Below are 576,716 nucleotides of genomic sequence, written 5' to 3'. Positions count from 1 at the left end.
GAATAGAAAACTTTGAAATATTACAAAGCATGTTCTCTGACCATAAGGCCGTAAAAGTGGAAGTCAATAACAGGAAAAGCAGGGAAAAGAAATCAAACACTTGGAAACTGAACAATACCCTGCTCAAGAAAGACTGGATTATAGAAGACATTAAGGATGGAATAAGGAAATTCATAGAACCCAATGCGAATGAAACCACTTCCTATCAGAACCTTTGGGACATGGCAAAAGCGTTGGTCAGAGGCCAATTTATATCAATAAATGCACACATCCAAAAAGATGAAAGGCCCAAAATCAAAGAATTATCCCTACAACTTGAACAAATAGAGCAACAAAAGAAAGCCACAGGCAGCAGGAGAAAACAAATAATAAAAATTAGAGCTGAACCGAATGAAACAGAAAACAGAAAAACAATTGAAAGAATTAAGAAGACCAAAAGCTGTTTTTTTGAAAAACCCAACAAAATTGATAAACCACTGGCCAAACTGAGAAAAGAAAAACGGGAGACGAAGCAAGTAACCTGAATAAGAAATTAGATGGGCGATATTACAACAGGCCCAACTGAAATTAAAAGAATCATATCAGATTACTCTGAAAAACTATACTCAAACAAATTTGAAAACCTAGAAAAAATGGATGAATTCCTAGAAACACACTACCTACGTAAACTAACACGAACAGAGGTAGAACAACTAAATAGACTCATAACAAAAGAAGAGATTGAAAAGGTAATCAAAAAACTCCCAACAAAAAAAATCCCTGATCTGGACGCCTTCACTGCAGTTCTACCTAACTTTCAGAGAACAGTTAACACCACGACTACTAAAGGTATTTCAGAGCATAGAAAAGAACGGAATACTACCAACTCATTCTATGAAGCCACCATATCCCTGATACCAAAAGCAGGTAAAGATATCACAAGAAAAGAAAATTACAGACCTATAATAAATAAAAAAATTATTGTATTTTTATTTATTTATATCTATATCCCTCATTAATGTAGAGGCAAAAATCCTCAACAAATTTCTAGCCAATAGAATTCAACAACATATCAAAAAAATAATTCACCATGACCAAGTGGGATTCATACCAGGCATGCAGGGATGGTTTAATATTAGAAAAACAATTAATGTAATCCACCACATAAATAAAACAAAAGACAAGAATCGCATGATTTTATCAATTGATGCAGAAAAGGTCAACACTCATTCATGATAAAAACTTTCAGCAAAATAGGAACAGAAGGAAAATTCCTCAACATAATAAAGGGCACTTATACAAAGCCAACAGCCAACATCACCCTAAATAGAGGAAAAAAGATTTTTTTTTTACCCTAAATGGAGGGATCCTGAAAATATTCCCATTGAGATCTGGAACCAGACAAGGATGCCCTTTATCACCACTCTTATTCAACATTGTGCTGGAGGACCTAGCCAGAGCAATTAGGCTAGATAAAGAAATAAAGGGCATCCAGATTGGCAAGGAAGAAGTAAAAGTGTCTCTATTTGCAGATGACATGATCTTATGCACAGAAAACCCTAAGGAATCCTCCAGAAAACTACTGAAAATAATAGAAGAGTTTAGCAGAGTATTGGGACACAATATAAACATAAAAAATCAGTTGGATTCCTCTACACCAACAAAAAGGACATCGAAGAGGAAATCACCAAATCAATGCCATTTACAGTAGCCCCCAAGAAGATAAAATACTAAGGAAGAAATCTTACCAGAGATGTAAAAGACTTAGACAAAGAAAACTACAGTACACTTCTGCAAGAAACCAAAAGAGACTTTCAAAGTGGAAGAACATACCTTGCTCGTGGATAGGAAAACTCAACATTATGAAAATGTCTATTCTACCAAAAGCGATCTATACGTTGAATGTAATTCTGATCCAAATCCCAAGGACATTCATTAATGAGATGGAGAAACAAATCACCAACTTCATATGGAAGGGAAAGGGGCCCCGGATAAATAAGGCATTACTGAAAAAGAAGAACAAAGTGGGAGGCCTTACTTTACCTGATTTTAGAACCTATTATACCGCCAGAGTAGTCAAAACAGCCTGGTACTGGTACAACAACAGATACATGGACCAATGGAACAGAATAGAGAATCCAGACATAAATCCATCCACATATGAGCAGTTGATATTTGACAAAGGCCCCGAAACAGTTAAATGGAGAAAAGACAGTCTTTTTAACAAATGGTGCTGGCATAACTGGATATCCATCTGCAAAAAAATGAAAGAAGACCCGTATCTCACTCCATGCACAAAACTAAGTCAAAATGGATCCAAGACCTAAATATAAAATCTAAAACGATAAAGATCATGGAAGAAAAAATAGGAACAATGTTAGGAGCCCTAATACATGGCATAAACAGTCTAGAAAACATTATAAAGAACGTAGAAGAAAAACTAGATAACTGGGAGCTCCTAAAAATCAAACACCTATGCTCATCCAAAGACTTCACCAAAAGACTAAAAAGGCTACCTACAGACTAGGAAAAAGTTTTTAGCCATGACGTTTCTGATCAGCGCCTGATCTCTAAAATCTACATGATACTGCAAAAACTCAACTGCAAAAAGACAAATAAGCCAATTTAAAAATGGGCCAAAGATATGAATAGACATTTCACTAAAGGAGACGTTCAGGCAGCTAACAGATATATGAGGAAGTGTTCACGATTTCTCTAATGAGAGAAATGCAGATCAAAACTACAATGAGATTTCATCTCACTCCGACAAGGCTGGCATTAATCCAAAAAACACAAAATAATAAATATTGGAGAGGCTGTGGAGAGACTGGAACACTTATACACTGCTGGTGGGAATGTCAAATGGTACAACCACTTTGGAAATCGATTTGGCGCTTCCTTAAAAAGCTAGAAATAGAACTACCATACAATCCAGCAATCCCACTCCTTGGACTATATCCCAGAGAAATGAGCCTTTACACAAACAGATGTATGCACACCCATGTTTATTGCAGCATTGGTTACAATAGCAAAAAGCTGGAAGCAACCAAGGTGCCCATCAAAGGCTGAATGGATAAATTATGGTATATTCACACAATGGAGCACTACGCATCAATAAAGAACAGTGAGGAATCTGTGAAACATTTCATAACATGGAGGAACCTGGAAGGCATTATGCTGAGTGAAATTAGTTGCAAAAGGACAAATATTGTATAAGACCACTCTTATAAGAACTTGAGAAATAGTTTAAGCTGAGAAGAAAACATTCTTTTGTGGTTCCGAGAGGGGGAGGGTGGGAGAGGGGCATTTACTAATTAGATAGTAGATAAGAACTACCTTAGGTGAAGGGAAAGAGAGCACACAATACAGGGAGGTCAGCACAATTGGGCTAAACCATAAGCAAAGAAGTTTCCTGAATAAACTGAATGCTTTGAAGGCCAGCGTAGCAGGGGCAGAGGTCTGGGGACCATGGTTTCAGGGGACATCTAAGTCAATTGGTGTAATAAAATCTATTAAGAAAACATTCTGCATCCCACTTTGAAGAGTGGTGTCTGGGGTCTTAAACGCTCGCAAGCAGCCATCTAAGATGCATCAATCGCTCTCAACCCACCTGGATCAAAGGAGAATGAAGAACACCAAGGACACAAGGTGATTATGAGCCCAAGAGACAGAAAGGGCCACATGAGCCAGCGACTACATCATCCTGAGACCAGAAGAACTAGATGGTGCCCAGCTACAACCGATGACTGCCCTGACGGGGAACACAACAGAGAACCCCTGAGGGAGAAGGAGATCAGTGGGACGCAGACCCCAAATTCTCATAAGACCAGACTTAATGGTCTGACTGAGACTGGAAGGACCCCAGTGGTCATGGCCCCCAGACCATCTGTTGCACCAGGACAGGAACCATTCCCAAAGCCAACTCTTCAGAAATAGATTGGACCAGACAATGGGTTGGAGAGGGATTCTGGTGAGGAGGGAGCTTCTTGGATCAGGTGGACACTTGAGACTATGTTGGCATCTCCTGCCTGGAGGGGAGATGAGAGGATGGAGGGGGTTAGAAGCTGGTGAAATGGACATGAAAAGAGACAGTGGAGGGAGAGAGCAGGCTGTCTCATTAGGGGGAGAGTAATTGGGAGTGTGTAGCAAGGCGTATATGGGTTTTTGTGTGAGAGACTGACTTGATTTGTAAACTTTCACTTAAAGCACAATAAAAATTATAAAAAAAAGAATATATATGATGCACTGAACAATAATGACCAAAGACCAAACATGTTGTGGGATAACATCAAGGACATAATACATGAAGAAAACAAAAGGTCTTTAAAAAGACAAGAAAAAAGACCAAAATGGATGTCAGAAGAGACTCCGACACTTGCTCTTGAACAGAGTAGCTAAAAAGAAAAGAAGAAATGATGAAGTAAAACGTACAGAAGATTACAAAAGGGCGGCTCATGAAGACGAATTATTATAATGAAATATGCAAAGACCTGGAGTTAAAAAACCAAAAGGGAAGAACACGCTCGGCACCTCCCTAGCTAAAAGAACTGAAGAAAATATTCAAGCCTCAAGTTGCAATACTGAGGGATTCTATGGGTAATATATTGAATGATGCAGGAAGCATCAAAAGAAGATGGAAGGAATACAGAGAGTTTCTGTACCAAAAAGAACTGCTCAACGTTCAACCATTTCAGGAGCTAGCATACTATCAAGAACTGACAGTACTGAAGGAAGGAGTCCAAGCTGCACTGAAGGCAGTGGGGAAAAACAAGGCTCCAGGAATTGACAGAATACCAACTGAGATGCTTTAACAAAGGGAGGAAACGCTGGAAGCACTCACACATCTCTGCCAAGAAATTTGGAAGATAGCTACCTAGCTAACTGACTGGAAGTGATCTGTATTTGTGTCGATTCCAAGGAAAGGTGATCCAAAAGAAAGTAGAAGTTATTGAGCAATATCATTAATATTACATGAAAGTAAAATTTTGCTGAAGATAATTCCAAAACAATTGCAGCAGTATACTGACAGGGAACTGCCAGAAATTCAAGCAGGATTCAGAAGAGGACAATGAACAGAAGATATTATTGTTGATAGCAGATGGATGTTGGCTGAAACAGAATAACAGAAAGATGTTTACCTGTATTTTATTGTCTTTGCAAAGGCATTCGACTGTGTGGATCATAACAAATTATGGATAACATTGCAAAGAATGAGAATTCCAGAACACTTAATTGTGCTCATGTGGAACCTGTACCTAGGCCATGTAGCAGTTGTTCAAACACAACAAGGGGATACTGTGTGGTTTAAAATCAGGAAAGATATGCGTCAAGGTTGTATCCTTTCACCATACTTATTCAATCTGTACGCTCAGCAAATAATCCAAGAAGCCAGACTATATGAAGAAGAATGCTGCATCAGGATTGCAGGAAAGCTAATTAACAACCTGCCACATGTAGATGACACAACCTTGCTTGCTGAAAGTGAAGAGGATATGAAGCACATACTGATGACTATCAAAGATTACAACTCTGGGGTAACACCTCAACATAAAGAAAACAAAAATCCTCACAACTGAACCAACGAATAATATCATGATAAACATAAAATATTAAAGCTGTCAAGGATTTCATTTTACTTGGATCCACAATCAATGCCCATGGTGGCAGCAGTCAAAAAATCTAACAAAGTATTGCATTGGGCAAATGTGCTGCAAAAGACCTCTTCAAAGTCTTAAAAAGCCAAGATGTCACTTTGAGGACTAAGGTGCACCTGACTCAAGCTATGGGATTTTAAATTGACTCATATGCATGTGAAAGCTGGACAATAAATAAGGGACACCAAGGAACTGATGCCTTTTAATTATGGTATTGGCAAAGAATATTAAACATACAAGAAGAACAAACAAATCTGTCTTGGAAGAGGTACAGCCAGAATGCACCTTAGAAGTGAGGATGGCGAGACTTCGTACAACGTACTTTGGACATGTTATCAGGAGGAAGCAGTCCCTGGAGGACATCATGCTTTGTTATCAGAAGTTCAGTGAAAAAGAGCCAAATCCTCAAGAAATAGATTGATGCAGTAGCTGCAATGATGGGCTCAAATACAGCAACGATTGTGAGGATGGTGCAGGACTGGTCACTGCTTTGTTTTGTTATACATAGGGTAGCTATGAATCAGAACTGACTCCATGGCACCCAACAAAAACAAGAAGAGTCCTGAGAACCAATTCAGGCTTAACTCCTAGGAGATGTGTGAGCCTAACCAAACCAAACCATTTGCTGTCCAGTTGATTCCTACTCATTGCGACCTTACAGGACAGAGCAGAACTGCCCCATAGGGTTTCCAAGGAGCGGCCGCTGGATTCAAACTGCCTACCTTTTAGATAGCAACCGAGCTCTTAACCATTGTGTCACCAGGGATCTATGTGAGCCTACACACATGACAAAAACATTTCTTAACTGAAGGTATGACATGAGGTTATTCATACTATTTCCCCGGCAGAGTGGTTAGAAGGAGCCAAACTTTATGTCTATATATGTATGTATGTGTCTGTATATGCACACAGACACACACACACCTATACATACATACACATACATATATACATATATATACACATATACATATAGACACATACATACACATCACACACACACATATATATATAAAAAACACACCTGTTGCCTGACACATCGTGGGCACAGAATAAGAGTCTTTTTGTTATGTATTATTAAATTCACACAAAAAAGACTTAGTTACAGAAAGTGTTATTGTTTTAAGTCTCAGTCAAAACCTTAGAATGGATATATCAGGAAAGCACATTGGAAAATGTTTAGGAAATATAAATCCAGTTAATTTCATGATATAAAAAAAACTATGATGGGTTTTAAACATAGTGCTACCTGTATTTCAAAGTTCTATTTCCTTTCATAATTTTTAAAAGAGAATAAACATTTATCGAATAAAAAGAAACATTCATTTGAATGCAGAAGCCCTGAAAACTACTTCTAGTCATAGACATTATTTAAAAAAAAAAAAAAAAAAAATCGCCACTTAACTATTATTGGTCAGTGAATAGAAAAAAATTGAACACGTGAGTTTTACATACCTTCCTGAGGTATCCTGCAGGGGTTAATAATAGTTCAACCTACAAAATAAGGAAACTGTCTTTTTGCTCATGGTTACACGAACACTCCAAAGGTTTTGCCTCCTGGAGAAACATAAAAAAAATCCTGGCAGAGGAGAGAAAATTGAAATTGTATTTCTGAGTACTCCAACATCAAAAGGAGCTGTTGGTGTTAGGCCAACTGCTACTCTGCACAGAATGAAAGATTCCAAGAATAGGCTTAAGTGACAGTTAAATGTAAAGACTCAGCTGGGCTGGGTTGATGAATACCATCCTATAATAACCTGGCTTTGTGGGAAAGAAAGAAATCCTACCCTAGATTGTAAGATGAGAAGAGTTGATAAGTGGCATTTGGCAACACCATTTAAAACAGCCATTTTACTACTTGATCATTTGAAATATTTCAATGGTCAACTTTCATAGTGAACTTTCAGCTCTATGTATTTTTTGGATAAGCAGGAATTCTTCTGTTTGTTTTGTAGAGGTATTTCCATTGGTTTTGGAGGAAGTACAGGCAGAATGTTCCTTAGAAGCAAGTGTGAAGAGAAAGTAAAGACCAGTTTCTAGAAAAGGACATCATGTTTGGTAAAATTGAGAGGTAGTAAAAATAAGGGAGACCCTCCATGAGATAGACTGACATAGTGGCTGGAACAACGGGTTCAAATACACCAAAGATGGTACAGAACTGGGCAATGTTCCAAGAGTCAGAGCCAACTCGAAGACAATAATTGTGCTGTCATTTCAAGCATACAGAAAAGCTATAAAAAGTAGTGCAGAGAGATTCCTCTACATCCTTTGTCAGAGTCACCCAATTTTAACATTTTGCCCCATTTACTCTCTTTCTTCATATATGTATATTTACGTGCTCTTTCTAAACAATTTGCAAATAAGTTGCTGACACTATGCCCTATTACCCTTAAATACTTAAAACAAGGCCATCTCCTACATAACCACATTACAGTAATAAAACCCTGGAAATTTAAAATTGTTACAACGCTATTAACTACAGTCCATATTCAAATTTTGTCAATTGTTTCAAGATTGTCCATCATAATGATTTTTTCCTAGCTTTGGGATTTAACCTAGGACCACTCATTGCATTTGGTTGATATATCCTAGAATCAAGAAACATGTTTCAGTCTGTCTCTTCAAAAAAAAAAAAAAAAAAAAAAACTTTTTTTTCCTCTAGCCTTGAAATTGTTTTTTTAAATTATTTTTATTGTGCTTAAATGAAGGTTTACAAATCAGGTAGCGTGTCACATATAAACTTATATACACCTTACTACATACTCCCATTTACTCTCTCCCTAATGAGTCAGCCTGCTTCTTCCTTCCAGTCTCTCCTTTCGTGACCGTTTAGCCAGTTTCTAACCCTCTCTACCCTCCCATCTCCCCTCCAGACAGGAGATGTCAACACAACCTCAAGTGTCCACCCGATACAAGTAGCTCACTCTTCATCAGGATCTCTCTCCAACCCTTTGTCCAGTCCCCTCCATGTCTGTTCAGTTGTCTTCGGCAATGGTTCTTGTCCTGGGCCAACAGAAGTTTTGGGGACCGTGACCACCGGGATTCTTCTAGTCTTGGTCAGACCATTAAGTCTGGTCTTTTTATGAGAATTTGGGGTCTACATTGCACTGTTCTCCTGCTCCCTCAGGGGTTCTCTGTTGTGCTCCCTGTCAGGGCAGTCATTGGTTGTGACCAGGCACCATCTAGTTCTTCTGGTCTCAGGATGATGTAAGTCTCTAGTTCATGTGGCCCTTTCTGTCTCTTGGGCTCATAGTTACCGTGTGACCTTGGTGTTCTTCATTCTCCTTTGATCCAGGTGGGTTGAGACCAATTGATGCATCTTAGATGGCCGCTTGTTAGCATTTAAGACCCCAGACGCCACACTTCAAAGTGGGATGCAGAATGTTTTCTTAATAGAATTTATTTTGCCAATTGACTTAGAAGTGCCCTTAAGCTATAGTCCCCAAACCCCCGCCCTTGCTCTGCTGACCTTCGAAGCATTCAGTTTATCCTGGAAACTTCTTTGCTTTTAGTCCAGTCCTCTTGATCTGACCTTCCCTGTATTGAGTATTGTCCTTCCCTTCACCCAAAGTAGTTCTTATCTACTATCTAATCAGTAACTAACACTCTCGCACCCTCCCTCCCTCCCCCCCTCGTAACCGTAAAAGAATGTAGTCTTCTCAGTTTATACTATTTCTCAAGATCTCACATTAGTGGTCTTATACAATATTTGTCCTTTTGCATCTAATTTCGCTCAGCATAATGCCTTCCAGGTTCCTCCATGTTATGAAATGTTTCACAGATTTGTCACTGTTCTTTATCGATGTGTAGTATTCCATTGTGTGAATATACCACAATTTATTTACCCATTCATCTGTTGATGGACACCTTGGTTGCTTCCAGCTTTTTGCTATTGTAAACAGTGCTGCGATAAACATGGGTGTGCACATATCTGTCCGTGTAAAGGCTCTTATTTCTCTAGGGTATATTCCCATGAGGAGGATTTCTGGGTTGTATGGTAGTTCTATTTCTAACTTTTTAAGAAAACGCCAGATAGATTTCCAAAGTGGTTGTGCCATTTTACATTCCCACCAGAAGCGTATAAGAGTTCCAATTTCTCCGCAGCCTCTCTAACATTTATTATTTTGTGTTTTTTGGATTAATGCCAGCCTCCTTGGAGTGAGATGGAATCTCATCGTAGTTTTAATTTGCATTTCTCTAATGACTAAAGATCGAGAGCATTTTCTCATGTATCTGTTAGCTGCCTGAATATCTTCTTTAGTGAAGTGTGTGTTCATATCCTTTGCCCACTTTTTGATTGGGTTGTTTGTCTTCTTGTGGTTGAGTTTTAACAGTATCATATAGATTTTAGAGATCAGGCGCTGGTCGGAGATATCATAGCTGGAAATTTTTTCCCAATCGGTAGGTGGTCTTTTTACTCTTTTGGTGAAGTCTTTAGATGAGCATAGGTGTTTGATTTTTAGGAGCTCCAAGTTATCTGTTTTTTCTTTGTCATTTTTGGTAATGTTTTGTATTCTGTTTATGCCTTGTATTAGGGCTCCTAACATTGTCCCTATTTTTTCTTCCACATTGTCCCTATTTTTTCTTCCACATTGTCCCTATTTTTTCTTTCATGATCTTTATCGTTTTAGTCTTTATGTTTAGGTCTTTGATCCACTTGGGGTTAGTTTCTGTGCATGGTGTGAGATATGGGTCCTGTTCCATTTTTTTTGCAAATGGATATCCAGTTATGCCAGCACCATTTGTTAAAAAGACTATCTTTTCCCCAATTAACTGACACTGGGCCTTTGTCAAATATAGGTGGATGGATTTATATCTGGGTTCTCAATTCTGTTCCATTGGTCTATGTGCCTGTTGTTGTACCAGTACCAGGCTGTTTTGACTACTGTGGCTGTATAATATGTTCTAAAATCAGGTAGAGTGAGGCCTCCCACTTTCTTCTTCTTTTTCAGTAATGCTTTACTTATCCGGGGCTTCTTTCCCTTCCATATGAAGTTGGTGATTTGTTTCTCCATCACATTAAAAAATGTCATTGGAATTTGGATCGGACGTGCATTGTATGTATAGATGGCTTTTGGAAGAATAGACATTTTACTATGTTAAGTCTTCCTATCCATGAGCAAGGTATGTTTTTCCACTTAGGTAGGTCTCTTTTAGTTTCTTGCACTAGCACTTTGTAGTTTTCTTTGTATAGGTCTTTTACATCTTTGGTAAGATTTATTCGTAAGTATTTTATCTTCTTGGTGGTACTGTGAATGGTATTGATTTGGTGATTTCCTCTTCGATGTTCTTTTTGTTGATGTAGAGGAATCCAAGTGATTTTTGTATGTTAATCTTATAGCCTGAGACTCTGCCGAACTCTTCTATTAGTTTCAGTAGTTTTCTGGAGGATTCCTTGGGTTTTCTGTGTATAAGATCATGTCATCTGCAAATAGAGATAATTTTACTTCTTCCTTGCCAATCCGGATGCTCTTTATTTCTTTGTCTAGCCTAATTGCTCTGGCTAGGACCTCTAGCACAATGTTGAATAAGAGTGGTGATAATGGGCATCCTTGTCTGGTTCCTGTTCTCAAAGGAAACGCTTTCAGGCTCTCTCCATTTAGAATGATGTTGGCTGTTGGCTTTGTATAGATGCCCTTTATTATATTGAGGAATTTTCCTTCAATTGCTATTTTGCTGAGAGTTTTTATCACGAATGGGTGTTGGACTTTGTCAAATGCCTTTTCTGCATCAATTGATAAGATCATGTGGTTTTGGTCTTTTGTTTTATTTATACGCTGGATTACATTAATGGTTTTTCTAATATTAAACCAACCTTGCATAAAAAAAATAGCATACCTGGTATAAATCCCACTTGGTAGTGGCGGATTATTTTTTTGATATGCTGTTGAATTCTATTGGCTAGAATTTTGTTGAGGATTTTTGCATCTATGTTCATGAGGGATATAAGTCTGTAATTTTTTTTTTTTTTTTTTTGCAGTGCCTTTACCTGGTTTTGGTATCAGGGATATGGTAGCTTCGTAGAATGAGTTAGGTAGTATTTCATCATTTTCTATGCTTTGAAGTACCTTTAGTAGTAGTGGTGTTAAGTCTTCTCTGAAAGTTTGGTAGAACTCTGCAGCGAAGCCGTCCAGATCAGGGCTTTTGTTTGTTGGGAGTTTTTTGATTACCTTTTCAATCTCTTTTTTTGTTATGGGTCTATTTAGTTGTTCTACTTCTGATTGTGTTAGTTTAGGCAGGTAGCGTTTTTCTAGGAATGCATCCATTTCTTCTAGGTTTGCAAATTTGTTAGAATACAGTTTTTTGTAATAATCTAATATGATTCTTTTCATTTCAGTTGGGTCTGTTGTGATATGACCCTTCTCATTTCTTATTCGGGTTATTTGTTTCCTTTCCTGTATTTCTTTAGTCAGTTTGGCCAATGGTTTATCAATTTTGTTCATTTTTTCAAAGAACCAGCTTTTGGTTTTGTTAATTCTTTCAATTGTTTTTCTGTTCTCTGATTCATTTAGTTCAGCTCTAATTTTTATTATTTGTTTTCTTCTGGTGCCTGATGGATTCTTTTGTTGCTCGCTTTCTACTTGTTCAAGTTGTAGGGACAGTTCTCTGATTTTGGCTCTTTCTTCTTTATGTATGTGTGCATTTATCGATATAAATTGACCTCTGAGCACTGTTTTTGCTGTGTTCCAGAGGTTTTGATAGGAAGTGTTTTCATTCTGGTTGCATTCTATGAATTTCTTTATTCCCTCCTTAATATCTTCTATAACCCAGTCTTTTATGAGCAGGGTATTGTTCAGTTTCCAAGTATTTGATTTCTTTTCCCTGATTTTTCTGTTATTGATTTCGACTTGTGTGGCCTTGTGGTCTGAGAAGATGTTTTGTAATATTTCAATGTTTTGGATTCTGCAAAGTTTTATTTTATGACCTAATATGTGGCCTATTCTAGAGAATGTTCCATGTGCACTAGAAAAAAAGTATACTTTGCAGCTGTTGGTTGGAGTGTGCTGTATAAGTCTATGAGGTCAAGTTGATTGATTGTAGCAGTTAGGTCTTCCATGTCTCTATTGAGCTTCTTACTAGAAGTCCTATGCTTCTCTGAAAGTGGTATGTTGAAATTTTCTACTATAATTGTGGAGGTGTCTATCTCACTTTTCAGTTCTGTTAAAGTTTGTTTTATGTATCTTGCAGCCCTGTCATTGAGTGCGTAACTATTCAATATGGTTATATCTTCCTGGTCAATTGTCCCTTTAATCATTATGTAGTGTCCTTCTTTATCCTTTGTGGTGGATTTAACTTTGAAGTCTATTTTTTCAGAAATTAATGTTCCTACTCCTGCTCTTTTTTGATTGTTGTTTGCTTTATATATATTTTTTCATCCTTTGAGTTTTAGTTTGTGTCTCTAAATCTAAGGCGAGTCTCTTGTAGGCAGCATATAGATGGATCGTGTTTCTTTATCCAGTCTGAGACTCTCTGTCTCTTTATTGGTGCATTTAGTCCATTTACATTCAGTGTAATTATAGATAAGTATGTGTTTAGTGCTGTCATTTTGATGCCTTTTTATGTGTGTTGTTGACAATTTCATTTTTCCACTTACTTTTTTCTGCTGAGATGTTTTTCTTTGCAAATTGCGTGTTCCTCATTTTCAGAGTAGTCGAATTTATGTTTGCTGAGTTGTTATGTTTTTCTTGGTTTTTATTTTGAGTTATGGAATTGTTAGTCCTCTTTGTGGTTACCTTAATGTTTACCCCTATTTTTCTAAGTAAAAATCTAACTTGTATCGTCCTATATCGCCCTGTTTTCCTATCCATATGGCAGTTCTATGCCTCCTGTATTTAGTTCCTCTTTTTGATTATTGTGATCTTTTACGTATTGACTTCAATGATTCTGTTTTGAGCATTTTTTTCTTTTTAAAATTAATTGTAATTTGTTATTGTGATTTCCCTATTTGAGTTGATATTGGGATGTTCTGTTCGGTGACCTTGTGTTGTGTTGGTATCTGGTATTATTGACTTTCTGACCAAAAAATTTCCTTTAGTTTCTTGTAGCATTAGCTTGGTTTTTGCAAATTCTCTAAGCTTGTGTTTATCTGTAAATGTTTTAATTTCACCTTCATATTTGAGAGAGAGTTTTTATGGATATATGATCTTTGGCTGGCAGTTTCTCTCCTTCAGTACTCTACGTATGTCATCCCATTGCCTTCTTGACTACATGTTTTCTGCTGAGTAGTCTGAACTTATTCTTATTGGTTCTCCTTTGTAGGAGACCTTTCTTTTATCCCTGGCTGCTTTTAAAATTGTCTCTTTATCTTTGGTTTTGGCAAGTTTGATGATAATATGTCTTGGGGATTTTCTTTTTGGATAATCTTATATGGGGTTCGATGAGCATCTTGGATAGATATCCTTTCATCTTTCATGATGTCAGGGAAGTTTTCTGCCAACAGATCTTCAACTATTCTCTCTGTATTTTCTGTTATCCCTCCCTGCTCTGGAGCTCCAATCACACGCAAGTTATTCTTCTTGATAGAGTCCCACATGATTCTTAGGGTTTCTTCATTTTATTAAATTCTTTTATCTGATTTTTCTTCAACTATATTGGTGTCAATTGCCTTATCCCCCACCTCCCCCACCCTGCATTCCAATTCCTCGATTCTGCTCCTCTGACTTCCTATTGAGTTGCCTAATTCTGTAATTTTACTGTTAATCTTTTGGATTTCTGAATGCTGTCTCTCTATGGATTCTTGCAGCTTATTAGTTTTTCCACTATGTTCTTGAATAATCTTTTTGATTTCTTCAACTGCTTTATCAGTGTGTTCCTTGGCTTTTTCTGTAGATTTCCTTATTTCATTTCTGAGGTCATCCCTGATGTCTTGAAGCATTCTGTAAATTAGTTTCTTATATTCTGTATCTGGCAATTCCAGGATTGTATCTTCCTTTGGGAAAGATTTTGATTCTTTAATTTGGGGAGTTGTAGAAGCAATCATGGCCTGCTTCTTTATGTGGTTTGATATCGACTGCTCTCTCTGAGCCATCTATAAGATATTGTAATGATTTATTTTATATTTGCTCACTGAGACTTGTTTTGTTTTCTTTCAATATACGTAGATCGGCTACTGGATTGTGCTGTCTTGATTGTTGTAGCCTTTGAATCACTTATGTCCTATTACCAGGTGGTTTGGGCTGTTACCAGATATATAAGCCTAAGAGTCCATTCACTACGCTTGAGTAGAACCTGATTTTGGGTTACCAAGTTTGTGGTGTAGACGGTCACCTATTCGCTTAGAGGAGTAGTGGTGATAGTCGTGTGCACCAGATTCTAGTAGCAGCAGGGGTTCACACTCCGGGGGGGGGCAGGATGCTGACAGCCTTCCGCCATGTGCCGGTGAGGTAGGTGTGTCTCTATTCCTAAAGCACTTTGGTGGGTGGACTCTGCAGCTGTACCTTAGACACTCAATGCATATACCTCTACAGATTGGTAGGTGTCACTATCCTCAGACCCCTTTGGCAGGAGGCTAGGTGGTTTGGTTGGATCTTAAGCCCTCTGCTAGCCCTTATGGGTCAGTGGGGGCTCTGTTTAATAGGTAGAGATATCAGACCTGGAAAACTTGCCTTTCCAGTAATCCACTAAAACAGTTAGAGTCAGATCACTATCTGAATTGCCTTTGCATTATGATAGCCACCTTGTTCTCTGTAGGGATGAAAGCCCAAGACTGTGGATCTCATATGCTTGGCTGGAGCTGGTTCTGTATTTTTAGTCCAATTTCGGGAAGTCAGGGAAGGATTTTTGGTCCCTGGGTTTTTTGTAGCTGCTACTCTCAGGCCAGAAGAATGGGTTAGGAAAAGACAAAAAACAAAAAACTTTACTACCTAGCCCATGAAATTCCAATGTTAATGAAGCCTCCTGGGATGGGAGGGGAGGGATCAGATAGATAGGAGAGAATAGCAACCAGGAATATAGACAAAGTTACTGATCTTGTTTGGTGATGACTGTTTTATCTGAGATTCCCGAGGGGCGTGTAGCCTATGTGCACTGTGTGAGTCGAGATTGCCCCCAAGGGTCAGGCCCTTGTCCTGTGCTTGTGCTGTCTCAGAAGCCCTGGTCAGCTCCTGCGCTCCCAGCCCAAAGCCAAGTGCTATGGTTCCCCCGCGGGGCGCCACACTCCCGGCTCCACCAAAACCAGTCGCTGCCTCCCAGTGACTTCTCCTGTTAGCTGTGTCACTGCACTGTCTGCATGCGCTGGCTGGGCTTCCCCCAAGGTCACTTCAGGGGGCTAGGGCTGAGTTCTGTACTTGTGCTGTCTCAGGATGTTGTGCTCAGCTTCCCTGCGCCCAGTCCAAAGCCCAGTGCCAAGGTTTTCTTACTGGGACGCTGGCTCCACCAACCAAAATCAACCCACTGCCTTCAAGTCGATTCCGAGTCATAGCAACCCTATAGGACAGAGTAGAACTGGCCCATAGAGGCTCCAGGCTCCAAAAACAGCCGCCGTTTCCCTGTGGTTGTTCGTTCTCTCCTTAGCCATGTCAGCGTGCAGCCTGCTTGCGCTGGCTGAGTCTCTACGGAGGTTACCCCAGGGGGCTAGTGGTTAGGGCTGTGTCCCGTGCCTGCCCTACCTCAGCAAGCCACAATCAGCCCCACCGCGAGGGCTCAAGGCTGTGGCGCTGGATGCCGGCTCTAGAGGCAGTTGCTGTTTCAGGACACAGCTTTTCGCTCACCCATCACTCAGGTCAACTCTTTAGATCTGTGTTTGATGGTCAGGGTTAGTAGATTGTCATGTATGTGATTAATTCACTTGTTTTTCCGAGTCTTTGTTGCAAGAGGGGTCTGAGGTAGCTACTACCTAGTCAGCCATCTTGGCCCCGCCTCCTAGCCTTGACACTTTTGAAGAGTAAAAACCAAAACAAAATCCATTGCCATCCTGTCTATTCTGACTCATAGCAACCCTATAGATCGGAGTAGCACTGCTCATAGGGTTTCCAAGGCTATAATGTTTATGGTAAGTAGACTGCCACATCTTTCTCCTGCAAAGCAGCTGGTGAATTCCAACAGCTGACCTGTTTGTTAAGGGCCCAGTGTTAACCACTATGTCACAATGGCTCCTTAACAGACCAATTATTTTCAGCTTGAGTTAATCTGATATTTCCACATGATTAGATTCACAGTAATCAGTTTTGAGAGAAATACTATAAAACTCATGTTGTGTTCTTCTCAGTGCACCTGGTCAGGATCACATGATTTGGTTTGTCTCATATTAACTTTGTTCATTTGGTTACACTGGTGATCAATAGGAAACCCTGGTGGTGTAGTGGTTAAATACTATGGCTGCTAACCAAGAAGTCGGCAGTTTGAATCCACCAGGAGCTCCTTGGAAACTCTATGGGGCAGTTCTACTCTGTCCTATAGGGTCACTATGATTCGGAATCGACTCAACTGCAGTGGGTTTTTGGGTGGGTGGTGTTCAATAAGTTTCTCCACTGTACATTTATTTTTTCCATTTGTAAACAATTAATAAGCAAATTTGTGTGAAGCTTTTTCAAAACTAAGTACATATCCTGTCTCTTATCAAACTTTCATCCACTGATCATTGCTACCTGAATTATATGTTATTGTTACACTTACAATACAGGACTCTAACTCCATTGTTCCTTCTACATTTATTAGTTGGCATTCATTGTAAGGACATCTTTTCCTTTTCTCACACTTATTACTGATTTATTAATTTATATTATTATGTACTCCTAGGTTTCTATTTCATTACTGTCATTGTTTATATTGATGTTCAGTTGCCTCCTATTTGGCCAGAAGGAGACAATTTAAGCTGATTTATTGTCCTCTTCACAAACTCCAGCCTTATTTGAGCACTTATGTACTTTCTGGTATAAGATATTGAAGGCTCGTCTTGTACCTTCTCTGCCTCTCACCTGGAATTGTGTATTTTCCGAGGACCCTTTGGTGGGAATGGTACTTAGAAAACAAAATATTCATGCTAGATGTGCTCACTCCTACTGACATGTCATTGTGTCTAGGCTTACTCAGCAGAAAGAGCTAAGTGCACACAGATACACAGACACACAGTCACACACACCAGTACACACACATACACATTTGCACAAGCACAGACAGGTACCACATGCACACAGACACATACACATGCATATAAACTGTTAAAAATAATCCAATGATGCACACAAGGGACATTTTTCATCTCATTCTTGAGTCTGATGCTGTAACAGAATCTCAACTCTGAGGAAATGAAGTAGGGATGAGGCAATAGGCAGATCCTTAATTTTGAGTTGATTCTGACTCATAATGACCCTATAGGTCAGAGAGAACTGCCCCAGAAGATTTTCAAGGAGAAGCTGGTGCATTCAAACTGCTGGGTCAAAGAGTATGAATGGAGCACTGGTGGCACAGTGGTTAAGAGCTCGGCTGCTAACCAAAAGGTCAGCAGTTTTAATACACTAGCCGCTCCTTGGAAACCTTGTGGGAGCAATTCTACTCTGTCCCACAGGTTTACCATGTGTTGAAATACACTCTACAGCAAAGGGTTTGGTTTTTGGTTTACACGCCTACGTAAGCAAAACTTGTCTTTCTTGAATCTGTAAACTTAGTTTTCATTTAAGAATGAAATTATACCACTTCTCCATAAAGGTTTGTATTTAGGACATCGAGATAAAAAACAAAACAAAACAAAATTTGTGTTTCTTGGATCCCTTTATGAATTCTTCATCAGTTATATACACATTGTTTAAGAAGGAAAAAATATCTGAAAGAACTTCATGTACTTTCACCCTTCATTTCATGGAAGATTCAAGTGTATCAATGACGGTGTAGCATGTGGTTACATGAAATTGATCTCTGGCACTTGATCCCTCTGCAGCCCTTCTGTCATTCACCTGTTTTCTCCTAATGCTTCTGCCACAGTGAACTCCGTGGATCGGTATTTTGGAGTATTTGTTTTGTTGTGTTTTCAAAATTTTCTCTTAAATTATGTAAATACTCTGTTAATGACTGGTAGAGATCTGTGCATTTGTTTAAATTTACTTCTGAATCCTGGAGAACTTGACTTGTTCAATGAAAACGATGCAATATATTATCACACATAACAAACTCAAATACATGTCCTAGTGTTTACATTTTGGTAGCAATGTTTTCAGCTTCTCTTTTGGTATCTGCTTTTTGTGTCTGGTCTTCAGCAATATTCTCTAAGGCACCCAGAATCTGAGTGTGTGATTCCAGGATTACACTGGTTGCTACAGCATGTGTTTCCAACGTGTATTAGAAGGACATTTTAATACTCGTTCATTGCCTAAATATGTTTTAAGAACAGATCATCGGTGAGTAGAAGTGGCAACAAATGGGTAGAATAACTGAATAGTAGAAAAAAAAATCAATTGCTTCCACACAAAAATCTGTTGCAATATATCTTACAAGATTAAGTGAATGTGTAGCACATGGTATGAAAATGGCATATTCATTACATTCTAAAATTTTCTATAGCACGCCTTTATAATGAATGCCCTGAGATATTGGCAGCATTGTAATAGGATTGGCTTCTGCACTTAGAAAAATCAGTTTTGCAAACTTCACATAAATAGTGAAATACTTGGTTTGAAATTTCTTCACTAGTATGATTTTTTAATCTAGTAAATGTGATAAATCACCACATAGGCTTTCCATCTATTGGAGATATGGCTCTTAAAATAATACTTAGCTGATCTATAGGAGAAGGATCAGGAGCAGAATTCACAGAAAAACTGAAAAATTGAGCTATGCTTATTTCGCTGACAATAGTTGATAGAACTTTATCACTTATCAAGTTTATAAATTTTTCACACATTGTTTTAGATTTATACAATGGATTGCCCTTTTCTGTGTTACCATATTTTGAGATGTGATCTGCTAAAAATGGGTTAAACTGGGCAACAAGTTCAAGTAAACTCAAAAAATTTCCATTTTGTGGAGACCCAAAGATTTCATTTCTTCCTCAAAAGGGTAGTCCACATTCCGTGATTGTTATGATAGCACCAGCACATTACAAAATGGCTTTCCAATACTGAGGTTCCTTAATTTGTGATTCCAATTCATGAATTAAGCTAAAACCGTGTCTTCAGTTTAAATATGACAATATAAAATTTCTGTGAATTGAGCTATTTTCATGTTTTATCAGTCTTATTTGATTTCTACCAATTGCTTAATTCATCCTTAACAAATCGAGATTTAAGTCAGGGCAACAGATTTGTTTTTGATTGATTGATTGATTTTTGGTTGGTTTGCAAACAAAACAATATACAGGACTAACTGATGAAGAACACAGTAGCCAATCCCTCTTAAAATGTTCACTGTTATCTTTGCACCCTAGAAAAATATTTTGGCTATACAATCTTATTTGCATACCATCCAAAAATTTTCAGCACAAATTTACAAATGGACAACTGTGACATTGACAATCACTTGGCCCACTTTTGATCCAATAATTTATGTCATTAGAAGAAAAATTATTCCACAAGGCAGGTTCTCCATTTCTCTTTTTTATGGGGTCTGCAGATATGACAATTTCATATTCTAAGATAGTTTCACTTTCTGGACCATAATTATTTTGTTTTCACTACAGCAAGGAATGGGTGCAGAACTTGGAACAAATCCTGTTATATTCATATTGCTACTGTTAATTTCAGCACTAGCAGTGGACCCATTAAACATGAATGCGTAATGGAAGAAGTCTCTTCTGATTCATTACATTCTAAAAAGGAAGTTAACTTTGGAATTGTGTTTAGGGATTCACAAATCGTTTTCTTTTTATCTTCTGCAAGGTTTCACTTTTACCCTCCACTTAATTGTTGCCATTTCATTTTACCTGGATATAAAATTATGCGACCTTTTAAATATGATTCTACCATAGAAATAAATTCAAATAATTGAAAATAAAATTTGTAAAACAGGTAAAGCTTACAAAATTTACGTTAGAATTTAGGCATTAACAGAAAAATTTGTATTTGAAAATTAAAAAACCCATTGCTGTCAAGTCGAATCTGACTAACAGCTACCCTATAAGACAGAGTAGAACTGCCCAATAGGATTTCCAAGGAGAGGCTGGTGGATTCGAACTACCAACTTAGTGGTTTCAGCCAAGCTTTTAACCACTGTGCCACCAGGGCTCCATCTGAAAATTAGTAAGTAAAAAAATTAATCTGGAACATGAAATTTTGTGCTTCAGGTCAGAAATAGTCAAAAGAAATAGTACCTACAAGGCAGTGGGAAACAATTTCATTCATTTGCCAGACAATATTTGTTGCCAGGCTCTTCGCAAATCTCCATGAGTGTTATTTTGCCTTGAAATAATACTTAAAAAGTTGTGTACACAAATCTCATCCTTTGTTGCTGCATCTTCATAGTTCATTGGAGCACTGCTGATACCTGATGGGAAAGAGAGTGGTCTCTAAGAACATGATACAAATACAAGGGTATGCTCAATCTGAAGATGCTTTTTGGTTCATCTGTTTTGCACAGGATGAGATACATCATGAGTCACACGAATATAATGTCACTAGCTTGTTCTTGTTCGAATTCACCAGGTGCTCCTTGGAAACTCTATGGTGTTTGTTCTTATGTTGCCAGCAAGACAGAATTGAATGTGAAGTTACACTGAGGTCACAAATGAAAAAATCCACAAACAAAAGGAACTCAGTACAGGAGAGTAAGAGGAACAAAGAAAATGTTAGCACCAGAAAAAAAAGCACTAGAAAATGACAACAATAAATTCACACCTATCAATAATTACACTGAATGTAAATGGCCTAAATGCACCTATAAACAGACACAGAGTGACAGAATGGATTAAAAAAATGGGATCCATCAATATGCTGTCTACAAAAGACATGCCTTAGAAATAAAGATGTAAATTTATTAAAACTCAAACAATGGAAAAAATATGTATATGAAGAAAATAACTACCAAAAAAGAGCAGGAGTGGCAATATTAATCTCAGATAAAACAAAATCTACCATAAAAGACAAAGAAGGGCACTATATAATGGTTTAAGAGACAATCCATCATGAAGACTTAAAGACAATAAACACCTATGTACCCAACAACAGGGCTCCAAAATACATAAAGCAACACTGAAAACAGAAATGGACAGTTCCAAAATAATAATAGGAGACGTCAACACACCACTCTTGGTAGAGGATGAAACATCTAGAAAGAAACTCAGCAAAGATACAGAGAAACTAAACAGCACAATCAGCCAACTTGACCTCATAGACATATATAGAATACCCCACCCAACAGCTACAAAGTACACATTCTTTTCCAGTGCACACAGAATGTCCTCCAGAATAGGCCACAGAGCAACTGTCAACAAAATCCAAAACACTGAGATAATACAAAGTGTCTTCTCTGACCACAATGCCATCAAACTAGAAAATAAAAACAGGAAGAGTAAGGGGAAAAGTCAATTACACGGAAACTGAATAACACCCAGCTTAAAAACCACTGGGTAGTAGAAAAAATCAATGATAGAATAAAAAAAATCCTAGAATCAAACAAGAATGAAAACACATCATACCAAAACCTTTGGGACACAGGAAAGGCAGTCCTCAGAGGTCAGTTTATAGCAATAGATGCACACATCAAGAAAGAAGAAAGGGACAAAATCAAAACATTGGTTACACAGCTTGAATAAATAGAAAGAGAACAGCAAAAGAAGCCCGCAGCCACCAGAAGAAAGGAAGAAATAAAGATCAGAACAGAAATAAGTGAAACAGAGAATAGAAAAACAACAGAAAGAATCAACAAAACCAAAAGTTGGTTCTTTGAAGGAATCAACAAAATTGACAAACCAGTGGCCAAACTGACAAAACAGGAGAGAATGCAAATAACCCAAATAAGAATTGGAATGGGGGACATTAAAACAGACCCAACTTAAACAAAAAGTATCATAACAGAGTATTATGAAAAACTATACTCCAACAAATCTGAAAACCTAGAGGAAACGCACAAATTTCTAGAGACTTACTACCTACCTAAACACACAAAATGACACTGAAAATCTGAACAGACTGATAACAAGAGAAGAGATTGAAAAGGTAATTAAAAAAAAAAAAGAAAAAAAAACTCCCAACAAAAAAACCCTGGCAGAGACGGCTTCACTGAAGAATTCTACCAAACATTCAGAGAAGAGCTTACACCAGCACCACTCAAACAATTTCAGAACATAGAAAAGGAGACGATACTTCAGAATTCATTCTATGAAGTCAGCATAACTCTGATACCAAAACCAGGCAAAGACAGCACAAAAAAGAAAATTATAAACCAATATCTCTTATGAATATAGATGCAAAAATTCTCATCAAAATTCTAGCCAATACAATTCAGCATCATATCAAAAAAATAATACACCATGACCAAGTAGGATTCATACCAGGTATGCAAGGATGGTTCAACATTAGAAAATCAATCAACGTAATCCAACTCATAAATAAAAGAATCACATGATCATATCAATCAGTGCAGAAAAGGCATTCAACAAAGTCCAACACCCATTCCTGATAAAAACTCTCAATAAAGTAGGTATAGAAGGGAAATTGCTCAATATGATAAAGGATATCTATGCAAGAGCAACTGCCAAATCATTCCTAATGGAGAGAGGCTGAAAACATTCCCCTTGTGAACAGGAACAAGACAAGGCCCTTTATCATTACCCCTATTTAACATTTTGCTGGAAGTCCTAACTAGAGCAATAAGGTAAGAAACAGAAATAAAGGGCATCCAAATAGGTAATGAAGAAGTTAAACTGTCCCTATTTGCGGATGATATGTTACTATACATAAAACCAAAAAACCAGATCTGTTGCCATCAAGTCGATTCTGATTCATAGAGACCCTATAGGACAAAGTAGAACTGCTCCATAGAGTTTCCAAGAAGCATCTGGTGGATTCGAATGGCTGACCTCTTGGTGGGCAGCCATAGCATTTAACAACTAAGCCACCAGGGATGCACAGAAAACCCAAAAGACTCCTTGAGAAAACTACTGGAACTAACAGAAAGATTCAGCAGACTATCAGGATACAAGATAATCATACAAAAATCAGTTGGATTCCTATATGCCAATAAAGAGAACAATGAAAAAGAAATCAGGAAAATAATACCATTTATAATAGCCCCTAAAAAAAAATACTTGGGAACAAATCTAACCAGGGATGTAAAAGACCTATACAAAGGGAACTACAAAACACTACTGCAAGAAACCAAAAGAGATCTACGTAAATGGAAAAATATACCATGCTCATGGATAGATAGACTCAACATTGTGAAAATGACAATTCTACCCAAAGCGTTTTACAAATACAATGCAATACTGATCCTCACTGGTTTAAATCTGATCTGCCTCCAAAAGTGTTCACAGTGGAAACCACCAGTAAAACAATGTAACATGAAAACTAAGACCTGTGTTCTTGCCATGGTTCTACCATGATACAACCTCTATAGTAAAGTCACATCACATTTTATCTGAAAGTGGAATACAAGTGACAACTATTGTTAATTAACCGAATTAACTATTAATGTTTTAATGAAACTTTTTCAAAGGACTTGTTTTCAAGAAACAGTTGAGCAGGGGTCGGAGTAAGACAGCAGCATAAACAGTCCATGCCCCAAATCCCCCAAAACTATAATAAAAGAAAACGAGCAAGTATTGGAAACTTAAATACCCTTAGGATTCCAGACAACCGATAAGAACTGGGGGACTAAAGAGAACGCTCAATCAAATAAAAGGTAACACACTGACAGCCAGAGTGCAGAGAGGTTCCAGAGCATCTCCACCCCACTCTCCTCCCAGACACAGCACAGCCAACTTGGGATGGTGGCAGCCAGTACAGAGTGCAGTGAGACATGTAGTTTTCAAGCATCCAAGTACCAGCTGGAGCATTGCAGGCAGGGAAGCCTAGGAAAGCAGTCCTAGGGCACCTTGCCACACTGTTAGCTTGGTTTCAGGGAAGTCCTGGGAGGGAACATCATGCAGCCCAGAGTGAGACCAGGGCTCTAAAGGCAGCCAGCCACCTCAGATAATACTGATGGCAGAGAGCCTACTGCATTCAGACATAGAAGGGGTACGAAGGCACATATCAAATCTGGGGTTGTGTGGTTCCAGGGAGGGAGACCTGGACTCTGTAGACAGCCAGCCACATGTAAAGGTACAATGGGCAGAGAAGACTCAGCACACAGACCTAAAACTGGGCCTTTAAGGAAACTTTCTCTACGTCTCATAAGAGGGTTCCCTCCTTCCCTGCTAAATGGAAAAGGAAATCACAGTTCATGAAATACAAACAGAGAAAGTGCCCGGCTCCCTCCCACAGAACAGGAGAGGGGGACACAAGTCCCCAGAACAGTTGAGTCAGTGCTGGAAAACTTAATGGCAAGACCGACTTCTAGAGGATATTTGGAGAAGAGTGAGGAAATAAGGAGAAAGGGGGAAAAAAATGCATGACCTAGAGAAAGAGAGGATTTGGAGTCACAGAATTAATTCAATAAAATACTTAAATGCACAGAGTACAACAAAAATGTGTGAGGTATACAAGGACACAAGAGAAAATGGCTCAATTAAGAGAAAACCATAAAAAATCAGAAATTAGTTTTCTGGAGGCCAGGTGAGTGGGAAAAATAGAGGACCTTCAGGCAACAATGTTAAATATGTTCAAAGAAAGTGAAGACCACACAGGAAACAAACTAATGGAGATCAGAAAACAAAATAAGAAACTTAAAAGAAGATAGAAAACAAAACAAAAAAAAAACAGAAATATTAGAATTGAAGAATAACTGAATCTGAAAATGCTTGAAATCCGTTAACCTTTTGCCATTGAGTTGATTCTGACTCATAGCGACCCTATAGGACAAAGTAGAACTGTCCCATAGAGTTTCCAAGAAGTGCCTGATGGATTTGAACTGCCAACCTGTTGTTTAGCAGCCATAGCTCTTAACCACTAAAAAAAAAAAAAAAAATACCACCAGGGCTTCAAAAAATGCAAGGGAAGGATTTAAACTTAGATTCAAGCAGACAGAAGGGAGAATAAGTGAACTAGAAGACAGGGTACCTGAACTCTTGAAGTTTCAAGAAGAAGAAAAAAAAAAGTGAACAATGCCAAACGGAATTGTGCCATTTAATTAAGAACTCCAACATTAGGATATTTCGAATTCCAGAACAACAGAAAGTAAGAAATACATAGAATTTTCCAAGATATAATAACAGAGAATTTCCAAGACCTAAATAAGGTGTCGAGCCTGCAAATACAAGAAGGTAGGTGAGCGCCATAAAGAAGGCATACAGAGAGGTCAACATGAAGACACATTTTTAATAAAATTTTTGAAAATCAAAGACCAAGAAAGAGTCCTGAAAGAAGCATGAGAAAAGCATGATAGAACACATAAGGGATTCTCATTGAGAATTACTGCAGATTTCTCCTCAGAAATCTTGGAGGCCAGGAGGCAATGGAATGACATATAAAAAGTATTGGAGAGAAACAATTATCAGCCAAAAATTCTCTACCAAGTAACATCATCATTCAAAAATTTGAATGAAATCAAGACATTCTCAAGCAAAGTTGTGGGAATTCGTCATTGCCACACCTAGCCTGAAAAATTTTCTGAAGGGATTTTTTAAAATATGGAAATGAAAGAACAGTAGACAGTTACTCCTTTGCAAATAGGAAAGAAAAAAGAGAGAGAGATCTCCAATAATGTTGATGGTATATGCAAATATAAAGACCAATTGTGTGGTATTCCCAGGGAGCAAACTTCGTTGTAAAGGAGCCCTGGTGGTGCAATCATTAAGTAGTCTGCTGTTAACCAAAAGATCAGGAGTTCGAAGCTGCCAGGAGTTCCATGGAAGAAAAACCTGGCAATCTGCTCCCATAAAAATTACAGCCTAGAAGACCGTATGTGTCAGTTCTATTCTTCAAATAGGGTCTCTATGAGTCAAAACAGATAGACAGCAGACACCAACAACCAACTTAGTAGTTAAGTTCCACAAGCAATGCAATATCAAATAAGTGAATAATAAGTACTTGAACTAATGGACATAAGATGTATAATGATGTAGCTGGTGTCATAACAATAGAAATCAGGGTGGGAGGATTTTGTCACCTGAAAAATCCTTAGGGACCTTTACTTTTTTCCGAGGAAGCTCTCCCTGCTATCGTTGTATAGGGGGCGTTTGCATGGCCTGTACTGAACACATTTGGAACCTGATCCGTTGGCACCTGTAGGGAAAAAATATCAAAATTAACAAAACTTCAGGACATAAATCCACATATAACATATTAAATAATAATTTATTAACATGCAAGAGCCATTTGTATTGTAACCTCATATCTGTGGAGTATGATTTGTTTTTTCCTTATATGCCTTTGAAAGTCTTGTTTTTCATTTTTACTGCACTTTTTTTTTTAGTGCCATGTTAATCAAGAATTTCAGTTTTTTAAGTCATGAAGGAAGACATGTTTTTTAGCCATGCTTCTTCATATATGAAGACTAAAGTAGACGTGGTTGTCATTTCCACTCATTAGAGGAAAAAGAAAGAGAAGAAAAGCAGCAAGAAGGTTCTAATACAGGAGTTTCAGGGAGGAAGACAAAAGAAGCCTCCTGATGAGGAAAGGGCAAGCATGCTCTGGTCCAGTCAGAAGAAATATCTCCCATGGTTGTTGTCCAATCCCCTTAAGTCTGTATGGAAGATGGGCTGCTCACTTCTAAGTCCTTATAAACATTCCTCACCACTCCTTTTGGGGCAAAAATGAAGCAGAGACTTCACAGCCCCTAGATCAAGGTGAGCTATGGAGCCAGACTTTCATAAAAAAAAAAAAAAGACTTTTATAGATGTCTAAAAACAGGAGCAGACAACATAACCTAGGTATGGGGGATAAAAGGTTCTCTAAAGAGCTGATGACATATAGTAGAGGTGTTCTGTCACACAAGGTTTCTCTTTTTCACCCAGAGTTAAACACTTTAAAATAGTCTCAAAATTCTAAGGCAAAACTATACAAAAACCCATGTGATTATATTTTGGAGCCTTGGTGGCACAGTGAATAAGAGCTTGGCTGCTAAACAAAAGGTCAGCAGTTCAAATCCACCTTGGAAAACCTATGGGGCAGTTCTACTCTGCTCTACAGAGTCGCACTGAGTCAGAATCGACTCGGTGGCAATGGGTCTTATAGTTATTTTTTAAGATACTCCCAAATTATTTTTAGTGGTAGATTTTTTACTATAATTGCAGGATCAGTTATGTGTCTCTGTACCAGTGGCTGGCAGTGGACCTAACAAAACATTGTTATTAATGGAAAGTCTCCATGGCTTGTCTGTGCCTGGGCTGTACTATAACCATAATCAAGAATCTCATTCTTATTTTCGGGCTTCCAAATCAATGAGCTTTCCTTTAGACTTTTTTGTGACTTATTTTGTCAAAAATATTCCTTAATTGAAATTCTCCCTGTGCCAGTAGTTTGGAATGTGAATGAAATATAGGTGAAAATGCAGTAAAATTCACCTTGATGGTCTTGAGTACAGGTAGAGAGTATATCTCAAGAAACGAGTTTTTTTTTTAAGTGTTTCTCCTCTTTTGAGAGGCATGTTAGGTAGCTTTCTCTTATCAAAAACTTCTGGTCTAAGCCTTCCACAAAAGGTGACCCTCTTCCTTTTTAAAAGTATCCGTTCCTTCTTTTCTTCTTAAATTAAAAAAAAGTAAAATGCAAATAAAAACTAATCCAATACTTTTTGGTAGGTGCTGTCCAGTCAATTTTGGAATCAGAGTGAGCCTGTGTGAAAGAGTATAGCTGATCCATAGGGTTTTCTGACTGTAATCTTTATTTATAGAAGAAGATTGCCAAACCTTTCTCCACGGAGCCAAGGTGGGTTTGAATCAGCACCCTTTTGGTTAGCAGATAAGTGCTCCAGATGACTCTGACAGACACTTCATATAAGCACAGCCCCACCACATGATCTCTGGGATTATTGCACCAGATTTTCCTTTCTAAAAGCTGTTGTTGTTTTTGTTGTTAGATGCCAATCTAGAAGGTTCCGACACCTAGCGACCTTGTATATAACTGAACAAAATTTTTCCATGTCCTGCTCCATGCTCACAATCGTTGTTTATGTTTGAGTCCACTGTTGCTATGCCTGATAAATATAGCACATGTCAAGAAGCTACAAAGCCTACTCTAAAGGTCATATCACTGCCACTTACTATGTTACCTTGGGTTGCCAGTTACTGTATTTGTAACATGGAGTTAAGTACAATACCTATCACATGATAACTCCTATTACACCGAGGATCAAAAAGGTTCATGTGGTAAATCATATGGAAGAGTGCCTGGTACATAATTATCACTGTGTGACTATCATCTCTTATTTAAATTGAAGGTACTCATGGTATACCAACTGTGTAAAGGCTCCTCAGGAGCACAATTAAGTGTTATGGAATCCCCATACTTCAAAATGTTATCCATAATTTGTTATGACCCACGCAGTCAAATGCCTTTGCATAGTCAACAAAACACAGGTAAACATCTTTCTGATATTCTCTGCTTTCAGCAGTGATCCATCTAACACCAAGAATGATACCCCTCCTATGTCCAGAATGCTCTTTAGAAGAGAGAATGGCAAGTCTTCATCTCACATACATTGGATATGTTATCAAGAGGGACCAGTCCCTGGAGAAAGATATTATGCTTGGTAAAGTAGATGGCCATAGAAAAAGAGGAAGGCCCTCAATGAGATGGATTGTGGCTGCATCTAAATGGGCTCTAGTATAACAAGGATCGCGAGGATGGCGAAGGACTGGGCTGTGTTTCCTTCTGTTGTACATAGGTTCACTATGAGTCAGAACTGACTTGAAGGCACTCCACAGGTTGGATCCACTGGCACTAGCTTGGTAGGCAAGCACTGGCGTTTGGCACACGTTTTCCACACTGAGAGAAACCGAGTGGCAGAGAGCCCACTCACGCCTCCAGAATCAGTGAAAAGTGGCACTCAATTGACAAAAGTACATGTGTCTAACCTACCAAGTGGATCAAAAAACACCCCTTTGAGAAAAACCTCCCTGCCATGTACCCGCCCCCTTCCTGCTCTGCACTGGGCCCCCCCTTGAGCCGGCTTCAGAGATTGCTGCATCCCCTGGCCAGAAGTAGGACATGTCAAGTACCCTGAGCCATTCTCCTGGCCTTGGAGAGGGAACAAATCAAAAAACAGGAAAAAATAATCTGCCAGCTCCCCTAAGCCAGGAACTCAGCCCAGAAACAGCTCCTTTGCCTAGGCACAGGCATCAGGGGTCCACAGATTTTGAATGCCTTTCACCTCTGCATAGACCTGTGTGGGCCTATTACAACAGTGTAAGCCCTCATTAGCACAGTAAAACACAGTATATACCTGAAGTCTAACTTCAACTGTATCAGCTATATCGTGAAGAGGCAGGTTCATGACGTTTGACACCACTCTGCCTATTAAGCAGGGTCCTCACCTACCCACATCAGGGGCCTGAGAACAGGTGGCTCCAACTATGCCACCTAGCCACCCACAACAGGGGTCCAAGAGTAAGCGGTGCCTCCCAGTCCTTACAGCCAACAGCATTGGGTGCCCATTGTCTGGCTGCAAAACCACCCACCTACGTGCTCTAGAGAACAGGGGCATGCTTTCCTCACAGACAGGGGCAGTTGTCAGTCCCCTGCCTTGCTCAGCATATGACCCCCTACTGCAGCGAGATGCCTGTACCTACACCAACCACCCCTGCTCATCTAAGACTGTAGGTAAGAACCTGTACCACACACTTGGTGACCCACTACCTGGACACCTGAGCTGAATCTATACAAGAAAAATAAATGGAGTCCTGGGCTTATATACCTAGTAACACCTCTAACCACCTGGTGACAGAATATTAGAGCTTCAAAGGCACCAATAAACTAGCTCACTCGAGCAGCCTATTTGGGCATATCAAAATAAAACAAAACAAGAAGTTAGGACACAGCAGGAAAACATTAAATGAGTATAATAACTTACTGATTGACTTTCACTAGCAGATTGATGATATCCTTAATTTCTTATTTTTATAGCCAAGACATAATTTTATAAAGGTATCTGTCTTCCAGTCAAGCTCATCAACATTTGCATTTCTGTCTTCCAAGATAAATAACTTTCACTTCAATAAAATCCATATAACTTGTGCCAAAACAATCACTTTCAGTGCTATAGTTACCTGCCGTTCAGTGTAGGCATCTTTTGTGGAATTAAATGACTGATATGATAGAAGAATGGATAGATGATAGACAGATAGATAGAGATAATACCAAATGTTGGTAGAGATGCACAGTATCTGGATCTCTCATATGTTAATTGTGGGAATGTAAAATGATGCAGCCAATTTGGAAAATAGTTTTTCTTACCAAACTAAACTTGCATTTACCATGGGATCTAGTATTTGCATTCCCGGGCATTTATCACAGAGTAATATCCACACAAAAATCTGCACATGAGTACTCGTAACAGCTTTATTTGTTGTAGCCAAAAACTGGAAGGAATCAAAACGTCCTTCAATAGGTGAATAGTTAAACCGGTACATCAATACTATGAAATGCAGCATTAAAAGCAAACTATTGTCTCATGCAACAGCTTGGATAGATCTCAAGGCTGTTATGGCGATTGTAAAAAAGCCAATCTAAAAACGTCACACGTCATATGATTTCATTCATATAATATTCTTGAAATGTCAAAATTAGAGATGGAGAACAGATTACTGGTTGTCAGGCATTAGGGATGATGGGGCGAGAAGGAGGTTGTGATCATAAAGGGATAGCATGAGGGAGACCATTCTGGTGATGGATAGTGCTGTAGTTCCATTGTGGTAGTGGTTACATGAACCTGTGATAAAAGCACACAAATACACTGCACGGAAGTCAGTTTCCAACTTTGACATTGTACCAGAGTAATGATATAAGACGGAACCATCGAGGAAAGCTGGGTGAAGGGTACACTTCCTGTGAATCTGTTATTGTTTTGGAATAATAATAAAAATTAAAATAATTTAAAATATCATTCTTATTTTTATGTGAATATAACTATTTTATTGTCTATAGTAGAGAGAGCAGAAAAAGAAATGAAAGAGAGAAGAGGTAGGTAGGGAGGGAGAGGGTGAGAACTAAAAGGGTGGGAAAAGATAAAGAGAGTGGGAGAGAGACTATTTTACAACTCTGTAAGGAACCCTGGTGGCCCAGTGGGTAAGCACTAGGCTGCTAACCCAAAGGCGGTGGTTTGAAGCCACTAGCCACGCCATGGGAGAAAAGACCTTGAGATCTGCTCCCATAAAGATTACAGCCAAGGAAAGCCTATGGGGCTTTTCTACTGTCACATTGTTTCACTCTGAGTGGGAATCAACGGGGCAGCATCTAACAACATTTTTAAAATCTACCATAAAGAGACTGAAAACAGGTATGTGAAATCAAAGATGCTGGATTGCCCTTACCTGTCTGTGATGCTGCAGGAGTCCAGCTGGAGGTCACTGTAACTCTCTAGTGCCCCCTGCTGTACTGCGATGAGATCTATTTCTTTTTCTCCAATGGAGAGAAGCCTCAGGCAACCCTGAGATCCCTCCAGTGGCTCACATCCAGAGCCAGAGCTTTTGTTGGGACAGCCTGAACACACACAGACCTTACAAAATTATCACACAATATGACAGACAGCTGTTCTGTGCTTAGAGAAAACTGAGGATTGGACTTTACAAAAAACAAACACTAGCTATCTAGTCTCCAGCTGACCTTGGCTGCCTTCTGCCCCAGTCAAGGACCCCAATACTTCATCCCAAATGATAACACCAGGGCATTGGTAGAAATCATTCTTTATCAACACAGAAGTCTGGTTAAGGCTCAATAGACTGGGTATGCCAGGTGAATACCTGGCAGGTGGGGCTAAGACTTATTCACCAGCCCCATGGTGACAGCCTCCAGAAGCAGTGGGCAGAGCTTCTGATGGGCTGGATCGCAAACACTGAACCAACAGGAGGTCTGGCCCACCTGGTCCATTCCAAAAAGCCATTCCTTTTGACTTATGACACTCAGTGTCCTCTTCTGGATGTGGCCACAGAAATTGAGTGCATCAGGGAAAGTTTTTGCACACAGGATCGCTGATGTGGACAGGTTGAAAGCACTGGGTGAGTGGGCCAGGTACTTTCTTTCCAGTTACTTTAGGACATCAGTAGGCAAGGCATCCCTACTCAGCATCTATTGTCTCTGACTCTCTGTGTGTCCCTTCTGTGAAATCTCTTAGTTGTACCCCTGAGAACCATCACAGCTATGAGAGCCAGAGAGAGAGCCTTGAGATGAATGGGGGAAGGCCTCTAGCAGTAATGGCTGCCCATGGGCAGAGAATGGCAGGCATTCTATCTGGATGGTCTTACAAACTGGTGACTAATGGTGGAGCTACAACACAGTCACTCTTTGGCCAGGTTGAGCTTGCCAGCAGACAGAAGACCCTCTGGTGACTTCTGCTGACACATTGTATCAAAAAACCCTGCCAAGTGGACTGGGCAGAAAACATTCACACATACCTGCCAGAGGCCTCTCCTGGGTCTGGACATCCCAATCTGGTCTCCATCATGTCATCTTCTCAGCACATAGCTTGCCTGCACACATATAATCTGCCCTTCTCCATGAATGCCTTATCCTACCTAGGAAACACACCATTTCCACTCAGCCAAAGCCAGTAGGAGCAAAATCTAGTGAATAATCTATTTTCAAATTTTTGCTAGCTGCTGTTCTGTAGCCTTCTGCTGCACACTACATGTGTGTCAGGTCTCAGACAAAGTCCTGGAATCCCAGGCTCCAGAAGTCCTGTTGTTTGTGGATTGAAGATATGGATGACCTGATTGCCACGTACAGGAGAGAGTCTTGGGGGTTAGCCTTGGGCGCTCACTCTTGGACTCCATGACGTCTGGTACTGCCTCTGGCCTTTGACACATGCCCCTCACTGTGTGCACTCTAGCTACATGTCTCCTCCCATCACTATGAAAATGCCTCCAGAGGCCATGTGAGTGTTGAAGTCACCATGTAGCCCTGGCAGCAGTGCCACAAGTCACTAGATATGTAGGCTTAGGCTGACTTTGGCTGTCTTCTGCCCCAGGCAAGGGTCCCAGTTCATCATCCCAAAAGGATGACACTTGGGCTATGGTGAACATCATTCTTTATCAACACAGAAGTCTGGTTGAGAATTAACAAGCCAGGTGAATGCCGGATGGGAGAGGCTAAGGTTTGTTTACCAGCACCATGGTGAATGACTCTGGAACCAGTGGGCAGAGCTTCTGATGGGAACAGTCATAAGTACGGGGCTTGTGTGTGGAGGGCTGCTCCTTCAGCTGACACTTTGTATGCAGACAACTCTCCCAATGGACTAGGCGGAAACATTCACACATACCTGGCAGATGCCTCTCCTGGGTCTAGAGATCCGATATAGTCTCCACCATTTCATCTTCTCAGCGGGAACCTGGCCCGCAAACATACACTCTGCCTTTCTGCATGAATGCCACACCCAACTAGGACATGAAGTCTGCCACTCAGCCAAAGTCGGGGCAAGCATCATCAAGAGAAACCCCCATTTGCCCTTTTCTTCCGCCTGCATCTCCTCAACCTCCCGTGGCACACTGCCTTGACCTGGGGTCCTGGGTGCCATGGAGGAGATCCTGGCAGCCAGGGACCACGGAAACCTGGGAAGTGTGCAAGTGAGGACACTGGCGACCAGTGTCACTGGTGTCCAAGAGAGGCCTGGGACCCAGTCTGACTGGCTCTGGGGCTTCATGACGCCTGTCACTGAGACTGGCCACTGGACAGCGCTTCCATGAGTGTGTGCACTCCAGCTACGTTTCTCTTCCCATCACTCTGATTCTGCCTCCATGGGCTATGTGAGTATGGAACTGACACCGGTGTTACAGGTCTCTAGATTTCCGGGCTCAGGCTGGCCTTGGTGAACTCTGGCCCACACAATGGCCCTGATGCTTCAAGTCCTCGATGATGACACATGGGCCCTGATGGACATTATTCCTTATCAACTCAGAGATCTGGACGAGCATACCTGCCAGAGGCCTCTCCTTGGTCTAGAGATCCAACATGGTCTCCAACATGTCATCTTCTCAATGGGCACCTGGCCTGCACCCACGTACTCTGCCTTTCTGCATGAATGGCACATCCAACTACGATGCGAAGTGTGCCACTCTGCCAACATTGGGACCAGCATAATCAATTGAAAGGCCCATTTATTTGCCTATTTTTGCCATCGGCTGATACTCAGCCTCCCACAGAACACAGCTTTTGCATGGGGTCCTGCACACGCAGCCGCAAATCCTGGCAGCCAGGGCCCCTGGAGACCTGTGTAATGTTGATGTGAGGACACTGGTGACCAGTGTCGCTGGTGCTGGAGGGAGCCTTGGCCTCAAGTCTGGCTGGCCCTGGGGCTCCATGAAGCTTGTCCCCAAACCTGGACATTGGTCCACACCTTGATGAATGTGTGCACTCCAGCTAATGTTTCCCAACCCCCCCCCCACACTCTGATTCTGCCTCCATCACTATCTGAGTGTGGAACTGACATCAGTGTCACAGGTCTCTAGATTTCCAGGCACAGGCTGGCCTTGGTAGACATCTGGCTCAGGCAATGGCTCTGATGCTTCAAGTCCTCAATGATGACACGTGGTCCCTGGCAGACATTATTCCTTATCAACTGAGAGGTCTGGATGAGCGTAAGCAGGCCAGGTAGGCTAGGTGTAGGTCAGGTGAGAGTGGCTAAGGATTGATTACCATCACCATGGAGGCAGTGGGGGAGCCTCTGCTGGGGCTGGGTCACAAGTACTGAGCCAATAGGAGAGATTTGGCCAAGCTGGCCAATGGCCCAGGGCCCTTCATTGTGGCCTATGAGACTCAGGGGCCACTTCTGGCTGTGGCCACAGGAATTCAGCATACCCAGGGAAAGACTTTGCAAAGAGGAGCAACTGATGGGCAGAGGTTCAAGGCAGAGGGTGAGTGGACCAGGTAAGTCATTTCCACTTCCTTTAGGACATCAGAAGGCAAGGTAAGCCCACTCAGCACCTGTTGTCTCTCTTGGTCTCTGTCTCTCTGTGTCCGCTGTTCTACATCTTTTAATTGTGCTAAAGAGAAACATCACAACTAAGGCATCGGTAGAGACAGACTAGAGAAGGAAGAAGGCAGGTCTCTAGTGATATTGGTTTCCCAAGGGCAGAGAAATTCAGGTAGCCCTTCCATAAAGCCTTCGGTGTCTGGCGCCTGTGGAGTGGGCTTAACAGGGCCCAACCCTGGCCACTTTGAGCTTGCATGCTGACAAGATTCAACATGGTCTCCACCATTTCATCTTCTCAGTGGGCACCTGGCCCGTACCCACACACTCTGCCTTTTTGCATCAATGCCACATCCAACTAGGATGCAAAGTGTGCCACTCAGCCAAAGTCTGGACTGGCATAATCAAGCGAAACCCCCATTTATTTGCATAATTTTGCCATCTGCCTTTCCTCAACCCCCTGTGGCACACAGCTTTTGTGGGGGGTCCTGGATGCCCAGGCCACAAATCCTAGCAGGCAGGGCCCCTGGAGCCCTGTGCAGTGTGAATGTGAGGACACTGGTAACCAGTTTCTCTGGTATCAAAGGAGCCTTGGGCTCCAGTCTGGCTGGCCCTGGAACTTCACGACATCCGTCCCCAACCCTGGCCATTGACCTGCCTCTTGGTGAATATGTCCACTGCAGCTACCTTCCCCCACCACCACCCCCCCACATCGCTCTGATTTCTCCTCCATTGCTATATGAGTATAGAACTGACAGCAGTGTCACAGATCTCTAGATTTCCAGGCTTAGACAATGTCTCTGATGCTTCAAGTCCTCGACAATGACACATGGGCCCTGGTGGACATTATTTGTTATCAACTCAGAGGTCTGGGTGAGCATAATAAGCAGGCCAGGTAGGCCTGGTGATAGTTGGGTGGGCGGGGCTAAGGACTGTTTTTTATCACCATGGAGACTCCCTCTGGAGGCAGTGGGCAGAGGTTCTGAAGGGGTTGGGTCACAAGTACTCAGCCAATAGGGGAGATCTGGCCTAACTAGCCAATTCCACAGAGCCTTCATTCTGACCAGTGACACTCAGTGGCCTCTTCTGGTTTTGGCCACAGGGATTGAGCACACCCAGGGAATATCCTGGCAGATGGCAGCCCTGATGTGGATAGGTTCATCGGACTGGCAGAGCAGGCCAGGTAACTGTTTTCCATTTGAGGATATCAGTAGTCAAGGCATCAACACTCTTCATGTATTCTCTCTGTCTCTTTCTGTAGGTGATCATTCAGCCAAATCTCTCAAACCTACCCCTGAGAAACATCACAATTACGAGTGCCTGAGAGAGAGCCTAGAGATGAAGGGGGGAAGGCCTTTGGCTGTACCTGTTGCCCATGGGCAGAGAATAGCAGGTAGTCTATCTGGATGGTCTTAGATATTAGTGATTGATGGGGGGGCTGCACCACGGGCAGACACTGTCAAGGGGAGCTTTTGGGCAGTCGGAAGCCCCTCTGGCAACTAGTAGCTCCACTGATATGTTGTATGCCAAGTGGAATGGGCAGAATACATGGACACATACCTGCTAGAAGTTTCTCCTGGGTCTGAATATCATAACCTGGTCTCCACCTTATCATCTCGGCACAAACCTTGCCTGCACACGAAAAGGCAGCCTTTCTCCATGAATGCCTTCTCCTACTACCAAACACAGCATGACACTCAGCCAAAGGCAGGACTAGAGAAGTCAAGTGAAACTGACTTCTTCAAATTTTTGCTGTCTTCTGGTCTGCAGCCTCCGGTGGTGCACTGCATATCTGTCCATTCTGCAAATAAAGGGCCGAAATACTGGAAGCCAGGCCCCAGGCATCCAGTCGATTGTGGAGGTGATGATATGGATGAGCTGTTTACCAAGTACTGGTGGGAACCTTGGGCCGTAGACTGGCTCGCACTTGGGATTCACGATGTCTAATACCGTCCCTGGCCTTTGGCCCATGCCTCCATGAATGTGTGCTCTCTAGGTACCTTTCTCCTCCTGTCACTCCAAATCTGCCACCAGTGGATATGTGAGTGTGGAAGTCACCATCTGTCACTGGCAGCAGTGACACAAGTCACTAGATATCTAGGTTCAGGCTGACCTTGGCTGCCTTCTGCCTAGGGAAGGACCCTAATTCTTCATCCCAATGATGACGCTTTGGCCCTAGCAGACATTATTTTTTTTATCACCGTATATTTCTGGGTAAGGCTCAACAGGCAAAGTAGGCCAGGTGAAGGCAGGGTGGGCAGGACTAAGGCTTGTTTACCATCACCATGGAGACAGCCACCGGAAGACTGGTCTGAGCTTCTGATGGAATGGGTCACAAATACTGAGCCAATAGGAGAGAGCCAGCCTACCTGGCCAGTTCTACAGAACCCTTCATTTTGTCTATTGCCACTCAGTGTACTCTTTTGGCTTGGCCACAGGAATTGAGCACACCCAGGGAATATCTTAGATGGTGGCAACCCCTGATGTGGACAGGTTCAAGATACTGGAACAGAAGGCCAGGTACCTGTTTTCCACCTACTCTTGCATATCAGTAAGCAAGACATCCCCACTCAGGATCTATTGCCTGTCTCTGTGTTCATTCTGTGAAATCTCTTCATTCTACCTCTGAGAAACCTCACAACTACGAGTGACTTAGAGGGAGCCTAGAGATGAAAGGGGGAAGGCCTCTGGCTGTACTGGTTACCCATGGGCAGAGAATAGCAGGTAGTCTATCTGGATGGTCTTAGATACTAGCGATTGATAGGGGAGCTACACCAAGGGCAGACCTGGCCAGGTGGAGCTCGTGGGCAGATGCAAGCCCCTACAATTGCTACTAATTCTGCTGATACATTGTATCCAAAAACCACCCCAAGTGGAATTGACAGAAAACATTGACACATCACCTGCAAGGGGCCTTTCCTGGGTCTAAATGTCTCAACCTGGTCTCTACCTTTTCATTTCCTCAGCACATGCCTTGCCTGCACACATAAAAGCTGCGTTTCTCCATGAATGCCTTATCCTGCTAGGAAACACAGCATGATACTCAGTCAAAGGCAATACAGGCAAAGTCAGCTGAAACTGCCATTTTCAAATTTTTGCTGTCTACTGGCCCACTGCCTCCAGTGGCACACTTCTTATGTGTCTAGTCTCTGAAGACAAGGACAAAGTCCTGGCAGCCAGGGCCCCAGGAGTCTAGCAGTTTATAGATGTGGGGACATGGATGACCTGTTAGCCACATACAGGAGGGAGCCTTGGGCCCTAGACGGGCTCGATATTCAGCTCCACAATGTCCAGTACTGTCCTGGCCTTTGGCCCACACCTCCGTCAATGTGTGCTGTCTAGCTACATTTCTCCTCCCATCAGTCTCATCCTCACAAATGTGGAGTGGGGGTGTTAGACAAACTCTGGCTGAAAATAATTTTCAATAGGTGATTTTGTCTACCTACTAAAGGTTCTGTGATTTGAGAGTCTTCCAAGCTGTCAAATCCATAACTGGGAGAATCCACATCTAGGTCACTGAGAATACTAGGAAAGCTAGCTTTACTCTGGGTTTTCAATTCCTCTGGCACTCAGCTAAGGCTAGATGAAGCCCACTAACGTCCACAGACTGGCCCCTGTTTTCAACATCCATCAAAGCAATCTGGTGTCTTTTTGAAGAGTTCCCTTGGTAGTGGCAGCATCAACTGGGAAAGAAAAGAACTTTTCCGGTAGAGTTATAGGAGGTAAAAATCCTGAGAGTGGTGGCCAGTCTGGCTCCTGGCCACCACGGGTGGGTGGCACAGGGTTGAGCAGGTGCTTGAAACTGGCATCGAACGGGCTGGCAGCGAGCAGAATGAAGTTGTCAAGGATTTCATTTTACTTGGATCCACAATCAACACACATGGAAGCAGCAGTCAAGAAATAAAAAGACACATTGTCTTGGGCAAATCTGCTGCAAAGGACCCCTTTAAAGTGTTGAAAAGCAAAGATGTCTCCTTGAAGACTAAGGGGCACCTGACTCAAGCCATGATGTTTTCAATCACCTCATACTTATGTGAAAGCTGGATGAGGAATGAGGAAGACTGAAGAATTGATGAGGAATGAGGAAGGCTGAAGAACTGATGCCTTTGAATTGTGGTGTTGGTGAAGAATATTGTATATACCACGGACTGCCAAAAGAGCAAATAAATCTCTCTTGGAAAAATTACAACTAGGATGCTTCTTAAAGCAAGGTTGGTGAGACCATGTCTCACATACTTTGGGCATATTATCAAGAGAGATCAGTCCCCGGAGAAGGACATCATGCTTGGTAAAGTAGAGGGTCAGTGAAAAACAGGATGATCCTCAACAACATGGGCTGACACAGTGGCTGCAACAATGGGCTCAAGCATAATGATGATTGTGAGGATGGCCCAGGGCTGGGCCGTATTTAGTTCTGTTGTATCTAGGGTTGCTACGAGTCAGAACTGACTGGATGGCACCTAACAGCAACAACAACATTCACATATACATACACATACGTATGCGTGCTGCACCATGCCAAAACTGTGAGGTACTCACGGGTTGTCACTGACTTCTTAATCACCAGAAGGCCATTAGAAATAGGGAACCAACTGCTTATAATGATTCCTCCACAGATATCACATCCTACCAATCAGAGCCTGAACACTGTGGATGCCCCCAGAGCATTAACACATGGAAAGTGGCTTTTATTACTGACACAGATGGCACACTAGAACTAATGTTCATCAAATTTTGAGCATCCTCCGAAGTCGAGGAGGCTGTCTTGGTGGAAATGACAACTCTTCCATAAGCACCCAACTCTGAGCCATGGGTGAGGGACTTAAAAAAGGGAGGTTGCCTTCAGCTGGCTCCCCCTCACCAGGTAGCCCTAGTTAGGTGGGCTGGACACTTATGATACATGTGGTTCCACCCAGCACCATAGCTGAAGGACAACAAGATTCCTTGCTCTGCCGTTTTTATACCCCAGAAGTCACAAGACTAACATCTATTTGACCCACTACACAAAGCACAATGTAATTTCCCAGCCTGACAACTCTAGGAAGGGTGGATGTGGGGTCAGACAACTTGGCACCAAATCTAGGATTGTATCTTTTTAATCCTGCTGACATTTAGACATTCAGACTTGGGGGGTAGGGAGCTGGGTGTAGTGGTTTTTTCCTGAAGCCCAAAGATGTTCGCAGAGGGAGAAACAGGGAAGACACGGCTTGTCTGAAGGACTGCCTCCTCACAATGTGTGTGCTTATATATACATATTCAAACTCTTTCTTATTGAAAGACAGAGTCACTTCAGTTTGATGGGGATTCTCTGGCTTTAAGGGCATCATAACTGAATTTTTGACATTTTGCCCAATGATCAAGAGTAAATATTGTCAGATAAAATAACCAGTTTTGATTTTTTATTTTTGAATTAAGCAAACTTTTAGTGAAACATAAATTGTGGTACAGAAATACATTTCAACTGATTTAAGTCCAACACCATGAAGGGAGAAATATGGCACCAAAACTTCCCCTCCTCTATCATGTTAGGATTAATTTAGATTACTATCCGATCTATAGTTTTCATTTTGCTAGGCTTTTTTTTTTACACATACACATTTGCCCTTTTCAACATTAGGATTTTTCAATCTATTTAAAAAAATCAGACTTCGAGCCAACAAATGCCATCAGATCTACTGGGATTCGTTGAAGAACAAAATCCATTGTGTATTGGTCCTCAAAACAGAGCACATTACAGAAACATTAGGTGCTGTACTACTTACAGAGTAAAACTGATCACACTGACTGAATGCGTCTTTAGTGAAGCTTTCAATCAACAACGTGCTTAAAATAAAAGTCAAAACAATGTTCTAACCACTTGATTTCAAAGAAAACAGCCTTTCTGTTTAGAAGCACTAAAAAATGGTGTTTCATTTATAAATACGGAAGGAACAAAACATCACTGCATCAATCCAGGAAGAATAAAAAAAAATCGTGAGGACAAGAAATACAAAATTTAGTCAACTTTGTTTTCTCTTAGCTGCCTATATCCCATAGCAAATATAGCTTTAAAAGATGCCAACTCTTAAAAGCCTAAATTTCTAGTCATTTCCCATTAAGTGACTATCTTGGAATTTTGTTATGTTGTGTTTTATAACAAGCATTCTGCTTTACTGCATATCTTTCGATAACCTAGACAGTTCTCATTCTGGGCAGTCATTCACTTGGATCCCATCTACTGATGGTGAAAAGAACCCCACTTTGAGAGGAACAGATGAAATCAGGACACTATCATACATCACAAAGTTACAGAACTTTAAGTTTGCAAGGTAAAAAAGATGTTGTTTCTGCTTTGAACCGAAGTTTATACTATATTATTAGAGGAAATTAGTGGAAATGGCTGCTAAAGGAATACTTGAGGTGAATTAGCCAAACTGAGTGACTTATTGAATCTATTACAATCTTTAGGCTAAAGCTCCCTGCTGATAAATTTAGTGCATTTATATACTGTCACTTAGCAAGTTAGTAAAGGTATGGTGCTCAGGAGAAGATAATCTCATTTACTGGGGAGCAAAGAACGGTATAAGGTTTCCATACAGTTCTGTCAGTATAACCTAATCTCAATCTACAACACTCTATACATCTTTCTTGACAATCAACACTAGAGTTTATTTTTGTCATTATCTTCCAAAAGAGCTCATGTCAATAAAGAGGAGGTCAAATTCACTTAACACAGAAGAAAACTGAGCCCATTGTCTACCTTCCTCGGGAGGTATTAGTATAAACCTGCTCTGTGACAATGTATTGCTCTATTTGGAGGGACCAGGATTAGGAGCAGGAGAGTGCATGCCATGGTGAGGACAGAAATCAGTTAAAGGACTACAAATACAGGGAGCAGTAATGTTAAAATAGTAATATGTAAAAATGAATAACTGCAATCATTTTCTTAAGAGGTCTTGACTCGTGGAAGAAAAACTTTAATTGCTGTTGCAAAAAACGTCTTATGAAGTAGAAATTGGTTTTAATTAATTTTCATAGAGAATATTTTCTAGAAACTTGAGGTAACTGGATGTAAAATTCTGGTAGCAATTTAAAAGGACAGCTCCAGATGGTTCAGCTGAGGCCAACATCTAATGAGGATGAAAGCCTTGTCTGTGAGGAATTTTGGGTGATACCTGGGAAATATTACACTGTGCATAAACCCAATTGAGTTATTTTTACAAGTGTTGTAAAGTTTCATACAGTGAAAGGTTTTTTCTACATGCACTTCAATTTCACAGCAAGAGTGGCATAGAATACCTAAACAAAGAAGAGAACATTCATGCAAAATACCTAACTCCTTGATATAATAATGCATACATTTCAAAATGATTACATTGTAATTACATCTAGGGCTTTCTGCAACCACAAGGTGGTGATAACCGAAAACTTGGCCCCCGGTATCAAAGTCTAGAAAGCAGCCACCACCTTCTTTTATGTGTGCCCCCTTTTTGTGTTTTTCTTCATTTTTCTTAATCATCTCTGCTGTTGTTGCTGCTTCTTAGCAGAACTGGTAAAAACAAAATCGTAATCACTGAACATATTAGCACTCTGGCAATGAAGATGTCTAAAGCCTACAATCTTCTGGGGTGAAAAAAACACTGTGCAACATTTAGAACTGTGATTTACAAATAGTGTAGTCATAAATTTTCCCGGCTTGAAGACTTCCACAACTTTCCTGATCAGGTCATCATAGGAGGTCTGACTTAAGTTTGTTTCAAAGCTAACATAAGAAAATTCTGGTCCTGGAATGACATGAATAGTCCAGTAAGTTCCATCCAATTTCATTCTACTCATTGAATACCCACAAGGATTGAACACTGTGTCATCAATGACAGAACCTGGTATCAGGTCACGAATTCCACTCTCACGAGTGACATCCTTTGTAGTCACACCATCTTTCATGTAGAACTGGTCCATAACTTCTGGGTCAATCTCACTCATCTGAATTTCCAGGGTTTGATCTGGCTGACTGATTACCAGGCTGTCTGGGAAATCCAGAGTATACGAGTACTAACAATCAGAAATCATACATCCCATACAACTTGCTGCTCCATTTGAAAAAATTGCATTAAGAAACTATTTCTTCCTGGAAATTCTGGTTAGGGTACCCTTGTGAGAAGGCTTCATAAAATTCTTAACGAGAATAAAAGAAGCTTTGAAATGAGTCAAACCCACTGTAATCTCTAGCAAGGTTCAACAGGGGAATCAGTGCTTTCAGCAAGAGGGTGGTACCACGTGTCTTCAAAATGAAAAGTCTCTTGGAGACAAACATGCTACTCTCACCGAGTACATAAGCTTCCTGCTTATCAGTTTTTGCCACACTTATGATTCAACATTGCACAGTCTTCAAAAGTATATCCCACTCAGACCTTGGGATGGTGCAAAGATTCCCAGATCCTTGGTTTGTGTCACACTGCTGCCAGGAGAACCAAACCTCTAGCAGCTTCATGATCCCTTCAGAAAAAATGTGCATCTTCCATCACTGTGAGACTAGCGTACAACCAATAATCACAGAAAATCAACTAAATTAAATCTCTTCTCCCACTGCTGCTGCCGCTGAGGATTGTTCCAGCTGTGTTACTGAAGTTCAGGTTCCTTTTTTTTTCTATAATTTTATATTAATTTTTTTTTAAAAAAAGGGATTAATAAAATTTTCCCCGCTATTTTTTTTTTTTTTTTTTGGTAAGTGAAACTTGAACGTGAGTCTGCGGGAAAAAGTGGAAATAGTTCAGTCTCTTGTAGTCTGCTATTTACTGTCACAGAGAGTAGAGACAGCGCTAGCTAGTGTCACCAGCCATGCTGTGTAAGCCGGACCAGTTTTTCATAAGTGTGTCCTGTAGCTACATAAGAAAATGACTGAAATATGTGGTTTCAGGTCCTTTCACATGCCGCAAATGTGTTCCTAAAACATTTGGGAAATAATGGCATTAACGAAAAAATTGCCAAATTTCGACTTTAATTTGTTTAACAGTCACTTTGATCAAGTTTAAGAACTGACAGGGAAGGGTCAATTATGATACTCCTGTAATGTCCGACTCTCTGGTGTAATGTAACCCATCGACACTCTTGTTTTAACTATTACTCACATAGACAGCTATATTATAGAGTAAAATTAGTCATTTTAAGACTCATAAACAATTATTTTTAAGAAGACTCAAGCATTCGTTATTTTCAGTTTAAAATATTTGTGTCTTCAGGAAGCCTTTACTGTCAATTATTTATTTTAAGGACCATTTCCTGCCATGGCATTAAGCAACATTAACATGGTTTCATTTGGTGCTTACAGAAATATTGTAAAAAATATATAAAATGAATCAAGCATGCACCAGATTATTATTAATAAAATTCCCAAAGACTCAGACATGATAAGAGAGATTCTGATTTCAACTACCTAGTTGGCCATATTTATACTGTCCTACACCCACTACCATCAAGTCAATTCCAACTCAGCAACCCTACAGGACAGAATAGAACGGTCCCATGGAGTTTCCAAGGAGTGGCTGGTGGATTTAAACACCCGGCCTTTTGTTTAGCAGCCAAGCACTTAACCACTGAGCCACCAGGGCCCCCAAAATAGAGTTGGTAGCAGTGGGATTCAAACCCATGCCCCCACAGAGACCAGAGCCTTAACACAGTGCCTTAGACTGCTCAGCCATGATACTGCCCCATTTGAAAGGTAAGAGGCAGTGATGGTTCCGTGGTATAATATTTGCTTTCCACGTGGGTGACCCTGTTTCGATTCCTAGCCAATGCACCTTATGTGTAGCCACCACTCATCTGTCAGTGGAGACTTGCATGTTGCTGTGATGCTGAACAGTTTTCAGCAGAGTTTCCAGAATAAGATGGACTAGGAAGAAGGGCCTGGTGATCTGAGAATCACCTAGTGAAAGCCTTATGGATCACAGCTATCTGGTGTTCTGTTATGCACAGGGTCACTGAGAGTAGGGGGAGCACTCCTCAGCAGCTAACAATAACAACAGCTAAGAGGTAGGATGGTATGTGACTTAGGCTGCATGCTGGAGTCCTTGGATTCTAATCTCTTAATGGCCAGGCTGCTGATCTTGGACATGATTCTTCACATTTGTAACTCTTAGCTTCTTCTTGAGTAAAATGGGAATAATAACAACTGCTTTACCTAATTTAGAAGTAGTTAGCTTTTTTTTTTTTTTTAGAAGATGTTTCTTGAAATGTCTTGAAAATTCTAAGGAGCTATACAAATGAGACATAGTATTAAACATCTCATAATAAGATAATTTAAGATAATTTTCTATTTATGATGTTATTTGTATATATTAATTCCAAACACAGAGAATTAAAATATATTTACCTTAGCATATGCCCTGATGGTTCTAGCTCATAGTATACCCTCAACTGGAGATTGCTGGAGAATCAGGTATTTATCAAGTGTGATTAACATCTCAACTACCTGTTTGTTGGTTTGTCATACTGTGGTAGCTTGCTTGCTGCTATGTATGATGTTGGAAGCTAAGCTACTGGTATTTCAAACAGCAGCAGGATCGTATGTGCTGGGCAAGTTTCAGTGGAGCTTCCAGACTAAGACAGACTTAAGAAGAAAGCCCTGCTGCTCTATTTCTAAAAATTTGCCAGTGAAAACCCTATGGATCACAAAATAATATTGACCAATATAGTGCTATAAGATGAGCCTCCTAGGTTGGAAGGCATTGTACACAACAATGAACTCGAACATATCAATGATGGTGAAGATGGTGCAGGACCAGGCAATGTTTTATTCTGTTCTACATGGAGTCATCTGAGTCATAACTGATTCTAGGCACCTAGTAATAACAACAATTAATGTCTATTATATCGAATTTTATTTCACTGAAAGTTAAAGACCATGATCATACTTTTCTTAATACTGATTATCCTTACTGATTATCCTTAACAGTGTGTAATATGTAGTCAATGCCTAACTATATATTGAGTTTCTATATTGTTGACTTTACTAAGTGGTGGAGGCTCATATTTCTAGGACTTCATTTGGCCTAGTATCTGAGCAGGCTTCTTTTATGTCCCATTGTTCCGAATCATAAGATACTGGGTGAAACTCTGTTCAGCTCCCAACCAGAGAAGGCTGCTGTGAAGAACCACACAAAGGCCTGTACCCAGAGGTAGGGTAAAAACAGGCTGAGATTGTAGGAGGTGCCTTAAGTATGGCACATAGTTGAGTTTAGCTAGGTTGTGCGGGCTTCCTGGGGATAGGCCAAGTTGAATAATTCTGTGGGATCAAGGGGCAGAGGGGCTGTTCATAGGTGTTTGGTACTAGACCCAGCATGATTCGGGCAGGTGCACAGTGCACAGGAGTGTGAGAACCTGGTGAGGGTTGTGGCTGGAGAGTGGACTTAATCAGGTGCTAAAGAAGGTAAACTGACTGGCTTCCAGGGAGGGGCTCTAAACTGGGTCAACACAACATCTGCTTAAAAACTATAATAAAACTACAGACCAGGCAAAGCTTGCCCCTCACCTAGCAGGTTCAGAGCCCCCCAGTGCTTTCTAGCTCTTCTGGTAAATAAATAAATGGTAGGAATAGAAGACAAATTTCTCAATATAATGAAGGGCATCTACAAATAACTCTGCAGCTAACATGATACTCGGTGGAGAAAGACTGAGAACATTCCCACTAAGTTCAGGAACAAGACAAAGATGCCTGCTTTCACCACTCGTACTCAACATTATTCTGGATGTCCTACAAGAGTAATTTAGTGAGAGAGAAAAAAACAAAAGGTATCCAAATAATGAAGGAGGAAGTAAAACTATCCCCTTTTGGACATAATAATTCTGTACATGGAAAATACCAAAGAATCTACACACATACACACACAAAAAAATATTAGCACTGATAAATGAATTCAGCAAAGTGGCAGAGTGCAAGGTCCATGCATAAAAGTAAGAATGGTTTCTGTACATCGGCAATCTGCAAAAAGAAGAAAAATTAAAATATTACCATTTACAATGGCATCTAAAAGAATGAAATACATATGAATAAATGTAATTAGGAAGGGAAAATACCTATTTACACAAAAGTATGAAACATTTCTGAAAGAAATCAAAGAAGACCTAAATAACTGAAGGACATTCCATGTTGGAAGACCCTATATAGTTAAGATGTCAATACTACCCAAAGCAATCTATAAATTCAATGCAATCCCCATCAAAATTCCAACAGCATCTTGACAGAAATGAAAAAGCCAATCCTCAAATTTATATGGAACAGCAAGGGACCCCAAAGAGCTAAAGTAATCTTGAAGAAGAATAAAGCAGGAGGGCTCTAACTCTCATATTTCAAAACATACTACAAAGCTACAGTAATTAAAATATCCTGGTACTTGTATAATAATAGACATATAAATGAGTGGAATAAAATTGGGAATGCAAGAATATATCCATAGATGTGTGGTCAACTGATTTTCAATGAAGATTCTAAATTTATTCAATTGGGGAAGGAAAAGTCCCTTCAATCAATGGTGTTGGAAAAATTGGATATCTACATGCAGAAGAATAAACTAGCACCCAACCTTTATGATACACAAAAAACAACTGAAAATGGACCAAGGACCTTAATTTGAAAATGAAAACAATGGAATTAATAGAAGAAAATATAAAGACTAAGTATTTTTTGATGAGCTATCAGATAATAACAAAAAGCATGAGCAGCAAATGAAAAAAAATGGACAAATGGGGCTTCATAAAAATTAAATATTTCTGTTCATCAAAATAATTTATCAAGAAGCGAAAAAATAGCCTACAGAGTGGGAGTAAAAAAATGGGAACTCTATACCTGATAAGGAAACCCTGGTGGTGTAGTGGTTAAGTGCTACTGCTGCTAACCAAAGGGTCAGCAGTTTGAATCTGCCAGGCGCTCTGTGGAAACTCTATGGGGCAGTTCTACTCTCTCCTATAGGGTCGCTATGAGTTGGAATTGACTCGACAGCACTGGGTTTGGTTTTGGTTTTGGTATATCTGATAGAAGTCTAATGTACAAAACTTATTTTAAAAAAAACTTCTACAGCTTAACAATAAAAAAGAAAAGCAGGACAAAACAAAATACCAGATTAGTTTCCAGTAGAAAAAAAGACACTAAAACTACCTAACAGGGAATTAAAATCTTTCACATTCAGAGCTAACCTAGAGTTGAAGCAAAAAGCAGGCAAAAATGAGAGAAAACATAAATTCATGGAAAAGGCAGGCAAATTCATGGAAAATACAGGAAAACAATGGAAGAATTCAGGAAAACAGTACAGAAAAAAACACCAAAATAAATTCACGACTAGAAATCATACAAAAACAACAATTAGATATCCAAAAGATAAACAAGATTTCAGAAAAGCACAGAGTCACAGAAGGGCTGAGGAACAGGTCTGAGACGATGGAAGACACGATCTGCAAAATTGAAGATAAACACTTGGGTACAACTCTGAGTAAAAACCACAAAAAATAACAAAGAAAAATGAAAAAACCCTGAGAATTATGTAGTATGCAATCAAAAGAAAATTTGTGAGTGATCAGAGTTCCAGAACAGGGGTAGAGAATGGAAAACCAAGAGAGGATCAATGAAGAATTGCTGGCAGAAAACTTCCCTAATATTATAAAAGATGAAAAGCTAACCATCCAAAAAGCTTAATGAGCCCCATATAGGACAGACCCTAAAAGCAATTCAACAACACATATCTTAATCACACTCACTAAAAGACAAAGAAAAAATCCTGAGAGCAGCTTGAGAAAAACCACATACAGAGGGGAAACAATAAGACTAAGCTTTGATTATTCAGCAGAAACCGTGCAGGCACAAAGGCAATGGGATGGCATATATAAAACCTTGAAAGAAAAAATTTGCCAGCCAAGAATAATATATCCTGTAAAACTCTCATTCTAATATGATGATGTAATTAAGGCTAATTTAGATAAACAAAAATTAAGGGAATACGTAAAAATCAAACCAAACTTACAGGAATTGTTAAAGGGAGTACTTCAGTTTGAGAGCAAACAACATCAGTTTGAGAACAAACAACATCAGACCACAGCCTGAATCTAGATGGAAGATCACAACAGCCAGATACTAACCTAGGAAATGAACTCTCACAGGCTATCCAAAACCAAAAGAATTACAACAGGGAACCAGAGAGGTTAATCTGTAATTGACAACAGTGTCAGAAAAATAAAATAGGAAATAAACAGTTTAGGTATAGAACTTTCTAACAGTGAGGAAGGCAAGATGAAACCACATAGGAATAGACTAGTTCAAACTTAGGAAGATAAGGGTAAATTTCAAAGTAACCACAAAGAAAGTTAACAAAAAACTACTCATCAAAATAAAGAAAAAAAGCATAAAGTGTCAGTTAAAACAAAATCCATAAACACAACAGAAATTTTTTAAAAAATCCACAAAAAAAAGGAATTCAGTACAGAAGAGTAAAAGGAAAAAAGAAAACGTCTGCACCACAAAAAAGCACTAAAAAAAATCACAGCCATAAACTCACACCTGTCAATAATTACACTGAATGTAAATGGCCTAAATGTACCCATAAAGACACAAAGTGATAGAATGGATTAAAAAAATAGAATCCATCTATATGCTGTCTCCAAGAGACACACCTTAGAAACAAAAATGTAAATTTATTAAAAATCAAGGACTAAAAAAAATATATCAATCAAACAGCCACCAAAAAAGAGGAGGAGTGGCAATACTAATCTCAGATAAAGTACACTTCAAAGCCGTGAGCTGCTTCAGGTGCTGGAAGGTTTCCAGTTGGGATCTGTATGGAGACCTTGGCAAGTAAGAGCCTGTTGGGGAAAAAAAATCAAGATGAAGAGATGAGAATCAGGGGACAGGACATCTGTGCTCTTTCCTCAAAATTGTCAAGGCCTTGCCCTCCAATCTCTACTTAATTACTCAAATCCAGGCGTCCATGGACTGACATCTCCAGCCCTTTCCTTTCTGTAGCTCTGATTCCCAACTTGGAAACTTCCAGGAACCCATCAATGTTCTCTCCCGGCCCAATATTTCTTCTCAAAGTTCTTCGGTCTGATTTTATTCCAAATGTCTGTGGGTTTTCAGGAATGATTCCAAGTGTCTGTGAGTTTTCAGGAATGATGTGTCCCACAAGGTTTCTGGCAGCCAGGATTGAACTGTGTTGTTGTTGTTAGGTGCCGGAGAGGTAGTTCCAACTCATAGCGACCCTATGCACAACAGAACGAAACACTGCCAGGTCCTACGCCATCCTTACAATCGTTGTTCTGCTTGCAAGCATTGTTGCAGCCACTGTGTCAATCCACCTCATTGAGTGCATTCCTCTTTTCCTCTGACTCAGTTTTTTGTCATGCATGATGTCCTTCTCCAGGGACAGATCCCTCCTTACAACATGTCCAAAATATGCAAGACACAGTCTCACCATCCTTGCATCTGAGGAGCATTCTGGTTGCACTTCTTCCAAGAAAGATTTGTTCGTTCTTTTGGCACTCCATGGTATATTCAATATTCTTCAACACTACAATTCAAAGGCATCAATTCTTCTTCGGTCTTCCTTATTCATTGTCCAGCTTTCACATGCATATGATGTGATTGAAAAAAACCATGGCTTGGGTCAGGCGAATCTTAGTCTTCAAGGTAACATCTTTGCTTTTCAACACTTTAAAGAGGTTCTTGGCAGCAGATTTACCCAATGCAATGTATCTTTTGATTTCTTGACTGGTGCTTCCATGGCTGTTGATTGTGGATCCAAGTAAAATGAAATTCTTGACAACTTCAATCTTTTCTCCATTTATCATGATGTTGCTTATTGGTCCAGTTGGGAGGATTTTTGTTTTTGTTATATTGAGGTGCAATCCATACTGAAGGCTATGGTCTCTGATCTTCATTAGTAAGAGCTTCAAGTCCTCTTTACTTTCAGCAATCAAGGTTGTATCATCTACATAACACAGGTTGTTGATGTGTCTTCCTCGAATCCTTATGCCTCGTTCTACTTCTTATAGTCCAGATTCTCAGATTATTTGCTCAGCAGACAGATGAATAGGTATGGTGAAAGGATACAACCCTAATACACACCTTTCCTGACTTTAAACCAGTCAGTATCCCCTTGTTCTGTCTGAACAACTGTCTCTTGATCTATGTAAAGGCTCCTCATGACCACAATTAAGTCTTCTGGAATTCCCATTCTTCCCAATGTTATCCATAATTTGTTATGATCCGCACAGTCGAATGCTTTGCACAGTCAATAAAACACAGGTAAACATCCTTCTGGTATTCTCTGCTTTCAGCCAAAGTTATTATACCAAAAAGAATTAGTCGATGTTCAACCATTTCGAGAGGTAGCATATGAACAGGAACTGATGTTAGTGAAGGAAGAAATCCAAGCTACACTGAAGGCATTGGCAAAAACAAGGCTCCTGGAATTGATGGAATAACAATTGAGATGTTTCAACAAGCAGGTATAGCGCTGGAGGTGCTCACTCATCTATGCCAAGGAACATGGAAGACAGCTTCCTGGCCAACTGATTAGAAGAGATCCATATTTATGCCTATTCCCAAGAAAGGTGATCCAACCAAATGCAGAAATTATAGAAAAATATCATTAATATAATACCCAAGCAAAATTTTGCTGAAGATCATTCAAAAACAGCTGCAGCAGTATATCGACAGGGAACTGCCAGAAATTCAAGCTGGTTTCAGAAGAGGATGTGGAACCAGGGATATCATTGTTGATGTCAGATGGATGCTGGCTGAAAGCAGGCAATACCAGAAGGGTGTTTATCCTTGTTTTATTGACTAAAAAGGCACTCAACTGTGTGGATCAATTAAATTATGTCCCCCCAAAAATGTGAGTGTCAATTTGGCTGGGCCATGATTCCCAGTATTGCGTGGTCGTCCTCCATTTTGTGATTGTAATTTTATGTTAAAGAGGATTAGGGTGGGATTGGTGGAATTGTAAGGTCACATTACTTACACTTACTAAGGTCACATCCCTGATCCAATGTAAAGGGAATTTCCCTGGGGTGTGACCTGCACCACATTTTATCTCACAAAGACAAAATGAAAGGGAAGCAGGCAGAGACCTGGGAGCCTCATACCACCAAGGAAGCAGTGCTGGGAGAAGAGTTCATCCTTTGGACTGGGATCCCTGTGTGGAGAAGCTCCTAGTCTGGGGAAGACTGATGAAAAGACTGTCCCTGGGAGCTGATGCCTTGAATTTGGACTTTTAGCCTACTTTACTGTGAAGAAATAAACTTCTCTTTGTTAAAGTCATCCATTTGTGGTATTTCTGTTAAAGCAGCACTACATGACTAGGACGCTGGCCAATACCATGCAGGCGCCTCAGTATCCTCCTCAGCATAGCCCCCAATCCTGGTATATCCCTGGTGTTTAGGGGAGTGTACACATCAAACTTCTAAAGACAAATGGTGAGTAGAAGGACAGAGCCCTGGATCCTCCATTCACTAGTGTTTGACTCCTCCACATTTCAGGGTCTTCACTGGGAAAATAGCCGTAACACTGTCCACCTCTCAGGGTGTGTGGGATATTAAAGGAGTCATGCTTGAACAGAATTTGCTCCAGCATGTGCCATGCACTGTTCCCTCAGTCAACAAAGGGAATCATCACATCCACACTTTGCAAGTTTAAGTGTTACCTCTCATATCTTCCTCATCTGCCTGTTATCTGCCATTTGCACCTGTGTTTGGTTGATCATTTCTCAGAAATAGGAAGAGCCTGGTTGTTATGGATTGAACTGTGTCCCCCCAAAATGTGTCAATTTGGCTAGTCCATCATTCCCTGTATGGTGTAATTGTCCATCATTTTTTCATCTAATTCGATTTTTCTAGGTGTTGTAAATCCTACATCTAGGATGTTAATGATGTACGATAAGCGACAGTTATGTTAGTGAGGTAGGACTCAATCCACAAGATTTGTCTATGTCTTAAGTTAATCAAGGGAGAAGCAAGCGGAGACACATGGGGGCCTCTAACCACCAAGAAAACACCGCCGGGAGCAGAATGTTTCCTTTGGACCCAAAGTTTCTGTGCATAGAAACGCCTAGATCAGTGGAAGACTGATGACAAGGATCTTTTAGCAGAGACAGAAATCTTCCCCTGGAGCTGATGCTCTGAATTTGGACTTGTAGCCTAATAGACTGTGAGAGAATAAACTTCTGTTTGTTGAATCCATCGAATTGTGGTATTTCTGTTTTAGCAGCCCTAGAAATCTACTCGACGGCACTGGGTGGGTAGAGCTAAGACACTGGTGCTATCCCTATGTCAGTACTCTGAGGAACCTTGAAATGCACCCATCAGCCTGCATAACGGGGTCCAACAAAAAGTCCATCTACTCACAAACAGCCTTCCTACAGGCACCTGAAAGGCATCTAGCAACCACATGTCCATATCACCAATAGTCCTGAGCTTCTTCAGGTTTGAGGTATTCCATCACAAATATGTGCTCTCCACGATGGAACTTCCTCTTGGTGAGGTTTCAGGGCTCTTTTCTGGGAAAGCAAGAAGATCTCATTTGTGATTTGAAGCATTAAGTATTCCCCAAAAATGACCAGCAAGAAAGGAAGTTTTTGTAACTGGAGAACTCTTTTCCCTGTAATAATTTTCTTGTTGTCGTTACATGCCATCCAGTTGGTTCCAACTCATAGTGACCCAATATACAACATAATGAAACACTGCCAGGTCCTGCACCATCTTCACAATAATTGTTATGGTCGAGCCAATTGTTGTAACCACTATGCAAATCTATCTCACTGTGGGTCTTCCTCTTTTTTGCTGACCCTCTACTTTACCAAGCATGATTATCCTTCTCCAGGAGCTGATCCTTCCTGATAACACATCCAAAGTATATGAGACCTAGTCTCATCATCCTTGTTTCTAAAGAGCATTCTGGTTGCACTTCTTCCAAGACAGATTTATTTGTTCTTTTGGTAGTCCATGGTATATTCAATAGTCTTACCAACACCACAATTCAAAGGCTTCAATGCTTCTTCAGCCTTCCTCATTCATCCGCAAGCTTTCACATGCATATGAGGGGACTGAAAACATCACGGTGTTTTTAATCTCTATCTTTCTCTCCCACACACACATAGGCACACGTACACACATACATATATACATCACAGGATACTCATGCTGTCTCCCCAGGATTCATATTTAAAGCCAAAAAACTTTGTACTCAGGGCTCCGTGGCAATGCTTTACTGCCAAAAATCATGTCTCTTTGAAAAAATACTACTTTTAGTTTTGTTTTTGGCTTTCAACAGCCTTTGCCTTGCCATCTCTGAGAGCAGTTTACATAGCAACAAAGAATAGGAGAGTCCTATTCAATAAGCTATAAATCTACTTGCACAGAACTTGTGTCAGTAACAGGAAAAGAGAAGTATAGGTCTAATGGAGAAAAAAAAGGAGTATTTCAAAATATATCTGGTGCCAACACACCTCAGACATAGAAAAATTAATTATGTGACAACATTTAATATATGAATCAAAAAGTGTTCAAAACAGTAGAAGAGAATAGACGAAAATTGACAGTGTAATGCAAGAACTCTCATTACTCTAGAATTTACAGAATTTCAAACACTTAACCTGTGCTCTACGCTGTTCCAGGTGTTTTACCTTCCCTAGTAGCTCAAATAATCTACCTGCTCATCCAGTGAGGAAAGATGGGTGTTAGTGACATTAGGAAACAAAAGATGGCATCAAAGGGCCTCACTAGGAGTATTAAATATGGGGTATATTACTCAGTTGTTTTTTAATCCTAATGAACACAAAATTAAAGGGAATGGGCTCAATTGATGTTTGAGAGGAAGTCTCAACATAGCTCCCAAGTATGTGAGATCTGACATTAGTTGTGGAGTATATGAAGTCTCATTGCCATATATCTTTGCAGGGAAGAGTCTTGTCCAACTGGATTGATGAGGCCCACCCTGCTGTTGCCAAGGGGACTAGCTCAGGACCCTTAAGGATCTTACAAGGAGCATCACACAAGCACTATCCCCTTTACTTCCCAGCCAGTGACTGAAATTCTTAGATTTCACAGTTGTAGACTTAGGTTTACATTTACATGGAAAATAGTTCCTGACAAAGATAATACCACCTTATGTGACAAAAAAGCTTCAAGTGGAGCAAAGGTGGTTTTAGATGTATTTCAGGTTTGGTGACTGCTCTGAACATCCCTTCCTGGCCATCAATAGACCTCTGCTGTGTCTTGCCCACAATTTGTATTGATGTCATGCTAAGTGGGCACTGAGAAGAAAGAAAACATCACTCTTCTGGTCACAAGAGAGAACGTAGGGTGGGAGTCAATGGGGCTTGGTTCTATAGTGAGTTACATTTGGTGGCAATGAGTCACCAGACCTTCAGGATCATCCATGACACAGTGGACTCTAAGCTGATGATCCAGTTTCTTTTCTGTGCCTTGCGCCAGCTTTTCTCTGAATTTGACTTCACCTATTAACACTCCGTCACTTGCAGGATGCCTTCCCTTCCACACACCTCAAAGTGAGTGCTGGCCACAGAAGGTGTAAGCGAACAATGTGCCTGGAGGAAGAAGAAAGAGGACACAGAAAGGCTGGATTGAGAGTCAGCCAGTCCAGAGTTTCAACCTCAGCTCTATCACTTTCTGGCTGTGTGGCCTACGGTGCCTGAGCATGAGCTTTCTTATCAGTAAGATACGCACAGTCACACTTTATTTGGATAGCTCTTGCAAGGGAAGAGAAAGTAAATGGGATATGCTTTCCCAGAATAAGGCCTAAATGAAGGTTTACGCTATTTCTTCTGTGAGAGTGTACAACCTGGGAAGGCTGGAGCGGCCTACAGAAGGTTCTGTAAGGATACTGGAGTAGGCTCATGTCTGGACAAGTAGAGAGATCAAAAAGTCCCTGAGATTCCTGAGATTGTGCCCAGCTTCACTTTCACTTTATCCTCTCACAGCCCCCTCAGCCTGCACTGCACGTCACTGTTCCAGTGTTCCTATTCCCTGTTGACTGTGCTTTTCTAAAGGCAGGAAGAGTGTCCTTGTCTTCACTTGGACTAGGACATTAACATAAAACAACAGTAATTGTATCTGCTATCATTTGCCGAATATATTTCACGTGAGATTTTTCTCAATGATTGTTAAAGATATAGTTAAATGTCAAAACCATCTCTTGCTTTAGAGACCACTCCTGTCGTACACATGGGGCACAATTCATCCAATGTCACAGAGTCAGTAAGAGGAAGCCAGGTTGCTTCCAAAAGAAAAAAAAAACAAAACCAGCGTCGTTGGGTAAATTCTGACTAATGGTGATCCCATGCATTTCACAACAGTGTTCCATAGGGTATTCGGTGGTTGAGGTTCTAAAGAAAATCACCAGGCATTTGTTTCTAGGAGCCTCTGTGTAGACTCAAACTACCAACCTTTCAATAACCAGCCAGCTCCTTATTCCTTTGTGCCAGGGACTTCAAATGGTCTTAAATCGTACAGTCTTTTACTGTTACAAATCAGGCATTGACACAGTTAAAAAAAATGCATTCTGTTACAACTCACTTTCTCTGAAGTGTAATTTTCATGCAATGGAACTTGCCCACTTCAATTTATAATTTAGTGAGCTTCAGGAATTTTAAATACCACCGGGTAACCATCATCTCAATCAACATTTAGAGCATGGATTCAGATTCTGCATCGCCTCACTGTTGTCTTTCAGGTACTTAGTGAGGAACAGCTTCAGACTCTGCTGATTTCGGCAGTCACCATTTGGAGGCCACAGGGTAGAGCTGGTGAGAAGTCCCTGAGGACTTCTTATATTTTTGAACAGGAAGGGGATTGGCATCTGCCTCTGTGATGAGACCTCTTTATCCATGGTCTCATTAAACGACTTGTGCAGAGTTCTCATTATAAAAAGACACCTCCACACTATTGATGAGCACTGTGATGTTGCGAAAGTAGCTTCATTCAGAGAACACGCCTGCCCTGCCCATCTCCGAAAACTGGTATGCTATGGACTTTCCCTCCTTGACCCTCCTTGTGCCTTTGACGGCAGCCAGGGCACAGCCAAGCATGCTTCACTTTTCTCCATCATAGGAGGACTTGATTCTTCAGGGTAAATTCTCTCTCCGTCTCATGACAAAGACCTCAAAAAAAAAAAGGGCCCCAGATTTGCCAGCTCTGTTCATCATCAGTCCTTCCAGCAATTTCCTTCATGCAATCTTGGTGTGAAATTTTCAGTCCTGGGTCAAGATGCTGAGAATCCCCTATTTCTCTCTCTCCTAAATCTCAGAATTCATGTCTTACCACTTACAAATTCAATAAAACAGAAAAAACAAACAAGCAAGAACTCAAGAACATCTACCCCGTATGTATAACTTACATATTGAAAGCACACAGGCTCTGAATATACAAAACGATCTTAGAAAAGAAGAAGAAAGCGTGGGGCTCACACTTCAAGATTTAAAGTATCACTACAAATACACAGTAAACAAAACAGTTTCATATTGGCATTAGAATAGACATAGAGATCAAAGGAATAGGGTGTCTAGAAATGAATTCATACATCTTTGACCAATTTGTTTCAACAATGATACCAAGTCCATTGAATGGGCAAGGAATAGTCTCTTCAACAAATGATGCTGGAACTGGATCTCCACAAGGAAAAGCATGAAGTTGGACACATACTCTACATCAAATACAAAAGTTAACTCTAAAAAGATCAATGACCTGAATGCGAGAGCTAAAACCATAAAACCCTTAGAAGTAAACATCAGGGTTATATTTTAGGATTTTTTTCCACATCTTCGTAGATATGACACAGGAAAACAATAGATAAATTTCTCTTGGTGAAAATTTAAATCTTCTGTGCATCAATGAGCACTATCAAGAAAGCGAAGACAACCACTGATTGTGAGAACATACTCGGAATCTCTACTCTGCTTAAGGGTTTTATATTCAGAGATATAGAGTGTCTAGAGCTTAATACAAAAACACCAAAAACCCAACTTAAAAAATGGACAAAAGACATAAATAGGCATTATTCCAAAGAAAATATACAAATGGCCAGTATGCACATGAAAAGATGTTCAACATTATCAGTCATTGGGGAAAAGCAAATCAAAATGACAGAAAGGCATCATTCCTTACCACATCGATGGATATTGCCAGAATAAAAACAAACGAATGAACAAGGAAACAAAAAAGATTAGGTGAGGGTGTGTACAAACTGGGAGTATATTGCTACTGGGGATATGATGTGCTGCAGCCACTGTACAATACAGTTTGGTAGCTTCTCAAATAATTTAACATAGAAATATCATATGACCCTGTAATTCTACTCCTAGGCATGAACACAAAAGAACTGAAAGTAAGAAAACTGATACTTGGACACTCACGTCCTTTGTAGCATTATTCACTAAATGAAAAAGGTGGAAACAATCCAAGCGTCCATCAAAAAATTGGATAAGCAAAACACGACAAATAGATACATGCAATATTATGCAGCCACAAAGAACAGTGGAGTTCTGTTACTTGCCATAAATGGATGAACCTTGAAAATATTGTTTTCTGTGAAATAATAGAAATCCCAAGGACAATTATTGCATGATCTCACTTACATGAAAATCTACAACACGCAAAGATATAGAGCAGATTAATGGCTAGGAGGGCTGAAGGCAGAAAGCATAGCGTGTCATTGCTAAAAAAAAAAAAACACAAGAAAAAGAATATTCAAAAGCAAATGAAACCTATGAATCCTAGCATGTATTATTAGTTAAATACTGTATTTAAAATATGTGGTATTTTACAATATTAAAGAAGGCCAACCACCATTCTGCCAGCAAGAGTACATAATTACTACAAAGTACGGTTGTCATGTTGGGTTCATGTTGGGAATAATATATGAAGCAGACTGGCCAGGCTTACAAGGCATCTGTTTGTAGTACAGAGAAGCAGTTACTTGGTCATTACAGAAGGAGGTGTCAGTACACTTTTGGGCAGTAGAATCCACCAAACGGAAAGAGTCACCATAAAGAACAGAAGTCCTTGAGTGGGTACAAGCCAGGTAGGAGGCCTATGTGGAGCCAACTGGGGTCCATCATGGTCACCTGACACCCTCTGGTGTGTTTGAAGACATGGGGGAAAATAAAGAAGGTCTGCTCACCCTCTCAGAAAAACAGGATGCTGAGATGAGACTCACAGGATTGGCTTTCTGGATTTTAAGTATTAGGATCAGAGTCTCATAGAACATCTTGGTCAATTGGCATGATATAGTTCGTAAAGTTATGTTTTACATCCTTGTTTTGCTGAGTAGTGTTTGTGGTTTTAAAAGCTTGTCAGTGGCCTTCTGTGATACAACTATTGTTCTCTACTCATCTGCAGCAAAAGACAATGTAGGAAAGCAAAGACTCAAAGGAGAAACTTGCCTACAAGACAAAGTCTGCACAAACCTCGGGCTAATCTACCCTGAGGCCAGAAGAACTAGATGGTTCCCAGATACCACTGCCATCCCCTGTGATCAGGGCCACAACAGATGGATTCTGATAGCATGGGAGATAAATGCGGCACGGAGTTTGAAATTAATTAAAAAAAAAAGCAGGCTTACTGGACTGGTTCACACTTGAGGACTCCCCGAAATCACTTCTTTGAGATACTCTTCAAACTTTGAACTGAAACTAATCCCAGTAGCTAAATAACAGATTGGCTCACAAAATAATGAATACCTCTCGTAAGTACTGTGCCCTTTAAAAAAAAATCATCTATATGAGACCAAATGGTAAACAATTACTTTAAGACAAAGATGAGAATGTAAGAGTCAGGGAAAACAGATTATTGGAAGTTTGCAATTGGCTATCTAGGATACAACTATAGGTCTCTACTCATCCAGAACAAAAGAAAGAATGAAACCAAAGGCTCAAAGAAGAACCTAGTCTACAGGACAAATAGTCTACATGAACCATGACCTCATCTACCTTGAAACAAAAAAAAACTAGATGGTGCCCGGCTACCACTACTGACCATTCTGATCAGGGCCACAGTAGATGGACCCTGATAGTAGGGGAGAAAAATGTGGAACAGAACCTCAAATTCATAAAAAAACTAAACAAAAACCAGACTTACTCGACTGGTTGAGACTGGAGGGCTACTGTCCTAAGATACTCTTTAAATCTTGAACTGAAACTGGACCCTGAGGTTATCTTTTAGCTAAAAAATAGACAGGCTCCTAAAATAAAGAATACCACCCATGACTACTGTGCTTCTATAAAAAAATCATCTTTATGAGACCAGTCAACAATTACTTTATTTTTTATCTTTTTTAAAAAATATTTTTACTGTGCTTTAAGTTTACAAATCAAGTCAGTCTGTCACATATAAGCTTATATACACCTTACTACAAACTCCCATTTACTCTCCCCCAATGAATCAGCCCGCTCCCTCCTTCCAGTCTTTCCTTTCTTGACCATTTTGCCAGATTTTTTTTTAACCCTCTCTACCCTCCCATCTCCCCTCCAGACAGGAGATGCCAGCACAGTCTCAAGTGTTCACCTGATACAAGTAGCTCAGTCTTCATCAGCATCTCTCTCCAACCCATTGTCCAGTCCATTCCATGCCTGGTGAGTTGTCTTCGGGGATGGTTCCTATCCTGGGCCAACAGAAGGTTTGGGGACCATGACCGCCGAGATTTTTCTAGTCTCAGTCAGACCATTAAGTCTGGTCTTTTTATGAGAATTTGGGATCTGCATCCCACTGTTCTCCTGCTCCCGCAGGGGTTCTCTGTTGTGCTCCCTGTCAGGGCAGCCATTGGTTGTGGCCAGGTACTATCTAGTTCTTCTGGTCTCAGGATGATGTAAGTCTCTAGTTCATGTGGCACTTTCTGTCTCTTGGGCTCATAATTATCTTGTGACCTTGGTGTTCTTCATTCTCCTTTGATCCAGGTGGATTGAGACCAATTGATGCATTTTAGATGGCTGTTTGTTAGCATTTAGAACCCCAGATGCCACACTTCAAAGTGGGATGCAGAATGTTTTCTTAATAGAATTTATTTCGCCAATTGACTTAGATGTCTCCTGAAGTCAGAGTCCCCAAACCCCCGCCCTTGCACCGCTGAACTTCGAAGCATTCAGTTTATTCAGGAAACTGCTTTTGGTCCAGTCCAGTTGAGCTGACCTTCCCTGTATTGAGTGTTGTCCTTCCCTTCACCTAAAGTATTTTTTATCTACTATTTATCTAATCAGTAAATAACCCTCTCCTACCCTCCCACCCTCCCCCCTCTTGTAACCACAAAAGAATGTGTTCTCAGTTTAAACTATTTCTCAAGATCTTATAATAGTGGTCTTATACAATATTTGTCCTTTTACATCTGACTAATTTCCCTCAGAATAATCCCTTCCAGGTTCCTCCTAGTTATGAAAAGTTTCACAGGTTCATCACTGTTCTTTATTGATGTGTAGTATTCCATTGTGTGAATATACCATAATTTATTTATCCATTCATCCTTTGATGGACACCTTGGTTGCTTCCATCTTTTTGCTATTGTAAACAGTGCTGCAATAAACATGGGTGTGCGTATATCTGTTCTTGTAAAGGCTGTTATTTCTCCAGGGTATATTCTGAGGAGTGGGATTTCTGGGTTGTATAGTAGTTCTGGTTCTAACTTTTTAAGGAAATGCCAGATAGATTTCCAAAGTGGTTGCACCATTTTACATTTCCACCAGCAGTGTAAAAGAGTTCCAATCCTCTGCAGCCTCTCCAACATTTATTATTTTGTTATTTTTGGATTAATGCCAGCCTTGTTGGAGTGTGGAGTGAGATGGAATCTCATTGTAGTTTTAATATGCATTTCTCTAATGGCTAATGATCGAGAGTATTTTCTCATGTATCTGTTAGCCGCCTGAATTTCTTCTTTAGTGAAGTGCGTGTTCATGTCCTTTACCCAATTTTTGATTGGGTTGTTTGTCTTTTTGTGGTTGAGTTTTAACAGAATCATGTAGATTTTAGAGATCAGGTGCTGGTCAGAGATGTCATTGCTGAAAATTTTTTCCCAATCTGTAGGTGGTCTTTTTACTCTTTTGGTGAGGTCTTTAGATGAGCATAGGTATTTGATTTTTAGGAGCTCCCAGTTATCTGCTTTCTCTTCATCATTTTTAGTAATGTTTTGTATTCTGTTTATGCCTTGTGTTAGGGCTCCTAAGGTTGTCCCTATTTTTTCTTCTATGATCTTTATCGTTTTAGTCTTTATGTTTAGGTCTGTGATCCACTTGGAGTTAGGTTTTGTGCATGGTGTGAGGTATGGGTCCTGTTTCATTTTTTTGCAAATGGATATCCAGTTATGCCAGCACCATTTTTTAAAAAGACTATCTTTTCCCCAATTAAGTGACACTGGGCCTTTGTCAAATATCAGCTGCTCACAAGTGGATGGATTTATATCTGGGTTCTCAATTCTGTTCCACTGGTCTATGTGCCTGTTGTTGTACCAATACCAGGCTGTTTTGACTACTGTGGCTGTGTAATAGGTTCTAAAATCAGGTAGAGTGAGGCCTCCCACTTTCTTCTTCTTTTTCAGTAATGCTTTACTTATCCGGGGCTTCTTTCCCTTCCATATGAAGTTGGTGATTTGTTTCTCCATCACATTAAAAAATGTCATTGGAATTTGGATCCGAAGCGCATTGTACGTATAGATGGCTTTTGGAAGAATAGACATTTTTACTATGTTAAGTCTTCCTATCCATGAGCAAGGTATGTTTTTCCACTTAGGTGGGTCCCTTTTAGTTTCTTGCACTAGTACTTTGTAGTTTTCTTTGTATAGGTCTTTTACATCTTTGGTAAGATTTATTGCTAAGTATTTTATCTTCTTGGGGGCTACTGTGAATGGTATTGATTTGGTGATTTCCTCTTCGATGTTCTTTTTGTTGATGTAGAGGAATCCAAGTGATTTTTGTATGTTTATCTTGTAACCTGAGACTCTGCCGAGCTCTTCTATTAGTTTTAGTAGTTTTCTGGAGGATTTCTTAGGGTTTTCTGTGCATAAGATCATGTCATCTGCAAATAGAGATAATTTTACTTCTTCCTTGCCAATCTGGATGCCCTTTATTTCTTTGTCTAGCCTAATTGCTCTGGCTAGGACCTCTAGCACAATGTTGAATAAGAGTGTTGATAAAGGGCATCCTTGTCTGGTTCCCGTTCTCAAGGGAAGTGCTTTCAGGCTCTCTCCATTTAGAATGATGTTGGCTGTTGGCTTTGTATAGATGCCCTTTATTATGTTGCAGAATTTTCCCTCAATTCCTATTTTGCTGAGAGGTTTTTTTTTTTTTATCATGAGTGGGTGTTGGGCTTTGTCAAATGCCTGTTCTGCATCAATTGATAAAAACATTTGTTTTTTGTCTTTTGTTTTATTTATATGGTGGATTACATTAATGGTTTTTCTAATATTGAACCACCTTGCATACCTGGTATAAATCCCAGTTGGTCATGGTGGATTATTTTTTTGATATGCTGTTGAATTCTATTGGCTAGAATTTTGTTGAGGATTTTTGCATCTATGTTCATGAGGGATATAGGTCTGTAATTTTTTTTTGTGGTGTCTTTACCTGTTTTTGTTATCAGGGATATCATGGCTTCATAGGATGACTTAGGTGGTATTCCATCATTTTATATGGTTTGAAACACCTTTAGTAGTAGTGGTGTTAACTTTTCTCTGAATGTTTGGTAGAACTCTGCAGTGAAGCCGTCCGGGCAAGGGCTTTTGTTTGTTGGGAGTTTTTCGATTACCTTTTGAATCTCTTTTTTGTTATGGGTCTATTTAGTTGTTCTACTTCTGATTGTGTTAGTTTAGGTGGGTAGTGTTTTTCTAGGAATGCATCCATTTCTTCTAGGTTTGCAAATTTGTTAGAGTACAATTTTTCATAATAATCTGATATGATTCTTTTAATTTCAGTTGGGTCTGTTGTGATATGGCCTGTTTCTTTTTCTGGTTATTTGTTTCCTTTCCTGGATTTCTTTAGTCAGTCTGGCCAATGGTTTATCACTTTTGTTAATTTTTTCAAAGAGCCAGCTTTTGGCTTTGTTAATTCTTTCAATTGTTTTTCTGTTCTCTAATTCTTTTTAATTCATTTAGTTCCACTCCAATTTTTATTGGTTTCTTCTGGTGCCTGATGGATTCTTTTGCTGCTTGCTTTCTCTTTGTTCAAGTTGTAGGGACAATTCTCTGATTTTGGCTCTTTCTTCTTTATGTATGTGTGCATTTATGAATATAAGTTGACCTCTGAACACTGCTTTTGCTGTGTCCCAGAGGTTTTAATAGGAAGTGTTTTCATTCTGGTTGCATTCTATGAATTTCTTTATTTCCTCCTTAGTGTCTTCTATTACCCAGTCTTTTTTGAGCAGGGTAATTGTTCATTTTCCAAGTATTTGATTTCTTTTCCCTGATTTTCTGTTATTGATTTCTACTTTTATGGCCTTGAGGTCTGAGAAGATGCTTTGTAATATTTCGATGTTTTGGATTCTGCAAAGGTTTGTTTTATGACCTAATATCTGATCTATTCTAGAGAATGTTCCATGTGCACTAGAAAAAAAAGTATACTTTGCAGCTTTGGGTGGAGTGTTCTGTATAAGCCTGTGAGGTCAAGATGGTTGATTGTAGCAATTAGGTCTTCTGTGCCTCTATTGATCTTCTCACTGGAAGTCCTATCCTTCTCTGAACGTGGTGTGTTGAAGTCTTCTACTATAATTGTGGAGGTGTCTATCTCACTTATCAATTCTGTTGAAGTTTGTTTTATGTATCTTGCAGCCCTGTCATTGGGTGCATAAATATTCAATAAGGTTATAAATCCTGGTAAATTGTCCCTTTAATCCGTATGTAGTGTCTTTATCCTCTGTGGTCGATTTAACTTTAAAGTCTATTTTGTCAGAAATTAATATTGCCACTCCTGCTCTTTTTTGATTGTTGTTTGGTGATATATTTTTTCCATCCTTTGAGTTTTAGTTTGTGTGTCTCTAAGTCTAAGGTGTGTCTCTTGTAGGCAGCATATAGACGGGTTTCTTTTTTTTGCAAATTCTCTAAACTTGTGTTTATCTGTAAGTGTTTTAATTTCACCTTCATATTTGAGAGGGAGTTTTTGCTGGATATATGATCCTTGGCTGGCAGTTTTTCTCCTTCAGTGCTCTATATATGTCATCGCATTGCCTTCTTGCCTGCATGGTTTTTGCTGAGGAGTCTAAATTTATTGATTCTCCTTTGTAGGTGACTTTTCTTTTATCCCTGGCTGCTTTTAAAATTGTCTCTTTATCTTTGGTTTTGGCAAGTTTGATGATAATATGCCTTGGTGGTTTTCTTTGGGGATCTGTCTTATATGGGGTTTGATGAGCATCTTGGATAGATATCCTTTCATCTTTCATGATGCCAGGGAAGTTTTCTGCCAACTGATCTTCAACTCTTCTGTCTGTATTTTCTGCTATTCCTCCCTGTTCTGGAACTCCAATCACATGCAAGTTATTTTTCTTGATAGGGTCCAACATGATTCTTAGGGTTTCTTCATTTTTTTTAATTCTTTTATCTGATTTTTCTTCAGCTATATTGGTAAAAAAAAAAAAAAAAAAAAAAATTTATATTGGTGTCAATTGCCTTATCCTCTAATTCCCCTACTCTGCATTCCAATTGCTCGATTTTGTTCCTCTGACTTCCTATTGAGTTGTCTAATTCTGTAATTTTACTGTTAATCTTTTGGATTTCTGAATACTCTCTATGGATTCTTGCAGCTTATTAATTTTTCCACTAAGTTCTTGAATAATCTTTTTGAGTTCTTCAACTGCTTTATCAGTGTGTTCCTTGGCTTTTTCTGTAGATTGCCTTATTTCATTTCTGAGGTCATCCCTGATGTCTTGAAGTATTCTGTATATTAGTTTTTTATATTCTGTATCTGGCAATTCCACGATTGTATCTTCATTTGGGAAAGATTTTGATTCCTTGATTTGGGGAGTTGTAGAAGCAATCAAGGTCTGATTCTTTATGTGCTTTGATATCAACTGCTGTCTCCAAGCCATCTATAAGATATTGTAATGATTTATTTTATATTTGTTCACTGAGTCTTATCTTGTTTTGTTTTGTTTCAATATACCCAGATGGGCTACTAGATTGCCCTGTCTTGATTGTTGTAGCCTTTGAATCACTTATGTCCTATTACCAGGTGGTTTGGGCTGTTACCAGATATATAAGCCTAAGAATCCATTCACTATTCTTGAATAGAATCAGCTTAGGTGTTCTGATTTTGGGTCACCAAGTGTGTGGTGTAGACTGTCACCTATTAACTTAGAGGAGTAGTGGTGATAGCTGTGTGTACCAGATTCTAGTAGCAGCAGTGGTTCACACTCAAGAGTGGGCAGGATGCTGACAGCCTTCACCCACGTGCCAGTGAGGTAGGTGTGTCTCTATTCCTAAAGCACTTTGGTGGGTGGGCTCTGCAGCTGTACCTTAGGCACCCAATGCATGTACCTCTAAATATTGGTAGGTATCAGTATCCTCAGACCCCTTTGGCAGGTGGCTAGGTGGTTTGGGTGGAGCTTTCACCCTCAGTTTCCTGTTATGGATCAGTGAGGGCTCTGTTGAATAGGTAGAGATATCAGACCTGGAAAACTTGTCTTTCCAGTAATCCACAAAAACAATTACAGTCAGATCGCTATCAGAATTGCCTTTGCATTATAATAGCCACCTTGTTCCCTGTAGGGATGAAGGCCAAAGGCTGCGGATCTCATATGCTTTGCTGGAGCTGGTTCTGTATTTTTATTCCAGTTTAGGGAAGTCAGGGAAAGATTTTTCTTGCCTGTTTTTTTCTCTCAGGCCAGGAGAATGGGTTAGGAAAAGGACTCCTCCTCTACGAGCACTTCACTCTGTGGCCCAGGAAATTCCAATGTTAATGAAGCCTCCTGGGGCAGGGAGGGGAGGGATCAGATAGATAGGAGAGAGTACCACCCAGAAAAATAGACAAAGTTCCTTATCTTCTTGGTGATGACTGTTTTATCTGAGATTACTGAGGGGCAAGAACCCTGTGTGAGCAGGCTGGGTTGAGATTGCCCCTGAGGGTCAGGCCCGCATCCTGTGCTTGTGCTGTTTCAGAAGCCATCCTCAGCTCCTCCACTCCCAGTCCAAAGCCCAGCCAAGATTCCCTGGCTGGGACGCCGCACTCCAGGCTCCAAAACCAGTCGCTGCCTCCTGGTGACTTCTCCTGTCAGCAGAGTCTTGCGCTGCCTGTATGTGCTGACTTAGCTTCCCCCAAGGTCACTTCTGGGGGCTAGGGCTGTGTTCCATATTTGTGCCATCTCAGGAAGCCATGCTCAGCTCCCCTGTGCCCAGTCCAAAGCCCAGTGCCAATGTTTTCTGACTGGGACAGTGGATCCAGGCTTCAAAAACAGTCACTCCTTCCCCATGGATGCTCGTTCTCTCATTAGCCATGTCAGTGTGCAGCCTTCTTGGGTTGGCTGAGTTTCTACCGAGGTTACCCCAGGGGGCTAGTGGTTAGGGATGTGTCCCGTGCCTGCCCAACCTCAGCAAACCGCAATCAGCCCCACCACTCAGCACCAGGGAACTGCGAGGGCTCAAGACTGTGGAGCGGGACGCTGGTGCCAGAGGCGGTCGCTGCTTCAGGGCTCGGCTTTTCACTCTCCATCACTCAGGTCAACTCTTTAGATCTGTGTTTGATGGTCAGGGTTCGTAGACTGTCATGTATGTGATCAATTCACTTCTTTTTCTGAGTCTTTGTTGTAAGAGGAATCCAAGGTAGCTTCTACCTAGTCAGCCATCTTGGCCCCACCTCCAGCAACAATTACTTTAAAACAAAGTTAAGAATGCGAGGAGGCAGGGAAACTAGATTAATGAAAGTGGAACAACCACAACAGAAATATTGAGAATGTTCACGAATTATGAAGAATGTAGCCAATGTCACTGAACAATCTGTGCAGAATTTGTTGAATGAGAACCTAAACTGCTATGTAAGCCTTCACTAAAAACATCTCACCCACCACAACATATTATACTAAAAAGAGTATTTTCTAATTTCCTTTGTGACTTCTTCTTTCAACCAAGAATTATTTAGAAGTATACTACTTAATTTTCTACTGTTTGGAGAATTTCTAAATATTTTATTGTTATTGGTTTCTAATTTCATAGCATTGTGGTCAGATAACATACTCTAAGATTCTGATCCTCTTAAATGTATTGAAAGTTGTTTTAGGGTAGTGGCATAGTTGTTAAGGGCTATGGCTGCTAACCAAAATGTCAGCAATTTCAATGCACAAGCTGCCCCTTGGAAACTCCATGGGGCAGTTGTACTCTGTCCTATAGAGTCACTATGAATCAGAATTGACTTAACAGTATAAAGTATTTAAGGTGTCCTGGTGGTACGATGGAAACTCTGGTGGTGTAGTGGTTAAGTGCTACAGCTGCTAACCAAGAGGTTGGCAGTTCAAATCCACCAGGTGCTCCTTGGAAACTCTATCGGGCTGTTCTACTCTGTCCTATATGGTCACTATGAGTCAGAATTGACTTGATGGCAGTGGATTTGATTTGGTTTTGGTTGGTGGTACAATGGTTAAGCACTCGGCTGATAACTGAAGGCTTGGAGGTTCAAGCACACCAGCCACTCTGTAGGAGAAAATTGTGGCAGTCTGCTTCCATAAGATTACAGCCTTGGAAACCCCACGAGGCAGTTATACCCAGTACTAGGGCTCCTATAAGTCGAAACTGACTCAATAGCAATGGGTATCTAAAGTCCTTAGGTGGCACAAATGGTTTGCTTTTGTCTACTAACCTAAAGTTTGGTAGTTCAAACCTACCCAATGGCACCACAGAAGAAAGGCCTGGAACCCTGATTTCATAAATATTAGAGCCAAGAAAACCCTATGAAACAGTTCTACTGCAACATATGGGGTTACCATGAGTTAGAATTGACTCAAGGGCAATGGGTTATACAGTCTAGTTTGATGAATGTTGCATGTATACTTGCAAAGAATGGGACTCCACAATGGTTAAGTATATTATTTCCATAAATGGCAATTAGGTTAAGTTGATTGATAATGTTATTCAAATCTTTTATATCCTAACTGATTTGTCTATGTGTTCCGTCAATTAAGGAAGAGGTGTTACTATCTTTAACTTTTTGCAATTTGAATACAATATGCCTGAGTGCAAATTTCTTGGTATATATTGCAAAAAAAAAAGAATTTTCTTTTTTTTTTATCTTGCTGGGTCACTATGAGTCAGAATCGACCCGATGGCAACGGGTTTTGGTTTTGAATTTATCTGTCAACAGTTTTGGAAAATTCTTAGCCCTTACCACTTTACATCTTTCTTCTGTTCCTTTCTCTTGCTTCTCCTCCTAGTATTCCCATTATGCATACATGTTTTGTAATTGCCCACAATACTTGGATAGTACTTTTTTTCTTCCAATCTTTTTTAATCTTTGATTTTCAGTTTGAGAAGTTTCTACTGAAATATCTTCAAGCTCACTGATTCTTCCCTCAGCTATTTCCAGTCTACTAATAGGCCCATCAAATGCCTTATTCATTTCTATTGCAAATTTTGATTTCTCACATTTCCTCATGGTTCCCAATTTTTTTGGTTAAACTACTCATCTGTTCTTGCATGTTGTCCACTTTTTCCATTAGAGCCCTTAACATATTAATCATAGCTATTTGAAATCCCCAGTCTGATAATTCTAACATCTCTGTCATTATCCGAGTCTGGCTGCAATACCTGCCCTTTCTCTTCAGATTGCTTTTTGCTTTACAGTATGCCTTGTAATCTTCTGTTGAAAGCCAGGCATGATGTATCAGGTAAAAGGAACTGGTATTCTTTTGGATGTAAAGTTCTGTTAATGTTTATGTGGAGGTAAGGCATGGGAAGGGAATTCTTGTATGAAATATAAGTCATATTATGTCACTCTTCTACTCAAACCCCACCTTTTCTCTCAAAGGAAAAGTTGAAGTCCTTTAAGTGGCTAACAAGTCCTACATGATCTGGCTTCCAAAACTACTTTGGTCTCACCTCCTACTGCTTCCCCCGCCCCCCGCTCCATTTCAGCCTCGCTGGCTTCCTTACTGTTTCTCCAACACATCAGGCATGTTCTTGCCTCAGGACTTTTGCATTTGTGCCCTCCGCTGAAATGGTCTTCCTTCAGGCATTCCCACGGCTTGTGCTCGACTCATATGTCACCTTATCATAGACTCCTTACCTTCCACCCCACATTAGAAGCAGTCCTTCCTTACCGCATCTACTTTCTCACCCTCTTCTAGAATTCCCTTTCCTCTTATGCAGCTTTATGTTTTTCTCCAAACCACATTTCACCATCTTATTTGTCTGTCTATTTATTATGTCTTCCTGACAATAGAATGTTCACTGCTGGATACCTACAGCCTACAACAGTACCTGGTACATAGTAGCATGCAATAAACATTTCTTGGATAGAATACTAAAGAACAGACTAATCAATGGAAAGATGCAATTATTGGGCAGCACTGAGAACTGGAAAACCTGGGTTTGAGCCTTGATTCTGACTCCACAAAAGCTTTCCCAATGACTTCCCCTTTCTGCTTTCCTAGACCTCCCTGTTCCAGCCCCATTTCTTTCATAGCCTTTCCAGCTTTCCACCCAAGCTGTAAGTATCAGTGGCTGAAGCAGACACTCCACAGGACAGAGGTAGGGCACAAAGTGATGGTGCAAGGGCAGGGAAGGCAGCTGTGATAGCTTCTCCGTATCCGTATCTTAGCTTTGGTTGTCTGCACTGAAAAAGAGCCACATAAATCCTGTAGGATGCCACTAGACAACATAATAGAGAATTTGCCATAAAATAAGGAAAAATTCACTGACTCAGTTGATAAGACATTGAGACTCTTCATCTTGGAGTAGTCCACTCATCCAGGCACTAGGCACAATCTTTAGTTTGGAAAGAAGCCATGGTATAAAAGATCCAGCTTTGGAAACAGATTGTTTGGGCTCAGATCTTGACTCTGTCACTTACCAACTATTACATTTTGGAAAATTTGTGTCATTAAACTGGGTCAGCTAAACAGGTATAATAATATCAATCACATACAGATTTTGGAAGGATTAAATAAACGTGAAGTGGTAAGCACAGAAATGGGCACAGAGGGAGGGCTCTATGAAAGACAGCTATTGTTACAATTATTAAAAATTACCACCACCACCCTAGTACATACAAAATGAACTTCAATATTTTCAAGAGTGGGAAAATTAATATACAGAAAAAATTTATTTTTAATGCTCTTTTAACAGATATTATCTAAGTCTTCTTAATTACACCATGTGATGCAAAAAGACCAAAACTGTCTATAAACATTTGATGAAGAAAATCACCTTAATTTCAAAAACAATTAAGTATCTTACTATAAAGTTTTCCCCCATCTTGTTCTTCCCAACACCTATGAGAAGTCCCAACCACAAAGATAAAAGAGCAAAACAGGAAGAAAGTCCCAATGAATTAACGCTGGAAAATTGTATGATGTTCTTTGATGTTAAAAATAAATAAATCTGCCTTTAAAGTATTAAACACTACTAAAAACTCGATGATGACATGTAATAGATAGTTTAACATACATTTTGACCCATATGAACTAAAATTTAAACAATTATTTGATGCATTTTTGTAACAGTTTTAGTATAACTAAAATAAATGTAAACAACTATTAGAAAACTCTGAAAATGAAACTTAATTTTTTTAAATCACTGCTTCATACTCCAAATCTAAAAGGCTTTATATAAAGCACTGGTCTTTGTGATTCACAAAAAGCAGGTGGCAATTCCTGAACACAAACTGAAGTGACAAGAGAAACTCTCAATGCTACTACAGCCCTGAGTATGTGTCCTGATCTAATAATCTGTCTTCATTAATTCCTTTTCATTTCATCTTTGTGAAAGAGGGGAGGGAGAATGCAGAGAGAGAGGGCTAGGTGTCCCTACTCTGTTCTGCACGTCTAGTTCAGTGCTAGAAACAATAATATACAAGTATTCATCAGAGCCAAAAAAAGTTAAAGTCCAAATAAGGAGGAAAACTAATTCCCTAATACTTATATATATACATGGAAACCTTGGTGGTATAGTGGTTAAGTGCTACGGCTGCTAACCAAAAGTTAGTGCATCCATACAGATGTACTTGTGCATATGAAGTCACACTCGCGCACATATGAAGACGGGCTCACACATACGATGATGCACACACAGGTATGGATGCACTCGCACATATGAAGACGCACTCGCGCGCATTCGAAGACTTGCTCACACATATGGAGACGCGCTCACACATACGAAGATGCGCTCACACATACGATGATGCACACACAGATATGGATGCACTCACACACATGCAGACACACTCACACATATGAAGACGCACTCGCACATATGTAGATGCACTCGCACACATGAAGATCCACTTACAGAGATATAGAGGCACTTACACGGGTATAGATGCACCTACACATATGAAGATGCATTTATACATATATACATATTTCTATATACATTTACATTTGTGTACATTATATATATATTTATTTGTATGTATATACATACATTTACATATATATCTATAAACTCACACTCATTTATACAATCACTCATATATACACTCATTCATATATACAATCATATCTATACATATTTGTACGTAGGTATGTGTGTGTATGTATATATTAGGAGCCCCTGGGTGACACAACTAATTGAAAGGTTGGCAGTTTAATCCAACCAGAGGTGTGTTGGAACAAAGCCCTGGAGTCTACCTCTAAATCGTCGCAGCTACTGAAAACCCTCTGGAGTGCAGTCCTATTCTGAAATCTCATGGGGTCCTCATGAGTGGAAATCTACACAATGGCAACTGGATTGGTAATCTATACATGGCATATGTTGCTGTTGTTGTCAGGTGCCGTCGAGACGGTTCTTACTCATAGCGACCCTGTGCACAACAGAACGAAACACTGCCTCGTCCTGAGCCATCTTTACCATCATTGTTATGCAGCTCATTGTTGCAGCCACTGTGTCAATCCACCTCGTTGAGGGTCTTCCTCTTTTCCGCTGACCCTGTACTCTGCCAAGCATGGTGTTCTTCTCCAGGGACTGATCCCTCCTGACAACATGTCCAAAGTATGTAACACGCCGTCTCGCCATCCTTGACTCTAAGGAACATTCTGGTTGTGCTTCTTCTAAGGCAGATTTGTTCTTTCTTCTGGCAGTCCATGGTATATTCAATATTCTTGGACAACACCACAATTCAAAGGCATCAATTCTTCTCCGGTCTTCCTAATTCATTGTCCAGCTTTCACATGCATATGATGAGATTGAAAATACCATGGCTTGGCTCAGGTGCACCTTAGTCTTCAGGGTGACATCTTTGCTCTTCAACACTTTAAAGAGGTCCTTTGCAGCAGACTTGCCCAATGCAATGCGTCTTTTGGTTTCTTGACTCCTTCTTCCATGGCTGTTGATTGTGGATCCAAGTAAAATGAAATCCTTGACAACTTCAATCTTTTCTCCATTTATCATGATGTTGCTCACTGGTCCTGTTGTGAGGATTTTTGTTTTCTTTATGTTGAGGTGCAATCCATACTAATGGCTGTGGTCTTTGATCTTCATTATTAAGTGCTTCAAGCCCTCTTCACTTTCAGCAAGCAAGGTTGTGTCGTCTGCATATGCAGGTTGTTAATGAGTCTTCCTCCAATCCTGATGCCCCCTTCTTCTTCATATAGTCCAGCTTCTCATACTATGTGCTCAGCATACAGATTGAATAGGTATGGTGAAAGAATACAACTCTGACGCACACCTTTCCTGACTTTAAACTGATCAGTATCCCCTTGTTCTGTCCAAACAACTGCCTCTTGATCTATGTTAAGGTTCCTCATGAGCACAGTTAAGTGTTTCAGAATTCCCATTCTTTGCACCGTTATCCATAGTTTGTTATGATCCACACAGTCAAATGCCTTTGCATAGTCAGTAAAACACAGGTAAACATCCTTCTGGTATTCTCTGCTTTCAGTCAGGATCCATCTGACAGCAGCAATGATAACCCTGGTTCCACGTTCTCTTCTGAAACCAGCCTGAATTTCTGGCAGTTCCCTGTCAATGTACTGCTGCAGCCGTTTTTGAACGATCTTCAGCAGAATTTTGCTTGTGTGTGATATTAATGATATTGTTCTATAATTTCCACATTAGGTTGGATCACCTTTCTTGGGAATAGGCATAAATATAGATCTCTTCCAATCACTTGGCCAGGAAGCTGTCTTCCATATTTCTTGGCATAGACGAGTGAGCACCTCCAGCGCTGCATCTGTTTGTTGAAACATCTCAATTGATATTCCATCAATTCCTGGAGCCTTGTTTTTCGCCATTGCCTTCAGAGCAGCTTGGACTTCTTCATACATGTTGTAGCATATATCAAAACTTAATTTCTCTTTATGGCTGAATAATATTTGATTGTATGGATATATGACATTTTGTTTATCCAGTTGTTCATTGATAGACATTGGGTTGTTTCTACCTTTTGGCTATCGTTCATAATTCTGCTATGAGTTTTTGTGTACCAGTTTCTGTGGGGACATATGTTTTCATTTCTCTTGGGTATATATCTACCAGAGTGGAATTGCTGGGTCATATGGTAACACCGTGTTTAATCGTTTGAGAACTGCCAGACTAATTTCCAGCTGCACAACTTTACGTCTCTACCAGCAGTGTATGAGGGTTCCTATTTCTCCACATCCTTGCCAGCACTTAATGTTATCTGACTTTTTGAGGTGTCTTATGGTCAAGAGGTCAGTATTTACCAGCGCCCAGTACTTGGTACTACTAGACTACCAGTTCCATTGTCTTGACACTGACTCATGGACACCCCTTGCATGTCAGAGTAGAACTGTGCTCCAATGGCAGATTTTTCAGAAGTAGATTTGCAGGCCTTTTTTCCGACGCGCCTCTGGGAGCACTTAAACCGTCAAACTTTCTGTTATCATTCAAGAATGCTAACTATTTATACCACCCAGGGAAAATAGCCAGGTAGGAACTGACTATCAAATTTAGAAGAGTTGACTGTACTCTAAAATGCTAGTGGTCTCGACTGCAATTCTACTCTTTGGTTTTCCCAAGGCTTTATAAGGCATCCCTATGGAAACCCTGGTGGTGTAGAGATTAAGAGTTTGGCTGCCAATCAAAAGGTCAGCAGTTCGAATCCACCAGGCAGTCTTTGGAAACCCTATGGGGCAGTTCTACTTGGTCCTACAGGGTTGCTATGAGTCAGAATCTACTCGAAGGCAAGGGGATCTACTATTAAAAAAAAAGAAAGAGTAGTGCCCCATCTCATTTTTCCTGATCCTGTCCTGGTGCATCAAAACTAACTTCTATCATCCAAGGACTGTATGCAGAATGATCAATAATAAAAATCAAGCATCTCTAGATAACTCCTTATGGCCTCTGGCCATGGTGGGAGAAGTATTAAAGCCTCTGCCAGCCACTTCATTTAGCAGACAGTTTTTCAGTGGCTTGTGCTATGGCCTCTAAGATGCATAAAGTTACCAGGCCACCAGTCAGACGGTCAGTGAATGTGGGACATTATATGTTAGGTTTATGTGAAAAATAGGAAGAATATAGGGACTTAGAGAAAGCCTGTCATAGAGCACTTAGTGTGCAGTTTGATCGCTCTTGCTTCATAGAATGAGCATTTTTTGTCTGGTGTAAATCTTCAACGATTTAGTTATTTTTTGTTTAGTAACGCTTTTTATTTTGCAAGAAATACTTCTGGTAGCAATTTTTTTAAGAATTGAATTGCATGTTTAAAAAATTATTAAGTACTATATTTTCATGTCTCAGGATAGTTGATGATGAACCTGTAAGTTCCCAAAATGTCTGTTGACATTTTCCGTCCATCATAGAGCTCAGGGATATCACTGACAACCTGAAAATCTAAATACACATATCTGCTGAAGAAACATCAGCAACCACTTCAAAAGTTCCTGGTTATTTTAAGAACACTGCTCAAAGACGGTATTTTTTTAAAAGACATTTTGACATATACAGTGCAGGTCTATTACATATCACTCTATGAAACATGACTTTTCAATTAGATCAAATGGCTGGTCTTCTAAATTAATTTTGTTCATTTTTTTTTCAGTTTTCTTGTGCACATATATTGGTTCTATTAATGGGTAAATGATGCCAGGTCTATGGTGGTGCCAACAGATACTTTAAATAGAAAATCAGTTAACCCCATTAAATGGTTCAATTTTTTTTCATCTAATACATGAAATCAAAATAAGTGTTTTAGAAAATACTTCTGTTAAAGAAAAATGTTTGACATTATTTAAAGGCTATTGTAAATTTAATTCCCTCCCCCCTGGTGATTATACAAATTTGGGTGGTAAAATAATATAATAAATTAAGAAATTTCTCAATGTTTCCTGAATAAATTTTGATGCCATAATACATAATTCCAGGAAGGTATGATATTCTTTAGTTCTTGAAAATTTTTTGAACTATTTATTTGATGTTTTCTTCCCCCACTGAGACCCCCCTCTTTCCCCACCCTCCCTTTTTTTTTTTTTTTGATTCCCTATTTTTAACATGTTGGCTCTCCTAGAATAGTTCTCTAATTTTCTTATTTTCTATCTCTTTGCCTTTCTGCTATACCTTCTGGGAGATTTTTTTTCACCTCTATCTTCTAACCCAGCTATTGAATTTTCATTTTTGATACCATCTTAATTTCCCAGAGCTATATTTTTGTACTCTGAATATTCCCCTTTATTTTGTTTGTTTTTATAACATCCTGTTCTACATTCATGATAAAGAACAATAATGAATCTGTGAAGCATCTCATAACAGGGATGAAGCTGGAGGACATCATGCTGAGTGAAATGTCAATTACAAAAGGATGAATATTGCATGAGACCACTAAGTTAAACACTAATGAAAAGGTTTATGTACAAAAAGGAACAATCTTTGATAGTTATGAGGGAGGGAAGGGGGGATGGAAAAACACTTAAAAGACAATAGGTAAGTAGAAGCTTTTGTGAAGGATAAGACAGTACACAATACTGGGAAAGACAGCACAACCTGTATGAGACAAGGTCATGGTAGCTCCACAGACACATCCAGACTCCCTGAGGGACCCCGAATTGCTGGGCTGAGAACTGTGGGGGCCATGATCTCAGGGAATATCTAGCTCAATTGGCATAAAATCGTTTATTTTTTGCACCTTTTTTGTGCCTTTTTTTGCACGTAGTTTTGCGCCTCCTTTTGCACCTTTTTTGCACATTTTGTGCCTCCTTTTCTGCCTCCTTTCATGCCTACTGTTGCACCTCGTTTTGTGCCTTCTTTTGCGCCTTTTGCTGTACCTTTTTTAACACTTTTTGCATCGTTTCTTGTGCCTTTCTTTGCACCTTTTTTGCACCTCCTTTTGCACCTTTTGTTGTGCCTTTTACTACGCCTTTTGCTGCTCATTTTTTGCTCTGCCTTTTGCACCTCCTTTCGGGCAACATTGTGAGCCTTTTGCTTCACTTTTTGCTGCGTCTTTTTTTGCACCTAATTTTGCACCTTTTTGTGCCTTTTCCACCTTTTTTCGCTTTTTGTGCCCTTTTCCGCTGTTTGCACCTCCTTTTGTGCTTCCTTTTGCACCTTTTTTTACCTCCTTTTGTGCCTCCCTTTGCACCTCCTTTTGCACGTCCTTTTGTACCCCCTTTTGCACCCTCTGCTGTGCACGTTGCTGCGCATTTTGCTGGCCTTTTTTGCACCATATTTGTGCCTTTTGCACCTTTTTTGTCTTTTGCTGTTTGTGTCATTTGTGCCTTTTTTGAGCCTGTTTTTGAGTCTTCTCTTGTGCCCTTTGAGCCTTTTTTGCAGCTCTTTTTTCGCCCTTTTGGGGGCTTTTTTGCACCATTTTTTGCGCATTTTTCTCCACATACTTTACAGCTCTTCTTGCATTTTTTGCGCCTATTTTCGCCCTTTTTTATGCCTGTTGCACCTTTTTTGCAACTTTTGCTGCACCATTTGCTGAGCCTTTTGCTGCACTCTTTTTGCACCTTTATTTGCACTATTTTTGTGCCGTTTGCACACTTTGTTGCTTTTGTACCTTTTTGTGGTTTTGTCGCCTTTTTCTGCTTTTTTATGCCTTTTTCACGTTTGTTTTTGTGACTTTTTTGCTCCATTTTTGCACCTTTTGTGCCTTTTCTGTGCCTCATGTTGCACCTTTTTTGTGCTTTCTTGCACCTATTTTGTGGCTTTTTTGCAGTATTTTTGCACCTATAACAGCTTTTCCTGTGCCTTATTGTAGCTTTTATTGCGACATTTTTCCAGCTTTAGCACATATTTTTGCACTTTTTTGCACCTTTTGCCTTTTGCACCATTTGCGCCATTTATCTTTTGCCCTTTTTGTGCCTTTTGTGCCTTTACCTTTTTAGCCTTTTGCCTTTTGCTCCTTTTGCACTATATTCTGTGACGTTTTTGCATAATTTTTGCAGCTTCTTTTGTTGCTTTATTTTGCGCCTTTTTGCTTTATTTATACACCTTTCGTTGCGCCTTTATTGCACATTTTCAGTACCTTTTTTGCAACTTTTGCACATATTCTGTGCTTTTTGGCACATTTTGTGCCTCTTTTGTGCCTTTCCCGCCTATTTCTGCACCTCTCTTGCTGCTTTTCTTGTGGTTATTTTGCGGCTTTTCTGAGCCTTTTGCACCTTTTTACACATTTTTCACCTTGTTGGAGCCTTTTGCTGCAGCTTTTGCAACTTTTTCTGCACCTTTTGTGCATTTTTGAGTCTTTTTCTGTCTTATTTTGAGACTTTTGTGCCTTTTGTTGTTTTTTTTTGCACAGTTTTTGCACCCATTTTTGAGCCTGTTTTGCACTTTTTGCGCCTTTTGTAGTGTCTCATTTTGCACCTTTTTTGCGTCTTTTTTGCGCCTATATTTGCACCTTTTTTGAGCCTTTTTCAACTTTATTTGCGCCTTTTTGGTGGCTTTTTGTGGTTTTTCCAGCTTTTTTGTGCCTTTTGCAGTTTATTTCTTCCTTTTTTGAAACTTTTTTTTGTGGCTTTTCTTGTACCTTTTGCACCTTTTTTGCTCCTTTTACAACCTTTTGTATGCTTTTTTCTGGAATTTTTGAGACTTTTTTCTCTTTTTTGCCCTTTTTGAACAATTTTTGCACCTTTTAGACCTTTATTTGAGCATTTTTTGTGCCTTTTTTCGTGCCTTTTGTGCATTGTTTTGCACCATTTTCACCTTTTTGCACCTTTGCACCTTTGCCTTTTGCTCCTTTTGTGCCTTCTGCCTTTTGCAGCATTTTTGCGACTTTTATGCTGCTTTTTTGCATCTTTTTTTGCAATTCTTAGGACTCTTTTGCGTCCTTTTTGCACCTTTCCTTAAACATTTTTGTGGCTTTTTTTGGATTTTTTGGCATTTTGCACCTTATTTTGCCCCTTTTTCTATGCCTTTTCTATGCCTTTTTTGCAGCTTTTCTTGCGGCTGTTTTGCATATTTTTGCTCCTTATTTTGCACATTTTTTGTGCCTTTTATGCCTTTTTTGCACCTTTTTTGAGCCTTTTCTTGGGCCATTTTGGAGACAATTTTGTGCCTTTTGGTGCTTTTTTTGCTCCTATTTTTGTGTCTTTTTCATCGCATGTTTGGTGACTTTTGCTCATTTTTTAATCTTTTTTACCTTTTTTGCAGCATTTTGAAACATTTTTGTGTTTTTTTGCAACTTTTTTGCACTTTTTGTAGCAATTTTAGCCTTTTTTCCCTTTATTTGCCTTTGGAGCCTTTTTTGCCTCTTTTGCCTTCTGTGCCTTTTGCCTTTTGCTCTTTATGCACCTTTTGCACCCTTTGCCCTTTGCACCTTTTGTGCCTTTTGCTTTTCTTTGTGCCTTTTTTGTGCCTTTTGCACCTTTCTTTGCGCCTTTTGCCTTATGCGACTTTTATGCCTTTCTTTGGGCCTTTCCTTTCATCTCTTCCCCCTTTTTTGCACATTTTGTGCCTTTTTGCACCATTCTTTGAACATTTTTGTGTTTTTGCACCCTTTTGTCTCTGTTTTGCATGTTTTGCACCTATTTTGGCACCACTTGTGCCTTTTTATGAGATTTTTTTTACCCCTTTTGAGCTTCATTGTGTGCCTATTTTTGGTCCTTTTTTTTGAGCCTTTTCCTCCTCCTTTTGCACCTTTCTCGCCTTTTGTCCCTCCTTTTGTGCCTCTTTTTTGCCTCCTTTTACATCTCCTTTTGCTGAAGCTTTTGCTGTGCAGTTTGCTGCAGCTCCTTTTCCTGTGCCTTTTTTGCACCTATTTTTGTGACTTTATTTGCTCCGTTTTTGTACTATTTTTGTGCCTTTTGTATCTTTTGTGTGCTTTTTGTGCCTTTTACACCTTTTTACCAGCATTTGCACTATTTTGAGACTTTTGCACATTTCTTGTGCCTTTATTGTGGCTTTTTCTCATTTTTTGTGTCTTTTTTGCACATTTTGAGCTTTTTTGGCTCCTTTTTGCATCTTCTGTGCCTTTTTTGCTCATTTTTCTCCTTTTTTACCCCGTTTTTGCACCTTTTTTTTTGAGCCTCATTTTGCACCTCCTTTTGCTGTGCCTTTTCCTGCACCTGTTGCGGTGCCTGTTGCTGCACCTTTTGCTGTGGCTTTTTTGCACAGTTTTTCACTTCCTTTTGTGTCGCCTTTTGTGCCTCCTTTTTCGCCTTTGCAGCTCCTTTAAAAAAAAAGTTACTGCGCCTTTTTTAGTGCATTTTTAGAGCCATTTTTGCACCTTTTTTCTGCCTTTTGCACCTCCTTTGCACCTCCTTTATTGCCTCCTTTTGCACCTCCTTTTGCACTTCATTTGGTGTGCCTTTTGCTGCGCCTTTTGCTGTGCATTTGCTGTGCCTTTTTCCCCCTTTTGCCCCTATTTTTGTGCCCCTTTGTGCCTTTTTTGCGCCTTTTGCAGGGCCTTTTATTTGCTCCTTTTTTGCAACTTTTTTGCATATTGTGCTCCTTCGCGTCATTCTCTGCACCTTTCTTTGCAGCATTTTTTGCTCCTTTTGTGTGCCTTTTTCTTGCCTTTTATTGTTCCTTTTTTGCCTTTTTATTGCATCTTTTATTACACCTTTTTTGTGCCTTATTTTGCACCCTTTTTGTGCCTATTTACGCCTTTTTTGTGCCTTCTTTTGCACCTCCTTTTGCGCCTTTGCAGCGCCTTTTGCTGCACCTTTTGCTGCGCTTTTGGGGGGCCTTTTTAGTGCCTCTTTTCATCTCCTTTTGCTGCACCTTTGGTTGCACCTTTGGCTGCAACTTCGGCTGTGCCTTTTGCTGCTCTTTTTTTGGGCCTTTTGCACCTTTTGCACCTTGCACCTTCTGCAATTTCTGTGCCTTCTACACCTTCTGTGCCTTCTGCCCCTTCTGAGCCTTTTGCACCTTTTCCCCATTTCTGCCTTTTGTGCCGTTTCGCACTTTTTTGCACTATTTTTGCGCCTTTTTCGCACCTTTGAGCCTTTTTTGCAAGTTTTTTGCACCTTTCTTTGTGCCTTTTGCGTGTTTCTTTGCTCCTTTTGTGCATTTCTTTTTGCCTTTTTGTGCGCCTTCTCATCTTTTTTGCACCTTTTTTGTGCCTTTTTCTGCATCTATTTTGGGCCTTGCACATCCTATTGTGTCTTTTACACCTTTTGCACCTCCTTTTGGCATTTTGCTCCTTTTGCACATTTCTTTGCACCATTCTTTGCGCCTTTTGTTCCTCCTTTCTCGCCTTCTATTGTTCCTCTTATTGCACCTGCTTTTGAGCCTCCTTTTGCACCATTTGCTGTGCCTTTTGCTGTTTTTTGATGAGCCTCCTTTTATGCCTTTTGTTTCTTTGGCACCTTTTGCGCCTCCTTTTGCGCCATCTTTTGCACTTTTTGCTCCTATCTTGAGGCTTTTTTGAGATTTTTTTGTGCCTTCTGCACATTTTGCTCCTTTTTGCACCTTTTGCGCTTTTTGCGCCTCCTTTTGCACCTTTCTTTGTGCCTTTCTTTTCACCTTTTGCACCTTTCTTTACGCCTTTCTTTGCCTTTTACACCTTTCTTTGTGCCTTTTGAGTCTTTTTTGCGCCTTTTGCGTCTTTTTTGCTCCTTTTTGTCTCCTTTAGCACCTCCTTTTGCTGTGCCTTTGCTGCGCCTTTGCTGCGCCTTTCAGTGCGCCTTTTGTTGCACCTCCTTTGTGCCTTTTGTGCATTTTTGCACCTTTTCTGCCCTTTTGGCCTCTTTTCCTCCATTTGCACTGCCTTTTGCACCTTTTGCACTTTTGTTTGCACCTGTCTTTGCGCCTTTTGCTCCTCCTTTTGTACCTTGTTTTGTGCCTCCTTCTGTTCCTTTTGCTGTGCCTTCTGCTGCACCTCCTTCTGAACCTTTTGTGCCTTTTTGTGCATTTTTCGCCTTTTTTGCTACTTTTGGGCCTTTATCATGCCTTTTTCTGCACCTATTTTTGTGCCTTTTCTGTGCTTTTTTGCACGTTTTGCACCTTTTGTACTTATCTTTGCACTTTTTGCTCCTTTTGCACCTCCTTTTGCGACTTTTTTGCGACTCCTTTTGCGCCTCTTTTTTGCCTCGTTTGGCCTTTTTCACCGTTGCACCTCCTTTTGCGCATTTTGCGCCTTTTATACCTTTGCACTTTTTGCACCTTTGCGCCTTTTTGTGCCTGATTTTGTGCCTTTTGTGCCTCCTTTTGCACCTTTTGCTGTGCCTTTTGCTGTGCTTTTGTTGCACCTCCTTTACCACCTTTTGTGGCTATTTTGCACCTTTTATGCCTTTTTTGCCCCCTTTCTACCATTTGCACCCCCTTTTGCACCTTTTGGGACATTTGCACCTGTTTTTGCTCCTTTTGCACCTTTTGCTCCTCTGCGCATTTCTTTGTGTCTTTTGCGTCTCCTTTTGCTCCTCCTTTTCTGCCTCTTTTTGTGACTCCTTTTGTGCCTCTTTTTGTGACTCCTTTTGTGCCTCTTTTTGCATCTCCTTTTGGCCTTTTTCACCATTGCACCTCCTTTGGCGCCTTTCACGCCTTTTTTGCACACTTTGCACCTTTCTTGGCCTTTTTTGTCTTTTGCTCCTTTTTTTGAGCCTTTGTGCCTTTTGCGCATTTTTGTGTCTTTTGCGCCTTTTTTGTGCCTTTTCTGCATCATTTTTTGTCTGCACATTTTTGCCTCTTTTTTGCACCTTTTGTGCCTTTCTTTGCTCCTTTCTTCTAGCCTTTTGCGCATTTATTTGCACCTTTATTTGAGATATTTGTGCCTTTCTTTGCACCTCCTTTTGCACCTCCTTTTGTGCCTTCTTTGGCGCCTCCTTTTGGGCCCTTTGCTGCGCCTTTTGCTGTGCCTTTTCCTGCACCATCTTGGGCCTTTTTTGTGCCTCTTTTTGCTCCTCCTTTTGCTGCTTTTCCTGTGCTTTTTGCTGGGCATTTTTAGCCATTTTTGCGTCTTCTGTGCCCTTTTTTGGACTGTTTGCACCTTTGTTTGTGCCTTTCTTTGCACCTTTCTTTACGCCTTTCTGTGCGCCTTTTTTAGCGTTTTGTGCCTTATTTTACAGTTTTTTGTGTCTTTTTGCTTCTTTTGTGTCTTTTATGGCCCCTGTTTTTGTGCCTTTTGCGCCTCCTTTTGTGCCTCACTTTGTGCCTCATTTTATGTCTCCTTTTGTGCTGCCTTTTGCGCATCATTTAGTGCCTCCATTTGCACTTTTTTTTGCACCTTTGAGCTTTTTGGGCCTTTTGCAATTTTTTGTGCCTTTTTTGCTACTTTTATGTCCCTTTTTCCTTCCTTTTCTGTGACTTTTTTTACATCTTTTGCTCCTTTCTCTACACCTCATTTTGCACCTCCTTTAGCCCCTTTTTTGCACATTTTTCGCCTTTTGTTGTGCATTTTGCCCCTCTTTTTGCAACTTTTGCACCTCCTTTTGCTCCTCTTTTTGGGCCTTTTCTGTGCCTTTAGTTGCTGCTTTGGCTGCACCTTTTCCTACACCTTTCATTGTGCCTCCTTTTGCACCTTCTTTTGTGCCTCTTTTTGCACCTTTTGTGCCTTCTTTTATGGCTTCTGCACCTTTTTGCACCTATCATTGCGCGTTTTAGGCCCGTTTTGCCCCTTTTTTTGTGCCTTCTTGCCATTTTTTGTGCCTTTCTTTTCGCCTTTCTGTGCGCCTTTTTTTTGGCCTTTTTATGCCTTTCTTTGTGCCTTTTGCACTTTTTGGCACCATTCGCCCCCCATTGGCTTTTTTTTGCGCCTTTCTGTGTGCTTTTTTGGCATTTTGTGCCTTTCTTTGTGCCTTTCACACATTTCTGTGCTTTTTCGCTTTTTCTTGATCATTTTCTGCATTTCTTTGTGGGTTTTTTGTACCTTTTGCACCTTTTTTTGCACCTGATTTTGTGCCCTTTGTGCCTTCTTTTACGCCTCCTATGGGCGTGTACTTTTTCGCCTACTTTTGTGCCTTTTGCTGCACCACTTGCTGCGCTTTTTGTTGCACTTTTTGCTGCGCCTTTCGCTGTACCTTTTACTGCGCCTTTCGCTGTACCTTTTACTGCAACTTTTGTTGCGCCTCCTTTTGCACATTTCGCGCATTTTTTGCCCCTTTTGCAACTTGTTTTGCACCTTTTTTCTGCCTTTTTCACCTCCTTTTGCACATTTTGCTCCTTTCAGTCCTTTCTTTGCACCTTTCTTCGCTCCTTTTGCTCCTCAGTTTCTGAATTTCTTTGTGCCCTTTGCACCTCCTTTAGCGCATTTTGCGCCTTTTTTCAGCATTTTTTGCACCTTTTTGCACCTCCTTTGGTGCCTCCTTTAGTGCCTCCTTTTGCGCCTTTTGCTTCACCTATTGCTGTGCCTCTTTTTGTGCATTTTTGCCTCCTTTTGCACATTTTGTGCCTTTTTTGCACCTTTTATGCCTTTTTTTCACTTTTTGAGCCTTTTTTGTGCTTTCTTTGTTCCTTTCTTTGTATCTTCTTTGCTCCATTTTTGTAGAATTTTTTGCAGAATTTGACCGTTTTGGCGCCTTTTGCTCCTTTCTTCGCCTATTTTTGCACCTTTCATTCCTTTATTGGCACCTTTGAGCATTTTTTGCACATTTTTCTGAGCCTTTTGCTGCTCATTATTTTGTGACTTTTGCACCTTTTTTGTGCCTCCTTTTGCGCCTCCTTCTGTGCCTCCTTTTATAGGTTTTGCTGTGCCTTTTGGTGTGCATCATTTTGCGTCTTTCGCACATTTCTTTGCACTTTTCTTTGAGCCTTGGCCCCTTTCTTTGCACCTGTCTTTGAGCCTTTTCTGCATTTCTTTGTGCCTTTTTTGTGTTTTTCTTTGCAACTTTCTTTGGGATTTTTGTGTGTTTGTTTGCACATTTTGCCTTTTTTGCACCTTTCTTTCGCTTTTTGTGCCTTTCTTTGTGTCTTTTGGGCACCCTTTTACGCCTGCTTTTGCAGCCTTTTGTGCCTCCTTTTGTACCTCTTTTGCGCTGACTTTTGCTCCTCCTTTTGCACCTTTATTGCACATTTTGCATATTTTGGTGACTTTTGCAATGTTTTGCACCTTTTTTGGGCCTTTTCACCTTTTTTCCACCTCTTTTTGTGCCTCCTTTTGCACCTTTGGCACATTTTGTGCATTTTGCACAATTTGGGCGTGTTTCGTGCCTTTTGCACCATTTTTGGCGCATTTATTGTGCCTTTTTCTGCACCCATTTGTGCTTTTTTTCCACCTTTTCTTGTGCCTTTTGCACACTTTTTTGCAACTTTTGTGGCTTTTTTGCTCTTTTTGCACCTCCTTTGGTGCCTTTTGCTGAGACATTTGCTCACCTTTTTCTACACATTTTGCTGAGCCTCCTTTTGCTGCAGCTCCTTTTGCTTGATTCTGCTTGATCAGGCTTGATTCGGCTCGATTCGGCCTTCTTTGGCCATATTCGGACCTATTCAGCTCTATTCAACTCTTTTCTATTCTATTGATCTCTATTCCACTCCATTCCACTCCATTTGACTTCACTCTACTCCATTCTACTCTATCCTGTTCTACACTACCCTACCCTACTCTAATCAAATCAATTCGATTCGATGCGATTCATCTCGTTTCATCTCCATTCAGCTCGATTTGGCTTGAATCAGGTCTATTCAGCTATATTCTGGACTAGTCAACCATATTTGAATACTCTACTCTATTCTAGTCTTTGTATTCTGTTCTGTCTATTCTATTTTACTCTATTCTATCTTATTCTACCCTACCTTACCCTACCACACCCACCCTACCCTACTCTATTCTAATGTGTTCAATTCAATTCAAATCAGTTCGATTTGACATGATTCAAAGCAATTCAACCAGATTCACCTCAATTCGACAGGATTTGACAGATTTGACGTGATACGGTGTGGTTCAGTGCAATTCCACTCATTCATCTCAGTATGTCTTGGTTTGGTGTGATTCACTTCGATTCGGCTCGATTTGGCTCTTTTCGGCTCTATTCAGCAATGTTCGAATCTATTCTACTCTAGTCTACTCTTCTATTCTATTTGTTTTGTTCCATTCTATTCTACTCTAGTCTATCCTAACCTACCCTAACCTATGCTACTGTAATCTATTCTAATCTATTTGATTCAATTCAACAAATTTCTGCATGATTCGACCCAACTCGAATCCACTCATATAGGGTCCATTCAGCTCCATTGGCTCAAATCATGTCGAATCGGCTTGATTAGGCTCGATTTGGCACCATTTGGCTGATTAGGCTTGATTTGGCTCGATTTGGCCCTATTCATCCCTTTTCAGCTCTATTCATCTCTTTTTGACTCTTTTCTACTCTATTCATCTCTATTTGACTCCATTCTACTCCATTCCACACCATTCTAGTCCATTCTATTCCATGCTACACTATTCTACTCCATTCTATTCTACCCTACCCTACTTTAATTTAGTCTAATTGATTAGATTTGATTCAACACGATTCAACGATTCATCTTGTTTTGTCTCCATTCAGCTGTATTCTACTCTATTCTAGTCTTCTCTATTCTATTGTATTTTTTCTATTCTGTTCTGTTCTATTCTATTCTACCCTACCCTACTCTAATCTATTCTATCTATTCGATTGGATTCAATTCAATGCGTTTTGACGTGATTCAATGCGTTTCGGCTCAAATCAGCTCCATTTGGCCCAATTCATCTCCATTAGGCTCCAATAGGCTGAAATCAGTTTGATTCGGCTCGGTTTGGCTTGATTCAACTGGAATCGGCTTGATTCAGCTCTATTTGTCTCTGTCTTACTCTATTCTACTCTTTCCTACTCTATTCTATTCTTTCTGTATTGTTCTGTTCTATTCTACCCTACCCTACCATGTCTGAACCTACCCTATTCTAATCTATTCGATTCAGTAAATTTTGACGTGATTCGACGCGATTCGGGTTAATTCAGCTCCATTCATGTTCACTTGGCTCCATTCACCTCAAATAGTATCGATTTGGCTCGAATATGTTCAATTTGGCTTGATTCGGCTCGATTTAGCTCGATTCAGTTCAATTCAGCTCGACTCGACTTGACTCGATTTGGTTCGAATCGGCTTGATTCAGCTCAATTCGGTTCCATTAGGCTTGATTTGGCTCTATTCAGCCCTATTCTGCACTATTCGGCTCTATTCGAGTGTTTTCTACTCTATTCGTCTCTATTCAACTCCATTCGACTCCATTCCACACCATTTTACTCCATTCCACTCCATTCTATGTTATTCTACTCTACCTTATCATACCCCACTCTAATCCATTTGATTTGATTTGATGGGATTTGATGCGATTCATCTCATTTCATCTCCATTCAGTTCCATTCGGATCGATTCTGTTCGATTAGGTTCAAATAATCTCGATTCAGCTTGATTTGGCTCGATTCGGCTCTATTTGGCCCTATTCTGCTCTATTCGACTCTTGTCTACTCTATTCAACTCCATTCCACACCATTCCAATCCATTCTACTCCATTCTACATGATTCTACTCTATTCTACCCTACCCTACCCAACTCAGATCTATTCTAATCCACTTTGTTGGGTTCGATTTGACGCATTTTGATGTGTTTTGGCTCAAATCGGCTCCATTAGGCTCAAATGGGTTCAATTTGGATCGATTCGGCTCGATTCAGCTCTATTAGGCTCTTTTATTCTGTTCTACTCTCTACTCTTCTCTACTCGACCCGATTCGGGTAGAATCAGCTCGATTCAGCTCCATTCGTCTCCAATGAACTTGAATAGTGTTGATTCGGCTTGATTAGGGTCGATTCAGCTCAGTTAGGCTCGATTCAGCTCGATTTGGCTCCATTCAGCTCCATTAGGCTTGATTCGGCTCAATTCAACTCGATTTGGTTCAATATGTCTCAATTAGGCTCAATTCAGCTCCATTAGGCTCGATGCAGCTTGATGTGGCTTGATTTGTCTCGATTCATATTGAATCGGCTCTACTCGACTTTTTTCTGCTCTATTCAGCTCTTTTTGGCAATATTCGACTCTATGTGACTCTATTCTACTCTGCTGTACTCTTCTCTACTGTGTTCTATTCTTTCTGTTCTGTTCTATTCTGCCCTGCCCTACCCTAACCTAACCTACCATACACTAATCTATTCGATTTGATTCATCACATTTCAATGTGATTCAACGCGACTCAGGTCGAATTGGGTCGATACAGCTGTATTCAGCTCCATTCAGCTCTTTTTGGCTCTATTCAGCTGTATTCGGCTCTATTCGACTCTATTGGACTCTATTCTACTGTACTATACTTTTCTCTATTCTACTCTATTCTATTCTTTCTATTCTGTTCTGTTCTATTTTATTCTACCCTTCCCTACTCTCCCCTACCCTACTCTAATCTATTTGATTCGATTCAATTTGACGCATTTCAACGCGATTCCATGTGATTAGGCTTGAATTGGCTCGATTCGGTTAGATTCGGCTCCATTGGGTTCGATTTGGCTCTAATCAGGTTGATTCGGCTCGATTCTGCTCAATTCAGCCTTGTTCAGCCCTGTTTGGCTCTATTCAACTCTTTTCTACTCTATTCGTCTGTATTTGGCTTCATTCAATTCCATTAAACTCCATTCCACACCATTCTATTCCATTCTACACTATTCTACTCTATTCTGTTCTACCCTGCCCTACCCTACTCTATTCTAATAGATTCAGTTCCATTTGACTTGATTCGTCTCTTTTTGTCTCCATTTGACTTGATTCGGCTCGAATCGAATCCATGTGTCTATGTTCTGCACTATTCGACTCTGTTCCACTATTTTACTCTACTGTGCTCTACTCAACTCTATTCTATTTTATTCTTTATATTCTGTTCTGTTCTATTCTATTCTACTCTATTCTATTCTACCCTACTCTACTCTACTATACCCCACTCTATCCTACCCTACTCTAATTTATTCTAATCTAGTCAATAATTTGATTTGGCTCGATTCGATGCGATTCGCCCTGATTTGTTGTGTTTTGACAGCATTCGATGGGATTCTACGGGATTCAAAGTGTTTCAACAGGATTCTACACGATTCGACGTGATTCAAAGTGATTCGGCAACATTCGGTGCGATTCAGCTCGATTCGTCTCGATTAGGTGCGATTCGGCTCTATGCAGCTCTTTTCGGCTGTATTAGGCTCTATTTGTGTCTATTATTCGGCCTATTCAACTCTATCTGACACTATTTGACTCTATTGAACTCTATTCGACTCTATTCTAGTCTATTCCACCCTTCTCTACTCTACTGTACTCTATTCTCTTTATTCTGTTCTGTTCTCTTCTATTCTTCTCTACTGTATTCTATTCTACCCGACCCTAACCTACTCGAATCTACTCTAGTCCTGCCTTGCATACTTCTGCAACCTGGCTTGCATTCTGCCTTGCAACCTGTTTGCAACCCGCCCTACCACCTGCCTTGCCTTTCATCTTGACTTCCAATGTGCCTTGCAAATTGACTTGCAAAGTGGCATGCAACTTGCCTTGAATCTTGACTTGCAACCTGCCTTTCTTCCTGACTTGAAATCTGCCTTGCATATTGCCTTGCAACCTAATTTGCAACCTGACTTGAAATCTGCTCTGCCAATTGCCTGCCAACCTGCCTTGCAACCCGTCTTGCAACTTGCCTTGCAACATGTTTTGCAACCTCCCTGGCAACATGCCTTTCAATCAGCCTTGCAACCTGCCGTGAAACTTCCCTTGCATTACAACTTTCCTTGCAACCTGCCTTGAAACCTGCCTTGCAATGAGCCTTGCAACGTGCCTTGCAACAGGGCTTGCAACCTGCATTGCAACAGGGCTTGCAACCTGCCTTGCATCCTACCTTGCAATCTGCATTGTAACCTGCCTTGCAACCTGCCTTGCAAACTCCCATGCAACCAGCCTTGCAACCTGCCTTGACTTGCATATTGACTTGCAAATTTCCTTGCAACTTTCCTGGCAACATCCCTTGCAACTTGCCTTGCAACCTGCTTTAAAATCTGCCATTCAATCTGCCTTGCAACATGGCTTGCAACGTGCCTTCCAACCTGCCTTACAACTTCCATTGCAACCTGCCTTACAACCTACCTTGAAACCTTCTTTGAACCTGCCTAGCCTTGCAACTTGTAACATGCCTTGCACCTTGCATTGAAACACACCTTGCATCTTGCATTGCAACCTGCATTGCAACTTTCCTTGCAACCTGCCTTGCAACTTGAATTGCAACCTGCCATGCAAAATTCCTTGCCTTGGAACTTCTCTTGCATAATGCCTTGCAACTTGCATCAACATGCCTTGCAAATTTTCATTGCAACTTGCCTTGCAAATTTCACTGCAACCTGCCTTACAACCTGACTTGCAAACTGCTGCAACCTGCCTTGCATTCTGCCTTGCCACCTGCCTTGCAGCCTGCCCTACCACCTGCCTTGCCTTACATCTTGATTTCCAACAGGTCTTGCAAATTGCCTTGCAACGTGGCATGCAACCTGTCTTGCTTCCTGAGTTGAAAATTGCCTTGCAAACTGCCTGCCAACTTGGCTTGCAACCTGCCTTGCAACCCGTCTTACAATGTGCTGTGCAACCTGCCTTGCAATCCTGGCTTGCAACCTGCCTTGCAACTTCCTTTCCAGCTGTACTTGAAACATGCCTTGCAATGTGCCTTGCAACCTGCATTGCAACTTGCCTTGCCACCTGAAATGCAACCTGCCATGCAACCTTCCTTGCAACCTGCCTTGCCTTGAAAATTGTTCTGATATATACCTTGCAATGTGTGTTGTAACATACCTTACAACTTGCATTGCAACGTGCCTTGCAACTTGAATTGCAACCTCTCTTGCAACCTTCCATGCAACTTGCCTTGCCTTGCAACTTGTCTTGCAGCATTCCTTTCAACTTGTGTTGCAACGTGACTTGCAACTTGCATTGCAACCTGTTCTGCAACCCACCTTGCCATGCAACTAGCCCTGCAACTTGGCTTGCAACCTGCCTTGAAATTTGCCTTGCAACCTGACTTGCAACATGCCTTGCAACCTGCATTGTAAAGTGCCTTGCATCCTTCTTTGTGACGTGCCTTGCAACCTGTATGGTAACCTGCCTTGCATCCTGCCTTGCAACTTGTCTTGCTAATTGCCTTGCAACTTGCCTTGCAACCTGCCTTCCAACCTGCCTTCCCACCTGCATTGCAACCTGCCCTGCCACCTGAATTGCAACCTGCCATGCAACTTTCCTTGCAAACTGCCTTGCCTTACATCTTGTCTTGCAATTTGCCTTGCAACTTGCGTTGCAACCTGACTTGGAAACTGCTGCAACTTGCCTTGCATTCTGCCTTGCAACCTGCCTTGCAACCTGCCCTACCACCTGCTTTGCCTTACATCTTGACTTCCAACATGCCTTGCAAATTGCCTTGCAACGTGGCAAGCAAACTGCCTTGCAACTTGTCTTGCATCTTGACTTGCAGCCTGCCTTGCTTCCTGACTTGAAGTCTGCCTTGCAAACTGCCTGCCAACCTTTCTTGTGACCTGTCTTCCAACTTGCCTTGCAACATGCTTTGCAACCTGCCTTGCCTTGCAACTTGACTTCCAACAGGCCTTGCAAATTGTCTTGCAGCATGGCATGCAACCTGCCTTACTTCCTGACTTGAAATCTGCCTTGCAAACTGCCTGCCAACCTACCTTGCAACCTGTCTTGCAACTTGCCTTACAACATTCTTTGCAACCTGCCTTGCATTCTGCCTTGCAACTTGCCTTTACACCTGCTTTACCTTGCCACTTGACTTGCAACGTGCCTTGCGAATTGCCTTGCACAGGCCTTGCAACTTGCCTTGTAACTTGCCTTGCATCTTGCCTTGCAACCTGTCTTGCAACCTGCCTTGCACCTGCCTTGCAACCAGCCTTGCAACCTCCATTGCAAACTGCCTTATATCCTGACTTGCAACCTGCCTTTCAACCTGTCTTACAATGTGCCATGCAACCTGCCTTGCCATCCTGCCTTGCAACCTGCATTGCAACCTCCCTTTCAAAGGCCTTGCAACATGCCTTGCAACCTTCCGTGCCTTGCAACTTGCCTTGCAATATGCCTTCCTACTTGCCTTGAAACGTGCCTTGCACCCTGCCTTGCAACTATCATTGCAACCTGCCTTACCACCTGCATTGACTTGCAACTGGACTTGCAACATGCCTTCCGAATTGCCTTGCAATGTTCCTTGCAACCTGACTTGAAATCTTCCTTGACAGCTGCCTGCCAACCTGCCTTGTAACCTGTCTTGCATCTTGCCTTGCATGTAGACTTGTAATTTGCCTTGCAAATTGACTTGCAATTTGCCTTGCAACCTTGCCTCACAACTTGCCTTGCAACATGGCTTGCAAACTGCCTCACAACTTGCCTTGCAACATGGCTTGCAAACTGCCTTGCAACTTCCATTGCATCCTGCCATACAAACTGAATTGCAACCAGCCATGCAACTTTCCTTACAACATGTCTTGCCTTGCAACTTTTGTTGCAACATGCCTTGAAACTTGCATTGCAACCTGTCTCGAAACCTGCCTTGCAAAGTGCCTTCCAACCTGCCTAGAAACCTGCCTTTCAACCTGTCTTACAATGTGCCGTGCAACCTGCCTTGCAATCCTGCCTTGCAACCTGCCTTGCAACCTACCTTCCAACTGGCCGTGCAACATCCTTGCAACATTATTTGCCTTGCAACATGCCTTGCTAGTTGCCTTGAAACACGCCCTGCAAAGTGCCTAAAATCTGCATTGCAACCTGCCTTGCAAAGTGCCATGCAACCTGCCTCGCAACTTGCCTTGCAAAGAGCTGTGCAACTTGCCTTACAACTATCCGTGCAACCTGCCTTACCACCTGCATTGTCTTGCAGCTTGACTTGCAACATGCCTTTCGGATTGCCCTGAAATGTTCCTTGCAACCTGCCTTGCAGCCTGACTTGAAATCTGTTTTGCCAACTGTCTGCAAACCTGGCTTGCAACTTGCCTTGAAACATGGCTTGCAAACTGCCTTGCAACCTGTCTTGCAACTTGACTTGCAACCTGACTTGAAATCTGCCTTGCCAACTGCCTGCCAATCTGCCTTGCAACCCCTCTTGCAACTTGCCTTGCAAAATGCTTTGCAACCTGCCTGGAAACCTGCCTTCCAATCAGCCTTGCAACCTGCCTTGCATTGCAACTTGCCTTGCAACCTGCCTTGCAAACTTTCTTGCAACCTGCCTTGCGCCTGCCTTGCAACCTGCCTTGCAATGTGCATTGCATCTTGCCATGCAATATGGCTTGCAACCTGCCTTGCACCCCACCTTGCAATCTGCCTTGCAACCTGCATTGTCACCTGTCTTGCAATGTTCCTTGCAACCTTCCATGCAACCTGCCTTGCCTTGCATCTTGTCTTGCAAATTGCCTTGAAACTTGCCTGCAGCTTGCCTGGCAAAGTTCCTTGCAACCTTCATTGCAATGTTCCTTGCAACCTTCATTGCAATGTTCCTTGCAACCTGCATTGCAATTTGCCTTGCAACCTGCCTTGCAACCTTCTTTGCAGCCTGCCTAGCCTTGCAACATGTCTTGCAACATGCCTTGCAACTTGTCTTGCAACATGCCTTGCAACTTGCACTGCAATGTGCCTCACAACTTGCATTGAAACACGCCTTGCAACTTCCATTGCAACCTGCATTGCAATTTGCCTTGCAACTTGCTTTGAAACCTGCCTTTCAACCTTCCTAGCTCTTGCCTTGTCTTGCAACTTGTCTTGCAACCTGCCTTGCTTTGGAAGTTCTCTTGCAACATGCCTTGAAACTTGCATTGCAATGTGTCTTGCAACTTTCATTGCAAACATGTCTTGCATTCTGCCTTGCAACCTGCCCTACCACCTGCCTTCCCTTACATCTTGACTTCCAATATGCTTTCCAAGTTGCCTAGCAACATGGCAAGCATCTGCCTTGCAACCTGCCTTGCTTCCTGACTTCAAACCTGCTTTGCAAACCGCCTGCCAACCTACATTGCAACCTGCCTTGCAACTTGCCTTGCAACTTGCCTTGCAAGTTGCGTAGCAATAAACCTTGCAACTTGCATTGCAACGTGCCGACGCATTTCAACGCGATTCGAAGCCATTAGGCTTGAATCGGCTAGATTCGGCTCAATATGGCTCCATTCATCTCGATTTGGAACAAAATGGTTTGATTCGGCTCGATGTGGCTCAATTCAGTTCTAATCAGCTTTATTCGATGTGAATCCATGGGATTCAACGAGATTTGACAGCATTTGAAGTGATTCACCTGGATTCAATGCAATTTGAAGGGATTCGATGGGATTTGGTGAGATTTTGCCAGATTTGGCGAGATTCGACAGGATTGGACAAGATTCGATGGGATTCAGTGAGATTCGACAGGATTCAATGACATTCGGCGAGGTTCTGTGAGATTTGACGGGATTCATCGAGATTTGAAGAGATTTGACAGCCTTCGAAGAGATGTGACGGGATTTGGAGAGATTCGACAGGATTTTGTGAGATTCGACAAGATTCTGCCGGATTCAATGAGATTCGGAGGGATTCAACAAGATTCGGGAAGATTCGATGAGATTCGATGGAATTCGATGGCATTCAGCGAGATTTGAAAGGATTCGACGAGATTCGGCAAGATTTGATGGGATTGACAGGATTTGGCGAGATTCGACAAGACTCGATAGGTTTTGGTGAGATTCGACAAGATTCAGCGGGATTGGATGGGATTCGGTGGGATTAGATGAGATTCGGTGAGATTCAACGAGATTCAGTGAGATTTGACAGGATTCAAAGAGATTCAACGGGATTCGACGGCATTTGGTGAAATTCAACAAGATTCGATGGGATTCGATGAGATCCAGCGAGATTCGAGGAGATTTTGACAAGATTCAGCATATTCGATGGGATTCAACGAGATTCAGTGAGATTCGTCCAGTTTCGGCGAGATTCTACAAGATTTGACGAGATTCGAAGGGATTCGACAAGATTTGGCGAGATTCAACGAGTTTCAGTGAGATTCTATGAGATTCAGCGAGATTCGGTGAGATTTGACAGGATTCAAAAAGATTCAACTATGTCAGGTTTCTACGGGATTTGACGAGATTCATCAGATCTGGGTACATCTGGTTGGATCCGGTTACATCCGATTGAGTCTGGTTAGGTCTTGTTAGGTCTGGTTGGATCCGGTTAGGTTTGTTTCGATCCAGTTAAGTCAGGTTGGATCCAGTAGGAACTGGTTGTATCCAGTTGGCACCGGTTGATTTCGGTTGGACGCAGTTGGATCTGGTTAGAACAGGTTGTATCCCGTTGCAACTGGTTGGTTCTGGCTGGATCCTGTTGTAAACATTTGGATCTGGTTGGATTCAGTTGGAACAGGTTGCATCCAGTTAGAGCTGGTTGGACCTGGCTCTATCTGGTTTGATGCAGTTGGAACCGGTTGGATCTGACTGGAATCAGTTGGCTTTGGATGGAGCCTTTTGGATCCTGTTGGATCAAGGGATACAGATAGATCTAGTTGGAACTGGTTGTATCCAGTTGGAAGCACTTGGAACCAGTTGGTACCAGTTACATCTGGTTAGATCCAGTTGGATCCAGTTCAATTCGGTTGGAACAAGTTGGTTCGTTTTTAACCAGTTGGGATCAGGTTAGAACCAGTTGGGTCCGGTTGGAACAGGTTGCATCCAGTTAGAGCCGATTGGGTCCGGGTCGATCCAGTTAGAACTGGTCCGGTTGTATCCGGTAGGAACAGGATGGATCCGGTTGGAACCAGTTCTATCTGGTTAGAGCTGGTTGGATCCAGTTCAATCTGATTGGAAGTGGTTGGATCCTTTTTAACCAGTTGGATCAGGTTAGAACAAGTTGGATCCAGTTGGAAGTGGTTGATCCTGGTTAGAACCTGTGGATCTGGTTGGAACAGGTTGGATCCAGTTGCATCCGGTTAGAGCCGGTTGGATCCAGGTTGATCGGATTGGAACCAGTTGGATCCAGTTGGAACCGGTTGGATCTGGTTAGAACTGGTTGGATCCGTTTGGATCCAGTTGGATCCTTGCCTTGCCTTTCCTTGCCACATTCAGCTCCTTTCATCTCCGTTTGGCTCCATTCAGCTTGAATCAGGTCTATATGGCTCAATTAGGCAAGATTCGGCTCGATTCGGCTCTATTCAGGTAGATTCAGCTCGATTCAGGTAGATTTGGCTCGATTCGGCTCTATTCCGCTCAATTCGACTCTATTCAGCTCTATTCGACTCTATTCTGCTCTGCTCTTCTCTATTCTACTGCATTCTTTCTATTCTGTTCTATTTTACTCCATTCTATTCTACCCTGCCCTACCCACTCTAATCTATTCGATTGGATTTGATTTGGTGCATTTGGACGTGATTCGGCTCCAATCGGCTCCCTTTGGCTCCACTCAGTTCAAATCACATCAATTTGGCTCTATTCCAATTGATTCAGATCGATTTGGGTCTATTCGAATCTAACTGGCTCTATTCAGCTCTATTTGGCTCTTTTCGACTCTATTCTGATCTGCTCTACTCTACTGCATTCTTTCTACTCTGTTTTGTTCTATTTTACTCTATTTTGTTCTACGCTACCCTATACTATTCGATTGGATTCAATTCGATGCATTTCGAAGCAACTTGGCTCCATTCAGCTCAAATCGCATCAATTTGCCTTGATTCAGCTGGATTTGGCTCTATTTAGCTCTAATATGCTCTACTCAGCTCTGTTTGGCTCTATTCGACTCTATTCTGCTGTGCTCTATTCTATTGCATTCTTTCTATTCTGTTCTATTCTGTTTTATTATACTCTATTCTATTCTACTCTACCCCACACTAATCTAATCTGTTTGATTGGATTTGATTCAACGCATTTTGAAACAATTCGGCTCCAATAAGCTCCATTCGGTTCAATTTGGTTCCATTCGGCTCAAATAGCTTCAATTTGGCTTGGTTCGGCTCGATTCAGCTCACTTTGTCTCTATTCTGCTCTAATCAGCTCTATTCGGCTTTTATGGCTGTATTTGGCTCTATTCAGCTCCATTCATTTCTATTCGACTCCGTTCGACTTATTTGACTCCATTCTACTCCATTCTACTCTATTCTGCTCTTTTTTCTCTATTCTATTGTAAGCTACCCTACCCTACCCTACTCTAATCTATTGTAATCAATTCTATTCGATTCAACGCGAATCGACGGGATTCAGCTTGATTCATCTCGATTCAGCTTTATCTGGCTGTTTTCAGCTCTATTCAGCTGTATTCGACTCTATTCAACTCTTCTCTACTCCTATTCTTTTTATTGTATTCTGTTCTATTTTATTCTACCCTCCCCTACCCTACCCTATCGTACTCTAATCAATTATAATCTATTTGATTCCATTAGATTTGACACATTTCAAAGCGATTTGATGCCATTAGGTTTGAATCAGCTCGATTCGCCTTGATGTGGCTTCATTTGGTTTGATTCTGCTCCATTCTGCTCGATTTGGCTTGAAATGGTTTGATTTGGCTCTTTTCGGTCCTAATTGGCTTTATTTGATGCAAATCCACGGGATTAGACAAGATTCGAGGGAGTTCAAAGCAACTCGATGTGATTCCATGGGATTCAACGAGATTCGCCGAGATTTGACGAGATCCAATGGAATTCGACGGGATTCCACACAATTCGGGGACATTCGACCGGATTTGATAGGATTCGAAGGGATTTGACGGGATTCGACAAGATCTGATGGGATTCGATGAGATTTGGCGAGATTCGATGCGATTCGGTGGGATTCGGAGAGATTCGGCCAGATTCGGGCAGATTCAGCGAGATTCGATGGGATTCGACAAGATTCAATGAGAATTGACGGGATTCGACGAAATTTGGCGGGATTCAACTAGATTCAGTGAGATTCGATGAGATTTGATGGGATTTGGCAGGATTTGGTGAGTTTCAGCGAGATTTGATGAGATTCGGCGAGATTCGACGGGATTCGACACCATTAGCCATGATTTGATGCCATTCGATGTGATTTGATGCTATTCGATGAGATTCGACGATATTCGTCAGGATTTGACTGGATTTGATGGGATTCATTGTATCCGGGTGCATCCGGTTGTATCTGGTTAGGTCTTATTGTGTCCAGTTAGGTCTGGCTGGGTCCGTTTGGATTCGATTAAGTTCGTTTCAATCCAGTTAAGTCCGATTGGATACAGCAGGAACCGGTCCAATTGGCACTGGTTGGTTTCGGTTGGATCCGGTTAGAAAAGGTTGTATTCGGTTGGAACCGGTTGGTTGTGGCTCTATCTGGTTTGATCCAGTTGTAACCGGTTGGGTCTGATTGGAATCAGTTGGAATCATATGAAACTTTTGGATCCAGTTGGATCAGGTTGGATCCAGACAGATCAGGTTGGAACCGGTTGTATCCAGTTGGAACCACATGGAACTGGTTGGTACCAGTTGCATCTGGTTACAGCCAGTTGGATCCAGTTCTGTCCGGGTGGAACCAGTTTGTTTTAACTGGTTGGGATCAGGTCAGAACCAGTTGGATCTGGTTGGAACTGGTCGCATCCAGTTAGAGCTGGTTGGATCCAGGTCTATCCAGTTGGAACCGGTTGGATCCAGATGTATCCGGTTGGAACTTGTTGGAACCGGTTGCATCTGGTTAGAGCTGTTTGGATCCAGTTCAATCCGGTTGGAACTGGTTGGATCCTTTTTAACTAGTTGGATCAGGTTAGAACTGGTTGGATGTGGGTGGACACGGTTGGTCCCAGTTAGAAACTTTTGGATCCGGTTGGAACTGGTTGGATCCAACTGGAACCGGTTGCATCCGTTTAGAACCGGTTGGATCCATGTTGATTTGGTTGGAACCCATTGGAACTGGTTAGAACTGGTTGGATCCGTTTGGATCCTTTTGGATCCTTGCCTTGCCGCGTTCGGCTCCTTTCATCTCCATTCACCTTGAATCAGGTCGATTCGCCTTGATTTGGCTCAATTAGGCTCGATTCGGCTCCATTTGGCTCGATTCAGGTAGATTCAGCTCGATTCGGCTCTATTCCACTCTATTCAGCTCTATTTGACTCTGTTCTACTCTATTCTGCTTTGCTCTGCTCTTCTTTATTCTATTACATCCTTTCTATTCTCTTCTATTTTACTCCATTCTATTCTACCCTACCCTTCCCTACCCTACTCTAATCTATTCGATTGGATTCATTTCGATGCATTTCGACGCGATTCGGCTCCAATCAGCTCCGTTCGGCTCAAATTGCATCGATTTGGCTTGATTCGGCACGATTCAGCTTGATTCAGATCTTTTCGACTCAAACTGGCTCTATTCAGCTCTATTTGGCTCTATTTGATTCTATTCTACTCTATTCTGCTCTGCTTTACTCTTCTCTATTGCATTCTTTCTATTGTGTTCTGTTTTATTCTGTTCTATTATACTCTATTCTATTCTATTCTACCCTACCCTATTCTAATCTATTCGATTGGATTCGACACGACTCAGCTCCAATCAGCCTCATTCGGCTCCATTTGGCTCAAATTGCATTGATTTGGCTCCATTTGGCTCGATACAGCTCGATTCAGTTCTTTTTGACTCCAAATGGCTCTATTCAGCTCTCTTTGGCTCTTTTTGACTCTATTCTACTCTATTGCATTCTTTCTATTCTGCTCTATTATATTCTACTCTACTCTACCCTACCCTACTTTAATTTATTTGATTGGATTTGATTCGACGCATTTTGACGCGATTCAGCTCCAATAGGCTCCATTCGTCTCCATTCGGCTCCATTCAGCTCAAATCACTTCAATTTGGCTCGATTCGGCTTGATTCATCTCTAATCGGCTCTATTCAACTCTATTCATCTCTATTCAAGGTCATTCAGGTCATTCAGCTCCATTCTTCACCATTCTACTCAATTTTGCTCTTTTCTTCTCTATTCTATTGTAATCTTCTCTACCCTTCCCTACCCTACTCTAATCTATTGTAAGAGATTCTATTCCATTCGATGCAAATCATCTCGATTCGGATTTATTTTGCTGTTTTCAGCTCTAGCTGGCTCTATTCTACTCGTTTCTACTCTACTCTGTTCTCTTTTTTCTGTTCTGTTCCTTTCAGTTCTGTTTTATACTATGCTATTTTTTTATCCTATCCTAACCCACGCTACTCTAATCTATTCTCATCTATTTGATTCGATACGATTCGACGCTATTCGATGCACTTGGGTTCTGACCGATTCGATTTGGCTAATTCGGCTATTTTTGACTCAATTCATCTCTATTGGAATCCTTTCTACTCCATTCCACAACACTGTACTCCATTCTACTCCATTCTACACTACTGTACTCTATTCTATTCTACCCTACCCTACCCTAATCTACTCTAATCGATTCTATTTGATTCATCTCGTTTCCTCTCTATTCAGCTTGATTTGGTTCTATTCCACTCTACTCAACTCTATTCTCTTCTTTCTATTCTGTTCTGTTCTATTTTATTCTGTTCTATTCTACTCACTTCTATTCTATTCTACCCTACCCTACCCTACTCTAGTCTATTTGATTCCATTTGACACATTTCGACGCGATTTGACGTGATTCAACACGATCGACGTGACTTAGCTTGAATGGACTCAATTCGGCTCTGTTCATCTCCATTAGGCTCAAATCGCTTCGCTTTGCCTCAATTTGGCTCGATTCATTCGATTTGGCTCTCCGGCTCTGTTTGGCTCTATTCAGCTCTATTGAACTCTATTCTACTCTAGTCTATGCTGTTCTGCTCTACTCTACTCTTTTGCATTCTTTCTATTCTATTCTGTTCTATTTTACTCCATTCTATTCTACCCTACCCTAATGTACTTGATTGGATTCGATTCAACGCATTTTGACTCAACTCAGCTCCAGTCGGCTCCATTCAGCTCCATTTGGATCCATTCAGCTCAAATTGCTTCGATTAGGCTCAATTCGGCTCAATTCAGCTCTATTTGACTCTTATCAGCTCTCTTTGGGTCTAATCAACTCTATTCATCTCTATTCTACTCCATTTGACTCCATTCTTCACCATTCTACTGAATTGTATGCCATTCCACTCTATTCTACTCTTTTCTTCTCTATTCTATTGTAAGCTACCCTATCCCACCCTACTCTAGTCTAATATATTGTAATTGATTCTATTCAATTTGAAGCGAATCGACGGGATTTGGCTGGATTCATCTCGATTTGGCTTTATTTGGCTGTTTTCAGGTCTATTCAGCTGTATTTGACTCTATTCCACTGAACTCTACTCTGCTCTGTTCTATGATTTCTATTGTATTCTGTTCTGTTCTATTCTATTCTACCTTCTCCTCCCCTGCCCTATCCTACTCTAATCTATCCAATTCGATGAGATTCGACACATTTCAAAACAATTCGACACCATTAGGCTTGAATCGGCTTGATTCAGCTCGATACAGCTCCATTCGGCTCGATTTGGCTTGAAATGTTTAGATTCCGCTCGATTTGGCTCGATTTAGCTCTATTCGGCTCTATTCGACATGAATCCACGGGATTCGATGAGATTTGAAAGTGTTCAAAGCGATTCGACTAGATTCGATGCAATTCGAGGGGATTCGACGGGATTCAACATGATTCAGCAATATTAGGCGAGATTCGACTAGATTCGACAGGATTGGATGAGATTCGAAGGGATTCAGGGAAATTTGATGAGATTCAGTGGGACTCAGTGAGATTCGGCAAGATTTGATGGGATTCGACAGGTTTTTTGACAAGATTCGACGGGATTTGACAGGATTCGACGAGATTCGGCAATATTTGATAGGATTTGGTGAGATTCGATGAGATTCGCTGAGATTTGACAGGAATCAATGGGATTCGTCGAGATTCGACGGGATTCCTTGAGGTTCAATGGGATTCGAGGATATTCTGTGAGATTTGACAAGATTTGGCAAGATTCGCTGATTTCAATGAGACTTGGTGAGATTCGACGAGATTCGAAGGGATTCGACGCCATTCGCCATGAATCGACACCATTCAACGCAACTTGATGTGACTCGACGAGATTCGACAATGTTTGTCAGGATTCAACGGGATTTGATGGGATTTGTTGGATTTGGGTGCATCCGGTTGGATCCGGTTATGTCCGATTGGGTCTGGTTAGTTCTGGCTGGGTCCAGTTGGATTTGGTTAGGTTCATTTCGATCCAGTTAAGCCCAGTTGAATCCAGCAGGAACTGGTGGTATCAGGTTGGCACCGCTTGGTTTCAGTTGGATCCGGTTAGAACAGGTTGTATCCATTTGGAACCGGTTGGTTCCGGCTGGATCCTGTTGGAAATGGCTGGATCCAGTTGGGTTCAGTTGGAAACAGCTGCATCTGGTCAGAGCTGGTTGGATCCGGCTCTGTCTGGTTTGATCCAGTTGGAACTTGTTGGATCTGATTGGAATCAGTTGGATTCAGATGGAACCGTTTGGATCCAGTTGGATCTGGTTCAATCAGGTTGGATCCAGATAGATCCAGTTGGAAGCTGTTGCATCTGGTTAGAGCCAGTTGGATCCAGTTCAATCCAGTTGGAACCAGTTGTATCCTTTTTAACCAGTTGGATCAGGTTAGAACTGGTTGGATCTGGTTGGAACCGGTTGCATCCAGCTAGAGCCGGTTGGATCCAGGTTGATACGGTTGGAACCTGTTGGAACTGGTTAGAACCCATTGGAACCCATTGGATTCAGCTGGAACTGTTTCGATCTGGTTGGAACTGGTTAGAATTTCATGGATCCATTTGGATCAAGTTGGAACCTTGCCTTGCCTTGCTCATTCGGCTCCTTTCATCTCCATTCATCTCCATTCGGCTCAAATGAGGTCGATTCGTCTCAATTAGGCTCGATTCAGGTAGATTCGGCTCCATTTGGCTCGATTCAGGTAGATTCAGCTTGATTCGGCTGTATTCCTCCCTATTTGACTCTATTCAGCTCTGTTTGACTCTATTCTGTTCTGCTCTTCTCTATTCTATTGCGTTCTTTCTATTCTATTCTGTTCTATTTTACTCCATTCTATTCTACCCTACCCAAGTCTAGCCTGCCCTACTCTATTTGATTGGATTCGATTTGATGCATTTCAACGTGATTCGTCTCCAATTGGCTCTATTCAGCTCCATTTCACTCCATTCGACTCAAATTGCTTCAATTTGGCTTGATTCAGCCCGATTCAGTTTATTCAGCTCTCTTCCACTCTGTTCAGATCTGTTCAACTCTATTCATCTCTATTCAACTCCATTCTTCACTATTTTACTCAATTCTACTCCATTCCACTCTATTCTACTCTTTTCTTCTCTATTCTATTGTAAGCTACCCTACTCTAGTCTAATCTATTGTAATCTGTTCTAATCGATTCGACGCGAATCGACAGGATTCAGCTCAATTCATCTCGATTTGGCTTTATTTGGCTGTTTTCAGCTCTATTCGCCTGTATTTGACTCTATTTGACTCAACTCTACTCTTCTCTACTCTATTCTTTCTATTGTATTCTACCGTCCCCTACCCTAACCTAACCTACTCTAATCTATTCTATTCGATTAGATTCGACGCATTTCAACGCAATTCGAGGCCATTAGGCTTGAATAGGCTCGATACAGCTCGAATCGGCTCCATTCAGCTCTATTCGATGTGAATCCACGGGATTTGATGAGATTCAACGGAGTTCAAAGTGGTTTGACTGGATTCGATGTAATTCAACGTGATTCGACAGGATTCGAAAGGATTCAGTGAGATTCGGCAAGATTTGGCGAGATTCAACGAGATTCGTCTCCATTCGCCATGATTCAATGCCATTCGATGCAATTTGACGCGATTCGAGGAGTTTTGACGTTTGTCAGGATTCGACGGGATTTGATGGGATTCGTAGGAACTGGGTGCATCTGTTTGGATCCGGTTATGTCTGATTGGGTGTGGTTAGGTCTGGTTGTGTCCAGTTAGATCTGCTTAGGTTCATTTCGATCCAGTTAAGTCTGGTCGGATCCAGCAGGAACCAGTTGTATCAGGTTGGCACCGGTTGGTTTCAGTTGGATGCAGTTGGATCCTGTTAGAACAGGTTGTATCCAGCTGGAACTGATTGGTTCCAGCTGGAGACTGATGGAAACGGTTGGATCCGGTTGGATTCACTTGGAACCAGTTGGGAACTGGTTGCATCCAGTTAGAGCCTGTTTGACCTGGCTCTATCTGGTTTGATCCAATTGGAACCTGTTGGATCTGATTGGAATCAGTTGGATTTGGATGGAACTGTTTGGATCCAGTTGGATCCGGTTGGATCAGGTTGGATTCAGATAGATCCGGTAGGAATCCGTTGTATCCGGCTGGAACCACTTGGAACCAGTTGGTACCTGTTGCATCTGGTTACAGCCGGTTGAATCCAGTTCAATTCGGTTGGAACAAGTTGGATCGTTTTTAAGTGGTTGGGATCAGGTTAGAACTGCTTGGATCCGGTTGGAATTGTTTGCTTCTGGTTAGACCCGATTGGAGCCAGGTTGATCCAGTTAGGAACCGGTTGGATCTGGTGGTATTTGGTTGGAACAGGTTGGATCCTGTTGGAACCGGTTGTGTCTGGTTAGAGCTGGTTGGATCTGAGTCAATCCATTTGGAACTGGTTGTATCCAGTTGGAACATGTTGCATCTGGTTAGAGCCGGTTGGATCCAGTTCAACCCATTTGGAACTGGTTGGATCCTTTTTAACCAGTTGGATCAGGTAAGAACTGTTTGGATCCGGTTGGAGGTGCTTGGCCCCAGTTAGAACCTGTTGGATCTGGTTGGAACCAGCTGTATTCATTTAGAGCCAGTTGGATCCATGTTGATCCAGTAGAAACTGGTTGGAAGCAGTTGGATCTGGATGGAACTGTTTGGATCTGGTTAGAACTTCTTGGATCCATTTGGATCCAGTTGAAACCTTGCCTTGCCTTATCGCATTCGCCTCCTTTCATCTCCATTTGGCTACATTCAGCTCGAATCAGGTCGATTTGGCTCAATTAGGCTCAATTCAGCTAGATTCGGTGCCATTCGGCACAATACAGGTAGATTCAGCTCGATTCGGCTCTATTCCACTCTATTAGACTCTAATCAGCTCTATTTGACTCTATTCTACTCTATTCTGCTCTGTTCTGCTCTGCTCTTCTCTACACTATTCTATTGCATTCTTTCCATTCAGTTCAGTTCTACTTTACTCCATTCTATTCTACCCTATCCTACCCCAATCTATTTGATTGGGTTCGATTTGATGCATTTCAGTGCGATTCGGCTCAAATCGGCTCCATTCAGCTCAAATAGCACTGATTTGGCTTGATTCTGCTCGATTCAGCTCGGTTCGACACTATTCGATTCTAACTGGCTCTATTTGGCTCTATTCAGCTCTGTTCAACTCTATGTTACTCTATTCTGCTCTGCTCTACTGTTCTCTACTCTACTCCATTGCATTCCTTCTGTTCTATTATACTCTATTCTATTCTACCCTACCCTACCCTATTCTAATTTATTCGATTGGATTCGATTCGACACATTTCAAGGCGACTCGGCTCCAATCGGCTCCATTCAGCTCAAATCGCATCAATTTGGCTCAATTCAGCTTGACTCAGTGCGATTTGGCTCTTTTTTATTCTAACTGGCTCTATTCTGCTCTACTCTACTCTTCTCTACTCTACTGCATTCTTTCTATTATGCTCTGTTCTATTTTACTCTATTCTGTTCCTCCCTACCCTAGGCTAATCTATTTGGCTAGATTCCATTCAAAGTGTTTCGGCTCCAATCGGCTCCACTGGGCTCAAATCACATCAACTGCCTCGATTCAGCTCGATTTAGCTCTATTCGGCTCTATGCAGCTTTATTCGGCCCTATTCAGCTCTATTTGGCTCTATTCTGCTCTACTGTATTCTGCTCTGCTCTATCTACTCTACACTATTGCATCCTTTCTATTCTGTTCTATTATACTCTATTCTATTCTACCCTACTCTTCCCTACTCTAGTCTATTCGACTGGATTCGATTCAATGCATTTCGACGCGATTTGGCTACAATCGGCTCCATTCATCTCCATTTGGCTAAAATCGCTTTGATTTGACTCGATTCGGCTCGATTCAGCTTGATCTGACTCTATTTAGTCTAATCGGCTCTATTCCACTCTACTCAACTCTATTCGTCCCTATTCTTTCCTATTCGACTTCATTCAAATCCATTCGACTCATTTGACTCCATTCTTCACCATTCTACTCAATTCTGCTCTTTTCTTCTCTATTCTGTTGTAATCTACCCTACCCTACTCTACTATAATCTATTGTAATCAATTGAATTCGATTCAATGCGAATCGATGGGATTCGGCTCCATTCATCTCGATTCGGCTTTATTTGGCTGTTTTCAGCTCTATTTGGCTCTATTCGACTCCTTTCTACTCTATTCTCTTTTTTCTGTTCTGTTCCTTTCAATTCTGTTCTATTCTGTGCTATTCTATTCTATCCTATCCTAACCTATGCTATTCTAATCTATTGAATTTGATATGATTCGACGCGATTCGATGTACTTTGGGTCGGATCAGTGCGTTTCGGCTCAATTCGGCTCTTTTTTACTCAATTTGTCTCTATTGGACTCCTTTCTACTCCATTTCACACCACTGTACTCCATTCTACACTATTGTACTCTATTCTGTTCTACCCTACCCTATGCTAATCTACTCTAATCGATTCGATTCATCTTGTTTCTTCTCCATTTGGCTCAATTCAGCTCGATTTGGCTTTATTCAACTCTACCTTACTCAACTCTATTCTATTCTGTTCTTTTCTATTCTATTCTACTCAATTCTGTTCTATTCTACTCTACCCTACCCTACTTTAATCTATTCGATTCCACTCGACACATTTCGATGCCATTCAACGTGATTCAACGCGATTCGACGAGACTTAGATTGAATAGACTTCATTCGGCTCCGTTCAGCTCCATTTGGCTCAGATTGCTTCAATTTGGCTCTATTCGGCTCAGTTCAGCTCGATTCGGCTCTAATCGTCTCTGTTCGGATCTATTCAACTCTATTCATCTCTATTTGACTCCATTCGACTCCATTCTTCACCATTCTACTCAATTCTACTCCATTCCACTCTATTCTACTCCATTCCACTCTATTCTATTGTAGGCTACCTTACCCTACTCTAGTCTAATCTATTGTAATTGATTCTTTTCGATTTGATTCAAATCGACTGGATTCGGCTCGATTTGGCTGTTCTCAGCTCTATTCGGCTGTGTTTGACGCTATTCGATTCTACTCTTCTCTACTCTATTCTATTCTTTCTATTGTATTCTGCTCTATTCTATTCTACCCTCTCCTCCCCTACCCTATCCTATTCTAATCTATTCAATTCGATTAGATTTGATGCATTTTAACGTGATTTGACGCCCTTAGGCTTGAATCGGCTGGATTCAGATCGATATGGCTTCATTTGGTTTGATTTGGCTCGATTTGGCTCGATTTGGCTCGAAATGGTTCAATTCGGCTCGATTTGGCTCTATTCGGCTCTGATCGACTCTATTCAGCTCTATTAGACACGAGTTCAGGGGATTCGATGAGACTCAATGGCGTTCGAAGTGATTCAACTGGATTCAACAGGATGAAAATGAGATTTGGCATGATTCAATGAGATTCCAATGGATTCAACGGGATTCGGCAAGATTGCATGGGATTTGATGGGATTCGGTGAGATTCCATGAGATTCGGCCGGATTCGATGGGATTAGGTGAGATTCTATGGGATTCAGAGAGATTTGATGGGATTCCGCTAGATTCAGCGAGATTGGACAATATTTGACAGGATTCGAAGAGATTTGATGATATTCAGCGAGATTTGACAATATTCAATGGGATTTGATGGGATTCGGTGAGATTTGGGGAGATTCGACGGGATTCAGTGAAATTCGTTGGGATTCGGCAGGATTCAGCAAGATTCGATGAGATTCACGAGATTCAGTGAGATTCGAAAGGATTCCACGAGATTCGGCAACATTTGACAAGATTCAGCGAGATTCGACGGGATTCGATGAGATTCAATGGGTCCGGGTGCATTGGGTTGGATCTGGATAGGTCCAATTCAGTCTGCTTAGTCCTGGTTGGGTCCGGTTAGGTAGAGTTAGGTTCATTTCGATCCAGTTAAGTCCGGTTGGATACAGCAGGAACAAGTAGTATATCCAGTTGCCACCAGTTCTTTTCATTTGGATGTGGTTAGAACAGGTTGCATCCAGTTGGAACTGGTTGGTTTCTGCTGCATCCTGTTTTAAACAGTTGGATTCAGTTGGAACTAGTTGGAACTGTTTGCATCTGATTAGAGCCAGTTGGATCTATCTCTATGTACTTCGATCCAGTTGGAACTGGTTGGATCTGATTGAAATCAGTTGTAATCAGATGGAACTGCTTGGATCTGGTTGAATCCTGTTGGATCAGTTTGGATCCAGATAGATCCATTTGGAACCGGTTGTATCCGGTTGGAAACACTTGGAACCGGCTTTATTTGGTTGTTTACAGCTCTATTTGACTCCTTTCTACTCTATTCTCTTTTTTCTGTTCTGTTCTATTCAGTTCTGTTCTACTCTACACTGTTCTATCCTTATCCTAACCTATGCTACTCTAATCTATTTTAATCTATTTGATAAGAAATAATTCAATGCGATTAGATGCACTTCAGGTTGGATCGGTTCGATTCAGCTCGATTTGGCTTTTTTCTACTCAATTCGTCTCTGTTCGACTCCTTTCTACTCCGTTCCACACCACTGTACTCCATTCTACACTATTGTATGCTATTCTACCCTACCCTACCCTAATCTACTCTAATTGATTCAATTCATCTCATTTCATCTCCATTCAGCTCGATTTGCCTCAATTTGGCTCTATTCGACTCTATTCTACTCTACTCTATTCTATTTTTCCTATTCTGTTCTGTTCTATTTTACTCTGTTCTATTCTACTGAATTCTATTCTGTTCTACCCTACCCTACCCAGCTCTAATTTATTGGATTCCATTTGACACATTTCAACGTGATTCGACGTGATTCAACGCGATTCGAGGTGACCTAGCTTGAATGGACTCTTTTCGGCTCCATTCAGCTCAAATCCCTTCAATTTGCCTCGATTCATTCGATTCGGCTTTCTTTAGCTCTGATTGGCTCTATTCATCTCTATTTGGCTCTATGCAACTCTATTCTACTTTATTTTGCTCTGCTGTACTCTTTTCTACTCTATTACACTCTTTCTATTCTGTTGTGTTCTATTCTGTTCTATTTTACTCCATTCTATTCTACCCTACCCTTCCCTACTCTAATCTATTCGATTGGATTCAATTCGACGCATTTCAATGCTATTCGGCTCCAGTTGGTTCCATTCAGCTCCATTTCACTCCATTTGGCTCAAATTGATTTGATTTGGCTCGATTCAACTCACTTCCACTCCATTAGGCTCTATTCAGCTCTAATCAGTTACAATAGAGTAGAGTAGGATAGGGTAGGTTAGATTACAATAGAATAGAGAAGAAAAGAGCAGAATGCAGAAAAATTGAGTACAATGCTGAAGAATAGAATCGAATGAGTCGAATGGAGCCCAAAGGAGGCCAAAAGAGATGAAAAGAGTGGAATAGAGCCAATTAGAGCCGAATACACCCGAATTGAGGTGAATCGAGCCGAACTGCACCAAATCAAAGCGATTTGAGCCGAATGGAGCCAATTGGAGCCGAATCGGGTCGAAATGCATCAAATCCAATCCAATCGAATAGATTAGAGTAGGGTAGGGTAGAATAGAATAGAATAAAATAGAACAGAACAGAATAGAAAGAATGCAGTAGAGTAGAGAAGAGTAGAACAGAGCAGAGTCGAATAGAGCCAATTAGATTCAAATAGAGCTGAATCGAGCCAAATCCATGCGATCTGAGCTGAACAGAGATGAAAGGAGCCAATTGGAGCCAAATCACTTCGAAATGCATCGAGTCAAATCCAATCGAATAGATTAGAGTAGGGTAGGGTAGAATAGAATGGAGTAAAATTGAACGGAACAGAATAAAAAGAATGCAATAGAATAGAGTGGAGAAGAGCAGAGCAGAGTAGAATAGAGTTGAATAGAGCAAAATAGAGCTGAATAGAGTCAAATAGAGTGGAATAGAGCTAAATCGAGCTGAATCTACCTGAATCTACCTGAATCAAGCCGAATGGAACAGAATCTAGCCGAACTGAGCCTAATTGAGCCAAATCGAGACAAATCGACTGGACTCAAGCTGAATGGGTCCGAATGGAAATGGAAGGAGCCGCATGTGGCAAGGCAAGGATCCAACTGGATCCAAACAGATCCAACAAGTTTTAACCAGATCCAACCGGATCCAACCAATTCCAACCGGTTCCAACCAAATCAACTTTTATCCAAATGGCTCAAACTGGATGCCACCAGTTCAAACCAGATCCAACAGGTTCTAACTGGGCCAACCACTTCCAACTGGATCCAAAGGCTCTAACCTGATCCAACTGGTTAAAAAGAATCAAACTGTTTCCAACCATATTTAACTGGATCCAACTGGCTCTAACCAGATGCAACCGGTTCCAAATGGATCCAACCTGTTCTAACCAGATCCAACTGGTTCAAACTGGATTGACACAGTTCCAACCAGCTCTAACCCGGATGCAACCAGTTCCAACCGAATCCAACCGGTTCTAACCTGATCCCAACCAGTTAAAAATGATCCAACTGGTTCCAACCGGATTGAACTGAATCCAAAGGCTCTAACCAGATCAACTGGTAACAACCGGTTCCAAGTGGTTCCAACCAGATACAACCAGTTCCAGCCGGATCTATCTGGATCCAACCTGATCCAACAGGATCCAACCGGATCCAAAAGGGTCCATCTGAATCCAACTGATTCCAATCATATCCAACTGGATCAACCAGATCTAGCTGGATCCAATAGGTTCTAACCGGATGCAATCGGTTCCAACTGTTCCAACTGAATCCAACTGGATCTAACCGTTTCCAACAGGATTCAGCCAGAACCAACTGGTTCCAACCAGATACAGCCTGTTCTAACCAGATCCAACCACATTCAACTGAAACCAACCAGTGAAACTGGATACAACCGGTTCCTACTGGATCCAGCCTGACTTAACTGGATCGAAGTGAACTTATACAGATCCAACTGGACACAACCAGTCCTAACTGGACCCAATCGGACCTAACCAGATCCAACCAGACGCTCCCGGATCCAACGAATCAGGTCAAACCCTGACGAATCTCATCGAATCACATTAAATCACGTCGAATGGTGTTGAATTGTGGCGAACCCCGTCAAATATCGTCGAATGCCATCGGATCTCATCTAATCTCGTCAAATCTCGCCGAATCCTGTCGAATATCGATGAAATGTCGTTGAATCAAGTCAAATTTTGATGAATCTCGTCGAATCTCTCCAAGTCTCAAAGAATCCCATCGAATCGTGTCGAATTGCATCGAATCCAGTCGAATGGCCTTGAATGCCGTCGAATCTCGTCCAATCCCATGGATTCTCGTCCAGTAGAGCAGAATAGAGCTGAATAGAGGCAAATCGAGCCGAATCGAACCATTTTGAGCCAAACTGAGCCGAATGGAGCCATATCAACCCGAATCAAGCTGATTGAAGCATAATGGAGTTGAATCGTGTTGAAATGCGTCGAAACTAATCGAATCGAATAGATTAGAGTAGGATAGGGTGGGGCAGAATAGAATAGAACAGAACACAATCGAAAGAATACAATAGATTAGAGTAGAGTCTAATAGAGTTGAATACAGCCAAATAGAGCTGAAAACAGACAAATAAAGCCTAATCGAGATGAATTGAGCCAAATCCTGTTGATCAGCGTCGAATCGAATAGAATCTATTGCAACAGATTAGAGTAGAGTAGGGTAGGGTAGAGTAGCTTACCATAAAATAGAGAAGAAAAGAGTAGAATAGAGTGGAATGGAGTAGAATTGAGTAGAATGGTGAAGAATGGAGTCGAATGGAGTTGAATAGAGATGAATAGAGTTGAATAGCGTCGAATAGCGCCGAATGGAAACAAATAGAGCTGAAAGGAGTTGATTAGAGCCAAAGAGAGCTGAATCGAATGAATTGAACCAAATTAAGACAAATCAAAGCAATTTGAGCTGAACAGAGCCGAAACGAGTCCATTCAAGCTAAGTCACGTCGAATAGCATTGAATCACATTGAATCATGTCCAAATGTGTCAAATGGAATCAAATAGATTAGAGTAGGGTAGGCTACGGTAGGGTAGAATATAATAGAATTGAGTAGGAGAGAATATAATAAAATAGAACAGAAGAGAATAGAATAGAGTTGAGTAGAGTCGAATAGAGCCAAATCAAGCCAAATGGAGATGAAATGAGATGAATCAAATTGAACCGACTTGAGTAAATTAGGGTACGGTATGGTAGAATAGAGTACAAGAGTGGAGAATGGAGTACAGTGGTGTGGAATGGAGTAGAAAAGAGTCTAATAGAGATGAATTGAATAGAAAAGAGCTGAATCGAGCCAAATCGAACTGATCTGACCCGAAGTGCACTGAATCGCGTTGAATCGTATCGAATTGATTAGAATAGATTCGGATAGGGTAGAATAGAATAGTGCAGAATAGAACAGAATTGAATGGAACAGAACTGAACAGAAAAAAGAGAATAGAGTAGAGAAGAGTAGAAAGGAGTAGAATAGAGCTGAAAACAGGCAAATAAAGACAAATTGAGCTGAATCGAGCCGAATGGAGATGAAACGAGATGAATCAAGTCAAATTGGCTAGAGTAGATTAGGGTAGGATAGGGTAGAATAGAATAGAGTACAATAGTGTAGAATGGAGTAGAATGGAGTACAGTGGTGTGGAATGGAGTAGAAAGGAGTCGAATAGAGACCAATTGAGTAGAAAAGAGCTGAATCTACCTGAATGGAGCCGAATCGAGCCTAATTGAGACAAATCTACCTGATTCGAGCTGAATGGAGCTGAATGGAGATGAAAGGAGCCGAATGCGGCAAGGCAAGGCAAGGATCCAAACGGATCCAACCAGACCTAACCAGATCCAATGGGTTCCAACTGGATCGATTCATTCGATTTGGCTCTCGTTGGCTGTAATTGGCTCTATTCAACTCTATTCTACTGTACTTTATTCTGCTCTACTCTATTGCATTCTTTCTATTCTTTTCTGTTCTATTCTATTCTACCCTACCCTACTCTAATCTATTCGATTGGATTTGATTAGACGCATTTCAACGTGATTTGGCTACAAAAAGCTCCGTTTATCTCCATTCGGCTCCATTCGGGTCAAATCGCTTCGATTTTACACGATTCAGCTCGATTCAGCTCTATTCAGCTCTAATCAGCTGTAATCGGCCCTATTCTATTGAACTCTATTCATCTCTATTTGACTTCATTCAACTCTATGAGGATCTTTCGACTCCATTCTTCACCATTCTACTCGATTCTACTCCATTCTGTTCTTTTCTTCTCTATTCTATTGTCATCTACCCTACCCTATCCTAAAAAAACCAAACCCAGTTGGATCCAGGTGCATCCGGTTGGATCCAGTTAGGTCTGATTGTGTCCTGTTAGGTCTGGTTGGGTCCGGTTGGATCTGCTTAGGTTCGTCTCAATCCAGTTAAGTCCGGCTGGATACAGCAGGAACTGGTTGTATCCAGTTGGTACTGGTCGGTTTCGGTTGGATGCAGTTGGATCCGTTTAGAACAGGTTGTATCCAGTTGGTTTCAGCTGGATCCTGTTGGAAATGGTTGAATCCATTTGGATTCAGTTGGAACTGGTTGGAACTGGTTACATCCATTTAGAGCTATTTGGATCTGGCTCTATCTGGTTAGATCCAGTTGGAACCAGTTAGATCTGATTGGAATCAGTTGTATTTGGATGGAAGCTTTTGGATCTAGTTGGATCTGGTTGGATCCAGATAGATCTGGTTGGAACGGTTGTATCCAGTTGGAACCACTTGGAACCGGCTGGTACTGGTTACATCTGGTTAGAGCCAGTAGGATCCAGTTCAGTCTGGTTGGAACCAGTTAGATAGTTTTTAACCATTAGGAAGAGGTTAGAACCAGTTGGATCCAGTTGGAACAGGTTGCATCCAGTTAGAGCCGGTTGGATCCATGTTAATCCAGTTGGAACCAGTTGGATCTGGTTTTATCTGGTTGGAACAGTTTCGATCCAGTTGGAACCGGTTGGATCTGATTGGAATCATTTGGATTTGGATGGAACCATTTGGATCCAGTTGGATCCGGTTGGATCAGGTTGGATCCAGATAGACCCGGTTGTAACTGGTTGTAACCGGTAGGAACCACTTGTAACCGGATGCATCCGGTTAGAGCCAATTGGATCCAGTTCAATTCATTTGGAACCAGTTGGATCCTTTTTAACCAGTTGGATCAGGTAAGAACCGGCTGGATCTGGTTGGAAGCGGTTGGGCCCAGTAAGAACCTGTTGTATCCAGTTGGAACTGGTTGGATCCAGCTGCATCCGGTTAGAGCTGGTTGGATCCAGGTTGATCCAGTTGGAACCCATTGGATCCGGTTGGAACTGGTTGGATCTGGTTAGAAGTGGTTGGATCCAGCTGGATCCTTGTGTCTCCTTGCCTTGCTGCATTCAGCTCCTTTCATCTCCATTAAGCTCGAGTTAGGTTGATTCGACTCAGTTTGGCTCGGTTAGGCTCAATTCAGCTAGATTTGGCTCCATTCGGCCCGATTCAGGTAGATTCAGCTCGATTCAGGTAGACTCAGCTCGATTTGGCTCTATTCGACTCTGTTCCACTCTGTTCTTCTCTACTGTATTCTATTGCATTCTTTCTATTCTGTTCTGTTCAATTTTACTCCATTCTATTCTACACTACCCTACCCTACCTTACCTTCCTGTAATTCATTCGATTAGATTCGATTTGACGCATTTTGATGCAACTCTGCTCCGATCAGCTCCATTCGGCTCAAATTGCATCTATTTGGCTCTTTTTGACACTAACTGGCTATATTCAGCTCTACTCAACTCTGTTTGGCTCTATTTGACTCTATTCTACTCTACTCCACTCTTTTCTGCTCTACTTTTCTCTACTGCATTCTTTCTATTCTTTTCTGTTCTATTTTACTCTATCCTGTTCTTCCCTACCCTACTCTAATCTATTCCACTGGATTCAGTTTGACGCATTTCAATGGGATTTGGCTACAATCAGCTCCAATCGCTTCAATTTGCCTCGATTCGGCTCTATTTGGCTCTATTCACTCTATATGGCTCTATTCAGCTCTATTTGTCTCTATTCGACTCCATTCTACTCTATTCTGCTCTGCTCTACTCTTCTCTATTGCATTCTTTCTATTCTGTTGTGTTATATTCTCTTCTTTTTACTCCATTCTATTCTACCCTACCCTACCCTACCCTACTCTAATCTATTCGATTGGATTCAATTTGAAGCATTTCAACGCTATTTGGCTCCAATTGGCTCCATTCTGCTCCATTTGGCTCCATTCAGCTCGAATTGCTTCGATTTGGCTCGATTCAGCTCTATTCGGCTCCAATAGGCTCTATTCAGATCTATTCAACTCTATTCATCTCTACTGGACTCCATTCAACTCCATTCTTCACCATTCTACTCCATTCCACTCTATTCTACTCTTTTCTTCTCTATTCTATTGTAAGCTATCCTACCCTGCACTACTCTAGTCTAATGTAATCGATTCATTCGATTCAACGCGAATCTATGGGATTCTGCTCGATTCATCTCAATTTGGCTTTATTTGGCTGTATTCAGCTCTATTCGACTCTAACTCTACTCTATTCTTTCTATTGCATTCTGTCCTGTTCTTTTCTATTCTACCCACCCCTACGCTACCCTATCCTACTCTATTCTATTAGATTTGACGCATTTCAACGAGACTCAATGCCATCAGGCTTGAATCGGCTCGATTCGGCTCTATATGACTCGATTTGGCTCGAAATGCTTTGATTCATCTCATTTGACTCTGTTCAGTTCTAAATGGCTCTATTCAGCTCTATTCGAGGGAAATCCACAATATTCGAAGAGATTCGACGGCATTCAAAGCGATTCGACTGCATTAGATGCAATTTGATGGGATTTGATGAGATTCTACAGATTTGATGGGACTCAGTGAGATTCGACGGGATTCGGTGAAAGTCAGCAAGATTCAAAGAGTTTCGATGGGATTCGACAAAATTCAATGAGAATCGGCTCGATTCAATGGGATTCATTGGGATTCGGCTCGATTCATTCAATTTGGCTCTCTTCGGCTCTAATCGGCTCTATTCAGATTTTTGGCTCTATTTGACTCTAGTCTACTCTATTCTGCTCTGCTCTACTCTACTGCATCTTTCTATTCTGTTCTATTTTGCTCCATTCTATTCTACCCTACCCTACCTACTCTAATCTATTTGATTGGATTCAATTGAATGCATTTCAATGTGATGGCTCCATTTGGCTCCATTCAGCTCAAATCGTTTTGATTTGGCTCGGTTCAGCTCGATTCAGCTCGATTCGGCTCTATTTGGCTCTAATCAGGTCTATTCATGTCTATCCAACTCTATTCATCTCCATTCTTCACCGTTCTACTCAATTCTACTCTTTCCGCTCTATTCTGCTCTTTTCGTTTCTATTCTATTGTAAGCTACCCTACACCACTCTAGTCTAACCTATTTTAATTGATTCTATTTGATTCAATGCAATTCGATGGGATTTGGCTCAATTTATCTCGGTTTGGCTTTATTTGGCTGTTTTCAGCTCTATTTGGCTCTATACAACTCTACTCTATTCTATTCTTTCTATTGCAGTATGTTCTGTTCTATTCTATTCTACCCTCCCCTATCCTACTCTAATCTATTTGAATCGATTAGATTCAACGCATTTCAACATGATTCTACACCATTAGGCTTGAATCAGCTCAATTTAGCTCAATACAGCTCCATTCGTCACCATTCAGCTAGATTTGGCTCGAAATGGTTCAATTCTCCTTGATTTGGCTCTATTCGGCTCTAATCAGCTCTATTCGGCTCTATAAGATGCAAATCCACGGGATTCGATGAGAGTCGACGATGTTGGAAGCAATTCGACTGAATTCGATACAATTCGACGAGATTCAGTGAGATTCAGTGGGCTTCGATGAGATTTGCAAGATTTGAAAAGATTTGGCCAGATTCGAAGAGATTTGATGGGATTCGGCGAGATTTGACGATATTCAAGGAGTTTCAACAGGATTCAAAGAGATTCGGCCAGATTAGGCGAGATTTGACTGGATTCGACTAGATTCGGCAAGATTCGACAATTTTGGGTGAGATTCAATGAGATTTGATGGGATTTGAAGATATTCGATGCCATTCACCATGATTCGACGCCATTCGATGTGATTTGATGCAATTCGATGATGTTCGTCAGGTTTTGACCAGATTTGACAGGATTCATTGGATCTGGGTGCATTCGGTTGGATCCGGTTAGGTCCAATTGGGTCCTGTTAGGTCTGGTTGTGTCTGGTTGGATCTGCTTAGGTTCATTTCGATCCGGTTAAGTCCAGTTGGATCCAGCAGGAACTGGTTGTATCCAGTTGGTACTGGTTGTTTTCAGCTGGATCCAGTTAGAACAGGTTGTATCCAGTTGGAACCAGTTGGTTCTGTCTGGATCCCGTTGGAAAAGGTTGAATCTGGATATAGTTGGAACCGGTTGGAACTGGTTACATCTGTTTAAAGCCAGATGGATTAGGCTCTATCTGGTTAGATCCAGTTGGAACCAGTTGGATCTGATTGGAATCAGTTGGATTCGGTTGGAACCGTTTGGATCTGGTTGGATCTCATTGGATCCAGATAGATCCAGTTGGAACTGGTTGTATCCCGTTGGAAGCACTTGTAACCAGTTGGTACCATTTGCATCTGGTTAGAGCCAGTTGGATGCAGTTCAGTCCAGTTGGAACGACTTGGATCATTTTTAACCATTAGGAAGAGGTTAGAACCGATTGGATCCGGTTGGAACTGGTTGCATCCAGTTAGAGACAGTTGGATTTGGGTTAATCCAGTTGGAACCAGTTAGATCTGATTGGAATCAGTTGGATTCGGATGGACCCATTTGGATTCGGTTGGATCCGGTTGGATCAGATTGGATCCAGATAGATCCAGTTGGAACCGGTTGTATCTGGTTGGAACCACTTGGAACTGGTTGGCACCAGTTGCATCTGGTTAGAGCTAGTTGGACCCAATTCAATCTGGTTGGAACCGGTTGGATCCTTTTTAACCAGCTGGATCAGGTAAGAACCAGTTGGACCTGGTTGGAAGGGGTTGGTCCCCGTAAGAACCTGTTAGATCCAGTTGGAACTGGTTGGATCTGGTTGCACCTTGTTATAGCTGGTTGGATCCATGTTGATCTGGTTGGAACCCATTGGATCCAGTTGGAACTGATTGGATCCGGTTAGAAGTGGTCGGATCCAGTTGGATCCAGTTGGATCCTTGCCTTTCCTTGCCTTGCCACATTCAGCTCCTTTGATCTCCATTCAGCTCCATTCAGCTCGAGTCAGGTCGATTTGTCTCAGTTTGGCTCAGTTAGGCTAAATTTGGCTAAGTTCGTCTCCATTTGGCCTGATTCAGGTAGATTTAGCTCGATTCAGATAGATTCAGCTCGATTCAGGTACTTTCAGCTCGATTCAGCTCGATTCAGCTCTATGTTTGGCTCTGTTCGACTCTATTCTGCTCTTCTCTATTCTACTGCATTCTTTCTATTCTGTTCGGTTCAATTTTACTCCATTCTATTCCACCCTACCCTACCCTACCTTACACTACTGTAATTTATTCGATTGGATTTGATTCGGCGCACTTCAACGCAACTCGAATACAATCAGCTCCAATAGGCTCAAATCCCAGCAATTTGGCTCTATTTGGCTCTTTTTGACACTAACTGGCTCTATTCAACTCTATTTTTCTCTATTTGACTATTCTACTCTACTCTATCCTCGTCTACTCTTCTCTACTCTACTGCATTCTTTCTCTTCCGTTCTGTTCAATTTCACTCTATTCTATTCAACTGTACCCTACACTAATCTATTCGATTGGATTCAGTTCGATGCATTTTGACACGTTTCAGCTCCAATCAATTCCACTCATTTCAAATCGCTTCAATTTGCCTCGATTCAGCTCGAATCAGCTCTATTTGGCTCTATTCTACTCTATTCTGCTCTACTCTACTCTTCTCTACCTACTACTTTCTTTCTATTCTCTTCTGTTCTATTTAACTCTATTCTCTTCTACCCTACCCTACGCTAATCTATTCTATTGGATTCAATTAGACACATTTCTACGCGATTCCACTCTGATCAGCTCCATTCGACTCAAATCACATCAATTTGCCTCGATTCAGCTCAATTTGGCTCTCTTCAGCTCTATTTGGCTCTAATCGACTCTATTCTACACTATTCTGCTCTGCTCTACTCTAATTTATTGCATTCTTTCTATTCTGTTCTGTTCTATTATACTCTATTCTACCCTACCCTACTCTAATCTATTCGATTGGATTCGATTCAACACCTTTCAACGAGATTTGGCTCCAATCGGCTCCATTCGGCTCAAATAGCATCAATTTTCCTCGATTCAGCTCGATTTGGCTCTCTTCGACTCTACTCTATAATGCCCTACTCTACTTTACTGCATTCTTTCTATTCTGTTCTATTTTACTCTATTCTTTTCTACCCTACCCAACTCTAATCTATTCCATTGGATTCGATTCGATGCACTTCGACATGATTCAGCTCCAGTCGGCTCCATTCCGCTCCATTTGGCTCCATTCTGTTCAAATTGCTTCTATTTGGCTCGATTTGACTCAATTCAGCTCGATTGAGCTCTGTTCAGGTCTCTTCAACTCTATTTGACTGCATTCAACTCTATCCTTCACCATTCTACTCAATTCTGCTCCATTCCACTCTTTTCTTCTCTATTCTATTGTAGGCTAACCTACCCTACTCTAATCTAATCTATTATAATTGATTCTATTTGATTCAATGCGAATCGACAGGATTTGGCTTGATTCATCTTGATTTGGCTTTATGTTGCTGTTTTGAACTCTATTTGTCTCTATTCGACTTTTCTCTATTCTATTCTTTCTATTGTATTCTGTTCTGTTCTAGTCTACCCTACCCTATCCTACTCCAATCAATTTGATTCTATTAGATTAGATGCATTTCAAAGCAATTCGACGCCATTAGGCTTGAATTGGCTCGATACGGCTCCATTCAGCTCGATTTGGCTCGAAATGGTTAGATTCGATTCGATTTGTCTCTATTTGGCTCTTATCGGCTCTATTCAGTCTATTCGATCCGAATCCAAAGGATACGACGAGATTCGACGGAATTTGAAGCGATTCAACAAGATTCGATGCAATTAGACGCTCTTTGACAAGATTCAGCAAGATTCGACAAGATTCGGCTTGATTCAATGGGATTCGACCAGATTTAGCGAAATTCGATGGGATTCGGCGAGATTCAAAGAGATTCGGCGGAATTTGACGAGATTCAGTGAGATTCGACAGGATTCGACGAGATTTGAATGGATTTGATGGGATTCGGCAAGATTCAACAAGATTCGGCGAGATTCGATGGGATTTTTAGAGATTCAACTGGATTCTACGGGATTCGTCAAGATTCGATGAGATTCAGTGAGATTTGAAGGGATTGGATGAGATTCGGCAAGATTCGACAAGTTTCGGCGAGATTCGACAAGATTTGGCGAGATTTCATGATATTCAATTGGATTTGACGAGATTCGACACCATTCTCCATGAATCGACACCATTCAATGCGATTTGATGCTATTAGACGAGATTGGACGATGTTCATCAGGATTCGACGGGATTTGAAGGGATTCGGTTGAATCCGGTTAGGTCCGATTGGGTCCAGTTAGGTCTGGTTGGGTCTGGTTGTATCTGGTTAGGTTCGTTTCAATCCAGTTAAGCCCGGTTGGATCCAGCAGGAACCAGTTGTATCTGGTTGGCACCACTTGGTTTTGGTTGGATTCGGTTAGAACAGGTTGCATCCATTTGGAACTGGTTGGTTCCAGCTGGATCCTGTTGGAAATGGTTCAATCCAGTTGAATTCAGTTGGAACCTGTTGGAACCGGTTGCATCTGGTTAGAGCCAGTTGGATCCGGCTCTATCTGGTTTGATTCAGTTGGAACCGGTTGGATCTGATTGGAATCCGCTGGATTCGGATGGCACCTTTTTGATACAGTTGGATCAGGTTGGATACAGATAGATCCAGTTGGAACTGGTTGCATCTGGTTAGAGCTGGTTGGATCTGGGTTAATGTAGTTGGTGCCATTTAGATCTGGTTTTATCCGGTTGGAACAGGTTGGATCTTGTTGGAACCGGTTGGAACAGGTTGAGCCTGGTTAGAGCTGGTTGTATCCTTTTAACCAGTTTTTTAGGTAAGAACCAGTTGGATCTGGTTGGAAGCGGTTGGTCCCAGTTAGAACTTATTGGATCTGGTTGAAACTGGTTGTATCCGGTTACATCCAGTTAAAGCCAGTTAGATCAAGGTTGATCTGGTTCGAAACCTTTGGAACCTGTTGGATCCAGTTGGAAATGTTTGGATCTGGTTGGATCTGGTTAGAACTGGTTGGATCCTTTTGGATCCAGTTGGATCCTTGCCTTGCCTTGCAGCATTTAGCTCCTTTCATCTCCACTCGGCTCCATTCAGCTTGAATCTAATCGATTCATCTCGATTAGGCTCAGTTAGGCTCAATTTGGCTAGATTCAGCTCCATTTGACTAGATTCAGGTAGGTTCAGCTCTATTCGACTCTATTCAGCTCTATTTCACTCCATTCAACTCTATTTTGCTCTGCTCTTCTCTACTCTATTCTATTGCATTCTTTCTATTCTTTTCCTTTCAATTATGCTCCATTCTATTCTACCCTACCCTACCCTGCTCTAAACTATTCGATTGGATTAGATTTGACGCATTTTGATCCGACTTGGCTCCAATCCGCTCCATTCGGCTCCTTTTGGCTCAAATTGCATTGATTCAGCTTGACTCGGCTCTTTTTGACTCTGGCTCCATTCGGCTCTATTCAACTCTAATTGGCTCTATTTAATTCTATTCTGCTCTACTCTACTGCATTCTTTCTATTCTGTTCTATTTTATTCTATTCTGTTCTACCCTACCCTACGCTAATCTATTCGATTGGATTCAGGTCGACACATTTTGACGCGATTCGGCTCCAATCAGCTCCATTCGGCTCAAATCGCATCAGTTTGCCTCGATTCAGCTCAATTTGCCTCTAATCGGCTCTATTCAGCTCTATTCAGCTCTATTTGGCTCCATTCGACTCTATTCTACTCTATTCTGCTCTGCTCTACTCTTCTCTATTGCATTCTTTCTATTCTGTTCTGTTCTAGTCTGTTCTTTTACTCCATTCTATTCTACCCTACCCTACTCTAATCTATTTGATTGGATTTGATTCGAAGCATTTAGCTCTAATTGGCTCCATTCAGCTCCATTCGACTCAAATTGCTTCAATATGGCTCGATTTGGCTCTATTCAGCTCTAATCGGGTCTATTTGACCTGAATCCACGGGATTCAATGAGATTCGATGGCATTTGAAGTGATTCGACTGGATTCGATGCATTTAACGGGATTCGATGGGATTCAAAGAGATTCGACGAGATTCAGTGAGATTCGACAGTTTCAATCAGGTTTGATCCAGTTGGAACCAGTTGCATTTGGTTAGATCCGGTTGGATCCAGTTCAATCCGGTTGGAACCGGTTGGATCTTTTTTAACAAGGTTGATCAGGTTAGAACTGGTTGGATCCAATTGGAAGCTGTTGGTCCCAGTTAGAACCTATTTCATCCGGTTGGAACCCGTTGGATCCGGTTGGAAGCGGTTGAATCCTGTTGAATCTGGTTAGAACTGATCGGATCTGCTTGGGTCCAGTTGGATCCTTTCCTTGCCTTGCTGCATTCAGCTCCTTTCATCTCCATTCATCTCCATTCAGCTCGAATCAGGTCAATTCGCCTTGATGTGGCTCATTTAGGCTCAATTCAGCTAGATTCAGCTCCGTTTGGCTCAATTCAGGTAGATTCAGCTTGATATAGGTAGATTCAGCTCGATTCAACACTATTCCACTCTATTCAGCTCTATTTGACTCTATTTTGCTACTCTGTTCTCTATTCTATTGCATTCTTTCTATTGTGTTCTGTTTTATTTCACTCCAATCTATTCTATCCTACCCTACCCTACTCTAATCTATTCCGTTGGATTCGATTCCACGCATTTTGACTTGATTCTGCTACAATCGTCTCCATTCGTCTCCATTTACTCCATTCATCTCAAATTGCTTCGATTTGGCTTGATTCGGCTCAATTCAGCTCTATTTGGCTCTAATCATCTCTAATTGGCTCTATTCAACTCTATTCAACTGCATTCGTCTAATTGGACTCCATTCTTCACCATTCTACTCAATTCTACTCTATTCTGCGCTTTTCTTTATTTTATTGTAATCTACCCTACCCTACTCTACTCTAATCTATTCTATTCCATTCAACGCGAATCGACATGAATCGGCTCGATTCATCTCAATTCGGCTTTATTTGGCTGTTTTTAGCTCTATTCAACTCCTTTCTCCTCTATTCTCTTTTTTCTATTCTGTTCTGTCCCGTTCTATTTTGTTCTATTCTATGCTATTCTGTTCTACCCTATCCTAACCTAAGCTACTCTAATCTATTCAATTCGATACGATTCGATGCACCTTGGGTCGGATCGGTTCGATGCAGCTCTATCCTGCTCTTTTCTACTCAATTCATCTCTATTCGACTCCTTTCTACTCCATTCCATACCACTGTACTCCATTCTACTCCATTCTACAGTATTGTACTATCCTACCCTACCCTAACTACTCTAACCGATTCGATTCCGTTCATCTTGTTTCATCTCCATTCGGCTCAATTTGGCTCGATTGGGCTTTCTTAGACTCTACTCTACTCAACTCTGTTCTACTCTTTCTATTCTGTTCTGATCTATTTTATTCTACTCAATTCTATTCAAGCTTACCCTAATCTATTCGATTCCATTCAACACATTTTGACGTGATTCAACACGATTCGACACGACTTAGCTTGAATGTACTCAATTCGGCTCCGTTTGGCTCAAATTGTTCTGATTTGCCTCGCTTCAGCTTGATTCATTCGATTTGGCTCTTCTCGGCTCTAATCAGCTCTATTTGGCTCTATTCAGCTCTATTTGGCTCCATTCGACTCTATTCTGCTGTGCTCTACTCTTGTCTACTCTACTCTGCATTGTTTCTATTCCATTCTGTTCTATTTTACTCCATTCTATTCTACCCTACCCTACCCAACCTACTCTAATCTATTCGATTAGATTCGATTCGACTTATTTCGACGAGATTCGGCTCCAATTGGCTCCGTTCTGCTCAAAATGCCTCGATTTGGGTCGATTCGGCTCAAATCAGCTTTATTCGGCTCTATTCAGGTCTATTCAACTCTATTCATCTCTATTTGACTCCATTCGACTCCATTCTTCACCGTTCTACTCAATTCTACTCCATTCCACTCTATTCTACTCTTTTCTTCTCTATTCTATTGTAAGCTACCCTACCCTACTCTAATCTATTGTAATCGATTCTATTCGATTCGATGCAAATCAATGGAATTCGGCTTGATTCATCTCGATTTGGTTTTATTTGGCTGTTCTCAGCTCTGTTTGGCTGTATTCGACTCTATTCTATTCTTTTTATTGTATTCTGTTCTATTCTATTCTACCCTCCCCTATCCTACTCTAATCTATTCAATTCGATTAGATTCGACGCATTTCAACGTGATTCGATGCCATTAGGCTTGAATTGGCTGGATTCGGCTCAACACGGTTCCATTAGGCTCGATTTGGCTCTAATCAGCTCTATTCAGCTGTATACGACGTGAATCCATGGGATTCGACAAGATTCAGCGACATTTGACGAGACTCAGCTATACCGGGCAACATTACATGAGATTCTGTTAGATTTGAAGACATTCACTGAGATTCGACGGGATTCGGTGGGATTCCATGAGAGTCAACGAGATTCGAAGAGATTCAACAGGATTCGACGGGAACCCACGAGATTTGGCTTGATTCAACGGGATTCGACTGAATTCAGGGAGATTCAACGGGATTAGAAAGGATTTGGAGAGAACCGATGAGATTTGGCAGGGTTCGACGAGATTCGGCGGGTTTTGGCGAGATTCGACAGCACTCAACAAGATTCAGTGAGATTCTGTGATATTCGATGAGATTCGACAGGATTTGATGAGATTCGACCCCATTCACCATGATTCGACACCACTCAGCATGATTTGAAGTGATTTGACGAGATTCGACGATGTTTGTCAGGATTCGACAGGACTCGTTGGATCTGGGTGCATCCGGTTGGATCCGGTTAGGTCCGATTGGTCTGGTTGGGTCCGATTAGATCTGGTTCTGTTCGTTTTGATCCAGTTAAGTCCAGTTGGATCCAGCAGGAATCAGTTGTATCTGGTTGGCACTGGTTGGTTTCGATTGGATGGGATTGAATCAGGTTAGAACAGGTTGTATCTGGTTGGAACTGGTTGGTTCCAGCTGGATCCTGTTGGAAATGGTTGGATTCAGTTGGAACCGGTTGCATCTCGTTAGAGCCGTTTGGATCCAGCTCTATCTGGTTTGATCCAGTTGGAACCTGTTGGATCTGATTGGAATCAGTTGGATTCAGATGGAACTGATTGGATCTGGTTGGATCAGGATGGATCCAGATAGATCCGGTTGGAACCATTTTTATCTGGTTGGAACCACTTGGAGCTGGTTGGTACCGGTTGCATCTAGTTAGACATGGCTGGTGCAGTTCAATCTGGTTGGAACCAGTTGGACTGTTTTTCACCTGTTGGGATCAGGTTGGAACTGATTGCATCAGGTTAGAGCTGGTTGGATCCATTTCAATCCGTTTGGAACTAGTTGGATCCTTTTTAACCAGTTGGATCAGGTTAGAACCGGTTGGATCTGGTTGGAAGTGGTTGGTCCTGGTTAGAACCTGTTGGACCCGGTTGGAACTGGTTGGATCCAGTTGGAACAGGTTGCATCCAGTCAGAGCTGGTTGGATCTGGGTTGATCTCTTTGGAACCGGTTGGAACCCGTTGGATCCACTCTATTCTGCTCTGCTCTTCTCTAATCTATTCTGTTGCATTGCTTCTATTCTGTTCTGTTCAATTTTACTCCATTCTAGTCTACCTTACCCTACCCTACCCTACTCTTATCTATTCGATTCGATGCATTTCGACACGATTTGGCTCCATTCGGATCTATTCGGCTCAAATCGCCTCGATTTGGCTCGATTCACCTCATTTTGAGTCTAACTGGCTCTATTCAGTCCATTCAGCTTTATTTGGCTCTATTTGTCTCTATTCTACTCTACTCTATTCTTCTCTACTCTACTGCATTCTTTCTACTCTCTTCTGTTCTATTTTACTCTATTCTGTTCTACCCTACCCTATGCTAGTCTATTAGATTGGATTCAATTTGATGCATATCAACGCGATTCGGCTCTGATTGGCTCCATCGGCTCAAATTGTATCAGTTTGCCTCAATTCAGCTCTATTTGGCTCTATTCAACTCTATTCTGCTCAGCTCTGCTCTTCTTTATTCTATTGCATTCTTTCTATTCTGTTCTGTTCAATTTATTCCATTCTATTCTACCCTACCCTACTGTAATCTATTCGATTGGATTATGTTCGATGCATTTTGACCCAATTTGGCTCCAATCGGCTCAAATTGCATTGATTTGGCTCAATTTGGCTCGATTCGGCTCTATTCTATTCTACTCTATTCTGCTCTGCTCTTTACTCCACTCTATTGCATTCTTTCTATTCTATTTTGTTCTATTCTATCATACTCTATTCTATTCTACCCTACTCTAATCTATTCGATTGTATTCGATTCAATGCATTTTGGCTCCAATCAACTCCATTCGGCTCAAATCGCATTAACTTGCCTCGATTCAGCTCCATTTGGCTCTAGTCGGCACTATGCAGCTCTATTGGGCTCTATTCATCTCTATTTGGCTCTATTCTACTCTACTTTATTCTGCTCTGCTCTATTCTTCTCTACTGTACTCTATTGCATTCTTTCTATTCTGTTCTGTTCTATCATACTCTATTCTACCCTAACTTACCCTACTCTAATCTATTTGATTGGATTTGATTTGATACACTTTGACATGATTCAGCTATAATCGGCTCCATTTGTCTCCATTTGGGGCAAATCGCTTTGATTTGGCTTGATTCAGCTCGATTCGGCTCTATTTGGCTCTAATTAGCTCTAATTGGCTCTATTCGGCTCTATTCAGCTCTATTCATGTCTATTCAGCTCTATTCGACTTCACTCGACCCCATTTCACTCATTTGACTCCATTCTTCACCATTCTACTCAATTTTACTCTTTTCTTCTCTATTCTATTGTAATCTACCCTAACCTAGTCTACGCTAATCTATTGTAATTGATTCTATTCCATTCAATGTGAATCCACGCGAATCGACAGGATTTGGCTCCGTTTATCTCGATTCAGCTCAATATGGCTTTATTTGGCTGTTTTCGGCTCTGTTCAGCTCTATTCAACTCCTTTCTACTCTATTCTCTTTGTTCTGTTCTGTTCCATTCAATTCTATTCTATTCTACCCTATCCTAACCTATGCTACTCTAATCTATTCAATTCGATACAATTTGATGCGATTCAATGCACTTCGGGTCAGATTGGTCGATTCAGTTCTTTTCTAGTCAATTCGTTTCTATTCAACTCCTTTCTACTCCATTCCACACCACTGTACTCCATTCTACACTATTGTACTCTATTCTATTCTACGATTCCCTACCCTAATCTGCTCTAGTCGGTTCGACTCGATTCATCTCATTTCATCTCCATTCGGCTCTATTCTATTCAAATGTATTCTATTCTGTTCTGTTCTATTTTATTCTATTCTACCCTACCCTACCCTACTCTAATCTGTTCAATTCCATTCGACACATTTCGGCGTGATTTGACGTGATTAAACAAGATTTGATGTGACTTAGCTTGAAAGGACTGGATTCAGCTCCGTTCGTCTCCATTTCGGTCAAATCGCTTTGATTTGCCTTGATTAGGCTCAATTCATTCAATTTGGCTTTCTTTGGCTCTATTCGGCTCTACTGAGCTCTATTTGGCTCTATTGAACTCTATTCTGCTCTCCTCTACTCTTCTCTATTGCATTCTTTCTATTCTGTTCTGTTCTAGTCTGTTCTATTTTACTCCATTCTATTCTACCCTACCCTACTTTAATCTATTCGATTGGATTTGATTCGACACATTTCGACGCGATTCAGTTCCAATTGGCTTCATTCAGCTCCAGTTGGCTCCATTCGGCTCAAATTGCTCCAGTTTGGCTCAATTAGGTGCATTTCAGCTCGACTCTGCTCTATTTGGCTCTAATCACCTCTATTCGGATCAACTCTATTCATCTCTATTCGACTCCATTCAACTCCATTCTTCACCATCCTACTCAATTCTACTCCATTCCACTCTATTCTATTCTGTTGTAAGCTACCCTACCCTACTCTAGTCTAATCTATTGTAATCAATTCTATTCGATGAGAATCGAGGGGATTTGGCTCAATTCATCTCGATCTGGTTTTATTTGGCTGTTTTCAGCTCTATTCGGCTGTATTCGACTCTACTCCTTTATTCTATTCCATTCTTTCTATTGTATTCTGTTCTGTTCTATTCTATTCTACCCTCCCCTCCCCTCCCCATCCTACTAAAATCTATTCGATTTGATTAGATTCGACGCACTTCAACGCGATTCGACGCCATTAGGCTTGAATCGGCTGGATTCGGCTCGTTACGGATCCTTTCATTTCGATTTGGCTTGAAATGGTTTGATTAAAATCGATTTAGCTCTAATCGGCTCTATTCGGCTCTCTACAATGAGAATCCACAGAATTCGAAGTGATTCAATGGGATTCAAGGAGATTCAGTGAGATTCAGCAAGATTCGATGGGATTTGACTAGACTCGGAGAGATTTGAAGAGATTCCAAGTGATTCGACAGGATTCAAAGGGATTTGACGACATTCGGCGAGATTCCATGAGATTCGATGGGATTCGGAGAGATTTGACAAGATTCTGCGGGATTTGACTAGATTTGGAGAGATTTGATGGGATTCAATGAGGTTCTGAGAGTTTTGACGAGTTTTGGTGAGATTTGACGGGATTCGGTGAGATCCGACGGGATTTGACGAGATTCAAAGCCATTCGCTATGATTTGATGCCATTCGACATGATTTGACACGATTTGATGAGATTCGACAATGTTCGTCAGGATTCGATGGCATTTGACCAGATTCATTGGATCTGGGTGCATCCGGTTGGATCCATTTATGTCCGATTGGGTCCAGTTAGGGCTGGCTGGGTCTTGTCAGATCTGGAAATGTTCTTTTCAATTCAGTTAAGTCCATTTGGATCCAGCCAGAACCAGTTGTATCCAGTTGGCACCAGTTGCAAGGCCGGTTGCAAGACAGGTTGCAATGCAAGTTGCAAAGCACTTTGCAAAGCAAGTAGCAAGGCATGTTGCAAGAGAAGTTTCATTCAAGTCAAGTTGCAAAGAAGGTTGCAAGGCAGGTTGCAATGCAAGTTTCAAGGCAAGTTGCAAGGCACGTTGCAATGCAAGTTGCAAGGCAAGTTGCAAAGCAGGTTGTGAGGCAATTTGCAAGGCAGTTTTCAAGGCAGGTTGCAAAGCATACTGCAATGGATGTTGAAATGCAGGCTGCAAGGCATGATGCAAGGCAAGACCTGTTCCATGGGAGGTTGCAAGGCAGTATGCAGTGCACATTGCAAGGCAGGTTGTTAGGCAGGTTGCAAAGCAACATGCAAGGCAGGTTTCAAGTCAGGCTGCAAGGGAAGTTGCAAGGGAGGTTGCATGCCACATTGCAAAGAAATTTGAAAAACATGTTGACAGTCAAAATGTAAGGCAAGGCAGGTGATAAGGCAGGTTGAAAGGCAGATTTCAAGGCAGGCTGCAAGAAGTTTGCATGGCAGTTTACAAAGAAGGTTGCAATGCAAGTTGCAAGGCACATTGCAAAGAATGTTGAAGGCAAGTTGCAAGGCAGTTTGCAAGACAAGTTGCAAGGCAAGGAAGGTTGCAAGGAAGGCTACATGGCAGATTTCAATTCAAGTTGCAAGGCCGGTTGCAATGCAGGTTGCAAGGCAAGATTCAAGGCAGGTTGCAAGGCAAGTTGCTGGGAAAGTTGCAAGGAAAGGCAGGTTGCAAGAGTTTGCAATGCAAGTTGCAATGCATGTTGCAATACAAGTTACAAGGCAGGTTGCAAGACAAGTTCCGAGGTATGTTGCAAGACAGGTTGCAAGGGAATTCATGTTGCAAGGAAGGTTGTAAGGCAGGTTGTGAGACAGCTTGCAAGGCAAGATGCAAGGCAGGTTTCAAGTCAGGTTTCAGGGCAGGTTGCAAGGGAGGTAGCATGCCACATTGCAAGGAAATTTGCAAGACATGATGGAAGTCAAGAGGTAAGGCAAGAAAGGTGGTGAGGCAAGATGCATGGCAGGTTGCAAGGCAGAATGCAAGGCAGGTTGCAAGACACATTGCAATGAATGTTGCAAGACAGGTTGCAAGGCAGGTTGCAAGCCATGTTTTATACAAATTGCAAGACAATGCAGGTTGCAAAGAAGGTTGCAAAGCATGTTGCAAATAAGGCTGCAAGGTAAGTTGCAAAGCAGGTTGGAGAGAATTTGAAAGACAGTTTGCAAGGCAGGTTGCAAAGCATGTTGCAATGCAAGTTTCAAGGCAAGGTCCAAGGCAAGATACAAGGCAAGGGAGGTTGCAAAGCAAGATGCAATGCACGTTGAAAGTCAAGGCAGGTTGCAAGACAGGTTGCAAGTCAGTTTGCAAGGCAGGATGCAGGGCAGGTTGCAAGGCAGGATGCAGGGCAAGTTGCAAGGAAGAATGCAACACACGTTGTAAGGAAACTTGCAAGGCATGTTGCAAGGGAGGTTGAAAGGCAAATTGAAAGGCAAGATTCAAGGCAGGTTGCAAGGCAATTTGCTGGGCAAGTTGCAAGCAAAGGCAAGTTGCTAGAGAATGTGCAATGCAAGTTGCAAGGCATGTTGCAAGGCAAGTTGCAATGGAAGCCAGGTTGCAAGGAAGGGTTCAAGGAATGTTGCGAGGAAAGGTGGAAGGAAGGTTGCAAGGCAGGTTGTATGGCAGTTTGCAAGGCAGGTTGTAAAGCAATTTGCAAGGCAGGTTGCAAGGCTGGATGCAAGGCAAGTTGCAAGGCAATTTGCATGGCAAGTTGCAAGGCAAGTTAAAAGGCAAGATGCAAGACAAGGCAAATTGCGAGGCAGGTTGCATGGGAGGTTGCAAGGCAGGATGCAATGTAGGTTGCAAAGCAGCTTGCAAGGCAGTTTGCAAGGCAGGTTACAATGCAGCATGGAAAGCAGGTTGCTAGACAAGTTGCACGGCAAGTTACAAGGCATGTCACAAGTCCATTTGCATGTCAAGGCAGGCTGCAAGGCAGATTGTAAGGCAGGTTGCAAGCCATGTTGCAAGCTAAGTTGCAATGCAGGTTGCAAGGGAGAATGCAAGGCAAGTTTCAAGGCATGTTAGGAAAAAGGTACAAGGCAGGTTGCAAGGCAAGATGCCAGGCAAGTTGCAGGGCAAGGCAGGTTGCAAGACAGGTTGCAATGCAAGTCGCAAGGCATGTTGCAAGACAAGTTGCAAGGCGTGTTGCAAGGCAAGTTGCAAGGCATGTTGCAAGACAAGTTGCAAGGCAAGGCAAGTTGCAAAGAAGGTTGCAATGCAAGTTGTAAGGCATGGTGCAAGGCAGGTGGCAAGGGAGGTTGCAAGGCAATTTGCAAGGCAAGTTACAAGTCATGTTGCAAGACAAGATGCAAGGAAATGCAAATTGCAAGGCAGGTTTCATGGGATGTTGCAGGTTACAAGGCAGGTTACATGGCAGGTTGCAAGGCACTTTCCAATGCAAGTTGCAAGGTATGTTGCAACACAAGTTGCAAGGCATGTTCCAAGACAAATTGCAAGGCAAGGCAGGTTACAAGGATGGTTGAAAGGAAGGTTGCAAGGCACGTTGCAGTGCAAGTTCCAAGGCAGGTTGCAAGGCAAGTAGCAAGGCACATTGCAACACAAGTTGCAAGGTATGTTGCAAGAAAGTTTGCAAGGCAAGACAGATTGAAAGGCAGGTTGCAAGGCATGTTGCAAATCAGGTTGCAATGCAGACTGAAATGCAAGTTGCAAGGCAAGTTGCAAAGCAGGTTGCGAGATAATTACCAAGGCAGTTTTCCAAGCATGTTGCAATTCAGTTTGCAAGGCAAGATTCAAGTCACATTGCAAGGCAGATGCAAGGCAGGTTGCAAGGCAGGTTGCGAGGCAAGTTGCTGGGCAAGTTGCAAGGAAAGGCAGGTTGCAAGAGAGTTTGCAATGCCAGTTGCAAGGCATGTTGCAATACAAGTTGCAAGGTAAGGCATGTTGTAAGGAAGAGAGCAAGGAAATCTGCAAGGAAAGGTACTAGGAACTTTGAAAGGCATGTTGCAATGCACGTTGCAAGGTAAGGCATGTTGCAAAGAAGGGCACAAGGAAAGCTGCAAGGAAGGGTGCTAGGAATGCTGAAAGGCATGTTGCAATACAAGTTGCAAGGTAAGGCATGTTGCAAGGAAGGGCACAAAGAAAGCTGCAAGGGAGGGTGCTAGGAACGTTGCAAGGCATGTTGCAATGCAATTTGCAAGGTACACTGCAAGACAAGATTCAAGGCACGGCAGTTTGCAAGGAAGGTTGAAATGCAGCTTGCAAAGCAGGTTGCAATGCAGTTTGCAAGACAGGTTGCAAGGCAAGATGCAAGGCATGTTTCAACATAAGCTGCAATGTACCTTGCAAGACAAGTTCCAAGGGAAACCAGGTTGCAAAGAAGCTTGCAAGGCAGCTTGCAAAGCAGGTTGCAAGGCAGGTTGCAAGACAAGGTGCAAGGCAAGATGCAAGGCAGGTTTCAAGTGAGGTTGCAAAGAAGGTTGCAAGAGGGTTTGCATGCCACGTTGCAAGGAAATTTGCAAGGCATGTTGGAAGTTAAGATGTAAGGTAAGGCAGGTGGTAAGGCATGTTGCAAGGCAGATTGCAAGGCAGAATGCAATGGACGTTGCAATGCAGAATGCAATAGCTTTTTCAAGGCAGTTTACATGGCAGGTTGCAAGGCAGGTTGCGTGCCATGTTGCAATGGACTTTGCAATGCAGCTTTCAAGGCAAGTTGCAAGGCAAGATGCAAGGCAAGGCAGTTTGCATGGCAGGTTGCAAGACAGGTTGCAATGCAAGTTGCAACCCACATTGCAATGAATGTTGCAAGGTAATTTGCAATGCAAGGTGCAAAGGAGGTCGCAAGACAAGTTGCAAAGCAAGGAAGGTTGCAAGGAAGGCTGCATGGCAGGTTGCAAGCCATGTTGCAAGGCAAGTTGCAAGGCAGGTTGTAAGGCCATTTGCAAGGCAGTTTGTAAGGCTGTTTGCAATGCAGTTTACATTGCAACTTGTCTTGCAAACTGCCTTAAAATCTGTCTTGCAAACGGCCTTGCAACCTGCCTTGCAACTTGCATTGCAACCTGCCTTGTCTGGCATCTTGCCTTTTAACTTGTCTTGCAATCAGCCTTGCACCTTGCATTGCAACCTGCCTTGCAACATTCATTGCAATGTGCCTTGCATTCTGCCTTGCAACCTCCCTAGTAACATGCCTTACCACCTGCCTTGCCTTACATCTTGACTTCCAAGATGCCTTGCAAATTTCCTTGCAACATGGCATGCAACCTGCCTTGCATCTTGCCTTGCAAAATTTCTTACAACCTGCCTTGCAAGCTGCCTTGCAAAGCCGCCTTGCAACCTTCCTTGCAACCTGGCTTCCCTTGCAACTTGTCTTGCAACATACCTTGCAACTTGTGTTGCAACCTTCCTTGCAACCTGGCTTGCCTTGCAAATAGTCTTGCAAAATACCTTGCAACCTTTGTCACATGCCTTTCAACTTGCATTGAAACTTCCTTGGAACTTGCATCGCAACGTGCCTTGCAACCTGCATTGCAACATGCCTTGCAACCTATATTGCATCCTGCCTTGCAACCTCCCATAAAACCTGCCTTGCAATTTGCGTTGCCTTGCATCTTGCCTTGCAACATAACTTGTAGCTTGCCTTGCAATCTGCCTTGCAACCTGCATTGCAACCTGCCTTACAACCTGCCTTGCAAACTGCATTGCAAACTGCCTTACAACCTGCCTTGCAAACTGCTTTTCAACCTGCCTTGAAATTGCCTTGCAACTTGCCTTGCATCCTGCCTTACAACTTGCATTGCAACCTGCCTTGAAACCATTCTTGCAACTTTCTTTGCAACTTGCCTTGCCTTGCAACTTGTCTTGCAACTTGGGTTGCAACTTGCCTTGCAACCTTATTGCAACCTGTCTTGCAAACTGCCTTGCCCTGTAACTTGCCCTGCATCTTGCCTTGTAAGCTGCCTTGCAACCTGCCTTGCAATCTGCCTTGCAACTTGCTGTGCAATGTGGCTTGCAACCTGCCTTGACTTGCAAATCTACTTGCAATATGCCTTGTACCTTGCCTTGCAATGTGCCTTGCAACCTGCTTTCCAAGCTGCATTGTAACCTGCCTTGTATGCTGCCTTGCAATTGCCTTGCAACCTACGTTGCACCCTGCCTTGCAACCTCCCATGCAACCTGCCTTGCAATTTGCCTTATCTTGCATCTTGCCTTTCAACCTGCCTTGCAGCATGCTGTGCAAATTGCCTTGCAACTTGCCTTGCAACCAGCCTTGCTACCTGCATTGAAAAACTGCCTTGTGACCTGCATTGCAACGTGCCTTGCAACATGCCTTGCAACTTGGCTTGAAACCTGCATTGCAACTGGCCTTGCAACCTGAATTGCAACCTGCCATGCATCCTTCCTTGCAAGCTTCCTTGCTTTGTGCCTTGTCTTACAACCTGCCTTGATACTTGCTTTGCAGCCTCCCTTGTAACATTCATTGCAACGTTCCTTGCAACTTGCAGTGCAACCTGCCTTGCAACCTGCCATTCAAACTGACTTGCAACCTGCCTTGCAACATGACTTCCAACCTACGTTGCAAATTTCCTTGCAACGTGGCATGCAACCTCCCACTCAACCTGCCTTGCAACCTGACTTAAAACCTGTTTTGCATCTTGCCTTGCATCCTGACCTGCAACCTGCCTTGCAACCTGCTTTGCAAGATGCCTTGCAGCATTCATTGCAACTTCGTTTCCCCTGCTACTTGCCTTGCAACATAGTTTGAAACTTGTGTTGCAACCTGCCTTGCAACCTGCATTGCAACCTGCCTTGTAATGTTCCTTGCACCCTTCCTTGCAACATGCCTTGCCTTACAACTTGTTTTGCAACATACTTTGTAACTTACATTGCAACGTGCCTTGAAACTTTCATTGCAAGCTCTCTTGCAACCTACCTTTCCTTGCACATTGCCCAGCTATTTGCCTTGCAACCTACCTTGCAACATTTCTTGCAAGTTTCCTTGCAAATGCCTTGCATCCTGACTTGCAGCTTGCCTCGCAAAATTCTTGCAAGCAGCATTGCAACCTGCCTTGCAACCTGCGTTGCCTTGCAACATGCCTTGCAAACTGCCTGGCAACCTGCCTTGCAACCTACCTTGCAAAGTGCATTGCACCCTGCCTTGCAAACTCCCTTGCAACCCGCCTTGCCTTGCAACTTGCCTTGCAACCTACCTTGCAAAGTGCATTGCACCCTGCCTTGCAAACTCCCTTGCAACCTGCCTTGCCTTGCAACTTGCCTTGCAATGTCCATTACAACATGCATTACAACCTGCCTTGAAAACTGCCTTGCACATTGTCTCACAACCTGCTTTGCAACTTGCCTTGCAACCTGCATTGTAACCTGCCTTGCAACCTGCATTGCATCCTGCTTGACAAACTCCTATGAAACCCGCCTTGCAATTTGTGTTGCCTTGCATCTTGCCTTGCAACATTACTTGTAACTTGCTTTGTAAATTGTCTTGCAACCTGCCTTGCAACTTGCCCTGCAATCTGCCTTGCTATCTGCCTTGCAAACTTCTTTGCAATTTGCCTTGCTTTGAAACTTGTCTTGCAACATACCTTGCAACATGGATTGCAACGTGCCTTTCAACTTGCATTCCAACCTGTCTTGCAACCTGCCTTGCCCTGCAACTGGCCGTGCATCTTGCCTTGCAACCTGCCTTGAATTCTGCTGTGCAAACTGCCTTGCCACATCCACTGCCACCTTTCTGGCCTTACACCTTGACTTCCAACATGCCTTGCAAGTTTCCTTGCAATGTGGGATGCAACTTCCCTTGCAACCTTCTTTGCAACATGACTTGAAACCTGCCTTGCATCTTGCCTTGCATCCTGTTGTGCGACCTGCCTTGCAACCTGCTTTGCAAGCTGCCTTGGAACCTGCTTGAAACCTGCCTTGCAAACTACTTTGCAACCTGTACCATAACCTGCCTTGCAACCTGCAAAGCATCCTGCCTTGCAACCTCCCATGAAACCTGCCTTTCGATTTGATTTACCTTGCATTTGCCTTGCTACATGACTTGTAACTTGCCTTGGAAATTCCCTTCCAAACTAGCTTGCAACATACTTTGCAACCGACTTTGCAACCTGCCTTGCAGCCTGCTTTGCAAACTGCCTTGCAGGCTGCCTTGCAACTTGCCTTGCAACCTCCTTTGCAACCTGCTTTGCAACCTGCCTTGCAGCCTTCCTTGCAACTTGTCTTGCTTTGCAACTTGTCTTGCAACATGCCTTGCAACTTGGGTTGGAACGTGCATTGCAACTTGCATTGCAACCTGCCTTTCACATTTCTTGCATCCTGCCTTGAAACTTGCCTTGATACCTGCCTTGCAAACTGTCTTGCAAGCTGCCTTGCAGCCTACATTGCATCCTGCCTTGCAACCTCCCATGCAATCTGCCTTGCAGTTTGCTTTGTCTTGGATCTTGCCTTTTAATTGGCCTTGCAAGTTGCCTTGTAACCAGCCTTGCAACATGCTTTGCAAACTGCCTTACAACCTGCCTTGCAAAATGTCTTGCAACTTGTTTTGCAACATGTTTTGAAAAGTGCCTTGCAACCTGCCTTGCAAACTGCACTGCAACCAGCCTTGCAACCTTTCATGGAGCCTTCCTTGCATTGCAACTTGTCTTTCAACCTGCCTTGCAACATTCATTGCAACATGTCTTTCAATTTGAGTTGCAACTTGCCTTCCATCCTGCTGTGCAACTGCCTTACATTCAGTCTTGCAACCTGCCTTGCAATGTGCCTTACCACCTGCCTTCCCTTACACCTTGACTTCCAACATGCCTTGAAAATTTCCTTGCAATGTGGCATGCAACCTCCCTTGTAACCTGACTTGAAACATGCTTTGAATCTTGCCTTGCAACCTGTCTTGCAACCTGCCTTGCAACCTGTTTGCAAGTTGGCTTGCAACCTACCTTGCAACCTGATTCCATTGGAATTTGTCTTGCAACATACCTTGCAACTTGTGTTGCAACCTGCCTTGCAACTTGCATTGCAACCTTCTTTGTGACCTGCCTTGCCTTGAAACTTTTCTTGCAACGTACCTTGAAAATTGCGGTGCAATATGCCTTGCAACTTGCGTTCCAATGTGCCTTGCAACTTGCATTGCAATCTGCCTTGCAACATTCCTTGCACCCTTCCTTGCAACGTTCCTTGTGCCCTTCCTTGTAACTTGCTTTGCCTTGCAACTTGTATTGTAATATGCCTTGCAACTTGCATGGCAATGTGCGTTGCAAATTGCATTGAAAACTCTCTTGCAACTTGCATGTCCTTGCAACTTGCCTAGCAACCTGCCTTGCAATGTGCCTTGCAAGGTTCCTTGTACCTGCCTTGCAACCTGCCTTGCAACCTCCCTTATGACATGCTTTGCAACCTTCCTTGCTCCTGCTTTGTCTTGCAACTTACCTTGCAACATTCCTTACAAGTTGCCTTGCAATGTGCCTTGCAATTGCCTTGCAAAATTCTTGCAAGCAGCATTGCAACCTGCCTTACAACTGTCTTGCAACCTGCCTTGCCTTGCAAATTGACTTGCAATATACCTTGTATCTTGACTTGCAAAATTCCTTGCAAGTTGCCTTGCAACATGCCTAGCAACCTACCTGGTAACATGCATTTTAACCTGCCTTGAAACCTACCTTGCAAACTGCCTAGCAACCTGCCTTGCAACGTGTATTACATCATGCCTTGCAACCTCCCATGCAAACTGCCTTGCCTTGCGTCTTGCCTTGCAACTTGCCTTGCAACCTGCATTGTAACGTGCATTGCAACATGCTTTGCAACCTGCCTTGCAAACTGCCTTGCAAAATGTCTTGCAACCTGTTTTGCAACTCGCATTGCAACCTGCCTTGAGACCTGATTTGCAACATGCCTTGCAACCTGCCTTGCAACCTTCCTTGCAACCTGGCTTGCCTTGAAAGTTGTCTTGCAACATACATTGCGGCTTATGTTGCAAAGTGCCTTGCTACTTGCTTTAAAACATGCCTTGCAACTTGCAATGCAATCTGCCTTGCAACCCTCCTTACAACCTTCCTTGCAACATTCCTTACATTACAACTTGTCTTGCAATATGCCTTGCAACTTGATATAAAACTTGCCTTGAAACTTGCATAGCAATGTGCCTTGAAACCTGCATTGTAACCTGCCTTGCAATCTGCCTTGCAACTTGCATTGCATCCTGCCTTGCAACCTCCCATGAAGTCTGCCTTGCAAGTTGCATTGCCTTGTCTTGCCTGACAACATATCTTGTAACTTGCCTTGAAAATTGCCTTGCAACTTGCCTTGAATCCTGCGTTGAAACCTGCATTACAGCCTAACTTGCAACCTTCCTAAAAACCTTCCTTTCAACTTGCCTTGCCTTGCAATTTGTCTTGCAACTTGCCTTGCAATTTGCATTGCAATGTGCCTTGCAATCTGCATTGTAACCTGCCTTGCAACATGCGTTGCAACTTTCTTGCAACCTGACTTGAAACTTGCCTTGCATCCTCCTTGGAACTTTCCTTGAAACCTGCATTGCAACTTGGCTTCCAACCTGCCTTACAGTCTGCCTCACAGCCAGCAATTCAACCTGCCTTTTCTTGCAAATTGACTTGCAACATGCCTTGCAACTTGTCTTGCAATGTGCCTTGCAACTTGCTTTCAAACCTGCATTGCAAACTGCTTAGCAAGCTGCCTTGCAACCTCCCATGCAACCGGTCTTGCAATTTGCCTTGTCTTGCATCTTGCCTTTAACTCGCCTTGCAACTTGCCTTGCAACCAGCCATGCAACTTGCCTTTCAAATTTCCTTGCAACCAGCCTTGCAAACTGCCTTAAAACCTGCCTTGCAAACTGCCTTGCAACATGGCTCGAAACCTGCCTTGAAACCTGCATTGCAACCTGCCTTGCAACCTGCCTTACAACCTGTCTTGCAACCTGCCTTGCCTTGCAACTTGTCTTCCAACATGCCTTTCATGTTGCCTTGCAACATGCCTTGAAACCTACCTGGCAACCAGCATTTTAACCTGCCTTGCAACCTACCTGGCAATCTGTCTTGCAACGTGCATTGCATCCTGACTTACAATCTCCCATACAACCTGCCTTGCTTTGAATCTTGCCTTGCAACCTACATTGCAACGTGCTTTACAAACTGCTTTGCAAACTGCCTTGCAAATTGCATTGCAACCTGCCTTGCAACCTGATTTGCAACATGCCTTGCAACCTTCCTTGTAACCTGGCTTACCTTGCAGATTATCTTGCAACAACATACCTTGCAGCCGGTGTTGCAATGTGCCTTGCAACTTGCATTGCAACCTGCCTTGGTACTTGCATTGCAACCTTCCATACAACCTTTTTTGTGGACTGCCTTGCCTTGCAATTTGTCTTGCAACATGCCTTGCAACTTGCAATGAAACTTGTCTTGCAACCTGCGTTTTAACCTGCCTTGCTACCTGCATTGCATCCTGCCTTACAATCTGCCTTGCAACCTGTCTTGCAACTTTCTTTGAAACTTGCCTTGCTTTGCAACTTGTCTTACAACATGCCTTGCAACTTGCGTTTCAACGTGCCTTGTAACTTGCATTGCAACCTGTCTTGCAACCTGCCTTGCCTGGCAACTTGCCCTGCATCTTGCCTTGCAACCTGCCTTGTGCCTTTCTTGCAACCTGCCTTGAAACTTGCCTTCCAACATGCCTTGCAACCTGCTTTGCAAATTGTCTTGCAACATGGCTTGCAACGTGCCCTACAATCTGCATAGCAGCCTGCCTTGCAACCTGTTTTGACTTGCAAATTGACTTGCAACATGCCTTGTGACTTGCCTTGCAACATGTTTTCCAAAATGCATTGTAACTTACCTTGCAAACTGCATTGTACACTGTCTTACAAACTTCCTTGCAAACTACCTTACAACCTGCCTAGCAACTTGCCTTGCAACACGGCTTGAAACCTGCCTTGCAACCTGCCAAGCACCCTTTCTTGCAACTTTCCTTGACTTGCAACTTGTCTTGCAACCTGCCTTGCAACTTGCATTGTAAACTGCCTTGCAACCTGCCGTGCAATCTTCCTTGCCTTGCATCTTGCCTTGCAACTTGCCTTGAAGCTTGTATTGCAACATCCATTGCAACATGCTTTGCAAATTGTCTCGCAACCTTCTTTGCAGCATGCCTTCCAATGTTCATTGCAACCTGATTTGAAACATGACTTGCAACCTGCTTTGCAATCTTCCATAGAATCTGCCTTGCCTTGAAATAGTCTTGCAACATACCTTGCAACCAGTGTTTCAATGTGCCTTGCAACTTGCATTGCAACCTGACGTGGAACTTGCATTACAAACTGCCTTGTAACCTTCCTCACAACCTTCCTTGTAACCTGCTTTGCCTTGCAATTTGCTTTGCAACATGCCTTGCAACTTGTCTTGCAACATGCCTTGCAACTTGCAATGCAACATGTCTTGCAACCTGCACTGCAACCTGTCTTCCAAACTGCCTTGCAAGTTTCTTGCAACCTGTCTTGGAACCTGCCTTGCAACCTTCCTTGCAAACTGCCTTGCAACCAGGCTTGCAACTTGCCTTGCAACCTGTTTGCTACCTGCCTTGCATCCTGCCTTGCAATTTGCATTGCATATTGCCTGGAAACCTTCCTTGCAACCTTCTTTGAAACTTGCCTTGCCTTGCAACTTGCATTGCAATGTGCCTTGCAACTTGCATTGCAACCTGTCTTACAACCTGCCTTTCCTGGCATCTTGCCTTGCAGCCTGCCTTGCAAACTGACTTTCACCATTCTTGCAGCCTGTCTTGAAACTTGCTGTGCAACCTGTCTTGCAATCTGCAATGCTACTTGCCTTGCAACATGGTTTGAAACCTGCCTTACAATCTGCCTTGCAGCCTGCCTTGCAACTTTTCTTGAATTGCAAATTGAAATGCGACATGCCTTGTAACTTGCTTTGTAAACTGCCTTGGAACCTGCTTTCCAGTCTGCAGTGTAACCTGCCTTTCAAACTGCTTTGCAAGCTGCCTTGCAACCTACATTGCAACCTGCCTTGCAATTTGCCTTGTCTTGGATCTTGCTTTTTAACTTCCCTTGCAATTTGCCTTGCAATCATCTTTGCATCCTGATTTGAGGACTTACAACCTGCCTTGCAACATGGCTTGAAACTTGCCTTGCAACCTGCATTACAACTGGTCTTACAACCTGAATTGCAACCTGCCATGCAGCCTTCCTTACAACCCTCCTTGCCTTGCAACTTGTCTTGCAACCTGCCTTGCATCTTGCATTGCAATCTGCCTTGCAACATGCATTGCAACGTGCCTTCCAACTTGCACTGCAACCTGCTGTGCAAACTGCCTTGCAACCTGCCTTGCAATCTTCCTTGCAACTTGCCTTGCAACATGCCTTATCACCTACGTAGCCTTACATCTTGCCCTCCAACATGCCTTACAAATTTCCTTGCAATGTGGCATGCAACCTCCCTTGCAACCTGACTTGAAACCTGACTTGCAACCTGCCGTGCATCTTGCCTTGCAACCTGCCTAGCAAAGTGCCTTGCAACGTGCATTGTATCCTGAGTTGCAACCTCCCGTGCAATCTGCCTTGCCTTGCATCTTGCCTTGTAGCCTGCATTGCAACATCCATTGCAACCTGCTTTGCAACCTGCCTTGCAAATTGTCTTGCAACATACCTTGCAACCTGATTTACAACATGCTTTTCAACCTGCCTTGGACTCTGGCTTGCCATGAAAATTGTCTTCTAACATACCTTGCAACCTGTGTTCCAACATGCCTTGCGACTTGCATTGCAATCTGCCTTGCAACCTTCCTTGCAACCTGCCTTGCCTTGCAATTTGTCTTGGAACATGACTTGTAACCTGCGTTGCAACATGCCTTACAACTTGCATTGCATCATGGCTGGAAAACTGCATTGTAACCTGCCTTGCAACCTGCATTGCATCCTTCCTTGCAAGCGCCCATGAAACCTGCCTTTCAATTTTCATTGCCTTGCATCTTGTCTTGCAACATGGTTTATAACCTGCCTTTTGACTTGCATTCCTACCTGCCTTGCAACCTGTGTTGCAACCTGCCTTTCAAACTGCCTTGCATCATGCATTGCAACCTGCCCTGCATCCTGTCTTACAACTTGCATTGCAACCTGCCTTGCATCTTTCCTTGCAACCTTTCTTGCAACCTTCTTTGCAACTTTCCTTGGAACATGCCTTGCAACTTGGGTTGCAAAGTTCCTTGCAACTTGCATTGCAACCTGTCTTGCAACCTGAACTGCAACCTTCCATGTAGCCTTCCTTGAAACCTTCCTTGCCTTGCAACTTGTCTTGAAAGCTGCAAGGCAGGTTGCAAGGCAGGTTGCAGGGCAAGTTTCAGGTAAATTTGTAAGGAAATGCAGGTTGCAAGGAAGGGTGCAAGGCAGGTTGCAAGGCAAGTTACAAGTCATGTTCCAAAGCAAGATGCAAGACAACACAAATTTCAAGGCAGGTTTCATGGGAGGTTAGCAAGGCAGGTTGCAAGGCAGGTTACAATGCAGGTTTCAAGGCACGTTGCAATGCAAGTTGCAAGGCATGATGCAAAGCAAGTTGCAAGTCATGTTCCAAAAAATTGCAAGGCAAGGCAAGTTGCAAGGAAGGTTGTAAAGAATGTTGCAAGGAAGGTTGCAATGCAAGCTCCAAGGCATGTTGCAACACAGGTTGCAAGGTATGTTGCAAGACAATTTGCAAGGCAAGCCAAGTTGCAAGGCATGTTTCAAATCAGGTTACAAGGCAGGTTGCAATGTAAGTTGCAAGGCAAGTTGCAAAGCAGGTTGCAAGACAATTTGCATGGCAGATTTCAATGCAGGTTTCAAAGCTTGTTGCAATGGACATTGCAATGCACGTTGAAAGGCAAGAAGCAAGGCAAGGCAGGTTGCAAGGCAGGTACAAAATGCAGGTAGCCAGGCAGGTTGCAAGGCACATTGTAAGGCAATTTGCAAGGCATGCTGCAAGTCAAGTTGCAAGGCAAGGCAGGCTTCAAGACAGACTGCAAGACATATTGCAAGGCACGTTGCAATGCTGCTTGCAAAAATTTTGCAAGGCAAGTTGCATGGCAGGTTGCAAGGCAAGTTGCAAGGAAAGGCAGGTTGCAATGCAAGTTGCAAGACATGTTGCAATACAAGTTGCAAGGCAAAGCAAGTTGCAAGGCAGGGCACAAGGAATGTTGCAAGGAAGGGTGCAAGGAATGTTGCAATGCAGGTTGCTAGGCAGATTGCAAGGCAATTTGAAAAGCAAGTTACAATTCACTTTGAAAGCCAAGATGCAATGCAACGCAAATTGCAAGGCAGGTTTCATGGGAGGTTGCAACTCAAGTTAGAAAGCAGAATGAAATGCACTTTGCAAAGAAAGTTGCAAGGAACGTTGCAAAGCAAGTTGCAGAGCAGATTGTGAGACTATTTGTAAGGTAGTTTGCAAAGCATGTTGCCATGGATATCGCAAGGCAGGTTACAATGCATGCTGGAAAGCACGTTGCAAGGCATATTGCAAGGCAAGTTACAGGCCTGTTGCTAGTCAATTTGTAAGTCAAGGAAGCTTGCAAGGGAGGCTGAAAGGCAGATTGTAAGGCAGGCTGCAAGTCATGTTGCAAGGCAAGTTGCAATGCAGATTGCAAGTCAGGTGGCAAGGCAAGATTCAAGGCAGGTTGCAAGAAAGGTGCAAGGCAGGTTGCAAGGCAAGATGCAGGGCATGTTGCAGGGCAAGGCAGGCTGCAAGACAGGTTGCAATGCAAGTTCCAAGGCATGTTGCAACCCAAGTTGCAAGGCATGTTGCAAGACAAGTTGCAAGGCAAGCGAAGTTGCAAAGAAGGTTGCAAGACAGGTTTCACGGCAAGTCACAAGGCAGATTCCAAGCCAGGCTGCAAGGCACGTTGCAAGGCAGGTTTCAAGCCATGTTTGAAGGCAGGTTGTAAGGCTTTTTGCAAGGCAAGTTGCAAGGCAATTTGCATGGCAAGTTGCAAGGCAAGTTAAAAGGCAAGATGCAAGACAAGGCAAATTGAAGGGCAGATTGCATGGGAGGTTGCAAGACAGGGTGCAATGTAGATTGCAAGGCAGCATGAAAGGCAGGTTAAAAGGCAACTTAGAATGCAGGTTGCAAGGCACGTTGCAAAGCAAGTTATAAGGCATGTTGCAAGTCAATTCGCAAGTCAATGCAGGTTGCAAGGCAGATTGTAAGGCAGATTGCAAGCCACCTTGCAAGGCAAGTGGTAAGACAGGTTGCAAGCCATGTTGCAAGGCAAGTTGCAATGCAGGTTCCAAAACATATTGCAAGCACAACTACAAGGAAAGTTACAAGAAAGGTGCAAGGCAGGTTGCAAGGCAAGATGCAGGGCAAGTTGCAAGGCAAGACAGGTTGCAAAGCAAGTTGCAAGGCACGTTGCAACCCAAGTAACAAGCTATGTAGGAAGACAAGTTACAAGGCAAGCCAAGTTGCAAAGAAGGTTGCAAGGAAGTTTGCAAGGCGGGTTGCAATTCAAATTGTAAAGCAGGATGCAAGACAGGTTGCAAGGCAAGTCACAAGACACGTTGCAAGGCAGGTTGCAAGCACGTTGTAAGGCAGGTTTCAAGCCATGTTGCAAGGCAGGTTGTAAGGCACATTGCAATGCAAGTTGCAAGGCACTTTGCAATGCATGTTGCAAGACAAATTGAAAAGAAAGGTAGGTTGGAAGGAAGTTTGTAAGGACGGTGGCAAGGCAGGTTGCAATGCAAATTCCAAGCCGGGTTCCAATGCAAAGCTGGGCGCGTTGACACACAGATTTCAAGGTATGTTGAAAGACAATTTGCAAAACAAACCATGTTACAAGGCAGGTTTCAAGCCATGTTGCAAGGCAAGTTGCAAGGGAGATTGAAAGGCACATTATAAGGCAATTTTCAAGGCAGGTTGCAAGGCTGGTTGCAAGGCAACTTGCAAGGCAGGTTGCAAGGCAGGCTGCAAGGCAGGTTGAAATGCAGGCTGCATGGCAGGTAGCAACACAGGTTGCAAGACCGGTTGCAAGGCAAGATACAAGGCAAGTTGCAAGAAAGGTGCAAGGCAGGCTGCAAGGCAAGATGCAGGGCATGTTGCAGGGCAAGGCAGGTTGAAAGACAGGTTTCAATGCATGGCACGTTGCAAGGCAAGTTACAAGGCCTGTAGCAAGCCAATTTGCAAGTCAAGGCAGCTTGCAAGGGATGCTGCAAGGCAGATTGTAAGGCAGGTTCCAGGCCATTGTGCCAGGCAAGTTGCAATGCAGGTTGCAAGGCAGGTTCCAAGGCAGGATGCAAGCCGAGATTCAAGGCAGGTTGCAAGAAAGGTGCAAGGCAGGTTGCAAGGCAAGATACAGGGCATGTTGCAAGGAAAGGCAGGTTGCAAGGCATGTTGCAACCCAAGATGCAAGGCATGTTGCAAGACAAGTTGCAAGGCAAGCCAAGTTGCAAAGAAGGCTACAAGGATGGTTGCAAGGCAGGATGCAAGGCAGTTTGCAAGAGGGGTTGTAAGGCAAGTCACAAGGTAGGTTGCAAAGCACATTACAAGGTGGGTTTCAAGTCATGTTCCAAGGCCGGTTGTAAGGCAGTTTGCAGTGCAGGTGGCAAGACTGGTTGCAAGGTAAGTTGCAAGGCACTTTGCACAGCAAGTTGCAAGGCAAGTTAAAAATCAAGATGTAAGACAAGGCAAATTGCAAGGCAACTTGCATGAGAGGTTGCAAGGCAGGATGCAATGTAGGTTGTAAGGCAGCATGCAAGGCAAGTTACAATGCAGCTTGGAAAGCAGGTTGCAAGGCATGTTGCAAAGCAAGTTACAAGGCATGTTGAAAGTCAATTTGCATGTCAAGGCAGGTTTCAAGCAGGCTGCAAAGCAGACTGTAAGGCAGGTTGCAAGTCAGGTTGCAAGGTTAGTTGCAATGCAGGTTGCAAGGCATGTTGCAAGGCCAGTTACAAGGAACTTTGCAAGAAAGGTGCAAGGCAGGTTGCAAGGCAAGTAGGAAAGCTAGATGCATGGGAAGTTGCAAGGCAAGGCAACTTGCAAGACAAGTTGCCAGGCATGTTGCCAGACAAGTTGCAAGGCAATGCATGTTGCAAAGAATATTGCAAGGAAGTTTGCAGGGCAGGTTGTACAGCAAGCTGCAAAAGGATGCAGGGCAGGTTGCAAGGCAGATTGCAAGACAGGTTGTAAGACAAGATGCAAAACAATGCAAATTGCAAGGCAGTTTTCATGTGGGGTTGCTAGGCAGGATGCAGTGCAGGTTGCAAGGCAGGTTGTAGTGCAACTTCAAAGGCAGGTTGCATGGCAGGTTGCAAGACAGGTTGCAGGGCAAGTTGCAAGGCATGTTGCAAGTCAATTTGCAAGTCAGTGCAGGTTACAAGGCAGATTGTAAGGCAGGTTGGAAGCCATGTTGCAAGGTAAGTTGCAAGGCAGATTGAAAGGCAGGCTGCATGGCAGGTTGCAAGGCAGGTTGCAAGGCAATTTTCAAGGCAAGTACAAGTCAAGTTGCAAGCCAAGATACAAGGCAATGCCAATTGCAAGGTAGGTTTCATGGGATATTGCAAGGCAGGTTACAATGCAGGGTGCAAGGCATGTTGCAATGCAAGTTGCAAGGCATGTTCCAAGAAAAATTGCAAGAGAAGGCATGTTGCAAGCAAAGTTGTAAGGAAGGTTGCAAGGCAGGTTGCAAGGAAAGTTACAAGGCCTATTGCAAGTCAATTTGCAAGTCAAGGCAGCTTGCAAGGGAGCCTGCAAGGCAGGTTGTAAAGCAGGTTGCAGGCCATCTTGCAAGGCAAGTTCCAAGAAAGGTTGCAAGGCAAGATTCAAGGCAGGTTGAAAGAAAGGAGAAAGGCAGGTTGCAAGGCAAGATGCAGGGCATGTTGCAGGGCAAGGCAGGCTGAAAGACAGGTTACAACGCATGTTGCAAGGTACGTTAAAATCCAAATAGGAAAGCATGTTGCAAGGCAAGTTGCAAAGAAGGTTGCAAAGAATGTTGCAAGGCAGGTTGCAATACAAGTTGCAAGGCAGGATGCAAGGCATTTTGCAAGGCAGGTTACAAGCAATATTGCAAGGCAGGTTGTAAGGCAGTTTGCATTGCAGGTTGCAAGGCAGCACGGAAGACAGATTACAATGCAGCTTGGAAAGCAGGTTGCAAGGCAGGTTGCAAAGCAAGTTACAAGGCATGTTGCAAGTCAATTTGCAAGTCAAGGCAGGTTGCAAGTCAGGCTGCAAGACAGATTGTAAGACAGGTTGAAAGCCATGTTGCAAGACAAGTTGTAATGCAGGTTGCAAGGCCAGTTACAAGGAAGATTGCAAGAAATGTGCAAGGCAGGTTGCAAGGCAGATTGCCAGTCAAGACGCAAAGCAACGCATATTGCAAGGCAGTTTCATGGGAGATTGCAAGGAATGATAAAATGCAGGTTGCAAGGCAGATTGCACTGCAACTTGCAAGGCTGGATGCAAGACAGGTTGCAATGCAAGTTGTAAGGCAAGTTGAAACCCAGGTTGCAAGGTGTTTTGCAAGAAGTTGCATGGCATGGCATGTTGCAAAGACTGTTGCAAGGAAGGTTGCAAAGCAGGTTGCAAAGCAAGTTGCTAGGCAGGTTGCAAGGCAGGATGCAAGGCAGATTGGAAGTAGGGTTGCAAGGCAAGATGCAGAGCAATGCAAATTGCAAGGCACCTTTCATGGGAGGTTTCAAGGCAGGTTACAAAGCAGGGTGCAAGGCATGTTGCAAAGCAAGTTGCAAGGTACGTTGCAATGCAAGTTGAAAGGCATGTTCCAAGACAAATTGCAAGAGAAGGCATGTTGCAAGGAAGGTTGCAAGGCAGGTTGCAAGCCATGTTGTAAATCAGGTTGTAAGGCAGGTTGCAATGGAAGTTGCAAAGCAAGTTGCAGAGCAGGTTGTGAGACAATTTGTAAGACAGCTTGCAAAGCAGTTTGAAAAGCATGTTGCAATGGATGTTGGAAGGCAGTTTACAATGCATGTTGGAAAGCAGATTGCAAGGCAGGTTGCAAGGCAAGTTACAAGGCTTGTTGCAAGTCAATTTGCAAGTCAAGGCAGCTTGCGAGGGAGGCTGCAAGCTACATCGCAAGGCAAGTTGCAGGCCATATTGTAAGGCAAGTTGCAATGCAGGTTGCAAGGCAGATTCTAAAGCAGGTTGAAAGCCAAGATTCAAGGCAGGTTGCAACAAAGGTGCAAGGAAGGTTGCAAGGCAAGAAGCAAAGCAATGCTAATGGCAAGGCAGTTTTCACGTGAGATTGCAAGGCAGGCTGCAATGCAGGTTACAAGGCAGGTTGCACTGCAACTTGTAAGGCAGAATGCAAGGCATGTTGCAAGACAGGTTTCAAGGCAAGTTGCAAGACAAGTTGCAAGGCAGGTTGCAAGGCAAGATGCAGTACATGTTGCAGGGCATGGCAGCTTGCAAGACAGGTCTCAATGCAAGTTGCAAGGTACATTGCAACCTAAGTTGCAAGGCATGTTGCAAGACAAGTGGCAAGGCAAGCCAAGTTACAAAGAAGGTTGCAAGACAGGTTGCAATGCAAGTTGCAAGGCAGGATGCAAGACAGGTTGCAAGGCAAGTCGCAAGGTAGCTTGCAGGGCACATTGCAAGGCATGTTTCAAGCCATATTCCAAGGCAAGTTGCAAGGCAGGTAAGTAAGGCAGTTTGCAATGCAGGTTGCAAGGTTGCTTGCAACGTAAGTTGTAAGGCAATCTGCATGGCAAGACGCAAGGCAAATTAAAAGGCAAGATGCAAGAGAAGGCAAATTGCAAGGCAGGTTGCATGGGAGGTTGCAAGGGAGAATGCAAGGAAGGTTACATGCAGCTTGGAAAGCAGGTTGCAAGGCACGTTCCAAAGCAAGTTACAAGGCATGATGCAAGTCAATTTGTAACTCAAGACAGGTTGCAAGTCAGGCTGCAAGGGAGATTGTAAGGCAGGTTGCAAGCCATGTTGCAAGGCAAGTTGCAAGGCAGGTTGCAAGGCACCTTGCAATTCCAGTTACAAGGAAGGTGCAAGGCAAGATGCAAGGCAAGTTGCAAGACAAGATGCAGGGCAAGTTGAAAGGCAAGGCAGGTGGCAAGACAGCCTACAATGCATGTTGCAAAGCACATTGCAACCCACGTTACAAGGCATGTTGCAAGACAAGTTGCAAGGCAAGCCAAGTTGCAAAGAAGGTTGCAAGGAAGGCTGTAAGCAAGGTTGCAATGCAAGCTTCAAGGCAGGATGCAAGGAAGTTAGCAAGACAGGTTCCAAAGCAGGTTGCAAGCCAAGATTCAAGGCAGGTTGCAAGGCACGTTACAAGGTAGGTTGTAAGGCAGTTTCCAATGCAGGTTCCAAGGCTGGTTGCAAGGCAATTTGCAAGGCATGTTGCAAAGCAAGTTAAAAGGCAATATGCAAGACAAGGCAAATTGCAAGGCAGTTTTCATGGGAGATTTCAAGGCAGGATGCAATGCAGGTTGCAAGGCAGGTTGCACTGCAACTTGCATGGGAGGATGCAAGGTAGGTTGCAAAACAGGTTGCAAGGCAAGTTGCAAGGCAGGTTACAAGGCAAGTTGCAATGCAGGATGCAAGGCAGGTTGCAAGGCAATTTGCAAGGGAATTTCCAAGGCAACTTACAAGTCATGTTATAAGGCCAGGTGCAAGGCAACGCAAATTCCAAGGCAGGTTTCATGGGAGGTTGCAAGTCAGGATGCAATGCAGGTTGCAAGGCACATTGCAATGTATGTTGCAAGCATGTATGAAGAGAAATTGTAAGGCAAAGCAGGTTGCAAGGAATGTTGTAAGGACAGTTGCAAAGCAAGTTGCAGTGCAAATTCCAAGCCACGTTCCAATGCATTGCAAGACATGTTGCAACACAGATTACAAGGAATGTTGAAAGACAATTTGCAAGACAATCCATGTTGGAAGGCAGGGTTCAAGGCAAGTTGCAAGGCAGTTTGCAACGCAGAGTGCAAGGCTGGTTGCAAGGCAAGTTTCAAAGCAGGAAACAAGGCAGGCTGAAAGGCAGGCTGCATGGCAGGTTGCAACGCTGGTATCAAGGCAGGTTGCAAAGCTGGTTGCCAGGCAAGTTGCAAGGCAGATTGAAAGGCAGACTGCATGACAGGTTGCAATGCAGGTTGCAAAGCAGGTTGCAAAGCAATTTGCAAGGCAAATGACAAGTCATGTTACAAACCAAAATGCAAGGCAATGCAAATTGCAAGGCAGGTTTCATGGGAGGTTGCAAGGCAAGTTACAATGCAGGGTGCAAGGCACGTTGTAAAACAAGTTGTAAGGCCCATTGCATGTCAATTTGCAAGTCAAGGCATCTTGCAAGAGAGACTGCAAGGCAGATTGTAAGGCACTTTGTGGGCCATGTTGCAAGACAAGTCGCAATTCAGGTTGCAAGGCAGGTTGCAAGGCAGGTTGCAAGGCAGATTCAAGGAAGGTTGAAGGAAATGTGCAAGGCAGGTTGCAAGGCAAGATGCATGGCATGTGCAGGGAAAGGCAGGTTGCAATGCAAGTTGCAAGGCACGTTGCAACCCATGTTGTAAGGAACATTGCAAGACAAGTTGTAAGGTAAGCCACATTGCAAAGAAGGTTGCAAGGAAGTTTGTAAGCCAGGTTGCAATGCAAGTTGCAAGGCAGGATGCAGGGAGGTTGCAAGAAAGGTTGCAAGGCAAGTAACATGGCAGGTTGCAAGGCAGGTTTGAGGGCGAGTTGCAAGGGAGGTTTCAAGCCATGTTGCAAGGCAGGTTGTAAGGTAGTTTGCAATGCAGCTTGCAAGGCTGGTTGCAAGGCAAGTTGCAGCTCAATTTGCATGACAATTTGCAAGGCAAGTTAAAAGGCAAGATGCAAGACAAGGGAAATTGCAAGGCAGTTGCATGGGAGATTGCAAGGCAGGATGCAATGTAGGTTGCAAGGCAGCATCCAAGGCAGGTTACAATGCATCTTGGAAAGCAGGTTGCAAGGCACGTTGCAAAACAAGTTACAAGGCATGTTGCAAGTCAAGGCAAGCTGCAAGGCAGATTGTAAGGCAGGTTGCAAACCATGTTTCAAGACAAGTTGCCATGCAGGTTGTAAGGCATGTTGCAAGGCCAGTCACAAGAAAGGTTGCAAGAAAGGTGCAAGGCAGGTTGAAAGGCAAGTTGCAAGGCAATATGCAGGGCAAGTTGCAAGGCAAGACAGGTTGCAAGACAGGTTTCAATGCAAGTTGCAAGGCACGTTGCAACCCAATTTGCAAGGCATGTTGCAAGAAATGTTGCAAAGCAAGCCAAGTTGCAAAAAGTTTGCAAGGAAGGTACAAGTCTGGTTGCTATGCAAGATGAATGGCATCATGCAAGGCAGGTGGAAAGGCAAGTTGCAAGGCATGTTGAAAGGCACCTTGCAAGGCAGGTTGTAAGGCAGTTTGCAATGCAGGATGCAAAGCAAGTTGCAAAGCATGATTCAAGACAAATTGCAAGAGAAGGCAGGTTGCAAGGAAATTTTTAAGGAAAGTTGCAAGGGAGGTTGTAAGGCAGGTTGCAAGGTAGGTTGCAGTGGAAGTTGCAAAACAAGTTGCAGAGCAGGTTGTGAGACAATATGCAAGGCAGTTTGCAGGGCAGATTGAAAAGCATGTTGCAATGGATGTTGCAAAGCAGTTTACAGTGCATGTTGGAAAGCAGGTTGCAAGGCAAGTTACAAGGCCTGTTGCAAGTCAATTTGCACGTCAAGGCACCTTGCTACTAAGGCTGCAAGGTAGATTGTAAGGTAGGTTGCAAGGCATGTTGCAAGGCAAGTTACAATGCAGGTTGAAAGGCAGGTTTCAAGCTATGTTGCAAGGCAAGTTGCAAGGCAGTTGCAAGGCCGCTTGTAAAGGAGGTTGTAATGCAGTTTGCAAGGCTGGTTGCAAGGCAAGTTGCAAGGCAGGTTGAAAGTTAGGCTGCATAGCAGGTTACAATGCAGGTTGCAAGGCATATTGCAAGGCAATTTGCAAGGCAATTACAAGTCATGTTGCAAGACAAGATGGAAGGAAACGCAAATTGCAACGCAGGTTTCATGGGAGATTGCAAGGTAGGTTACAATGCAGGGAGCAAGGCACATTGCAAAGCAAGTTGCAAGGAATATTGCAACGCAAATTGCAAGGCATGTTCCAAGACAAATTGCAACAGAAGGCAGGTTGAAAGGAAAGTTGTAAGGCAGGTTCCAAGACAGGTTGCAAGGCCAGTCGCAAGGTAGGTTGCAAGGCAAGTCACAAGGCAGGTTCCAAGAAAGGTTGCAAGGCAAGTCACAAGGCAGGTTTCAAGCCATGTTCCAAGGCAGGTTCTAAGGCAGTTTGCAATGTAGGTGCAAGGCTGGTTGCAAGTTAAATGGCAAGATGGAAGACAAGGCAGGTTGCATTGGAGGTTGCAAGGCAGGATGAAATGTAGGTTGAAAGGCAGCATGCAAGGTAGTTTACAATGTAGCTTGGAAAGCAGGTTGCAAGGCAAGTTGCAAAGTAAGCTACAAGGCATGTTTCAAGTCAATTTTCAAGTCAAGTCAGGTTACAAGGCAGGCTGCAAGGCAGATTGTAAAGTAGGTTGCAGCAAATGTTGCAAGGCTAGTAGCAATACACGTTGCAGGGCACGTTGCAAGGCAAGTTGCAAGGCAAGATGCAGGGCAAGTTGCAAGGTGAGGCAGTTTGCAAGACAGGTTGCAATGCAAGTTGCAAGGCATGTTGCAACCCTAGTTGAAAGGCATGTTGCAAGACAAGTTGCAAGGCAAGACACGTTGCAAAGAATGTTGCAAGGAAGATTGCAAGGCATGTTGCAAAGCAAGTTGCAAGGCAGGTTGCAAAGCAAGTTGCAAGGCAGGTTGCAAGCAGGATGCAAGGCAGGTTGCCAGGCAATTTGCAAGGGAATTGCTAAGGCAACTCACAAGTCATGTTGCAAGGCCAGATGCAAGGCAACACAAATTTCAAGGCAGGTTTCATGGGAGGCTGCGCAGCAGGATGCAATGCAGGTTCAAGGCAGGTTACAATGCAGGTTGCAAGGCATGTTGCCACAAATGTTGCAAGACAAATTGAAAGGCAAGGCAGGTTGCAAGAGAGGTTGTTAGGACGGTTGCAAGGCAGGTTGCAATGCAAATTCCAAGCCAGGTTCCAATGCATTGCAAGGCACTTTGCAGCACAGATTTCAAGGTACTTTGAGAGATAATTTGCAAGACAAGCCATGTTGCAAGGCAGTTTTCAAGCCATGTTTCAGGGCAAGTTGCAAGGCAGGTTGAAAGGCAGTTGTAAGGCGGTTGGCAATGCAGGTTGCAAGGCAGGTTGCTAAGCAGGCTGCAAGGCAAGCCGCAAGGCATGTTGAAAGACAGGGTGCATGGCAGGTTGCAAGGCACTTTGCAAGGCAGGTTTCAAGGCAGGTTGCAAGGCCAGATTCAGGGCATGTTGTAGGGCAAGGCAGTTAGCAAGACAGGTTGCAATGCAAGTTGCAAGGCACATTGCAACCCAAGTCGAAAGGCATGTAGCAAGACATGTTGCAAGGCAAGCCAAGTTGCAAACAAGGTTGTAATGAAGGTTGCAAGGCAGTTTGCAAAGCAAGTTGCAAGTCAGGATGAAAGGCAGGTTGCAAGACAGGATGCAATGCAAGTCGAAAGGCAGGTTGCAAGTAATGTTTCAAGACATGTTGCAATGCAGATTTCAAGGCAGGTTGAAAGGCAGTTTGCAATCCAGGTTGCAAGGCTGGTTGCAAGGCAAGATAAAAGGCAAGATGGAAGACAAGGCAAATTACAAGGCAGGTTGCAAGACAGGCTGCATGGCAAGTTGCAAGGCTCTTTGCAATGCAGGTTGTGCGGCAGGATGAAAGGTAGGTTGCAAGGAAATTTGCAAGGGAATTTCCAAAGCAACTTACAAGTGAAGTTGCAAGACCAGATGCAGGGCAACGCAAATTTTAAGGCAGGTTTCATGGGAGGTTGCAAGTCAGGATGCAATGCAGGTTGCAAGGCAGGCTGCAAGGCATGTTGCAATGCATGTTGAAAGACATGTTGCAAGACAAATTGAAAGGAAAGGCAGGTTTCAAGGAAAGTTGTAAGGACGGTTGCAAGGCAGATTGCAATGCAAATTCCAAGCCAGGTTCCAAAGCACTGCAAGTCACGTTGCAACACAGATTGCAAGGTGTGTTGGAAAACAACTTGCAAGACAAGACACGTTGCAAGGCAGGTTTCAAGCCATGTTGCAAGGCAGGTTGAAAGGCAGGCTGCATGGAGGGTTGCAACTTAGGTTGCAACACACTTTCCAAGGCAGGATGCAAAGCAGGTTTCAAGGCAGCTTACAGGGCAAATTGAAAGGCAGACTGGGTGGCAGGTTTCAACAGAGGTTGCAAGGCAGGTTGCAAGGCAAGTTACAAATCATGATGCAAGCCAAGATTCAATGCAAAGCCAATTGAAAGGCAGGTTTCATGGGAGGTTGCAAGGCAGGTTACAATGCAGGGTGCAAGGCACTTTACAAAGCAGGTTGCAAGGAAAGTTGCGATGCAAGTTGCAAGGGATATTCCAAGACTAATTGCAAGAGAAGGCAGGTTGCAAAGAGAGTCGTAATGAAGGTTCCAAGGCTGGTTGCAAGGCATGTTACAAATAAGGTTGCAAGGCAGGTTGCAATGGAAGTTGCAAAGCAAGTTGCAGAGCAGGTTGTGAGACAATTTGCCAGGCAGTTTGCAAGTGAGTTTCAAAATCTTGCAATGGACGTTACAAGACAGTTTACAATGCATGTTGGAAAGCAGGTTGCAAGACATGTTGCAAGGCAAGTTACAAAGCCTGTTGAAAGTAAATTTGCAAGTCAAGACTGCTTGCAGGGATGCTGCAAGGCAGATTGTAAGGCAGGTTGCAGGCCATGTTGTAAAGCAAGTTGCAATGTGGGTAGCAAGGCAGGTTCCAAGGCAGCTTGCAAGGCAAAATTCAAGGCAGGCTTCAAGAAAGGTGCAAGGCAGGTTCCAAGGCAAGATGCAGGACGTGTTGTAGGGCAAAGGCAAGTTGCAAGACAGGTGGCGATGCAAGTTGCAAGGCACGTTGAAACCCAAGTTGCAAGACAAGTTGCAAGGCAAACCAAGTTGCAAAAAAGGTTGCAAGAAAGGTTGCAAGGCAAGATGAAATGCAAGTTGCAAGGCAAGATGAAATGCAAGTTGCAAGGCAGGTTGCAAGGAAGGTTTCAAGCCATGTTGCAAGGAAGGTTGTAAGGCAGTTTGCAATGCAGATTGCAAGGCTGGTTGCAAGGCAAGTTGCAAGGCAATTTGCATGGCAAGTTAAAAGGTAAGATGCAAGGCAAGGTAAATTACAAGACAGGTTGCAAAGGAGGTTGCAAGGCAGGATGCAATGTAGGTTGCAAAGCAGCATGCAAGGAAGGTTACAATGCAGCTTGGAAAGCAGATTGCAGGGCACGTTGCAAAGCAAGTTACAAGCCATGTTGCAAGGCAAGTTGCAATGCAGGTTACAAGGCAGGTTCCAAGGCAGGCTGCAGGCAAGATTCAAGGCAGGTTGCAGAAAGGTGTAAGGCAGGTTGCAAGGCAAGATGCAAAGCAATGCTAATGGCAAGGCAGTTTTCACGGGAGGATGCAATGTAATATGCAATGTAGATTGCAAAGCATATCTCAAGGCAGGATGCAATGTAAGTTGCAAGACAAGATGCAAGGCAGGTTTGAAGCCATGTTGCAAGGCAGGTTGCAAGACAGCTTGTAAGGCAGTTTACAATGCAGGTTGCACGGCTGGTTGTAAGGCAAGTTTCAAGGCAATTTGCACAAGATGAAAGGGAAGTTAAAAGGCAAGATGTAAGAAAAGGCAAATTGCAAGGCAGGTTGCAAGGAAAGTTGCAAGGCAAGATGCAGGGCAAGTTGTAAGGCAAGGCAGGATGGAAGACAGGTTGCAATGCAAGTTACAAGGCAGATTGCAACCTATGTTGCAAGGCATTTTGCAAGACAAGTTGCAAGGCAAGGCATGTAGCAAAGAATGTTGCAAGGCAGGTTGCAAAGAAAGTTGCAAGGCAGGTTGTAAGGCAGATTGCAAGGCATTATGCAAGGCAAGATGCAAAGCAAATTTCAAGGAAGTTTTCATGGGAGGTTGCAAGGCAAGATGGAATACAGGTTGCAAGGCAGGATGCACTGAAACCTGCAATGCAGGATGCAATGCAAATTGCATGGCATGTTGCAAGGCAACTTAAAAGTCAAGATGCAAGACAAGGCATGTTGCAAGGCAGGTTGCATGGGAGGTTGCAAGGCAGGATGCAATGTAGGTTGTAAGGCAGCATGGAAGGCAGGTTGCAATGCAGCTTGGAAAGCAGGTTGCAAGGCACATTGCAAAGCAAGTTACAAGGCGTGTTGCAACTCAATTGGCAAGTCAAGGACAGTTGCAAGGCAGGCTGCAAGGCATATTGTAAGGCAGGTTGCAAGCCATGTTGCATGGCAAGTTGCAATGCAGGTTGCAATGTATGTTGCAAGGCCAATTACAAGGAAGGTTGCAAGGTGCAAGGCAGGTTCGAAGACAAGTTGCAAGACAAGATGCAGGGCAAGTTGCAAGACAAGGCTTGTTCCAAGAAAGGTCGCAATGCAAGTTTCAAGGCACGTTGCAACCCAAGTTGCAAAGCATGTTGCAAGACAAGTTGCAAGGCAAGGCATGTTGCAAGGAAGGTTGCAAGGCAGGTTGCAACGCAAGTTGCAAGGCAGAATGCAAGGCAGGTTGCAAGGCCGATTGCACGGCAAGTTGCAAGGCAAGATGCAAAGCAACACAAATTGCAAGGCAGTTTTCATGAGAGGTTGCAAGGGAGGATGCAATTCAAGTTGTAAGGCAGGCCGCACTGCAACTGGCAAGGCAGGATGCAAGGCAGGCTGCAAGACAGTTTGTAAGGCAAGTTTCAAGGCAGGTTGCAACACAGGTTGCAAAGCAATTTGCAAGGGAATTTCCAAGGCAACTTACAAGTCATGTTGCAAGGCCAGATGCAATGCAATGCAAATTCTGGGGCAGGTTTCATTAGGATATAGCTGAATAGAGCCAATTGTTGGCGAATCGAGCCAAATGGAAACAAAACGAGACGAATCCCGTCGAATTGCTTCGTATCGCGTCGAAGTGAATGCATTAAAATAGAGTAAGGTACGGTAGAACAGAATAGAGTAGAATGGAGTCAAAGGGAGTCACATAGAGACAAATAGAGTAGAAAAGAGTCAAAACAAGTCGAATAGGGCTGAATAAGGCTGAACCAAGTCGAATCAAGTCGAAACGAGCTGAATCAAAGTGATTCGAGCCAAATCGAGCTGAATCGAGCCGATTCAAGCATAATCACGTCCAATCGCATTGAAATGCTTTGAATTGAATCCAGTGGAAAAGATTAGAAAAGGTTAGGGTAGGGTAGTTTATGATAGGCTAGACCAGGGTAGACTAGAGTAGACTACACTAGAGTAGACCAGAGAAGGCTATAGTAGCCTAGACTAGTAAGCTGGACTAGTCAGCTAGACTAGTGGCATAGATCAGTAACCTAGACAACTAGCCTTGAGTAGTACCCTTGCCTTGACAAGTACCCTACGTTAGTAATCTGAACCAGTACCCTTGCTTAACTACGAGCCTGAATTAGTACCCTGAAATTAACTAGTACCCTTGCCTTAACTAGTAGCCTTAACTAGTAGCATTGCCTTAACTAGAAGCCTTAACTAGTAGTCTTGCCTGAACTAGTGCCCTCGCCTTAACTAGTAGTCTCAACTAGTACAGTGGCCTTAACTAGTAGCCTGAACTAGTATCCTTGCCTTAAGTAGTACCCTTGCCCAAACTAGTACTCTTACTTAGTACCCTTATTGAGTACCCCTATGTACTAGGGTATGGTATGGTGGGGTAGCATAGGGTAGTGTAGCACAGGGTGGAACAGAGAAAAAATAGAATAGAACAGCATAGGTCAGGGTAGGTTAGTTTAGTGTAGGTTATGATAGAGTAGCATAGGACGGAATAGAGAAAATAGAAAACGAGAATAGAATAGAACAGAATACAAAAAACAGAGTAGATTAGGATAGGGTAGGGTGAGGTCGGGTTTTCTAGAATAGAATGGAGTAGAATGGTGTGGAATGGGGTCTAATGGAGTCGAACCGAGATGAATAGAGTAGAAAAGAGTTGAATAGAGCCGAATAGCGCCAAATAGGGCCAAATTGAGTCGAGTCAACCAGATTCGAGCTGAATGTAGCCGAACGGAGCTGGAACGAGCCAAATAGAGACATGCAAAATGAGCCGAGATGAATCGAGGCAAATCACACTTAATCGCATCCTATTGCATCGAATCTGGTCAAATTCCACCAAATCCCAACAAAACCCGTCGAATCTCATAGAATCTCACCGAATCCCATCAAATTGTGTCAAATGGGGTAGAATTGAATGGAATCCAGTTAAATTGAACAGATTAGAGTAGTGTAGGTTAGGTTGGAATTCGGTAGGGTAGGGCACAGAAGAATAGAATAGAGCAGCATAGAGTAGAACAGAAGAGACTACAAAGATTAGAATGGAGTAGAGCTGAGTAGAGCAGAATACTCAGAGTCGAGTAGTGCAGAATTTAGATGAATAGATCCAATTGGAGCTGAATCGAGTCGAATGGAGAGGAAATGAGACAAATCACGATGAATCGACTTGGTTAGAGTAGGATAGGCTAGAACAGAGTAGAATGGAGTAGAACAGAGTAGAATGGTGTGGAATGGAGTCGAATGGAGCCAAATAGAGAAGAATAAAGTAGAAAAGAGTTGAATAGAGCTGAACAGGGCCGAATAAGGTCAGATCGAGCCTAACTATGCTGAATCGAGCCAAATGGACCCAATTCAAGCCAAAGAGACCTAATCAAGCTGATTCAAGCCTTATCACATGGAATCGTGTTGACATGCATTGAATCAAATCAAATAGATTAGAGTAGAGGAGGGTAGGGTAGGAGAGGTTATAATAGAACAGAAAAGAACACAATAGAAAGAATAAATTAGAATTAAGTAGAGACAAGTACAGTAGAATAGAGTCAAATCGAGTTGAATAGAGCCGAACAGAGCTGAATGCAGCTGAATCGACCAAATTCGAGGTGAATCGAGATGAATCATGTCGAATCACGATGAAATGTGTTGAATCAAATCAAATAGGTTAATGTAGGGGAGGTAAGGTTAGGGTACGGTAGAATAGAATACAGTAGAATAGAACAGAAATAAAGTAGAGTAGACTAGAGTGAAATACAACAGAATAGAGAAGAATAGAGTAGGATGGAGTAGAATGGAGTTGAAAGGAGTCGAATGGAATCAAAAAGAGATAAAAGGGTTGAGTAGAGTCTAATAGAGCTGAATAGAGCCTATTAGAGCTGAATAGAGCTGAATGGAGCCAATTACAGCTGAATCGAAGCGATTTGAGCTGAAGGGGGATGAATGGAGTGCAATGGAGCCGATTTGAGCCTAATCCCATCAAAATGTGTGGAATCGAATCCAGTAGAATAGATTAGAGTAGGGAAGGGTAGAATAGAGTAGAATAGAATTGATCACAGTAGAAGAAAATAGGAAGAATACAATAGAATAGTGTAGAAAAGGGTAGAGCAGAGCAGAATAGTGTAGAGTAGAACAGAGTCAAATAGAGTCAAATCGAGCCAAATGAAGACGAAACAAGACAAATTGCATCAAATCCCATTGAATCGATTACAGTAAATTAGAGTAGGGTAGGGTAGAATAGTGTAGAATGGTGTGCAAAGGAGTTGAACAGAGTAGAAGAGAGCCAAATAGAGCCGAATAGTGCTGAATAGGGCTGAAGAGGGCCGAATCGAGCTGAATTGAGCCAAATCGAGCCGAATCCAGGGAATCGAGCCTAATGGAGCCGATTCGAGCCTAATCAAGCTGAACTGACACTATTTGAGACAAATGGACATGAATCGAACCAATTTGACATGAATCGAACCGATTTGACCTGAATCGCGTCAAAATTCGTCGAGTCGAATTGAATAGATTAGGGGAGGTTCGGGTATGGTAGGGTAGGGTAGGGTAGAATAGAGTAGAATAGAATAAAACAGCATAGAACAGAAGAAAACAATACAGAACGAATACAGAAAAGAGTAGACTAGAGTAGAAGGGAATAGAGTAGAATAGATTCGAATAGAGCCAAATCGATCCGAATCGCGTCGAAATGGGTTGAATCAAATCCAATCAAATGGGTTAGAATAGATTAGAGTTGGGTAGCATAGGATAGGGTAGAATAGAGCAGAACAGAACAGAATAGAAACAATACAATAGAATAGAGAAGAGTAGACTGGAGTAGAATAGAGAAGAGTCGAATAGAGCTGAATAGAGCTGAACGGAGATGAAATGAGAGGAATCGCGTCAAATCAATTAGAGTGGTATAGGATATGGTAGAGCAGAATAGTGTAGAATGGTGTGGAATGAATAGAATGGAGTAGAATGGAGTCAAGTAGAGACGAATAGAGTAGGAAAGAGTCGAGTAGAGCAGAATAGGGCAGAAAAAGGCCAAATCGAGCAGAATCGAAGCAATTCAAGCCAAAACGAGCCGAGTGGAACCTAATTGAGCCAAATGGAGCCTAATTGAGCAGAATAGAGCCAAATCGATTCGAATCGAGCCGATTCAAGCTTAATCACCTCGAATCGTGTTCAATGCGTCAAATCCAATCGAAACGTATAGATTAGAGAAAGGGAGGGTAGGGTAGAATAGAATAGAGTAGAGTAGAATAGAAGAGATTAGAACAGAATAGAAAAAAGTAGGGTCGAATAAAGTCAAATAGAGCCGAATAGGCTGAATAGTGACGAATAGAGAAAAAAGAGCTGAATCGAGCTGAATAGAGCCGAAAAGTGCCGTATAGTGCCGAATCACACCTAATCGAGCTGCATCAAGCAGAATCGCACAGAATGTCGCTGAATAGCGTCGAATCACATTGTTTTGTGTCAAAACGAGATGAATCGCATTGAATCGCTTGGAATAGGGTCAAATCAAATCGAATCAATGAGAATAGATTAGGGTAGGGAAGGGTAGAATAGAATAGAGGAGAATGGTGTGGAATGGAATAGAATGGAGTCGAATAGAGACAGATGAAGATGAATAGAGTAGAAAAGAGTCTAACAGAGCAGAATAGGGACGAATAGGGCCAAAGAAGGCCTAATCCAGCAGAATCCAGCAGAATCGACGGAATTCGAGCCAAATTGAGCCGAATGGAGTGAAATGGAGCCAAACTGAGCCGATTCAAACTGAATCGAGCTGATTCGAACCGAACTGAGCTGATTCAAGAATAATCGAGTCGAATCGCGTGGAAATGCATCGAATTGAATCAAATAGATTAGAGAAGGGTGGGGGGCAGAGAGGGTAGAATAGAATAGAATAGTACAGAAGAGAAAGAATAGAATATAGTACAGTAGGGTAGAGCAGAGAACAGTAGAGTAGAATTGAGTCGAATAGAGTCAAATAGTGCAGGATATAGCTGGATAGAGCCAATTCTAGCCGAATCGAGCCAAATGGAAACAAAACGAGATGAATCACGTCAAATTGCTTTGAATCGCATCGAATCGAATCCATTAGAAAAGATTAGAATAGGGTAGGGTAGAATAGAATAGAGTAGAATGGAGTAGAATGCAGTCAAATGGAGTTTGCATACAGACAGAGTAGAAAAGAGTTGAATCGAGTCAAATAGGGCCTAATAAGGCTGAACCGAGCCGAATCCGAAAAGAGCCGTATACTGCCGAATCGCACCTAATCCAGATGAATCAAGCAGAATCACACCGACTGTTGCTGAATAGCGTCGAATCGCATCGAATCACTTTGAATCCAGTTGAATCACATCGTTTTGTGTGAAACCGGGTAGAATCGCTTCATATCGCGTCGAATTGCTTCGAATGTCTTCGAATCATGGCGAATCGCGTCGTATCACGTCAAATAACTTCGAATTGCATCAAATCTCATAGAATTCTGCTGAATCACGTCAAATTGCATGGAATCTTGTGAAATCGCTTTGACTCCAGTCCAATGCCTTCGGACCTCATCGAATCCTGTCTAATCGCGTCAAACTTAATCGAATTGAATCAAATAGATTAAAGTAGGGTAGATTTGGGTGGGGTGCAGTAGGGCTGGATAGGGTAGAATAGAGTAGAACAGAATAGGAGAGAACAGAACAGAATAGAAAGAATACAACAGAATAAAATGGAGTAGAAAGGTCAAATAGTGCAGAACATAGCCGAATTGAGCCGAATGAAGACAAAACGAGACGAATTGCGTTGAATTGCTTCGAACCGGGTCAAATCAATTAGAATAGATTAGGGTAGGGAAGGGTAGAATAGAACAGAGGAGAATAGTGTAGAATGGTGTGGAATGGAATAGAATGGAGTCGAAAAGAGACGGATAGAGTAGAAAACAGTTGAATAGAGCGGAATAGGACCGACTAGGGCCAAGGAAGGCCTAATCGAGCAGAATCCAGCAGAATAGACGCAATTCAAGCCAAATCGAGTGAAATGGAGCCAAATCGGGCCGATTCGAATCGAATCAAGCTGACTCAAGCAGAATCGCGTCGAATCGAATCGAATCAAATAGATTAGAGAAGGGTAGGGTGGTGGAGAGGGTAGAATAGAATAGAACAGTACAGAATAGAAAGAATAGAATATAGTACAGTAGGGTAGAGCAAAGTAGAGAAGAGTAGAGTAGAACTGAGTCGCATAGAGTCAAATAGTGCAGGATATAGCTGAATAGAGCCAATTCTAGCCGAATCGAGCCAAATGGAAACAAAACGAGATAAATCGCGTCGAACTGCTTCGAATCGTGTCCAATCGAATCGATTAGCATAGATTAGATTAGAGTAGTGTAGGGTGGAACAGAATAGTGTAGAATGGAGAAGAATGGAGTCAAATGGAGTCAAAAAGAGACAAATAGAGTAGAAAGGAATCGAATCGAGCCAAATAGGGCCGAATAAGGCTGAACCGAACCAAATCGAGTTGAAATGAGCAGAATCAAGTTGAATCGAAGCAATTCGAACCAAATCGAGCTGATGTTGCCGAATCGAGCCGATTCAAGCATAATCGCGTCCAATCGCATCAAAATGCTTTGAATCGAATCAAATGGAATAGAATAGGTTAGGGTAGTTTATGATAGGATAGACGAAAGTAGACTACAGTAGAGTAGACAAGGCTACAGTAGTAGCCTAGACTAGTAAGCTGGACCAGTCAGCTAGACTAGTGGCATAAATCAGTAGTCTAGACAACTAGCCTTGAATAGTACCATTGCCTTGACAAGTACCCTAAATCAGTAATCCGAACTACTACCCTTGCCTTAACTAGTAGAATGAATTAGTACCCTTGCCTTAACCAGTACTCTTAACTAGTACCCTTCCCTTAAATAGTAGTCTTAACTGGTACCTTGCTTTAGCCAGTAAACTTAACTAGTACCCTTGCCTTAACTACTAGTCTTAACTAGTACCCTTGCCTTAACTAGTAACCTTAACTTGTACCCTTGCCTGAACTAGTTCCCTAGCATTAACTAGTACCCTTAACTAGTAGTGTTGCCTTAACGAGTGGCCTTAACTAGTACCCTGCCTTAACCAGTACCCTCAACAAGTACCCATGCCTTAACTAGTACTCTTAACTAGTATCCTGACCTTAACTAGTACCCTTAACTAATACCCTTACATAACTAGTACCCTCAACTAGTACCCTGGCCTTAACTTAACTAGTAGCCTGAACTAGTACCCTTGCCTGAAGTAGTCCTCTCACCCAAACTAGTACCCTTAATTAGTACCCTTATTGAGTACCCCTAACTAGTAGGGTATGGTACGGTGGGGTAGCATAGGGTAGTGTAGCATACGGTGGAACAGAGAAAATAGAAGAAAATTGAATAGAACAGCATAGGTCAGGGTAGGTTAGTTTAGTGTAGGGTATGGTAGAGTAGCATAGGATGGAATAGAGAAAATAGAAAAGGAGACTAGAATACAATAGAATAGAAAAGAAAGGACTAGATTAGGATAGGGAAGGGTGGGGTAGGGTTCTGTAGAATAGAATAGAGTAGAATGGTGTGGAATGGAGTTGAACAGAGATGAATAGAGTAGAAAAGAGTTGAATAGAGCCGAATAGCGCCAAATAGGACCAAATACGGCCAAATCGAGCCCAATCGAGTCAGTAGAACTGCCTCACGGGGCTTCCTAGGAGCAGTTGGTGGATTTGAACCACTGACCTTTTGGTTAGCAGCTGAGCTCTTAACCACTGTGCCATCAGGGCACTAATAATGTACCCAACCCTTTATTAAATGCATAAATGTGTGCCAGTGGAATTTTTAGTGAAAATTATTGTGAATTTTTGTTCACATAGCTATTCTATTAGACAAATGCAAATGCCCTTTCAGATATGTCCATTGAAACTTTATCATGACTCACACAAACGTTTTCTTTTGCTGTAATTCTGAGTTTAATTGGTTTAATACTATGGTCTAGTACTCACAATGTAATGGATTCTGTAGTAATTGCTTTGTACACAAAACAACAGAATACTAAAAATAATTACTGTCTATGAATTCCACAAGAGTTTTGTTTACAGACACATTGTGAATTGTTTCTTCTGTATCATTAACCTAAAAGGTAATAGGAATGAAGTTTGCAATAAAATACTTGTATCTTCCAAGCCCATAATTTTTCTTTGCTTTCTCAATGTCATTGGAGACCTTGCTCACATTAAAATCCAGGAACATTTAATAACAAATGTAAGCCTTGTTGGATCTCTTTCTCTTTCTAATCAGCACACAGGGGGCTTTTACAGAGATATTTTTCTGATGTCTCTTCAAATGCGTTCATCCTAACAGCCTAGTAATTACGCTATTTACACAGAATCAATAACAGTATTTTTTCAATAGATTTTCTGATTCTCTCTTGAACACACCACAGTAGATTTATCTCTGCCTAATAAAAAGGATAGCAAACAAAGAGGATATTTACTCTGGCATAAGGCCCTGGAGATTCTTGTGGAGAAGATGCTAATTGGCCATCCTTATCATAAACTTAAAATAAATAACATCATTAAGTATCTTTATGGGATCTGTTGGGAAATCTGAAGCATTAATGTTAAAGTGGAGTCTAATTCCCACAGTGGGAATTAAAAGGGATACCCTGGGTGGTGCAAACTGTTAAGCACTTGACTACTAACCAACAGGTTGGTGATTGGAAACCATCCAGATGCACCTTGGTAGATACGTCAGGTGATTTACTTCAGGAAATCACAGCCTCGAAAACCCTATATAGCAGTTCTATTCTGCCCACATGGGGCTGCCAAGAGTTGGAACCGACTGGAGGGCAACTAAAAAAAACAACATTATAACTTGAAGTTTTTCAGTGTGTCTGAGCTTAGACTGGTCCAAAGAGAAGAAAGCTAGAGCTCTCTCATTCTCCATTTGAAAAGGAGAATCGAGATAGTGATGTTGGCCTCTGTCTAATGACAACATAGTCTATGATCTTTAGTCTTCTGAATTTTCACCACTTAGCTCATAATATATGTTACTGAGGCCCGATATACTATTTTTTACCCTCCTCACAATGAAGTATTTATTATATACCAATAAATTTCAAATTAAAAAAATATTTTGTTGAAATATTATATGCTAATATGGTAACCAGGGGAAAAGGCATAATTGATGTTTTGGAAAGCACTTAATTATATAATAGAAATTAAATAAAATACCTTTAGATAATAAAGTATCTAGAAATCTGTGCATATGTCCTCTAAACCATGGAAATTATTTCTTCTCGCATACATTATTATGCAAAATATGGGAAACTAAACCCTTCATATTTATTCTTTATCAAGAAACTATAGTTTAAATGTGTAAAAATGATTGGAAAAAACGAACATCTTGAATTTGTGAGAGTACAATATGAAAGATTTTCTACAGAGACAAATACCTGTAATTGATTAAGATAGATATATATATATGTCAGTGGAAAAGAGGAAGACCCTCAATGAGGTGGGTTGCCACAGTGGCTGCAACAGTGAGCTCAAGCATAACAATGATTGTAAGAATGGCTCAGGAGCAGGCAGTGTTTCGTTCTGTTGTGTATAGGGTGGCTATGAGTCAGAGCCGACTCGACGGCACCTAAATATATATATATATATATATATATATATATATATATATATAAATTGATATCATATCGATATACCTATATATCTATATATAGTAAGAGCTTCTATTTGGGGAGTGTCTTAGGCATCTAGTGCTGCTATAACAGAAATACCACAAGTGGATGACTTTAACAAAGAGAAATTTATTCTCTCGTAGTCTTTAGGCTGGAAGAAAAAATTCAGGGCTTCAGCTCCAGTGGAAGGACTTCTCTTTCTGTCAGGTCCTTGTCATCAATCTTCCCTTGGTCTAGGAGTTTCTCAGCACAAGAACTTCAGGTACACAGGACGTGCTCTGCTCTTTGTGCTGCTTTCTTGGTGGTATGAGGTCCCCATGTCTCTTCGGTCATTTCTTTCTTTTATATCTCAAAAGAGATTGGCTTAAGACACGATCTAATCCTGTAGATCTCATCAGTATAACTGCCACTAATCCATCTCATTCCCCCATGTGTCTGTCAGTTTGTCTTACTGTGGGGGCTTGCATGTTGCTATGATGCTGGAAGCTATGTCACTGGTATTCAGGTATCAGCAGGATCACCCATGGAGGACAGGTTTCAGCTGAGCTTCCAGACTAAGACAGACTAGGAAGAAGAACCTGGAGGTCTACTTCTGAAAAGAATTAGCCAGTGAAAACCTTATGAATAGTGGCGGAACACTGTCTGACATAGTGCCAGAAGATGGAAGGCTCTCAAAAGATGACTGGGGAAGAGCTTCCTTCTCAAAGTAGAGTCGACCTTAATGATGTGGATGGAGTAAAGCTTTCGGGACCTTCATTTGCTGATATGGCACTACTCAAAATGAGGAGACACAGCTGCAAAATCCATTAATTATGGGAACCTGGAATGTAAGAAGGATGAATCTAGGAAAAATGAAAATCAACATTCTAGGTGTTAATGAGCTGAAATGGACTGGTATTGGCCATATCGAATAGGTCAATCATATAGTCTACCATGCCAGAAATGACAACTTGAAGAGGCATGGTGTTGCATTCATCGTCGAAAAGAACATTTTAAGATCTATCCTGAAGTACAAAGCTATCAGTGATAGGATAATATCCATATGCTTACAAGGACGACCAATTAATATGACTATTATTCAAATTTATACACCAACCACTAAGGCCAAAGATGAAGAAGTTGAAGATTTTTACCAAACTCTGTAGTCTGAAATTGACTGAACATGCAATCAGGATGCATTGGTAATTACTGGTGATTGGAAAGCAAAAGTTGGAAACTAAGAAGAAGGATTGGAGTTGGAAAATATGGCCTTGGTGATAGAAACAATGCTGGAGATTGAATGATAGGTTTTTGCAAGACCAACGACTTCTTTGCAAATACCTTTTTCACCAACATGAACAGCGACTATACACATGGACTTCACCAGATGGAATACACAGGAATCAAATCGACTACATCTGTGGAAAAAGATGATGGAAAAGCTTGATATCATCAGTCAGAACAAGGCCAGGGGCTGAGTCTGGAACAGATCATCAATTGCTCTTAAGCAAGTTCAAGTTGAAACTGAAGAAAATCAGAGCAAATCCACAAGAGCCAAAATATGACCTTGAGTATATCCCACCTGAATTTACAGACCACCTGAAGAATAGATTTGATGCGTTGAACACTAATGACTGAAGGACAGATGAGTTGTGGAATCACATGAAGGACATCGTATGTGAAGAAAGCAAGAAGTCATTGAAAAGACAGGAAAGAAAGAAAAGACCAAGATGGATGTCAGAGGAGACTCTGAAACTTGCTGTCAAACATTGAGCAGCTAAAGCAAAAGGAAGAAATGACAAAGTAAAAGAACTGAACAGAAAACTTCAAAGGGCAGCTTGTAGAAAGAACTGGAGATAGAAAGCTAAAAGGGGTGGACATGCTCAGCATTACTCCAGCTGAAAGAACTGAAGAAAAAAGTCAAGCTTCGAGTTGCAGTAGTGAAGAATTCTATGGGGAAAATATTAAGCAATGCAGGAAGCATCAAAAGAAGATGGAGGGAATACACAGAGTCATTACACTAAAAAGAATTAGTCCGCGGGCAACCATTTCAAGAGGTAGCAAAAGATCAGGAACCGATGGTACTGAAGAAGATATCCAACCTGTACTGAAGTCACTGAGGAAAAACAAGGCTTCAGGAATTGACGGACTATCAATTGAGATGTTTCAACAAATGGATGCAGCACTGGAAGTGCTCACTCTTCTATGCTAAGAAATTTGGAAGACAGCTTCCTGGACAACTGACTGGAAGAGATCCATATTTATGCCTATTCCCAAGAAAGGGGATCCAACCTAATGAGGAAATTATCAAACAATACCATTAATATCACATGTAAGCAAAATTTTGCTGAAGATCATTCAAAAGTGGCTGAAGCAATATATTGACACAGAACTGCCAGAAATTCAGGCCAGATTCAGAAGAGGACGTGGAACCAGGGATATCATTGCTGATGTCAGATGGATCCTGGCTGAAAGCAAAGAATATCAGAAAGATGTTTACCAGTGTTTTATTGACTATGCGAAGGCATTCAACTGTGTGGATCATAACAAATTATGGATAACATCGTGAATAGGAATTCCAGAACACTTTAGTGTGCTCATGAGGAACCTGTACATAGACCTAGAGACAGTTGTTTGGACAGAACAAGGGGATACTGAGTGGTTTAAAGACAGCAAAGGTGTGCGTCAGGTTTGCATCCTTTCACCATACTTTTTCAATCTGTATGCTGAGAAGCTGGACTATATGAAGAGGAACGGGGCATCACGATTGGAAGATAACTCCTTAACACCCTGCATTATGCAGATGACACAACCTTGCTTGCTGAAAGTGAAGAGGAATTGAAGAACTTACTGATGAATATCAAAGACCTTCAAGATGGATTACACCTCAAAATAAAGGAGACAAAAAATCGTCGCAACTGGACCAATAAACCACATTCTGAAGAATGGAGAAAAGATTGAAGTTGTCAAGGATTTCATTTTACTTGGACACAAAATCAACACCCATGGAAACAGCAGTCAAAGAATCAAAAGCTGCTTTGCATTGGGCAGATCTGCTGCAAGTGACCTCTTTAAAGTGTTGAAAAGCAAAGATGTCACCTTGAAGACTAAGGTGCAGCTGACCTAAAAAATGGTATTTTCAGTCACATCTTATGTGTTTGAAAGCTGGACAGCAAATTAGGAAGAGTGAAGCAGAATTGACGCCTTTGAATTGTGTTGGCAAAGAATATTGAATATACCATGGACTGTCAAAAGGATGAACAACCAGAATGCTCCTTAAAAGCAACGACGGCAAGACTGCGTTTTACATACTTTGGACATGTTGTCAGGAGGGATCAGTCCTTGGAGAAGGACATCATGCTTGGTAAAGTACAGGGTCAGTGGAAAAGAGGAAGACTCTCAATGAGATCTATTGCCACAGTGGCTGCAACAAGGGCCTCAAGCATAATAATGATTATAAGGATGGTACAGGACTAGGCAGTGTTTTGTTCTGTGGTACATAGGCTCACTATGAGTTAGAACTGACTCAACAGCACCAAACAACAACAATCCTATATGGGGTTTTTTGAACTTCTCAGATTTTTAGATTTCATCTTTAATACTAAGAAAGTTTTCAGTCAGCAAATCTTGAATGATCTTCTCTGTGTTTTCCATTTTCTCCCCCTATTCTGGAATTCCAATCACTCACAAAATTTTGCTCTTGATTGTATCCCACATCGTTCTCATGGTTTCTTCATTTTTCTTCATTATTTTCTCTGAGTTTTTCTCAAACAAATTGGTATCCAAAGATTTGTTTTCAGTTTCTCTGATCCTGTCTTCCATTGTTTCAAACCTGCTCCTCAAACCTTTTAAGATACTGTCATTTCTGAAATCTTGTTGATTATCATTTTGATTTGTAATTGCTGTTTTTGTAAGATTTCTAATTATTTATTTCAAAATTTTATTCTGTATTATTTTTTCTGAGTTCTATTGATTTGTCTGTGTTTTCTTTGACTTTGGCTATATATTGGTTAGTTTTGTCTCCATTTTCCTTGATCTCTTTCACCAGATGGGTGGTGTTGGGGTTTCTGTTGCAGGCGGGAAGGGGCCTGGGTTCCTAACCGGGTCTCCTTGGGGTCGCGGTGGACAGCACAAGGGGCCCAGAGACAGTGAGGAAGAGTCTGGAATCCTGCTTGTGTACCCTCTGGGGTGAGGCTGGTGGCAGTAGATGTCTGGAGCTGACAGTGAGGGGCCTGAGGTTCATGTCAAGTCCCCTTGGGGCCACAGTGGGTGGCAGGAGTCATCTGGAGCCTTCAGGAAAGGGCCAGTGGTCTGGGCCAGGTCCCACTGGGGCCACAGCCAGAAGGTAGAAGAAAGAGGTGGGGGGGCAAATGCAGGGGCAGAGGATGCTAAATGGAGGAGGGCAACAGGGTGGGTTGGTACTGTGGTTCCTGGCATTTGGGGTTGCCAGGATGGGGTGGTTATAGCTGCTGTTCACCAGAGGGGTGGGGGGTGTAGGATTGTTCCCCTGTAGTTACCACTGGAAAGATTTTGGTCTCCTCCTTGAGTTGCAGGCAGCAAATGTGATCTTACTTAGCCCTGGGTATGCCTGTGTTGTGCCTCTATCTCTTGTTGGGAATCCTGTGGAGGTGCCTTTCTGTATGTGGGGTTGTTGGTTTTTTTCCAAGATGGCCACTCTGAATCATGCCATTTGGCAAGGGAATCTCCACTCTGTATCTCTATTCCTGCTGCGTTTTATATCAGTTACTTGTTCTCCTCAGTAACTTCCATCCAATACTTTAACCCTTCATTTAAGGTTCAGGGATCCAGGATTGATGTGCATCTGACTAGTCTTCCATCTTGGCTTCCACTCCCATGTACATTTTCCTAATTACTTGATCTTCCCAATGGATTAACACTTTTATAATTTTTAAATGGTCTTTTTGTCTGGTAATTTTTTTTTTTTACTCAAAGTCTAATATGTCAGGTATTAGTATAGCTAATTCAGCTTTCTTTTGATACTGCTTGCTTGGTGTCTTTTTTTCCTAAGGCTTACATAACACATTAATATATTCTCTCACAATTTTGGAGGTTAGAGGTCCAAATTTAGGGTACTGGCAGGTCTATTATCTTTCTCTTTTTGTTCTAGGGGAATATCATCCTCTCTCTTCTGGCTTTTTGTAGCCCCTGGCTTTTTTTGACAGTCCTTGGCTACATGTAGGTTCATTGGCCTCTATCTTCACATGGTGTCTCTGTTGCCTATGTGACTCTCTACATTTCCCTGTCTGTTCTCTCCTTTTATAATACTTCCATCAGAAGTTACTAGGATCAGAACTTACCTTACTCTGATATTATCTTAAAAGAATAACCCTATTTCCCCAAACAAGTTTACATTGACAGGCATAAGGGATAAGACTTCATCACTTGCAGTGACACTTTCAATTCATAACACATGGCTTATGTTTTGCCATTCTTTATTTTCACCCTATATGTATCTTCAAATCTTAAGTGTGTCTGTTGTAGACTGGTGTATATATTTTTATCATGTTTCCTTTTTCATGCATTTTTCCAACTTCTGCCTTTCAATTGAGTTGTTTCACTATTTAAATTTAATTTAAATAGATGACTTCTCTTTTCCTTCTTGCAATTTATTTTCTATATGTCTTATGTCATTTTTAGTTGGTCTATTTCTTGATTCCAGGACTCTATTGTGTTAAATCAATAATTTCTAGTGTAATTTTAAAATTTCCTGTTGTATATTTTCCAATATATATTTTATATTATTTTCTTAAAAAGTCTGTGAAGATTATACTTAACATCTTAGAACAAATTCAAATTAATAATATCTTACTTTCAATAATGTTTAATAAGTCTCTGTCCTACTTATTCTTTGTAAAAATATTGTCACACAAATTACTTCTTCATATATTAAAAGCAAGGATTTTCTTTTCTCTGCTTATTGGAAAGATTTTTGTGCAAGAAGTTAAAAGGTCTAGTTTTTTTTTTTAGGAACTAATTGAGGAAACAAACTCAGTGTGGATGGAGGTTCTCAGGGCCTTGAATATGATCACATAAACTCACACTCTTCTCTCTGCCAAGGAAAAGTAGATGACCCACAATACCTCCTTGGAAAGTTTGTAAAATAAATTTCAACACAAATCTGAAATTAAACGATATCTATTCAGGCCCATATATATAATAGTTACACCATCAAACATCTAGTGAATTCTTCACTCATGAGTCTGTTATGCCAAATTATATCCAGTTTGAAACCTCATATGTTTTGCAGGTGATTTTTTTTTAAATCTGACAGTATATTAATAAAGCTTTCTCTTTTAAAACACTTTAAATACTTGAGTGTTTATGTGCAGAAGTAGAAAGTAGGTTAGGCCCAAGAACAAATATTTTATAACTTTCTTTCACTTATCCCAGATGTGCAAATGTTCAATAGTTTCCCTCAGTTTGTTCTCCTAAACATCTCTTGAGTTCACTCCCTGAGCTTTCGATTCACTGACACTATTGTGTTTTAAACATTTGGAATACCTCATTGAGCTTAAAGCGTTGGCCCTCCAACTTGTCTTTCTAAACACAAACATCTCAAAATCTAACCTCAGGACATTTGGCAGAGAAATCTTTATGAAGTAAATATCTGATAACATAAATGCTTATACTAAAAAAAAGAAAATCCTATATGAAACATCTGCCTCAGAATCACCTATAGTTCATGTTTCTAAACTATTCGATGTGATTTGAAAAGTTATTTTAGGTATGACACACATAGAATTTTTACCTCAATAATCTAATCACACTAAATTTTTGTGGTTAAGTACTATGGCTGGTAATCAAGACGTCGGCAGTTCGAATCTGCCCAAGCGCTCCTTGGAAACTCTATGGGGCAGTTCTACTCTGCCCTAGAGGGTGGCTATGAGTCGGAATCGACTAGACGGCAGTGAGTTTGGTTTTGGTTCAGACCTACCAGACTAAGTGCCAGTGCATTTTCAGTGCATATAAACATTTTTGTGGATTAAACCTCAACATAGAGAAAAGAAAAATCCTAAAACTGGACAAATAAGCAATATCGTGATAAAAAGAGAAAATATTGAAGTTGCTGATGATTTCATTTCAATTGGATTCACAACCAACACCCATGAAAACAGCAGTCAGGAAATCAAGTGATGCAAAAAACTGCCAGCCAAGAATAATATATCCTGCAAAACTCTCACTCAAATATGATGGCAAAATTAGGATATTTCCAGATAAACAGCAATGAAAGGAATATGGAAAAACCAGACCAAACTTAAAAGAATTATTAAACGGAGCCCTTCAGTTAGAAAACAAACAATATTGGACAACAACCTGAATCTAGCACTTAAGACAGCCTCTGCCAGATACCAACCAAGCAAAACAGGAATAGAGGGACATTCCTTGAAGTAATAAAGGGCATTCATACAAATCCAACAGCCAACATCATTCTTAACAGAGAGAGGAGGAAAACACCCCCCCCCCAAAAAAAACAAGATCAATCTTATTTAACATTGTGCTGGAAGTCTTAGCTAGAACAATAAGGCAAGAAAAAGAAATAAAGGACATCCAAATTGGTAAGGAAGAGGTAAAATTACTATACATGAAGAACCCAAATGCCTACACAAGAAAACTGCTGGAACTAACAGAAAGATTCAGCTGAGTAGCAGGATAAAAGATCCACCCACCAACGGCTGCCTTCGAGTCGATAAAAGATACACATAGAAAAATCAGTCAAATTTCTATACATCATAAAGAGAAAAACAAAAAGGAAATCAGGAAAGCAACACCATTTACCATAGCAACTAAAGACAAACAAACAAAACAAGATACTTAGGAATAAATCTAACCAGGGTCATAAAGGACCTATACAAAGAAAGATTCAAAACACTACATCAAGAGACCAAATAAAAAAAGATTCAAAACACTACGTCAAGAGACCAAATAGACCTACATAAATGGAGAACCTACCATGCTCATGGATAGGTAGACTCAACATTGTGAAAATGTGAATTCTACCCAAGGCAATCTACGAATGCAATACAATCCTGATCCAAATACCAACAGCATTCTTCAAAGAGATGGAAAAAGTAATCATTAAGTTTATGTGGAAAGGAAAGAGGCCCCAGATAAGTAAAGCACTATTGAAGTAAAAGAACAAAGTAGGAGGACTCCTACTACTTGACCTTAGAGCCTACTATACAGCTATGGTAGTCAAAAAAAAACTGGTACTGGTACAACGGCAGACACTTTGACAAGTGGAACAGAACTGAAAGCCCAGAAGGAAGTCCACCCACCTGGTCACTATATCTTTGACAAAGGTCCAAAGCCCGTTAAATGGGGAAAAGACAGTCTTTTTAATAAATGGTGCTGGCAAAACTGGATGTCCACCTGTAAAAAAATGAAGTAAGACCCATATGCCACACCATACACAAAAACTAATTCAAATGAATCAAAGACCTGAATATAAAACCCAAAACTATAAAGATCATAGAAGAAAAACCAGGGTCAACACAAGAGGCCCAAATACATGGCATAAATAGCATACAAACCATAACTAACAATACAAAACAACAGAAGATAAGCTAGATAACTGGGATCTTCTAAAAATTAAACACTTATGCTCATTAAAAGACTTCACCAAAAGGGTAAAAAGACAACCTACAGACTTGGAAAAAAACTGTCTATAGCAAATCTGACAAAGGTCTAATCTCTAAAATCTATAGGAAAACACAACACCTCTACAACAAAAAACCAAACAATCCAATTTTAAAAAATGGGCAAAGGATATGAATAGAAACTTCACTAAAGAAGACATTCAGGCAGCTAACAGACATATGAAGAAATGCTTGAGATGACTAACCATTAGAGAAACGCAAATCAAAACTACAATGAGATATCGTCTCACCGTGACATTACTGGCACAAATCCAAAAAACTGAAAATAACAAATGTTGGAGAGGCCGCAGAGAGACTGGAACTCATGCACTGCTGGTGGGAAAGTAAAATGGTGCAACCATTTTGGAAAACGATACGGCAGCTTCCTTAAAAAGCTAGAAATAGAAATACCATATGACACAGCTATCTTACTCCTAGGAATATATCCTAGAGAAATAAGAGCCATCACACGAACAGACATATGCACACCTATGTTCATTGCAGCATTATTCACAATAGCAAAAAGATGGAAAAAACTTAAGTGCCATCAACGGTTGAACGGATAAACCACTATAATACATACACACAATGGAATACTATGCAACAACAAAGAACAATGACAAATCTGTGAAACATCTCACAACATGGATGAATCTGGAAGGCATTACGCTGAGTGTAATAAATTAATCACAAAAGGACAAATACTGTATGAGACCACTATTATAAAAACTCATGAAAAGGCTTACACACAGCAAGAAACAATCTTTCATAGTTCCTAGGAAGGGGAGGGGTGGGGAAGAAAAATGCCGACTAGACAATGATAAGTGGTAAATTTGGTGAAGAGTAAGACAATACACAATTCTGGGGAATTCAGCACAACTTGACCAAGACAATGATATGGAAGCTTCATAGACAGATCCAAACTCTCTGAGGGACTGAATTACTGGGCTGTGGGCTGTTGACCACAGCCTCGGGGGACATCTATCTCATTCGACATAACATAGTTTATAAAGAAAATGTTCTACCTCCTACTTTGGTGAGTAGCTTCTGGCATTTTAAAAGCTTGTAAGTGGCCATCTAAGATACTCCATTGGTCCCACCCCATTAGGAGCAAGGGAAAATGAAGAAAACCAAAGACACAAGGGAAAGATTAGTCCAAAGGACTAATGGACCACAACTACCACAGCCTCCACCAGATTAAGTCTAGCAGAACTACGTGTTGCCTGGCTACCACCACGTACTGCTCTGACAGGGATCACAATACAGGGTCCTGGACAGAGCTGGAGAAAAATGTACAACAAAATTCTAACTCACAAAAAAAGAGTAGACTTGCTGGTCTGACAGAGCCTGGAGAAACACCCAGAGTATGCCCCCTGGACACAATTTAAATTCAGTACTGAAGTCATTCCTGAGGTGCACCCTTCAGCCAAAGATCAGACAGGCTCATAAAAAAAATGAGAGTAAATGGTCACAAAAACCCAGGGGCAAGGATGAGATGGGAGGAGGGGACAGGAAAGCCGGTAATAGAGAACCCAAGGTTGAGAAGGGAGAGCGTTGATATGTTATGGAGTTGGTAACAAATGTCACAAAACAATATTTGAATTAATTGTTTAATGAGAAACAAATCTGCTCTGTAAACCTTCATCTAAATTACAATACAAAAAAAGAAAAAGGTCAAATGAAAAAAGAAATCATACAACACATTGCATTGGGCAAATCTGTTGCAAAAGACCTCTTTAAAGTGTTAAAAACAAAGACCTCACTTTTAGGACTAAGGTGGGCCCCACACAAGCCATGATATTTTTAATTGTCACATATGCATGCAAAAGAAGGACAAGGAATAAAAATTACTGAAGAAAAATTTATGCATTTGAATTATGGTATTGGCAAAGCGTATTGACTATACCATGGACTACCAGGAGGGTGAAAAAATCTGTCTTCAAAAAAGTACAGAATGAGTGCTCCTTAGAAATGAGGATGGCGAGACATCAAGTACTTTAGATATGTTATTATAAGAGACAAGTACCTTGAGAGGGATATCATGCTTGCTAAAGCAGAAGATCTGCGGAAAATAGGAGGGTCCTCAACAAGATGAATTGACACAGTGCCTACCACAATGGGCTCAAACATAGCAATAATTGTGAGGATGGTGCAGGACCAATGTTTCTGTTCTTTGTACATGGGGTCGCTATGAGTCGAACTGATTTGATGGCACTGTTTAACAACAAAAATAAAATTTTTATGATTTAAAGCCTTCCTCTTTTTCTTGCATTGTTACAATCTACCCCAACTGACACAATTTTTCCTCCCAAAGGGCGCACAGCAGCTAACTCTTATTGAGAGCTCATTGTAGGCCACGTGCTGACCTTGAATTGTTTTATACATACTTCATTTCCTTCTGAAAATAACCTTATCAAGTCAGAACAATTGTTATTTATATTTCATGAATGGAGAAACTTATCAATAGAGAGTTTGGGAAACTTAACCAGGCTGACATGTAAATCTGGAGTTACAACCTGGCTAGCTGACACAAAACACTATGCTACTCATTTTCGGGATAGTTGAACTACTTCCTAAAATAGTGTGCATGCTTTTATACACGTCTATAACATTCCTTTACACTTTCTTTCATGTATATTGCAAGAATCACCTCTTTTCGAACTGCATTCCTGATTCACTAAAATAATTAAGCATTCATTACTATGAACACATAATTCTGTATATTGCTCTATTATAAGAGAAATTACTATCTATGGTATTTGTTGGTTTCTTTGTTTCCTCCACAGTAAGCTGTTTCATCTGAATAAGGACCAAAATTTTGACTAGTGTAGCACATCTATAATAAGTGGATGTTAATCAATTATACTCTTCCAACCATTTGTACAGGGTATAAAACCAAAAACCAAACCCGATGTTGGCGAGTTGATTCTGATTCCTAGCGACCCTGTAGGATAGAATAGAATTGCCCCATAGGGTTTCCACAGAGGACCTGGTGGATTTGAACTGCCAACCTTTTGGTTAGCAGCCATAGCACTTAACCAATACACCACCAGGACTTCTGTACACGGTATATTAATATATAATTATAATTGGATTTTTTTCTTAGTTTTTTTTTTTTAAGGGAAAGAGTTCCATATATTGGGAGGTAAAAAAAATAATAAATTTGTGGTGAAATCTAAAAGGGAGAATTCTATAACACTGCAGGAAATATTAATCATAAAGAGAAGTAGGAAAGAGTGAATCACGCTGAATTTGTTTAAAATGCTATAAGAAAGTTAATTGAAAGAACAGATTAAGTAAACAGGAACATAGGAGCAATAATCTTTATTTAATGTTTACATCAAGATTTTAAAATTTTTTCCTCATTTTTTGAAAACAGTGAAAATCTTTTTGAATGTATCCTTGAAAACTTGTTTCACTTGCTCGTTCCTTAGACTATAAACGAAGAGATTTAATAAAGGAGCAAATGAAGTATAGATAACAGCTATACCTTTGGATAAAGTCACCCTTTCTTTTGCTGATGGCTTCATGTAAATGAAGATACAGCTACCATAAGTAAGGGAAACTACAATCATGTGGGAAGAACAAGTGGAAAAAGCATTTGTTCTTTTCTGAGCAGGAAGGATTTTTAGAAAGGTCTTGATTATATATGAATAGGAAAAAATCACTAACAGCAATGTGACCACAAGTATTATAGCTGATAAAAACAAATGAAATTAATTCTAGGAAGTGAGTGTCTATGCAAGACATCTGTAAGATAGAAGTGTCACACAGGAAATGATCAATTATTTTGGAAGCACAGAATTCTAGTTTCAGCCCCATGACCAACGGTGGAAAGGTAATCAGAAAGCCAGCTGTCCATGAACTGAGTACCAGTTGGTAGCACACTTGGCTTCTCATAATGATGGGATAACGCAACTGTTTGCAGATGGCTGCATAAGGGTCATAAGACATGACAGGCAGAAGGTGAAACTCTGTAACACATATTAAGAGGAAAAAGAACAATTGAGATGCACAACCATTGCAGGAAATGATTTTGTTTTTAGTCACAATCCTTGTCAGAAATCTAGGAATAGATACTGTTGTCAATAAGATTTCCAAGTGGGAGAAATTTCAGTGAAAAAAAAGTACATTGGCGTCTTGAGGCGAAGATCCAACAGCGTGAGGGGGTTGATAGATAAGTTCCCCATCACTCCCAAAATGTAATTGAGAAAGAAATATAAAAATCCCAATTTGCAACTCTGGGTCATCTGTCAGTCCCAAGAGAATGAACTCTATCTCCTTTGACTGGTTCTTCATTTCACTTATGAATCCTATTAAATCGACATTGGGAAAAAAACACAAAAGCAGAAATAACAGGATTTTTTCAAAGCTACCATCAGGAAAAAAACTTGATAACCAGAAATGTAAACAAGTGTAAATATTTGTTACAGTTTGACAAGGCAGGTGATACCTAAAATTATAGTACAGATCAGCCTAAACATCTTCTAATTCACTGTACCGCATACATTAAAGTTTTACATATTACAGTACTAAGTTCTTTCTTCTCTTTCTCCTTTGGACTTGAAAGGTGAGTTAAATATTGGCTAATCATTTCCAAATAATCTGAATTCTGCTTAAATGTTCTAAATAGAGGATAAGTATTATTTGAGATGTGTTTTCTGTGTACATTTAATAAATTATTGCAATAAGTTTTTATAAAATTTTGACAACTTTGCCAGTGTCAATTTACTACGCATGTTCAACATCTTTTACTTTATGAAAAGACTTTTTAAATCTATGAAACATATAGAATTAGTACGAGTTATATATTTTCCGTAAGTATGATCAAAATTCTCCAGTGTATGCCATAAATTTTTTAGCTTTGATGCAGTACTGCTCCATTGTTCCTTTGACTTACTTTCTTCAATGATTATTTTTTCTGATTCCAAATCATCAGTCTTCTCATAATCTGCTGCATTTGAACTCATCATTTTGAAATATCTTCAAGATACAGTTAGTAATTTCAAAAGTCTAAATAAAGTAGGGAAAGAAATATAGCTATAGGAAAAACAAACACAATCAATTATTTTCTTACTTGATCTTCGTCTTGGATTCAATTTATAAATTCTTAAATATTACTTTTTTCCTGTTTGTGCAGACTACAGTAAATAATTTTGTCTTCTTAGTCTAATGATGAGGGTGATATTAATTACTAGGAATAAGAAGTTTCATTAAATCTTTTTGTTAGTCTAGGACTAGTATAGAAGTGAAAGTCAGTAGTCATTTGTGATCCTAATTATATTATTTCTGACACTCAACATCATTTTTCTTAAATACATAAGTAAAAAATTTCTCTATAGATGAATAGGCCCGTTGTTTGCTAGTTAATCGTATACTTTATGTTCAGTAGACTACTGTCTTGTATGTATATCCGTGGTGGAAAAAAGATACTTTCTCTTTATTTTAATGAACATGTTGAAGTGCTATCTGAACATTCATGTATTTAATTTCAGAGTTAATATACAGGTCCCACTGGGTAGTTAAATTAGGGTATCTCTAAATCAATTACCTTATTCACTTTAAAAATCATTCCACTACGTTATTAATATATACATCTCACTTAAATAAAAATGTTTTACCCTTGCGTAGAAGCATGTGTTTGCCTTAATTTCATTTTTTCTCACTCTACTTCATGTAGCAAAAATGTGTATTTTCTTATAAAATTTTTGTTTTGTGTTTTGAATGACAGCTATTGACAATCTGAGGTGCTATAGGAAACACTGGTGGCACGCTGTTTAAGAGCTATGGCTCTTAACCCAAAAGATCAGCAGTTTGAATCCACCAGACACTCCTTGGAAACCCTATGGGGCAGCTCTACTTTGTCCTATAGGGTCGCTGTGAGTTGGAACCAACTCAACGGCGATGGTTTTATAGCAATTTATAGCAATAATAATCTACCATGTTCCTATTTTCAAGTATTTTTCCCCAATATTTTATATTTATATTTGAGTTTCTTTTTGGCTTTGGAAAATAGGCTAGATGATAGAGAGATGATAGATGATTAGATAGATAGATGATAGATTAGATAGATAGATAGACAGATGGATGATAGATGATAGATAGATGACAGATGATAGAGATGATAGATATAGATAGATAGATGATAGATAGATAGATAGATAGATAGATAGATAGATAGATAGATAGATAGATAGATAGATAGATAGATAGATAGATGATAGATAGATAGATTGATAGATAGATTCAAATTGCCCTGGAGGAACAGTGATTAAGAGCTATGGTGAATCCACAAGTCACTGCCTGGAAATCCTATAAGGCAGTTCTACTATGTCCTATAGGATTGCAATGAGTCATAATCAACTAGATGGCAAAGGATTTGGGTTTTTTTTTTGGCTTTGGAAAATAGATTAGATAGCTAGATGATAGATTGGGAGATAGACAGATACATTGGCAGAGAGATTCGAACTAATGATTTCAGTAAATCTCAAAATCTGAAGTCAAGTATAGCAGCCATTTTTGTTTTATTCCTTGACTACTAAAAGATCATAAAATGAGTGATCACAAGTGTTTATTTATCAAGAATGTGTTCCAGTACTTTCATTTCTTCAACTCTCGGTTTTGCTCTACATTCAGTCAGAAAGAGAAGAGTCAGTCCAACAATTTTTGCTAACATCATGTGGCTAGATGACAAATCTACATGCTGGTTTCCTTAAGAATCTGCAAAATAGATGCTATTTTTGCTCTTCAAAATTTCCTGAAGGAGTACAATTTCAAGTAGTTAAAAAATCTATCATGGGAGGTGGGGCCAAAATGGCTGACTAGGTAGAAGCTACCTTGGATCCCTCTTGCAGCAAAGACTTGGAAAAACAAGTGAATCAATCACATACATGATAATCTACAAACCCTGACCATCAAACACAGATCTAAAGAGTTGACCTGAGTGACGGAGACTCAGCCAGCACAAGCAGGCTGCACACTGACGCAGCTAAGGAGAGAAGGAGCAAGCACTGGAAAGCAGTGACTGTTTTCGGAGCCTGGAGCCAGTGTCCCAGTCAGAAAACCTTGGCCCAGGCTTTGGATTGTGGAAAGGGGAGTGGAGCACGGCATCCTGAGACAGCACAAACAAGGGATGCAGCCCTAGCCCCAAGAAGTGACCTCGGGGGAAGCCCAGCCAGTGCACGCAGGCAGCTTGGGGACACGGCTGACAGGAGAAATCACCAGGAGGCAGTGACTCGTTTTGGAACCTGGAGTGTGGTGTCCCAGGCAGGGAACCTTGGCGCTGGGCTTTGGACTGGTAACAGAGGAACTGACTACAGCTTCTGATACAGCACAAGCACAGGACACGGGCCTGACCCTGAGGGGCAATCTCGACCCAGCCAACACACACAGGCTACAGGCCCCTCGGGAATCTAAGATAAAACAGTCTTCGCCAAGCAAGATAAGTAACTTTGTCTATATTCCTGGGTGCTACTCTCTCCTATCTATCTGATCCCTACTCTCCCCTTCCCAGGCAGCTTCATTAACATTGGAATTTCCTGGGCCAGAGAGTGAAGTGCTCTGCAGTTTTTTTTGTTTTGTTTTTTGTTTTTGTCTTTTCCTAACCCATTCTCCTCACCTGAGAGAAGCAGCTACAAAAAAACCCAGGGACCAAAAATCCTTCCCTGACTTCCCAAAATCAGACCAAAAATACAGAACCAGCTCCAGCCAAGCATTTGAGATCCACAGTCTTGGGCTTTCATCCCTACAGGGAACAAAGTGGCTATTATAAAGCAAAGGCAATACTGATAGTGATCTGACTGTAAATGTTTTAGCGGATTACTGGAAAGGCAAGTTTCCCAGGTCTTATATCTCTACCTATAAACAGAGCCCTCACTGACCTACAAGGGGGAACTGAGGGCTGAAGCTCCATGCAAACCACCTAGCCTCCTGCCATAGGTGTCACTCCTGAGGATAGTGACACCTACCAATCTGTAGAGGTACATGCATTGGGTGCCTAAGGTACACCTGCAGAGCCCACCCACCAAAGTGTTTTAGGAATACAGACACATCTACCTCACTGGCACTTGGGGGAAGCCTGTCAGCATCCTGTCCCTCCTGGAGTGTGATCCCCTACTACTACTAGAATCTGGTGCACACAACTATCACCACTACTCCTCTAAGTGAATAGGCGACAGTCTACACCATACACCTGGTGACCTCAAATCAGATTCTACTCAAGAATAGTGAATGGACTCTTAGGCTTATAAATCTGGTAACAGCCCAAACCACCTGGTAATAGGACATAAGTGATTCAAAGGCTACAACAATCAAGACAGCACAATCTAGTAGCCCATCTGCGTATATTGAAAGAAAACAAAACAAGATAAGACTCAGTGAGCAAATATAAAATAAATCATTACAATATCTTATAGATGGCTCAGAGACAGTAGTCAATATCAAACCACATAAAGAAGCAGATCATGATTGCTTCTACAACTCCCCAAATTAAAGAATCAAAATCTTTCCCAAATGAAGATACAATCCTGGAATTGCCAGATGCAGAATATAAAAAGCTAATATACAGAATGCTTCAAGACTTCAGGGATGACCTCAGAAATTAAATAAGGCAATCTACAGAAAAAGCCAAGGAACACACTGATAAAGCAGTTGAAGAAATCAAAAAGATTATTCAAGAACATAGTGGAAAAATTAATAAGCTGCAAGAACCTATAGAGAGACAGCATTCAGAAACCCAAAAGATTAACAGTAAAATTACAGAAATAGACAACTTGATAGGAAGTCAGAGGAGCAGAATCGAGGAATTGGAATGCAGAGTGGGGGAGTTGGTGGATAAGGCAATTGACACCAATATATCTGAAGAAAAATCAGATTAAACACAAAAAAAATGAAGAAACCCAAAGAATCATGTGGGAATCTATCAAGAAGAATAACTTGCGTGTGATTGGAGTTCCAGAACAAGGAGGGATAACAGAAAATACAGAGAGAATAGTTGAAGATTTGTTGGTAGAAAACTTCCCTGACATCATGAAAGATATCATGATGACATCATGAAAGGATATCTACCAAAGATGCTCATGGAACCCCATAGAAGATAGATCCAAAAAGAAAATTACCAAGACATGTTATCATTGTACTTGCTAAAATCAAAGATAAAGAGAAAACTTTAAAAGCAGCCAGGGATAAAAGAAAGGTCTCCTACAAAGGAGAATCAATAAGAATAAGTTCAGACTACTCAGCAGAAACCATGCAGTCAAGAAGGCAATGGGAAGACATATATACAGTACTGAAGGAGAAAACTGCCAGCCAAGGATCATATATCCAGCAAAACTCTCTCTCAAATATGAAGGTGAAATTAAAACATTTGCAGATAAACATAAGCTTAGAGAATTTGCAAAAACCAAACCAAAGCTACGAGAAATACTAAAGGAAATTGTTTGGTCAAAAATCAGTAATGTCAGATACCAGCACAACATAAGGTCACAGAACAGAACATCCTGATATCAACTCAAATACGGAAATCACAAAACAAATTAAGATTAATTTTTTTTATTAAGTTTTCTTAAGCTTCAAGTGAACGTTTACAAATCTAATCAGTCTGTCACATATAAGTTTACATACATCTCACTCCCTACTCCCACTTGCTCTCCCCTTCTTGAGTCAGCCCTTTCAGTCTCTCCTTTCGTGACAATTTTGCCAGCTTCTCTCTCTCTCTATCCTCCCATCCCCCCTCCAGACAAGAGCTGCCTTCACAATCTCAAGTGTCCACCTGATATAATTAGCTCACTCTTCATCAGCGTCTCTCTCCCACCCGCTGACCAGTCCCTTTCATTTCTGATGAGTTGTCTTTGGGGATGGCTCCTGTCCTGTGCCAACAGTAGGTCTGGGGAGCATGGCCACCGGGATTCCTCTAGTCTCAGTCAGACCATTAAGTTTGGTCTTTTTATGAGAATTTGGGGTCTGTATCCCACTGATCTCCTGCTCCCTCAGGGGTCCTCTGCTGTGCTCCCTGTATTGTGGCCGGGCACCAACTAGTTCTTCTGGTCTCAGGATGATGTAGGTCTCTGGTTCATGTGGCCCTTTCTGTCTCTTGGGCTCTTAGTTGTCGTGTGGCCTTGGTGTTCTTCATTTTCCTTTGCTCCAGGTGGGTTGAGACCAATTGATGCATCTTAGATGGCCGCTTGTTAGCATTTAAGACCCCAGACGCCACATTTCCAAGTGGGATGCAGAATGATTTCATAATAGAATTATTTTGCCAAATGACTTAGAAGTCCCCGCAAACCATGTTCCCCAGACCCCCGCCCTTGCTCCACTGACCTTTGAAGCATTCATTTTATCCCGGAAACTTCTTTGCTTTTGGTCCAGTCCAATTGAGCTGAGCATTTCTTATCTACTGATTAATCAATAAAAAACCTTCTCCCACCCTCCCTCCCTCCCCCCCTCGTAACCGCAAAAGTATGTGTTCTTCTCAGGTTTACTATTACTCAAGATCTTATAATAGTGGTCTTATACAATATTTGTCCTTTTGCCTCTGACTAATTTCGCTCAGCATAATGCCTTCCAGGTTCCTCCATGTTATGAAATGTTCACAGATTCGTCAGTGTTCTTTATCGATGCGTAGTATTCCACTGTGTGAATATACCACAATTTATTTACCCATTCATCCGTTGATGGACACCTTGGTTGCTTCCAAATTTTTGCTATTGTAAACAGAGCTGCAATAAACATGGGTGTGCATATATCTGTTTGTATGAAGGCTCTTGTATCTCTAGGGTATATTCCCAGGAGTGGGATTTCTGGGTTGTATGGTAGTTCTATTTCTAACTGTTTAAGATAACGCCAGATAGATTTCCAAAGTGGTTGTACCATTTTACATTCCCACCAGCAGTGTATAAGAGTTCCAAGGATTAATTTTAAAAAGAAAAAAATGCTCAAAATGGGGAATCATTGAAGTCATTTGGTAAAAGATCACAAAAACCAAAAAGAGGGACTAAATACAGGAGGCATAGAACAGCCATATGGAGAGGAAAACAAGGCGATATAGGACAAAACAAGTTAGGTTTTTACTTAGAAAAATAGGGGTAAATATTAAGGTAACCACAAAGAGGTCTAACAATTCCATAACTCAAAATAAAAACCAAGAAAAACATAACGACTCCACAAACATAAATTCGACTACTATGAAAATGAGAAACACACAATTTACAAAGAAAAACGTCTCAGCACAAAAAAGCAAGTGGAAAAATGAAATTGTCAACACACAAAGAAAGGCATCAAAATGACAGCACTAATCACATACTTATCTATAACTGTGCTGAATGTAAGTGGACTAAATGCACCAATAAAGGGACAGTTTCAGACTGGATAAAGAAACAAGATCCGTCTATATGCTGCCTACAAGAGACACACCTTAGACTTAGAAACACAAACAAACTAAAACTCAAAGGACGGAAAAAAATATATCAAGCAAACAATAAGCAAAAAAGAGACGGAGTAGCAATATTAATTTCTGACAAAATAGACTTTAAAGTTAAATCCACCACAAAGGATAAAGAAGGACACTACATAATGATAAAAGGGACAATTGACCAGGAAGATATAACCATATTAAATATTTATGCACCCAAAGACAGGGCTGCAAAATACATAAAACAAACTTTAACAGAACTGGAAAGTGAGATAGACACGTCCACAATTATAGTAGGAGACTTCAACACACCTCTTTCGGAGAAGGTTAGGACTTCCAGTAAGAAGCTCAATACAGACGCAGAACACTTAATTGCTACAATCAACCAACTTGACCTCATAGACATATACAGAACACTCCACCCAATAGCTGCAAAGTATACCTTTTTTCTAGTGCTCATGGAACATTCTCTAAAATAGGCCAAAGATTAGGTCATAAAACAAACCTTTGAAGAATCCAAAACATCAAAATATTACAAAGCATCTTCTCAGACCACAAGGCCATAAAGGTGGAAATCAATAACAGAAAAATAAGGGAAAAGAAATCAAATACTTGGAAAATGAACAATACCCTGCTCAAAAAAAGACTGGGTTATAGAAGACATTAAGGAGGGAATAAAGAAATTCATAGAATGCAACCAGAATGAAAACACTTCCTATCAAAACCTCTGGGACACAGCGAAAGCAGTGCTCAGAGGTCAATTTATATCAATAAATGCACACATACATAAAGAAGAAAGAGACAAAATCAGAGAACTGTCCCTACAACTTGAACAAATAGAAAGCGAACAACAAAAGAATCCATCAGGCACCAGAAGAAGACAAATAATAAAAATTAGAGCTGAACTAAATGAATTAGAGAACAGAAAAACAATTGAAAGAATTAACAAAGCCAAAAGCTGGTTCTTTGAAAAAATGAACAAAATTGATAAACCATTGGCCAGACTGACTAAAGAAATACAGGGAAGGAAACAAATAACCCGAATAAGAAAAGAGATGGGCCACATCACAACAGACCCAACTGAAATTAAAAGAATCATATCAGATTATTACAAAAAATTGTACTCTAACAAATTTGAAAACCTAGAAGAAATGGATGAATTCCTAGAAAAACACTACCTACCTAAACTAACACAATCAGAAGTAGAACAACTAAATAGACCCATAACAAAAAAAGAGATTAAAAGGTAATCAAAACACTCCCAACAAAAAAAAAAGCCCTGGCCCAGAGAGCTTCATTGTAGAGTTCTACCAAACTTTCAGAGAACAGTTAACACCACTACTACTGAAGGTATTTCAAAGCATAGAAAATATTGAAATACTACCTAACTCATTCTATGAAGCCACCATATCCCTGATACCAAAACCAGGTAAAGACACCACAAAAAAAGAAAATTACAGACCTATATCCCTCATGAACATAGATGCAAAAATCCTCAACAAAATTCCAGCCAATAGAATTCAACAACATATCAAAAAAATAATTCACCACGACCAAGTGGGATTTATACCAGGTATGCCAGGTTGTTTTAATATTAGAAAAACCGTTAATGTAATCCATCATATAAATAAAACAAAAGACAAAAACCACACGATCTTATCAATTGATGCAGAAAAGGCATTTGACAAAGTCCAACACCCATTCATGATAAAAACTCTCAGCAAAATAGGAATTGAAGGAAAATTCCTCAACATAATAAAGGGCATCTATTTTTTTTTTAATACAAAGCCAACAGCCAACACCATTCTAAATGGAGAAAGCCTGAAAGCATTTCCCTTGAGAGCAGGAACCAGACAAGGATGCCCTTTATCACCGCTGTTATTCAACATTGTGCTAGAAGTCCTAGCCAGAGCAATTAGGCTAGACAAAGAAATAAAGGGCATCCGGATTGGCAAGGAAGAGGTAAAATTATCTCTATTTGCAGACGACATGGTCTTATACACAGAAAACCCTAAGGAATCCTTCAGAAAACTACTGAAATTAATAGAAGAGTTCAGCAGAGTATCGGGATACAGGATAAACATACAAAAATCAGTTGGATTTCTCTACACCAACAAAAAGTACATTAAAGAGGAAATCACCAAATCAATGCCATTCACAATAGCCTCCAAGAACATAAAATACTTAGAAATAAATCTTACCAAAGATGCAAAAGACCTATACAAAGAAAACCGCAAAGTACTAGTACAAGAAACTAAAAGGGACTTACATAAGTGGAAAAACATACCTTGCTCATGGATAGGAAGACTTAACATAGTAAAAATGTCTATTCTACCAAAAGCCATCTATACATACAATGCACGTCTGATCCAAATTCCAATGACATTTTTTAATGTGATGGAGAAACAAATCACCAACTTCATATGGAAGGGAAAGAAGCCCCAGATAAGTAAAGCATTACTGAAAAAGAAGAAGAAAGTGGGAGGCCTCACTCTACCTGATTTTAGAACATATTACACAGCCACAGTAGTCAAAACAGCCTGGTACTGGTACAACAACAGGCACATAGACCAATGGAACAGAATTGAGAACCCAGATAGAAATCCATCCACATATGACCAGCTGATATTTGACAAAGGCCCAGTGTCAGTTAATTGGGGAAAAGATAGTCTTTTTAACAAATGGTGCTGGCATAACTGGATATCTATTTGCAAAAAAAATGAAACAGGACCCATACCTCACACCATGCACAAAAACTAACTTCAAATGGATCAAAGACCTAAACATAAAGACTAAAATGATAAAGATCATGGAAGGAAAAATAGGGACAACGTTAGGAGCCCTGAGACAAAACATAAACAGAATACAAAACATTACCAAAAATGACGTAGAGAAATGAGATTAACTGGGAGCTCCTAAAAATCAAACACCTATGCTCATCTAAAGACTTCACAAAAAGAAGAAAAAGACCACCTACAGATTGGGAAAAAATTTTCAGCTATGACATCTCCGACCAGCGCCTGATCTCTAAAATCTATATGATTCTGTTAAAACTCAACCACAAAAAGACAAACAACCCAATCAAAAAGTGGGCAAAGGATATGAACACACACTTCACTAAAGAAGATATTCGGGCAGCTAACATACATGAGAAAATGCTCTCGATCATTAGCCATTAGAGAAATGCAAATTAAAACTATGAAGAGATTCCATCTCACTCCAAGGAGGCTGGCATTAATCCAAAAAACACAAAATAATAAATGTTGGAGATGCTGTGGAGAGATTGGAAATCTTATACACTGGTGGTGGGAATGTAAAATGGTACAACAACTTTGGAAATCTATCTGGAGTTTTCTTAAAAAGTTAGAAATAAAACTACCATACAACCCAGAAATCCCACTCCTCGGAATATACCCTAGAGAAATAAGAGCCTTTACACAAACAGATATATGCACACCCATGTTTATTGCAGCTCTGTTTACAATAGCAAAAAGCTGGAAGCAACCAAGGTGTCCATCAATGGATGAATAGTTAAATAAATTATGGTATAGTCACACAATGTAATACTATGCATCGATAAAAAACAGTGAGGAATCTGTGAAACATTTCATAACATGGAGGAACCTGGAAGGCATTATGCTGAGTGAAATTAGTCAGATGCAAAAGGACAAGTATTGTATAAGACCACTATTTTAAGTTCTTGAGAAACAGTATAAACTGAGAAGAACACATACTTTTGTGGTTACGAGAGGGGGGAGGGAGGGAGGGTGGGAGATGGTTATTTACTGATTAGCTAGTAGATAAGAACTACTTTAGGTGAAGGGAAGGACAATACTCAATACAGGGAAGTTCAGCTCAACTGGACTGGACCAAAACCAAAGAAGTTTCCAGGATAAACTGAATGCTTCGAAGGTCAGCGGAGCAAGGGTGGGGGTTCGGGGACTATGGCTTAAGGGGACTTCTAAATCAATTGGCAAAATAAATTCTATTATGAAAACATTCTGCATGCCACTTTGAAGTGTGGCGTCTGGGGTCTCAAATGCTAACAAGCGACCATCTAAGATGCATCAATTGGTCTCAACCCACCTGGATCAAAGGAGAATGAGAACACCAAGGTCACACGATAACTATGAGCCCAAGAGACAGAAAGGGGCACATGAACTAGAGAATTACATCATCCTGAGACCAGAAGAACTAGATGGTGCCTGGCCACAACTGATGACTGCCCTGACAGGGAGCACGACAGAGAACCCCTGATGGAGCAGGAGAACGTTAGAATGCAGACCCCAAATTCTCATAAAAAGACCAGACTTCTTGGTCTGACTGGGACTAGAAGAATCCCAGCAGTCATGGTCCCCAAACCTTCTGTTGGCCCAGGACAGGAACCATTCCCAAAGACAACTCATCAGACATGGAAGGGACTGGACAATGAGTTGGAGAGAGATGCTAATGAAGAGTGAGCTACTTTTATCAGGTGGACACTTAAGACTGTGTTGACATCTCCTGTCTGGAGGGGAGATGGGAGGGTAAAAAATTTTTTTTTTTTTTAGTAGAGAGGGTTAAAAACTGGCGAAATGGTCATGAAAGGAGAGACTGGAAGGAGGGAGCGGGCTGGCTCATTAGAGGGAGAGTAAATGAGAGTATGTAGTAAGGTGTATATAAGCTTATATGTGACAGACTGACTTGATTTGTAAACTTCCACTTAAAGCACAATAAAAATTATTAAAAAAACTATCATGTTACAGTTTATATGTATCTCTCCATATTCAGGTAGTTTTGAGTACTGCATCTACAATATAGAAAATATGTGATGCCTGAGATGTCAATGGTATTACCATTGTACTTGTAGAGTTGTCTAATTTTATTATCTAGACGTTTATTCCCAATTACAAGTGACTTGCCATATGCAGGGAGTGTTGATACTCTTTTTCCCCTAAGTGTATATGGTATAAACAAAAGCCAAACAATAAATGATGAATATTATTGCTTTTGTAATATTAGAAAACATTCAATTATTTGAATAAGAACTTTAATTATAGTGTTTTTCTTGAGAAGGATTTAAATCAGAGAGGCTATTGGGAAAGTATACCCATCTGTTAATATTTCCCAATTTCACATATGCTACAAAAATCACAGGGTCAAGATACTATAGATAACTCAATTAGAATATGCTTTCTAATTGCCAGATAGAATTTTTCTGGATTTTTTCCTTAATTATTTAAACTTAAATGAAAATATGCTTTTCTAAGAGAAGGATATTTTAGGAACGCTCTCAGATTAAAGGAACCCACTTTTCATAACAAAGAATGACTATGTTTGCAATTGTGCACAAAATTGCACAATTGCTACAGTTTTATCAGTTTGTTCATAAGAGACTCAAGGGAGTTAATTAAAATAAAAGGAAGGAAGAAAAAGTAATCTCTTATGGAGACTGGTGTTGAGGACCTACCAATTACATATAATAATAATAAGCTAAAAATTGTAAATTGCTTTAAATACAAATCTGAGGGGACATTATTCCAATAGACAACTAGAAATAATTTAAACACTATATGACACGTCAACAAGATTCTGATGCTTCACTACCCTGAATCTTTATGAATAATTCTTCTGATCAGAGGTTTTATCCCAAACAGGAAACATTTTCTGGACTCCATTATGCAATATATTAAGATTCCATTAGCTAGATTGTTGCCCAACCAAGTACTTGAGGACAAATATTTGTGTTGTTGTTAGTTACCATCAGTTGGTTGCAACTCATAGCGACATCATGTACAACAGAAAGAAACACAGCCTATCTTTCCCCATTCACAAAATCACCCCCATGTTTGAGCCCATTTTTGCAGCTGCTGTGTCAATCTATCTAGTTGAGAATCTTCTTTTTCTCTGACCCTTTACTTTTCCAAGCATGATGTCCTTCTCAAGGTACTGGTCCCACTTGATAACATGTCCAAAGTATGTGAGATAATGTCTCACCATGCTTGCTTCTAAGGGGTATTCTGGCTGAACTTCTTCCAAGAAAGATTTGTTCATTCTTCTGTCAGTCCATGGTATTCTTTGCCAACACCATAATTCAAAGTCATCAATTCTTCTTTGATCTTCCTTTGATCGCCTGCATGTGAGGTGATTTAAAATAGTATGGCTTGGGTCAGACACATCTTGGTCCTTAAAGTAACATCTTTGCTTTTGAACACTTTAAAGAGGTCTTTTGCAGCAGATTTTCCCAGTGCAAGGCATCCTTTGATTTCTTTACTGCTGCTTCCATGGGCATTGATTGTGAATTCAAGTAAAATGAAATCCTTGACAACTTCAATCTTTTCTCCATTTATCATGATACTGCTAATTGGTCCAGTTGTGAAGACTTTTGGATTCGGATTTTTTTGTTGTTGTTTTTTATTTTGAGGTGTAATCCATACTGAAGGCTCTAGTCTTTGATATTCATCAGTAAGTGCTTGAAGTCCTCTTGACTTCAGCAAGTAAGGTCATGTCATCTGCATATCACAGGTTTTTAATGATTTTTCCTTCAATCTAGATGTCACATTGTTCTTAATATACTCCATCTTCTTGGATCATTTGCTCAGCATACAGATTCAATAAATGTGAAAGGATATGACCCTGATATACACCTTTTCTGATTTTAAACCTTGCTGAATCCCCTTGTTCTGTTTGAACAACTGCCTCTTGGTCCTTGTACAGTTTCCTTATAAGCACACAATTAAGTGTTCTGGTATTCCCACTCTTTGTAGTGTTATCCATAATTTGTTACGATCTACACAGCAACGATAACCCTTGTTTTATGTCCTCTTCTTAATCCAGTTTGAATTTCTGGCAGTTTCCATAATGTACTGTCACAACTGCTTTTGAATGATCTTCAGCAAAATTTTACTTGTGTGTGATATTAATGATATTGTTTGATAATTTCCACTTTCTGTGGGATCACCGTTCATTGGAATGGGCACTTTTGGTTGGCCAGGTAGCTGTCTTCCAAATTTCTTGGCATAGACAGGTGAACACCTCTAGTACCGCATCCATTTGTTGAAACAACTCAATTGGTAGTCCTTAATTCCTGGACCCTTTTTTTTCTTAATGCCTTCAGTGCAGCTTGGACTTCTTCCTTCACTACCATTGGTTCTTGGCCATATCCTGCCTCCTAAAATGGTTGATCGTTGACCAATTCTTTTTGGTACAGTGGCTCTGTGTATTCCTTCCATCTTCTTTTGATGCTTCCTCCATTGTTCAGTATTTTCCCAGCAGAATCCTTCAATATTGCAACTCAAGGCTTGAATTTATTCTTCAGTTCTTTCAGCTTGAGAAATGCTGAGTGTGTTCTTTCCATTTGGTCTCTAATACCATGTCTTTGTACATTTCCCTATAATACTTTACTATGTCTTCTCAAGCCACCCTTTGAAATCTTCTGTTGAACAATTTTACTTCATTATTCCTTCCATTCACTTTAGCTACTCAAAATTCAAGAGCAAGTTTCAGAGTCTCTTCTGACATCCATTTTGGTCTTTCCTTTTTAACGACCTTTTGCATTCTTCGTGTCTGATGTCCTTAATGTCATTCCACAACTTGTCTGGTCTTCAGTCATTAGTGTTCAGTGCATCAAATCTATTCTTGGAATGGTGCCTAAATTCAGGTGGGATACTCAAGGTGGTATTTTGGCTCTTGTGGATTTGCTCTAATTTTCTTCAGCTTCAATGTGAACTTACATATGAGCAGTTGATGATCTGTTCTGAAGTCAGCCCCTGGCCTTGTTCTGACTGATGATATTGAGCTTTTCCATTGCCTCTTTCTACAGATGTAGTCAATTTGATTCCTGTGCAATCTCTCTGGTGAGATCCATGTGTATAGTTGCAATTTATGTTATTGAAAAAAAGATAATTGCTGTGAAGAAGTTGTTGGTCTTGCAAAACTCTATCACAGGATCTCTGGTGTCATTTCTATCACCAAAGCCACATATTCCAACTGTTGATCAATCCTTCTTCTTTGTTTCCAACTTTCAAATTTCAATCACCAGTATGTTTGATCAATTTTAGATTTGGAAGTTGGTAAAAATTCTTCAATTTCCTCATCTTTGACCTTAGCGGTTGATTCTTAAATTCGAATAATAGTCATACTAACTGGTCTTCCTTGTAGGCATGTCAATATTTTTCTATTACTGACAGCATTGTACTTCAGGATAGATCTTGAAATGTTCTTTTTGATGATGAATGTGGTGCTGCTCCTCTTTAATTTGTCATTCCTGGTGTAGTAGACCTTACGATTGCCTTAACCCAAACGGCAACTCTAGTCCTTTTCAGCTATCTAATGCCTAGGATATTGATCTTTATATGTCCCATATAATTTTTGTTGACTTTCAATTTCCCTAGATTCATACTTCATTAATTCTATACTGATTATTAGTGGATGTTTGCAGCTGGTTCTTCTAATTCTGAGTCATGCCATACCAGCAAAAGAAGGTCCTGAAAGCTTGACTCCATCTACACCATTAAGGTCTAGTGTACCTCGAGGAGGCAGCTTTTCGCCAGTCATACTCTGAGTGCCTTCCAACCTGAGGGGCTTCCAATCTTCCAGCATTATATGAGACAATGTTCAGCTGCTATTCATAAGTTTTTCACTGTCTAATTTTTTTTCACAAGTGGTTATTTAGGATGACACAAGCCTAGTAGAATGACAAGCCTAGTGGTATGATTATCAATATGATAGCAATTTTTACAACGTACCAAAACATCTTTTCTCTTGACCTTTTCTTTTGATAAATTATGAGCATTTTGTGAGCAAAGAGAACATTGCTCAGAATTGCCTGCCAAATGGCTTGTTGTAGATCACTCAGTCAGTAAAATGTTTGTTAAATGAATCAACAAATGGATGGAAGAATTTTGAATTGAGATGACACTGTCTCTGTGAATTTCAATGACTCTGCGTACCTGAATCTAAAAGTTCCAACCAACCTCCTTTGCCAACAGAAGCATCCCTCTTCCTCTACCTCATGAGATTGTTCATGCATTATTTAGAAACCACTGATTATCTCACCTGAAGTAGTTACCTTTAAAATTCTTCTTATGAGTGTATTTACCACTCCTAGTCTGTCTTTTAGTGTATAACATGTATCAGGCCTGCCATTATCCATGGGATGAAAAATTCTTACTTAGAAGGAGAGCATAGATATTAAAAGTTTTACAATATTTTTCTCATTAATTTGATCATAAATATGAAAAATTATTTTGAAATGGATTCTCATAACAAAAGTCAGGGAAGGAAACACATGATTTTACACTTAGCTTATTGTATTAAAATGAATGTATTTATCAGAAACCCTGGATTCACTAGGCCATCTTAAGTAGGTAGGAAGGATTCTAGTGGATTTATCAGGTGGTTAATATTCTGATGACTCGAGGGTAACCTACAACAAAAGAAGTAAAATGTAATAAACACCTCAATATACAGTTTGATGAGATATATTTATTATAATGCATTCATCGTGTTCAAGCTATTCATTAACCTCAAAATTATGTTCCCTACCAGGTGGCTATTATAATGCAAAGGCAAATCTGTTAGAGGTCTGACTGTAATTGTTTCAGCTGTGTGATGGAGAGGCAGGTTTTGGAGGTCTGATACTGCTCTACCTATTAAACAGAGCCTTCACCTACCCACAGCACAGACCGGAGGGCTGAGGCTTAATCCATGCCACCTAGCACCCTGCGAAAGGGGTCTGAGGATAATGGTGCCTACCAGTCTTTACAGATATAAGAATTGGGTGCCTAAGGCACAGATGCAGAGCCCACCCACCAGAGCACTCTAGAGAACAGAGGCGCTACATCCTCACTGACACTTGGGGGAAACCTGTCAGCACCCTACCCTCCTCAGGGTGCGACCCCCTGCCGCTACCAGAAACCAGTGTACACAACCATCACCACTACTCCTCTAAGATAGTAGGTGAGAGCTTAATCCACACAGTAGGTGGCTGACAACAATCCAAAATGAGCAGGAGTGGCAATATTAATTTCTGACAAAATAGACCTTAAAGTTAAATCCACCACAAAGGATAAGGAAAGACACTATATAATGATTAAAGGGACAATTTACTAGGAAGATATAACCATATTAAATACATATGTACCCAATGACAGGGCTGCAAGATACATAAAACAAACTCTAACAACATTGAAAAGTGAGATAGACAGCTCTACAATAATAGTAGGAGACTTCAACACACCACATTTGGTGAAGGATAGGACAACCAGTAAGAAGCTCAGTAAAGACACAGAAGATCTAAATGCCACAATCAACAAACTTGACCTCATAGACAAACAGAAAACTCCACCCAACAGCTGCAAAGTGTGCTTTCTTTTCTAGTGCACATGAAATATTCTCTAGAATAGACCACATTAGGTCATAAAGCAAGCCTTAGCAGAACCCAAAACATCGAAATATTACAAAGCATCTTCTCAGACTATAAGGCCATAAAAGTAGAAGACAAAAACAGAAAAACCAGGGAAAAGAAATCAAATACTTGGAAACGGAACAATACCCTGCTCAAAAAAGACTGGATTACAGAAGACATTAAGGAGGGAATAAACAAACTCATAGAATCCAATGAGAATGAAAACACTTCCTATCAGAACCTTTGGGATACAGCGAAAGCAGTGCTCAGAGGTCAATTTATGTCACTAAATGCACACATACAAAAAGAAGAAAGGGCCAAAATCAAAGAACTGTCTCTACAACTTGGGCACAAAGAAAGAAAGTAACAAAAGAAACCCTCAGGAACCAGAAGAAAGCAAATAATAAAAATTAGAGCAGCATTAAATGAATTAGAGAACAGAAAACAGTTGAAAGAGTTAACAAACAAAAAGCTGGTTATTTGAAAAAATTAACAAAATTGGTAAACCATTGGCTAGACTCACAAAAGAAAAATAGGAAACAAATAACCCAAATGAGAAACAAGATGGGTGATATTACAACAGACCCAGCTGAAATTAAAAGAATCATATCAGATTACTATGAAAAATTGTACTCTAACAAATTGGAAAACCTGGAAGAAATGGATGAATTCCTAGAAACGCACTACCTAAACTAACACAAACACAGGTAGAACAGCTAAATTGACAGATAACAAAAGAAGAGATTGAAAAGATAATCAAAAACTCTCAACAAAAAAAGTCCTGGCTCTGACAGCTTCACTGCAGAGTTCTACCAGACTTTCAGAGAAGAGGTTACTCCACTACTACTAAAGGTATTTCAGACCATAGAAGAGGAGGGAATACTCCCAAACTCATTGTATGAAGCCAGCATATCCCTGATACCAAAACAAGCTGAAGACACCACAAAAAAAGAAAACTACAGACCCATGTCCCACGTGAACTGATATGCAACAATCCTCAACAAAATTCTAGCCAATAGAATTCAACAACATGTCAAAAAAATAATTCACCATGACCAAGTAGGATTCATAACAGGTATGCAGGGATGGTTCAACATTAGAAAAACAATTAATGTAATCCAGCACATAAATAAAAAAAAGACAAGAATCACATGATTTTATCAACTGATGCAGAAAAGGCATATGACAAAGTTCAACAACCTTTCAGGATAAAAACTCTCAGCAAAATAGGAATAGAAGGAAAATTCCTCAACATAATAAAGGGCGTTTATACAAAGCCAACAGCCACCATCATCCTAAATGGAGTGAGCCTGAGAGTAATCCCCTAGAGAACAGAAACCAGACAAGGATACGCCTTATCACCAGTCTTATTCGACATTGGGCTGGAAGTCCTAGCCAGAGCAATTAGGCTACATAAAGAAGTAAAGGGCATCCAGATTGGAAAGGAAGAAGTGAAAGTAACTCTATTTGCAGATGACATGATCTTATACACAGAAAAACCTAAAAAATACTCAAGAAAACTACTGAAACTGATAGAAGAGTTCAGCAGAGTATTGGAATACAAGATAAACATACAAAAATCAATTGAATTCCTCTACACCAACAAAAAGAACATCAAAGAAGAAATCACCAAATCAAAACCATTTACAGTAGCCCCTGACAAGATAGAATACTTAGGAATAAATCCAAACAGAGACATAAAAGACCTATACAAAGAAAACTACAAGACACCCAAAAAGACTTTCATAAGTGGAAAAACATACCTTGCTCATGGATAGGAAGACTTAACATTGTAAAAATGTCTGTTCTCCCAAAAGCTATCTATAGATACAATGCAATTCTGACCCAAATTCCAACAACATTTTTTAATGAGATGGAGAAAGAAATCACAAACTTCATATGGAAGAGAAGAAGGCCCTGGATAAGTAAAGCATTGCTGAAAAAGAAGAACAGAGTGGGAGGCCTCACTCTACCTGATGGCAGTCAAAACAGCCTGGTACTTGTACAAAAACAGATACATAGACCAATGGAACAGAAATGAGAATCCAAACATAAATACATCCACATGTGAGCAGCTGATATTTAACAAAGACCCAAACTCAATTAAATGGAAAAAAGACACTCTGTTTAGCCAATGGTGCTGGCATAACGGGATATCTATCTGCAAAAAAAAAAAGAAAGAAAGAAAAGAAAAAAGACCCGTATCTCACACCATCCCCAGAAACTAACTCAAAATGCCTCAAAGCCCTAATTATCAAGTTAAAAATGATAAAGATCATGGGAGAAAAAATAGGGACAATGCTATGAGCCCTAATGCATGGTATAAACCGTAAACCAAACATTACTAACAATGTAGAAGAGAAACTAGATAACTGTGAGCTCCCAAATATCAAACACCTATACTTATCCAAAGACTTCACCAAAAGAGTAAAAAGATTACCTACAGACTGGGAAAAAGTTTTTAGCTATGACGTATCTATCCGATCAGTGTCTGATCTCTAAAATCTACATGATACTGCAAAACTCAACGACAAAAAGACAAATAACCCAATTAAAAATGGACAAAAGATATCAGCAGGTACTTCACTAAAGAAGACATTCAGATAGCTAACAGACACATGAGGAAATGCTCATGATCATTAGCCATTAGAGAAATGCAAATCCAAACTGCATTGGGATTCCATTTCACTCCAAAAAGGCTGGCATTAATCCAAAACACAAAACAATAAATGTTGGAGAGGTTGTGCAGAGACTGGAACACTTCTACACTGCTGGTGAGAATGTAAAATGGTACAACCACTTTGGAAGTCGATTTGGCACTTACTTAAAAAACAAGAAATAGAAATACCATACCATCCAGCAATCCCACTCCTTGAACTATATCCTACAGAAATAAGAGCCTTTACATGAACAGATATATGCACACCCATGTTTATTGCAGCACTATTTACAACAGCAAAAAGATGGAAGCAACTAAGATGCCCATCAATGGATGAATGGATAAATAAATTATGGTATATTCATACAATGGAATACTATGCATCAATAAAGAACAATGATGAATCCATGAAACATTTCATAATGTGGAGGAATATGGAAGGCATTATGCTGAGTGAAATTTGTTGCAAAAGGACAAGTATTACATGAGACCACTATTACAAGAACTCTAAAAATAATTTAAACAGAGAAGAAAATATTCCTTGATGGTTTAGAGAAGGGGGATAAGTAGATAGTAGATAAGAACTACTTTAGGTGAAGGGAAAGACAACACAATATACAGGAGAGGTCAGCACAACTGGACTAAACCAAAAGCAAAGAAGTTTCCTGAATAAACTGAATGTTTCGAAGGCCAGCGTAGCAGGGGCAGGGGTATGGGGACCATGGCTTCAGGGGACATCTAAGTCAATTGGCATAATAAAATCTATTAAGAAAACATTCTGCACCCCACTTTGGAGAGTGGCATCTGGGGTCTTGAACGCTAGCAAGCGAGCATCTAAGATGTATCAATTGGTCTCAACCCACCTGGATCAAAGGAGAATGAAGAACTCCAAAGACACAAGGTAATTACAAGCCCAAGAGACAGACAGGGCCACATAAACCAGAGACTATACCAGCCTGAGACCAAAAGAACTAGATGGTCCCCAGCTACAACTGATGACTGCTCGGACAGGGAACACAATAGAGATCCCCTGAGGCATCATGAGAGCAGTGGGATGCAGATGTCAAGTTCTCGTAAAAAAAAAAAATAGACCAGACTTAATGGCCTGACTGAGACTACAAGGTCCCCAGACCTTCTGTTAACCCAAGACAGGAACCATTCCCAAAGCTAACTCTTCAGACAGGGACTGGACTGGACTACGGGATAGAAAACAATGCTGGCTTAGTTGAGCTTCTTGGATCAAATAGACATATGAGACTACATGGGCAGCTCCTGTCTGGGAGGAGTTGAGATGGCAGAGGGGGTCAGAACCTGGCCAAATGGACACGAAACATAGAGATTAGAGGGAAGGATTGTGCTGTCTCATTTGGGGGAGAGCAACTAGGAGTATATAGCAAGGTGTATATAAATTTCTGTATGAGAGACTGACTTGGTTTGTAAACTTTCACTTAAAGCACAATAAAAATTAAAATAAAATAATGTATGAAATTACAATGCTGTATACATCAGAAGTTAAAAAATGTAAACATCATATGTCTGCCAGTGTAAAAAATTAATGAAGGTAAGGATATTATTTCTTGTCACACCTATATCCTCTGCATTCACAATGATGACTGTGCCCCCAAAAATGTTTTTGTTGCTAGGTGCCATCAAGTCTGTTTCAACTCATAGTGATCCTATGTAGAACAGAAGGAAACACTGCTCAGTCCTGTGCCATCCTCACAATTCTTGTTGTTAAAGATGTTAGGCAATTTGTCATTCATATAGAAAAAAAAAGGGGGAAATCAGAATGAATGAAAAAATTAATATGAACTCATACTTTTCACTTTATACATAAAACTACTCAAAAAGGAAAACATATCTAAATGATATGTGTTACTAGGTGCTACCCTGTCAGTTCCAACTCATAGTGACCCTACGTACAACAGAACGAAACACTGACTGGTCCTGCATCATCCTCACAATTGTTGTTGCATTTGAGCCTATTGTTGTAGCCACTGTGTCAATCCATCTCGCTGAAGGTCTTCCTCTTTTTGCTGACTGGGATGGATAAGATTATGTGTTCACTTGGTTAGGCCATGATTCTCAGTGTTTATATGTGATCACCCCATGATGAGATCTTCTATGAGTAGCCAATCAGTTGAAAGGGAGTTTCTTTGGGTGTGTGGTCTGCATCTGAATACAAGCGGATGTTCTGGCTTTTGCCTGCTCGGAATCCTGCAGCTGTCTCCTGTTCCTCTGACTGCCAGTTCCCGGGACTTGAGCTAGCAGCTTACCTTTTGACCTTGAGATTCATTGATCTTCACAGCCTGTGAACGAGATCCCTGCTCTCCAACCTACCGATCTTGGGTTTGCCAGCCCCTGAGGCTACGTGAATCAGGAGAATTCTCTATTCTGATCCATGGACTTGGAATGTTCTGGCTTCTACAATTGTATGAGCTGTTTCTTTGATATAAATCTCTCTCTCTATATATGTATTTATTTATACAATTTACTGGTTTTGCTTCTCTAGAGAACATGGCCTAGCACACTGACCTTCTCCTTTAGCAAGCATGATGTCATTTTCCAGGGACTGGTCACTCCTGACAACACATCCAAAGTATGTGACAAGTCTCACCATCCTCACTTCAAAGGAACCCTCTGTCTATATTTCTTCCAAGACAGATTTGTTTGTCTTTCTTGCCAACATCATAATTCAAAGGTATCAATTCCTATTTGGTCTTCCTTATTCGTTGTCCAGATTTTGCATGCAAAATGATACGTAAAAATATAATGATTCAAGAAGAGAAACTAGGAGAAAATTGTGTAACTTTGAATTAAGCAACAAGTTTTAGATATAACATCAAGAACATGATGGATAACCAAAATTGATAATGGATTTTATCAAAATTATAAACCTTTCCTCTGTGAAAGACTGTTAAGAGAATAAAATAGCAAGTCAAAGAATTGGGCATTCCCAAATCACTTCTCTGATAAAGGATGTATATCCAGAGCATATAAAGAATGCTCAAGGTCAACAAAATAAAGGAAAAATATATGTATAAAAAAAATGGAAAGAGAAATCTTGTCAAAATCAGTTTATTGATACCAACAAGCACAGAAAAAAACACTCAGCATCATTGTCCAGAAGGAAAATATAAAACTTAAAACCACAATGTGACAGTTTCATTTACCTGTTAGAACAACTAGAGTAAAAAAAAAAAAAACCTCAAAATGTTGCAGAGAACGTGGAGAAACAGGAACTCTCACACTTTCCTGGTGGAATGCAAAATGGCAGGGTGACTTTTTAGAAAAGTTTGACAGTTTCTTATTAAGTTCAACATACACTTACCATAGAATTCAGCAATCCCACTCCTACATGTTTTGCCCAATTGAAATGAGAACTTATATTTACAAAAATATATCTATGATAGCGCATGTAACATCTTTATTTATAATCACCAAAAACTGGAGACCATTCTAATGTGCTTTGGTAGGTGAATCGATAAACAAACTGTGAAATATCCATATAATGGAAAACTAATCCAAAATTGTAAAGGAATAAATTCTTGATTCACAAATCAACATGGCTGAAACACAAGTTCATTTTTCTAAGTGAAAGAAGCCAGACTCAAGGCTTTATATTGCATGACCCTATTTGTATGGTTTTCTAGAGTGACAAAAATATAGGGATTGATAACAAAACAGAGTTTGGCAGGGGTCGTGTGAGGAAAAAAAGGTTAACTAAATAAGTGTAACATAAAAACTGTGAGATGATGCAGGTGGATGCATGACTCCAAGCATTTTTCAACATCCACATAACAGCAAAGCACTATTTTTATAGACTGTGAATTAAAAATAATTACCAGGATGTTGGTGAACTCAAAATGCAGTGCAGATTGAAATTACTTTTTTGTGAATTAATGAGATATTTAATAAATGAGACGGCACTGGGTTTGTTTTTTTTAACAAATGAGAAGGCAAGTAAGAAAATCACTATCCTGAGTAGTTTTGATAAACAGATTTTTTTTTAATTTTTATTGTGCTTTAAGTGAAAGTTTGCAAATCAAGTCAGTCTCTCACACAAAAACTTATATGCACCTTGCTACATACTCCCAATTGCTCTTCCCCTAATGAGACAGCCAGCTCACTCTTTCCACTCTCTCTTTTCATGTACATTTCACAAACTTCTAACTCCCTCTACCCTCTCATTTCCCCTCCAGGGAGGAGATGTCAACTTAGTCTCAAGTGTCCACCTGATCTAGGAAGCTCATGCCTCACCAGCATCCCTCTCCAATCCATTGTCCAGCCCAATCCCTGTTTGAAGAGTTGGCTTCGGGAATGGTTCCTATCCTGGGCCAACAGAAGGTCTGGGGGCATGACCACCAGGGTCCTTCTAGTCTCAGTCAGACCATTAAGTCTGGTCTTTTTATGAGAATTTGGGGTCTATATCCCACTGCTCTCCTGCTTCCTCAGGGGTTCTCTGTTGTGTTCCCTGTCAGGACACTCATTGGTTGTAGCCAGGCACCATCTAGCTCTTCTGGTCTCAGGCTGATGTAGTCTCTGCTTTATGTGGCCCTTTCTGTCTCTTGGGCTTGTAATTACCTTGTGTCCTTGGTGTTCTTCATTCTCCTTTGATCCAGGCAGGTTGAGACCAATTGATGAATCTTAGATGGCCGCTTCTAACGTTTAAGACCCCAGGCGCCTCTCTCCAAGATGGGATGTAGAATGTTTTCTTAGTAGATTTTATTATGCCAATTGACTTAGATGTCCCCTGAAACCATGGTCCCCAAACCCCTGTGCCTGCTACTCTGACCTTCACAGCATTCAGTTTATTCTGGAAACATCTTTGCTTTTCATTTAGTCCAGTTGCGCTGACCTTGCCTGCATTGTGTTATCTTTCCCATCACCTGAAGTAGGTCTTTTCTACTATCTAATTAGGGAATACCTCTCTCCCACCCTCCCTACCTCCCCCCTCTCTAAACCATAAAAGAATATTTTCTTCTCTGTTTAAACTATTTCTTGAGTTCTTATAATAGTGGTCTTATAAAATATTTGCCCTTTTGCAACTGACTAATTTCACTCAGCATAATGCTGTCCAGATTCCTCCATGTTATAAAAGGTTTCACAGATTCATCACTGTTCTGTATTGATGCATAGTACCCCATTGTGTGGAATACCATAATTTATTTATCCATTCATCCATTGGTAGGCACCTTGGTTGCTTCCATCTTTTTGCTATTGTAATTAGTGCTGCAATGAACATGGGTGTGCATATATCTGTTTGTGTAAAGGCTCTTACTTCTCTAGGATATATTCCAAGGAGTGGGATTGCTGGATCTTATGGTAGTTCTATTTCTAGCTTTTTAAAAAAATAATTTTTATTGTGCTTTAAGTGAAAGTTTACAAATCAAGCCAGTCTTTCACACAAAAACCCATATACACCTTGCTACACACTCCCAATGACTCTCCCCCTAATAAGACAGCCCACTCTCTCCCTCCACTCTCTCTTTTCACGTGCTTTTCGCCGGCTTCTAACACCCTCCACGCTCTCATCTCCCCTCCAGGCAGGAGATGCTAACATAGACTCAAGTGTCCACCTGATCCAAGAAGCTCACTCCTCACCAGCATCCCTCTCCAACCCATTGTCCAGTCCAATCCATGTCTGAAGAGTTAGCTTTGGGAATAGTTCCTGTCCTGGGGCAAAAGAAGGTCTGGGGACCATGACCACCAGGGTCCTTCCAGTCTCATTCAGACCATTAAGTCTGGTCTTATGAGAATTTGGGGTCTGCATCCCACTGCTCTCCTGCTCCCTCAGGGGTTCTTTGTTGCGTTCCCTGTCAGGGCAGTCGTCTGTTGTAGCCAGGCACCATCTAGTTCTTCTGGTCTCAGGATGATGTAGTCTCTGGTTCATGTGGCCCTTTCTGTCTCTTGGGTTTATAATCACCTTGTGTCCTTGGTGTTCTTCATTCTCCTTTGATCCAGGTGGGTTGAGACCAGTTGATGCATCTTAGATGGCTGCTTGCTAGGGTTTAAGAACCCAGATGCCACTCTTCAAAGTGGGATGCAGAATGTTTTCTTAATAGATTTTATTATGCCAATTGGCTTGGATGTCCCCTGAAACCATGGCCCCCAAACCACTGCCCCTGATACGCTGAACTTCAAAGCATTCAGTTTATTCAGGAATTTTTTTTTGCTTTTGGTTTAGTTCAACTGTGCTGACCTCCCCCATATTGTGTGCTGCCTTTCCCTTCACCTAAAGTAGTTCTTATAGACTATCTAATTAGTGAATGCCCCTCTTTCCCCCTACCCCCTCCCCGTAACCACAAAAGAGAGTTTTCTTCTCAGTTTAAACTATTTCTCAAGTTCTTATAATAGCGACCTTATACAATATTTGTCCTTTTGCAACTGGCTGTTTTCACTCAGCATAATGCCTTCCGGTTTCCTCCATGTTATGAAATGTTTCACAGATTCCTCACTGTTCTTTATCTATGCGTACTATTCCATTGTGTGATTTTACCATAATTTATTTATCCATTCATCCGTTGATAGGCACCTTGGTTGCTTCCATCTTTTTGCTATTGTAAACAGTGCTGCAATAAACATGGGCGTGCATATATCTGTTCATGTAAAGGCTCTCATTTCTCTAGGATATATTCCAAGGGGTGGGATTGCTGGATCGTATGGTAGCTCTATTTCTAGCTTTTTAAGGAAGCGCCAAATGGATTTCCAAAGTGGTTGTACCATTTTACGTTCCCACCTGCAGCGTGTAAGTATTCCAATCTCTCCACAGCCTCTCCAACATTTATTGTTTTGTGTTTTTTGGATTGATGCCAGCCTTGCTGGAGTGAGATGGAATCTCGTTGTAGTTTTGGTTTGCATTTCTCTAATGGCTAATGATCGTGAGAATTTCCTTAAGTATCTGTTAGCTACCTGAATGTCTTCTTTAGTGAAGCATCTTTTGCCCATTTTTTAATTGGGTTGTTTGTCTTTTTCAGTTGAGTTTTTACAGTATCATGTAGATTTTAGAGAACAGGTGCTGATCAGAAATGTCATAGCTAAAAACGTTTTCTCAGTCTGTAGGTTATCTTTTTACTTTTTTGAAGTCTTTGGATGAGTGTAGGTGTTTGATTTTTAGGAGCTCCCTGTTATCTAGTTTTTCTTCTGCATTTTTAGTAATGTTTTGTATACTGTTTATGCCATGTATTAGGACTCCTAACGTTGTCCCAATTTTTTCTTTCATGATCTCTATCGTTTTAGATTTTATACATAGGTCTTTGATCTGTTTTGAGCTTGTTTTTGTACATGGAGTGAGGTATGGGTTTTGGTTTTTTTTTTTTGCAGATGGATATCCAGTTATGCTGGCACCATTTGTTAGAAAGACTGCCTTTAACTGTTTTCAGGCCTTTGTCAAATATCAACTGCTCATGTATGGATGGATTTCTCTCTGGTTTCTCAATTCTGTTCCATTGGGCTATGTATCTGCTTTTGTACAAGTACCAGGCTGTTTTGACTACTGTGGCAGTATAATAGGTCCTAAAATCAGGTAGAGTAAGGCCTCCCACTTTGTTCTTCTTTTTTCATCAATGCTTTACTTATCCGGGGTCTCTTTCCTTTCCATATGAAGTTGGGGATTTGTTTTTCCATTTCATTAAAGAATGTCATTGGAATTTGGATTGGAATTGCATTAAATGTATAGATCACTTTGGGCAGCATAGACATTTTTATGATTTTAAGGCTTCCTGTCCATGAGCAAGGTATGTTTTTCCACTTAAGTAGGTCTCTTTTGGTTTCTTGCAGAAGTGTTTTGCAGTTTTCTTTGTAAAAGTCTTTTACATCTCTTGTAAGATTTATTCCTAAGTATTTTATCTTCTTGGGGGCTACTGTAAATGGTATTGATTTGGTGATTTCCTCTTCGAAGTTCTTTTTGTTGGTGTAGAGGAATCCAACTGATTTTTGTATGTTTATCTTGTATCTCGATACTCTGCTGAACTCTTCTATCAGTTTCAGTAGTTTTCTGGAGGATTCCTTAGGGTTTTCTGTGTATAAGATCATGTCGTCTGCAAAGAGATATAATTTTTCTTCTTTGTTGCCAATCTGGATGCCCTTTATTTCTTTATGTAGCCTAATTGCTCTGGCTAGGACCTCCAGCACAATGTTGAATAGCAGCGGTGATAAAGGGTATCCTTGTCTGGTTCCCTATCTCAATGGAAACGCTTTCAGGCTCTCTCCATTTAGGATGATGTTAGCTGTTGGCTTTGTATAGATGCCCTTTATTATGTTGAGGAATTTTCCTTCTATTCCTATTTTGCTGAGAGTTTTTATCCTGAATGGGTGTTGAATTTGTCAAATGCCTTTTCTGCATCAGTTGATAAAATCATGTGATTCTTGTCTTTTTTCATTTATGTGGTAGATTACATTAATTGTTTTTCTAATGTTGAACCATCCCTGCATACCTGTTATGAATCCCACTTGGTCATGGTGAATTATTTTTTTGACATGTTGTTGAATTCTATTGGCTAGAATTTTGTTGAGGATTGTTGCATATCAGTTCACGTGGGACATGGGTCTGTAGTTTTCTTTTTTTGTGGTGTCTTCAGCTTGTTTTGGTATCAGGGATATGCTGGCTTCATACAATGAGTTTGGGAGTATTCCCTCCTCTTCTATGGTCTGAAATACCTTTAGTAGTAGTGGAGTAACCTCTTCTCTGAAAGTCTGGTGGAACTCTGCAGTGAAGCTGTCAGAGCCAGGACTTTTTTTGTTGAGAGTTTTTGATTATCTTTTCAATCTCTTCTTTTGTTATCTGTCAATTTAGCTGTTCTACCTGTGTTTGTGTTAGTTTAGGTAGTGCGTTTCTAGGAATTCATCCATTTCTTCCAGGTTTTCCAATTTGTTAGAGTACAATTTTTCATAGTAATCTGATATGATTCTTTTAATTTCAGCTGGGTCTGTTGTAATATTACCCATCTCATTTCTCATTTGGGTTATTTGTTTCCTCTCCTGTTTTTCTTTTGTGAGTTTGGCCTATGGTTCATCATTTTTTTTTTTTTTGAAGAACCAGCTTTTGGTCTTGTTAATCCTTTCAATTCTTTTTCTGTTTTCTATTTCATTTAGTTCAGCTCTAATTTTTAGTAAAATGTTTTCTTCTGGTGCCTGAGGGTTTCTTTTGTTGTTTTCTTTATATTTATTCAAGTTGTAGGGATAATTCTTAGATTTTGGCCCTTTCTTCTTTTTGTATGTGTGCATTTATTGATATAAATTGACCTCCGAGCACTGCTTTCGCTGTATCCCAAAGGTTCTGATAGGAAGTGTATTCATTCTCATTGAATTCTATGTATTCCTTTATTCCATCCTTAATGTCTTCTATAATTCAATCTTTTTTGAGCAGAGTATTGTTCAGTTTCCAAGTGTTTGATTTCTTTTCCCTGTTTTTTTCTGTTATTGATCTCCACTTTTATAGCCTTATGGTCAGAGAAGATGTTTTGTAATATTTACATGTTTTGGATTCTGCTAAGGCTTGCTTTATGACCTAATATGTGGTCTATTCTAGAGAATGTTCCACGTGCACTAGAAAAGAAAGTATACTTGTTTGCTGTAGGTCTATGAGGTCATGTTGGTTGATTGTGGCATTTAGATCTTCTGCGTCTTTATTGATGTTCATTATGGATGTCCTGTCCTTTACTGAAAGTGATGTGTTGAAGTCTCCTACTATTATTGTAGAGCTGTCTATCTCACTTTTCAATGCTGATAGAGTTTTTTTTAATGTATCTTTTAGCCCTATCATTGGGTGAATAAACATTAAATATGGTTATATCTTCTTGGTATACTGTCCCTTTAATCATTATGTAGTGTCGTTCCTTATCCTTTATGATGGACTTAACTTTAAAGCCTATTTGTCAGAAATTAATATTGCCACTCCTGCTCTTTTTTGATTGTTGTTTGCTTGATATATTTTTTCCATCCTTTGAGTTTTAGTTTGTTTGCGTCTCAAAGTCTAAGGTGTCTCTTGTAGGCAGCATATAGACAGATGGTGTTTTTTAATCCATTCTGCCACCCTCTGTCTCTTTATTGGTACATTTAGTCCATTTATATTCAGCAAGATTATAGATATGTATGAATTTAGTGTTATCATTTTGATGTCTTTGTGTGTGTGTTGTTAACAGTTTCTTTTTCCCACTTAATTTTATGTGCTGAGTAGATTATATATAGTCCTTTCCTCTTATTCATTGTTGTTGATTTTGTTTCTGCCAAGTATTTTTTTCTTGTATTTTATTTTGATGAGTAGAATACTTTGTCTCCTTTTGGTTACCTTATTATTTACTCCGTTGTTGTTGTTGTTAGGTGCCGTCGAGTCGGTTCCGACTCATAGCAACCCCATGCACAACAGAACAAAACACTGCCCGGTCCTGTGCCATCCTTACAATCGTTGTTATGCTTTAGCTCATTGTTGCAGCCACTGTGTCAATCCACCTTTTTGAGGGTCTTCCTCTTTTCCACTGACCCTGTAGTCTGCCAAGCATGATGTCCTTCTCCAGGGACTGATCCCTCCTGACAACATGTCCAAAGTATGTAAGATGCAGTCTCGCCATCTTTGCCTCTAAGGAGCATTCTGGCCGCACTTCTTCCAAAACAGATCTGTTCGTTCTTTTGGCAGTCCGCGGTATATTCAATATTCTTCGCCAAAACCACAATTCAAAGGAGTCAACTCTTCTTCCGCCTTCCTTATTCATTGTCCAGCTTTCACATGCATATGATGCGATTGAAAATACCATGGCTTAGGTCAGGTGCACCTTCATCTTCAGAGTGACATCTTTGCTCTTCAACACTTTGAAAAGGTCCTTTGCAGCAGATTTGCCCAGTGCAATGCGTCTTTTGATTTCTTGACTGCTGCTTCCGTGGCTGTTGATTGTGGATCCAAGTAAAATGAAATCCTTGACAACTTCAATCTTTTCTCTGTTTATCATGGTGTTGCTCATTGGTCCAGTTGTGAGGATTTTTGTTGTCTTTATGTTGAGGTGTAATCCATACCGAAGGCTGTGGTCTTTGATCTTCATTAGTAAGTGCTTCGAGTCCTCTTCACTTTCAGCAAGCAAGGCTGTATCATCTGCATAACGCAGGTTGTTAATGAGTCTTCCTCCAATCCTCATGCCCCATTCTTCTTCATACAGTCCAGCTTCTCGGATTATTTGTTCAGCACACAGATTAAATTTACCCGTAGTTTTCTAAATTTAAACCTTACTTTCACTTCTTTGTATCACCATATCCTCCTGTCCGTATGGAAGGTCTGTGATTACATTTCTTAGTCCCTCTTACTGTTTTAATGTTGAGGTTTTTTTTATCTTGCCTTTTTTTTTATTTCCCTGTCTGGGTTGACTTCTGATTGCTCTGCTCAGTGTTCTAGTCTTGGGTTGATGCCTGATATTATTGATTTTCTAACAAAAGAACTCCCTTTAGTATTTCTTGTAGTTTTCGTTGGTTTTTACGAATTCCCTAAACTTCTATTTATCTGGATATGTCCTACTTTCACCTTCGTATTTAAGAGACAGTTTTGCTGGATATATGATTCTTGGTTGGCAATTTTTTTCCTTCAATTTTTTAAAATAAGTCATCCCATTGCCTTCTTGTCTGCATGGTTTCTGCATAGTAGTCTGAGCTTATTCTTATTGACTCTCTTTTGTAGGTGACTTTTTGTTTATCCCTAGCTGCTCTTAAAATACTCTATTTTGGTTTTGGCAAGTTTGATTATAATATGTCTTGGTGACTATCTTTTAACGTCTACCTTATGTGGAGTTCAAAGAGCATCTTGAATAGATATCTTCTCATCTTTCACAATATCAGGGAAGTTTTCTCCCAACAAATCAACAATTCTCTCCATATTTTCTGTTATCCCTCCCTGTTCTCGTTCTCTAATCCCTCGTGGGTTATTTCTCTTGATAGAGTCCCACATGATTCTTAAAGTTTCTTCATTTTTTTTTAATTATTTTATCTGATATTTCTTCAAATATGTTACTGCCAAGTGATTTATCTTCAAGTTGAGAAATTATGGCTTCTACTTGCTCAATACTGTTCCTCTGATTTTCTGTTGAGTTGTGTAATTCTGTAATTTTATTGTTAATCTTCTGAATTTCTGATTGCTGTCTATGGATTTTTCCAGGTTATTAAATTTTTCATTATGTTTCTCAATAATCTTTTTAATTTCTTCAATTGCTTTATCTGTGTGTTTCTTGGCTTGTTCAGCGTATTGTCTCATTTCCTTCCTGATGTCTTGAAGAGTTCTGTATATTAATCTTTTGTATTCTGCCTCTGGTAATTCCAGGAATGCACTTTTATCCAGAAGATCTCGAGATTGTTTTGAGAGCTTATCGAGGTGATCATGGTCTTTTTCTTTATGTGACTTGATACTGACTGTTGTCTCTGAGCCATCTATAAGTTATTATATTAGTTTATTCCTGCTTACTGTGTCATAGCCTCTTGCTTTGTTTTGTTTTAATATGCCCAAATGAGTTGCTTGAGTGAGCTAGCTTGATTATTTTCACCTTTGGAAAGAGCTGTTATTAGTTATATCATTCTAGGAGTCCATTCACTCTTCTTGTATGAATTCAGCTCAGGTGTCCAGGTAGCTGATCATGAAGTGTGTGGTACAGTCTCTGTCCTACAGTCTTAGAGGGGCAGTGGTAATTGGTGTATATACCAATATCTGATTGCAGCAGGGGGTCACACTCGAACAAGGCATGGGGCTGAGAACTGACCCCTGAGTGTCTGTGAGGAAAGCACGTCCCTGTTCCCTAGAGTGCACAGGTGGGTAGGTTCTTCAGACAGACCATGGGCTCCTAATATTTTTGGTTGTAAAGACTGGGAGGTACCAGTTATCCTTGGACCCCTGTAGTGGGTGGCTGGGTGACCTGAGTGGAGCTATCAGTCCTTAGGCCCGTCATGTGGGTAGGTGAGGACCCTGTTTAATGGGCAAAGCAATGTCAAACATCACCCCCCTTTCCGCCGCACAGCTGAAATTGTTAGAGTCTGCCAACAAGGGCCTAGTCTCCTGAAATAGGCCCACACAGGTCCACGCAGAGGGGAAAGGTGCTCAAAGTCCATAGACTGTTTATGCCTGGACAGGAGCCGCTTCTGTGCTGAGCTCCCCTGGTTAGTGGAGCTGGCAAATTATCTTTTCCCCCAATTGCAAATTTTTTCCTTCTCCATGGCTGGGAAGATGGCTCTAGGTACTCAACAGTGCCTATCTCAGGCCGAGGGAGTTCAGCCTCTGAAGCTGGCTTGTGAGTGGGGGGCGCTGTAAAACATACGGAAGTACTTAGCTTTTGCTGAGAGCACCATTCTTCTCTGGTTCCAAAGGTATGAGTAGGCTGTGTGGCTGGCTGCTTCTCCCTAAGGAAACTGTGGCAAAATGCTAGTACCAACCCGCTGCCGCCACTCAGGGAATGATGCCTGAGGGCTTTCTGAGATTCAGGCCCAGTAACTCCTCTCTGCTTCTGTACTGTCTCTTCTTCCCCCTTCCCCTCTGTTCTTTTTCTAAGCTTGCCTTTGATGCTCAGAGCTTCTAGCTTGTCATAAATATACTCGTTTCACTTGTTTTTTGGGGTCTTTGCTGTATAGAGGGTTCGCTGGAAGCATCTGTCTATTCCACCATCTTAGCTCAGCCAGCGTAAACAAAATCTTTTGGATGCTCTAAAACTAAGAGAAATAGATCACAAATACTGAACTTGCAGTGGTAAAATTATAGGTGTATGTTTTAACAGTTCTGAAATTGTTGTATATATTTACTAGGTTTAGACAAATAAAGAAGTGTATTTTAATACTAGGAATCCCTGATTGGTGCACATGGTTAACATTCTCAGCTGCTAACCAAAAGGCATATGTTCAAAACTTTCACATTTCTAATGAAGACGATTCTTTACAAATTCGATCAAAATTTCACCTTTTATAAGAAAGTGGGTTTCTTGTTTTATTACTCACAAAATATGAAGTAAGGATGAATATTAAGCAACTTATTGGTGGATATAAATATTACATAGAAGTCACCATCTTAGGTCCTCTGTGGGATGCAAGGATGAACACAACTCTTCTCAAGAGAGATCTGCCAGAGAGAGGAGAGAGCAGGTCTGAGAAACCCAAGGACCCCTTCCAGATTTCCCTTATGGCCTATAATATAGCAGAGGTGTAGCCTGACTTTGTCTGGTTTCCAGGAGATCAGTACACAGTCTTTGCTGAGGTTAAAAATATTTCCACATCTTTTGAAGGTTTCTGATGGTCTACTTTTTATGCCCTGAAAAACTGCCTTTAAGCCATTATAAAATATGATTAGTGTGAATGTTGCTAGTTGTTGGAAGGTGTGCAATGATTTTACATTTTATTCTTCACAACAGAAATTTTACTCTCTAAAATCAAAAGGAGATAGCTGTCAAGATTTTAACAGAATTGATAAACGATTACTACATTCAAAATAGCATTTGAATAGGTGGGAACTAAGGTTAGGAAAATGGAAGAAGTTTTTTTCTTAACTTTTCTGGATATCCATTTGGATAAGTGGACTTATGGAGAAGATAACTGAGACAGAATTTCAAGAGAAAGAAATATTTTTTCCAAAAAGCTTAATAACTTAGTGTCATGGACTGAATTGTGTACCCTAATAATACGTGTCAAATTGATTAGACCATGATTCCCAGTACAGTGTGGTTGTCCTTCATCTGGTGATTGTAATTTTATGTTAAAAACTATTAGGGTAGGAATGTAACTCCCTTACCCAGGTCACATCCCTGATCCAATGTAAAGGGAGTTTCCCTGAGGTATGGCCTGCACCACCTTTTTTTAATTTTTAAGTAATTTTTATTGTGCTTTAAGTGAAAGTTTACAAAAATCAAGTCAGTCTGAAAGATCTTTAGACTTGTGATGGACCTGAGTTCTAATTCCAGCTCTATTATTTACGAGGATTGCAGCCTTTGGTTAAGTGTTAAGCTCTCTGTGTTATGTTTTCTCTTTTTTTATATAATTTTTATTGTGCTTTAAGTGAAAGTTTACAAATCAAGTCCGTCTGTCAAGTATAAGCTTATATACACCTTACTCCATACTCCCATTTACTCTCCCCCTAATGACTCAACCCACTCCCTCCTTCCAGTCTCTCCTTTCATGACAATTTTGCCAGTTTCTAACCCTCTCTACCCTCCTGTCTCCCCTCCAGACAGGAGATGCCAACACAGTCTCAAGTGTCCACCTGATAAAAGTAGCTCACTCTTTGTCAGCATCTCTCTCCAGCCCATTGTCCAGTCCCTTCCATGTCTGATGAGTTGTCTTTAGGAATGGTTTCTGTCCTGGGCCAACAGAAGGTTTGGGGACCATGACCACCGGGATTCCTCTAGTCTCAGTCAGACCATTAAGTATGGTCTTTTTATGAGAATTTGGATTCTGCATCCCACTGATCTCCTGCTCCCTCAGGGGTTCTCTGTTGTGCTCCCTGTCAGGGAAGTCATCGGTTGTGGCTGGGCACCATCTAGTTCTTCTGGTCTCAGGATGATGTAAGTCTCTGGTTCATGTGGCCCTTTCTGTCTCTTGGGCTCATAGTTATCGTGTGACCTTGGCGTTCTTCATTCTCCTTTGATCCAGGTGGGTTGAGACCAATTGATGCATCTTAGATGGTCGCTTGTTAGCACATAAGACCCCAGATGCCACATTTCAAAGTGGGATGCAGAATGTTTTCATAATAGAATTATTTTGCCAATTGACTTAGAAGTCCCCTTAAGCCATAGTCCCCAAATCCCCGCCCTTGCTCCACTGACCTTTGAAGCATTCAGTTTATCCCAGAAACTTCATTGCTTTTGGTCCAGTCCAGTTGAGCTGATCTTCCGTGTATTGAGTATTGTCCTTCTCTTCGCCTAAAGTAGTTCTTATCTACTAACTAATCAGTAAATAACCCTCTCCGACCCCCCCTCTACCCCCTCTTGTAACCACAAAAGAATGTGTTCTCAGTTTATACTATTTCTCAAGATCTTATAATAGTGGTCTTATACAATATTTGTCCTTTTGCATCTGACTAATTTCACTCAGCATAATGCCTTCCAGGTTCCTCCAAGTTATGAAATGTTTCACAGATTCATTATTGTTCTTTATCGATGTGTAGTATTCCATTGTGTGAACATACCACAATTTATTAGACCATTCATCCGTTGATGGACACCTTGGTTGCTTCCAGCTTTTTGCTATTGTAAACAGAGCTGCAATAAACATGGGTGTGCATACATCTATTCCTGTGAAGGCTCTTATTTCTCTAGGATATATTCCGAGGAGTGGGATTTCTGGGTTGTATGGTAGTTCTATTTCTAACTGTTTAAGATAACGCCAGATAGATTTCCAAAGTGGTTGTACCATTTTACATTCCCACCAGCAGTGTATAAGATACACCACCTTTCATCTCACAAGAGATAAAAGGAAGGGAAACAAGCAGAAAGTGTGGGACCTCATACTACCAAGATAACCGTACCAGGAGCAGAGTGAGTCCTTTGGACCCGGGGTCCATCTGTGGAGAAGCTCCTAATCTGGGGGAAGATTGATGCCCTGAATTTGGACTTTTACCCTACTTCACTGTGAAGAAATCAATTTCTCTTTGTTAAAGCCCATCCACTTGTGTTATTTCTGTTACAGCAGCATTAGACTAAGACACTCAGGAAGATAATTTCATGGAAAATGCAATGAGCCGTAATCCAGTGACAGAGTTGATAAGATATAAGGCTAGCAGTCACTTTTCAATTCGTGCTTCAGTCAAAATGAAAAATAAATACATTATGCCTCTTTCAGTTCAAAAATAAAAATGTTTATATTTAAATACATACATACAGAATGTGAAACATTAAAGATCGTGATGGAATAAGAAGACAAATCAGTGAGTAATTGAAATTTTTGTATTTTTTAAATAATTGGGTTACTTATTCTGTCTTGTAGCAATTGTATTTAGTGTACTCATATGATCTTGGCAATTAGATCCATAAATCTTAGGGTTAAAAATTTAAATATATTGCTTGTAATAAGGCAACTGATTTCTTAAAAAAAATTTTTTTTTGAGTTGTTACTTCAGGCTTCTAAGTTTGACTTTTACTTTTTGGTAAGTTAAAATAACCCATATCTGTTTCTAAGAGATAGATTGTCTAATAAATTATCTGAGTGAAAAGAAAGGGTTATGTAATTCTTATGACTGTTTCAATAAAATTGTAATGAGAGTTTACATAAATAGGACATAAAATGACAATTATTTTATTCATTGTCTCCCAAAGATGTGCTTTGTTGTGTGAAGATTTCCTATCTACTACTGTATTTTTAATATAAAAGAACTAATAAATATGTATTAAAAGAATGCCAACAAGATCTTAAAAATAAGAAAAAATTTGCATGGATTGTACAGGATTTTTTAGAATATTGGAGATGATGCTGCTGATCATGATGAATTGTATCTTTCAGTTCTTCCCCTTAATACTATTTTTGTCTAAATGGGATTAAAAGAAGAAAAATTGAAGAGAGAGAGAGAAATGAACAACTACACAGTGGTCACAGAGCTTGTCCTCCTGGGCCTTTCTGATGACCCTGACCTTCAGATTGTGACCTTCCTCTTTCTATTTATCACATATGTATTAAGCTTCACTGGAAACCTGACTCTCACCACCCTAACCTCCTTGGACTCCCATCTACAGACACCTGTGTATTTCTTCCTTTGTAACGTCTCCTTCCTAAAAATCTCCTTTACAACTGTATGCATTCCTAGATTTCTGGGTGCAATTATCACCAGGGATAAGACCATTTCCTATAACAACTGTGCAGCTCAACTCTTCTTTATTTTCATGAGGGTGACAGAACTTTACATCCTGATGGTCATGTCCTATAACCTCTATGTGGCCATCTGCAAGCCCCTGCATTACAGAAGCACCATGAACAGGAAACTCTGCTCCCTGCTTGTGTCATGTGTGTGGCTGAGAGGGTTTCTGACCATATTGCCACCCCTTATGCTTCTTCCCCCCGGATTACTGTGCTTCCAGAGTCATTGATCACTTTGCATGCGACTATATTCCCCTCTTACAACTATCTTGCTCAAATACATGGCTCCTAGAAGTAATTAGTTTTTACTTGGCTTTGGTTACTTTGCTATTCACTTTGGCATTAATGATTTTGTACTACATGTGTGTCATCAGGACTATCCTGAGCATCCCGTCTTCCAGTCAGAGAAAAAAAAACTTTCTCCACTTGTTCCTCCCACATGACTGTCATTTCCACCTCTTATGGAAGCTGCATCTTCATGTATGCCAATCCCTCTGAAAAAGAAAAGCATCACTGACCAAAGAAGTTGCTATTCTCAACACCTCTGTTGCCCCCGTGCAGAACCCCTTCATTTATTCCCTGAGGAACCAGGAAGTAAAACAAGTCTTTGAAAACTTCCTCCAGGATGTAGTGTTTTCTACAAATTGGGAGCTTTTTTTTAGCAAAAATACAGATACATGTGGTTGACATGAGTTGGAATCGACTCCACACCAACAGTTTTTTTTTGGGTGGGGTATAAAGAACAATTAAATATAAACCTGAAATCCATAGATGTTTGTACAGGTATGCTTGTTCTTTTAGAGTCTCTTTACCTGTCACATCATTTGATCTTTAACTTCTGTGCCTGAGTTTCTCCAATGTAGTGTCTATTAACATATTTTAAAATATGGTAAAGTTTATTTCTCCTACTGAATTTTCTGAAAACCTTACATTTTCCTTGAAGGCACACTGCAGTTAAGATGGAGTAAAGTTGTTTTAATTCTGTTTATTTTCTCAGCTCTTAAAAGACACAGTTATTATTGCTTCATACTTCAAATGTAATGTTTCAAATGTATGTAATTTCTTGTGTATTTTAAAGATGAATATTGATAGCGTTTTCAGTAATGTTTATAGAATTTCCACGCTCTGGGTCATTGTTCATTAAATTCAGTTTAATACATACTATCGTGTTGCACTTCGAATACAGAGCTTTATACTTTGTCAAATTTAATGTACATTTTCTGGATAAATATTGATCATGATATTAAGTAATTTTTATAAAATTTTCATGTTTTTAAAACTTCTTTGGAGATATTCGTAGTTTTTCTAAAACATGCAAAGTAAATGCACTAAAACTAAAACACATTTCACTTCTATTTTTTCTGTAAATTATAAAAAGTTCCGCATCGCAAACTACAAAAATAAATTTAGGCTACACTATGACTATTTTGGAAAGCCTGGTGGCATACTGGTTAAGTGTATCAGCTGCTAACCAAGAGGTCAGCAATTCGAATCTGCCAGGCACTCCTTGGAAACTTTATGGGGCAGTTCTACTCTGTCCTTTAGGGTTGCTATGAGTCGGAATTGACTTGACGGCAGCGGGTTTTGGTTTTATAATTATTTTAACTATATGAACCTCACAAGTTATATGAACAGTGTTGTGATAATGATTCATCTGGCTTAAAATATAAAACATTAATTAATGGCTATATTTTAGAAGAATTACAATTTCAAAATTTCTTTTTCTTTTCTTGTTCTCCCAAATTATGTTGACTAGAAATTTTTTTTAACAGACTTCATTGTTAAATTGTAGACTACTTACAAAGTGAAGTATAACAAAATAAAAAAAAAACTTGAAGTACTTGTCAAATCATGAAAAGTGTTGTTATGCAGATTTTTAGTATAATTCAAATAAGTTTTGGTCTTTATATGTATCTAAAGATCTGGAACACAATGCGTTCCAATATGAGAAATGAACATGGTGAATTCTCTCTGAGGAATCTAAAACCTGTAAGTCTTGATGATACCTTACACTTGTCTGTGATTTAAATAGTCTCAGAGATCTTTTACATATCCCTTTCATTCATGTATTTATTCATCTCTTTATTCCCAAATTTCAGTATCTACATAGGAAGTGATTCAATGAAGGAAAAGAATGGCTTTTGTGCTTGTTCATATCCAGTGTAAGGAAAAAAAGAAGTAAATTGATGATTATAATCCAATTGTATATAAATTCTATAATATCTGTATGAAGAATTCACTGTACAAGCACATGAAAATATTAAGATTATAAATATAACAGGCTTGCCCACATTATTCAGAATTTGGAAAAAACATTACAGCAATAAGGAAGGCACAATCGTTGTTTTTATGTATTACATTAGGATTACAGTCATGATAGAGACAGCAGATAAGAGAAAAAAATTCTACATTGCAAAGCCTTGCATAACTAGACATTCCATTAATAACTAACATTTAGTTAATACTTAAAAATATTATACACATGACCAAGTATAAAAGCGTAATTATTTTTGCAGACTCCTATGACATAGTGGGTTCCTTGGGTGGTACAAACTGCTAATGCTGCACTCAACTGCTAAACAAAAGGTTGGAAATTCGAGTCCACCCAAAACTGCTTCAGAAGAAAGGCTTGGAAATCTACTTCCAAAATATAAGCCATTGAAAACCCTGTGAAACACATTTCGATTTTTAGGCACATGGGTTTGCCATTGATTGGACAGCAACATTTCTTTTTTTTTTTTTTTAACGACATATGTAGTAATCATTCTACGTGACTACACTTTATGTTTTTAAACCTGATTGGCATCTGGCATGCCGGAACAATAGCTGTCATTCTGAGCAAACTAAGTAAACGACAGTCTTTGCAACTATAGACAAAAAGAAAAATACTTATCCATATATGTAGATTTGGGGTTCCATCTGAAATTGAGTTAAATTTGGTGTATTCGTAATTATAATTATTTAATACATTATAAGCAATAAGGTACTTTTTTTCTGGTTAAATAAATAATGACTGTTATTGAAGTACTGAGTTACGATACCTAACTTTCAACTTACCATCAATAAGAACTTAAGAAAATTAGGCACATTAGCTTTTCCAACTTCAGTGTTCTCATTTTTTTTAAATAAAGATGAGAATAGTTTTTATGCCATATGCTTACTGTGGAAACCCTGGTGGCATAGTGGTTAAGTGCTACAGCTGCAAACCAAAGGGTTGGCTGTTCAAATCCGACAGGTGCTCCTTAGAAACTCTAGGGGGCGGTTCTACTCTGTCCTACAGGGTCACTATGAGTCAGAATTGACTCGACGGCACTGGGTTTGTTTTTTTTTATGCTTACCTTGAGATAAAATTATAAAAGATATACATAGATTAATTTTTTTAATTAAGAAACGTTATTCAAATGTAACACTAGTGTTTAAGAATCCAACAGTATGAAGGGCTTAGGTTTTGCTCCAAATCTATGACTTTGTTGATATGTGAAATAATATATATATATGTATATACATACATATAATTTTTTTAGGCACTCCAATCTATTGTGCACAGGTGAAATTTCTTTCCCAGCTCTTAATTTCATATCATGTAAAGCCATTACTTGCTAGTCACATTGAGTTTAGTCTGGTCAATTTAAAAATATCAGCTTCATATTCAACTAGCTTCGGCCAGGCATGGAAATTTGGATGGAGTCTTGGGCTCCTTTCATTGCCTTTTCTCTACTCAGAGATAGTTCGTGATTGGGACAAAGGCAGAAGACAGATGGAAAAGGACAAACACCATTTATCTATCTGGTGCTCCTTTAAATCTCTTTTGATTAACATTGGATCTTTGTGGGAGGGTGTCTAAATGCAGATACTCCTATATGGTGCATATGAGTAAATTCAGTGGACTTTACACAAATTGCGGTGCTACAACCAATCCCTCACCAGTATTTAACTCTGAGGTACACAACATAGAAAATTGCATTAGTGTTCCTTAATCTCGAAGCAGCTAAACTTGAAAGGGTTCTTGCAAAATGCCTAAAGTGTGATTATCTTTTATGATGTTTAATTGATCTAAGGGAAACCTGCACATTCTGGGTTTAACAAGTAATGACTGTAATGACTACTTCACTTCTGCTCACTCTCTGTGCCCAAGTGTTTCTCTGAAATTCTTTCTCTTCTACTCAAATTGAGAGGGCAGAGCAGCAAATACAGTGTGATATACCAAATCATCGTAAAGAGAAGCCTGTCATTCTCAGAAGCACTGCGTATTCATGTATCTGGTTCTCTAAGACCTTTTATGCTTGACCTTGAGAGTCATTGTCAGGTTGCAACATTCACAGAAAATGGAGGGAAAATCATTTCTAAGCTGATGATGACATGGATCTATTAATCTTTCTCTTTTAGCAAACTCCACTGTATATGGAATAATGAGAGATTCTAGATAATGGTTTCTGGTAGCAGAATCTGTCCAACTGCCAGTTATTTAGCTCTGTAATGGTTCCTTGACCCCAAAATTATCTTGATTGTAGGGTGTTATAAATTGAATTGTGTCTGCCCCAAAATATCTGTTGCAAATCCTAACCACTCTACCCGTGGTTATAATGCCGTATGGGAATGTGTTTTTTTGTTGTGTTAATAATGTAGCAAAAACAGACATTGCCATTGAGTCTGTTCTGACTCATAGCAACCCTATATGAAAAAGTAGAACTGCTTCATGTGCTTTCCAAGGAGTGGCTGGTGGATTCAAACTGCCAATTTTTGGTTAGCAACAGAACTCTTAACCACTGCACCACCAGGTTTTCCAATAATGTAGGATGTGTCTTAAATCAATCCCTTTTGAGATATAAAAGAGCAGATTAAGCCAGGGATAGCAAGCATAGTTGGGAGAAGGTAGATACCATGCCACTTGAAGATCACCAAGGAACCAAGGAACAGAAGCTGAAAAGAGACAAGGACCTACCCCTCGAAGAGACACAGATAGAATGCCTTCCTCCAGAGCTGGTGCCCTGAATTCAAACTTCTGTCTAGCCTCCTAAAATGTGAGAAAATAAATGTGTTTGTTAATGTCACCCACTTATTGTATTTCTGTTATAGCAGGACAAGATAATTAAGACACGAGGATTAAGCATTTGATTTTTACAGCTTTGGAAAGTCAACCACAATGCCAACACAGAAGAAAATTTCCTTAGCATTCCCTTACAAAGACATGAAAACAGCTTGGCACTATTTCCATTTTTCATATCTTTGTAAATTAATACAGTAGAGGAACCAACATCCAAGTTCAGACGAATGAGGAAATACACATACGTGAATTTTCTCATGAAAATTATGATGTATGAAAGTATACTAGGCAAAGGAATGGTATATCATCACGTTGATTAACTAAAAAGACATCTAGAACTGTTTCTTGAACTCACTCAGCCTCAGATGCATCGGCCCAGTTGTTTATCCTCAGGGTAAATCTGAAAATATAGATAACGAGTGTATTCACTCTCAGTTCAGGACAATCCTTGCACAGAAACAACAGGAAAGCTGGAAAGTAAAAAAAAGCAAAGTATTTTAGGTTTAAAATACAATATATTAAAGAATTCAGAATGATAATCCCAGCAAAGGAGGTCACTTTTCCCTGCCCTTAATGGAAGAGGTAGCTGAATAGATAAATCATTCCTAACAGGTTAGAGAACAAAAACTGGAGTGTAGGACTTGCCAAGTTTGTGAAGCTAGAAAACTTTTATACTTTCAAAGTTTATTTAAAAGGTTAAACAGTAGAAATGAGTGGGGAGAAGATAGTCTTTACCCTAAAGAAAAGCTTAAAATTGCATCAATTCATGGATTTAGATTAATATGCTTTTGAATATTAGTGTCCCTAATCATCTGCTAGAAAAAAGCATAAAATCTCTGTAGGAAGATATCATTGCCCTAAACACCAATATATTTCTATAACTTTGTCACACAACTCACATCTATCAGAAACAATACCCTGACACATGAGCAGATAAAGCAATATAAATAAAATCAAACAAAGCTAACAATAAAAACAGAGGAAGAGTGGCTATAGAAAATAGACTGAAAAGGCACAAATGTTAAATTAGTTATGCTTAATATATTCAAAAGATCACAGTAAGAATTGTAATTTTGATTCAAGTTCTTAGAATTACTGAGGAAAAAAAATCTGATATTTAAAGCTCTCCTTAATAACTCAGTGGAGGAGTTTAAGAGCAGATTAACATAGCCAAAGAAAGGGCTAGTGTACTGGAACAGAACTCAGAAGAGTGAATATTTGAGAAATACTAAAGGAAAACTAGAGAAGAGGGTAAGAGATAAAGAGAATAAGGTGAAAACTTCTACCAGATGGATTGATGGGGTTCCAGAAAGAGAAGGGGGAAAAAAAAGGAGAGGCAATTTTTGAAGTGATAAACCAAAAAAAAAAAAAAAAAAAAAAAATCTGTTACCTTTGAGTCGACTCTGACTCATAGTGAACCTAGACAGAGTAGAACTGCCCCATAGGGTTTCCAAGGAGCTGCTTTGGATTTGAACTGCCAACTTTTTCTTTAGCAGCCAAGCTCTTTTTTTTTTTTCCTTCTTTTTTGTTTTAATTATTTTCTTGTTGTTGTCTTTGGGAATATACATAGCAAAACATACACAAATTCAACAGTTTCTACATGTACAATTCAGTGACATTGATTACATTCTTTGAGTTGTGCAACCATTCTCACCCTCATTTTCTGGGTTCTTCCTCCCCCATCAACATAAACTCACTGTTCCCTAAGATTCTTATCTAATCTTTTGAGTTGCTGTTGTCATTATAGATACAGTTCTGTTTTTTTGTGTGCTATAGGTTTACAGAGCAAATTAGCTTCTCATTAAAAAACTAATACACATATTGCTTTGTGACATTGATTGCCAACCTCATGACATGTCAACACTGTCCACTTCTCAATCTTGAGTTCTCTATTTCCATTCCTCTCTGTCAGACCAGTAAGTCTGCTCTTTTTTAGTGAGTTAGAATTTTGTTCTACATTTTTCTCTGGCTCTGTCCAGGACCCTCTATTGTGATCCCTATCAGAGCAGTTGGTCGAGGTAGCTGAGCACCATTTAGTTGTGTTGGACTCAGTCTGGTGGAGGTGGTGGTACTTGTGGTCCATTAGTCCTTTGGACTAATCTTTCCCTTGTGTCTTTCGTTCTCTTCATTCTCTCTTGCTCCAGATGGGGCGGGACCAGAGAAATGTCTTAGATAGCCACTCACAAGTTTCTAAGACCCAAGAGGTTACTCACCAAAGTAGAATGTAGAACATTTTCTTTATAAATCATGTTATGCCAATTGAGCTAGATGTCCCCTGAGACTATGGTCCCAAGCCCTTAGCCCAGTAATTCCGTCCCTCTGGGGGTTTGAATGTGTCTATGAAGCTTCCATGACCTTGCCTTGGTTAAGTTGTGCTGACTTTCCTAGCATTGTGTACTATCTGACCCTTCACCAAATTTACCACTTACCTATTGTTTAGTGATTTTCCCTCCCCACTCTTCTCCTCCCTCGTAACCATCACAGATTGTTTCTTTCTGTGTGTAAACCTTTCCATGAGTTTTTCTAACATTGATCTCATACAGTATTTGTCCTTTCATGACTGAATTTCACTCAGCATAATGTCGTCCAGATTCATCCATGTTGTAAGATGTTTCACAGATTCATCATTGTTCTTTATTATTGCATAGTATTTCATGTTGTGTATGTACCATAGTTTGTTTATCCATTCTTCTGTTGATGGGCACTTAGTTTGTGTCCATCTTTTTCCTATTGTTAATAATGTCGCGATGAACATGGGTGCACATATGTCTGTTTGTATGATGGCTTTTATTTCTCTAGGATATATTCCTAGAAGTGGGATAGCTGGATCATATAGTATTTCTATTTCTAGCTTTTTAAGGAAGCCACCATATCTTTTTCCTAAATGGTTGTACCATTTTGCATTCCCACCAGCAGTGCATTAGAGTTCCAATCTCCCTGCAACCTCTCCAATATTTGTTAATTTCTGTTTTTTTTTTTTTTATTAGTGCCAGTAATATTGGGGTGAGATGGTGTCTCATTGTAGTTTTTGTTTATGTTTCTCTAAGGGCTAGTGATCACAAATATTTTCTCATGTGTCTATTAGCCATGTGAATGTCTTCTTTAGAGAAGTATCTGTTCATATACTTTGTGCATATTTTAATTGGTTTATTTGTCTTTTTTGTTGTAGAGGTGCTGGATTTTTCCTACAGATTTTAGAGATTGTAACTTTGTTGGACTTGTCATAGCCAAATTTTTTTTCCCAATCTGTAGGTTCTCATTCTGCTCAGTTGATGAAGTCTTTTGATGAGCATAAGTGTTTAATTTTTAGAAGATTCCAGTTACTAGCTTATCTTCTGGTGTTTGTGTATTGTTGGTTATGGTTTGTATGCCATTTATGCCATGTATTAGGGACTTTTGTGTTGACCTTGTTTTTTCTTCTATGATCTTTATAGCTTTGATTTCATACTTAGGTCTTTGACTTATTTTGAATTAGTTTTTGTGTATGGTGTGAAGTATGGTTCTGTTTCATTTTTTACAAACGGACATCTAGTTTTGCCAGCACCAATTGTTAGAAAGACTGTCTTTCCCCATTTAGTGGACTTTGGGCCTTTGTTGAAGATCAGTTGACAATAGGTGGATGGATTTACATCCGCATACTTGATTCAATTCTATTGATTACTGTGTCTGTCATTGTATCAATACCAGGCCGTTTTGACTATTGTAGCTGTATAGCAGTTTCTGAGGTCTAATAGTATGAGGTCTCCTGCTTTATTCTTCTTCTTCAATAGTGATTTACTTATCTGTGGCATCTTACCTTTCCATAAAAATTTAATGATTAGTTTTTCCATCTTGTTATAGAATGCTGTTGGACCGGCATTGCATTGTACTTGTTGATTGCTTTGGGTAGAATTGATATTTTCACAATGTTGAGTCTACCTATCCATGTGCATGGTATGTTTTTCCATTTATGTAGGTCTCTTTTGGTTTCTTGTAGTAGGATTTCATAGTTTTCTTTGTATATGTCCTTTACATCCCTGGTTAGATTTATGCCTAAGTATTTTATTTTTTTAGGACTTATCTTAAATTGTATTGCTTTACTCCTTTCCTTTTCCATGTTCTTTTTATTGGAGTATAGGAATCCAACAGTTTTTTTTTGTATGTTTATCTTGTATCCCGCTATACTGCTGAATCTTTCTATTAGTTCCAGTAGTTTTCTTGTAATATCTTTGAGGATGTTTATGTACAGTATAATATCATCCTCAAATAGGGATGGTTTTACTTCTTCCTTGCCTATTTGAATATCCTTTATTTCTTTTTCTTATTGCTGTAGGTAGGTCTTCTAGCACAATATTTAATAGCAGTAGTGATAAAGGGCATCCTTGTTTTGTTCCTGTTCTCAGGGGGATGTTTTCAGCCACTGTCTGTTGAGAACGATGTTGGCTGTTGGTTTTGTTTAGATGCCCTTTATTATGTCGAGAAATTTCCTTTTTATACCTATTTTATTGAGAGTTTTTATGAGGTATGGGTGTTATACTTTATCAAATGACTTTTCTGAGTTTATTGAGATGATCATGTGATTCTTTTGTTTTATTTATGTGGTGGATTACATTGACTGTTTCTCTAATGTTGAATCATTGTTGCATACCTGGTATGAATTCCACTTGGTCATGGTGTTTTTTTTAATATGATGCTGAGTTCTATTGGCTAGAATTTTGTGGAGAGTTTTTGCATATATTCATGAGAGATATTGGTCTGTAATTTTCCTTTTTTTGTGGTGTCTTTGTCTGATTTTGGTATCAGGGTTATGTTGTCTTCATAGAATCAGTTCGGAAGTATCCCTTCCTTTTGTATCTTCTGAAATAGTTTTAGGAGTACTACTGTGAATTTTTCTTTGAATGTTTGGTAGAATTCTTCAGTGAAGCCTTCTGAGCCAAGGCTGTTTTTTATTGGAAGTTTTTTAAATTATCTTTTCAATCTCTTCTCGTTATGGGTCTGTCCAGATTTTAGACCTCAGTTTATGTTAGCTTAGGAAGATAGTGTGTTTCTAGAAATTTGTCCATTTCCTCGAGGTTTTCAAATTTGTTGGAATATAGATTTCATAGTACTCTGTTAATGAGCCTTTTTATTTCAGTTAAGTCTGTTGTAATGTCCCCCGTTTCATTTCTTATTTGGGTTATTTTTGTCTTCACCTGTTTTTCTTTTGTCAGTTTGACCAATGGTTTGTTGATTTTCTTGATCCTTTGATAGAACCAACTCTTGGTTTTCTTGCTCCTTTCTATTTTCTATTTCATTCACTTCTCTCTGATTTTTATTATTTCCTTTCTTTTCATGGTTGTGGACTTCTGCTCTTCTCTTTCTGTTTGTCCAAGTTGTATAGCTAGTGTTTTGATTTTGTCCCTTTCTTCATTTTTCATGTGAGCATCTATCACTATTGACCTCTGAGCACTGCCTTTGTTGTGTCCCAAAAGTTTTGGTATGTGTTTCCATTCTCATTTGTGACTTTGAATTTTTTTTAAATTCTCCCTTTGATATCTTGTATTACCCACTGGTTTTTAAGCAGGTTGTTATTTAGTTTCCATATATTTGATTTTTTCCTTGCTCTTCTTTTTATTAATTTCTAACTTTTGTTGCTTTGTGATCAGAGAAGGTGCTTTGTATTATCTCAGTGTTTTGGGTTTTGTTTAAGGTTGCTTTGTGCCCTAAGATGAGGTCTATTCAGGAGAACATTCCATGTGCATTGAAAAATAACATGTACTTTGCTGCTGTTGGGTGGATTGCTCCGTATATGTCTATGAGGTCAAGTTGGTTGATTGTGGCCTTTAAATCTTCTGTATCTTTGTTGAGTTTCTTTCTAGATGTTTTGTCCTTTACCAAAACTGGTGCGTTAAAGACTCCTACTATTTTTGTGAAACTGTCAATTTCCTTTCAGTGTTGTTAAAGTTTGTTTTATGTTTTTGGACCCATGTCATTGCTTGTGTAGATATTTATTATTGTTATGTCCTCATGGTGGATTGTCCCTTTAATCATTATAGAATGTCCTTCCTTATCTTTTATGACTTTTGTTTGAAGGTCTATGTTATCTGAGATTAGTGTTGCCTCTCCTTCTCCTTTTTCATTTGTCATTTGCCTACTATATTATTTTCCATCCTTTCATTTTTAATATGTTTATGTCTTCATTTCTAAGGTGTGCCTCTTGTAGACAGCATATTGAGGAATTCTGTTTTTTTAACCCATTCTGTCACTCTCTGTATCCTTACAAGTACATTTAAGTCATTTACATTCAGTATGATTATTGACAGGTATGAGTTTATTGCTGTTATTTTGTAGTGCTTTTGTGTGTGTGTGTGTGTGTGTGTGGTGCAGATGTTTTCTTCACACCTCTTTCTCTCCTGTACTGAATTCCTTTGGTTTGTGGATTTTTTTTCATGTCTTTCACTTTTGTAGATTTTATGTTTTTTATGTTATCTAGTGCTGCTATAACAGAAATACCACAAATGGATGGCTTTAACAAACAGAAGTTTATTCTGTCACAGCCTAGTAGGCTAGAAGTCCAAATTCAGGGCATCAGATCCGAGAAAGGCTTTCTCTCTTTCTGTTGGCTCTGGAGTGAAGTTCTTGTCCTCAATCTTCCCTGGTCGTGGAGCTTCTCAGCACAGGGACCCTGGGTCCAAAGGACACTATCTGCTCCCGGTGCTGCTTTCACGGTATATGAGGTCACCATCTCTCTCTCTCTTTTATATCTCAAAAAAGATTGGCTTAAGACACAAACTCTTCCTATAGATTGAGTCCTGCCTCATTAACATAGCAGCTACTAATAGCATCTCATTAACTGATACTAATCTCATCTCATTAACAACACATAGGCAAATCACATCAGATGACAAAATGGTGGAAAATTACACAATACTGGGAATCATGACATAGCCAAGCTGACATATTTTGGGAGGACACAATACAATCCATGACACTGAGACTTTATCTTTTTCTTCTTTATTCTAATGAGTAGGTTTATTAACCTTCTTTGTGGTTATCTTAAAATTTACACCATCTTCCTAAGTTTAAACCAGTCTTTTATTACATGATATCACCTTGACTTCCTTTCCATTTGAAAATCCTGTACCTACACTGTTTATTCTCACTTTTATTGTTCTGATGTTGTTGTCATTTGCAGATTGACTTCCCTTGTCCCCTGTTGTAAATCTTTTAGTTTTCTTTTGTCCTTTAGTGCTCATTAGCTAGGTTGGCACCTGGCTGATACTCTCCTGTGTCCTAGATTCAGGTTGTTGTCTGATGTCGTTGGTTCTCTAACTGAAGGACTCCTTTTCATAATTCTTGTAAGTTTGGTTTGGTTTTGACATATTCCCTTAATTTCTGTTTATCTGGAAATTTCCTAATTTCACCATCATATTTGAGTGAGAATTTTGCAGGATGTATTATTCCTTTTTTATTATTATTATTCTTAGTGGAGAAATTTTCTTTCAAGTTTTTATATGTCATCCCATTGCCTTCTTGCCTGCATGGTTTCTGCCTTGTAATCCCCTTTGTATGTGACTTTTCATTTTTCTCAACTACTCTCAGGATTCTTTTTTTGTTTTTTGTTTTGGCAAGTATAATTACGAAACGCTTTGGTGACTTTATTTTGAAGTCTATTCTATATGTGCTTTTTTTGAGCTTCTTGGATGGTCAGCTCTTCATTTTTCATTATATTAGGGAAGCTTTCTGTCAGCAAGTCTTCAGTGATTCTCTCTATGTTTTCCATTTTCTCCTCTGTTCTGGAATTCCTGTTACTCACAAATTCTTGCTTCTGATTGTATCCCACATGGTTCTCAGGTTTTCTTTATTCTTTTTTCAGATTTTTCCTCAAACAAAGTGGTACCCAAGGATTTGTCTTCGGTTTCACTGATCTTGTGTTCCCTTGTTTCAGATTTGCTCCTAAAACCTTCTATTGCACTGCCCATTTCTAAAATTATTTTGTCTTCTGGATTTCTAATTGCTGTTTTTGCATGGTTTCTAATTGTTTATTTATTTTGACATTTTGCTCTTGTATTATTTCCCCAAATTCTCCCTTTGCTTTGTGTTTTCCCTGATTTTTGTCTGTATTTTCCATGATTTTGTCTATTTTTTCCTTAGTTTTGTCTGCCTTTTCCTTCATCTCTTTCTTAATCTCTTGGAGAGTCCTGAATATTAGACTTTTGAATTCCCTATGAGGTAATTCCAGTGCCTTTACTTCTACCAGAGGTCATGTGGTGTTTTACTTTGGTTGGTTTTTGGACTCATCCTGTCCTGTTGTTTTTAATATGTTTTGATATTGTCTATTGTTTCCAGGACATTCAGGAATTATTTTCTTCATTTATTGATTGTAGATTTGTTTGTTTCACCCTTTTTTTTTTTTTTTTTTGGTTATATCTGAGCAGGTAGGCTGGGTGTGTTTTGTTGCTCGTCTGTAGGCATACTTCTCACCACCTTGCCCAGGTGGGCAAGGCTGGTTGCTCAGCTATGATGCAGCTGAGAAGGTCCAGTAGGGTGGGGAGAGAAGGATGGATCATTTGCAACATGAACTTGGGCTGACAGGGAAGTGCCAATGTGGTTCAGAGGTCCAGGAGTTTGCACTGATGCCTCTCATGGGTACGGCACCTTGTGTGTGGTGTAGATAGGCAGGAGGCAAGTGAGAGAATGCAATGTGTGAAACTAAGCAGGTGCCAGAAAGAAGAGAAATAAGAGACAGAAGAACAGAATCAAAACAAAGCAAAAATGGAGAGGCAAAAGAAAAAAAAATAAATACAATGGCAGTGTGGTGGAATTCAGCAGGTGTGGCTGGGCATACCCAGGGAGGCCATGTGCTGGTGACTTTCTAGTTGAGAGAGCCTAGCTCAGCCTGTTGAGAAGGTGCATGGGCAGTGCTTGGGGCTAGATGGACTGGAGAAAGGAAAGGAAAGAAGGGAAACAGAGAGAGGAAACAAGACAACAACAACAAAAATAAATATGGTGTTGAAGGAGTCTGCTGTTGGGGGCAGGGTGGAAGCAGGGTGATGGCAAGCTGATGTCTTTCTCACCGGCTGGTGTGGCATGGCCTGTCAGGAAAGAGTGGAGGCAGTGCAGGGCCTAGGTGGAAGGAAGAAGGAAAGGGGAGAAGGAAAAAGAAAAAAATATGGTTGTGAGGGAGCCAGCCTGTGGGAGTAGTGCAGACCCAGAGAGGCCGTGTGCCAAAGGCTCTCTAACCAAGTGGTGCAGCAAGCCTGTCAATAAGGAGGGGGCAGCTCACAGGGCTAGGTGGGCAGGTGAAAGAAAAAGAAGGAATGAAGAGAGAGAAAAGAAACAACTACAAAAGGAAAGAAAGCAAAAACAAATGAAAATTGTGCTGAGAAAGCCAGTTGGTAATGGTGATGCAGAACTGGGGAGGCAGTGTGCCAGTGTCTCTCTAGTCTAGTGGTGCATCACAACTCTTTGAGAGAGGGTGGGGGTGGCACACAAGGCTAGGTGTGTGGGAGAAAGGAAGAGGAGTAGGGGGTGAGAGAGAAGAAACTGGAAAAAAGAAAAGACCAAAGGTAACAAACTAAAACAATATTGTGATTAGGGAGCTGGCTGGTGGGGATAATGTAGGCCCAGGGAGGCTGTGTGCTGGTGGCTCCCTAGCCGAGTGGTGCAGTAAGGCAGTTTGAGAAGGAGCAGGGACACTATACAAGACTAGAAACAGGAAAGGAGGAAGAGAGAGAGTAGAAACAAAAACAAAAAAAATATGGTGCTGAGCCGGCCAGTGGCAGCAGCATGGATCCAGGGCACTCTAGCCCAGCAGTGCAACACTACCCGTTAAGATGGGATGGGGGCAGCACATGGGTCTAGGTGGGTGGAAGATAGGGAAAGAAGGAAGAGATAGAGAAAATATCTGAAAAAAAATGGACTGAGAGACCCAGCCAGTGTGGGCAACACAGAACTGGGGAGGCCATGTTGGCAGCTCTCTAGCTGAACAGTGCTAACACGGCCCATCAAGAAGAGATGGGGACTTCACATGGGCCTCCCACATGGGTGGGAGAAAGCAAAGGAAGGTAGGGAGAGAAAGAGAGAAGCAAGAAAAAAAATGGTGCTAAGAGATCTGGCCAGTGGGGTGGCACAAAACTGAGGAAGATGTGCCAGTGGCTCTCCGGCTCAGCAGTGTGGCATAGCTTGTCAATAAAGGATGGGGACAGCAAAGGGGCTGGCAGGGTGGAAGAAAGAAAAGGAAGGAAAGGAGACAGAGAGAAGAAACAAAGAAAGGCAAAAAAAAAAAATAACAACAATAACAAAAATAATCGGCACTGAAGGAGCCAGCTGGTGGGGTCAGGGAGGACCTGGGCAGCAGTGAACTGGTGTCTCTCCATCCGAGTGACTCTAGCCCATTGGAAAATGGAGGAGGCCGCGTAAAAGGAAGAAGGGTGAGGGGTGGGAAAATGTGTAACCCTGCTTGCTGAGTGCTCTATCTCCTGTTGGGAGCCCGTTGCCTTCCTGTACTCCCTGTCTGCATTCCTTGGTGGTTATAGTCCAAGATGGTGAATCTGTGCCATGTTAGCTGGTAGGGAACCTCCACTCCACATTTCTCCTCATTCTCTGTTCTCTGTCAGTTTCTTATCCCATTCAGTGCTTGATCAAATTCTTTCCCTTCATTTGATGCTTAGGGTTCCAGGATTGACATTTGTGTCTGTTTTACTTAGTTTTGGGGGTCTTTGCTGCAGAGGGACAGCATGGTGCCTCTGTCCATAGCACCATGTTGGCTTCCCCATCAGCAGCTGTAACTCTTAACAACTGTGCCACCAGGGCTCCAAGAATTTTTCAAAATAAAACAAACAAACAATGACAATAAAAGCAAAGAACTAGGCACTTTATAGGAAAACTACATGAAATTTCTTAGTGAGAAGATAGTTAATCATGAAACAACTTTTAAACTTATGGAACAATTCAGACTGCCTATTTCATATTGTGAGAGCTATGGAAAGTTACTTCCCCACGTTCTTCCCTCATAAATAGTCCATTTCATCAATATTTTCAATTCCAGTGTCATAAAGCTTTCAAACACTCCTCTTATGTGATAAGATCTATAAACTAAGAAGTAAAATCACCTCACTATTTTTTATATCGGATACATGTATTTTCATTTTCTTTATCGTAAGGGCATATGTGTATTCTATTATTCTTGTTATTAGCTAAATTTTAGCTCCATTAATATTCCCTAGTGGATTGTATGTGTTTTATTTTGTTTGTTTCTCCTGCTCTCTATCTTCTTTCAAATTAAAGTGTAATTTGCCATTTTTAAAAAATGTTTGGGATGGAAACTTAGATCATCCGTCAAGATGGATGAACTTTCAGCCTATTCCTCTGTTCTCATGTGTTTATTTAAGGCCTTACAATTTCTGAGAATGTTAACTTGACCTGCATTTACACATTTTGGTATGTAATTTTATTATTTTCATTTCATTCAATTGTAAGTATTCTAATTCTTATTGTGATTTTATTTTCAACCTATACATTATTTATAAGTATATTGCCTAAATGTCCATGCATATTTGGATTTCTAGTTATCTTTGAATATTATTAAAAACAGCCCATTTCATTTATATTTACAACTCTACTGGTATAATTTTTAAAAATTCTATGATGTCAGAAAATATGCTTTATTTAACCTAAATTATTTGAAATTTGTTGAGTCTTATTTTATGGCCTAGCATATAGTCAAATTTTTAATAAACATTTCATGAACATTTGAAAATTATAAGTGTTGTGTAGTTAAGTACAGTGTTCTAGTTAGTTCAACTTGGTTGAGTTCATGAATCACATAATTTAAATATTCTATACCTTTATTTTATTTTTGCTTTGTATATAATTATTGAGCTATTTAAATCTCCAAAATGCCTATGGATTTTTTTTATTCTCTTTGTAGTACTGTGAATTTCTAATTTCCAACACTTTGACATTGTGCATACCAATTTGGAATTGTTCTATCTTCTTGATGAATATAACTTTTTGTCATTATGAAAAATATCTATACTGATTTATATTAATATAGCTGAACCAGCTTTTAAAAATATTTGATCACATTTTTGGTAAAAATATACATAGCAAAACACACTTCCATTTAAAAAATTTCTATAGATAATGTTCAGTGACATTGTTACATTCTTCACATTGCGTCAACATTGTCATTATTTCCATCCCAGTTGTTTCACTCTCGTTAACTTAATCCCACTGCCTCACAAACTTCTAATGACAATCCTACTGAAATAGACACAGATAAATTCTAAATAATGTGACTTCACAATAAAATACCTTATATTATGTTTAAGAGGTCACCAAGTAATAGCAAGCCAAAACAATAAATGCTGAATAGACTCATAAAAACTAAAGAATTTGAAAAAATTCACATAAACTATACTGAAGAATGTTTAATAGTTTGATGAAATAAACTTTTCCCAGTATATTTAAGTACAGATATAAGACTATTGAACAGCAGGAATTTTTTAAAAAATGGGACCAATTGAAATTAAAGTAAAAATTGAGGTAAAAATTAAATACATAAGCTACATAGATGAATGACATATTTGTTTGTTAATAAATAAAACTGGAAACCATGAGTACATAATGATATTAAGTAATTAATAAGTTGAAAGTGTTATGAAGATTGCTTTATCCAGAGTATTCAAAGTACCTTCCCACAAAATGCTTATTAATTACAAATATAAAACATTACTTTTATGGTGGAGAAGTCTGTCAATCACCAGTTTATGCAAGAGATAAGACTCAATGAAAAAATAGAGTCACTTCCGTGATGCTGGTGTCAAAAAGTAAATTAATGGAATCTAATCAGAAAAACACAAATCAAGGGACATTATATAGGCTTACCAGAAAGTAATCTCCAACATGCAAGGAAGTTAAGGAAAGACTGAAAAACCATTCTGTGTTAAATGAAATTAAAGAGTCATGCTAATCAAATGAAAACATAACTGAGCTATTTATACATCTATAAACTTGTAAAAACTGAATGGGATTGGGATATTGGATGTTATTAATATATCATTGTTAGTGTGCTACTGTTCTAATATTTATTAAAAATGGATTCATGTTATTATATAGTAGATATTTTCTTTTTTGTAAGGAACGCACCTTGTAGTGTTGAGCAGGAGATAGGGCATCAAATGATTCAGGAAAAAACAAAAAAATTTCTTGCTCTGTATTTGTAACTTTTAAGTTTAAGTTTAAGATGGTTTCAGAATAGAAATAATAATTAATAGGAGCCATTTAAATACTCTTTCTCAAGCCTTAGGGTGGGCCACAATCAAGTTAGTGGAATCTTAACATATTGCCTAATGAAGGCAAGAGAAAAGTTCCTGTTTGAGATAAGGTCTCTGACCAGTAGAACGACTCATGTAGCCCCAAAACCCAAAAAATGAAACTGGTTGCTGTTGAGTAGATTCCGACTCACAGTGACCCTATAGGGCAGAGTACAACTGCCCCATAGTGTTTCCAGGAGCAGCTGGTGGATTTGAACCACCGACCTTTTGGCTAGCAGCCAAGCTCTTAACCACTGCGTCAGCAGGGCTCCCATATAGCTCTGGGGGATTGGAATATCGAAATCTTGTTGGCATCCCATATAGAGTTTAAATAGTTTCTAGTTATCTTTTGGGAGAGTGTTCCCTCAGCTTTGTATTTAAATCAATATACAGCTTTGTGGCTTTTTTTTTTCTTGATGTAAGTGGTAGGTCCTGAACACCAGTTTCCACAGGAAATTTCTTTTTCTTTCTTCCCTTTATTTCAATTAATTCCCCTGAGTCTTTTATGAGCAAATTGATAAAAATGTGGCTTTTGTTAGTGCACAATTGTAAACATAGTCATTCTTTGTTACGAAGACTGGGTTGCTTTAACCTGAGACCTTTCCTAAAATGCCCTTCTCTTAGAGCATCATTTTCATTTAAGTTTAGATATTTAAGGAAAAAAATCAGAAACCCTCTATTTGGTAACCAGAAAGGGCACTCTAATTGAATTTTCTATAATATCTAGGTTCTGTGATTTTTGTAGTGTATGTAATATTGGGAGATATTAACAGATTAACAGATACATATACTTTCCAAATCTCCCCTCTGCTTTGAATCCTTCCCACGACAAGCATTGGAATTATATTTCTTATGCAAATAATGGAATGTTTTCTGATATTATAAATGTAATAATATTCAACATCTCTTATATGACTTTTGTTTATAGCATAAGTCCTTAAAGGAGAAGGGAAATCAATAAAATCTGCATACAGTAAGTCACCTAGGTCATAGGTGAAGGTAATTCTACAAGTACAATAGCTGTAACCATTGGCATCTGGATCATCATACATGCTCTGTGTAGATGCAGTATTCAAAGCTGCCTGAATATATAGGCACTGATATAAACTGTAGCATTATAGGCTTTTTACTATATGTAACTATGATCATTCAGCAGATTTTGAAGAGTAAAAATAGCTTCTGTTTTGCAGATTTTTAAGAAAGCAGCATATAGACTTGTCACCTAGACACATGATGTTAGCAAAAATTGTTTGACTCAGAGAGTCTCCTTTCCCACTGAGTTAGAGCAACACTGGGATTAAAGAAATGGCAGTGCAGATATACATATTTGATAAATAAACACTCATGATCACTCAGCTTCTCATCCTTTCAGTAGTCAAGGAGTAGAAGAAAAATTGCTACTATCCTTGTGTTTTGGTTTTGAGATTTACACAAATAGATACTTTGGAATTTTTCATCAATATCTCTCTTGCTGTCATTCTCTCTCTTTTCCAGAGCAAAATGAAGCTAGAAAGGACCACTACCTATAAAATATTGGGAAAAAAGCCACTTGGACATAGGAGCACTGTACTTTTTTTTTCAATAGCTATCATTTAAAACATAAGGCAAAATTCTTATAAGAAAATAGATGTGTTTATTGCATTGAGTAGAGAGTGAGAAAAATGAAATTCAGGGAAAACTAATAAAATTCTTTTATGCAGGAAGAGATGAAATTATTTTTTCATGTGAAAAACATACATTAATAACCCATGAATGATTTTAAAATGAATAATGAAAGCGTTTTGCAAATGCATTTATTTAAATACCATATGAAACCTGTAAATTAACTTTGACATTAAACATAGATGAATGCTTGGATAGCACCTCAATATCTTCCTTCAAATAAAGAGAAAAGCTCTCTTTTCTGTCCTAGACATCTATAGAAGGCCATCATCTACTGAACATAATGTATCCAGTGAGCAATTTAGGCCTATTCGTCTGTAGAGAAAAATCTTATTTATGGATTTAAGAATAATGACATTGAGTGCCAAAAACAATATAGTTAGGATCATAAGTGAGTATTGACTACCACTTCTATACTAGTCTTTGAATAGCAAAATGAATTTATTAAATTACTTCTAGTTATTAAAACACCTAGTTATTAAAATCATCCTCATATTTATACTAAAAAGACAAAATTATTTATTGTGGTCGGCTCAAACAGGGAAAAAATATTATTTAAGAATTTACAAATTACCTGAATCCAAGACAAAGATCCAGTCAAAAAATAATTGATTTTGATTTATTTTATTTTTCCTGTAGCTACAGTTTTTCTTCCAATTTGTTTAGAATTTTGAAATTACTAACTGTATCTTGAAGATATTTCAAAATGATAAGTTTAAATGATTATGAGAAGACTAATGATTTGGAACCAGAAAAATAGTAATTAAAGAAAGTAAGTCAAAGGAACAACGGAGCAGTACTGCATTGGAACTAAAGAATTAATGGCATATATTGGAGAAATTCAGTTGTAGTTTTGGAAAATATGTAACTACCAATATTTGTATAAGTTTCATCAATTTTTTAAAAATTCATAAAATAAAAATTGTTGAACGTACATTGTAAATTGACATTGGAAAAGCTGCCTAGATTTTATAAGGCTTTTTTTGCAGTAATTTATTAAACACACAGAGAAGATACATAGAGAATGCTTTGGTTGACCTACACTATAATTTTAGGTATCATCTGCCTTGTTAAACTGCAGCAAATATTTATACTTGTGTACATTTCTGGATATCAGATTTTTTTTCCTGATGTAGCTTTAAAAAATTTGTTTTTTCTGCTTTTGGAGTTGTTTCCTAATGTCAGTTTAATAGGTCTCAAAACTGAAATGAAGAACCAGTCAAGGGAGATAGAATTCATTCTCTTGGGACTCACAGATGACCCACAGTTACAAATTGTGATTTTTATATTTCTCTTTCTCAACTACATTTTGAGTGTGATGGGGAACTTATCCATCATCCTCCTCACCCTACTGCATCCTCACCTCAAGACTCCAATGTATTTCTTCCTACAAAATTTCTCCTTCTTAGAAATCTTATTGACAACAATCTCTATTCCTAGATTCTTGACAACCATTGTGACTAAAAACAAAATCATTTCCTACAATGGTTGTGCATCTCAATTATTCTTTTTTCTTTTGTTAGGAGTTACAGAGTTCTACCTTCTGGCTGCCATGTCCTATGACCGCTATGCAGCCAACTGCAAACCCCTGCATTACTCAATCATTATGAGAAGCAAAGTGTGCTACCAACTTCTACTCAGTTCATGGACAGCTGGCTTTCTGATTACCTTTCCACCGTTGGTCTTGGGACTAAAGCTGGAATTCTGTGCTTCCAAAGTAATTGATCATTTCATGTGTGACACTTCTCCTATCCTGCAGATTTCTTGCACACACACTCACTTCCTAGAAATGATTTCATTTGTTTCAGCAGTTATAACACTAGTGGTCACACGACTCTTAGTAATTTTTTCCTATACATATATAATCAAGACCATTATAAGAATTCCCTCTGCTTAGAAAAGAACAAAAGCTTTTTTCACTTGTTCTTCCCACATGATTGTAGTTTCCCTTACTTGTGGTAGCTGTGTCTCCATTTACATGAAGTCATCAGCAAAAGAAAGGGTGACTTTATCCAAAGGTGCAGCTGTTATCTATACCTCAGTTGCCCCTTTACTCAATCCCTTCATTTACAGTCTTAGGAACAAGCAAGTGAAACAAGTTTTCAAGGATACACTCAAAAAAGTTTTCATTTTTTTCAAAAAATAAGGGAAAAAAAACAAAAATCTTGACAGAAAAGGTGAATATATTTTTTTGTTCCCTTTTTCATGTTTACTTAATTTATCCTTTCAGTAAGTTAAATTTCTTATAGCATTTAAACAAGTCTTTCAGCACAATATACTTTCCTACTTTTTCTTTAATAGTTCTTGCAGTGTTAATATTGAGTTCCATCTTCAAATTTTCACAAATTTTAACTTTCTTTTAATCCCAAAGACATGCAACTTCAGGGTCATGAAAAAAAAGTTATATATTAATTTTTCCTGTACAAATTTGCCTGGATGAGTGTAATTAGTTTACATGCATTTATTATAGGTATACCTTGTCTTATATACTACATTAGTTATAATTTTTGTCTTCTTTAGAATGATGCAGCTTGCTATGGAGAGACAAAGAAACAAACAGTTATCAAACAATATGACTTCTCTTACAGTAAAGCTCTACACAAAATTGTGTTCTTATAGTAATGAAGGTTTAATTATTTCAGTGTATCAGAAATGCAGCTCAAAAAAGGGTAATTCTTATGACAGTTGTGATATATAGGACAAAAAGAGTAAAATGGTGTTATAGGCATGTGTATAACAACATGCACAATGTTTGAGGCACTACTTCCTAGTTCAAGTGTCACTAGCTTGATAATGGGAATGTAGGATTTTAAGCCAGTCAGCCAGATATAAACCCAGGATAACAAGTGAGCCTGGTCAAATTTTAAAACTCTGTTGCTAAGTTTCTCCATTTATGAAATAGATACAATAATAGTCCTTACTTGTTGTTTATTTTGAGAATGCAATGAGGCAGTACGTATAACACATTTTTAGATCAGAACCTGGCCCACAGTGAGTTATCAACAAGGGTAGCTCCCCTTGGAGGGAAAGCTTGCCTCACTAGGAGTAGTATGTAACAAGGGAAGAAAAAGAGGTAGCTTCAAATCATAAAAAGCTTTTATGACCTAAAATATATTGTGACTTAATCTGATTGGTCTATAGACCTAAAAATTTAGTGTGAATACATTACCGAGATAAAAATTCTATGTGTACCTAAAATAACTTTTTAAATCACATGGAATAGTCTAGAAACATGGACTGGAGATGATTTTGAGGCTGATTTTTCACAATGTGATCAGATTTTTATTTTATAAAGATTGATCTGTTAAATGTGCTGAGAATGTTTTTTTAGACGTTTAGAGTTAGGAAGACAGGGGAGAGAATCAACACTTTAAGCTAAATGAGATATTTTAAAGGTTAAAAGCACAATAGTGACAGTGGCTTGCAAGCTCAGGGAGCAGACTCCAGAGAAGTTTAGGGGAATGAACTGATGTTAAATTGTTGAACATTTTCATGTCTGAGATAAGTGAAAGAAAGTTATTTTTAAAAAAAAGAAAAAGAAAAGACTCTTCTTGGGCTCTCCCTGCTGTCCACTCTGTGCACAACCACCGAAATGTCTAATGTCTTTTTTAAAAAAGTTTTCTTAATATCTGTCAGATCAAAAAAATCACCTGGAAAACATATGGGGTTCTATATTGGATATAATTTTTCATCAGAGACATATAAGTGAAGAATTTACTGGGGTGATTGATGGCTGTTAAGGGTTAAAATGCACCGTCCCCCACCCAAAATGTGTGTCAACTTGGCTAAGCCATGATTGCCAGTAGCGTATGATTGTCCACCATTTTGTCATCTGATGTGATTTTCCTACGTGTAGTAAATCCTGCCACTATGAAGTTAATGAGGCGGAATTAGAAGCAGTTACATAAATGAGGCAGGATCAATCTACAGGATTAGATAGTATGTTGAGTCAATCTCTTTGGAAATATAAAAAAAAGAAGCAAGCAGAGAGACAGGGGGACCTCATATAAAAAAGACCTCATACCACCAAGAAAAACCACCAAGAACATAGCACATTCTTTGGACCCAGGGTCCCTAAACTGAGATGCTCCTCAACCAGGGGAAAATTGATGACAAAGACCTTCCCGCAGAGCCAACAGAGAAAGAAAGCCTCCCCTAGACCCCTAGACTGTGAGAGAATAAATTTCTCTTTGTTAAAGCCATCCACATGTGGTATTTCTGTTATAGCAGCACTAGATAACTAAGACAATGGCATATCTATTATTTATTGAAATTAAGACATTATTCATCTGAATTAGTTGGTTTTACATTAAGATGCTAACTGTAATCCACAAGAAATCATTAAGAAAATACCTTGAAACATATGCTGTAAAAGATACAATAAATAAATTTAAAGGTGCACTAGGACGTACCAATTTAACACAAAAGAAGCCAGCAATCCAGGAATAAAAAAAAAAGAAATTATAGACTAATAAAAAAGACGTAAGCATATTTTAAAAAGGAAGAAATAAGTCCTACTTTATCAGTAATTAAATTTAAACACTGAAACAACCCAACTGAAAGGCAGAGATTGGAAACATAGTCTAAAAAGAGAACATAACCCAAATATATCTGTCTATTATAGGCACTCTTTAGATTAAAAGACACAAATAGATTGAAAAAAAAGGATTTAAAAGATAGACCATGTATTCCGGATTGAAAGTGTCTCCGAAATATATATGTTGAAGTGCTAAAAATTGTACCTGGAAGTTGTGACCTTGTTTGGGAAAATAGCGCTATTCTTTGAAGATAAAAGAAAAACCTTTGCCATCCTGTTGATTACAACTCATAGTGACCATATAGGACAGAGTAGAACCACCCCGTAGGGTTTCCAAAGAGCAGCTGATGATATTGTCACTTAAGCCATACCAGAGTAGAATAGGTCCTATTCCATTCTGAGTGGTATCTTAAAAAGAGAAAACAGACAGGGAGATGGAAAGAAACACACAGAGTAAGACAGATGTCAGGTGATAATGAAGGCAGACACATCTATAAGCATCCATAAGCATCCATAAGCATGCCAAGAACTGCAAAGGGCTACAAGAAGCTACAAGGAGCCCTGACGGTGCAGTAGCTAATAGCTCAGCTCCTAGCCAAAATGTCAGCACTTGGAATTCACCAGCCACTCTTTGAAAACCCCATGAGAAAGTTCCGCTCTACCCCATAGGGTTGCTATGAGTTGGAATTGACTCAACGGCAACAAGTGTTTTTTTTTTTTTTTTGACTGCAAGAAGCTGAGACAGGAAGGACTTTTCCGTAGAACAGAGAGAGAGCTCAGAGACCCATTAATGAATTTGGGCTTCTAGTCTTCAGAACTGAGACAATAAATTCTGTTCTTCAAAGCCATTTACTTTCTAGTATTTTGTTATGGCAGCACTAGGAATCTAACATACCATGCGAGCAGTAGCCAAAAAAAAAAAAAAGAGCTGGGTTGCCTATAATAATATTTGACGTATTAGACTTTAAGCCAAAAAAGTTACAGGATACAAATAATATTTTATAATTATAAAGTGTCAATCTATTGGGCAGAATAAACAATTATAAACATATATTCACCTAACATTTCACAATAATAGAGACTTCAATAACTCATTTTCAATAACGGATATAAAACTAGGTAGTATAAATGGGACGTTCTCCAGAGTGACCATATACCAGACTATAAAACAAAACAAAACAAAAAAACAAACCTAAATAAATACAAAATAATTGAAATAATACAAAATATGTTCTTTGACCAAAATACAATTAAATTAGAAATCAACAATAGAAGAAAATATAAGAAAATCACAAATATATGTAAATTAAACAGTACACTCCTAAATAACAAATGAGCCAAAGAATAAATCACAAGGAGAGTTTAAAAATAATATTTTTAGATAAAAGGAAGTGAAAAACAGCATGCTAAAACATATGGATTGCAGCTTTAGAATCGTTTATAGAGAAATTAATAGCTCCAAGTGCCTATGTTAAAAAGGAAGACAGATCTCAAATCAATAAACAAATGTTTTACCTTTGGAAACAAGAAAAAGAGTAAAATGGCACAAAACAAACAAAAAAAGAGAGTACATATTATATGACTTTATTCATATGAAATTCTAGTAAATGAAAGCTAATTGTAGATCCATTGTTGCCTGTATAAATATAGATGTAGGTGTTAATGTTGATGTATATATATATATATATTTGACTTAATAACTATATTTTTTTGTGAAACCAAAACGTTCACTAATGAGAGGACAGTACAAGAGTTTCAAATCTTTGATTAAAATATATTTATTGAGTATAAATTCTGTTGCCTTTACCAGGCACTAGAGATATAAATATACAACAACCAAGGCCTGTTTCTTCCAGGTTAGGTAGTAATTTAATAGAAACAGGTTTATGTACAAATAATTTCAGTAGAGTAAGCTAAGAGGACAAAGTTTTGGGAGAGCAAAGAGGAGATAGCACCTAATCTTGGCTTTACACAAAAGGAAGATTTCAAGGATTTTATTAAATTTAGAGCAAACCTTAAGGAAAAGTATGGGTGTATATGTGTGTGTATGTGTGCACATCTGAAAATACCTAGTGTTTACAGGAATAAATGAAAGATTTGATGATGTTAGTGAAAATGTTGCACAGGGCCTCGGTTCTGGGTTGCACAGGGTTAGTTTAAGAACAACAAAAAGGAGAAATAACTGATCTCCCAGCGCTTGTCCAAAATTATTTTCTACAATAATGGAAATGTTCTATAATCTTTGCTGCCTGATACATTAGCCTCTAGACACATGTGGCTACTGATCATTTTAGATATGGCTAGTGTGACTAAGGAACTGAACTGCTATATTATTTCATTCATATTTAAATTTAAATAACCACAAAAGTAACTTACTCCTGAGCAAGGCTGATACTTGGTTATTAGTTCAAATTCAAATAATATTACTGCTTTAAAGATGAAGCACAGGACATTCTGGAAACATGTAAGAGTTTGAGAGAATTAGAGAAGACTTCTCCAAGAGAGTACAATTAAAGTACAAATGAATTGAGGTACCAGAGAAACCACCTCTAGCAGACAGAAGAACACATGTGAATGTCCTGAAGGAGCAGAGAAAGTGTCAGATTGTTAAAGAAACGAACAACAAATAACGAGTATCTCAAAATGACAAAAGTGAGGGACATGCTCATTGATAGGTAGACTCAACATTGTGAAAATATCAATTCTACCCAAAGCAATCCACAAATACAAAGCAATTCTCTTCCAAATACCAACAGCATTCTTTAAAGGGATGGAAAAACTAATCATTAACTTTATACAGAAATGAAAGAGGCCCCACATAAGTAAAGTACTTTTGAAGAAGAAGAATTCACTAGGAAGACTCACACTACCTGGCCTCAGAATCTACTGTACGGCTATGGTAGTCAAAACAGCCTGGTACTGGTACAATGACAGCTATATTGACCGGTGGAACAGAATTGAGAACCCACCTACAATCACCTAATCTTGGAAAAGGGCCCAAAGTCCATCAAATGTGGAAAAGACAGTCTTTTTAACAAATTCTGCTGGCAAAACTGGATGTCCCTCTGCAAAAAAAATGAAACAGGGCCCATACCTCACACCATACACAAAAGCTAGTTAAAAATGGATCAAACACCTAAATATAAAATTAAAAACCATAAAGGTCATAGGAGAAAAAATAGGATCAATGCCAGAGGCCCTAATACTTGTCATTGGCAGGATACAAACCATAACTAACAAGACACAAACTCTAGAATATAAGCTAGATTATTGGAATCTTCTAAAAATTAAACACTCATGCTCATCAAAAGACTTCACCAAAAGAGTAAAAAAAGAACTTAGACTTGGAAAAATCTCTGGCTATGACAAACTCAACAGAAGTCTAATCTCTAAAATCTACAGGAAAATCCAATACCTCTACAACAAAAAGACAAATAATCCAATTAAAAAATGGGCAAAGGAAATTAACAGACACTTCACCAAAGAAGGCACTCAAGTGACTAACAGACACATGAGGAAATGACCGTGATCACCAGCCAATAGAGAATTGGAAATTGATACTACAATGAGATACCATCTCACGCCAACATTACTGGCATAAATCAAAAAAAAACAAAAAATAACAATGTTGAAGACTTTGTGGGGAGACTGGAACTCTTATGCACTACTGGTGGGAATGCAAAATGGTACGACCATTTTAGAAAACGATATGGCACTTCTTTAGAAAGCTAGAAAGAGAATACCATAAGATCCAGCAATCCCACTCCAAGGAATATATCTTAGAGAAATAAGAGCTGTTACATGAATAGACAAATGCATACCGATGTTCACTGCAGCATTTTTCACAGTAGCAAAAAGTTTGCTCAAAAAAGACTCGAGGGAATTAAATGAAATAAAAGGAAAAAAGAAAAAGAAATCTCCTGTGGAGGCTGGTGTTCCTGTCTACCAATTACGTACAAAAAAAAAAAAGAGAGAGAGAGAGAATTGTCAGTTCCTTTAAGTACAAAACTGAGCGGACATTCTCCCAAAAGATAATCAGAAATGATTTAAACTCTATATAAGATGTCAACAGTATTCTGCCATTCCACTCCCATGGGGTCATAAATTGTTTAGAAATTTATCTATGTCTATATCTGAATTGTAATAAGAGAATTGTCCTTCACAGTTGCTCAGTAACTGGCTGCTCATCACTCGGACTCTATGTTAACTCAATTTCGAGATGGTGATATTTAAGTTACATGGTGGTAGGCAATTTACTTCCAAATATATCTAAGTGTGGGGATGAGAACAGAAATTTAAGAAAAGCTTTTTATTTCCCTTCCACAGACATCTATGGTTAAGGGAAGTCATGGTCCTCATTTATCTTTGATGTAGGTTTTTCTTACTGGGTTTTTTTAAGAAAATAATTTTCCTCGTCCCAGCTTGATATCTCTGCATGTGCAATAACTAACCACTGTGCATGGGACTTAATTTTCCTTCCTTTCCCCATTGTATGAGTCCTAGTAAAGTCCAATACCTATATCAACAACTTTTTCATGTCTCTTACCTGTATTGACTTTTTCAGGACTCATTCACAGTATCCTTCTAGATAGTGCAGATTTCTCTTACTTTTCCAGTAGCTCAATCATTCATCTTACACTATATATATATATACATATAAAACCAAATAAAACCAGTTGCCCCTGAGTCAATTCCAACTCATAATGACCCTGTAGAACAGAGATGAATTGCCCCATAAGGTTTCTAAGGCTCTAAATCTTTATGGAAGCAGACTGCCACACCTTTCTCCTGTGGAGTAGGCTGGTGAGTTCAAATTGCTTACCTTTTGATTAGCATCAGAGCACTTAACCAGTGTGCCACCACCAGAACTCATATATAGGTGTGTATATATATATATATAAACCCACCAGAGCTCATATATACATATACACACACATATATATACCCACACAAATATACAAGTATATTTTTAATTTCTTTCAGCAATTTGAGGATTTTTGTGCCAGAGATATATTTTTCAATATACCTGCTGTCTCAGCTATCTAGTGCTGCTATAACAGGAGTACCACAAGTGGATGGATGGCTTTAACATAGACAAATTTTTTCTCTCACAGCATAACAGGCTAGAAGTCCGAATTCAGGGTGCTAGCTCCAGGAAAAGACCTTCTCCCTCTGTTGGCTCTGGGGGAAAGTCCTTGTCATCAATATTCCCCAGTCAAGAGATCCTAAGCACAGGGACCCCTCATCGAAAGGATACTCTATTTTCCTGGCTCTTGTTTCTTGGTGGTATGATGTCCCCCTGTCTCTCTGCTTGCTTCTCTCTTTTATATCTCAAAAGAGGTTGACTTAAAATACAATCCAGTCTTGTAGATTGAGTCCTTCCTCATTAACATAACTGCCACTAATCCTACCTCACTAACATCATAGAGGTAGGGTTTACAGTGTGTAGGAAAATCACTTCACTTGACAAAATGGTGGACCATCAGACAGTACTGGGAATCATGATCTAGCCAAGCTGACACACATTTTTGGTGGACACAATTCAACCCATAACATCTGCCATATTTTAAGAAGTGAAAGACCTTTCTCCTTCCTTAAGTTTTTAAGTCTGGATATTTTATTAAAAATATTATTAACTAGATGGTGCCCAGCCACAACCGATGACTGCCCTGACAAGGAGCACAACAGAGAACCCCTGAGGGAGCAGGAGAACAGTGGGATGCAGACCCCAAATTCTCATAAAAAGACCAGGCTTAATGGTCTGACTGAGACTAGAAGAGTCCCGGCAGTCAGGGTCCCCAAACCTTCTGTTGGCCCAGGACAGGAACCAACTCCTCAGACATGGATTGGACTGGACAATGGGTTGGAGAGAGATGCTGATGAGGAGTGAACTACTTGTATCAGGTGGACACTTGAGACCATGTTGGCATCTCCTGTCTAGAGGGGAGATGGGAGGGTAGAGAGGGTTAGAAACTGGCAAAATGGTCATGAAAGGAGAGACTGGAAGGAGGGAGTGGGCTGACTCATTAGGGGGAGAGTAAATGTAGTAAGGTGTATATAAGTTTATATGTGAGAGACTGACTTGATTTGTAAACTTTCACTTAAAGCACAATAAAAATTATTAAAAAAATATATTATTGATACCGTAAACAACAGGGTTAAATGGTTCCCCTTCCACCCATCACACCTGAGCCACATCACACGCTTTTGATAAGAAATTCTGTGTAGCAGCTCAAGGCCATCTTACTGCTTCTCTGCTCAAGTTTGCTTCGCTACCCACCAACCTTCCCCTCACACCATTTGGACATGAGCAATAAGCCACAAAGCTGTCCTTAGATAAACTTCATGTTTCATACCCCCCTAAAAACCACATACCCCCAGCCACCATATTGCACCCCCTACTGTACCCCTGTATGTGTTAATTTCCTGAAATTGTCTGCGAGTTCTTAGAAACTTCATGAATTATGCATAAGTTCCCTATCACAAACCCTGCAACTGCACTAGAATCCCCAAACTCAGGGAGCTTGATTTGAGACTTAATCTCTGAGCTCCTTGCTTGACCGGCTTGCAATAAAGTCTGTTTTCTCTTTTTCAAAGGCCTGGTGTCTCTCAATTGACTCGCACCGGGCAGGACCCACCATCATCAGGTTACAATACTACAATGATGCATAGATTACCACATCTTTTATTGGTCAGTTAATTCATTTTCTGTTATTATAATAAATTGCTACAAACTGAGTGACTTAAAACAACAGAAATTTATTCTTCCACAGCTCAGGAGGCCAGAAATCCAGAGCCAGAGCCAAAATACCTGAGCCTTAATCAAGCTGTCATGGCAGAATCACACCACACACTCTTCAGAGGCTCCAGGGGAGAATCTGTTCATTGCCTCTTCCAGCTTCTGGTGGCTGTTTCTATTCCATGGCTGTGGCTGCATCATCCAATCTCTGCCTCTGTGGTCACACTGTCATCTCTGCTTGTGTCTTTATGAAATCTCTCTCTGCTTCTCCCTTCATTCTCACTTTATTCTTCTATATTTTATATCCTTCTATACTCTATATCCTTCTGTATTGTATATCCTATATCCATATTCTTCAATATTCTATATTCTATCATTTATTTTCTATATTTTGTACTCTATATTCTATATTCTTCTATATTCTGTATTCTCTATTCCATATTCTACATTATACATACTATATTCTATTTTCTGTGTTCTTCTGTATTCTATATTCTATACTGTTCTATATTCCTCTATATTCTATATACTTCTATATTCTTTATTCTTCTATATTTTACATTCTATGTTCAGTATTCTATGTTCTATATTCTATATATTATATTCTTTTTCCTATCTTCCGTATTCTATATTCTACATTCAATATTTTTCTATATTCTATACTCTATATTTCCTATTCTATATTCTGTATTCTTCTATATTCTATAATCAATATTCTCTATTATATATTTTATATTCTACATTATATATTCTTCTATTTTCTATATCCTATAGTCTTCTATATTCTGTTTTCTATATTCTATGTTCTATATGCTATAGTCTATATTCCACATTCTACATTCTATATTTTATATTCTTCTATATGCTATAATCTATATTCTATATATGAAGATCAAAGACCACAGCCTTCAGTATGGACTGTACTTCAACATAAAGAAAACAAAAATCCTCACAACTGGACCAATGAGCAACATCATGATAAACAGAGAAAAGATTGAAGTTGTCAAGGATTTCATTTTACTTGGATTCACAATCAACAGCCATGGAAGCAGCAGTCAAGAAATTAAAAGATGCATTGCACTGGGCAAATCTGCTGCAAAGGACCTCTTCAAAGTGTTGAAGAGCAAAGATGTCACCCTGAAGACTGAGGTGTGCCTGACCCAAGCCATGGTATTTTCAATCGCATCATATGCATGTGAAAGCTGGACAATGAATAAGGAAGACAGAAGAAGAGTTGACGTCTTTGAACTGTGGTGTTGGCGAAGAATATTGAATATACCATGGACTGCTGAAAGAACGAACACATCTGTCTTGGAAGAAGTGCGGCCAGAATGCTCCTTAGAGGCAAAGATGGCGAGACTGCATCTTACATACTTTGGACATGTTGTCAGGAGGGATGAGTCTCTGGAGAAGGACGTCATGCTTGGCAGAGTACAGGGTCAGCGGAAAAGAGGAAGACCCTCAACAAGATGGATTGACACAGTGGCTGCAACAATGGGCTCAAGCACAACACTGGTTATGAGGATGGCGCAGGGCCGGGCTGTGTTTTGTTCTGTTGTGCATAGAGTCTCTATGAGTCGGAACCGACTCGACAGCACCTAACAACAACAATATTCTATATTATTCTTATTCTGTATTATTCTATATTTATCTGTATCTTATATTCTATAATCTACATTGTATATTCTTCAATAATCTTATGATCTGTATTCTTCTATATCATATATCCTATATTCTATATGCCATATTCTTCTATATTCTATCTTTTACTTTCTGTAGTCTATATTCCATATTCCTCTATATGCTACATTCCACATTCTATATTCTGTATTTTATACGCTATATTCTTCTACATTCTGTATTGTATATTTTTCTGTATTCTAAATTCTTCTATAATGTATATTCTATATTCTTTTATATTCTATAATTTTCTATATTGTATATTCCCGTATATTCAGTATTCTATATTCTTCTACATTCTATACACATCTACATTATATACTCTATATTCCGTATTCTATATAATTTTATATTCTTCTATATTCAATATCTGTATTCTTTTATATTCTATGTTCTTCTATATAATATATTCTTCTGTATTCTATATTCTACATTCTGTATTCTTCTATATTCTTCCATATTCTATATTTCTCTAATTTGTATATTCTACATTCTATATTCTAATTTCTTCTATATATTCTTCTATATTTTGTATTCTATATTCCACATTCTACTTTGTAAATTCTATATTCTATACTCTTCTATAGTCTATATTCTATGTTCTATATTCTACTATATGCTATATTCTAGTTTCTAGATTCTTGATCCTACATTCTATATTCTTCTGTTTTCTGTGTTCTATATTCCACATTCTATATTCTTCTATATTCTGTATACTATAATCTTCTATATCCTATATTCTTCTATAATGTATATTCTATATTCCATATTCTTCTATACTTTATATTCTATATTCTTCTATTTTCTCTATTCTATATTTTGTATTCTTCTATATTCTATATTTTTATACACTATATTCTTCTGTATTCTATATTTCTCTATATTCTATATCCTTCTATATTCTAGATTTTATTTTCTACTTTATTCTATACTCTATTTTCTTTATATTCTGTATTCTATCTTCTGTGTTCTGTTCTGTATTCTATATTCTTCTATATACTATATTCTTCAATATTCTATATCCCATATTCTACATTCTATATTTTTGATATTATTTAATCTATATTCTTGTATATTCTATATGCTTCATTCTATATTCTTAATTCTATATTCTTTGATATTCTACATTCTATATTCTTCTGTTTTCTATACTATATTATTCTATATTCTGTATTGTATATTCCACATTATGCATTCTATATTTTATATTTTCTATTTTTCTATATTCTATATTCGTCTATATTCTATATTCTGTATTCTATTCTACACTTAACATTATATATTCAAAAATTTTCTATATTCTTCTATACGCTATATTCTGTGTTCTGCATTCTACATTCTATACTCTATATTCTGTATTCTCTTATATTCTATAATGTATATTCTTCTGTATTCTCTAGTCTCTATTCTACATTCTCTATTCTAAATTCTTCTATATTCTATAATCTATGTACTTCTGCATTCTGTATTCTGTGTTCTGTATTCTATATTGTACATTTTATATATATTATTCTGTATTCCATATATGTCATAATTCTGTATTCTATATTCTTCTATATACTATATTCTTCTACATTCTATAGTTCATATTCCATAAACTGTATTCTATATTCTATACTCTACATTCTATACTCTTCTATATTCTGTAATCTATATTCTTCTCTATTCTATATTCTACATTCTATATTCCTCAATCTATATTCTTCTATATTCTATGTTCTATATTCTACGTTCTATATTATATATTTTATAATCTACTTCTACATTGTATATTTTATATTCTTCTATATTATTTTATATCTTATATTGTATATTCCATTTTCGTGAATATCCAATATTCTGTTCTTCTATATTCTATCCTTCATCTTTTGTGTTCTATATTCTATAATCTGTATTCTATGCTCTGCTCTCTATATTCCATGATTCTACATTGTATAATCTGTACTATTCTGTATTCTATATTAAATATTCTATATTTTATATTCAAGTCAACATTCTATATTCTATATTCTTCTCTATTCTATATACTATATTCTTTTATACTATTGTCTATATTCTATATTCTTCTGTAATCTATAATCTATACTCTTCTATATTCTATATCCTGTATTCTATGTTCTGTATTCCACATTCTATATTCTACTTTCTTCTATATTCTATGTTCTAATTGTATATTCTTCTATATACTATATTCTTCTATGTTTTGTACTCTTCTATATTCTGTATTCTATATTGTATACTATGCATTCTATATTCTAGAAGCTATATTTTTCTATATTCTATAATCAAGAAACTTCTACATTCTGTATTCTTCTATTTTGGATATTTTATATCTTATATTCCATATTCTATGTTGTATGTTCCATACTCTGTATTCTATATCCTATATTCTACATTCTTCATTCTGTATTCTATATTCTTCTATATTGTATATTCTACATTCTATATCCTTCTGTATTCTATAATCTATATTTTTCTATATTCTTCAATGTGCATTCAATATTCTATATTCCTTGATACTCTATATACTTCTAAACTCTATGTTCTATATTCTTGTATATTTTATATCTTATATTCTATATTCCATTTTCGTCAATGTTCTATATTCTATATATTTTGTTTTCTTTCTTCTATGATCTATATTCTATGTTCTGTACTCTATATTCTATATTCTTCTATATTCTATAATCCACATTCTGTTCTATATTCTTTATTCTATATTGTATATATACTACATTTTACTTTCTAAATTCTTCTGTTTTCTATATTCTACATTCTATATTTTAGATTCTTCTATATTCTATATTCTCCACTCTATATTCTAAATTTTTCCGTATTCTGTATTCTTCTATAATCTATATTCTGTATCCTATATTTTACATTCTACATTCTTTATTCTTCTATATTCTAAAATCTATATTCTTCTGTATTCTATATTCTCTATTCTATGTTCTATATTTTACATTCTAAATTCTATTTTCTATATACTTCTATATGCTATAATCTATGTACTTCTAGTCTATGCTCTGTGTTGTATATAGTATATACTATATAGTATACATTCTTCTATGTTGTACATTTTATATATTATGTTCTATATTCCATTTTTATTGATATTCTATATTTTTGTATATAAGACATTCTGTAATCTGTATTCTATATTCTATATTCCATTTTTGTCAATATCCTATATTCTATATTCTTCCATATTCCATCTTCTGTGTTCTAAATTCTACATTCGATATTCTGTTCTCTGTACTGTATATTCTTCTGTGTTCTAAAATCTATATTCTTCTATATTCAATATTCATCAATATTCTGTATTCTATATTCTTCTATGTACTCTATTCAATATTCTATATTCCTTAGTCCATATTCTGTATTCTATATTCTCTATATTCTACTTTCTATATTTTTCTATGTTCTATAATCTATATCCTTCTATATTCAATATTCCATATTCTATATTCTAAATACTGTATTATATTTTCTATGTTGTACATATTATATTCTGTTTTCTTCTATATTGTATATTCATATTCTACATTCTATATTCTAAATTTTTCTGTATTCTATATTCCTCTATATTGTGAATTCTATATTCTTTATTTTATATTCTACATTCTAAACTCTATATTCTATTTTATTCTATATTCTACATTCTCCATACTACATTCTATTTTCTATATTCTTCTGTATTCTATAATCTGTATTCTACATTCTCTATTCTTTATTCTATATTGTGTATTCCATATCCTATATTCTATATATCATATTCCTCACTATTCTATATTCTTCTATAATCTATCTTCTATGTTCTGTTGTCTTTATTCTACATTCTTTTATCTTCAATATTCTGTATTCTATATTCTTTTATAATGTACATTCTCTGTTCTATATTGTTCTATATTTTATATTCGTCCATATTCTATATCCTTCTCTATACTATATTCTTCTATAATCTATATTTTATCTTCCAAATTCTATATTCTATGTTCTATATTCTTCTATATTGCATATTCTTCTATATTCTATATTCTTTGTTCTACATTCTAAATTCTATATTCATCTATATTCTATATTCTACATTCTATATTCTTCTATTTTCTATATTCTGTACTCTATATTCTGCTTTGTCATTCTATATTCTAATCTTTATTCTTCTATATGCTATATTCTACACTCTTCATTCTATATTCTAGTGTTTTCTATATTCTCACCCTACATTCTATATTCTAAATTTTGTATATTCTATATACTTCTATATTCAATAATCTATATTCTTCTGAATTCTATATTCTCTCTTCTATGTTCTGTATCTATATTCTATATGCTTCTGTATTGTATAATCTATATACCTTACATTCCATATTCTGTATTCTATATTCTATGTTCTTCTGTTTCACATTCTCCATATTATATTCTACATTCCATATTTGTCAATATTCTATATTTTCTATATACTATATTCTTCTTTGTTTATATTCTTTATTCCATATACTACATTCTGTATTGTGTAGTCTATAGTCTGCATTCTATATTCTAAATTCTTCTATATTCTTCTCTTGTTTATATTGTGTGTTCTGTATTCTATATTCTACATTCCATATTCTGTATTATTCTATATTCTACTTTCTATATTCTAAATTTTTCTATACTCTATATTTTTCTCTATTCTATATTCTGAATTGTATATTCTATATTCTGTACTATACATTCTAAACTCTATATTCTGTATTCTTGTATATTCTATATTCCATATTCTATGCTCTACATTCTATATTCTTTAATCTATATTGTACCTTCTATAGCCTATATTCTTCTATATTGTATTTCCTATATCCTGTATTCTATATTCAATATACTGTATTCATCAATATTCTATATTCTATGTTCTATCTTCTGTCTTGTATATTCTATATTCTGGCATATATTCTATGTTCTACATTCTATATTCTTCGATATTCTATATTCTGCATTCTGTGTTCTACCTTCTCCTATAATCTATATTCTTTTATATTCTGTATTCTATGTTCTATGTTGTATATTCTATATATCGTATTCTTCTGTATTCTATATTATTTATTCCATATTCTATATTTTACATTCAACATTCTATATTCTAAATTCTTCTATATTCTACATTTTATATTCTATGTTCATCTATATTCTATATTCCATACTCTGTATTCTATATTTGATATTCTATGTTCTATATTTTATATTCTACTATATATTATATTCTTCTATATTCTGTATTCCATATTCTATAGTCTACATTCTATATTCTATATACCATATTCTTCAATATTCTATAATCTATATTCTATCTTCTATATTCTGTAGTCTATATTCTTCTATATTCTACCTTCTATGTTCTTCTATATTCTATATTCCTCTACATTCTCTACTCTATATTTTTATATATTCGGTATTTGTCTATATTCTATATTCTACATTCAACATTCTGTATTCTATCTTCTGTACTCTATATTCTTCTATATTCTGTATTCTACATTCTATATTCTCTGTTCTATGTTCTATATCCTATATTCTTCTACATACTATGTTCCTCTATATTCTGTATTCCTTAATATTCTATATCTTATATACTACATTCTATATTCTTTTGTATTCGATAATTTATATTCTTGTATATTCTATAATCATACTTCTACAGTCTATATTCTTTATTCTGTGTTCTTTTATTTTGCATATTTTATATCTTATGTTTTATATTCATCAATATCCTATGTAGTTTATTCTTCTATATTCTATATTTATATATTCTATATTTTTCTATATTCTATATTCTTCTATGTTCCAATCTGTATTCTTCTATATTCTATGTTCTTTGTTCTATATACTATATTCTACGTTCTGTATTCTTCTATATTCTATAATCTATGTACTTTTATTTTCTACATTCTATATTTTATATCTAATATTCTATATTCCATTTTCGTCTTTGTTCTATGTTCTGTATTATTCTACATTCGATATTCTATATCCTATATTTTACATTCTATATTCTTCTATATTGTACATTTTATAGATTATATGCTATATGCCATATTCATCAATGTTCTATATTCTATATTCTTCTATATAGTATATTCTTCTATATTCTATATTGCATTTTCTTCAATATCCTATATTCTGTATTCTATATTCTTCTGTATTCTATCTTCTATGTTCTGTTTTCTATATTCTATGTATTCTGTTCTGTGTATTCTATATTCTATAATCTATATTCTGTATTCTACATTCTATATTTTAAATTCTTGTATATTCTTTATTCTTCTCTATTCTGTACTCCATGTTCTACTTTCTAAACTGTATATTCTATATTCTTCTATAATCTATATTCTATATCCTTCTGTATACTATATTCTTCTACATTCTAAATTTTATATTCCATATTCTTCTATATTATATATTCTAAATTCTTTATTCTATAATCTATATTCTCCTACATTCTATATTCTATATACTTCTATATTGTGTATTCTATATACCATATTCATCAATATTCTATTTTCTTCTATATTCTGTATTCCCCTATATTCTCTATTCTTCTATATTTTTTATTCTATATTCTCCTACATTCTGTATCTATGTTCTTCTATAGTCTTCAATAATGTATGCTCTATTTTCTATATTCTATATTCTGTATTCTACATTCTACATTCTGTATTCAATATTCTGTATTCTTCAATACTCTATAATCTGAATTCTTCTACAATCTATATTCTTCTATATTATATTCTATATCTTTTTTCTATATTCTTTATACCATATTCATCAATATTCTATATTCTATGTTTTATCTTATATATTCTTCTACATTCTGTATTTCATATTCTATAGTCTTCAACAATGTATTATCTATATTCTACTTTGTTGTACTTTCTTCTACTTTGTATATTCTATATCATATGTTCTATATTCTATATATCATATTCATCAATATTCTACATTGTTCTATATTCTCCTGTATTCTATATTCGAAATTCTCCTATACTCTATAGTCTCTATTTTACATTCTATATTCCTCTACATTATTTATTCTATGTTCTGTATTGTATATTTTTCAATAATGTATATTCTATATTCTTCTATATTCTGTAATCTTCTGTATTCTATATCCTTCTATATTCTATATCCTTCTTTCTTCTATGTTCTTCTATATTCAATATAAATATTCTTTTATATTCTATGTCCTATGTTGTATATTTTTCTATATTATGTATTCTATACTCTATATTCCATATTCTATATTCTGTATTCTTCTATATTTCATGTTATTCTATATTCTACATTCTTCTTTTTACTATATACTATATTATTCTATATTCTGTATTCCTTATTCTATGTTCTTCTAAATTCTATACTCTGTATTCTATTTTCTATATTCTATATTATTCTATGTTCTATATTCTTCTCTATTCTGTATTTTTCTATATTCTATATTCCATACTCTGTATTCTATATTTCATATTTGGTGTTCTATGTTCTATATTCTGTATTCTGTATTTTTCTATATACTGTATACTTCTGTATTCTATATTCCATAGTCCATATTCTATATTCTTTATTCCATAGTCTACATTCTCTGTTCTACATTCCAAATTCTATATTCTACAGTCTGCATTCTATATTCTAAATTCTTCTATATTCTGTATTCCATATTCTATGTTCTACATTCTGCATTCTATATTCCATTTTCTTCTATATTCTAAATTTTTATAAATTCTACGCCAGGAGCTCCTTGGAAACTCTATGGGGCAGTTCTACTCTGTCCTATAGGTTTGCTATGAGTTGGAATGGAGTCGACGGCACTGGGTTTATATACTTCTGTATTCTATATTCTGAATTCTATATTCCTTATTCTATATTCTACCTTCTAAACTCTATATTCTATATTCTTCTGTAATCTATATTCTATGTTCTTATATATTCTATATTCCGTATTCTACATTCTATATTCTTCTATAATGTATATTCTATATTCTCATATATTCCATATTCTTCTATATTTTCTATTCTGTCTTCTAAGTTCTATATTCTATAGTCCTCTATATACTATATTCTTCTATATTCTGTATTCCATATTCCATACTCTACATTCTGTATTCTAAATTCTTCTATATTCTGTATTCTATATTCTACATTCTACATTCTAAATTGTATATTTTATGTTTTTCTATATTCTTTTATATTCTATATTTTTCTATATTCTATGTTCCAGCCTCTGTATTCTATATTTGATGTTCCAAGTTCTATGTTGAATATCCTATATTTCTCTGTGTACTATATTTTCTGTATTCTATATTCCATATTCTACACTCTACATTCTATATTCTTCTATATTCCAAAATCTTCTATATTCTATAATCTGTATTCTGTTCTTTATTCTATATTTTACATTCTGTATTCGACATCGTACATACTATATTCTATAGTCTAAATTCTATATTCTATACTCTATTCTGTATTTTTCTATATTCTCTATTCCATATTCTATATTTAGTATTCTTTATTCTGCATTCTAAATTCTATATTCTTGTATATTCTATATCTTTTATATTCTACTTCTATATTTTTCTATATTCTATGTACTATATTCCATGCCCTGTATTCTATATTGTATATTTAATGTTCTATCTTCTAAATTTTTCCATATACTATATTTTTCTGTACGCTATATTCTATGTTCCATATTCTATATTCTGTATTCTATGTGCTATATTCTACATTCTATATTCCTTTGTATTCTGTATTCTATACCCTATATATTATGTTCTACATTTTATTTTCCATCATCTTCTATATTCTATAATCTGTATTCTTCTATATTCTATATCTTTTTTCCATATTTTATATTCTGTTCTAAATGCTATATTCATTCTTCTATATTCTGTATTGTATAGTCTTCTATCGTCTATATTTTTCTAAAACATATATTCTATGTTCTTTCATATTCAAAATTCTAATTCTTCTATATTCTTCCATATTCTGTATTCTTCAGTTTCCTGTATTTTATATTCTTCTATATTCTATATTCCTCTATATTCTATATTCTTTTTTATTCTGTGTTCTATCTTCTATGTTCGATATTCTGTGTTCTTCTATGTACTATATTCTTGTGTATTCTATAGTCTATATTCCACAATCTATATTCTACCTTGTATATATTCTTTTCCTTTCTATATTCTACATTCTTCTATATTGTATATACCATATTAGTCAATATTCTATATTCTTCTATATTCCATCTTCTATATTCTGTAGTCTGTCATCTACATTTTTCTCTATTCTCTATTCTAAATTTCTGTTCCATATTCTTCTATATTCTGTATTCTCTATTCTTCAATATTCTCTATCTTCTATAATGTATATTCTATATTCTTCTATATTCCATACTCCATATTCTTCTATATTCCATACTCCATATTCTTCTATAATTTATATTCTTCTATATTATATATTCCTTTATATTCTGTATTCTATCTTCTATGTTCTATATTCTTCTATATACTATGTTCTATATTCTATATTCAATATTGTACATTCTATTTTCTAATTTTCTAAATTCTATATTCTATATTCTGTGTTCTATATTCTACATTCTAAATTCTATGTTCTATATTTTATATTCCTCTGTATTCTATATTTTTCTTTATTCTATGTTCTGTATTGCACACTCATATTAGATATTCTATATTCGATGTTGTATGTTGTATAGTCTATAAGTCTATATTTTTCTATATACTATATTGTTCTGTATTCTATATTCCATATTCTACATTTTATATTCTATATTCTTCTATATTCCATATATTATATTTTTCTATATTCTATATTTTATGTTCTACATTCTATATTCCATAATCTTGTATATTCTATAACCTACAATCTTCTATATTCTGTTTCTACCTTCTATATTCTCTATTCAAAATTCGATATTCTATGTTCTCTTGCATTCTATATTCTTTTATATTCTATATTTTTCTATAATCTATGTTCTGTATTCCATACTCTGTGTTCTGTATTCTATATTCAATGTTCTATATTCTATATTTTTCTATATACTATTTTTTCTGTATTCTATATTCCATATTCTACATTCTATATTCCGAAGTCTTCAGTATTTGGTATTGTATATTCTATGTTTTATAGTCTATATTCTTCTATATTCTGTATTCTACATTTTATATTGTATATTCTGTTCTTCTATATTATATGTTCTATATTCTCTATTTTTCTATAGTCTATTTTCCATACCCTGTATTCTATGTTCTATATTCAATGTTCTGTATTCTACGGTCTACATTCTATATTCTAAATTCTTCTATGTTCTTTACTCTTCTCTATCCTATATTCTGTATTCTAGATTCTAGTTCTTTATTCTTCTATATATTTCTTCCACATTCTATATTCTAAATTTGTCTATATTCTATATTATTTTCTGAATTCTATATTCTTTATTCCATTTTCTAATACTAAACTCTATATTCTAGTCTTCTATATTCTTCTATATTCCATGTTCTACATTCTACATTCTATAATCCTCTATACTCTACATACTAAATTCTATATTGTATATTCCAAATTCTATATCCTTCTACATTATATATTCTATATTCTTCTATATTCCATACTGTGTATTCTTTATTCTATGTTCAATGTTCTGTATACCACCCTACGCTATATCCTTTTATATTTCATATTCTACATTCTATATTCTTCTATTATCTCTATTCTATATTCTGTTTTCTATTTTGTTTTTATATTCTACATTGTACATTCTATAATCTTCATTCTTCTATATTCTACATTCTTCATTCTGTATTCTGTTTTCTATATTCTCATTCTACATTCTATGATCTAAATTTTCTATATTCTATATTCTTGTATATCCTGATTCTATATTCTACATTCAATATTCTACATTCTTCTATATTTTTTAATCTATATTCTTCTGTATTCTCTGTTCTATGTTCTTTAGTCTACATTCTAAATTCTGTTATATATCCTTCTGTATTCTATAATCTGTGCGCTTCTACATTCTATATTCTGTATTGTACATTTTATATATTTTATTCTGTATTCTATATCTGCTATGTTCTATATTCTTCATTCTATACTTGATATTCTACATTCTATGTTCTATATTCTAAGTTCTGAGTTTTATTCCCTTCTATATTCTACAAGGTACATTCTATATTCTTCTATAATCTATATTCTGTATTCTATATTCTACATTCTACAGTCTACATTCTATATTCTAAATTCTGTATTCTTTACTCTTCTCTATCCTATGTTCTACATTCTATATTCCATTTTCTTCTATATTCTAAATTTTTATAAATTCTATATTCTACCTTCTAAACTCTGCATTCTATATTCTATATTCTTTGTTCTACATTCTATATTCTGTTCTCTTCTATATTCTTTGTTCTACATTCTATATTCTGTTCTCTTCTATATTCTATAATCTGTATTCTTCTACTTTGTATATTCTACATTCTTCTATATTGTATATCCTATATTCTATACACCATATTTGCCAATATTCTATATTCTTCTATATTCTATCTTCTGTCTTCTATATTCTGTAGTATCTCATCTATATTCTGTATTATTCTATATTTAAAAATTTATATTCTGTATTCTCTCTTCTTCAATATTCTATATTCTTCTATAATGTATATTCTGTATTCTATATTCCATATTCTTCTATAGTCTATATTCTTTTATATTCTGTATTCTATTTTCTATGTTCCATATTCTTCTATATTCTATATTCTTCTGTATTCTATACTCTACATTTTGTATGCTAAATTCTTCTATATTCTATATTCTTCTATTTTGTATATTCTATATTTGATATTCTATATTCCATACTCTGTATTCTATATTCGATGTTGTATGTCCTATATTCTGCATTTTTCTATATACTATATATTTCTATTCTATATTCTATATCCCATATTCTATATTCTACATTCTATAGTCCATATTCTTCTACATTCTGTATTCTATATTTTCTATATTCTATATTTTGCACTCTACATTCTATATTCCATAATCTTCTACATTGTATAATTTATATTCTTCTATATTCTGTATTTTATATTCTATATTCTATGTTCTTCTATAGTCTATATTTCTCTATATTTTATATTTCATAGCCTTATTCAATATTCCAAATTCAATGCTCTATATTCTATATTTTTCTATATAATATATTCTATATTCCATATTCTACATTGTGCATTCTATATTCTTCTGTATTCTATATTTTACATTCTACATTCTATATTCTTTAATTATGTATTCTTCTATATTCTTTATTCTATAGTCTGTATTCTCCATTCTATATTCTATAGTCTACATTCTATATTCTAAATTCTTCTATATTTTTTATTCCTCTCTATACTATATTCCATATTCTACCTTCTACATTCTGTATTCTTCTATATTCTACATTCTATATTCTAAATTTGTCTATATTCTGTATTATTTTCTACATTCTATATTCTGAATTCTGTACTCTTCATTCTTTTTTCTACATTCTAAACTCTATATTCTATATTTTATAATCTATATTCTTCTACTTTTATATTCTATATTGTATATCTATATCCTACATTCCCTATTTGTCATATTCTATATGCTTCCATATTCTATCTTCTATATTCTGCAGCCTGTCATCTATATTATATATTCTATGTTCTACAGAATATATACTATATTTGATATTTTATATTCATGTTCTATATTCTTCTATATTCTGTATGTATATTCTTCAATATTCTATATTCTTCTATAATATATGATCTATATTCCAAATTCTTCTATAATCTGTATTCTCCTATATTCTTTATTATTTTATATTCTGTATTCTATCTTCTATGTTCTTTATTCTGTATTCTAAACTCTTCTATATACTATATTCCTCTATATTCTATATTCGGTATTCTACATTCTGTATTCTAAATTCTTCTATATTCTGTATTCTATATTCTAAATTCTATATTCTTTTATATTCTATATTTTTCTCTCTTTTATGATCCATCCTCTGTATTCTATATTCAATGTTCTATTTTCTATGTTCAATAATCTATATTTTTCTATATACTATATTTTCTTGGTTTCTATATTCCATTTTCTATATTCTACACTCTACATTCTGTATTGTTCTATATTCCATATTCTATATTCTTCTATGTTCTATATTCTTCTATATTCTGTAGTCTTCAATTTTCTATATTTTTTTATATTCTGTATTCTATCTTCTGTGTTCTATATTCTTCTATATTCTATATTCTTGTATATTCTACATTCCATATTCTGTTTGCCTATATTCAATAATCTACATTCTAAATTCTATATTGTTTGTTCTTCTAAATTCTATTTTCTTCTATATCCTATATTTTCCTATATTTTATATTCTATGTTCCATAGTCTGTATTCTATATTCCATTTTGATGTTCTATATTTTCTATTTACTAATATTCATCTGTATTCTATATTCCACATTCCATATTTTATAGTCTATATTCTACATTCTATATTTTATGTTCTTCTATTATATTCTATATCCTATATTTTTGTATATTCTATTTTCTATATTCCATACTCTGCATTCTATACTATATATTTGATGTTCTATGTTCTATAGTCTATATTTTTCTATGTTCTATATTTTTCTGTATTCTATATTCCATATTCCTTGTTCCAAATTCCCTATTCTATATTTTTCTATACTTCGTATTTTGTATTCTTCTATACTCTGTATTCTATATTTTACAGTCTACATTCTATATTCCATAATATTCTATATTCTATAATCTGTATTCTATATTCTATGTTTTATATTTTATACTCTGTGTTCTACATTCTATAGTCTTCTATATCTTCTATTCTATATTTCGTATATTCTATGTTGCATACTCTGTATTCTATATTTGATATTCTGTATTCTATTTACTATATTTTTCTATATACTTAAATTTTTTTTATTTTTCTGTATTCTATATTCCATATTCTCTATTCTTCTGTATTTCATATTCTATATTCTATATTTTACATTCTACATTCCATAATCTTCTATATTCTACATTCTATATTCTATGTTCTTCTATATTCTATATTTCATATTTTTCTACATTCTATATTTCATACTCTGTACTCTATATTCCATATTTGATGTTCTATGTTCCATATTGTGTATTCTTTAGTCTATTTTTTCTATTTACTATATTCTTCTGTATTCTCTATTGTCTATATTCCATATTCCATTTTCTATATTCCACATTCTATCTTATATTTCTTCTATGTTCTGTATTCTGTACTCTTCTATATACTATATTTTATATTCTACATTCTATATTCTTCTATTTTCTATAATCTATATTCTTCTGTATTCTATGTTCTACATTCTATATTCTGCAGTCTAGACTCTACATTCTAAATTCTTCTATATTCTCTTTTGTGTATTCTATATTTTATGTTCTACATTCTTCATCCTCTTTTCCGTTTTCTTCTATATTCTGTATTCTACAATCTACATGTGCTATGACTGCTAACCAAGAGGTTGGCAGTTCAACTCCACCAGGCGCTCCTTGGAAACTCTATGGGGCAGTTCTACTCTGTCCTATAGGGTCGCTATGAGTCGGAATTGACTCGACGGCAGTGGGTTTTTTGGGATTTTACATTCTACATTGTAAATTTTTCTAAATTCTATATTTTTCTCTATTCTCTACTCTTTATTCTACCTTCTAAACTCTATATTCTATATACTTCTGTAATCTATATTCTTCTATAGTCTACATTGTATATTCTTCTATATTCTGTAATCTATATTCTACTTTCTATATTCTATCTACATTCTTCTATGTTGTATATCCTATATTCTGTGTATCACATTTGTCCATATTCTATATTCTTCTATATTCTATCTTCTATATTCTGTAATCTGTCACCTATGTTCTGTATTCTTCTATGTTCTATATTCTACATTCCATATTTTTGTATATTCTATATTCTAAATTTATGTTCTATATCCTTTTATATTCTGTATTCTCTATTCTCCAATATTCTATATTCTTCTATATTCCATATTTTCTATAATCTGTATTCTTCTATATAATATATTCTTTTATATTCTGTATTCTATCTTCTATGTTCTATATTCTATACACTACGTTCTTCTATGTTCCTTATTCCATGTTCTATATTCTATATTCCATATTCTAAATTCTTCTGTATTCTATATTCTATGTTCTATATTCTATATTATATTTTCTTCTATGTTCTGTATTTTTCTATATTCTATATTCCATACTCTGTAGTCTATATTTGATGTTCTATTTCTATATTTGATATTTTTCATATATAAGCTAATTTCCTGTATTCTATATTCTATATTCCATTTTCATATTCTGTATACTATATTCTACATTCTCCTATATTTTATATTTTACATTCTACATTCTCTATTCCATTATCTTCTATATTCTATAATCTATATTCGCTAATCTATATCCTTCTATATCCTTTATTTTATATTTTGTATTCTATAGTCTGTATTCTACCTTGTACATCCTATATTCTATATTCTTCTGTATTCTATATTCTTAATTTATATTCTATTTTATCTATATTCTGTATTCTATATTCTTCTTTATGCTATATTCTTCTATAACGTACGTTCTATATTCTTCTATATTCCATATTCCTCTATACACTATATTCTTATATTTTCAAAGTTCTTTTATATTCCATATTCTATCTTCTGTGTTCTATGTTCCATAGTCTATATTCTTCTATATTCTATAGTCTACATTCTATATTTTAAATTCTCTGTATTCTAAATTCTATATTCTATGATCTTTTTCTGTGTTCTATATTCTATATTATCCTATAATCTATATTCTATATTCCATACTCTGTATTCTATATTCATTGTTCTATATTCTATGTTTTTCTACATTCTATATTCCATATTCTATATTCTACATTCTATGTTCTCTGTTCTTCTATGTTTTGGGTTCTATAGTCTTTACATTCTTATTCTACATTCCTCATTCTGTATTCTTCTATATTATAATCTATATTCTGTCTGCTATATTCTCTATTCTGTATTTTATAGTCTATATTCTACATTCTATATTCTATATTCAATATTCCACAGTCTATATTCTAAATTTTTGACCAATTTTTATTCTTCTCTCTTCTCTATTCCATATTCTATGATCTACATTCCATATTCCATTTTCTTCTATATTCTACATTGTATATTCTAAATTTTTCTGAATACTATATTCTATATTTTGAATTCTATATTCTACCTTCTAAACTCTATATTCTATATTTTGTAACCTATATATTTTTATATTCTGTATTCTTCTATATTCAACATTCTGTATTTTATAATCTATATCCTTCTACTTTCTACACTCCATATTTTTCAATATTGTATATCCTATATTCCATATTTGTCAATATTCTATTTTCTTCTACATTCCATCTTCTGTATTTGATAGTCTGTCATCTATATTCTTTATACTTCTATATTCTGATTTTGTGCTCTAAATTCTTCTATATTCTCTATTCTTCTACAATGTATATTCTATATTCTCCTATATTCCATATTATTCTATACTCAATATTCGTCTATATTCTTTTTTCTTTTTTATTCTGTATTGTATCTTCTATGCTCTATATACTATATTCCTTTATATTCTATATTGCGTATTCTACATTCTAAATTCTTCTATATTCTGTATTTTATATTCTACATTCTATATTCTTCTATGTTCTTTTATATTCTCCTTCTATATTTTTCTATATTCCATACTCTGTATTCTATATTGTATATTCAATGTTCTGTGTTCTATATTCTATATTTTCATCTATGGTATATTCTATGTTCAATATTCCATATTCTGTATTTCAACGGCAGCGAGTTTATATGTACATTCTACATTCTGTATTCTATATTCTTCTATATTTTACATTCCACATTCTATATTCCATAATCTTCTATATTCCTTAATCTGTATTCTTCTATATTCTATAGTATTTATTCTATATTTTATATTCTGTATTCTACATTCTATGATCTATATTCTATATTCCTCTATAGTCTGTACCGCATAGTCTTCTATCGTTTATATTCTTCTGTCATGTATATTCTATATTCTTCTGTATTCTATATTCTAATTCTTCTATATTCTCTTTTCTTCCATATTCTCTATTCTTCAATATTCTTTATTCTTCTATATTCTATTTTCTATATCCTTCTATATTCTAAATTTATATTTTATATTTTTCTATATTCTATAATCTATATTCTTCTACATTCTATAATCTGTATTCTGTATTCTACTATTTTCTATATTCTTTTATATTCTGTATTCTATCTTCTGTTTTGTGTTCTATGTTCTATATTCTTTTATATACTATATTCTATATTCTATGTTTTTCAATATTCTATATTTTCCTATATTCTACATTCCATACTCTGTGTTCTATATTCTATATTTGATGCTCTATGTTCCATGTTCTATATTCTGTGTTGTATATTTTTCTATATTCTTCTGTATTCTATATTCCTTATTCCGTATTGTATATTCTACTTTCAATATTCTAAACTTTTTTATATTCTACATTCTGCAATTTATATTCTACATTCTAAATTCTATATTCTATGTTCTTCTATATTCTATATTTTTCTTTATTCTATGTTCTATATTTTCCATATACTATATTTTCTGTATACTATATTCCATTTTCCATATCCCCTATTCTATATTCTACATTCTATATTCTTCTATATCCCATATTCTATATTCTTCAATTTTTTATATTCTATATTTTACATTGTACATTCTATGTCCCATAATCTTCTATATTCTATGATCTGTATTCTTCTATATTCTATAATTTATATTCTGTATCCTACATTCTATATTCTATGAACTCTATTCTATATTCCATACTCTAAATTCTATATTCAATGTTCTATGCTCTATATTCTATATTTTTCTATACACTATATTTTTCTGTATGGTATATTCTATGTTCCATATTCTATATTGTATATGCTATATTCTACATTCTGTATTCTATATTTTACATTTTAAATTCTAAATTCCATAATTTTCTATATTCTATATTTTATATTCTACACTCTACTTTCTATATTCTAAATTCTGTATTCTATGTTCTTCTATAATCTATATTCTGTATTGTATTGTCTTCTATTGTGTATATTCTTCTATAATGTATATTCTATAGTCTTCTGTATTCTATATTCTAATTCTTCTATATTCTCTATTCTTCCATATTCTGTATGCTTCAGTATTCTGTATTCTACTTTCTACTGTATTCTTTTTCTTGTATTTTCTATAGCCTTCTATATTCTTCTATATTCTAAATTTATATTCTATATTCTGTATTCTATATTCTTCTGTAATGTATATTCTATAAGCTATATTCTTCTATATTCTATATTCCACTATTTTCTATATTCCTTATATAGTGTTCTCTCTTCTGTGTTCTATGTTCAATATTCTTCTATACTCTATATTCCATATCCTATATTCTAAAATATTCCACATTCTAAATTCTATATTCTATAATTTCCTATACACTATATTCTTTTTATCCTATATTCCGTATTGTATATTCTACATTCTAAAATCTTCTATATTGTACATTCTGAATTCTATATTCCATATTCTACATTCTACATTGTATATTCTATGTTCTTTATTCTATATTCTTCTATATTGTATATTTTTCTATATTCTATGTTCTATATTCTATATTTTTCCATATACTATATTTTTGTCTATTCTCTAGTCCATTTTCCATATTCCCTATTCTATATTCTAATATTCTATATTCTTCTATATTCCTTATTCTATATTATTTGATATTTTATAATCTGTATTCTACATTTATATTCTAAATTCTGTATTCTATGTTCTATATTTTATACTCTTCTATCTCCTATATTTAATATTTTTCTTTATTCTGTATTCCATACTCTGAATTCTATATTCGATGTTCTATGTTCTAAAAAAAAAACTATGTTCTATATTCTATATTTTTCTGCATACTATATTTTTCTTTATTCTATATTCCATATTCTATATTCTTCTATATTCCATATTGATATTCTTCTGTATTCTATATTTTACATTCTATATTCCATAATCTATATTGTATAATCTATAATCTTCTATATTTTATATCCTGTATTCTGTAGTCTAGATTCTCCATTCTATGGTCTATATTCTACGTTCTTCTATATTCCATACTCTGTAGTCTATGTTCCATATTTGATGTTCTATGTTTTATATTCTATATTCTGTATTTTTCTATATACTATATTTTTCTGTATTCTATATTATATATTCCATCTTCAATATTCTATATTCTATGTTCTGTATTTTATATACTTCTGTGTTCTGTTCTCTATACTCTTCTATATTCTATATTGTACATTCTATATTCTCCTATGTTCTATAATATATATTCTTCCATATTCTATAGTCTGTATTCTATAGTCTACATTGTATATTCTAAATTCTTCTATATTCTTTAATCTTCTCTATTCTCATTTGTGTATTCTATACTCTATGTTCTACATTCTACATTCTTTGTTCCATATTCTTCTATATTCTAAATTGTACATTCTATATTCTACCTTCTAATCTCTGTTTTATATACTTATGTAGTCTATATTCTATATTATTATATATTCTATAGTCCATATTCTATATTCTACATTCTATATTCTTCTGTATATTATAATCAATATTCTTCTACTTTCTATATTCTTCAATATTCTATATCCTATATTCTGTACTTGTCAATATTCTATTTTCTTCTAAACTCTATCTTCTATACTCTATAGTCTGTCATCTATATTCTTTATTCTTCTATATTCTATATCTTCTATACTCTAAATTTATGCTCTGTATTCTTCTATATTCTATGTTCTATATTCTTCAATATTCTGTATTCTATAATGTATATTCTATATTCTCCTATATTCCATATTCTTCTTTACTCTGTATTCTATCTTCTTTTTTCTTTTATATTCTGTATTGCATATTCAATGTACTATGCTCTTCTATATACTATATGCCTCTATATTCTATATTCCTTATTCCATATTCTACATTCTGAATTCTTCTATATTCTACGTTTTACATTCTTAATTCTATATTCTTCTATGTTCCATATTCCTTTATATTCTATTTCTATATTTTTCCATATTCAAAGTTCTATATTTCATTCTCTGTATTCTATATCATATATTCAAAGTTCTATGTTCTATATTCTACATTTTTCTGTATGGTATATTCTATGTTCCATACTCCATATTCTATATGTTATATTCTACATTCTCTGTTCTATATTTTACAATCTACAATCTATATTCCATGATCTTCTATATTCTATAATGTGTATTCTTCTATATTCTACAGTCGTTATTCTATATTTTATATTCTATATTCTGTATTCTACATTCTATATAACAAATTCTATATTCTATTTTCTTCTATATGCTATATTCTTCTATATTCTGTATTGTATAGTTTCCTATTGTCTATATTCTTCTATAATGTACATTCTATATTCTTCTGTATACTGTATCGATTTTCTTATATATTCTCTATTCTTCCATATTCTGTATTCTATACTCTTCTATATTGCTTTTCCTTCTATATTTATATTCTTTATTCTTCTGCATTCTGTGTTCTATATTATTCTATATTCTTCTTTAATGTATATTCTATAATCTATATTCTTGTATATTCTATATTTCATGTTCTTTTATATTCAGTATTCCATCTTCTGTTTTATGTATCCTATGTTCTATATTCTTCTATATTCTATACTCTAAATTCTTCTATATTCTATATTCCACATTCTAAATTCTATGTTCCTCAATATTTTTTTATTTTCCTGTATCCTATATTTCATACTCTCTATTCTATATTTGATGTTCTATGTTCTTTATTCTATATTTCCTTTATACTATACTCTTCTGTATTCTATACTCCATATTGTATATTGTACATTCTATATTCTAAAACCTTCTATATTCTATGTTCTGTATTCTATATTCTACATTCTATATTCTTCTAGATTCTATATTCTATATTTTTCTATATTCTATGTTCTATATTCAGTCTTCTATTTTCTATATTTGTACATATGCTATATATTTGTGTATTCTATATTTCATGTGCTTTATACTGTATTCAACATTCTATATTCTACTATATTCCATACTCTCCTATATTCTATATTTTACATTCTACATTCTATACTCCATAATCTTTTATATTGTATAATTTATAATCTTCTATATTCTGCAATCTATATTCTCCTATATTCTTCATTCTTTTCTTTGCATTCTATAATCTGTATTCTACTTTGTACATTCTTCTGTATTCTATATTCTAAATTTATATTCTATTTTCTTCTATATTCTGTATTCTTTATGCTATAATTTTATATATTGTATATTCTTCTTTATTCCAAATCCTCTATACACTATATTCTTCTATTTTCAAAGTTCTTTTATATTCTGTATTCTATCTTCAGTGTTCTATGTTCCATATTCTATATCTTTATTTTAAATTCTCTATATTCTATAATCTATGTTCTTCTATATTCTATATTTTTGTATATTCTATATTCCATACTCTGTATTCTATATTAGATGTTCTATATTGTATATTTTTCTACACACAATATTCTTCTATATTGCGTATTTCATATTCTATATTCTGCATTCTATATTTTAAATTCTTCTATATCTATGTTCTGTATTCCATATTCTACATTCTAAATTCTATATTCTATGTTCTTCCATGTTCTATACTTTTCTGTATTCTATATTCCATATTCTACATTCTTCCTTCTATATTCTTCTATCTTGCATTCTATATTTTTCTATATTGTATATTCTGTATTTTACATTCTATATTCCATTTTCTTCTATAATCTATATTCTGTGTTCTTTATACTTTGTTTTATATTCTATATTTTGTATTCTACATTCTTCTGTATTCTATATATTCTATATTCCATACTCTGTTCTATAGTCAATGTTCTTTTTCTATATAATTTTCTGTAGTCTATATTCTACATTTTATGGTCTTTATTCTTCTACAGTCTGTCTCATATATTCTTGTATATTGTATATTCTGTATTTTACATTCTACATTCTATATTCCATAATTTTCTATATTCTATAGTTTATATTCTCTATATTATGTATTTTTGATTCTATAGTCTACATTCTATATTTTTCTATATTCCATTGTCTGTATTCTATATTCAAAGTTGTTTTCTATATTCTATATTTTTTATAATTTTCTGTATTCTATATTCCATATTGCATATTCTGTATACTATATTCTACAGTCTATATTCTCTTATATTCCATCTTCTTTATTCTATATTCTATATTTAATTCTACATTTTATATTCCAGAATCTTTTATATTCTATAATCGTCTATATTCTATGGTCTTTATTCTATATTTTATATTCTATATCCTGTGTTCTACTTTGTACATACTCTATTCTATACTTTTCTATGTTCTGTATTCCATACTCTGTATTCTATATTCCATATTTGATGTTCTATATTCTATGTTCTATATTTTTATATACTATATTCTTCTGCATTCTACATTCTATATTCCATATCCTACAATTTATATTCTATATTCTTCTATGTTCTGTATTCTATAATCTTCTACATTCTTATTCTATGTTCTATAATCTCTTATAATCTATATTCTTCTATCTGCTATATTCTATATTGTACATTCTTAATTCTATATTCAATATTCTACATTCTACGTTCTAAATTTTTCAATATTCTTTATTCTCTATTCCATATTCTATGTTCTCCATTCTCCATTCTATACTCCATTTTCTTCTATATTCTACATTTTGTATTCTAAATATTTCTGAATTCTATATTCTTCTATATTCAATATTTTTATTGTATATTCTACCTTCTAATCTCTATCTTCTATATTCTTCTATAATCTAATATTCTCTTATAATCTTTATTCTACATTCTATATTCTTCTGTATTTTGTAATCTATATTCTTCGACTTTCTCTATTCTATATTCTTCAGTAGTGAATATCCTATTCCCTATATTCCATATTTGTCAATATTCTATTTCCTTCTACGTTCTATCTTCTATGTTCTGTAGTCTGTCATCTATATTCTTTATTCTTCTATATTCTGCATTCTATATCCTATATCTTCTATATTCTAAATTTATGCTATATGTTTTCCTATATTGTGTATTCTATATTTTTCAATATTCTATATTCTTCTATAATTATATTCTACATTCTCCTTTTTCCATATTCCATACTGTTCTATACTCTATATTCTTCTATATTCTGTATTGTATTGTCTATGTTCTATGTTCTTCTATATACTATATTCCTCTATATTCTATAGTCCATATTCTATATTTTACCTTCTAAATTCTTCTATAGTCTGTATTTTATATTCTATATGCTAAATTCTATATTGTTCTATATTCTTTTATATTCTATTTCTATATTTTTCCATATTCTAGGTTCTATATTCTATACTCTGTATTCTATATTGTATATTCAAAGTTCTATGTTCTATATTCTTTATTTTTCTATATACTGTATTTTTCTGTATGGTATATTCGATGTTCCATACTCTATATCCTATATGCTATATTCTACATTCTACATTCTGTATTCTTCTATATTCTGTATTCTTCTCTATTTTACATTCTACATTCCATAATTTTCTATATTCTATAATCTGTAGTCTATATTCTATAGTCTTTACTCTATATTTGGTATTCTATATTCTGTAATCTACATTCTACTTTCTATATTCTAAATTCTGTATTCTGTGTTCTTCTGTAATCTATATTCTGTATTGTACAGTCCTTTACTGTGTATATTCTTCTATAATGTATATTCTATATTCTCATTCCTCTATATTCTGTATTCTTCCATATTCTGTTTTACACTCTACTATATTCTTTTTCCTGTATTTTCTATAGCCTTCTATACTGTATATTCTAAATTTATATTTGATATTCTTCTATATTCTGCATTCTATATTCTATTGTAATGTATATTCTATAATCTATATTCTTGTTTATATTCTTCTATATTCCATTTTCTTATATAGTCTATATTCTACTATTTTCTACATTTTTATATTCTGTATTCTATCTTCTGTGTTGTATGTTCAATATTCTATATACTATATCCTTCTGTATTCTATATTCTCAATTCTTTTATATTCTGTATTCCACATTTAAATTCTATGTTCTTCTATATTCTATGTTTTCCTATATCCTATATTCCATACTGTCTATTCTATATTTGATGTTCTATGTTCTGTATTCTATATTTTCTCTATACGATATTCTTCTGTATACTATATTCCATATTGTATATTCTACATTCTATATTCTAAAATCTTCTATATTCTACATTCTGTATTCTATATTCTTCTAGATTCTATATTTTTGTATATTCTGTTTTATATTCAATCTCCTATTTCTATATTTTTAAACATACTATATTTTTGTGTATTCTATATTCCGTATTCTTTACGCTATAGTCAACCTTCTATATTCTTCTATATTCCATATTCTATGTTATCCTATATTCTATATTTTACATTCTACATTCTATATTCCATAATCTTCTATATTGTATAATTCATAATCTTCTAAATCTATAATCTATATTTTCCTATATTCTTCTTTCTATACTTTCCATTCTATAGTCTTTATTCTACATCTTACATTTTATATTCTTCTGTATTCCATATTCTATATTTATATTCTTTTTCTTCTATATTCTTTATGCTGTATTCTTGTGTAATGTATATTCTATATTCCTCTTTATTCCAAATCCTGTATACACTATATTCTTCTATTTTCAAAGTTCTTTTTAATATTCTGTAGTCTATCTTCAGTGTTCTAAGTTCCACATTCTATATTGTATATTTTAGATTCTCTATATTCTATGTTCTTCTATATTCTGTATTTTTGTATATTCTATATTCCATACTCTGTATTCTATACTTGATGTTCTATATTCTATATTTTTCTACATACACTATTCTTCTACATTCCATATTGCACATTTCATATTCCATATTCTATATTCTACCTTTTGTATTCTATATTTTAAATTCTTCTATATTCTATGTTCTGCACTCTATATTCCATATTGTATATTCTATATTCTAAAATCTTCTATATTCTATGTTCTGTATTCTATATTCTTCTAGATTCTATATTTTTGAATATTCTATTTTCTATATTAAATCTTCTATTTTCTATATATTTACACATACTATATTTTTCTGTATTCTATATTCCATATTGAATATGGAAGAAAATAGAATATAGAATGTAGAATATAGAATACAGAATATACAAGACTATTGTATATAGAAAAATATAGAACTTTGAACATAGAATACAGAGTATGGAATATAGAATATACAAAAATATAGAATATAGAAGAACATATATTATAGAATATACAGAATTTAAAATATAGAATATGGAACATAGAACACTGAAGAGAGAATACAGAATATAAAAAAAACTTTGAAAATAGAAGAATATAGTGTATAGAGGATTTGGAATAAAGAAGAATATAGAATATACATTATAACAGAATATAGAAGAAAATAGAATAGAAATTTAGAATATAGAATACAGAAGAATATAAAATGTACAATGTGGAATACAGATTATAGAAAGCAAAGTATAGAATGAAGAATATAGGAGGATATAGAATACAGATTATAAATTATACAATAAGGAAGATTATGGAATATAGAATGTAAAATATAGAATATAGGAGAACATAGAGTATGGTATATAGAAGAATATAGAATGTTGAATATAGTATAAAGAATGGAGAATATAGAATACTAAAAAATAAAGTATAAATAAAAATATAGAAAATAGTAGATTTAATATAGAACATAGAATATACAAAAAAAATAAAATCTAGAATATAGGATGTAGATGAATAGAGAATAGAGAATGTAGAATATAGAAAATTTTAGAATATGGAATGTAGAATATACAATATGGAATATAGAACACAGAAGAATACAGTATAGAGAAAAGTATAGGATATAGAACATTGAATATAGACTAGAGAGTATGGTATATAGGATATGGGTAAATATAGAATATAGAAGAACATAGAATTTAGAATGTGGAATATATAATATAGAAGGATTTAGAATATGGATTATAGAATATAGAAGGATATAGTATATAGAGTAATATTGAACATAGAACACAGAAGATAGAATACAGAATATAAAAGAATATAGAAAATAGTAGAATATAGAATATACAAGAATATGGAATATAGAAGAATATAAACAAGAAAATAGATTACATAATATACATTAGAGAAGAATATAGAATACAGAAGAGTATAGAATTCAAAATGTAGAATATAGAAGATTTTAGAATATGAAATGTATAATATACAATACGGAATATAGAATGTAGAATACAGAAGAATATAGTATATAAAAAATAGAATATAGAACATCGAATATGGAATATAGAATACAGAGTATGAAATAGAGAATATAGAAAAATACAGAATAGAGATAAATATAGAATATAGAATAGAGTATGTACAAAATACAGTACAGAATATAAAATATAGAATAAACAACATAGACTATAAAAGAATATGGATTATAGAATATGGAAGATTCTGGAATATAGAATGTAGAATTAAATATAGAATATAAGAGAATATAGAATGTTGAATATAGTAAACAGAATATGCAATATAAAATACAGAAAATTATAAAAATATAGAACATAGAAAAACGTTGACTATAGAATACAGACAATGGACTATAGAAAAATATAGAATTTAGAATACAGAATGTAGTTTACAGAATATAAAATACAGAATATAGAGAATATACATCATGGAATATAGAAGATTATAGAATGTAGAATGTAAAATACAGATTATACAATATAGAAGAATATATGATACAGACTATGGAAGAATATAGAGAATAGAATGTAGAATATAGAATACAAAAAATTATAGAAAAATACAGAATATAGAAAAAGAACATTGAATATAGAACACAGAATATGGAGTATAGAATATAGAAAATATAGACTATAGAAGAATAAAGAATATAGAACATAGAATATAGAATGAAGAACACAAAATATGAAATATAAAATAAAGCATAAAGAACACAGAATATAGAGGAATATAGATTATAAAATATAGAAGATAATGGAATATAGAATCTGAAATACAGAATATACAATATAGAATACAGAATATAGAAGAAAGTAGAATACAGAAATAAATATATAGAAAAATATACAATATAGAAGAGTATGGAATAACGTAGAATATAGAATGTAGAATACAGAACATAGAATATGGAAGAAGTTAAAGCTTACAATGCAGAATGTAGAATTAAGAATAGGGAATGTGAAATATGCAATATAGAATACAGAAGAATATTGTATGTAGAAAAATATAGAATATAGAACATCGAATATAGAACACTGAAGATAGAATACAGAATATAAAAGAACATTGAAAATAGAAGAGTATAGTGTATAGAGGATTTGGAATATAGAATATACACTATAGAAGAATATAACATAAAGAATACACAATACAGAAGAAAATAGAATATAAATTTAGAATATACAATACAGAAGAAGACAAAATGTACAATGTAGAATACAGAATATAGAATGAAAAGTATAGGATGAAGGATATAGGAGAATATAGATTATTGACTATAGAAGATTATAAATTATACAATATAGAAGATTATTCACTGCAGAATGAAGAATGTAAAAGATAGACATAGGAGAACATAGAATACGGAATATAGAAGAATATAGAATGTTGAATACAGTATGAAGAATATGGAATATAGAATACACAAAAATATAGTATATGTAAAATATAGAAAATAGAAGATTGAATATACAACATAATATAGAAAATAAAAGAACATAGATTATACTAAAATAAAAAATCTAGAAGAATGTAGAATATAGATTACAGAATGGAAGATTTCAGAATATAGAATTTAGAATATACAATATGGAATATGAAATACAGAATGCAGAAGAATACAGTATAGAGAAAAATATAGAACATAAAACATCAAATATAGAATAGGGAGTATGGAATATAAGATATAGGAAAATATAGAATATAGAAGAACATAGAATTTAGAAAGTGGAATATAGAATATAGAAGAATTTAGAATATACACTATAGAAGGATATAGTATGAAGAATATTGAACATAGAACACAGAAGACAGAATACAAAAGAATATAGATTATAATAGAATATAGAAGACTATGGAAAATAGAAGAATATAAACAAGAATATAGATTATACAATATACATTACAGAAGATATAGAATAATACCGAACATAAATTTAGAATATAGAAGAATATAGAATATAGAAGGTTATAGAAAATACAAGAAAAAGAATATAGTAGAATGTAGAATAAATAATATTGAAGACTACAGAATATGAAAGAATAAGAATATAGAAGAATTAGAATATAGAGTACAGAGGAGTATAGAATATACATTATAGAAGAATATACACAATAGAAGACTATACAATAGAGAATATAGATTAAGGAGAAGAACATAGAATACAGAATATAGAAAGTAGAATACAGAATAGAAAATATAGAATAAAAACTATAGAAAATTATGGAACGTAGAATGTAAAATATAGGACAATACAGAATACAAAATGTAGAAAGTAGAATATAGCATCTAAAATAAAGAATATGGAACATAGAATATACCACACAGAAAAATACACAGAAAAATAAAGAACGTAGAACATAGGACCTTGAATATACAATAAAGAATACAGAGTGTGGAATATAGAACCTAGAATATGGAAAAATATAGAAATAGAATATAAAAGAATATAGAACATAGAGGAATATAGAATGTAGAATATAGAATGTAGAATATAGAATATAGAATATGGACTATAGAATATAGAGGAATATAGTATACAGAAGAAAAAAGATCATAGAAGATATAATAGAGAATACAAAAGAATATAAAGTATAGAAGAATATGGAATATGAAAATAGAATGTAGAATACAATTTTAGAAGAATATAGAATATTAAATAATATACAATACAGAATATAGGAAAATATAGAGCATAAATTTAGAATATAGAAGATATAGGATATGGAATGCAGAATATAGAAGAATAAAGAATATAGATGACAGACTACAGAATATAGAAGATAGAACATAGAAGAGAATAGAATATTGACAAGGAATATAGCGTATAGGATATACACTATTGAAGAATATAGAATAAAACAGAATAGAGATTACAAAATATAGAAGAATATAGAATATGGAATAGAGAATGTAACAGAATATTAGATTACAGAAGAATATAGAATATAGAGGTTAGAAGGTAGAATATACAATAAAAAAATAGAATATAGAAGAATATAGAATTCAGAAAAATTTAGAATATAAAATGTAGAATATAGAATATGGAAGAAAATAGAATACAGAATGTGGAAAGGAGAACATAGAATATGGAGTAGAGAATAAAGAAGAATAAAGAATATTGAAAAATTTAGAATATAGAATGTAGACTGTAGAATATTGAATATAGAATGTACAATATAGGATATAGCAGATAGAAGAATATAGATTATAACAGAAGAATATAGAATGTCGAATAAGAACGTAGAAGAGTATATAATACAGAACATAGAAGAATATAGAATACAGAATGTAGAATATGGAAAATAGTAGAATACAGAATATAGGATATAAAAATATAGAACACAGAATATAGAACATCAAATATGGAATATAGAATACAGAGTATGGAATAGAGAATATAGAAAAATATAGAACAGAGATAAATATAGAATATAGAATAGAATATGTACAAAGTAGAATACAGAATATAGAACATAAAATATAGAATAAAGAACATAGAATATAGATGAATATAGATTATAGAATATAGAAGATTCTGGAATATAGAATGTAGAATTAAATATAGGATATAGAAGATGGAATATAAGAGAATATAGAGTGTAGACTATAGTATACAGAATATGCAAAATGGAATACAGAATACAGAAAATTATAAAACATATAGAATATAGAAAAAACATTGAATATAGAATACAGACAATGGAATATAGTAAAATGCAGAATTTAGAAGAAAGGATGTAGAATACACAATATAGAACATAAAATACATAATATAGAGAATATACGTTACAGAATATAGAAGATTATGGAATATAGAATGTAGAATGTAAAATACAGAATATGCAATATAAAAGAATGTATGATACAGACTACAGAAGAATATAGAGTATAGAATGTAGAAGACAGAATACAGAAATTTCTACAGAAAAATATAGAATATAGAAAAAGACCATTGAATGTAGAATACAGAGTATGGAATATAGAAAATACAGAATAGAGAAGAATACAGAACATAGACTATAGAATGTAGAATACAAAATATAGAATATGAAATAAAGTATAAAGAATACAGAATATAGAAGAATATAGATTATAGAATACTGAAGGCAATTTAATGTAGAATATAGAATGTAAAATACAAAATATACAATTTAGAAGAATATAGAATACGCAATATAGAACGTAGAATATAGATTACTGAAAAATATAGTATATAAAAAAATAAAGAATATAGAAGAATATGAAAGAACATAGAATATAGAATGTAGAATATACAATACAGAATAAAGAATATGGAAGAATTTAAAATACAGAATGCAGAATGTAGAATATGGTATATGAAATATGCAATACAGAATATAGAAGAATATGGTCAGTAGAAAAATATAAAATATAGACTATAGAAGAATTTAAAATATAAAATGCAGAATGTAGAATATAGAATATGGGATATGAAATACACATTATAGAATATAGAAGAATATTGTATGTAGAAGAATATAGAACATTGAATATAGAATACAGAGTATGGAATATAGAATATAGAAGAACATAGATTATAGAATATAGAGAATTTAAAATATAGAATATGGAACATAGAACACTGAAGAAAGAACACAGAATATAAAAGAACTTTGAAAATAGAATATAATGTATAGAGGATTTGAAATAAAGAAAAATATAGAATATACATTATAGAAGAATGTAGCATAAAGAATACAGAATATAGAAGAAAATAGAATATAAATTTAGAATATAGAGCAGAGAAGAATATAAAATGTACAACGTAGAACACAGAAAATGGAATGCAAAATATAGAATGAAGACTATAGAAGAATATAGATTATAGAATATACAAGATTATAAATTATACAATATAGAAGATTATGAAATACAGAATGTAGAATGTAAGATATAGAGAATAGAAGAGTATAGAATGTTGAATATAGTATAAAGAATATGCAATATAGAATACACAAAAAGATGGTATACGTAAAAATACAGAAAATAGATGATTGAATATAGGACATAGAATATAGAAAAATATAGAATATAGAATACACAATATAGAATATAGAATACAGAATGTAGAATATAGAAGATTTTAAAATTTAGAATATGCAATATAGAATACAGAACATAGTATTGAGAAAAAATATAGAATATAGAACATAGAGCATCAAATACAAAGTATGGAATATAGAAATATATAGAATATAGAAGAACATAGAATTTAGAATGTGGAATATAGAAGAATATAGAATATAGAAAGATAAAATATGTAGAAGATTATTGATCATAGACCACAGAACACAGAACACAGAATATAAGAGTATAGAAAATAGTAGAATATAGAAGACATTGGAATATAGAATATAAACAAGAATATAGATTATAGAATACACATTACAGAATAATATAGAATACAGAATATAGAATATCGAATATAAATTTAGAATATAGAAAAACAGAAGGTTATAGAAAATACAAGAAAAACAATAGAGTAGAATGCAGAATACAGAATATGGAAGAATAGAGAATATAGAAGAATTAGAATATAGAATACAGAAGAATACACAATATACACTATAGAATAATATACACAGTAGAAGACTATACAATACAGAATATAGATTATAGAAGAACATAGAATAAAGAATTTAGAATATAGAAAGTAAAATGTAGAATACAGAATATAGAATATAAAATATAGAATAAAGACAATAGAATATAGACTACAGATTATAGAATGTAGAAAATTATGGAATGTAGAATATAGAATACAGAATGTAGAATATAGCATGTAGAATATGGAACATAGAATATACCATACAGAAAAATATAGTATACAGAAAAATAAAGAATATAGAACACAGAACTTTGAATATACAATATAGAGTATGGAATATAGAACCTAAAATATGGAAAAATATAGAAATAGAATATAAAAGAATATAGAACAGAAAAATATACAATTTAGAATGTAGAATATAGAATATAGAAGAATTTACAATGTAGAGTATAGGACAAGGACTATATAATATAGAGGAAAACAGTATACAGAAGAACATAGAACATGAAGATACAACAGAGAATATAAAAGAAAAAAGAATATAGAGTATAGAAGAATATGGAATATGGAAAATAGGAGAATGTAGAATACAATTATAGAAGAATATGGAATACTGAAAAATATAGAGTACAGAATACAAGAAAACATAGAGCATAAACAGAATAGAGAAGATATAGTATATAGAATGCAGAATGTAGAAGAATAAAGAATATAGATGATAGACTACAGAATATAGAAGATAAAATGTAGAAGAAAGAAGAATATTGACAAATATGGAATATACGGTATAAATGTAAAATATAGAAGAATATAGAATGGAGAAAGTAGAAAAATATAGATTATAAAATATAGAAGAATGTAGAAGAGAGAATACGGAATAGAGAATATAAGAGAATATTAGATTACAGAAGAATATAGAGATTAGAAGGTAGAATCTACAACAAAAAATACAATATAGAAGAATATAGAATTCAGAAAAATTTAGAATATAAAATGTAGAATATAGAAGAAAATGGAATATAGAATGTAGAATGGAGAACATAGAATATGGAATAGAAAATAATAAAGAATATTGAAAAATTAAGAATAGAGAATGTAGACTGTAGAATATTGAGTATAGAATTTAGAATGTACAATAGAGAATATAGCAGATAGAAGAATATAGATTATAACAGAAGAATATAGAATGTAGAATAAGAATGTAGAAGAGTATAGAATACAGAACATAGAAGAATATAGAATACAGAATGCAGAATGTATAGAATATGGAACATAGAATGTAGAATACAGAAGAATATAGGATATAAAAAATATAGAATATAGAACATACAATACAGGACATCAAATATGTAATATAGAATATAGAGTATGAAATAGAGAATAGAGATAAATATACAGTATAGAATAGAGTATGTACAAAGTAGAATACAGAATAGGAAATATAGAATAAAGAACATAGAATATAGAAGAATATAGATTATACAATATAGAAGATTCTGGATTATAGAATGTAGAATTAAATATAGGACATAGAATATAGAAGATGGAATAAAGAGAACATAGAATGTAGAATATAGTATACAGAATATGAAATATGGAATATAGAATACAGAAAATTATAAAAAATATAGAATATAGAAAAAATATTGAATAGAAAATACAGGCAATGGAATATAGAAAACATAGAATTTAGAATATAGAATGTGGAATACGAATACAAAATATAGAATAAAAGCACATAATATAGAGAATATACATTATGGAATACAGACTATAGAATGTACAATGTAAAATACAGAATACACAATATAGAGGAATATATGATACAGACCATAGAAGAATACAGACTATAAAATGTAGAATATAGAATACAGAAATATAAAGAAAAATATGCAAGATAGAAAAAGAACATTGGATATTAAACACAGAGTATGGAATATAGAATATAGAAGACTATAGAACATTGAATATAGAAAGTAGAACACAAAATACAGAATATGAAAGAAAGCGTAAAGAACACAGAATATAGATTATATAATATAGAAGATAACGGAATATAGAATGTAAAATACAGAATATACAATATACAAAAATAGAGAATAGAGAAGAATATAGAAGGAAGAATGTAGAATATGGAATATAGAATGCAGAAAAATACAGTATATAGAAAAATATAGAATAAAGAATATGGAAGAACATAGAATATTAAATTTAGAATGTAGAATATAGAATACAGAACATAGAATATGAAAGAATTTAAAATATATAATGCAGAATGTAGAATATGAAATATGCAGTACAAAATATAGAAGAATATTGTATGTAGAAAAATATAGAACATTGAATATAGAATACAGAGTGTGGAAGATAGAATATACAAAAATATAGAATATAGAAGACCATAGATTATAGAATATAGAGAATTTAAATAAAATATATAGATTATGAAACACAGAACACTGAAGATAGAATACAGAATATAAAAGAACTTTGAGAATAGAAGAGTATAGTGTACAGAGGATTTGGAATAAATACAGAATACACATTATAGAAGAAGATAGCATAAAGAATACAGAATATAGAAAAAATAGAATATAAATTTAGAATATAGAATAAAGAAGAATATAAAATGTACAATTTAGAATACAGAATGAAAAGTATAGAATGAAGAATAGAAGAGAATATAGATTATAGAATATAGAAGATTATAAACTATACAATATAGAAGAGTATGGAATATAGAATGTAGGATGTAAAATATAGAATATAGGAGAACATAGAATACAGAATATAGAAGAATATAGAATGTTGAATATAGTATAAAGACTATGGAATATGGAATATACAAAAATATAGTATATGTAAAAATGTAGAAAATAGAAGATTGACTATAGAACATAGAAAGAAGAAAAATATAGAATCTAGAAGAATATAGAATGTATAATATATAGAATACAAAATGTAGAATATAGAAGATTTTAGAATATAGAATGTAGAATATACAATATGGAATATAGAATACAGAAAAATATAGTATAGAGAAAAATATAGAATGCAGAACATAGAACATCGAATATAGAATAGAGAGTATGAAATATAGGATATAGGAAAAGATAGAATATAGAAGAACATAGAACTTAGAATGTGGAATATAGAATGTAGAAGAATTTAGAGTATAGAATATTAAATATAGAATATAGGATATAGAATATTGAATATAGAACACAGAAGATAGAATACAGAACATAAAAGAATATAGAAAAAAGGAGAATATACAAGAATATGGAATATAGAAGTATATAAACAAGAATATAGATTATAGAATATACTTTAGAGAAGAATATAGAATATAGAAGAATATTGAATATAAATTTAGAATATAGAATATAGAAGGCTATACAAAATACAAGAAAAAGAATATAGTAGAATGTAGAATACAGAATATGGAAGAATAGAGAATATACAAGATTTAGAATATAGACTAGAGAAGAATATAGAATATACATTATAGAATATACACAGTAGAAGACTATACAGTACAAATATAGATTATAGAAGAACATAGAATACAGAATTTAGAATATAGGAGGTAGAATGCAGAATATAGAATATAAAATACAGAATAAAGAGTATAGAATACAGAATACGGCTTATATAATATAGAAAATTATGGAATGTAGAATGTAAAAAAACAGAATATAGAAGAATACAGAATGTAGAATACAGCATATAGAATATGGAACATAGAATATACCATACAGAAAAATATAGTATATAGAAAAATAAGGAATATAGAATACAGAACTCTGAATATTCAATATAGAGTATGGAATATAGAACCTAAAATACGGAAAAATATAGAAATAGAATATAAAAGAATATAGAACATAGAAAAATATACAATTTAGAATGTAGACTATAGAATATAGAAGAATTTACAATGTAGAATATACAATAAGGACTATAGAATATAGAGGAAAGCAGTATACAGAAGAACATAGAACATGAAGATACAATAGAGAATATAAAAAAACGAATATAGAGTATAGAAGAACATGGAATATGGAAAATAGGAGAATGTAGAATATAATTATAGAAGAATATAGAATATTGAAAAATTTAGAATACAGAATATACGAAAATATAGAGCACAAATTTAGAATATAGAAGATATAGGATATAGAATGCAGAATATAGAAGAATAAAGAATATAGATGACAGACTACAGAATATAGAAGATAGAACATAGAAGAAAATAGAATATTGACAAATATGGAATATAGGGTATAGGATATATACTACTGAAGAATATAGAATAGAGAAAGTAGAATATACAATATAGAATAGAGAATATAAGAGAATATTAGATTACAGAAGAATAAAGAATATAGAGATTGGAAGGTAGAATATACAATAAAAAATATAGAATATAGAAGAATATAGAATTCAGAAAAACTTAGAATATAAAATGTAGAATATAGAATACAGAAGAAAATGGAATACAGAATGTGGAAAGGAGAACATGGAATATGGAATAGAAAATAGAGAAGAATAAAGAATATTGAAAATTTTAGAATATAGACTGTAGAATATTGAATATAGAATTTAGAATATAGAATATAGCAGATAGAAAAATATAGATTTTAACAGAATATAGAATGTAGAATAAGATAGTAGAAGAGTATAGAATAAAGAACATAGAATAAGACAGAATATAGAATATGGAATGCAGAATAGAGAAGAATTTAGGATATAAAAAATATAGAACATAGAATATAGAACATCAAATATGGAATAGAGAATACAGAGTATAGAACAGAGAATATAGAAAAATATAGAATAGAGATAAATATAGAATATGGAAGAGAGTATGTACAAAGTAGAATACAGAATATAAAATATAGAATAAAGAACATAGAATATAGAAGGATATAGATTATAGAATATAGAAGATTCTGGAATAAAGAATGTAGAATTAAATATAGAATATAGAAGATGGAATAAAAGAGAATATAGAATGTAGAATATAGTATACAGAATATGCAATATTGAATATAGAACATCGAATATAGATTACAGAGTATGGAATATAGAATATACAAATATATAGAATATAGAAGAACATAGATTATACAATATAGAGAATTTAAATATAGAATATGGAACATAGAACATTGAAGATAGAATATAAAAGAACTTTGAAAATAGAAGAATGTAGTGTATAGAGGATTTGGAATAAAGAAGATAGAATATACATTATAGAAGCATACAGCATAAAGCATACAGACTATAGAAGAAAATAGAATATAAATTTAGCATATAGAATACAGAAGAATATAAAATGTACAATGTAGAATACAGAATATAGAATGCAAAATATAGAACTAAGAATTTAGCAGCATATAGATTATAGAATATGGAATATTATAAATTATACACTATAGATTATTGAATATAGAATGTAAAATAGAGAATATAGGAGAATATGGAATACACAAGACTATAGAATGTTGAATATACTATAAAGAATATGGAATATAGAATACACAAAAATATAGTATATGTAAAAATATAGAAGATCGAATATAGAATATAGAAAAATCTAGAATCTAGAAGAATATAGAATGTACAATATACAGAATATAGAAGATTTTAGAATATAGAATATACAACATGGAATATAGAATACAGAAGAATATAGTATAGAGAAAAATATAGAATACAGAACATAGAACATCGAATATAGAATATAGAGTATGGAATATAGGAAAATATAGAATATAGAAGAATATAGAATTTAGAATGTGGAAAATCGAATATAAAATATAGCATATAATATATAGAAGAATATTGAACATGGAACACAGAATACAGAAGATAGAATACAGAATATACAAGAATATAGAACATAGAAGAATATAAACAAGAATACAGATTATAGAATATACATTACAGAACAGAATAGAAAATATAGAAGAATATCGAATATAAATTTAGAAGAATACAGAATATAGAAGGCTATAGAAAATACAAGAAAAAGAATATAGTAGAAGGTAGAATACAGAATATGGAAGAACAGAGACTATAGAAGAATAAGAATATAGAATACAGAAGAATATAGAATATACATTATAGATGAATATACACAATAGAAGACTATACAATACAGAATATAGATTATAGAAGAAAAAATACAGAATGTAGAATATACGAAGTAGAATGTAGAATAGAGAATATAAAATATAGAATGAAGACTATAGAATACAGATGATAGAACATAGAAAATTATGGAATGTAGAATGTAAAATAAAGAAGAATGTAGAATACAGAATATAGGAGAATACAGAATGTAAAATATACCATAGAGTATATAGAATATAGAATATAAAATACAGAAAAATATACTATATAGAAAAATAAAGAATATAGAGCATAAAACTTTGAATACACAATATAGAATACAGATTATGGAATATAGAATATGGAAAAATATGGAAATAGAACATAGAAGAATATAGAATTGAGAATTAGAATATAAAATATAGAGTATAGAAGAATTTAGAATATAGAATATGGACTACAGAATATAGAAGAAAATGGAACATAGAATGTAGAATGGAGAACATAGAATAAGGAATAGAGAATAGAGAAGAATAAAGGATATTGAAAATTTTAGAATATAGAAAGTAGACTGTAGAATATTGAATATAGAATTTAGAGTGTACAATATAGAATATAGCAGTTAGAAGAATATAGATTATAACAGAAGAATATAGAATGTAGAATAAGAATGTAGAAGAGTATAGAATACAGAACATAGAAGAATGTAGAATATAGAATGCAGAATAGAGAATATACTATATAAAAATATAGAATATAGAACATCAAATATGGAATATAGAATACAGAGTATGGAATAGAGAATATAGAAAAATATCGAGTAGAGATAAATATAGAATAGAGTATGTACAAAATAGAATACAGAATATGGAATAAAAAAACAGAATATAGAAGAATTTAGATTATAGAAGATAGAAGGTTCTGGAATATAGACTGTAGAATTAAATATAGGATATAGAAGATGGAATATAAGAGAATATAGAATTTAGAATATAGTTTACAGAATATGCAATATGGAATATAGAATACAAAAAATTATAAGAAATATAGAATATAGAAAACAACATTGAATATAAAATAAAGACAATGGAATATAGAAAAATATAAAATGTAGAATATAAAATATAGAATAAAAAATACATAATATAGAGAATATAAAAAAATACATTATTGAATACAGAAGATTATGGAACATAGAATGTAGAATGTAGAAAACAGAATATACAATATAGAAGAATATATGATACTTTTTTTTTATGATACAGACTATAGGAGAATATAGAGTATAAAATGTAGAATACAGAAAATTGTATAGAAAAATAAAGAATATAGAAAAAGAACATTGAATATAGGACACAGAGTATGGAATACATAAAATATATATAATACAGAACATAGACTGTAGAATATAGAATACAAAATAAAGAATAAAGAACACAGAATATAGAGGGCTATAGATTATAGAATATAGAAGATAAAGGAATATAGAATGTAAAATAAATACAGAATATACAATATAGAAGAATATAGAATACAGAATATAGAAGAATGTAGAAGGAAGAATGTAGAAAATGGAATATACAAAAATAGATTTCAGAAAAATATAGTATATAGAAAAATACAGAATATAGAAGAATATGGAAAAATACAGAATATAGAATTTAAATGTAGAATATAGAAGGAAGAATGTAGAATATAGAAGGAAGAATGTAGAATATGCAATATAGAATATAGAAGAATATTGTATGTAGAAAAATATAGAATATAGTACATTGAATTAAGGATACAGAGTATGGAATATAGAAAATACAATAATATGGAATATAGAAGAACATAGCTTATAGAATATAGAGAATTTAAAATATAGAATAGAGAATACAGGAAAACATAGAGCATAAATTTAGAATATAGAACATATAGGATATAGAATGCAGAATATAGAAGAATAAAAAATATAGATGACAGACTACAGAAGATAGAATGTAGAAGAAAATAGAATATTGACAAATATGGAATATAAGGTATAGGATATACACTATTGAAGAAAAGAGAATAGAGAAAGTAGAAGAATATAGATTACAAAATATAGAAGAATGTAGAATAGAGAATATGGAATAGAAATATTGGATTACAGAAGAATACAGAATATAGAGATAAGAAGGTAGAATATACAATAAAAATATAGAATATACAAGAATATAGAATTCAGAAAAATTTAGAATATAAAATGTAGCATATAGGAGAAAATGGAATATAGAATGGAGAATGGAGAACATAGACTATGGAATAGAGAATAGAGAAGAATAAAGAATATTGAAAAAATTAAAATAGAGAATGTAGACTGTAGAATATTGAATATAGAATTTAAAATGTACAATATAGAATATAGCAGCTAGAAGAATATAGATTATAACAGAAGAATATGGAATGCAGAAAAAGAATGTAGAAGAGTCTAGAATACAGAACATAGAATATAGAAACTAGAATGCAGAGTGTAGAATATGGAATGTAAAATACAGAAGAATATACGATATAAAAAATGTAGACTATTGAACATCGAATATAGAATACAGAGTATGGAATACAGAATATAGAAAAATATAGAATAGAGATAAATATAGAATATAGAGTATGTACAAAGTAGAATACAGACTACAGAATATAAAATATGGGATAAAGAACATAGTAGAATATAGAATATACAAGATTCTGGAATATAGAATGTAGAATTAAATATAGAATATAGAAGATGGAATATAAGAGAATATACAATGTAGAATATAGTATACAGAATATGCAGTATGGAATATAGAATACAGAAAATTATAAAAAATATAGAATATAGAAAAAACATTGAGTATAGAATACAGACAATGGAATATTGAAAAATATAGAATGTAGAATATAGAATATAAAAAATAGAATAAAAATACATAATACAGAGAATATAGAATATAGAAATTATGGAATGTAGAATGTAAAATACAGAATATACTATATAGAAGAATATATGATACAGACTATAGAAGAATATAGAGTTTAGAATGTAGAATATAGAATGCAGAAAATTACATAGGAAAATATAGAATATAGAAAAAGAACACTGAATATAGAACACAGAGTATGGTATATACAATATAGAAAATACAGAATATAGAGGAATATAGAACATAGAAAGTAGAATACAAAATATAAAATATAAAGTATAAAGAACACAATATAGAAGAATATAGATTATAGAATATGGAAGACAACGGAATGTAGAATATATAATGTGAAATACAGAATATACAGTTTAGAAGAATATAGAATACAGAATATACAAGAATATAGAAAATAGCAGGAAGATCATAGAATATTGAATATAGAATACAGAAAATATAGTATATAGAAAAATATCTAAGAACTTAGAATATAGAACTTAGAACATAGAATATAGAATAATTTAAAATATAGAATGCAGAATGTAGACTATAGAATATGGAATATATTATATGCAATATAGAATATAGAAGAATATTGTATGTAGAAAAATATAGAATATAAACATCAAATATAGAATACAGAGTATGGAATATAGAATATAGAAGAACATAGAAGGACATAGATCATAGAAAATAGAGAATTTAAAATATAGAATATGAAACAGAACACTGAAGATAGAATACAGAATATAAAAGAACCTTGAAAATAGAAGAATACAGTGCATAGAGGTTTGGGAATAAAGAAGGATATATGATATACATTATAGAAGAATATAGCATAAGGAATACAGAATATAGAAGAAAATAGAATATAAATTTAGAATATAGAATACAGAATATAAAATGTACAATGTAGAATACAGGATACAGAATGAATATAGAAGAATATAGATTATAGGATATAGAAGATTATAAACTATACAATATAGAATATTATGGAACATAGGATGCAAAATATAGTATATAGTAGAATATGGAATATAGAAGAATATAGAATGTTGAATATAGTATGAAGAATATGGAATATAGAATACACAAAAATACAGTATATGTAAAAATATAGAAAGTAGAAGATTGAATATAGAACATAGAATATAGAAAAATATAGGATCTAGAATAAATAATCTAGAAGAATATAGAATGTAGAATACAGAAGATTTTAGCATATAGAATGTAGAATATACAATATGGAATATAGAATACAGAAGAATATAGTATAGAGAAAAATTTAGAACATCGAATATAGAATAGAGAGTATGGAATATAGGATATAGGAAAATATAGAATATAGGAAAATATAGAATATAGAAAAATATAGAAATTAGAATGTGGAATATAAAATATAAAAGAATTTAGAATATAGAATATGGAATATACAATATAGAAGGATATAGTATATAGAATATTAAACATAGAACACAGAAGATAGAGTACAGAATATAAAAGAATATAGAAAATAGAATATACAAGAACATGGAATATAGAAGAATATAGATTATAGAATATACATTACAGAAGAATAAGAATATAGAACATAAATTTATAATATAGAAGAATATAGAAGGGTATAGAAAATACAAGAAAAAGAATATAGTAGAATGTAGAATACAGAATATTGAAGAATAGAGAATATAGAAGAATTAGAATAGAGAATATACATTATAGAAGAATATACACACTAGAAGACTATGGAATACAGAATATAGATTATACAAGAACATATAATACAGAATTTAGAATATAGAAAGTAGAATGTAGAATACAGAATATAGACTATAGAATACAGATTATAGAATATAGAAAATTATGGAATGTAAAATGTAAAAGGATACAGTATATTCTATTTTCAAAGTTCTTTTATATTCTGTATTCTATCTTCAGTGTTCTATGTTCCATATTCTATATTTTAAATTCTCTATATTCTATAAACTATGTTCTTCTATATTCTATGTTTTTGTACATTCTATATTCCATACTCTATATTCTATATTTTTCTACATACAATATTCTTCTATATTCTATATTCTACATTGTATATTTTAAATTCTTCTATATTCTATGTTCTGTATTCTACATTCTAACTTCTTTATTCAATGTTCTTCCATATTCTTCTATATTCTATATTTTTCTATATACTACATTTTTCTGTATTCTGTATTCCATATTCTACATTCTTCCTTCTATATTCTATATTCTTCTATATTCTGTATTCTATATTCTTCTATATTGTATATTCTGTATTTTACATTCTATATTTCATTATCTTCTGTATTCTATATTCTTCTATGTTCTGTGTTCTTTATGCTTTATTTCATATTCTATATTTTGTATTCTACATTCTATATTCTTTTATATTCTATATTCCATACTCTGTGTTCTATATTCAATGTTCTTTTTCTATATTTTCTATATAATTCTGTATTCTACATTCTATACTCTTTATTCATCTATAGTCTGTATCATATATTGTTCTATATTGTATATTCTGTATTTTACATTCTACATTTTATATTCCATAATCTGCTATATTCTATCATGTATAATCTCTATATTATGTATTTTTATTCTATATTTTATATTCTGTATTCTACATTCTATATTCTATATTTTTCTATATTCCATTGTCTGTATTCTATATTCAATTTTTTTTCTATAGGTTATATTTTTTTATATTTTTCTGTATTCTATATTCCATATTCTGTATACTATATTCTACATTCTATATTCTCTTATATTCCATCTTCTATATTTAATTCTACATTCTATATTCCAGAATCTTCTATACTCTATAATCTGTATTTTTCTATATTCTATGTTCTTTATTCTATATTTTATATTCTATATTTTGTATTCTACTTTGTACATACTCTATTCTACACTCTATATTATCCCTATTTTATATTTTTCTATATTCTGTATTCAATACCCTGTATTCTATATCCCATATTCTGTTTTTTTATATACTATATTCTTCTGTATTCTATATTCTACATTCTGCATTCTATATTCTTCTATGTTCTATATTCTATACTCTTCCATATTCTTATTCTACATTCTGTATTCTTCTGTTATAATCTATATTCTTCTATCTGTTATATTCTATATTGTACATTCTAAATTCTATATTCAATATTCTACAGTCTACATTCTATATTCTAATTTTTTTAATATTCTTTATTTTTCTCTATACTCTATTCCACATTCTATGTTCTCCATTCTATGTTCCAAATTCCATTTTCTTCTATATTCTACATTTTTCTGAAATCTATATTCTATATTGTATATTCTACCTTCTAATCTCTATATTCTGTAATCTAATATTCTCATATTCTCTATTCTACATTCTATATTCTTCTATAATTTGTAATCTGTATTCATCTACTTTATTCTACATTCTTCAATAGTATATATCCTATACCCTATATTCTGTATTTGTCCATATTCTATTTTCTTCTGCATTCTATCTTCTATATTCTGTAGTCTGTCATCTATATTCTTTATTCTTCTATATTCTGCATTCTATACCTTTATCTTCTATATTGTAATTTATGCTCTATATTTTCCTATATTCTGTATTCTATATTTTTCAATATTCTTCTATAATTATATTCTACATTCTATTTTCCATACTCCATATTCTTCTATACTCTATATTCTTTTTTCTTTTATATTCTGTATTGTATCTTCTATGTTCTATGTTCTTCTATATACTGTATTCCTCTATATTCTATATTCTACATTCTAAATTCTTCTATATTCTGTATTTTATATTCTATATTCTTCTACGTTCTGTATTTTATATTCTCTTTCTATATTTTTCCATATTCTAGGTTCTATATTCCATATCCTGTATTCTATATTGTATATTCAAAGTTCTAAGTTCTATATTCTTTATTTTTCAATATACTATATTTTAATTTTTTTTCTGTATGGTGTATTCTATGTTCCATATTCTATATTCTACATTCTACATTCTGTATTCTTCTATATTCTGTATCCTATATTCTTCTATAGTTTACATTCTACATTCCATAATTTTTTATATTCTATAATCTGTATTCTATTGTCTTTATTCTATGTTTTCTATTCTGTATTCTACATTCTACTTTCTATATTCTAAATTCTGTATTCTATGTTCTTGTATAACCTATATTCTGTATTGTATAGTCTTCTATTGTGTATATTTTTCTATAACATATATTCTATATTCTTAGTCTTCTATATTCTCTATTCTTCCATATTCTGTATTCTTCAATATTCTGTATTCTACATTCTACTACATTCTTTTTCTTGTAAATTCTATAGCCTTCTATATTCTATATTTATATTTGATATTCTTGTATATTCTGTATTCTATATTCTGTAATGTATATTCTATAATCTGTATTCTCGTTTATATTCTTCTATATTCCATATTCTTGTATATTCTATATTCTATTTTCTATATTCTTTTATAGTCTGTATTCTATCTTCTGTGTTCTGTGTTCAATATTCTTCTATATAGTATATCCTTCTACATTCTATATTCCATATTCTAAATTCTTCTATATTCCACCTTTTAAATTCTATGTTCTTCTAGATTCTGTATTTTCCTATACCCTATATTCCACACTCTCTATTCTATACTTGATGTTCTATATTCTATATTTTTCTCTATACTAAATTCCTCTTTATTCTATATTCCTTATTCCATATTGTATATTCTACATTCTATATTCTAAAATCTTCTATATTCTACATTCTGTATTCTATATTCTTCTAGACAATATATTCTAGATTCTATATTTTTCTATATTGTATATTAAATCTATTTTCTATATTTTTACATGTAATATATTTCTGTGTATTCTATATTCCATATTCTTGATACTATATTCAACATTCTATATTCTTCTTTATTCCGTATTCTTTATTCTCCTATATTCTATATTTTACATTCTACATTCTATATTCCATAATCCTCTGTATTGTACAATTTATAATGTATATTCTATAATCTATATTCTCCTATATTTTTCATTCTATACTTTGCATTCTATAATCTGTATTCCACATTGTAGATTTTATATCCTTTTGTATTCTATACTCTAAATTTATGTTCTATGTTTTTCTATATTCTGTATTATATATGCTGTATTCTTCTATAATGTATATTCTATCTTCTTTATTCCAAATCCTCTTTCACTACATTCTTCTCTTTTCAAATTTCTTTTACATTCTGTATTCTATCTTCAGTGTTCTATGTTCCATATTCTATATATGAAATTCCCTACATTCTATAATCTGTGTTCTTGTATATTCTATATTTTTGTATATTGTATATTCCATACTTTATATTGTATATTTTTCTACATACAATATTCTATATTGCATATTTCAAATTCTATATTCTACATTCTGCATTGTGTATTTTAAATTCTTCCATATTTTTTCTGTATTCTATATTCTACATTCTCTATTCTATGTTCTTCCATGTTCTTCTATATTCTATATTTTTCTATATACTATATTTTTCTGTATTCTATATTCCATATTCTACATTCTTCCTTCTACATTTTATATTCTTTTATATTCTGTATTGTATATTTTTCTATATTGTATTTTCTGTATTTTACATTCCATATTCCATTATCTTCTATATTCTATAATCTGTGTTCTTTATGCTTTATTTCATATTCTATATTTTGCATTCTACTTTATTCTTCTATATTCTATATTTTCTATATTTTTTTATATTCCGTACTCTCTGTTCTATATTCAGTGTTCTTTTTCTATATTCTATACTTTTCTATATAATTTTCTGCATTCTATATTCTACATTCTATGCTCTATATTCTTCCATAGTCTGTATCATATATTCTTCTATATTGTATATTCTGTATTTTACATTTTACATTTTATATTCCATAATCTTCATTATTCTATAATGTATATTCTCTATATTATGTATTTTTTTATTCTATATTTTATATTCTGTGTTCTACATTCTATATTCTATATTTTTCTATATTCCATTGACTGCATTCTATATTCAATGTTGTTTTCTATATTCTCTATTTTTAATAATTTTCTGTATTCTATATTGCATATCCTGTATACTATATTCTACATTCTCTTATATTGCATCTCCTATATTCTATATTTAATTCTACATTCTATATTCCAGAATCTTCTATATTCTATAATCTATATTCTTCTATATTCTATGTTCTTTATTCTATATTTTATATTCTACTTCGTACATACTCTATTCTTTATTCTATATTTATCTCTATTCTACATTTTCTATTCCATACTCTGAATTCTATATTTCATATTCAATGTTCTGTATTCTCTGTTCTATATTCTATATTTTTATATACTATATTCTGTATTCTGCTTTCTATATTCCATATTTTTTATTCTACATTCTGCATTCTATATTCTATGTTCTACATTCTTATTCTATATTCTTCTGTTTTAATCTATATTCTTCTATCTGCTATATTCTATGTTCTAAATTCTATATTCAATATTCTACAGTCTGCATTCTATATTCTAAATTTTTTAATATTCTTTATTCTTCTCTATTCTCTATTCCATATTCTATGTTCTACATTTTACATTCTATACTCCATTTTCTTCTATATTCTACATTTTATATTCTAAATTTTTCTGAATTCTTTATTCTTCTATATTCTGTATTTTTTATTTTATATTCTACCTTCTAATCTCTAAATTCTATATTCTTCTGTAATCTAATATTCTGTTATATTCTTTATTCCAATTTCTCTATTCTACATTGTATATTCTATATTTTGTAATCTATATTCTTCTACTTTCTCTATTCTGTATTCTTCAATAGTGTATATCCTATACCCTATATTCCATATTTGTCAATATTCTATTTTCTTCTATGTTCTATCCTATATTCTGTAGTCTGTCATCTATATTCTTTATTCTGCTATATTTTGCATTCTATATCCTATATCTTCTATATTCTAAATTTATGCCCTATGTTTTCCTATATTCTGTATTCTATATTTTTGTATAATTATATTCTACATTCTCCTATTTTCCATATTCTATACTCTATATTCCTATATATTTTTCTTTTATATTCTGTATTGTATCTTCTTTGTTCTATGTTCTTCTATATTCCTCTATATTCTATAGTCCATATTCTACAGTCTATGTTCTAAATTCTTCTGTATTTTATATTCTGTATCTTATATTCTACTTTCTAAATTCTATGTTCTGCTATGTTCTATATTCTTTTATATTCTATTTCTATATTTTTCCATATTCTAGGTTCTATATGCCATACTCTGTATTCTATATTGTATATTCAAACTTCTATGTTCTATATTCTTTTTTTTTCTATGTAGTCTATTTTTCTGTATGGTATAGTCTATGTTCCATATTCTATATTCTACATTCTGTATTCTGTATTCTTCTATATTTTACATTCTACATTCCATAATTTTCTATATTCTATAATCTGTATTCTATAGTCTTTATTCCATATTATATATTCTGTATTCTACATTCTACTTTCTGTAGTCTAAATTCTGTACTCTATGTTCTTGTATAATCTATATTCTGTACTGTATAGTCTTCTATTGTGTATATTCTTCTTTAATGTATATTCTATATTCTTCTGTATTCTATATTCTAATTCTTCCATATTCTCTATTCTTCCATATTCTGTATTCTATCTTCTATATTCTTTTTCTTGAATTTTCTAGAGTCTTCTATAGAAAATATTCTAAATTTATATTCAATATTCTTCTATATTCTGTATTGTATATTCTTCTGTAATGTATATTCTATAATCTATATTCTTGTTTATATTCCATGTTCCATATTCTTGTATATTCTATACTCTACTATTTTTTATATTCTTTTATATTGTGTATGCTATCTTCTGTGTTCTATGCTCAATATTCTATATACTATATCCTTCTATATTGTATATTCCATATTCTAAATTCTTCTATATTCTATATTCCACATTCTAAATTCAATGTTCTTCTATATTTTCCTATATCATATATTCCATACTCTCTATTCTATATTCGATCTTCTATTTTCTATATTTTTACATATACTATATTTCGTGTATTATATATTCCATATTTATAGTATACTCAACATTCTATATTCTTCTATATTCCATATTCTTTTTTATACTTTACATTCTGCATTCTATATTCCATAATTTATTATCTTCCATATTCTCAAATCTTATCCTCCTATATTCTTCATTCTATATTTTGCATTCTGTATTCTACATTGTACTTTTTATAGTCTTCTGTATTCTATATTCTTAATTTATATTCTATTTTCTTATATATTCTGTATTCTTTATGCTATATTCTTCTATAATGTATATTCTATCTTCTTTATTGCAAATCCTCTACACACTATATTCTTCTATTTTCAAAGTTCTTTTATATTCTGTGTTCTATCTCCAGTGTTCTATGTTCCATATTCTATATTTTAAATTCTCTATATTCTATAATCTATGTTTTTCTATATTCTATATTTTTGTATATTCTATATTCCATACTCTGGATTCTATATTCAATGTTCTATATTCTTCTACATACAATATTCTTCTATAGTCTATACTGTATATTTCATATCCCATATTCTATATCCTACATTCTGCATTCTATATTTTAAATTCTTCTATATTCTATGTTCTGTATTCTAAATTCTAAGTTCTATATTCTATGTTCTTCCATATTCTTCTATATTCTATATTTTTCTATATACTATATTCTTCCCTATTCTATATTCCATATTCTACATTCTTCCTTCTGTATTCTATATTCTTCTCTATTCTCTATTGTATATTCTGTATTTTACATTCTACATTCTATATTCCATTATCTTCTATATTCTATACTCTATATTCTTCTATATTCTGTGTTCTTTATACTTTATTTTATATTTTATACTTTGTATTCTACATTCTATATTCTATTTTCTATCTTCTATATTTTTCTGTACTCTATATTATCTATATTCCATATTCCATACTCTGTGTTCTATATTCAATGTTCTTTTTCTATATTCTATGTTTTTCTATACAATTTTCTGTATTCTATACTCTACATTCTATACTCTATATTCTTCTATAGTCTGTATCATATATTCTTCTATTTTGTATATTCTTTTTTTTACATTCTACTTTCCATAATCTTCTATATTCTATAGTGTATATTCTGTGTGTTATGTATTTTTATTCTATATTTTATATTCTGTATTCTACATTCTATATTCTAAATTCTATTTTTTTCTATATTCCATTGTCTATTCTATATTCTATGTTGTTTTCTATATCCTATATTTTTATAATTTTCTGTATTCTATATTCCATATTGCATATTCTGTAAACTATGTTCTACATTCTATATTCTCTTATATTCTATCTTCTATATCCTATATTTAATTCTACATTCTATATTCCATAATCTCCTATATTCTTCTATATTCTATGTTCTTTATTCATATTTTATATTCTAAATTCTGTATTCTACTTTGTACATACTCTATTCTATATTTTTCTATATTCTCTATTCCATACTCTGTATTCCATATTCCATATTTGATGATCTATATTCTGTTCTATATTCTATATTTTTTATGTCCTATATTCTTCTGTTTTCTACATTCTATATTCCATATTCTATATTCTACTTTCTGCATTCTATAGTCTATATTCTTCTATGTTATGTATTCTATACTGTTCTACATTCTTATTCTATATTCTATATTCTTCTGTTATAATCTATATTCTTCTATCTGCTATATTCTATATTGTACACTAAATTCTGTATTCAGTATTCTACAGTCTACATTCTATATTCTTTTTCAATATCCTTTATTCTCTATTTTCTATTTATATTCTATGTTCTCCATTCTACGTATTATATTTTATATTTTTCTATATCTATATTCTACATTTTATATTCTAAATTTTCCTGTGTTCTATTTTCTTCTACATTTTATATTTTTATTTTGTATTCTAAATTCTAATCCCTATATTCTATATTCTTCTGTAATCTAATATTCTCTTATATTCTCTATTCTACATTCTATATTTTGTAATCTATATTCTTCTACTCTATTCTATATTCTTCAATAGTGTATATCGTATAATTTATAACCCATTGTTGTCGATATTCTATTTTCTTCTACGGTCTATCTTCTGTGTTCTGTAGTCTGTCATCTATTTTCTTTATTCTTCTCTATTTTGCATTCTATATCCTATATCTTCTATATTCTAAATTTATGCTCTGTTTTCCTATATTCTGTATTCCTTATTTTTCAATAATCTGTATTCTTCTATAATTATATTCTACGTTCTCCTACTTTCCTTACTCCATATTCTTCTATACTCTATATTCTTTTATAGTCTGTATTTTATTTTCTGTGTTCTTTATTCTTCTATATACTATATTCCTGTATGTTCTATAGTCCATATTCTATATTCTACATTCTAAATTCTTCTATATTCTATACAATGTATTTTATATTCTGTATTCTACATTCTAAATTCTATATTCTTCTATGTTCTATATTCTTTTATATTCCATTTCTATATTTTTCCATATTCTAGGTTCTATATTCCATACTCTGTATTCTATATTGTATATTTAAAGTTCTATGTTCTATATTCTTTATTTTTATATATTTTTTCTGAATGTATGTTCTATGTTCCATATTCTATATTCTATATGCTATATTATATTCTACATTCTGTACCCTATATTGTGTATTCTTCTATAGTTTACATTCCACATTCCATAATTTTCTATATTCTATAATCTGTATTCTATTTTCTATAGCCTTTATTCTATATTTTATATTCCGTATTCTACATTCTTGTTTCTATATTCTAAATTCTGTATTCTATGTTCTTCTGTAATCTATATTCTGTATTGTATAGTTTTCTAATGTGTATATTCTTCCATAATGTATATTCTATATTTTTCTGTATTCTATATTCTAATTCTTCTATATTCTCTATTCTTCCATATTCTGTGTTCTTCAATATTCTGTATTCTACATTCTACTATATTCTTTTTCTTTTATTTTTTATAGCCTTCTATATTCTAAATTTATCTTCGATATTCTTCTATATTCTGTATTCTATATTCCTCTGTAATGCATATTCTATAATATATATTTCTGTCTATACTCTTCTATATTCCATTTCTTTTATATTTTATAATCTACTCTTTTCTATATTCTGTATTCTGCATTCTGAGTTTTATGTTCAATATTCTATATCACTCTATATTCTATATTCCATAATCTAAATTTTTCTATATTCTATATTCCACATTCTAAATTCTATGTTCTTGTATATTCTATATTTTCCTATATCCTATATTCCATACTCTCTATTCTATATTCGATGTTCTATGTTCTATATTTTTCTCTATACTATATTCTTTTGTATTCTATATTCCTTATTGTATATTCTACATTCTATTGTCTATATTCTTCTAGATTGCATATCCTTGTAGATTCTATATTTTTGTATATACTATGTTCTATATTCAATCTTTTCTGTATTTTTACATATACTATATTTTTGTGTATTCTACATTCCATATTCTTTATACTATATTCAACATTCTATATTCTTCTATATTCCCCATTATACGTTCTCCTATATTCTATATTCCATAATCTTCTATATTGTATAATTTATGATCTTCTATAGTCTATAATCTTTATTTTCCTATATTCATTCTATACATTGCATTCTATAATCTGTATTCTACATTGTACATTTTATATTCTTTTGTATTCTATATTCTAAATTTTTATTCTATTTTCTTCTATATTCTGAAATCTTTATGCTATATTATTCTATAATGTACATTCTATATTCTTTATTCCAAATCCACTATACACTATCTTCTTCTATTTTCAAAGTTCTTTTATATTCTGTATTCTTTCTTCAGTGTTCTGTTCCATATTCTATATTTTAAATTCTCTATATTCTATAAACTAGGTTCTTCTATATTGTATATATAATATTAATAAATACGGTATATTTTTGTATATTCTATATTCCATAGTCTGTATTCTATATTCGATGTTCTATATTCAATATTTTTCTACATACAATATTCTTCTATATTCCATATTGCATATTTCATATTCCATATTCTGCATTGTGCATTTAAAATTCTTCCATATTCTGTGTTCTGTATTCTATAGTCTACATTCTTTATTCTATGTTCTTATTTTTCTATATACTATATTTTTCTGTTTTCTATATTCCATATTCTGCATTCTTCCTTCTATATTCTATATTCTTCTATATTCTGTATTCTATGTTGTTCTATATTGTATATTCTGTATTTTACATTTGATATTGTATATTCCATTATCTTCTATATTCTATAATCTATATTCTGTGTTCTTTATCCTTTATTTCATATTCTACATTCTATATTTTATATATTCTATATTCCATACTCTGTGTTCTATATTCATTGTTCTTTTCAATATTCTATGTTTTTCTATAAAATTTTCTGTATTCTATATTCTACATTCTATGCTCTATATTCTTTATAGTCTTTATCTTATATACTTCTATGTTGTATATTCTGTATTTTACATTCTACTTTCTATATTCCATAATCTTCTATATTCTGTAATGTATATTCTCTATATTATGTATTTTTTATTCTATGTTTTATATTCTATATGCTACATTCTATATTCTAAATTTTATATTTTTCTATATTCCATTGTATCCTATATTCAATGTTTTTCTATATTCTGTATTTTTATAATTTTCTGTGTTCTATATTCCATATTGAATATTTTGTATAGTATATTCTACATTCTATATTCTCTTATATTCCATCTTCTATATTCTATATTAAATTCTACATTCTATATTCCAGAATCTTCTATATTCTATAATCTATATTCTTCTATATTCTATGTTCTTTATTCTATATTTTACATTCTATATTCTGCATTCTACTTCTACATACTCTATTCTATATTTATCTCTAATGTATATTTTTCTATATTCTCTATTCCGTACTCTGTATTCTATATTCCATATTGGATGTTCTATATTCAATGTTCTAAATTCTATAGTTTTTATATACTATATTCTTCTGTATTCTACATTCTATATTCTATGTTCTTCCATGTTCTGTATTCTATAATCTTCTACAATCTTATTCTGCATTCTATATTCTTCTGTTATAATCTATATTTTTCTATCTGGTATATTGTACATTGTAAATTCTATATTCAATATTCTACAGTCTACATTCTCTATTCTAAATTTTCAATATTCTTTATTCTCCTCTATTCTCTAAAAAAAATTTTTTTTTAGTTTTTCTCTATTCCATAGTCTATGTTTTCCATTCTCCATTCTATATTCCACTTCTTCTATATTCTACATTTTATATTCTAAAATTTTCTGAATTCTATATTCTATCTTCTATATTTGTTATTGTATATTCTACATTCTAATCTCTATATTCTATATTTTTCTGTGATCTAATATTCTCTTATATTCTCTATTCTACATTCTATATTCTATACTTTGTAATCTATATTCTACTTTCTCTATTCTATATTCTTCAGTAGTGTATATCCTATACCTTATATTCCATATTTGTCAATATTCTATTTTCTTCTATGTTCTATCTTCTATATTCTGTAGTCTGTCATCTATATTGTTAATTCTTCTCTATTCTGCATTCTATATCCTATATCTTCTATATTCTAAATTTATGCTCTATGTTTTCCTGTATTCTATATTTTCAATATTCTATATTCTTCTATAATTATATTCTACATTCTCTTATTTTCCGTATTCCATATTCTTCTATATCTTTTTTCTTTTATATTCTGTATTGTATCTTCTATGTTCTGTTCTTCTATATAGTATATTCCTCTATACTCTATAGTCCATATTCTATATTCTAAATTCTTCTATATACTCTATACTGTACTTTATATTCTATATTCTACATTTGAAATTCTATATTCTTCTATGTTGCATATTCTTTTATATTCTATTTCTATGTTTTTCTATATTCTAGGTTGTATATTCCATACTCTCTATTCTATATTGTATATTCAAAGTTCTATGTTCTATATTCTTTATTTTTCTATGTACTATGTCTTTCTGTATGGTATATTCCATGTTCCATATTCTATATTCTACATTCTGTGCTCTGTATTCTATATTCTTCTATATTTTACATTCTACATTCCATAATTTTCTATATTCTATAATCTGTATTCTATACTCTGTAGCCTTTATCCTACTATATTTTATATTCTGTATTCTGCATTCTACTTTATTCCAAATTTTGTATTCTATGTTCTTCTATAATCTATATTCTGTATTGTGTAAACTTCTATTGTGTGTATTCTTCTATAAGGCATATTCTATATTCTTCTGTATTCTATATTCTAATTCTTCTATATTCTCTATCCTTCCATATTCTGTATTCTACATTCTACTATATTCTTTTTCTTGTGTTTTCTATAGCCTTCTATATTCTGTATTCTTCTATATTCTAAATTTATTTTCGATACTCTTCTATATTCTGTATTCTATATTCTTCTGTAATGTATATTCTATAATCTATATTCTTGTTTATATTCTTCTATATTCCATCTTCTTGTATATTCCATATTCTACTATTTTCTATATTATTTTAAATTCTGTATTCTATCTTCTGTGTTCTATGTTCAGTATTCTTGTATATACTATATCCTTCCATATTCTATATTCCATATTCTATATTCTAAGTTTTTCTATATTCTATATTCCACATTCTAAATTATGTTCTTCTATATTCTATATTTTCCTATAACCTAGATTTCATACTCTCTATTCTATATTCGATGTTATATGCTCTGTATTTTTCTCTATACTATATTCTTCTATATTCTATATTCCATATTGTATTTTCTACATTCTCTATTCCATAATCTACATTCTCTATTCTTCTAGATTCTATATTCTAGATTGTATATTTTTCTATATTCTATGTTCTATATTCAATCTTCTATTTTCTGTATTTTTACATATACTATATTTTTGTGTATTCTATATTCCATATTCTTTATACTATATTCAACATTGTATATTCTTGTATATTCTGTATTCTCCTATATTCTATATTTTACACTCTACATTCTATATCCCATAATCTTCTATATTGTATAATTTAAAATCTTCTATATTCTGTAATCTGTATTCTCCTAAATTCTTCATTCTAAACTTTGTTTTCTGTATTCAGTATTTTACATTTTCTATTCTTCTGTATATTATATTCTAAATTCATATTTTATTTTCTTCTATATTGTGTATTCTTTATGCCATATTCTTCTATAGTGTATATTCTATTATCTTCTTTATTCGAAATCCTCTATACATTATATTCTTCTATTTTCAAAGTTTTTTATATTCTGTATTCAATCTTCAGTGTTCTATGTTCCATATTCTATATTTTAAACTCTGTATATTCTATAATCTATGTTCTTCTATATTCTATATTTTTGTATATTCTATATTCCATACTCTGTATTATATATTTGATGTTCTATATTCTACATTTTTCTACTACTATGTTCTTCTATATTCTATATTGCATATATCATATTCCATATTCTACATTGTATATTTTAAATTCTTCTATATTCTATGTTCTGTATTCTACATTCTATGTTCTGAATTCTATAATCTATGTTCTTCCATAATGTTCTATATTCTCTCTTTTCCATATACTATATTTTTCTGTATTCTATATTCCACATTCTACATTCTCCCTTTTAAATTCTTCTATTTTCTCTAATCTATTTTCTTCTATATTGTATATTCTAAATTTTACATTCTATAATCTATATTTCATTATCTTCTGTATTCTATAATCTGTATTCTTCTATATTCTGTGTACTTTTTACTTTATTTTATATTCTATATTTTCTATTCTACATTCCATGTTCTATATTCTATATTCTTCTATACTCTATATTTTCTATATTCTATATTCCATACTCTGTGTTCTATATTCAATGTTCTTTTTCTATATTCTATACTTTTCAATATAATTTTCTGTATTCTATATTCTACATTCTATATTCTTCTATACTCTGTATCCTATATTCTTCTATATTATATATTCTGTATTTTACATTCTACATTTTATATTCCATAATCTTCTATATTCTATAATGTATATTCTCTATGCTATGTATTTTTATTCTGTATGTTATATTCTGTATTCTACTTTCTATATTTTTCTATATTGCATTGTCTGTATTCTATATCTAATGTTGTTTTTTCCGTATTCTATATTTTTTATAATTTTCTGTATTCTGTATTCCACATTGCATATTCTGTAAACTATATTCTACTTTCTATGTTCTCTTATATTCCATCTTCTATATTCTATATTTAATTCTACATTCTATATTCCAGAATCTTCTATATTCTATAATCTATATTCTATATTCTATGTTGTTTATATTTTATATTCTACTTTGTACATACTGTATTCTATATCCTTCTATATTCTGTATTCTTCCATGTTCTGTATTCTACCTTCTACTATATTCTTTTCCTTTTATTTTCTATAGCCTTCTATATTCTATATTCTTCTATACTCTCAAATTATATTTGATATCTTCTATATTCTGTATTTTTTTATATTCTGTATTCTTCTGTAATGTATATTCTATAATCCATATTCTTGTTTATATTCTTCTATATTCCATATTGTATATTCTATATTCTATTTTCTATATTCTTTTATATTCTGTATTCTATCTTCTGTGTTCTATGTTTAATATTCTTCTATATTCTATATCCTTCTATATTCCATATTCTAAATTCTTCTATATTCTAAATTCTATGTTCTTCCATATTCTATATTTTCCTATATCTTATATTCCTTACTCTCTAGTCTATATTTGATGTTCTATATTCTATATTTTTCTCTATACTATATTCTTCTGTATTCTATATTCCATATTGTATATTCTACATTCTATATTCTAAAATGTATATTCTACATTCTGTATTCTATATTCTACATTCCATATTGTATATTTTTTATAGTCTATATTCCATATGCTATTCTATATTTTATGTTCTATATTCTATATTTTTCTACATACAATACTCTATATATCATATTCCATATTCTACATTCTGCATTCTATAATTTAAATTCTTCTATATTCTATGTTCTGTATTCTATATTCTACTCTCTAAATTCCATATTCTAGGTTCTTCCATATTCTTGTATATTCTATATTTTCTATATACTATATTTTCTGTATTCTTTGTTCCACATTCTACATTCTTTCTTCTTTATTCTTCTATATTGTATATTGTGTATTTTATATTCTATATTCCATTATCTTCTATAATCTATACTCTTCTAAATTCTGTGTCCTTTATACTTTATTTTATGTTCTATATTCTTTATTCAATGTTCTATATTCTTCTGTATTTTCTATATTCTATATTGCATACTCTGTGTTCTATATTCAATGTTCTTTTTCTATAATCTATATTTTTCTATATAATTTTCTATTCTATACTCTATTTTCTTCTATAGTTTGTATCATATATTTTTCAATATTGTATATTCTGTATTTTACATTCTACACTCTATATTCCATAATCTTCTATATTCTTTAATGTATATTCTCTATATTATATATTTTTTATTCTATATTTTATATTCTAAATTCTATATTTTTCTGTATTCCGTTGTCTGTTTTCTATATTCAATGTTGTTTTCTATATTTTGTATTTTTTATAATTTCCTTATTGTATATTCCATATTGCATATTCTGTAAACTATATTCTACATTTATATTCTCTTATATTCCATCTTCTATAGTCTGTGTTTGATTCTACATTCTATATTTCAGAATCTTTATATTCTATAATCTCTACTCTTCTTTTCTATGTACTTTATTCTATATTTTATATTCTATATTCTACTTTGTACATACTTTATATTTACCTCTATTCTATATTTTTCTAAATTCTATATTTGATGTTTTATATTCTGTTTTTTATATAATATATACCTCCGTAGTCTACATTCCATGTTCCATACTGTACATTCTGCATTCTATATTCTTCTATGTTCTGTATTCTATACTCTTCTACATTCTTATTCTACATTCTATATTCTTCTATCTGCTATAGTCTATATAAAGTACATTCTAAATTCTATATTCAATATTCTACAGTCTACATTCTCTATTCTAAATTTTTCAATATTCTTTATACTTCTCTATACTCTATTCAATATTCTATGTTCTCCATTCTAGATTTTATATTCCTTTTTCTTCTATAGTCTACATTTTATTTTCTAAATTTTGCTGAATTGTATGTTCTTCTCTATTCTATATTTTTATTGTATATTCTGCCTTCTAATCTCTATATTCTATATGCTTCTGTAATCTAATATTCTCTTGTATTCTCTATTCCATATTCTCTATTCTACATCCTATATTCTTCTATGCTTTGTAATCTATATTCTTCTACTTTCTCTATTCTATATTCTTCAATACTGTATGTCCTATACCTTATATTCCATATCTGTCAATATTCTATTTTCTTCTACCTTCTAGCTTCTCTATTCTGTAGTCTGTCATCTATATTCTTTATTCTTCTCTATTCTGCATTCTATATCCTATATCTTCTATATTCTAAATTTATGCTCTACGTTTTCCTATATTATGTATTCTATATTTTCAATATTCTATATTCTTCTATAATTATATTCTACTTTCTCATATTTTCCATATTCCATATTCTTCTATACTCTATATTCTTCTATATTCTTTTATATTCTGTATTGTATTTTCTATGTTCTATGTTCTTCTATATACTATATTCTTCTATTCTATAGTCCATATTCTACATTCTAAATTCTTCTATATTCTATATTCTGTATTGTAAATTCTATATTCTTCTGTGTTCTATATTTCATATTATATTTCTATTTTTTCCATATTCCAAGTTCTATATTCCATACTCTGTATTCTATATTGTATATTCAATGTTCCATGTTCTTTATTTTTCTGTATACTATATTTTTCTGTATGGTATATTCTATGTCCCATATTCTATATTCTATATGCTATATTCTACAATCTACATTCTATATTCTTCTATAATCTGTATTCTATATTCTTCTATATTTTACATTCTACATTCCATAATTTTCTGTATTCTATAAACTGTATTCTATAGTCTTTATTCTATATTTTATATTGTGTATTCTACATTCAACTTTCTATATTCTAATTCTGTATTCTATGTTCTTCTATATCTATATTCTATATTGTACAGTCTTCTATTGTGTATATTTTCTATAATGTATATTCTATATTCTTCTGTATTCTATATTGCAATTGTTCTATACTGTTTATTCTTCCATATTCTGTATTCTACTTTCTAGTATATTCTTTTTCTAGTATTTTCTATATTATTCTATATGCTATCTTCTATATTCTAAATTTATATTCGATATTCTTCTGTTTTCTCTATTCTGTATTCTTCTGTAATGTATATTCTAATCTAAATTTTTGTTTATATTTTTCTATGTTCAATATTCTTGTATATTCTATATTCTACTATTTTCTATATTCTTTTATATTCTGTATTCTATCTTCTGTGTTCTATGTTCAATGTTCTTCTATATTCTGTATTCCATATTCTATATTCTAAATTCTTCTATATTCTATATCCCACGTTCTAAATTCTGTTCTTCTATATTCTATATTTTCCTATATTCTATATTCCATGCTCTCTATTCGATATTTGATATTCTATGTTCTATATTTTTCTCTATACTGTATTCTTCTGTATTCTATATTCCATATTATATATTCTACATTTTATATTCTAAAATCTATATTCTACATTCTGTATTCTATATTCTACATTCTATATTCTTCTAGATTCTATATTTTTCTGTGTTCTATGTTTTATATTCAATCTTCTATATTTTTACATATACTATATTTTTGTATGTTCTATATTCCATATTATTTCTATTGTAGTCAACATCCCATATTCTTCTATATTCCATATTCTATATTCTCCTATATTCTATATTCCATAATCTATGTTGTATAATTTATAATCTTCTAAATCTATATTCTCCTAAATTCTTCATTCTATATTTTGCATTTTATATTCTGTATTCTACATTTCATATACTTCTGTATTCTATATTTACATTTTATTTTCTTCTGTATTCTGTATTCTTTATGCTATATTCTTCTATAATGTATATTCTATATTCTTCATTCCAAATCCTCTATACACTATATCCTTCTATTTTCAAAGTTCTTTTATATTCTGTATTCTATCTTCAATGTTCCATATTCTATATTTTAAATTCTTTATATTCTATAATCTGTGTTCTTCTATGCTCTTCTATATCTATATTTTTGTACATTCTATATTCCATATTCTGTATTCTATATTTGATGTCGTATATTCTTCAACATACAATATTCTTCTGTATACAATACTGTATATTTCATATTCCATATTCTGCATTCTATATTTTAAATTCTTCTATATTCTATGTTCTGTATTCTATATTTTAAATTCTATAGTCTATGTTCTTCCATATTCTTCTATATTCTTTATTTTTCTACATACTATATTTCTCTGTATTCTATATTCCATATTCTACATTCTTTCTTCTACATTGTTTATTCTTCTATATTCTGTATTCTATGGTCTTCTATATTGTATAGTCTGTATTTTACATTCTATATTATATATTCCTTTATCTTCTATATTCTATAATCTATATTGTATATTCTGTATTCTTTATACTTTATTTCATATTCTACATTCTGTATTTTATATTCTGTATTCTACATTCTTAATTCTATAATCTTCTATGTTCTATATTCTTTTATATTCTATTTCTACATTTTTCCATATTTTGGGTTCTATATTCCATACTCTGTATTCTATATTGTATATTCAAAATTCTATGTTCTATATTCTTTATTTTTCTCTATACTATATTTTTTTCTATGGTATATTCTATGTTCCATAGTCTATATACTCTATTCTACATACTCTATTCTACATTCTGTATTCTGTATTCTTCTATATTCTGTATTCTACATTCTTCTATATTTTACATTCTACACTCCATAATTTTCTATATTCTATAATCTGTATTCTATAATCTTTATTCTAAATTTTATACTGTGCATTCTACATTCTATATTCTAAATTCTGTATTCTATGTTCTTCTATAACCTATATTCTGTATTGTATAGTCTTCTATTGTGCATATTCTTCTATAACATATATCCTATGTTCTTCTGTATACTATATTCTAATTCTTCTATATTCTCTATTCTTCCATATTCTGTATTCTTCAATAAAGGGTATTTTACCTTCTAATATATTCTTTTTCTTGTATTTTCTATAGCCTTCTATATTCTGTATTCTATATTCTAAATCTATATTCAATATTCTTGTATATCTTCTGTAATGTATATTCTATAATCTATATCCTTGTATATATTCTGTTTCATTTTTTGTATATTCTATTTTCTACTATTTTCTATATTTTTTATATTCTGTATCCTATCTTCAGTGTTCTATGTTCAATATTCTTCTATATACTTTAACCTTCTATATTCTATATTCCATATTCTAAATTTTTCTATATTCCACATTCTAAATTCTATGTTCTTCTATATTCTATATTTTCCTATACACTATATTCCATACTGTCTATTCTATATTCGATATTCTATGTTCTATATTCTATATTTTTCTCTATACTATATTCTGTATTCCATATTGTATATTTTACATTCTGTATTCTATTTTTTATTCTATATTCTACATTCTATATTCTTCTAGATTCTAGATTCTATATTTTTCTATATTCTATGTTCTATATTCAATCTTCTATTTTCTATATTTTTATATATACTATATTTTTGTGTATTCTGTATTCCATATTCTTTTTACTTTATTCGACATTCTATATTCTTCTATATTCCATATTCTATATTCTCCTCTAATCTATATTTTACATTCTATATTCCATAATCTTCTATATTTTATAATTTATAATCTTCTATATTCTATAATCCATATTCTCCTAAATTCTTCATTCTACATTTTACATTCTATATTCTGTATTCTACATTGTATATTTTATCTTCTTCTTTATTCTATATTCTAAATTTATATTCTTTTTTCTTCTAGATTCTGTATTCTTTATGCTTTATTCTTCTATAATGTATATTCTATATTCTTCTTTATTCCAAATCCTCTGTACACTATATTCTTCTATTTTCAAAGTTCTTTTATATTTTGTATTCTATCTTCAGTGTTCTATGTTCCATATTCTATATTGTATTTTAAATTCTATACATTCTATAATCTATGTTCTTCTATATTCTATATTTTTGTATACTCTATATTCCATACTCTGTATTCTATATTCGAAGTCCTGTATTCTATATTTCATATTCTATATTCTACATTCTACATTTTAAGTTCTTCTATATTCTGTGTTCTGCTTTCTATATTCTACATTCTATATTATGTGTTATTCCATATTCTATATTTTTCCATATAATATATGTTTCTGTATTCTTATGTTCCATATTCCATATTTTACATTCATCCTTCTATATTCTATATTCTTCTATAGTGTATATTCTGTATTTTACACGCTATATTCTATATTCCATTACTTCTATATTTATAATAAAAAAAAATATATTCCATATTTTGTAGTCTACATTCTATACTCTATGTTCCATATTCTATATTTTTCTATACTCTATAATTTCTGTAATCTATATTCCACCCATACTCTGTGTTTTATATTCAATGTTCTTTTTCTTTTTTTTATCTAGAAAAGGTTTATTTGGTCAGATTTTCAAAATAAAAATTCACAGACTGCATATTCCTGAGATGAAGGGTTTTTCAGACTCAGGTCTAAGACATTCTAAATATTGAGCCATGAAGAATTGGACACAGATTATATGCCAGCATTGCAAAATGATTGTGGTTCTAAATTTCTTCAAAAGAAGATCCATGAAGTTTACAAAAATAATTTCACTTTGTAATAAAAAAGGATCCGTAATGTTAATACCCTTTCTTCTTCATTATTACTTTCTCCACATTAATATTATGCTCTAAATCCTCTCGGCCAAGCTCTCTTGTTGCTTTTTTATTTATTTATTTTTTAACTTTTATTGAGCTTCAAGTGAACGTTTACAAATCAAGTCAAACTGTCACATATAAGTTTATATACACCTTACTCCGTACTCCCACTTGCTCTCCCCCTAATGAGTCAGCCCTTCCAGTCTCTCCTTTCGTGACAATTTTCCAGCTACCAACTCTCTCTATCCTCCCATCACCCCTCCAGACAGGAGATGCCAACACAGTCTCAAGTGTCCACCCGATACAAATAGCTCACTCTTCATCAACATCTCTCTCCTACCCACTGTCCAGTCCCTTCCATGTCTGATGAGTTGTCTTCGGGAATGGTTCCTGTCCTGGGCCAACAGAAGGTTTGAGGACCATGACCGCCAGGATTCATCTAGTCTCAGTCAGACCATTAAGTATGGTCTTTTTGTGAGAATTTGGGGTCTGCATACCACTGGTCTCCTGCTCCTGCAGGGTTTCTCTGTTGTGCTCCCCGTCAGGGCAGTCATTGGTTCTGGCCGGGCACCAACAAGTTCTTCTGGTCTCAGGATGAAGTAAGTAAATGGTTCATGTGGCTCTTTCTGTCTCTTGGGCTCATAATTATCGTGTGACCTTGGTGTTCTTCTTTCTCCTTTTATCCAGGTGGGTTGAGACCAATTGATGCATCTTAGAAGGCCGCTTGTTAGCATTTAAGACCCCAGACACCATTTTTCAAAGTGGGATGCAGAATGTTTTCAAAATAGAATTATTTTGCCAATTGACTTAGAAATCCCCTTAGAGCATGGTTCCCAAACCCCCACCCTTGCTCCGCTGACCTTTGAAGCATTCAGTTTATCCCAGAAACTTCTTTGCTTTTGGTCCAGTCCAGTTGAGCTGACCTTCCATGTATTGAGTATTGTCCTTCCCTTCACCTAAAGCAGTTCTTATCTACTAACTAATCAGTAAAAAACTCTCTCCCTCCCTCCCTCCCCACCTTAACCACAAAACTATGTGTTCTTCTGAGTTTATACTATTTCTCAAGATCTTATAATAGTGGTCTTATACAATATTTGTCCTTTTGCCTCTGACTGATTTCGCTCAGCATAATGCCTTCCAGTTTTCTCCATGTTATGAAATGTTTCACAGATTCGTCACTGTTGTTTATTGATGCATAGTATTCCATTGTGTGAATATACCACAATTTACTTAACCATTCATCCGTTGATGGACACCTTGGTTGCTTCCAGCTTTTTGCTATTGTAAACAGAGCTGGAGTAAGCACAGGTGTGCATATATCTGTTTGTGTGAAGGCTCTTATTACTCTGGGGTATATTCCGAGGAGTGGGATTTCTCGGTTGTATGGTAGTTCTATTTCTAACTGTTTAAGATAACACCAGATAGATTTCCAAAGTGGTTGTACCATTTGACATTCCCACCAGCAGTGTATAAGAGTTCCAATCTCTCCGCAGCCTCTCCAATATTTATTATTTTGTGTTTTTTGGATTAATGCCAGCCTTGTTGGAGTGAGATGGAATCTCATCATAGTTTTAATTTGCATTTCTCTAATGGCTAATGATCGAGAGCATTTTCTCATGTATCTCTTAGCTGCCTGAATATCTTCTTTAGTGAAGTGTGTGTTCATATCCTTTGCCCACTTTTCGATTGGGTTGTTTGTCTTTTTGTGGTTGAGTTTTAACAGAATCATTTAGATTTTAGAGATCAGGCGCTGGTCGGAGATGTCATAGCTGAAAATTCTTTCCCAGTCTGTAGGTGGTCTTTTTACTCTTTTGGTGAAGTCTTTAGATGAGCATAGGTGTTTGATTTTCAGGAGCTCCCAGTTATCTGGTTTCTCTTCGTCATTTTTGGTAATGTTTTGTATTCTGTTTATGCCTTGTATTAGGGCTCCTAATGTTGTCCCTATTTTTTCTTCCATGGTCTTTATCGTTTTAGTCTTTATGTTTAGGTCTTTGATCCACTTGGAGTTAGTTTTTGTGCATGGTATGAGGTATGGGTCCTGTTTCATTTTTTTGCAAATGGATATCCAGTTATGCCAGCACCATTTGTTAAAAAGACTATCTATTCCCCAATTGACTGACACTGGGCCTTTGTCAAATATCACCTGCTCATATGTGGATGGATTTATATCTGGGTTCTCAATTCTGTTCCATTGGTCTATGTGCCTGTTGTTGTACCAGTACCAGGCTGTTTTGACTACTGTGGCTGTGTAATATGTTCTAAAATCAGGTAGAGTGAGGCCTCCCACTTTCTTCTTCTTTTTCAGTAATGCTTCACTTATCCGGGGCTTCTTTCCCTTCCATATGAAGTTGGTGATTTGTTTCTCTATCACATTAAAAAATGTCATTGGAATTTGGATCTGAAGTGCATTTTGTGTATAGATGACTTCTGGTAGAATAGACATTTTTACTATGTTAAGTCTTCCTATCCATGAACAAGGTATGTTTTTCCACTTAAGTAGGTCCTTTTTAGTTTCTTGTAGTAGTACTTTCTAGTTTTCTTTGTATACGTCTTTTACATCTTTGGTAAGATTTATTCCTAAGTATTTCATTTCTTGGGGGCTACTGTAAATGGTATTGATTTGGTTATTTCCTCTTCGATGTTGTTTTTCTTGATGTAGAGGAATCCAAGTGATTTTTTATTAAATTTTATTGAGCTTCAAGTGAACGTTTACAAATCAAGCCAGTCTGTAACATATAAGTTTATATACATCTTACTCCTTACTCCCACTTGCTCTCCCCCTAATGAGTCAGCCCTTCCAGTCTCTCCTTTCGTGACAATTTTGCCAGCTTCCAACTCTATCTATTCTCCCATCCCCCCTCCAGACAGGAGATGCCAACACAGTCTCCAGTGTCCACCTGATATAATTAGCTCACTCTTCTTCAGCATCTCTCTCCTACCCACTGTCCTGTCCCTTTCATGTCTGATGAGTTGTCTTCGGGAATGGTTCCTGTACTGTGCCAACAGAAGGTTTGGGGACCATGACCCCCGGGATTCGTCTAGTCACAGTCAGACCATTAAATATGGTCTTTTTATGAGAATTTGGGGTCTGCATCCCACTAATCTCCTGCTCCCTCAGGGGTTCTATATTGTGCTCCCTGTCAGGGCAGTCATCAATTGTGGCCGGGCACCAACAAGTTCTTCTGGTCTCAGGATAATGTAGGTCTCTGTCTCTTGGGCTCTTAGTTGTCGTGTGACCTTGGTGTTCTTCATTCTCCTTTGATCCAGGTGGGTTGAGACCAATTGATGCATCTTAGAAGGCCGCTTGTTAGCATTTAAGACCCCAGACGCCACATTTCAAAGTGGGATGCAGAATGTTTTCATAACAGAATTATTTTGCCAATTGACTTAGAAGTCCCCTTAGAGCATGGTTCCCAAACCCCCACCCTTGCTCCGCTGACCTTTGAAGCATTCATTTTATCCCGGAAACTTCTTTGCATTTGGTCCAGTCCAATTGGGCTGACCTTCCATGTATTGACTGTTGTCCTTCCCTTCACCTAAAGCAGTTCTTATCTACTAACTAATCAGTAAAAAACTCTCTCCCTCCCTCCCTCCCCACCTTAACCACAAAACTATGTGTTCTTCTGAGTTTATACTATTTCTCAAGATCTTATAATAGTGGTCTTATACAATATTTGTCCTTTTGCCTCTGACTGATTTCGCTCAGCATAATGCCTTCCAGTTTTCTCCATGTTATGAAATGTTTCACAGATTCGTCACTGTTGTTTATCAATGCATAGTATTCCATTGTGTGAATATACCACAATTTACTTAACCATTCATCCGTTGATGGACACCTTGGTTGCTTCCAGCTTTTTGCTATTGTAAACAGAGCTGGAGTAAGCACAGGTGTGCATATATCTGTTTGTGTGAAGGCTCTTATTACTCTGGGGTATATTCCGAGGAGTGGGATTTCTCGGTTGTATGGTAGTTCTATTTCTAACTGTTTAAGATAACGCCAGATAGATTTCCAAAGTGGTTGTACCATTTGACATTCCCACCAGCAGTGTATAAGAGTTCCAATCTCTCCGCAGCCTCTCCAATATTTATTATTTTGTGTTTTTTGGATTAATGCCAGCCTTGTTGGAGTGAGATGGAATCTCATCATAGTTTTAATTTGCATTTCTCTAATGGCTAATGATCGAGAGCATTTTCTCATGTATCTCTTAGCTGCCTGAATATCTTCTTTAGTGAAGTGTGTGTTCATATCCTTTGCCCACTTCTTGATTGGGTTGTTTGTCTTTTTGTGGTTGAGTTTTGACAGAATCACGTAGATTTTGGAGATCAGGCGCTGGTCGGAGATGTCATAGCTGAAAATTCTTTCCCAGTCTGTAGGTGGTCTTTTTACTCTTTTGGTGAAGTCTTTAGATGAGCATAGGTGTTTGAGTTTTAGGAGCTCTCAGTTATCTGCTTTCTCTTCGTCATTTTTGGTAATGTTTTGTATTCTGTTTATGCCTTGTATTAGGGCTCCTAGGGTTGTCCCTATTTTTTCTTCCTTGGTCTTTATCGTTTTAGTCTTTATGTTTAGATCTTTGATCCACTTGGAGTTAGTTTTTGTGCATGGTGTAAGGTATGGGTCCTGTTTCATTTTTTTGCAAATGGATATCCAGTTATGCCAGCACCATTTGTTAAAAAGACTATCTTTCTCCCAATTAACTGACACTAGGCCTTTGTCAAATATCAGGTGCTCATATGTGGTTGGATTTATGTCTGGGTTCTCAATTCTGTTCCATTGGTCTATGTGTCTGTTGTACCAATAGCAGGCTGTTTTGACTACTGTGGCTGTATAATAGGTTCTGAAATCAGGTAGAGTGAGGCCTCCCACTTTCTTCTTCTTTTTCAGTAATGCTTTGCTTATCCGAGGGTTCTTTCCCTTCCATATGAAGTTGGTGATTTGTTTCTCTATCACATTAAGAAATGAGATTGGAATTTGGATTGGAAGTGCATTGTATGTATAGATAGCTTTTGGTAGAATAGACATTTTTACTATGCTAAGTCTTCCTATCCATGAGCAAGGTATGTTTTTCCACTTAAGTAGGTCCTTATTAATTTCTTGTAGTAGAGCTTTGTAGTTTTCTTTGTATAGGTCTTTTACATCCTTGGTAAGATTCATTCCTAAGCATTTTATCTTCTTGGGGGCTACTGTGTATGGTATTGATTTCGTTATTTCCTCTTCGATGTTCTTTTTGTTGATGTCGAGGAATCCAAGTGATTTTTGTATGTTTATCTTATAACCTGAGACTCTGCCAAACTCTTCTATTAGTTTCAGTAGTTTTCTGGAGGATTCCTTAGGGTTTTCTGTGTATAAGATCATGTCATCTGCGAATAGGGATAATTTTACTTCCTCCTTGCCAATCCGGATGTCTTTTATTTCTTTGTCTAGCCTAATTGCCCTGGCTAGGACTTCTAGCAAATTGTTGAATAAGAGCGGTGATAAAGGGCATCCTTGTCTGGTTCCCGTTCTCAGGGGAAATGCTTTCAGGTTCTCTCCATTTAGAATGATGTTGGCTATTGGCTTTGCATAAAAAAAAATAGATGCCCTTTATTATGTTGAGGAATTTTCCTTCAATTCCTATTTTGGTGAGAGTTTTTATTATAAAAGGGTGTTGGACTTTGTCAAATGTCTTTTCTGCATCAATTGATAAGATCATGTGGTTTTTGTCTTTTGTGTTATTTATGTGGTGGATTGCATTAATGTTTTTTTTTTTGCATACCTGGTATAAATCCCACTTGATTGTGGTGAATTATTTTTTTGATATGTTATTGAATTCTATTGGCTAGAATTTTGTTGAGGATTTTTGCACCTATGTTCATCAGGGATATAGGTCTGTAATTTTCTTTTCTGGTAATGTCTTTACCTGGTTTTGGTATCAGGGGGATGGTGGCTTCATAGAATGAGTTGGGTAGTATTCCATCATTTTCTATGCTTTGAAATGCCTTTAGTAGTAGTGGTATTAACTCTTCTCTGAAAGTTTGGTAGAACTCTGCAATATAGCCGTCCGGGCCAGGGCTTTTTTTTGTTGGGAGTTTTTTGATTACCGTTTCAATCTCTTTTTTTGTTATGGGTCTATTTAGTTGTTCTACCTCTGATTGTGTTAGTTTAGGTAGGTAGTGTTTTTCCAGGAATTCATCCATTACTTCTAGGTTTGCAAATTTGTTAGAGTACAATTTTTCGTAATAATCTGATATGGTTCCTTTAATTTCAGTTGGGTCTGTGTGATGTGGCCCATCTCGTTTCTTATTCGGGCTATTTGTATCCTTTCCTGTATTTCTTTAGTCAGTCTAGCCAATGGTTTATCAATTTTGTTAATTTTTTCAAAGAACCAGCTTTTGGCTTTGTTAATTCTTTCAATTGCTTTTCTGTTCTCTAATTCATTTAGTTCAGCTCTAATTTCTATTATTTGTTTTCTTCTGGTGCCTGATGGATTCTTTTGTTGCTCTCTTTCTATTTGTTCAAGTTGTAGGGACAGTTCTCTGCTTTTGGCTCTTTCTTCTTTTTGTATGTGTGCATTTATCGATATAAATTGGCCTCTGAGCACTGCTTTTGCTGTGTCCCAGAGGTTTTGGTAGGAAGTATGTTCATTCTCGTTGCATTCTATGAATTTCCTTATTCCCTCCTTAATGTCTTCTATAACCCAGTCTTTTTTCAGGAGGGTATTGTTCAGTTTTGAAGTATTTCATTTCTTTTCCCTAATTTTTCTGTTATTGATTTCCACTTTTATGGCTTTGTGGTCTGAGAAGACGCTTTGTAATATTTCGATGTTTTGGATTCTGCAAAGGTTTGTTTTATGACCTAATATGTGGTCTATTCTAGAGAATGTTCCATGTGTGCTAGAAAAAAAAGTATACTTTGCAGCAGTTGGGTGGATAGTTCTGTATAAGTCAATGAGGTCAAGTTGGTTGATTATTGTAATTAGGTCTTCCGTGTCTCTATTGAGCTTCTTACTGGATGTTCTGTCCTTCTCCAAAAGTGGTGTGTTGAAGTCTCCTACTATAATTGTGGAGGTGTCTATCTCACTTTTCAGTTCTGTTAAAATTTGATTTATGTATCTTGCAGCCCTGTCATTGGGTGCATAAATATTTAATATGGTTATATCTTCCTGGTCAATTGTCCCTTTTATCATTATGTAGTGTCCTTTATCTTTTGTGGTGGATTTAAGTTTAAAGTCTATTTTGTCAGAAATTAATATAGCTACTCCTGCTCTTTTCTGGTTGTTGTTTGATATATTTTTTTCCGTCCTTTGAGTTTTAGTTTGTGTCTCTAAGTCTCAGGTGTGTCTCTTGTAGGCAGCATATTAGACAGATCGTGTTTCTTTACCCAGTCCGAGACTCTCTGTCTCTTTATTGGTGCATTTAGTCCATTTACATTCAGCGTAATTACAGATAAGTAAGTGTTTAGTGTTGTCATTTTGATGCCTTTTTATGTGTGTTGTTGACAATTTCATTTTTCCACTTACTTTTTTGTGTTGAGACGTTTTTCTTTGTAAATTGTGAGATCCTCATTATGTTTGCTGAGTTGTTACGTTTTTCTTGGTTTTTATTTTGAGTCATGGAGTTGTTATACCTCTTTGTGGTTACCTTAATATTTACCCCTATTTTTCTAAGTAAAAACCTAACTTGTATTGTCCTGTATCGCCGTTTATCCCTCTCCATATGGCAGTTCTATGCCACCTGTATTTAGTCCCTCTTTTTGATTATTGTGATCTTTTACATATTGACTTCAATGATTCCCTGTTTTGAGCATTTTTTTTAATTAATCTTAATTTGTTTTTGTGATTTCCCTATTTGAGTTCATATCAGGATGTTCTGTTCTGTGACTTTATGTTGTGCTGGTATCTGATATTATTGGTTTTCTGACCAATTTCCTTTAGTATTTCTTGTAGTTTTGGTTTGGTTTTTGGAAATTCTCTAAGCTTGTGTTTATCTGTAAATATCTTAATTTCGCCTTCATATTTGAGAGAGAGTTTTGCTGGATATATGATCCTTGGCTGGCAGTTTTTCTCCTTCAGTGCTCTGTATATGTCATCCCATTGCCTTCTTGCCTGCATGGTTTCTGCTGTGTAGTCTGAACTTATTGATTCTCCCTTGAAGGAGACCTTTCTTTTCTCCCTGGCTGCTTTTAAAATTTTCTCTTTATCTTTGGTTTTGGCAAGTTTGATGATAATATGTCTTGGTGTTTTTCTTTTTGGATCAGTCTTAAAAGGGGTTCGATGAGCATCTTGGATAGATATCTTTTCATCTTTCATGATGTCAAGGAAGTTTTCTGTCAGCAGATCTTCAACTATTCTCTCTGTGTTTTCTGTCCTCCCTCCCTGTTCTGGGACTCCAATCACACCCAAGTTATCCTTCTTGATAGAGTCCCACATGATTCTTAGGGTTTCTTCATTTTTTTAAATTCTTTTATCTGATTTTTTTTCAGCTATATTGGTGTTAATTCCCTGATCCTCCAGATTTCCCACTCTGCATTCTAATTGCTTAAGTCTGCTCCTCTGACTTCCTATTGCATTGTCTAATTCTGTAATTTTATTGTTAATCTTTTGGATTTCTGCATGCCGTCTCTCTATGGATTCTTGCAACTTATTAATTTTTCCACTATGTTCTTGAATAATCTTTTTGAGTTCTTCAACTGTTTTATCAGTGTGTTCCTTGGCTTTTTCTGCAGTTTGCCTTATTTCATTTCTGAGGTCATCCCTGATGTCTTGAAGCATTTTGTAAATTAGTTTTTTATATTCTGTATCTGATGATGCCAGGATAGTATCTTCATTTGGGAACAATTTTGATTCTTCTGTTTGGGGGGTTGTAGAAGCAGTCATGGTCTGCTTCTTTATGTGGTTTGATATCGACTGCTGTCTCGAGCCATCACTAAGATATTGTAGTGATTTATTCTATATTTGCTCACTGAGTCTTATCTTGTTTTGTTTTCTTTCAATATACGTGGATGGGCTACTAGATTGTGCTGTCTTGATTGTTGTAGCCTTTGACTTACTTTTGACCTATTACCAGCTGGTTTGGGCTGTTACCAGATGTATATGCCTGAGTCCATTCACTGTTCTTGAGTAGAATCTGATTTGGGGTCATCAAGTTTGTGATGCACCCTGTCACCTATCCACCTTCAGAAGTAGTGGTGATAGTTGTGTGCACCAGATTCTAGTAGCAGCTGGGGTTCACACTCCGGGGGGGCAGGATGCTGACAGGCTTCGCCCAAGTGTCAGTGAGGTAGGTGTGTCTCTATTCCTAAAGCACCTTGGTGGGTGGGCTCTGCAGCTGTACCTTAGGGCCCCAGTGGAAGTACCTCTACAGATTGGTAGGTGTCACCCTGCTTAGACTCCTAAGGCAGGAGGCTAGGTGGTCTGGGGGGAGCTTCAGCTCTCAGTTCCCTGTTGTGGGTCAGTGAGGGCTCTGTTGAATACGCAGAGATATCAGACCTGGGAAACTTGTCTTTCCAGTAAATCCGCTAAAACAAATGCAGTCAGATCCCTATCAGAAATGCCTTTGCATTATAACAGCCACCTTGTTCACTATAGGGATGAAAGCCCGAGACTGTGGATCACATATGCTTGGCTGGAGCTGGTTCTGTGTTTTTAGTCCAATTAGGGAAGGATTTTTGGTCCCTGGGTTTTTTTGTAGCTGCTTCTCTCAGGCCAGAAGAATGGGTTAGGAAAAGACCAAAAAAAAAAAAAAAAAGGAAAAGAAAAACCACGGAGCAGTTCTTCCTCTGGCTCAGGAAATTCCAATGTTAATGAAGCCACCTGGGAAGGGGAGGGGAGGGTTCAGAAAAACAGGAGAGAGTAGCACCCTGGAATATAGACAAAGTTACTTATTTTGCTTGGGATGACTGTTTTATCTGAGATTCCCGAGGGGTGCGTCTCCTGTGTGCGCTGGCTGGGTAGAGATTGCTCCTGAGGGTCAGGCTCGCATCCCGTGCTTGCACTGACTCAGAAGGCTCAGTCAGTTCCTCCGCTGCGAGTCCGAAGCCCAGCGTCAAGGTTCCCCAGCTGGGATGCTGCACTCCCGGCTCCAAAAACAGTCGCTGCCTCCCGGGGACTTCACCCGCCAGCCGCGTCACCGCGCCGCCAGCGCGGACCGGCTGGGCCCTCCCCAGGACAGTTCAGGGGGCTGGGGCTGCGCCCCGTGTTTGTACCCTCACAGATGTTGTGCTCACCTCCCCTGTGCCCGGTCCTAAGCACGGCGCCAAGGTTACCTGACTGGGACGCTGGCTCCAGGTTCCAAAAACAGTTGCTGCTTCCCTGTAGTTGTTCGTTCTGGGTCTCTGTCACTCAGGTCAACTCTTTAAATCTGTTTGTTGGTCAGGGTTCGTAGATTGTCATGTATGTGATCGATTCACTTGTTTTTCCGAGTTTTTATTGCAAGAGGGATCCGAGGTAGCTTCTACCTAGTCAGCCATCTTGGCCCCCCTTCTTTTTCTATATTCTATATTTTTGTACGTAATTTTCTGTGTTCTCTATTCTACATACTATACACAATATTCTTCTATAGTCTGTATCATATATTCTTCTATATTGTATATTATGTATTTTACATTCTACATTTATATTCCATAATCTATATTCTATAATGTATATTCTCTATATTATGTATTTTTAATACTATATTCTGTATTCTCTTCTCTATATTCTAATTTCTATATTTTTCTATATTCCATTGTCTGTATCTATATTCAGTGTTTTTTCTATATTCCATATTTTTATAATTTTCTGTATTCTATATTCCATATTGCATATTCTGTAATCTATATTCTACATTCTATATTCTCTTATATTCCATCTTCTATATTCTATACTTAATTCAACATTCTATATTCCAGAATCTTCTATATTCTATAATCTATAATTTTCTTTATGTTCTTTATTTTGTATTCTATATTCTATATTCTACTTTGTACATACTGTAGTCTATATTTTTCTATATTCCGTATTCCATACTCTGTATTCTATATTCCGTATATGATGTTCTATATTCTATGTTCTATATTCTATATTTTTATAACCTATTTTTTTTTTATAGTCTTCTGTATTCTACATTCTATATTCTACATTCTGCATTCTATATTCTATACTCTTCTACATTCTTATTCTACATTCTATATTCTTCTGTTATAATCTATATTCTTCTATATGCTATATTCTATATTGTATGTTCTAAATTCTATATTCAATATTCTACTGTCTACATTCTATATTCTAAATTTTTCAATATTCTTTATTCTCTATTCCATATTCTGTGTTCTCCATTCTCCATTCCATTTTCTTCTATATTCTATGTTCGAAATTTTTATTCTAAATTTTTCTGAATTCTATTTTCTTCTATATTCTATATATTTATTGTATATTCTACCTTCTAATCTCTATATTCTATATTCTTCTGTAATCTAATATTCTCTTATATTCTCTATTCTACCTTCTATACTCTTCTATATTTTGTAGTCTATACTCTTCTTCTACTTTATTCTATATTCTTCAATAGTGTATATCCTATACCCTATATTTCATATTTGTCAACACTCTATTTTCTTCTACGTTCTATCTTCTATATTCTGTAGTCTGTCATCTATATTCTTTATTTTTCTATATTCTGCATTCTATACCCTATATCTTCTATATTCTAAATTTATGCTCTATGTTTTCCTATATTCTGTATTTGATATTTTTCAATATTCTATATTCTTCTATAATTATATTCTACATTCTCCTATTTTCCATATTCTTCTATACTCTATATTCTTCTATATTCTTTTATATTCTGTATTGTATCTTCTATGTTCTATGTTCTTCTCTATACTATATTCCTCTATATTCTATAATCCATATTCTATATTCTACATTCTAAATTCTTCTATATTCTGTATTTTATATTCTACATTCCATATTCTTTTTTATTCTATTTCTATATTTTTCTATATTCTAGGTTCTATATTCCATACTCTATTCTATATTGTATATTCAAAGTTCTATGTTCCATATTCTTTATTTTTCTGTATACTATGTTTTTCTGTATGGTATATTCTATGTTCCATATTCTATATTCTACATTCTATATTTTGGATTCTTCTATATTCTGTATTCTATATTCTTCTATATTTCACATTCTACATACCATAATTATCTATATTCTATCATCTGTATTCTGTATTATATAGTCTCTATTCTATATTTTATATTCTGTATTCTACATTCTACTTTCTATATTCTAAATTCTGTATTCTATATTCTTCTATAATCTATATTCTGTGTTGTTCAGTCTTCTATTGTGTATATTCTTCTATAATGTATATTCTATATTCTAATTCTTCTATATTCTCTTCTTCCATATTCTGTATTCTACCTTCTACTATATTCTTTTGCATTTTCTATAGCCTTCTATAGTCTATATTCTTTTCATTCTAAAATTACATTCGATATTTCTATATTCTGTATTCTATATTCCTCTGTCATGTATATTCTATAATCTATATTCTTGTTTATATTCTTCTATGTTCCATATTCTCATATATTCTATATTCTACTATTTTCTATATTCTTTTATATTCTGCATTCTATCTTTTGTCTTCTATGTTCAATATTCTTCTATATACTATATCCTTCTATATTCTATATTCCATGTTCTATATTCTAAATTCTTCTATATTCGATATTCCACAGTCTAAATTCTATGTTCTTCTATATTCTATATTTTCCTGTATCCTATATTCCATACTCTCTATTCTATATTTGATGATCTTTGTTCTACATTCTATATTTTTCTCTATACTATATTCTTCTGTATTCTATATTCTGTATTCCATATTGTATATTCTACAATCTATATTCTAAAATCTTGTGTATTCTACATTCTGTATTCTATATTCTTCTAGATTCTATATTCTAGAGTCTATATTTTTGCACATTCTATGCTCTGTATTCAACCTTCTATTTTCTATATTTTTACTTATACTATATTTTGTGTACTCTATATTCCATATTCTTTATACTGTATTCAGCATTCTATATTCTTCTACATTCCATATTCTATATTCTCCTATATTCTATATTTTACATTGTACATTCTATATTCCATAATCTTCTATATTGTATAATTTATAATCTTCTATAGTCTATAAACTATATTCTTCATTATATACTTTGCATTTTATAATCTGTATTCTACGTTGGACATTTTATATTCTTCTGTATTCTATATTCTAAATTTATATTCTATTTTCTTCTATATTCTGTATTCTTTCTGCTATATTCTTCTATAATGTATATTCTATATTCTTTATTCCAAATCCTCTATACACTATATTCTCCTATTTTCAAAGTTCTTTTATATTCTTCGGTGTTCTATGTTCTATATTCTATATTTAAAATTCTCAATATTCTATAATCTGTGTTTTTCTATGTTCTTCTATATTCTATATTTTTGTATATTCTATATTCCATACTGTGTATTCAATATTCGATATTCTATAGTTTTCTACATACAATATTCTTCTATATTCTATATTGCATATTTCATATTCTACATTCTACATTTTAAATTCTTCCATATTCCGTATTCTGTATTCTATTTTCTATATTCTAAATTCTATATTGTATGTTCTTCCATATTCTTCTATATTCTATATTTTTCTATATACTATATTTTCTGTATCCTATATTCCATATTCTACATTGTTCTTTATTCTATATTCTGTATTCTATATTCTTCTATGTTGTATATTCTGTATTTTACATTGTATATTGTATTTTACATTATCTTCTATATTGTATAATCTATATTCTTCTATATTCTGTATTCTTCACGCTTTATTTTATATCTATATTTTGTATTCTACATTCTATGTTCTAGTCTTCTATATTCTACATTTTCTATATTGTATATTCCATACACTGTGCTCTATATTCAATGTTCTTTTTCTATAGTCTATATTTTTCTATATAATATTCTGTATTCTATATTCTACAATCTATACTCCATATTTTCTATAGTCTCTATCATATAGTCTTCTATATTGTATATTTTGTATTTTACATTCTATATTCCATAATTGTCTATATGCTATAATGTATATTCTTTATATTATGTAGTTTTTATTCAATATTTTATATTCTGTATTCTACATTCTGTATTCTATATATTTCTATATTCCATTGTCTATTCTATATTCAATGTTTTTTCTATATTCTATATTTTTATAATTTTCTGTATTCTATATTCCATATTCTGTATACTATATTCTACATTCTATATTCTCTTATGTTCCATCTTCTATATTCTATATTTAATTCTACATTCTATATTCCAGAATCTTCTATATTCTATTATCTATACTCTTCTATATTCTGTGTTCTTTATTCTATATTCTGTATTCTACTTTGTACATACTCCATTCTATATTCTACATTCATCTCTATTTTATTTTCTATATTCTCTATTCCATACTCTGTATTCTAAATTTCATATTCGATGTTCTATAGTCTATGTTTTATATCCTATATTTGTTATATACTATATTCTTCTGTATTCTACATTCCATATTCTATATTTTACATTCTGCACTCTGTATTCTTCTATGTTCTGTATTGTGTACTCTTCTACATTCTTATTCTACATTCTATATTCTTCTGTTATAATCTATATTCTTCTATCTCCTATATTGTATATTCTAAATTCTATATACAATATTCTTCAGTCTACATTCTATATTCTAAATTTTTCAATATTCTTTTTTCTTCTCTATTCCGTATTCTATGTTCTCCATGGTACATTCTATATTCCATTTTCTTCTATATTCTATATTTTATATTCTAAATTTTTCTGAATTCTATATTCTATATTTTTATTGTAAATTCTGCCTTCTAATCTCTATATTCTATAGTCTTTGGTAATCTAATAGTCTCTTGTATTGTCTATTCCATATTCTCTATTCTATATTCTTCTATAATTCGTAATCTATATTCTTCTACTCTCTATTCTATATTCTTCAATAGTGTATGTCCTTTACCCTATATTCCCTATTTGTCAATATTCTATTTTCTTCCACGTTCTATCTTCTACATTCTGTAGTCTGTCATCTATATTCTTTATTCTTCTATATTCTGCATTCCATATCCTATACCTTCTATATTCTAAATTTATGCTCTATGTTTTCCTATATTCTATATTCTTCTATAATTATATTCTACATTCTCCTAGTTTCCATATTCCATATTCTTCTATACTCTATATTCTGCTATTTTCTTTTATATTCTGTATTATATCTTCTATGTTCTTCTATATACTATATTCCTCTGTATTCTATAGTCCATATTCTATATTCTACGTTCTATATTCTTCAATATTCTACACTCTGTATTTTATATTCCACATTCTACATTCTAAATTCTATATTCTTCCATGTTCTATACTCCTTTATATTCTATTTCAATATTTTCCATATTCTTGGTTCTATATTCCATACTCTGTATTCTATATTGTATATTCAAAGTTCTATGTTCTATATTCTTTATTTTTCTGTATGGTATATTCCATGTTCCACATTCTATATTCTATATGCTATATTCTACATTCTGTATTCTTCTGTATTCTATATTCTTTTATATTTTATATTCTACATTCCATAATTTTCTATATTCTATAATCTGTAGTCTATATTCTATAGTCTTTACTCTGCATTTTATATTCTATATTCTACTTTCTATATTCTAAATTCTGTATTCTATTTTCTTCTGTAATCTATATTCTGTATTGTATAGTCTTCTATTGTGTATATTCTTCTATAATGTATATTCTATATTCTTCTGTATTCTATATTCTAATTCTTCTATATTCTCTATTCTTCAATATTCTGCATTCTACATTCTACTATATTCTTTTTCTTGTATTTTCTATAGCCTTCTATAGTCTATATTCTTCTATATTCTAAATGTATATTCGATATTCTTCTATATTCTGTATTATAAATTCTTCTGTAGTCTATATTCTTGTTTATATTCCATAGTCTTGTATATTCTATATTCTACTATTTTCTACATTCTTTTATATTCTGTATTCTATCTTCTGTGTTCTGTGTCCTTTGTTCAATATTCTATATACTATTTTCTTCTATATTCTATATTGCATTACTATATTCATCATTCTATATTCTTCTATATTCCATATTCTATATTCTCCTATACTCTATATTTTACATTCTACATTCTATATTCCATAATCTTCTATATTGTATAATCTTTAACATTCTATATTCTTCTATATTCCTCATTCTATACTTTGCATTCCATATTCTGTGCTCTACATTGTACAATTTGTTTTCTTCTGTGTTCTACATTCTAAATTTATATTCTATTTTCATCTATATTCTGTATTCTTCATTCTGCATTCTTCTATAATGTATATTCTATATTCTTCTTTATTCCAAATCCTCTATACACTATATTCCTCTATTTTCAAAGTTCTTTTATATTCTTTATTCTGTCTTCAGTGTTCTATATTCCATATTCTATATTCTAACTTCTCTATAATCTATGTTCTTCTGTGTTCTTCTATAGTCTATATTTTTGTATAGTCTATATTCCATACTCTGTATTCTATATTTGATGTTCTATATTCTATACTTTTCTACATACAATATTCTATATTCTCTATTACATATTTCATATTCTACATTCTGCATTCTATATTCTAAATTCTTCCATATTCTATGTTCTGTATTCTATATTCTACATTCTATATTCTATGTTCTTCCATATTCTTCTATAGTCTATATTTTTCTATATACTATATTTTTCTGTATTCTATATTCCATATTCTACATTCTTCCTTCTATAGTCTATATTCTTCTATATTCTGTGTTCTTTATGCTTTATTTCATATTCTATATTTTGTATTCTACATATTATTTTCTATATTGTATATTTTATATTTTCTGTATTCTATATTTCATCCTATGTGTTCTGTATTCAATGTTTTTTTCCATATTCTATATTTTTCTATATAATTTTCTGTATTCTATATTCTACATTCTATGCTCTATATTCTATAGTCTGTATCATATAATCTTCTATGTTGTATATTCTGTATTTTACATTCTACTTCTGTATTCCATAATCTTCTATATTCTATAATGTATATTCTCTGTATTATTTATTTTTATTCTATATTTTATATTCTGTATTCTACATTCTATATTTTTCTATATTCCATTGTCTGTATTCTATACTCAGTGTTTTTTTCTATAGTCTATATTATTTCATAATTTTCTGTATTCTGTATTCCATATTGCATGTTCTGTATACTATATTCTACATTCTATATTCTCTTATATTCCATCTTCTATATTCTATATTCAATTCGACATTCTATATTCCAGAATCTTCTATATTCTATGTTCTTTATTCTATATTTTGTATTCTAGATTCTGTATTCTACTTTGTACATTCTCTATTCTATATTTATCTCTATTCTATATTTTTCTATATTCTCTATTCCATACCCTGTATTCTATTTTCTGTATTCTATATTCCAAATTCTTCCATATTCCATATTCCACATTCTAAATTCTATATTCTTCTATATTTTATATTTTCCTATATCCTATATTCCATACTCTATATTCATTGTTCTATGTTCTATATTTTTCTCTATACTGTATTCTTATGTATACTATATTCCATATTGTATATTCTACTTTCTGTATTCTAAAATCTTCTATATTCTACATTCTGTATTCTATATTCTTCTAACTTCTAGATTCTGTATTTTTCTGTATTCTATATTCAATCTTCCATTTTCTATATTTTTACATATACTATATTTTTTTGTATTCTGTATTCCACATTCTTGATACTATATTCAACACTCTATATTCTTCTATATTCTGTATTATCCTATATTTTACATTCTGCGTTCTGTATTCCATAATCGTCTGTATTGTATAATTTATAATCTTCTATATTCTGTTATCTATATTCGCCTATATTCTTCATTCTTTTCTTTGCATTCTATAATCTGTATTCTACTTTGTATATTTTATATTCTTCTGTATTCTATATTCTAAATTTATGTTCTATTTTCTTCTATATTCTGTATTCTTTATCCTATATTATTCTATAATGTATAGTCTATATTCTTCTTTATTCCAAATCCTCTATACAGTATATTCTTCTATTTTCAAAGTTCTTTTATATTCTGTATTCTATCTTCAGTGTTCCATGTTCCATATTCTATATTTTAAATTCTCTGTATTCTATGATCTATGTTCTTCGATGTTCTTCTATATTCTATATTTTTGTATATTCTATGTTCCATACTCTGTATTCTATATTTGATGTTCTCTATTCCATATTTTTCTACATACAAGATTCTTCTATATTCTATATTTCATATTCCATAGTCTACATTCTGCATTCTATGTTTTGAATTCTTCTATATTCTATGTTCTGTATTCTATATTCTACATTCTAAATTGTATATTCTATGTTCTTCCATATTCTTCTATATTGTATATTTTTCTATATGCTATATTTTTCTGTGTTCTGTATTCCATATTCTAGACTCATCCTTCTATAGTCTATATTCTTCTATACTGTATACTCTGTATTTTACATTCTATATTCCATTAACTTCTATATTCTATAATCTATATTCTATATTCTGTGTTCTTTACAGTTTATTTTATGTCCTATATTTTGTTTTCTACATTCTATATACTATGTTCTATAGTCTATATTCTTCTATACTCTGTATTTTCTATATTCTATATTCCATACTCTGTGTTCTATATTCAATGTTCTTTTTCTATATTTTTCTGAAAAATTTTCTGTATTCTATATTCTACATTCTATATTCATCTATAGTCTATATCATATATTCTTCTATATTGTATATTCTGTATTTTACATTCTACATTCTATATTCCAGAATCTTCTATATTCTATAATGTATATTCTCTATATTATGTATTTTTTATTCTACATTTTATATCCTATATTCTGTATTCTACATTCTCAATTCTATATTTTTCTGTATTGCATTGTCTGTATTCTATATTCAATGTTCTTTTATAATTTTCTGTGTTCTATATTCCATAATGCATATTCTGTATACTATATTCTACATTCTATATTCTCTTATATTCCATCTTCTGTATTCTATATTTAATTCTACATTCTACATTCCAGAATCTTCTATATTCTATAATGTATATTTTTCTATATTCTATGTTCTTTATTATGTATTTTATATTCTATATTCTACTTTGCACATACTCTATTCTATATTCTATATTCATCTCTATTTTATATTTTTGTATATTCTCTATTCCATACTCTGTATTCTATTCCATATTTGATGTTCTATGTTCTAAATTATATACTTTTTATATACTATATTCTTCTGTATTCTACATTCTATATTCCATATTCTATATTCTTCTATGTTCTGTGTTCTACACTCTTCTGCATTCTTATTCTACAGTCGATATTCTTCTCTTATAATCTATATTCTTCTATCTGCTATATTCTATATTTTATATTCTAAAATCTATATTCAATATTCTACAGTCTACATTCTATATTCTAAATTTTTCAATATTCTTTACTCTTCTCTATACTCTATTCCATGTTCTATGTTCTCCATTCTCCATTCTATATTCCATTTTCTCCTATATTCTATATTCTACATTTTATAGTCTAAATTTTTCTGAATTCCATATTCTATATTCTACATTGTATATTCTGCCTTCCAATCTCAATATTCGTGTGTAATCTAATATTCTCTTGTATTCTCTATTCCATATTCTCTATTCTACATTCTTCTATAGTTTGTAATCTATATTCTTCTACTTTATTCTATATTCTTCAGTAGTGTATATCCTAAACCCTATATTCCATATTTGTCAATATTCTATTTTCTTCTGCATTCTATCTTCTGTATTCTGTAGTCTGTCATCTATATTCTTTATTCTTCTATATTCTGCATTCCATATCCTATATCTTCTATATTCTAAATTTATGCTCTATGTTTTCCTATATTCTGTATTATATATTTTCAATATTCTATATTCTATAATTATATTCTACAATCTCCTATTTTCCATATTCCATATTCTTCTATACTCTATTCTTCTATAACCTTTTTTCTTTTATATTCTGTATTGTATCTTCTATGTTCTTCTATAAACTATATTCCTCTATATTCTATAGTCCATATTCTAAATTCTTCTATATTCTATATTCTGTATTTTATATTGTATTTTCTAAATTCTATATTCTTCTATGTTCTATATTCTTTTATATTCTATTCCTATATTTTTCAAAATTCTAGGTTCTATATTCCATACTCTGCATTCTATATTGTATATTCAAATTTCTATGTTCTATATTCTTTATTTTTCTTTATACTATATTTTTCTGTATGGTATATTCTATGTTCCATATTCTATATTCTATATGCTATATTCTACATTCTGTATTCTATATTCTTCTATATTTTACATTCTACATTCCATAATTTTTTATATTCTATAATCTGTATTCTATATTCTATAGTCATTATTCTATATTTTATAATCTACATTCCATACTTTTCTATATTCTATAATCTGTATTCTATAGTCATTATTCTATATTTTATATTCTACATTCTACTTCCCATATTCTAAATTCTGTATTCTATGTTCTTCTATAATCTCTATTCTGTATTGTATAATCTTCTACTGTGTATATTCTTCTAAAATGTATATTCTATAGTCATCTGTATTCTATATTCTAATTCTTCTATAATCTCTATTCTTCCATATTCTGTATTCTTCAATATTCTGTATTCTACATTCTACTATATTCTTTTTCTTGTATTTTCTGTAGCCTTCTATATTCTATATTCTTCTATATTCTAAATTTATGTTTGGTATTCTGCTATATTCTGTATTCTATATTCTTCTGTAGTGTATATTCTATAATCTATATTCTTGTTTATATTCTTCTATATTCCATATTCGTGCATATTGTATATTTTACTATTATGTATATACTTTTATATTCTGTCTTCTATCTTCTGTGTTCTGTGTTCTATGTTCAGTATTCTTCTATATACTCTATCTTTCTACATTCTATATTCCATAATCTAAATTCTATGTTCTATATTTTCCTATATCCTATATTCCATACTCTCTAGCCCATATTTGATGTTCTATATTCTATATTTTTCTCTATACTATATTCTTCTGTATTCCATATTGTATATTCTACATTCTTTATTCTAAAATCTACATTCTACATTCTGTTATCTACATTTTTCTAGATTCTGTATTTTTGTATATTCTGTTCTATATTCAATCTTCTATTTTCTACATTTTTACATATACTATATTTTTGTGTATTCTATATTCCATATTCTTTATAGTATATCCAACACTCTATATGCTCCTATATTCCATATTCTGTTCTCCTATAGTCTATATTTTACATTCTATATTCCATAATCTTCTATATTGTATAATTTATAATATTCTATAATCTATAAAAAAACTAATCTATATTCACCTATATTCTTCTTTCTATACTTTGCATTGTATAAACTGTTTTCTTCATTGTACATTTTATATTCTTCTGTATTCTATATTCTAAATTTATACTCTATTTTCTTCTATATTCTGTATTCTTTATGCTATATTCTTCTATAATGTATATTCTATATTCTTCTTTATTCCAAATCCTCTATACACTATATTCTCCTATTTTCAAAGTTCTTTTATATTCTTCAGTGTTCTATGTTCCATATTCTATATTTTAAATTCTCTATATTCTACACTCTGTGTTTTTCTGTGTTCTTCTATATATTTGTATATTGTATACTCCATACTATATATTCGATGTTCTATATTCTATATTTTTATACATACAATATTCTTCTATAGTCTATATTGCATATTTCATATTCCATATCTATATTCTACATTGTATATTTTAAATTCGTCCATATTCTATGTTCTGTATTCTATATTCTACATTCTAAATTCTATATTTTATGTTCTTCCATATTCTTCCATACTCTATGTTTTTCTATATGCTATATTTTTCTGTATTCTATATTCCATATTCTACATTCTTCCCTCTATATTTTATATTCTTCTATATTCTGTATTCTATATTCTTCTATATTGTATCGTTTGTATTTTACATTCTATATTCCATAATCTTCTATAATCTATATTCTGTGTTCTTTATGATTAATTTCATATTCTATATTTTGTATTCTACATTCTATGTTCTATATCCTTCTCTATGCTATATTTTCTATATTCTGTATTCCATACTCTGTGTTCTATATTCAATATTCTTTTTCTATATAATTTTCTGTATTCTGTATTCTACATTCTATGCTCTATATGTTTTATAGTCTGTATCATATATACTTCTATGTTGTATATTCTGTATTTTACATTCTTCTTTCTATATTCCATAATCTTCTATATTCTGCAATGTATATTCTCTATATTATTTATTTTTTATTCTGTATTCTACATTCTATATTCTAAATTCTATATTTTTCTATATTCCATTGTCTGTATTCTATATTCAATTTTGTTTTCTATATTCTATATTTTTATAATTTTCTGTATTCTATATTCCATATTACTTATTTTGTATACTGTATCCTGCATTCTATATTCCCTTATATTCTATCTTTTATATTGTATATTTAAGTCTGCATTCTATATTCCAGAATCTTCTCTATTCTATAATCTATACTCTTCTATATTCTATATTTTATATTCTCTGTTCTGTATCCTACTTTGTACATACTCTAGTCTATATTCTATATTTATCTCTATTCTATATTTTCTATATTCTCTGTTCCATACTCTGTATCCTATATTCTATATTCGATGTTCTATATTCTACGTTCCGTATTCTTTATTTTTAATATACTATATTCTTCTGTAATCTTCATTCTATATTCCATATTCTATATTCTGCATTCTATATTCTTCTATGTTCTGTATTCTATACTCTACATTCTATATTCTATGTTCTTCCATATTCTTCTTTATACTATATTTTTCTATATACTATATTATTCTGTATTCTATATTCCATATTCTACATTCTTCCTTCTATATTGTATATTCTTCTATATTCTGTATTCTTCTATATTGTATATTCTGTATTTTACATTCTATATTCCATTGTCTTCTACATTCTATATTCTTCTATATTCTGTGTTCTTTATGCTTTATTTCATATTCTATATTTTGTATTCTACATTCTATGTTCTATATTGTATATTCTTCTATATTCTATATTTTCTATATTCCATACTGTGTTCTATAATCAATTTCTTTTTCTATATTCTCTATAATTTCTGTATTCTATATTCTACTGTCTATGCTCTGTATTATTTTATAATCTGTACCATATATTCTTCTATATTTTATATTCTGTATTTTACATTCTTCATTCTATAGACCATAGTCTTCTATATTCTATAATGTATGTTCTTTATATTATGTATTTTTATTCTATATTCTAATTTCTATATTTTTCTATATTCCATTGTCTGTATCTATATTCAATGTTGTGTTCTACATTCTATATTTTTTATAATTTTCTGTATTCTATATTCCATATTCTGTATTCTACATTCTATATTCTCTTTTTTCCATCTTCTGTATTCTATATTTAATTCTACATTCCAGAATCTTCTATATTCTATGATCTGTGCCCTTCTATATTCTATGTTCTTTATTCTGTATTTTATATTCTATATTCTGCATTCTACTTTGTACATACTCTATTCCATATTGTACATTTATCTCTATTCTATATTTTTCTGTATTCCCTATTCCATACTCTGTATTCTATATTTCATATTCAGTGTTCTATATCCTGTACTTTTTATATACTATATTCTTCTGTATTCTACATTTTATATTCCACATTCTGCATTCTACATTCTATATTCTTCTATGTTCTGTATTCTATACTCTTTTACATTCTTATTCTACATTCTATATTCTTCTGTTATAATCTGTATTCTTCTATCTGCTATATTCTATTTTGTACATTCTAAATTCTATATTCAGTATTCTACAGTCTACTTTCTATATTCTAAATTTTCAATATTCTTTATTCTTCTCTATTCTCTGTTCCATATTCTATGTTCTACATTTTATATTCCATTATCTTCCAAATTCTATATTCTACATTTTATATTCTAAATTTTTCTGAATTCTATATTCTTCTATCTTCTATATTTTATTGTATATTCTGCCTTGTAATCTCTATATTCTATATTCTTCTATAATCTAATATTCTCTTGTATTCTCTATTCCATATTCTCTAGTCTACATTCTATATTCTATAGTTTGTAATCTATATTCTTCTACTTTCTCTATTCTATATCCTTCAATAGTGTATATCCTATACTCTATATTCCTTATTTGTCAATATTCTATTTCTTCTATGTTCTATCTTCTATATTCTGTCATATATATTCTTTATTCTTCTCTATTCTGCATTCCATATCCTATATCTTCTATATTCTAAATTTATGCTCTGTGTTTTCCTATGTTCTGTATTCTATATTTTCAATATTCTATATTCAAAACCAAAATTTTTTATATTCTTCTATAATTATATTCTACAATCTCCTATTTTCCATATTCCATATTCTTCTATAATCTTTTTTCTTTTATATTCTGTATTGTATCTTCTATATTCTTCTATAAACTATATTCTTTTATATTCTATAGTCTATATTCTAAATTCTTCTATATTCTGTATTTTATATTGTATTTTCTAAATTCTGTATTCTTCTATGTTCTATCTTCTTTTATATTCTATTTCTATATTTTTCCATATTCTAGGTTCTATACTCCATACTCTGTATTTTATATTGTATATTCTAAGTTCTATGTTCTATATTTTTCTATATAGTTTATTTTTCTGGATGGTATATTCTATGTACCTTATTCTGTATTCTACATTATGTATTTTTCTATATTCTGTATTCTTCTATATTTTACATTCTGCATTCCATAATTTTCTATATTGTATAATCTGTAGTCTATATTCTATAGTCTTTATTGTATATTTTACATTCTCTATTCTACTTTCTATATTCTAAATTCTGTATTATATGTTCTTCTGTAATCTATATTCTGTATTGTATAGTCTTCTACTGTGTATATTCTTCTATAATGTGTATTCTATATTCTGTATTCTATATTCTAACTCTTCTATATTCTCTATTCTTCCATATTCTGTATTCTTCAATATTCTGTGTTCTACACTCTACTATATTCTTTTTCTTGTGTTTTCTATAGCCTTCTATATTCTAAATTTATATTCGATATTGTTCTATATTCTGTATTCTATATTCTGCTGTTATGTATATTCTATAATCTATATTCTTGTTTATATTCTTCTATATTCCATATTCTTGTATATTTTATATTCTTCTATATTCTTTTACATCCTGTATTCTATCTTCTGTGTTCTGTGTTCTATGTTCAATTTTCTTATATGTACTATATCCTTCTATGTTCTATATTCCATATTCTCTACTCTAAATTCTTTTATATTCTATATTCCACATTCTCTGTTCTTCTGTATTCTATATTTTCCTATATCCTATATTCCATACTCTATATTTGATGTTGTATATTCAATGTTTTTCTCTATACTATGTTCTTCTGTATTCTATATTCCATATTGTATATTCTACATTCTAAATTCTATATTCTTCATTCTGTATTCTCTATTCTTCTAGATTCTATATTTTTGTATATTCTATGTTCTATATTCAATCTTCTATTTTTATATTTTTATATATACTATCTTTTTGTGTATTCTATATTCCATATTCTTTATACTATATTCAACATTCTATATTCTTCTATATTCTCCTATATTCTATATTTTACATTCTACATTCTATATTCCATAATCTTCTATATTGTATAATTTATAATCTTCTATTTTTTTATATTCTATAATCTACATTCTCCTATATTCTTCATTCTATACTTTGCATTCTAGTCTGTTTTCTACATTGTACATTTTATATTCTTCTGTATTCTGTATTCTAAATTTATATTCTATTTTCTTCTATATTCTGTATTCTTGCATAATGTATATTCTATACTCTTCTTTATTCCAAATCCTCTATACAGTATAGTCTTCTATTTTCAAATTCTTTTATATTCTGTATTCTATCTTCAGTGTTCTATGTTCCATATTTTGTATTCTCTAGTTTAAATTCTCTATATTCTATAATCTATGTTCTTCTGTATTCTATATTTTTGTATATTCTACATTCCATACTGTATATTCTATATTCGATGATCTATATTCTATATTTTTCTACATACAATATTCTTCTGTATTCTACATTGCATTTCATATTCCATATTCTACATTCTGCATTATATATTTTAAATTCTTCCATATTCTATGTTCTGTATTCTACATTCTAAATTCTATAATCTATTTTCTTTTATGTTCTTCCATATTCTATATTTTTCTATATTCCATATTCCACATTCTTTCTTCTACATTCTATATTCTTCTATATTCTGTATTCTATATTCTCCTGTATTGTATATTCTGTATTTTACATTCTATAAGAGTTAATCTATATTACGTTATCTTCTATAATCTATAATCTATATTCTGTGTTCTTTATGCTTTATTTCATATTCTATATTTTGTATTCTACATTCTATATTCTTTATTCTATGTTCTATATTCTATATTTTCTATAGTCTATACTCCATACTCTGTGTTGAATGTTCAATGTTCTTTTCTATATTCTATATTTTTTGGTATAATTTTCTGTATTCTACATTATGTACTCAATATTCTTCCATACTCTGTATCATATATTCTTTTATATTGTATATTCTGCATTTTACATTCTACATTCCATAATCTTTTATATTCTATAATATATATTCTCTATTTTATTTATTTTTTATTCTATATTTTGTATTCTATATGCTACATTCTATGTTCTAAATTTTATATTTTTCTATTTTCCATTGTCTCTATTCTATATTCAGTGTTTTTTCTATATTCTATATTTTTATAACTTTCTGTATTCTATATTCCACATTGAATATTCTGTATACTATATTCTACATTCTATATTCTTTTATATTCCATCGTCTATATTCTATATTTAATTCTTCATTCGATATTCCAGAATCTTCTATATTCTATAATCTATATTCTTCTATATTCTATATTTTGTATTCTATATTCTGCATTCTACTTTTACATACTCTATTCTATATTTATCTCTAATGTATATTTTTCTATATTCTTTATTCCATACTCTTTATTCTATATTCCATATTCCATGTTCTATACTCTATGTTCTATGTTCTATAGTTTTTATAGACTATATTCTTCTGTATTCTACATTCTATATTCCATATTCTATATTGTTAATTCTATGTTCTGTATCCTATAATCTTCTACAATGTTTTTCTGCATTCTGTATTCTCCAGTTATAATCTATATTTTTCTCTCTACAATATTTTATATTGTACATTGTAAATTCTATATTCAATATTCTACAGTGTACATTCTCTATTCTAAATTTTTCAATATTCTTTATTCTTCTCTATTCTCTGTTCTATATACTGTTTTCCATTCTCCATTCTATATTCCATTTTCTTTTATAGTCTACATTTTATATTCTAATTTTTTTTGAATTCTGTACTCTTCTATATTCTATATATTTTACTGTACACTCTACACAATCTCTATATTCTATATTCTTCTGTAATCTAATTTTCTCTTATATTCTCTATTCCATATTTTCTATTTTACATTCTATAGTCTTCTATACTTTGTAATCTATATTCTTCTACTTTCTCTATTCTATATTCTTCAATAGTGTATATTCTATACTGTATATTCCGTATTTATCAATATTCTATTTTCTTCTATGCTCTATCTTCTATCTTGTCTAGTGCATCATCTGTATTCTTTATTCTTCTCTATTCTGCATTCTATATCCTATATCTTCTATATTCTAAATTTATGCTCTATGTTTTCCTATATTGTGTGTTCTGTATTTTTCAATATTCTATATTCTTGTGTAATTATATTCTACAGTCTCCTATTTTCCATATTCCATATTCTTCTATACTCTATATTCTTTTTTCTTTTATATTTTCTATGATCTTTTTTCTTCTATATACTATATACCTCTATATTCTATATTTTACATTCTAAATTCTTCTATATTCTATATTCTGTGTTTTATGTGCTATATTCTACATTCTGAATTCTATATTCTTCTCTGTTCTATATTCTTTTATATTCTATTTCTAAATTTTTCTGTTTTCTAGGTTCTATATTCCATAGTCTGTATTTTATATTGTATATTCAAAGTTCTATGTTCTATATTCTTTATTTTTCTATATAGTATATTTTTCTGTATGCTATATTCTGTGTTTCATATTCTATATTCTATATGCTATATTCCACATTCTACATTCTATATTCTCCTATATTTTACATCCTACATTCCATAATTTTCTATATTCTATAATCTGTATTCTTTATTCTATAGTTTTCTTTTATATTTTCTATTCTATATTCTACATTCTACTTTCTATATTCTAAATTCTGTATTCTATGTTCTTCTCCTAATCTATATTCTCTATTGTATACTTTTCTATTCTGTGTATTCTGCTAAATGTATATTCTATATTCCTCCATATTCTATATTCTACTTCTATATTCTCTATTCTTCCATATTGTGTATTCTTCAATATTCTGTATCCTAAAAAAAGTATATTCTATATTCCTCCATATTCTATGTTCTACTTCTATATTCTCTATTCTTCCATATTGTGTATTCTTCAATATTCTGTACCCTACATTCTACTATATAGCTTTTCTTGTATTTTTTATAGCCTTCTGTATTCTATATTATTCTATATTTATATTTGATATTTTTGTATATTCTGTATTCTTCTGTAATGTATATTCTATAATCTATATTCTTGTTTATATTCTTCTATATTCCATATTCTTCTATATTCTATATTCTACCATTTTTATATTCTTTTATATTCTGTGTTCTCTATTCGGTGTTCTATGTTCCATATTCTGTATTCTATATTTTCAATTCTCTATATTCTATTATCTATGTTCCTCTGTAATCTACATTTTTATATATTCTATATTCCATACTCTGTATTCTATATTGGATGTTCTATATTCTATATTTTCTACGTACAATATTCTTCTACATTCTGTACTGCATATTTCATATTCCATATTCTACATTCTGCATTCTGTATTTTAACTTCTTCCATATTATAAGTTCTGTATTCTTTATTCCATATTGTATATTCTACATTCTATATTCTAAAATCTTCTATATTCTACATTCTGTATTCTATATTCTTCTAGATTCTATATTTTTGTATATTCTATATTCAATCTTCAATTTTCTATATTTTTGCATAAGCTATTTTTGTGTATTCTATATTTCATATGGAATATGGAAGAAAATAGAATTTACAATGTAGAGTATAGAATAAAGAATATACAAGAATACTGTCTGTTGAAAAATATAGAACATCGAATATAGAATACAGAGTATGGAATATAGAATATACAAAAATATAGAATATAGAAGAACACAGATTATAGAATATAGAGAATTTAAAATATAGAATATAGAATATGGACCATAAAACACTGAAGATAGAATGCAGAATATAAAAGAACTTTGAAAATAGAAGAATATAGTGTATAGAGAATTTGGAATAAAGAAGAATATAGAGTATACATTATAGCAGAATAGAGCATAAATAATATAGAATATAGAAGAAAATAGAATAGAAATTTAGAATATAGAATACAGAAGAATATAAAATGTACAATGTAGAATACAAATTATAGAATGCAAAGTACAGAATGAAGAATATAGGAGAATATAGACTATGAATTATACAATATGGAAGATTATGGAATACACAATGTGGAATGTGAAATACAGAATTATACAACTTAGGATATAGAATATCCATAAATACAGAATGTAGAAGAATGTACAATATGGAAAATAGATTACAGAAAAATATAGTACATAGAAAAATATAGAATATAGAAGAATATGAAAGAACATAGAATATAGACTTTAAAAAGAAGAATATAGAATACAGAACAGAATACGGGAGAATTTAAAATACAGAATGCAGAATGTAGAATATGAAATATGCAATATAGAATATAAAAGAATATGATATGTAGAAAAATATAGAACATTGAATATAGAATATAGAGTATGGATGATAGAATATACAAAATAATAGAATATAGAATAACACAGAGGAACATAGATTATAGAATATACAGAATTTAAAATATAGAATATGGAACATAGAACACTGAAGACAGAATAGAGAATATAAAAGAACTTTGAAAATAGAAGAATATAGTCTATAGAGGAATTGGAATAAAGAATATAGAATATACATTATAGAAGAATGTAGCATAAAGAATACAGAATATAGAAGAAAATAGAATATAAATTTTGAATATAGAATACAGAAGAATATAAAATGTACAATGTAGAATACAGAATATGGAATGAAGAATATAGGAGAATATAGATTATAGAATATAGAAGAATATAAATTATACAATATAGATTATGGAATGTACAATGTAGAATGTAAAATATAGAATATAGGAGAACAAAGAATACAGAATGTAGAAGAATATAGAATGTTGAATATAGTATAAATATGGAATATAGAATACACAAAAATATAGTATATGTAATAATATAGAAAATACAAGATTAAATATAGAAGATAGAATATACAAATATATAGAATTTAGAATATACAATCTAGAAGAATATAGAATACAGAATGTAGAATATAGAAGATTTTAGAATGTAGAATATACAATAATGAATATAGAATAGAGAATATAGTATAGAGAAAATATAGTATATAGAACATAGAACATCGAATACAGAGTATGGAATATAGAATATAGGAAAATATAGAATATAGAAGAACAACGAATTTAGAATGTGGAATGTAGCATATAGAAGAATTTAGAATATACAACATGGAATATAGAATATAGAAGGATATAGTATACAGAAGAATATTGAACATAGAACACAGAACAAAGAAGAGAGAATACAGAATATAAAAGAATATAGAAAACAGTAGAATATACAACAATATGGAATATAGATTATAAACAAGAATATATATTATGGAAATATATTACAGAAGAATATAGAATACACAGTATAGAATAATATAGAATATAAATTTAGAATATAGAAGGCTATAGAAAATACAAGAGAAAGAATATAGTAGAAGGTAGAATACAGAATATTGAAGAATACAGGATATGGAAGAATAGAGAATATAGAAGAATTAGAAGATAGAATACAGAAGAATACAGAATATACTTTGTAGAATACACACAATAGAAGACTATACAATACAGAATATAGTTTACAGAAGAACACAATACAAAATTTAGAATATAGAATATCAAATATACAATAAAGATTATAGTATATAGAATACAGATTATAGAAAAGTATAGAATGTAGAATGTATAATACAGCAGAATATAGAATACAGAATATAGAGGAATACAGAATGTAGAATATAGCATATAGAATATGAACATAGAATATAAAAAAAATATACCATACAGAAAAATGCTGTATACAGAAAAATAAAGAACATAGAACATAAAACTTGAATATACAATATAGAATACAGAGCATGGAATATAGAAACAAGAATATGGAAAAATATAGAAATAGAATATAAAAGAATATAGAACATAGAAGAATATAGAAATTAGAATATAGATTATAAAATACAGAATATAGAAGAATTTAGAATGTGGAAGATAGAATATGGACTATAGAATGTAGAGGAATATACTATACACAAGAACATAGAGATACAATACAGAACATAAAAGAATATAGAGTATAGAAGAATATAAAATAAATGGAATATGGAAAATAGGAGTATGTAGAATATAAGTATAGAAGAATATAGAATATTGAAAAATGTAGAATACAGAATATAGGAAAACATAGAGCATAAACTCAGAATACAGAGAATATAGAATGCAGAATATAGAAGAATAAAGAATATAGATGACGGACTACAGAATATAGAAGATAGAACGTAGAAGAGAATAGAATATTGACAAACGGAATATAGAGTATAAGCTATACAGTAATGAAGAATATAGAAGAGAGAAAGTACAAGAATATAGATTACAAAATATAGAATAAAGAATGTAGAATAGAGGACATAAGAGAATATTAGATTACAGAAGAATATAGAGATTAGAAGGTAGAATACACAACAAAAAATATAGAATATAGAATTCAGAAAAATGTAGAATATAGAAGAAAATGGAATATAAATGGAGAATGGAGAACATAGACTATGGAATAGAGAATAGAGAAGAATAAAGAATAGTGAAAAATTTCAAATGTAGAATATTGAATATAGAATTTACAATGCACAATATAGAATATAGCAGATAGAATATAGATTATAACAGAAGAATATAGAATGTAGAATAAGAATGTAGAAGAGTATAGAATAAGGAACATAGAAGAATATAGAATATAAAATGCAGAATGTAGAATATGGAATATAAAATGTAGAACACAAAAGAATATAGTGTATAAAAATATAGACTATAGAACATCGAATATGGAATATAGAATAGAGTATGGAATAGAGAATTTAGAAAAATATAGAATAGAGATAAATACAGAATAGAGTATGTACAAAGTAAAATACAGAATATAAAATATAGAATAAAGAACATGAAATATAGAAGAATAAAAATTATAGAACAGAGAAAATTCTGGGATATAGAATGTAGAATTAAATATAGAATATAAAAGATGGAATATAACAGAATATAGAACGTAGAATATATTTACAGGATATGCAATGTGGAATATAGAACACAGAAAATTATAAAAAACATGGACTACAGAAAACAAACGAATATAGAATACAGACAATGGAATATAGAAAAAATATAGAATTTAGAATATAGAATACACAATATAGAAAAAATACATAATATAGAGAATATACATTATAGAATATAGAAGATTATGGAATACAGAATGTAGAATGTAAAATACAGAATATACAATATAGATACAGATTTAGATACAGATATCATATATACAATATATGATACAGATTTTTTTTATGGAAGAATATAGAGTATAGAATGTAGAATATAGAATACAGAAAATTATATAGAAAATATAGAATATAGAAAAAGAACATTGAATATAGAACACAGAGTATGGAATATAGAAAATATAGCATATAGACGAATATAGAATATAGAACACAACATAGAATACGAAATTTAGAATATGAAATAAAGCATAAAGAACACCGAATATAGAAAAATATAGATTATGGAATATAGAAGATAATACAGAATATACAATACAGAAGAATATAGAATACAGAATATAGAATAAAGAAGGAAAAATGTTGAATATACAATCAATATAGAATACAGAAAAATATAGAACATAGAAAAAATGGAAGAACATAGAATTTAGAATATAGAACATAGAACACAGAACATAGTATATCGAAGAATTTAAAATATAGAATAAAAATGTAGACTATAGAATATGATGTATGCAATATACAATGTAGAATATTGTATGTAGAAAAATATAGAACATCGAATATAGGATACAGAGTATGAAATACGGAATATACAAAAATATAGAATATAGAAGAACATAGATTATAGAATATAGAGAATTTAAAATATAGAATATGGAATACAGAACACTGAAAAATACAAAAGAACTTTGAAAATAGAAGAATATAGCGTATAGAGGATTTAGAATAAAGAAGAATATAGAATATACATTATAGAAGAATGTAGCATAAAGAATACAGAGTACAGAAGAAAGCAGAATACAAATTTAGAATATAGAATACAGAAGAATAAAAATGTAGAATACAGATTATAGAACACAAAGTATAGAATGAAGAATATAGGAGAATATGGATTATAGAATATAGAAGATTATAAATTATACAATATAGAAAATTATGGAATGTAGAATGTAAAATAAAGAATAAAGGAGAACAGAGAATACGGAATATAGAAGAATATAGAATTTTGAATACAGTATAAATAATATGGAATATAGAATACACAAAAAGATAGTATATGTAAAAATAGAAAAATAGAAAATTGAATATAGAGCATATAATATACAAAAATATAGAATCTAGAATCTAGAAGAATGTAGAATATAGATTTTAGAATGTAGAATATACAATATGGAATATAGAATACAGACGAATATAAAAAATAGTATAGAGAAAACATAGAATATAGAACACAGAACATTGAATATAGAATAGAGTGTATGGAATATAAGATATAGGAAATATGGAATAAAGAAAAACAAAATTTAGAATGTGGAATATAGAAGAATTTAGAATATGGAATATAGAACATAGAAGTATATAGTATATAGAAGAATATTGAACATAGAACAGAGAACACAGAAGATAGAATACAGAATATAAAAGAATATAGAAAATAGTAGAATATAAAATATACAAGAATATGGAATAGAGAAGAATACAAACAAGAATACAGTTTATAGAATATTTATTACAGAAGAATATAGAATACAGAATATAGAAAAAAGTCAAATATAAATTTAGAATACAGAATAATGTAGAAGGCTATAGAAGATACAAGAAAAAGAATAGAGTAGAATGTAGGATACAGAATATTGAATACACAATAAGGAAAAATAGAGAATATAGAAGAATTAGAATATATAATACAGAAGAATACAGAACATACGCTATAGAAGAATATACACATTAGTATACTATAATATACAGAATATAGATTATAGAAGAACATAGAATAAAGAATATAGAAAATAGAATGTAGAATACAGAATATAGAAAATAAAATATAGAATAAAGACAGTAGATTACAGATTATAAAATATAGAAAATTATGGAATGGAGAATATAAAATATAGAAGAATACAGAATATAGAAGAATACAGAATGTAGAATGTAGAATACAGCATATAGAATATGGAACATAGAATATATACTACAGAAAAATATAGTATAGAGAAAAATAAAGAATATAGAATATAGAACTTTGAATATACAATATAGTATACAGAGTATAGAATATTGAACCTAGAATATGGAAAAATATACAAATAGAATATAAAAGATTATAGAACATAGAACATAGAAGAAGATAGAATTTGGAATGTAGAATATAGACTATAGAAGAATTTAGAACGTAGAATATACACTATAGAATATAGATGAATACAGTATATAGAAGAACATAGAAGATAGAATAGAGAATATAAAAGAAAAAAGAACATAGAAGGATATAGAGTATAGAAGACAATGAAATATGGAAAATAAGAGAATATAGAATATTGAAAAACAGTACATAATATAGGAAAACATAGAGCATAAATTTAGAATATAGAAGATATAGGATATAGAATGCAGAATATACAATAAAGAATATAGATGACAGACTACAGAATATAGAACGTAGAAGAAAATAGAATATTGACAAATATGGAATATAGAGTATAGGATATACACTATTAAAGAACATAGAATAGAGAAAGTAGAAGAATATAGATTACAAAATATAGAAGAATGTAGAAGAGAGATTATGGAATAAAGAATATAAAAGAATATTAGATTACAGAAGAATATAGAATATAGAGATTAGAAGGTAGAATATACAATATAGAGGAATATAGAATTCAGAAAAATTTAGAATATAAGATACAGAATATAGAATATAGAAGAAAATGGAATATGGAATGTAGAATACGGAAGAATATAGTGTACAAAAATACAGAATATAGAACATAGAATATGGAATATAGAATACAGAGTATGGAATACAGAATATAGAAAAATATAGAATAGAGTATGTACAAAGTAGGATACAGAATATAGAATCTAAAATATAGAATATAGAGGAATATAGATTATGGAATATAGAAGATTCTGGAATATAGAATGTAGAATTAAATATGCAATATAAAAGATGGAATATAAGTGAATATAGAATGTAGAATATAGTTTACAGAATATGCAATATAGAATACAGAAAATTATAAAAATATAGAATATAGGAAACAACACTGAATATAGATACAAACAATGGAATATAGAAAAATACAGGATTTAGAATGTAGAATATAAAATATAGAATAATAAATACATAATACAGAGAATATACATTAGAGAATATAGATTATGGAATGTAGAATGTGGAATGTAAAATACAGAATACACAATATAGAAGAATATATGATACAGCCTATAGAAGAATATAGAGTATAGAATGTGGACTACAGAATACAGAAAATTATATAGAAAAATATAGAATATAGAAAAAGAACATTGAATATAGAGCACAGAGTATGGAATATAGAAAATATAGAATATAGAAGAATACAGAATATAGAACATAGAATATAGAAAATAGAATAAAAATATAGAATATGAAATAAAGCATAAACAGCACAGAACATAGAAGAATATAGACTATAGAAGATAATGGAATATAGAATGTAAAATACAAAATATAAAATAAAGAAGAATAGAGAATATAGAAGGAAGAATGTAGAATATGGAATATAGAATACAGAAAAATATAGAATAGAGAAGAATATGGAAGAACATTGAATATAGAATTTAGAATATAGAATACAGAACATAGAATATGGAAGAATTTAAAATATACAACGCAGAATGTAGAATATAGAATATGGAATATGAGATATGCAATATTGAATATAGAGGAATATTGTGTGTAGAAAAATATAGAATATAGAACATCAAATATAGAATACAGAGTATAAAAAATGGAATATAGAATATACAAAAATATAGAATATAGAACACAGATTATAGAATATAGAGAATTTAAAATACAGAATATGAAACAGAACACTGAAGATAGAATACAGAATATAAAAGAGCTTTGAAAATAGAAGAATATAGTGCATAGAGGATTTAGAATAAAGAAAAAATATAGAATATACACTATAGAAGAATATAGCACAAAGAATACAGAATAGAGAAGAAAATAGAATATAAGTTTAGAATGTAGAAGAATATAAAATGTACAATGTAGAATACAGATTATAGAATGCAAAGTATAAAATAAAGAATATAGGAGAATATAGATTATACTATATAGAAGATTTTTTATATAGAAGATTATAAATTATACAATATAGAAGATTCTGGAATATAGAAAATAGAATGTAAAATATAGAATATAGGAGAAAATAGAATACAGAATATAGAAGAATATAGAATGTTGAATATAGTATAAAGAACATGGAATATAGAATACACAAAAATACAGTATATGTAAAAAAATAGAAGATTGACTATAGAACATAGAACATTCAAAAATATAGAATCTAAAAGAATATAGAATGTAGAATATAGAAGATTTTAGAATATAGAATATGGAATACAGAATACAGAAGAATATAGTATAGACAAAAATATAGAATAGAGAGTATGGAATATAGGATATAGGAAAATATAGAATATAGAAGAACATAGAATTTAAGTTGTGGAATATAGAAGATGGAATATAGATTATAGAAGGATATAGTATATAAAATAATATTGAACATAGAACACAGAAGACAGAATATAGAAAATAGAATGTAAAATATGCAAGAATATGGAACATAGAAGAATATAAACAAGAATATAGATTATAGAATATACATTACAGAAGAACACAGAATATAGAGGAATTTCGAATATAAATTTAGAATATAGAAGAATAAAGAATATAGAAGGCTATAGAAAATACAAAAAAAGGATATAGTAGAAGGTAGAATACAGAATATTGAAGAATATGGAAGAATATAGAATAGAGAAGGATATAGAATATACATTATAGAAGAATATACACAATAGAAGACTATACAATACAGAATATAGATTATAGAAGAAAGTAGAATAGTAGAATAGAGAATTTAGAATATAGAAAGTAGAATGTAGAATACAGAATATAAAATATAGAATAAACACTATAGAATACAGATTATAGAATATAGAAAATTATGGAATGTAGAATGTAAAATATAGAGTACAGAATATAGAAGAATACAGAATGTAGAATATAAAAAAAAATTTTTTTGAATATAGAATATGGAACATAGAATATACCATACAGAAAAATATAGTATATAGAAAAGTAAAGAATATAGAACATAGAACTTTGAATACACAATATAGAATAGAGTATGGAATATAGAACCTAGAATATGGAAAAATATAGAAATAGAATATAAAAGAATATAGAACATAGAAGAGTATAAGATTTCGAATATAGAATATGGACTATAGAATATAGAGGAATATAGTATACAGAAGAATATAGAACATAGAAAATACACTACGGAATATAAAAGAAAAAAGAATATAGAAGAATATAGAGTATGGAAGACTATGGAATATGGAAAAAAGGAGAATGTAGAATATAATTATTGAAAAATATAGAATACTGAATATAGGGAAACATAGAGCATAAATTTAGAATATAGAAGATATAGGATATAAAATGCAGAATACAGAAGAATAAAGAATATAAATGACAGAGTGCAGAATATAGTAGAATGTAGAAGAAAATAGAATTTTGACAAATATGGAATATAAGGTATAGGATATACACTATTGAAGAACATACAATAGAGAAAGTAGAAGAATATAGACTACAAAATATAGAATAATGAATGTAGAATAGAGAATATAGGAGAATATTAGATTACAGAAGAATATAGACTATAGAGATTAGAAGGTATAATATACAATAAAAAATATAGAATATGCAATTCAGAAAAATTTAAATACAGAAGAAAATGGAACGTAGAATGGAGAACATACAATATGGAATAGAGAATAGAGAATAAAGAATATTGAAAAATTTAGTATAGAGAATGTAGACTGTGGAATATTGAACATACAATATAGCAGGAAGAATATACATTATAACAGAAGAATATAGAATGTAGAATAAGAATGTAGAAAAGTGTAGAATACAGAACATAGAAGAATATACAATGGAGAATATAGAAGATGGAATATAGAATGTAGAATACAGAAGAATATAGTATATAAAAATATAGAATATAGAACATCGAATATGGAATATAGAATACAGAGCATGGAATGGAGAATATAGAAAAATATAGACTAGAGACAAATATAGAATATAGAATAGCATATGTACAAAGTAGAATACAAAATATAGAATATAAAATATAGAATAAAGAACATAGAATATAGAAGAATATAGATTATAGAATACAGAAGATTCTGGAATATAGAATGTATAATGAAACAGACTATAGAATATACAAGATGGAATATAAAAGAATATAGAATATAGAAAATTATAAAAAGTATAGAATATAGAAAAAAATCTGAATATAGAATACAGAAAATGGAATATAGAAAAATATAGAATGTAGAATACAGAATATAGACTATAAAATATAGAATAAAAATACATAACATATTATACAATATAAAAGATTATGGAATGTAGAATGTAAAATACAGAATATACAATATAGAAAAAGATATGATACAGAGTATAGAAGAATATATAGAATGTAGAATATAAAAAAGAATACAGAAATTACATAGAAAATATAGAATATAGAAAAAGAACACTGAATACAGAACACAGAGCATGGAATATAGAATATAGAAAGTATATCATATAGAAGAAAACAGAATGTAGAATACAAAATATAGAATATGAAATAAAGCATAAAGAACACAGACTATAGAATAAACATTATAGACTATAGAAGATAATGGAATATAGAATATAGAATGTAAAATACAGAATATACAGTCTAGAAGAATATACAATACAGAATATAGAAGAAAAAAGAATATTGAGGAAAGAATATAAAATATGGAATACAGAATACAGAAAATATAGTATATAGAAAAATATAGAATATGGAAGAACATAGAATATAAAATGTAGAATATAGAGTACAGAACATAGAATATGGAAGAATTTAAAATATACACTGCAGAATGTAGAATATAGAGTATCAAATATGCAAAACAGAATATAGAAGAATATTCTATGTAGAAAAATATAGAATATACAACATCAAATATAGAATACAGGGTATGGAGTATAGAATATACAAAAATATAGAATATAGAAGAACATAGATTATACAATATAGAGAATTTAAAATATAGAATATGGAACATAGAACACTGAACATAGAATACAGAATATAAAAGCTTTGAAAATAGAAGAATATAGTGCATAGAGGATTTAGAATAAAGAATATACATTATAGAAGAATACAGCATAAAGAATACAGAATATAGAAGAAAATGGAATGTGAATTTAGAAGATGGAATACAGAAGAAGAATATAAAATGTACAATGTAGAATAGAGATTATAGAATGCAAAGTATAGAATGAAGAATATAGGAGAATATAGATTATAGAATATAGGAGATTATATATTATACAATATAGAAGATTATGGAATATAGGATGTATATTTTAATATATAGAATATGGAATATAGAAGCTTATACAATGTTGAACATAGTAAAAAGAATATGGAATGTAGAATACACAAAAATATAGTATATGTAAAATATAGAAAATAGAAGATTGAATATAGACCATACGATATACAAAAAATATAGAATCTACAACCTAGAAGAAAATAGAATACAGAATGTAAAATACAGAAGATTTTAGGATATGGAATGTAGAACATACAATATGGAATAGAGAAGAATATACTATACAGAAAAATATAGAATATAGTACATAGAACATCGAACATAGAATAGAGAGTATGGAATATAGAATATAGGAAAATATGGAATATAGAAGAACATAGAATTTAGAATGTGGAATATAGAATATAGATTTTAGACTATAGAATATGGAATAAAGAATATAGAAGGATATAGTATATAAAATATTGAACACAAAACACAGAAGATAGAATACAGAATACAAAAGAATACAGAATATAGAATTTACAAGAATATGGAATATAGGAGAATATAAACAAGAATATACACTATTGAATGTACATTACAGAAGAATACAGAATATAGAAGAATAAAAAATTTTTTTTGAATATAAATTTAGAATATAGAAGAATATAGAATATAGGCGGCTATAGTAAATACAAGAAAAAGAATATGGTAGAATGTAGAATACAGAATATTGAAGAATACAGAATAAGGAAAAATAGAGAATATAGAAGAATTAGAATATAGAATACAAAAGAATACAGAATATATATTATAGAAGAATATGCATAGTAGACTATACAATAGAGAATATAGATTATGGAAGAACAAAGAATACAGAATTTAGAACGTAGAAAGTAGAATGTAGAATAAAGAATATAGAATAAAGACTATAGAAGATAGAATACAGATTATAGAATATAGAAAATTATGGAATGTAGAATGTAAAATATAGAAGAATATAGAATATAGAAGATACAGAATGTAGAACATAGAATATGGAACATAGAGGAATATACCATACAGAAAAATATAGTATATAAAAAGTAAAGAATATAAAACATAGAACTTTGAATATACAATATAGAATACAGAGAATGGAGTATAAAACCTAGAATATGGAAAAATATAGAAATAGAATATAAAAGAATACAGAACATAGAAGAATCTAGATTTTGGTATATAGAATATAGAAGAATTTAGAACACAGAATATAGAATATGGACTATAGAATATAGAGGAATATAGTATATAAAAGATTGTAGAACTTAGAAAAAACAATACAGAATATAAAAGAATATTGGAGAATATAGAGTATAGAAGACTATGGAAAATAGGAGAATGTAGAATCTAATTATAGAAGAATATAAAATATTGAAAAATATATAATACAGAATATAGGAAAATATAGAGCATAAATTTAGAATATAGAAAATATAGGATTTAGAATAAGAATATAGAAGAATAAAGAATATAGATGACAGGATACAGAACATAGAAGATAGAACGTAAAAGAAAATAGAATATTGACAAATAGGGATTATAGTGTATAGGGTATACACTATTGAAGAATATAGAATAAAGTAGAATATAGATTACAAAATATACAAAGATATAGAATGTAGAATAGAGAATACCAGAGAATATTAGATTACAGAAGAATATAGAATATAGAGATTAGAAGGTAGAATATACAATAAAAATACAGAATGTAGAAGAATATAGAATTCAGAAGAATTTAGAATATAAAATGTAGAATATAGAAGAAAATGGAATATACAATGGAGAATGGAGAACATAGAATATGGAATAGAGGATAGAGAAGAATAAAGAATATTGAAAAATTTAGAATATAGAATGTAGACAGTGAAATATTGGATATAGAATGTACAATATAGAATATATAATATAGCAGATAGAAGAATATAGATTATAACAAGAATATAGAATGTAGAATAAGAATGTAGAAAACTATAGAATACAGAACAAAGAAGAATATAGAATGTGGAATGTAGAATATGGAATTTAGAATGTAGAATACATAAAAATATAGAATATAGAATATAAAATATAGAACATCAGATATGTAATATAGAATACAGAGCATGGAATGGAGAATATAGAAAAATATAGAATAAAGATAAGTATAGAATATAGAACGGAGTATGAACAAAGTAGAATAAAAAATATAGATATAAAATATAGAATAAAGAACATAGAATATAGAAGAATATGCATTATAGAATATAGAATATTCTGGAATGTAAAATTAAATATAGACTACAGAACATACAAGATGGAATAGAAGAGAATATAGAATATAGTATATAAAGCAATATAGAATATAGAAAATTCCGAAAAGTATAGAATATAGAAAAAACATTGAATACAGAATACAGAAAATGGAATATAAAAAAATATAGAATGTAGAATACAGAATATGAAATATACAATAAAAAATATATAATACATAGAATATATATTATACAATATAAGAGATTATGAAATATAGATTGTAGAATGTAAAATACAGAATATACATTATTCAAGAATATATGATACAGAGTCGATTTTTTTTTATAGAAGACTTTTTATAGAGTATAGAATGTGGAATATAGAAAACAGAAATTATATAGAAAATATAGAATATAGAAGAAGAATATTGAATTTAGAACACAGAGTATAGAATATAGACTATAGAAAATATAGAAGAATATAGAATGTAGAATACAAAATATAGAATATGAAATAAAGTATAAAGAACACAGAATATAGAAGAATATAGAAGATAATGGAATATAGAATATAAAATACAGAATACACAATATGGAAGAATACAGAATATTGAAGGAAGAATGTAGACTATGGAATACAGAATATTATAGTATATAGAATATAGAAGAATATGGAAGAACATAGAATTTAGAATGTAGAATATAGAACACAGAATATAGAATATGAAAGAATTTAAAATATACACTACAGAATGTAGAATATGGAATACAGAATATAGATAGTGTATGTAGAAAATTATAGAATATAGAGCATCGAATATAGAATGCAGAGTATGGAATATAGAATATACAAAAATATAGAACATAGATTATAGAATATAGAAAATTTTAAATGTAGAATATAGAATACAGAACATAGAACACTGAAGATAGAATACAGAATATAGAAGAACTTTGAAAACCGAAGAATATAGTGTATAAAGGATTTGGAATATAGAATATACATTACAGAAGAATATTGCATGAATAATACAGAATATAAGAGAAAATAGAATATAAATTTAGAATATAGAATACAGAAGAATATAAAATGTACAATACAGATTGTAGAATGCAAAGTATAGAATGAAGAATTTAGGAGAATATAGATTATAGAATATACAAGATTATAAATTATACAGTATAGGAGATTCTGGAATGTAGAATGTAAAATATAGTATATACAAGAACATAGAATATAAAAGAATATACAATGTTGAATATAGTATAAAGAATACAGAATTTAGAATACACAAAAATATAGTATATGTAAAAATATAGAAAATAGACTGAATATAGAACATAGACTATAGAAAAATATAGAACATAGAAGAATATAGAATACAGAATGTAGAAGAATATAGATTTTAAAATATAGAATGTAGAATATGGAATATGGAATACAGAAGATTATAGTATAGAGAAAAATATAGAACATCAAATATAGAATAGAGAGTATGGAATACAGGATATAGGAAAATATAGAATATAGAAGAAGAGAATTTAGAATGTGGAATATAGAATATAGAAAAATTTAGAATATAGAATGTGGAATATAGAAGGATATAGTATATAGAAGAATATTGAACATAGAACACAGAACACAAAAGATAGGATACAGACTATAAAAGAATATGGAAAATTGTAGAATACAGAATATACAAGAATAGGGAATACAGAAGAATATAAACAAGAATTTAGATTATAGAATATACATTCCATAAGAATTTAGAATACTGAATATGGAAGAATATCAAATATAAATTTAAAATATAGAAGGCTATAGAAAATACAAGAAAAAGAATATGGTAGAATGTAGAATACAGAATATGGAAGAATAGAGAATAGAGAAGAATTAGAATAGAGAATAGGGAAGAATATAGAATATACATTATGGAAGAATATATGCAATAGAAGACTATACAATACAGAATATAGATTATAAAACATAGAATACAGACTTTAGAATATAGAAAGTACAATGTATAATCCAGAATATAAAATATATAATAAAGGCTATAGAATTTGAATACAGATTATAGAAAATTATGGAATGTAGAATGCAAAATATAGAGGAATGCAGAATATAGAAGAATACAGAATGTAGAATATAGCATATAGAATATAGAATATGGAAGGTAGAATATACAATAAAGAAAAATATTGTATATAGAAAAATAAAGAATATAGAACATAGAAATTAGAATATACAACATAGAATGCTGAGTATGGAATATAGAACCTAGAATATGGAAAAATATAGAAATAGAATATAAAAGAATATAGAACATAGAAGAATATAGAATTTAGAATATAAAATACAGAATATAGAAGAATGTGGAAAGTAGAATACAGAATATGGACTATAGAATATAGAGGAATATAGTATATAGAAGAACATAGAAGGTTCAATAGAGAATATAACAGAAAAAAGAATATTGAAGATTATGGAATATGGAAAATAGAATATAGAATATAATTATAGAAGAATATAGAATATTGAAAAATATAGAATACAGACTATATTAAAACATAGAGCATAAATTTAGAATATAGAAGATATAGGCTATAGAATGCAGAACATAGAAGAATAAAGAATATAGATGACAGACTACAGAATATAGAAGATAGAACATAGAAGAAAATAGAATATTGACAAATATGGAATATAGGGTATAGGGTATACACTATTGAAGAATATAGAATAAAGAAAGTAGAAGAATATAGATTACAAAATATAGAAGAATGTAGAATAGAGAATATAAGAGAATAATAGATTACAGAAGAATACAGAATATAGAGATTAGAAGGCAGAATACACAATAAAAATATAGAATATAGAAAAATATAGAATTCAGAAAAATTTAGAACATAAAATGCAGAATATAGAATATAGAAGAAAATGGAATATAGAATGGAGAATGGAGAACATAGAACATAGAATACGGAATAGAGAAGAAAAAAAGAATATTGAAAAATTGAGACTATAGAATGTAGACTGAAGTATATTGTATATAGAATTTAGAATATACAATATAGCAGATAGAAGAATATAGATTATAACAGAAGAATATAGAATGTAGAGTAAGAATGTAGAAGAGTATAGAATACAGAACATAGAAGAATACAGAATGCAGAATGTAGAATATGGAATATAGAATGTAGAATATGGTAGAACATAGGGTGTAAAAAATATAGAATATAGAACATCGAATATGGAATATAGAATACAGAGTATGGAGGAGAGAATATAGAAAAATATAGAATAGAGATAAATATAGAATATAGAATAGAGTATGTACAAAGTAGAATATAAAATATAAAGAACATAGATATAGAAGAATATAGATTATAAAAAAATAGATTATAGAATATAGAAAATTCTGGAATATAGAATATGGAAGATGGAATATAAGAGGATATAGAATGTACAATATAATATACAGTATATGCAATATGGAATATAGAGTACAGAAAATTATAAAAAATATAGACTACAGAAAAAAACATTGAATATAGAATACAGACAATGGAATATAGAAAAATATAGAATGTAGAATACGGAATATAAAATATAGAATTAAAAATACATAATATAGAGAATATACACTATAGAATATAGAAGATTATGGAATATAGAATGTGGAATGTAAAATACAGAATATACAATATATAAGAATATATGACAGACAATGGAAGAATGTAGAATATAGAATATGGAAAATTATATACAAAAAGAACATTGAGAGGAGGGGGCCAAGATGGCTGACTAGGTAGACGCTACCTCGGCTCCCTCTTGCAACAAAGACTTGGAAAAACAAGTGAATCGATCAGGTACATGACAATCTATGAACCCTGAACATTAAACAGATTTAAAGAGTTGACCTGAGTGACAGAGACGGAGAACAAACAACTACGGGGAAGCAGTGACTGTTTTCAGAGCCTGGAGCCAGCGTCCCAGTCAGGTAACCTTGGCGCCGGGCTTAGGACTGGGCGCAGGGGAGCTGAACACAACATCCTGTGAGGCGCAAACACGGGGCGCAGCCCTATCCCCCTGAACTGACCCCGAGAGGGGGCCCAGCTGGTCCGCGAGGGCAGCGCGGCAACGCAGCTGGCAGAAGGAGAAATCCCCGGGAGGCAGCGACTGGTTTTGGAGCCGGGAGTGCAGCGTCCCAGCCAGGGAACCTTGACGCTGGGCTTTGGACTGCCAGTGGAGGAACTGACCGCAGCTTCTGCGGGCCAGACACTTGGGGGCAATCTCTACCCAGCCAGCACACATAGGCGACACGCCTCTCGGGAATCTCAGATAAAACAGTCGCCCCAAGCAAGATAAACAACTTTGGCTATATTCTGGGGTGCTACTCTCTCCTGTTTTTCTGAACCCTCCCCTCCCCTTCCCAGGCGCCTTCATTAACATTGGAATTTCCTGAGCCAGAGGGAGAATGGCTCCGTGGCTTTTCTTCCCCCCCCCCTTTTTTTTTTTTGGTCTTTTCCTAACCCATTCTTCCGGCCTGAGAGAAGCAACCACAAAAAACCCAGGGACCAAAAATCCTTCCCTAATTGGACTAAAAACACAGAACCAGCTCCAGCCAAGCATATATGATCCATATCTCGGGCTTTCATCCCTACAGGGAACAAGGTGGCTATTATAATGCAAAGGCATTTCTGGTAGGGATCTGACTGCATTTTTTTTAGTGGATTCACTGGAAAAACAAGTTTCCCAGGTCTGATATCTCTGCATATTCAACAGAGGCCTAACTGACCCACAACAGGGAACTGAGAGCTGAAGCTCCCCCCAGACTACCTAGCCTCTTGCCTTAGGGTTGGTGACACCTACCAATCTGTAGAGGTACTTGCATTGGGGGACGAAGGTACAGCTGCAGAGCCCTCCCACCAAGGTGCTTTAGGAATAGAGACACATCTACCTCACTGACACTTGGGGGAAGCCTGTCAGCATTCTGCCCCCATGGAGTGTGAACCCCAGCTGCTAATAGAATCTGATGCACACAACTATCACCACTACTTCTGAAGGTGAATAGGTGTTAGGGTGCAGCACACACTTGATGACCCAAAATCAGAATCTACTCAAGAATAGTGAATAGACTCAGGCATATATATCTGGCAACAGCCCAAACCAGCTGGTAACAGGTCATAAGTAAGTCAAGGGCTACAACAATCAAGACAGCACAATCCAGTAGCCTATCCACGTATATTGAAAGAAAACAAAACAAGATAAGACTCAATGAGTAAACATAGAATAAATCACTACAATATCTTAGTGATGGCTCGGAGACAGCAGTCGATATCAAACCACATAAAGAAGGAGACCAGGACAGCTTCTACAACCCCCCAAACAAAAGAATCAAAATCTTTCCCAAATGAAGTTACAATCCTGGAATTATCAGATACAGAATATAAAAAACTGATTTACAGAATGCTTCAAGACATCAGGGATGACCTCAGAAATGAAATAAGGCAAACTGCAGAAAAAGTCAAGGAACACACTGATAAAACAGTTGAAGAACTCAAAAAGATAATTCAAGAACATAGTGGAAAAATTAATAAGTTGCAAGAATCCATAGAGAGACGGCATGCAGAAATCCAGAAGATTAACAATAAAATTACAGAATTAGACAATGCAATAGGAAGTCAGAGGAGCAGACTTGAGCAATTAGAATGCAGAGTGGGAAATCTGGAGGACCAGGGAATTAACACCAACATAGCTGAAAAAAAATCAGATAAAAAATTTAAAAAAATGAAGAAACCCTAAGAATCATGTGGGACTCTATTAAGAAGGATAACTTGTGCGTGATTGGAGTCCCAGAACAGGGAGGGAGGACAGAAAACACAGAGAGAATAGTTGAAGATCTGCTGACAGAAAACTTCCCTGACATCATGAAAGACGAAACGATATTTATCCAAGATGCTCATCGAACCCCGTTTAAGATTGATCCAAAAAGAAAAACACCAAGACATATTATCATCAAACTTGCCAAAACCAAAGATAAAGAGAAAATTTTAAAAGCAGCCAGGGAGAAAGAAAGGTCTCCTTCAAGGGAGAATCAATAAGTTCAGACTACACAGCAGAAACCATGCAGGCAAGAAGGCAATGGGATGACATATACAGAGCACTGAAGGAGAAAAACTGCCAGCCAAGGATCATATATCCAGCAAAACTCTCTCTCAAATATGAAGGCGAAATTAAGATATTTACAGATAAACACAAGCTTAGAGAATTTCCAAAAACCAAACCAAAGCTACAAGAAATACTAAAGGAAACTGGTCAGAAAACCAATAATATCAGATACCAGCACAACACAAGGTCACAGAACAGAACATCCTGATATCAACTCAAATAGGGAAATCACAAAAACAAATTAAGATTAATTTAAAAAAATGCTCAAAACAGGGAATCATTGAAGTCAATATGTAAAAGATCACAACAATCAAAAAGAGGGACTAAATACAGGTGGCATAGAACTGCCATATGGAGAGGGATACAAGGCGATATAGGACAAATACAAGTTAGGTTTTTACTTAGAAAAATAGGGGTAAATATTAAGGTAACCACAAAGAGGTATAACAACTCCATAACTCAAAATAAAAACCAAGAAAAACGTAACGACTCAGCAAACATAAAGTCAAATACCATGAAAATGAAAAAAAAAATGAGGATCTCACAATTTACAAAGAAAAACGTCTCAACGCAAAAAAGTAAGTGGAAAAATGAAATTGTCAACAACACACATAAAAAGGCATCAATGAAAAAACACTAAACACTTAATTATCTATAATTACGCTGAATGTAAATGGAGTAAATGCACCAATAAAGAGACAGAGAGTTTCAGACTGGATAAAGAAACACCATCCGTTCATATGCTGCCTGCAAGACACACACCTTAGACTTAGAGACACAAACTAAAACTCAAAGGATGGAAAAAAATATATCAAGCAAACAATAAGCAAAAAAGAAGAGGAGTAGCAATATTAATTTCTGACAAAATAGACTTTAAACTTAAACGCACCACAAAGGATAAAGAAGGACACTACATAATGATTAAAGGGACAATTGACCAGGAAGATATAACCATATTAAATATTTATGCACCCAATGACAGGGCTGCAAGATACATAAATCAAATTTTAACAGAACTGAAAAGTGAGATAGACACCTCCACAATTATAGTAGGAGACTTCAACACACCACTTTTGGAGAAGGATAGAACATCCAGTAAGAAGCTCAATAGAGACACGGAAGACCTAATTACAATAATCAACCAACTTGACCTCATTGACTTATACAGAACTATCCACCCAACTGCTGCAAAGTGTACTTTTTTTTCTAGTGCACATGGAACATTCTCTAGAATAGACCACATATTAGGTCATAAAACAAACCTTTGCAGAATCTAAAACATCGGAATATTACAAAGCATCTTCTCAGACCACAAAGCCATAAAAGTGGAAATCAGTAACAGAAAAATTAGGGAAAAGAAATGAAATACTTCAAAACTGAACAATACCCTCCTGAAAAAAGACTGGGTTATAGAAGACATTAAGGAGGGAATAAGGAAATTCATAGAATGCAACGAGAATGAACATACTTCCTATCAAAACCTCTGGGACACAGCAAAAGCAGTGCTCAGAGGCTAATTTATATCGACAAATGCACACATACAAAAAGAAGAAAGAGCCAAAAGCAGAGAACTGTTCCTACAACTTGAACAAATAGAAAGAGAGCAACAAAAGAATCCATCAGGCACCAGAAGAAAACAAATAACAAAAATTAGAGCTGAACTAAATGAATTAAAAAAAAAAGAGAGAGAACAGAAAAACAATTGAAAGAATTAACAAAGCCAAAAGCTGGTTCTTTGAAAAAATTAACAAAATTGATAAACCATTGGCTAGACTGACTAAAGAAATACAGGAAAGGAAACAAATAACCCGAATAAGAAACGAGATGGGCCACATCACAACAGACCCAACTGAAATTAAAAGAATCATATCAGATTATTATGAAAAATTGTACTCTAACAAATTTGCAAACCTAGAAGTAATGGATGAATTCCTGGAAAAACACTACCTACCTAAACTAACACAATCAGAAGTAGAACAACTAAACAGACCCATAACAAAAAAAGAGATTGAAACGGTAATCAAAAAACTCCCAACAAAAAAAAGTCCTGGCCCGGACAGCTATACTGCAGAGTTCTACCAAACTTTCAGAGAAGAGTTAATACCACTACTACTAAAGGTATTTCAAAGCATAGAAAATGATGGAATACTACCTAACTCATTCTATGAAGCCACCATCTCACTGACTCCAAAACCAGGTAAAGACATCACAAAAAAAGAAAATTACAGGCCTATATCCCTCATGAATATAGATGCAAAAATCCCCAACAAAATTCTAGCCAATAGAATTCAAAAACATATCAAAAAAAATAATCCACCACGACCAAGTGGGATTTATACCAGGTATGCAAGGCTGGTTTAATATTAGAAAAACCATTAATGTAATCCACCATATAAATAAGACAAAAGACAACAACCACATGATCTTATCAATTGATGCAGAAAAGGTATTTGACAAAGTCCAACACCCATTTATGATAAAAACTCTCACCAAAATAGGAATTGAAGGAAAATTCCTCAACATAATAAAGGGCATCTATACAAAGCCAACAGCCAACATCACTCTAAATGGAGAGAGCCTGAAAGCATTTCCCTTGAGAACGGGAACCAGACAAGGATGCCCTTTATCACTGCTCTTATTCGACATTGTGCTAGAGGTCCTAGCCAGAGCAATTAGGCTAGACAAAGAAATAAAGGGCATCCGGATTGGCAAGGAGGAAGTAAAATTATCTCTATTTGCAGATGACATGATCTTATGCACAGAAAACCCTAAGGAATCCTCCAGAAAACTACTGAAACTAATAGAAGAGTTCGGCAGAGTCTCAGGTTATAATATAAACATACAAAAATCACTTAGATTCCTCTACATCAACAAAAAGAACATCGAAGAGGAAATAACCAAGTCAATACCATTCACAGTAGCCCCCAAGAAGATAAAATACTTAGGAATAAATCTTACCAAAGATGTAAAAGACCTATACAAAGAAAACTACAAAGCACTACTACAAGAAATTAAAAAGGACATACTTAAGTGGAAAAACATACCTTGCTCATGGATAGGAAGACTTAACATAGTAAAAATGTCTAGTCTACCAAAAGCCATCTATACATACAATGCACTTCCGATCCAAATTCCAATGTCATTTTTTAAGGTGATAGAGAAACAAATCACCAACTTCGTATGAAAGGGAAAGAAGCCTCGGATAAGCAAAGCATTACTGAAAAAGAAGAAGAAAGTGGGAGGCCTCACTCTACCTGATTTTAGACCATATTACACAGCCACAGTAGTCAAAACAGCCTGGTACTGGTACAACAACAGACACATTGACCAGTGGAACAGAATTGAGAACCCAGATATAAATCCATCCACATATGAGCAGCTGATATTTGACAAAGGCCCAGTGTCAGTTAATTGGGAGAAAGATAGTCCTTTTAACAAATGGTGCTGGCATAACTGGATATCCATTTGCAAAAAAATGAAACAGGACCCATACCTCACACCATGCACAAAAACTAACTCCAAGTGGATCAAAGACCTAAACATAAAGACTAAAAAGATAAAGATCATGGAAGAAAAAATAGGGACAACCTTAGCAGCCCTAATACAAGGCATAAGCAGAATACAAAACATTAGCAAAAATGATAAAGGGAAACCAGATAACTGGGAGCGCCTAAAACTCAGACACCTATGCTCATCTAAAGACTTCACCAAAAGAGTAAAAAGACCACCTACAGACTGGGAAAGAATTTTCAGCTATGACATCTCCGACCAGCGCCTGATCTCCAAAATCTACGTGATTCTGTCAAAACTCAACCACAAAAAGACAAACAACCCAATCAAGAAGTGGACAAAGGATATGAAGACGCATTTCACTAAAGAAGATATTCAGGCAGCTAAGAGATACATGAGAAAATGCTCTCGATCATTAGCCATTAGAGAAATGCAAATTAAAACTATGATGAGATTCCATCTCACTCCAACAAGGCTGGCATTAATCCAAAAAACACAAAATAATAAATATTGGAGAGGCTGCGGAGAGATTGGAACTCATACACTGCTGGTGGGAATGTCAAATGGTACAACCACTTTGGAAATCTATCTGGCGTTATCTTAAAAAGTTAGACCCCAGAAATCCCACTCCTCGGAATATACCCTAGAGAAATAAGAGCCTTCACACAAACAGATATATGCACACCTGTGTTTATTCCAGCTCTGTTTACAATAGCAAAAAGCTGGAAGCAACCAAGGTGTCCATGAGTGGATGAATGGTTAAGTAAATTGTGATATATTCACACAATGGAATACTATGCATCGATAAAGAACAGTGACGAATCTGTGAAACATTTCATAACATGGAGGAACCTGGAAGGCATTATGCTGAACGAAATTAGTCAGAGGCAAAAGGACAAATATTTTATAAGACCACTATTATAAGATCTTGAGAAATATTATAAACTGAGAAGAACACATCCTTTTGTGGTTACGAGGGGGGAAGGGAGGGAGGGTGGGAGAGGGTTTTTTTATGATTAATTAGTAGATAAGAACTGCTTTAAGTGAAGGGAAGGACAGTACTCAATACATGGAAGGTCAGCTCAACTGGACTGGACCAAAAGCAAAGAAGTTTCCGGGATAAACTGAACTCTTCAAAGGTCAGCGAAGCAAGGGCGGGGGTTTGGGGTCCATGGTTTAAGGGGACTTCTAAGTCAATTGGCAAAATAATTCTATTATGAAAACATTCTGCATCCCACTTTGAAATGTGGCGTCTGGGGTCTCAAATGCTAACAAGCGGCCTTCTAAGATGCATCAATTGGTCTCAACCCACCTGGATCAAAGGAGAATGAAGAACACCAAGGTCACACGACAACTAAGAGCCCAAGAGACAGAAAGGGCCACATGAACCAGAGACCTACATCATCCTGAGACCAGAAGAACTAGTTGGTGCCCGGCCACAATCGCTGACTGCCCTGACAGGGAGCACAATAGAGAACCCCTGAGGGAGCAGGCGATCAGTGGGATGCAGACCCCAAATTCTCACAAAAAGACCATACTTAATGGTCTGACTGAGACTAGAGGAATCCCGGCGGTCATGGTCCCCAAACCTTCTGTTGGCCCAGGACAGGAACCATTCCCGAAGACAACTCATCGGTCATGAAAGGGACTGGACAGTGGGTAGGAGAGAGATGCTGATGAAGAGTGAGCTAATTATATCAGGTGAACACTTGAGACTGTGTTGGCATCTCCTTTCTGGAGGGGTAATGGGAGGATAGAGACAGTTGGAAGCTGGCAAAATTGTCACGAAAGGAGAGACTGGAAGGGCTGACTCATTAGGGGGAGAGCAAGTGGGAGTACGGAGAAGGTGTCTATAAACTTATATGTGACAGTCTGACTTGATTTGTAAACGTTAACTTGAAGCTCAATAAGTTAATAAAAAAAATATATATCCTGTAAAAAAAAAGAACATTGACTATAGAAAAGAGAATATGGTGTAATGAATATAGAAATTATAGAATATAGAAGAATATAGAAAATAGAATATAGAATGTAGAATATAAAATGTAGAATATGAAATAAAGCATAAAAAACACAGAATATAGAAGAATATAGATTATGGAATATAGAAGATAATGGAATATAAAATATTGAATGTAAAATACAGAATCTACAATATAGAAGAATATAGAATTCAGAATATAGGAGAATATAGAATATAAAAGGAAGAATGTAGAATATGGAATATAGAATACAGAAAATATAGTATATAGAAAAATATAGAATATAGAAGAATATGGAAGAACATAGAATAAAGAATTTGGAATGTAGAATAGAGAACATAGAAAATGGAAGAACTTAAAATATACAATGAAGAATATAGAATATGAAATATGGAATATAGAAGAATTATTTATGTAGAAAAATATACAATATAGAACATCAAATATAGAATACAGATTATGGAATATAGAATATACAAAAATATAAAATATAGAAGAACATAGATTATGGAATATAGAGAATTTAAAATACAGAATATAAAATATGGAACTTAGAACACTGAAGATAGAATACAGAATATAAAAGAACTTTGAAAATAGAAGAATATAGTGTATTCTTTATTTTACATTCTACTTTCCATGATTTTCTATAATCTATAATCTGTATTCTATAGTCTTTATTCTATATTCTACTTTCTATATTCTAAATTCTGTATTATATGTTCTTTTATAATCTATATTCTGTATTGTATAGTCTTCTACTGTGTATATTCTTCTATAATGTATATTCTATATTCTTCTGTATTATACACTCATTCTTTTATATTCTCTAGTCTTCCATATTCTGTATTCTACCTTCTACTATATTCTTTTTCTTATATTTTCTATAGCCTTCTATATTCTATGTTCTTCTATATTCTAAATTTATATTCGATATTTTTCTATATTCTGTATTCTTTTGTAATGTATATTCTATAATCTATATTCTTGTTTATATTCTTCTATATTCCATGTTCTTGTATATTCTACTATTTTCTATATTCTTTTATATTCTGTATTCTATCTTCTGTCTTCTGTGTTCTATGTTCAGTATTCTATATACTATATTCTTCTATATTGTACATTCCATATTCTATATTCTAAAATTTTCTATATTCCACATTCTAAATTCTATTTTTTCTGTAGTCTATATTTTCCTATATCCTATATTCCATACTCTCTATTCCATATTCGATGTTCTATGTTCTATATTCTGTATTTTTCTCTATACTATATTCTGTATTCTATATTCTAAACATATATTCTATGTTCTTCTATATTCTGTATTATCTATGCTATATTCTTCTGTAATGTATATTCTATATCCTTATTTATTCCAAATTCTCTATACATTATATTCTTCTATTTTCAAAGTTCTTTTATATTCTGTATTCTATCTTCAGTATTCGATGTTCCATACTCTATGTTTGAAATTCTCTGCATTCTATAATCTATGTTCTTGTATATTCTATATTTTTCTATATTCTATATTCCATACTCTGTATTCTATATTTGATGTTCTATATTCTAATTTTTCTACATACAATATTCCTCTATATTCTATATTCCATATTCTATATTCTACATTCTGTATTGTATATTTTAAATTCTTCCATAGTCTATGGTTTGTATTCCGTATTCTATGTTCTTCCATATTCTTCTATATTCTATATTTTTCTATATACTATATTTTTCTGTATTCTATATTCCATATTCTACATTCTTCCTTCTATATTCTATATTCTTCTATATTCTGTATTCTATACTCTTCTATATTGTATATTCTATACTCTTCTATATTGTATATTCTGTATTTTATATTCTGTATTCCATTATGTTCTATATTCTATAATGTGTATTCTCTATATTATGTATTTTTCATTCTATATTTTATATTCTATATTCTGTATTCTACTTTCTATATTCTAAATTCTATATTTTTCTATATTTCATTGTCTGTATTCTATATTCAATGTTGTTTTCTATATTCTACATATTTTATAATTTTCTGTATTCTATATTCCATATTGCATATTCTGTACTATATTCTACATTGTATATTCTCTTATAGTCCATCTCCTATATTCTATATTTAATTGTACATTCTATATTCCAGAATCTTCTATATTCTATAATCTATATTCCTCTATATTCTATGTTCTTTATTCTATATTTTATATTCTGTATTCTACTTTGTTCATACTCTATTCTATATTTTTCTGTATTCTCTATTCCATACTCTGTATTCAGTGTTCCATATGCCATATTCAATGTTCTATATTCTATATTTTTATATACTATATTCATGTGTATTCTACATTCTATATTCCATGTTCTATATTTGACATTCTGCATTCTATATTCTATGTTCTGCATTCTATACTCCTCTACATTCTTATTCTATATTCTTCTCTTATAATCTATATTCTTCTATCTGCTATATTCTATATTGTAATTGTAAATTCTATATTCCACACTCTACATTCTATATTCTAAATTTTTCAATATTCTTTATACTTCTCTATTCTCTATATCATATTCTGTGTTCTACATTCTACATTCTATAGTCCATTTTTTCTATATTCTACATTTTATATTCTAAATTTTTCTGAATTCTGTATTATTTTTTATTGTATATTCTACCTTCTAATCTCTATATTCTATATTCTTCTGTAATCTAATATTCTCCTATATTCTCTATTCCATATTCTCTATTCTACATTCTATATTCTTCTATAGTTTGTTATCTATATTCTTCTACTTTCTGTATTCTATATTCTTCAATAGTGTATATCCTATACCCTATATTCCGTATTTGTCAATATTCTATTTTCTTGTACGTTCTATCTTCTATATTCTGTAGTCTGTCATCTATATTCTTTATTCTTCTCTATTCTGCATTCTGTATCCTATACCTTCTATATTCTAAATTTATGCTCTGTTTTCCTATATTCTGTATTCTATATTTTTCAATATCCTATATTCTTCTATAATTATACTCTACATTCTCCTATTTTCCATATTCTTCTATACTCCATATTCCTCTATAAACTTTTTCCTTTTACATTCTGTATTGTATATTCTATGTTCTTCTATATACTACATTCCTCTATATTCTATAGTTCATATTCTATATTCTATGTTCTACATTCTTCTATATTTTATGGTCTGTATTTTATATTCTGTATTCTACGTTCTATCTTCTTCTATGTTCTATATTTTGTATTCTAGTTCTATATTTTTCCATATTCCAGGTTCTATATTCCATACTCTGTATTCTGTATTGTATATTCTATGTTCTATATTCTTTGTTTTTCTGTATACTGTATTTTTCTATATGGTATATTCTATATTCCATGTTCTATATTTTATGTGCTATATTGTACATTCTACATTCTGTATTCTTCTATATTCTGTATTCTATATTCTTGTATATTTTACATTATACATTCCATAATTTTCTATAGTCTATAATATGTATTCCATATTCTTTATTCTATATTTTATATTCTCTAGTCTACTTTCTATATTCTAAATTCTCTGTTCTCTGCTCTTCTATAATCTATATTCTGTATTGTATAGTCTTCTATTGTGTATATTCTTCTACAATGTATATTCTATATTCTTCTGTATTCTATATTCTAATTCTTCTATATTCTGTATTCTTCCATATTCTGTATTCTTCTATAGTCTGTATTCTACAGTCTACTATATTCTTTTTCTTGTATGTTCTATATTCTTCTATACTCTAAATTTATATTTGATATTCTTCTATAAAAAATTTTTTATCTTCTTCTATATTCTGTATTTCATATCCTTCTGTAATGTATATTCCATAATCTATATTCTTGTTTATATTCTTCTTTATTCCATATTCTTGTATATTCTGTATTCTACTTTTTCTATATTCTTTTATACTCTGTTTTGTATCTTCTGTGTTCTATGCTCAATATTCTTCTATATACTATATTCTTCTATATTCTATATCCCACATTCTAAATTCTATGTTCTTCTATATTCTATATTGTCCTATGTCCTATATTCCCTACTCTCTATTCTATATTTGTTGGTCTATGTTCTATAGTCTATATTTTTCTCTTCTGTATTCTATATTCCATATTGTATATTCTACATTCTGTATGCTATATTCTACAGTCTATATTCTTCTAGATTCTGTATGCTAGAGTCTATATTTTTGTATATTCTATGTTCTATATTCAATCATCTATTTTCTATATTTTTACATATACAGTATTTTGTGTATTCGAGTCGGAATCAACTCGACGGCAACAGTTTTTTTTATATATTCCATATACTTTATACTATATTCCACATTCTATATTCTTCTATATTCCATATTCTCCTATATTTTATATTTTACATTCTACATTCTATATTCCATAATCGTCTATATTGTATAATTTGTAATCTATATTCTATAATCTATATTCTCCTAAATTTTTCATTGTATGCTTTGTTTTCTATATTCTGTATTCTACATTGTACATTTTATATTCTTTTGTATTCTATATTCTAAATTTATATTCTATTTTCTTCTATATTCTGTATTATTTATGCTATATTTTCTATAATGTATATTTTATATTCTTGTTTATTCCAAATCCTCTATACACTATATTCTATTTTCAAAGTTCTTTTATAGTCTCTGTTCTATCTTCAGTGTTCTATGTTCCATAGTCTATATTTCAAATTCTCTATATTCTATGATCTATATTCTCCTGTGTTCTTCTATATTCTATATTCCATACACTATTCTATATTCGATGTTCTGTATTCTATATTTTTCTACATAGAATATTCTTCTATATTCTATATTGCATATTTTATATTCTATATTCTACATTCTATATTTTAAATTTTTCTATATTCTGTTTTGTATTCTATATTCTACATTCTAAATTCTATATTCTATGTTCTTCCATATTCTTCTATATTCCATATTTTTCTGTATTCTATAGTCCATATTGTACTTTCTTCCTTCTATACTGTATATTCTTCTAATTCTATATTATATATTCTTGCATGTTGTATATTCTGTATTTTACATTCTATATTCCATTAACCTCTATATTCTATAAGCTATATTCTTCTATATTCTGTATTCTTTATAGTTGATTTTATATTCTATATTTTGTTTACTACATTCTATATTCTATGTTCTAAAGTCTATATTCTTCCATACTCTATATTTTCTATATTCTATATTCCATACTGTGTGTTTTATATTCAATATTCTTTTTCTATATTCTATATTTTTCTGTATAATTCTCTGTATTTTATATTCTACATTCTATACTCTATATTCTTCTATAGTCTGTATCATATATTCTTCTATATTGTATATTCTGTATTTTACGTTGTACATTCTATATTCCTTAATCTTCTATATTCCGTAATGTATATTCTCTATATTGTGTATTTTTATTGTATATTCTGTGTTCTACACTCTAAATTCTATATTTTTCTATATTCCATTTTCTGTAGTCTATATTCAATGTTTTTTTCTATATTCAATACTTTTTATAATTTTCTGTATTCTATATTCCATATTCTATAAACTATATTCTACATTCTCTTATATTCCATCTTCTATATTGTATATTTAATTCTATATTCTATATTCCAGGATCTTCTATATTCTATAATATATATTCTTCTATAATCTTTGGTCTTTATTTTATTTTTATATTCTTTATTCTACTTTGTACATACTCTATTATATTTTCTATATTTATCTCTATTGTATATTTTTCTATATTCTCTATTCCTTAATCTCTATTCTATCTTCCATATTTGATGTTCTATATTCTGTTTTCTTTATTCTATATTTTCTATATACTATATTCTCGTGTATTCTACATTCTATATTCCATATTCTATATTCTACATTCTATATTCTTCTATGTTCTGTATTCTATACTCTTCTACATTCTTATTCTACTTTCTATATTCTTCTGTTATAATCTATATTCTTTTATCTGCTATATTCTATTCTGCACATTCTAAATTCTATATTCAATACACTGCAGTCTACATTCTGTATTCTAAATTTTTCAATATTCTTTATTCTTCTCTATTCCCTATTCCATATTCTATGTTCTCCATTCTCCATTCTATATTCTATTTTCATCTTATTTCTATATTCTACATTTTGCTGAATTCTATATTCTTCTATATTCTATATTTTTTATTGTATATTTTACCTTCTAATCTGTATAGTCTATATTCTTCTGTAATCTAATATTCTCTTATATTCTCTATTCTACATTCTATATTCTTCTATATTTTGTCATCTACATTCTACTTTCTGTGTTCTATATTCTTCAATAGTGTATACCATATAACCTATATTCTATATTTGTCAACGTTGTATTTTCTTCTATGTTCTATCTTTTGTAGTCTGTCATCTATATAGTTTATTCTTCTATATTCTGCATTCTATATCCTATATCCTCTATATTCTAAATTTATGCTCTATGTTTTCCTATATTCTGTATTCTATATTTTTCAATAGTCTATATTCTTCTATAATTATATTCTACGTTCTCCTTTTTTTCATATTCCATATTCTTCTATACTCTTTTTTCTTTTATGTTCTGTATTGTATCGTCTATATTCTATGTTCTTCTATATAGTATATTCCTCTGTATTCTATGCTCCATATCCTATATTCTATGTTCTAAATTCTTCTATATTCTCTATACTGTACTTTACATTCTATATCCTACATTTGAAATTCTATATTCTTCTAAGTTCTATATTCTTTTATATTCTATTTCTATGTTTTTCCATATTCTAGGTTCTATATTCCATACTCTGTATTCTATATTGTATATTCAAAGTTCTATGTTCTATATTCTTTATGTTTCTATATACTATATTTTTCTGTATGGTATATTCTATGTTCCATATTCTATATGCTATATTTACATTCTACATTCTGTATTCTTTATTCTTCTATATTCTGTATTGTATTGTATACGCTTCTATATTTTACATTCTACATTCCATAATTTTCTATATTCTATAATCTGTGTTCTATAGTCTTTATTCTATATTTTATATTGTGTATTCTACATTCTACTTTCTTTATTCTAAATTCTGTATTCTATATTCTTCTATAATCTATATTCTGTATTGTATAGTCTTCTATTGTGTATATTCTTCTATAATGCATATTCTATATTCTTCTGTATTCTATATTCTAATTCTTCTTTATTCTCTATTCTTCCTTATTCTGTATTTTTAATATTCTGTATTCTACATTCTACTATATTCTTTTTCTTGTATTCTCTATAGCCTTCTATATTCTAAATTTATACTTGATATTCTTCTATATTCTGTATTCTATATTCTTCTGTAATGCATATTATATAATCTATATTCTTGTTTATATTCTTCTATATTCCATAGTCTTGTATATTTTATATTTTCTATATTCTTTTAAATTCTGTATTCTATCTTCTGTGTTCTATGTTCAATATTCTATATACTATATCCTTCTATATTCCATATTCTAAATTCTTCTATATGCTACAGTCCACATTCTTAATACTATGTTCTTCTATATTCTATATTGTCGTATATCCTGTATTGAGTACTCTCTAATCTATATTCAATGTTCTATGTCTATATTCTACATTTTTCTCTATACTATATTCTTCTGTATTCTGTATTCCATATTGTATATTCTACATTATATATTCTAAAATCTTCTATATTCTACATTCTGTATTCTATAATCTACATTCTATATTCTCCTAGATTCTATATTTTTCTATTTCTGTGTTCTATATTCAATCTTCTATTTTCTACATTTTTACATATACTATATTTTTGTGTATTCTATATTCCATATTCTTTAAACTATATTCAACATTCTATATTCTCCTATATGCTATATTTTACATTCTACATTCTATATTTCATAATCTTCTATATTGTATAATATATAATCTTCTATATTCTATAATCTATGTTCTCCTAAATTCTTCATTCTATGCTTTGCTTTCTATACTCTGTATTCTACATTGTACATTTATATTCTTCTGTATTCTATAGTCGAAATTTATATTCTATTTTCTTCTATATTCTGTATTCTTTATGCTATATTCTTCTGTAATATATATTCTATATTCTTCTTTATTCCAAGTCCTCTACACAGTATATTCTGTTTTCAAAGTTCTTCAGTGTTCTATGTTCCATATTCTATATTTTGAATTCTCTATATTCTATGATCTATGTTCTTCTGTGTTCTTCTATATTCTATATTTTGTATATTCTATATTCCCTACTCTGTATTCTATATTTGATGTTCTGTATTCTATATTTTTCTACATACAATATTCTTCTATATTCTATATTACATATTTCAGATTCCATATTCTACATTCTGCATTCTATATTTTAAATTCTTCTATATTCTATGTTCTAAATTCTATATTCTTACATATTCTTCTATATTCTATATTTTTCTATATACTATATTTTTCTGTATTCTATATTCAATATTCTACATTTTCTCTTCTAAATTCTTGTATATTCTGTATTCTATTTTCTTCTATATTTTATATTCTATATTTTACATTCTATATTCCATTATCTTCTATATTCTATAATTTATATTCATCTATATTCTGTGCACTGAATACTCAATTTTATATTCTATGTTTTGTAGTCTACATTCTATATTCCATGTTGTATACTCTATATTTTCTATATTCTGTATTCCATACTCTGTGTTCTATACTCAATGTTCTTTTTCTATATTCTATATTTTTCTATATAATTTACTGGAGTCTATATTCTACATTCTATACTCTATATTCTTCTATAGTCTGTATCATATACTCTTCTATATTGTATATTCTGTATTTTACATTCTGTATTCCATAATCTTCTATATTCTATAATGTATGTTCTCTATATTATGTATTTTTATTCTATATTTTATATTCTGTATTCTACATTCTATATTTTTCTATATTTCATTGTCTGTATTCTATATTCAATGTTGTTTTCTATAATCTATATTTTTCATAATTTTCTGTATTCTATATTCCATTTTGCATATTCTGTAAACTATATTCTACATTCTATATTCTCTTATATTCCATCTTCTATATTCTATGTTTAATTCCAGATTCTATATTCCAGAATCTTCTATCTTCTATATTCTTCTATATTCTATGTTCTTTAATCTGTATTTTATATTCTATAATCTGTATTCTACTTTGTATATACTCTGTTCTATATTCATCTGTATTCTATATTTTTCTACATTCTCTATTCCATACCCTGTATTCTATATTCCATATTGGATGTTCTATATTCTATATTTTTTATATACTATATTCTTCTGTATTCTACATTCCATATTCCATATTCTATGTTCTGTATTCTATACTCTTCTCCATTCTTATTCTACATTCCATATTCTTCTGTTATAATCTATATTCTTCTATCTGCTTTATTCTATATTCTATATTCTGCAGTCTACATTCTATATTCTAAATTTTTCAATATTCTTTACTCTTCTCTAGTCCATATTTTATGTTCTCCATTCTATTTTCCATTTTCTTCTATATTCTACATTTTATATTCTAAATTTTGCTGAATTCTATATTCTTCTATATTCTATATTTTTTATTGTATATTCTACTTTTTAATCTCTATATTCTGTATTCTTCTGTAATCTAATATCCTCTTATATCTCTAGTCTACATTCTATATTATTCTATATTTTGTAATCTATATTCTTCTACTTTCTCTACTCCATATTCTTCAATAGTGTATATCCTATAACCTATATTCCATATTTGTCAATGTTCTATTTTCTTCTAAGTTCTATCTTCTGTGCTCTGTCATCTGTATACTTGTATATTCTGAATTCTATATCGTATATCTTCTAAATTTATGCTTTATATTTCCTATATTCTGTATTCTATATTTTTCCATATTCTAGGTTCTGTACTCTATGCTCTGTATTCTGTATGTATGTTCAAAGTTCTATGTTCTATATTCTTTATTTTTCTATATAGTCTATTTTTCTGTATGGTATATTCTATTTTCCATATTCTATATTCTACATTCTGTATTCTGTATTCTTCTATATTCTCTATTCTATTTTCTTCTATATTTTACATTCTACGTTCCATAATTTTCTATATTCTATAATCTGTATTCTATAGTCTTTATTCTATATTTTATATTCTGTATTCTGCATTCTATATTCTAAATTCTGTATTCTATGTTCATCTATAATCTTTATTCTGTATTGTATACTCTTCTGTTGTGTAAATTCTTCTATAATGTATATTCTGTATTCTATATTCTGTATTCTTCCATATTCTGTCTTTACTATATTCTTTATCTTGTATTTCCTAGTGTTCTATATTCTGTTTTCTTCTATATTCTAAATTTATATTCCATATTCCTCTATATTCTGTATTCTATATTTTTCTGTAATGCATATTGTATAACCTATATTCTTGTTTCTATTCTATATTCCATATTCTTGTATATTGTATATTCTACTATTTTCTTTTAAATTCTGTATTCTATCTTCTGTGTTCTATGTTCCATATTCTTCTATTTACTATATCCTTCTATATTCTATATTCTAAGTTCTTCTATATTTTATATTCCACATTCTAAATTCTATGTTCTTCTATATTCTATATTTTCCTATAACCTATATTCCATACTCTCTATTCTATATTTGATGTTCTATGTTCTATATTTTTCTCTATACTATATTCTTCTGTATTCTATATTCAATATTATATATTCTACATTCTAAAATCTTCTATATTCTACATTCTGTATTCTATATTCTACATTCTGTATTCTTCTAGATTCTATATTCTAGATTGTATTTATTTCTATATTCTATGCTCTATATTCAGTCTTCTATTTTCTATATTTTTACATATACTATATTTTTGTGCATCTATATTTCATACTCTTTATACTATATTCAACATTCTATATTCTTTTATATTCCATATTCTATATTCTCCATTATTCTATATTTTACATTCTATATTGCATAATCTTCTAGTGTATAATTTATAATCCTCTATATTCTATAATCTGTATTCTCCTAAATTCTTCATTCTATAATTTGCTTTCTATATTCTGTATTGTACATTGTATATTTTATATTCTTCTGTATTTTATATTCTAAATTCATATTCTATTTTCTTCTATATTTTGTATTCTTTATGCTATCTTCTTCTATAATGTATATTCTGTATTCTTTTTTATTATAAATCATCTATATCCTATATTCTTGTATTTTCAAAGTTTTTTATATTCTGTATTCAATCTTCAGTGTTCTATGTTCCATATTCTATATTTTAAATTTTCTATATTCTATAATCAGTGTTCTTCTATATTCTATTTTTTGTATATAGTATTTTTTTTAGTATATTCCATACTCTGTATTCTATATTTGTTGTTCTATATTCTACATTACAGAATTTAGAATATAAAATTCTTCTATATTCTGTATTTTATATTCTATACTCTACATTCTAAATTCTTCTATGTTCTATATTTTATATTCTATTTCTATATATTTCCATATCCTAGATTCTAAATCCATACTCTGTATTCTATATTCAGAAATCTATGTTCTATATTCTTTATTTTTCTATATACTCTGTTTTTCTGTAGGTTATATTCTATGTTCCATATTCTATATGCTATATTCTTCTATATTCTGTATTCCATATTCTTCTGTATTTTACATTCTACATTCCATAATTTTCTGTATTCTCTAGTCTTTATTCTATATTTTATATTCTATGTTCTACATTCTACTTTCTATATTCTAAATTCTGTATTCTATATCCTTCTATAATCTATATTCTGTATTGTATAGTCTTCTATTGTGTATATTCTTCTATAAATGTATATTCCATATTCCTCTGTATTCTATATTCTAATTCTTTTATATTCTCTTTTCTTCCATATTCTGTATTCTTCTATATTCTGTATTCTACATTACACTATATTCTTTTTCTTGTATTTTCTATGGCCTTCTATATTCTATATTCCTCTATATTCTAAATTTGTATTCGATATTCTATATTCTGTATTCTTCTGTAATGCATATTCTATAATCTATATTCTTGTTTATGTTCTCTATTCCATATTGGTGTATACTCTATATTCTACTATTTTCTACATTCTTTTATACTCTGTACTCTGTCTTCTGTGTTCTATGTTCAGTATTCTATATATCCTTCTGTATTCAATATTCCCGAGTAGCGGAACCCGGCATGCACAATCAGGCCCTAGTCGCGGAACCCTGCACACATGAACAGGCCCGAATAAGGGAGCTCCAAAGGCTTGAACAGGCATGAATAGCGAAGCTCTGTAGGCACGAACAGGCCCGAATAGAGGAGCCCTGCACGTAAGCGGAGGCCTGAAAGGAGACTCCCACGGACAAGATTAGGCCCGAATGGAGAGTTTCGCAGGTACGAATACTCCCAATCGGAGAGTTCCACAGGTAAGAATAAGCCCGAATGGAGAGTCCCGCAGGCAAGAATAGCCCTGAACAGAGAGCCCCAGAGGCAAGAATAGGCCGGAACGGAGAGTCCCAGAGGAGAGAATAGGCCCAAACACAAAATTCAGTTGGCAAAAATAGGCCAAAACGGAGAGTCCCGCAGGCCAGAATAAGCCCAAGCGGAGACTCCCGCAGGCAAGCATAGGCCCGACTAAAGTCCCGCTCCAGAGAATAGGCCCGAGTAATGTCCCGCTCCAGAGAACAGGCCCGAACGGACAGTCCCGTAGGCGAAAAAGGTCCGAACGGAGAGCCCCGCAGGCAGGCATAGGCCCGAACAGAGTCCTGCAGGCCAGAATAGGCCCGAACAGAGATTCCCGGAGCAAGAATAGCCCTGAACAGAATTCCGCAGGCCAGAATAGGCCAGAACGGGGATTTCCGAAAGCAACCAAAGGCCCGAACAGAGTCCCGCAGGCCAGCATACGCCTGAACGGAGATTGCCGAAGGGAAGCATAGGCCCGAAAGAAGAGTCCCGCAGGCCAGAATAGGCCCGAACGGAGATTGTCGGAGGCAAGAATAGGTCCCAATAGAGTCCCACAAGCAAAAATAGGCCCGAGTAGAGGAGCCGTGCAGGCAAGAAGAGGCCCGAACAGAGTCCCGCAGGCAAGGATACGCCCAAACGGAGAGTCCCGCAGGCAAGAATAGGCCCGAACGGAGAGACCCGCAGGCCAGCATACGCCTGAACGGAGATTCCCGCAGGCAAGCATAGGCCCGAACGAAGAGTCCCGCAGGCCACAATAGGCCCGAAGGGAAGTCCCGCAGGCGAGAATACGCTCAAACTGAGAATCTCGCAGGCCAGCATAGGCCTGAACCGACATTCCCGCAGGCAAGCATAGGCGCGTATAGAGTCCCGTAGGCAAGAATAGGCCCGAACGGAGATTTTCGGAAGAAACCATAGGCCCGAACAGACTCCCACAGGCAAGAATAGGCCGGAGTAGAGGAGCCGTGCTGGCAAGAAGAGGCCCGAACAGAGTCCCACAGGCAAGAATAGGCCCGAAAGGAGAGCCCCGCAGGCAAGAATAGTCTCGAACGGAGAGTCCCACAGGTGAGATTAGCTCTAATGGAGAGTCCCACAGGCCAGAAAGGCCCGATCGGAACGTCCCGCAGGCGAGAATAGGCCCGAAAGGAGAGTCCCGCGGACCAGAATAGGCCCGAAGGGAATTCCCGCAGGCGAGAATACTCCCAAACTGGGAATCCCTCAGGCCAGCGTTGGTCCCACCAGAGTCCTGCAGGCAAGAAAAGACCTGAACGGAGAGGGCCACAGGCCAGAAAGGCCCGAGCGCAGAGAGCCGCAGGTGAGAATACGCCCAAACGGAGAGTCCCGCAGGTGAGAATATGCCCGAACGGAGAGTCCCGCAGGCCAGAATTGGCCTGAACGGTGATTCCCGCAGGCAAGCATAGGCCCGAACAGAGTCCCGCAGGCCCCAACAGGCCAGAACGGAGATTCCCGGAGGCAAGAATAGGCAAGAATAGAGGAGCCCCGGAGGCAAGAATAGGTCCGAGTAAAGTCCCGCTGGGAGAATAGGCCTGAACGGAGAGTCCCGCAGGCCAGAAAGGCCCGAACGGTCATTCCCGCAGGCAAGCATAGGCCCGAACAGAGTCCAGCAGGCCAGCATAGGCCCGAACGGAGATTCCCGGACCTAGAATAGACCCGAACGGTGTCCCGAAGGCAAAAAGTGGCCCGAGTAGAGGAGCCGTGCTGGCAAGAAGACGCCAGAACACTGTCCGGCAAGCAAGAATAAGCCCGAACGCAGAATCTCGCAGGCAGGAACGGGCCTGAATAGAGTCCCACTGGCAAGAATAAGCACGAATAGAAGAGGTCCCTAGGCAAGAATAGGCTCAAGTAGAGTCCCGCTCCCAAGATTAGGCCCGAACGGAGAGTCCCGCAGGCTAGAAACGACCGAACGGAGAGTCCCGCGGGTGAGAATAGGCCCGAAGAGATGTCCTGCGGGCGAGAATAGGCCCGAAGAGATGTCGTGCAGGCGAGAATATGCCCAAACTGAGAATCCCACAGGTCAGCATAACCCTGAAAGGAGATTCCCGCAGGCAAGCGTAGGCCCGAACAGAGTCCCACAAGCCAGAATAAGACCGAACGGAGTTTCCCGGGGGCAACAATAGGCCTGGACAGAGTCCCGCAGGCAAAAATAGGCCCGAGTAGAGGGGCTGTGCAGGCAAGAAGAGGCCCGAACAGAGTCCTGCAGGCAAGAATAGGCCCAAACGAAGAGCCCCGCTGGCAAGAAGAGACCCGAACAGGGTCCCGAAGGCCAGAAAGGCCCGAACGGAGAGTTCCGCAGGTGAGAACAGGCCCGAACGGAGAGTCCCGCAGGCCAGAAGAGGCCCGAATAGAGGAGCCCTTAGGCAAAAATAGGCCCGAATAGAGACCCGCTCACAAGAATAGGCCCGAACGGAGAGTCCCGCAGGCCAGAAAAGCCCGAACAGAGGGTCTCGAAGGCGAGAACGGGCCCGAACGAGGGTCCCGCAGACCACGATAGGAGTGAGCGGAGAGTCTCGCAGGCCAGAATAGGCCCGAACAGAGTCCGGCAGGGAAGTATAGGCCTGAATAGAGTCCCGCAGGGAAGGACAGGCCTGAATAGAGGAGCCCCGCACACACTATCAGGCCTGAATAGCGGAGCCCCGCACGCACGAACAGGCCCAAGTAGTGGAGCCCCGCACGCACAATCAGGCCTGAGTAGCGGAGCTCTGCATGCTAGAACAGGACCGAATATCGGAGCTGCGTAAGCACAAAAGGCTGGAATAGAGCAGCCCCGCACGCAACAGGAGACCCCAAAGGAGACTCCCAGAGGCTAGATTAGGTCCGAACGGAGAGTTTTGCAGGTCAGAATTGTCCCGAACGGAGAGACACGCAGGCAAGAATAGGCCCGAACGGAGAGTTGCGCAGGCGAGAATAGGCCCAAAGGAAAGCCCCACAGGCGAGAGAATATGCCCAAATTGAGAATACCGCAGGCCAGCATACGCCTGAACGGAGATTCCCCTAGGCAAGCATAGGCCCAAACAGAGTCCAGAGGCCAGAATAGGCCCGAACGGAGAGTCCTGCAGGCCACAATAGGCCGGAACAGAGATTCCTGCAGGCAAGCATAGGCCCAAACAGAGTCCCGCAGGCCAGAATAGGCCCGAACGGAGAGTCCTGCATGCCAGAATAGGCCCGAACACAGTCCCGCTGGCAAGAGTAGCCCTGAACGGAGAACCCACAGGCAAGAATAGACTCAAACGGAGAGTCCCGCAGACAAGAATAGGCCCGAACAGAATCCCAGCGGCAAGAATAGAGGAGCCCCGTAGGCAAGAGTAGGCCCGACTAAAGTCCCGCTCCAGAGAATAGGCCCGAGTAATGTCCCGCTCCAGAGAAGAGGCCCGAACGGACAGTCCCGTAGGCGAAAAAGGTCCGAACGGAGAGCCCCGCAGGCGGGCATAGGCCCGAACAGAGATTCCCGGAGCAAGAATAACCCTGAACAGAATTCCGCAGGCCAGAATAGGCCAGAACGGGGATTTCCGAAAGCAACCAAAGGCCCGAACAGAGTCCCGCAGGCCAGCATACGCCTGAACGGAGATTGCCGAAGGGAAGCATAGGCCCGAAAGAAGAGTCCCGCAGGCCAGAATAGGCCCGAACGGAGATTGTCGGAGGCAAGAATAGGTCCCAATAGAGTCCCACAAGCAAAAATAGGCCCGAGTAGAGGAGCCGTGCAGGCAAGAAGAGGCCCGAACAGAGTCCCGCAGGCAAGGATACGCCCAAACGGAGAGTCCCGCAGGCAAGAATAGGCCCGAACGGAGAGACCCGCAGGCCAGCATACGCCTGAACGGAGATTCCCGCAGGCAAGCATAGGCCCGAACGAAGAGTCCCGCAGGCCAGAATAGGCCCGAAGGGAAGTCCCGCAGGCGAGAATACGCTCAAACTGAGAATCTCGCAGGCCAGCATAGGCCTGAACCGACATTCCCGCAGGCAAGCATAGGCGCGTATAGAGTCCCGTAGGCAAGAATAGGCCCGAACGGAGATTTTCGGAAGAAACCATAGGCCCGAACAGACTCCCACAGGCAAGAATAGGCCGGAGTAGAGGAGCCGTGCTGGCAAGAAGAGGCCCGAACAGAGTCCCACAGGCAAGAATAGGCCCGAAAGGAGAGCCCCGCAGGCAAGAATAGTCTCGAACGGAGAGTCCCACAGGTGAGATTAGCTCTAATGGAGAGTCCCACAGGCCAGAAAGGCCCGATCGGAACGTCCCGCAGGCGAGAATAGGCCCGAAAGGAGAGTCCCGCGGACCAGAATAGGCCCGAAGGGAATTCCCGCAGGCGAGAATACTCCCAAACTGGGAATCCCTCAGGCCAGCGTTGGTCCCACCAGAGTCCTGCAGGCAAGAAAAGACCTGAACGGAGAGGGCCACAGGCCAGAAAGGCCCGAGCGCAGAGAGCCGCAGGTGAGAATACGCCCAAACGGAGAGTCCCGCAGTGAGAATATGCCCGAACGGAGAGTCCCGCAGGCCAGAATTGGCCTGAACGGTGATTCCCGCAGGCAAGCATAGGCCCGAACAGAGTCCCGCAGGCCCCAACAGGCCAGAACGGAGATTCCCGGAGGCAAGAATAGGCAAGAATAGAGGAGCCCCGGAGGCAAGAATAGGCCCGAGTAAAGTCCCGCTCCGGAGAATAGGCCTGAACGGAGAGTCCCGCAGGCCAGAAAGGCCCGAACGGTCATTCCCGCAGGCAAGCATAGGCCCGAACAGAGTCCAGCAGGCCAGCATAGGCCCGAACGGAGATTCCCGGACCTAGAATAGACCCGAACGGTGTCCCGAAGGCAAAAAGTGGCCCGAGTAGAGGAGCCGTGCTGGCAAGAAGACGCCAGAACACTGTCCGGCAAGCAAGAATAAGCCCGAACGCAGAATCTCGCAGGCAGGAACGGGCCTGAATAGAGTCCCACTGGCAAGAATAAGCACGAATAGAAGAGGTCCCTAGGCAAGAATAGGCTCAAGTAGAGTCCCGCTCCCAAGATTAGGCCCGAACGGAGAGTCCCGCAGGCTAGAAACGACCGAACGGAGAGTCCCGCGGGTGAGAATAGGCCCGAAGAGATGTCCTGCGGGCGAGAATAGGCCCGAAGAGATGTCGTGCAGGCGAGAATATGCCCAAACTGAGAATCCCACAGGTCAGCATAACCCTGAAAGGAGATTCCCGCAGGCAAGCGTAGGCCCGAACAGAGTCCCACAAGCCAGAATAAGACCGAACGGAGTTTCCCGGGGGCAACAATAGGCCTGGACAGAGTCCCGCAGGCAAAAATAGGCCCGAGTAGAGGGGCTGTGCAGGCAAGAAGAGGCCCGAACAGAGTCCTGCAGGCAAGAATAGGCCCAAACGAAGAGCCCCGCTGGCAAGAGGAGACCCGAACAGAGTCCCGAAGGCCAGAAAGGCCCGAACGGAGAGTTCCGCAGGTGAGAACAGGCCCGAACGGAGAGTCCCGCAGGCCAGAAGAGGCCCGAATAGAGGAGCCCTTAGGCAAAAATAGGCCCGAATAGAGACCCGCTCACAAGAATAGGCCCGAACGGAGAGTCCCGCAGGCCAGAAAAGCCCGAACAGAGGGTCTCGAAGGCGAGAATGGGCCCGAACGAGGGTCCCGCAGACCACGAGAGGAGTGAGCGGAGAGTCTCGCAGGCCAGAATAGGCCCGAACAGAGTCCGGCAGGGAAGTATAGGCCTGAATAGAGTCCCGCAGGGAAGGACAGGCCTGAATAGAGGAGCCCCGCACGCACGAACAGGCCCGAGTAGCAGAGTCCTGCAAGCACGAACAGACCCGAGTAGCGGAGCCCCGCATGCACGAACAGGCCCAAGTAGTGGAGCCCTGCACGCACAATCAGGCCTGAGTAGCGGAGCTCTGCATGCTAGAACAGGACCGAATATCGGAGCTGCGTAAGCACAAAAGGCTGGAATAGAGCAGCCCCGCACGCAACAGGAGACCCCAAAGGAGACTCCCAGAGGCTAGATTAGGTCCGAACGGAGAGTTTTGCAGGTCAGAATTGTCCCGAACGGAGAGACACGCAGGCAAGAATAGGCCCGAACGGAGAGTTGCGCAGGCGAGAATAGGCCCAAAGGAAAGCCCCACAGGCGAGAGAATATGCCCAAATTGAGAATACCGCAGGCCAGCATACGCCTGAATGGAGATTCCCCTAGGCAAGCATAGGCCCAAACAGAGTCCAGAGGCCAGAATAGGCCCGAACGGAGAGTCCTGCAGGCCACAAGAGGCCGGAACAGAGATTCCTGCAGGCAAGCATAGGCCCAAACAGAGTCCCGCAGGCCAGAATAGGCCCGAACGGAGAGTCCTGCATGCCAGAATAGGCCCGAACACAGTCCCGCTGGCAAGAGTAGCCCTGAACGGAGAACCCACAGGCAAGAATAGACTCAAACGGAGAGTCCCGCAGACAAGAATAGGCCCGAACAGAATCCCAGCGGCAAGAATAGAGGAGCCCCGTAGGCAAGAGTAGGCCCGACTAAAGTCCCGCTCCAGAGAATAGGCCCGAGTAATGTCCCGCTCCAGAGAAGAGGCCCGAACGGACAGTCCCGTAGGCGAAAAAGGTCCGAACGGAGAGCCCCGCAGGCGGGCATAGGCCCGAACAGAGATTCCCGGAGCAAGAATAACCCTGAACAGAATTCCGCAGGCCAGAATAGGCCAGAACGGGGATTTCCGAAAGCAACCAAAGGCCCGAACAGAGTCCCGCAGGCCAGCATACGCCTGAACGGAGATTGCCGAAGGGAAGCATAGGCCCGAAAGAAGAGTCCCGCAGGCCAGAATAGGCCCGAACGGAGATTGTCGGAGGCAAGAATAGGTCCCAATAGAGTCCCACAAGCAAAAATAGGCCCGAGTAGAGGAGCCGTGCAGGCAAGAAGAGGCCCGAACAGAGTCCCGCAGGCAAGGATACGCCCAAACGGAGAGTCCCGCAGGCAAGAATAGGCCCGAACGGAGAGACCCGCAGGCCAGCATACGCCTGAACGGAGATTCCCGCAGGCAAGCATAGGCCCGAACGAAGAGTCCCGCAGGCCAGAATAGGCCCGAAGGGAAGTCCCGCAGGCGAGAATACGCTCAAACTGAGAATCTCGCAGGCCAGCATAGGCCTGAACCGACATTCCCGCAGGCAAGCATAGGCGCGTATAGAGTCCCGTAGGCAAGAATAGGCCCGAACGGAGATTTTCGGAAGAAACCATAGGCCCGAACAGACTCCCACAGGCAAGAATAGGCCGGAGTAGAGGAGCCGTGCTGGCAAGAAGAGGCCCGAACAGAGTCCCACAGGCAAGAATAGGCCCGAAAGGAGAGCCCCGCAGGCAAGAATAGTCTCGAACGGAGAGTCCCACAGGTGAGATTAGCTCTAATGGAGAGTCCCACAGGCCAGAAAGGCCCGATCGGAACGTCCCGCAGGCGAGAATAGGCCCGAAAGGAGAGTCCCGCGGACCAGAATAGGCCCGAAGGGAATTCCCGCAGGCGAGAATACTCCCAAACTGGGAATCCCTCAGGCCAGCGTTGGTCCCACCAGAGTCCTGCAGGCAAGAAAAGACCTGAACGGAGAGGGCCACAGGCCAGAAAGGCCCGAGCGCAGAGAGCCGCAGGTGAGAATACGCCCAAACGGAGAGTCCCGCAGTGAGAATATGCCCGAACGGAGAGTCCCGCAGGCCAGAATTGGCCTGAACGGTGATTCCCGCAGGCAAGCATAGGCCCGAACAGAGTCCCGCAGGCCCCAACAGGCCAGAACGGAGATTCCTGGAGGCAAGAATAGGCAAGAATAGAGGAGCCCCGGAGGCAAGAATAGGCCCGAGTAAAGTCCCGCTCCGGAGAATAGGCCTGAACGGAGAGTCCCGCAGGCCAGAAAGGCCCGAACGGTCATTCCCGCAGGCAAGCATAGGCCCGAACAGAGTCCAGCAGGCCAGCATAGGCCCGAACGGAGATTCCCGGACCTAGAATAGACCCGAACGGTGTCCCGAAGGCAAAAAGTGGCCCGAGTAGAGGAGCCGTGCTGGCAAGAAGACGCCAGAACACTGTCCGGCAAGCAAGAATAAGCCCGAACGCAGAATCTCGCAGGCAGGAACGGGCCTGAATAGAGTCCCACTGGCAAGAATAAGCACGAATAGAAGAGGTCCCTAGGCAAGAATAGGCTCAAGTAGAGTCCCGCTCCCAAGATTAGGCCCGAACGGAGAGTCCCGCAGGCTAGAAACGACCGAACGGAGAGTCCCGCGGGTGAGAATAGGCCCGAAGAGATGTCCTGCGGGCGAGAATAGGCCCGAAGAGATGTCGTGCAGGCGAGAATATGCCCAAACTGAGAATCCCACAGGTCAGCATAACCCTGAAAGGAGATTCCCGCAGGCAAGCGTAGGCCCGAACAGAGTCCCACAAGCCAGAATAAGACTGAACGGAGTTTCCCGGGGGCAACAATAGGCCTGGACAGAGTCCCGCAGGCAAAAATAGGCCCGAGTAGAGGGGCTGTGCAGGCAAGAAGAGGCCCGAACAGAGTCCTGCAGGCAAGAATAGGCCCAAACGAAGAGCCCCGCTGGCAAGAGGAGACCCGAACAGAGTCCCGAAGGCCAGAAAGGCCCGAACGGAGAGTTCCGCAGGTGAGAACAGGCCCGAACGGAGAGTCCCGCAGGCCAGAAGAGGCCCGAATAGAGGAGCCCTTAGGCAAAAATAGGCCCGAATAGAGACCCGCTCACAAGAATAGGCCCGAACGGAGAGTCCCGCAGGCCAGAAAAGCCCGAACAGAGGGTCTCGAAGGCGAGAATGGGCCCGAACGAGGGTCCCGCAGACCACGAGAGGAGTGAGCGGAGAGTCTCGCAGGCCAGAATAGGCCCGAACAGAGTCCGGCAGGGAAGTATAGGCCTGAATAGAGTCCCGCAGGGAAGGACAGGCCTGAATAGAGGAGCCCCGCACGCACGAACAGGCCCGAGTAGCAGAGTCCTGCAAGCACGAACAGACCCGAGTAGCGGAGCCCCGCATGCACGAACAGGCCCAAGTAGTGGAGCCCCGCACGCACAATCAGGCCTGAGTAGCGGAGCTCTGCATGCTAGAACAGGACCGAATATCGGAGCTGCGTAAGCACAAAAGGCTGGAATAGAGCAGCCCCGCACGCAACAGGAGACCCCAAAGGAGACTCCCAGAGGCTAGATTAGGTCCGAACGGAGAGTTTTGCAGGTCAGAATTGTCCCGAACGGAGAGACACGCAGGCAAGAATAGGCCCGAACGGAGAGTTGCGCAGGCGAGAATAGGCCCAAAGGAAAGCCCCACAGGCGAGAGAATATGCCCAAATTGAGAATACCGCAGGCCAGCATACGCCTGAATGGAGATTCCCCTAGGCAAGCATAGGCCCAAACAGAGTCCAGAGGCCAGAATAGGCCCGAACGGAGAGTCCTGCAGGCCACAAGAGGCCGGAACAGAGATTCCTGCAGGCAAGCATAGGCCCAAACAGAGTCCCGCAGGCCAGAATAGGCCCGAACGGAGAGTCCTGCATGCCAGAATAGGCCCGAACACAGTCCCGCTGGCAAGAGTAGCCCTGAACGGAGAACCCACAGGCAAGAATAGACTCAAACGGAGAGTCCCGCAGACAAGAATAGGCCCGAACAGAATCCCAGCGGCAAGAATAGAGGAGCCCCGTAGGCAAGAGTAGGCCCGACTAAAGTCCCGCTCCAGAGAATAGGCCCGAGTAATGTCCCGCTCCAGAGAAGAGGCCCGAACGGACAGTCCCGTAGGCGAAAAAGGTCCGAACGGAGAGCCCCGCAGGCAGGCATAGGCCCGAACAGAGATTCCCGGAGCAAGAATAACCCTGAACAGAATTCCGCAGGCCAGAATAGGCCAGAACGGGGATTTCCGAAAGCAACCAAAGGCCCGAACAGAGTCCCGCAGGCCAGCATACGCCTGAACGGAGATTGCCGAAGGGAAGCATAGGCCCGAAAGAAGAGTCCCGCAGGCCAGAATAGGCCCGAACGGAGATTGTCGGAGGCAAGAATAGGTCCCAATAGAGTCCCACAAGCAAAAATAGGCCCGAGTAGAGGAGCCGTGCAGGCAAGAAGAGGCCCGAACAGAGTCCCGCAGGCAAGGATACGCCCAAACGGAGAGTCCCGCAGGCAAGAATAGGCCCGAACGGAGAGACCCGCAGGCCAGCATACGCCTGAACGGAGATTCCCGCAGGCAAGCATAGGCCCGAACGAAGAGTCCCGCAGGCCAGAATAGGCCCGAAGGGAAGTCCCGCAGGCGAGAATACGCTCAAACTGAGAATCTCGCAGGCCAGCATAGGCCTGAACCGACATTCCCGCAGGCAAGCATAGGCGCGTATAGAGTCCCGTAGGCAAGAATAGGCCGGAACGGAGATTTTCGGAAGAAACCATAGGCCCGAACAGACTCCCACAGGCAAGAATAGGCCGGAGTAGAGGAGCCGTGCTGGCAAGAAGAGGCCCGAACAGAGTCCCACAGGCAAGAATAGGCCCGAAAGGAGAGCCCCGCAGGCAAGAATAGTCTCGAACGGAGAGTCCCACAGGTGAGATTAGCTCTAATGGAGAGTCCCACAGGCCAGAAAGGCCCGATCGGAACGTCCCGCAGGCGAGAATAGGCCCGAAAGGAGAGTCCCGCGGACCAGAATAGGCCCGAAGGGAATTCCCGCAGGCGAGAATACTCCCAAACTGGGAATCCCTCAGGCCAGCGTTGGTCCCACCAGAGTCCTGCAGGCAAGAAAAGACCTGAACGGAGAGGGCCACAGGCCAGAAAGGCCCGAGCGCAGAGAGCCGCAGGTGAGAATACGCCCAAACGGAGAGTCCCGCAGGTGAGAATATGCCCGAACGGAGAGTCCCACAGGCCAGAATTGGCCTGAACGGTGATTCCCGCAGGCAAGCATAGGCCCGAACAGAGTCCCGCAGGCCCCAACAGGCCAGAACGGAGATTCCCGGAGGCAAGAATAGGCAAGAATAGAGGAGCCCCAGAGGCAAGAATAGGCCCGAGTAAAGTCCCGCTCCGGAGAATAGGCCTGAACGGAGAGTCCCGCAGGCCAGAAAGGCCCGAACGGTCATTCCCGCAGGCAAGCATAGGCCCGAACAGAGTCCAGCAGGCCAGCATAGGCCCGAACGGAGATTCCCGGACCTAGAATAGACCCGAACGGTGTCCCGAAGGCAAAAAGTGGCCCGAGTAGAGGAGCCGTGCTGGCAAGAAGACGCCAGAACACTGTCCGGCAAGCAAGAATAAGCCCGAACGCAGAATCTCGCAGGCAGGAACGGGCCTGAATAGAGTCCCACTGGCAAGAATAAGCACGAATAGAAGAGGTCCCTAGGCAAGAATAGGCTCAAGTAGAGTCCCGCTCCCAAGATTAGGCCCGAACGGAGAGTCCCGCAGGCTAGAAACGACCGAACGGAGAGTCCCGCTGGTGAGAATAGGCCCGAAGAGATGTCCTGCGGGCGAGAATAGGCCCGAAGAGATGTCGTGCAGGCGAGAATATGCCCAAACTGAGAATCCCACAGGTCAGCATAACCCTGAAAGGAGATTCCCGCAGGCAAGCGTAGGCCCGAACAGAGTCCCACAAGCCAGAATAAGACCGAACGGAGTTTCCCGGGGGCAACAATAGGCCTGGACAGAGTCCCGCAGGCAAAAATAGGCCCGAGTAGAGGGGCTGTGCAGGCAAGAAGAGGCCCGAACAGAGTCCTGCAGGCAAGAATAGGCCCAAACGAAGAGCCCCGCTGGCAAGAAGAGAGCCGAACAGAGTCCCGAAGGCCAGAAAGGCCCGAACGGAGAGTTCCGCAGGTGAGAACAGGCCCGAACGGAGAGTCCCGCAGGCCAGAAGAGGCCCGAATAGAGGAGCCCTTAGGCAAAAATAGGCCCGAATAGAGACCCGCTCACAAGAATAGGCCCGAACGGAGAGTCCCGCAGGCCAGAAAAGCCCGAACAGAGGGTCTCGAAGGCGAGAACGGGCCCGAACGAGGGTCCCGCAGACCACGATAGGAGTGAGCGGAGAGTCTCGCAGGCCAGAATAGGCCCGAACAGAGTCCGGCAGGGAAGTATAGGCCTGAATAGAGTCCCGCAGGGAAGGACAGGCCTGAATAGAGGAGCCCCGCACACACTATCAGGCCTGAATAGCGGAGCCCCGCACGCACGAACAGGCCCAAGTAGTGGAGCCCCGCACGCACAATCAGGCCTGAGTAGCGGAGCTCTGCATGCTAGAACAGGACCGAATATCGGAGCTGCGTAAGCACAAAAGGCTGGAATAGAGCAGCCCCGCACGCAACAGGAGACCCCAAAGGAGACTCCCAGAGGCTAGATTAGGTCCGAACGGAGAGTTTTGCAGGTCAGAATTGTCCCGAACGGAGAGACACGCAGGCAAGAATAGGCCCGAACGGAGAGTTGCGCAGGCGAGAATAGGCCCAAAGGAAAGCCCCACAGGCGAGAGAATATGCCCAAATTGAGAATACCGCAGGCCAGCATACGCCTGAACGGAGATTCCCCTAGGCAAGCATAGGCCCAAACAGAGTCCAGAGGCCAGAATAGGCCCGAACGGAGAGTCCTGCAGGCCACAATAGGCCGGAACAGAGATTCCTGCAGGCAAGCATAGGCCCAAACAGAGTCCCGCAGGCCAGAATAGGCCCGAACGGAGAGTCCTGCATGCCAGAATAGGCCCGAACACAGTCCCGCTGGCAAGAGTAGCCCTGAACGGAGAACCCACAGGCAAGAATAGACTCAAACGGAGAGTCCCGCAGACAAGAATAGGCCCGAACAGAATCCCAGCGGCAAGAATAGAGGAGCCCCGTAGGCAAGAGTAGGCCCGACTAAAGTCCCGCTCCAGAGAATAGGCCCGAGTAATGTCCCGCTCCAGAGAAGAGGCCCGAACGGACAGTCCCGTAGGCGAAAAAGGTCCGAACGGAGAGCCCCGCAGGCGGGCATAGGCCCGAACAGAGATTCCCGGAGCAAGAATAACCCTGAACAGAATTCCGCAGGCCAGAATAGGCCAGAACGGGGATTTCCGAAAGCAACCAAAGGCCCGAACAGAGTCCCGCAGGCCAGCATACGCCTGAACGGAGATTGCCGAAGGGAAGCATAGGCCCGAAAGAAGAGTCCCGCAGGCCAGAATAGGCCCGAACGGAGATTGTCGGAGGCAAGAATAGGTCCCAATAGAGTCCCACAAGCAAAAATAGGCCCGAGTAGAGGAGCCGTGCAGGCAAGAAGAGGCCCGAACAGAGTCCCGCAGGCAAGGATACGCCCAAACGGAGAGTCCCGCAGGCAAGAATAGGCCCGAACGGAGAGACCCGCAGGCCAGCATACGCCTGAACGGAGATTCCCGCAGGCAAGCATAGGCCCGAACGAAGAGTCCCGCAGGCCAGAATAGGCCCGAAGGGAAGTCCCGCAGGCGAGAATACGCTCAAACTGAGAATCTCGCAGGCCAGCATAGGCCTGAACCGACATTCCCGCAGGCAAGCATAGGCGCGTATAGAGTCCCGTAGGCAAGAATAGGCCCGAACGGAGATTTTCGGAAGAAACCATAGGCCCGAACAGACTCCCACAGGCAAGAATAGGCCGGAGTAGAGGAGCCGTGCTGGCAAGAAGAGGCCCGAACAGAGTCCCACAGGCAAGAATAGGCCCGAAAGGAGAGCCCCGCAGGCAAGAATAGTCTCGAACGGAGAGTCCCACAGGTGAGATTAGCTCTAATGGAGAGTCCCACAGGCCAGAAAGGCCCGATCGGAACGTCCCGCAGGCGAGAATAGGCCCGAAAGGAGAGTCCCGCGGACCAGAATAGGCCCGAAGGGAATTCCCGCAGGCGAGAATACTCCCAAACTGGGAATCCCTCAGGCCAGCGTGGGTCCGACCAGAGTCCTGCAGGCAAGAAAAGACCTGAACGGAGAGGGCCACAGGCCAGAAAGGCCCGAGCGCAGAGAGCCGCAGGTGAGAATACGCCCAAACGGAGAGTCCCGCAGTGAGAATATGCCCGAACGGAGAGTCCCGCAGGCCAGAATTGGCCTGAACGGTGATTCCCGCAGGCAAGCATAGGCCCGAACAGAGTCCCGCAGGCCCCAACAGGCCAGAACGGAGATTCCTGGAGGCAAGAATAGGCAAGAATAGAGGAGCCCCGGAGGCAAGAATAGGCCCGAGTAAAGTCCCGCTCCGGAGAATAGGCCTGAACGGAGAGTCCCGCAGGCCAGAAAGGCCCGAACGGTCATTCCCGCAGGCAAGCATAGGCCCGAACAGAGTCCAGCAGGCCAGCATAGGCCCGAACGGAGATTCCCGGACCTAGAATAGACCCGAACGGTGTCCCGAAGGCAAAAAGTGGCCCGAGTAGAGGAGCCGTGCTGGCAAGAAGACGCCAGAACACTGTCCGGCAAGCAAGAATAAGCCCGAACGCAGAATCTCGCAGGCAGGAACGGGCCTGAATAGAGTCCCACTGGCAAGAATAAGCACGAATAGAAGAGGTCCCTAGGCAAGAATAGGCTCAAGTAGAGTCCCGCTCCCAAGATTAGGCCCGAACGGAGAGTCCCGCAGGCTAGAAACGACCGAACGGAGAGTCCCGCGGGTGAGAATAGGCCCGAAGAGATGTCCTGCGGGCGAGAATAGGCCCGAAGAGATGTCGTGCAGGCGAGAATATGCCCAAACTGAGAATCCCACAGGTCAGCATAACCCTGAAAGGAGATTCCCGCAGGCAAGCGTAGGCCCGAACAGAGTCCCACAAGCCAGAATAAGACCGAACGGAGTTTCCCGGGGGCAACAATAGGCCTGGACAGAGTCCCGCAGGCAAAAATAGGCCCGAGTAGAGGGGCTGTGCAGGCAAGAAGAGGCCCGAACAGAGTCCTGCAGGCAAGAATAGGCCCAAACGAAGAGCCCCGCTGGCAAGAGGAGACCCGAACAGAGTCCCGAAGGCCAGAAAGGCCCGAACGGAGAGTTCCGCAGGTGAGAACAGGCCCGAACGGAGAGTCCCGCAGGCCAGAAGAGGCCCGAATAGAGGAGCCCTTAGGCAAAAATAGGCCCGAATAGAGACCCGCTCACAAGAATAGGCCCGAACGGAGAGTCCCGCAGGCCAGAAAAGCCCGAACAGAGGGTCTCGAAGGCGAGAATGGGCCCGAACGAGGGTCCCGCAGACCACGAGAGGAGTGAGCGGAGAGTCTCGCAGGCCAGAATAGGCCCGAACAGAGTCCGGCAGGGAAGTATAGGCCTGAATAGAGTCCCGCAGGGAAGGACAGGCCTGAATAGAGGAGCCCCGCACGCACGAACAGGCCCGAGTAGCAGAGTCCTGCAAGCACGAACAGACCCGAGTAGCGGAGCCCCGCATGCACGAACAGGCCCAAGTAGTGGAGCCCCGCACGCACAATCAGGCCTGAGTAGCGGAGCTCTGCATGCTAGAACAGGACCGAATATCGGAGCTGCGTAAGCACAAAAGGCTGGAATAGAGCAGCCCCGCACGCAACAGGAGACCCCAAAGGAGACTCCCAGAGGCTAGATTAGGTCCGAACGGAGAGTTTTGCAGGTCAGAATTGTCCCGAACGGAGAGACACGCAGGCAAGAATAGGCCCGAACGGAGAGTTGCGCAGGCGAGAATAGGCCCAAAGGAAAGCCCCACAGGCGAGAGAATATGCCCAAATTGAGAATACCGCAGGCCAGCATACGCCTGAACGGAGATTCCCCTAGGCAAGCATAGGCCCAAACAGAGTCCAGAGGCCAGAATAGGCCCGAACGGAGAGTCCTGCAGGCCACAAGAGGCCGGAACAGAGATTCCTGCAGGCAAGCATAGGCCCAAACAGAGTCCCGCAGGCCAGAATAGGCCCGAACGGAGAGTCCTGCATGCCAGAATAGGCCCGAACACAGTCCCGCTGGCAAGAGTAGCCCTGAACGGAGAACCCACAGGCAAGAATAGACTCAAACGGAGAGTCCCGCAGACAAGAATAGGCCCGAACAGAATCCCAGCGGCAAGAATAGAGGAGCCCCGTAGGCAAGAGTAGGCCCGACTAAAGTCCCGCTCCAGAGAATAGGCCCGAGTAATGTCCCGCTCCAGAGAAGAGGCCCGAACGGACAGTCCCGTAGGCGAAAAAGGTCCGAACGGAGAGCCCCGCAGGCAGGCATAGGCCCGAACAGAGATTCCCGGAGCAAGAATAACCCTGAACAGAATTCCGCAGGCCAGAATAGGCCAGAACGGGGATTTCCGAAAGCAACCAAAGGCCCGAACAGAGTCCCGCAGGCCAGCATACGCCTGAACGGAGATTGCCGAAGGGAAGCATAGGCCCGAAAGAAGAGTCCCGCAGGCCAGAATAGGCCCGAACGGAGATTGTCGGAGGCAAGAATAGGTCCCAATAGAGTCCCACAAGCAAAAATAGGCCCGAGTAGAGGAGCCGTGCAGGCAAGAAGAGGCCCGAACAGAGTCCCGCAGGCAAGGATACGCCCAAACGGAGAGTCCCGCAGGCAAGAATAGGCCCGAACGGAGAGACCCGCAGGCCAGCATACGCCTGAACGGAGATTCCCGCAGGCAAGCATAGGCCCGAACGAAGAGTCCCGCAGGCCAGAATAGGCCCGAAGGGAAGTCCCGCAGGCGAGAATACGCTCAAACTGAGAATCTCGCAGGCCAGCATAGGCCTGAACCGACATTCCCGCAGGCAAGCATAGGCGCGTATAGAGTCCCGTAGGCAAGAATAGGCCGGAACGGAGATTTTCGGAAGAAACCATAGGACCGAACAGACTCCCACAGGCAAGAATAGGCCGGAGTAGAGGAGCCGTGCTGGCAAGAAGAGGCCCGAACAGAGTCCCACAGGCAAGAATAGGCCCGAAAGGAGAGCCCCGCAGGCAAGAATAGTCTCGAACGGAGAGTCCCACAGGTGAGATTAGCTCTAATGGAGAGTCCCACAGGCCAGAAAGGCCCGATCGGAACGTCCCGCAGGCGAGAATAGGCCCGAAAGGAGAGTCCCGCGGACCAGAATAGGCCCGAAGGGAATTCCCGCAGGCGAGAATACTCCCAAACTGGGAATCCCTCAGGCCAGCGTTGGTCCCACCAGAGTCCTGCAGGCAAGAAAAGACCTGAACGGAGAGGGCCACAGGCCAGAAAGGCCCGAGCGCAGAGAGCCGCAGGTGAGAATACGCCCAAACGGAGAGTCCCGCAGGTGAGAATATGCCCGAACGGAGAGTCCCACAGGCCAGAATTGCCCTGAACGGTGATTCCCGCAGGCAAGCATAGGCCCGAACAGAGTCCCGCAGGCCCCAACAGGCCAGAACGGAGATTCCCGGAGGCAAGAATAGGCAAGAATAGAGGAGCCCCGGAGGCAAGAATAGGCCCGAGTAAAGTCCCGCTCCGGAGAATAGGCCTGAACGGAGAGTCCCGCAGGCCAGAAAGGCCCGAACGGTCATTCCCGCAGGCAAGCATAGGCCCGAACAGAGTCCAGCAGGCCAGCATAGGCCCGAACGGAGATTCCCGGACCTAGAATAGACCCGAACGGTGTCCCGAAGGCAAAAAGTGGCCCGAGTAGAGGAGCCGTGCTGGCAAGAAGACGCCAGAACACTGTCCGGCAAGCAAGAATAAGCCCGAACGCAGAATCTCGCAGGCAGGAACGGGCCTGAATAGAGTCCCACTGGCAAGAATAAGCACGAATAGAAGAGGTCCCTAGGCAAGAATAGGCTCAAGTAGAGTCCCGCTCCCAAGATTAGGCCCGAACGGAGAGTCCCGCAGGCTAGAAACGACCGAACGGAGAGTCCCGCGGGTGAGAATAGGCCCGAAGAGATGTCCTGCGGGCGAGAATAGGCCCGAAGAGATGTCGTGCAGGCGAGAATATGCCCAAACTGAGAATCCCACAGGTCAGCATAACCCTGAAAGGAGATTCCCGCAGGCAAGCGTAGGCCCGAACAGAGTCCCACAAGCCAGAATAAGACCGAACGGAGTTTCCCGGGGGCAACAATAGGCCTGGACAGAGTCCCGCAGGCAAAAATAGGCCCGAGTAGAGGGGCTGTGCAGGCAAGAAGAGGCCCGAACAGAGTCCTGCAGGCAAGAATAGGCCCAAACGAAGAGCCCCGCTGGCAAGAGGAGACCCGAACAGAGTCCCGAAGGCCAGAAAGGCCCGAACGGAGAGTTCCGCAGGTGAGAACAGGCCCGAACGGAGAGTCCCGCAGGCCAGAAGAGGCCCGAATAGAGGAGCCCTTAGGCAAAAATAGGCCCGAATAGAGACCCGCTCACAAGAATAGGCCCGAACGGAGAGTCCCGCAGGCCAGAAAAGCCCGAACAGAGGGTCTCGAAGGCGAGAATGGGCCCGAACGAGGGTCCCGCAGACCACGAGAGGAGTGAGCGGAGAGTCTCGCAGGCCAGAATAGGCCCGAACAGAGTCCGGCAGGGAAGTATAGGCCTGAATAGAGTCCCGCAGGGAAGGACAGGCCTGAATAGAGGAGCCCCGCACGCACGAACAGGCCCGAGTAGCAGAGTCCTGCAAGCACGAACAGACCCGAGTAGCGGAGCCCCGCATGCACGAACAGGCCCAAGTAGTGGAGCCCCGCACGCACAATCAGGCCTGAGTAGCGGAGCTCTGCATGCTAGAACAGGACCGAATATCGGAGCTGCGTAAGCACAAAAGGCTGGAATAGAGCAGCCCCGCACGCAACAGGAGACCCCAAAGGAGACTCCCAGAGGCTAGATTAGGTCCGAACGGAGAGTTTTGCAGGTCAGAATTGTCCCGAACGGAGAGACACGCAGGCAAGAATAGGCCCGAACGGAGAGTTGCGCAGGCGAGAATAGGCCCAAAGGAAAGCCCCACAGGCGAGAGAATATGCCCAAATTGAGAATACCGCAGGCCAGCATACGCCTGAACGGAGATTCCCCTAGGCAAGCATAGGCCCAAACAGAGTCCAGAGGCCAGAATAGGCCCGAACGGAGAGTCCTGCAGGCCACAAGAGGCCGGAACAGAGATTCCTGCAGGCAAGCATAGGCCCAAACAGAGTCCCGCAGGCCAGAATAGGCCCGAACGGAGAGTCCTGCATGCCAGAATAGGCCCGAACACAGTCCCGCTGGCAAGAGTAGCCCTGAACGGAGAACCCACAGGCAAGAATAGACTCAAACGGAGAGTCCCGCAGACAAGAATAGGCCCGAACAGAATCCCAGCGGCAAGAATAGAGGAGCCCCGTAGGCAAGAGTAGGCCCGACTAAAGTCCCGCTCCAGAGAATAGGCCCGAGTAATGTCCCGCTCCAGAGAAGAGGCCCGAACGGACAGTCCCGTAGGCGAAAAAGGTCCGAACGGAGAGCCCCGCAGGCAGGCATAGGCCCGAACAGAGATTCCCGGAGCAAGAATAACCCTGAACAGAATTCCGCAGGCCAGAATAGGCCAGAACGGGGATTTCCGAAAGCAACCAAAGGCCCGAACAGAGTCCCGCAGGCCAGCATACGCCTGAACGGAGATTGCCGAAGGGAAGCATAGGCCCGAAAGAAGAGTCCCGCAGGCCAGAATAGGCCCGAACGGAGATTGTCGGAGGCAAGAATAGGTCCCAATAGAGTCCCACAAGCAAAAATAGGCCCGAGTAGAGGAGCCGTGCAGGCAAGAAGAGGCCCGAACAGAGTCCCGCAGGCAAGGATACGCCCAAACGGAGAGTCCCGCAGGCAAGAATAGGCCCGAACGGAGAGACCCGCAGGCCAGCATACGCCTGAACGGAGATTCCCGCAGGCAAGCATAGGCCCGAACGAAGAGTCCCGCAGGCCAGAATAGGCCCGAAGGGAAGTCCCGCAGGCGAGAATACGCTCAAACTGAGAATCTCGCAGGCCAGCATAGGCCTGAACCGACATTCCCGCAGGCAAGCATAGGCGCGTATAGAGTCCCGTAGGCAAGAATAGGCCGGAACGGAGATTTTCGGAAGAAACCATAGGACCGAACAGACTCCCACAGGCAAGAATAGGCCGGAGTAGAGGAGCCGTGCTGGCAAGAAGAGGCCCGAACAGAGTCCCACAGGCAAGAATAGGCCCGAAAGGAGAGCCCCGCAGGCAAGAATAGTCTCGAACGGAGAGTCCCACAGGTGAGATTAGCTCTAATGGAGAGTCCCACAGGCCAGAAAGGCCCGATCGGAACGTCCCGCAGGCGAGAATAGGCCCGAAAGGAGAGTCCCGCGGACCAGAATAGGCCCGAAGGGAATTCCCGCAGGCGAGAATACTCCCAAACTGGGAATCCCTCAGGCCAGCGTTGGTCCCACCAGAGTCCTGCAGGCAAGAAAAGACCTGAACGGAGAGGGCCACAGGCCAGAAAGGCCCGAGCGCAGAGAGCCGCAGGTGAGAATACGCCCAAACGGAGAGTCCCGCAGGTGAGAATATGCCCGAACGGAGAGTCCCACAGGCCAGAATTGCCCTGAACGGTGATTCCCGCAGGCAAGCATAGGCCCGAACAGAGTCCCGCAGGCCCCAACAGGCCAGAACGGAGATTCCCGGAGGCAAGAATAGGCAAGAATAGAGGAGCCCCGGAGGCAAGAATAGGCCCGAGTAAAGTCCCGCTCCGGAGAATAGGCCTGAACGGAGAGTCCCGCAGGCCAGAAAGGCCCGAACGGTCATTCCCGCAGGCAAGCATAGGCCCGAACAGAGTCCAGCAGGCCAGCATAGGCCCGAACGGAGATTCCCGGACCTAGAATAGACCCGAACGGTGTCCCGAAGGCAAAAAGTGGCCTGAGTAGAGGAGCCGTGCTGGCAAGAAGACGCCAGAACACTGTCCGGCAAGCAAGAATAAGCCCGAACGCAGAATCTCGCAGGCAGGAACGGGCCTGAATAGAGTCCCACTGGCAAGAATAAGCACGAATAGAAGAGGTCCCTAGGCAAGAATAGGCTCAAGTAGAGTCCCGCTCCCAAGATTAGGCCCGAACGGAGAGTCCCGCAGGCTAGAAACGACCGAACGGAGAGTCCCGCGGGTGAGAATAGGCCCGAAGAGATGTCCTGCGGGCGAGAATAGGCCCGAAGAGATGTCGTGCAGGCGAGAATATGCCCAAACTGAGAATCCCACAGGTCAGCATAACCCTGAAAGGAGATTCCCGCAGGCAAGCGTAGGCCCGAACAGAGTCCCACAAGCCAGAATAAGACCGAACGGAGTTTCCCGGGGGCAACAATAGGCCTGGACAGAGTCCCGCAGGCAAAAATAGGCCCGAGTAGAGGGGCTGTGCAGGCAAGAAGAGGCCCGAACAGAGTCCTGCAGGCAAGAATAGGCCCAAACGAAGAGCCCCGCTGGCAAGAGGAGACCCGAACAGAGTCCCGAAGGCCAGAAAGGCCCGAACGGAGAGTTCCGCAGGTGAGAACAGGCCCGAACGGAGAGTCCCGCAGGCCAGAAGAGGCCCGAATAGAGGAGCCCTTAGGCAAAAATAGGCCCGAATAGAGACCCGCTCACAAGAATAGGCCCGAACGGAGAGTCCCGCAGGCCAGAAAAGCCCGAACAGAGGGTCTCGAAGGCGAGAATGGGCCCGAACGAGGGTCCCGCAGACCACGAGAGGAGTGAGCGGAGAGTCTCGCAGGCCAGAATAGGCCCGAACAGAGTCCGGCAGGGAAGTATAGGCCTGAATAGAGTCCCGCAGGGAAGGACAGGCCTGAATAGAGGAGCCCCGCACGCACGAACAGGCCCGAGTAGCAGAGTCCTGCAAGCACGAACAGACCCGAGTAGCGGAGCCCCGCATGCACGAACAGGCCCAAGTAGTGGAGCCCCGCACGCACAATCAGGCCTGAGTAGCGGAGCTCTGCATGCTAGAACAGGACCGAATATCGGAGCTGCGTAAGCACAAAAGGCTGGAATAGAGCAGCCCCGCACGCAACAGGAGACCCCAAAGGAGACTCCCAGAGGCTAGATTAGGTCCGAACGGAGAGTTTTGCAGGTCAGAATTGTCCCGAACGGAGAGACACGCAGGCAAGAATAGGCCCGAACGGAGAGTTGCGCAGGCGAGAATAGGCCCAAAGGAAAGCCCCACAGGCGAGAGAATATGCCCAAATTGAGAATACCGCAGGCCAGCATACGCCTGAACGGAGATTCCCCTAGGCAAGCATAGGCCCAAACAGAGTCCAGAGGCCAGAATAGGCCCGAACGGAGAGTCCTGCAGGCCACAAGAGGCCGGAACAGAGATTCCTGCAGGCAAGCATAGGCCCAAACAGAGTCCCGCAGGCCAGAATAGGCCCGAACGGAGAGTCCTGCATGCCAGAATAGGCCCGAACACAGTCCCGCTGGCAAGAGTAGCCCTGAACGGAGAACCCACAGGCAAGAATAGACTCAAACGGAGAGTCCCGCAGACAAGAATAGGCCCGAACAGAATCCCAGCGGCAAGAATAGAGGAGCCCCGTAGGCAAGAGTAGGCCCGACTAAAGTCCCGCTCCAGAGAATAGGCCCGAGTAATGTCCCGCTCCAGAGAAGAGGCCCGAACGGACAGTCCCGTAGGCGAAAAAGGTCCGAACGGAGAGCCCCGCAGGCAGGCATAGGCCCGAACAGAGATTCCCGGAGCAAGAATAACCCTGAACAGAATTCCGCAGGCCAGAATAGGCCAGAACGGGGATTTCCGAAAGCAACCAAAGGCCCGAACAGAGTCCCGCAGGCCAGCATACGCCTGAACGGAGATTGCCGAAGGGAAGCATAGGCCCGAAAGAAGAGTCCCGCAGGCCAGAATAGGCCCGAACGGAGATTGTCGGAGGCAAGAATAGGTCCCAATAGAGTCCCACAAGCAAAAATAGGCCCGAGTAGAGGAGCCGTGCAGGCAAGAAGAGGCCCGAACAGAGTCCCGCAGGCAAGGATACGCCCAAACGGAGAGTCCCGCAGGCAAGAATAGGCCCGAACGGAGAGACCCGCAGGCCAGCATACGCCTGAACGGAGATTCCCGCAGGCAAGCATAGGCCCGAACGAAGAGTCCCGCAGGCCAGAATAGGCCCGAAGGGAAGTCCCGCAGGCGAGAATACGCTCAAACTGAGAATCTCGCAGGCCAGCATAGGCCTGAACCGACATTCCCGCAGGCAAGCATAGGCGCGTATAGAGTCCCGTAGGCAAGAATAGGCCGGAACGGAGATTTTCGGAAGAAACCATAGGACCGAACAGACTCCCACAGGCAAGAATAGGCCGGAGTAGAGGAGCCGTGCTGGCAAGAAGAGGCCCGAACAGAGTCCCACAGGCAAGAATAGGCCCGAAAGGAGAGCCCCGCAGGCAAGAATAGTCTCGAACGGAGAGTCCCACAGGTGAGATTAGCTCTAATGGAGAGTCCCACAGGCCAGAAAGGCCCGATCGGAACGTCCCGCAGGCGAGAATAGGCCCGAAAGGAGAGTCCCGCGGACCAGAATAGGCCCGAAGGGAATTCCCGCAGGCGAGAATACTCCCAAACTGGGAATCCCTCAGGCCAGCGTTGGTCCCACCAGAGTCCTGCAGGCAAGAAAAGACCTGAACGGAGAGGGCCACAGGCCAGAAAGGCCCGAGCGCAGAGAGCCGCAGGTGAGAATACGCCCAAACGGAGAGTCCCGCAGGTGAGAATATGCCCGAACGGAGAGTCCCACAGGCCAGAATTGCCCTGAACGGTGATTCCCGCAGGCAAGCATAGGCCCGAACAGAGTCCCGCAGGCCCCAACAGGCCAGAACGGAGATTCCCGGAGGCAAGAATAGGCAAGAATAGAGGAGCCCCGGAGGCAAGAATAGGCCCGAGTAAAGTCCCGCTCCGGAGAATAGGCCTGAACGGAGAGTCCCGCAGGCCAGAAAGGCCCGAACGGTCATTCCCGCAGGCAAGCATAGGCCCGAACAGAGTCCAGCAGGCCAGCATAGGCCCGAACGGAGATTCCCGGACCTAGAATAGACCCGAACGGTGTCCCGAAGGCAAAAAGTGGCCTGAGTAGAGGAGCCGTGCTGGCAAGAAGACGCCAGAACACTGTCCGGCAAGCAAGAATAAGCCCGAACGCAGAATCTCGCAGGCAGGAACGGGCCTGAATAGAGTCCCACTGGCAAGAATAAGCACGAATAGAAGAGGTCCCTAGGCAAGAATAGGCTCAAGTAGAGTCCCGCTCCCAAGATTAGGCCCGAACGGAGAGTCCCGCAGGCTAGAAACGACCGAACGGAGAGTCCCGCGGGTGAGAATAGGCCCGAAGAGATGTCCTGCGGGCGAGAATAGGCCCGAAGAGATGTCGTGCAGGCGAGAATATGCCCAAACTGAGAATCCCACAGGTCAGCATAACCCTGAAAGGAGATTCCCGCAGGCAAGCGTAGGCCCGAACAGAGTCCCACAAGCCAGAATAAGACCGAACGGAGTTTCCCGGGGGCAACAATAGGCCTGGACAGAGTCCCGCAGGCAAAAATAGGCCCGAGTAGAGGGGCTGTGCAGGCAAGAAGAGGCCCGAACAGAGTCCTGCAGGCAAGAATAGGCCCAAACGAAGAGCCCCGCTGGCAAGAGGAGACCCGAACAGAGTCCCGAAGGCCAGAAAGGCCCGAACGGAGAGTTCCGCAGGTGAGAACAGGCCCGAACGGAGAGTCCCGCAGGCCAGAAGAGGCCCGAATAGAGGAGCCCTTAGGCAAAAATAGGCCCGAATAGAGACCCGCTCACAAGAATAGGCCCGAACGGAGAGTCCCGCAGGCCAGAAAAGCCCGAACAGAGGGTCTCGAAGGCGAGAACGGGCCCGAACGAGGGTCCCGCAGACCACGATAGGAGTGAGCGGAGAGTCTCGCAGGCCAGAATAGGCCCGAACAGAGTCCGGCAGGGAAGTATAGGCCTGAATAGAGTCCCGCAGGGAAGGACAGGCCTGAATAGAGGAGCCCCGCACACACTATCAGGCCTGAATAGCGGAGCCCCGCACGCACGAACAGGCCCGAGTAGCAGAGCCCTGCAAGCACGAACAGACCCGAGTAGCGGAGCCCCGCATGCACGAACAGGCCCAAGTAGTGGAGCCCCGCACGCACAATCAGGCCTGAGTAGCGGAGCTCTGCATGCTAGAACAGGACCGAATATCGGAGCTGCGTAAGCACAAAAGGCTGGAATAGAGCAGCCCCGCACGCAACAGGAGACCCCAAAGGAGACTCCCAGAGGCTAGATTAGGTCCGAACGGAGAGTTTTGCAGGTCAGAATTGTCCCGAACGGAGAGACACGCAGGCAAGAATAGGCCCGAACGGAGAGTTGCGCAGGCGAGAATAGGCCCAAAGGAAAGCCCCACAGGCGAGAGAATATGCCCAAATTGAGAATACCGCAGGCCAGCATACGCCTGAACGGAGATTCCCCTAGGCAAGCATAGGCCCAAACAGAGTCCAGAGGCCAGAATAGGCCCGAACGGAGAGTCCTGCAGGCCACAATAGGCCGGAACAGAGATTCCTGCAGGCAAGCATAGGCCCAAACAGAGTCCCGCAGGCCAGAATAGGCCCGAACGGAGAGTCCTGCATGCCAGAATAGGCCCGAACACAGTCCCGCTGGCAAGAGTAGCCCTGAACGGAGAACCCACAGGCAAGAATAGACTCAAACGGAGAGTCCCGCAGACAAGAATAGGCCCGAACAGAATCCCAGCGGCAAGAATAGAGGAGCCCCGTAGGCAAGAGTAGGCCCGACTAAAGTCCCGCTCCAGAGAATAGGCCCGAGTAATGTCCCGCTCCAGAGAAGAGGCCCGAACGGACAGTCCCGTAGGCGAAAAAGGTCCGAACGGAGAGCCCCGCAGGCGGGCATAGGCCCGAACAGAGATTCCCGGAGCAAGAATAACCCTGAACAGAATTCCGCAGGCCAGAATAGGCCAGAACGGGGATTTCCGAAAGCAACCAAAGGCCCGAACAGAGTCCCGCAGGCCAGCATACGCCTGAACGGAGATTGCCGAAGGGAAGCATAGGCCCGAAAGAAGAGTCCCGCAGGCCAGAATAGGCCCGAACGGAGATTGTCGGAGGCAAGAATAGGTCCCAATAGAGTCCCACAAGCAAAAATAGGCCCGAGTAGAGGAGCCGTGCAGGCAAGAAGAGGCCCGAACAGAGTCCCGCAGGCAAGGATACGCCCAAACGGAGAGTCCCGCAGGCAAGAATAGGCCCGAACGGAGAGACCCGCAGGCCAGCATACGCCTGAACGGAGATTCCCGCAGGCAAGCATAGGCCCGAACGAAGAGTCCCGCAGGCCAGAATAGGCCCGAAGGGAAGTCCCGCAGGCGAGAATACGCTCAAACTGAGAATCTCGCAGGCCAGCATAGGCCTGAACCGACATTCCCGCAGGCAAGCATAGGCGCGTATAGAGTCCCGTAGGCAAGAATAGGCCCGAACGGAGATTTTCGGAAGAAACCATAGGCCCGAACAGACTCCCACAGGCAAGAATAGGCCGGAGTAGAGGAGCCGTGCTGGCAAGAAGAGGCCCGAACAGAGTCCCACAGGCAAGAATAGGCCCGAAAGGAGAGCCCCGCAGGCAAGAATAGTCTCGAACGGAGAGTCCCACAGGTGAGATTAGCTCTAATGGAGAGTCCCACAGGCCAGAAAGGCCCGATCGGAACGTCCCGCAGGCGAGAATAGGCCCGAAAGGAGAGTCCCGCGGACCAGAATAGGCCCGAAGGGAATTCCCGCAGGCGAGAATACTCCCAAACTGGGAATCCCTCAGGCCAGCGTTGGTCCCACCAGAGTCCTGCAGGCAAGAAAAGACCTGAACGGAGAGGGCCACAGGCCAGAAAGGCCCGAGCGCAGAGAGCCGCAGGTGAGAATACGCCCAAACGGAGAGTCCCGCAGTGAGAATATGCCCGAACGGAGAGTCCCACAGGCCAGAATTGCCCTGAACGGTGATTCCCGCAGGCAAGCATAGGCCCGAACAGAGTCCCGCAGGCCCCAACAGGCCAGAACGGAGATTCCCGGAGGCAAGAATAGGCAAGAATAGAGGAGCCCCGGAGGCAAGAATAGGCCCGAGTAAAGTCCCGCTCCGGAGAATAGGCCTGAACGGAGAGTCCCGCAGGCCAGAAAGGCCCGAACGGTCATTCCCGCAGGCAAGCATAGGCCCGAACAGAGTCCAGCAGGCCAGCATAGGCCCGAACGGAGATTCCCGGACCTAGAATAGACCCGAACGGTGTCCCGAAGGCAAAAAGTGGCCTGAGTAGAGGAGCCGTGCTGGCAAGAAGACGCCAGAACACTGTCCGGCAAGCAAGAATAAGCCCGAACGCAGAATCTCGCAGGCAGGAACGGGCCTGAATAGAGTCCCACTGGCAAGAATAAGCACGAATAGAAGAGGTCCCTAGGCAAGAATAGGCTCAAGTAGAGTCCCGCTCCCAAGATTAGGCCCGAACGGAGAGTCCCGCAGGCTAGAAACGACCGAACGGAGAGTCCCGCGGGTGAGAATAGGCCCGAAGAGATGTCCTGCGGGCGAGAATAGGCCCGAAGAGATGTCGTGCAGGCGAGAATATGCCCAAACTGAGAATCCCACAGGTCAGCATAACCCTGAAAGGAGATTCCCGCAGGCAAGCGTAGGCCCGAACAGAGTCCCACAAGCCAGAATAAGACTGAACGGAGTTTCCCGGGGGCAACAATAGGCCTGGACAGAGTCCCGCAGGCAAAAATAGGCCCGAGTAGAGGGGCTGTGCAGGCAAGAAGAGGCCCGAACAGAGTCCTGCAGGCAAGAATAGGCCCAAACGAAGAGCCCCGCTGGCAAGAGGAGACCCGAACAGAGTCCCGAAGGCCAGAAAGGCCCGAACGGAGAGTTCCGCAGGTGAGAACAGGCCCGAACGGAGAGTCCCGCAGGCCAGAAGAGGCCCGAATAGAGGAGCCCTTAGGCAAAAATAGGCCCGAATAGAGACCCGCTCACAAGAATAGGCCCGAACGGAGAGTCCCGCAGGCCAGAAAAGCCCGAACAGAGGGTCTCGAAGGCGAGAATGGGCCCGAACGAGGGTCCCGCAGACCACGAGAGGAGTGAGCGGAGAGTCTCGCAGGCCAGAATAGGCCCGAACAGAGTCCGGCAGGGAAGTATAGGCCTGAATAGAGTCCCGCAGGGAAGGACAGGCCTGAATAGAGGAGCCCCGCACGCACGAACAGGCCCGAGTAGCAGAGTCCTGCAAGCACGAACAGACCCGAGTAGCGGAGCCCCGCATGCACGAACAGGCCCAAGTAGTGGAGCCCCGCACGCACAATCAGGCCTGAGTAGCGGAGCTCTGCATGCTAGAACAGGACCGAATATCGGAGCTGCGTAAGCACAAAAGGCTGGAATAGAGCAGCCCCGCACGCAACAGGAGACCCCAAAGGAGACTCCCAGAGGCTAGATTAGGTCCGAACGGAGAGTTTTGCAGGTCAGAATTGTCCCGAACGGAGAGACACGCAGGCAAGAATAGGCCCGAACGGAGAGTTGCGCAGGCGAGAATAGGCCCAAAGGAAAGCCCCACAGGCGAGAGAATATGCCCAAATTGAGAATACCGCAGGCCAGCATACGCCTGAACGGAGATTCCCCTAGGCAAGCATAGGCCCAAACAGAGTCCAGAGGCCAGAATAGGCCCGAACGGAGAGTCCTGCAGGCCACAAGAGGCCGGAACAGAGATTCCTGCAGGCAAGCATAGGCCCAAACAGAGTCCCGCAGGCCAGAATAGGCCCGAACGGAGAGTCCTGCATGCCAGAATAGGCCCGAACACAGTCCCGCTGGCAAGAGTAGCCCTGAACGGAGAACCCACAGGCAAGAATAGACTCAAACGGAGAGTCCCGCAGACAAGAATAGGCCCGAACAGAATCCCAGCGGCAAGAATAGAGGAGCCCCGTAGGCAAGAGTAGGCCCGACTAAAGTCCCGCTCCAGAGAATAGGCCCGAGTAATGTCCCGCTCCAGAGAAGAGGCCCGAACGGACAGTCCCGTAGGCGAAAAAGGTCCGAACGGAGAGCCCCGCAGGCAGGCATAGGCCCGAACAGAGATTCCCGGAGCAAGAATAACCCTGAACAGAATTCCGCAGGCCAGAATAGGCCAGAACGGGGATTTCCGAAAGCAACCAAAGGCCCGAACAGAGTCCCGCAGGCCAGCATACGCCTGAACGGAGATTGCCGAAGGGAAGCATAGGCCCGAAAGAAGAGTCCCGCAGGCCAGAATAGGCCCGAACGGAGATTGTCGGAGGCAAGAATAGGTCCCAATAGAGTCCCACAAGCAAAAATAGGCCCGAGTAGAGGAGCCGTGCAGGCAAGAAGAGGCCCGAACAGAGTCCCGCAGGCAAGGATACGCCCAAACGGAGAGTCCCGCAGGCAAGAATAGGCCCGAACGGAGAGACCCGCAGGCCAGCATACGCCTGAACGGAGATTCCCGCAGGCAAGCATAGGCCCGAACGAAGAGTCCCGCAGGCCAGAATAGGCCCGAAGGGAAGTCCCGCAGGCGAGAATACGCTCAAACTGAGAATCTCGCAGGCCAGCATAGGCCTGAACCGACATTCCCGCAGGCAAGCATAGGCGCGTATAGAGTCCCGTAGGCAAGAATAGGCCGGAACGGAGATTTTCGGAAGAAACCATAGGACCGAACAGACTCCCACAGGCAAGAATAGGCCGGAGTAGAGGAGCCGTGCTGGCAAGAAGAGGCCCGAACAGAGTCCCACAGGCAAGAATAGGCCCGAAAGGAGAGCCCCGCAGGCAAGAATAGTCTCGAACGGAGAGTCCCACAGGTGAGATTAGCTCTAATGGAGAGTCCCACAGGCCAGAAAGGCCCGATCGGAACGTCCCGCAGGCGAGAATAGGCCCGAAAGGAGAGTCCCGCGGACCAGAATAGGCCCGAAGGGAATTCCCGCAGGCGAGAATACTCCCAAACTGGGAATCCCTCAGGCCAGCGTTGGTCCCACCAGAGTCCTGCAGGCAAGAAAAGACCTGAACGGAGAGGGCCACAGGCCAGAAAGGCCCGAGCGCAGAGAGCCGCAGGTGAGAATACGCCCAAACGGAGAGTCCCGCAGGTGAGAATATGCCCGAACGGAGAGTCCCACAGGCCAGAATTGCCCTGAACGGTGATTCCCGCAGGCAAGCATAGGCCCGAACAGAGTCCCGCAGGCCCCAACAGGCCAGAACGGAGATTCCCGGAGGCAAGAATAGGCAAGAATAGAGGAGCCCCGGAGGCAAGAATAGGCCCGAGTAAAGTCCCGCTCCGGAGAATAGGCCTGAACGGAGAGTCCCGCAGGCCAGAAAGGCCCGAACGGTCATTCCCGCAGGCAAGCATAGGCCCGAACAGAGTCCAGCAGGCCAGCATAGGCCCGAACGGAGATTCCCGGACCTAGAATAGACCCGAACGGTGTCCCGAAGGCAAAAAGTGGCCTGAGTAGAGGAGCCGTGCTGGCAAGAAGACGCCAGAACACTGTCCGGCAAGCAAGAATAAGCCCGAACGCAGAATCTCGCAGGCAGGAACGGGCCTGAATAGAGTCCCACTGGCAAGAATAAGCACGAATAGAAGAGGTCCCTAGGCAAGAATAGGCTCAAGTAGAGTCCCGCTCCCAAGATTAGGCCCGAACGGAGAGTCCCGCAGGCTAGAAACGACCGAACGGAGAGTCCCGCGGGTGAGAATAGGCCCGAAGAGATGTCCTGCGGGCGAGAATAGGCCCGAAGAGATGTCGTGCAGGCGAGAATATGCCCAAACTGAGAATCCCACAGGTCAGCATAACCCTGAAAGGAGATTCCCGCAGGCAAGCGTAGGCCCGAACAGAGTCCCACAAGCCAGAATAAGACCGAACGGAGTTTCCCGGGGGCAACAATAGGCCTGGACAGAGTCCCGCAGGCAAAAATAGGCCCGAGTAGAGGGGCTGTGCAGGCAAGAAGAGGCCCGAACAGAGTCCTGCAGGCAAGAATAGGCCCAAACGAAGAGCCCCGCTGGCAAGAGGAGACCCGAACAGAGTCCCGAAGGCCAGAAAGGCCCGAACGGAGAGTTCCGCAGGTGAGAACAGGCCCGAACGGAGAGTCCCGCAGGCCAGAAGAGGCCCGAATAGAGGAGCCCTTAGGCAAAAATAGGCCCGAATAGAGACCCGCTCACAAGAATAGGCCCGAACGGAGAGTCCCGCAGGCCAGAAAAGCCCGAACAGAGGGTCTCGAAGGCGAGAATGGGCCCGAACGAGGGTCCCGCAGACCACGAGAGGAGTGAGCGGAGAGTCTCGCAGGCCAGAATAGGCCCGAACAGAGTCCGGCAGGGAAGTATAGGCCTGAATAGAGTCCCGCAGGGAAGGACAGGCCTGAATAGAGGAGCCCCGCACGCACGAACAGGCCCGAGTAGCAGAGTCCTGCAAGCACGAACAGACCCGAGTAGCGGAGCCCCGCATGCACGAACAGGCCCAAGTAGTGGAGCCCCGCACGCACAATCAGGCCTGAGTAGCGGAGCTCTGCATGCTAGAACAGGACCGAATATCGGAGCTGCGTAAGCACAAAAGGCTGGAATAGAGCAGCCCCGCACGCAACAGGAGACCCCAAAGGAGACTCCCAGAGGCTAGATTAGGTCCGAACGGAGAGTTTTGCAGGTCAGAATTGTCCCGAACGGAGAGACACGCAGGCAAGAATAGGCCCGAACGGAGAGTTGCGCAGGCGAGAATAGGCCCAAAGGAAAGCCCCACAGGCGAGAGAATATGCCCAAATTGAGAATACCGCAGGCCAGCATACGCCTGAACGGAGATTCCCCTAGGCAAGCATAGGCCCAAACAGAGTCCAGAGGCCAGAATAGGCCCGAACGGAGAGTCCTGCAGGCCACAAGAGGCCGGAACAGAGATTCCTGCAGGCAAGCATAGGCCCAAACAGAGTCCCGCAGGCCAGAATAGGCCCGAACGGAGAGTCCTGCATGCCAGAATAGGCCCGAACACAGTCCCGCTGGCAAGAGTAGCCCTGAACGGAGAACCCACAGGCAAGAATAGACTCAAACGGAGAGTCCCGCAGACAAGAATAGGCCCGAACAGAATCCCAGCGGCAAGAATAGAGGAGCCCCGTAGGCAAGAGTAGGCCCGACTAAAGTCCCGCTCCAGAGAATAGGCCCGAGTAATGTCCCGCTCCAGAGAAGAGGCCCGAACGGACAGTCCCGTAGGCGAAAAAGGTCCGAACGGAGAGCCCCGCAGGCAGGCATAGGCCCGAACAGAGATTCCCGGAGCAAGAATAACCCTGAACAGAATTCCGCAGGCCAGAATAGGCCAGAACGGGGATTTCCGAAAGCAACCAAAGGCCCGAACAGAGTCCCGCAGGCCAGCATACGCCTGAACGGAGATTGCCGAAGGGAAGCATAGGCCCGAAAGAAGAGTCCCGCAGGCCAGAATAGGCCCGAACGGAGATTGTCGGAGGCAAGAATAGGTCCCAATAGAGTCCCACAAGCAAAAATAGGCCCGAGTAGAGGAGCCGTGCAGGCAAGAAGAGGCCCGAACAGAGTCCCGCAGGCAAGGATACGCCCAAACGGAGAGTCCCGCAGGCAAGAATAGGCCCGAACGGAGAGACCCGCAGGCCAGCATACGCCTGAACGGAGATTCCCGCAGGCAAGCATAGGCCCGAACGAAGAGTCCCGCAGGCCAGAATAGGCCCGAAGGGAAGTCCCGCAGGCGAGAATACGCTCAAACTGAGAATCTCGCAGGCCAGCATAGGCCTGAACCGACATTCCCGCAGGCAAGCATAGGCGCGTATAGAGTCCCGTAGGCAAGAATAGGCCGGAACGGAGATTTTCGGAAGAAACCATAGGACCGAACAGACTCCCACAGGCAAGAATAGGCCGGAGTAGAGGAGCCGTGCTGGCAAGAAGAGGCCCGAACAGAGTCCCACAGGCAAGAATAGGCCCGAAAGGAGAGCCCCGCAGGCAAGAATAGTCTCGAACGGAGAGTCCCACAGGTGAGATTAGCTCTAATGGAGAGTCCCACAGGCCAGAAAGGCCCGATCGGAACGTCCCGCAGGCGAGAATAGGCCCGAAAGGAGAGTCCCGCGGACCAGAATAGGCCCGAAGGGAATTCCCGCAGGCGAGAATACTCCCAAACTGGGAATCCCTCAGGCCAGCGTTGGTCCCACCAGAGTCCTGCAGGCAAGAAAAGACCTGAACGGAGAGGGCCACAGGCCAGAAAGGCCCGAGCGCAGAGAGCCGCAGGTGAGAATACGCCCAAACGGAGAGTCCCGCAGGTGAGAATATGCCCGAACGGAGAGTCCCACAGGCCAGAATTGCCCTGAACGGTGATTCCCGCAGGCAAGCATAGGCCCGAACAGAGTCCCGCAGGCCCCAACAGGCCAGAACGGAGATTCCCGGAGGCAAGAATAGGCAAGAATAGAGGAGCCCCGGAGGCAAGAATAGGCCCGAGTAAAGTCCCGCTCCGGAGAATAGGCCTGAACGGAGAGTCCCGCAGGCCAGAAAGGCCCGAACGGTCATTCCCGCAGGCAAGCATAGGCCCGAACAGAGTCCAGCAGGCCAGCATAGGCCCGAACGGAGATTCCCGGACCTAGAATAGACCCGAACGGTGTCCCGAAGGCAAAAAGTGGCCTGAGTAGAGGAGCCGTGCTGGCAAGAAGACGCCAGAACACTGTCCGGCAAGCAAGAATAAGCCCGAACGCAGAATCTCGCAGGCAGGAACGGGCCTGAATAGAGTCCCACTGGCAAGAATAAGCACGAATAGAAGAGGTCCCTAGGCAAGAATAGGCTCAAGTAGAGTCCCGCTCCCAAGATTAGGCCCGAACGGAGAGTCCCGCAGGCTAGAAACGACCGAACGGAGAGTCCCGCGGGTGAGAATAGGCCCGAAGAGATGTCCTGCGGGCGAGAATAGGCCCGAAGAGATGTCGTGCAGGCGAGAATATGCCCAAACTGAGAATCCCACAGGTCAGCATAACCCTGAAAGGAGATTCCCGCAGGCAAGCGTAGGCCCGAACAGAGTCCCACAAGCCAGAATAAGACCGAACGGAGTTTCCCGGGGGCAACAATAGGCCTGGACAGAGTCCCGCAGGCAAAAATAGGCCCGAGTAGAGGGGCTGTGCAGGCAAGAAGAGGCCCGAACAGAGTCCTGCAGGCAAGAATAGGCCCAAACGAAGAGCCCCGCTGGCAAGAGGAGACCCGAACAGAGTCCCGAAGGCCAGAAAGGCCCGAACGGAGAGTTCCGCAGGTGAGAACAGGCCCGAACGGAGAGTCCCGCAGGCCAGAAGAGGCCCGAATAGAGGAGCCCTTAGGCAAAAATAGGCCCGAATAGAGACCCGCTCACAAGAATAGGCCCGAACGGAGAGTCCCGCAGGCCAGAAAAGCCCGAACAGAGGGTCTCGAAGGCGAGAACGGGCCCGAACGAGGGTCCCGCAGACCACGATAGGAGTGAGCGGAGAGTCTCGCAGGCCAGAATAGGCCCGAACAGAGTCCGGCAGGGAAGTATAGGCCTGAATAGAGTCCCGCAGGGAAGGACAGGCCTGAATAGAGGAGCCCCGCACACACTATCAGGCCTGAATAGCGGAGCCCCGCACGCACGAACAGGCCCGAGTAGCAGAGCCCTGCAAGCACGAACAGACCCGAGTAGCGGAGCCCCGCATGCACGAACAGGCCCAAGTAGTGGAGCCCCGCACGCACAATCAGGCCTGAGTAGCGGAGCTCTGCATGCTAGAACAGGACCGAATATCGGAGCTGCGTAAGCACAAAAGGCTGGAATAGAGCAGCCCCGCACGCAACAGGAGACCCCAAAGGAGACTCCCAGAGGCTAGATTAGGTCCGAACGGAGAGTTTTGCAGGTCAGAATTGTCCCGAACGGAGAGACACGCAGGCAAGAATAGGCCCGAACGGAGAGTTGCGCAGGCGAGAATAGGCCCAAAGGAAAGCCCCACAGGCGAGAGAATATGCCCAAATTGAGAATACCGCAGGCCAGCATACGCCTGAACGGAGATTCCCCTAGGCAAGCATAGGCCCAAACAGAGTCCAGAGGCCAGAATAGGCCCGAACGGAGAGTCCTGCAGGCCACAATAGGCCGGAACAGAGATTCCTGCAGGCAAGCATAGGCCCAAACAGAGTCCCGCAGGCCAGAATAGGCCCGAACGGAGAGTCCTGCATGCCAGAATAGGCCCGAACACAGTCCCGCTGGCAAGAGTAGCCCTGAACGGAGAACCCACAGGCAAGAATAGACTCAAACGGAGAGTCCCGCAGACAAGAATAGGCCCGAACAGAATCCCAGCGGCAAGAATAGAGGAGCCCCGTAGGCAAGAGTAGGCCCGACTAAAGTCCCGCTCCAGAGAATAGGCCCGAGTAATGTCCCGCTCCAGAGAAGAGGCCCGAACGGACAGTCCCGTAGGCGAAAAAGGTCCGAACGGAGAGCCCCGCAGGCGGGCATAGGCCCGAACAGAGATTCCCGGAGCAAGAATAACCCTGAACAGAATTCCGCAGGCCAGAATAGGCCAGAACGGGGATTTCCGAAAGCAACCAAAGGCCCGAACAGAGTCCCGCAGGCCAGCATACGCCTGAACGGAGATTGCCGAAGGGAAGCATAGGCCCGAAAGAAGAGTCCCGCAGGCCAGAATAGGCCCGAACGGAGATTGTCGGAGGCAAGAATAGGTCCCAATAGAGTCCCACAAGCAAAAATAGGCCCGAGTAGAGGAGCCGTGCAGGCAAGAAGAGGCCCGAACAGAGTCCCGCAGGCAAGGATACGCCCAAACGGAGAGTCCCGCAGGCAAGAATAGGCCCGAACGGAGAGACCCGCAGGCCAGCATACGCCTGAACGGAGATTCCCGCAGGCAAGCATAGGCCCGAACGAAGAGTCCCGCAGGCCAGAATAGGCCCGAAGGGAAGTCCCGCAGGCGAGAATACGCTCAAACTGAGAATCTCGCAGGCCAGCATAGGCCTGAACCGACATTCCCGCAGGCAAGCATAGGCGCGTATAGAGTCCCGTAGGCAAGAATAGGCCCGAACGGAGATTTTCGGAAGAAACCATAGGCCCGAACAGACTCCCACAGGCAAGAATAGGCCGGAGTAGAGGAGCCGTGCTGGCAAGAAGAGGCCCGAACAGAGTCCCACAGGCAAGAATAGGCCCGAAAGGAGAGCCCCGCAGGCAAGAATAGTCTCGAACGGAGAGTCCCACAGGTGAGATTAGCTCTAATGGAGAGTCCCACAGGCCAGAAAGGCCCGATCGGAACGTCCCGCAGGCGAGAATAGGCCCGAAAGGAGAGTCCCGCGGACCAGAATAGGCCCGAAGGGAATTCCCGCAGGCGAGAATACTCCCAAACTGGGAATCCCTCAGGCCAGCGTTGGTCCCACCAGAGTCCTGCAGGCAAGAAAAGACCTGAACGGAGAGGGCCACAGGCCAGAAAGGCCCGAGCGCAGAGAGCCGCAGGTGAGAATACGCCCAAACGGAGAGTCCCGCAGTGAGAATATGCCCGAACGGAGAGTCCCACAGGCCAGAATTGCCCTGAACGGTGATTCCCGCAGGCAAGCATAGGCCCGAACAGAGTCCCGCAGGCCCCAACAGGCCAGAACGGAGATTCCCGGAGGCAAGAATAGGCAAGAATAGAGGAGCCCCGGAGGCAAGAATAGGCCCGAGTAAAGTCCCGCTCCGGAGAATAGGCCTGAACGGAGAGTCCCGCAGGCCAGAAAGGCCCGAACGGTCATTCCCGCAGGCAAGCATAGGCCCGAACAGAGTCCAGCAGGCCAGCATAGGCCCGAACGGAGATTCCCGGACCTAGAATAGACCCGAACGGTGTCCCGAAGGCAAAAAGTGGCCTGAGTAGAGGAGCCGTGCTGGCAAGAAGACGCCAGAACACTGTCCGGCAAGCAAGAATAAGCCCGAACGCAGAATCTCGCAGGCAGGAACGGGCCTGAATAGAGTCCCACTGGCAAGAATAAGCACGAATAGAAGAGGTCCCTAGGCAAGAATAGGCTCAAGTAGAGTCCCGCTCCCAAGATTAGGCCCGAACGGAGAGTCCCGCAGGCTAGAAACGACCGAACGGAGAGTCCCGCGGGTGAGAATAGGCCCGAAGAGATGTCCTGCGGGCGAGAATAGGCCCGAAGAGATGTCGTGCAGGCGAGAATATGCCCAAACTGAGAATCCCACAGGTCAGCATAACCCTGAAAGGAGATTCCCGCAGGCAAGCGTAGGCCCGAACAGAGTCCCACAAGCCAGAATAAGACCGAACGGAGTTTCCCGGGGGCAACAATAGGCCTGGACAGAGTCCCGCAGGCAAAAATAGGCCCGAGTAGAGGGGCTGTGCAGGCAAGAAGAGGCCCGAACAGAGTCCTGCAGGCAAGAATAGGCCCAAACGAAGAGCTCCGCTGGCAAGAAGAGACCCGAACAGAGTCCCGAAGGCCAGAAAGGCCCGAACGGAGAGTTCCGCAGGTGAGAACAGGCCCGAACGGAGAGTCCCGCAGGCCAGAAGAGGCCCGAATAGAGGAGCCCTTAGGCAAAAATAGGCCCGAATAGAGACCCGCTCACAAGAATAGGCCCGAACGGAGAGTCCCGCAGGCCAGAAAAGCCCGAACAGAGGGTCTCGAAGGCGAGAACGGGCCCGAACGAGGGTCCCGCAGACCACGATAGGAGTGAGCGGAGAGTCTCGCAGGCCAGAATAGGCCCGAACAGAGTCCGGCAGGGAAGTATAGGCCTGAATAGAGTCCCGCAGGGAAGGACAGGCCTGAATAGAGGAGCCCCGCACACACTATCAGGCCTGAATAGCGGAGCCCCGCACGCACGAACAGGCCCGAGTAGCAGAGCCCTGCAAGCACGAACAGACCCGAGTAGCGGAGCCCCGCATGCACGAACAGGCCCAAGTAGTGGAGCCCCGCACGCACAATCAGGCCTGAGTAGCGGAGCTCTGCATGCTAGAACAGGACCGAATATCGGAGCTGCGTAAGCACAAAAGGCTGGAATAGAGCAGCCCCGCACGCAACAGGAGACCCCAAAGGAGACTCCCAGAGGCTAGATTAGGTCCGAACGGAGAGTTTTGCAGGTCAGAATTGTCCCGAACGGAGAGACACGCAGGCAAGAATAGGCCCGAACGGAGAGTTGCGCAGGCGAGAATAGGCCCAAAGGAAAGCCCCACAGGCGAGAGAATATGCCCAAATTGAGAATACCGCAGGCCAGCATACGCCTGAACGGAGATTCCCCTAGGCAAGCATAGGCCCAAACAGAGTCCAGAGGCCAGAATAGGCCCGAACGGAGAGTCCTGCAGGCCACAATAGGCCGGAACAGAGATTCCTGCAGGCAAGCATAGGCCCAAACAGAGTCCCGCAGGCCAGAATAGGCCCGAACGGAGAGTCCTGCATGCCAGAATAGGCCCGAACACAGTCCCGCTGGCAAGAGTAGCCCTGAACGGAGAACCCACAGGCAAGAATAGACTCAAACGGAGAGTCCCGCAGACAAGAATAGGCCCGAACAGAATCCCAGCGGCAAGAATAGAGGAGCCCCGTAGGCAAGAGTAGGCCCGACTAAAGTCCCGCTCCAGAGAATAGGCCCGAGTAATGTCCCGCTCCAGAGAAGAGGCCCGAACGGACAGTCCCGTAGGCGAAAAAGGTCCGAACGGAGAGCCCCGCAGGCGGGCATAGGCCCGAACAGAGATTCCCGGAGCAAGAATAACCCTGAACAGAATTCCGCAGGCCAGAATAGGCCAGAACGGGGATTTCCGAAAGCAACCAAAGGCCCGAACAGAGTCCCGCAGGCCAGCATACGCCTGAACGGAGATTGCCGAAGGGAAGCATAGGCCCGAAAGAAGAGTCCCGCAGGCCAGAATAGGCCCGAACGGAGATTGTCGGAGGCAAGAATAGGTCCCAATAGAGTCCCACAAGCAAAAATAGGCCCGAGTAGAGGAGCCGTGCAGGCAAGAAGAGGCCCGAACAGAGTCCCGCAGGCAAGGATACGCCCAAACGGAGAGTCCCGCAGGCAAGAATAGGCCCGAACGGAGAGACCCGCAGGCCAGCATACGCCTGAACGGAGATTCCCGCAGGCAAGCATAGGCCCGAACGAAGAGTCCCGCAGGCCAGAATAGGCCCGAAGGGAAGTCCCGCAGGCGAGAATACGCTCAAACTGAGAATCTCGCAGGCCAGCATAGGCCTGAACCGACATTCCCGCAGGCAAGCATAGGCGCGTATAGAGTCCCGTAGGCAAGAATAGGCCCGAACGGAGATTTTCGGAAGAAACCATAGGCCCGAACAGACTCCCACAGGCAAGAATAGGCCGGAGTAGAGGAGCCGTGCTGGCAAGAAGAGGCCCGAACAGAGTCCCACAGGCAAGAATAGGCCCGAAAGGAGAGCCCCGCAGGCAAGAATAGTCTCGAACGGAGAGTCCCACAGGTGAGATTAGCTCTAATGGAGAGTCCCACAGGCCAGAAAGGCCCGATCGGAACGTCCCGCAGGCGAGAATAGGCCCGAAAGGAGAGTTCCGCGGACCAGAATAGGCCCGAAGGGAATTCCCGCAGGCGAGAATACTCCCAAACTGGGAATCCCTCAGGCCAGCGTTGGTCCCACCAGAGTCCTGCAGGCAAGAAAAGACCTGAACGGAGAGGGCCACAGGCCAGAAAGGCCCGAGCGCAGAGAGCCGCAGGTGAGAATACGCCCAAACGGAGAGTCCCGCAGTGAGAATATGCCCGAATGGAGAGTCCCGCAGGCCAGAATTGGCCTGAACGGTGATTCCCGCAGGCAAGCATAGGCCCGAACAGAGTCCCGCAGGCCCCAACAGGCCAGAACGGAGATTCCTGGAGGCAAGAATAGGCAAGAATAGAGGAGCCCCGGAGGCAAGAATAGGCCCGAGTAAAGTCCCGCTCCGGAGAATAGGCCTGAACGGAGAGTCCCACAGGCCAGAAAGGCCCGAACGGTCATTCCCGCAGGCAAGCATAGGCCCGAACAGAGTCCAGCAGGCCAGCATAGGCCCGAACGGAGATTCCCGGACCTAGAATAGACCCGAACGGTGTCCCGAAGGCAAAAAGTGGCCCGAGTAGAGGAGCCGTGCTGGCAAGAAGACGCCAGAACACTGTCCGGCAAGCAAGAATAAGCCCGAACGCAGAATCTCGCAGGCAGGAACGGGCCTGAATAGAGTCCCACTGGCAAGAATAAGCACGAATAGAAGAGGTCCCTAGGCAAGAATAGGCTCAAGTAGAGTCCCGCTCCCAAGATTAGGCCCGAACGGAGAGTCCCGCAGGCTAGAAACGACCGAACGGAGAGTCCCGCGGGTGAGAATAGGCCCGAAGAGATGTCCTGCGGGCGAGAATAGGCCCGAAGAGATGTCGTGCAGGCGAGAATATGCCCAAACTGAGAATCCCACAGGTCAGCATAACCCTGAAAGGAGATTCCCGCAGGCAAGCGTAGGCCCGAACAGAGTCCCACAAGCCAGAATAAGACCGAACGGAGTTTCCCGGGGGCAACAATAGGCCTGGACAGAGTCCCGCAGGCAAAAACAGGCCCGAGTAGAGGGGCTGTGCAGGCAAGAAGAGGCCCGAACAGAGTCCTGCAGGCAAGAATAGGCCCAAACGAAGAGCCCCGCTGGCAAGAGGAGACCCGAACAGAGTCCCGAAGGCCAGAAAGGCCCGAACGGAGAGTTCCGCAGGTGAGAACAGGCCCGAACGGAGAGTCCCGCAGGCCAGAAGAGGCCCGAATAGAGGAGCCCTTAGGGAAAAATAGGCCCGAATAGAGACCCGCTCACAAGAATAGGCCCGAACGGAGAGTCCCGCAGGCCAGAAAAGCCCGAACAGAGGGTCTCGAAGGCGAGAATGGGCCCGAACGAGGGTCCCGCAGACCACGAGAGGAGTGAGCGGAGAGTCTCGCAGGCCAGAATAGGCCCGAACAGAGTCCGGCAGGGAAGTATAGGCCTGAATAGAGTCCCGCAGGGAAGGACAGGCCTGAATAGAGGAGCCCCGCACGCACGAACAGGCCCGAGTAGCAGAGTCCTGCAAGCACGAACAGACCCGAGTAGCGGAGCCCCGCATGCACGAACAGGCCCAAGTAGTGGAGCCCCGCACGCACAATCAGGCCTGAGTAGCGGAGCTCTGCATGCTAGAACAGGACCGAATATCGGAGCTGCGTAAGCACAAAAGGCTGGAATAGAGCAGCCCCGCACGCAACAGGAGACCCCAAAGGAGACTCCCAGAGGCTAGATTAGGTCCGAACGGAGAGTTTTGCAGGTCAGAATTGTCCCGAACGGAGAGACACGCAGGCAAGAATAGGCCCGAACGGAGAGTTGCGCAGGCGAGAATAGGCCCAAAGGAAAGCCCCACAGGCGAGAGAATATGCCCAAATTGAGAATACCGCAGGCCAGCATACGCCTGAACGGAGATTCCCCTAGGCAAGCATAGGCCCAAACAGAGTCCAGAGGCCAGAATAGGCCCGAACGGAGAGTCCTGCAGGCCACAAGAGGCCGGAACAGAGATTCCTGCAGGCAAGCATAGGCCCAAACAGAGTCCCGCAGGCCAGAATAGGCCCGAACGGAGAGTCCTGCATGCCAGAATAGGCCCGAACACAGTCCCGCTGGCAAGAGTAGCCCTGAACGGAGAACCCACAGGCAAGAATAGACTCAAACGGAGAGTCCCGCAGACAAGAATAGGCCCGAACAGAATCCCAGCGGCAAGAATAGAGGAGCCCCGTAGGCAAGAGTAGGCCCGACTAAAGTCCCGCTCCAGAGAATAGGCCCGAGTAATGTCCCGCTCCAGAGAAGAGGCCCGAACGGACAGTCCCGTAGGCGAAAAAGGTCCGAACGGAGAGCCCCGCAGGCAGGCATAGGCCCGAACAGAGATTCCCGGAGCAAGAATAACCCTGAACAGAATTCCGCAGGCCAGAATAGGCCAGAACGGGGATTTCCGAAAGCAACCAAAGGCCCGAACAGAGTCCCGCAGGCCAGCATACGCCTGAACGGAGATTGCCGAAGGGAAGCATAGGCCCGAAAGAAGAGTCCCGCAGGCCAGAATAGGCCCGAACGGAGATTGTCGGAGGCAAGAATAGGTCCCAATAGAGTCCCACAAGCAAAAATAGGCCCGAGTAGAGGAGCCGTGCAGGCAAGAAGAGGCCCGAACAGAGTCCCGCAGGCAAGGATACGCCCAAACGGAGAGTCCCGCAGGCAAGAATAGGCCCGAACGGAGAGACCCGCAGGCCAGCATACGCCTGAACGGAGATTCCCGCAGGCAAGCATAGGCCCGAACGAAGAGTCCCGCAGGCCAGAATAGGCCCGAAGGGAAGTCCCGCAGGCGAGAATACGCTCAAACTGAGAATCTCGCAGGCCAGCATAGGCCTGAACCGACATTCCCGCAGGCAAGCATAGGCGCGTATAGAGTCCCGTAGGCAAGAATAGGCCCGAACGGAGATTTTCGGAAGAAACCATAGGCCCGAACAGACTCCCACAGGCAAGAATAGGCCGGAGTAGAGGAGCCGTGCTGGCAAGAAGAGGCCCGAACAGAGTCCCACAGGCAAGAATAGGCCCGAAAGGAGAGCCCCGCAGGCAAGAATAGTCTCGAACGGAGAGTCCCACAGGTGAGATTAGCTCTAATGGAGAGTCCCACAGGCCAGAAAGGCCCGATCGGAACGTCCCGCAGGCGAGAATAGGCCCGAAAGGAGAGTCCCGCGGACCAGAATAGGCCCGAAGGGAATTCCCGCAGGCGAGAATACTCCCAAACTGGGAATCCCTCAGGCCAGCGTTGGTCCCACCAGAGTCCTGCAGGCAAGAAAAGACCTGAACGGAGAGGGCCACAGGCCAGAAAGGCCCGAGCGCAGAGAGCCGCAGGTGAGAATACGCCCAAACGGAGAGTCCCGCAGGTGAGAATATGCCCGAACGGAGAGTCCCGCAGGCCAGAATTGGCCTGAACGGTGATTCCCGCAGGCAAGCATAGGCCCGAACAGAGTCCCGCAGGCCCCAACAGGCCAGAACGGAGATTCCCGGAGGCAAGAATAGGCAAGAATAGAGGAGCCCCGGAGGCAAGAATAGGCCCGAGTAAAGTCCCGCTCCGGAGAATAGGCCTGAACGGAGAGTCCCGCAGGCCAGAAAGGCCCGAACGGTCATTCCCGCAGGCAAGCATAGGCCCGAACAGAGTCCAGCAGGCCAGCATAGGCCCGAACGGAGATTCCCGGACCTAGAATAGACCCGAACGGTGTCCCGAAGGCAAAAAGTGGCCCGAGTAGAGGAGCCGTGCTGGCAAGAAGACGCCAGAACACTGTCCGGCAAGCAAGAATAAGCCCGAACGCAGAATCTCGCAGGCAGGAACGGGCCTGAATAGAGTCCCACTGGCAAGAATAAGCACGAATAGAAGAGGTCCCTAGGCAAGAATAGGCTCAAGTAGAGTCCCGCTCCCAAGATTAGGCCCGAACGGAGAGTCCCGCAGGCTAGAAACGACCGAACGGAGAGTCCCGCGGGTGAGAATAGGCCCGAAGAGATGTCCTGCGGGCGAGAATAGGCCCGAAGAGATGTCGTGCAGGCGAGAATATGCCCAAACTGAGAATCCCACAGGTCAGCATAACCCTGAAAGGAGATTCCCGCAGGCAAGCGTAGGCCCGAACAGAGTCCCACAAGCCAGAATAAGACCGAACGGAGTTTCCCGGGGGCAACAATAGGCCTGGACAGAGTCCCGCAGGCAAAAATAGGCCCGAGTAGAGGGGCTGTGCAGGCAAGAAGAGGCCCGAACAGAGTCCTGCAGGCAAGAATAGGCCCAAACGAAGAGCCCCGCTGGCAAGAGGAGACCCGAACAGAGTCCCGAAGGCCAGAAAGGCCCGAACGGAGAGTTCCGCAGGTGAGAACAGGCCCGAACGGAGAGTCCCGCAGGCCAGAAGAGGCCCGAATAGAGGAGCCCTTAGGCAAAAATAGGCCCGAATAGAGACCCGCTCACAAGAATAGGCCCGAACGGAGAGTCCCGCAGGCCAGAAAAGCCCGAACAGAGGGTCTCGAAGGCGAGAACGGGCCCGAACGAGGGTCCCGCAGACCACGATAGGAGTGAGCGGAGAGTCTCGCAGGCCAGAATAGGCCCGAACAGAGTCCGGCAGGGAAGTATAGGCCTGAATAGAGTCCCGCAGGGAAGGACAGGCCTGAATAGAGGAGCCCCGCACACACTATCAGGCCTGAATAGCGGAGCCCCGCACGCACGAACAGGCCCGAGTAGCAGAGCCCTGCAAGCACGAACAGACCCGAGTAGCGGAGCCCCGCATGCACGAACAGGCCCAAGTAGTGGAGCCCCGCACGCACAATCAGGCCTGAGTAGCGGAGCTCTGCATGCTAGAACAGGACCGAATATCGGAGCTGCGTAAGCACAAAAGGCTGGAATAGAGCAGCCCCGCACGCAACAGGAGACCCCAAAGGAGACTCCCAGAGGCTAGATTAGGTCCGAACGGAGAGTTTTGCAGGTCAGAATTGTCCCGAACGGAGAGACACGCAGGCAAGAATAGGCCCGAACGGAGAGTTGCGCAGGCGAGAATAGGCCCAAAGGAAAGCCCCACAGGCGAGAGAATATGCCCAAATTGAGAATACCGCAGGCCAGCATACGCCTGAACGGAGATTCCCCTAGGCAAGCATAGGCCCAAACAGAGTCCAGAGGCCAGAATAGGCCCGAACGGAGAGTCCTGCAGGCCACAATAGGCCGGAACAGAGATTCCTGCAGGCAAGCATAGGCCCAAACAGAGTCCCGCAGGCCAGAATAGGCCCGAACGGAGAGTCCTGCATGCCAGAATAGGCCCGAACACAGTCCCGCTGGCAAGAGTAGCCCTGAACGGAGAACCCACAGGCAAGAATAGACTCAAACGGAGAGTCCCGCAGACAAGAATAGGCCCGAACAGAATCCCAGCGGCAAGAATAGAGGAGCCCCGTAGGCAAGAGTAGGCCCGACTAAAGTCCCGCTCCAGAGAATAGGCCCGAGTAATGTCCCGCTCCAGAGAAGAGGCCCGAACGGACAGTCCCGTAGGCGAAAAAGGTCCGAACGGAGAGCCCCGCAGGCGGGCATAGGCCCGAACAGAGATTCCCGGAGCAAGAATAACCCTGAACAGAATTCCGCAGGCCAGAATAGGCCAGAACGGGGATTTCCGAAAGCAACCAAAGGCCCGAACAGAGTCCCGCAGGCCAGCATACGCCTGAACGGAGATTGCCGAAGGGAAGCATAGGCCCGAAAGAAGAGTCCCGCAGGCCAGAATAGGCCCGAACGGAGATTGTCGGAGGCAAGAATAGGTCCCAATAGAGTCCCACAAGCAAAAATAGGCCCGAGTAGAGGAGCCGTGCAGGCAAGAAGAGGCCCGAACAGAGTCCCGCAGGCAAGGATACGCCCAAACGGAGAGTCCCGCAGGCAAGAATAGGCCCGAACGGAGAGACCCGCAGGCCAGCATACGCCTGAACGGAGATTCCCGCAGGCAAGCATAGGCCCGAACGAAGAGTCCCGCAGGCCAGAATAGGCCCGAAGGGAAGTCCCGCAGGCGAGAATACGCTCAAACTGAGAATCTCGCAGGCCAGCATAGGCCTGAACCGACATTCCCGCAGGCAAGCATAGGCGCGTATAGAGTCCCGTAGGCAAGAATAGGCCCGAACGGAGATTTTCGGAAGAAACCATAGGCCCGAACAGACTCCCACAGGCAAGAATAGGCCGGAGTAGAGGAGCCGTGCTGGCAAGAAGAGGCCCGAACAGAGTCCCACAGGCAAGAATAGGCCCGAAAGGAGAGCCCCGCAGGCAAGAATAGTCTCGAACGGAGAGTCCCACAGGTGAGATTAGCTCTAATGGAGAGTCCCACAGGCCAGAAAGGCCCGATCGGAACGTCCCGCAGGCGAGAATAGGCCCGAAAGGAGAGTCCCGCGGACCAGAATAGGCCCGAAGGGAATTCCCGCAGGCGAGAATACTCCCAAACTGGGAATCCCTCAGGCCAGCGTTGGTCCCACCAGAGTCCTGCAGGCAAGAAAAGACCTGAACGGAGAGGGCCACAGGCCAGAAAGGCCCGAGCGCAGAGAGCCGCAGGTGAGAATACGCCCAAACGGAGAGTCCCGCAGTGAGAATATGCCCGAACGGAGAGTCCCGCAGGCCAGAATTGGCCTGAACGGTGATTCCCGCAGGCAAGCATAGGCCCGAACAGAGTCCCGCAGGCCCCAACAGGCCAGAACGGAGATTCCTGGAGGCAAGAATAGGCAAGAATAGAGGAGCCCCGGAGGCAAGAATAGGCCCGAGTAAAGTCCCGCTCCGGAGAATAGGCCTGAACGGAGAGTCCCGCAGGCCAGAAAGGCCCGAACGGTCATTCCCGCAGGCAAGCATAGGCCCGAACAGAGTCCAGCAGGCCAGCATAGGCCCGAACGGAGATTCCCGGACCTAGAATAGACCCGAACGGTGTCCCGAAGGCAAAAAGTGGCCCGAGTAGAGGAGCCGTGCTGGCAAGAAGACGCCAGAACACTGTCCGGCAAGCAAGAATAAGCCCGAACGCAGAATCTCGCAGGCAGGAACGGGCCTGAATAGAGTCCCACTGGCAAGAATAAGCACGAATAGAAGAGGTCCCTAGGCAAGAATAGGCTCAAGTAGAGTCCCGCTCGCAAGATTAGGCCCGAACGGAGAGTCCCGCAGGCTAGAAACGACCGAACGGAGAGTCCCGCGGGTGAGAATAGGCCCGAAGAGATGTCCTGCGGGCGAGAATAGGCCCGAAGAGATGTCGTGCAGGCGAGAATATGCCCAAACTGAGAATCCCACAGGTCAGCATAACCCTGAAAGGAGATTCCCGCAGGCAAGCGTAGGCCCGAACAGAGTCCCACAAGCCAGAATAAGACCGAACGGAGTTTCCCGGGGGCAACAATAGGCCTGGACAGAGTCCCGCAGGCAAAAACAGGCCCGAGTAGAGGGGCTGTGCAGGCAAGAAGAGGCCCGAACAGAGTCCTGCAGGCAAGAATAGGCCCAAACGAAGAGCCCCGCTGGCAAGAGGAGACCCGAACAGAGTCCCGAAGGCCAGAAAGGCCCGAACGGAGAGTTCCGCAGGTGAGAACAGGCCCGAACGGAGAGTCCCGCAGGCCAGAAGAGGCCCGAATAGAGGAGCCCTTAGGGAAAAATAGGCCCGAATAGAGACCCGCTCACAAGAATAGGCCCGAACGGAGAGTCCCGCAGGCCAGAAAAGCCCGAACAGAGGGTCTCGAAGGCGAGAATGGGCCCGAACGAGGGTCCCGCAGACCACGAGAGGAGTGAGCGGAGAGTCTCGCAGGCCAGAATAGGCCCGAACAGAGTCCGGCAGGGAAGTATAGGCCTGAATAGAGTCCCGCAGGGAAGGACAGGCCTGAATAGAGGAGCCCCGCACGCACGAACAGGCCCGAGTAGCAGAGTCCTGCAAGCACGAACAGACCCGAGTAGCGGAGCCCCGCATGCACGAACAGGCCCAAGTAGTGGAGCCCCGCACGCACAATCAGGCCTGAGTAGCGGAGCTCTGCATGCTAGAACAGGACCGAATATCGGAGCTGCGTAAGCACAAAAGGCTGGAATAGAGCAGCCCCGCACGCAACAGGAGACCCCAAAGGAGACTCCCAGAGGCTAGATTAGGTCCGAACGGAGAGTTTTGCAGGTCAGAATTGTCCCGAACGGAGAGACACGCAGGCAAGAATAGGCCCGAACGGAGAGTTGCGCAGGCGAGAATAGGCCCAAAGGAAAGCCCCACAGGCGAGAGAATATGCCCAAATTGAGAATACCGCAGGCCAGCATACGCCTGAACGGAGATTCCCCTAGGCAAGCATAGGCCCAAACAGAGTCCAGAGGCCAGAATAGGCCCGAACGGAGAGTCCTGCAGGCCACAAGAGGCCGGAACAGAGATTCCTGCAGGCAAGCATAGGCCCAAACAGAGTCCCGCAGGCCAGAATAGGCCCGAACGGAGAGTCCTGCATGCCAGAATAGGCCCGAACACAGTCCCGCTGGCAAGAGTAGCCCTGAACGGAGAACCCACAGGCAAGAATAGACTCAAACGGAGAGTCCCGCAGACAAGAATAGGCCCGAACAGAATCCCAGCGGCAAGAATAGAGGAGCCCCGTAGGCAAGAGTAGGCCCGACTAAAGTCCCGCTCCAGAGAATAGGCCCGAGTAATGTCCCGCTCCAGAGAAGAGGCCCGAACGGACAGTCCCGTAGGCGAAAAAGGTCCGAACGGAGAGCCCCGCAGGCAGGCATAGGCCCGAACAGAGATTCCCGGAGCAAGAATAACCCTGAACAGAATTCCGCAGGCCAGAATAGGCCAGAACGGGGATTTCCGAAAGCAACCAAAGGCCCGAACAGAGTCCCGCAGGCCAGCATACGCCTGAACGGAGATTGCCGAAGGGAAGCATAGGCCCGAAAGAAGAGTCCCGCAGGCCAGAATAGGCCCGAACGGAGATTGTCGGAGGCAAGAATAGGTCCCAATAGAGTCCCACAAGCAAAAATAGGCCCGAGTAGAGGAGCCGTGCAGGCAAGAAGAGGCCCGAACAGAGTCCCGCAGGCAAGGATACGCCCAAACGGAGAGTCCCGCAGGCAAGAATAGGCCCGAACGGAGAGACCCGCAGGCCAGCATACGCCTGAACGGAGATTCCCGCAGGCAAGCATAGGCCCGAACGAAGAGTCCCGCAGGCCAGAATAGGCCCGAAGGGAAGTCCCGCAGGCGAGAATACGCTCAAACTGAGAATCTCGCAGGCCAGCATAGGCCTGAACCGACATTCCCGCAGGCAAGCATAGGCGCGTATAGAGTCCCGTAGGCAAGAATAGGCCCGAACGGAGATTTTCGGAAGAAACCATAGGCCCGAACAGACTCCCACAGGCAAGAATAGGCCGGAGTAGAGGAGCCGTGCTGGCAAGAAGAGGCCCGAACAGAGTCCCACAGGCAAGAATAGGCCCGAAAGGAGAGCCCCGCAGGCAAGAATAGTCTCGAACGGAGAGTCCCACAGGTGAGATTAGCTCTAATGGAGAGTCCCACAGGCCAGAAAGGCCCGATCGGAACGTCCCGCAGGCGAGAATAGGCCCGAAAGGAGAGTCCCGCGGACCAGAATAGGCCCGAAGGGAATTCCCGCAGGCGAGAATACTCCCAAACTGGGAATCCCTCAGGCCAGCGTTGGTCCCACCAGAGTCCTGCAGGCAAGAAAAGACCTGAACGGAGAGGGCCACAGGCCAGAAAGGCCCGAGCGCAGAGAGCCGCAGGTGAGAATACGCCCAAACGGAGAGTCCCGCAGGTGAGAATATGCCCGAACGGAGAGTCCCGCAGGCCAGAATTGGCCTGAACGGTGATTCCCGCAGGCAAGCATAGGCCCGAACAGAGTCCCGCAGGCCCCAACAGGCCAGAACGGAGATTCCCGGAGGCAAGAATAGGCAAGAATAGAGGAGCCCCGGAGGCAAGAATAGGCCCGAGTAAAGTCCCGCTCCGGAGAATAGGCCTGAACGGAGAGTCCCGCAGGCCAGAAAGGCCCGAACGGTCATTCCCGCAGGCAAGCATAGGCCCGAACAGAGTCCAGCAGGCCAGCATAGGCCCGAACGGAGATTCCCGGACCTAGAATAGACCCGAACGGTGTCCCGAAGGCAAAAAGTGGCCCGAGTAGAGGAGCCGTGCTGGCAAGAAGACGCCAGAACACTGTCCGGCAAGCAAGAATAAGCCCGAACGCAGAATCTCGCAGGCAGGAACGGGCCTGAATAGAGTCCCACTGGCAAGAATAAGCACGAATAGAAGAGGTCCCTAGGCAAGAATAGGCTCAAGTAGAGTCCCGCTCCCAAGATTAGGCCCGAACGGAGAGTCCCGCAGGCTAGAAACGACCGAACGGAGAGTCCCGCGGGTGAGAATAGGCCCGAAGAGATGTCCTGCGGGCGAGAATAGGCCCGAAGAGATGTCGTGCAGGCGAGAATATGCCCAAACTGAGAATCCCACAGGTCAGCATAACCCTGAAAGGAGATTCCCGCAGGCAAGCGTAGGCCCGAACAGAGTCCCACAAGCCAGAATAAGACCGAACGGAGTTTCCCGGGGGCAACAATAGGCCTGGACAGAGTCCCGCAGGCAAAAATAGGCCCGAGTAGAGGGGCTGTGCAGGCAAGAAGAGGCCCGAACAGAGTCCTGCAGGCAAGAATAGGCCCAAACGAAGAGCCCCGCTGGCAAGAGGAGACCCGAACAGAGTCCCGAAGGCCAGAAAGGCCCGAACGGAAAGTTCCGCAGGTGAGAACAGGCCCGAACGGAGAGTCCCGCAGGCCAGAAGAGGCCCGAATAGAGGAGCCCTTAGGCAAAAATAGGCCCGAATAGAGACCCGCTCACAAGAATAGGCCCGAACGGAGAGTCCCGCAGGCCAGAAAAGCCCGAACAGAGGGTCTCGAAGGCGAGAACGGGCCCGAACGAGGGTCCCGCAGACCACGATAGGAGTGAGCGGAGAGTCTCGCAGGCCAGAATAGGCCCGAACAGAGTCCGGCAGGGAAGTATAGGCCTGAATAGAGTCCCGCAGGGAAGGACAGGCCTGAATAGAGGAGCCCCGCACACACTATCAGGCCTGAATAGCGGAGCCCCGCACGCACGAACAGGCCCGAGTAGCAGAGCCCTGCAAGCACGAACAGACCCGAGTAGCGGAGCCCCGCATGCACGAACAGGCCCAAGTAGTGGAGCCCCGCACGCACAATCAGGCCTGAGTAGCGGAGCTCTGCATGCTAGAACAGGACCGAATATCGGAGCTGCGTAAGCACAAAAGGCTGGAATAGAGCAGCCCCGCACGCAACAGGAGACCCCAAAGGAGACTCCCAGAGGCTAGATTAGGTCCGAACGGAGAGTTTTGCAGGTCAGAATTGTCCCGAACGGAGAGACACGCAGGCAAGAATAGGCCCGAACGGAGAGTTGCGCAGGCGAGAATAGGCCCAAAGGAAAGCCCCACAGGCGAGAGAATATGCCCAAATTGAGAATACCGCAGGCCAGCATACGCCTGAACGGAGATTCCCCTAGGCAAGCATAGGCCCAAACAGAGTCCAGAGGCCAGAATAGGCCCGAACGGAGAGTCCTGCAGGCCACAAGAGGCCGGAACAGAGATTCCTGCAGGCAAGCATAGGCCCAAACAGAGTCCCGCAGGCCAGAATAGGCCCGAACGGAGAGTCCTGCATGCCAGAATAGGCCCGAACACAGTCCCGCTGGCAAGAGTAGCCCTGAACGGAGAACCCACAGGCAAGAATAGACTCAAACGGAGAGTCCCGCAGACAAGAATAGGCCCGAACAGAATCCCAGCGGCAAGAATAGAGGAGCCCCGTAGGCAAGAGTAGGCCCGACTAAAGTCCCGCTCCAGAGAATAGGCCCGAGTAATGTCCCGCTCCAGAGAAGAGGCCCGAACGGACAGTCCCGTAGGCGAAAAAGGTCCGAACGGAGAGCCCCGCAGGCGGGCATAGGCCCGAACAGAGATTCCCGGAGCAAGAATAACCCTGAACAGAATTCCGCAGGCCAGAATAGGCCAGAACGGGGATTTCCGAAAGCAACCAAAGGCCCGAACAGAGTCCCGCAGGCCAGCATACGCCTGAACGGAGATTGCCGAAGGGAAGCATAGGCCCGAAAGAAGAGTCCCGCAGGCCAGAATAGGCCCGAACGGAGATTGTCGGAGGCAAGAATAGGTCCCAATAGAGTCCCACAAGCAAAAATAGGCCCGAGTAGAGGAGCCGTGCAGGCAAGAAGAGGCCCGAACAGAGTCCCGCAGGCAAGGATACGCCCAAACGGAGAGTCCCGCAGGCAAGAATAGGCCCGAACGGAGAGACCCGCAGGCCAGCATACGCCTGAACGGAGATTCCCGCAGGCAAGCATAGGCCCGAACGAAGAGTCCCGCAGGCCAGAATAGGCCCGAAGGGAAGTCCCGCAGGCGAGAATACGCTCAAACTGAGAATCTCGCAGGCCAGCATAGGCCTGAACCGACATTCCCGCAGGCAAGCATAGGCGCGTATAGAGTCCCGTAGGCAAGAATAGGCCCGAACGGAGATTTTCGGAAGAAACCATAGGCCCGAACAGAGTCCCACAGGCAAGAATAGGCCGGAGTAGAGGAGCCGTGCTGGCAAGAAGAGGCCCGAACAGAGTCCCACAGGCAAGAATAGGCCCGAAAGGAGAGCCCCGCAGGCAAGAATAGTCTCGAACGGAGAGTCCCACAGGTGAGATTAGCTCTAATGGAGAGTCCCACAGGCCAGAAAGGCCCGATCGGAACGTCCCGCAGGCGAGAATAGGCCCGAAAGGAGAGTCCCGCGGACCAGAATAGGCCCGAAGGGAATTCCCGCAGGCGAGAATACTCCCAAACTGGGAATCCCTCAGGCCAGCGTTGGTCCCACCAGAGTCCTGCAGGCAAGAAAAGACCTGAACGGAGAGGGCCACAGGCCAGAAAGGCCCGAGCGCAGAGAGCCGCAGGTGAGAATACGCCCAAACGGAGAGTCCCGCAGGTGAGAATATGCCCGAACGGAGAGTCCCACAGGCCAGAATTGGCCTGAACGGTGATTCCCGCAGGCAAGCATAGGCCCGAACAGAGTCCCGCAGGCCCCAACAGGCCAGAACGGAGATTCCCGGAGGCAAGAATAGGCAAGAATAGAGGAGCCCCGGAGGCAAGAATAGGCCCGAGTAAAGTCCCGCTCCGGAGAATAGGCCTGAACGGAGAGTCCCGCAGGCCAGAAAGGCCCGAACGGTCATTCCCGCAGGCAAGCATAGGCCCGAACAGAGTCCAGCAGGCCAGCATAGGCCCGAACGGAGATTCCCGGACCTAGAATAGACCCGAACGGTGTCCCGAAGGCAAAAAGTGGCCCGAGTAGAGGAGCCGTGCTGGCAAGAAGACGCCAGAACACTGTCCGGCAAGCAAGAATAAGCCCGAACGCAGAATCTCGCAGGCAGGAACGGGCCTGAATAGAGTCCCACTGGCAAGAATAAGCACGAATAGAAGAGGTCCCTAGGCAAGAATAGGCTCAAGTAGAGTCCCGCTCCCAAGATTAGGCCCGAACGGAGAGTCCCGCAGGCTAGAAACGACCGAACGGAGAGTCCCGCGGGTGAGAATAGGCCCGAAGAGATGTCCTGCGGGCGAGAATAGGCCCGAAGAGATGTCGTGCAGGCGAGAATATGCCCAAACTGAGAATCCCACAGGTCAGCATAACCCTGAAAGGAGATTCCCGCAGGCAAGCGTAGGCCCGAACAGAGTCCCACAAGCCAGAATAAGACCGAACGGAGTTTCCCGGGGGCAACAATAGGCCTGGACAGAGTCCCGCAGGCAAAAATAGGCCCGAGTAGAGGGGCTGTGCAGGCAAGAAGAGGCCCGAACAGAGTCCTGCAGGCAAGAATAGGCCCAAACGAAGAGCCCCGCTGGCAAGAGGAGACCCGAACAGAGTCCCGAAGGCCAGAAAGGCCCGAACGGAGAGTTCCGCAGGTGAGAACAGGCCCGAACGGAGAGTCCCGCAGGCCAGAAGAGGCCCGAATAGAGGAGCCCTTAGGCAAAAATAGGCCCGAATAGAGACCCGCTCACAAGAATAGGCCCGAACGGAGAGTCCCGCAGGCCAGAAAAGCCCGAACAGAGGGTCTCGAAGGCGAGAACGGGCCCGAACGAGGGTCCCGCAGACCACGATAGGAGTGAGCGGAGAGTCTCGCAGGCCAGAATAGGCCCGAACAGAGTCCGGCAGGGAAGTATAGGCCTGAATAGAGTCCCGCAGGGAAGGACAGGCCTGAATAGAGGAGCCCCGCACACACTATCAGGCCTGAATAGCGGAGCCCCGCACGCACGAACAGGCCCGAGTAGCAGAGCCCTGCAAGCACGAACAGACCCGAGTAGCGGAGCCCCGCATGCACGAACAGGCCCAAGTAGTGGAGCCCCGCACGCACAATCAGGCCTGAGTAGCGGAGCTCTGCATGCTAGAACAGGACCGAATATCGGAGCTGCGTAAGCACAAAAGGCTGGAATAGAGCAGCCCCGCACGCAACAGGAGACCCCAAAGGAGACTCCCAGAGGCTAGATTAGGTCCGAACGGAGAGTTTTGCAGGTCAGAATTGTCCCGAACGGAGAGACACGCAGGCAAGAATAGGCCCGAACGGAGAGTTGCGCAGGCGAGAATAGGCCCAAAGGAAAGCCCCACAGGCGAGAGAATATGCCCAAATTGAGAATACCGCAGGCCAGCATACGCCTGAACGGAGATTCCCCTAGGCAAGCATAGGCCCAAACAGAGTCCAGAGGCCAGAATAGGCCCGAACGGAGAGTCCTGCAGGCCACAATAGGCCGGAACAGAGATTCCTGCAGGCAAGCATAGGCCCAAACAGAGTCCCGCAGGCCAGAATAGGCCCGAACGGAGAGTCCTGCATGCCAGAATAGGCCCGAACACAGTCCCGCTGGCAAGAGTAGCCCTGAACGGAGAACCCACAGGCAAGAATAGACTCAAACGGAGAGTCCCGCAGACAAGAATAGGCCCGAACAGAATCCCAGCGGCAAGAATAGAGGAGCCCCGTAGGCAAGAGTAGGCCCGACTAAAGTCCCGCTCCAGAGAATAGGCCCGAGTAATGTCCCGCTCCAGAGAAGAGGCCCGAACGGACAGTCCCGTAGGCGAAAAAGGTCCGAACGGAGAGCCCCGCAGGCGGGCATAGGCCCGAACAGAGATTCCCGGAGCAAGAATAACCCTGAACAGAATTCCGCAGGCCAGAATAGGCCAGAACGGGGATTTCCGAAAGCAACCAAAGGCCCGAACAGAGTCCCGCAGGCCAGCATACGCCTGAACGGAGATTGCCGAAGGGAAGCATAGGCCCGAAAGAAGAGTCCCGCAGGCCAGAATAGGCCCGAACGGAGATTGTCGGAGGCAAGAATAGGTCCCAATAGAGTCCCACAAGCAAAAATAGGCCCGAGTAGAGGAGCCGTGCAGGCAAGAAGAGGCCCGAACAGAGTCCCGCAGGCAAGGATACGCCCAAACGGAGAGTCCCGCAGGCAAGAATAGGCCCGAACGGAGAGACCCGCAGGCCAGCATACGCCTGAACGGAGATTCCCGCAGGCAAGCATAGGCCCGAACGAAGAGTCCCGCAGGCCAGAATAGGCCCGAAGGGAAGTCCCGCAGGCGAGAATACGCTCAAACTGAGAATCTCGCAGGCCAGCATAGGCCTGAACCGACATTCCCGCAGGCAAGCATAGGCGCGTATAGAGTCCCGTAGGCAAGAATAGGCCCGAACGGAGATTTTCGGAAGAAACCATAGGCCCGAACAGACTCCCACAGGCAAGAATAGGCCGGAGTAGAGGAGCCGTGCTGGCAAGAAGAGGCCCGAACAGAGTCCCACAGGCAAGAATAGGCCCGAAAGGAGAGCCCCGCAGGCAAGAATAGTCTCGAACGGAGAGTCCCACAGGTGAGATTAGCTCTAATGGAGAGTCCCACAGGCCAGAAAGGCCCGATCGGAACGTCCCGCAGGCGAGAATAGGCCCGAAAGGAGAGTCCCGCGGACCAGAATAGGCCCGAAGGGAATTCCCGCAGGCGAGAATACTCCCAAACTGGGAATCCCTCAGGCCAGCGTTGGTCCCACCAGAGTCCTGCAGGCAAGAAAAGACCTGAACGGAGAGGGCCACAGGCCAGAAAGGCCCGAGCGCAGAGAGCCGCAGGTGAGAATACGCCCAAACGGAGAGTCCCGCAGGTGAGAATATGCCCGAACGGAGAGTCCCACAGGCCAGAATTGGCCTGAACGGTGATTCCCGCAGGCAAGCATAGGCCCGAACAGAGTCCCGCAGGCCCCAACAGGCCAGAACGGAGATTCCCGGAGGCAAGAATAGGCAAGAATAGAGGAGCCCCGGAGGCAAGAATAGGCCCGAGTAAAGTCCCGCTCCGGAGAATAGGCCTGAACGGAGAGTCCCGCAGGCCAGAAAGGCCCGAACGGTCATTCCCGCAGGCAAGCATAGGCCCGAACAGAGTCCAGCAGGCCAGCATAGGCCCGAACGGAGATTCCCGGACCTAGAATAGACCCGAACGGTGTCCCGAAGGCAAAAAGTGGCCCGAGTAGAGGAGCCGTGCTGGCAAGAAGACGCCAGAACACTGTCCGGCAAGCAAGAATAAGCCCGAACGCAGAATCTCGCAGGCAGGAACGGGCCTGAATAGAGTCCCACTGGCAAGAATAAGCACGAATAGAAGAGGTCCCTAGGCAAGAATAGGCTCAAGTAGAGTCCCGCTCCCAAGATTAGGCCCGAACGGAGAGTCCCGCAGGCTAGAAACGACCGAACGGAGAGTCCCGCGGGTGAGAATAGGCCCGAAGAGATGTCCTGCGGGCGAGAATAGGCCCGAAGAGATGTCGTGCAGGCGAGAATATGCCCAAACTGAGAATCCCACAGGTCAGCATAACCCTGAAAGGAGATTCCCGCAGGCAAGCGTAGGCCCGAACAGAGTCCCACAAGCCAGAATAAGACCGAACGGAGTTTCCCGGGGGCAACAATAGGCCTGGACAGAGTCCCGCAGGCAAAAATAGGCCCGAGTAGAGGGGCTGTGCAGGCAAGAAGAGGCCCGAACAGAGTCCTGCAGGCAAGAATAGGCCCAAACGAAGAGCCCCGCTGGCAAGAAGAGACCCGAACAGAGTCCCGAAGGCCAGAAAGGCCCGAACGGAGAGTTCCGCAGGTGAGAACAGGCCCGAACGGAGAGTCCCGCAGGCCAGAAGAGGCCCGAATAGAGGAGCCCTTAGGCAAAAATAGGCCCGAATAGAGACCCGCTCACAAGAATAGGCCCGAACGGAGAGTCCCGCAGGCCAGAAAAGCCCGAACAGAGGGTCTCGAAGGCGAGAATGGGCCCGAACGAGGGTCCCGCAGACCACGAGAGGAGTGAGCGGAGAGTCTCGCAGGCCAGAATAGGCCCGAACAGAGTCCGGCAGGGAAGTATAGGCCTGAATAGAGTCCCGCAGGGAAGGACAGGCCTGAATAGAGGAGCCCCGCACGCACGAACAGGCCCGAGTAGCAGAGTCCTGCAAGCACGAACAGACCCGAGTAGCGGAGCCCCGCATGCACGAACAGGCCCAAGTAGTGGAGCCCCGCACGCACAATCAGGCCTGAGTAGCGGAGCTCTGCATGCTAGAACAGGACCGAATATCGGAGCTGCGTAAGCACAAAAGGCTGGAATAGAGCAGCCCCGCACGCAACAGGAGACCCCAAAGGAGACTCCCAGAGGCTAGATTAGGTCCGAACGGAGAGTTTTGCAGGTCAGAATTGTCCCGAACGGAGAGACACGCAGGCAAGAATAGGCCCGAACGGAGAGTTGCGCAGGCGAGAATAGGCCCAAAGGAAAGCCCCACAGGCGAGAGAATATGCCCAAATTGAGAATACCGCAGGCCAGCATACGCCTGAACGGAGATTCCCCTAGGCAAGCATAGGCCCAAACAGAGTCCAGAGGCCAGAATAGGCCCGAACGGAGAGTCCTGCAGGCCACAAGAGGCCGGAACAGAGATTCCTGCAGGCAAGCATAGGCCCAAACAGAGTCCCGCAGGCCAGAATAGGCCCGAACGGAGAGTCCTGCATGCCAGAATAGGCCCGAACACAGTCCCGCTGGCAAGAGTAGCCCTGAACGGAGAACCCACAGGCAAGAATAGACTCAAACGGAGAGTCCCGCAGACAAGAATAGGCCCGAACAGAATCCCAGCGGCAAGAATAGAGGAGCCCCGTAGGCAAGAGTAGGCCCGACTAAAGTCCCGCTCCAGAGAATAGGCCCGAGTAATGTCCCGCTCCAGAGAAGAGGCCCGAACGGACAGTCCCGTAGGCGAAAAAGGTCCGAACGGAGAGCCCCGCAGGCGGGCATAGGCCCGAACAGAGATTCCCGGAGCAAGAATAACCCTGAACAGAATTCCGCAGGCCAGAATAGGCCAGAACGGGGATTTCCGAAAGCAACCAAAGGCCCGAACAGAGTCCCGCAGGCCAGCATACGCCTGAACGGAGATTGCCGAAGGGAAGCATAGGCCCGAAAGAAGAGTCCCGCAGGCCAGAATAGGCCCGAACGGAGATTGTCGGAGGCAAGAATAGGTCCCAATAGAGTCCCACAAGCAAAAATAGGCCCGAGTAGAGGAGCCGTGCAGGCAAGAAGAGGCCCGAACAGAGTCCCGCAGGCAAGGATACGCCCAAACGGAGAGTCCCGCAGGCAAGAATAGGCCCGAACGGAGAGACCCGCAGGCCAGCATACGCCTGAACGGAGATTCCCGCAGGCAAGCATAGGCCCGAACGAAGAGTCCCGCAGGCCAGAATAGGCCCGAAGGGAAGTCCCGCAGGCGAGAATACGCTCAAACTGAGAATCTCGCAGGCCAGCATAGGCCTGAACCGACATTCCCGCAGGCAAGCATAGGCGCGTATAGAGTCCCGTAGGCAAGAATAGGCCCGAACGGAGATTTTCGGAAGAAACCATAGGCCCGAACAGACTCCCACAGGCAAGAATAGGCCGGAGTAGAGGAGCCGTGCTGGCAAGAAGAGGCCCGAACAGAGTCCCACAGGCAAGAATAGGCCCGAAAGGAGAGCCCCGCAGGCAAGAATAGTCTCGAACGGAGAGTCCCACAGGTGAGATTAGCTCTAATGGAGAGTCCCACAGGCCAGAAAGGCCCGATCGGAACGTCCCGCAGGCGAGAATAGGCCCGAAAGGAGAGTCCCGCGGACCAGAATAGGCCCGAAGGGAATTCCCGCAGGCGAGAATACTCCCAAACTGGGAATCCCTCAGGCCAGCGTTGGTCCCACCAGAGTCCTGCAGGCAAGAAAAGACCTGAACGGAGAGGGCCACAGGCCAGAAAGGCCCGAGCGCAGAGAGCCGCAGGTGAGAATACGCCCAAACGGAGAGTCCCGCAGGTGAGAATATGCCCGAACGGAGAGTCCCACAGGCCAGAATTGGCCTGAACGGTGATTCCCGCAGGCAAGCATAGGCCCGAACAGAGTCCCGCAGGCCCCAACAGGCCAGAACGGAGATTCCCGGAGGCAAGAATAGGCAAGAATAGAGGAGCCCCGGAGGCAAGAATAGGCCCGAGTAAAGTCCCGCTCCGGAGAATAGGCCTGAACGGAGAGTCCCGCAGGCCAGAAAGGCCCGAACGGTCATTCCCGCAGGCAAGCATAGGCCCGAACAGAGTCCAGCAGGCCAGCATAGGCCCGAACGGAGATTCCCGGACCTAGAATAGACCCGAACGGTGTCCCGAAGGCAAAAAGTGGCCCGAGTAGAGGAGCCGTGCTGGCAAGAAGACGCCAGAACACTGTCCGGCAAGCAAGAATAAGCCCGAACGCAGAATCTCGCAGGCAGGAACGGGCCTGAATAGAGTCCCACTGGCAAGAATAAGCACGAATAGAAGAGGTCCCTAGGCAAGAATAGGCTCAAGTAGAGTCCCGCTCCCAAGATTAGGCCCGAACGGAGAGTCCCGCAGGCTAGAAACGACCGAACGGAGAGTCCCGCGGGTGAGAATAGGCCCGAAGAGATGTCCTGCGGGCGAGAATAGGCCCGAAGAGATGTCGTGCAGGCGAGAATATGCCCAAACTGAGAATCCCACAGGTCAGCATAACCCTGAAAGGAGATTCCCGCAGGCAAGCGTAGGCCCGAACAGAGTCCCACAAGCCAGAATAAGACCGAACGGAGTTTCCCGGGGGCAACAATAGGCCTGGACAGAGTCCCGCAGGCAAAAATAGGCCCGAGTAGAGGGGCTGTGCAGGCAAGAAGAGGCCCGAACAGAGTCCTGCAGGCAAGAATAGGCCCAAACGAAGAGCCCCGCTGGCAAGAAGAGACCCGAACAGAGTCCCGAAGGCCAGAAAGGCCCGAACGGAGAGTTCCGCAGGTGAGAACAGGCCCGAACGGAGAGTCCCGCAGGCCAGAAGAGGCCCGAATAGAGGAGCCCTTAGGCAAAAATAGGCCCGAATAGAGACCCGCTCACAAGAATAGGCCCGAACGGAGAGTCCCGCAGGCCAGAAAAGCCCGAACAGAGGGTCTCGAAGGCGAGAATGGGCCCGAACGAGGGTCCCGCAGACCACGAGAGGAGTGAGCGGAGAGTCTCGCAGGCCAGAATAGGCCCGAACAGAGTCCGGCAGGGAAGTATAGGCCTGAATAGAGTCCCGCAGGGAAGGACAGGCCTGAATAGAGGAGCCCCGCACACACTATCAGGCCTGAATAGCGGAGCCCCGCACGCACGAACAGGCCCGAGTAGCAGAGCCCTGCAAGCACGAACAGACCCGAGTAGCGGAGCCCCGCATGCACGAACAGGCCCAAGTAGTGGAGCCCCGCACGCACAATCAGGCCTGAGTAGCGGAGCTCTGCATGCTAGAACAGGACCGAATATCGGAGCTGCGTAAGCACAAAAGGCTGGAATAGAGCAGCCCCGCACGCAACAGGAGACCCCAAAGGAGACTCCCAGAGGCTAGATTAGGTCCGAACGGAGAGTTTTGCAGGTCAGAATTGTCCCGAACGGAGAGACACGCAGGCAAGAATAGGCCCGAACGGAGAGTTGCGCAGGCGAGAATAGGCCCAAAGGAAAGCCCCACAGGCGAGAGAATATGCCCAAATTGAGAATACCGCAGGCCAGCATACGCCTGAACGGAGATTCCCCTAGGCAAGCATAGGCCCAAACAGAGTCCAGAGGCCAGAATAGGCCCGAACGGAGAGTCCTGCAGGCCACAATAGGCCGGAACAGAGATTCCTGCAGGCAAGCATAGGCCCAAACAGAGTCCCGCAGGCCAGAATAGGCCCGAACGGAGAGTCCTGCATGCCAGAATAGGCCCGAACACAGTCCCGCTGGCAAGAGTAGCCCTGAACGGAGAACCCACAGGCAAGAATAGACTCAAACGGAGAGTCCCGCAGACAAGAATAGGCCCGAACAGAATCCCAGCGGCAAGAATAGAGGAGCCCCGTAGGCAAGAGTAGGCCCGACTAAAGTCCCGCTCCAGAGAATAGGCCCGAGTAATGTCCCGCTCCAGAGAAGAGGCCCGAACGGACAGTCCCGTAGGCGAAAAAGGTCCGAACGGAGAGCCCCGCAGGCGGGCATAGGCCCGAACAGAGATTCCCGGAGCAAGAATAACCCTGAACAGAATTCCGCAGGCCAGAATAGGCCAGAACGGGGATTTCCGAAAGCAACCAAAGGCCCGAACAGAGTCCCGCAGGCCAGCATACGCCTGAACGGAGATTGCCGAAGGGAAGCATAGGCCCGAAAGAAGAGTCCCGCAGGCCAGAATAGGCCCGAACGGAGATTGTCGGAGGCAAGAATAGGTCCCAATAGAGTCCCACAAGCAAAAATAGGCCCGAGTAGAGGAGCCGTGCAGGCAAGAAGAGGCCCGAACAGAGTCCCGCAGGCAAGGATACGCCCAAACGGAGAGTCCCGCAGGCAAGAATAGGCCCGAATGGAGAGACCCGCAGGCCAGCATACGCCTGAACGGAGATTCCCGCAGGCAAGCATAGGCCTGAACGAAGAGTCCCGCAGGCCAGAATAGGCCCGAAGGGAAGTCCCGCAGGCGAGAATACGCTCAAAATGAGAATCTCGCAGGCCAGCATAGGCCTGAACCGACATTCCCGCAGGCAAGCATAGGCGCGTATAGAGTCCCGTAGGCAAGAATAGGCCCGAACGGAGATTTTCGGAAGAAACCATAGGCCCGAACAGACTCCCACAGGCAAGAATAGGCCGGAGTAGAGGAGCCGTGCTGGCAAGAAGAGGCCCGAACAGAGTCCCACAGGCAAGAATAGGCCCGAAAGGAGAGCCCCGCAGGCAAGAATAGTCTCGAACGGAGAGTCCCACAGGTGAGATTAGCTCTAATGGAGAGTCCCACAGGCCAGAAAGGCCCGATCGGAACGTCCCGCAGGCGAGAATAGGCCCGAAAGGAGAGTCCCGCGGACCAGAATAGGCCCGAAGGGAATTCCCGCAGGCGAGAATACTCCCAAACTGGGAATCCCTCAGGCCAGCGTTGGTCCCACCAGAGTCCTGCAGGCAAGAAAAGACCTGAACGGAGAGGGCCACAGGCCAGAAAGGCCCGAGCGCAGAGAGCCGCAGGTGAGAATACGCCCAAACGGAGAGTCCCGCAGGTGAGAATATGCCCGAACGGAGAGTCCCACAGGCCAGAATTGGCCTGAACGGTGATTCCCGCAGGCAAGCATAGGCCCGAACAGAGTCCCGCAGGCCCCAACAGGCCAGAACGGAGATTCCCGGAGGCAAGAATAGGCAAGAATAGAGGAGCCCCGGAGGCAAGAATAGGCCCGAGTAAAGTCCCGCTCCGGAGAATAGGCCTGAACGGAGAGTCCCGCAGGCCAGAAAGGCCCGAACGGTCATTCCCGCAGGCAAGCATAGGCCCGAACAGAGTCCAGCAGGCCAGCATAGGCCCGAACGGAGATTCCCGGACCTAGAATAGACCCGAACGGTGTCCCGAAGGCAAAAAGTGGCCCGAGTAGAGGAGCCGTGCTGGCAAGAAGACGCCAGAACACTGTCCGGCAAGCAAGAATAAGCCCGAACGCAGAATCTCGCAGGCAGGAACGGGCCTGAATAGAGTCCCACTGGCAAGAATAAGCACGAATAGAAGAGGTCCCTAGGCAAGAATAGGCTCAAGTAGAGTCCCGCTCCCAAGATTAGGCCCGAACGGAGAGTCCCGCAGGCTAGAAACGACCGAACGGAGAGTCCCGCGGGTGAGAATAGGCCCGAAGAGATGTCCTGCGGGCGAGAATAGGCCCGAAGAGATGTCGTGCAGGCGAGAATATGCCCAAACTGAGAATCCCACAGGTCAGCATAACCCTGAAAGGAGATTCCCGCAGGCAAGCGTAGGCCCGAACAGAGTCCCACAAGCCAGAATAAGACCGAACGGAGTTTCCCGGGGGCAACAATAGGCCTGGACAGAGTCCCGCAGGCAAAAATAGGCCCGAGTAGAGGGGCTGTGCAGGCAAGAAGAGGCCCGAACAGAGTCCTGCAGGCAAGAATAGGCCCAAACGAAGAGCCCCGCTGGCAAGAAGAGACCCGAACAGAGTCCCGAAGGCCAGAAAGGCCCGAACGGAGAGTTCCGCAGGTGAGAACAGGCCCGAACGGAGAGTCCCGCAGGCCAGAAGAGGCCCGAATAGAGGAGCCCTTAGGCAAAAATAGGCCCGAATAGAGACCCGCTCACAAGAATAGGCCCGAACGGAGAGTCCCGCAGGCCAGAAAAGCCCGAACAGAGGGTCTCGAAGGCGAGAATGGGCCCGAACGAGGGTCCCGCAGACCACGAGAGGAGTGAGCGGAGAGTCTCGCAGGCCAGAATAGGCCCGAACAGAGTCCGGCAGGGAAGTATAGGCCTGAATAGAGTCCCGCAGGGAAGGACAGGCCTGAATAGAGGAGCCCCGCACACACTATCAGGCCTGAATAGCGGAGCCCCGCACGCACGAACAGGCCCGAGTAGCAGAGCCCTGCAAGCACGAACAGACCCGAGTAGCGGAGCCCCGCATGCACGAACAGGCCCAAGTAGTGGAGCCCCGCACGCACAATCAGGCCTGAGTAGCGGAGCTCTGCATGCTAGAACAGGACCGAATATCGGAGCTGCGTAAGCACAAAAGGCTGGAATAGAGCAGCCCCGCACGCAACAGGAGACCCCAAAGGAGACTCCCAGAGGCTAGATTAGGTCCGAACGGAGAGTTTTGCAGGTCAGAATTGTCCCGAACGGAGAGACACGCAGGCAAGAATAGGCCCGAACGGAGAGTTGCGCAGGCGAGAATAGGCCCAAAGGAAAGCCCCACAGGCGAGAGAATATGCCCAAATTGAGAATACCGCAGGCCAGCATACGCCTGAACGGAGATTCCCCTAGGCAAGCATAGGCCCAAACAGAGTCCAGAGGCCAGAATAGGCCCGAACGGAGAGTCCTGCAGGCCACAATAGGCCGGAACAGAGATTCCTGCAGGCAAGCATAGGCCCAAACAGAGTCCCGCAGGCCAGAATAGGCCCGAACGGAGAGTCCTGCATGCCAGAATAGGCCCGAACACAGTCCCGCTGGCAAGAGTAGCCCTGAACGGAGAACCCACAGGCAAGAATAGACTCAAACGGAGAGTCCCGCAGACAAGAATAGGCCCGAACAGAATCCCAGCGGCAAGAATAGAGGAGCCCCGTAGGCAAGAGTAGGCCCGACTAAAGTCCCGCTCCAGAGAATAGGCCCGAGTAATGTCCCGCTCCAGAGAAGAGGCCCGAACGGACAGTCCCGTAGGCGAAAAAGGTCCGAACGGAGAGCCCCGCAGGCAGGCATAGGCCCGAACAGAGATTCCCGGAGCAAGAATAACCCTGAACAGAATTCCGCAGGCCAGAATAGGCCAGAACGGGGATTTCCGAAAGCAACCAAAGGCCCGAACAGAGTCCCGCAGGCCAGCATACGCCTGAACGGAGATTGCCGAAGGGAAGCATAGGCCCGAAAGAAGAGTCCCGCAGGCCAGAATAGGCCCGAACGGAGATTGTCGGAGGCAAGAATAGGTCCCAATAGAGTCCCACAAGCAAAAATAGGCCCGAGTAGAGGAGCCGTGCAGGCAAGAAGAGGCCCGAACAGAGTCCCGCAGGCAAGGATACGCCCAAACGGAGAGTCCCGCAGGCAAGAATAGGCCCGAACGGAGAGACCCGCAGGCCAGCATACGCCTGAACGGAGATTCCCGCAGGCAAGCATAGGCCCGAACGAAGAGTCCCGCAGGCCAGAATAGGCCCGAAGGGAAGTCCCGCAGGCGAGAATACGCGCAAACTGAGAATCTCGCAGGCCAGCATAGGCCTGAACCGACATTCCCGCAGGCAAGCATAGGCGCGTATAGAGTCCCGTAGGCAAGAATAGGCCCGAACGGAGATTTTCGGAAGAAACCATAGGCCCGAACAGACTCCCACAGGCAAGAATAGGCTGGAGTAGAGGAGCCGTGCTGGCAAGAAGAGGCCCGAACAGAGTCCCACAGGCAAGAATAGGCCCGAAAGGAGAGCCCCGCAGGCAAGAATAGTCTCGAACGGAGAGTCCCACAGGTGAGATTAGCTCTAATGGAGAGTCCCACAGGCCAGAAAGGCCCGATCGGAACGTCCCGCAGGCGAGAATAGGCCCGAAAGGAGAGTCCCGCGGACCAGAATAGGCCCGAAGGGAATTCCCGCAGGCGAGAATACTCCCAAACTGGGAATCCCTCAGGCCAGCGTTGGTCCCACCAGAGTCCTGCAGGCAAGAAAAGACCTGAACGGAGAGGGCCACAGGCCAGAAAGGCCCGAGCGCAGAGAGCCGCAGGTGAGAATACGCCCAAACGGAGAGTCCCGCAGGTGAGAATATGCCCGAACGGAGAGTCCCACAGGCCAGAATTGCCCTGAACGGTGATTCCCGCAGGCAAGCATAGGCCCGAACAGAGTCCCGCAGGCCCCAACAGGCCAGAACGGAGATTCCCGGAGGCAAGAATAGGCAAGAATAGAGGAGCCCCGGAGGCAAGAATAGGCCCGAGTAAAGTCCCGCTCCGGAGAATAGGCCTGAACGGAGAGTCCCGCAGGCCAGAAAGGCCCGAACGGTCATTCCCGCAGGCAAGCATAGGCCCGAACAGAGTCCAGCAGGCCAGCATAGGCCCGAACGGAGATTCCCGGACCTAGAATAGACCCGAACGGTGTCCCGAAGGCAAAAAGTGGCCCGAGTAGAGGAGCCGTGCTGGCAAGAAGACGCCAGAACACTGTCCGGCAAGCAAGAATAAGCCCGAACGCAGAATCTCGCAGGCAGGAACGGGCCTGAATAGAGTCCCACTGGCAAGAATAAGCACGAATAGAAGAGGTCCCTAGGCAAGAATAGGCTCAAGTAGAGTCCCGCTCCCAAGATTAGGCCCGAACGGAGAGTCCCGCAGGCTAGAAACGACCGAACGGAGAGTCCCGCGGGTGAGAATAGGCCCGAAGAGATGTCCTGCGGGCGAGAATAGGCCCGAAGAGATGTCGTGCAGGCGAGAATATGCCCAAACTGAGAATCCCACAGGTCAGCATAACCCTGAAAGGAGATTCCCGCAGGCAAGCGTAGGCCCGAACAGAGTCCCACAAGCCAGAATAAGACCGAACGGAGTTTCCCGGGGGCAACAATAGGCCTGGACAGAGTCCCGCAGGCAAAAATAGGCCCGAGTAGAGGGGCTGTGCAGGCAAGAAGAGGCCCGAACAGAGTCCTGCAGGCAAGAATAGGCCCAAACGAAGAGCCCCGCTGGCAAGAAGAGACCCGAACAGAGTCCCGAAGGCCAGAAAGGCCCGAACGGAGAGTTCCGCAGGTGAGAACAGGCCCGAACGGAGAGTCCCGCAGGCCAGAAGAGGCCCGAATAGAGGAGCCCTTAGGCAAAAATAGGCCCGAATAGAGACCCGCTCACAAGAATAGGCCCGAACGGAGAGTCCCGCAGGCCAGAAAAGCCCGAACAGAGGGTCTCGAAGGCGAGAACGGGCCCGAACGAGGGTCCCGCAGACCACGATAGGAGTGAGCGGAGAGTCTCGCAGGCCAGAATAGGCCCGAACAGAGTCCGGCAGGGAAGTATAGGCCTGAATAGAGTCCCGCAGGGAAGGACAGGCCTGAATAGAGGAGCCCCGCACACACTATCAGGCCTGAATAGCGGAGCCCCGCACGCACGAACAGGCCCGAGTAGCAGAGCCCTGCAAGCACGAACAGACCCGAGTAGCGGAGCCCCGCATGCACGAACAGGCCCAAGTAGTGGAGCCCCGCACGCACAATCAGGCCTGAGTAGCGGAGCTCTGCATGCTAGAACAGGACCGAATATCGGAGCTGCGTAAGCACAAAAGGCTGGAATAGAGCAGCCCCGCACGCAACAGGAGACCCCAAAGGAGACTCCCAGAGGCTAGATTAGGTCCGAACGGAGAGTTTTGCAGGTCAGAATTGTCCCGAACGGAGAGACACGCAGGCAAGAATAGGCCCGAACGGAGAGTTGCGCAGGCGAGAATAGGCCCAAAGGAAAGCCCCACAGGCGAGAGAATATGCCCAAATTGAGAATACCGCAGGCCAGCATACGCCTGAACGGAGATTCCCCTAGGCAAGCATAGGCCCAAACAGAGTCCAGAGGCCAGAATAGGCCCGAACGGAGAGTCCTGCAGGCCACAAGAGGCCGGAACAGAGATTCCTGCAGGCAAGCATAGGCCCAAACAGAGTCCCGCAGGCCAGAATAGGCCCGAACGGAGAGTCCTGCATGCCAGAATAGGCCCGAACACAGTCCCGCTGGCAAGAGTAGCCCTGAACGGAGAACCCACAGGCAAGAATAGACTCAAACGGAGAGTCCCGCAGACAAGAATAGGCCCGAACAGAATCCCAGCGGCAAGAATAGAGGAGCCCCGTAGGCAAGAGTAGGCCCGACTAAAGTCCCGCTCCAGAGAATAGGCCCGAGTAATGTCCCGCTCCAGAGAAGAGGCCCGAACGGACAGTCCCGTAGGCGAAAAAGGTCCGAACGGAGAGCCCCGCAGGTGGGCATAGGCCCGAACAGAGATTCCCGGAGCAAGAATAACCCTGAACAGAATTCCGCAGGCCAGAATAGGCCAGAACGGGGATTTCCGAAAGCAACCAAAGGCCCGAACAGAGTCCCGCAGGCCAGCATACTCCTGAACGGAGATTGCCGAAGGGAAGCATAGGCCCGAAAGAAGAGTCCCGCAGGCCAGAATAGGCCCGAACGGAGATTGTCGGAGGCAAGAATAGGTCCCAATAGAGTCCCACAAGCAAAAATAGGCCCGAGTAGAGGAGCCGTGCAGGCAAGAAGAGGCCCGAACAGAGTCCCGCAGGCAAGGATACGCCCAAACGGAGAGTCCCGCAGGCAAGAATAGGCCCGAACGGAGAGACCCGCAGGCCAGCATACGCCTGAACGGAGATTCCCGCAGGCAAGCATAGGCCCGAACGAAGAGTCCCGCAGGCCAGAATAGGCCCGAAGGGAAGTCCCGCAGGCGAGAATACGCTCAAACTGAGAATCTCGCAGGCCAGCATAGGCCTGAACCGACATTCCCGCAGGCAAGCATAGGCGCGTATAGAGTCCCGTAGGCAAGAATAGGCCCGAACGGAGATTTTCGGAAGAAACCATAGGCCCGAACAGACTCCCACAGGCAAGAATAGGCCGGAGTAGAGGAGCCGTGCTGGCAAGAAGAGGCCCGAACAGAGTCCCACAGGCAAGAATAGGCCCGAAAGGAGAGCCCCGCAGGCAAGAATAGTCTCGAACGGAGAGTCCCACAGGTGAGATTAGCTCTAATGGAGAGTCCCACAGGCCAGAAAGGCCCGATCGGAACGTCCCGCAGGCGAGAATAGGCCCGAAAGGAGAGTCCCGCGGACCAGAATAGGCCCGAAGGGAATTCCCGCAGGCGAGAATACTCCCAAACTGGGAATCCCTCAGGCCAGCGTTGGTCCCACCAGAGTCCTGCAGGCAAGAAAAGACCTGAACGGAGAGGGCCACAGGCCAGAAAGGCCCGAGCGCAGAGAGCCGCAGGTGAGAATACGCCCAAACGGAGAGTCCCGCAGGTGAGAATATGCCCGAACGGAGAGTCCCACAGGCCAGAATTGGCCTGAACGGTGATTCCCGCAGGCAAGCATAGGCCCGAACAGAGTCCCGCAGGCCCCAACAGGCCAGAACGGAGATTCCCGGAGGCAAGAATAGGCAAGAATAGAGGAGCCCCGGAGGCAAGAATAGGCCCGAGTAAAGTCCCGCTCCGGAGAATAGGCCTGAACGGAGAGTCCCGCAGGCCAGAAAGGCCCGAACGGTCATTCCCGCAGGCAAGCATAGGCCCGAACAGAGTCCAGCAGGCCAGCATAGGCCCGAACGGAGATTCCCGGACCTAGAATAGACCCGAACGGTGTCCCGAAGGCAAAAAGTGGCCCGAGTAGAGGAGCCGTGCTGGCAAGAAGACGCCAGAACACTGTCCGGCAAGCAAGAATAAGCCCGAACGCAGAATCTCGCAGGCAGGAACGGGCCTGAATAGAGTCCCACTGGCAAGAATAAGCACGAATAGAAGAGGTCCCTAGGCAAGAATAGGCTCAAGTAGAGTCCCGCTCCCAAGATTAGGCCCGAACGGAGAGTCCCGCAGGCTAGAAACGACCGAACGGAGAGTCCCGCGGGTGAGAATAGGCCCGAAGAGATGTCCTGCGGGCGAGAATAGGCCCGAAGAGATGTCGTGCAGGCGAGAATATGCCCAAACTGAGAATCCCACAGGTCAGCATAACCCTGAAAGGAGATTCCCGCAGGCAAGCGTAGGCCCGAACAGAGTCCCACAAGCCAGAATAAGACCGAACGGAGTTTCCCGGGGGCAACAATAGGCCTGGACAGAGTCCCGCAGGCAAAAATAGGCCCGAGTAGAGGGGCTGTGCAGGCAAGAAGAGGCCCGAACAGAGTCCTGCAGGCAAGAATAGGCCCAAACGAAGAGCCCCGCTGGCAAGAAGAGACCCGAACAGAGTCCCGAAGGCCAGAAAGGCCCGAACGGAGAGTTCCGCAGGTGAGAACAGGCCCGAACGGAGAGTCCCGCAGGCCAGAAGAGGCCCGAATAGAGGAGCCCTTAGGCAAAAATAGGCCCGAATAGAGACCCGCTCACAAGAATAGGCCCGAACGGAGAGTCCCGCAGGCCAGAAAAGCCCGAACAGAGGGTCTCGAAGGCGAGAACGGGCCCGAACGAGGGTCCCGCAGACCACGATAGGAGTGAGCGGAGAGTCTCGCAGGCCAGAATAGGCCCGAACAGAGTCCGGCAGGGAAGTATAGGCCTGAATAGAGTCCCGCAGGGAAGGACAGGCCTGAATAGAGGAGCCCCGCACACACTATCAGGCCTGAATAGCGGAGCCCCGCACGCACGAACAGGCCCGAGTAGCAGAGCCCTGCAAGCACGAACAGACCCGAGTAGCGGAGCCCCGCATGCACGAACAGGCCCAAGTAGTGGAGCCCCGCACGCACAATCAGGCCTGAGTAGCGGAGCTCTGCATGCTAGAACAGGACCGAATATCGGAGCTGCGTAAGCACAAAAGGCTGGAATAGAGCAGCCCCGCACGCAACAGGAGACCCCAAAGGAGACTCCCAGAGGCTAGATTAGGTCCGAACGGAGAGTTTTGCAGGTCAGAATTGTCCCGAACGGAGAGACACGCAGGCAAGAATAGGCCCGAACGGAGAGTTGCGCAGGCGAGAATAGGCCCAAAGGAAAGCCCCACAGGCGAGAGAATATGCCCAAATTGAGAATACCGCAGGCCAGCATACGCCTGAACGGAGATTCCCCTAGGCAAGCATAGGCCCAAACAGAGTCCAGAGGCCAGAATAGGCCCGAACGGAGAGTCCTGCAGGCCACAATAGGCCGGAACAGAGATTCCTGCAGGCAAGCATAGGCCCAAACAGAGTCCCGCAGGCCAGAATAGGCCCGAACGGAGAGTCCTGCATGCCAGAATAGGCCCGAACACAGTCCCGCTGGCAAGAGTAGCCCTGAACGGAGAACCCACAGGCAAGAATAGACTCAAACGGAGAGTCCCGCAGACAAGAATAGGCCCGAACAGAATCCCAGCGGCAAGAATAGAGGAGCCCCGTAGGCAAGAGTAGGCCCGACTAAAGTCCCGCTCCAGAGAATAGGCCCGAGTAATGTCCCGCTCCAGAGAAGAGGCCCGAACGGACAGTCCCGTAGGCGAAAAAGGTCCGAACGGAGAGCCCCGCAGGTGGGCATAGGCCCGAACAGAGATTCCCGGAGCAAGAATAACCCTGAACAGAATTCCGCAGGCCAGAATAGGCCAGAACGGGGATTTCCGAAAGCAACCAAAGGCCCGAACAGAGTCCCGCAGGCCAGCATACTCCTGAACGGAGATTGCCGAAGGGAAGCATAGGCCCGAAAGAAGAGTCCCGCAGGCCAGAATAGGCCCGAACGGAGATTGTCGGAGGCAAGAATAGGTCCCAATAGAGTCCCACAAGCAAAAATAGGCCCGAGTAGAGGAGCCGTGCAGGCAAGAAGAGGCCCGAACAGAGTCCCGCAGGCAAGGATACGCCCAAACGGAGAGTCCCGCAGGCAAGAATAGGCCCGAACGGAGAGACCCGCAGGCCAGCATACGCCTGAACGGAGATTCCCGCAGGCAAGCATAGGCCCAAACAGAGTCCAGAGGCCAGAATAGGCCCGAACGGAGAGTCCTGCAGGCCACAATAGGCCGGAACAGAGATTCCTGCAGGCAAGCATAGGCCCAAACAGAGTCCCGCAGGCCAGAATAGGCCCGAACGGAGAGTCCTGCATGCCAGAATAGGCCCGAACACAGTCCCGCTGGCAAGAGTAGCCCTGAACGGAGAACCCACAGGCAAGAATAGACTCAAACGGAGAGTCCCGCAGACAAGAATAGGCCCGAACAGAATCCCAGCGGCAAGAATAGAGGAGCCCCGTAGGCAAGAGTAGGCCCGACTAAAGTCCCGCTCCAGAGAATAGGCCCGAGTAATGTCCCGCTCCAGAGAAGAGGCCCGAACGGACAGTCCCGTAGGCGAAAAAGGTCCGAACGGAGAGCCCCGCAGGTGGGCATAGGCCCGAACAGAGATTCCCGGAGCAAGAATAACCCTGAACAGAATTCCGCAGGCCAGAATAGGCCAGAACGGGGATTTCCGAAAGCAACCAAAGGCCCGAACAGAGTCCCGCAGGCCAGCATACTCCTGAACGGAGATTGCCGAAGGGAAGCATAGGCCCGAAAGAAGAGTCCCGCAGGCCAGAATAGGCCCGAACGGAGATTGTCGGAGGCAAGAATAGGTCCCAATAGAGTCCCACAAGCAAAAATAGGCCCGAGTAGAGGAGCCGTGCAGGCAAGAAGAGGCCCGAACAGAGTCCCGCAGGCAAGGATACGCCCAAACGGAGAGTCCCGCAGGCAAGAATAGGCCCGAACGGAGAGACCCGCAGGCCAGCATACGCCTGAACGGAGATTCCCGCAGGCAAGCATAGGCCCGAACGAAGAGTCCCGCAGGCCAGAATAGGCCCGAAGGGAAGTCCCGCAGGCGAGAATACGCTCAAACTGAGAATCTCGCAGGCCAGCATAGGCCTGAACCGACATTCCCGCAGGCAAGCATAGGCGCGTATAGAGTCCCGTAGGCAAGAATAGGCCCGAACGGAGATTTTCGGAAGAAACCATAGGCCCGAACAGACTCCCACAGGCAAGAATAGGCCGGAGTAGAGGAGCCGTGCTGGCAAGAAGAGGCCCGAACAGAGTCCCACAGGCAAGAATAGGCCCGAAAGGAGAGCCCCGCAGGCAAGAATAGTCTCGAACGGAGAGTCCCACAGGTGAGATTAGCTCTAATGGAGAGTCCCACAGGCCAGAAAGGCCCGATCGGAACGTCCCGCAGGCGAGAATAGGCCCGAAAGGAGAGTCCCGCGGACCAGAATAGGCCCGAAGGGAATTCCCGCAGGCGAGAATACTCCCAAACTGGGAATCCCTCAGGCCAGCGTTGGTCCCACCAGAGTCCTGCAGGCAAGAAAAGACCTGAACGGAGAGGGCCACAGGCCAGAAAGGCCCGAGCGCAGAGAGCCGCAGGTGAGAATACGCCCAAACGGAGAGTCCCGCAGGTGAGAATATGCCCGAACGGAGAGTCCCACAGGCCAGAATTGGCCTGAACGGTGATTCCCGCAGGCAAGCATAGGCCCGAACAGAGTCCCGCAGGCCCCAACAGGCCAGAACGGAGATTCCCGGAGGCAAGAATAGGCAAGAATAGAGGAGCCCCGGAGGCAAGAATAGGCCCGAGTAAAGTCCCGCTCCGGAGAATAGGCCTGAACGGAGAGTCCCGCAGGCCAGAAAGGCCCGAACGGTCATTCCCGCAGGCAAGCATAGGCCCGAACAGAGTCCAGCAGGCCAGCATAGGCCCGAACGGAGATTCCCGGACCTAGAATAGACCCGAACGGTGTCCCGAAGGCAAAAAGTGGCCCGAGTAGAGGAGCCGTGCTGGCAAGAAGACGCCAGAACACTGTCCGGCAAGCAAGAATAAGCCCGAACGCAGAATCTCGCAGGCAGGAACGGGCCTGAATAGAGTCCCACTGGCAAGAATAAGCACGAATAGAAGAGGTCCCTAGGCAAGAATAGGCTCAAGTAGAGTCCCGCTCCCAAGATTAGGCCCGAACGGAGAGTCCCGCAGGCTAGAAACGACCGAACGGAGAGTCCCGCGGGTGAGAATAGGCCCGAAGAGATGTCCTGCGGGCGAGAATAGGCCCGAAGAGATGTCGTGCAGGCGAGAATATGCCCAAACTGAGAATCCCACAGGTCAGCATAACCCTGAAAGGAGATTCCCGCAGGCAAGCGTAGGCCCGAACAGAGTCCCACAAGCCAGAATAAGACCGAACGGAGTTTCCCGGGGGCAACAATAGGCCTGGACAGAGTCCCGCAGGCAAAAATAGGCCCGAGTAGAGGGGCTGTGCAGGCAAGAAGAGGCCCGAACAGAGTCCTGCAGGCAAGAATAGGCCCAAACGAAGAGCCCCGCTGGCAAGAAGAGACCCGAACAGAGTCCCGAAGGCCAGAAAGGCCCGAACGGAGAGTTCCGCAGGTGAGAACAGGCCCGAACGGAGAGTCCCGCAGGCCAGAAGAGGCCCGAATAGAGGAGCCCTTAGGCAAAAATAGGCCCGAATAGAGACCCGCTCACAAGAATAGGCCCGAACGGAGAGTCCCGCAGGCCAGAAAAGCCCGAACAGAGGGTCTCGAAGGCGAGAATGGGCCCGAACGAGGGTCCCGCAGACCACGAGAGGAGTGAGCGGAGAGTCTCGCAGGCCAGAATAGGCCCGAACAGAGTCCGGCAGGGAAGTATAGGCCTGAATAGAGTCCCGCAGGGAAGGACAGGCCTGAATAGAGGAGCCCCGCACACACTATCAGGCCTGAATAGCGGAGCCCCGCACGCACCAACAGGCCCGAGTAGCAGAGCCCTGCAAGCACGAACAGACCCGAGTAGCGGAGCCCCGCATGCACGAACAGGCCCAAGTAGTGGAGCCCCGCACGCACAATCAGGCCTGAGTAGCGGAGCTCTGCATGCTAGAACAGGACCGAATATCGGAGCTGCGTAAGCACAAAAGGCTGGAATAGAGCAGCCCCGCACGCAACAGGAGACCCCAAAGGAGACTCCCAGAGGCTAGATTAGGTCCGAACGGAGAGTTTTGCAGGTCAGAATTGTCCCGAACGGAGAGACACGCAGGCAAGAATAGGCCCGAACGGAGAGTTGCGCAGGCGAGAATAGGCCCAAAGGAAAGCCCCACAGGCGAGAGAATATGCCCAAATTGAGAATACCGCAGGCCAGCATACGCCTGAACGGAGATTCCCCTAGGCAAGCATAGGCCCAAACAGAGTCCAGAGGCCAGAATAGGCCCGAACGGAGAGTCCTGCAGGCCACAAGAGGCCGGAACAGAGATTCCTGCAGGCAAGCATAGGCCCAAACAGAGTCCCGCAGGCCAGAATAGGCCCGAACGGAGAGTCCTGCATGCCAGAATAGGCCCGAACACAGTCCCGCTGGCAAGAGTAGCCCTGAACGGAGAACCCACAGGCAAGAATAGACTCAAACGGAGAGTCCCGCAGACAAGAATAGGCCCGAACAGAATCCCAGCGGCAAGAATAGAGGAGCCCCGTAGGCAAGAGTAGGCCCGACTAAAGTCCCGCTCCAGAGAATAGGCCCGAGTAATGTCCCGCTCCAGAGAAGAGGCCCGAACGGACAGTCCCGTAGGCGAAAAAGGTCCGAACGGAGAGCCCCGCAGGCGGGCATAGGCCCGAACAGAGATTCCCGGAGCAAGAATAACCCTGAACAGAATTCCGCAGGCCAGAATAGGCCAGAACGGGGATTTCCGAAAGCAACCAAAGGCCCGAACAGAGTCCCGCAGGCCAGCATACGCCTGAACGGAGATTGCCGAAGGGAAGCATAGGCCCGAAAGAAGAGTCCCGCAGGCCAGAATAGGCCCGAACGGAGATTGTCGGAGGCAAGAATAGGTCCCAATAGAGTCCCACAAGCAAAAATAGGCCCGAGTAGAGGAGCCGTGCAGGCAAGAAGAGGCCCGAACAGAGTCCCGCAGGCAAGGATACGCCCAAACGGAGAGTCCCGCAGGCAAGAATAGGCCCGAATGGAGAGACCCGCAGGCCAGCATACGCCTGAACGGAGATTCCCGCAGGCAAGCATAGGCCCGAACGAAGAGTCCCGCAGGCCAGAATAGGCCCGAAGGGAAGTCCCGCAGGCGAGAATACGCTCAAAATGAGAATCTCGCAGGCCAGCATAGGCCTGAACCGACATTCCCGCAGGCAAGCATAGGCGCGTATAGAGTCCCGTAGGCAAGAATAGGCCCGAACGGAGATTTTCGGAAGAAACCATAGGCCCGAACAGACTCCCACAGGCAAGAATAGGCCGGAGTAGAGGAGCCGTGCTGGCAAGAAGAGGCCCGAACAGAGTCCCACAGGCAAGAATAGGCCCGAAAGGAGAGCCCCGCAGGCAAGAATAGTCTCGAACGGAGAGTCCCACAGGTGAGATTAGCTCTAATGGAGAGTCCCACAGGCCAGAAAGGCCCGATCGGAACGTCCCGCAGGCGAGAATAGGCCCGAAAGGAGAGTCCCGCGGACCAGAATAGGCCCGAAGGGAATTCCCGCAGGCGAGAATACTCCCAAACTGGGAATCCCTCAGGCCAGCGTTGGTCCCACCAGAGTCCTGCAGGCAAGAAAAGACCTGAACGGAGAGGGCCACAGGCCAGAAAGGCCCGAGCGCAGAGAGCCGCAGGTGAGAATACGCCCAAACGGAGAGTCCCGCAGGTGAGAATATGCCCGAACGGAGAGTCCCACAGGCCAGAATTGGCCTGAACGGTGATTCCCGCAGGCAAGCATAGGCCCGAACAGAGTCCCGCAGGCCCCAACAGGCCAGAACGGAGATTCCCGGAGGCAAGAATAGGCAAGAATAGAGGAGCCCCGGAGGCAAGAATAGGCCCGAGTAAAGTCCCGCTCCGGAGAATAGGCCTGAACGGAGAGTCCCGCAGGCCAGAAAGGCCCGAACGGTCATTCCCGCAGGCAAGCATAGGCCCGAACAGAGTCCAGCAGGCCAGCATAGGCCCGAACGGAGATTCCCGGACCTAGAATAGACCGGAACGGTGTCCCGAAGGCAAAAAGTGGCCCGAGTAGAGGAGCCGTGCTGGCAAGAAGACGCCAGAACACTGTCCGGCAAGCAAGAATAAGCCCGAACGCAGAATCTCGCAGGCAGGAACGGGCCTGAATAGAGTCCCACTGGCAAGAATAAGCACGAATAGAAGAGGTCCCTAGGCAAGAATAGGCTCAAGTAGAGTCCCGCTCCCAAGATTAGGCCCGAACGGAGAGTCCCGCAGGCTAGAAACGACCGAACGGAGAGTCCCGCGGGTGAGAATAGGCCCGAAGAGATGTCCTGCGGGCGAGAATAGGCCCGAAGAGATGTCGTGCAGGCGAGAATATGCCCAAACTGAGAATCCCACAGGTCAGCATAACCCTGAAAGGAGATTCCCGCAGGCAAGCGTAGGCCCGAACAGAGTCCCACAAGCCAGAATAAGACCGAACGGAGTTTCCCGGGGGCAACAATAGGCCTGGACAGAGTCCCGCAGGCAAAAATAGGCCCGAGTAGAGGGGCTGTGCAGGCAAGAAGAGGCCCGAACAGAGTCCTGCAGGCAAGAATAGGCCCAAACGAAGAGCCCCGCTGGCAAGAAGAGACCCGAACAGAGTCCCGAAGGCCAGAAAGGCCCGAACGGAGAGTTCCGCAGGTGAGAACAGGCCCGAACGGAGAGTCCCGCAGGCCAGAAGAGGCCCGAATAGAGGAGCCCTTAGGCAAAAATAGGCCCGAATAGAGACCCGCTCACAAGAATAGGCCCGAACGGAGAGTCCCGCAGGCCAGAAAAGCCCGAACAGAGGGTCTCGAAGGCGAGAATGGGCCCGAACGAGGGTCCCGCAGACCACGATAGGAGTGAGCGGAGAGTCTCGCAGGCCAGAATAGGCCCGAACAGAGTCCGGCAGGGAAGTATAGGCCTGAATAGAGTCCCGCAGGGAAGGACAGGCCTGAATAGAGGAGCCCCGCACACACTATCAGGCCTGAATAGCGGAGCCCCGCACGCACGAACAGGCCCGAGTAGCAGAGCCCTGCAAGCACGAACAGACCCGAGTAGCGGAGCCCCGCATGCACGAACAGGCCCAAGTAGTGGAGCCCCGCACGCACAATCAGGCCTGAGTAGCGGAGCTCTGCATGCTAGAACAGGACCGAATATCGGAGCTGCGTAAGCACAAAAGGCTGGAATAGAGCAGCCCCGCACGCAACAGGAGACCCCAAAGGAGACTCCCAGAGGCTAGATTAGGTCCGAACGGAGAGTTTTGCAGGTCAGAATTGTCCCGAACGGAGAGACACGCAGGCAAGAATAGGCCCGAACGGAGAGTTGCGCAGGCGAGAATAGGCCCAAAGGAAAGCCCCACAGGCGAGAGAATATGCCCAAATTGAGAATACCGCAGGCCAGCATACGCCTGAACGGAGATTCCCCTAGGCAAGCATAGGCCCAAACAGAGTCCAGAGGCCAGAATAGGCCCGAACGGAGAGTCCTGCAGGCCACAAGAGGCCGGAACAGAGATTCCTGCAGGCAAGCATAGGCCCAAACAGAGTCCCGCAGGCCAGAATAGGCCCGAACGGAGAGTCCTGCATGCCAGAATAGGCCCGAACACAGTCCCGCTGGCAAGAGTAGCCCTGAACGGAGAACCCACAGGCAAGAATAGACTCAAACGGAGAGTCCCGCAGACAAGAATAGGCCCGAACAGAATCCCAGCGGCAAGAATAGAGGAGCCCCGTAGGCAAGAGTAGGCCCGACTAAAGTCCCGCTCCAGAGAATAGGCCCGAGTAATGTCCCGCTCCAGAGAAGAGGCCCGAACGGACAGTCCCGTAGGCGAAAAAGGTCCGAACGGAGAGCCCCGCAGGCGGGCATAGGCCCGAACAGAGATTCCCGGAGCAAGAATAACCCTGAACAGAATTCCGCAGGCCAGAATAGGCCAGAACGGGGATTTCCGAAAGCAACCAAAGGCCCGAACAGAGTCCCGCAGGCCAGCATACGCCTGAACGGAGATTGCCGAAGGGAAGCATAGGCCCGAAAGAAGAGTCCCGCAGGCCAGAATAGGCCCGAACGGAGATTGTCGGAGGCAAGAATAGGTCCCAATAGAGTCCCACAAGCAAAAATAGGCCCGAGTAGAGGAGCCGTGCAGGCAAGAAGAGGCCCGAACAGAGTCCCGCAGGCAAGGATACGCCCAAACGGAGAGTCCCGCAGGCAAGAATAGGCCCGAATGGAGAGACCCGCAGGCCAGCATACGCCTGAACGGAGATTCCCGCAGGCAAGCATAGGCCCGAACGAAGAGTCCCGCAGGCCAGAATAGGCCCGAAGGGAAGTCCCGCAGGCGAGAATACGCTCAAAATGAGAATCTCGCAGGCCAGCATAGGCCTGAACCGACATTCCCGCAGGCAAGCATAGGCGCGTATAGAGTCCCGTAGGCAAGAATAGGCCCGAACGGAGATTTTCGGAAGAAACCATAGGCCCGAACAGACTCCCACAGGCAAGAATAGGCCGGAGTAGAGGAGCCGTGCTGGCAAGAAGAGGCCCGAACAGAGTCCCACAGGCAAGAATAGGCCCGAAAGGAGAGCCCCGCAGGCAAGAATAGTCTCGAACGGAGAGTCCCACAGGTGAGATTAGCTCTAATGGAGAGTCCCACAGGCCAGAAAGGCCCGATCGGAACGTCCCGCAGGCGAGAATAGGCCCGAAAGGAGAGTCCCGCGGACCAGAATAGGCCCGAAGGGAATTCCCGCAGGCGAGAATACTCCCAAACTGGGAATCCCTCAGGCCAGCGTTGGTCCCACCAGAGTCCTGCAGGCAAGAAAAGACCTGAACGGAGAGGGCCACAGGCCAGAAAGGCCCGAGCGCAGAGAGCCGCAGGTGAGAATACGCCCAAACGGAGAGTCCCGCAGGTGAGAATATGCCCGAACGGAGAGTCCCACAGGCCAGAATTGGCCTGAACGGTGATTCCCGCAGGCAAGCATAGGCCCGAACAGAGTCCCGCAGGCCCCAACAGGCCAGAACGGAGATTCCCGGAGGCAAGAATAGGCAAGAATAGAGGAGCCCCGGAGGCAAGAATAGGTCCGAGTAAAGTCCCGCTCCGGAGAATAGGCCTGAACGGAGAGTCCCGCAGGCCAGAAAGGCCCGAACGGTCATTCCCGCAGGCAAGCATAGGCCCGAACAGAGTCCAGCAGGCCAGCATAGGCCCGAACGGAGATTCCCGGACCTAGAATAGACCCGAACGGTGTCCCGAAGGCAAAAAGTGGCCCGAGTAGAGGAGCCGTGCTGGCAAGAAGACGCCAGAACACTGTCCGGCAAGCAAGAATAAGCCCGAACGCAGAATCTCGCAGGCAGGAACGGGCCTGAATAGAGTCCCACTGGCAAGAATAAGCACGAATAGAAGAGGTCCCTAGGCAAGAATAGGCTCAAGTAGAGTCCCGCTCCCAAGATTAGGCCCGAACGGAGAGTCCCGCAGGCTAGAAACGACCGAACGGAGAGTCCCGCGGGTGAGAATAGGCCCGAAGAGATGTCCTGCGGGCGAGAATAGGCCCGAAGAGATGTCGTGCAGGCGAGAATATGCCCAAACTGAGAATCCCACAGGTCAGCATAACCCTGAAAGGAGATTCCCGCAGGCAAGCGTAGGCCCGAACAGAGTCCCACAAGCCAGAATAAGACCGAACGGAGTTTCCCGGGGGCAACAATAGGCCTGGACAGAGTCCCGCAGGCAAAAATAGGCCCGAGTAGAGGGGCTGTGCAGGCAAGAAGAGGCCCGAACAGAGTCCTGCAGGCAAGAATAGGCCCAAACGAAGAGCCCCGCTGGCAAGAAGAGACCCGAACAGAGTCCCGAAGGCCAGAAAGGCCCGAACGGAGAGTTCCGCAGGTGAGAACAGGCCCGAACGGAGAGTCCCGCAGGCCAGAAGAGGCCCGAATAGAGGAGCCCTTAGGCAAAAATAGGCCCGAATAGAGACCCGCTCACAAGAATAGGCCCGAACGGAGAGTCCCGCAGGCCAGAAAAGCCCGAACAGAGGGTCTCGAAGGCGAGAATGGGCCCGAACGAGGGTCCCGCAGACCACGATAGGAGTGAGCGGAGAGTCTCGCAGGCCAGAATAGGCCCGAACAGAGTCCGGCAGGGAAGTATAGGCCTGAATAGAGTCCCGCAGGGAAGGACAGGCCTGAATAGAGGAGCCCCGCACACACTATCAGGCCTGAATAGCGGAGCCCCGCACGCACGAACAGGCCCGAGTAGCAGAGCCCTGCAAGCACGAACAGACCCGAGTAGCGGAGCCCCGCATGCACGAACAGGCCCAAGTAGTGGAGCCCCGCACGCACAATCAGGCCTGAGTAGCGGAGCTCTGCATGCTAGAACAGGACCGAATATCGGAGCTGCGTAAGCACAAAAGGCTGGAATAGAGCAGCCCCGCACGCAACAGGAGACCCCAAAGGAGACTCCCAGAGGCTAGATTAGGTCCGAACGGAGAGTTTTGCAGGTCAGAATTGTCCCGAACGGAGAGACACGCAGGCAAGAATAGGCCCGAACGGAGAGTTGCGCAGGCGAGAATAGGCCCAAAGGAAAGCCCCACAGGCGAGAGAATATGCCCAAATTGAGAATACCGCAGGCCAGCATACGCCTGAACGGAGATTCCCCTAGGCAAGCATAGGCCCAAACAGAGTCCAGAGGCCAGAATAGGCCCGAACGGAGAGTCCTGCAGGCCACAATAGGCCGGAACAGAGATTCCTGCAGGCAAGCATAGGCCCAAACAGAGTCCCGCAGGCCAGAATAGGCCCGAACGGAGAGTCCTGCATGCCAGAATAGGCCCGAACACAGTCCCGCTGGCAAGAGTAGCCCTGAACGGAGAACCCACAGGCAAGAATAGACTCAAACGGAGAGTCCCGCAGACAAGAATAGGCCCGAACAGAATCCCAGCGGCAAGAATAGAGGAGCCCCGTAGGCAAGAGTAGGCCCGACTAAAGTCCCGCTCCAGAGAATAGGCCCGAGTAATGTCCCGCTCCAGAGAAGAGGCCCGAACGGACAGTCCCGTAGGCGAAAAAGGTCCGAACGGAGAGCCCCGCAGGTGGGCATAGGCCCGAACAGAGATTCCCGGAGCAAGAATAACCCTGAACAGAATTCCGCAGGCCAGAATAGGCCAGAACGGGGATTTCCGAAAGCAACCAAAGGCCCGAACAGAGTCCCGCAGGCCAGCATACGCCTGAACGGAGATTGCCGAAGGGAAGCATAGGCCCGAAAGAAGAGTCCCGCAGGCCAGAATAGGCCCGAACGGAGATTGTCGGAGGCAAGAATAGGTCCCAATAGAGTCCCACAAGCAAAAATAGGCCCGAGTAGAGGAGCCGTGCAGGCAAGAAGAGGCCCGAACAGAGTCCCGCAGGCAAGGATACGCCCAAACGGAGAGTCCCGCAGGCAAGAATAGGCCCGAACGGAGAGACCCGCAGGCCAGCATACGCCTGAACGGAGATTCCCGCAGGCAAGCATAGGCCCGAACGAAGAGTCCCGCAGGCCAGAATAGGCCCGAAGGGAAGTCCCGCAGGCGAGAATACGCTCAAACTGAGAATCTCGCAGGCCAGCATAGGCCTGAACCGACATTCCCGCAGGCAAGCATAGGCGCGTATAGAGTCCCGTAGGCAAGAATAGGCCCGAACGGAGATTTTCGGAAGAAACCATAGGCCCGAACAGACTCCCACAGGCAAGAATAGGCTGGAGTAGAGGAGCCGTGCTGGCAAGAAGAGGCCCGAACAGAGTCCCACAGGCAAGAATAGGCCCGAAAGGAGAGCCCCGCAGGCAAGAATAGTCTCGAACGGAGAGTCCCACAGGTGAGATTAGCTCTAATGGAGAGTCCCACAGGCCAGAAAGGCCCGATCGGAACGTCCCGCAGGCGAGAATAGGCCCGAAAGGAGAGTCCCGCGGACCAGAATAGGCCCGAAGGGAATTCCCGCAGGCGAGAATACTCCCAAACTGGGAATCCCTCAGGCCAGCGTTGGTCCCACCAGAGTCCTGCAGGCAAGAAAAGACCTGAACGGAGAGGGCCACAGGCCAGAAAGGCCCGAGCGCAGAGAGCCGCAGGTGAGAATACGCCCAAACGGAGAGTCCCGCAGGTGAGAATATGCCCGAACGGAGAGTCCCACAGGCCAGAATTGGCCTGAACGGTGATTCCCGCAGGCAAGCATAGGCCCGAACAGAGTCCCGCAGGCCCCAACAGGCCAGAACGGAGATTCCCGGAGGCAAGAATAGGCAAGAATAGAGGAGCCCCGGAGGCAAGAATAGGCCCGAGTAAAGTCCCGCTCCGGAGAATAGGCCTGAACGGAGAGTCCCGCAGGCCAGAAAGGCCCGAACGGTCATTCCCGCAGGCAAGCATAGGCCCGAACAGAGTCCAGCAGGCCAGCATAGGCCCGAACGGAGATTCCCGGACCTAGAATAGACCCGAACGGTGTCCCGAAGGCAAAAAGTGGCCCGAGTAGAGGAGCCGTGCTGGCAAGAAGACGCCAGAACACTGTCCGGCAAGCAAGAATAAGCCCGAACGCAGAATCTCGCAGGCAGGAACGGGCCTGAATAGAGTCCCACTGGCAAGAATAAGCACGAATAGAAGAGGTCCCTAGGCAAGAATAGGCTCAAGTAGAGTCCCGCTCCCAAGATTAGGCCCGAACGGAGAGTCCCGCAGGCTAGAAACGACCGAACGGAGAGTCCCGCGGGTGAGAATAGGCCCGAAGAGATGTCCTGCGGGCGAGAATAGGCCCGAAGAGATGTCGTGCAGGCGAGAATATGCCCAAACTGAGAATCCCACAGGTCAGCATAACCCTGAAAGGAGATTCCCGCAGGCAAGCGTAGGCCCGAACAGAGTCCCACAAGCCAGAATAGGACCGAACGGAGTTTCCCGGGGGCAACAATAGGCCTGGACAGAGTCCCGCAGGCAAAAATAGGCCCGAGTAGAGGGGCTGTGCAGGCAAGAAGAGGCCCGAACAGAGTCCTGCAGGCAAGAATAGGCCCAAACGAAGAGCCCCGCTGGCAAGAAGAGACCCGAACAGAGTCCCGAAGGCCAGAAAGGCCCGAACGGAGAGTTCCGCAGGTGAGAACAGGCCCGAACGGAGAGTCCCGCAGGCCAGAAGAGGCCCGAATAGAGGAGCCCTTAGGCAAAAATAGGCCCGAATAGAGACCCGCTCACAAGAATAGGCCCGAACGGAGAGTCCCGCAGGCCAGAAAAGCCCGAACAGAGGGTCTCGAAGGCGAGAACGGGCCCGAACGAGGGTCCCGCAGACCACGATAGGAGTGAGCGGAGAGTCTCGCAGGCCAGAATAGGCCCGAACAGAGTCCGGCAGGGAAGTATAGGCCTGAATAGAGTCCCGCAGGGAAGGACAGGCCTGAATAGAGGAGCCCCGCACACACTATCAGGCCTGAATAGCGGAGCCCCGCACGCACGAACAGGCCCGAGTAGCAGAGCCCTGCAAGCACGAACAGACCCGAGTAGCGGAGCCCCGCATGCACGAACAGGCCCAAGTAGTGGAGCCCCGCACGCACAATCAGGCCTGAGTAGCGGAGCTCTGCATGCTAGAACAGGACCAAATATCGGAGCTGCGTAAGCACAAAAGGCTGGAATAGAGCAGCCCCGCACGCAACAGGAGACCCCAAAGGAGACTCCCAGAGGCTAGATTAGGTCCGAACGGAGAGTTTTGCAGGTCAGAATTGTCCCGAACGGAGAGACACGCAGGCAAGAATAGGCCCGAACGGAGAGTTGCGCAGGCGAGAATAGGCCCAAAGGAAAGCCCCACAGGCGAGAGAATATGCCCAAATTGAGAATACCGCAGGCCAGCATACGCCTGAACGGAGATTCCCCTAGGCAAGCATAGGCCCAAACAGAGTCCAGAGGCCAGAATAGGCCCGAACGGAGAGTCCTGCAGGCCACAATAGGCCGGAACAGAGATTCCTGCAGGCAAGCATAGGCCCAAACAGAGTCCCGCAGGCCAGAATAGGCCCGAACGGAGAGTCCTGCATGCCAGAATAGGCCCGAACACAGTCCCGCTGGCAAGAGTAGCCCTGAACGGAGAACCCACAGGCAAGAATAGACTCAAACGGAGAGTCCCGCAGACAAGAATAGGCCCGAACAGAATCCCAGCGGCAAGAATAGAGGAGCCCCGTAGGCAAGAGTAGGCCCGACTAAAGTCCCGCTCCAGAGAATAGGCCCGAGTAATGTCCCGCTCCAGAGAAGAGGCCCGAACGGACAGTCCCGTAGGCGAAAAAGGTCCGAACGGAGAGCCCCGCAGGCGGGCATAGGCCCGAACAGAGATTCCCGGAGCAAGAATAACCCTGAACAGAATTCCGCAGGCCAGAATAGGCCAGAACGGGGATTTCCGAAAGCAACCAAAGGCCCGAACAGAGTCCCGCAGGCCAGCATACGCCTGAACGGAGATTGCCGAAGGGAAGCATAGGCCCGAAAGAAGAGTCCCGCAGGCCAGAATAGGCCCGAACGGAGATTGTCGGAGGCAAGAATAGGTCCCAATAGAGTCCCACAAGCAAAAATAGGCCCGAGTAGAGGAGCCGTGCAGGCAAGAAGAGGCCCGAACAGAGTCCCGCAGGCAAGGATACGCCCAAACGGAGAGTCCCGCAGGCAAGAATAGGCCCGAACGGAGAGACCCGCAGGCCAGCATACGCCTGAACGGAGATTCCCGCAGGCAAGCATAGGCCCGAACGAAGAGTCCCGCAGGCCAGAATAGGCCCGAAGGGAAGTCCCGCAGGCGAGAATACGCTCAAACTGAGAATCTCGCAGGCCAGCATAGGCCTGAACCGACATTCCCGCAGGCAAGCATAGGCGCGTATAGAGTCCCGTAGGCAAGAATAGGCCCGAACGGAGATTTTCGGAAGAAACCATAGGCCCGAACAGACTCCCACAGGCAAGAATAGGCCGGAGTAGAGGAGCCGTGCTGGCAAGAAGAGGCCCGAACAGAGTCCCACAGGCAAGAATAGGCCCGAAAGGAGAGCCCCGCAGGCAAGAATAGTCTCGAACGGAGAGTCCCACAGGTGAGATTAGCTCTAATGGAGAGTCCCACAGGCCAGAAAGGCCCGATCGGAACGTCCCGCAGGCGAGAATAGGCCCGAAAGGAGAGTCCCGCGGACCAGAATAGGCCCGAAGGGAATTCCCGCAGGCGAGAATACTCCCAAACTGGGAATCCCTCAGGCCAGCGTTGGTCCCACCAGAGTCCTGCAGGCAAGAAAAGACCTGAACGGAGAGGGCCACAGGCCAGAAAGGCCCGAGCGCAGAGAGCCGCAGGTGAGAATACGCCCAAACGGAGAGTCCCGCAGTGAGAATATGCCCGAACGGAGAGTCCCGCAGGCCAGAATTGGCCTGAACGGTGATTCCCGCAGGCAAGCATAGGCCCGAACAGAGTCCCGCAGGCCCCAACAGGCCAGAACGGAGATTCCTGGAGGCAAGAATAGGCAAGAATAGAGGAGCCCCGGAGGCAAGAATAGGCCCGAGTAAAGTCCCGCTCCGGAGAATAGGCCTGAACGGAGAGTCCCGCAGGCCAGAAAGGCCCGAACGGTCATTCCCGCAGGCAAGCATAGGCCCGAACAGAGTCCAGCAGGCCAGCATAGGCCCGAACGGAGATTCCCGGACCTAGAATAGACCCGAACGGTGTCCCGAAGGCAAAAAGTGGCCCGAGTAGAGGAGCCGTGCTGGCAAGAAGACGCCAGAACACTGTCCGGCAAGCAAGAATAAGCCCGAACGCAGAATCTCGCAGGCAGGAACGGGCCTGAATAGAGTCCCACTGGCAAGAATAAGCACGAATAGAAGAGGTCCCTAGGCAAGAATAGGCTCAAGTAGAGTCCCGCTCCCAAGATTAGGCCCGAACGGAGAGTCCCGCAAGCTAGAAACGACCGAACGGAGAGTCCCGCGGGTGAGAATAGGCCCGAAGAGATGTCCTGTGGGCGAGAATAGGCCCGAAGAGATGTCGTGCAGGCGAGAATATGCCCAAACTGAGAATCCCACAGGTCAGCATAACCCTGAAAGGAGATTCCCGCAGGCAAGCGTAGGCCCGAACAGAGTCCCACAAGCCAGAATAAGACCGAACGGAGTTTCCCGGGGGCAACAATAGGCCTGGACAGAGTCCCGCAGGCAAAAATAGGCCCGAGTAGAGGGGCTGTGCAGGCAAGAAGAGGCCCGAACAGAGTCCTGCAGGCAAGAATAGGCCCAAACGAAGAGCCCCGCTGGCAAGAAGAGACCCGAACAGAGTCCCGAAGGCCAGAAAGGCCCGAACGGAGAGTTCCGCAGGTGAGAACAGGCCCGAACGGAGAGTCCCGCAGGCCAGAAGAGGCCCGAATAGAGGAGCCCTTAGGCAAAAATAGGCCCGAATAGAGACCCGCTCACAAGAATAGGCCCGAACGGAGAGTCCCGCAGGCCAGAAAAGCCCGAACAGAGGGTCTCGAAGGCGAGAATGGGCCCGAACGAGGGTCCCGCAGACCACGAGAGGAGTGAGCGGAGAGTCTCGCAGGCCAGAATAGGCCCGAACAGAGTCCGGCAGGGAAGTATAGGCCTGAATAGAGTCCCGCAGGGAAGGACAGGCCTGAATAGAGGAGCCCCGCACACACTATCAGGCCTGAATAGCGGAGCCCCGCACGCACGAACAGGCCCGAGTAGCAGAGCCCTGCAAGCACGAACAGACCCGAGTAGCGGAGCCCCGCATGCACGAACAGGCCCAAGTAGTGGAGCCCCACACGCACAATCAGGCCTGAGTAGCGGAGCTCTGCATGCTAGAACAGGACCGAATATCGGAGCTGCGTAAGCACAAAAGGCTGGAATAGAGCAGCCCCGCACGCAACAGGAGACCCCAAAGGAGACTCCCAGAGGCTAGATTAGGTCCGAACGGAGAGTTTTGCAGGTCAGAATTGTCCCGAACGGAGAGACACGCAGGCAAGAATAGGCCCGAACGGAGAGTTGCGCAGGCGAGAATAGGCCCAAAGGAAAGCCCCACAGGCGAGAGAATATGCCCAAATTGAGAATACCGCAGGCCAGCATACGCCTGAACGGAGATTCCCCTAGGCAAGCATAGGCCCAAACAGAGTCCAGAGGCCAGAATAGGCCCGAACGGAGAGTCCTGCAGGCCACAATAGGCCGGAACAGAGATTCCTGCAGGCAAGCATAGGCCCAAACAGAGTCCCGCAGGCCAGAATAGGCCCGAACGGAGAGTCCTGCATGCCAGAATAGGCCCGAACACAGTCCCGCTGGCAAGAGTAGCCCTGAACGGAGAACCCACAGGCAAGAATAGACTCAAACGGAGAGTCCCGCAGACAAGAATAGGCCCGAACAGAATCCCAGCGGCAAGAATAGAGGAGCCCCGTAGGCAAGAGTAGGCCCGACTAAAGTCCCGCTCCAGAGAATAGGCCCGAGTAATGTCCCGCTCCAGAGAAGAGGCCCGAACGGACAGTCCCGTAGGCGAAAAAGGTCCGAACGGAGAGCCCCGCAGGTGGGCATAGGCCCGAACAGAGATTCCCGGAGCAAGAATAACCCTGAACAGAATTCCGCAGGCCAGAATAGGCCAGAACGGGGATTTCCGAAAGCAACCAAAGGCCCGAACAGAGTCCCGCAGGCCAGCATACGCCTGAACGGAGATTGCCGAAGGGAAGCATAGGCCCGAAAGAAGAGTCCCGCAGGCCAGAATAGGCCCGAACGGAGATTGTCGGAGGCAAGAATAGGTCCCAATAGAGTCCCACAAGCAAAAATAGGCCCGAGTAGAGGAGCCGTGCAGGCAAGAAGAGGCCCGAACAGAGTCCCGCAGGCAAGGATACGCCCAAACGGAGAGTCCCGCAGGCAAGAATAGGCCCGAATGGAGAGACCCGCAGGCCAGCATACGCCTGAACGGAGATTCCCGCAGGCAAGCATAGGCCCGAACGAAGAGTCCCGCAGGCCAGAATAGGCCCGAAGGGAAGTCCCGCAGGCGAGAATACGCTCAAAATGAGAATCTCGCAGGCCAGCATAGGCCTGAACCGACATTCCCGCAGGCAAGCATAGGCGCGTATAGAGTCCCGTAGGCAAGAATAGGCCCGAACGGAGATTTTCGGAAGAAACCATAGGCCCGAACAGACTCCCACAGGCAAGAATAGGCCGGAGTAGAGGAGCCGTGCTGGCAAGAAGAGGCCCGAACAGAGTCCCACAGGCAAGAATAGGCCCGAAAGGAGAGCCCCGCAGGCAAGAATAGTCTCGAACGGAGAGTCCCACAGGTGAGATTAGCTCTAATGGAGAGTCCCACAGGCCAGAAAGGCCCGATCGGAACGTCCCGCAGGCGAGAATAGGCCCGAAAGGAGAGTCCCGCGGACCAGAATAGGCCCGAAGGGAATTCCCGCAGGCGAGAATACTCCCAAACTGGGAATCCCTCAGGCCAGCGTTGGTCCCACCAGAGTCCTGCAGGCAAGAAAAGACCTGAACGGAGAGGGCCACAGGCCAGAAAGGCCCGAGCGCAGAGAGCCGCAGGTGAGAATACGCCCAAACGGAGAGTCCCGCAGGTGAGAATATGCCCGAACGGAGAGTCCCACAGGCCAGAATTGGCCTGAACGGTGATTCCCGCAGGCAAGCATAGGCCCGAACAGAGTCCCGCAGGCCCCAACAGGCCAGAACGGAGATTCCCGGAGGCAAGAATAGGCAAGAATAGAGGAGCCCCGGAGGCAAGAATAGGCCCGAGTAAAGTCCCGCTCCGGAGAATAGGCCTGAACGGAGAGTCCCGCAGGCCAGAAAGGCCCGAACGGTCATTCCCGCAGGCAAGCATAGGCCCGAACAGAGTCCAGCAGGCCAGCATAGGCCCGAACGGAGATTCCCGGACCTAGAATAGACCCGAACGGTGTCCCGAAGGCAAAAAGTGGCCCGAGTAGAGGAGCCGTGCTGGCAAGAAGACGCCAGAACACTGTCCGGCAAGCAAGAATAAGCCCGAACGCAGAATCTCGCAGGCAGGAACGGGCCTGAATAGAGTCCCACTGGCAAGAATAAGCACGAATAGAAGAGGTCCCTAGGCAAGAATAGGCTCAAGTAGAGTCCCGCTCCCAAGATTAGGCCCGAACGGAGAGTCCCGCAGGCTAGAAACGACCGAACGGAGAGTCCCGCGGGTGAGAATAGGCCCGAAGAGATGTCCTGCGGGCGAGAATAGGCCCGAAGAGATGTCGTGCAGGCGAGAATATGCCCAAACTGAGAATCCCACAGGTCAGCATAACCCTGAAAGGAGATTCCCGCAGGCAAGCGTAGGCCCGAACAGAGTCCCACAAGCCAGAATAAGACCGAACGGAGTTTCCCGGGGGCAACAATAGGCCTGGACAGAGTCCCGCAGGCAAAAATAGGCCCGAGTAGAGGGGCTGTGCAGGCAAGAAGAGGCCCGAACAGAGTCCTGCAGGCAAGAATAGGCCCAAACGAAGAGCCCCGCTGGCAAGAAGAGACCCGAACAGAGTCCCAAAGGCCAGAAAGGCCCGAACGGAGAGTTCCGCAGGTGAGAACAGGCCCGAACGGAGAGTCCCGCAGGCCAGAAGAGGCCCGAATAGAGGAGCCCTTAGGCAAAAATAGGCCCGAATAGAGACCCGCTCACAAGAATAGGCCCGAACGGAGAGTCCCGCAGGCCAGAAAAGCCCGAACAGAGGGTCTCGAAGGCGAGAATGGGCCCGAACGAGGGTCCCGCAGACCACGATAGGAGTGAGCGGAGAGTCTCGCAGGCCAGAATAGGCCCGAACAGAGTCCGGCAGGGAAGTATAGGCCTGAATAGAGTCCCGCAGGGAAGGACAGGCCTGAATAGAGGAGCCCCGCACACACTATCAGGCCTGAATAGCGGAGCCCCGCACGCACGAACAGGCCCGAGTAGCAGAGCCCTGCAAGCACGAACAGACCCGAGTAGCGGAGCCCCGCATGCACGAACAGGCCCAAGTAGTGGAGCCCCGCACGCACAATCAGGCCTGAGTAGCGGAGCTCTGCATGCTAGAACAGGACCGAATATCGGAGCTGCGTAAGCACAAAAGGCTGGAATAGAGCAGCCCCGCACGCAACAGGAGACCCCAAAGGAGACTCCCAGAGGCTAGATTAGGTCCGAACGGAGAGTTTTGCAGGTCAGAATTGTCCCGAACGGAGAGACACGCAGGCAAGAATAGGCCCGAACGGAGAGTTGCGCAGGCGAGAATAGGCCCAAAGGAAAGCCCCACAGGCGAGAGAATATGCCCAAATTGAGAATACCGCAGGCCAGCATACGCCTGAACGGAGATTCCCCTAGGCAAGCATAGGCCCAAACAGAGTCCAGAGGCCAGAATAGGCCCGAACGGAGAGTCCTGCAGGCCACAAGAGGCCGGAACAGAGATTCCTGCAGGCAAGCATAGGCCCAAACAGAGTCCCGCAGGCCAGAATAGGCCCGAACGGAGAGTCCTGCATGCCAGAATAGGCCCGAACACAGTCCCGCTGGCAAGAGTAGCCCTGAACGGAGAACCCACAGGCAAGAATAGACTCAAACGGAGAGTCCCGCAGACAAGAATAGGCCCGAACAGAATCCCAGCGGCAAGAATAGAGGAGCCCCGTAGGCAAGAGTAGGCCCGACTAAAGTCCCGCTCCAGAGAATAGGCCCGAGTAATGTCCCGCTCCAGAGAAGAGGCCCGAACGGACAGTCCCGTAGGCGAAAAAGGTCCGAACGGAGAGCCCCGCAGGCGGGCATAGGCCCGAACAGAGATTCCCGGAGCAAGAATAACCCTGAACAGAATTCCGCAGGCCAGAATAGGCCAGAACGGGGATTTCCGAAAGCAACCAAAGGCCCGAACAGAGTCCCGCAGGCCAGCATACGCCTGAACGGAGATTGCCGAAGGGAAGCATAGGCCCGAAAGAAGAGTCCCGCAGGCCAGAATAGGCCCGAACGGAGATTGTCGGAGGCAAGAATAGGTCCCAATAGAGTCCCACAAGCAAAAATAGGCCCGAGTAGAGGAGCCGTGCAGGCAAGAAGAGGCCCGAACAGAGTCCCGCAGGCAAGGATACGCCCAAACGGAGAGTCCCGCAGGCAAGAATAGGCCCGAACGGAGAGACCCGCAGGCCAGCATACGCCTGAACGGAGATTCCCGCAGGCAAGCATAGGCCCGAACGAAGAGTCCCGCAGGCCAGAATAGGCCCGAAGGGAAGTCCCGCAGGCGAGAATACGCTCAAACTGAGAATCTCGCAGGCCAGCATAGGCCTGAACCGACATTCCCGCAGGCAAGCATAGGCGCGTATAGAGTCCCGTAGGCAAGAATAGGCCCGAACGGAGATTTTCGGAAGAAACCATAGGCCCGAACAGACTCCCACAGGCAAGAATAGGCTGGAGTAGAGGAGCCGTGCTGGCAAGAAGAGGCCCGAACAGAGTCCCACAGGCAAGAATAGGCCCGAAAGGAGAGCCCCGCAGGCAAGAATAGTCTCGAACGGAGAGTCCCACAGGTGAGATTAGCTCTAATGGAGAGTCCCACAGGCCAGAAAGGCCCGATCGGAACGTCCCGCAGGCGAGAATAGGCCCGAAAGGAGAGTCCCGCGGACCAGAATAGGCCCGAAGGGAATTCCCGCAGGCGAGAATACTCCCAAACTGGGAATCCCTCAGGCCAGCGTTGGTCCCACCAGAGTCCTGCAGGCAAGAAAAGACCTGAACGGAGAGGGCCACAGGCCAGAAAGGCCCGAGCGCAGAGAGCCGCAGGTGAGAATACGCCCAAACGGAGAGTCCCGCAGGTGAGAATATGCCCGAACGGAGAGTCCCACAGGCCAGAATTGCCCTGAACGGTGATTCCCGCAGGCAAGCATAGGCCCGAACAGAGTCCCGCAGGCCCCAACAGGCCAGAACGGAGATTCCCGGAGGCAAGAATAGGCAAGAATAGAGGAGCCCCGGAGGCAAGAATAGGCCCGAGTAAAGTCCCGCTCCGGAGAATAGGCCTGAACGGAGAGTCCCGCAGGCCAGAAAGGCCCGAACGGTCATTCCCGCAGGCAAGCATAGGCCCGAACAGAGTCCAGCAGGCCAGCATAGGCCCGAACGGAGATTCCCGGACCTAGAATAGACCCGAACGGTGTCCCGAAGGCAAAAAGTGGCCCGAGTAGAGGAGCCGTGCTGGCAAGAAGACGCCAGAACACTGTCCGGCAAGCAAGAATAAGCCCGAACGCAGAATCTCGCAGGCAGGAACGGGCCTGAATAGAGTCCCACTGGCAAGAATAAGCACGAATAGAAGAGGTCCCTAGGCAAGAATAGGCTCAAGTAGAGTCCCGCTCCCAAGATTAGGCCCGAACGGAGAGTCCCGCAGGCTAGAAACGACCGAACGGAGAGTCCCGCGGGTGAGAATAGGCCCGAAGAGATGTCCTGCGGGCGAGAATAGGCCCGAAGAGATGTCGTGCAGGCGAGAATATGCCCAAACTGAGAATCCCACAGGTCAGCATAACCCTGAAAGGAGATTCCCGCAGGCAAGCGTAGGCCCGAACAGAGTCCCACAAGCCAGAATAAGACCGAACGGAGTTTCCCGGGGGCAACAATAGGCCTGGACAGAGTCCCGCAGGCAAAAATAGGCCCGAGTAGAGGGGCTGTGCAGGCAAGAAGAGGCCCGAACAGAGTCCTGCAGGCAAGAATAGGCCCAAACGAAGAGCCCCGCTGGCAAGAAGAGACCCGAACAGAGTCCCGAAGGCCAGAAAGGCCCGAACGGAGAGTTCCGCAGGTGAGAACAGGCCCGAACGGAGAGTCCCGCAGGCCAGAAGAGGCCCGAATAGAGGAGCCCTTAGGCAAAAATAGGCCCGAATAGAGACCCGCTCACAAGAATAGGCCCGAACGGAGAGTCCCGCAGGCCAGAAAAGCCCGAACAGAGGGTCTCGAAGGCGAGAACGGGCCCGAACGAGGGTCCCGCAGACCACGATAGGAGTGAGCGGAGAGTCTCGCAGGCCAGAATAGGCCCGAACAGAGTCCGGCAGGGAAGTATAGGCCTGAATAGAGTCCCGCAGGGAAGGACAGGCCTGAATAGAGGAGCCCCGCACACACTATCAGGCCTGAATAGCGGAGCCCCGCACGCACGAACAGGCCCGAGTAGCAGAGCCCTGCAAGCACGAACAGACCCGAGTAGCGGAGCCCCGCATGCACGAACAGGCCCAAGTAGTGGAGCCCCGCACGCACAATCAGGCCTGAGTAGCGGAGCTCTGCATGCTAGAACAGGACCGAATATCGGAGCTGCGTAAGCACAAAAGGCTGGAATAGAGCAGCCCCGCACGCAACAGGAGACCCCAAAGGAGACTCCCAGAGGCTAGATTAGGTCCGAACGGAGAGTTTTGCAGGTCAGAATTGTCCCGAACGGAGAGACACGCAGGCAAGAATAGGCCCGAACGGAGAGTTGCGCAGGCGAGAATAGGCCCAAAGGAAAGCCCCACAGGCGAGAGAATATGCCCCAATTGAGAATACCGCAGGCCAGCATACGCCTGAACGGAGATTCCCCTAGGCAAGCATAGGCCCAAACAGAGTCCAGAGGCCAGAATAGGCCCGAACGGAGAGTCCTGCAGGCCACAATAGGCCGGAACAGAGATTCCTGCAGGCAAGCATAGGCCCAAACAGAGTCCCGCAGGCCAGAATAGGCCCGAACGGAGAGTCCTGCATGCCAGAATAGGCCCGAACACAGTCCCGCTGGCAAGAGTAGCCCTGAACGGAGAACCCACAGGCAAGAATAGACTCAAACGGAGAGTCCCGCAGACAAGAATAGGCCCGAACAGAATCCCAGCGGCAAGAATAGAGGAGCCCCGTAGGCAAGAGTAGGCCCGACTAAAGTCCCGCTCCAGAGAATAGGCCCGAGTAATGTCCCGCTCCAGAGAAGAGGCCCGAACGGACAGTCCCGTAGGCGAAAAAGGTCCGAACGGAGAGCCCCGCAGGTGGGCATAGGCCCGAACAGAGATTCCCGGAGCAAGAATAACCCTGAACAGAATTCCGCAGGCCAGAATAGGCCAGAACGGGGATTTCCGAAAGCAACCAAAGGCCCGAACAGAGTCCCGCAGGCCAGCATACGCCTGAACGGAGATTGCCGAAGGGAAGCATAGGCCCGAAAGAAGAGTCCCGCAGGCCAGAATAGGCCCGAACGGAGATTGTCGGAGGCAAGAATAGGTCCCAATAGAGTCCCACAAGCAAAAATAGGCCCGAGTAGAGGAGCCGTGCAGGCAAGAAGAGGCCCGAACAGAGTCCCGCAGGCAAGGATACGCCCAAACGGAGAGTCCCGCAGGCAAGAATAGGCCCGAACGGAGAGACCCGCAGGCCAGCATACGCCTGAACGGAGATTCCCGCAGGCAAGCATAGGCCCGAACGAAGAGTCCCGCAGGCCAGAATAGGCCCGAAGGGAAGTCCCGCAGGCGAGAATACGCGCAAACTGAGAATCTCGCAGGCCAGCATAGGCCTGAACCGACATTCCCGCAGGCAAGCATAGGCGCGTATAGAGTCCCGTAGGCAAGAATAGGCCCGAACGGAGATTTTCGGAAGAAACCATAGGCCCGAACAGACTCCCACAGGCAAGAATAGGCCGGAGTAGAGGAGCCGTGCTGGCAAGAAGAGGCCCGAACAGAGTCCCACAGGCAAGAATAGGCCCGAAAGGAGAGCCCCGCAGGCAAGAATAGTCTCGAACGGAGAGTCCCACAGGTGAGATTAGCTCTAATGGAGAGTCCCACAGGCCAGAAAGGCCCGATCGGAACGTCCCGCAGGCGAGAATAGGCCCGAAAGGAGAGTCCCGCGGACCAGAATAGGCCCGAAGGGAATTCCCGCAGGCGAGAATACTCCCAAACTGGGAATCCCTCAGGCCAGCGTTGGTCCCACCAGAGTCCTGCAGGCAAGAAAAGACCTGAACGGAGAGGGCCACAGGCCAGAAAGGCCCGAGCGCAGAGAGCCGCAGGTGAGAATACGCCCAAACGGAGAGTCCCGCAGTGAGAATATGCCCGAACGGAGAGTCCCGCAGGCCAGAATTGGCCTGAACGGTGATTCCCGCAGGCAAGCATAGGCCCGAACAGAGTCCCGCAGGCCCCAACAGGCCAGAACGGAGATTCCTGGAGGCAAGAATAGGCAAGAATAGAGGAGCCCCGGAGGCAAGAATAGGCCCGAGTAAAGTCCCGCTCCGGAGAATAGGCCTGAACGGAGAGTCCCGCAGGCCAGAAAGGCCCGAACGGTCATTCCCGCAGGCAAGCATAGGCCCGAACAGAGTCCAGCAGGCCAGCATAGGCCCGAACGGAGATTCCCGGACCTAGAATAGACCCGAACGGTGTCCCGAAGGCAAAAAGTGGCCCGAGTAGAGGAGCCGTGCTGGCAAGAAGACGCCAGAACACTGTCCGGCAAGCAAGAATAAGCCCGAACGCAGAATCTCGCAGGCAGGAACGGGCCTGAATAGAGTCCCACTGGCAAGAATAAGCACGAATAGAAGAGGTCCCTAGGCAAGAATAGGCTCAAGTAGAGTCCCGCTCCCAAGATTAGGCCCGAACGGAGAGTCCCGCAAGCTAGAAACGACCGAACGGAGAGTCCCGCGGGTGAGAATAGGCCCGAAGAGATGTCCTGTGGGCGAGAATAGGCCCGAAGAGATGTCGTGCAGGCGAGAATATGCCCAAACTGAGAATCCCACAGGTCAGCATAACCCTGAAAGGAGATTCCCGCAGGCAAGCGTAGGCCCGAACAGAGTCCCACAAGCCAGAATAAGACCGAACGGAGTTTCCCGGGGGCAACAATAGGCCTGGACAGAGTCCCGCAGGCAAAAATAGGCCCGAGTAGAGGGGCTGTGCAGGCAAGAAGAGGCCCGAACAGAGTCCTGCAGGCAAGAATAGGCCCAAACGAAGAGCCCCGCTGGCAAGAGGAGACCCGAACAGAGTCCCGAAGGCCAGAAAGGCCCGAACGGAGAGTTCCGCAGGTGAGAACAGGCCCGAACGGAGAGTCCCGCAGGCCAGAAGAGGCCCGAATAGAGGAGCCCTTAGGCAAAAATAGGCCCGAATAGAGACCCGCTCACAAGAATAGGCCCGAACGGAGAGTCCCGCAGGCCAGAAAAGCCCGAACAGAGGGTCTCGAAGGCGAGAATGGGCCCGAACGAGGGTCCCGCAGACCACGAGAGGAGTGAGCGGAGAGTCTCGCAGGCCAGAATAGGCCCGAACAGAGTCCGGCAGGGAAGTATAGGCCTGAATAGAGTCCCGCAGGGAAGGACAGGCCTGAATAGAGGAGCCCCGCACGCACGAACAGGCCCGAGTAGCAGAGTCCTGCAAGCACGAACAGACCCGAGTAGCGGAGCCCCGCATGCACGAACAGGCCCAAGTAGTGGAGCCCCGCACGCACAATCAGGCCTGAGTAGCGGAGCTCTGCATGCTAGAACAGGACCGAATATCGGAGCTGCGTAAGCACAAAAGGCTGGAATAGAGCAGCCCCGCACGCAACAGGAGACCCCAAAGGAGACTCCCAGAGGCTAGATTAGGTCCGAACGGAGAGTTTTGCAGGTCAGAATTGTCCCGAACGGAGAGACACGCAGGCAAGAATAGGCCCGAACGGAGAGTTGCGCAGGCGAGAATAGGCCCAAAGGAAAGCCCCACAGGCGAGAGAATATGCCCAAATTGAGAATACCGCAGGCCAGCATACGCCTGAACGGAGATTCCCCTAGGCAAGCATAGGCCCAAACAGAGTCCAGAGGCCAGAATAGGCCCGAACGGAGAGTCCTGCAGGCCACAAGAGGCCGGAACAGAGATTCCTGCAGGCAAGCATAGGCCCAAACAGAGTCCCGCAGGCCAGAATAGGCCCGAACGGAGAGTCCTGCATGCCAGAATAGGCCCGAACACAGTCCCGCTGGCAAGAGTAGCCCTGAACGGAGAACCCACAGGCAAGAATAGACTCAAACGGAGAGTCCCGCAGACAAGAATAGGCCCGAACAGAATCCCAGCGGCAAGAATAGAGGAGCCCCGTAGGCAAGAGTAGGCCCGACTAAAGTCCCGCTCCAGAGAATAGGCCCGAGTAATGTCCCGCTCCAGAGAAGAGGCCCGAACGGACAGTCCCGTACGCGAAAAAGGTCCGAACGGAGAGCCCCGCAGGCAGGCATAGGCCCGAACAGAGATTCCCGGAGCAAGAATAACCCTGAACAGAATTCCGCAGGCCAGAATAGGCCAGAACGGGGATTTCCGAAAGCAACCAAAGGCCCGAACAGAGTCCCGCAGGCCAGCATACGCCTGAACGGAGATTGCCGAAGGGAAGCATAGGCCCGAAAGAAGAGTCCCGCAGGCCAGAATAGGCCCGAACGGAGATTGTCGGAGGCAAGAATAGGTCCCAATAGAGTCCCACAAGCAAAAATAGGCCCGAGTAGAGGAGCCGTGCAGGCAAGAAGAGGCCCGAACAGAGTCCCGCAGGCAAGGATACGCCCAAACGGAGAGTCCCGCAGGCAAGAATAGGCCCGAACGGAGAGACCCGCAGGCCAGCATACGCCTGAACGGAGATTCCCGCAGGCAAGCATAGGCCCGAACGAAGAGTCCCGCAGGCCAGAATAGGCCCGAAGGGAAGTCCCGCAGGCGAGAATACGCTCAAACTGAGAATCTCGCAGGCCAGCATAGGCCTGAACCGACATTCCCGCAGGCAAGCATAGGCGCGTATAGAGTCCCGTAGGCAAGAATAGGCCCGAACGGAGATTTTCGGAAGAAACCATAGGCCCGAACAGACTCCCACAGGCAAGAATAGGCCGGAGTAGAGGAGCCGTGCTGGCAAGAAGAGGCCCGAACAGAGTCCCACAGGCAAGAATAGGCCCGAAAGGAGAGCCCCGCAGGCAAGAATAGTCTCGAACGGAGAGTCCCACAGGTGAGATTAGCTCTAATGGAGAGTCCCACAGGCCAGAAAGGCCCGATCGGAACGTCCCGCAGGCGAGAATAGGCCCGAAAGGAGAGTCCCGCGGACCAGAATAGGCCCGAAGGGAATTCCCGCAGGCGAGAATACTCCCAAACTGGGAATCCCTCAGGCCAGCGTTGGTCCCACCAGAGTCCTGCAGGCAAGAAAAGACCTGAACGGAGAGGGCCACAGGCCAGAAAGGCCCGAGCGCAGAGAGCCGCAGGTGAGAATACGCCCAAACGGAGAGTCCCGCAGTGAGAATATGCCCGAACGGAGAGTCCCGCAGGCCAGAATTGGCCTGAACGGTGATTCCCGCAGGCAAGCATAGGCCCGAACAGAGTCCCGCAGGCCCCAACAGGCCAGAACGGAGATTCCTGGAGGCAAGAATAGGCAAGAATAGAGGAGCCCCGGAGGCAAGAATAGGCCCGAGTAAAGTCCCGCTCCGGAGAATAGGCCTGAACGGAGAGTCCCGCAGGCCAGAAAGGCCCGAACGGTCATTCCCGCAGGCAAGCATAGGCCCGAACAGAGTCCAGCAGGCCAGCATAGGCCCGAACGGAGATTCCCGGACCTAGAATAGACCCGAACGGTGTCCCGAAGGCAAAAAGTGGCCCGAGTAGAGGAGCCGTGCTGGCAAGAAGACGCCAGAACACTGTCCGGCAAGCAAGAATAAGCCCGAACGCAGAATCTCGCAGGCAGGAACGGGCCTGAATAGAGTCCCACTGGCAAGAATAAGCACGAATAGAAGAGGTCCCTAGGCAAGAATAGGCTCAAGTAGAGTCCCGCTCCCAAGATTAGGCCCGAACGGAGAGTCCCGCAGGCTAGAAACGACCGAACGGAGAGTCCCGCGGGTGAGAATAGGCCCGAAGAGATGTCCTGTGGGCGAGAATAGGCCCGAAGAGATGTCGTGCAGGCGAGAATATGCCCAAACTGAGAATCCCACAGGTCAGCATAACCCTGAAAGGAGATTCCCGCAGGCAAGCGTAGGCCCGAACAGAGTCCCACAAGCCAGAATAAGACCGAACGGAGTTTCCCGGGGGCAACAATAGGCCTGGACAGAGTCCCGCAGGCAAAAATAGGCCCGAGTAGAGGGGCTGTGCAGGCAAGAAGAGGCCCGAACAGAGTCCTGCAGGCAAGAATAGGCCCAAACGAAGAGCCCCGCTGGCAAGAGGAGACCCGAACAGAGTCCCGAAGGCCAGAAAGGCCCGAACGGAGAGTTCCGCAGGTGAGAACAGGCCCGAACGGAGAGTCCCGCAGGCCAGAAGAGGCCCGAATAGAGGAGCCCTTAGGCAAAAATAGGCCCGAATAGAGACCCGCTCACAAGAATAGGCCCGAACGGAGAGTCCCGCAGGCCAGAAAAGCCCGAACAGAGGGTCTCGAAGGCGAGAATGGGCCCGAACGAGGGTCCCGCAGACCACGAGAGGAGTGAGCGGAGAGTCTCGCAGGCCAGAATAGGCCCGAACAGAGTCCGGCAGGGAAGTATAGGCCTGAATAGAGTCCCGCAGGGAAGGACAGGCCTGAATAGAGGAGCCCCGCACGCACGAACAGGCCCGAGTAGCAGAGTCCTGCAAGCACGAACAGACCCGAGTAGCGGAGCCCCGCATGCACGAACAGGCCCAAGTAGTGGAGCCCCGCACGCACAATCAGGCCTGAGTAGCGGAGCTCTGCATGCTAGAACAGGACCGAATATCGGAGCTGCGTAAGCACAAAAGGCTGGAATAGAGCAGCCCCGCACGCAACAGGAGACCCCAAAGGAGACTCCCAGAGGCTAGATTAGGTCCGAACGGAGAGTTTTGCAGGTCAGAATTGTCCCGAACGGAGAGACACGCAGGCAAGAATAGGCCCGAACGGAGAGTTGCGCAGGCGAGAATAGGCCCAAAGGAAAGCCCCACAGGCGAGAGAATATGCCCAAATTGAGAATACCGCAGGCCAGCATACGCCTGAACGGAGATTCCCCTAGGCAAGCATAGGCCCAAACAGAGTCCAGAGGCCAGAATAGGCCCGAACGGAGAGTCCTGCAGGCCACAAGAGGCCGGAACAGAGATTCCTGCAGGCAAGCATAGGCCCAAACAGAGTCCCGCAGGCCAGAATAGGCCCGAACGGAGAGTCCTGCATGCCAGAATAGGCCCGAACACAGTCCCGCTGGCAAGAGTAGCCCTGAACGGAGAACCCACAGGCAAGAATAGACTCAAACGGAGAGTCCCGCAGACAAGAATAGGCCCGAACAGAATCCCAGCGGCAAGAATAGAGGAGCCCCGTAGGCAAGAGTAGGCCCGACTAAAGTCCCGCTCCAGAGAATAGGCCCGAGTAATGTCCCGCTCCAGAGAAGAGGCCCGAACGGACAGTCCCGTACGCGAAAAAGGTCCGAACGGAGAGCCCCGCAGGCAGGCATAGGCCCGAACAGAGATTCCCGGAGCAAGAATAACCCTGAACAGAATTCCGCAGGCCAGAATAGGCCAGAACGGGGATTTCCGAAAGCAACCAAAGGCCCGAACAGAGTCCCGCAGGCCAGCATACGCCTGAACGGAGATTGCCGAAGGGAAGCATAGGCCCGAAAGAAGAGTCCCGCAGGCCAGAATAGGCCCGAACGGAGATTGTCGGAGGCAAGAATAGGTCCCAATAGAGTCCCACAAGCAAAAATAGGCCCGAGTAGAGGAGCCGTGCAAGCAAGAAGAGGCCCGAACAGAGTCCCGCAGGCAAGGATACGCCCAAACGGAGAGTCCCGCAGGCAAGAATAGGCCCGAACGGAGAGACCCGCAGGCCAGCATACGCCTGAACGGAGATTCCCGCAGGCAAGCATAGGCCCGAACGAAGAGTCCCGCAGGCCAGAATAGGCCCGAAGGGAAGTCCCGCAGGCGAGAATACGCTCAAACTGAGAATCTCGCAGGCCAGCATAGGCCTGAACCGACATTCCCGCAGGCAAGCATAGGCGCGTATAGAGTCCCGTAGGCAAGAATAGGCCCGAACGGAGATTTTCGGAAGAAACCATAGGCCCGAACAGACTCCCACAGGCAAGCATAGGCTGGAGTAGAGGAGCCGTGCTGGCAAGAAGAGGCCCGAACAGAGTCCCACAGGCAAGAATAGGCCCGAAAGGAGAGCCCCGCAGGCAAGAATAGTCTCGAACGGAGAGTCCCACAGGTGAGATTAGCTCTAATGGAGAGTCCCACAGGCCAGAAAGGCCCGATCGGAACGTCCCGCAGGCGAGAATAGGCCCGAAAGGAGAGTCCCGCGGACCAGAATAGGCCCGAAGGGAATTTCCGCAGGCGAGAATACTCCCAAACTGGCAATCCCTCAGGCCAGCGTTGGTCCCACCAGAGTCCTGCAGGCAAGAAAAGACCTGAACGGAGAGGGCCACAGGCCAGAAAGGCCCGAGCGCAGAGAGCCGCAGGTGAGAATACGCCCAAACGGAGAGTCCCGCAGGTGAGAATATGCCCGAACGGAGAGTCCCACAGGCCAGAATTGGCCTGAACGGTGATTCCCGCAGGCAAGCATAGGCCCGAACAGAGTCCCGCAGGCCCCAACAGGCCAGAACGGAGATTCCCGGAGGCAAGAATAGGCAAGAATAGAGGAGCCCCGGAGGCAAGAATAGGCCCGAGTAAAGTCCCGCTCCGGAGAATAGGCCTGAACGGAGAGTCCCGCAGGCCAGAAAGGCCCGAACGGTCATTCCCGCAGGCAAGCATAGGCCCGAACAGAGTCCAGCAGGCCAGCATAGGCCCGAACGGAGATTCCCGGACCTAGAATAGACCCGAACGGTGTCCCGAAGGCAAAAAGTGGCCCGAGTAGAGGAGCCGTGCTGGCAAGAAGACGCCAGAACACTGTCCGGCAAGCAAGAATAAGCCCGAACGCAGAATCTCGCAGGCAGGAACGGGCCTGAATAGAGTCCCACTGGCAAGAATAAGCACGAATAGAAGAGGTCCCTAGGCAAGAATAGGCTCAAGTAGAGTCCCGCTCCCAAGATTAGGCCCGAACGGAGAGTCCCGCAGGCTAGAAACGACCGAACGGAGAGTCCCGCGGGTGAGAATAGGCCCGAAGAGATGTCCTGCGGGCGAGAATAGGCCCGAAGAGATGTCGTGCAGGCGAGAATATGCCCAAACTGAGAATCCCACAGGTCAGCATAACCCTGAAAGGAGATTCCCGCAGGCAAGCGTAGGCCCGAACAGAGTCCCACAAGCCAGAATAAGACCGAACGGAGTTTCCCGGGGGCAACAATAGGCCTGGACAGAGTCCCGCAGGCAAAAATAGGCCCGAGTAGAGGGGCTGTGCAGGCAAGAAGAGGCCCGAACAGAGTCCTGCAGGCAAGAATAGGCCCAAACGAAGAGCCCCGCTGGCAAGAAGAGACCCGAACAGAGTCCCGAAGGCCAGAAAGGCCCGAACGGAGAGTTCCGCAGGTGAGAACAGGCCCGAACGGAGAGTCCCGCAGGCCAGAAGAGGCCCGAATAGAGGAGCCCTTAGGCAAAAATAGGCCCGAATAGAGACCCGCTCACAAGAATAGGCCCGAACGGAGAGTCCCGCAGGCCAGAAAAGCCCGAACAGAGGGTCTCGAAGGCGAGAATGGGCCCGAACGAGGGTCCCGCAGACCACGAGAGGAGTGAGCGGAGAGTCTCGCAGGCCAGAATAGGCCCGAACAGAGTCCGGCAGGGAAGTATAGGCCTGAATAGAGTCCCGCAGGGAAGGACAGGCCTGAATAGAGGAGCCCCACACACACTATCAGGCCTGAATAGTGGAGCCCCGCACGCACGAACAGGCCCGAGTAGCAGAGCCCTGCAAGCACGAACAGACCCGAGTAGCAGAGCCCCGCATGCACGAACAGGCCCAAGTAGTGGAGCCCCGCACGCACAATCAGGCCTGAGTAGCGGAGCTCTGCATGCTAGAACAGGACCGAATATCGGAGCTGCGTAAGCACAAAAGGCTGGAATAGAGCAGCCCCGCACGCAACAGGAGACCCCAAAGGAGACTCCCAGAGGCTAGATTAGGTCCGAACGGAGAGTTTTGCAGGTCAGAATTGTCCCGAACGGAGAGACACGCAGGCAAGAATAGGCCCGAACGGAGAGTTGCGCAGGCGAGAATAGGCCCAAAGGAAAGCCCCACAGGCGAGAGAATATGCCCAAATTGAGAATACCGCAGGCCAGCATACGCCTGAACGGAGATTCCCCTAGGCAAGCATAGGCCCAAACAGAGTCCAGAGGCCAGAATAGGCCCGAACGGAGAGTCCTGCAGGCCACAATAGGCCGGAACAGAGATTCCTGCAGGCAAGCATAGGCCCAAACAGAGTCCCGCAGGCCAGAATAGGCCCGAACGGAGAGTCCTGCATGCCAGAATAGGCCCGAACACAGTCCCGCTGGCAAGAGTAGCCCTGAACGGAGAACCCACAGGCAAGAATAGACTCAAACGGAGAGTCCCGCAGACAAGAATAGGCCCGAACAGAATCCCAGCGGCAAGAATAGAGGAGCCCCGTAGGCAAGAGTAGGCCCGACTAAAGTCCCGCTCCAGAGAATAGGCCCGAGTAATGTCCCGCTCCAGAGAAGAGGCCCGAACGGACAGTCCCGTAGGCGAAAAAGGTCCGAACGGAGAGCCCCGCAGGCAGGCATAGGCCCGAACAGAGATTCCCGGAGCAAGAATAACCCTGAACAGAATTCCGCAGGCCAGAATAGGCCAGAACGGGGATTTCCGAAAGCAACCAAAGGCCCGAACAGAGTCCCGCAGGCCAGCATACGCCTGAACGGAGATTGCCGAAGGGAAGCATAGGCCCGAAAGAAGAGTCCCGCAGGCCAGAATAGGCCCGAACGGAGATTGTCGGAGGCAAGAATAGGTCCCAATAGAGTCCCACAAGCAAAAATAGGCCCGAGTAGAGGAGCCGTGCAGGCAAGAAGAGGCCCGAACAGAGTCCCGCAGGCAAGGATACGCCCAAACGGAGAGTCCCGCAGGCAAGAATAGGCCCGAACGGAGAGACCCGCAGGCCAGCATACGCCTGAACGGAGATTCCCGCAGGCAAGCATAGGCCCGAACGAAGAGTCCCGCAGGCCAGAATAGGCCCGAAGGGAAGTCCCGCAGGCGAGAATACGCTCAAACTGAGAATCTCGCAGGCCAGCATAGGCCTGAACCGACATTCCCGCAGGCAAGCATAGGCGCGTATAGAGTCCCGTAGGCAAGAATAGGCCCGAACGGAGATTTTCGGAAGAAACCATAGGCCCGAACAGACTCCCACAGGCAAGCATAGGCTGGAGTAGAGGAGCCGTGCTGGCAAGAAGAGGCCCGAACAGAGTCCCACAGGCAAGAATAGGCCCGAAAGGAGAGCCCCGCAGGCAAGAATAGTCTCGAACGGAGAGTCCCACAGGTGAGATTAGCTCTAATGGAGAGTCCCACAGGCCAGAAAGGCCCGATCGGAACGTCCCGCAGGCGAGAATAGGCCCGAAAGGAGAGTCCCGCGGACCAGAATAGGCCCGAAGGGAATTCCCGCAGGCGAGAATACTCCCAAACTGGGAATCCCTCAGGCCAGCGTTGGTCCCACCAGAGTCCTGCAGGCAAGAAAAGACCTGAACGGAGAGGGCCACAGGCCAGAAAGGCCCGAGCGCAGAGAGCCGCAGGTGAGAATACGCCCAAACGGAGAGTCCCGCAGGTGAGAATATGCCCGAACGGAGAGTCCCACAGGCCAGAATTGCCCTGAACGGTGATTCCCGCAGGCAAGCATAGGCCCGAACAGAGTCCCGCAGGCCCCAACAGGCCAGAACGGAGATTCCCGGAGGCAAGAATAGGCAAGAATAGAGGAGCCCCGGAGGCAAGAATAGGCCCGAGTAAAGTCCCGCTCCGGAGAATAGGCCTGAACGGAGAGTCCCGCAGGCCAGAAAGGCCCGAACGGTCATTCCCGCAGGCAAGCATAGGCCCGAACAGAGTCCAGCAGGCCAGCATAGGCCCGAACGGAGATTCCCGGACCTAGAATAGACCCGAACGGTGTCCCGAAGGCAAAAAGTGGCCCGAGTAGAGGAGCCGTGCTGGCAAGAAGACGCCAGAACACTGTCCGGCAAGCAAGAATAAGCCCGAACGCAGAATCTCGCAGGCAGGAACGGGCCTGAATAGAGTCCCACTGGCAAGAATAAGCACGAATAGAAGAGGTCCCTAGGCAAGAATAGGCTCAAGTAGAGTCCCGCTCCCAAGATTAGGCCCGAACGGAGAGTCCCGCAGGCTAGAAACGACCGAACGGAGAGTCCCGCGGGTGAGAATAGGCCCGAAGAGATGTCCTGCGGGCGAGAATAGGCCCGAAGAGATGTCGTGCAGGCGAGAATATGCCCAAACTGAGAATCCCACAGGTCAGCATAACCCTGAAAGGAGATTCCCGCAGGCAAGCGTAGGCCCGAACAGAGTCCCACAAGCCAGAATAAGACCGAACGGAGTTTCCCGGGGGCAACAATAGGCCTGGACAGAGTCCCGCAGGCAAAAATAGGCCCGAGTAGAGGGGCTGTGCAGGCAAGAAGAGGCCCGAACAGAGTCCTGCAGGCAAGAATAGGCCCAAACGAAGAGCCCCGCTGGCAAGAAGAGACCCGAACAGAGTCCCGAAGGCCAGAAAGGCCCGAACGGAGAGTTCCGCAGGTGAGAACAGGCCCGAACGGAGAGTCCCGCAGGCCAGAAGAGGCCCGAATAGAGGAGCCCTTAGGCAAAAATAGGCCCGAATAGAGACCCGCTCACAAGAATAGGCCCGAACGGAGAGTCCCGCAGGCCAGAAAAGCCCGAACAGAGGGTCTCGAAGGCGAGAATGGGCCCGAACGAGGGTCCCGCAGACCACGAGAGGAGTGAGCGGAGAGTCTCGCAGGCCAGAATAGGCCCGAACAGAGTCCGGCAGGGAAGTATAGGCCTGAATAGAGTCCCGCAGGGAAGGACAGGCCTGAATAGAGGAGCCCCGCACACACTATCAGGCCTGAATAGCGGAGCCCCGCACGCACCAACAGGCCCGAGTAGCAGAGCCCTGCAAGCACGAACAGACCCGAGTAGCGGAGCCCCGCATGCACGAACAGGCCCAAGTAGTGGAGCCCCGCACGCACAATCAGGCCTGAGTAGCGGAGCTCTGCATGCTAGAACAGGACCGAATATCGGAGCTGCGTAAGCACAAAAGGCTGGAATAGAGCAGCCCCGCACGCAACAGGAGACCCCAAAGGAGACTCCCAGAGGCTAGATTAGGTCCGAACGGAGAGTTTTGCAGGTCAGAATTGTCCCGAACGGAGAGACACGCAGGCAAGAATAGGCCCGAACGGAGAGTTGCGCAGGCGAGAATAGGCCCAAAGGAAAGCCCCACAGGCGAGAGAATATGCCCAAATTGAGAATACCGCAGGCCAGCATACGCCTGAACGGAGATTCCCCTAGGCAAGCATAGGCCCAAACAGAGTCCAGAGGCCAGAATAGGCCCGAACGGAGTGTCCTGCAGGCCACAATAGGCCGGAACAGAGATTCCTGCAGGCAAGCATAGGCCCAAACAGAGTCCCGCAGGCCAGAATAGGCCCGAACGGAGAGTCCTGCATGCCAGAATAGGCCCGAACACAGTCCCGCTGGCAAGAGTAGCCCTGAACGGAGAACCCACAGGCAAGAATAGACTCAAACGGAGAGTCCCGCAGACAAGAATAGGCCCGAACAGAATCCCAGCGGCAAGAATAGAGGAGCCCCGTAGGCAAGAGTAGGCCCGACTAAAGTCCCGCTCCAGAGAATAGGCCCGAGTAATGTCCCGCTCCAGAGAAGAGGCCCGAACGGACAGTCCCGTAGGCGAAAAAGGTCCGAACGGAGAGCCCCGCAGGCAGGCATAGGCCCGAACAGAGATTCCCGGAGCAAGAATAACCCTGAACAGAATTCCGCAGGCCAGAATAGGCCAGAACGGGGATTTCCGAAAGCAACCAAAGGCCCGAACAGAGTCCCGCAGGCCAGCATACGCCTGAACGGAGATTGCCGAAGGGAAGCATAGGCCCGAAAGAAGAGTCCCGCAGGCCAGAATAGGCCCGAACGGAGATTGTCGGAGGCAAGGATAGGTCCCAATAGAGTCCCACAAGCAAAAATAGGCCCGAGTAGAGGAGCCGTGCAGGCAAGAAGAGGCCCGAACAGAGTCCCGCAGGCAAGGATACGCCCAAACGGAGAGTCCCGCAGGCAAGAATAGGCCCGAACGGAGAGACCCGCAGGCCAGCATACGCCTGAACGGAGATTCCCGCAGGCAAGCATAGGCCCGAACGAAGAGTCCCGCAGGCCAGAATAGGCCCGAAGGGAAGTCCCGCAGGCGAGAATACGCTCAAACTGAGAATCTCGCAGGCCAGCATAGGCCTGAACCGACATTCCCGCAGGCAAGCATAGGCGCGTATAGAGTCCCGTAGGCAAGAATAGGCCCGAACGGAGATTTTCGGAAGAAACCATAGGCCCGAACAGACTCCCACAGGCAAGAATAGGCCGGAGTAGAGGAGCCGTGCTGGCAAGAAGAGGCCCGAACAGAGTCCCACAGGCAAGAATAGGCCCGAAAGGAGAGCCCCGCAGGCAAGAATAGTCTCGAACGGAGAGTCCCACAGGTGAGATTAGCTCTAATGGAGAGTCCCACAGGCCAGAAAGGCCCGATCGGAACGTCCCGCAGGCGAGAATAGGCCCGAAAGGAGAGTCCCGCGGACCAGAATAGGCCCGAAGGGAATTCCCGCAGGCGAGAATACTCCCAAACTGGGAATCCCTCAGGCCAGCGTTGGTCCCACCAGAGTCCTGCAGGCAAGAAAAGACCTGAACGGAGAGGGCCACAGGCCAGAAAGGCCCGAGCGCAGAGAGCCGCAGGTGAGAATACGCCCAAACGGATAGTCCCGCTCCGGAGAATAGGCCTGAACGGAGAGTCCCGCAGGCCAGAAAGGCCCGAACGGTCATTCCCGCAGGCAAGCATAGGCCCGAACAGAGTCCAGCAGGCCAGCATAGGCCCGAACGGAGATTCCCGGTCCTAGAATAGACCCGAACGGTGTCCCGAAGGCAAAAAGTGGCCCGAGTAGAGGAGCCGTGCTGGCAAGAAGACGCCAGAACACTGTCCGGCAAGCAAGAATAAGCCCGAACGCAGAATCTCGCAGGCAGGAACGGGCCTGAATAGAGTCCCACTGGCAAGAATAAGCACGAATAGAAGAGGTCCCTAGGCAAGAATAGGCTCAAGTAGAGTCCCGCTCCCAAGATTAGGCCCGAACGGAGAGTCCCGCAGGCTAGAAACGACCGAACGGAGAGTCCCGCGGGTGAGAATAGGCCCGAAGAGATGTCCTGCGGGCGAGAATAGGCCCGAAGAGATGTCGTGCAGGCGAGAATATGCCCAAACTGAGAATCCCACAGGTCAGCATAACCCTGAAAGGAGATTCCCGCAGGCAAGCGTAGGCCCGAACAGAGTCCCACAAGCCAGAATAAGACCGAACGGAGTTTCCCGGGGGCAACAATAGGCCTGGACAGAGTCCCGCAGGCAAAAATAGGCCCGAGTAGAGGGGCTGTGCAGGCAAGAAGAGGCCCGAACAGAGTCCTGCAGGCAAGAATAGGCCCAAACGAAGAGCCCCGCTGGCAAGAAGAGACCCGAACAGAGTCCCGAAGGCCAGAAAGGCCCGAACGGAGAGTTCCGCAGGTGAGAACAGGCCCGAACGGAGAGTCCCGCAGGCCAGAAGAGGCCCGAATAGAGGAGCCCTTAGGCAAAAATAGGCCCGAATAGAGACCCGCTCACAAGAATAGGCCCGAACGGAGAGTCCCGCAGGCCAGAAAAGCCCGAACAGAGGGTCTCGAAGGCGAGAATGGGCCCGAACGAGGGTCCCGCAGACCACGAGAGGAGTGAGCGGAGAGTCTCGCAGGCCAGAATAGGCCCGAACAGAGTCCGGCAGGGAAGTATAGGCCTGAATAGAGTCCCGCAGGGAAGGACAGGCCTGAATAGAGGAGCCCCGCACACACTATCAGGCCTGAATAGCGGAGCCCCGCACGCACGAACAGGCCCGAGTAGCAGAGCCCTGCAAGCACGAACAGACCCGAGTAGCAGAGCCCCGCATGCACGAACAGGCCCAAGTAGTGGAGCCCCGCACGCACAATCAGGCCTGAGTAGCGGAGCTCTGCATGCTAGAACAGGACCGAATATCGGAGCTGCGTAAGCACAAAAGGCTGGAATAGAGCAGCCCCGCACGCAACAGGAGACCCCAAAGGAGACTCCCAGAGGCTAGATTAGGTCCGAACGGAGAGTTTTGCAGGTCAGAATTGTCCCGAACGGAGAGACACGCAGGCAAGAATAGGCCCGAACGGAGAGTTGCGCAGGCGAGAATAGGCCCAAAGGAAAGCCCCACAGGCGAGAGAATATGCCCAAATTGAGAATACCGCAGGCCAGCATACGCCTGAACGGAGATTCCCCTAGGCAAGCATAGGCCCAAACAGAGTCCAGAGGCCAGAATAGGCCCGAACGGAGAGTCCTGCAGGCCACAATAGGCCGGAACAGAGATTCCTGCAGGCAAGCATAGGCCCAAACAGAGTCCCGCAGGCCAGAATAGGCCCGAACGGAGAGTCCTGCATGCCAGAATAGGCCCGAACACAGTCCCGCTGGCAAGAGTAGCCCTGAACGGAGAACCCACAGGCAAGAATAGACTCAAACGGAGAGTCCCGCAGACAAGAATAGGCCCGAACAGAATCCCAGCGGCAAGAATAGAGGAGCCCCGTAGGCAAGAGTAGGCCCGACTAAAGTCCCGCTCCAGAGAATAGGCCCGAGTAATGTCCCGCTCCAGAGAAGAGGCCCGAACGGACAGTCCCGTAGGCGAAAAAGGTCCGAACGGAGAGCCCCGCAGGCAGGCATAGGCCCGAACAGAGATTCCCGGAGCAAGAATAACCCTGAACAGAATTCCGCAGGCCAGAATAGGCCAGAACGGGGATTTCCGAAAGCAACCAAAGGCCCGAACAGAGTCCCGCAGGCCAGCATACGCCTGAACGGAGATTGCCGAAGGGAAGCATAGGCCCGAAAGAAGAGTCCCGCAGGCCAGAATAGGCCCGAACGGAGATTGTCGGAGGCAAGAATAGGTCCCAATAGAGTCCCACAAGCAAAAATAGGCCCGAGTAGAGGAGCCGTGCAGGCAAGAAGAGGCCCGAACAGAGTCCCGCAGGCAAGGATACGCCCAAACGGAGAGTCCCGCAGGCAAGAATAGGCCCGAACGGAGAGACCCGCAGGCCAGCATACGCCTGAACGGAGATTCCCGCAGGCAAGCATAGGCCCGAACGAAGAGTCCCGCAGGCCAGAATAGGCCCGAAGGGAAGTCCCGCAGGCGAGAATACGCTCAAACTGAGAATCTCGCAGGCCAGCATAGGCCTGAACCGACATTCCCGCAGGCAAGCATAGGCGCGTATAGAGTCCCGTAGGCAAGAATAGGCCCGAACGGAGATTTTCGGAAGAAACCATAGGCCCGAACAGACTCCCACAGGCAAGCATAGGCTGGAGTAGAGGAGCCGTGCTGGCAAGAAGAGGCCCGAACAGAGTCCCACAGGCAAGAATAGGCCCGAAAGGAGAGCCCCGCAGGCAAGAATAGTCTCGAACGGAGAGTCCCACAGGTGAGATTAGCTCTAATGGAGAGTCCCACAGGCCAGAAAGGCCCGATCGGAACGTCCCGCAGGCGAGAATAGGCCCGAAAGGAGAGTCCCGCGGACCAGAATAGGCCCGAAGGGAATTCCCGCAGGCGAGAATACTCCCAAACTGGGAATCCCTCAGGCCAGCGTTGGTCCCACCAGAGTCCTGCAGGCAAGAAAAGACCTGAACGGAGAGGGCCACAGGCCAGAAAGGCCCGAGCGCAGAGAGCCGCAGGTGAGAATACGCCCAAACGGAGAGTCCCGCAGGTGAGAATATGCCCGAACGGAGAGTCCCGCAGGCCAGAATTGGCCTGAACGGTGATTCCCGCAGGCAAGCATAGGCCCGAACAGAGTCCCGCAGGCCCCAACAGGCCAGAACGGAGATTCCCGGAGGCAAGAATAGGCAAGAATAGAGGAGCCCCGGAGGCAAGAATAGGCCCGAGTAAAGTCCCGCTCCGGAGAATAGGCCTGAACGGAGAGTCCCGCAGGCCAGAAAGGCCCGAACGGTCATTCCCGCAGGCAAGCATAGGCCCGAACAGAGTCCAGCAGGCCAGCATAGGCCCGAACGGAGATTCCCGGACCTAGAATAGACCCGAACGGTGTCCCGAAGGCAAAAAGTGGCCCGAGTAGAGGAGCCGTGCTGGCAAGAAGACGCCAGAACACTGTCCGACAAGCAAGAATAAGCCCGAACGCAGAATCTCGCAGGCAGGAACGGGCCTGAATAGAGTCCCACTGGCAAGAATAAGCACGAATAGAAGAGGTCCCTAGGCAAGAATAGGCTCAAGTAGAGTCCCGCTCCCAAGATTAGGCCCGAACGGAGAGTCCCGCAGGCTAGAAACGACCGAACGGAGAGTCCCGCGGGTGAGAATAGGCCCGAAGAGATGTCCTGCGGGCGAGAATAGGCCCGAAGAGATGTCGTGCAGGCGAGAATATGCCCAAACTGAGAATCCCACAGGTCAGCATAACCCTGAAAGGAGATTCCCGCAGGCAAGCGTAGGCCCGAACAGAGTCCCACAAGCCAGAATAAGACCGAACGGAGTTTCCCGGGGGCAACAATAGGCCTGGACAGAGTCCCGCAGGCAAAAATAGGCCCGAGTAGAGGGGCTGTGCAGGCAAGAAGAGGCCCGAACAGAGTCCTGCAGGCAAGAATAGGCCCAAACGAAGAGCCCCGCTGGCAAGAAGAGACCCGAACAGAGTCCCGAAGGCCAGAAAGGCCCGAACGGAGAGTTCCGCAGGTGAGAACAGGCCCGAACGGAGAGTCCCGCAGGCCAGAAGAGGCCCGAATAGAGGAGCCCTTAGGCAAAAATAGGCCCGAATAGAGACCCGCTCACAAGAATAGGCCCGAACGGAGAGTCCCGCAGGCCAGAAAAGCCCGAACAGAGGGTCTCGAAGGCGAGAATGGGCCCGAACGAGGGTCCCGCAGACCACGAGAGGAGTGAGCGGAGAGTCTCGCAGGCCAGAATAGGCCCGAACAGAGTCCGGCAGGGAAGTATAGGCCTGAATAGAGTCCCGCAGGGAAGGACAGGCCTGAATAGAGGAGCCCCGCACACACTATCAGGCCTGAATAGCGGAGCCCCGCACGCACGAACAGGCCCGAGTAGCAGAGCCCTGCAAGCACGAACAGACCCGAGTAGTGGAGCCCCGCATGCACGAACAGGCCCAAGTAGTGGAGCCCCGCACGCACAATCAGGCCTGAGTAGCGGAGCTCTGCATGCTAGAACAGGACCGAATATCGGAGCTGCGTAAGCACAAAAGGCTGGAATAGAGCAGCCCCGCACGCAACAGGAGACCCCAAAGGAGACTCCCAGAGGCTAGATTAGGTCCGAACGGAGAGTTTTGCAGGTCAGAATTGTCCCGAACGGAGAGACACGCAGGCAAGAATAGGCCCGAACGGAGAGTTGCGCAGGCGAGAATAGGCCCAAAGGAAAGCCCCACAGGCGAGAGAATATGCCCAAATTGAGAATACCGCAGGCCAGCATACGCCTGAACGGAGATTCCCCTAGGCAAGCATAGGCCCAAACAGAGTCCAGAGGCCAGAATAGGCCCGAACGGAGAGTCCTGCAGGCCACAAGAGGCCGGAACAGAGATTCCTGCAGGCAAGCATAGGCCCAAACAGAGTCCCGCAGGCCAGAATAGGCCCGAACGGAGAGTCCTGCATGCCAGAATAGGCCCGAACACAGTCCCGCTGGCAAGAGTAGCCCTGAACGGAGAACCCACAGGCAAGAATAGACTCAAACGGAGAGTCCCGCAGACAAGAATAGGCCCGAACAGAATCCCAGCGGCAAGAATAGAGGAGCCCCGTAGGCAAGAGTAGGCCCGACTAAAGTCCCGCTCCAGAGAATAGGCCCGAGTAATGTCCCGCTCCAGAGAAGAGGCCCGAACGGACAGTCCCGTAGGCGAAAAAGGTCCGAACGGAGAGCCCCGCAGGCAGGCATAGGCCCGAACAGAGATTCCCGGAGCAAGAATAACCCTGAACAGAATTCCGCAGGCCAGAATAGGCCAGAACGGGGATTTCCGAAAGCAACCAAAGGCCCGAACAGAGTCCCGCAGGCCAGCATACGCCTGAACGGAGATTGCCGAAGGGAAGCATAGGCCCGAAAGAAGAGTCCCGCAGGCCAGAATAGGCCCGAACGGAGATTGTCGGAGGCAAGAATAGGTCCCAATAGAGTCCCACAAGCAAAAATAGGCCCGAGTAGAGGAGCCGTGCAGGCAAGAAGAGGCCCGAACAGAGTCCCGCAGGCAAGGATACGCCCAAACGGAGAGTCCCGCAGGCAAGAATAGGCCCGAACGGAGAGACCCGCAGGCCAGCATACGCCTGAACGGAGATTCCCGCAGGCAAGCATAGGCCCGAACGAAGAGTCCCGCAGGCCAGAATAGGCCCGAAGGGAAGTCCCGCAGGCGAGAATACGCTCAAACTGAGAATCTCGCAGGCCAGCATAGGCCTGAACCGACATTCCCGCAGGCAAGCATAGGCGCGTATAGAGTCCCGTAGGCAAGAATAGGCCCGAACGGAGATTTTCGGAAGAAACCATAGGCCCGAACAGACTCCCACAGGCAAGAATAGGCCGGAGTAGAGGAGCCGTGCTGGCAAGAAGAGGCCCGAACAGAGTCCCACAGGCAAGAATAGGCCCGAAAGGAGAGCCCCGCAGGCAAGAATAGTCTCGAACGGAGAGTCCCACAGGTGAGATTAGCTCTAATGGAGAGTCCCACAGGCCAGAAAGGCCCGATCGGAACGTCCCGCAGGCGAGAATAGGCCCGAAAGGAGAGTCCCGCGGACCAGAATAGGCCCGAAGGGAATTCCCGCAGGCGAGAATACTCCCAAACTGGGAATCCCTCAGGCCAGCGTTGGTCCCACCAGAGTCCTGCAGGCAAGAAAAGACCTGAACGGAGAGGGCCACAGGCCAGAAAGGCCCGAGCGCAGAGAGCCGCAGGTGAGAATACGCCCAAACGGATAGTCCCGCTCCGGAGAATAGGCCTGAACGGAGAGTCCCGCAGGCCAGAAAGGCCCGAACGGTCATTCCCGCAGGCAAGCATAGGCCCGAACAGAGTCCAGCAGGCCAGCATAGGCCCGAACGGAGATTCCCGGACCTAGAATAGACCCGAACGGTGTCCCGAAGGCAAAAAGTGGCCCGAGTAGAGGAGCCGTGCTGGCAAGAAGACGCCAGAACACTGTCCGGCAAGCAAGAATAAGCCCGAACGCAGAATCTCGCAGGCAGGAACGGGCCTGAATAGAGTCCCACTGGCAAGAATAAGCACGAATAGAAGAGGTCCCTAGGCAAGAATAGGCTCAAGTAGAGTCCCGCTCCCAAGATTAGGCCCGAACGGAGAGTCCCGCAGGCTAGAAACGACCGAACGGAGAGTCCCGCGGGTGAGAATAGGCCCGAAGAGATGTCCTGCGGGCGAGAATAGGCCCGAAGAGATGTCGTGCAGGCGAGAATATGCCCAAACTGAGAATCCCACAGGTCAGCATAACCCTGAAAGGAGATTCCCGCAGGCAAGCGTAGGCCCGAACAGAGTCCCACAAGCCAGAATAAGACCGAACGGAGTTTCCCGGGGGCAACAATAGGCCTGGACAGAGTCCCGCAGGCAAAAATAGGCCCGAGTAGAGGGGCTGTGCAGGCAAGAAGAGGCCCGAACAGAGTCCTGCAGGCAAGAATAGGCCCAAACGAAGAGCCCCGCTGGCAAGAAGAGACCCGAACAGAGTCCCGAAGGCCAGAAAGGCCCGAACGGAGAGTTCCGCAGGTGAGAACAGGCCCGAACGGAGAGTCCCGCAGGCCAGAAGAGGCCCGAATAGAGGAGCCCTTAGGCAAAAATAGGCCCGAATAGAGACCCGCTCACAAGAATAGGCCCGAACGGAGAGTCCCGCAGGCCAGAAAAGCCCGAACAGAGGGTCTCGAAGGCGAGAATGGGCCCGAACGAGGGTCCCGCAGACCACGAGAGGAGTGAGCGGAGAGTCTCGCAGGCCAGAATAGGCCCGAACAGAGTCCGGCAGGGAAGTATAGGCCTGAATAGAGTCCCGCAGGGAAGGACAGGCCTGAATAGAGGAGCCCCACACACACTATCAGGCCTGAATAGCGGAGCCCCGCACGCACGAACAGGCCCGAGTAGCAGAGTCCTGCAAGCACGAACAGACCCGAGTAGCGGAGCCCCGCATGCACGAACAGGCCCAAGTAGTGGAGCCCCGCACGCACCATCAGGCCTGAGTAGCGGAGCTCTGCATGCTAGAACAGGACCGAATATCGGAGCTGCGTGAGCACAAAAGGCTGGAAGAGAGCAGCCCCGCACGCAACAGGAGACCCCAAAGGAGACTCCCAGAGGCTAGATTAGGTCCGAACGGAGAGTTTTGCAGGTCAGAATTGTCCCGAACGGAGAGACACGCAGGCAAGAATAGGCCCGAACGGAGAGTTGCGCAGGCGAGAATAGGCCCAAAGGAAAGCCCCACAGGCGAGAGAATATGCCCAAATTGAGAATACCGCAGGCCAGCATACGCCTGAACGGAGATTCCCCTAGGCAAGCATAGGCCCAAACAGAGTCCAGAGGCCAGAATAGGCCCGAACGGAGAGTCCTGCAGGCCACAATAGGCCGGAACAGAGATTCCTGCAGGCAAGCATAGGCCCAAACAGAGTCCCGCAGGCCAGAATAGGCCCGAACGGAGAGTCCTGCATGCCAGAATAGGCCCGAACACAGTCCCGCTGGCAAGAGTAGCCCTGAACGGAGAACCCACAGGCAAGAATAGACTCAAACGGAGAGTCCCGCAGACAAGAATAGGCCCGAACAGAATCCCAGCGGCAAGAATAGAGGAGCCCCGTAGGCAAGAGTAGGCCCGACTAAAGTCCCGCTCCAGAGAATAGGCCCGAGTAATGTCCCGCTCCAGAGAAGAGGCCCGAACGGACAGTCCCGTAGGCGAAAAAGGTCCGAACGGAGAGCCCCGCAGGCAGGCATAGGCCCGAACAGAGATTCCCGGAGCAAGAATAACCCTGAACAGAATTCCGCAGGCCAGAATAGGCCAGAACGGGGATTTCCGAAAGCAACCAAAGGCCCGAACAGAGTCCCGCAGGCCAGCATACGCCTGAACGGAGATTGCCGAAGGGAAGCATAGGCCCGAAAGAAGAGTCCCGCAGGCCAGAATAGGCCCGAACGGAGATTGTCGGAGGCAAGAATAGGTCCCAATAGAGTCCCACAAGCAAAAATAGGCCCGAGTAGAGGAGCCGTGCAGGCAAGAAGAGGCCCGAACAGAGTCCCGCAGGCAAGGATACGCCCAAACGGAGAGTCCCGCAGGCAAGAATAGGCCCGAACGGAGAGACCCGCAGGCCAGCATACGCCTGAACGGAGATTCCCGCAGGCAAGCATAGGCCCGAACGAAGAGTCCCGCAGGCCAGAATAGGCCCGAAGGGAAGTCCCGCAGGCGAGAATACGCTCAAACTGAGAATCTCGCAGGCCAGCATAGGCCTGAACCGACATTCCCGCAGGCAAGCATAGGCGCGTATAGAGTCCCGTAGGCAAGAATAGGCCCGAACGGAGATTTTCGGAAGAAACCATAGGCCCGAACAGACTCCCACAGGCAAGAATAGGCCGGAGTAGAGGAGCCGTGCTGGCAAGAAGAGGCCCGAACAGAGTCCCACAGGCAAGAATAGGCCCGAAAGGAGAGCCCCGCAGGCAAGAATAGTCTCGAACGGAGAGTCCCACAGGTGAGATTAGCTCTAATGGAGAGTCCCACAGGCCAGAAAGGCCCGATCGGAACGTCCCGCAGGCGAGAATAGGCCCGAAAGGAGAGTCCCGCGGACCAGAATAGGCCCGAAGGGAATTCCCGCAGGCGAGAATACTCCCAAACTGGGAATCCCTCAGGCCAGCGTTGGTCCCACCAGAGTCCTGCAGGCAAGAAAAGACCTGAACGGAGAGGGCCACAGGCCAGAAAGGCCCGAGCGCAGAGAGCCGCAGGTGAGAATACGCCCAAACGGATAGTCCCGCTCCGGAGAATAGGCCTGAACGGAGAGTCCCGCAGGCCAGAAAGGCCCGAACGGTCATTCCCGCAGGCAAGCATAGGCCCGAACAGAGTCCAGCAGGCCAGCATAGGCCCGAACGGAGATTCCCGGACCTAGAATAGACCCGAACGGTGTCCCGAAGGCAAAAAGTGGCCCGAGTAGAGGAGCCGTGCTGGCAAGAAGACGCCAGAACACTGTCCGGCAAGCAAGAATAAGCCCGAACGCAGAATCTCGCAGGCAGGAACGGGCCTGAATAGAGTCCCACTGGCAAGAATAAGCACGAATAGAAGAGGTCCCTAGGCAAGAATAGGCTCAAGTAGAGTCCCGCTCCCAAGATTAGGCCCGAACGGAGAGTCCCGCAGGCTAGAAACGACCGAACGGAGAGTCCCGCGGGTGAGAATAGGCCCGAAGAGATGTCCTGCGGGCGAGAATAGGCCCGAAGAGATGTCGTGCAGGCGAGAATATGCCCAAACTGAGAATCCCACAGGTCAGCATAACCCTGAAAGGAGATTCCCGCAGGCAAGCGTAGGCCCGAACAGAGTCCCACAAGCCAGAATAAGACCGAACGGAGTTTCCCGGGGGCAACAATAGGCCTGGACAGAGTCCCGCAGGCAAAAATAGGCCCGAGTAGAGGGGCTGTGCAGGCAAGAAGAGGCCCGAACAGAGTCCTGCAGGCAAGAATAGGCCCAAACGAAGAGCCCCGCTGGCAAGAAGAGACCCGAACAGAGTCCCGAAGGCCAGAAAGGCCCGAACGGAGAGTTCCGCAGGTGAGAACAGGCCCGAACGGAGAGTCCCGCAGGCCAGAAGAGGCCCGAATAGAGGAGCCCTTAGGCAAAAATAGGCCCGAATAGAGACCCGCTCACAAGAATAGGCCCGAACGGAGAGTCCCGCAGGCCAGAAAAGCCCGAACAGAGGGTCTCGAAGGCGAGAATGGGCCCGAACGAGGGTCCCGCAGACCACGAGAGGAGTGAGCGGAGAGTCTCGCAGGCCAGAATAGGCCCGAACAGAGTCCGGCAGGGAAGTATAGGCCTGAATAGAGTCCCGCAGGGAAGGACAGGCCTGAATAGAGGAGCCCCGCACACACTATCAGGCCTGAATAGCGGAGCCCCGCACGCACGAACAGGCCCGAGTAGCAGAGTCCTGCAAGCACGAACAGACCCGAGTAGCGGAGCCCCGCATGCACGAACAGGCCCAAGTAGTGGAGCCCCGCACGCACAATCAGGCCTGAGTAGCGGAGCTCTGCATGCTAGAACAGGACCGAATATCGGAGCTGCGTAAGCACAAAAGGCTGGAATAGAGCAGCCCCGCACGCAACAGGAGACCCCAAAGGAGACTCCCAGAGGCTAGATTAGGTCCGAACGGAGAGTTTTGCAGGTCAGAATTGTCCCGAACGGAGAGACACGCAGGCAAGAATAGGCCCGAACGGAGAGTTGCGCAGGCGAGAATAGGCCCAAAGGAAAGCCCCACAGGCGAGAGAATATGCCCAAATTGAGAATACCGCAGGCCAGCATACGCCTGAACGGAGATTCCCCTAGGCAAGCATAGGCCCAAACAGAGTCCAGAGGCCAGAATAGGCCCGAACGGAGAGTCCTGCAGGCCACAATAGGCCGGAACAGAGATTCCTGCAGGCAAGCATAGGCCCAAACAGAGTCCCGCAGGCCAGAATAGGCCCGAACGGAGAGTCCTGCATGCCAGAATAGGCCCGAACACAGTCCCGCTGGCAAGAGTAGCCCTGAACGGAGAACCCACAGGCAAGAATAGACTCAAACGGAGAGTCCCGCAGACAAGAATAGGCCCGAACAGAATCCCAGCGGCAAGAATAGAGGAGCCCCGTAGGCAAGAGTAGGCCCGACTAAAGTCCCGCTCCAGAGAATAGGCCCGAGTAATGTCCCGCTCCAGAGAAGAGGCCCGAACGGACAGTCCCGTAGGCGAAAAAGGTCCGAACGGAGAGCCCCGCAGGCAGGCATAGGCCCGAACAGAGTCCTGAAGGCCAGAATAGGACCGAACAGAGATTCCCGGAGCAAGAATAGCCCTGAACAGAATTCCGCAGGCCAGAATAGGCCAGAACGGGGATTTCCGAAAGCAACCAAAGGCCTGAACAGAGTCCCGCAGGCCAGCATACGCCTGAACGGAGATTGCCGAAGGGAAGCATAGGCCCGAAAGAAGAGTCCCGCAGGCCCCAACAGGCCAGAACGGAGATTCCCGGAGGCAAGAATAGGCAAGAATAGAGGAGCCCCGGAGGCAAGAATAGGCCCGAGTAAAGTCCCGCTCCGGAGAATAGGCCTGAACGGAGAGTCCCGCAGGCCAGAAAGGCCCGAACGGTCATTCCCGCAGGCAAGCATAGGCCCGAACAGAGTCCAGCAGGCCAGCATAGGCCCGAACGGAGATTCCCGGACCTAGAATAGACCCGAACGGTGTCCCGAAGGCAAAAAGTGGCCCGAGTAGAGGAGCCGTGCTGGCAAGAAGACGCCAGAACACTGTCCGGCAAGCAAGAATAAGCCCGAACGCAGAATCTCGCAGGCAGGAACGGGCCTGAATAGAGTCCCACTGGCAAGAATAAGCACGAATAGAAGAGGTCCCTAGGCAAGAATAGGCTCAAGTAGAGTCCCGCTCGCAAGATTAGGCCCGAACGGAGAGTCCCGCAGGCTAGAAACGACCGAACGGAGAGTCCCGCGGGTGAGAATAGGCCCGAAGAGATGTCCTGCGGGCGAGAATAGGCCCGAAGAGATGTCGTGCAGGCGAGAATATGCCCAAACTGAGAATCCCACAGGTCAGCATAACCCTGAAAGGAGATTCCCGCAGGCAAGCGTAGGCCCGAACAGAGTCCCACAAGCCAGAATAGGACCGAACGGAGTTTCCCGGGGGCAACAATAGGCCTGGACAGAGTCCCGCAGGCAAAAATAGGCCCGAGTAGAGGGGCTGTGCAGGCAAGAAGAAGCCCGAACAGAGTCCTGCAGGCAAGAATAGGCCCAAACGAAGAGCCCCGCTGGCAAGAAGAGACCCGAACAGAGTCCCGAAGGCCAGAAAGGCCCGAACGGAGAGTTCCGCAGGTGAGAACAGGCCCGAACGGAGAGTCCCGCAGGCCAGAAGAGGCCCGAATAGAGGAGCCCTTAGGCAAAAATAAGCCCGAATAGAGACCCGCTCACAAGAATAGGCCCGAACGGAGAGTCCCGCAGGCCAGAAAAGCCCGAACAGAGGGTCTCGAAGGCGAGAATGGGCCCGAACGAGGGTCCCGCAGACCACGATAGGAGTGAGCGGAGAGTCTCGCAGGCCAGAATAGGCCTGAACAGAGTCCGGCAGGGAAGTATAGGCCTGAATAGAGTCCCGCAGGGAAGGACAGGCCTGAATAGAGGAGCCCCGCACACACTATCAGGCCTGAATAGCGGAGCCCCGCACGCACGAACAGGCCCGAGTAGCAGAGTCCTGCAAGCACGAACAGACCCGAGTAGCGGAGCCCCGCATGCACGAACAGGCCCAAGTAGTGGAGCCCCGCACGCACAATCAGGCCTGAGTAGCGGAGCTCTGCATGCTAGAACAGGACCGAATATCGGAGCTGCGTAAGCACAAAAGGCTGGAATAGAGCAGCCCCGCACGCAACAGGAGACCCCAAAGGAGACTCCCAGAGGCTAGATTAGGTCCGAACGGAGAGTTTTGCAGGTCAGAATTGTCCCGAACGGAGAGACACGCAGGCAAGAATAGGCCCGAACGGAGAGTTGCGCAGGCGAGAATAGGCCCAAAGGAAAGCCCCACAGGCGAGAGAATATGCCCAAATTGAGAATACCGCAGGCCAGCATACGCCTGAACGGAGATTCCCCTAGGCAAGCATAGGCCCAAACAGAGTCCAGAGGCCAGAATAGGCCCGAACGGAGAGTCCTGCAGGCCACAATAGGCCGGAACAGAGATTCCTGCAGGCAAGCATAGGCCCAAACAGAGTCCCGCAGGCCAGAATAGGCCCGAACGGAGAGTCCTGCATGCCAGAATAGGCCCGAACACAGTCCCGCTGGCAAGAGTAGCCCTGAACGGAGAACCCACAGGCAAGAATAGACTCAAACGGAGAGTCCCGCAGACAAGAATAGGCCCGAACAGAATCCCAGCGGCAAGAATAGAGGAGCCCCGTAGGCAAGAGTAGGCCCGACTAAAGTCCCGCTCCAGAGAATAGGCCCGAGTAATGTCCCGCTCCAGAGAAGAGGCCCGAACGGACAGTCCCGTAGGCGAAAAAGGTCCGAACGGAGAGCCCCGCAGGCAGGCATAGGCCCGAACAGAGATTCCCGGAGCAAGAATAACCCTGAACAGAATTCCGCAGGCCAGAATAGGCCAGAACGGGGATTTCCGAAAGCAACCAAAGGCCCGAACAGAGTCCCGCAGGCCAGCATACGCCTGAACGGAGATTGCCGAAGGGAAGCATAGGCCCGAAAGAAGAGTCCCGCAGGCCAGAATAGGCCCGAACGGAGATTGTCGGAGGCAAGAATAGGTCCCAATAGAGTCCCACAAGCAAAAATAGGCCCGAGTAGAGGAGCCGTGCAGGCAAGAAGAGGCCCGAACAGAGTCCCGCAGGCAAGGATACGCCCAAACGGAGAGTCCCGCAGGCAAGAATAGGCCCGAACGGAGAGACCCGCAGGCCAGCATACGCCTGAACGGAGATTCCCGCAGGCAAGCATAGGCCCGAACGAAGAGTCCCGCAGGCCAGAATAGGCCCGAAGGGAAGTCCCGCAGGCGAGAATACGCTCAAACTGAGAATCTCGCAGGCCAGCATAGGCCTGAACCGACATTCCCGCAGGCAAGCATAGGCGCGTATAGAGTCCCGTAGGCAAGAATAGGCCCGAACGGAGATTTTCGGAAGAAACCATAGGCCCGAACAGACTCCCACAGGCAAGAATAGGCCGGAGTAGAGGAGCCGTGCTGGCAAGAAGAGGCCCGAACAGAGTCCCACAGGCAAGAATAGGCCCGAAAGGAGAGCCCCGCAGGCAAGAATAGTCTCGAACGGAGAGTCCCACAGGTGAGATTAGCTCTAATGGAGAGTCCCACAGGCCAGAAAGGCCCGATCGGAACGTCCCGCAGGCGAGAATAGGCCCGAAAGGAGAGTCCCGCGGACCAGAATAGGCCCGAAGGGAATTCCCGCAGGCGAGAATACTCCCAAACTGGGAATCCCTCAGGCCAGCGTTGGTCCCACCAGAGTCCTGCAGGCAAGAAAAGACCTGAACGGAGAGGGCCACAGGCCAGAAAGGCCCGAGCGCAGAGAGCCGCAGGTGAGAATACGCCCAAACGGATAGTCCCGCTCCGGAGAATAGGCCTGAACGGAGAGTCCCGCAGGCCAGAAAGGCCCGAACGGTCATTCCCGCAGGCAAGCATAGGCCCGAACAGAGTCCAGCAGGCCAGCATAGGCCCGAACGGAGATTCCCGGACCTAGAATAGACCCGAACGGTGTCCCGAAGGCAAAAAGTGGCCCGAGTAGAGGAGCCGTGCTGGCAAGAAGACGCCAGAACACTGTCCGGCAAGCAAGAATAAGCCCGAACGCAGAATCTCGCAGGCAGGAACGGGCCTGAATAGAGTCCCACTGGCAAGAATAAGCACGAATAGAAGAGGTCCCTAGGCAAGAATAGGTTCAAGTAGAGTCCCGCTCCCAAGATTAGGCCCGAACGGAGAGTCCCGCAGGCTAGAAACGACCGAACGGAGAGTCCCGCGGGTGAGAATAGGCCCGAAGAGATGTCCTGCGGGCGAGAATAGGCCCGAAGAGATGTCGTGCAGGCGAGAATATGCCCAAACTGAGAATCCCACAGGTCAGCATAACCCTGAAAGGAGATTCCCGCAGGCAAGCGTAGGCCCGAACAGAGTCCCACAAGCCAGAATAAGACCGAACGGAGTTTCCCGGGGGCAACAATAGGCCTGGACAGAGTCCCGCAGGCAAAAATAGGCCCGAGTAGAGGGGCTGTGCAGGCAAGAAGAGGCCCGAACAGAGTCCTGCAGGCAAGAATAGGCCCAAACGAAGAGCCCCGCTGGCAAGAAGAGACCCGAACAGAGTCCCGAAGGCCAGAAAGGCCCGAACGGAGAGTTCCGCAGGTGAGAACAGGCCCGAACGGAGAGTCCCGCAGGCCAGAAGAGGCCCGAATAGAGGAGCCCTTAGGCAAAAATAGGCCCGAATAGAGACCCGCTCACAAGAATAGGCCCGAACGGAGAGTCCCGCAGGCCAGAAAAGCCCGAACAGAGGGTCTCGAAGGCGAGAATGGGCCCGAACGAGGGTCCCGCAGACCACGAGAGGAGTGAGCGGAGAGTCTCGCAGGCCAGAATAGGCCCGAACAGAGTCCGGCAGGGAAGTATAGGCCTGAATAGAGTCCCGCAGGGAAGGACAGGCCTGAATAGAGGAGCCCCGCACACACTATCAGGCCTGAATAGCGGAGCCCCGCACGCACGAACAGGCCCGAGTAGCAGAGTCCTGCAAGCACGAACAGACCCGAGTAGCGGAGCCCCGCATGCACGAACAGGCCCAAGTAGTGGAGCCCCGCACGCACAATCAGGCCTGAGTAGCGGAGCTCTGCATGCTAGAACAGGACCGAATATCGGAGCTGCGTAAGCACAAAAGGCTGGAATAGAGCAGCCCCGCACGCAACAGGAGACCCCAAAGGAGACTCCCAGAGGCTAGATTAGGTCCGAACGGAGAGTTTTGCAGGTCAGAATTGTCCCGAACGGAGAGACACGCAGGCAAGAATAGGCCCGAACGGAGAGTTGCGCAGGCGAGAATAGGCCCAAAGGAAAGCCCCACAGGCGAGAGAATATGCCCAAATTGAGAATACCGCAGGCCAGCATACGCCTGAACGGAGATTCCCCTAGGCAAGCATAGGCCCAAACAGAGTCCAGAGGCCAGAATAGGCCCGAACGGAGAGTCCTGCAGGCCACAATAGGCCGGAACAGAGATTCCTGCAGGCAAGCATAGGCCCAAACAGAGTCCCGCAGGCCAGAATAGGCCCGAACGGAGAGTCCTGCATGCCAGAATAGGCCCGAACACAGTCCCGCTGGCAAGAGTAGCCCTGAACGGAGAACCCACAGGCAAGAATAGACTCAAACGGAGAGTCCCGCAGACAAGAATAGGCCCGAACAGAATCCCAGCGGCAAGAATAGAGGAGCCCCGTAGGCAAGAGTAGGCCCGACTAAAGTCCCGCTCCAGAGAATAGGCCCGAGTAATGTCCCGCTCCAGAGAAGAGGCCCGAACGGACAGTCCCGTAGGCGAAAAAGGTCCGAACGGAGAGCCCCGCAGGCAGGCATAGGCCCGAACAGAGTCCTGAAGGCCAGAATAGGACCGAACAGAGATTCCCGGAGCAAGAATAGCCCTGAACAGAATTCCGCAGGCCAGAATAGGCCAGAACGGGGATTTCCGAAAGCAACCAAAGGCCTGAACAGAGTCCCGCAGGCCAGCATACGCCTGAACGGAGATTGCCGAAGGGAAGCATAGGCCCGAAAGAAGAGTCCCGCAGGCCCCAACAGGCCAGAACGGAGATTCCCGGAGGCAAGAATAGGCAAGAATAGAGGAGCCCCGGAGGCAAGAATAGGCCCGAGTAAAGTCCCGCTCCGGAGAATAGGCCTGAACGGAGAGTCCCGCAGGCCAGAAAGGCCCGAACGGTCATTCCCGCAGGCAAGCATAGGCCCGAACAGAGTCCAGCAGGCCAGCATAGGCCCGAACGGAGATTCCCGGACCTAGAATAGACCCGAACGGTGTCCCGAAGGCAAAAAGTGGCCCGAGTAGAGGAGCCGTGCTGGCAAGAAGACGCCAGAACACTGTCCGGCAAGCAAGAATAAGCCCGAACGCAGAATCTCGCAGGCAGGAACGGGCCTGAATAGAGTCCCACTGGCAAGAATAAGCACGAATAGAAGAGGTCCCTAGGCAAGAATAGGCTCAAGTAGAGTCCCGCTCGCAAGATTAGGCCCGAACGGAGAGTCCCGCAGGCTAGAAACGACCGAACGGAGAGTCCCGCGGGTGAGAATAGGCCCGAAGAGATGTCCTGCGGGCGAGAATAGGCCCGAAGAGATGTCGTGCAGGCGAGAATATGCCCAAACTGAGAATCCCACAGGTCAGCATAACCCTGAAAGGAGATTCCCGCAGGCAAGCGTAGGCCCGAACAGAGTCCCACAAGCCAGAATAGGACCGAACGGAGTTTCCCGGGGGCAACAATAGGCCTGGACAGAGTCCCGCAGGCAAAAATAGGCCCGAGTAGAGGGGCTGTGCAGGCAAGAAGAAGCCCGAACAGAGTCCTGCAGGCAAGAATAGGCCCAAACGAAGAGCCCCGCTGGCAAGAAGAGACCCGAACAGAGTCCCGAAGGCCAGAAAGGCCCGAACGGAGAGTTCCGCAGGTGAGAACAGGCCCGAACGGAGAGTCCCGCAGGCCAGAAGAGGCCCGAATAGAGGAGCCCTTAGGCAAAAATAAGCCCGAATAGAGACCCGCTCACAAGAATAGGCCCGAACGGAGAGTCCCGCAGGCCAGAAAAGCCCGAACAGAGGGTCTCGAAGGCGAGAATGGGCCCGAACGAGGGTCCCGCAGACCACGATAGGAGTGAGCGGAGAGTCTCGCAGGCCAGAATAGGCCTGAACAGAGTCCGGCAGGGAAGTATAGGCCTGAATAGAGTCCCGCAGGGAAGGACAGGCCTGAATAGAGGAGCCCCGCACACACTATCAGGCCTGAATAGCGGAGCCCCGCACGCACGAACAGGCCCGAGTAGCAGAGTCCTGCAAGCACGAACAGACCCGAGTAGCGGAGCCCCGCATGCACGAACAGGCCCAAGTAGTGGAGCCCCGCACGCACAATCAGGCCTGAGTAGCGGAGCTCTGCATGCTAGAACAGGACCGAATATCGGAGCTGCGTAAGCACAAAAGGCTGGAATAGAGCAGCCCCGCACGCAACAGGAGACCCCAAAGGAGACTCCCAGAGGCTAGATTAGGTCCGAACGGAGAGTTTTGCAGGTCAGAATTGTCCCGAACGGAGAGACACGCAGGCAAGAATAGGCCCGAACGGAGAGTTGCACAGGCGAGAATAGGCCCAAAGGAAAGCCCCACAGGCGAGAGAATATGCCCAAATTGAGAATACCGCAGGCCAGCATACGCCTGAACGGAGATTCCCCTAGGCAAGCATAGGCCCAAACAGAGTCCAGAGGCCAGAATAGGCCCGAACGGAGAGTCCTGCAGGCCACAATAGGCCGGAACAGAGATTCCTGCAGGCAAGCATAGGCCCAAACAGAGTCCCGCAGGCCAGAATAGGCCCGAACGGAGAGTCCTGCATGCCAGAATAGGCCCGAACACAGTCCCGCTGGCAAGAGTAGCCCTGAACGGAGAACCCACAGGCAAGAATAGACTCAAACGGAGAGTCCCGCAGACAAGAATAGGCCCGAACAGAATCCCAGCGGCAAGAATAGAGGAGCCCCGTAGGCAAGAGTAGGCCCGACTAAAGTCCCGCTCCAGAGAATAGGCCCGAGTAATGTCCCGCTCCAGAGAAGAGGCCCGAACGGACAGTCCCGTAGGCGAAAAAGGTCCGAACGGAGAGCCCCGCAGGCAGGCATAGGCCCGAACAGAGATTCCCGGAGCAAGAATAACCCTGAACAGAATTCCGCAGGCCAGAATAGGCCAGAACGGGGATTTCCGAAAGCAACCAAAGGCCCGAACAGAGTCCCGCAGGCCAGCATACGCCTGAACGGAGATTGCCGAAGGGAAGCATAGGCCCGAAAGAAGAGTCCCGCAGGCCAGAATAGGCCCGAACGGAGATTGTCGGAGGCAAGAATAGGTCCCAATAGAGTCCCACAAGCAAAAATAGGCCCGAGTAGAGGAGCCGTGCAGGCAAGAAGAGGCCCGAACAGAGTCCCGCAGGCAAGGATACGCCCAAACGGAGAGTCCCGCAGGCAAGAATAGGCCCGAACGGAGAGACCCGCAGGCCAGCATACGCCTGAACGGAGATTCCCGCAGGCAAGCATAGGCCCGAACGAAGAGTCCCGCAGGCCAGAATAGGCCCGAAGGGAAGTCCCGCAGGCGAGAATACGCTCAAACTGAGAATCTCGCAGGCCAGCATAGGCCTGAACCGACATTCCCGCAGGCAAGCATAGGCGCGTATAGAGTCCCGTAGGCAAGAATAGGCCCGAACGGAGATTTTCGGAAGAAACCATAGGCCCGAACAGACTCCCACAGGCAAGAATAGGCCGGAGTAGAGGAGCCGTGCTGGCAAGAAGAGGCCCGAACAGAGTCCCACAGGCAAGAATAGGCCCGAAAGGAGAGCCCCGCAGGCAAGAATAGTCTCGAACGGAGAGTCCCACAGGTGAGATTAGCTCTAATGGAGAGTCCCACAGGCCAGAAAGGCCCGATCGGAACGTCCCGCAGGCGAGAATAGGCCCGAAAGGAGAGTCCCGCGGACCAGAATAGGCCCGAAGGGAATTCCCGCAGGCGAGAATACTCCCAAACTGGGAATCCCTCAGGCCAGCGTTGGTCCCACCAGAGTCCTGCAGGCAAGAAAAGACCTGAACGGAGAGGGCCACAGGCCAGAAAGGCCCGAGCGCAGAGAGCCGCAGGTGAGAATACGCCCAAACGGATAGTCCCGCTCCGGAGAATAGGCCTGAACGGAGAGTCCCGCAGGCCAGAAAGGCCCGAACGGTCATTCCCGCAGGCAAGCATAGGCCCGAACAGAGTCCAGCAGGCCAGCATAGGCCCGAACGGAGATTCCCGGACCTAGAATAGACCCGAACGGTGTCCCGAAGGCAAAAAGTGGCCCGAGTAGAGGAGCCGTGCTGGCAAGAAGACGCCAGAACACTGTCCGGCAAGCAAGAATAAGCCCGAACGCAGAATCTCGCAGGCAGGAACGGGCCTGAATAGAGTCCCACTGGCAAGAATAAGCACGAATAGAAGAGGTCCCTAGGCAAGAATAGGTTCAAGTAGAGTCCCGCTCCCAAGATTAGGCCCGAACGGAGAGTCCCGCAGGCTAGAAACGACCGAACGGAGAGTCCCGCGGGTGAGAATAGGCCCGAAGAGATGTCCTGCGGGCGAGAATAGGCCCGAAGAGATGTCGTGCAGGCGAGAATATGCCCAAACTGAGAATCCCACAGGTCAGCATAACCCTGAAAGGAGATTCCCGCAGGCAAGCGTAGGCCCGAACAGAGTCCCACAAGCCAGAATAAGACCGAACGGAGTTTCCCGGGGGCAACAATAGGCCTGGACAGAGTCCCGCAGGCAAAAATAGGCCCGAGTAGAGGGGCTGTGCAGGCAAGAAGAGGCCCGAACAGAGTCCTGCAGGCAAGAATAGGCCCAAACGAAGAGCCCCGCTGGCAAGAAGAGACCCGAACAGAGTCCCGAAGGCCAGAAAGGCCCGAACGGAGAGTTCCGCAGGTGAGAACAGGCCCGAACGGAGAGTCCCGCAGGCCAGAAGAGGCCCGAATAGAGGAGCCCTTAGGCAAAAATAGGCCCGAATAGAGACCCGCTCACAAGAATAGGCCCGAACGGAGAGTCCCGCAGGCCAGAAAAGCCCGAACAGAGGGTCTCGAAGGCGAGAATGGGCCCGAACGAGGGTCCCGCAGACCACGAGAGGAGTGAGCGGAGAGTCTCGCAGGCCAGAATAGGCCCGAACAGAGTCCGGCAGGGAAGTATAGGCCTGAATAGAGTCCCGCAGGGAAGGACAGGCCTGAATAGAGGAGCCCCGCACACACTATCAGGCCTGAATAGCGGAGCCCCGCACGCACGAACAGGCCCGAGTAGCAGAGTCCTGCAAGCACGAACAGACCCGAGTAGCGGAGCCCCGCATGCACGAACAGGCCCAAGTAGTGGAGCCCCGCACGCACAATCAGGCCTGAGTAGCGGAGCTCTGCATGCTAGAACAGGACCGAATATCGGAGCTGCGTAAGCACAAAAGGCTGGAATAGAGCAGCCCCGCACGCAACAGGAGACCCCAAAGGAGACTCCCAGAGGCTAGATTAGGTCCGAACGGAGAGTTTTGCAGGTCAGAATTGTCCCGAACGGAGAGACACGCAGGCAAGAATAGGCCCGAACGGAGAGTTGCGCAGGCGAGAATAGGCCCAAAGGAAAGCCCCACAGGCGAGAGAATATGCCCAAATTGAGAATACCGCAGGCCAGCATACGCCTGAACGGAGATTCCCCTAGGCAAGCATAGGCCCAAACAGAGTCCAGAGGCCAGAATAGGCCCGAACGGAGAGTCCTGCAGGCCACAATAGGCCGGAACAGAGATTCCTGCAGGCAAGCATAGGCCCAAACAGAGTCCCGCAGGCCAGAATAGGCCCGAACGGAGAGTCCTGCATGCCAGAATAGGCCCGAACACAGTCCCGCTGGCAAGAGTAGCCCTGAACGGAGAACCCACAGGCAAGAATAGACTCAAACGGAGAGTCCCGCAGACAAGAATAGGCCCGAACAGAATCCCAGCGGCAAGAATAGAGGAGCCCCGTAGGCAAGAGTAGGCCCGACTAAAGTCCCGCTCCAGAGAATAGGCCCGAGTAATGTCCCGCTCCAGAGAAGAGGCCCGAACGGACAGTCCCGTAGGCGAAAAAGGTCCGAACGGAGAGCCCCGCAGGCAGGCATAGGCCCGAACAGAGTCCTGAAGGCCAGAATAGGACCGAACAGAGATTCCCGGAGCAAGAATAGCCCTGAACAGAATTCCGCAGGCCAGAATAGGCCAGAACGGGGATTTCCGAAAGCAACCAAAGGCCTGAACAGAGTCCCGCAGGCCAGCATACGCCTGAACGGAGATTGCCGAAGGGAAGCATAGGCCCGAAAGAAGAGTCCCGCAGGCCCCAACAGGCCAGAACGGAGATTCCCGGAGGCAAGAATAGGCAAGAAGAGAGGAGCCCCGGAGGCAAGAATAGGCCCGAGTAAAGTCCCGCTCCGGAGAATAGGCCTGAACGGAGAGTCCCGCAGGCCAGAAAGGCCCGAACGGTCATTCCCGCAGGCAAGCATAGGCCCGAACAGAGTCCAGCAGGCCAGCATAGGCCCGAACGGAGATTCCCGGACCTAGAATAGACCCGAACGGTGTCCCGAAGGCAAAAAGTGGCCCGAGTAGAGGAGCCGTGCTGGCAAGAAGACGCCAGAACACTGTCCGGCAAGCAAGAATAAGCCCGAACGCAGAATCTCGCAGGCAGGAACGGGCCTGAATAGAGTCCCACTGGCAAGAATAAGCACGAATAGAAGAGGTCCCTAGGCAAGAATAGGCTCAAGTAGAGTCCCGCTCGCAAGATTAGGCCCGAACGGAGAGTCCCGCAGGCTAGAAACGACCGAACGGAGAGTCCCGCGGGTGAGAATAGGCCCGAAGAGATGTCCTGCGGGCGAGAATAGGCCCGAAGAGATGTCGTGCAGGCGAGAATATGCCCAAACTGAGAATCCCACAGGTCAGCATAACCCTGAAAGGAGATTCCCGCAGGCAAGCGTAGGCCCGAACAGAGTCCCACAAGCCAGAATAGGACCGAACGGAGTTTCCCGGGGGCAACAATAGGCCTGGACAGAGTCCCGCAGGCAAAAATAGGCCCGAGTAGAGGGGCTGTGCAGGCAAGAAGAAGCCCGAACAGAGTCCTGCAGGCAAGAATAGGCCCAAACGAAGAGCCCCGCTGGCAAGAAGAGACCCGAACAGAGTCCCGAAGGCCAGAAAGGCCCGAACGGAGAGTTCCGCAGGTGAGAACAGGCCCGAACGGAGAGTCCCGCAGGCCAGAAGAGGCCCGAATAGAGGAGCCCTTAGGCAAAAATAAGCCCGAATAGAGACCCGCTCACAAGAATAGGCCCGAACGGAGAGTCCCGCAGGCCAGAAAAGCCCGAACAGAGGGTCTCGAAGGCGAGAATGGGCCCGAACGAGGGTCCCGCAGACCACGATAGGAGTGAGCGGAGAGTCTCGCAGGCCAGAATAGGCCTGAACAGAGTCCGGCAGGGAAGTATAGGCCTGAATAGAGTCCCGCAGGGAAGGACAGGCCTGAATAGAGGAGCCCCGCACACACTATCAGGCCTGAATAGCGGAGCCCCGCACGCACGAACAGGCCCGAGTAGCAGAGTCCTGCAAGCACGAACAGACCCGAGTAGCGGAGCCCCGCATGCACGAACAGGCCCAAGTAGTGGAGCCGCGCACGCACAATCAGGCCTGAGTAGCGGAGCTCTGCATGCTAGAACAGGACCGAATATCGGAGCTGCGTAAGCACAAAAGGCTGGAATAGAGCAGCCCCGCACGCAACAGGAGACCCCAAAGGAGACTCCCAGAGGCTAGATTAGGTCCGAACGGAGAGTTTTGCAGGTCAGAATTGTCCCGAACGGAGAGACACGCAGGCAAGAATAGGCCCGAACGGAGAGTTGCGCAGGCGAGAATAGGCCCAAAGGAAAGCCCCACAGGCGAGAGAATATGCCCAAATTGAGAATACCGCAGGCCAGCATACGCCTGAACGGAGATTCCCCTAGGCAAGCATAGGTCCAAACAGAGTCCAGAGGCCAGAATAGGCCCGAACGGAGAGTCCTGCAGGCCACAATAGGCCGGAACAGAGATTCCTGCAGGCAAGCATAGGCCCAAACAGAGTCCCGCAGGCCAGAATAGGCCCGAACGGAGAGTCCTGCATGCCAGAATAGGCCCGAACACAGTCCCGCTGGCAAGAGTAGCCCTGAACGGAGAACCCACAGGCAAGAATAGACTCAAACGGAGAGTCCCGCAGACAAGAATAGGCCCGAACAGAATCCCAGCGGCAAGAATAGAGGAGCCCCGTAGGCAAGAGTAGGCCCGACTAAAGTCCCGCTCCAGAGAATAGGCCCGAGTAATGTCCCGCTCCAGAGAAGAGGCCCGAACGGACAGTCCCGTAGGCGAAAAAGGTCCGAACGGAGAGCCCCGCAGGCAGGCATAGGCCCGAACAGAGATTCCCGGAGCAAGAATAACCCTGAACAGAATTCCGCAGGCCAGAATAGGCCAGAACGGGGATTTCCGAAAGCAACCAAAGGCCCGAACAGAGTCCCGCAGGCCAGCATACGCCTGAACGGAGATTGCCGAAGGGAAGCATAGGCCCGAAAGAAGAGTCCCGCAGGCCAGAATAGGCCCGAACGGAGATTGTCGGAGGCAAGAATAGGTCCCAATAGAGTCCCACAAGCAAAAATAGGCCCGAGTAGAGGAGCCGTGCAGGCAAGAAGAGGCCCGAACAGAGTCCCGCAGGCAAGGATACGCCCAAACGGAGAGTCCCGCAGGCAAGAATAGGCCCGAACGGAGAGACCCGCAGGCCAGCATAGGCCTGAACGGAGATTCCCGCAGGCAAGCATAGGCCCGAACGAAGAGTCCCGCAGGCCAGAATAGGCCCGAAGGGAAGTCCCGCAGGCGAGAATACGCTCAAACTGAGAATCTCGCAGGCCAGCATAGGCCTGAACCGACATTCCCGCAGGCAAGCATAGGCGCGTATAGAGTCCCGTAGGCAAGAATAGGCCCGAACGGAGATTTTCGGAAGAAACCATACGCCCGAACAGAGTCCCACAGGCAAGAATAGGCCGGAGTAGAGGAGCCGTGCTGGCAAGAAGAGGCCGGAACAGAGTCCCACAGGCAAGAATAGGCCCGAAAGGAGAGCCCCGCAGGCAAGAATAGTCTCGAACGGAGAGTCCCACAGGTGAGATTAGCTCTAATGGAGAGTCCCACAGGCCAGAAAGGCCCGATCGGAACGTCCCGCAGGCGAGAATAGGCCCGAAAGGAGAGTCCCGCGGACCAGAATAGGCCCGAAGGGAATTCCCGCAGGCGAGAATACTCCCAAACTGGGAATCCCTCAGGCCAGCGTTGGTCCCACCAGAGTCCTGCAGGCAAGAAAAGACCTGAACGGAGAGGGCCACAGGCCAGAAAGGCCCGAGCGCAGAGAGCCGCAGGTGAGAATACGCCCAAACGGAGAGTCCCGCAGGTGAGAATATGCCCGAACGGAGAGTCCCGCAGGCCAGAATTGGCCTGAACGGTGATTCCCGCAGGCAAGCATAGGCCCGAACAGAGTCCCGCAGGCCCCAACAGGCCAGAACGGAGATTCCCGGAGGCAAGAATAGGCAAGAATAGAGGAGCCCCGGAGGCAAGAATAGGCCCGAGTAAAGTCCCGCTCCGGAGAATAGGCCTGAACGGAGAGTCCCGCAGGCCAGAAAGGCCCGAACGGTCATTCCCGCAGGCAAGCATAGGCCCGAACAGAGTCCAGCAGGCCAGCATAGGCCCGAACGGAGATTCCCGGACCTAGAATAGACCCGAACGGTGTCCCGAAGGCAAAAAGTGGCCCGAGTAGAGGAGCCGTGCTGGCAAGAAGACGCCAGAACACTGTCCGACAAGCAAGAATAAGCCCGAACGCAGAATCTCGCAGGCAGGAACGGGCCTGAATAGAGTCCCACTGGCAAGAATAAGCACGAATAGAAGAGGTCCCTAGGCAAGAATAGGCTCAAGTAGAGTCCCGCTCCCAAGATTAGGCCCGAACGGAGAGTCCCGCAGGCTAGAAACGACCGAACGGAGAGTCCCGCGGGTGAGAATAGGCCCGAAGAGATGTCCTGCGGGCGAGAATAGGCCCGAAGAGATGTCGTGCAGGCGAGAATATGCCCAAACTGAGAATCCCACAGGTCAGCATAACCCTGAAAGGAGATTCCCGCAGGCAAGCGTAGGCCCGAACAGAGTCCCACAAGCCAGAATAAGACCAAACGGAGTTTCCCGGGGGCAACAATAGGCCTGGACAGAGTCCCGCAGGCAAAAATAGGCCCGAGTAGAGGGGCTGTGCAGGCAAGAAGAGGCCCGAACAGAGTCCTGCAGGCAAGAATAGGCCCAAACGAAGAGCCCCGCTGGCAAGAAGAGACCCGAACAGAGTCCCGAAGGCCAGAAAGGCCCGAACGGAGAGTTCCGCAGGTGAGAACAGGCCCGAACGGAGAGTCCCGCAGGCCAGAAGAGGCCCGAATAGAGGAGCCCTTAGGCAAAAATAGGCCCGAATAGAGACCCGCTCACAAGAATAGGCCCGAACGGAGAGTCCCGCAGGCCAGAAAAGCCCGAACAGAGGGTCTCAAAGGCGAGAATGGGCCCGAACGAGGGTCCCGCAGACCACGAGAGGAGTGAGCGGAGAGTCTCGCAGGCCAGAATAGGCCCGAACAGAGTCCGGCAGGGAAGTATAGGCCTGAATAGAGTCCCGCAGGGAAGGACAGGCCTGAATAGAGGAGCCCCGCACACACTATCAGGCCTGAATAGCGGAGCCCCGCACGCACGAACAGGCCCGAGTAGCAGAGTCCTGCAAGCACGAACAGACCCGAGTAGCGGAGCCCCGCATGCACGAACAGGCCCAAGTAGTGGAGCCCCGCACGCACAATCAGGCCTGAGTAGCGGAGCTCTGCATGCTAGAACAGGACCGAATATCGGAGCTGCGTAAGCACAAAAGGCTGGAATAGAGCAGCCCCGCACGCAACAGGAGACCCCAAAGGAGACTCCCAGAGGCTAGATTAGGTCCGAACGGAGAGTTTTGCAGGTCAGAATTGTCCCGAACGGAGAGACACGCAGGCAAGAATAGGCCCGAACGGAGAGTTGCGCAGGCGAGAATAGGCCCAAAGGAAAGCCCCACAGGCGAGAGAATATGCCCAAATTGAGAATACCGCAGGCCAGCATACGCCTGAACGGAGATTCCCCTAGGCAAGCATAGGCCCAAACAGAGTCCAGAGGCCAGAATAGGCCCGAACGGAGAGTCCTGCAGGCCACAATAGGCCGGAACAGAGATTCCTGCAGGCAAGCATAGGCCCAAACAGAGTCCCGCAGGCCAGAATAGGCCCGAACGGAGAGTCCTGCATGCCAGAATAGGCCCGAACACAGTCCCGCTGGCAAGAGTAGCCCTGAACGGAGAACCCACAGGCAAGAATAGACTCAAACGGAGAGTCCCGCAGACAAGAATAGGCCCGAACAGAATCCCAGCGGCAAGAATAGAGGAGCCCCGTAGGCAAGAGTAGGCCCGACTAAAGTCCCGCTCCAGAGAATAGGCCCGAGTAATGTCCCGCTCCAGAGAAGAGGCCCGAACGGACAGTCCCGTAGGCGAAAAAGGTCTGAACGGAGAGTCCCGCAGGCAGGCATAGGCCCGAACAGAGTCCTGCAGGCCAGAATAGGCCCGAACAGAGATTCCCGGAGCAAGAATAGCCCTGAACAGAATTCCGCAGGCCAGAATAGGCCAGAACGGGGATTTCTGAAAGCAACCAAAGGCCTGAACAGAGTCCCGCAGGCCAGCATACGCCTGAACGGAGATTGCCGAAGGGAAGCATAGGCCCGAAAGAAGAGTCCCGCAGGCCAGAATAGGCCCGAACGGAGATTGTCGGAGGCAAGAATAGGTCCCAATAGAGTCCCACAAGCAAAAATAGGCCCGAGTAGAGGAGCCGTGCAGGCAAGAAGAGGCCCGAACAGAGTCCCGCAGGCAAGGATACGCCCAAACGGAGAGTCCCGCAGGCAAGAATAGGCCCGAACGGAGAGACCCGCAGGCCAGCATACGCCTGAACGGAGATTCCCGCAGGCAAGCATAGGCCCGAACGAAGAGTCCCGCAGGCCAGAATAGGCCCGAAGGGAAGTCCCGCAGGCGAGAATACGCTCAAACTGAGGATCCCGCAGGCCAGCATAGGCCTGAACCGACATTCCCGCAGGCAAGCATAGGCCCGTATAGAGTCCCACAGGCAGGAATAGGCCCGAACGGAGATTTTCGGAAGAAACCATAGGCCCGAACAGAGTCCCACAGGCAAGAATAGGCCCGAAAGGAGAGCCCCGCAGGCAAGAATAGTCTCGAACGGAGAGTCCCACAGGTGAGATTAGCTCTAATGGAGAGTCCCACAGGCCAGAAAGGCCCGATCGGAACGTCCCGCAGGCGAGAATAGGCCCGAAAGGAGAGTCCCGCGGACCAGAATAGGCCCGAAGGGAATTCCCGCAGGCGAGAATACTCCCAAACTGGCAATCCCTCAGGCCAGCGTGGGTCCGACCAGAGTCCTGCAGGCAAGAAAAGACCTGAACGGAGAGGGCCACAGGCCAGAAAGGCCCGAGCGCAGAGACCCGCAGCTGAGAATATGCCCAAACGGAGAGTCCCGCAGGCAAGCATAGGCCCGAACAGAGTCCCGCAGGCCCCAACAGGCCAGAACGGAGATTCCCAGAGGCAAGAATAGGCAAGAATAGAGGAGCCCCGGAGGCAAGAATAGGCCCGAGTAAAGTCCCGCTCCGGAGAATAGGCCCGAACGGAGAGTCCCGCAGGCCAGAAAGGCCCGAACGGAGAGTCCCGCAGGCCAGCATAGGCCCGAACGGTCATTCCTGCAGGCAAGCATAGGCCCGAACAGGGTCCAGCAGGCCAGCATAGGCCCGAACGGAGATTCCCGGACCAAGAATAGACCCGAACGGTGTCCCGAAGGCGAAAAGTGGCCCGAGTAGAGGAGCCGTGCAGGCAAGAAGACGCCCGAACACTGTCCGGCAAGCAAGAATAAGCCCGAACGCAGAATCCCGCAGGCAGGAACGGGCCTGAATAGAGTCCCACTGGCAAGAATAAGCACGAATAGAAGAGGTTCCTAGGCAAGAATAGGCCCAAGTAGAGTCCCGCTCCCAAGATTAGGCCCGAACGGAGAGTCCCGCAGGCCAGAAACGACCAAACGGAGAGTCCCGCGGGCGAGAATAGGAACGAAGAGATGTCCTGCGGGCGAGAATAGGCCCGAAGAGATGTCCTGCACCGAGAATACGCCCAAACTGAGAATCCCACAGGTCAGCATAACCCTGAAAGGTGATTCCCGCAGGCAAGCATAGGCCCGGACAGAGTCCCACAAGCCAGAATAGGACCGAACGGAGTTTCCCGGGGGCAACAATAGGCCTGGATAGAGTCCCGCAGGCAAAAATAGGCCCGAGTAGAGGGGCTGTGCAGGCAAAAAGAGGCCCGAACAGAGTCCTGCAGGCAAGAATAGGCCCAAACGAAGAGCCCCGCTGGCAAGAAGAGACCCGAACAGAGTCCCGAAGGCCAGAAAGGCCCGATCGTAGAGTTCCCCAGGTGAGAATAAGCCCGAACGGAGAGTCCCGCAGGCCAGAAGAGGCCCGAATAGAGGAGCCCTTAGGCAAAAATAGGCCCGAATAGAGACCCGCTCACAAGAATAGGCCCGAACGGAGAGTCCCGCAGGCCAGAAAAGCCCGAACAGAGGGTCTCGAAGGCGAGAATGGGCCCGAACGAGGGTCCCGCAGACCACGAGAGGAGCGAACGGAGAGTCTCGTAGGCCAGAATAGGCCCGAAGAGAGTCCCGCAGGATAGTATAGGCCTGAATAGAGTCCCGCAGGGAAGGACAGGCCTGAATAGAGGAGCCCCGCACACACTATCAGGCCTAAATAGCGGAGCCCCGCACGCACGAACAGGCCCGAGTAGCAGAGCCCTGCAAGCACGAACAGACCCGAGTAGCAGAGCCCCGCATGCACGAACAGGCCCAAGTAGTGGAGCCCTGCACGCACAATCAGGCCTGAGTAGCGGAACTCTGCATGCTAGAACAGGACCGAATATCGGAGCTGCGTAAGCACAAAAGGCTGGAATAGAGCAGCCCCGCACGCAACAGGAGACCCCAAAGGAGACTCCCAGAGGCTAGATTAGGTCCGAACGGAGAGTTTTGCAGGTCAGAATTGTCCCGAACGGAGAGACACGCAGGCAAGAATAGGCCCGAACGGAGAGTTGCGCAGGCAAGAATAGGCCCACAGGAAAGTCCCACAGGCGAGAGAATATGCCCAAATTGAGAATACCGCAGGCCAGCATACGCCTGAACGGAGATTCCCCTAGGCAAGCATAGGCCCAAACAGAGTCCCAAGGCCAGAATAGGCCCGAACGGAGAGTCCTGCAGGCCACAATAGGCCGGAACAGAGATTCCTGCAGGCAAGCATAGGCCCAAACAGAGTCCCGCAGGCCAGAATAAGCCCGAACGGAGGGTCCTGCAGGCCAGAATAGGCCCGAACAGAGTCCCGCAGGCCCCAACAGGCCAGAACGGAGATTCCCGGAGGCAAGAATAGGCAAGAATAGAGGAGCCCCGGAGGCAAGAATAGGCCCGAGTAAAGTCCCGCTCCGGAGAATAGGCCCGAACGGAGAGTCCCACAGGCCAGAAAGGCCCGAACGGAGAGTCCCGCAGGCCAGCATAGCCCCGAACGGTCATTCCTGCAGGCAAGCAGAGGCCCGAACAGAGTCCAGCAGGCCAGCATAGGCCAGAACGGAGATTCCCGGACCTAGAATAGACCCGAACGGTGTCCCGAAGGCAAAAAGTGGCCCGAGTAGAGGAGCGGTGCTGGCAAGAAGACGCCAGAACACTGTCCGGCAAGCAAGAATAAGCCCGAACGCAGAATCTCGCAGGCAGGAACGGGCCTGAATAGAGTCCCACTGGCAAGAATAAGCACGAATAGAAGAGGTCCCTAGGCAAGAATAGGCTCAAGTAGAGTCCCGCTCCCAAGATTAGGCCCGAACGGAGAGTCCCGCAGGCTAGAAACGACCGAACGGAGAGTCCCGTGGGTGAGAATAGGCCCGAAGAGATGTCCTGCGGGCGAGAATAGGCCCGAAGAGATGTCGTGCAGGCGAGAATATGCCCAAACTGAGAATCCCACAGGTCAGCATAACCCTGAAAGGAGATTCCCGCAGGCAAGCGTAGGCCCGAACAGAGTCCCACAAGCCAGAATAAGACCGAACGGAGTTTCCCGGGGGCAACAATAGGCCTGGACAGAGTCCCGCAGGCAAAAATAGGCCCGAGTAGAGGGGCTGTGCAGGCAAGAAGAAGCCCGAACAGAGTCCTGCAGGCAAGAATAGGCCCAAACGAAGAGCCCCGCTGGCAAGAAGAGACCCGAACAGAGTCCCGAAGGCCAGAAAGGCCCGAACGGAGAGTTCCGCAGGTGAGAACAGGCCCGAACGGAGAGTCCCGCAGGCCAGAAGAGGCCCGAATAGAGGAGCCCTTAGGCAAAAATAAGCCCGAATAGAGACCCGCTCACAAGAATAGGCCCGAACGGAGAGTCCCGCAGGCCAGAAAAGCCCGAACAGAGGGTCTCGAAGGCGAGAATGGGCCCGAACGAGGGTCCCGCAGACCACGATAGGAGTGAGCGGAGAGTCTCGCAGGCCAGAATAGGCCTGAACAGAGTCCGGCAGGGAAGTATAGGCCTGAATAGAGTCCCGCAGGGAAGGACAGGCCTGAATAGAGGAGCCCCACACACACTATCAGGCCTGAATAGCGGAGCCCCGCACGCACGAACAGGCCCGAGTAGCAGAGTCCTGCAAGCACGAACAGACCCGAGTAGCGGAGCCCCGCATGCACGAACAGGCCCAAGTAGTGGAGCCCCGCACGCACAATCAGGCCTGAGTAGCGGAGCTCTGCATGCTAGAACAGGACCGAATATCGGAGCTGCGTAAGCACAAAAGGCTGGAATAGAGCAGCCCCGCACGCAACAGGAGACCCCAAAGGAGACTCCCAGAGGCTAGATTAGGTCCGAACGGAGAGTTTTGCAGGTCAGAATTGTCCCGAACGGAGAGACACGCAGGCAAGAATAGGCCCGAACGGAGAGTTGCGCAGGCGAGAATAGGCCCAAAGGAAAGCCCCACAGGCGAGAGAATATGCCCCAATTGAGAATACCGCAGGCCAGCATACGCCTGAACGGAGATTCCCCTAGGCAAGCATAGGTCCAAACAGAGTCCAGAGGCCAGAATAGGCCCGAACGGAGAGTCCTGCAGGCCACAATAGGCCGGAACAGAGATTCCTGCAGGCAAGCATAGGCCCAAACAGAGTCCCGCAGGCCAGAATAGGCCCGAACGGAGAGTCCTGCATGCCAGAATAGGCCCGAACACAGTCCCGCTGGCAAGAGTAGCCCTGAACGGAGAACCCACAGGCAAGAATAGACTCAAACGGAGAGTCCCGCAGACAAGAATAGGCCCGAACAGAATCCCAGCGGCAAGAATAGAGGAGCCCCGTAGGCAAGAGTAGGCCCGACTAAAGTCCCGCTCCAGAGAATAGGCCCGAGTAATGTCCCGCTCCAGAGAAGAGGCCCGAACGGACAGTCCCGTAGGCGAAAAAGGTCCGAACGGAGAGCCCCGCAGGCAGGCATAGGCCCGAACAGAGTCCTGCAGGCCAGAATAGGCCCGAACAGAGATTCCCGGAGCAAGAATAGCCCTGAACAGAATTCCGCAGGCCAGAATAGGCCAGAACGGGGATTTCCGAAAGCAACCAAAGGCCTGAACAGAGTCCCGCAGGCCAGCATACGCCTGAACGGAGATTGCCGAAGGGAAGCATAGGCCCGAAAGAAGAGTCCCGCAGGCCAGAATAGGCCCGAACGGAGAGTTGCGCAGGCAAGAATAGGCCCAAAGGAAAGTCCCACAGGCGAGAGAATATGCCCAAATTGAGAATACCGCAGGCCAGCATACGCCTGAACGGAGATTCCCCTAGGCAAGCATAGGCCCAAACAGAGTCCCAAGGCCAGAATAGGCCCGAACGGAGAGTCCTGCAGGCCACAATAGGCCGGAACAGAGATTCCTGCAGGCAAGCATAGGCCCAAACAGAGTCCCGCAGGCCAGAATAAGCCCGAACGGAGGGTCCTGCAGGCCAGAATAGGCCCGAACAGAGTCCCGCAGGCCCCAACAGGCCAGAACGGAGATTCCCGGAGGCAAGAATAGGCAAGAATAGAGGAGCCCCGGAGGCAAGAATAGGCCCGAGTAAAGTCCCGCTCCGGAGAATAGGCCCGAACGGAGAGTCCCGCAGGCCAGAAAGGCCCGAGCGGAGAGTCCCGCAGGCCAGCATAGGCCCGAACGGTCATTCCCGCAGGCAAGCATAGGCCCGAACAGAGTCCAGCAGGCCAGCATAGGCCAGAACGGAGATTCCCGGACCTAGAATAGACCCGAACGGTGTCCCGAAGGCAAAAAGTGGCCCGAGTAGAGGAGCCGTGCTGGCAAGAAGACGCCAGAACACTGTCCGGCAAGCAAGAATAAGCCCGAACGCAGAATCTCGCAGGCAGGAACGGGCCTGAATAGAGTCCCACTGGCAAGAATAAGCACGAATAGAAGAGGTCCCTAGGCAAGAATAGGCTCAAGTAGAGACCCGCTCCCAAGATTAGGCCCGAACGGAGAGTCCCGCAGGCTAGAAACGACCGAACGGAGAGTCCCGTGGGTGAGAATAGGCCCGAAGAGATGTCCTGCGGGCGAGAATAGGCCCAAAGAGATGTCGTGCAGGCGAGAATATGCCCAAACTGAGAATCCCACAGGTCAGCATAACCCTGAAAGGAGATTCCCGCAGGCAAGCGTAGGCCCGAACAGAGTCCCACAAGCCAGAATAGGACCGAACGGAGTTTCCCGGGGGCAACAATAGGCCTGGACAGAGTCCCGCAGGCAAAAATAGGCCCGAGTAGAGGGGCTGTGCAGGCAAGAAGAAGCCCGAACAGAGTCCTGCAGGCAAGAATAGGCCCAAACGAAGAGCCCCGCTGGCAAGAAGAGACCCGAACAGAGTCCCGAAGGCCAGAAAGGCCCGAACGGAGAGTTCCGCAGGTGAGAACAGGCCCGAACGGAGAGTCCCGCAGGCCAGAAGAGGCCCGAATAGAGGAGCCCTTAGGCAAAAATAAGCCCGAATAGAGACCCGCTCACAAGAATAGGCCCGAACGGAGAGTCCCGCAGGCCAGAAAAGCCCGAACAGAGAGTCTCGAAGGCGAGAATGGGCCCGAACGAGGGTCCCGCAGACCACGATAGGAGTGAGCGGAGAGTCTCGCAGGCCAGAATAGGCCTGAACAGAGTCCGGCAGGGAAGTATAGGCCTGAATAGAGTCCCGCAGGGAAGGACAGGCCTGAATAGAGGAGCCCCACACACACTATCAGGCCTGAATAGCGGAGCCCCGCACGCACGAACAGGCCCGAGTAGCAGAGTCCTGCAAGCACGAACAGACCCGAGTAGCGGAGCCCCGCATGCACGAACAGGCCCAAGTAGTGGAGCCCCGCACGCACAATCAGGCCTGAGTAGCGGAGCTCTGCATGCTAGAACAGGACCGAATATCGGAGCTGCGTAAGCACAAAAGGCTGGAATAGAGCAGCCCCGCACGCAACAGGAGACCCCAAAGGAGACTCCCAGAGGCTAGATTAGGTCCGAACGGAGAGTTTTGCAGGTCAGAATTGTCCCGAACGGAGAGACACGCAGGCAAGAATAGGCCCGAACGGAGAGTTGCGCAGGCGAGAATAGGCCCAAAGGAAAGCCCCACAGGCGAGAGAATATGCCCAAATTGAGAATACCGCAGGCCAGCATACGCCTGAACGGAGATTCCCCTAGGCAAGCATAGGCCCAAACAGAGTCCAGAGGCCAGAATAGGCCCGAACGGAGAGTCCTGCAGGCCACAATAGGCCGGAACAGAGATTCCTGCAGGCAAGCATAGGCCCAAACAGAGTCCCGCAGGCCAGAATAGGCCCGAACGGAGAGTCCTGCATGCCAGAATAGGCCCGAACACAGTCCCGCTGGCAAGAGTAGCCCTGAACGGAGAACCCACAGGCAAGAATAGACTCAAACGGAGAGTCCCGCAGACAAGAATAGGCCCGAACAGAATCCCAGCGGCAAGAATAGAGGAGCCCCGTAGGCAAGAGTAGGCCCGACTAAAGTCCCGCTCCAGAGAATAGGCCCGAGTAATGTCCCGCTCCAGAGAAGAGGCCCGAACGGACAGTCCCGTAGGCGAAAAAGGTCCGAACGGAGAGCCCCGCAGGCAGGCATAGGCCCGAACAGAGTCCTGCAGGCCAGAATAGGCCCGAACAGAGATTCCCGGAGCAAGAATAGCCCTGAACAGAATTCCGCAGGCCAGAATAGGCCAGAACGGGGATTTCCGAAAGCAACCAAAGGCCTGAACAGAGTCCCGCAGGCCAGCATACGCCTGAACGGAGATTGCCGAAGGGAAGCATAGGCCCGAAAGAAGAGTCCCGCAGGCCAGAATAGGCCCGAACGGAGATTGTCGGAGGCAAGAATAGGTCCCAATAGAGTCCCACAAGCAAAAATAGGCCCGAGTAGAGGAGCCGTGCAGGCAAGAAGAGGCCCGAACCGAGTCCCGCAGGCAAGGATACGCCCAAACGGAGAGTCCCGCAGGCAAGAATAGGCCTGAACGGAGAGACCCGCAGGCCAGCATACGCCTGAACGGAGATTCCCGCAGGCAAGCATAGGCCCGAACGAAGAGTCCCGCAGGCCAGAATAGGCCCGAAGGGAAGTCCCGCAGGCGAGAATACGCTCAAACTGAGGATCCCGCAGGCCAGCATAGGCCTGAACCGACATTCCCGCAGGCAAGCATAGGCCCGTATAGAGTCCCACAGGCAGGAATAGGCCCGAACGGAGATTTTCGGAAGAAACCATAGGCCCGAACAGAGTCCCACAGGCAAGAATAGGCCCGAAAGGAGAGCCCCGCAGGCAAGAATAGTCTCGAACGGAGAGTCCCACAGGTGAGATTAGCTCTAATGGAGAGTCCCACAGGCCAGAAAGGCCCGATCGGAACGTCCCGCAGGCGAGAATAGGCCCGAAAGGAGAGTCCCGCGGACCAGAATAGGCCCGAAGGGAATTCCCGCAGGCGAGAATACTCCCAAACTGGCAATCCCTCAGGCCAGCGTGGGTCCGACCAGAGTCCTGCAGGCAAGAAAAGACCTGAACGGAGAGGGCCACAGGCCAGAAAGGCCCGAGCGCAGAGACCCGCAGCTGAGAATATGCCCAAACGGAGAGTCCCGCAGGTGAGAATATGCCCGAACGGAGAGTCCCGCAGGCCAGAATTGGCCTGAACGGTGATTCCCGCAGGCAAGCATAGGCCCGAACAGAGTCCCGCAGGCCCCAACAGGCCAGAACGGAGATTCCCAGAGGCAAGAATAGGCAAGAATAGAGGAGCCCCGGAGGCAAGAATAGGCCCGAGTAAAGTCCCGCTCCGGAGAATAGGCCCGAACGGAGAGTCCCGCAGGCCAGAAAGGCCCGAACGGAGAGTCCCGCAGGCCAGCATAGGCCCGAACGGTCATTCCTGCAGGCAAGCAGAGGCCCGAACAGGGTCCAGCAGGCCAGCATAGGCCCGAACGGAGATTCCCGGACCAAGAATAGACCCGAACGGTGTCCCGAAGGCGAAAAGTGGCCCGAGTAGAGGAGCCGTGCAGGCAAGAAGACGCCCGAACACTGTCCGGCAAGCAAGAATAAGCCCGAACGCAGAATCCCGCAGGCAGGAACGGGCCTGAATAGAGTCCCACTGGCAAGAATAAGCACGAATAGAAGAGGTCCCTAGGCAAGAATAGGCCCAAGTAGAGTCCCGCTCCCAAGATTAGGCCCGAACGGAGAGTCCCGCAGGCCAGAAACGACCAAACGGAGAGTCCCGCGGGCGAGAATAGGAACGAAGAGATGTCCTGCGGGCGAGAATAGGCCCGAAGAGATGTCCTGCACCGAGAATACGCCCAAACTGAGAATCCCACAGGTCAGCATAACCCTGAAAGGAGATTCCCGCAGGCAAGCGTAGGCCCGAACAGAGTCCCACAAGCCAGAATAGGACCGAACGGAGTTTCCCGGGGGCAACAATAGGCCTGGACAGAGTCCCGCAGGCAAAAATAGGCCCGAGTAGAGGGGCTGTGCAGGCAAGAAGAAGCCCGAACAGAGTCCTGCAGGCAAGAATAGGCCCAAACGAAGAGCCCCGCTGGCAAGAAGAGACCCGAACAGAGTCCCGAAGGCCAGAAAGGCCCGAACGGAGAGTTCCGCAGGTGAGAACAGGCCCGAACGGAGAGTCCCGCAGGCCAGAAGAGGCCCGAATAGAGGAGCCCTTAGGCAAAAATAAGCCCGAATAGAGACCCGCTCACAAGAATAGGCCCGAACGGAGAGTCCCGCAGGCCAGAAAAGCCCGAACAGAGAGTCTCGAAGGCGAGAATGGGCCCGAACGAGGGTCCCGCAGACCACGATAGGAGTGAGCGGAGAGTCTCGCAGGCCAGAATAGGCCTGAACAGAGTCCGGCAGGGAAGTATAGGCCTGAATAGAGTCCCGCAGGGAAGGACAGGCCTGAATAGAGGAGCCCCACACACACTATCAGGCCTGAATAGCGGAGCCCCGCACGCACGAACAGGCCCGAGTAGCAGAGTCCTGCAAGCACGAACAGACCCGAGTAGCGGAGCCCCGCATGCACGAACAGGCCCAAGTAGTGGAGCCCCGCACGCACAATCAGGCCTGAGTAGCGGAGCTCTGCATGCTAGAACAGGACCGAATATCGGAGCTGCGTAAGCACAAAAGGCTGGAATAGAGCAGCCCCGCACGCAACAGGAGACCCCAAAGGAGACTCCCAGAGGCTAGATTAGGTCCGAACGGAGAGTTTTGCAGGTCAGAATTGTCCCGAACGGAGAGACACGCAGGCAAGAATAGGCCCGAACGGAGAGTTGCGCAGGCGAGAATAGGCCCAAAGGAAAGCCCCACAGGCGAGAGAATATGCCCAAATTGAGAATACCGCAGGCCAGCATACGCCTGAACGGAGATTCCCCTAGGCAAGCATAGGCCCAAACAGAGTCCAGAGGCCAGAATAGGCCCGAACGGAGAGTCCTGCAGGCCACAATAGGCCGGAACAGAGATTCCTGCAGGCAAGCATAGGCCCAAACAGAGTCCCGCAGGCCAGAATAGGCCCGAACGGAGAGTCCTGCATGCCAGAATAGGCCCGAACACAGTCCCGCTGGCAAGAGTAGCCCTGAACGGAGAACCCACAGGCAAGAATAGACTCAAACGGAGAGTCCCGCAGACAAGAATAGGCCCGAACAGAATCCCAGCGGCAAGAATAGAGGAGCCCCGTAGGCAAGAGTAGGCCCGACTAAAGTCCCGCTCCAGAGAATAGGCCCGAGTAATGTCCCGCTCCAGAGAAGAGGCCCGAACGGACAGTCCCGTAGGCGAAAAAGGTCCGAACGGAGAGCCCCGCAGGCAGGCATAGGCCCGAACAGAGTCCTGCAGGCCAGAATAGGCCCGAACAGAGATTCCCGGAGCAAGAATAGCCCTGAACAGAATTCCGCAGGCCAGAATAGGCCAGAACGGGGATTTCCGAAAGCAACCAAAGGCCTGAACAGAGTCCCGCAGGCCAGCATACGCCTGAACGGAGATTGCCGAAGGGAAGCATAGGCCCGAAAGAAGAGTCCCGCAGGCCAGAATAGGCCCGAACGGAGATTGTCGGAGGCAAGAATAGGTCCCAATAGAGTCCCACAAGCAAAAATAGGCCCGAGTAGAGGAGCCGTGCAGGCAAGAAGAGGCCCGAACCGAGTCCCGCAGGCAAGGATACGCCCAAACGGAGAGTCCCGCAGGCAAGAATAGGCCTGAACGGAGAGACCCGCAGGCCAGCATACGCCTGAACGGAGATTCCCGCAGGCAAGCATAGGCCCGAACGAAGAGTCCCGCAGGCCAGAATAGGCCCGAAGGGAAGTCCCGCAGGCGAGAATACGCTCAAACTGAGGATCCCGCAGGCCAGCATAGGCCTGAACCGACATTCCCGCAGGCAAGCATAGGCCCGTATAGAGTCCCACAGGCAGGAATAGGCCCGAACGGAGATTTTCGGAAGAAACCATAGGCCCGAACAGAGTCCCACAGGCAAGAATAGGCCCGAAAGGAGAGCCCCGCAGGCAAGAATAGTCTCGAACGGAGAGTCCCACAGGTGAGATTAGCTCTAATGGAGAGTCCCACAGGCCAGAAAGGCCCGATCGGAACGTCCCGCAGGCGAGAATAGGCCCGAAAGGAGAGTCCCGCGGACCAGAATAGGCCCGAAGGGAATTCCCGCAGGCGAGAATACTCCCAAACTGGCAATCCCTCAGGCCAGCGTGGGTCCGACCAGAGTCCTGCAGGCAAGAAAAGACCTGAACGGAGAGGGCCACAGGCCAGAAAGGCCCGAGCGCAGAGACCCGCAGCTGAGAATATGCCCAAACGGAGAGTCCCGCAGGTGAGAATATGCCCGAACGGAGAGTCCCGCAGGCCAGAATTGGCCTGAACGGTGATTCCCGCAGGCAAGCATAGGCCCGAACAGAGTCCCGCAGGCCCCAACAGGCCAGAACGGAGATTCCCAGAGGCAAGAATAGGCAAGAATAGAGGAGCCCCGGAGGCAAGAATAGGCCCGAGTAAAGTCCCGCTCCGGAGAATAGGCCCGAACGGAGAGTCCCGCAGGCCAGAAAGGCCCGAACGGAGAGTCCCGCAGGCCAGCATAGGCCCGAACGGTCATTCCTGCAGGCAAGCAGAGGCCCGAACAGGGTCCAGCAGGCCAGCATAGGCCCGAACGGAGATTCCCGGACCAAGAATAGACCCGAACGGTGTCCCGAAGGCGAAAAGTGGCCCGAGTAGAGGAGCCGTGCAGGCAAGAAGACGCCCGAACACTGTCCGGCAAGCAAGAATAAGCCCGAACGCAGAATCCCGCAGGCAGGAACGGGCCTGAATAGAGTCCCACTGGCAAGAATAAGCACGAATAGAAGAGGTCCCTAGGCAAGAATAGGCCCAAGTAGAGTCCCGCTCCCAAGATTAGGCCCGAACGGAGAGTCCCGCAGGCCAGAAACGACCAAACGGAGAGTCCCGCGGGCGAGAATAGGAACGAAGAGATGTCCTGCGGGCGAGAATAGGCCCGAAGAGATGTCCTGCACCGAGAATACGCCCAAACTGAGAATCCCACAGGTCAGCATAACCCTGAAAGGAGATTCCCGCAGGCAAGCGTAGGCCCGAACAGAGTCCCACAAGCCAGAATAGGACCGAACGGAGTTTCCCGGGGGCAACAATAGGCCTGGACAGAGTCCCGCAGGCAAAAATAGGCCCGAGTAGAGGGGCTGTGCAGGCAAGAAGAAGCCCGAACAGAGTCCTGCAGGCAAGAATAGGCCCAAACGAAGAGCCCCGCTGGCAAGAAGAGACCCGAACAGAGTCCCGAAGGCCAGAAAGGCCCGAACGGAGAGTTCCGCAGGTGAGAACAGGCCCGAACGGAGAGTCCCGCAGGCCAGAAGAGGCCCGAATAGAGGAGCCCTTAGGCAAAAATAAGCCCGAATAGAGACCCGCTCACAAGAATAGGCCCGAACGGAGAGTCCCGCAGGCCAGAAAAGCCCGAACAGAGAGTCTCGAAGGCGAGAATGGGCCCGAACGAGGGTCCCGCAGACCACGATAGGAGTGAGCGGAGAGTCTCGCAGGCCAGAATAGGCCTGAACAGAGTCCGGCAGGGAAGTATAGGCCTGAATAGAGTCCCGCAGGGAAGGACAGGCCTGAATAGAGGAGCCCCACACACACTATCAGGCCTGAATAGCGGAGCCCCGCACGCACGAACAGGCCCGAGTAGCAGAGTCCTGCAAGCACGAACAGACCCGAGTAGCGGAGCCCCGCATGCACGAACAGGCCCAAGTAGTGGAGCCCCGCACGCACAATCAGGCCTGAGTAGCGGAGCTCTGCATGCTAGAACAGGACCGAATATCGGAGCTGCGTAAGCACAAAAGGCTGGAATAGAGCAGCCCCGCACGCAACAGGAGACCCCAAAGGAGACTCCCAGAGGCTAGATTAGGTCCGAACGGAGAGTTTTGCAGGTCAGAATTGTCCCGAACGGAGAGACACGCAGGCAAGAATAGGCCCGAACGGAGAGTTGCGCAGGCGAGAATAGGCCCAAAGGAAAGCCCCACAGGCGAGAGAATATGCCCAAATTGAGAATACCGCAGGCCAGCATACGCCTGAACGGAGATTCCCCTAGGCAAGCATAGGCCCAAACAGAGTCCAGAGGCCAGAATAGGCCCGAACGGAGAGTCCTGCAGGCCACAATAGGCCGGAACAGAGATTCCTGCAGGCAAGCATAGGCCCAAACAGAGTCCCGCAGGCCAGAATAGGCCCGAACGGAGAGTCCTGCATGCCAGAATAGGCCCGAACACAGTCCCGCTGGCAAGAGTAGCCCTGAACGGAGAACCCACAGGCAAGAATAGACTCAAACGGAGAGTCCCGCAGACAAGAATAGGCCCGAACAGAATCCCAGCGGCAAGAATAGAGGAGCCCCGTAGGCAAGAGTAGGCCCGACTAAAGTCCCGCTCCAGAGAATAGGCCCGAGTAATGTCCCGCTCCAGAGAAGAGGCCCGAACGGACAGTCCCGTAGGCGAAAAAGGTCCGAACGGAGAGCCCCGCAGGCAGGCATAGGCCCGAACAGAGTCCTGCAGGCCAGAATAGGCCCGAACAGAGATTCCCGGAGCAAGAATAGCCCTGAACAGAATTCCGCAGGCCAGAATAGGCCAGAACGGGGATTTCCGAAAGCAACCAAAGGCCTGAACAGAGTCCCGCAGGCCAGCATACGCCTGAACGGAGATTGCCGAAGGGAAGCATAGGCCCGAAAGAAGAGTCCCGCAGGCCAGAATAGGCCCGAACGGAGATTGTCGGAGGCAAGAATAGGTCCCAATAGAGTCCCACAAGCAAAAATAGGCCCGAGTAGAGGAGCCGTGCAGGCAAGAAGAGGCCCGAACCGAGTCCCGCAGGCAAGGATACGCCCAAACGGAGAGTCCCGCAGGCAAGAATAGGCCTGAACGGAGAGACCCGCAGGCCAGCATACGCCTGAACGGAGATTCCCGCAGGCAAGCATAGGCCCGAACGAAGAGTCCCGCAGGCCAGAATAGGCCCGAAGGGAAGTCCCGCAGGCGAGAATACGCTCAAACTGAGGATCCCGCAGGCCAGCATAGGCCTGAACCGACATTCCCGCAGGCAAGCATAGGCCCGTATAGAGTCCCACAGGCAGGAATAGGCCCGAACGGAGATTTTCGGAAGAAACCATAGGCCCGAACAGAGTCCCACAGGCAAGAATAGGCCCGAAAGGAGAGCCCCGCAGGCAAGAATAGTCTCGAACGGAGAGTCCCACAGGTGAGATTAGCTCTAATGGAGAGTCCCACAGGCCAGAAAGGCCCGATCGGAACGTCCCGCAGGCGAGAATAGGCCCGAAAGGAGAGTCCCGCGGACCAGAATAGGCCCGAAGGGAATTCCCGCAGGCGAGAATACTCCCAAACTGGCAATCCCTCAGGCCAGCGTGGGTCCGACCAGAGTCCTGCAGGCAAGAAAAGACCTGAACGGAGAGGGCCACAGGCCAGAAAGGCCCGAGCGCAGAGACCCGCAGCTGAGAATATGCCCAAACGGAGAGTCCCGCAGGTGAGAATATGCCCGAACGGAGAGTCCCGCAGGCCAGAATTGGCCTGAACGGTGATTCCCGCAGGCAAGCATAGGCCCGAACAGAGTCCCGCAGGCCCCAACAGGCCAGAACGGAGATTCCCAGAGGCAAGAATAGGCAAGAATAGAGGAGCCCCGGAGGCAAGAATAGGCCCGAGTAAAGTCCCGCTCCGGAGAATAGGCCCGAACGGAGAGTCCCGCAGGCCAGAAAGGCCCGAACGGAGAGTCCCGCAGGCCAGCATAGGCCCGAACGGTCATTCCTGCAGGCAAGCAGAGGCCCGAACAGGGTCCAGCAGGCCAGCATAGGCCCGAACGGAGATTCCCGGACCAAGAATAGACCCGAACGGTGTCCCGAAGGCGAAAAGTGGCCCGAGTAGAGGAGCCGTGCAGGCAAGAAGACGCCCGAACACTGTCCGGCAAGCAAGAATAAGCCCGAACGCAGAATCCCGCAGGCAGGAACGGGCCTGAATAGAGTCCCACTGGCAAGAATAAGCACGAATAGAAGAGGTCCCTAGGCAAGAATAGGCCCAAGTAGAGTCCCGCTCCCAAGATTAGGCCCGAACGGAGAGTCCCGCAGGCCAGAAACGACCAAACGGAGAGTCCCGCGGGCGAGAATAGGAACGAAGAGATGTCCTGCGGGCGAGAATAGGCCCGAAGAGATGTCCTGCACCGAGAATACGCCCAAACTGAGAATCCCACAGGTCAGCATAACCCTGAAAGGAGATTCCCGCAGGCAAGCATAGGCCCGGACAGAGTCCCACAAGCCAGAATAGGACCGAACGGAGTTTCCCGGGGGCAACAATAGGCCTGGACAGAGTCCCGCAGGCAAAAATAGGCGCGAGTAGAGGGGCTGTGCAGGCAAAAAGAGGCCCGAACAGAGTCCTGCAGGCAAGAATAGGCCCAAACGAAGAGCCCCGCTGGCAAGAAGAGACCCGAACAGAGTCCCGAAGGCCAGAAAGGCCCGATCGTAGAGTTCCCCAGGTGAGAATAAGCCCGAACGGAGAGTCCCGCAGGCCAGAAGAGGCCCGAATAGAGGAGCCCTTAGGCAAAAATAGGCCCGAATAGAGACCCGCTCACAAGAATAGGCCCGAACGGAGAGTCCCGCAGGCCAGAAAAGCCCGAACAGAGGGTCTCGAAGGCGAGAATGGGCCCGAACGAGGGTCCCGCAGACCACGAGAGGAGCGAACGGAGAGTCTCGCAGGCCAGAATAGGCCCGAAGAGAGTCCCGCAGGATAGTATAGGCCTGAATAGAGTCCCGCAGGGAAGGACAGGCCTGAATAGAGGAGCCCCGCACACACTATCAGGCCTAAATAGCGGAGCCCCGCACGCACGAACAGGCCCGAGTAGCAGAGCCCTGCAAGCACGAACAGACCCGAGTAGCAGAGCCCCGCATGCACGAACAGGCCCAAGTAGTGGAGCCCTGCACGCACAATCAGGCCTGAGTAGCGGAGCTCTGCATGCTAGAACAGGACCGAATATCGGAGCTGCGTAAGCACAAAAGGCTGGAATAGAGCAGCCCCGCACGCAACAGGAGACCCCAAAGGAGACTCCCAGAGGCTAGATTAGGTCCGAACGGAGAGTTTTGCAGGTCAGAATTGTCCCGAACGGAGAGACACGCAGGCAAGAATAGGCCCGAACGGAGAGTTGCGCAGGCAAGAATAGGCCCAAAGGAAAGTCCCACAGGCGAGAGAATATGCCCAAATTGAGAATACCGCAGGCCAGCATACGCCTGAACGGAGATTCCCCTAGGCAAGCATAGGCCCAAACAGAGTCCCAAGGCCAGAATAGGCCCGAACGGAGAGTCCTGCAGGCCACAATAGGCCGGAACAGAGATTCCTGCAGGCAAGCATAGGCCCAAACAGAGTCCCGCAGGCCAGAATAAGCCCGAACGGAGGGTCCTGCAGGCCAGAATAGGCCCGAACAGAGTCCCGCAGGCCCCAACAGGCCAGAACGGAGATTCCCGGAGGCAAGAATAGGCAAGAATAGAGGAGCCCCGGAGGCAAGAATAGGCCCGAGTAAAGTCCCGCTCCGGAGAATAGGCCCGAACGGAGAGTCCCGCAGGCCAGAAAGGCCCGAACGGAGAGTCCCGCAGGCCAGCATAGGCCCGAACGGTCATTCCCGCAGGCAAGCATAGGCCCGAACAGAGTCCAGCAGGCCAGCATAGGCCAGAACGGAGATTCCTGGACCTAGAATAGACCCGAACGGTGTCCCGAAGGCAAAAAGTGGCCCGAGTAGAGGAGCCGTGCTGGCAAGAAGACGCCAGAACACTGTCCGGCAAGCAAGAATAAGCCCGAACGCAGAATCTCGCAGGCAGGAACGGGCCTGAATAGAGTCCCACTGGCAAGAATAAGCACGAATAGAAGAGGTCCCTAGGCAAGAATAGGCTCAAGTGGAGTCCCGCTCCCAAGATTAGGCCCGAACGGAGAGTCCCGCAGGCTAGAAACGACCGAACGGAGAGTCCCGTGGGTGAGAATAGGCCCGAAGAGATGTCCTGCGGGCGAGAATAGGCCCGAAGAGATGTCGTGCAGGCGAGAATATGCCCAAACTGAGAATCCCACAGGTCAGCATAACCCTGAAAGGAGATTCCCGCAGGCAAGCGTAGGCCCGAACAGAGTCCCACAAGCCAGAATAGGACCGAACGGAGTTTCCCGGGGGCAACAATAGGCCTGGACAGAGTCCCGCAGGCAAAAATAGGCCCGAGTAGAGGGGCTGTGCAGGCAAGAAGAAGCCCGAACAGAGTCCTGCAGGCAAGAATAGGCCCAAACGAAGAGCCCCGCTGGCAAGAAGAGACCCGAACAGAGTCCCGAAGGCCAGAAAGGCCCGAACGGAGAGTTCCGCAGGTGAGAACAGGCCCGAACGGAGAGTCCCGCAGGCCAGAAGAGGCCCGAATAGAGGAGCCCTTAGGCAAAAATAAGCCCGAATAGAGACCCGCTCACAAGAATAGGCCCGAACGGAGAGTCCCGCAGGCCAGAAAAGCCCGAACAGAGGGTCTCGAAGGCGAGAATGGGCCCGAACGAGGGTCCCGCAGACCACGATAGGAGTGAGCGGAGAGTCTCGCAGGCCAGAATAGGCCTGAACAGAGTCCGGCAGGGAAGTATAGGCCTGAATAGAGTCCCGCAGGGAAGGACAGGCCTGAATAGAGGAGCCCCACACACACTATCAGGCCTGAATAGCGGAGCCCCGCACGCACGAACAGGCCCGAGTAGCAGAGTCCTGCAAGCACGAACAGACCCGAGTAGCGGAGCCCCGCATGCACGAACAGGCCCAAGTAGTGGAGCCCCGCACGCACAATCAGGCCTGAGTAGCGGAGCTCTGCATGCTAGAACAGGACCGAATATCGGAGCTGCGTAAGCACAAAAGGCTGGAATAGAGCAGCCCCGCACGCAACAGGAGACCCCAAAGGAGACTCCCAGAGGCTAGATTAGGTCCGAACGGAGAGTTTTGCAGGTCAGAATTGTCCCGAACGGAGAGACACGCAGGCAAGAATAGGCCCGAACGGAGAGTTGCGCAGGCGAGAATAGGCCCAAAGGAAAGCCCCACAGGCGAGAGAATATGCCCAAATTGAGAATACCGCAGGCCAGCATACGCCTGAACGGAGATTCCCCTAGGCAAGCATAGGCCCAAACAGAGTCCAGAGGCCAGAATAGGCCCGAACGGAGAGTCCTGCAGGCCACAATAGGCCGGAACAGAGATTCCTGCAGGCAAGCATAGGCCCAAACAGAGTCCCGCAGGCCAGAATAGGCCCGAACGGAGAGTCCTGCATGCCAGAATAGGCCCGAACAGAGTCCCGCTGGCAAGAGTAGCCCTGAACGGAGAACCCACAGGCAAGAATAGACTCAAACGGAGAGTCCCGCAGACAAGAATAGGCCCGAACAGAATCCCAGCGGCAAGAATAGAGGAGCCCCGTAGGCAAGAGTAGGCCCGACTAAAGTCCCGCTCCAGAGAATAGGCCCGAGTAATGTCCCGCTCCAGAGAAGAGGCCCGAACGGACAGTCCCGTAGGCGAAAAAGGTCCGAACGGAGAGCCCCGCAGGCAGGCATAGGCCCGAACAGAGTCCTGCAGGCCAGAATAGGCCCGAACAGAGATTCCCGGAGCAAGAATAGCCCTGAACAGAATTCCGCAGGCCAGAATAGGCCAGAACGGGGATTTCCGAAAGCAACCAAAGGCCTGAACAGAGTCCCGCAGGCCAGCATACGCCTGAACGGAGATTGCCGAAGGGAAGCATAGGCCCGAAAGAAGAGTCCCGCAGGCCAGAATAGGCCCGAACGGAGATTGTCGGAGGCAAGAATAGGTCCCAATAGAGTCCCACAAGCAAAAATAGGCCCGAGTAGAGGAGCCGTGCAGGCAAGAAGAGGCCCGAACCGAGTCCCGCAGGCAAGGATACGCCCAAACGGAGAGTCCCGCAGGCAAGAATAGGCCCGAACGGAGAGACCCGCAGGCCAGCATACGCCTGAACGGAGATTCCCGCAGGCAAGCATAGGCCCGAACGAAGAGTCCCGCAGGCCAGAATAGGCCCGAAGGGAAGTCCCGCAGGCGAGAATACGCTCAAACTGAGGATCCCGCAGGCCAGCATAGGCCTGAACCGACATTCCCGCAGGCAAGCATAGGCCCGTATAGAGTCCCACAGGCAGGAATAGGCCCGAACGGAGATTTTCGGAAGAAACCATAGGCCCGAACAGAGTCCCACAGGCAAGAATAGGCCCGAAAGGAGAGCCCCGCAGGCAAGAATAGTCTCGAACGGAGAGTCCCACAGGTGAGATTAGCTCTAATGGAGAGTCCCACAGGCCAGAAAGGCCCGATCGGAACGTCCCGCAGGCGAGAATAGGCCCGAAAGGAGAGTCCCGCGGACCAGAATAGGCCCGAAGGGAATTCCCGCAGGCGAGAATACTCCCAAACTGGCAATCCCTCAGGCCAGCGTGGGTCCGACCAGAGTCCTGCAGGCAAGAAAAGACCTGAACGGAGAGGGCCACAGGCCAGAAAGGCCCGAGCGCAGAGACCCGCAGCTGAGAATATGCCCAAACGGAGAGTCCCGCAGGTGAGAATATGCCCGAACGGAGAGTCCCACAGGCCAGAATTGGCCTGAACGGTGATTCCCGCAGGCAAGCATAGGCCCGAACAGAGTCCCGCAGGCCCCAACAGGCCAGAACGGAGATTCCCAGAGGCAAGAATAGGCAAGAATAGAGGAGCCCCGGAGGCAAGAATAGGCCCGAGTAAAGTCCCGCTCCGGAGAATAGGCCCGAACGGAGAGTCCCGCAGGCCAGAAAGGCCCGAACGGAGAGTCCCGCAGGCCAGCATAGGCCCGAACGGTCATTCCTGCAGGCAAGCATAGGCCCGAACAGGGTCCAGCAGGCCAGCATAGGCCCGAACGGAGATTCCCGGACCAAGAATAGACCCGAACGGTGTCCCGAAGGCGAAAAGTGGCCCGAGTAGAGGAGCCGTGCAGGCAAGAAGACGCCCGAACACTGTCCGGCAAGCAAGAATAAGCCCGAACGCAGAATCCCGCAGGCAGGAACGGGCCTGAATAGAGTCCCACTGGCAAGAATAAGCACGAATAGAAGAGGTCCCTAGGCAAGAATAGGCCCAAGTAGAGTCCCGCTCCCAAGATTAGGCCCGAACGGAGAGTCCCGCAGGCCAGAAACGACCAAACGGAGAGTCCCGCGGGCGAGAATAGGAACGAAGAGATGTCCTGCGGGCGAGAATAGGCCCGAAGAGATGTCCTGCACCGAGAATACGCCCAAACTGAGAATCCCACAGGTCAGCATAACCCTGAAAGGAGATTCCCGCAGGCAAGCATAGGCCCGGACAGAGTCCCACAAGCCAGAATAGGACCGAACGGAGTTTCCCGGGGTCAACAATAGGCCTGGACAGAGTTCCGCAGGCAAAAATAGGCGCGAGTAGAGGGGCTGTGCAGGCAAAAAGAGGCCCGAACAGAGTCCTGCAGGCAAGAATAGGCCCAAACGAAGAGCCCCGCTGGCAAGAAGGGACCCGAACAGAGTCCCGAAGGCCTGAAAGGCCCGATCGTAGAGTTCCCCAGGTGAGAATAAGCCCGAACGGAGAGTCCCGCAGGCCAGAAGAGGCCCGAATAGAGGAGCCCTTAGGCAAAAATAGGCCCTAATAGAGACCCGCTCACAAGAATAGGCCCGAACGGAGAGTCCTGCAGGCCACAATAGGCCGGAACAGAGATTCCTGCAGGCAAGCATAGGCCCAAACAGAGTCCCGCAGGCCAGAATAAGCCCGAACGGAGGGTCCTGCAGGCCAGAATAGGCCCGAACAGAGTCCCGCAGGCCCCAACAGGCCAGAACGGAGATTCCCGGAGGCAAGAATAGGCAAGAATAGAGGAGCCCCGGAGGCAAGAATAGGCCCGAGTAAAGTCCCGCTCCGGAGAATAGGCCCGAACGGAGAGTCCCGCAGGCCAGAAAGGCCCGAACGGAGAGTCCCGCAGGCCAGCATAGGCCCGAACGGTCATTCCCGCAGGCAAGCATAGGCCCGAACAGAGTCCAGCAGGCCAGCATAGGCCAGAACGGAGATTCCTGGACCTAGAATAGACCCGAACGGTGTCCCGAAGGCAAAAAGTGGCCCGAGTAGAGGAGCCGTGCTGGCAAGAAGACGCCAGAACACTGTCCGGCAAGCAAGAATAAGCCCGAACGCAGAATCTCGCAGGCAGGAACGGGCCTGAATAGAGTCCCACTGGCAAGAATAAGCACGAATAGAAGAGGTCCCTAGGCAAGAATAGGCTCAAGTAGAGTCCCGCTCCCAAGATTAGGCCCGAACGGAGAGTCCCGCAGGCTAGAAACGACCGAACGGAGAGTCCCGTGGGTGAGAATAGGCCCGAAGAGATGTCCTGCGGGCGAGAATAGGCCCGAAGAGATGTCGTGCAGGCGAGAATATGCCCAAACTGAGAATCCCACAGGTCAGCATAACCCTGAAAGGAGATTCCCGCAGGCAAGCGTAGGCCCGAACAGAGTCCCACAAGCCAGAATAGGACCGAACGGAGTTTCCCGGGGGCAACAATAGGCCTGGACAGAGTCCCGCAGGCAAAAATAGGCCCGAGTAGAGGGGCTGTGCAGGCAAGAAGAAGCCCGAACAGAGTCCTGCAGGCAAGAATAGGCCCAAACGAAGAGCCCCGCTGGCAAGAAGAGACCCGAACAGAGTCCCGAAGGCCAGAAAGGCCCGAACGGAGAGTTCCGCAGGTGAGAACAGGCCCGAACGGAGAGTCCCGCAGGCCAGAAGAGGCCCGAATAGAGGAGCCCTTAGGCAAAAATAAGCCCGAATAGAGACCCGCTCACAAGAATAGGCCCGAACGGAGAGTCCCGCAGGCCAGAAAAGCCCGAACAGAGAGTCTCGAAGGCGAGAATGGGCCCGAACGAGGGTCCCGCAGACCACGATAGGAGTGAGCGGAGAGTCTCGCAGGCCAGAATAGGCCTGAACAGAGTCCGGCAGGGAAGTATAGGCCTGAATAGAGTCCCGCAGGGAAGGACAGGCCTGAATAGAGGAGCCCCACACACACTATCAGGCCTGAATAGCGGAGCCCCGCACGCACGAACAGGCCCGAGTAGCAGAGTCCTGCAAGCACGAACAGACCCGAGTAGCGGAGCCCCGCATGCACGAACAGGCCCAAGTAGTGGAGCCCCGCACGCACAATCAGGCCTGAGTAGCGGAGCTCTGCATGCTAGAACAGGACCGAATATCGGAGCTGCGTAAGCACAAAAGGCTGGAATAGAGCAGCCCCGCACGCAACAGGAGACCCCAAAGGAGACTCCCAGAGGCTAGATTAGGTCCGAACGGAGAGTTTTGCAGGTCAGAATTGTCCCGAACGGAGAGACACGCAGGCAAGAATAGGCCCGAACGGAGAGTTGCGCAGGCGAGAATAGGCCCAAAGGAAAGCCCCACAGGCGAGAGAATATGCCCAAATTGAGAATACCGCAGGCCAGCATACGCCTGAACGGAGATTCCCCTAGGCAAGCATAGGCCCAAACAGAGTCCAGAGGCCAGAATAGGCCCGAACGGAGAGTCCTGCAGGCCACAATAGGCCGGAACAGAGATTCCTGCAGGCAAGCATAGGCCCAAACAGAGTCCCGCAGGCCAGAATAGGCCCGAACGGAGAGTCCTGCATGCCAGAATAGGCCCGAACACAGTCCCGCTGGCAAGAGTAGCCCTGAACGGAGAACCCACAGGCAAGAATAGACTCAAACGGAGAGTCCCGCAGACAAGAATAGGCCCGAACAGAATCCCAGCGGCAAGAATAGAGGAGCCCCGTAGGCAAGAGTAGGCCCGACTAAAGTCCCGCTCCAGAGAATAGGCCCGAGTAATGTCCCGCTCCAGAGAAGAGGCCCGAACGGACAGTCCCGTAGGCGAAAAAGGTCCGAACGGAGAGCCCCGCAGGCAGGCATAGGCCCGAACAGAGTCCTGCAGGCCAGAATAGGCCCGAACAGAGATTCCCGGAGCAAGAATAGCCCTGAACAGAATTCCGCAGGCCAGAATAGGCCAGAACGGGGATTTCCGAAAGCAACCAAAGGCCTGAACAGAGTCCCGCAGGCCAGCATACGCCTGAACGGAGATTGCCGAAGGGAAGCATAGGCCCGAAAGAAGAGTCCCGCAGGCCAGAATAGGCCCGAACGGAGATTGTCGGAGGCAAGAATAGGTCCCAATAGAGTCCCACAAGCAAAAATAGGCCCGAGTAGAGGAGCCGTGCAGGCAAGAAGAGGCCCGAACCGAGTCCCGCAGGCAAGGATACGCCCAAACGGAGAGTCCCGCAGGCAAGAATAGGCCTGAACGGAGAGACCCGCAGGCCAGCATACGCCTGAACGGAGATTCCCGCAGGCAAGCATAGGCCCGAACGAAGAGTCCCGCAGGCCAGAATAGGCCCGAAGGGAAGTCCCGCAGGCGAGAATACGCTCAAACTGAGGATCCCGCAGGCCAGCATAGGCCTGAACCGACATTCCCGCAGGCAAGCATAGGCCCGTATAGAGTCCCACAGGCAGGAATAGGCCCGAACGGAGATTTTCGGAAGAAACCATAGGCCCGAACAGAGTCCCACAGGCAAGAATAGGCCCGAAAGGAGAGCCCCGCAGGCAAGAATAGTCTCGAACGGAGAGTCCCACAGGTGAGATTAGCTCTAATGGAGAGTCCCACAGGCCAGAAAGGCCCGATCGGAACGTCCCGCAGGCGAGAATAGGCCCGAAAGGAGAGTCCCGCGGACCAGAATAGGCCCGAAGGGAATTCCCGCAGGCGAGAATACTCCCAAACTGGCAATCCCTCAGGCCAGCGTGGGTCCGACCAGAGTCCTGCAGGCAAGAAAAGACCTGAACGGAGAGGGCCACAGGCCAGAAAGGCCCGAGCGCAGAGACCCGCAGCTGAGAATATGCCCAAACGGAGAGTCCCGCAGGTGAGAATATGCCCGAACGGAGAGTCCCGCAGGCCAGAATTGGCCTGAACGGTGATTCCCGCAGGCAAGCATAGGCCCGAACAGAGTCCCGCAGGCCCCAACAGGCCAGAACGGAGATTCCCAGAGGCAAGAATAGGCAAGAATAGAGGAGCCCCGGAGGCAAGAATAGGCCCGAGTAAAGTCCCGCTCCGGAGAATAGGCCCGAACGGAGAGTCCCGCAGGCCAGAAAGGCCCGAACGGAGAGTCCCGCAGGCCAGCATAGGCCCGAACGGTCATTCCTGCAGGCAAGCAGAGGCCCGAACAGGGTCCAGCAGGCCAGCATAGGCCCGAACGGAGATTCCCGGACCAAGAATAGACCCGAACGGTGTCCCGAAGGCGAAAAGTGGCCCGAGTAGAGGAGCCGTGCAGGCAAGAAGACGCCCGAACACTGTCCGGCAAGCAAGAATAAGCCCGAACGCAGAATCCCGCAGGCAGGAACGGGCCTGAATAGAGTCCCACTGGCAAGAATAAGCACGAATAGAAGAGGTCCCTAGGCAAGAATAGGCCCAAGTAGAGTCCCGCTCCCAAGATTAGGCCCGAACGGAGAGTCCCGCAGGCCAGAAACGACCAAACGGAGAGTCCCGCGGGCGAGAACAGGAACGAAGAGATGTCCTGCGGGCGAGAATAGGCCCGAAGAGATGTCCTGCACCGAGAATACGCCCAAACTGAGAATCCCACAGGTCAGCATAACCCTGAAAGGAGATTCCCGCAGGCAAGCATAGGCCCGGACAGAGTCCCACAAGCCAGAATAGGACCGAACGGAGTTTCCCGGGGGCAACAATAGGCCTGGACAGAGTCCCGCAGGCAAAAATAGGCGCGAGTAGAGGGGCTGTGCAGGCAAAAAGAGGCCCGAACAGAGTCCTGCAGGCAAGAATAGGCCCAAACGAAGAGCCCCGCTGGCAAGAAGAGACCCGAACAGAGTCCCGAAGGCCAGAAAGGCCCGATCGTAGAGTTCCCCAGGTGAGAATAAGCCCGAACGGAGAGTCCCGCAGGCCAGAAGAGGCCCGAATAGAGGAGCCCTTAGGCAAAAATAGGCCCGAATAGAGACCCGCTCACAAGAATAGGCCCGAACGGAGAGTCCCGCAGGCCAGAAAAGCCCGAACAGAGGGTCTCGAAGGCGAGAATGGGCCCGAACGAGGGTCCCGCAGACCACGAGAGGAGCGAACGGAGAGTCTCGCAGGCCAGAATAGGCCCGAAGAGAGTCCCGCAGGATAGTATAGGCCTGAATAGAGTCCCGCAGGGAAGGACAGGCCTGAATAGAGGAGCCCCGCACACACTATCAGGCCTAAATAGCGGAGCCCCGCACGCACGAACAGGCCCGAGTAGCAGAGCCCTGCAAGCACGAACAGACCCGAGTAGCAGAGCCCCGCATGCACGAACAGGCCCAAGTAGTGGAGCCCTGCACGCACAATCAGGCCTGAGTAGCGGAGCTCTGCATGCTAGAACAGGACCGAATATCGGAGCTGCGTAAGCACAAAAGGCTGGAATAGAGCAGCCCCGCACGCAACAGGAGACCCCAAAGGAGACTCCCAGAGGCTAGATTAGGTCCGAACGGAGAGTTTTGCAGGTCAGAATTGTCCCGAACGGAGAGACACGCAGGCAAGAATAGGCCCGAACGGAGAGTTGCGCAGGCAAGAATAGGCCCAAAGGAAAGTCCCACAGGCGAGAGAATATGCCCAAATTGAGAATACCGCAGGCCAGCATACGCCTGAACGGAGATTCCCCTAGGCAAGCATAGGCCCAAACAGAGTCCCAAGGCCAGAATAGGCCCGAACGGAGAGTCCTGCAGGCCACAATAGGCCGGAACAGAGATTCCTGCAGGCAAGCATAGGCCCAAACAGAGTCCCGCAGGCCAGAATAAGCCCGAACGGAGGGTCCTGCAGGCCAGAATAGGCCCGAACAGAGTCCCGCAGGCCCCAACAGGCCAGAACGGAGATTCCCGGAGGCAAGAATAGGCAAGAATAGAGGAGCCCCGGAGGCAAGAATAGGCCCGAGTAAAGTCCCGCTCCGGAGAATAGGCCCGAACGGAGAGTCCCGCAGGCCAGAAAGGCCCGAACGGAGAGTCCCGCAGGCCAGCATAGGCCCGAACGGTCATTCCCGCAGGCAAGCATAGGCCCGAACAGAGTCCAGCAGGCCAGCATAGGCCAGAACGGAGATTCCCGGACCTAGAATAGACCCGAACGGTGTCCCGAAGGCAAAAAGTGGCCCGAGTAGAGGAGCGGTGCTGGCAAGAAGACGCCAGAACACTGTCCGGCAAGCAAGAATAAGCCCGAACGCAGAATCTCGCAGGCAGGAACGGGCCTGAATAGAGTCCCACTGGCAAGAATAAGCACGAATAGAAGAGGTCCCTAGGCAAGAATAGGCTCAAGTAGAGTCCCGCTCCCAAGATTAGGCCCGAACGGAGAGTCCCGCAGGCTAGAAACGACCGAACGGAGAGTCCCGTGGGTGAGAATAGGCCCGAAGAGATGTCCTGCGGGCGAGAATAGGCCCGAAGAGATGTCGTGCAGGCGAGAATATGCCCAAACTGAGAATCCCACAGGTCAGCATAACCCTGAAAGGAGATTCCCGCAGGCAAGCGTAGGCCCGAACAGAGTCCCACAAGCCAGAATAAGACCGAACGGAGTTTCCCGGGGGCAACAATAGGCCTGGACAGAGTCCCGCAGGCAAAAATAGGCCCGAGTAGAGGGGCTGTGCAGGCAAGAAGAAGCCCGAACAGAGTCCTGCAGGCAAGAATAGGCCCAAACGAAGAGCCCCGCTGGCAAGAAGAGACCCGAACAGAGTCCCGAAGGCCAGAAAGGCCCGAACGGAGAGTTCCGCAGGTGAGAACAGGCCCGAACGGAGAGTCCCGCAGGCCAGAAGAGGCCCGAATAGAGGAGCCCTTAGGCAAAAATAAGCCCGAATAGAGACCCGCTCACAAGAATAGGCCCGAACGGAGAGTCCCGCAGGCCAGAAAAGCCCGAACAGAGGGTCTCGAAGGCGAGAATGGGCCCGAACGAGGGTCCCGCAGACCACGATAGGAGTGAGCGGAGAGTCTCGCAGGCCAGAATAGGCCTGAACAGAGTCCGGCAGGGAAGTATAGGCCTGAATAGAGTCCCGCAGGGAAGGACAGGCCTGAATAGAGGAGCCCCACACACACTATCAGGCCTGAATAGCGGAGCCCCGCACGCACGAACAGGCCCGAGTAGCAGAGTCCTGCAAGCACGAACAGACCCGAGTAGCGGAGCCCCGCATGCACGAACAGGCCCAAGTAGTGGAGCCCTGCACGCACAATCAGGCCTGAGTAGCGGAGCTCTGCATGCTAGAACAGGACCGAATATCGGAGCTGCGTAAGCACAAAAGGCTGGAATAGAGCAGCCCCGCACGCAACAGGAGACCCCAAAGGAGACTCCCAGAGGCTAGATTAGGTCCGAACGGAGAGTTTTGCAGGTCAGAATTGTCCCGAACGGAGAGACACGCAGGCAAGAATAGGCCCGAACGGAGAGTTGCGCAGGCGAGAATAGGCCCAAAGGAAAGCCCCACAGGCGAGAGAATATGCCCCAATTGAGAATACCGCAGGCCAGCATACGCCTGAACGGAGATTCCCCTAGGCAAGCATAGGTCCAAACAGAGTCCAGAGGCCAGAATAGGCCCGAACGGAGAGTCCTGCAGGCCACAATAGGCCGGAACAGAGATTCCTGCAGGCAAGCATAGGCCCAAACAGAGTCCCGCAGGCCAGAATAGGCCCGAACGGAGAGTCCTGCATGCCAGAATGGGCCCGAACAGAGTCCCGCTGGCAAGAGTAGCCCTGAACGGAGAACCCACAGGCAAGAATAGACTCAAACGGAGAGTCCCGCAGACAAGAATAGGCCCGAACAGAATCCCAGCGGCAAGAATAGAGGAGCCCCGTAGGCAAGAGTAGGCCCGACTAAAGTCCCGCTCCAGAGAATAGGCCCGAGTAATGTCCCGCTCCAGAGAAGAGGCCCGAACGGACAGTCCCGTAGGCGAAAAAGGTCCGAACGGAGAGCCCCGCAGGCAGGCATAGGCCCGAACAGAGTCCTGCAGGCCAGAATAGGCCCGAACAGAGATTCCCGGAGCAAGAATAGCCCTGAACAGAATTCCGCAGGCCAGAATAGGCCAGAACGGGGATTTCCGAAAGCAACCAAAGGCCTGAACAGAGTCCCGCAGGCCAGCATACGCCTGAACGGAGATTGCCGAAGGGAAGCATAGGCCCGAAAGAAGAGTCCCGCAGGCCAGAATAGGCCCGAACGGAGATTGTCGGAGGCAAGAATAGGTCCCAATAGAGTCCCACAAGCAAAAATAGGCCCGAGTAGAGGAGCCGTGCAGGCAAGAAGAGGCCCGAACCGAGTCCCGCAGGCAAGGATACGCCCAAACGGAGAGTCCCGCAGGCAAGAATAGGCCTGAACGGAGAGACCCGCAGGCCAGCATACGCCTGAACGGAGATTCCCGCAGGCAAGCATAGGCCCGAACGAAGAGTCCCGCAGGCCAGAATAGGCCCGAAGGGAAGTCCCGCAGGCGAGAATACGCTCAAACTGAGGATCCCGCAGGCCAGCATAGGCCTGAACCGACATTCCCGCAGGCAAGCATAGGCCCGTATAGAGTCCCACAGGCAGGAATAGGCCCGAACGGAGATTTTCGGAAGAAACCATAGGCCCGAACAGAGTCCCACAGGCAAGAATAGGCCCGAAAGGAGAGCCCCGCAGGCAAGAATAGTCTCGAACGGAGAGTCCCACAGGTGAGATTAGCTCTAATGGAGAGTCCCACAGGCCAGAAAGGCCCGATCGGAACGTCCCGCAGGCGAGAATAGGCCCGAAAGGAGAGTCCCGCGGACCAGAATAGGCCCGAAGGGAATTCCCGCAGGCGAGAATACTCCCAAACTGGCAATCCCTCAGGCCAGCGTGGGTCCGACCAGAGTCCTGCAGGCAAGAAAAGACCTGAACGGAGAGGGCCACAGGCCAGAAAGGCCCGAGCGCAGAGAGCCGCAGGTGAGAATATGCCCAAACGGAGAGTCCCGCAGGTGAGAATATGCCCGAACGGAGAGTCCCGCAGGCCAGAATTGGCCTGAACGGTGATTCCCGCAGGCAAGCATAGGCCCGAACAGAGTCCCGCAGGCCCCAACAGGCCAGAACGGAGATTCCCAGAGGCAAGAATAGGCAAGAATAGAGGAGCCCCGGAGGCAAGAATAGGCCCGAGTAAAGTCCCGCTCCGGAGAATAGGCCCGAACGGAGAGTCCCGCAGGCCAGAAAGGCCCGAACGGAGAGTCCCGCAGGCCAGCATAGGCCCGAACGGTCATTCCTGCAGGCAAGCAGAGGCCCGAACAGGGTCCAGCAGGCCAGCATAGGCCCGAACGGAGATTCCCGGACCAAGAATAGACCCGAACGGTGTCCCGAAGGCGAAAAGTGGCCCGAGTAGAGGAGCCGTGCAGGCAAGAAGACGCCCGAACACTGTCCGGCAAGCAAGAATAAGCCCGAACGCAGAATCCCGCAGGCAGGAACGGGCCTGAATAGAGTCCCACTGGCAAGAATAAGCACGAATAGAAGAGGTCCCTAGGCAAGAATAGGCCCAAGTAGAGTCCCGCTCCCAAGATTAGGCCCGAACGGAGAGTCCCGCAGGCCAGAAACGACCAAACGGAGAGTCCCGCGGGCGAGAATAGGAACGAAGAGATGTCCTGCGGGCGAGAATAGGCCCGAAGAGATGTCCTGCACCGAGAATACGCCCAAACTGAGAATCCCACAGGTCAGCATAACCCTGAAAGGAGATTCCCGCAGGCAAGCATAGGCCCGGACAGAGTCCCACAAGCCAGAATAGGACCGAACGGAGTTTCCCGGGGGCAACAATAGGCCTGGACAGAGTCCCGCAGGCAAAAATAGGCGCGAGTAGAGGGGCTGTGCAGGCAAAAAGAGGCCCGAACAGAGTCCTGCAGGCAAGAATAGGCCCAAACGAAGAGCCCCGCTGGCAAGAAGAGACCCGAACAGAGTCCCGAAGGCCAGAAAGGCCCGATCGTAGAGTTCCCCAGGTGAGAATAAGCCCGAACGGAGAGTCCCGCAGGCCAGAAGAGGCCCGAATAGAGGAGCCCTTAGGCAAAAATAGGCCCGAATAGAGACCCGCTCACAAGAATAGGCCCGAACGGAGAGTCCCGCAGGCCAGAAAAGCCCGAACAGAGGGTCTCGAAGGCGAGAATGGGCCCGAACGAGGGTCCCGCAGACCACGAGAGGAGCGAACGGAGAGTCTCGCAGGCCAGAATAGGCCCGAAGAGAGTCCCGCAGGATAGTATAGGCCTGAATAGAGTCCCGCAGGGAAGGACAGGCCTGAATAGAGGAGCCCCGCACACACTATCAGGCCTAAATAGCGGAGCCCCGCACGCACGAACAGGCCCGAGTAGCAGAGCCCTGCAAGCACGAACAGACCCGAGTAGCAGAGCCCCGCATGCACGAACAGGCCCAAGTAGTGGAGCCCTGCACGCACAATCAGGCCTGAGTAGCGGAGCTCTGCATGCTAGAACAGGACCGAATATCGGAGCTGCGTAAGCACAAAAGGCTGGAATAGAGCAGCCCCGCACGCAACAGGAGACCCCAAAGGAGACTCCCAGAGGCTAGATTAGGTCCGAACGGAGAGTTTTGCAGGTCAGAATTGTCCCGAACGGAGAGACACGCAGGCAAGAATAGGCCCGAACGGAGAGTTGCGCAGGCAAGAATAGGCCCAAAGGAAAGTCCCACAGGCGAGAGAATATGCCCAAATTGAGAATACCGCAGGCCAGCATACGCCTGAACGGAGATTCCCCTAGGCAAGCATAGGCCCAAACAGAGTCCCAAGGCCAGAATAGGCCCGAACGGAGAGTCCTGCAGGCCACAATAGGCCGGAACAGAGATTCCTGCAGGCAAGCATAGGCCCAAACAGAGTCCCGCAGGCCAGAATAAGCCCGAACGGAGGGTCCTGCAGGCCAGAATAGGCCCGAACAGAGTCCCGCAGGCCCCAACAGGCCAGAACGGAGATTCCCGGAGGCAAGAATAGGCAAGAATAGAGGAGCCCCGGAGGCAAGAATAGGCCCGAGTAAAGTCCCGCTCCGGAGAATAGGCCCGAACGGAGAGTCCCGCAGGCCAGAAAGGCCCGAACGGAGAGTCCCGCAGGCCAGCATAGGCCCGAACGGTCATTCCCGCAGGCAAGCATAGGCCCGAACAGAGTCCAGCAGGCCAGCATAGGCCAGAACGGAGATTCCCGGACCTAGAATAGACCCGAACGGTGTCCCGAAGGCAAAAAGTGGCCCGAGTAGAGGAGCCGTGCTGGCAAGAAGACGCCAGAACACTGTCCGGCAAGCAAGAATAAGCCCGAACGCAGAATCTCGCAGGCAGGAACGGGCCTGAATAGAGTCCCACTGGCAAGAATAAGCACGAATAGAAGAGGTCCCTAGGCAAGAATAGGCTCAAGTAGAGTCCCGCTCCCAAGATTAGGCCCGAACGGAGAGTCCCGCAGGCTAGAAACGACCGAACGGAGAGTCCCGTGGGTGAGAATAGGCCCGAAGAGATGTCCTGCGGGCGAGAATAGGCCCGAAGAGATGTCGTGCAGGCGAGAATATGCCCAAACTGAGAATCCCACAGGTCAGCATAACCCTGAAAGGAGATTCCCGCAGGCAAGCGTAGGCCCGAACAGAGTCCCACAAGCCAGAATAGGACCGAACGGAGTTTCCCGGGGGCAACAATAGGCCTGGACAGAGTCCCGCAGGCAAAAATAGGCCCGAGTAGAGGGGCTGTGCAGGCAAGAAGAAGCCCGAACAGAGTCCTGCAGGCAAGAATAGGCCCAAACGAAGAGCCCCGCTGGCAAGAAGAGACCCGAACAGAGTCCCGAAGGCCAGAAAGGCCCGAACGGAGAGTTCCGCAGGTGAGAACAGGCCCGAACGGAGAGTCCCGCAGGCCAGAAGAGGCCCGAATAGAGGAGCCCTTAGGCAAAAATAAGCCCGAATAGAGACCCGCTCACAAGAATAGGCCCGAACGGAGAGTCCCGCAGGCCAGAAAAGCCCGAACAGAGGGTCTCGAAGGCGAGAATGGGCCCGAACGAGGGTCCCGCAGACCACGATAGGAGTGAGCGGAGAGTCTCGCAGGCCAGAATAGGCCTGAACAGAGTCCGGCAGGGAAGTATAGGCCTGAATAGAGTCCCGCAGGGAAGGACAGGCCTGAATAGAGGAGCCCCACACACACTATCAGGCCTGAATAGCGGAGCCCCGCACGCACGAACAGGCCCGAGTAGCAGAGTCCTGCAAGCACGAACAGACCCGAGTAGCGGAGCCCCGCATGCACGAACAGGCCCAAGTAGTGGAGCCCCGCACGCACAATCAGGCCTGAGTAGCGGAGCTCTGCATGCTAGAACAGGACCGAATATCGGAGCTGCGTAAGCACAAAAGGCTGGAATAGAGCAGCCCCGCACGCAACAGGAGACCCCAAAGGAGACTCCCAGAGGCTAGATTAGGTCCGAACGGAGAGTTTTGCAGGTCAGAATTGTCCCGAACGGAGAGACACGCAGGCAAGAATAGGCCCGAACGGAGAGTTGCGCAGGCGAGAATAGGCCCGAACGGAGAGTTGCGCAGGCGAGAATAGGCCCAAAGGAAAGCCCCACAGGCGAGAGAATATGCCCCAATTGAGAATACCGCAGGCCAGCATACGCCTGAACGGAGATTCCCCTAGGCAAGCATAGGCCCAAACAGAGTCCAGAGGCCAGAATAGGCCCGAACGGAGAGTCCTGCAGGCCACAAGAGGCCGGAACAGAGATTCCTGCAGGCAAGCATAGGCCCAAACAGAGTCCCGCAGGCCAGAATAGGCCCGAACGGAGAGTCCTGCATGCCAGAATAGGCCCGAACACAGTCCCGCTGGCAAGAGTAGCCCTGAACGGAGAACCCACAGGCAAGAATAGACTCAAACGGAGAGTCCCGCAGACAAGAATAGGCCCGAACAGAATCCCAGCGGCAAGAATAGAGGAGCCCCGTAGGCAAGAGTAGGCCCGACTAAAGTCCCGCTCCAGAGAATAGGCCCGAGTAATGTCCCGCTCCAGAGAAGAGGCCCGAACGGACAGTCCCGTAGGCGAAAAAGGTCCGAACGGAGAGCCCCGCAGGCAGGCATAGGCCCGAACAGAGTCCTGCAGGCCAGAATAGGCCCGAACAGAGATTCCCGGAGCAAGAATAGCCCTGAACAGAATTCCGCAGGCCAGAATAGGCCAGAACGGGGATTTCCGAAAGCAACCAAAGGCCTGAACAGAGTCCCGCAGGCCAGCATACGCCTGAACGGAGATTGCCGAAGGGAAGCATAGGCCCGAAAGAAGAGTCCCGCAGGCCAGAATAGGCCCGAACGGAGATTGTCGGAGGCAAGAATAGGTCCCAATAGAGTCCCACAAGCAAAAATAGGCCCGAGTAGAGGAGCCGTGCAGGCAAGAAGAGGCCCGAACCGAGTCCCGCAGGCAAGGATACGCCCAAACGGAGAGTCCCGCAGGCAAGAATAGGCCTGAACGGAGAGACCCGCAGGCCAGCATACGCCTGAACGGAGATTCCCGCAGGCAAGCATAGGCCCGAACGAAGAGTCCCGCAGGCCAGAATAGGCCCGAAGGGAAGTCCCGCAGGCGAGAATACGCTCAAACTGAGGATCCCGCAGGCCAGCATAGGCCTGAACCGACATTCCCGCAGGCAAGCATAGGCCCGTATAGAGTCCCACAGGCAGGAATAGGCCCGAACGGAGATTTTCGGAAGAAACCATAGGCCCGAACAGAGTCCCACAGGCAAGAATAGGCCCGAAAGGAGAGCCCCGCAGGCAAGAATAGTCTCGAACGGAGAGTCCCACAGGTGAGATTAGCTCTAATGGAGAGTCCCACAGGCCAGAAAGGCCCGATCGGAACGTCCCGCAGGCGAGAATAGGCCCGAAAGGAGAGTCCCGCGGACCAGAATAGGCCCGAAGGGAATTCCCGCAGGCGAGAATACTCCCAAACTGGCAATCCCTCAGGCCAGCGTGGGTCCGACCAGAGTCCTGCAGGCAAGAAAAGACCTGAACGGAGAGGGCCACAGGCCAGAAAGGCCCGAGCGCAGAGACCCGCAGCTGAGAATATGCCCAAACGGAGAGTCCCTCAGGTGAGAATATGCCCGAACGGAGAGTCCCGCAGGCCAGAATTGGCCTGAACGGTGATTCCCGCAGGCAAGCATAGGCCCGAACAGAGTCCCGCAGGCCCCAACAGGCCAGAACGGAGATTCCCAGAGGCAAGAATAGGCAAGAATAGAGGAGCCCCGGAGGCAAGAATAGGCCCGAGTAAAGTCCCGCTCCGGAGAATAGGCCCGAACGGAGAGTCCCGCAGGCCAGAAAGGCCCGAACGGAGAGTCCCGCAGGCCAGCATAGGCCCGAACGGTCATTCCTGCAGGCAAGCAGAGGCCCGAACAGGGTCCAGCAGGCCAGCATAGGCCCGAACGGAGATTCCCGGACCAAGAATAGACCCGAACGGTGTCCCGAAGGCGAAAAGTGGCCCGAGTAGAGGAGCCGTGCAGGCAAGAAGACGCCCGAACACTGTCCGGCAAGCAAGAATAAGCCCGAACGCAGAATCCCGCAGGCAGGAACGGGCCTGAATAGAGTCCCACTGGCAAGAATAAGCACGAATAGAAGAGGTCCCTAGGCAAGAATAGGCCCAAGTAGAGTCCCGCTCCCAAGATTAGGCCCGAACGGAGAGTCCCGCAGGCCAGAAACGACCAAACGGAGAGTCCCGCGGGCGAGAATAGGAACGAAGAGATGTCCTGCGGGCGAGAATAGGCCCGAAGAGATGTCCTGCACCGAGAATACGCCCAAACTGAGAATCCCACAGGTCAGCATAACCCTGAAAGGAGATTCCCGCAGGCAAGCATAGGCCCGGACAGAGTCCCACAAGCCAGAATAGGACCGAACGGAGTTTCCCGGGGGCAACAATAGGCCTGGACAGAGTCCCGCAGGCAAAAATAGGCGCGAGTAGAGGGGCTGTGCAGGCAAAAAGAGGCCCGAACAGAGTCCTGCAGGCAAGAATAGGCCCAAACGAAGAGCCCCGCTGGCAAGAAGAGACCCGAACAGAGTCCCGAAGGCCAGAAAGGCCCGATCGTAGAGTTCCCCAGGTGAGAATAAGCCCGAACGGAGAGTCCCGCAGGCCAGAAGAGGCCCGAATAGAGGAGCCCTTAGGCAAAAATAGGCCCGAATAGAGACCCGCTCACAAGAATAGGCCCGAACGGAGAGTCCCGCAGGCCAGAAAAGCCCGAACAGAGGGTCTCGAAGGCGAGAATGGGCCCGAACGAGGGTCCCGCAGACCACGAGAGGAGCGAACGGAGAGTCTCGCAGGCCAGAATAGGCCCGAAGAGAGTCCCGCAGGATAGTATAGGCCTGAATAGAGTCCCGCAGGGAAGGACAGGCCTGAATAGAGGAGCCCCGCACACACTATCAGGCCTAAATAGCGGAGCCCCGCACGCACGAACAGGCCCGAGTAGCAGAGCCCTGCAAGCACGAACAGACCCGAGTAGCAGAGCCCCGCATGCACGAACAGGCCCAAGTAGTGGAGCCCTGCACGCACAATCAGGCCTGAGTAGCGGAGCTCTGCATGCTAGAACAGGACCGAATATCGGAGCTGCGTAAGCACAAAAGGCTGGAATAGAGCAGCCCCGCACGCAACAGGAGACCCCAAAGGAGACTCCCAGAGGCTAGATTAGGTCCGAACGGAGAGTTTTGCAGGTCAGAATTGTCCCGAACGGAGAGACACGCAGGCAAGAATAGGCCCGAACGGAGAGTTGCGCAGGCAAGAATAGGCCCAAAGGAAAGTCCCACAGGCGAGAGAATATGCCCAAATTGAGAATACCGCAGGCCAGCATACGCCTGAACGGAGATTCCCCTAGGCAAGCATAGGCCCAAACAGAGTCCCAAGGCCAGAATAGGCCCGAACGGAGAGTCCTGCAGGCCACAATAGGCCGGAACAGAGATTCCTGCAGGCAAGCATAGGCCCAAACAGAGTCCCGCAGGCCAGAATAAGCCCGAACGGAGGGTCCTGCAGGCCAGAATAGGCCCGAACAGAGTCCCGCAGGCCCCAACAGGCCAGAACGGAGATTCCCGGAGGCAAGAATAGGCAAGAATAGAGGAGCCCCGGAGGCAAGAATAGGCCCGAGTAAAGTCCCGCTCCGGAGAATAGGCCCGAACGGAGAGTCCCGCAGGCCAGAAAGGCCCGAACGGAGAGTCCCGCAGGCCAGCATAGGCCCGAACGGTCATTCCCGCAGGCAAGCATAGGCCCGAACAGAGTCCAGCAGGCCAGCATAGGCCAGAACGGAGATTCCCGGACCTAGAATAGACCCGAACGGTGTCCCGAAGGCAAAAAGTGGCCCGAGTAGAGGAGCCGTGCTGGCAAGAAGACGCCAGAACACTGTCCGGCAAGCAAGAATAAGCCCGAACGCAGAATCTCGCAGGCAGGAACGGGCCTGAATAGAGTCCCACTGGCAAGAATAAGCACGAATAGAAGAGGTCCCTAGGCAAGAATAGGCTCAAGTAGAGTCCCGCTCCCAAGATTAGGCCCGAACGGAGAGTCCCGCAGGCTAGAAACGACCGAACGGAGAGTCCCGTGGGTGAGAATAGGCCCGAAGAGATGTCCTGCGGGCGAGAATAGGCCCGAAGAGATGTCGTGCAGGCGAGAATATGCCCAAACTGAGAATCCCACAGGTCAGCATAACCCTGAAAGGAGATTCCCGCAGGCAAGCGTAGGCCCGAACAGAGTCCCACAAGCCAGAATAGGACCGAACGGAGTTTCCCGGGGGCAACAATAGGCCTGGACAGAGTCCCGCAGGCAAAAATAGGCCCGAGTAGAGGGGCTGTGCAGGCAAGAAGAAGCCCGAACAGAGTCCTGCAGGCAAGAATAGGCCCAAACGAAGAGCCCCGCTGGCAAGAAGAGACCCGAACAGAGTCCCGAAGGCCAGAAAGGCCCGAACGGAGAGTTCCGCAGGTGAGAACAGGCCCGAACGGAGAGTCCCGCAGGCCAGAAGAGGCCCGAATAGAGGAGCCCTTAGGCAAAAATAAGCCCGAATAGAGACCCGCTCACAAGAATAGGCCCGAACGGAGAGTCCCGCAGGCCAGAAAAGCCCGAACAGAGGGTCTTGAAGGCGAGAATGGGCCCGAACGAGGGTCCCGCAGACCACGATAGGAGTGAGCGGAGAGTCTCGCAGGCCAGAATAGGCCTGAACAGAGTCCGGCAGGGAAGTATAGGCCTGAATAGAGTCCCGCAGGGAAGGACAGGCCTGAATAGAGGAGCCCCACACACACTATCAGGCCTGAATAGCGGAGCCCCGCACGCACGAACAGGCCCGAGTAGCAGAGTCCTGCAAGCACGAACAGACCCGAGTAGCGGAGCCCCGCATGCACGAACAGGCCCAAGTAGTGGAGCCCCGCACGCACAATCAGGCCTGAGTAGCGGAGCTCTGCATGCTAGAACAGGACCGAATATCGCAGCTGCGTAAGCACAAAAGGCTGGAATAGAGCAGCCCCGCACGCAACAGGAGACCCCAAAGGAGACTCCCAGAGGCTAGATTAGGTCCGAACGGAGAGTTTTGCAGGTCAGAATTGTCCCGAACGGAGAGACACGCAGGCAAGAATAGGCCCGAACGGAGAGTTGCGCAGGCGAGAATAGGCCCGAACGGAGAGTTGCGCAGGCGAGAATAGGCCCAAAGGAAAGCCCCACAGGCGAGAGAATATGCCCCAATTGAGAATACCGCAGGCCAGCATACGCCTGAACGGAGATTCCCCTAGGCAAGCATAGGCCCAAACAGAGTCCAGAGGCCAGAATAGGCCCGAACGGAGAGTCCTGCAGGCCACAATAGGCCGGAACAGAGATTCCTGCAGGCAAGCATAGGCCCAAACAGAGTCCCGCAGGCCAGAATAGGCCCGAACGGAGAGTCCTGCATGCCAGAATAGGCCCGAACACAGTCCCGCTGGCAAGAGTAGCCCTGAACGGAGAACCCACAGGCAAGAATAGACTCAAACGGAGAGTCCCGCAGACAAGAATAGGCCCGAACAGAATCCCAGCGGCAAGAATAGAGGAGCCCCGTAGGCAAGAGTAGGCCCGACTAAAGTCCCGCTCCAGAGAATAGGCCCGAGTAATGTCCCGCTCCAGAGAAGAGGCCCGAACGGACAGTCCCGTAGGCGAAAAAGGTCCGAACGGAGAGCCCCGCAGGCAGGCATAGGCCCGAACAGAGTCCTGCAGGCCAGAATAGGCCCGAACAGAGATTCCCGGAGCAAGAATAGCCCTGAACAGAATTCCGCAGGCCAGAATAGGCCAGAACGGGGATTTCCGAAAGCAACCAAAGGCCTGAACAGAGTCCCGCAGGCCAGCATACGCCTGAACGGAGATTGCCGAAGGGAAGCATAGGCCCGAAAGAAGAGTCCCGCAGGCCAGAATAGGCCCGAACGGAGATTGTCGGAGGCAAGAATAGGTCCCAATAGAGTCCCACAAGCAAAAATAGGCCCGAGTAGAGGAGCCGTGCAGGCAAGAAGAGGCCCGAACCGAGTCCCGCAGGCAAGGATACGCCCAAACGGAGAGTCCCGCAGGCAAGAATAGGCCTGAACGGAGAGACCCGCAGGCCAGCATTCGCCTGAACGGAGATTCCCGCAGGCAAGCATAGGCCCGAACGAAGAGTCCCGCAGGCCAGAATAGGCCCGAAGGGAAGTCCCGCAGGCGAGAATACGCTCAAACTGAGGATCCCGCAGGCCAGCATAGGCCTGAACCGACATTCCCGCAGGCAAGCATAGGCCCGTATAGAGTCCCACAGGCAGGAATAGGCCCGAACGGAGATTTTCGGAAGAAACCATAGGCCCGAACAGAGTCCCACAGGCAAGAATAGGCCCGAAAGGAGAGCCCCGCAGGCAAGAATAGTCTCGAACGGAGAGTCCCACAGGTGAGATTAGCTCTAATGGAGAGTCCCACAGGCCAGAAAGGCCCGATCGGAACGTCCCGCAGGCGAGAATAGGCCCGAAAGGAGAGTCCCGCGGACCAGAATAGGCCCGAAGGGAATTCCCGCAGGCGAGAATACTCCCAAACTGGCAATCCCTCAGGCCAGCGTGGGTCCGACCAGAGTCCTGCAGGCAAGAAAAGACCTGAACGGAGAGGGCCACAGGCCAGAAAGGCCCGAGCGCAGAGACCCGCAGCTGAGAATATGCCCAAACGGAGAGTCCCGCAGGTGAGAATATGCCCGAACGGAGAGTCCCGCAGGCCAGAATTGGCCTGAACGGTGATTCCCGCAGGCAAGCATAGGCCCGAACAGAGTCCCGCAGGCCCCAACAGGCCAGAACGGAGATTCCCAGAGGCAAGAATAGGCAAGAATAGAGGAGCCCCGGAGGCAAGAATAGGCCCGAGTAAAGTCCCGCTCCGGAGAATAGGCCCGAACGGAGAGTCCCGCAGGCCAGAAAGGCCCGAACGGAGAGTCCCGCAGGCCAGCATAGGCCCGAACGGTCATTCCTGCAGGCAAGCAGAGGCCCGAACAGGGTCCAGCAGGCCAGCATAGGCCCGAACGGAGATTCCCGGACCAAGAATAGACCCGAACGGTGTCCCGAAGGCGAAAAGTGGCCCGAGTAGAGGAGCCGTGCAGGCAAGAAGACGCCCGAACACTGTCCGGCAAGCAAGAATAAGCCCGAACGCAGAATCCCGCAGGCAGGAACGGGCCTGAATAGAGTCCCACTGGCAAGAATAAGCACGAATAGAAGAGGTCCCTAGGCAAGAATAGGCCCAAGTAGAGTCCCGCTCCCAAGATTAGGCCCGAACGGAGAGTCCCGCAGGCCAGAAACGACCAAACGGAGAGTCCCGCGGGCGAGAATAGGAACGAAGAGATGTCCTGCGGGCGAGAATAGGCCCGAAGAGATGTCCTGCACCGAGAATACGCCCAAACTGAGAATCCCACAGGTCAGCATAACCCTGAAAGGAGATTCCCGCAGGCAAGCATAGGCCCGGACAGAGTCCCACAAGCCAGAATAGGACCGAACGGAGTTTCCCGGGGGCAACAATAGGCCTGGACAGAGTCCCGCAGGCAAAAATAGGCGCGAGTAGAGGGGCTGTGCAGGCAAAAAGAGGCCCGAACAGAGTCCTGCAGGCAAGAATAGGCCCAAACGAAGAGCCCCGCTGGCAAGAAGAGACCCGAACAGAGTCCCGAAGGCCAGAAAGGCCCGATCGTAGAGTTCCCCAGGTGAGAATAAGCCCGAACGGAGAGTCCCGCAGGCCAGAAGAGGCCCGAATAGAGGAGCCCTTAGGCAAAAATAGGCCCGAATAGAGACCCGCTCACAAGAATAGGCCCGAACGGAGAGTCCCGCAGGCCAGAAAAGCCCGAACAGAGGGTCTCGAAGGCGAGAATGGGCCCGAACGAGGGTCCCGCAGACCACGAGAGGAGCGAACGGAGAGTCTCGCAGGCCAGAATAGGCCCGAAGAGAGTCCCGCAGGATAGTATAGGCCTGAATAGAGTCCCGCAGGGAAGGACAGGCCTGAATAGAGGAGCCCCGCACACACTATCAGGCCTAAATAGCGGAGCCCCGCACGCACGAACAGGCCCGAGTAGCAGAGCCCTGCAAGCACGAACAGACCCGAGTAGCAGAGCCCCGCATGCACGAACAGGCCCAAGTAGTGGAGCCCTGCACGCACAATCAGGCCTGAGTAGCGGAGCTCTGCATGCTAGAACAGGACCGAATATCGGAGCTGCGTAAGCACAAAAGGCTGGAATAGAGCAGCCCCGCACGCAACAGGAGACCCCAAAGGAGACTCCCAGAGGCTAGATTAGGTCCGAACGGAGAGTTTTGCAGGTCAGAATTGTCCCGAACGGAGAGACACGCAGGCAAGAATAGGCCCGAACGGAGAGTTGCGCAGGCAAGAATAGGCCCAAAGGAAAGTCCCACAGGCGAGAGAATATGCCCAAATTGAGAATACCGCAGGCCAGCATACGCCTGAACGGAGATTCCCCTAGGCAAGCATAGGCCCAAACAGAGTCCCAAGGCCAGAATAGGCCCGAACGGAGAGTCCTGCAGGCCACAATAGGCCGGAACAGAGATTCCTGCAGGCAAGCATAGGCCCAAACAGAGTCCCGCAGGCCAGAATAAGCCCGAACGGAGGGTCCTGCAGGCCAGAATAGGCCCGAACAGAGTCCCGCAGGCCCCAACAGGCCAGAACGGAGATTCCCGGAGGCAAGAATAGGCAAGAATAGAGGAGCCCCGGAGGCAAGAATAGGCCCGAGTAAAGTCCCGCTCCGGAGAATAGGCCCGAACGGAGAGTCCCGCAGGCCAGAAAGGCCCGAACGGAGAGTCCCGCAGGCCAGCATAGGCCCGAACGGTCATTCCCGCAGGCAAGCATAGGCCCGAACAGAGTCCAGCAGGCCAGCATAGGCCAGAACGGAGATTCCCGGACCTAGAATAGACCCGAACGGTGTCCCGAAGGCAAAAAGTGGCCCGAGTAGAGGAGCCGTGCTGGCAAGAAGACGCCAGAACACTGTCCGGCAAGCAAGAATAAGCCCGAACGCAGAATCTCGCAGGCAGGAACGGGCCTGAATAGAGTCCCACTGGCAAGAATAAGCACGAATAGAAGAGGTCCCTAGGCAAGAATAGGCTCAAGTAGAGTCCCGCTCCCAAGATTAGGCCCGAACGGAGAGTCCCGCAGGCTAGAAACGACCGAACGGAGAGTCCCGTGGGTGAGAATAGGCCCGAAGAGATGTCCTGCGGGCGAGAATAGGCCCGAAGAGATGTCGTGCAGGCGAGAATATGCCCAAACTGAGAATCCCACAGGTCAGCATAACCCTGAAAGGAGATTCCCGCAGGCAAGCGTAGGCCCGAACAGAGTCCCACAAGCCAGAATAGGACCGAACGGAGTTTCCCGGGGGCAACAATAGGCCTGGACAGAGTCCCGCAGGCAAAAATAGGCCCGAGTAGAGGGGCTGTGCAGGCAAGAAGAAGCCCGAACAGAGTCCTGCAGGCAAGAATAGGCCCAAACGAAGAGCCCCGCTGGCAAGAAGAGACCCGAACAGAGTCCCGAAGGCCAGAAAGGCCCGAACGGAGAGTTCCGCAGGTGAGAACAGGCCCGAACGGAGAGTCCCGCAGGCCAGAAGAGGCCCGAATAGAGGAGCCCTTAGGCAAAAATAAGCCCGAATAGAGACCCGCTCACAAGAATAGGCCCGAACGGAGAGTCCCGCAGGCCAGAAAAGCCCGAACAGAGGGTCTCGAAGGCGAGAATGGGCCCGAACGAGGGTCCCGCAGACCACGATAGGAGTGAGCGGAGAGTCTCGCAGGCCAGAATAGGCCTGAACAGAGTCCGGCAGGGAAGTATAGGCCTGAATAGAGTCCCGCAGGGAAGGACAGGCCTGAATAGAGGAGCCCCACACACACTATCAGGCCTGAATAGCGGAGCCCCGCACGCACGAACAGGCCCGAGTAGCAGAGTCCTGCAAGCACGAACAGACCCGAGTAGCGGAGCCCCGCATGCACGAACAGGCCCAAGTAGTGGAGCCCCGCACGCACAATCAGGCCTGAGTAGCGGAGCTCTGCATGCTAGAACAGGACCGAATATCGGAGCTGCGTAAGCACAAAAGGCTGGAATAGAGCAGCCCCGCACGCAACAGGAGACCCCAAAGGAGACTCCCAGAGGCTAGATTAGGTCCGAACGGAGAGTTTTGCAGGTCAGAATTGTCCCGAACGGAGAGACACGCAGGCAAGAATAGGCCCGAACGGAGAGTTGCGCAGGCGAGAATAGGCCCAAAGGAAAGCCCCACAGGCGAGAGAATATGCCCCAATTGAGAATACCGCAGGCCAGCATACGCCTGAACGGAGATTCCCCTAGGCAAGCATAGGCCCAAACAGAGTCCAGAGGCCAGAATAGGCCCGAACGGAGAGTCCTGCAGGCCACAATAGGCCGGAACAGAGATTCCTGCAGGCAAGCATAGGCCCAAACAGAGTCCCGCAGGCCAGAATAGGCCCGAACGGAGAGTCCTGCATGCCAGAATAGGCCCGAACACAGTCCCGCTGGCAAGAGTAGCCCTGAACGGAGAACCCACAGGCAAGAATAGACTCAAACGGAGAGTCCCGCAGACAAGAATAGGCCCGAACAGAATCCCAGCGGCAAGAATAGAGGAGCCCCGTAGGCAAGAGTAGGCCCGACTAAAGTCCCGCTCCAGAGAATAGGCCCGAGTAATGTCCCGCTCCAGAGAAGAGGCCCGAACGGACAGTCCCGTAGGCGAAAAAGGTCCGAACGGAGAGCCCCGCAGGCAGGCATAGGCCCGAACAGAGTCCTGCAGGCCAGAATAGGCCCGAACAGAGATTCCCGGAGCAAGAATAGCCCTGAACAGAATTCCGCAGGCCAGAATAGGCCAGAACGGGGATTTCCGAAAGCAACCAAAGGCCTGAACAGAGTCCCGCAGGCCAGCATACGCCTGAACGGAGATTGCCGAAGGGAAGCATAGGCCCGAAAGAAGAGTCCCGCAGGCCAGAATAGGCCCGAACGGAGATTGTCGGAGGCAAGAATAGGTCCCAATAGAGTCCCATAAGCAAAAATAGGCCCGAGTAGAGGAGCCGTGCAGGCAAGAAGAGGCCCGAACCGAGTCCCGCAGGCAAGGATACGCCCAAACGGAGAGTCCCGCAGGCAAGAATAGGCCTGAACGGAGAGACCCGCAGGCCAGCATACGCCTGAACGGAGATTCCCGCAGGCAAGCATAGGCCCGAACGAAGAGTCCCGCAGGCCAGAATAGGCCCGAAGGGAAGTCCCGCAGGCGAGAATACGCTCAAACTGAGGATCCCGCAGGCCAGCATAGGCCTGAACCGACATTCCCGCAGGCAAGCATAGGCCCGTATAGAGTCCCACAGGCAGGAATAGGCCCGAACGGAGATTTTCGGAAGAAACCATAGGCCCGAACAGAGTCCCACAGGCAAGAATAGGCCCGAAAGGAGAGCCCCGCAGGCAAGAATAGTCTCGAACGGAGAGTCCCACAGGTGAGATTAGCTCTAATGGAGAGTCCCACAGGCCAGAAAGGCCCGATCGGAACGTCCCGCAGGCGAGAATAGGCCCGAAAGGAGAGTCCCGCGGACCAGAATAGGCCCGAAGGGAATTCCCGCAGGCGAGAATACTCCCAAACTGGCAATCCCTCAGGCCAGCGTGGGTCCGACCAGAGTCCTGCAGGCAAGAAAAGACCTGAACGGAGAGGGCCACAGGCCAGAAAGGCCCGAGCGCAGAGACCCGCAGCTGAGAATATGCCCAAACGGAGAGTCCCGCAGGTGAGAATATGCCCGAACGGAGAGTCCCGCAGGCCAGAATTGGCCTGAACGGTGATTCCCGCAGGCAAGCATAGGCCCGAACAGAGTCCCGCAGGCCCCAACAGGCCAGAACGGAGATTCCCAGAGGCAAGAATAGGCAAGAATAGAGGAGCCCCGGAGGCAAGAATAGGCCCGAGTAAAGTCCCGCTCCGGAGAATAGGCCCGAACGGAGAGTCCCGCAGGCCAGAAAGGCCCGAACGGAGAGTCCCGCAGGCCAGCATAGGCCCGAACGGTCATTCCTGCAGGCAAGCAGAGGCCCGAACAGGGTCCAGCAGGCCAGCATAGGCCCGAACGGAGATTCCCGGACCAAGAATAGACCCGAACGGTGTCCCGAAGGCGAAAAGTGGCCCGAGTAGAGGAGCCGTGCAGGCAAGAAGACGCCCGAACACTGTCCGGCAAGCAAGAATAAGCCCGAACGCAGAATCCCGCAGGCAGGAACGGGCCTGAATAGAGTCCCACTGGCAAGAATAAGCACGAATAGAAGAGGTCCCTAGGCAAGAATAGGCCCAAGTAGAGTCCCGCTCCCAAGATTAGGCCCGAACGGAGAGTCCCGCAGGCCAGAAACGACCAAACGGAGAGTCCCGCGGGCGAGAATAGGAACGAAGAGATGTCCTGCGGGCGAGAATAGGCCCGAAGAGATGTCCTGCACCGAGAATACGCCCAAACTGAGAATCCCACAGGTCAGCATAACCCTGAAAGGAGATTCCCGCAGGCAAGCATAGGCCCGGACAGAGTCCCACAAGCCAGAATAGGACCGAACGGAGTTTCCCGGGGGCAACAATAGGCCTGGACAGAGTCCCGCAGGCAAAAATAGGCGCGAGTAGAGGGGCTGTGCAGGCAAAAAGAGGCCCGAACAGAGTCCTGCAGGCAAGAATAGGCCCAAACGAAGAGCCCCGCTGGCAAGAAGAGACCCGAACAGAGTCCCGAAGGCCAGAAAGGCCCGATCGTAGAGTTCCCCAGGTGAGAATAAGCCCGAACGGAGAGTCCCGCAGGCCAGAAGAGGCCCGAATAGAGGAGCCCTTAGGCAAAAATAGGCCCGAATAGAGACCCGCTCACAAGAATAGGCCCGAACGGAGAGTCCCGCAGGCCAGAAAAGCCCGAACAGAGGGTCTCGAAGGCGAGAATGGGCCCGAACGAGGGTCCCGCAGACCACGAGAGGAGCGAACGGAGAGTCTCGCAGGCCAGAATAGGCCCGAAGAGAGTCCCGCAGGATAGTATAGGCCTGAATAGAGTCCCGCAGGGAAGGACAGGCCTGAATAGAGGAGCCCCGCACACACTATCAGGCCTAAATAGCGGAGCCCCGCACGCACGAACAGGCCCGAGTAGCAGAGCCCTGCAAGCACGAACAGACCCGAGTAGCAGAGCCCCGCATGCACGAACAGGCCCAAGTAGTGGAGCCCTGCACGCACAATCAGGCCTGAGTAGCGGAGCTCTGCATGCTAGAACAGGACCGAATATCGGAGCTGCGTAAGCACAAAAGGCTGGAATAGAGCAGCCCCGCACGCAACAGGAGACCCCAAAGGAGACTCCCAGAGGCTAGATTAGGTCCGAACGGAGAGTTTTGCAGGTCAGAATTGTCCCGAACGGAGAGACACGCAGGCAAGAATAGGCCCGAACGGAGAGTTGCGCAGGCAAGAATAGGCCCAAAGGAAAGTCCCACAGGCGAGAGAATATGCCCAAATTGAGAATACCGCAGGCCAGCATACGCCTGAACGGAGATTCCCCTAGGCAAGCATAGGCCCAAACAGAGTCCCAAGGCCAGAATAGGCCCGAACGGAGAGTCCTGCAGGCCACAATAGGCCGGAACAGAGATTCCTGCAGGCAAGCATAGGCCCAAACAGAGTCCCGCAGGCCAGAATAAGCCCGAACGGAGGGTCCTGCAGGCCAGAATAGGCCCGAACAGAGTCCCGCAGGCCCCAACAGGCCAGAACGGAGATTCCCGGAGGCAAGAATAGGCAAGAATAGAGGAGCCCCGGAGGCAAGAATAGGCCCGAGTAAAGTCCCGCTCCGGAGAATAGGCCCGAACGGAGAGTCCCGCAGGCCAGAAAGGCCCGAACGGAGAGTCCCGCAGGCCAGCATAGGCCCGAACGGTCATTCCCGCAGGCAAGCATAGGCCCGAACAGAGTCCAGCAGGCCAGCATAGGCCAGAACGGAGATTCCCGGACCTAGAATAGACCCGAACGGTGTCCCGAAGGCAAAAAGTGGCCCGAGTAGAGGAGCCGTGCTGGCAAGAAGACGCCAGAACACTGTCCGGCAAGCAAGAATAAGCCCGAACGCAGAATCTCGCAGGCAGGAACGGGCCTGAATAGAGTCCCACTGGCAAGAATAAGCACGAATAGAAGAGGTCCCTAGGCAAGAATAGGCTCAAGTAGAGTCCCGCTCCCAAGATTAGGCCCGAACGGAGAGTCCCGCAGGCTAGAAACGACCGAACGGAGAGTCCCGCGGGTGAGAATAGGCCCGAAGAGATGTCCTGCGGGCGAGAATAGGCCCGAAGAGATGTCGTGCAGGCGAGAATATGCCCAAACTGAGAATCCCACAGGTCAGCATAACCCTGAAAGGAGATTCCCGCAGGCAAGCGTAGGCCCGAACAGAGTCCCACAAGCCAGAATAGGACCGAACGGAGTTTCCCGGGGGCAACAATAGGCCTGGACAGAGTCCCGCAGGCAAAAATAGGCCCGAGTAGAGGGGCTGTGCAGGCAAGAAGAAGCCCGAACAGAGTCCTGCAGGCAAGAATAGGCCCAAACGAAGAGCCCCGCTGGCAAGAAGAGACCCGAACAGAGTCCCGAAGGCCAGAAAGGCCCGAACGGAGAGTTCCGCAGGTGAGAACAGGCCCGAACGGAGAGTCCCGCAGGCCAGAAGAGGCCCGAATAGAGGAGCCCTTAGGCAAAAATAAGCCCGAATAGAGACCCGCTCACAAGAATAGGCCCGAACGGAGAGTCCCGCAGGCCAGAAAAGCCCGAACAGAGGGTCTTGAAGGCGAGAATGGGCCCGAACGAGGGTCCCGCAGACCACGATAGGAGTGAGCGGAGAGTCTCGCAGGCCAGAATAGGCCTGAACAGAGTCCGGCAGGGAAGTATAGGCCTGAATAGAGTCCCGCAGGGAAGGACAGGCCTGAATAGAGGAGCCCCACACACACTATCAGGCCTGAATAGCGGAGCCCCGCACGCACGAACAGGCCCGAGTAGCAGAGTCCTGCAAGCACGAACAGACCCGAGTAGCGGAGCCCCGCATGCACGAACAGGCCCAAGTAGTGGAGCCCCGCACGCACAATCAGGCCTGAGTAGCGGAGCTCTGCATGCTAGAACAGGACCGAATATCGCAGCTGCGTAAGCACAAAAGGCTGGAATAGAGCAGCCCCGCACGCAACAGGAGACCCCAAAGGAGACTCCCAGAGGCTAGATTAGGTCCGAACGGAGAGTTTTGCAGGTCAGAATTGTCCCGAACGGAGAGACACGCAGGCAAGAATAGGCCCGAACGGAGAGTTGCGCAGGCGAGAATAGGCCCGAACGGAGAGTTGCGCAGGCGAGAATAGGCCCAAAGGAAAGCCCCACAGGCGAGAGAATATGCCCCAATTGAGAATACCGCAGGCCAGCATACGCCTGAACGGAGATTCCCCTAGGCAAGCATAGGCCCAAACAGAGTCCAGAGGCCAGAATAGGCCCGAACGGAGAGTCCTGCAGGCCACAATAGGCCGGAACAGAGATTCCTGCAGGCAAGCATAGGCCCAAACAGAGTCCCGCAGGCCAGAATAGGCCCGAACGGAGAGTCCTGCATGCCAGAATAGGCCCGAACACAGTCCCGCTGGCAAGAGTAGCCCTGAACGGAGAACCCACAGGCAAGAATAGACTCAAACGGAGAGTCCCGCAGACAAGAATAGGCCCGAACAGAATCCCAGCGGCAAGAATAGAGGAGCCCCGTAGGCAAGAGTAGGCCCGACTAAAGTCCCGCTCCAGAGAATAGGCCCGAGTAATGTCCCGCTCCAGAGAAGAGGCCCGAACGGACAGTCCCGTAGGCGAAAAAGGTCCGAACGGAGAGCCCCGCAGGCAGGCATAGGCCCGAACAGAGTCCTGCAGGCCAGAATAGGCCCGAACAGAGATTCCCGGAGCAAGAATAGCCCTGAACAGAATTCCGCAGGCCAGAATAGGCCAGAACGGGGATTTCCGAAAGCAACCAAAGGCCTGAACAGAGTCCCGCAGGCCAGCATACGCCTGAACGGAGATTGCCGAAGGGAAGCATAGGCCCGAAAGAAGAGTCCCGCAGGCCAGAATAGGCCCGAACGGAGATTGTCGGAGGCAAGAATAGGTCCCAATAGAGTCCCACAAGCAAAAATAGGCCCGAGTAGAGGAGCCGTGCAGGCAAGAAGAGGCCCGAACCGAGTCCCGCAGGCAAGGATACGCCCAAACGGAGAGTCCCGCAGGCAAGAATAGGCCTGAACGGAGAGACCCGCAGGCCAGCATACGCCTGAACGGAGATTCCCGCAGGCAAGCATAGGCCCGAACGAAGAGTCCCGCAGGCCAGAATAGGCCCGAAGGGAAGTCCCGCAGGCGAGAATACGCTCAAACTGAGGATCCCGCAGGCCAGCATAGGCCTGAACCGACATTCCCGCAGGCAAGCATAGGCCCGTATAGAGTCCCACAGGCAGGAATAGGCCCGAACGGAGATTTTCGGAAGAAACCATAGGCCCGAACAGAGTCCCACAGGCAAGAATAGGCCCGAAAGGAGAGCCCCGCAGGCAAGAATAGTCTCGAACGGAGAGTCCCACAGGTGAGATTAGCTCTAATGGAGAGTCCCACAGGCCAGAAAGGCCCGATCGGAACGTCCCGCAGGCGAGAATAGGCCCGAAAGGAGAGTCCCGCGGACCAGAATAGGCCCGAAGGGAATTCCCGCAGGCGAGAATACTCCCAAACTGGCAATCCCTCAGGCCAGCGTGGGTCCGACCAGAGTCCTGCAGGCAAGAAAAGACCTGAACGGAGAGGGCCACAGGCCAGAAAGGCCCGAGCGCAGAGAGCCGCAGGTGAGAATATGCCCAAACGGAGAGTCCCGCAGGTGAGAATATGCCCGAACGGAGAGTCCCGCAGGCCAGAATTGGCCTGAACGGTGATTCCCGCAGGCAAGCATAGGCCCGAACAGAGTCCCGCAGGCCCCAACAGGCCAGAACGGAGATTCCCAGAGGCAAGAATAGGCAAGAATAGAGGAGCCCCGGAGGCAAGAATAGGCCCGAGTAAAGTCCCGCTCCGGAGAATAGGCCCGAACGGAGAGTCCCGCAGGCCAGAAAGGCCCGAACGGAGAGTCCCGCAGGCCAGCATAGGCCCGAACGGTCATTCCTGCAGGCAAGCAGAGGCCCGAACAGGGTCCAGCAGGCCAGCATAGGCCCGAACGGAGATTCCCGGACCAAGAATAGACCCGAACGGTGTCCCGAAGGCGAAAAGTGGCCCGAGTAGAGGAGCCGTGCAGGCAAGAAGACGCCCGAACACTGTCCGGCAAGCAAGAATAAGCCCGAACGCAGAATCCCGCAGGCAGGAACGGGCCTGAATAGAGTCCCACTGGCAAGAATAAGCACGAATAGAAGAGGTCCCTAGGCAAGAATAGGCCCAAGTAGAGTCCCGCTCCCAAGATTAGGCCCGAACGGAGAGTCCCGCAGGCCAGAAACGACCAAACGGAGAGTCCCGCGGGCGAGAATAGGAACGAAGAGATGTCCTGCGGGCGAGAATAGGCCCGAAGAGATGTCCTGCACCGAGAATACGCCCAAACTGAGAATCCCACAGGTCAGCATAACCCTGAAAGGAGATTCCCGCAGGCAAGCATAGGCCCGGACAGAGTCCCACAAGCCAGAATAGGACCGAACGGAGTTTCCCGGGGGCAACAATAGGCCTGGACAGAGTCCCGCAGGCAAAAATAGGCGCGAGTAGAGGGGCTGTGCAGGCAAAAAGAGGCCCGAACAGAGTCCTGCAGGCAAGAATAGGCCCAAACGAAGAGCCCCGCTGGCAAGAAGAGACCCGAACAGAGTCCCGAAGGCCAGAAAGGCCCGATCGTAGAGTTCCCCAGGTGAGAATAAGCCCGAACGGAGAGTCCCGCAGGCCAGAAGAGGCCCGAATAGAGGAGCCCTTAGGCAAAAATAGGCCCGAATAGAGACCCGCTCACAAGAATAGGCCCGAACGGAGAGTCCCGCAGGCCAGAAAAGCCCGAACAGAGGGTCTCGAAGGCGAGAATGGGCCCGAACGAGGGTCCCGCAGACCACGAGAGGAGCGAACGGAGAGTCTCGCAGGCCAGAATAGGCCCGAAGAGAGTCCCGCAGGATAGTATAGGCCTGAATAGAGTCCCGCAGGGAAGGACAGGCCTGAATAGAGGAGCCCCGCACACACTATCAGGCCTAAATAGCGGAGCCCCGCACGCACGAACAGGCCCGAGTAGCAGAGCCCTGCAAGCACGAACAGACCCGAGTAGCAGAGCCCCGCATGCACGAACAGGCCCAAGTAGTGGAGCCCTGCACGCACAATCAGGCCTGAGTAGCGGAGCTCTGCATGCTAGAACAGGACCGAATATCGGAGCTGCGTAAGCACAAAAGGCTGGAATAGAGCAGCCCCGCACGCAACAGGAGACCCCAAAGGAGACTCCCAGAGGCTAGATTAGGTCCGAACGGAGAGTTTTGCAGGTCAGAATTGTCCCGAACGGAGAGACACGCAGGCAAGAATAGGCCCGAACGGAGAGTTGCGCAGGCAAGAATAGGCCCAAAGGAAAGTCCCACAGGCGAGAGAATATGCCCAAATTGAGAATACCGCAGGCCAGCATACGCCTGAACGGAGATTCCCCTAGGCAAGCATAGGCCCAAACAGAGTCCCAAGGCCAGAATAGGCCCGAACGGAGAGTCCTGCAGGCCACAATAGGCCGGAACAGAGATTCCTGCAGGCAAGCATAGGCCCAAACAGAGTCCCGCAGGCCAGAATAAGCCCGAACGGAGGGTCCTGCAGGCCAGAATAGGCCCGAACAGAGTCCCGCAGGCCCCAACAGGCCAGAACGGAGATTCCCGGAGGCAAGAATAGGCAAGAATAGAGGAGCCCCGGAGGCAAGAATAGGCCCGAGTAAAGTCCCGCTCCGGAGAATAGGCCCGAACGGAGAGTCCCGCAGGCCAGAAAGGCCCGAACGGAGAGTCCCGCAGGCCAGCATAGGCCCGAACGGTCATTCCCGCAGGCAAGCATAGGCCCGAACAGAGTCCAGCAGGCCAGCATAGGCCAGAACGGAGATTCCCGGACCTAGAATAGACCCGAACGGTGTCCCGAAGGCAAAAAGTGGCCCGAGTAGAGGAGCCGTGCTGGCAAGAAGACGCCAGAACACTGTCCGGCAAGCAAGAATAAGCCCGAACGCAGAATCTCGCAGGCAGGAACGGGCCTGAATAGAGTCCCACTGGCAAGAATAAGCACGAATAGAAGAGGTCCCTAGGCAAGAATAGGCTCAAGTAGAGTCCCGCTCCCAAGATTAGGCCCGAACGGAGAGTCCCGCAGGCTAGAAACGACCGAACGGAGAGTCCCGTGGGTGAGAATAGGCCCGAAGAGATGTCCTGCGGGCGAGAATAGGCCCGAAGAGATGTCGTGCAGGCGAGAATATGCCCAAACTGAGAATCCCACAGGTCAGCATAACCCTGAAAGGAGATTCCCGCAGGCAAGCGTAGGCCCGAACAGAGTCCCACAAGCCAGAATAGGACCGAACGGAGTTTCCCGGGGGCAACAATAGGCCTGGACAGAGTCCCGCAGGCAAAAATAGGCCCGAGTAGAGGGGCTGTGCAGGCAAGAAGAAGCCCGAACAGAGTCCTGCAGGCAAGAATAGGCCCAAACGAAGAGCCCCGCTGGCAAGAAGAGACCCGAACAGAGTCCCGAAGGCCAGAAAGGCCCGAACGGAGAGTTCCGCAGGTGAGAACAGGCCCGAACGGAGAGTCCCGCAGGCCAGAAGAGGCCCGAATAGAGGAGCCCTTAGGCAAAAATAAGCCCGAATAGAGACCCGCTCACAAGAATAGGCCCGAACGGAGAGTCCCGCAGGCCAGAAAAGCCCGAACAGAGGGTCTCGAAGGCGAGAATGGGCCCGAACGAGGGTCCCGCAGACCACGATAGGAGTGAGCGGAGAGTCTCGCAGGCCAGAATAGGCCCGAAGAGAGTCCCGCAGGATAGTATAGGCCTGAATAGAGTCCCGCAGGGAAGGACAGGCCTGAATAGAGGAGCCCCGCACACACTATCAGGCCTAAATAGCGGAGCCCCGCACGCACGAACAGGCCCGAGTAGCAGAGCCCTGCAAGCACGAACAGACCCGAGTAGCAGAGCCCCGCATGCACGAACAGGCCCAAGTAGTGGAGCCCTGCACGCACAATCAGGCCTGAGTAGCGGAGCTCTGCATGCTAGAACAGGACCGAATATCGGAGCTGCGTAAGCACAAAAGGCTGGAATAGAGCAGCCCCGCACGCAACAGGAGACCCCAAAGGAGACTCCCAGAGGCTAGATTAGGTCCGAACGGAGAGTTTTGCAGGTCAGAATTGTCCCGAACGGAGAGACACGCAGGCAAGAATAGGCCCGAACGGAGAGTTGCGCAGGCAAGAATAGGCCCAAAGGAAAGTCCCACAGGCGAGAGAATATGCCCAAATTGAGAATACCGCAGGCCAGCATACGCCTGAACGGAGATTCCCCTAGGCAAGCATAGGCCCAAACAGAGTCCCAAGGCCAGAATAGGCCCGAACGGAGAGTCCTGCAGGCCACAATAGGCCGGAACAGAGATTCCTGCAGGCAAGCATAGGCCCAAACAGAGTCCCGCAGGCCAGAATAAGCCTGAACGGAGGGTCCTGCAGGCCAGAATAGGCCCGAACAGAGTCCCGCAGGCCCCAACAGGCCAGAACGGAGATTCCCGGAGGCAAGAATAGGCAAGAATAGAGGAGCCCCGGAGGCAAGAATAGGCCCGAGTAAAGTCCCGCTCCGGAGAATAGGCCCGAACGGAGAGTCCCGCAGGCCAGAAAGGCCCGAACGGAGAGTCCCGCAGGCCAGCATAGGCCCGAACGGTCATTCCCGCAGGCAAGCATAGGCCCGAACAGAGTCCAGCAGGCCAGCATAGGCCAGAACGGAGATTCCCGGACCTAGAATAGACCCGAACGGTGTCCCGAAGGCAAAAAGTGGCCCGAGTAGAGGAGCCGTGCTGGCAAGAAGACGCCAGAACACTGTCCGGCAAGCAAGAATAAGCCCGAACGCAGAATCTCGCAGGCAGGAACGGGCCTGAATAGAGTCCCACTGGCAAGAATAAGCACGAATAGAAGAGGTCCCTAGGCAAGAATAGGCTCAAGTAGAGTCCCGCTCCCAAGATTAGGCCCGAACGGAGAGTCCCGCAGGCTAGAAACGACCGAACGGAGAGTCCCGCGGGTGAGAATAGGCCCGAAGAGATGTCCTGCGGGCGAGAATAGGCCCGAAGAGATGTCGTGCAGGCGAGAATATGCCCAAACTGAGAATCCCACAGGTCAGCATAACCCTGAAAGGAGATTCCCGCAGGCAAGCGTAGGCCCGAACAGAGTCCCACAAGCCAGAATAGGACCGAACGGAGTTTCCCGGGGGCAACAATAGGCCTGGACAGAGTCCCGCAGGCAAAAATAGGCCCGAGTAGAGGGGCTGTGCAGGCAAGAAGAAGCCCGAACAGAGTCCTGCAGGCAAGAATAGGCCCAAACGAAGAGCCCCGCTGGCAAGAAGAGACCCGAACAGAGTCCCGAAGGCCAGAAAGGCCCGAACGGAGAGTTCCGCAGGTGAGAACAGGCCCGAACGGAGAGTCCCGCAGGCCAGAAGAGGCCCGAATAGAGGAGCCCTTAGGCAAAAATAAGCCCGAATAGAGACCCGCTCACAAGAATAGGCCCGAACGGAGAGTCCCGCAGGCCAGAAAAGCCCGAACAGAGGGTCTTGAAGGCGAGAATGGGCCCGAACGAGGGTCCCGCAGACCACGATAGGAGTGAGCGGAGAGTCTCGCAGGCCAGAATAGGCCTGAACAGAGTCCGGCAGGGAAGTATAGGCCTGAATAGAGTCCCGCAGGGAAGGACAGGCCTGAATAGAGGAGCCCCACACACACTATCAGGCCTGAATAGCGGAGCCCCGCACGCACGAACAGGCCCGAGTAGCAGAGTCCTGCAAGCACGAACAGACCCGAGTAGCGGAGCCCCGCATGCACGAACAGGCCCAAGTAGTGGAGCCCCGCACGCACAATCAGGCCTGAGTAGCGGAGCTCTGCATGCTAGAACAGGACCGAATATCGCAGCTGCGTAAGCACAAAAGGCTGGAATAGAGCAGCCCCGCACGCAACAGGAGACCCCAAAGGAGACTCCCAGAGGCTAGATTAGGTCCGAACGGAGAGTTTTGCAGGTCAGAATTGTCCCGAACGGAGAGACACGCAGGCAAGAATAGGCCCGAACGGAGAGTTGCGCAGGCGAGAATAGGCCCGAACGGAGAGTTGCGCAGGCGAGAATAGGCCCAAAGGAAAGCCCCACAGGCGAGAGAATATGCCCCAATTGAGAATACCGCAGGCCAGCATACGCCTGAACGGAGATTCCCCTAGGCAAGCATAGGCCCAAACAGAGTCCAGAGGCCAGAATAGGCCCGAACGGAGAGTCCTGCAGGCCACAATAGGCCGGAACAGAGATTCCTGCAGGCAAGCATAGGCCCAAACAGAGTCCCGCAGGCCAGAATAGGCCCGAACGGAGAGTCCTGCATGCCAGAATAGGCCCGAACACAGTCCCGCTGGCAAGAGTAGCCCTGAACGGAGAACCCACAGGCAAGAATAGACTCAAACGGAGAGTCCCGCAGACAAGAATAGGCCCGAACAGAATCCCAGCGGCAAGAATAGAGGAGCCCCGTAGGCAAGAGTAGGCCCGACTAAAGTCCCGCTCCAGAGAATAGGCCCGAGTAATGTCCCGCTCCAGAGAAGAGGCCCGAACGGACAGTCCCGTAGGCGAAAAAGGTCCGAACGGAGAGCCCCGCAGGCAGGCATAGGCCCGAACAGAGTCCTGCAGGCCAGAATAGGCCCGAACAGAGATTCCCGGAGCAAGAATAGCCCTGAACAGAATTCCGCAGGCCAGAATAGGCCAGAACGGGGATTTCCGAAAGCAACCAAAGGCCTGAACAGAGTCCCGCAGGCCAGCATACGCCTGAACGGAGATTGCCGAAGGGAAGCATAGGCCCGAAAGAAGAGTCCCGCAGGCCAGAATAGGCCCGAACGGAGATTGTCGGAGGCAAGAATAGGTCCCAATAGAGTCCCACAAGCAAAAATAGGCCCGAGTAGAGGAGCCGTGCAGGCAAGAAGAGGCCCGAACCGAGTCCCGCAGGCAAGGATACGCCCAAACGGAGAGTCCCGCAGGCAAGAATAGGCCTGAACGGAGAGACCCGCAGGCCAGCATACGCCTGAACGGAGATTCCCGCAGGCAAGCATAGGCCCGAACGAAGAGTCCCGCAGGCCAGAATAGGCCCGAAGGGAAGTCCCGCAGGCGAGAATACGCTCAAACTGAGGATCCCGCAGGCCAGCATAGGCCTGAACCGACATTCCCGCAGGCAAGCATAGGCCCGTATAGAGTCCCACAGGCAGGAATAGGCCCGAACGGAGATTTTCGGAAGAAACCATAGGCCCGAACAGAGTCCCACAGGCAAGAATAGGCCCGAAAGGAGAGCCCCGCAGGCAAGAATAGTCTCGAACGGAGAGTCCCACAGGTGAGATTAGCTCTAATGGAGAGTCCCACAGGCCAGAAAGGCCCGATCGGAACGTCCCGCAGGCGAGAATAGGCCCGAAAGGAGAGTCCCGCGGACCAGAATAGGCCCGAAGGGAATTCCCGCAGGCGAGAATACTCCCAAACTGGCAATCCCTCAGGCCAGCGTGGGTCCGACCAGAGTCCTGCAGGCAAGAAAAGACCTGAACGGAGAGGGCCACAGGCCAGAAAGGCCCGAGCGCAGAGACCCGCAGCTGAGAATATGCCCAAACGGAGAGTCCCGCAGGTGAGAATATGCCCGAACGGAGAGTCCCGCAGGCCAGAATTGGCCTGAACGGTGATTCCCGCAGGCAAGCATAGGCCCGAACAGAGTCCCGCAGGCCCCAACAGGCCAGAACGGAGATTCCCAGAGGCAAGAATAGGCAAGAATAGAGGAGCCCCGGAGGCAAGAATAGGCCCGAGTAAAGTCCCGCTCCGGAGAATAGGCCCGAACGGAGAGTCCCGCAGGCCAGAAAGGCCCGAACGGAGAGTCCCGCAGGCCAGCATAGGCCCGAACGGTCATTCCTGCAGGCAAGCAGAGGCCCGAACAGGGTCCAGCAGGCCAGCATAGGCCCGAACGGAGATTCCCGGACCAAGAATAGACCCGAACGGTGTCCCGAAGGCGAAAAGTGGCCCGAGTAGAGGAGCCGTGCAGGCAAGAAGACGCCCGAACACTGTCCGGCAAGCAAGAATAAGCCCGAACGCAGAATCCCGCAGGCAGGAACGGGCCTGAATAGAGTCCCACTGGCAAGAATAAGCACGAATAGAAGAGGTCCCTAGGCAAGAATAGGCCCAAGTAGAGTCCCGCTCCCAAGATTAGGCCCGAACGGAGAGTCCCGCAGGCCAGAAACGACCAAACGGAGAGTCCCGCGGGCGAGAATAGGAACGAAGAGATGTCCTGCGGGCGAGAATAGGCCCGAAGAGATGTCCTGCACCGAGAATACGCCCAAACTGAGAATCCCACAGGTCAGCATAACCCTGAAAGGAGATTCCCGCAGGCAAGCATAGGCCCGGACAGAGTCCCACAAGCCAGAATAGGACCGAACGGAGTTTCCCGGGGGCAACAATAGGCCTGGACAGAGTCCCGCAGGCAAAAATAGGCGCGAGTAGAGGGGCTGTGCAGGCAAAAAGAGGCCCGAACAGAGTCCTGCAGGCAAGAATAGGCCCAAACGAAGAGCCCCGCTGGCAAGAAGAGACCCGAACAGAGTCCCGAAGGCCAGAAAGGCCCGATCGTAGAGTTCCCCAGGTGAGAATAAGCCCGAACGGAGAGTCCCGCAGGCCAGAAGAGGCCCGAATAGAGGAGCCCTTAGGCAAAAATAGGCCCGAATAGAGACCCGCTCACAAGAATAGGCCCGAACGGAGAGTCCCGCAGGCCAGAAAAGCCCGAACAGAGGGTCTCGAAGGCGAGAATGGGCCCGAACGAGGGTCCCGCAGACCACGAGAGGAGCGAACGGAGAGTCTCGCAGGCCAGAATAGGCCCGAAGAGAGTCCCGCAGGATAGTATAGGCCTGAATAGAGTCCCGCAGGGAAGGACAGGCCTGAATAGAGGAGCCCCGCACACACTATCAGGCCTAAATAGCGGAGCCCCGCACGCACGAACAGGCCCGAGTAGCAGAGCCCTGCAAGCACGAACAGACCCGAGTAGCAGAGCCCCGCATGCACGAACAGGCCCAAGTAGTGGAGCCCTGCACGCACAATCAGGCCTGAGTAGCGGAGCTCTGCATGCTAGAACAGGACCGAATATCGGAGCTGCGTAAGCACAAAAGGCTGGAATAGAGCAGCCCCGCACGCAACAGGAGACCCCAAAGGAGACTCCCAGAGGCTAGATTAGGTCCGAACGGAGAGTTTTGCAGGTCAGAATTGTCCCGAACGGAGAGACACGCAGGCAAGAATAGGCCCGAACGGAGAGTTGCGCAGGCAAGAATAGGCCCAAAGGAAAGTCCCACAGGCGAGAGAATATGCCCAAATTGAGAATACCGCAGGCCAGCATACGCCTGAACGGAGATTCCCCTAGGCAAGCATAGGCCCAAACAGAGTCCCAAGGCCAGAATAGGCCCGAACGGAGAGTCCTGCAGGCCACAATAGGCCGGAACAGAGATTCCTGCAGGCAAGCATAGGCCCAAACAGAGTCCCGCAGGCCAGAATAAGCCCGAACGGAGGGTCCTGCAGGCCAGAATAGGCCCGAACAGAGTCCCGCAGGCCCCAACAGGCCAGAACGGAGATTCCCGGAGGCAAGAATAGGCAAGAATAGAGGAGCCCCGGAGGCAAGAATAGGCCCGAGTAAAGTCCCGCTCCGGAGAATAGGCCCGAACGGAGAGTCCCGCAGGCCAGAAAGGCCCGAACGGAGAGTCCCGCAGGCCAGCATAGGCCCGAACGGTCATTCCCGCAGGCAAGCATAGGCCCGAACAGAGTCCAGCAGGCCAGCATAGGCCAGAACGGAGATTCCCGGACCTAGAATAGACCCGAACGGTGTCCCGAAGGCAAAAAGTGGCCCGAGTAGAGGAGCCGTGCTGGCAAGAAGACGCCAGAACACTGT

The 576,716-nt window shown here is 43.1% G+C and overlaps 1 pseudogene; it reads left to right on the top strand.

The window, feature by feature from the left end:
- The first annotated feature begins 239,890 nt into the window (after nt 1-239,890).
- On the top strand, nt 239,891-241,302 carry LOC126077908 (olfactory receptor 6C6-like; annotated as a pseudogene).
- The last annotated feature ends 335,414 nt before the right edge of the window (nt 241,303-576,716 follow it).

Source organism: Elephas maximus, chromosome 6 (assembly GCF_024166365.1).
Source record: "Elephas maximus indicus isolate mEleMax1 chromosome 6, mEleMax1 primary haplotype, whole genome shotgun sequence".
Lineage (NCBI taxonomy): Eukaryota > Metazoa > Chordata > Mammalia > Proboscidea > Elephantidae > Elephas > Elephas maximus.
The sequence above is the reverse complement of the archived record's forward strand: the minus strand, read 5'-3'. Positions and strand labels throughout refer to the sequence as shown.